This window comes from Topomyia yanbarensis, chromosome 3, assembly GCF_030247195.1.
Source record: "Topomyia yanbarensis strain Yona2022 chromosome 3, ASM3024719v1, whole genome shotgun sequence".
Lineage (NCBI taxonomy): Eukaryota > Metazoa > Arthropoda > Insecta > Diptera > Culicidae > Topomyia > Topomyia yanbarensis.
Window position 1 is genome coordinate 379260724 of NC_080672.1, and position 576716 is coordinate 379837439.

Below are 576716 nucleotides of genomic sequence, written 5' to 3' on the forward strand. Positions count from 1 at the left end.
GCCTCCAATAGCCTGTACGAAGGGCTATGTAGATGTTCCGGAAGCGATGTCTCTCAAAAGTGACAGGGAGTCAGTGAATATGACTGTTGGTGCGTCGGTGTTTCGTCGACGCCGATATGCGATCCGGGGTCGTTTCAGACCCATGGTGTCACACAGAGCAGTCGAACGGTGGTTGGGAGGGGTTTGTTGGTAAATTTCTGAGGTACGTTGGCCGCAAAGGCAAGCATGGGGTATTCGTCACCCAAAGTCTTCTCGAGGAGGTTCAGTGCCTGATTGAAAGCTACCGTGGCTGCTTCCCAGCGGCAGGGTAGCATTCCGGCCTTGACGTAGGCTGCTTCGGCAGGGGTTATAGCCCGGAGGCTAGCCGCACCGCTCCGTGGTATAATGGCTCGAGAATAGTGAAGTGTCCCTCAAAGTTTCGGTACGTCATTTCGATCCCGTAGAAGACTTTACTTGGGGATCGCCCGACATTAAGTGATGTTCTGCGGTTGTTATGAGATGGCGGAAGCAAATAGTGCGGCCCAGTCACTTTCTGCTTTCGCAGTCCTTTTCAAGACGTTGGGAGTGGGGTGTAATTGTTGGTTTTCTGTCAAATGTGATTCCGAGGACGACTGATACCTTCCTGAGAAAGACGACGATGTTGTTGAGGCGAATCGGTCGGAAGTTTACTAGATGGTGGGTGCCGCAGCAGTAGGTGATGGTGCATTTTTCGGCAGGCATGTTGAGTTTAGTGGCAAGTGCCCATCGACCGACTGCGTTGATGGCCGCCTGGAGTGATATCCCGGTGCGTGGGAACAGGATGATGATATTCATGAAGACGAAAACGTAGATGCCTCTGGGTAGCGCAGTGAAAAGCGGGTTCATCTTAACAAGGAATACCGTCACAGCTAGTACTGAACCTTGCGGTACCCCGTTGGTCTTCCGGAACTCCTGGGATAATGTCCCGCTATGCAGACCCGGAAGAGGTGATTGATGAAATAATTTTGGATGAAGATTCCGATGTTCCCCCGCAGACCCCATCGTTTGAGTTTGAGGTCTCGAAGTACGCCTACTCGCCACACTGCGTTGTCAGCTTTTGCCACGTCGAGGATGTTGGCGTGGAGGTTGTCAGTTTTGGCCTTGTCCAGCGTTCCTTGCGGAAGGCGAATTGTCGTGGGTCGATAAATCCGTGGTCTTCCAGCCACGCTTGTGGTATGCTTGTACGCTGGACTAAATCAACAGGCATGGCTTCATCAGCGGGTAGGGATTGGATGTGGTATTCTATCCTGTTCGCGATTTCCTCGCTGTCGGTGATGGTGGTGTTATAGATCGCCATGGGAATAGCCGGTTTATCAGCGTTTTCCGCAGGAGCACGTTTACCTGGTCCCACAGCTTGTCGGTTGAGGAGTTCGGATGGAAGTCGTCGATGAAATTTATCCAGCTATTTTCCTTGGCTGTTATGATGGTTTTCCTTGCGGCATACCTGAGCGCCCTGTAGTTGTCCGCTTTTTGATCTCGAAGGAGGTTTGTGGGCAGTGTTATCTGTCGAAGGCGGAGGGATTTTCGATGCACTGTCATGGCGACGGCAACTACCGAGCTTGTGTTCCGCTGGTTCGGGGTATATTTTCTTCTGTTGATCATTATGTCCTACTGTTCGACCGGATAATATGTTGCCGCTCATAAATGAAGTGCTACCGTCGTTGAGTATAGCTCCATCGACGTCTTCAATGAATCGGATAATCTCGTTGCCTCAGTGGCAGTATTTGTACGAGGTCTTCCATGACGAAGAAGGAGACGGAAATCTGATTAACCAGGCTCATGAGATGATTCCTTATGTTAGGGTTCCCTGTGGGATGTAGAGACAGACTATGGAGTAGCTGGAAGGGGTCGAGATTCTCCTGGCGACCGCGATCAGTTCAGTGTTAATAGGGTGGTGTGTTGATCACAGCTCCGTCTTTATCCACAGACCGATTGTTTGATGGTTGTTTTCACCGCCATCTCCTCGCCAATCCAATATCATTCGTCGGGACTTGATAGATTTTGCAGGGAGCTGAAAAATTGTAGATTTTTCAAAAATCGACTGCTCGCGACGAAGGCTAGGCCTCCCGAGCGAATACTCATGGGTTCAAACACCACATACCCCCTTGAAAAGACCTTAAACATGGTCCGTGCCAAAATTCACAACCATCAAGACACCATAAAATGGTCTTAATAACCCATAAATACACCAGCATATGGTATTTTAAATGGGATCTACCGGACCATGGTGATGGTGTTTTCATGGGTTGAACCCATTTCAAGCACCCATGTCAAACCCCATGAGCATGGGGGTATTATGGGCTTTTCGTTTTTTCGGGCTACTATGAAGTATTTCCACATTGGTACACATTGTTGTCTATAACATCGAAAAGGTCGGTTTAGGTGTTTTGTTAGAGATTGAACGTGCATTGTTAAATGTTTCTCGAATCCACTTTTGAAGTAGCATACATCATATATCATCAACGCAATGCTCAGCAACCGAAATAGCAGTTTGCAGATATCCTCAAGGCTGGCACCATTTTGATGTCGATGAGGGTTTGTTAAGCAGTATTAATGAGCATGGTTTTCGACATATGGTTATAATAACTGATAATTGTGCTAAGGTTAAGTGGTGTTAAGTCAGACCAGACTAAGTCGCAATACATCAAAAACTGAGATAATGATAGCACTGAATAAAGAATTTCTTTAGCTACATTTGACTTTCGCCTGATTTGAAATATGTAACAATAAACCCGAATTATGGCAAAAATTAATTTACAATTAAAATGTAAAGGATGCTGCGATTCAAACTTTAAACTCGGTCTGACTTAACACCGACCAATTGTCGTAGAATGCTCGCGGATGTGTTGTTGAGCAATGGTGTCTTCGTGTTGATTTATCTGATAATTTAAATAAAACATCAATGGGTTTAATTTTAACCCAAAACTCGATTGGTCTATGCTCAGATCGATTACAGGTAAAAGAAAACTTATAAGTTATATATTTTTCTAGTAAAAATTGCTGTTGAATATTAGGGGAACATGGGGAGACTTGACCAAGCGCAAAATTTTATTTTCGGCTATGGCGTCTTCTATTCGATTCTTAATTTTTTTTCAAAAAAATTTTTATACTTGTTTCGATCCCTTAAGGTAATTTTGAAAGTTTGGAGTAAAAAATCCTTTCCTTGCAGAAAATATTACGTGATTAATAAATTTGCGTTAAATGATGTAATTTTTTATCAAACTTTGAATGGACATATCTACTCGACTACTAATTACTATTAAAGGACTAATATACCATCTTAATCCTTGTGAAGCAGTGAAATGATTTTACATAAACTGGAACAATGGAATAGTTATTCCTAGAATTCGCATGAAATTGAACGCAATAACTAATGTTGGGGAGACTTGACCAAGTGGCGATCAGCTGAAGAAAGATACAAAATTCCTAATATTTATTATGCTTTGGTATCTACTGTTAATGTTAATCACGCCATAAAAAAATCCCACCCCAAACATAAGTCTTTATATTTTAAAATTTGTAAGCAAAGTTAGCAATAGTAGGACTGATTTCGTGACATGTGAACATGCAATGGAAGCAGTACAGTTAATCCTTAAAAAGAAATGCATTTAAAAAAACAAAATTTATTAAATGCAACTCTTTTATGTTTTTCTGCTACCTAAGGATCTCGACAATAGGGAAAAAATAATTACAGTATGTTTTATGTCATTATCTTTTGTTATGATTTTTCAAAATTCTTTTGGTCAAGTCTCCCCACGCCTTGGTCAAGTCTCCCCGCAATGGGGAGACTTGATCAGAAAAAACGATCACAGAAAAACTTTTGTAACTTTTCAAAAATTAAATTAAAAATTCTGCAAAAAAACACGAAGACGCGCAATAACTTTGCGCATTATATCTGAATGATTTTTGGAGGTTTGAAGGCTTTTTTAGAGATTTATGCAGTTTTAGCTGAAAACCTGGTCAAGTCTCCCCATGTTCCCCTATATGTAGCCTTCGCAATGCGAAAAAAAATAAATTTCTTTCCAATTTTCTCCGCGGCCTCCCTTAAAATCATCAATTCGTCTGTAATAATCGATTTTGCATCAACTTCTTTTCTCAAGATTAAATTATATCACACACGAGCAACCCTGTAGCAAAAACGCCTATGCAAAACCGGGCAAGAAATTGATGATGAAAGAACTGCTGACAAAAGTGGGTTTCGGCGATATATCACGAACTACTTCAACCCAACCGTCTCTTCTTCTCGGCATCCCCCAAAGCTTTCGTCGGCCATCTTTGGCGAGGGTGCTTTTCTGGAAATTGACAGTGATTTATGGTCTGGCAACGGCAGCCTGGAAACCATGGATTATGCACCGACACACTCACGCACATTTCGTGTGCCGGGCCTCCAGTGCAAAAAAATGGGTTCTTTTTGTCTCCTTATCTACAACCACAACCGGTCCAGCCGACCCGGCCAGATTTTTTCCTCCGATCAGTAAATGAGCGAACGTGCCAGCACGCGGGTGAATGTCGGCCGATGTATTTACCCTGTCACTTAGTGGCTTATCAACTGTCCAGGTCTTTCCCGCAGCATTCACACGGTAATCACGTACCGGGACACAGTGCTTCGCTCAATTTCCTGCTACTTCCGTTCAGTTCCGTCAGGATAGAAATGTGACGACGAATCAGTAAATTCAGAGGACTTGCTGTTTTAGCTTTCACTAATAGATTATCCTAATTACTTTTCAGCGTGACGTGAAACATGGATAAATCAGCTCTTATTGCCAGCCCTTTCCGGGAAAGCGGAAAGCAAACCTTCTCGGAGGGGATAGAAAAGTTGGCCTGATCGGTGCTTACATATGTTTCCGTCCTGGTCCTCTCGGATGGGCTTTACTTTTAGAACGTTGAAAAATTGAAATTTATTTGCACGACCCCAGACCGAATGAATGATTGATGAAGATTTATCGGTTTCTGGGAACTGGGAAAGGATGCCGGAACTTCAACCGGTTGACCGGTTGCGCAGGCGACGGCATGATCCGGAATGATTATATTCATGCGATACTCATGTTCGTTTTTTTGGCTGACCCACATTCAACCCACATAGGTGACCCTTGGGTATTTTTTTATTCAAATGGAATCAGAACCCGTCAGGTTTTGATGGACTGATAGCTGGGGGTAAGTAAGCAGTGTTCGGTTTTAGCACTGCTGAGCTTTGTTGTATGTTTTATGTATGGTTATCTTACAATGTTGAGGCATTTAGATGATGGTGTTCAATTTGCACGTGACTTGAGGCAACTAGGACTATCGCCATTCAATGCATCGGTTTAAATGGAAATTGGGTGAATCAAAATCGGAACAAGATTTCTTAACTTTCATTTTGTATAAAGAGTTTTCAGTGGGCCCAAGTTTTGATCTTTCAACTGACGTAAGACTCGTAGCGGGGAAAGAGGTCGGAAAATGAACAAGTGGATTAAAACCCATGGAAAAAATCTACTTCACTGGCTGGTATTTTAATCTAGCATCCTTAAAAACTCACTACCCGATGCTAAGTCAGTGAGACGTATGCGCAAGTAACAATTACTAATACTATTTCGTGTATCCAGTGGGAAATTGAACGAAGGCCTTTGAGCGGGATGATGGCGGGGATTGCCTACAAGAGTACCATGCAAAGGCAGACATTTAAATTTGCCAACTGAAAAGTTTGACTACCGGTGACAGTTTTAATGCAGCATCAGGTGATACGTTAGCGCCGGAGTTGCTAAACAAGCGATGTTCGAATCCAAGTCTGTAAAGCGGATTTAATTCACGGAGTTCTTACTCAATCGAAAATTTTGGCAAAATACGATTCCCCTTCCAAATTTCCGACTACAGAACCGTGCTAATCGATTTTTCATACGTTGTATACTTCTTGTTTACAAATATGAATTGAGCCAGTGTTCTCTGGTCCCAGGCTTGCCTTCGATTCAGAAATTCTAACCAATTCGGAAACGAACGGTTCCAACTTTCGGACACTAAGCTAACAACATCAGCACCGAAGCCAACAATTTCGTACCGGATCAGATTTCCTTGTTACATACCAAGGTCCTCCCGGTTGCGTTCTCAGTTGAGCCCACTCCATCAACACACTGCTGCTGAGCCGCTAGGGAACCCATTCCATCAACGGTGGTGGTCGGTGCTCGGTTTCCGTGGAAACCAAAGTCGAAGGCAGAGTACACTCAATCAGTTGGATATATATTTGCGCTGGACCAACAATCTTAGGAAACGTTATTTGCACATTGCTGGAAGTGTTTTCATTTCTCCGCCAACCGCGCCATCGCCATTTTCGTCGTAGTGGTAGTCATCGGTCGCCATCGTAAAACTACGTCGGCCTCAACTGCCTACATTGCTATCGGGTGTAATTTTTTAGGCCAAATCGAGTGGCGATTTTCCGGGTTGCGAATTTTGTAGATTTTATTTTTTATAATTTATAAAAAGTTATTGTGTGATGATTGTATGATATTTCAGTTATTTTGAGTATATTTTATTTGAAGATGAAATATTCGTAAATATGTATTTCGTTCATGCAACAAAAAAGAAACTTATGTGGCCGCCAAAAGAAGCAACGATTGTCCGTTGTGCTGGTTTTGGCGTGGACTCCGCACTGTCACAAGGATGAGCTGCAGCAACGTAGCGGAAGCGCAATTATTACAGTTCCATAGAGCTTGATTGTACTCGGCCATAACCCGGTAGTGTACAGTGAAGTAGCAACATCCCGCAAACAAGGGGAACGGTAAATATGGCTGGCATAATTGAAATTGATGGCCGATAATTGCTGTTTGTAGATTACCATTAGCGGCTGCCCCATGTGTATATTCATAGTCGCCATTGCTGCTGCCGTCATCATCATCGTCTGTTATTGTACGGCTGCTTCAAAACTAAACAAGCAGAATTATAGTATTTGTGTTGTAATATACATTCTGCATGCTTTGGGTACATATAACTAACTTTACGAGTAGCGATTGTAAGCTGATTCAATTAAACATTCAGTCATCCTTTAGGTACATACCAATTGCGGGAACACGAGCCTCTGTTAGATATTTGGAAGGAAAATTACTTGGGTTATCGATTGCATCGACACTTTCAAACCAAATATCCGATCGGGCTTACACTAGGAAGAGAAATTTTTCGTACAGACCAGACGCCAAAAAATTGTCCGACTAGCTCCCGATCAAGGACACATTACACTCTGTTCTTCATCGAAAGGATCAACTTCCGAGTTATCTCTGGTGGAATTTTTTCCCATTCCTCCATGAAGATTGTTTTAGTTGATTCTTTCTAGGATTTTTGAAATATTTTTTTATATAATTTTGATACGAAATTTTTTATATTTATATCTTGAAACTAGAAAAACAATTCGATATACAAGAGGGGGATAATTAATTTTTATTAACCCTGTCATGCTCAACTTTTTTCTAGTGCATGTAGGGTTTCAAAACTATTTTTCCTTGAAAACGGTTGGGTCAAGAAACACGAAAAGTCTATTTTCATAAAGATAGGTGCTCCCACGGCAGTGCTAGAAGCTGGTCAATTTTTACCTTCCAATGTCCAATACAATTCTCCTAGAATACTTACAATAGTCCAATTACGTGAAAAACGTAGCCAACGACAGTCTAAATTGATAAGTTTTATCAGTTTTCAATAATATTGCACCATAACGAAGATATGAAAAAATCATTTTCCGTCGTCAACGTAAACTGTCCCTGGCAGCACTGCTCCATCGGAATCCAATCAGACTAATTGCAATAACTTCAGCTCTAGAGCTGATCCTTGTAACTGTTAATACTCAAATTAAAGGCAATAATCACATTAATAAGCCTTACTTGTTTTTGTGAGCAACTCTCGCCTCAATCAAAAGTTATAGTTTAAAAACCTTGGCATGAATGGGTTAATAGTAAGTGGGGGATGGGGGTCAATAAAAGATATATTATTTTGGAGTGGTAATTCAGGGTTTTGGCTAGGCCTTCTATGGAGTATTTCCACATTGGTACACATTGTTGTCTATAACATCGAATAGGTTGGTTTAGGTGTTTTGTTAGAGATTGAACGTGCTTTGTTAAATATTTCTCTAATCCACTTTTGAAGTATGTATCATCAACGCAATGCTCAGCAACCGAAATTGCAGTTTGCAGATGTCCTCAAGGCTGGCACCATTTTGATGTCGGCGAGGGTTCGTTAAGCAGACATAATGAGCATGGTTTTCGACATATGGTTTCACTGATAATTGTCATATAATGATCGCGGATGTGTTGTTGCGCAATGATGTCTTCATGTTGATTTATCAGATAATTTAAATAAAACAATGATTATTGGATTGAGCAATTAAATCTATAGAAAATATATTCAAGCTTGATTTTTTTAACGGAAGCTTATGCTTGGGCAATAAATAGAGTGGGAGACCCTAATAAACATATTATGATTCAAGAGCCTAACGACCTGTTCAGAGTATCATCCAAACAATATGTGGAATCGTTGCACTATATGGGTTCAAGTTCGTGTAAAATATTTTTTTATTAGGGGACTTATTTCCAACATCGTGTAGCAGAAATCGTATCGGGGACAGGAGACAGAAGACGAACGTCGACAGGGAAGATTACCCAGAAACACATAACAAAAAGCTTTTAAAACTATATCTTGCTTTGTTACTTGTTTTAAATTTCTGTTATTTTAACTACTAACGAGACTTTATTTATAACAAAATATGTTACGAAAATTGCATTCTGTTACAATTTTATTATTTCACTCTGATCGGGTAGCGACATCAATTAGAACGCTAAGCTGCCACCAAGACGACACGACCAACTGCGGTCACATAGTGGCACTCTGGTGCTGGTCGGCTTCACAAGGCAGGGTGGGGAACTTCTAAAGACAAGAAATGAAAAGAGAGGGGCTAAATGGGGATATATATTGTTTTTTTTAATAAACATGTTAATAGGGAACATATAGCGGAGATCGCGACATGCCATGATCCCGTACTGGGACATTGGGTTGTCGTGCCCGAAATGAATCCTTTAACTGAGACCACACCCGACGCATACTCAGGCAACTTGCTCGATGTCATTGTTGCACAGGGACTGCGCTCTGCACGCCCAATACGTTGCAAATGCGCATCCGATGTGTAGTGGTTGGACATAATACGGGACATTACACGCATAAGATCCCGACTTACTTCCATTCCCCTGCCTGAACCATGGCTTCGTCGATACCATCGGGATAATAGAATGTAGCCATCGTTCAAGTACCCCATTACTCCACAAGTTTTGCTAATGTGAATGTCCTCTGACGACAAATAATGAAAAATTCATTGAAGCTATTTTGTCTTTCGTAAATGTCACTTAAAATGCGTCCAGATTAGCTAGAGAGGGATTCCATGAGAAACCGGCCGACCGCAAAATATGACCATCGTCGATTCGAACGAAACTTTGCAGGTGTGTTCGCTGTATGAATCTCCATGATATTCTCTGGCAATTGGAATATTTTGATACAAGAGTAATTTTTCAAAAGGGCGTAAACTTTTCTACGTGTATGAATTTCAATTTTTTTTTTGTTCGATTACTGTATTTTATACAGCAAAACTATCTGAGAACAAGTTACAGGGAATGAATACTTCTGTCCGAAAAAAATATACACTGAAAAAAATGTGTCATTTTTCAAAAAAAAAACAAAAATTTATGATAAAAATTTAAAATGCGAAAAAACCCATTTTTTAAATTTTTTATCTTTTGTTACCAAAAACCTAAAGAGAAAAGAAACATTTTGATTGAAATTGCATGATGGAGAAAAAATCGGTAAAAAAGTTTTTCTAACAATAACTTCGTACATGTTTTTAAATTTCATACTAATTGACATACAAAATTCATACTAATTGACATACAACATTTTAAAGTTACATGAAAACAACCAACATATGATTCAGCTATATAGTTTAATCAACAGACCCTATGGTTGAAATATATTTTGGTTGCTTTCAAATGGTTTACAATATCGCCTTGATGTCAAAGAGAAAGTTGCAGGAAAGTTTACGGGCCTTTTGAAAAACCTATTATTGTTGATGGAGAAACGCGACTAACTTATGAAAAGGTCGTAATAAAACAAAATAATTGTGTTGTTAAAACAAAAGTTAAAATATCTCGAGAACTACTACATTTTAGAAAATTTTTGTTAAGAGCATTTTGATTTAAAATGGCGTTTAAAATCATATTCAAAAAGAAAATTGTTTTTTTGACTGCAAATAGTAAGAATTATAAAAAAATGTCAAAAGTTGTTGTTAGGAAAACTTTTTTATTGAAAGCTTCTCCAGGATCTAAATACACTAAAAAGTTGCTTTTACGTCTTTAAAACGATAAACATTAAATTTTTGACATTTTTTGATGGGGTAACGCGAATAACTTTTAAAAAGAGCATAATTACACGAATTAATTGTTTTTGAAGGAGCAAAATTTCAAATATCTCGAAAACTATCCCATTTTGGAAGATTTTTGTTAAATGCATTTTGATTTTAAATGGTGCTTAGAATTATATTCTGTAATAGAATTACAATTTTGCATGTCAATTAGTATGAAATTTAAAAACATGTACGAAGTTATTGTTAGAAAAACTTTTTTACCGATTTTTTCTCCATCATGCAATCACATTCAAAATGTTTATTTTCTCTTTAGGTTTTTGGTAACAGAATATATAAAATTTAAAAAAATGGGTTTTTTCGCAATTTAAATTTTTATCATAAATTTTTGTTTTTTTGAAAAATGACACAACATTTTTTTCAGTGTATATTTTTTCAGACAGAAGTATTCATTCCCTGTAACTCGTTCTCAGATAGTTTTGCTGTATAAAATACAGTAATCGAACAAAAAATTTTTGAAATTCATACACGTAGAAACGTTTACGCCCTTTTGAAAAGTTGCTCTTGAGTCAAAATAATCTTATTACCTGTGGAAAATATTTAGTCTTGCATGACGGTGAAACGTGTAAAGTTTCATTGGAATCTAAGATGGTCGGTCACGATTTTAAAGATTTTCGGACGGATCTTCGTGGAATTCCTCTAGAGAGTCCGCTTCTTGATTATCCAGAATGAAGCAATGAGAAGGGACTCACACAAAGGTAATCTGGTAAGATTTTTCAGAAGAAGTATTCGAAGACTCCCGCATCTTTTCCAGTAAATCCGAGAATTGTATATTCGCACGAAGAACCTCAATAGAGCCGAAGATGTCCGAAATAAAGAAGTAATGATCTGTGATCAAAGTGTCGATGATCCCATGGGTCTACTGAATAGAAGCTAATTCTGAGACGTAAACTGATGCGAGATGGTTCAGCTTGACTGAAGCGGTGATGTTATCATTGAAGATACCGAAGCTATTGGAACCGTCGAGATTTGATCCGTCAGTGTAAAATATTTTTTCACACTCGTCACCTCAGAATTTACTATAAAACGTACTGGGGATCACTTGTGGTCGTATATGATCCAAGATTCCGCGGGATAGGATCATTTTCTCGAATAACTTCCGGATATCGGACAGCATTGCGATCGGTCGATACGAATTGTGATCGGAGACTGATGACCTTCACTTGCCTTCAATCTTGAGGGCCAACGTTACCCTCAAGAAACTTATTAAATAAATTCAACAAGCGTCTCTTGGCAGAGTCTAGTAGATTCTCAAAATAAGTTAGAACTCCACTATCGAGAAAGGTGTTTTGTTCGTGCTTTAGAAGGGGGACGCTGCGCGGTAGATCTTCTGTTCCGGGGCTGAATCCGGACAAACCTTTTTGGCGAAATCGAATACCCAACGGTTTGAACATTGATTGTATTCGGTGGCCCTGAACCGTTAGTAATAGTAATTACTATTGGCAGATGGTCGCTGCCTTGGGGATCAGGGCGAGATCGATTGTCGTCATGAAGGAAACCCCATGGCGTACCGTGGGAGTTGAAATCACCTACAACTAGCCTTGGGTCGGGGAAGAGTTCCACAATATCACAAAGCCATCGGTGGCCAACTGAGGCTCTAGGGGGAATGTAGGTGGAAGCAATGCAAAGGTCGTCGGCCTTTAATTCTAGTTCGGCAAGCGACAACTTCTCTTGCCTGGTGTCAAGAGGAGGTTAATTCGATTGAAAGAATAACACTTTTTGCTCCGCAAAAGTACTGCTCCGTAAGAGTCTTCTAGATCCAAACGAATAATATTGAAATCGCATTTCAAGTTATTTAGTAAAATTTTAAAACAATCGATTTTCGGGATAACGCTTCTGCCATTCCGCTGTAGAACAGTGATCAAATCCGTGACCTCAGTCTATTCTCAACCACCAAAGGCATCAGTCACAATACCAGTGTGCTCTCTGCTGCTACCCAAGCCAGCGCAAGCAGTTGCTTTTTCTTGTGTGCTTTGTCTGAAGAACAAAGGGAACAGTTACTATAATTCTATCAAGATGACTGAGTCTCGACAACAAAATGTGCTAAGAAAAGCTCATCTACAGAAAGAAATACCAACACTCAGTCTCAAATATCATTCCCTGAGCCACAAACGGTTGCCAAATTTGTGGCTGCTGTTCAAGCAATAATGACAACTGCGAAAGCCGCGTCAAGTACCACAAACTCAACAGCAAATTCCAGCAATGAGGGAGCTACTAGCAATGACGGAGGGTTCACGCTCATGACTCGAAAGGGAAAGAATGATGACCCTAACATGTGCGAAAACGACAGAGATACAAATGACGCCCATGATATAGTTGACGTGGATGCAAATATTTCTCCGACACGAAAACGCGTAATGGCAAGTCGCGCGTACAGGATCGATCTTAGCATTAATTGTTTATTATTTTTATTGTTTACATCATGTAAATATATAATATATGAGCCGTGCCAAATAAACGAATTAAAAAAAATCCGTGACCTCGTTGGATGAATTAGCCATCGAAGGATATAATCGCTGAAAGGAGGGGCCACTTTGCAGTCAACTGCATCAAGAATGTTTTTCTAGCAGAAGAAAGCTTATTAGGATACATTTAAAATGGCCAGAAATATTTAAAGTTGTAAAAATACGGTCCACAATATCGAAGAAATTTATTAAGTCAGCGCTGGTTTCTTTCTCTAGCTGAGATATTTGTATTTGTATTTGTAAAAAAATATTCATATAACATATGTCTCAATGAAATTTCCTAAAACTAGTGATTCAATTCGTCTTCTAAATCCAGATGCGGTGAGATTAAATTCAAATAATTCGGAAAACTCGTTGAACCTCTGAACCATTGCGCTGACAGGACTGTTGGCAGCATAGTCAGTTGGTCTCATTTCAGGAACAAGCATACCTCTTTGGCGAAGAGTACGAGATGGCGCATAGAAAGCATTTGTGCTAGTAGGTCAGGAACATCGTATTCATCCAGCAGTATTTTGGCCAAAAAAAAAAAAAACAAGCAACAGCGGTCTTCATACGGTGGAAAGTTTTGCGGTTCATTCCGTGGCAAGAAACGCAGAGCGTACCTGACAAACCGTCTCTGAACGCCTTCGATCCTATTAATCCAAACAGCAAGGTAATGGATTCCAATCGACATTTTCAAATTCTAGCATCGAACGAACTAATGAACAGTAAAGAGCGTTAAAACACAAAGGATCACGAAATTCGTTGAATATCTTAAACATGAATCCTAGTTGTCGATTGGCCTTGTCGATTGAAGCAGAGAAGTGACGATGGTAAGTTAGCTTATAATCCAGTATTACTCCAAGGTCTTTGATGTAGTCAACACGTTGTAGCTGATTTCCAGAATTATTATAATCAAAAGGGATGGTGTATTTAGTGCGATAAAAGCTGATACCACTGCATTTGGGAATGCACAAAACCACTATATTCCGCACACACCAGTCGTTATGAGTATCCATAACGATTTACGTAATATTGTTGAACATCGTCAGCGAAAAATAGTTTGCCACCAGGATTTAAAGTACCAGCAACGTCATTAATAAACAGCGAAAAAAACAGCGGTCCGAGTGTACTACCTTGAGGAACTCCAGAGCTGTCCGAAAAGCAAACAGACTGAGCAGTGCCAATACAAACAGCAACTTGACGATGAACGAGATACGATCGAAGCCACTCACAAAACCTAGTCGTACAGCCAAGTCTTTTTTTCAGTTTGGCAATCAGGATATCCTGATTCACTTTGTCAAAGGCGGATTTCAAATCTGTATATATTGCCAAATACAAATATGTATTTGATATAGTATCCACTTGAAGTTTTTTGCACATATTATCCATACAAAATGACGTTAAGCTCACTAGATTGGATTCCACCGAACGACCAGAATAGAAACCATGCTGACAGGTGCTAATATAGTGTCGGCAGAAAGCAAATAGTGTTTCGTTTACCAGTGACTCAATCAGTTTTAATTCAACTCCAAGCGAAGTAATTCCATGGTAATTTTCAATGTTACGTGTGTCGCCTTTTTTGAAAACAGGGAATAGTGTCGAACATTTCCAGTGCAGTGGAAACGTTTGCTGCTGAAGCGACATATTGAAAAGTTTCGCGAGTGGTGTAGCCAAGATGTCCGAGCATTTTTTCACTACAGCCTCTGGTATAATACTCGGACCGGGATCGAAAGACGTTTTTGTCTTCTGGATAGCCGAACGAACCATTTGATCGTCGATGACGAAAATATCCATGCTGAAAATGTCAGAAGGGACGTCTCGAACAGCATTGTCAATCATTTCAGGCGATGCCGAATCTTGAGAGAAGACGATCGAAAAGTGCCGTGCAAACCCAGTCAAAAAGGGCATGTTGCTGACTAACGGGGGGCTATTTGCCAACTCGGATGCGCTAATTGCCTTTCAATATGCCAGCAAATTGCTGGTAATTAGGGGGCTGTTTCAAATGCAACATTTGGGCGATTTGCCGCTGTCATTTTTTGGCCGCTCTACCCACCCTTAAATCGCCAAGGGAACGCGCCATTTAATCGCCCTTAATTGCCTAATATAAAAATTACAAATATTACTTATTTTCGGATTCATTATCTACTCGCATAAACTTATCACTACACTAGGTAATCACCAACAAATTATAGGAAGAATCAATGGTTAAATTGGCATTGCACACCAAAACTTACCACAATCTGACTTTTATTAAGAGTTTAGGTCAGATATCTTATTCCACTATATTTTCACACGATTCCACAATTTCCCACATTTGTTGGCTAAATGAAGTGCACTAGACAAACAAAATACAAGCGAGAACACGCCAATCGTTTAAAAAAACTATTTTAAGCTTAAGCCAAACATGAACCGCCATGTTTGAAAAACGCAAAAACAACCAAATCCTTTTCAGCCGCCAGAAAATTTGTCTAAAGGGCGAACACGAAATTATTACATCAATGAAATGTCATGCCAATTTTCTTATAATGTTTAAAATCAAACCAAATTTTTAGGGTAGTTTTATACATATATTTACTTCAAAAATCAAAAGAAAAGTTAATTGATGGAGCCTTGAGTGTAAAATTGAACGCATTTTCGCTTGATGCCCTCCATCAAAGTCTTTACAGTGTCATCCGGTACCAGTTTCTCAGTTTTTTTTTCCATTTTCTTAACATGTCCTTCTCGTCTTTGACTGTCTTCTTGCTCTTCCGAAGTTCCCGCTTCATCATTGCCCAGTACTGCTCCACCGGGCGCAGCGGAGCTTCGTCGTGCTGCTGCAAGAACGGCAAAAGGCGCTTCTCGAGGCACTCAAATTTGTAGATCTCGCCATTTACTGTGCCCTTTGTCACGAAAGGCTCACTCCTTAGTCCGCAAGAGCAGATGGCCTGCCAAATGAGATATTTGGAGGCGAACTTCGACATTTTCTTCTTCTTAAATTTGTCGTCCACATAGAACGTGCTCTTATCGGTGAAAAACTCCAACCCCGGAATTTGCTTAAAATCGGCTTTTATATGAGTAAAAATTTCTGAAGTGACCCCCCCATTTTTCACAAAGTAGTGAATTTTGAAAAACATGTTTTTATTTTATTGTTTAGGTACCCCTAAACATCTTCATGAAATATTTTGTCGTTATTCGAAATATTTATAATAGTTTTAGTTAATTGAAAATTTATACACCTTTTTATTATAATATTTTTTACAGCCAAAGCTTAATTTCGAATTGCACCAAACTTCACTGGTGGTTTAACAAATGTTTAGTCTTGAAAATGTCGAAAAAAGTTTTAACAAATGTTAACTATTTCTACTATTTTTTAAACAATTTTTCAATAAAATGCACACGCTATTTGTCAACCGAAGCTCATCATTGCCAACTTTTATACTTGTCCAAACGTGTCGCGGAAAGTACGGCAGGTTCGCTAGTGCAATGTTGGTCTAAGCGTGCCGTGGCGACCAGCGACTGTTTCGCTTGCGCGTTGTTTTTCGCATGCGGTGTAACACAAAAAATCAAATATGTTTATGTTTGTTCAAAATTTTTTTTCTTGGAATTCAAAGCTGATAATATATGCAACATTTTACAACTTAAACGGAATAAATATCGCGTGAAGAAACCATTTAAAACTGCATTTTATTGAAAAATTGTTTAAAAAATAGTAGAAATAGTTAACATTTGTTAAAACTTTTTTCGACATTTTCAAGACTAAACATTTGTTAAACCACCAGTGAAGTTTGGTGCAATTCGAAATTAAGCTTTGGCTGTAAAAAATATTATAGTTAAAAGGTGTATAAATTTTCAATTAACTAAAACTATTATAAATATTTCGAATAACGACCAAATATTTCATGAAGATGTTTAGGGGTACCTAAACAATAAAATAAAAACATGTTTTTCAAAATTCACTACTTTGTGAAAAATGGGGGGCCACTTCAGAAATTTTTACTCATATACGTTTCGTCGTCCATCACACAGAAGCCATATTTTGTCAGCATCTTCTTGTAGAGCTTCCGTGCCCGAGTTTTAGCCGTCGACTGTTGCCGCGCATCGCGGTTTGGGAAGTTCTGTACCTTGTATGTATGTAGTCCAGCTCTCTTCTTTGCATTCTGGACGTAGCTCTGCGACATGCCGATCTTTTTAGCCAAATCACGGCTTCAGACGTTGGGATTTGCTTTAATGATCCGCTTCACCTTTCTCTCCGTCTTTTTGTTCTCCGGTCCGGGTCTTCCAGCTCCTTTGCCGTGGTTCAACGTCAACCAATCCTGGAACCGCTTCAACACTCTGGAGACGGTTGAATGGCGAATGTTCAACATTTTTCCCAACTGCCGGTGCGACAGGTCAGGAAATTCCAGGTGTTTGGAAAGAATTTGTTCTCTCGACTCGCGTTAGTTCACCTCCATTTTCGTTGAATCGAAAAACAAGACTTCGAGTTTGACACAATGTAAACAATACACATCAATGAGAAAGTATGCAAAATTTGGTTGATTTTTACCCAATGGTAAAAAAGTTATGCCCTGTTGAATGTGTCGCAATAATTTCGTGTTCGCCCTTTAAGTGTTGAAATTGCCTATAAATCGCATTCGCAAATTGCATTTGTTCCTAGGGGTAATTAGCACAGGCGAGTTGAGTTAAACGTCAAACTGTTTAAATCGCCTGACCATGTTCGTCCGCATTTTTTTTTGACAGGGAAACAGTTGCACTTATCTTCAGCAGAGAAAGTTGCATCGTTGTCGAGAAACATTTTAGATGGGAGACCAGTTTCGTTCCTCTTAGTGTTAACAAACGACCAGAATCCCTTGGGGTTCCGACGTAAGTTCAGTTGTTATAACTGCGGTAATCGTTACTAGCGAGCGAAAAAAATCGCTTCGATAAAGGACATCGTCGATTAGTAAAAGCACGAAGTGCTTTACTACGCAAACGTTTTAGGACTGCAGCTGCAACACATTCCAGAAGTAAACAGTTGTAGTGAGTTACAGCATCGTCGACATTTGCAAAATGTTGCAACTCATTCCAGTTGATCCACATTAGAGAGCGTCGAAGAGCGGAGTAATCTGTCTTACGAAAATTGAATTTATCGAGAGTCGGTTCGTCCTCGTAACGAAGACATCAGCGGAACTTCAGCAAAACTTCCAAAGCCCAAAGCTTCCTTCCTGGTGATTGTCAAGGAGTACCGAAATTTCGGGCGCCTCCACAATAGAACATGCACTTTCACTGACAAAAACTAGGTCCAAAAAGCGATTGGAAATTAGACTAACCTGTTTATGTCCATGAAAGGCTATTCCGTCAATTAGGAAACGACTCGCTGGAGTGGTGGTCGAAGCTGTCGGGTCGGGGAATGCAAAATCGTGACCAGATGGAGTCCAAATGAGCCCGGGTTGGTTGAAATCTCCAAACAGGAACAATTCGCCACTAGAATCTGCGATAGAACAGACGTATTCCACGGCATCAAGATGAAACTGCAGTCATGTTGCTTTTCCGGAGGTATGTAGGCAGCTCCAATGAGAACACTTTAGGTTTTTGATATCCCGGGAAGTGCTGGGAACTCCTTTTCTGAGCTCAGATTCTGAGACTAGGAGCTACCTGTTTCGGTTTTGCACCGGTACTTCCTTTTGTCCTAGTAAAGATTTAGTTCGAGAAGTCTATGATACGATTCAAACCTTACCGGTGATTCGCTTCTGCTGCGTATACACAGACGAACATTTCCCTTTCGTAGTTCATGCCAAATGAGCACTTCTTGAAATAAGGTGATCTCTTTTATCACTTTTTGTCGTGACTAACGACTTACCTTTCAATATAGAGGCCCCTTTTCAAAATTTCGGAAGAAAAATGATGTAAGATTTTGAACGCTTTGTTGTACTGAATGGATTTAATCAATTTCTTCGGCATTTTGTCAAAAATATTTGTACCAATGTTGTATTAAATTTTGGGATATGTAGGACATTCATTATCAACGGAAAAATAGTGTTTTCACAAATCTTTTGAAAACGACTCGGAAAAGTGAAAATTTTCAGCCCATCCCGCACAGAGCCGTCAAAATGGTGCAGCAAATGAACAATAAAATAATGAAAAGTTTATATATAGGTCCACTACATGTTTGTTCCTTTGATTATTCGTATTGGGTTGCTTGACGAGAGCAGTTGGTGGGGGAAAGCCGGCATATTAGTTTTGGTTATGCCATTAGAAGCCGGACGGAAAGGAAAGGCTCATGCACGCCACGAGAATGAGCGAGAAAGCGATAGTAGTGCATATTAGCGAAAGCGTTACGTACATTTTGAACCTTAATAACTTATCTTCTACTAAACGGATTGCCAATCTTGTTTCATAAATCGGAAGGAAAACGTTCAACCCTTGCTACCGATACGTTGTTTGCTATATAAAATTTGTTTAAATAGTTCAAAAACTACTTTAAATGAGAATCAACATTAATGATAAAACCTATAAATAGGGGTGTCACAGCTTTTCTCAAAGCCATTCTACGTTTTGCTCTGACTGTGAACGGACGAATATTTTTTTATACGGAAGAAGTAGTATGTCGCAGAAGGCGGCTGAACGCGAAAGAGGACGGAGGAAGGATCGTTCCGGCCGTAAGCGGAAAAAAGATGCTGCTGCATCCAGCCCATCATCAACCAGCCAAGTATCCATGATATCAAGAAACACGTACGCCTCACTGGACTGCGATATCAACCCGGATGCTGATCCGGACAAATGTGACGAAACTAATTGGCAAACCATCAACAGAAAAACCAAGTTACCGCCCCTGGTGGTTATTAATAGTGATTACCACTCACTGCGAACAGCTTTTCACGCATTGAAAATGAATCCAACTTTCAAACTGTGTCGCTTCGGAATCAAGCTGCTATGCAACTCTAAGGAGGAATATGATTTGGTGGAAAAATACCTACGTCAAATAAAGGCAGAATATTTTACGCACGATAAACCGGGTGATAAGCCGTATAAAGTGGTGTTGCGAGGACTACCGTTAGTAAGTGAAGATTCTCTGATGCAACTGCTGGTCGGCCTTGGCGTGCCGCCGGTGGCAATACACAGGATGAAACGACGCGAAGAAGACAAGCGCACATTTAGAGATGCCCTGTACCTGATACATTTTAAAAAAGGTACTACAACGTTAAAAAAGCTGAAAGAGCTGAAGGCTATTGACCATGTTATTGTAAAGTGGGAACACTATCGCAATAAACGACGAGATGTGACTCACTGCATCAACTGTTTACACTTTGGACACGGTGCCCAGAACTGCCATATGTTAAGCCGGTGCAATCGCTGCGGCTCGAATCACGCCACCAACGAGTGTGCTATCGCCAGTGACGATATACCACGCTGTGCAAATTGCGACGGTTCTCACGAAGCAACTGAACGATCCTGCCCGAAGCGTATCGAGTTCCTGAAGATAAGACAGCAAGCGACAACAACAAATCGCCCTGGGCGGCATGCAACTAAGAAGGTTCCCCTCGTGCCTGAGCTGAATAGTATGAATTTCCCGAAACTGAGCAATATCTCGTCTCGATTGACAACACTGCAGGATCCACGTCCTACCCCTCCTGGTTTCAAACCAATTGAAGCTGTCCCAACCACTAGCTCTGCCCCGCTCTTTAGTGCAACAGAGTTAATGAAGATTTTCGTCGACATGAGCTCTGCGCTCCGTGGTTGCAAGACGAAAAGCGAGCAGATCCAAGTGCTCGGTACCTTCATAATTCAGTACGGTGTGTGAGCCACTGCGAATAGTGAATTGGAACGCCCGTTCGGTGCGTGCAAAGCAAATAGAGCTAGCGGACTTTCTTCGAACGCAGAACATTGACCTGGGTTTCATCACTGAGACCCACCTGACTCCTGAGACTACGTTCTCTCTCTCTCCCGAATTACGTAGTAGTCCGTCTGGATCGAACACACTCTAGGGGTGGTGGTGTTGCGATCGTTCTCAGAAGCGGTATAAAGTTTATGGTACTTCCTCATTTCGGTACAAAATTTATTGAAGCGCTCGGAGTGGAAGTGGATACGGCGGTTGGCAAAATCATCCTCATTGCTGTGTACTGCCCTAGGCAGTGCTCGGCGAGCCAAGGTACAACAACACAAATGAAAAATGATCTTCAGAAACTAACGAGAAGGCGGAGCAGATTTATCATCGCTGGCGACATCAACGCCAGACACGAAGTCTTGGGAAATTCCAGATGCAACAGAAACGGGTTAGTGCTGAACGACGACTTCCAAAATGGCTTCTACATAATACTTAGCCCTGACAGCCCAACGTACATTGCGCGAACGGGATGCGGCTCCATCATTGACATATTCATCACCAACCTTGCTGAACACATCTCACATCCCGTCATCTGCGAAGATCTTAGCTCCGATCACTACCCTGTGGTGGTCGAAGTTGGGACCAGCGTCAACATCCAAAGGAGAACTCGGCGTGATTACCATCATGTCGATTGGGCGGCGTTCGAGTAAGTAAGTCTATTTGTATTGATCCCACAACCAAAACTTTAATTAGGTTACGAAACATATATCGCAGACAGTTCCAGAGAACTGGACTTCTTGACAAGAAAATTTCAGCTAACAACTTAACTCGTATCATTAGACAAAGAATCGATGAAATTAGGAATAGGAACTTTTCGCAGCAACTAAGCAACCTAGAAAACCACTCGAAACCCTTCTGAAAATTATCTAAACTACTTAGAAACAGGCCGAAGCCGATCCCTCCCCTAAAGTGTGGTGATTCCCTGCTTATAACCCCAACTGAAAAAGCATCTGCTATTGGTCAACATATTGTCAGCTCCCATAATCTTGGGCAAAGTATGGCCAGCCCATACGAGTCTGTCGTTGCGGAAGACATCGACATTTTTGATAATACCCCCTTTATACTTGCGGTTGAACAAACTATCTCCGAGGATGAATTATTAGCTGCCATCAAAAAAACTAAAAATATGGAAGCTCCTGGCTTAGACTGCATTTTTAACATTGAGCTAAAACATCTCAGCCTACGATCCTTTCAGCATCTTGCCGTAATATTTAACAAATGCCTGGAGCTTGGTCATTTTCCCACCTGTTGGAAGGTAGCCAAAGTTGTCCCGATTCTGAAGCCTGGCAAAGACCCTACCACCCCAAAAAGTTATCGACCTATTAGTCTTCTCTCAGCACTATCGAAACTATTTGAGAAAGTTATTCAGTCCCGTCTGATAGAGTTTACAGACACAAACAACATCCTTCCCGACGAACAATTTGGGTTTAGAAGGGGCCGCTCCACAGTCCATCAGCTGGTTAGAGTCAACAGCACAATTCACAGAAACATAGCTGTATCCAAGACGTCTGCCATGGCATTGTTGGATGTTGAAAAGGCATTTGACAATGTCTGGCATGATGGCTTAATATATAAAATGCGCCGCCTTAATTTTCCCTCCTACCTTATTAAGATAATAAGGAGCTATCTGGCAACACGAGAATTCCAAGTCCACTTGAACAATGTGCCCTCTGAAAAATTCAACATCTGTGCAGGAGTTCCCCAAGGCAGCGTTCTTGGTCCAATACTGTTCAACATATTTACATCTGATATCCCCCCACCCCCCTTCCGGATGGAGGTATACTGGCTCAGTTTGCAGATGACACCTCGCTCATATACAAAGGCCGAGTGATTCGTGCCCTTGTGGCTAAGCTACAGAGAGGGCTGAATACAATAGTCGAATACCTTAATAGCTGGAAGATATGTATAAACCCAACCAAAACACAGACTATCATATTTCCCCACTCTAAATCCCCGAGACTTGTTCCGCCCGATAGCGTAAAAGTTCAAATCGATGGAAACCAAATAGAATGGTCCAAAGAGGCAGTATATCTTGGCTTAACCATGGACCAGAAACTTCTCTACAATGCTCATGTCAACAAACCGATTACAAAATGCAATATCCTTTTGAAATCACTGTACCCCTTAATCAACAGAAAATCCAAACTATCCACCACAAACAAACTAGCCATATACAGACAAATAGTCCTTCCGGTAATAACTTATGCATCACCCATCTGGACAACATGCGCCAAGTGCCATAGGAATAAGCTCCAAATTATCCAGAATAAATTTCTAGAAATGATATTTAACCTCCCCCCTTTGGACACGAACATCTCTCGTACATGCACTAGCAGAACAAAATACATTAGAGGAAAAAATTGAAAAAGACAAGACTACATACAGAGAGAAATGCTTATCTTCGGATCATGAAATCATTAGAACACTATATAGGTAACAAATTAGGATAATATAGGTTAAGGTTTAGGTTAAGTAGTTATAAGAAATTACAAATATACAAAAAAAACAACAGTGCTTCATATCTCTAATGCATTAGATATAAATCCAATATCAACACTATAAAAAGAAGAATGTAAAACATAGGTGAAAAGTTGAAAAACCAAACTGTACCACTAAAATAATGTAAACAATGTAAAAGCTGTAACACAAAATATTGACAATAAATATCGTATTGAAGTAAAAAAAAGTAAGTTTTCGCAAAGCCAGACGTGTGTAAGACGTAGCGCATAAGAGACGTGCGTGGTCGTGAGAAGCTGCATCGGACGAATAATCAAATCGGCTACCACCGTAGAGAAGAAAAACGTTGGTGGAGGTGGTGGTGGTGAGAAGGCCAAAAAGCCAAAGGCTAAGAAACGCAGTCACTGAAAAGGCGGTAGTAACTGCCACTAAAAATGCCACCAAAATATCGAAGACTGCAAAGCGTACTCATTCGGTGTGAGCTGCGAAAGGGGAAAGATCGTATGGATGTACGCAGTAAAAACAATCGTCGGCAAGCTTTGAATTGTTTTAAAAGATTCCCGTCTTGTATCAACATAGTTATCCACAAACCGTCCTTATTAGGATGAATGCAAAATGGAAAAAGAATTTAATTAGAAAGTTTCTTTTATTAACTAGTATTAAGTTTGCGCTTGGTAATTCTGTACTTTTACCAGTAAATCATAAGAAAATGTTTTTCTAATCTACAAACCGGAAGGTTTTTGCAAATCCTTCCAAGAAAATCAGTGAATGTGGCAACTCTGCCACTAAGCGAAAGCTACACCAAAACGAATGATGAAAATATTTTCATTTATCGAACAAAAAGACGTCGTCAAGGTTTGAATTGTTTCAAAAGATTCCCGTCTTGTGTCAACATAGTTATCAACAAACCGTCCTTATTAGGACGAATGCAAAATGGAAAAAGATGGGTTGGTAATGTATATGACATAACAGGGGTGTCGTGACCACACTTCGAAGTTATTTCAAATCTTGCAAAGCATAAATTGACATAATTTCAATGATTGTTCCTTTATGAATGAAATGACAAATTTTCAGGTCAACGCGGCAATAACTTTGCAATTTATAGAACAATTTTATATTTTTAGTTATATTAACTGTCATCTCTTCCAAACAACTTAACCCTCTTCTGCCAACCACGTGGTTTTGCCGGGTTAAGGAGAATCATTGTAAAATGTCCAATACATGATTTTATGTTGTTACCTCCACTAAAACCACTTCAGAACACTCCCACCTGTCATACATGTACATTGTCTGTATGTTGAAATCATTATATGAAATTATTGACCTGTATTCAACGCGGAGAACTCGGTAATAAAATTGTTTTGCTGAATATACTAACGAACGGGATCCCCAGGAAAATTTCGCTGAGCCCGGTGAATCGAACTTAATGCGTAAAATTTAGCCATTTGAAAGAGATACAAGCAGAATTTTAACCCATTATAACCCAGCTATGTTAAAACTTTTGATAATTTATAAAATACTTCGTGAGTCCTCATATTACACCGAATTAGGTATGGGAAAAATAAAATAACCTCTTTGAAACGTTTTGTTGCGCAAAAAACTAACGTATGAAATTTCATACGCTGGGCTGATAGGGTATCAAAAAATCATTATAGAGAAATTTCGGCTAATATCCTAATATTTAGCATAAAATAGAATCAACCTTGCGATATCATTAATTTAGCAGCTTTTTTGAATGATTTTAACACTTCAATTCTCTTTCGTGGCGTTTCGTCGCATGATTGGTTCGTTGCATCAAACCATCTTTCTCTCAATTTTTGCAATTATTTTAAGAAAAAGAACATTTTCTTACAATAATTTTCGTAAAAATATTCTGGTTAGAACCAGGCATGATTTGTAACGTATTTAGCATTTGTTAACCTTGAATGCACTGATTCAACGTTAAAATCAGCGAGAAAGTATTGAATCCTCTCCGGGTTCTAAAGAGGAAATAATTTTGCCTTAGGAAAAAAAGATATCGGTTCAGCCTACCGTATGAAATTTCATACGTTGAAGTACCAGCAGAATGTTCGCAGTTGTTTCACCAATTTCTTCCATTTTTTCGCACTGAGTCACATCTTTCACACCTCTCATGGCCATTCATGGAATTGCAGATTTAGAAGAGAAATTTAATAATATGTATTGTTCATATTTTGGTTTGAATTTTGTCCAACTTTGACATTCGAAAACACAATGGAATTTTATAAAAAAAGATTATTGAGCATACACATTGTAAATTATAGGGTATTAATTAACGTTCACAGAAGACCAGAAGTTTGAAAACGCCTTTATTGTATAACAAATATGATCCAGAAATGCGTTGTTTTTGCGTATGAAATTTCATACGCTAGGACATAATGGGTTAAGAATATGAGCATCGCGGTTATGTCCCGGATATTACCCGCCCCTAGTTTTTCGCTAAGCGTGTTCATTTCTGTACGGAAAAGATTCCGATGGTTGTTTCGAGAGATTTTAACATTGATATTTCAAAGCAAAAAAATTGTTCATTTCATGAATGAATATCTCAACGAGCTTAGAATCCAGCGCATCCCCTATGAACGCAGACGCCAACAACAAAGGTTCTTTTCTGAACCACCATAATTATTATAAAGAATAACTTGAAAAATTCCCACATATTTCATTAAGTATCATTCGATTTGAATTACAAGTCAAACGAGTAGTCACGACACTCCGGTTATGTCCTAGACATTACCCACCCATCTTTTTTGTGCAGATGGAAGACCAACCTTTTGTCCGGCAAATAAAAAATATTTTCATTATTCTTTTGGGTTTGGCATTCGCTTAGTGGCAGCAGGGTTGAACGTTTTGCTCGGGTTTGTAAATTATTAATTTGAGGAATATTTGCTTATATTATGATGGTAAATGTACAGAATTAACAAGCTCAAAGTTAATAATAAAAGGAATTTTCTAATTCAATTCTTTTTCCAATGCGTATTCGTTCTAGTAAGGACGGTTTGCTGATATCTACATCATTTTATCTGGTAAAGCAAACCACAAACAATTTGTGCAAATATTTCAGATAATCTGGAAATTACTGCTTTTTTAGAAATTTATAATTCTCGCATAGTGTTTGCTAGACATCCTGCATTTTCAATATAACCACTGTCGTGTCTTGTACATAATTTTTAATTTTTTTTCTTCGATAGTACCAATAACAAAATATCGTTCGCTTTTCAAATTTGCATTACTTTTAAGATGAATAATTGATCAGGATATGAATAATACATAGAGTATTAAATGTCAACATGAGATATGGTTCGATAGCTTTCTGTAATGCCTTTCTAATCGAAAGCAGCTTCCTTCTGTTCAACTGACCTTCCAACATAGCCCCATATATTAGTGAAATAATGTTTCCTTAAATAGGTCAATAAGTTAAAGAAATTGCTTGGTGGAGACCAGCAACTAAGTTTCTCTGCTCGGGCGAAAAACGGTTGCACGTGAATCATGTTTATTGCTGTGTTTCGATTTAAAATGTATCATGACTCATGCAAGATTTAGCTAATTCAACCGAAAAACAATAATGTCAATTCCAGTAGCCTACGGGTGTGTCAACGCCATGGTCACTCAATTCAACCATCCAATGTCGTTTATTAGGTGTTATGATATTGCACATTTCAGCAGCGCAAATCAGATGGTATGTTCTTTGAAATGTAACGCTATCTAATTATTAATTAATCTAATTTGAAACCGGCTGAGTTACGTGATGTGAAATATATGCCGCTGTAAAGTAATCAATTATTTAATTTTATAACAAACAGTTGCTGCTTTGTTTCATCCAGGGCAGACAAACTCGGTCGGCCTTGTTTGTTATTGAGTCGTATGATTACATTTGTAATTGTAATTATAAATATGTAACTAGTTTTCACTTATTGAGGTTTTGATGAGCGATTTGTACCATTCTGAATGGGCTTTGAATATAAGTTCTATTTGGTTTCGTATTATTTGTTAGAGATCTTGTGAATGATTTATCGTTAATCGTAAGAATTTAACTGTGCCCAAAATTATATAAAACTAAACCTAACTAAGCCAGCAATATTTAGTAAGCTTTCAATCTTCATTGAGTTCACAGAAAATCCGAGTAAAATCTAATATTGAATTAAAGTCTAAACTTGATGTTGCGATGTGGCAGGCATAATGCTTTTGCAGTTTGTTATTTTAATGGTTAAAATAACGAAATCGAGAGAAGTAGTAAATGTCTCATGATTTTAAACAGAAAACTATTTCTGATGTCAGAGAGAACAAATTGAAAACTCAGTGAGATGTTGCAATTTCTTTTAGATTACAAATTAAGTATTGAACGCAAAGAATGCAAATTAAGTATTGAACGCAAAGAATGCAAAAGGGACAGCAAAATGACATGAACCTAAACAAAAATCACAATAAGATTTCTTCTTCATCCTGACATCAAAGTCGCGAAACCGTGAGTTGAAAGAAATATCAAAGCAAAATGTGGCTATTATCATTAATCAGAATAACTTCTACCACTTTGTCAAATCTAGAATAATAAAGCAACAATTGAGCGGCATTTGCATTAAATGTAAATGGCCAATCATGAGAATTATGCTCACACACATACGCACATGTACGGACCACGATACGGAACAATAGTCAGCGATTTGTCGATTGATCAAGTTTCAATTACCCGATGCACAATAAGCAGCAACCATTATTTATCCGCAGAAGAAAAGTTTAATGACAGCCTTTCGAAACATTCGAGAGCGTACCGGAATGCATTGCAGTGGCTACAATATTGTTACGGACGAGAAAATGTACGCTTTCCAGCCATCAGATCGAGCCTATTTGTGGGCAAATATCCGGTCATCAAATGGAATGTGTAAATTAGTTCAATTCGTTTGTGTAACTTTTGGAGCTGCATTGCAGCTAGAGTGGTCCTAATGCACATACGTTTTCATTCCACGTGAACCTAAATACCGTAGGATTTAGATTTTCCACTTGGTTATTTACAGCTGAAATTGAATTAGAGATAATTATTAAACAAAGACCTCATAAATTAGATAGACCGTTGCCATTATCCACAGATTACAGTTCGATAATTAGTTTAATGAAATTCAGACCAACTCCAGCGGGGGCCACATTCCTGCAGTAGGTTCGCGAAGAATGATTTGCTTTTGATTTATGGATCTGCATTGTTGACCGGTTCCATGGATGGTGCCCGGCTAACGGGATTGAAACAATCCTATATGGAACAAAGCGAATTTATGCGTTTACCGATGCTGGTGCTACTGTAAACTTTAGCTGCATTGAGCCGTTTCACTATACATAGTTCCGTTTGTTGTGAAGCTCCGTTCTTGAATTGACTAATAGCAGTTTATCTGCGTGATGAGTGAATGAGCTTTGTACCGATTGGAATGCGGTTGCTATTAATGTGTTTGTGTGAGTTGAGCATTGTCTACTGGGGCTAAATGTGAGTAAGTATCCACCGTTTTAATGCAAATATACCAAAAGGCGAAATTAATCACTTTGAATCATAGGTATTTGAAGAGTCCTTTTTTCACGAAAAAATTTATTGAAACTTACAAACAGAAAAAAATGTGTCATCAAACCTAGTAAATGAATGGCTGGCGTCCAAAAGGGACTAACCCACATTTTTCATTTTTTACAGGAAATGGAAAAAACTTGTTAATTTCCAAATTAACATTGTTTTTCTTGTGAAAATACATGTTTTAGTAGTCCATTGACCCATGTTGTTAAGAAAAAATAAGTTCATTACATGAACTACCTTTCAATTCACGAGCATTTTCGTAGTTCGATGGGGTTACCCCGGGGATACCTAGAGTCCAAAAGGGAGTAATCCACAATTCAAATTTCCTTTCCTTATCTTTCGTTATAGAGTAATGGTGACAAAGTTTTTGCATGGCATCTACGCTTTATTTGATCATTAGTTCGGAATTCAGTCATTTGGCAACGCTATTATCAACATTTTAATGGAACGCTTGTGAAAGTGAATATGGTAACTTGTGTGAAAGAGTGCGTAAACATCAATCGGTTAAATCGTGTGAAATACTTTACTTTTCGTTGAAAACTTTGTGGGCGCCTATTGCTAATCGAAATATCATTCAGATAAGTATAGTGTGTAGTCATACAGACTATTATTGTTCTGTGATTTTCAGATTTCATTTCGCTGCGGCTGGCTTTATAAGCTTGCCCGCAGTGGAAGACGCAGTGTTATATTGTTCTTTGGTATTGTCCCGCTTCTCCAGCTGTAGTTTAATTTGCCTATACTGGGCGGCCTGTGTGCAAAGTGTACGAGCACGGTCAGTCTCGCCGAAGGCCTGGTTGTATGTCTTTTTTGCGGTGATAAATATCATCAAAAATGTTCCGGGCTAACAAAGGCCATGGTAAATTGGGTGGCAGATAATGCAAGTCTTTGCTACAAGTGTGCGAAGTGTTTATCAGATCAGTCTTCTGGTGTGCAGGATGTTAGTTCGATATCCATTGAGTTGAATAAGAAGATGGAACAATTCGCTTCCATTTTTGAGTCTCTCACTGATGCCCGAAAAAAACATCGATGCACAGATAAACATCGCAGTAGAAAACGGAGTAGAAAAACTGATCAGGTCTTTCAACAACTCTCTCGAGAGTAAATTGGCTAGCTTGGAAAACAGTGTTGCCAAAAAGTTGGAAGATTTGAAAAGTTGTTTAAATGAAAATGTTAAGCGTGAAATTGAATTAGTTGGAATGAACAGAAAGAGGAATTTTAGTAATAGGAAGGTTCATTCTGAATCTGACGGGAATCCCAGTAGAAAACGAAAAATTTTGACGAATAAAGAAGATGAACCGATGTTAATTGAAATAGACGATGATGGAAATAATGACGAGGTTTTTGATAAAAATAGTAGAATTACTTACGCGAATGTTTTGTCGGGAGCTACTGGGACGAATAAAATTAGAACTAGAAGTCAAACGAAACGTAAGGCTCGTCCGGTCATTGTGATTAAACCAGTCGAGCCGTTGTAATCGAGTGACGACACGAGGAATGAATTAAAAAATAAATTAGATCCAAAGGTGCACAAAATTAGCAACTTTAAAAACGGTAAAGATGGCTCGATTATTGTGGAGTGTGCAACTCGGGATAATATTGAATCGGTGAAAGAAAACATTGTAAGCATTCTGGGTGAAAAGTATAATGCTGTTATACCGATACCCGGTAAACCGAAGTTGAAAATAATGGGGATGAGTGATCGATACTCTGAGGAAGTTTTCGTTGACTTATTAAAGAATCAGAATGAGGGCATTCCGGTCGATTATGTTAAAGTTGTTGCCAATTTTGAAAATCCACGCTTCAAGTATAACAAATACAATGTTATAATTGAAGTTGATAAGAACACTTATAGCGGCCTGATGTCAGCCCGTACGGTGAACATTGGTTGGGATAGGTGTTCTGTTTTAGAGGCCTTTAACGTGCTGCGCTGCTTCAACTGTGGAGAATTTGGTCATAAGAGTACGGGATGCGTTAATAAAGAAACATGCTCCAGATGTAATGGAGCACATAGAACATCTGAATGCTCGTCAACTGATTTTAAATGTGTAAATTGTATAAAAAAGAATAGTGAACGCAAAATGAATTTGGACGTAAACCATGCGGCATTTAGTAAGCAGTGTTCAGTATATCGGAGACTGCTAGAATCGAAAAAAAGCAACGTTTTGTTGAGTGAATAGCAACTAACAAACGGGAGGCTGTCTGAAATATTATGTTTAAATATAGCTGGGTTGTCTACAAACTTTGTTGCAATGCGACATCTTGTAGAAAACAAGCGTCCATTGTTGGTTTTTCTATCAGAAACACATATTGTTAATGCTGATGCATTTGATCAGTATAGCATTCCGGGTTATAAAGTTGCTTTTTGCCTATCTCATTCAAGACATACCGGTGGAGTTGCTATTTACGCCAAAGAATCGATTAAATTCAACGTTCGGTTAAACGAAGCAGTTGATAATAATTGGTTCTTGGGTATATCAGTTGAAAGAGGCATGCAGATGGGAAACTTTGCAGTAGTATACCATTCTCCTAGTTCTAGCGATCGACGATTTTTAGAAATTTTAGAAAACTGGTGGGAGAATTTCGTTGATTTAAGCAAACTTAATGTAATTTCGGGCGATTTCAATATTGATTGGCTCAACGATCAAAATTCGAATCAGTTGAAGCAGTTGGCTGAGTTTTTCAATTTCAAGCAAACGGTTAGTGAGTTTACAAGAATTTCCAGACACAGTAGAACATTGATAGATCACGTGTATTCCAATTTTGATGGGGTTCATTCGTATGTAGAGGCCGATTGTAAAATTTCAGACCATGAGACAATTTCAATTTTACTGGAGAATGAACCTAACCATGAAGAGGATAAAGTTAAAATCAAGTGCTGGAAAAGATATTCGAAACAAGCTATGTCTCAACTGGTTTCGAGAAGCCTGGATCTTACGGAATTGAATGGAAATTTGGATAACAAGGCAGCTGTTCTAACTAATGTGTTAAAAGAGTGTACAAATAGTTTAGTTTCTCAAAAGTATATTAATTTAAATAACTCGAACAGCTGGTACTCTTTAGATCTTTTGCGCCTGAAACGTAAAAGGGATAAAAAGTACAAGAAATTTTGCAGAACTAATAGTGAACGTCTTTGGAATGGGTACACACACGCGCGAAATATTTATTCACGAGCTTTGAAAAAGACCAAATGTGAGTACATTCAAAGGAAGATCGATCAACATCAAAACAACAGCAAAGAGTTATGGAAAATCCTAAAGAATTTAATTAAACCTAAACCTAGTTCCTCGCAGTCCATAACTTTTAACGGGGTAGAAGAACAATCTGAGCAAATAATTGCTGAAAAATTGAACAGTTATTTCGTTAACAGTGTGCAACTGATCAATCAAAGTATTGAGCTGGTCAGTGAACCTGCGGAAATAACACAGCCGATTAATATTAACTGTAGATTTGATGGATTTCACCCAATCACTTTTGAACAATTGAAAGATATTTGTTTTTCTTTGGGAAAATCGGCTGGTATCGATAATGTCAATGCAAAAGTGATACAGGATTGCTTTCATGTCATCGGACACGATCTGCTGGACCTTGTAAATGAATCGCTACAAACGGGGCACGTGCCGACAGTTTGGAAGGAATCACTTGTGATTCCTATTCCCAAAGTTACTGGGACGGATAAAGCCGAAGAGTACCGCCCCATTAACATGTTGCACACATTAGAGAAAATTTTAGAACTTGTTGTTAAGGGCCAGCTGATGAGTTGTTTGAATAATAATAATTTGCTAATTCCGGAGCAATCGGGATACCGAGAGGGACACTCTTGCGAAACCGCTTTGAATCTAGTGTTAGCAAAATGGAAAGAGAAAATCGAGGTTAAAGAGACTATTTTTGCTGTATTTTTGGATCTGAAACGCGCTTTTGAGACAATTTCGAGACCATTACTTTTGAAAACTTTAGAGCGATTTGGTATCGGAGGGATAGCGCATAAGTGGTTTGAAAACTATTTATGTGATAGAACTCAGAAAACTAGTTTCAACGATTTTGTATCTAGTCCTCTCGGCAATCCTCTTGGAGTGCCGCAAGGTAGTGTCTTAGGTCCTATTTTATTTATTATGTATATAAATGACATGAGGCGAGTTGTACGATTTTATGACTTAAATTTGTTTGCTGACGACACTGTTCTGTTCATTGCAGCTAAGGATATAGATGAAGCCGTGGCGCATTTGAACGAAGATTTGCATTCCCTTGCTCGTTGGTTAAAATTTAAACAATTAAAGTTAAATGTTGCTAAAACTAAATATATGATCATCTCTTCGGCTAATACTAGGCCTGACGTTAACGTTGAAATAAATGGTGAGACTATTGATCGCGTTAGTGAATTAAAATATCTTGGAATAATCATTGATGACAAGTTAACCTTTAAGTCTCACATCGACAATGTCATCAAAAAGATTGCTAAAAAGTATGGTATATTGTGTCGTCTGAAAAATGATTTAACAATTAGTAGTAAAATTTTATTATATAAATCTATTGTTTCACCACATATTGACTTCTGCCCATCCATTTTGTTTCTTGCCAATCAAACACAAATATTGAGGTTACAGCGATTGCAAAATAGAATCATGCGATTAATTTTAAAATGTAACAGATACACTTCCTCTAGTTTCATGCTAAGCGCATTACAATGGCTCTCTGTGAAGCAAAGAATTTATTACTTAACAATGGTGTTCATTTTTAAAATTATTAATGGAATGCTGCCTCGATATTTGTGTGATCGAATTGAAAGAGGAAGTGATGTGCATAGGTACAACACTAGAAACGCGTCGGATCCAAGAACACCAAACTTTTTATTTAGTAGATCACAGAGCTCCTTGTTGTACAAAGGAATAAGTTTTTTCAATTCGATGCCTAGGCATATTAAACGTGCAGCAACATTAGTGGAGTTCAAAACACTATGTATTTCACACGTAAAATCTGCTTTGTAGACAGATTTTTTGAATTTTTATATTTTGGAGTTATTTGAATAACTATGTAATACCACGAAGATTGTATTTTTTTCTCTTCTATTATTTGCATTTAGTCACACTAAGTTATTATATTCGCTATGATGATGATGGATTTTTGTTACTTGTTTATTAAAGCTATTAAAAAATAATGAGATGTCTACAAAAGTCTGAGCCACGCGCGCGCTGAGCAGATAGAGACTAACTTGAAATCGAACATGGTGACCAGCACTAAAAGCTCATCGGGTTGAATCGAAGCTTTTAGACTTTTGTTGTGATCAGGGTCTGATTTGATGATGGAGTTGTGTTGACTTTGCTCGACAATAGAGTTAAGTTCGGTTATTGCTGCGATAGTGGTAATAACGGAGTTAGCTCGTTGAGTATGGCGCTTGATGACTCCTTCTGATAACTACTAGATATCGGGTTCAATTCCTGATCAATCAAGGATGTTCTCGGATAGGAGTATCCCTTGATTGCCTTGGGTTAATGGTAGGAAACTTTCAATAAAGGGGTCTGATGTGGATGATATAACTCGACCGGACTCTGCACTGCCACTAGGCTCGTCACTGCTCACCTTAGCAGGTGGTAGTACCGATGTCTTGGTCAGGCGGGAGGAGTCTTACAGAGAATTATCGGAAATGGAAGCTATTGGGTTCAATTCCCGATTCTATCAAGTATCTTCCCGGAATGGAAATTTTCTTGATGGACCCTGGTTGTTGGCGGAATATTCGAAATGTATCTGGTTACGTTCTTTTGAAGGAAAGCTATGTCTGCAAATTGAACCAGTCCGTTTCTTTTTGTTAACTGGTTTTGTTATGGATCAAAATATTAATTATCTTTTAGATAAATCGTTCAGCTCACACCTTTGTGGGGGTATGAGGTGGGACCATCATCATCATCATCAACGAGATAGAAAGATGATGTCTACGACAAAGTTGTATGTCAGGTAATTGTAAGTATATCTTCTGAAGATACTAGCTTACTCCTACAAATTTTGAAATATGGTGCATTTTTGTAAACATAATCTGTTGGTAAAATTTTTAACCAAAACATGCTCAATCTCGAAATGACAGGACTTACAAAGTTTACATCTTCAGAAGATATAGTTAAAATTTTAGGACCTACAACTTTCTCGAAGACACCACATTTCTGTCTAGCTTTATTAACAAGTTGATAACCGTCAACCTCAGGGCCGGCGGAATGCGTGGGTAGTATGGGTACTACTACCCACTTGAAAATTACCGAGGGGGGAATTACCCACTCGAAAGTTTGGAACAAATTAAAACCTGAGATTAACCATTTATGTGTCTTGCGCACAAAATTTTTGCGTTGAAAATCCTCGATGTAAAACAATTGCATATTTTTATTCAGATACAAATTTCTTTGCTTTACAATTTAAATTTCTTGAGAATAATTAGGATATGTTTGAATTTTTTGAATTTTGGAATTAGAGTTCAGATCGTAGACAAAAATATTAATACATACAATTTTATGCAGATTATGTTGCAGTTAGAAATATTTTTAAGGACAATATAAACAATTTGTAATTTTTTAACATGAATAATCATTTGATTAAAAATTGAAGCAAGGAGAAACCATCACTAGACAATCAGTAGACTTGTTATAAGGAAGGCAAAAGATTGTTGATCCCAATATCAGTAGCAGAGACCGTATCAGAGAATAATCAGAGAAAAGTGACAGGGAAAAGTTGAAATTAAACTTGTATCACACTATCAGGATATCATGAACCGGATCGCCAACTGGCCTCCTTGGATCCACTGGAAACTCTTGGTATCACATTTGCAGATAGCTGTTAGTAAGTCAACCAAAAGAGTAGATATAAATAAATTTGGAGGATAGCCGGCATATCTCGAACTAAACCAGACCGAAGGGATTCGTTTAACACAGATCTGGCGCTACACAGCTAGAAAAAATCGTGTACGTCTACTGACCATGACATATACGAGCATCAAATATGACATTGTTCTACGTTTGATTATCATTTTACATGTCGTTGAATTTTTCGAGTCACGTTATGTTTGTCAGATTGTGGCAAGATTTGAAATACCTCAACGGTAAAATTTAGTTTTGTTTGGTGTGCAAAACACTAGGCGCACGACCAGACAACATGTTTAATGTCGCGATAGCCGTCATCGCAAGCGCAGAGAACTCTCTCTACGACCCCAATACGCCAGAAATGCGCATTCAACGTATAACGTATGGACATGACTCGAGATGCCACCCGAAGGAAGTCACTACGATTATCCTTCCTTTTTTCCCAAGGTTGGTTGATGCCTTTGGGATTCCTTTGACTTCCATTATCCCACAAAATTTGCCAATTTTCGTGCCAAATTCGTTAAAGCTGTGGGAACTTTCACAAATATTACCTTCTAATGCCTAAGTGTCCGTCTTATTATTACCATTCTAATCTAATGGCATATTCGTTTTTGACAGTGCACTACACCGGTGTAGTCGGTGCTACACTCATTCAAAATTGGGTGTAATCAGTCTATCTCTTTCTTTGCACTACACCGGTGTAGCACCAAGAAAAAACGAAAACGCCATAAGTGTTACTTTTCTTATTACCCGGAATCGAACAGTGCGACTCAAACTAATATTTGTATCGGGCAATCAGGAACGATTTTAATATAAAGAATCTAGGAACGCCCATATTTTCTCCAGGAAAATTAGGAGTGCTTCCCATGCTCCATCGATCGAAGCGCTTACTTGGAACTGTAACGATGTGGACATGGTCGTAGGAAAATATAAAACATATAAACCTTAGGTTTTGTGGGGAAAATCCCGAGCAAATGCTCATAGGTTCAAACACCACATAGCCCCTTGAAAAAACCTTAAACATGATCCGTGCCAAAATTCACTACCATCAAGACACCATAAAATGGTCTCAATAACCCATAAATACACCAACATATGGTATTTTATATGGGATCTACCGGACCATGGTGATGGTGTTTTCATGGGTTGAACCCATTTCAAACACCCATGTCAAACCCCATGAGCATGGGTGTATTATGGGCGTTTCATTTGCTCGGGATGCTTAGCGCGAGTATCTTTGCTGTCAGATAAATTTGTGTGTTTGATGAACAATTATTTCGTTTATATACATTATTATAATTTCAACGCGAAACGTCTATCATTTGAATGTGAATCTACGTGGAATGCTGTTGTTACCGAAAAAGGATTCTTAGTTCCGTTTATTCCGATCAAAGGTAGAATCGAGTATATAACGTAGGGCCCAGCTACTAGACGGAATATTGTTTCTCTCGTTAATCCGTTAACGAACCGGTGCCAATAACCGCGTTTTTCAGTTTCCATCAAGTTTTTTATTTGCGTTTCTAACGTCGCGTATATTCGGAAAAATTTGGGCGATCTGGCGTTCAAGAAGTCCTCATAGGATCTTTTCGCATACAATTCTGAGCACTCTCTGCCCTCAATGGAGTGGGAAACCGTCCAGGATTGTTCGCGCCGGGTATTCGTTTCGTCTGATCTTTAATCTCAGTAAAGAAAACTAAGCCAGTCAAAACGTTGTACACTGCCACCGGAGGAATTTCTTATTTTGATTTAATTGTTTCGGATATAGTGGATACAGTGGACAATCAATGGGCACACTAATGAGGTAGAGTACAACGATAAATCTAACGCGCTTGGCCGCACTGGTAGGCATTCGTGTTATTTCCACTGTATTCAAGATGATCATACTGAAATGGTCGCGAATATCATGCTGTAAGATAGGTCGGTTATCAGCATGAAGACAACCCCATGGCTGTGGAAGTTATGGAATCTTCTCGAACCAGTTGAGGTGCGATCAGGGATGCCAAAGGTACCGGTAAACTACATTTTTTTCGGTATATTTACATTTGCACAAGCCGTACAGCCCGCTACAGCGATGATCACTACAGCTCTTGCCAGAACGGTAGCCAAACCGAGTACATTTTCCCGTACAGCAGTAGAATACATTTTTGTTTTGCTGCTGTACTTCGACTGCTCGGTGAGAGTGTGGCGTAGTGAAGTTTGTTCTCTCGCTTTGTACACTTTCTCTGCATAGTCAAAGGGAGAGGCCCGCACACGAAAGCGTTAATGCCGGTCGTGGCGTAAACGAACCGCATTCATTGTCGTCGTTTGTGATTAAAAATAATGAATAGATTAAAAATATTAAAAAGTGTAAAATAAGGAAAGAGAAGCTATACCGCTATGGTCTGGTGGCTGTACTGGGGGCAGTATTTTTTGTCATGTTACTGCTTTGCTTACAGACTGCCGTACAGCGCTGGGCGTTCTGCATTAGCGAGCGACAGCTGCGTTGAAAAAGAAATGAGAATGTAGGCAGAAAAATTACAGCCGCAGAAAAGGTAGGCATTTTGCATCCTTGGGTGCGATGTATATATATGATTGCTCAAATCTGAGATTTATTAGTTTTATAAAAAATAGACTTTTTATGAAGCTTCGTAAAAATAAGGTAAAGTCAAATTTCGATTTTTTGTAGTTTTTATACCCAAAAACCGAACAAAATACTCAAAAAGTATAACAAACCAGTATTTCATAAGTTTAGAGTAAAAATCATTTCAAACTAAAATGATTCGGTAGACTATTCTGGTTTAATAAGCGATCTACGAAAAAAGTTTCGAGTGATCAAAGTCACCCCGATGATCAAAGTCACCCCAGTTTACGGTACACATGTCCGTCGGATTTTGGGTGTAGTATTAAACAAACACATTTTCCTGAGCCGTCGGATATACAGCCCTGTTAACAAAGAGTGTTTCCGAATAGCCACCAGATATTATGAAATGAAATGAAAGGTGCAACCTTCCCATCGGCTGCTATTGAATTTTGTATCGATCGGAATTCTGGTTCCGGAATTACGGGTATAAGAGTGCGGCCACACAGAAATTTCCCATATAAACTATAGGAAAAATTAAAAATAGAATTTGATGCCAAATGTCTTTAGGGTGCATGAAACGTCGAGATTTGAAGCAAACTCGCAAAAAAAATTTACGAGAATTCAAATTTTTGCCTTTCTCATATAAAAAGGTTATGCAATCACTCTGAAAACCGTCAACCTAATATGGCATAAGGTTTCTGGATTTTAACAGGGGCGTAGTTGAGGGTATACGGAGAGGGGTTACACCCCTCCCTTCTACTGTTCACTTCCCTCCCTACAAATCCCCTTAAATCACCTCTCAGACCACCACCCCATCCAGCCCTTATACCCCCCTCCCCCTCTCAACCCCATCATCTTTAAACCACCACTATATCACAAAGCATATCAAATTAAGCTGGGGAGTCGTTTGTTCGTGGGACTTTCGCCCTCCTCACACACCCACCCCCGCATGACAAAATGAGTTAGCAAGCAGATAACATTGATCTAATGCTGATTAGGCTAATGAAGTATGATATTTTTTTCTTTCAAGTGTTTCACCGTCGAAACGTAGCTCATCAAGTTCGTGGCTGGCAAGCCATTGTGTATATGTGCAAAGTGTGCTAAGAATGTAATGGACATTTCCACAATTATGTTGAACATAAACAACCACCGAGCCATAGTTTAGAGAAATGAGAAAGGCTAAATTACACCGCTAGGTCGATTGAAACAGGTTTTTATAGTTTAATTTCCGTTTTTCAAATTTATTTTGTTTATTTTATATGTTTTCTGTACTATGTTTCCTATAGTCTTCTACATTTTGGTCACTTTATTTTGACTTAGTTTCTCAATTTCATTGTGGATGTTATTGACTCTCCAAAAAATTTGGACGATTCTGTTAACAAATTTGAAAATCGTATAAGAGTATATCCTTTGTCTGGAAAAAGACCTTATACTGTTTATATCAGAAAAAAGAGAAACCTATAAATGTTCTTCTTATTTCATCCAAAATTTATAAGAAAAAAAATTAAAAATTCTTTAAATAAATTGAGGGTTGTATTTTCTGACTGTATCGATGCGAATTCCTTAGTATTTTCCAAACTCTTCTCGGATATATACCGAATTTATATTCCTTCAGATCTTGTAGAAATTGATGGAGTTATATTTGATGAATTTATTTAATCTCATGATATTCTCAATCATGGATCTGGCGTATTTAAAAATAGAAGTATTTCTTCCGTTTAGGTATTTCATAGTGAACGCTTATATAAAAAACTCGTTTTAATCCACCTAGTGGTGCAATTGTGCCTTTTTCATTTATTCAAACTAGGATTCCATGGCTGGTTATGTTTAATATAATGGTGGAGCTGTCTATTAGATATTGAGTGCGATTTACACGTACGTACAATGAATCGACAGCTACGAACTTGAGTTGCTATGTGCCGACGCTGAAACACTTGAAACCAGCGGCGGATACAGGAGGAGGGTTCGGGAGTTTGGACCCCGCCAAAAATTTTCAACTTGTTAAGAAATTTAAAATTAGTCTCTCAACTCAAAATCATTTCAAACCAAATTTTTCACTGGTTTTTCAGACTCACTAGGAAAGTTTATTCTAGAGGAATTAGAAAATTTTATGGTGGTGTACTTGCTGAGGGAAGGGTGGTTTAGGGAAGGGTGGGGAGTGATGTGGGGGGTGCCCCTCACCGTATCCCCCTAACTAAGACGCTGTTAAAATACAGAAAACCTATGCAAATCAAAAAAAAAAAATGGCCGGGATTAGGATGATGATGTTCAAAGTGATTTCATAACCTTTCTATAGGAGAAAGGCAAAAATGTGAATTTGCTGTGTGTCCGCACTCTTAAACCCGTGACTCCGGAATCGGAACTCGGAATTTAATGAAATTCAATAGCAGCCTATTGGAACGTTGTACCTTTCATTTGAGACTAAGTTTGATGAAATCTGTTCAGCCATCTCCGAGTAACCGATGTGCTTATTTTTGGTCACATACATACATACATACATACATACATACATACATACATACACACATGCATACGCACACACACACAGACATTTGCCGAATTCGACGAACTGAGTCGAAAGGTATATGACAGACGGCCCCCCAGGCCGGGATTAGGTAAACGATGTTCAGAGTGATTGCATAACCTTTCTATAGGCGAATGGAAAAAATTTAAAAATAATAGTTCTAAATTTATTACATCTAATGCTATTCGTGTCAAATTTTCCGGATCTGCACTTCCAGATTTTTTATACGTAAAGAATGTAATATTTCGGGTTCGTATTTACACTCCCAAATTTATGCATTGTGATCATTGCCAACTTTTCGGTCACAGTGAAATTTTTTGCTCTAATAAATTAAAATGTGGAAAATGTGTTGGTAATCATATGACTGCTTCTTAGAATTCTTCTCACAAAAATGTATTTTATGCAAAGGTATTCGTTCTCAATTGAAAGAATGCTCTGCTTATATTAATTGTCAAACTAAATTGCATCAAAAGGCATTAACTGAAAGTAAAATGTCATATACTGCATTACTTAAATCTTCTTCCTTAATTATTCCTACTGAAAATTCTTTTGATCTACTTCCTAATGATGATGATACTAATTCTTCTGATCCTCAACCTTACTGTAGTTATCAGCCTCCAATCAAACGAAGAAGAAGTAATATTCACCGTGAGCTAAAGGAAAATCACAACTCTCTTAATTCGACCATTTTTAATCCTAAAGAATTCCCACTCAAACCTTCATCATCTGATGATATTCCAGGTTTTCCTAAAAATGATTCTGAAAATAAACCTTCTGATTCTGATAAATCAAAACCTTTGTTCCATAGCATTTTAGAGAAAATGATTGATCTATTAGGTTGTAATGATTTTTTGAAAATTTATTAAGTAATCTCATTCCTTTGAATTCCGCACTTTTTAGTAAAATATCCTCATGTTTGCCTCTCATTGTTCAATTATTATCATGTTTGTAATGGTATCACATCAAAATAGTAATTGTTTGAAATTTCTTCAATGGAATTGTAGAAGCATTGTTCCAAAAATTGATAACTTGAAATCACTAATTTATAATAATAATATAGATATTTTTTGTATTTGTGAAACTTGATAAGACCATTCAAAATTTTTCCGTATCCCTTCTTTCAATATTATAAGGAGATATCGAAATTTAAATTTGGGTGGTGTTATGATTGGAATTCGTCATAATGTTGAATATTGTTGTATTGTGCTTCCTTCCTCTAATTCTATTGAGTGTCGTGGAGTAACAATTAAAATAAACAATTCAAAATTCTCTATCTTATCAATTTATATTCCTCCAAATAACAGTTTCTCTTCTTCGGAATTTAAAAGTATTTTTACTACTGTTTTTGAACCATATTTCATACTAAGTTATTTCAATGCTCATAGTTTTTCTTGGGGATGTGACAGAGAGGATTTCAGAGGCATTATTCTCTTGGATATCATTGATGAATTACATTTATCAATTTTAAATGATGGTTTCCCAACTAGAATTGCTACTCCTCCAGCTAGGAATTCTTCAGTCAATATTTCTTTATGTTCACGAACCATGCATTTGAACTGTTCTTGGGAAACTGTAGAAGATTTAGATGGTAGTGATCATTTACCAATATTATTAAATTATCAATATATATCTAACTTAAACCACTCGCGGTTTTTACGAAAAACTTGTACTACAAAACGAAAGTGTTTCAATAGGACTACGAATGATTTTTCATATGTACAAAAAATACGTATATTTCATGATAATTGTCTGTACGAAAGTAATTTTTAGCGATTTACGAATACATTCTCTCGGTGTGGTTATGTAATCGAGCAAGATGTGCCTGTGGCTGGCGTTCAAGAGAATGGTGTTCTAGGATGGAATAATTTGAAAACTAAAATATATTTGGTCATGGCTCGAACTATCCCCATCGATCGGCCGGAAATGAAGGACATCAAGGAGTTTAAAATCGCAAAATAAAAGGTGACTCACTGCAGTACATATACATTCAACACGTTGGTTGAAAGAGGTTCTGACTGACACATGATTGGCGGCGCCTAAAATATGATTTTCCGTTATGAAATGGAAAAAGAATATTAGTAATCGCTGTTTGGTACATACACAGCATTGAAAAAATAATATGAAAAAATAAAATGGTTTTTGCGGGTTTATATTATTATTTAACCGTATAATAAAAACCACTAAAACAACTTCAAGTTGACTTAAAATAGATATTCAAAAAGAATATAGATTTAATACTGTCTAAACCAACCAAATTCACTTTGAAGACAGAACCGGTTCTTTTAACACTTGGTTGTTTCAAAACAGATGTATTAAATATTGCCTGTCAACACTGTGGTCTCCTGTGGAACTATGAATTTAAACTTTTTATCACTAATCCGATTACTACTACACCTCTACAGCTAGGGTGATTCTAAAATATTATTTTTGTGTCTCTCTCCGCCACCTTCAACCAAAATTGAGAAAACATTATTCCGCCATTATCTTTCCGCTTGCATGAGGCAAATTATTACATTCCGGCTCGGAACCGCATAACCGACTTCTGTCCCACCGCGAAGAAGGGAATTAAGATTTAAATCTTGAACTAATCCACTAATGCGGAACCGTTACGTGTCTCCCCTCTGGTGGTGGTGTTGGTGGGAAGTTGGTAAACTTTTCTGTGCGCTTGCGGTGTACCATTCTGCTAAGTCGTAGCAATCCGGAAACTGTAGCTCTTTCTCTCTCTATCTCTACTTAATAGATTATTGTTGTTGGTCGAGACCGTGCGGGGGTATGAACGGAACTACACAGCAGAATGGAGAGGAATAAAATTTAATTTTGCAGCTCGCGCGTTCGTAAGTATATGCAATTTAATGCAGCGTATTTGGAAGCGAAACACTGTGGAGAGGTTTGCAGAGAATCAGCAGGGGAGTTTGGAAAGTTAGCTTAATTAGCAATTATGGCATACCGGGATTGGATTTTTGTTTGTCTCACCTCTGTGCTGGCAAAACACAGTCGGAAAATTTCATCCGGTGCTTGAAAAATCGGAAGGAAAAAACGGCTTCAGATAGCGGAAGGTAAATAAATATGCTTGGAACCGGTTCCGGATTAAATTTAGCTTGTTGATATAGTTGGCCAGGAAATATTAAATAACTTGTAGCATATGGTTTCAAATTTTCGTACTTGAAACTGGCGTTTTGAATAAAATATGTTGAGAAACCCATTTGTGTACTGTTTTAGGCTTCTGCAAAACTCAATTAATTTGTTTGACGATTGGTCCAGTTTTACGTCGATCCAAACGAAGGTCGAAAGACAACTGCGGCCATTGTTCTCCACCCAAAACCTCCCACTGCTACTACCAACCACGATGCAATCATCAGCAGTTCAATAACGAGACAATTGTACAATGTACCAAATGACAACCTCGATATCGCACATATCCTGGAAGGCATAATTGGTTTTGACCTTCAGCACAGAATGCGTTGAAACGCGCTGGGACGTGCAACCCAGCATCCTCGCAACCCATTATGCAGACACAGCCTTCTCGCTGTGGACTAATGAGATAATTACTGTTCGGTTGGGTCGTGTCAATCCCGGTGCTGGTTTCAGGGGGGAATGTGCTCATTCGAAACACGATTAATTATTCAGTAATGCCAACGTGTCGACAACGCACGCATTCGCAGTGGTTTTTCTCTTGTAAAATTTGAACAATCTGATGGTGGATAAGAAATTATCAAGTGAGCCATTTTAACTAACATTTGTTATCTTGTTTGGTTCACAGAAACAAACAGAACACGAATTACAGCAACGTAAGATCTTCCCGGGTCATATAAGAACAATATGGTAATTGATGGATAGAATAAATTTAACAAAGTGACAACTCGAGGGATAATTGGTCGCACCGAACCGCCAATTGGAAATGTTTTTCCTCAGCGTGCACTAGCAATCCGTATCAGTTTGGAACAAGGATGATAAATTAACCTGATTACGTTCGACTTTCAGCCATGAACTATGGCATGGAGCTAGTGTCAGAATCAGAATGCAAATGGTGTGAATGATATTTCATTCCGCTGCATTTATTATAACGTTCGGCTTCACCGCCATTTGTGCAGTAATTGAGCTTCGTGGCGAATAGTTGGGCAGCTTTCAGCACAACAATGTAGGACTTTTGCAATTGCTTGTTGCTAGGGTGGCAACCTCTGGTGATACTTTGATCTGGTTATTTTTACTGCTGCTGTTTAGTTCTGGGAGACGGCAATTCTGTGTCGTTCAAATTTCGCTGTAAATGTTGTTTGTTATTACGTTTGTGAGTAGCTTTTTCAGTTAAGTTTAGTGCAGAATGTAACTTCCCAGGCTATCCGCCAAATCCAAAAGCACCAAAAACTCTCGCTGTGGAGGATAGGCCGAACGAATATTGTTCTCTATAACTAACAGACTAATCCCCTTGTTCGAAGAAGCAAACAATTAGGAATATCTGTCGGAGCAGTTAATGATAACACCGTGAGAACCGTGAGAATACTATTGTTGTTCGGAAAATAACACCCGCCTTCCGCCAAACACAAACACGCTCCATAACAATAGGCCTACTATGTATAAATTTTTACGGCAAACGATTGAGCCGTTTGAGAGTCCATAAATCATATACATACAAACATTGACTTTTATATATAGAGATAGATATGGATAGATAGATTTCGTCGCCGCATAATTCAAAGCGCATTTCGGTGCAATTTCTGGTGAGAACAATGACCGCTGATTAGTGCAAAAATTTAGCTGTTATCACAACATACAATTTGTAGTACAGTTAAAGTTACCATTGATAATTTCCGCGCATTCAAAATGGATAATACACATTTTTGGCGGTTGTTTGGATTGATTATTGGATATTTGATTCGAAATAGTCGAAATATCAATTTGAAAGTAGCCAACAACTAATGTATGTTTATTATGAATTATGCTGCGACAAAATACATTCATAAAGTATTTTTTGGAAAAGCTCGGACTGTCAATCTTACATCACCTGAATATGGCGCTGTTAAAAGCGTGATACTCTTCTAGACAAATCGTCCAAAACATGTTTCCCAAAGCGCTAGAAGTATTGTCTTACTAGTTTCGATCCAGAAGGATAACACTGCTGTAGCGAGTATGAATATGTTCGATTGAGAGAGATGTTTAATCTTCCGATAGTCGCGCGAATTCACTGTGTACTACGTTCAGATACTCCAGCGAAACTGTCCTTGAGCATCAACGGCTGCTCGTTTAGGGAGGCATTAACACGGCTTCCGCATCCACGAAGGAAGAGATTCGTGGAATCCCGGGTCATATGCGCCCGCAAGTGATCCCCAATGTATTTTATAATAAATTCCGAGAAGACGACCGCGACAAAATGTTTTACACCGACGGATGAAATCTCGACGGATGAAATCTCGATTTACACCGACGGATGAAATCTCGGCATCTTCAATGATAATGTCACCGCTTCATTCAAGCTCAATGATCCTGCTTCAGTTTACGTCGTCGAATTAGTTGCTATTCAGTATACCCTTGGGATCATCGACACTTTGCCCACAGATCACGACTTCATCATTTCGGACAGTTTCAGCTGTATCGAGGCTCTCCGTGCGGTGAAGTCTAAAAAGCTATTTCCTGGGAAAGATACGGGAGTCTCTGGACAAATTATCTGAAAAATCTTATCCGATTACCTTTGTTTGGGTCCCTTCTCATTGCTCTATCCCGGGCAATAAAAAGGCCGAATCTTTAGCAAAGATGGGCGCATTAGATGGTGACATATACGAAAGACCAATCTGCTTCGACGATTTTTTTAGTATATGTCGTCAGAGGACACTCAACGGTAGGCTAACCTCGTGGAGAAATTGGGAACTTGGACGATGGCTACATTCGATTATCCCAAAAGTATCAACAAAGCCTTGGTTCAGGGGGATGGATGTGGGTCGAGATTTCATACGTGTTCAACCACTACACATTGGATGCGCATTTGCGGCGTATTGGGCTTGCAGAGAGTAGTCTGTGTGCTTGTGACGATGGCTATCACGACATCAAGCACGTTGTCTGGGTGTGCACCAGGTATTGTGACGCCAGGTCTCAGTTAAAGGATTCCCTTCGGGCCCGAGGTAGATCGTCCAATGTCTCAGTTCGTAATTTTTCTGGCTAATCGCGATCTCCCATATATGTCCCTCATTTAAATTTTTATCAAAACGATAAATATCCTAATTTAGCCCATCTCATTGATTCTCGTTTTTAGAAGTTACCTGCCCTGCCTTGTGGAGCCGACCAACACAAGAGTTCCACTATGTTACTGCCGTCGCCCTTACCATGCCTGCATAAAAAGAATTGACAGCGAGATCAGGTCGATGGTCTTGAAGGATTCCCCGCGGGTCCGACGAATTCCATCCGTCAACCCGTTCTTTGATAATCTTAGTAGCCTGAGGCTCTAACTCATGCCGCTGATCTCCCGTTTGCCTGAAAGTGGCAAGTTCTGTTCTTCCCCTGCCATCTGCTCTCCCCTGTCCCAGATACAACTGCTGCTGCTGTTATAAAAAATAAACTTGTATTATATTTCTAGTTTTAAGAAGCTTTATACTTTTTCATAGAAAACTATTCATCCCCATCTTGTAAGATAGCTGTGAAATTTCTCATGAAAACTCTTCTTGTATATTAATTTGTATTCCTAGTCTTAAAAAAACTATTGTTCAATCTTGTGTATCGTATCGTATTTTTAGTATTAAGATAATAGTAAAGAAATGTTCCTTTCAATATTAAAAAAACAAAATTTGTTCATTGTAACCTCTTAGTTTTAAGATATACAAAATGTTAAAAAAGCAATTGGCACCGCCAAGCCTATTAAATAAACGGCTTCCAAGCGGTTTATCATCAAAATTTCAAAACAAGATATCACAAATATATCAAAATATATACCCGGCGTATTTTCACATTTGGTAGTACAAATATGGCAGACTAAGAAACGTTGATGATTGTTTGCCAAAACTCTTTGAGAAAACTGATTTTAAGAATCATATTTTTTTCACCTAAAACTATCTTGAAAATTTGAAAAGTCTTCTATGATAGACGCAAAACTTCAGTTCTGATAGAATCGTAATGTTGTGAGTGATGAATTTACCGAAAATAAAGCAAATATTACATAAAAACATGAATTTCTGTGCAGTTTAATAATAATCGCTTTAACTTTGTTATTTGAAGACGTAGAGCTAAACTATATTCGACAACTTATCGTAGTTGTGAACGTTCTAAAACTTTGTCGAAGACACCAAACTTCTAGAATGCGAAATAAAAAAGTTACCATCGCAGCGTCACCTATGCGGTAAAAATCCAAACTACAAACATCTTCAAAGTAAGGCGCAGATAAAACCAAGGTACTTTGCTGTACATATGAACTAAAAAAATGCACTCCCAAAGCGCTAGAGATGTTTTGTCTTGCTAATTTTCGTTCCTGCCCCATTGTGTCGTGCTGCGAAATTTCAAAATCAGTTATCTCGTTTCTGCTTGTAACCAAGCATTCAGATTCACCGCCTCCCTCATTCATTATCTTTCCAACTGACTGAAATTTCATGCAGAATCGATTGCTTGAATGCAGTGGAAATATAAATTCCTTCACCAACCAAAGCATTCATTCGTTATTATGTGGACGTTTGAAGGCAGAAGTTGACATCTTCTACATTTTCGAGCTTAAGTGAGCTGCGTAATCTATATCTGGTGCGCTTTTGCTCAATAATCCCTCTCAGAACTAGCAAAGAAACAAAATTCAGTTTGCTTCTGAAAGTGAACATGTCTTAACCTGAATGCGCTACGTCGGGAGAACGAATGACGAGGATAACAAACCAAAAATTTCATTCATCGCAGCAGGCATGAAATGCATTTGGTTTCCTTTTAAGTTCATGCAGGGATGTCAATTTTTGTAAGCTCTGGTTCAGAAACCTAATTCTGTACTTGATTAGGTGTTGATTCTCTCTCATCAGACGAACTTGAAAAAAATTCAAGGGCAACTGCCACATGTTCGCTGGTCATTACTTGTTTTGAGGTTAGGATTTTCCGTTTTTTGTTGCTCTCGTTCGTTTCGGGTGGTTCAAGAACCTGTAAAGATTGTAGTTTTTTCTCCATAGTAAATGGCCGATTACAAGTATATAAAATTGGAAAATTACCTTCAACTCCCTTGGTTTTCGTACCCCGGAAAAATCCGGATACAATCCGACGAACGGGTGGACACTTGCACTCGCGACATACTTTTGGCACTTGTGATCGAAGATTTTCGATGTTTCTCTATTTACTATAACCGTTTTTGACACACTTGACATGTGAGTTGTGACAAAGAGAATAGGGAAAGAGGCGAATAGTATGAAGTCAAAAATACCTTATTGAGCAGACCAATCGTGCAATGTAAATAAACATTACTCACGCCTCAGTTGGAGGAGATAAGTATTGTACATCTATCAATTTTTCAATTTTCGTCAGAATTTGGTTCAATCGTGATTGTGAGGTGCATTCTAGAGTATGAGTAAAAACAAGCTTTAAAATTATTTCATGTCTTTGTTTCGAAATGCGCATCGTTTGATAAACAAATCCAACGATCGACATACGGTTTGTTTTCAAAATATAATAGGAGTCATTTAAAGTGCTGCCTGTGGAAGCGGTTGCCAAAATTCTAGTGTTGAAATCATCATAAAGGGAGTGTTGCCGTTTTGACTGATTTTCACTCTTCGTTTCTTTCCCTATTCTCTTTGAGCTGTGAATGAACAGCAGGGTTGTGCTGTGATTCTAACAGTTTGTCATACGATGTATTTTTCGCGTTGTTTTTTGAATTTGTTTAGCAGATTACCAAGGAGTTTTTATTCTCAGGTGATAAAATCCTCAAAAACGCCATGTTGGTTTTAGAAACGACCTCAGCCTCAGCCATGTTGGTTTTAGAAACGACAGCTAACAACATTGTTTACTATTTCTCTCCATATGTTTGCTTAGATTTCAGGCGGTAAACAAAGTTGTTCGCTGTCATTTTTCTTCCCCGCAGTATGCTGCATGCTTACCTCACTCCTCACCTAGTTACAGCCAAAGACGGATCACCTTATAACTCAAATAACCTTGGCAGATTACGTTTCTGATTAGGTTATTTATTACCCACAAGCATCTGATGACTACACCTGGAAAATATTTATCTACGTTACGTTTAGCAATCGCATCAACGAATAATTATGGGTGGTGGTTTTAGGGTATAAATTAGACTCAATTTCAGTCGATTATGGATACCGATATTGCTACAATATTTATTGTTGGGTCAAGTTTAAGAGAAGTTTTACAGCGTGTGAATTATCGGACATAGCTATCCAAAGTAGTGTTGACTGTGTAAATGTGTTTATGAGTCATAAATCTTAATATTGCAATGAATTCAAGTCACTCCAGACCAGGGATGCCACATTGAAATCTGTGTTTCGTTCAAAAAAATCTTTTTACCATCTGTGATGACTAAAACAGGAAAAAAATCTGTGAAAATCTGTAATACATTTCCAAAAAATCTGTGAAAAATCACAATATTTCCAAAAATCTGTGAAAATCTGTAAAATTTTCATCAAAATGCCAAAAATTTATCATCTGTGAAAAAGGATCTGTGATCAAAAATTGTGAAAAAAAATCTGTGATATTACAGAAAAATCTGTAAATATGGTAACCCTGCTCCAAACACTTCTAGCGAACTGTCAATGATGAGTTCATTTGTGACGCCACGGTAAAGTATTAAGGCATTTATGATTTTGACAGTGCAATAACAGTTAAGTACAAAATGAGAGATAGACTGATTACACCCAAGTTTGAGTAGGTGTAACACCAACAACACTGGTGTATTGCACGATCAAAATAACGAATAGCACCAAGTCACAACGAAAAGGCTATTAAATTATACTATTTCACGTTGACAGATGAGAGTCACAGAAAAATTGAAACTGCTACACATTTTGATCAAAGTGTGTTGTTTATTTTTACGATATCTAATGTGTCAACAGCCACCGTTAGGAACTTGCATTACCGGATATGATTTGTACTTAGAGGTAACGGAAACAACATCTAACGTTTTAGTCCAACCATTTAAATGTGTGAGTATTGCCTACAGACAAACTTATTTTTTCTCAATTTGCAGGACTAAGCAATGGACGCAAGAAACTAATCTGATGGCAATGAAACGAAGCAGAATAATTTGTTTGAAACATATCAAATGAAAAGCTTTCAACGATTCCGTAGAACTATTGAAGGGGTGAAAACGATATTTTATTCAATCGTTCACCACTGGTTAGTATTAACTCGTTGCCGCAGCAGCTGGATGCCATACCAGTGATTGCTGTACTGGATGGAATAGTCGAAGAAAGACGAAACCGAGGTTAATTGTTCTATTACCTCAATGTGGTAAGCAAGTAGTTTACAATATTTTGGAAATTCAGAAGCATTAATGCGGCTGCTGGAATGCATACACACTAAAAAGTAATGAAATTTAAGCGACATGTAAACCAACTCAGTGGTAAACACGCATTGCTAGAATCGAAATTTGGATTGAAAATTAAATTTAAAGCAATGTACATTACGAAAGCATTAAAAATGGTATTACATATAATATATTTCTAAACCATACCGGAATAAAACTAAATATAAATGCCTTGGTTTGACAATCATTGAAAGTTTAATTTTCAATCGACGAGTAAACTTATAACAATATCAGTTTAAGAAATCACGTCAAGCATTGTGTATTTGTGGAATGATTTGCATTCCATTCATTTTCCATCTCTTTACATGTTTCAAATATCTGTATGAAAATAAATGTAAAATTGCAAAATATTTCTTTCTGTGTACTATGGAGATGCATGATATTTGCAGCGCTTACCTATTTCACAGTCAGCATTTGGGCATAGAAATGTGTATGTAATGTGATATAATAATATATTTGTCAGAAGCCGGTGCATACTAAAGCATGAGGAATTGATGGCGAGAGTACAATTTTTTGATTTAGTTTATTGTGTGATGCCACGTTTGAGAATATATGAAATAACTATTTTCCGCCAAGCCTTTGGAATATATCTGGTTGCACGTCTACAAATGAGAATTTGATTTAAAATATGTTTGAAGTGTTTATAACCTCTTTGAAGTAGATTTGGAATGCGTTCATTTCTCACTAGTTTTTCTCCGCATAAGCCTTAAAAATCAATGAAAATGCAAAAAAAAACGTTTTTTCGCTACCTCTTACACAATCTTCATGAAATACTTGCTGTGATGGTTCGAACTTGTTTGGAACAAACATTTCTAAAACTTATGCGAAGGTCTGTCGAGGCAGAGAATTACATCGAACACCTCTTATCTCTCAAAACGTACGAAAGTTGGGCGATTTCTCATGTTGAGTATGTGCAGTTTTGTATTGCTGAAATATTTCATCAATTTCCTTTCAGATTGATATCGTAGCTGATAGGCGTTTACGTCACTGCCGATTATACTAGTGACTAGTTTTCAAAATAAAAATCAAAATTTGAACTTCAATATATGACCTCCATTTTCGGTAAAAAAATTGTGTGTTAAGTCCGAAAATGAAGTCCAAAAATTTTATAGTACAAGAGTTTTCGAATTACAGTAAAATGTAGAATTTATCCTTTAAAATCAAAAATACGTTTAGTAAAATCTAAATATCTTCGGTTATAGTGCATTGATTTGTAATATTATTATGTTAAATCACAGATAACAGACGTTTAGGCTAGAACAAAATTTCAAATTATCTGTGGTTAAATTAAAGGTAAATAAATGTCCCTGGGCTTGGGTGATGAGCCTAATGGGCGCGTACTCTTGCTTGGTCGATAAGAGTGGGAGATCCGAACGAGTGCTGGTTCATTGATCTGTGAATATCGTGACTAATAGTCATTCGATCGAGTGTTTTGGCGGACGGCTGATATGGATGTTCCTACTTTCAAAAGGGGGGAACATACTGGTTCGGTTGTTCGAGGACTCATTTGATCTTGAGCATAGTGATCGAGTTATTTGATTCGGATCAATGGACTGTCATCTATAAGAGACTGAAGGTGGGTGTTTTTATCTCTTAAATCGCTCTGTCGCTCTGGCTCGTGAAGATGGCGAGTAACACTCGTCTATAACGAATCGGATTCGCTATTTTCAGAAACAGAGATGACAATCTCTTATGGATGGAACCTTCTCTTAAACATACTGTTCAGCGTAGTTTTTGAAGAAATCCAATCCACGTGAACCACATCATCAAACACCTAAAAGTAGTTTAGATGCATTTAATATCTATTTCTTTATCGCTCTCGCAGATTGATGGGATTGACGGTGTTGTAATCATCATCAAGCCTTAATAGATTCAATAGAGTTTTCTAAACATAAGGACATTCGCTCTTTTTAGGTTCTATTCGCACCAAGTTCTACTACTAGAGGTTAATTAGTTCTCATGTTAATAATCCACCAATCATTATGACTACTCAGGATTTTATTTATATGAGAAGTCCGCTTCAAGATGTTGATTACAATACGCCTCGATAGTGGTGTATCGAGGAGGCCAGAAGGGCTGATATGAGCCTTTTTCTGTTCTATATCTTTCCTCTATTTACCTGCTCATAATCAACAATCAACTAGCAACAAATAGATAATTGAAAAAGGATGTGCTATGTGTGGTTGTTGGCTATTCAAGTATTGGTAGAGTTTGAAGTACTAATGTATGTCTTTCATGTGATGATCATAACTTCAGCTGTATCTTGTAGTTCTATTACGTCTCTCATATATTGTCTTTTATTTCTTCTTTTCGAGTCCTATACTGCCATTCTACACCCGTCTTTAGCTGGGTCAGCAAAGATGGTGATAGTGAGCGTCTTAACATACACACATTCTCAAACGCGGTCTCAAGCGGGAACCTACAAAACAGCCCTCGTGCACGCGATTACGAATCGGTCACGTCCGGAAGTCTATCCTTGATCCTAGAAGCCTAGGTTCATGCCTTCAGCTGGACCAATTAAGAAAATACGTTCATACCTACTAGACAACACGTCTCATGGCGACATGACAGGGAACGCTATCGATATAAGGGATCCCACTCTCTCCCAATTCTAACCGCGCAGCGAAAATTTAATATCAAACCCACGCGATTATTCAAGAACACACGTAAATATGTTACAAAATCACTTCAGCGTACAAACGTTAGCGCCCCTCGCGATTTTCCAAGCAACCGCCCACAAATTCGCAAACATGATTATACCCCGGTGATAAGGTGAACGTCTCAGCACTCATAAACTTACCAACGCGATCTCAAGCGTCAATCTACAAACTCCCGCGTTTGTGCCATCATGAATCGGGACCGTCCGGAAGTCTCTATCCTCGGTACCAGCAGTCTAGGTCCATGTTAATTAATAAAATAAAAATAAAATTGAAAAAATAAGAAAAAAAATAAGTCCCATATCCACCGGGAACTCTAGTGATATGGGGTAACTCACTCCCTGTCAGAATGTGATCCGTACACCAAAAACTAAATATCAGAATGACGGTTCGCGAATATATGAATGGCTGCAGGGTTCCAAAATCGAATTTATACACGGGAAGTCACATACACGCGAGCACACGCGACAAACACGTCAACAGACGAACGCTTAAGCTCTTCGCGATCATCTACGCACACCTATGCCCGCGATCGCGCAAACTTGATAACACTCCGGTAATTATGTTAACGTTTTAGTACTTACAAAGTTACAAACGCGAAACCGCAAACGTGCGCAATCATGAATCGGTCACGTCCGGAAATCTTTAGCCTTCATTCTAGCAATTTAGGTCCATACATTCACTTGAATCAATCAAAAAAATAAAGCTCATATCCAATAGACCACACGTTCTACGGCGACATGACTGGGAGCTCTTATGATATGGAAGAACACACTTTCTTCTGGAATCTGAACTGTACACAAAAAATTAAGTATCAGATTCACGGACTGCGCGCGATCATTCTAGAACAGACGCGAATATGCGAAAGGCACACGGTTATGAAATAGAATTTATACACGCGAAGTTACATACACGTTAGCACACGCGACATACAAACGCACACGCGATCGAGCACGTTAACGTACCAATGTTCGAGCCCTTCGCGATAATACACGCGATCGCGAGTACCTACGTCCGCACATACCTGAACCGTACAATGAATATCACATTCAGAATCACGGCCCGCTACAATTGGTCTAATGCAGTGTTTTAGTGGGCGACATTGCCTGTTTTGTCTGCAAATTGTAGTATGTGATTCTGACGGGAAGCCCTTCCGAGAACCTAGCTCTATAGCTCCAGTAGGACAACTCTCGAAAAAAAAATTAAAGGTAAATGAATGTATTTACAGGAGAACCTTTTGTTTCAGCGCGACTAATAGTTCTGATATTATTTACGAGTTTGTTGATATTTTCTTAATTTTTCTTCTTTTTAAGATTTAAAATTTTAATAAAATATGTTTCTAGGGGAACTAAAAGCCTGCTGTTAACCAATGAAAAAAAGCTTTTATTAGTTTAAATCGGATGGAAATTAGGAGTCGTTCAATTTTTCGTAGAATGGGAATTTTTTAGTTTGTCTTGGTCAACTTATTGAACCGTCTCGATCCCAATTTCTAATAACCCTGCCAGTTTTCCGATCTGAATGTTTCACATCCTTGCTCTAACTTGAGAACTATAGCTCTAATTTTCGAGGTTAAATTAAACAGTGTTCACTCTTACAAAATCACTGATTGATCTTTTATTTGTAGAGTGATTCTGCAGATTATTTAAAAATTAAATTGACGTCATTCAGGTAAGAAAATGAGAAGTGGAAATAATGTGAAAAATCATGAAACAGCGAAAGGAAAGGTTGAAAAAACTTGTTGTTTCGGCAGCTGCGTCTGGTTTTGCACTTACGAATGACTTCTTCAGTGTCCTCGTCGTCATCACAGTGTGGAATTGAAGTTGATCATTCCGGCTCACGTGGTTTCTTAGCAGTGCGATGATCAGTAATAACCTATAGTGCCTCCAAAACGGCTGAACTATCGTACCCCCAAGCGTATGTTTCATGTTAATGTCCGTATTTTTTTGTTCAAAAACAATAATATCGAAAAGTCAGCACAATACTTGTGTTCAGCATTAATTTTTACGTTAGAAAAAAACTCACTTGATATTTTTTACATTGATTAAATGTACTGTACAGAGGACGAAAGGCAATGTGTTTTCGCAGAATAACACAAGAAAATATAAATGACGCCGTAACAAACACAGCTGATCCACGGTAACATCTGAAATGACAGTCGTCAAGGATGTTCTCTACCGTGTATCTAATTCACACAAGATGAGCGACCTTTGCAATAGCATGGCAAAGATAATGTCCTATATCTATTGTACCCTCATACCTATTTGACTTTATTCTACTCAAATATCAGTCAAATTAATTATATGTGTTTAAACATCAAATTAATCTCTTTCTATCTTTTTGTTAATTAGAAATGTATTAGATTCATACTAAGACTCACTAATACAGTTAATCATGTACACTCACAATATTTTCCATTCCAAACGTACAAACGCTCGCGACCTTCACGACAACACAAACCTGGTCACAAACGCGAACATGTAATTGGAATCATTTACACATACTTAAGCCTGCGATCTCGACAACATTAACACATCCCGGTAAATAAGCGAACATTTTAGCACTTACAAATTTACAAACGCGGTTTCAAGCATTAAGCCTCCGCTCGCACGATAATGAATCGTTTACGTCCGCGAGTCTCTACCCTCGATTCTAGCCTCATGCCTATAGTTAGGCCAATCAAAGAATGACGCTCACATTCACTAAACCACACGTTCCATGGCGACATAACCGGGACCACTAGTGATATGGGGAAACTGACTCTCTACTAGTTTCTGTACCATACACTAAAAATTAAGCAGATTCACTGTTCGCGTGCGATCATTCAATAATCTACGCGAATATGCGAATGGTCGCACGGTTATAAAATCGATTTGTGCACGTAATGATATATACACGCTAGCACAAGCGACAAACATGTTAACAACAAACGCTCGAGCCCTTCGCGATCATCCACGCACAGCTACGTCCGCGATCTTGCAAACATGAAAACACCCCGGTGATTAAGTGAACGTTTTAGCACTTATAAATTTACAAAAGCTGTCTCAGGTGTGAACCTACAAACGTCTGTGCTCGTGCGTTTATGAATCGGTTACGTCCGGAGATCTTTACTCTGGCCTACCAGCTTAGGTCCAAACCTTCAATTGGAACAATAAAAATGAAGCTGATATCGACTAGACAACACGTGCCATAGCGACATGACCGCAAGATCTAGTGAAATAGAAGAATCTGAGCAGTGCACCGAAAATAGAATATCAGATTCAGATTCGACATCAGAATGAGTCGGACCAACGACAAAGGCACTTTTATATCAATGTAAATAATTAAAAAATCCTTTCATTCACGATTCCGGTCAAATAGCAACTCCTTACAACAACTATTCGTTCCGTCACTTTAGCAGATTCTGTCGCTGTTCCTTGGCTTCATCAAGTTCGATGCACGCGATAATGGTGAAACGAATTAAATCGCACGCAGAGGAAACAAAAAGAAACATTTTCCTGATCTTTCTTCTTTCGTCCTGTGCCTCCATGTCCACAAATTCGTCATGATACGAAAATTGATCTCCACTACCATGAATGTCCCCATAGTGTTGCTTTTCCACATGATTCTGCCTTCCGCAGCCGATCTTCGTTTTCATCTTCCTGCAGTCATTTGGTATATTCGTAAATTTTCGAACCAGTTTGGCGAAGTAATATTGGTCGCGTTTATCTACATAAAAACCGAAAATTGTGCCAGAAATATGTTACTAAGATTCAAAACATACCGTTTGCTTCATATGCCAGCCCATTATCGTGCTCGGCACATAATCGCTGATCTGGGGCATCACATCGGGAGCAAGCAAATTTGGAGTTTTTAGTCCCTACAGAATTCTTTCCAGTATCACGGAGGTTATTTTGTAAACATAACACGGTTGCCATACAGCAACCGAAAATCAAATAAACAAAGAAGTGCTGCTGGAGAATTTATTTTTTGGCCATATCGAGGGGTCACTCAATATACTGGTAACTGGCAATAAATTACTCGCGCACTTTTTTAGCAGAAGGTTTCATGAAGTTTCAGGTCGTGTCGTTGGTCGGACTGTCGCTTTACAAGAAATCGTATCGATAAACCAACCAAGTCGGCCAGAGAACGATCGAGGGATCTATACAATAAGATGCTGATGAAGTTTGATTGCATGGTACAGGTTGAGGAAACCTACATCAAGGCAGACTTAAAACAGGTTCCTGGGCAATAATATTATACGTCGACTTTAAGAATAAAGATGGCAGAGATTTTTAAACATATTTAGCTGTCAGAGCTCGCATAGAAATATCTGGTGCGGCAGGCCATCTGTTCCTGCGGCTTGAAGAGCGACATTCACATCGCAATCGGGAACATCAACCAGGAAATTGATGTGTTGTAGTGTCTGAAAAAACGTCTGTTACCTTTCTTCAAGTAATACAATTGTTCTGTTCTGTTTGGACCGGATTTGGTACCTTGTCACTATGAAAAAAGGTCAGTCCGCGAACAACGTCCAAACTGTGCCCAAAAATATGAACCCTCTAATCACGCCAGAGCTCCGCTCAATAGCAAAATATTGGCCAACCTTTAAGCGAAACCTCAAAACTAACAAAAAGGCAGTTGTCAGTGAGATGTTGTGCAAAACTTGATGAAAGGAGTCAAATGAAAGGCCCGGCTATTCGCATTCGGAAGCTTGGGTGAAAATTTTGTCCTTATTTTGTATGAATGGAGCTTGCAAAAGAAACTTGATCTGATTTTTAATAAAAAGTTTGACCGATTCACACGCATTTCTGTTTTACCAATTTTTGATCGTAGCACTCTTTATTTGATTAAAAGTTACGGGAATAAAACAAAACTGGCATCAAATGGACCCGCTCGCCCCTACCATGCTTACTATTAGGATAGCAACTTGTGCACATTCTAATATTGCCAAAGGTGTACAGAGTTCCCTACTTCAAGTCCATTTAGACATTCAATACAAGGAAATAGTCCCATACAATGGGAGACAAATTTAATGACAAAAACGAATTGAAAACTTTATGTAAATATTCATGGCCAATTTGTGCGTCCTCACAAATATCTGTTAGGTAATGGACTCAGATTAAATTAATTAATTGCCTCAGCTGGAAATGCCATCAGCAACAATACAAAATAATTCGAATTATCTTTCCTTGCTGCTGACTATCCTTCTGCACTGTCAGCAGTGATGGTTCACATGGAAACAACTGCATTATTACTTCAAAGTAATTAGTGATGAGATGATTTCCACATTCCGATTCTGCCAGCGGCACTTGTATTGAGTTTTCAACCCTTATCGATCCGATAATTCTGATAACCGGTTTCTTATCACAGTTTGCTTCTTTCTTCCGATTGCAGTCCCCATTCTGCTTCTGATGCAGACATGAAAGCTTTCACATGCTTACCTGATGAGAACAGATTATAACAACCTGGTACATGAAAAGCACTGCTGAGCTCGATTGTATTTATAACAGCTATAGAAAAATATTTTCTTTCATCCGATAAGCGTATATAAATGGAAAAGGAAATAATGCATTGATTTTGATGTTTCGAAGGGAGAGATTATTTCTTTCAAAATATTTGCTTTTATACTTACTGATTGGGTCTAGACTGTTTGCTAAATTCTTGTTACACTACCTAGCTTTAGAGATTCTGTTGTACAGGGAGTCTTTAAACACGTATAATTAAGTTGGCTTTATGCTCTTCTAGGAAATCATTTCCGAGCTATCTAAGAAATGAAGATTTATTTCCCTTCGATAAGGATCCACCTTCGAGCGTTGGAGCCAGAATCATCAAATCGAGTTCTCCGAAATGATCAACAACAGTACGTTAGTCACGGAAGTATGGAAATCGAACCGTTGTTTATTATGTCTGATTTATGGCCATTATCATTCAGTGTATCCGTCCGGAAACGGATGAAAATAATACCCATTGATATATGCCGAAGCAAGCGAGCACCACGTGTCCATCTCCAACAAGGAGCTTTGAAACGTGGTACAGTAAGATTTTCTGTGAGATTTTTCTTCGCCCACTCATCCAAATCCACTATCAAAGAACTGGAGATATCGAATTTCCGCTCGATGGAGCAAACACACGTGCATTAGATTATGATTTGTTTGTCTGATTGGGTTCGAGTTTCGCAAAGTAACTCGAGCAGCAGAATTATGCGAGTTCCTACAAATCGGCTAATGGGAAAATGATCAGCTGTTGAAATCTTTGACAGTTGGATAATGATATTAAAGCAGCCGGTTCGATGCCGAAGTGTCTTTATGAAATTGTTTGGCAAATGTATGATTTAGAAAAGACAATTGAAATCGGCGGGTCAGGTGGGGTAACTGCCCCGAAACCCGGTTCCATTGTGGAGGTCTGCATTTTTAGCTGAAGATAAAATAATATGCAGGTAGAGATTGAATAAAAATAAAGCATATTAAAATTTGATTTTATTAATTAGCCTCATTCAAAAAGCTTAGTAACAGAAGCGAATTGAAAAAATCAAGAAATTTGAATTAATATTGTGTATCGGTACTGTTAAATTCTTGACATTTTAGTTATGTAAAATAAAGGTTATAGTTATCTCCTTTAAATATATGTTTCATGGCACACATATTTTAATTCTTAAAAAAATATACAGAGAAAAATGGGGTCAATTAAAACAAATTAAGTTGAGTCTTTGTATCATATTAAATCAATTAATCAACAAATAAATTTCTTTAATTCAAATAACATGCAAAATGATTATTCATGTTTGTTCCACCTATTTTTTTTCATCAAAGTAAATTTTGAGTAGAAAAATTTATTAAACGAAACTGGAATTTTAGACGGTTCAACCAAAATATATGTGTGTTAACATTCCAAATCCGACTGGCCGGTAGTAGTATAATGAAAACCTGTTTTGATCCACCTAATGGTGTAATTGTTCCTTTCTTATTTCTGAAAATGTCTATTACATTCTTAGAGCATTGGGAATCTATATACAATGTCTCGCCATTCACGAACTTGATGAGCTACGTGTCGACGCTGAAACAGTTGAAACAAAAAATATATCATACTTAATTAGCTTAATCAGTATTAGTTCAATGGTGTTTTCTTGCTAACTTATTTTTCATGCGAGGGTGGGTGTATGAGAGAGATGAAAAACCCACAACCCAGAGCCACCATCCCCAACTTATTTTGGAGTTGGTGAAGGCGATGGGAATGAGAGAATTATGAGTCTGTAGGAGGTGGGATGTTGTGATAGTCTGAGAGAGTGTGATGGAGAAGGATATGAGGGTGTCGGATAGGTGGGGACGTTGGTTGAGGGGATGGTTGTGCGAAGTTATGAGGAAGTAACCCCCGCCACGTACCCCTGTTAAAATCTAGCATACCTATTTGAGTCAAAATAATTGGGTTGGATTAGGTTGATGATTTTCAGGGTACTGGCAAAACCTTTCTATATGAGAGGCAAAAAGAAAGTATGATGGAACAGGTATATAGGCAACTTCTATGTGACTGCACTAACAAACCTGTAACTCCGGAACCGAAAGTCAGATCGGGATGAAATGCAATAGCGGCCGATTGGAATATTGCATCAATCATTGCAAATTTGGAAGGTGGTGGAAATCGGTCAAATTTTTTTCTGAAGAATCTGTCGAAAACTATCGTTTTAATTGGACAACGATTGGCGTCATCGTACAATTTTTTCAAGATGGCCGTTTACTCGGATTGTGTGTATGTTATGTCGTGCTGTTATTCAATGTAGTTAGTGTGTGTAATCTCGCTCATCTGTCTCTCTCTGTTTGGTTTGATCCTCTCTTCTTCTCAACGAATTTGGTAGCCCGGCATATACATATTCATGCGTTATTGAGGTTACCTATTGATGGTTTATGTGTTTGCGCCCATAGAATTTGCTCGGGAAAGTATCACAAATTTGAATTCTCGTTATGCTGTCAAAATATAGAAACAAATGTTTGTAGTTGATTTTGGAGCGTTACTCGTTGGTATTGTCATTACATTTTCTATTCTCATAGCTCTAAAGCTAAAGAATGTCCAATCTACCAGAAATGCAGTTTTTTTGCCTGGAACTGAGCTAACTGAAATTAGAAATGCATGTACCAATGCAGTTGGAAATGGGAATTGCACGTGGAAATACATTCGTTTAAGTTAACCATTTGACTGTGCATTAAAAGTTAATTTAACGTTTCGATTTTTTTATCAGCGTATGATAGCCACCTTAATCGCGATATAGACGTCTTAAAATGCAAACAGTGTGAAATAGAGTGCACTAGTTAAGTTCACTGCCCCGTTTAGATTTATTTGGAACATCTTAATTGTGAGCAGCACAACATTCCTGATGTGATGAAACTGAACAGAATCGACATCCAACTTTGGAAAAGCCGCATATTCACTTCCAATGAACATTTTACTTCGTCGAATCTTGTCACCCTTAAAATCAATCGATATAATTTTGATTCTAAGCGCGCATATCGCCCTCAGGTTCACTAATTTTTCATCCTCACTGTAGGAATAGTTAGCAGTTAGCTGGCTGTTCGGCCATCTATGGAAGCTGCTTCAATGTCAGCTTCTTTCTCCGAACAGCCTAGATAAGACGTGTAGTGTCGGAAGTGGTTGTTTCAACCGGCTAAGAATTACACTACGGACTACCTGTTCCGGTGGTAATAAACCCACCAAACAGGGAACCCCAATTTCATAGTGTCATGCGACCCGTGCTATGGGTAAAATTTTTGAGGGGGTTTTAAATATTCTTAATGGCGAATGTAGCCTGGGAAGAGCTGGGCGAACTCCCCAGTATGCTGCATCACGCAGCGGAGCGTTCGCTTTACGCACCGAGGTTTTTTCGTCGATGATCAGCATAGTTTTGCCGTATTTTCGTTGGCGGTTTGCTGAGACTCTCGGCCGATGGTAGTTCGGTGAAGTTTTGTTGAGTTTCGATTATCAAATTTCGATGTGGGCAGACGAACCTGCCCAGAGGCCGTGTGATGTTCGGCCTAGAATTGAAGCACTGGGTTCCTGCTCCGATGTCGTAGGAGGCAACTGAAATCAGGTGTTCCTAAGTCAAGGTGTAGTTTCGTGCCGAGAACTTGATGACTGGAGGGTCCAAAATATGCCCGTCGAGCACGGAGCATTTTGGGTTTTACCCTTACTGTGTTATGCGAATCTGTGACACAGCGGATCATTATTTTCTTCGCAAATCGTGGGAATCAAATGATCGTGTCCCATTTAAACCTGATATGGCTCGCTATATGCGTTAGCATCTCAACTTTCTTGGTGTCCTCTAGTTGTTATGCTATTTATGTTGGAAATTATATGTACAGTTCTCTAATCAACAATGGTTAAAATAGCACAAATCAATCTCGTACAGCAACTATGAATTTATCTTGACTCATGCAGGAAGGTAGCAGTGGTCCAAGAACCGTATTTCCATAAAGGAAACTTCTATTTTGGAGAGACACTGCCTTCATTGCTTACAACAAGACAGGCATGACTAACCCACGTGAAATACCTCGTGCTTGCATTCTTGCAAATAAGGCTATTGACGTGTGTCTCATATCGGAGCTCACAACTCGCGATATCTGTGTTGTCACAGTTACACTGACTGTCGGAAACGTAGACAAAAAATACATATATTGCTCAGCATATCTACCGGATAACCAGTCATCTCCTTCTGGTGAATTCAAAAGCGTTGTATCATATTGTAGGAGAAATAGGTTTCTGCTCATTATCGGCAGTGATGCGAATGCTCATCACATCATTTGGGGCAGCTCAGACATCAATCTGAGAGGCTCTGAACTGATGGAGTACATAAGTAGTACAAATCTCCATATTCTGAATGTGGGAAACCGACCAACTATTGCGAGGTCTGGGAGGGAGGAGGTGTTAGACATAACGCTTTGCTCTGATAGAATTTTGCATGAACTGGGAAATTGGCAGGTTCCAAATGAAACTGAACCGTCTCTATCCGATCATAAATATATATTTTTCGATCATTTTGATGTCACCTTCAATGTGGTAACATATCGTAATCCTAAATCTACAAACTGGGACCTCTTTTTGGAAAACTTGGTGACTAAATTTCATGGATATTTTCCAACAACTAGTCAACTAGACGACTTAGATGACATCGTGGATACGACAAACTCATTCATAGTAGCATCCTACGACGAAGCTTGTCCACTTCGTACTGTTAAATCGACTAGGGAACCCCTTGGTGGAGCGCTGAGCTTGAAAGAATAAAGAAGGATATGTGACTCCAGGGCTTTCATGTCAGCGCGTAGTGTATATAAGAAATGCCTTAGATCTGCAGAGCGGGCTGGTTGGCAAAATCTATGCACTAATGTCTCTAGTCTGATCGAGACTAGCAGGTTAAATAAAATTTTCTCTAAATCGAAAAAAATTCAGATGAACTCATTAAAAACCAGAGATGGTGTTTATGTGACGGACGAAAAACTACAAGGGACAGCCCTATGGGGTTGTACGAATTGCAGACGTAGGACTGCAATACGTGAAATATTTAATTTCTTATTACATTTGGATTAATAATTAATCAAACATTTCTTTCTACAGTTCACTTCATGAATCAAACCGTCTTGCTCATCAAGTCATTTTATTTACAATGAGCGATCGAATCCGATTAAAGAAAGCAGATAGAAAACTGTGATGGAAAACCGAACTAATATCTGGAACTGATTTAAAATTTTAAAATAATTTCTATTGTGTACGGTAAACAACCATACCGATGCTTAAAAATCATGTTTTAGACAATACAGTCACAGTTCTTGTATAGGACAAGCTTTATAGTTTTATTTTGCCGTTATTGTAATTTTTAATTAAAAAAAGTAAACGTTATGTCTATTGATTTTACACATAGATTTTTGCAATTAACGGGGGCATATAGACACTATTTGCTGGCACATAAACCTAATGTGTGTATTTACAAGAAATATTAATCTTACATTCACATTTCATAACTATTAGGCACATAAAACCCCATTCTATAACAGTATTCACATATAACTTATGTGTGTGCATACATAGTTTATACAGTTGACACATAGAAGGTATGTGTGCGCGAGATAACAATAGCATTTCTTCTTCATATGCATTTTAAGCGGTTTGAAGCAAATAGAATTAACGTTTGGATTTTTTTCAGTGTATGTATTGGTAGAATCAAAGTGGGATAGGTTGAGTGGAAATGAATCTCGTGGAATCAATAAATTGATGAAACGTAAATAACAAACCTTCGTTGCAGTTTCTTCTATCCATTCGCGTGAATTTGTTGCTAAGAAAGTTTTCGTCTCCTTAGCCTGTCATGGAGACGACAACGCAAAAAAATGAAAAATTAAAGGGTTGTGTACAGGACACGACCACGGTGACATTAAAAATATAGCTTTTTTCAAGAGCGTGCAAATGAATTTTATATATCACACATATCGACACACGTTCTTGTTCACTCGCCTGTTTTCATATGTTACAATTTGCTATATACCCTCCCCATTAAAACATAATTTATTGAAGGTCTTTTAACGGTAATCTATTAATTAATCAAGTATCTCACTAGGTGATTGGCATTATTTGGCTGATCCATCTAGTAAAAATAGGCTGGTCTGTCCAGAAAATATATTCAAAAGAAAAGTTCCATATTGAGAGCTGTGATGAGGAAACCCACGCCCGCCAACGGAAATATACAGATTCTCCATAAAATATGAAATTTCATTGTCCATTTAAATTTTCAATAATGTACTAATGAACTTAAGTAAACAATCTTAAGTGTAAGTATTTCTTGATCGATTAGTAGTGGAAAAATGAAATTATTTGATAAATTACATTGTTATGCAACGTTCGCACTACCAGTTAAAACGGGTTTTTATGCTATCTTGGTGACATTTTTCTTGTTGCTAATTATTAAAACGTGTTATAACTCTGTAGTGTAAACATTGTATTATTAAACCAATTCTGCAGCGTTTTATGTTATATAGGTGTTTTATGTGGTAATAGGACTGACATAATTATATCTTCAGTACAGCGGTTTGTTTCATAATTTAAAACAGATTTATTTTAAAATTTAAATTAGTATACCCAACCGTATTTGTTGTATACCTTAAAACGCAATTAGAACTGTGTTTTAAATACATAGGGTAGGACAGATATTCTGACTGGTTAAACTGGGAAAACAATTTTAAGTCCAGTAACGCTTAAGACATGGCTTGAATTTGAATCGAAAAAGAACACCCGCTTCAACTGCTGCTGGGACGGTAAGTTCTGTTTTAAAATTTTCCGTTGTGTTCAGTACGAAACAAAAGTGTTTGAAATTAGAAAACAAAAAGTTCTGCTGGGAATGTGATTGTTTCCGATGCAATTACACTCAGATTTTTCACGCAGGGGATACAGGCCGTGTAAATGAAAACCGCGTAAATTTAAAAAAAACGCGTTAATGAAAACCGCGTAAATTTCAAAATCCGCATAAAAAACCTGAGTGTACTCTCCTATATAAAATACTACGCTGCTGAACAGTGCAATAACTACAGAAGCACGTTGTCAGATGCCTTACTGATAAAAAACATATAACCGAAATATGAAACATGAAAACCAATTGGCTCTTTACCCTACGCAGCTACAAAGCGCCGTAAACATGGATTAACAAGTTACAACGCACACGCATGCATAAAAATAAATATATTTTTTTCAAACGCAACACTCTTAAGCAGCACACACCGTATTGAATTAAATCCAAACCACCCCGCCCACCCACTTTGCAAATCATTCTGTGACACCATGCTGGTACCCGACAAATCCGCACACGGCCACCGCTGCCGAAAATGCATAGCGTGTACCGCTTATTGTAGTGCCCAGACGCTGCAGCCATGATCTTACCCGTTCGACATAAGAACAAAAACTGATTCAAACGGGTACCAGGGTTGCCACATTAAAATCTGTAATTTTTCGTGAAAAAATCTGGAAATCTGCATCGCGGGAAAAAAAATCTGTATCGAAAATCTGTATTCAAAAATTAATTAGAAGCTTCCCAAAAAATAATATTTTGATAATGAAAAATTAATTAATCTTTGTCTGGAGAACAAATGATATCAAAATTTGGCACTTTTGTTCCACGGTTTAGTGGTTTCTTATGATCTGAACTGTACCGGGTGCCATTTAAGTGTTATTCGAAATTCTAATACGCTGGGTACTACATATCTACACTGAAAATCTGTAAAATCTGTATTTTAGTCAAAAATCTGTAATCTGTATATACAGAATCTTGGTCGTAAATTATCAAGAAAAATCTGTAAAATACAGAATAATCTGTATATGTGGTAACCCTGACGGGTACGCGTCACCTCTATTTATAAACTAACCGTATATGGTTTAGTCACTTAGGTGCGAGTGTGTGCAAATGCCAACGTTACCGAAAATCGATAGCGCTTATTGCATCGCCCGGAGACGACGTTGCTCGTGTGGGATAAGAGCAACAACTGATTTAAACGGACATGCGTTGCTTCTATTTATGACTTTTCGTGTTTCATTGAGCAACTAAGCTGCCCTCTTTTGACGGCTGTGTCTGAGAAATCTGCCTCACGAATGGTATTTTTCCCGTTTTTTGTGAACTTTTTAATTTTACCAATTTCCAAAAGTCTACTTTTATTGGGGAGATATTAAATTATTACCAATATTTAAGTTAGGTGTTTCTGAATCGGTTGGTGTATGAATGATTAAAATCCATCTAGTAATATCGGAGTTATAAGCGTGCAAACCTTACATAGTTTCGTTACATGGGAGATAGTTTAGATTTTAGAATGACACCTAGCCTCAGATAGTGGAGTAAGACATTTTTAATGTCAAAAACCGAAAGCTTTCGCTTCGCGCAACGAAAGCTCAGATTTCTATCATACACGCAACACTTGGATATACCTACATATTCGCCTCAAACAATAAACCCAAGCGAACGGTGTACCATGCTTGAATCAAAAAGCTGTGCCAGTACATCGTGTCCGTACACGAATGGAAGATACGCACCAAGCAAAATGAGTCAACGCTGGTGGTGCGAAAGAGACAACGACGCTAGCCTCTGCTACACTGGCTGTGGGAGCATGCAGCGCAGTGCTCTGCTCTGCCTGCTGTCCAAGAGTTAACTGAGCTTGCCCAACCAAATCTGCTCTTTAAATAGTCGATGGTGACGTCATTCATAGAAGCGTTGCGCGTTAGGTACATAAATCTGTCGTGCCAGACTAGGGAAGCGCAGCCTTCTGTGTGCAAATGCGTGGTATTTTAACTATGTTGAACATTATTTAAATTATTTAAAATTTTAATGCCATTATATCAAAAATCTTTGGGTTTATCTATTGGAATCTATTCTTAGAAGTATTTATGAGCGATATGCGCAAAAAATGACAATTTACCGTAAGATGGCTGAATCATAAGCGTTTAAAATTGGACCACTTTTCGTTACATACCATTTTTGTTGAATTTGCAACGTGCACCCCCATATCGAAAACAAAGACGTAGTCCTACGTCAAAAGATGTTCCTAATTGTCTCTTCGACGCACAATTTCCAGGTTGTTATCGATCCGGAGCGGAACAATGTTCGCAGATCTCATTCTGGTTTTTCGGACTCGTGGGCTTTAGCACGCACATTGGATACCACTGAATCAATCAAGTGGGCAGTTGACAGCTGTGCTCCATGCAAATCACTCCGAAAAGATGGATTACTTCCCGTGCTACTACAAAAGGGATTTGATATTCTCAAACATGTCTTGAAAAGTTTATGCTTTCCAGTCTTGCTACCGGGTATATCCCGAAAGCATGGCGAGAAATAACTGTTAGATTTATTCCCAAAGGAGGGCGCTCAAATTATGAAAAAGCCAAGAGGTTTAGGCTTATCAGCTTAAGTTCTTTTCTGCTGAAAGCTTTGGAATGCATAATCGATCATCACTTCAGGAACGTTAGTTTAGTTGAAAATGTACTGCACAAAATGCAATGTGTATACCAGTGTGGAAAATCCACGATCACTTTGCTTCACGATGTTGTTTACAACATTGAGAAGGCTTTGTCGCTTAGGCAATCTAGCTTCGGTGTATTCCTAGATATTGAGGGTGCTTTTGACAATGTGCCCTTCCAGTCTATTCTGGAAGTGACGCGCGGTCATGGGATACCTGCATGTATCTCGGGTTGGATAAACGCAATGCTTAGCAACCGCATTCTTTGCTCGTCACTGCGACAGGCTGAGATACGAAAGTTGAGTATTTGCGGTTGTCCTCAGAGTGGCGTTCTGTCACCTTTGTTATGGAACTTGGTAGCCGACGGCTTGTTGAAGAAACTCAATGAGCTTGGATTTCCAACCTACGGGTTTGCTGACGATTACCAAATACTAATTACTAAACTTCGCATCGGGACAATCTTTGACTTAATGTACCAAGCATTAAGAGCTGTCGAACAGTGGTGTCGACAAGTTAAATTATCAATTAACCCAAGCAAAACTTCAATGGTTCTTTTCACGAAGAATCGAATAACAACCATGCCATGCCGATTATTTGCGAAACGTGCAACGTAAGTTGAAGTCCGAACCTAAAACATTCTGGAAGCATGTAAACGAGCAAAGAAAGGAATCCGGGTTGCCTTCAACGATGAGCTGTGCAGGACGTATGAGCTCTAGTTTACAGGAGATCTGCCAACTATTCTCTGAAAAGTTCGCGAGTGTTTTCTCCAACGAGAAGCTGACACCGACCCAGGCTTCACGCGCGGCTCTCAATGTACCTCAATCATACCAGTCTTTGAACTCTATCAATATCGACAATAATATGGTACAACTGGCGATTAGCAAAATGAAGGCTTCAACCTCGGCAGGCCCAGATGGTATACCAACTATTATTCTAAAAAAATGCTCTGCCGGTCTAATTGAACCTCTTTGCCATCTGTTTCAATTGTCGCTAACAACCGGAGTATTTCCCGAACTCTGGAAATTCTCCTTCACGTTTCCAGTTCACAAAAAGGTGATAAAAAGGTAGTTGACAACTACCGTGGTATTACAACGCTAAGCGCAGTTCCTAAGATGTTTGAAATGGCTGTGTTGGAACCCATCTCCAGCCACTGCAAACAGTATATCTCCGAGACTCAGCATGGATTTATGCCGAAACGTTCAACATCTACGAATCTTCTGTCGTTCACAACATATGTTACAGATGCTATGTCGGACGGCCTTCAAACTGACGTTATCTACACGGACCTTTCAGCTGCTTTGGCAAGATAAATCACGCTATTGCAGTGGCAAAATTGGATAGACTTGGCTTTGGTACTAATATTCTCCGTTGGATGCAATCGTATCTCAGTGATCGTCGTCTAGCAGTCAAGATAGGTGATTGCGTATCCGAAGAGTTCTTTGCTTCATCTTGTATTCCGCAAGGCAGCCATTTCGGTCCATTGATTTTTCTTCTGTATTTCAACGACGTTAACTTTTGTTTAGAAGGACCACGGTTGTCTTTCGCCGACGACCTCAAGTTATACCATGGAATCCGGAATACTGATGATGCAGCTTTCCTTCAACGCCAACTGGAAACCTTTGCGGAATGGTGCGAGATCAACCGAATGACCCTAAACCTCAAGAAATGTACGGTCATTACGTTCTCGAGGAAAAAAACGCCAATTCGATTCGATTACTGTCTAGCTGAATCCACAATTGACAGAGCGAATTGCGTCAAAGATCTCGGAGTTTTTCTCTATGAACAACTGACGTTTAAACAGCATATCAGCTATATTGTCGCAAAGGCATCACGCTGTTTGGGGTTCATAATAAGAATATCTAAGCACTTTTCAGATATTTACTGCTTGAAATCTCTCTACTGCTCACTCGTTCGATCAACTCTGGAATATTGTTCAGTTGCGTGGAACCCTCATTATCTCAACGGTGTCCATCGAATTGCGACAGTACAGCGCAGATTTGTTCGGTTTGCCCTTCGTCGATTGCCTTGGAGCAACCCTCACCAGCTGGCAAGTTATGAAAGCCAGGGTTTGCTTATTGGACTCGATACATTGCAAGTGCGACGGGATCTATTCCGTGCTATGACGATTTTGGATATTTTTCAAGATCGAATTGATTGCCCCGAGCTTCTCAGTGCGATAAACATGAACGTTCGCCCTCGCGCCCTTCGCAATAATTTATTCCTCCGATTACCTCTTCGCCGGACTAACTATGGAGTAAACGGTGCCATCATTGGTTTGCAGCGGACCTTCAACAGAGTTTCATCCGAGTTCGATCTTCACATTCCACGTAGCAGATTACAATTTGACTTTTTAAATAGATTAAGAAACTATCATTAGGACCACACTGTGTCTGTTGATATTAATTAATTATAAATAAATAAATAAATAAACAACCGGGGTTCGTCCCTTGTAGTTCTTTGATTCTGAGCTACTGTGTGCAGATCAAGTCAAATACGTTGGAGTTATATTGGATTCCAAACTGAATTGGTCTGCTCACATTGAGTTCAGAGTCAAGAAAGCGTACATGGCCTTCGCGCAATGCAGACGAACTTTTGGAAAGACATGGGGTCTCAAACCTAAATATATCTATTGGATTAACACGACAATTGTACGTCCAATACTGTCATACGGATGCCTTAGATGTGGAAAGACAAGAACAAACGCAAGTGGTCTGTTACACTAACGGTTCTCTGATGGAGGGACGTGCTGGTGCTGGTGTCTACTGTCGTGAAATAAGATTGGAACAATCTCACTCTCTTGGTACTTGTACTGTATTCCAAGCAGAAATCTTCGCGATTATGTACGGGGTACAATCGGACCTTCAACAAAGCTTGTCCGGCAAAGTTATAAACTTCTGCTCCGATAGTCACGCTGCAATCAAGGTTCTTAGCTAATGCACACCCTATTTCACCAGAATATTGGTCACCGACACTGTACCTAGAAACTTGTCTGCGCGCCATATGTTGTTCGTGATAATCGTACCAGCCAACAGATGTTTTCCTGAGAAGCCGGTCGACACAAATCTAAACAACAGCCACTGCAGAGGAACATAAGTTTCTTTGAAAATTATGTTGTAGCATAAGTTTCTTTGAAAATTAAATAAATTCGTAATTTTATTGATTCCTTGGCTCAGACAAATCAAGGTCTAAGCTGGTGTTCACGTGCCGAACCCAAATCGAAGAACTAAGCATTGTCAACACTGTCTACCTTGTCTGGGTGCCCGGACATTCCGGTATTACTGGAAATGAATGGGACGAATTGGCATGGGCAGGTTCAGCGATTGACTTCGTTGGTCCTGAGCCCGCCCTGTCAATTTCGACAAGTTGGGTAAGAGAATAAATACGGTCCTGGGATTCGTCCGGGCACCGCAAGTATTGGAGAAATCTACAAACGTGTCGCCAAACTAAGGCATTTCTAGAACAACCGTGCCCAGTGACTTCGAAAAATCTCCAACATTTTTCGAAGCTCCCCTGCGGCATACTAACCAAGGCTTTAACCGGCCACTGCAAACTCAATTATCACATGGCAACTATTCAGCGCGCTGAATCGTTTTCATATGATCTTTGTGAATCCGACTACGGAACCTCATATCATCTGAAAGGCAACTGTCCAGCAGTAGCGCAATTGCGATTTCGAGTTTTCGGTCGTCCTTACATAGACGACACCATATTTGGACGACTGAAGCTCAGAAACATACTAAAGTTTCTTATCCAATGTGGTAAGGAGAATTAGGCTTACTCGCAGGCCAGTTGAACTACTTGTGAGTTTAACTTACCTGTAAAGTGTCGAATAATATACAGTTTTTACAAAAGACAATCGGCACATTTCATAAGGACCACTGATGTAATCGAATTTCCATTTGATTGCTTATTTTTTGGCATTCCGTCATCTTATCCCACACATACAACCAATTTACCCCGGGGCCGGGGTAAGTTGGCGGCTTTTCCGCGTCACATATTTTTTTCTCTAGAAATAAAGACAACGTATGAAACATTTTCATAAAATTCAGAGATGTTGCCAACAGTCTGCCCTTTCATGCAACGTGTTCTATTTTGCAAGATCTACCAAAATCAAAGCGGTAAAAAATGAAAACTGAAAACACCGCCAACTAGCCCCGGTCTCTCCTACACTAGATCGTGAATCTGGCAAGTGATTATTTGTTCTACACGAAAAATGTATATTTTAGCCACAAAATAACGAATATCTTCCGATCCCTACCATACCCCACGACAAAATCGATTACTATAAAATTGCTGAAGTGTGTTTTATTCAAAACATACAACATTTCTTGCAGAAACATGCAGACCCACGAGTTATACGTGGAAACGACGAGATTTCAATGTTTTTCTTGGTAGCCCCTGAAAATCAATTCTTCCCAAAAGCATTATTATGACAAAAAACACTGAATGTATTGCTATATAAAAGGCGTTTCCTTGGTAATTCAAAAATTGCATTTTTTTGCGATCGAAGTCTTGGTGCGTCAGAAGCCAAAAAATAGGAGGTTTGTTTTTCTTAGAAATAATTTGATTGGTGAAGTTAGTTTGTCAGCGAATGAAGACATACAAGAAAACAGAAATGCATTCATTACCAATCAAGCTCCCGTGAAGCACGTTTCGTTAGTGATTGGAGCCTATCTTTGTAAAAATCAATATAATTTGTTGAAATATATAGGAAAGCGGGCATGTGCCATATTTATAATTTGATACTAAAGACCATGAAAAAGCGTACCCACCATCGGAAGCTATCGCGGTATTTGGAAGCAGTGCAGAAGTTAAGGTACAGGAATTGGTAGATTTAGACGCAAAGATGATCACGGAATACTTGGAAATGGAAGGAATATTGGATAGAACAATTGGGATGGAATTTGAGTTGCTGCAAAAGTGGGGTTGTTATGACAGTAGTGGGCACGCACAGTATAAACAGTCGATTACCGCTGAGTCTACAGATAATAGCTCTGTACGGTTGACAGCTGTAGTGCTACTGCAGTTAGAACCATTAATAAACCAAGTCCTCTGAGCACTGTTTGGGCAAATCCTGCGCTCTCGTCAACAAGGTTTAACAAGCCAATTCGAGCACAATTTTACAAGGAAAATAAAACTGATTTAAAACGTGAGGAAAATTACATGTGTGATCAAACTGCGTCACTATTGAAATCCATCCTTGGTACTATTGAAAAATGGAAATGAGTTGAAAGTACACCATCGGTTCAGTATGACAATGTTAGACGGTAAAACTCGGACAATTCTGACGGATACATCATCGATGGCTACCTGCTGTGCATTGGAGCAACTCCATCCATTATGGTTGTAGATAAAGTGATGTTGCGAGCAATGAATGTTTCCACATTTAAGAATGGAATATCAGCTCATTATTAGCTTGGACTGTTGAAATGGAACGAAAACCTACAATTATATAAAGAACGGAAAGAAATGAACCAGAAACAGTTAAACAAGGAATTGGGATTGATCGTCGATGTTGTCAAGCCAGAAAGTGGAGCTACCAACAACGGCAAATTCTTTGATAATGTTTCCATAGTAGCGGATGTCACTGGATTCGACAAAATGGTTTTGAAAGCATTTTCTGTGATTTTAGTCACTCTATTGTTTACACTACTTCAAAGTATTATTTGTTCAAATATTGTATAATGAACAAATAAACTAACTCTAATACGGTTTCCATTGAAAACCATCCGTGTTTTTGTTGTTTTTCAGATATAATTCGCGTATCTGTAAATTTATGCATGAAATGTTAAATTTTTCTAATAAAACATACTTAAACAATTCTATAGTATTCGATTTTGTCGTGTGATATGGTGGGGAATGGAAGTTATTCGTAATTTTGTAGCTAAAATATATATTTTTCGCGTAGAACAAATAATAACTTATCAGATTCACGATCTAGTGTACTAAAATGTTAAGAGATTTTTTGCGTATTATAGTATGGAACAATTTTGTAGAACATTTCAAATATGCGAATGTCAAAGAAAAATAATTATTAAGTAAAAACCGTTGTGTGGAGTTTTTCTGTAAAAAACGTTTGATATTTCAATTAGTTCAAGAAAAGGACACATTGTGTCTTCAGCGAAATTTCTTGTAATGATATTCTTAAAAATTTTTCCGAAGATTCCGATTCTAAATATGAAACATTTAAAAAAATCGGATCTCACTTTCAGGGCGATTAATCATTGATCTTTCAATGGCAAAAGCAGGAGCTGCTTATGTATAGAAATTTTCCGAAAACATCACTAGCCTAAAATGCAACACTCGCGAGATATTGACTTTTGGCCAGCTTTTCCAGGATCTGGACCACTGTGCGTCCTACAAGTTTTGAAATATGGCAAATTTATGGAAACATAATTTGTTGGTAAACTTTTTAATCAAAACATGCTCTATCTCGAAACATCAAGACCTACAAAGTTTGCATCTTCACGAGATATATTTTAAATGAGAGGATCTACAACTTTCTCGAAGACACCATACTTCTATCTAGAAATATTAAAAAGTTGATAACAGCGACGCCTTAGCGACTGGATTTCGAATTAGTATGCTTGAACCAAATAAAGCGCTAGGTGCCATACAGCAACTTATCTTCAGACACCGTAAATCTATAACGAAAGATATTTATTTGTCGATTTTTAAATTTCCGACCACAATGTACCGTTTTACTCTTGATTCCTTATTGATTGGTCAACTTGCAATGTAGAGACACACTTTCACTGGACTTTTCGAAAAATTACGCTCAACAATATTCATTCGTGTAAGAAATATATATTAGATAGAAAATAGCCGTACTTAGCAAGTCTGTAAACGGCACTCGCCTTCAGGAACGACTGTTTGGGACGAAACGTCAACGCAATCCAACAAAACATAGTATTATATAGAGTTCACCGATATGTGAGCTGCAACATAACATTTACTGATGGCGATCTTAAAATTTCGGAAAACGAGCGGGAAAACTCGAATTACCACAAGACACAATGTGGGGTTAGCCCCTTTTGGACGCCAGCCATTCAGATATAAGTCATTTGAGTATAGCCGGTATTATATTTCAGGTCCGGAGTATTTTCACAATTCAAACTTTAGTAACAAATTTTGATCGAACTGAACATGTGGTTTCCTGTGAAAGATAGAAGTTTCGTAGTATAATTAATTTAGATTAACAGCCTAAAAACTCTCTTCTTCACTAGCATAATTATACTTTCCTTTCTGTTAACCCCTTCTAGCATCTGTTTGACCAACAGCTGTGATGTGTCACGAAAAAGCACTACGCTCACATTTGTAAGGCAACTTATACCTACTGTCTGACATTATTTCATTACACCGGTTATGCAAATTTCTATGAATACGAAACCCAAAACTAGTCAAAATCTTCACCTGGAAAATGGTTCCACTGTGAATACGACATGGAGTAAGTCTTCATCTCGGGCTAGTTAATTTCGGGTAAAGGCTTTGACGCTTCTTCAGTAGCACGAGAAGATAGAAGAATGTAATTTTGTGTTATTTGATCTAGAGTAGGTATCATGTTTCACTTTGATTGGAGATTTTCAGCCTTTTGACCTTCGTTCTCTGTACAAAGGATTACACAAACGATGAAATTCTATCAGATTCACAATCTCACATTTGGGATATGGAAAGATGTTATTGTAGGCAGGCATAGCAAAAGGCTGGATCTTATCTGCTTTGAATTGGCCAGTTTTGGGGGTTCATATACAAAAGTATTTGAATATTAAAATTACTTTTGTTCCTGTTACTTCAAATGTCTCTCAGAGTCTGTCATATCAAAAAGGTAAAAGATTCGAAGCAATCAGGCTCGTTATTTCATCACACAATGTGCACAATTGCACGCACAACAAGAAACTTGAAACGAACAATTTAATGATCTACGCGCTCCAATTCCGAACAAAGACATATCTTGAAAAACCGCACTGTACCTCGTCGAACATATTTCGAAACTGTATGCTCATATTTCGACACATTACGAAGTCGATTCTCAACGCGCAGAACAATCGCCGGGCTAATGTTACATTTTTGTTCACTTTTCACTCCCATTTTCCACGTACATCACCAGCGCAATGGAGGCTTGGCGTCCAATCTAAATCATTCCAACTGAGGCAACCGGGGCCAATTTCCAATGGCATCGATTCGATTATTCTCGTTGTTCTAACGTCCCGTACGATTCCACATATTTTTACACCATTCCATATCATTCCGGCCAGCAAGAAGCAGCCTTCGGTGAGACGAGTGTATAGGTACCAGCCACACCATCATAAGGATTCATCTTCGTAAACCGCTTGTGGCTGTATCGGATAACGGATGGCCATAAAGAATTTACGTGCATATGGTTCCGCGTATGACGCAAGGAAGGCAGCTTTTCGAATTGTTTCGCCTGCGAAATGACCTGTAAAACGCGTCCGTACTACCACTGCTCGGTCGGCACTGAGATGATGGGCTCGGCGTGTTTATGAGTATAGAACTGCGTCGAATGGGAATTTCATGGCCGTATGTATGGCTTTCGGGGTTGGAGTAGGTACCTGTACGACTTTTGCAGTAGCTTTGAATTTATCGATAGCGCAGTTTTTATGTGGACGCGTTCTGGCTAAATGATTGCTTCGCGAACGTTTGCGAAACGATAGGGCGTTTTTGGGTTGATTTTGTCCGAACGGAAATGAAATTTTCATATGCTCGGGAACAAACATCTGTAGCCAATTGGTTGGAAAGAGTATTGTTCTAGAACTAACAAATCCTAATCCGGTGCAGAGCCCAGGGTCCGTTCATACGCAACGTATGATGCAAATTCAAAAAACTACACTTCTGTCCATTTTCATGGAAAGGAGGTGGAATTATATGGAATTACTATAAAGAATAGTTGCGTACTACACCGAATTGAACTCGATAATATGTAATTTTTTTCATGACTTGAAAGTGTATATATAAATGACGTAGCATTTTTTAGCGATTTTGAAACCTCCCCTCCTTCCCCTTTCGTAGCATTTCGTCACAAAGTTAGAAACTCCCCTAGATAATGACGTAGCTTGATAACAACTCCCTCCGCCCCCTTATTTCTATTTTTTTATTTGAATACAGATGACATATTATATATTGCTACTGGCAATTAAGACATTATAAAATACAAGAGAAGTAAAACATTTGAAAATTGGTATTCAACTTATCAGAGCTCTAGCATTGAATCTTATGCTGCGAATTATTCAAAGATTTTTTTTTCTTGGCAGCTCGAAAGTTATTTCCTCTCGAGTGATGAAATTTATCCTTGAAACCGGCCCATTTGGAATGTTGACAGATATGTAGTTGATAGCTGTTCTAAAACAACATGCAATAGTGGAACATCTAACAGACTTCTTATCCAATCCAGCTTTTAATTCTGTTCCCTTGACCCGATCGAAACTGACTTTGACTAAAATCGATTCCTCGGCCTAAAATTATATCTGTCGTTGAAATAAAAATAAAAAAACGCTGACACAGCATTGATCGTTTGTTACCGAAATATTAAAGATTCCCCCTAATATGCCCTTCTTGGTAACCAGTCTAAGACAAACAAATGACTTTACTAGCGACTACCCTTTTTCGAAGACGTACTGCGTATAAGTACCCGCAAAAGAAGTTGAGATCGACGGCGTTGTCACCGATACGAGTTTTGTTAGCGCCAATCTGTTGAAGCACGGGGTTGGCTGTTTTAAGGACCCCATACTTCAGCCAGTGAAGAGTGTAAACGATTGTATTCAACATTAGTCTGTTAATATGCTAATAAAATTAAACTTTTGAACGACCAATACAGTGAAGACCCGATTTTATCAGCACCCGATTTTATCAGCCCCCGATTTCATCTGCCCCCGATTTTATCAGCTTTTTGACCCGATTTCATCAGCTTCCTATGAAAATTGATAGCTGGAAGCTTGATGGGCTCCAGCAGACGAACCAAGTTGAATTCAAGTAAATCCTTTCTTGAACAATTTTTTCTTATCTTAGAGATCCGAAAAATGTAAAAAAATCTATTTTTTTTAAATATTGGACTGTCTCCCCTTTAGGAGAGTTTAAGCTAAGTAATTAGGAAAGGTTATGAGGCTCTATTTAGGGACTAAAAAGGAATATTTTAAGAGCTTCGGTTTTTCAAAAAGAAAGAAAAATTTATGTCCCGATTTCATCAATGTCCCTGTTTTATCAGCCTAAAATTCACCAAAGGGCTGATAAAAACGGGTCTTCACTGTATCGTATTTCACAAAATTCGTATTCTATTTTTAAGACTACTGACAACAGTGTTTTTTCTGACCATGAACGTGAGCCGTACAGTTCCTAATGTGAAGAAATTTTAAAAAATTGACTTCAAGTCACTTTTTGTTTTTCAATAAACATTGAAAACAAATCACATTGTGTTGGCCCCTTGCAAAGTAATTGATTTTGAATGAAGTAATAGGTGATACGATGCGCTCCGAGTTCGGCATTGAACTAATTTCACCAAAAAAAATTCAGCAGAAAATACAGTTTTGATCACGGTAACCTCTATGCCAGGTAAGTATGAGACAATACAGTTATAGCAATTTGAATATGACGCAATTTGATACCGCACACCCTTTATGTGCGCGAGATTCATGCGCGACAGTTTTCAAATTTTAAGTTTGCCAAAATTTTGAATGGGTAATTACACACACGGATATTTTCAAGCGGGTGGTATTACCCATACTACCACATCATTCCTCGGCTATGCCCCTATACCAGGCCCGTAGTCAGGATTTTGTTTCGGGAGGGGCTTAAAACTTGTTGCATAAATGTTTTAATTCTGGTGACTTGAGATAGTCACTTGAAACTGAATGTAATTTAGAAAATTTCTTAGTGAAAACAGTTCCAAAACTAAGGCAATAGACTATATGTTGTCTGATACAAGAAATGGTACAGTACATCAACGAATTCTTGCTTTTGAATTTGGTTTTTATTATTAATTTATAAGCTACCATTTTCGCCGTTGGAATTTGCAAACGTGGGTGCTCCCATCATACAACTTAAAGCCAACGAAGTGAGGCTGCGCAGCGCAGATTCATACGATATTCGTTACGTAGATTGCCTTGGAACGATCCGCTGAACTTGAACCATACGAAGATCGTTTTCGATTATTAGGACTACACACTTTAGAAGATCGTAGACCCGCGTCGTAAACTACCTTCGTGTCTAAGCTTCTTATGGCTGAATATGATGTTTCCTATCTTCTATCACAAATTAACCTCTACGCACCAACCCGTGTCCGCTGCACTCTAAAATGCACAACACTAACTACACTGCCAACAACCGATATTAGAAATGACCCGTCGCTTCAACGATTATAACATCTTCGACTTTTGCATTAGTTCCGCGCATGCCACTTTAGGTCATTTTTTAGCATAGTTCATTAAGACTCAATTATTTAAATACAAATACAAGAGAATGTCGAAATTCGCTCCGAATCTTCTGATTAGGCAGGCGATTTGTAGATGCGCAGAAACGGTTCAACTCCTATTCAACTCGAATTTATAACAATTTTCAATTTAAATGATGATCCATTAAAGACTATTTTCAGACAAGTGAGAGCAACTAATTATTTATCTATTTAAGCATTCAGATTTTTCGCAGATCCTATTCTTTTATGAAATTGATACTTTTTATATCATTAGACAGGCTTATTTTTTAGGCAATTCTTCTACTAGATCCTAGAAACTATGGCAAAAGACAGGCCAGTAATTTTGTTTGTTGACATGTAAAGGGTGTACAAAAAATACTACTGATTTCTCTACAAAGCCTAAATAAGAACTATAGCTGTATTTACCTAGATTAAGCAAATATTATATTTGAGCACACGAAGCTTACAGATTTCATTTCGTAATTTAAGGATTTTTGGACAAAAGAAAAGAGATGTTTAAATGAATTAATTTACTAAACTAGCCGGAATTTTAACTACTATACTACCCATGATCGCATAGTTGTCCCGTTTTCTATGGGATTTCCTATCTTTATGGGACTGGTATGCTATCATGGGCAGTATAGGACTGTTCACTAATCGAAAGGAAATCCCCTGATTACCGTTATCTTGAAATTTACGTAACTTTTGTTAAATGTAACCAGAGCTTAAAAAAATTGACATCCCTGCGTGAACTTGAAAGAGAACCGAAATTCAATTCCTACCCGCCGCGATGAATGAAATGTTTGGTTCGTTTCCCTCGTCATTCATTCTCCCGACATAGCGCATTCGGGTTCGCATATGTTCGGTTTCAGAAGCAAACTGGATTTTGTTTCTATGCTAGCTCTGAGAGGGATTATTGAGCGAAAATGCACTAGACATAGATTACGCAGCTCACTAATGCTCGAACTGTCCACATAAAAACAAATGAATGCTTTGGTTGGTGAAGGAATTTATATTTCCTCTGCATTCAAACATTCGATTCTGCATGAAATTTCAGCCAGTTGGAAAGTTGAATGACCGAGGCGAATGTCAGTATCGATGAGCAGAAATAGTTAACTGATTTTGAAATTTCGATGCACTGAATGTAACATTGATGACACCACTAGAATTACTCGAAACTATAAATATGGGTGAGCTAAATAATTTTAGCATCACACTTGCTTCCGACAAATCAAAGAAAACACATTGCACTTGCTTCTCCTGTGCCGAAGAGACTTTCTTTACTTAAATTATTTAATTTATCCGATTTCTGTGAATCTTTTGCAAATTTTTTTGTCAGCTTCCGTCAGCTTTTGTGATACGAAGATGCTTGCAGTTACACTTTCTAAGTCCATTCAAACAATCTACTCAGTAATTGGTTCGTTTTTAATTAGCTCAAGTTGTTTTTACAATCATCATCAAGATTGGGAGAGATGCATGACTTCTTGAAGAAAGCTGTAATGCTTTTTGATTACAGGTTTGTTTTACCAAAATTTAGGAAAAAATTTCAATCAATGTTGTTCCACCTACCGTTGAATGTTGTGCGGATAACGAAGACGTAATGTGTTTTCGAAAATGCCGTTTTTTTCAAACCGAATTGATAAGATCAGAGCGAAATTCCGAAAGCACTCGTTCTGAGTGCATAGAAAAGATAGAAGAGGTGTTCTTGAGACTTCTTAGATTTGCTGATTCTTTTTTCCTCCTCCGTGATTTCTGATCATCTCTCATTTTAGTCCAAAACGAATAAAAAACAGATCGTGAAACTGCTGTATACTGAAGACATAAAATCGAAATTATTGGACTAATAGATTCAACCAGTCACAACATTTTAGTCGCAACAGTGTTGCGAACTCGCATGATGTCTAGTATTTATACTAAGAGTACAGAGTGCACAGACCTAATACATACAGTAATTCAAATTGGGTACAATTCAAAAACCTGTCATTTAAATTTAAAATAGAGTTGCCAATATCGAGTATTACATCTGAGTTTTATTAAACGGAACAATCACTTGCGATGATGCGTTCCCTTTTGGTGAGTGTTAGTGCTCAGTCGTCCATTAAACTTCTTCTACTATTTTTTTAAATAATTCATAAGTGAACTCGGTTCAATGTTTTAGCCAATCGAAACAGTGGTTCTGTTATCTAGTTATATCTATTTCCAACAATAAAAATAATAAAATGAGTTTTACTGGTTGTCCAACAGATCTCACGCAAGCTCTTAACTATTGCACGTAGATACCTGTTTACGAAGCAGGGAAATATTTTTTTCTCACCAGCTGCGTATAGGGCGTCGTTCATATCTATCTCGCTATTAAACACTTCCGTGTCATAATCGTGGTTGCTGCCTATATGTTCGCGAACATGCTTGCTTGTTGCTTTTATGATTGTGAATTTCCTCAATGATTGTGCTGGCTGTAGATTTTGAGATATTGATGGAGCTTTTGCCTTTGTCAATATTACCTGAACTTGTACCACATATTTGGTAATTGGAATTGGAATTGGAACGTACTAGTTTGCCTTTGATATTTGCAAAGAATACTATGTGTAATTGTACTATCGCATTATGTTTTGTACTGCATTTCTCCCATATGTGATATGTATCTGCAAGTAGGTATCCGATCTTGTAACCGGACATTGATTCTCTCACCGTCCATTTATATGAAGATCTTAATTACAGCATTGGCAATTTAATGGCTTTAAATCATTCGAAATCAATGATTTCGCCTGATCCAATTTGTTGAACGCCATGAGTGCAGAATACCTGAGGTGGTAGAACTCAATAAAGGTGGCTATCGTAAGTAGGGGAGCCCGGGGCTAGTTGGCGGTTGGGGTGAGTTGGCGGAACCCCTTTTTCTCTATTTCTATTGGACATACAGCGCTGCCTCTTCTTGTGTACTTCAAGTTATGTGAAACCCGTTATCCAATGTGGTTTTGTTGCAAAACGATTTGTTTGGTGGATAGGGAGTACGCGTCAAAGTCAAAATGCCGGGGTATTGAAATTGAAATATAATAGCAAATGTCGATTAATATACAGTTTCCTCGAAAAGACATTCAGCACGTTCCAAAAGGACCCTTGAAGTAATTGAATCTCCATTTGATTGCTTAGTTTTTGGCGTATACTCACATACCGCCAACTTACTCCGGGGCCGAGGTAAGTTGGCGGGTTTTCCGCGTCACATATTTTTGTCTCTAAAAATGGAGACAATCCATGAAATACTTTAAAAAAATCAGAGATGTTGCCAACAGTCTGCTCTTTCATGCAGCGTGTTCTACTTTGCAAGATCTACCTACATCAAAGCGATAAAAATTGAAAACTGAAGACACCTCCAACTAGCCCCGGTCTCCCCTATAGCTTCCATTTTCACCTTCAGAAAATGTTCCTCATCACAAATACTCGGTCTTATGCGAATCACCACCAATCACAGTATTTGACCGGTGCACCATTTCTTGCTTCTGAGACTCACTCATCTCGACAGATTACTAGGGAACACAATATAAAAGTAACTTTATTTGTCGTTCGCTTCACACCGGCTGGGACAGAAGCATAAATTACACTGAATTTCGTGACCGTTGATTTTGGTTGTTGGAAACAGCAATCTTCTAACTTTGTCTCAAACTAATCGAGCTACAAGCTAAAGTCGCTGATAATAATGTTTTTGAAATTTATTTTCAAAACATTTTTGCAAGCCACTTCGTTTCGTTTGACCATTGGTTTGACCATTGATTTGACATCGCAGGTTTTAAGCGTTCTTAATCGATATGATATCCGAAAAGAATTGTAGGAGTTATAGGAAATGTTTCATTACACTGCACAGTGGTCCGAATCCAGAATTTAGGATGACAAAAACATTTGTGACTAAACTACTGGTTCTAGAGATTTCATGTCTTCGGAACAAATAATCTGTGTTAATTGGGGCATCTTTTGAGATGGGTGACATTAGGGTGGTTCTTATTGTTTGTACGATCTGAAAATTATTTTCGAAATAAGAAGAGATAGAACAATGCAGTGTTCCGCAAAATTATAGTACAACATTTTTCAAGCAACTTTGCTGAGGACGTCATATTTATAACTTTAATGGTTTTAATTTTACAGCTATTAAAATGTTGTGTGATAGGGTATCCCTAACAAAATCAGTTTTTTCATTATAACTTTTCAAATAATTTTTTTCCGTCAATAGCGTCTTCACAAAACTTTTAGAGCTTATTGAGACGAATATTATTTGTATAGACATATTTGAGATAGCTCATTTAGTTCAAAAGTTATGAGCATTTTTAGCAAAAAAACACAACCTTTTCAAATGTTGATATCTTAAAATGGAGCAAGTGAAATTGATCTCTTATTTTTGCATTCGAAAGATCATAATTGATAGTATGTTTTATGAAAAAATCTCAGAGGTCATTTTTGTTTAACTCATTTTATTTTAGTTTGAATATTGAGAGTATTACTACTATTTGTAGCATTAAAAGTAAAACGGTCAGTGTAACCTAGCAACTATTTTTAAAATAAGATCAGATAGATAAACAACATCTCAAATAAAACCTCTCGAGTGTGGCAAAGGGCCCGCTGAGTTGTTTCCGATGTATTTCGTTCCGCCTGAGCCGCGGAAAACCTTTCCAGCACTACGTCATAATGTGGCGAAGAGTCCGCTGAATTATTATTTTAGTGACAGCTTTGGTAGAATTCATTTGGGAATCGGAAAACCTTCCCAGCACCCTGCTTAAGTGCGGCGAAAGGCATGCTGTTAATTTGTCACGAGTAATCAAGATCCGGGTAGCATCCGGAAGATCTGGAAATCTGGAACATTATTTGACCTATTTTTCAACAAGATCAAAGGGTCCGAAGTAAGCAGCAATTTTTTTAATACATCTTCAATATTGGCAACGCTGCTAAATTTTCTTAAATGGTTTTCTCGAAACTTGCCGATAGACTTATTCCTCGTTTCTAATGCCTCAGTGAAAAAGCTCTAGAAACGAGGAATAAGTCTATCCACAAGTTTCGAGAAAGCCATAGAAATACATAGAGTAGAATGGGGTCAAACAGGTACGGGTGTACAATAAGTATAGGGCAGTATCTTTGCAATGTTATTGCAGAGGTAGCTCGTGTTGAGTGAATTAGATGCACGGTAGAGAGCATCGTTGACGACTATTATTTCGGCTGTTGCCGTGAAGCAGCTGTATTAGTTACGCCGTCGTTTATGTTTTCGCGTGTTGTTATGCGGAAACGAATTGTCTTTCGTCCTCAGTACATTACATTTAATCAACGTAAAAAACATCAAGTGTGTTTTTTGCTTACGTAAAAATTAATGTTGAACAAGAGTATTGTGTTGGTTTTTTGATATTTTTGTTTTTGAAAAAGATTCGGACATCAACATGGAACATATGCTACCAACAGGAAGAAAAGCATGCTTGGCGATAGACGAACCAAGTGCCAAAAGTTTATGAAGGGTTGGAGATAGAGGAACCAACCGTACTCGTGATCGTAAATCATTCTCGTTGCTTGCAAATAGCGTTGCGTTGCGTTGCGTTGCGTTGCGTTGTGACGATGATTTTGGCGGATTGCACACTGACTTCATCATGTTTGACTGCTGATTATCTAATAAGAGTTGCTTAGGAAGTGGTAAGTAGGAATTCATACCAATCCGACCCATATTAAAACCTCAACAGCATGATAGCCATCATTGCCGGCCGCCCCCATCTCCATCGTTCACGGGGAAGGATAAAGGATAAGGTAGACAGGAAGTGTTGATGCTCCACCTACTTAACGGAAGGACGACGATTCATCAGACTCTTCCATAGGTGTCGCGGAGTTGGTGGTTTGGAAGGGTATCAGGTCTAGGATTCGCTCCAAGCAAACGATGCGACCTGTAAAGCATATTTTATTAGGTAGTTGTTTAGTTAGTCTTCGAGTGCACGATCACTCGAAAAAGAGATGATCTTGTTTAGTTTTTGGTTATTTTTAAACTCTGGGAGCCGGCTACCGAGAGTATACTATGTTCCCTAAACAAAAACAATTTGAACTCCACACAGCCGATCGTGGGAGTATTGCCTGGAAAAGCTAATCTTATCTGCGTAATGGGCCGGATCACTATTTATTGCAACAGTATTTGGACAGAACTCGCTACTTCTTCTCTACGATATATTTATTGGCTTGAAAACTACCAAGTGACAGCATATTATACTGGCAAAAATAGCGCGAGATGTTATAAATCAAGGAAAGTATTTCTTATTTTCCATATCGGATTGTTTGTGGAATACAAGTATACGAGCGATAATACCGAACACTGAAGGGAAATATAAAGGATTGTTAATCTGATGCACGGGCTTGTTAGCAATAACGGAGCTTTAAATTAGGTTCATAAAAACAGACGCGGCGAATTTTCAATACGTATTGAGCCGTGTTCATAGATACTAGTCAGATTAGTCGTATTGGGGCTAATTTCCGATCAACTATTCATTTTTACGGCAATGTTTTCTCGACTAGATCTGTTCGCACCCTCTCATTCTGCGGTCTAAGGACCAAATGTCATCAATAGACTTAGAATCGCGTGGAGGCATGAGATAGGAAACTTGTAAGAATTTTGCTATCCCACCGTTTGACTACCAGAATGGATGGGAGAACAGTAATACTAGCAAATACCGACTACCATAAGAGCGGTGCAAATTTGAACGAGTGACGTAGAGTACTGCACTGAAAAAAGGACCAGGAGTGCGATTTTACGAAGTTTTAGCTTCCGATGGCCCTACATTTTCTGACAAAGTGAAGTTCTTGAATGTTGAGATTTTTATTACTGTTTAGAAAAGCAAAAGTATCATAAAGCTAGTGTCAGGCCTTCATGAGACCTCAAGAAGTCACTTTTGGAGGTATTCGTAAATGTAGATTTGTCGGTAGACGGTTCCAAATATAATAGAAAAATACCTAATTTAACACAACTACAGATCACTTGCAACATAAAAAGCTTTTTGTGAAATTCGACAGCTCCATCTTAGGCCAATTCAATAAATTTCCTGCATGAAAGTTTCCATTTTTTAAAAACGGTTTTTAAGCCAAAGCTTTGGAAGTTAAACCTTGGCGTGGAAGTGCCGGTATATTAATATATTCTGTTACTTAGTGTAGAATTAGATTTCGTCATTTACGGCTAATATACAACCGCCAGAAGAAACTTAAAACGTTGGTACACAATCAAGAAAGGCAAATCAGAAAAGGTATATGTCAGTGATTCACTAAGTACAGACTGGTAAGAGGGTAATATGGAAAACCTTAAGGTCCGCCCAGATTAAGTCTTCGGTACGGAACAAAACCTCGGCCTAGGAACTCCTAGCATGTTGTTAGTCGCCTCTTACGACATGGGAGCAGTTCCCAGAGGTTCTATTCTTGGTTGAAATAGTGCAAAAAGATTTCAGCCCGCCGGACACCACACGGCTTCATTCTCGTTGCTTGCAAATAGCCTGCAAAAACTTGGGCGTTTATTTTTGCTTCGCTATTGATGACGGCGAGAATGATACCTAATCGTTCCAATAAATCTGCATTCAAACCCATGATCTCACAAACTCCATTCAGCAAAAACTTTTCTTGTCGCGTTGTCATCATTGGAATTGCCTCCACTGGGTAATGGCTCATTAATTCGAAGGCTTGATCTTTTCTTTAACCATTTGTCGTCTTTCCAACACGCCACTTTGGTGTTTCCTTCTCAAAACGTCGTCATCGACCACCGATTCTTAACATTTTCTTTCGATCATGCCCATATGATCCTGCCTAGCTCTAGATTTTCGTTCTAAGTTTACGAATGGTTAACTTTAGAATACCCATCTGTTTTTCGATTTTAACATCTTTCGTTTCTCTTATTCATAAATTTTCCGAAAATAGCTAACAAAGTTGATACTGTAAATTAAAATATGTGTGACTAGGATGGCTAGCCAAACATCACACTATGTTCTCTGCTGGTCAGATGGATTGATACACGACTACATTAGAAACAACAACTCAGTGGGCCCTTTACCACACTCGGGCAGTTTTATTTGAGATTTTGTTTATCTATCTGGTCTTATTTTCAGAATAGTTGCTAGGTTACACTGACCGTTTTACTTTTAATGCTACAAATAGTAGTAATATTCTCAATATTCAAACTAAAATAAAATGAGTTAAACAAAAATGACCTCTGAGATTTTTTCATAAAACATACTATCAATTATGATCTTTCGAATGCAAAAATAAGAGATCAATTTCACTTGCTCCATTTTAAGATATCAACATTTGAAAAGGTTGTGTTTTTTTGCTAAAAATGCTCATAACTTTTGAACTAAATGAGCTATCTCAAATATGTCTATACAAATAATATTCGTCTCAATAAGCTCTAAAAGTTTTGTGAAGACGCTATTGACGGAAAAAAATTATTTAAAAAGTTATAACGAAAAAACTGATTTTGTTAGGGATACCCTATCACACAACATTTTAATAGCTGTAAAATTAAAACCATTAAAGTTACAAATATGACGTCCTCAGCAAAGTTGCTTGAAAAATGTTGTACTACAATTTTGCGGAACACTTCATTGTTCTATCTCTTCTTATTTCGAAAATAATTTTCAGATCGTACAAACAATAAGGACCACCCTAATGTCACCCACCTCAAAAGATGCCTCAATTAACACAGATTATTTGTTCCGAAGACAAGAAATCTCTAGAGCCAGTAGTTTAGTCACAAATGTTTTTGTCATCCTAAATTCTGGATTCGGACCACTGTGCACTGTTAGGTAATATTTTTTTTCAATCGTTAAACGCCATAACGCCGATGACAAAAACTTCAATCTAAATGGGCGAGGGTTAAAAACTGTCCAAATGAAGTGCAATTTGGCATCTGAGGCTACACTATGAAGGGCCTTCGACAATTAAAAAAATCAATTATGTAAGGTATGTCATAACATAAAGCATGGTATTTGGTCGCTAGATTTGATAATGCAGCATTAACACGACATTAGAGATTCCAAATCAATATTCGCACTTACGTATATGTAACGAAAATAATCCTATAAACCTAGTCTACCGAACACTATTCTACATATATGCAGCTGCAAATAGTTCAAATAATTTGTATAAAATAGACAAAAAATGTTTCATTTTCAATTTCTCCCCAGTGTCTACTGAAGCGGACGGACCGACAATGAATAATAAATTTGTATTCAACAGTTTCGAATGGTTAACCTGTCTCGTTGACAATCGAATCTATTCTATTCGGATTTGGCAGGTGGGCGTACAAATTTAAATCATTCGGTGTTAGAAATAGCGCGGACAGTGAGGGTTAGTCGTCCTATTGTGAACCCCGAATCACAGCGCAGGCTGGTATTCATTTGGTCAGCAGTGAAAGTAAGACCATTTACCTTATACTAATTCAGTTAGGACACGTACCCATATTGTCACTGAGCACACCGCGTTTGGTTCAATTAAGCTTCAACTATTCGTGTGCATTGTTTCATACCCCCACTCGTTAGCGGAATGTGCTGATGTTGACAGGGGTGTTAATGGTTTGCCGGAAATAACTTCACCTAATGTGGATGTGTTGTGCCTCATCTATCGTCATTTCACCGAAACTTGCAGCTAGGGTAAACAGTTCAATCGAAGATACGAGCAGAGGACAGGTCTCGACAAACATATGATTAGGGCACAAAATCCAAATGTAAAAATCCACTTGGAGGAGAAATTCGATACACAGCAGTCAACGAGAGAGAGAGAGAACTTTTCTTCTTTTGTTTGCAATCAACGGCTGTGCTGGGCGATTAACGGTTCTTCCGGAATTTCCCCCCAAAGTGAATTTTGACAGTTGGGTTTTAAGCCCTAATCATATGTTTGTCAATAAGTGTAAGCTGATGGGAATTTATTGAATAGCAAATACATGCCAAATGATGAACGCATGAACATTGGACATTTATTTACTATTCAATAAATTTTCCTCAACCTACATTTATACTCTGCCCATTCTCTTGGGTTAATTTGATCCAGCAGTAAGCATTCCATTGGCGCTTTATATTTAGATAAGAATTTGCAATCGCTACTGTCCGGTTTCTGTGTATACAAAATTAAATGCAAATTAAATTTTGTCAATTTTGATTAAAAGAATATGTTTTAGTAGTCCTATCGAAAATTTCTGAAAGTAGCAATTTTTGTGTAAGATCGTTAAAAGTGAGTTGAAAAATATCACAACTTAAGGGGTTTACAGTGCAAAATTTAAGACATATTTGTAGTAATTTAATGATATGAATTTAACATTTTCAAAAAAAAAATCGCACCATATTAAATCTTATAAAATAAGCTTTCTGAATATTACAAACTAGATTGTAGAATGGGTAAGTAGATTCGCTCAAAAAAATTTAATTTTTGCTCACTAAATATTTCCGCGACAAAATCAATTATAATAACCCGTGACGAGATAAATCCAAAACTCAAAAATCCAACTTAACTCTTAACCTAGTTAACTTATGTTAATGAGAACCAGTAAATGGCTAAATGGTGTTTTATTGCAGTTTTTGGATGACCGGATTTCTTCAGATACGATAATCAGCGCTTTTTAAAATGGCAATTGAGTGTGTTCGTGATCGATTACAATTTCGATGGAAATGTTCCATTTTTGGTTGATGTTAATATCTGCTTCCCCGAACGCCTGCCTTTTGTGATTAACAATTGCAGCCTATTTATTTTTTCCACAATTTGCTTCAGCATTAATACGTTCACAGAGGCACCAGAAAATTTTCCTATAGACAGAAAAGCAACCACATTACGCGTGTTGCTCGGCAACACGAAAATATTTGTTCCGCTGGTTCGTTTTATTTCGAATTTTATTCGTAACTGCAAAGAGTCGATGAAAAGCAGCACCCATAAAGCGGAACAAGAGATCATTCATTGGCCGAATTTAATTACCCACCGAATTGAATTGAATCATTGAACCAAACAAAACGAAAACTCATAACCTGATTGAAAACAGAACGTTCCCGTTAAACTTATATTCCGGTGAACATTTCAATTCATACCCTTCACTAAAAAAAGGAACATCCGTAGGTCATTCTGCTTTTGTGAATATTTCGCAGTACAATCTGTCTGGGACCGTTGCTGCTACCTGTTTGGATCCGTTTCATCCGAACAGCTCGACTCGATCATTCCGACTTTGGTATCCACAGCAAGCAACGAGTGAGTTGTGGTCCATTGCAGAAATAAAGGTTGTAACTTCCAAAAATAAAAATCTTTTTATACACGTTCTCAATGGCTGCTGGTAGCAGCATGCGCAATTGAAATCAATCAAATAAATAGTATAATAAAATTGTTCCCTAACTGACTGGGGGCTCAGAGTGCACGGGGAATAGGCATGCACCCTTGAGTGGTAAAGGAGTTCCATCCGAGTGTAACGTAACGTCGTTGAACGATATCATGGAAAATGGGAAATAAAATTTGATTTATTTGGAAACAAATGGTTGGTTCATTGTTTTTCGAACTGATGTGCAATATGGGGTTATTCGGTATAAGTTTGGTCACTAATGTTGAACCTATTTGAAGGTACATTAGAAAACTTTAACCACCTGGTGCTTTCAATGAACGATTTTAGACGATTTTTGGAGAGTTTGTTCCCGTGAATGGTACTGGTAGCAGGCTGTATTTGAAGGTGCAGGTTCTAACAGAACAAAATAAAAAGCATATCCAATGATCTAGTACCGGGAAAAAAATTATTCTCGAAATCGTGAGTAAAGTTCCATTAAGCCTGGAACAATCACGTTTTTACGTTATGAAAACAGGACCTTGAATAAAAATCATGGCTTTTATGATGTTGTGCATTTTTCCTTCAGTAACGCAACATTAGTTCACAAAATCGAAATATTCTGGCTACTTTTTGGTGAACTATTTCACGAAATTCGGAGTTTTATTCATAAATCCATTCAATCCTCGTGAACTAATTCATGATCCCTAATATATTAGTCACGATCCAATATCCGTGCTCATGAAATAGTTCACGAAATCATGCAATATTATTCATGTATTCGTGAACCGTTTCTTGATACCTAATATAACAGTTACAACTTACCATTCGTTTTCGTGAACTAGTTCATGACATCAAAAAATATTATTCATGCATTCGTGAACTGGTTAATGATACCTAGTACAATAGTCACAACTTGTCATTCGTTTTCGTGAAAAAGTTGAAAAGTGCATGATTTACGATCTATCTAGTATCTATTTGCTTTTGATATTTAGAAGATATCCCTAATCATTCTAACAAATCCAGATATCGCGAATGAGTCTTATTTTAATGATCCAGTTCATATTGTCACGTTATTCCGGGCAAAAAAAACTGTTAGTAACCAATAAATAACAGATCACGATAAGGCGAAAAGAATTTACGACTACCATGATGAAAATGCTGATATCATGAACATTTGTTAAATTAATCTTTGAAAGTAAGCTCTAAAATAAAATATCATGATAACATGACCAGAAATTACGAAAATCGTGACGAAGATCATGAAATCATGAACACAACTCACACAACTCGTGACAAAAATATCTAAAATCGCGACTAAGATCCCGAAATCATGAATATGAATTGCTCTATTCATGACTAAAATATCGCGATAAGATGAACAAAAGTTACAAAAATTGTGACTAAGATTCTGAAGTCATGAACATGAAATGCTCTATTCATGACTAAAATATAACGATAACATGAACATAGGTTACAAAAATCGCGACTAAGATCCTGAAAGCATGAACACAAATCACACAAGTCATGACAGACATTATTAAAATCGTGACAAAGATCCTGAAATCATGAACATGAATCACTCTACTCATGACTAAAATATCACGAAAACGTGAATAGAAATTACGCACATCGCGACTAAGATCTTGAAATCTTGAACCCTAATCCTGCTAACGTCATGAGAATTCACTTTTTTATTTATTTATTAACAGATTAAGGCCGAAGTGGCCTGTGCCGTATACAAAAGATTCCTCCATTCCACTCGGTCCATGGCCGCGCGTCGCCAGCCACGTAGCCTGCGAAGGGTCCGCAAATCGTCTTCCACCTGGTCGATCCATCGTGCTCGCTGCGCGCCACGTCTTCTTGTACCGGTCGGATTGCAATTGAGAACCGTTTTCACCGGGCTATTGTCCGACATTCTGGCTACGTGCCCGGCCCACCGTAGTCGTCCGATTTTCGCGGTATGACAGATGGGCGGCTCCCCCAACAGCTGATGCAACTCATGGTTCATTCGCCGTCTCCATGTGCCGTCTTCCATCTGCACTCCACCGTAGATGGTACGCAGCACTTTCCGTTCGAAGACACCAAGTGCGCGTTGGTCCTCCACGAGCATGGTCCAGGTCTCGTGCCCGTAGAGAACTACCGGTCTAATCAGCGTCTTGTAGATGGTCAACTTCGTACGACGGCGAACTCTGTCTTGCGGAGGCCAAAGTAAGCACGATTTCCTGCCACGATGCGTCTACGAATCTCTCTGCTGGTATCATTGTCGGCGGTCACCAGTGAGCCCAAGTACACGAACTCTTCAACCAACTCGATTTCGTCGCCACCGATGCAAACTCGAAGCGGGCGGTTCTCATTCTCTTCTCGTGAACCTCTTCCTATCATGTACTTTGTCTTCGACGTGTTGATGGCAAGTCCGACGCGCTTGGCTTCTCTTTTCAGTCTGATGTAGGCTTCCTCCATCTTCTCAAAGTTTCGTGCAATAATATCAACGTCATCGGCGAAGCCAAGTAGCTGAACGGACTTTGTGAAAATCGTACCACTCGTGTCGATCCCTGCTTTTCTTATTACACCTTCCAGCGCGATGTTAAATAACAGACACGAGAGACCATCACCTTGCCGTAACCCTCTGCGTGATTCGAAGGGACTCGAGAGCGTCCCTGAGACACGTACTACGCACATCAGCCGATCTATCGTCGCCTTCACCAATCGCGTCAGTTTGTCCGGGAATCCGTACTCGTGCATAATCTGCCATAGCTGATCTCGATCGATAGTGTCGTATGCGGCTTTGAAGTCGATGAACAAATGATGTGTGGGCACATTGTACTCGCGGCATTTCTGCAGTACTTGACGAAGAGCGAACACCTGGTCCGTGGTAGATCGTTCGCTCATGAAACCCGCCTGGTACTGCCCCACGAACTCTCTTGCAATTGGTGATAGTCGACGGCATAGTATTTGGGAAAGTACCTTGTAGGCGGCGTTCAGCAGGGTGATTGCTCGGTAATTACAGCAATCCAGCTTGTCGCCCTTTTTGTAGATAGGACACACGACACCTTCCATCCACTCCTCCGGTAAAATCTCCTCCTCCCAAATCTTGGTAATCACCCAGTGCAGCGCTTTAGCCAGTGGCTCGCCACCGTGTTTTAGTAGATCGCTTGGTATTTGGTCAACCCCAGCGGCTTTATTATTTTTGAGCCGGCTAATCTCCTCCTGGATTTCTTGGAGATCCGGAGCCGGTAGTGTAATGTCTTCCGCGCGTGCTCCCAGGTGCGTTACCGTGCCATCCTCGTCGTCTGCTGCATCGCCGTTCAGGTGTTCTTCGTAGTGCTGCCGCCACCTCTGGATCACCTCACACTGGTCTGTGAGAAGATTCCCGTTTGTATCTCTGCACATGTCGGCCTGTGGTACGTGGCCCCTGCGCAAGCGGTTCAACTTCTCGTAGAATTTCCGTGTGTCTTTAGCGCGGTACAGCTGCTCCATCGCTTCGCGATCTCGGTCTTCCTGCTGGCGCTTTTTGGTCCGGAAAACCGAGTTCTGCCTGTTCCGTGCCTGTTCATATCGCGCCTCGTTCGCCCTCGTGCGGTGTTGCAGCATTCTTGCCCATGCTGCATTCTTCTCTTCGACTAACTGCTCGCATTCGCCGTCGTACCAGTCGCTTCTTCGGTCCGGGCCAACCGTACCCAACGCAGTGGCTGCGGTGCTACCTATGGCGGATCGGATATCTCTCCAGCCATCTTCAAGGGCAACTGCGCCTAGCTGCTCTTCCGTTGGTAGTGCCACTTCCAACTGCTGCGCGTATTCTTGAGCCACTCTGCCATCTTGTAGCCGCTCGATGTTTAGCCGCGGCGTTCGGCTTCGACGAGAGCTATGCACTGTCGAAAGTTTTGAGCGCAAGCATACTGCAACCAGGTGGTGGTCCGAATCTATATTCGCACTGCGATAAGTGCGGACGTTTGTGATGTCCGAGAAGAATCTACCGTCAATTAGAACGTGTTCGATTTGATTTTTTGTTACTTGGTCCGGTGATCTCCAGGTAACTTTGTGGATATCTTTGCGAGGGAAGAAGGTGCTTCGGATTACCATTCCACGGGAGGCTGCGAAGTTCACACATCGTTGGCCGTTGTCATTTGATACGGAATGCAGGCTGTTAGGCCCGATCACCGGTCTGTACATTGCCTCCCTTCCTACTTGTGCGTTCATGTCGCCGATGACAATTTTCACGTCTCGCAGAGGGCAACCGTCGTATGTCTGCTCCAGCTGCATGTAGAACGCTTCTTTCTCGTCGTCGGGTCTCCCTTCGTGTGGGCAGTGCACGTTGATGATGCTGTAGTTGAAGAAACGGCCTTTGATCATCAACTTGCACATCCTTGCGTTAATCGGCTGCCACCCGATCACACGTTGGCGCATCTTGCCCAGCACTATGAAGCCGGTTCCCAGCTCGTTGGTTGTACCACAGCTCTGGTAGAAGGTAGCCGCTCGATGCCCGCTTTTCCACACCTTCTGTTCCGTCCAGCAAAGTTCCTGCAGCGCCACGATATCGAAGTTGCGGGGGTGTAGCTCGTCGTAGATTATCCTGTCACATCCTGCGAAGCCGAGCGATCTGCAGTTCCATGTTCCGAGTTCGTGATCCTTTATTCGTCGCCTGGGTCGTTGCCGATTGTTCTGGGTCGTATTCTCTTCTGTATTGTTCATTATGTGGGTTTTTTTACGGGGCGGCTTATAGGGCCTACGCCAACCACCTGTCTCGCCGGTGGGCCATCGTGCCAGGACTGCTTAGGGTCCCATCTGGGCACCAGGACAGGTTTACACCTTCCGAAGAAGGGTAACCCCCCTTCCCTGCCAGCATACGACCAAAGTTCCCACCGGGGTTGGTTACCCGATCTTCACTAAGGTTACTCGTATCCCAGTCGACGCCACGAGGAAGCCAGGGCTAGGAGTTACTGGGCAGGAAGCTAAGGACCGCAAGTGGGGTCTAATTTATGCCTTCAGGTACAAGAGGCTTACGCACTGCCACATGAGAATTCACAAGAATCGCGAATAAGCTCTTGAAATCATGAACGTTTGACCGTCGACTGTGTATTCCCAAATCATGAACAAGAATCACAACAAAAACTAAACATGGCCACTGAACAACAACAGTAACCCAACCAAACATGCTAATGTAACGCCATGTATAGATTCGGAGCGAACTAGTTTTAAAAAACACAAATAGTTTCATGAATACGAGGTTTATTATTCACAATTTCAGGAACTTGGTCACGGGTTTCGTAAATCGTTCAGTTCACGAAATCGTGACCTTTTGTTCATGAATTTATGACGGTTTAACTGGTAGCTTATTAGATTTACAATTCTGATAAGAAGCCTGTAGGGTACTGTTAGTAAGATAATTTATAATTATCTTTATTATTTAAATTGGAAAATTGAAATCCCACATTTTGGCAATTAAACCTTTGTGCCAAACACTGTCGAAAGCTTTTTCGATGTCTAGAAGAGCAACTCCAGTGGAATAGCCCTCTGAGGTATTTGTCTTTATCATGTTCGTTACTCTCACAAGTTGATGAGTAGTTGAATGTTCAATACGAAATCCAAACTGCTCAGGAAGAAAAATAGAATTCTCATTGATATGTGACATCATTCTAGTTAGGATGATTTTTTCAAATAATTTACTAATAGAAGAGAGTAAGCTAATTGGTCGATAGCTAGATGATTCTGTTGGGTTTTTATCTGGCTTCAAAATAGGAATAATCTTGGCATTTTTCCATCTTTCAGGGAAGTATGCTAATTCAAAACATTTGTTGAATATTTTGACCAAGTATCTCATGGTGATTTCGGGAAGGTTTTTAAGAAGAATGTTGAAAATTTCATCATAACCTGGAGCTTTCATATTTTTTAACTTTTTCATGATGGATTTGATCTCATCATAGTTTGTTTCAACAATATCGTCTAGAGACAATACTTGATTTGAAACGTTTTCATATTTTTGTAAGACTTCGGTTTCAATAGGACTCACAACGATGAGATTAAAATTATGGACGCTTTCAAACTGCTGAGCAAGTTTTTGAGCTTTTTCTTCGTTTGTAAGAAGTATGTGGTCACCTTCCTTCAAAGCTGGAATTGGTTTCTGAGGTTTCTTAAGAACCTTAGAAAGTTTCCAGAAAGGTTTAGAATTTGGCTTGGTTTGTTCAACCTCTTTCGCGAAATTTTCATTTCTTAAGAGTGTGAATCTATGCTTAATTTCTTTTTGTAGATCCTGATAGATACATTTCATAGCAGGATCACGAGAACGTTGATATTGACGTCTTCGAACATTCTTCAAGTGAATCAGAAGTTGAAGATCGTCGTCAATAATAGGAGTATTAATTTTTTTCTGTGTTGTTGGTACTGATAAATTTCTAGCATCAACTATAGATATACTTAAATTTTGTAATGCCGTATCAATGTCAGCTTTATTTTGTAAATCAAGGTCATGATTAAAATTATTCTCAATATAAGTTTTGTACCTTTCCCAATTCGCTTTGTGATAATTGAACACTGCGCTAATGGGATTGGAAATAGCTTCTTGACAAAGTGAAAAAGTTACTGGAAGATGATCAGAATCAAAGTCAGCATGTGCAAGCAATTCGCTACAAAGGTGACTTTGATCTGTCAAAACCAAATCATTTGTTGATGGATTCCTTACAGACGAATAGCACGTAGGACCATTCGGGAACAAAATTGAATATCAACCAGCAGAGCAATCATTAAAAAGTAGTTTACCGTTGGAATTGCTTTGAGCATTATTCCAGGCTCGGTGTTTGGCGTTAAAATCACCGATTATGAAGAATTTCGACCGATTTCTTGTGAGTTTTTGTAAGTCTCCTTGTAAATTAATTTGCTCACCAGTGCACTGAAAAGGCAGATAGGCTGCAGCAATAAAAATGATACCAAGATCAGTTTCAACTTCGATACCCAAACTCTCAATCACCTTGGTGTCAAGAGACGGCGTAACGGAATGTTTGATCCTGCGATTAACCGCTATCGCAATTCCTCCGCCAAATCCAACCATTCGATCAAATCGATGAATAACAAAATTAGAGTTACTCTTCAATTTAATATTTGGTTTTAAAAAAGTTTTGGTTACAACGGCTCTATGCACATTATGTATCCTCAAGAAGTTGAAAAATTTGTCTTCGCACGTTTTTAATGAACGAGCATTCCAATTTAATAAATTTAAATGATTATTTAAAGCCATTGTTAAACTTTAATTTCAATACAATTTTGTTAGCAAATTCCCAACCCGCTTGAAAAGCTTCAAACATGGAGGTAGAATTTAACATGGCAATCATCATAGGTAACATATCCTCCTGTAGGTATTTTAATTTTTCTTCCGTTACGCTACCTGGATCCATTGGACTAAAGGAAGCGTTGGGTGCAAACGAGATTGAGGGCGTGTTAGTTGTAGCCGTTATTTTGGCATTGCTACCTGCCACTGAAGCATAAGATGATGGATGGTGTGACGGAGGTAGAAGAAGTTGTTAATCTATTTTGAATCGGATTAACACGTTTGGGCGTGTTTTCTTGAAGTGTACCTGAAGAAGTAGGTACATTTTTTATTTGTTGTTTTTGTTGTCTAGAACGAGAATTTATAATTTTTTCTCGAACAGAACAACCCCAGAAATTCGATTTATGATTTTCGCTACAATTAGCGCATTTGAAACTTTTTGTGGTTATTTTCACCGGACAAGTATCTTTCGTGTGCGATTTATCACCACACATCATACATTTGGAATCCAAATGACAATTTTTTGTGCCGTGCCCAAAGCCTTGGAATCTACAACACTGGGTCAGATTTTGAATTCTGCCTTAATGTCCTCTACAATGTTCCCACTTTACTCGCACGTGGAACATAAAACGTGCTTTTTCAAATACTTTCAAGTTATTAACCTCATTACGGTTAAAATGAATTAAATATAGCTCCTGGATAATTCCGGAGCGTACTGGCGTGTCATCGCCGGTAGCCTTTCTCTTCATAAGAATAACTTGTGAAGGAGAAAAGCCAAGTAAATTTTTCAATTCGTTGGATATTTCATCCAAACTTTGACCTTGAGGTAGCCCTTTCAAGACAGCCTTGAATGGTCTATCTATCTTGAAATCATATGAATAAAATTTATATAACTTCTCCGTAAGATACTGGAGTAGTCGTTTGTGGCCAATCAATTCCTCCGCTGTAACTCGACATTCTCCTCTTCGGCCAATCTGAAAAGAGAGTTTTACGTCAGGAAGGAACGTCGAAAGCTCAGTTTGAAAGGCTTTGAAGTCGGAGATCATCACTGTTATAGGCGGAGGTGATTGCGTTTTCTTCTCATTGGCATTATGCGCAATGCGAGGAAATTTAGAAATTTCATCAGCTTCACATTCGGATAAAACATTGAATGAGTTGCTGCAGTCAATTGAATTTTCGGGTGGAGAAGATACCCTTTGGGATCATCCATAAATGACGTAGCATTATATGGGGGAGGGGAGAGTTTTGTATTTTGTGATGATGTGTGACCACAGGGGTGTAGGGAGTCATGTCATGCTACGTAGCTTTTTTAAAGGGGAATAACTAACATCGTTTTTTCATTTTTTTTAAATTTTACAGGTCAAGGGGGAAGGGAGAATTACCGTCAAGCTACGTAATTACCAGGGGGTATTTAGAGGTTTGTGACGAAATGCTACGATGAGGGAGGGGGGTGTTAAAAATCAATCAAAAAATGCTACGTCGTTTATGGATCGTCCCTTTTCCGTTTAGCTTTAATTTTTGGCACACGGCCTTTCTGGGAGGACCCAGGCATGTTGGAAGAATTAAATATTTCTTTAGGTTGAATTGTTCTTGAAAAATGTTTTAGTCTTGAAAAAGACTGATTGAGTAGAAAAGTAGGTAGTCTTGAAAAAGACTAATTGTCGAAAACATATAGGTAGTCTTGAGAAAGACTGATCGAGCGAAAATATAGGTAGCTTTGGGAAAGACTGTTGCTGTTGAAAAACTCTAGGTAAACCAGGAGCTATCAAGATTGGTTAATTGGATCGTTGTTTTTGGTTTATTTGAAGGTGTCAGTGGCTGCTTGTTAGAGTTGGCTGTAGTAGAAGAGTTTTGACTAGATGCATCGGCGCATGTTTTTCTGTAGTGGGCTGCATGGTTACAGAATTGGCATGTTGGGGTCTGCCCGGGATATGTGACTAGCGTTGTTTGCTTATAAGTCACGCGTTCCTTCGGTGATTTGCATTCGATAGTCCCATAAGATTGTATTGGTTTGGTCACTGGCATCCTCACAATACGAACGCCATTGTGAATGCCGGTGAAAAAAATTTCGCCAGGTGTAATTTGTAATAGATTCTACTTCTCCATATTGCGACATGATTCGTTTGCTGTAATCTTCCCTAGTGCGCGAGGCCAAAGCATGTCGTTTTCCATATGCACGGGGATCTTGAATCTAGTGTTATTTAATTCGACCTCGTGTTGCGTGTTGTTTTTTGCAATGAAGTTTTGTGCCTGTGCTAAGCTTCTAAACATGAAACAGTTTTTAACGTGGTGTAGCTGAATGTACGTGTCTTCAGCGAGCTTAAGCTCCATTTTAACCTTAATTAACTGTTCCACTTCCTGAACTGGGGGTCTAACACGAGTTTTATTAAAGTCGATCGAAATCGTGTTATCCCGTAGCGCGGGCACTTTTGTTTCATTTGGTAAACTCGTTTCACTCCGCAACCGGGGGCAACGATACAATTTATTTGTACACTGATATAGAACAAAAGCTGGCTTGATTCACTGGTGCCTATAGCCTGCTATAGCATAGCGATTTTTTGCTTCTGCTTTGTGCGAAGTCAGAAGATAGACTCAAATTTTGTTGTTGTTAACCATTGTGTATTATACATCAACATTTGGTTACAATTGCAACGTTAGTATATCCTATAGGCTTGAAATGAGTTTTAACCAAAACTGTTCACCTAAATGAAGACCCCTTCTGCCCTGCTTTTGCAATAACAAAGATATAATATTTTAATATTCATAAGAAAATATGTTTAACATGACAATCTATAATATAGTGCATGTACCACTCCAAAGTATAAGAAAGTGCTCAAAACAGTCAGTACAATTATTATAATTGATTGATGTTTTGATGGACTATAATAAACCAATGAGCGTAACAATAATATTTTGTTCTTCATGCTGATATGACTTCCAATAATTAGAAACTGGTTTCGCGAATTGTCAATTCTCAATTCATAAACAGTCATCATTCCACTCAGAAAAGACCATGCGTATTCCTCACGCACACTAAATGCGCAGTGAATTAGTATGCCAGTTAGTCAAATAAACACTAAACAAACAAAGAAATCAGTTTGTTTAGTCCTAAGAAATGTCGGCTTTATTGACATAGCCCGGCGGATACGTGTTCCCTTACAATGCCATCAAATCCAAGAACATTTAAAAGTACATGCACTGTTAATGAATCAACCAATAAAAATAGGTGATAAAACACGCGGATGAAAATATCTAACCACCGCCTATATTCATCAATAAATTGTGAATAATTGAAAAACAGTTTTGTTGTTCGTTATTCAAATTTATCTCAAAACAACCTGTTTACTAAAGAATCACTTTTAACGTTATGCTCTTTGCAGTGATCATTTATCTATTGACAAATTCCCAAGAAAAAAAATATTCACCATTTGTTCGACGAGCATCAATTTTCCAAACTGACCAAGTGACCTCAAAGCACAAACATTTAACGAACCGGAATAACCGCACTCGGAAATTCTACCCACTACTCCTACACTGTTGATGGCGGTGATACAAAGCAGCGTAAAATGGGAAGGCGAACAGGGTAAAATGTGACTAATTCTGTCGTTAATTGTGTGAAACCGCCATTCTTCCCGTAACCTATCTATATGGTTTTACTAAACTGATTTGTATGATGTTTTAGCTATATACTTTATATACTGTATAGCCCTATCTCACCATTTTGGACATATTCAAATGCACAGATTGAGCAATAGTGAATGAGTTAAAAATTGAATAATCCACCTAATTGCCTTACTTTTATCAATTTTCTCGGTCTTGGGTTTAGAGTTTGCCGCGAATAATTTGTATAATTGTAAGAGATTGAAATACACGGAATCCGTTACGCTTACCATCCCACAAATTTAGCTCATCCTGCCAGACGAACCTTTGAAATTTATTCAGTTTCGTGAATTCTTCGTGTAGACAATTAATTACCATATCAAAATCAGTGAACTTTGCACCAAAAAATAGCACTTTCTCTCGACGGAAAACATAAACTACACAATTCATGATCAAAGGCATACGGAACCGCTGCAAAATTCTAGTGTGAATTGCTGTGGCCACGTAAATGTGCACAAATGGCACCTTCCCGCGCTTGGTGTGTTGTGCGCGGGGAAACGGCTGGGATCCCACAGCATTTCCGACAGTGTGAGTTGTCAACAAGGAATTTTCTCGCTTCCCGCGCTGATTGCCATACCACATCAAAGGGCGTGCCCGGTTGGGTTTGATCTCTTAATTCGGTAGATTCCATTCGATTTCGTTAATTTGTAGGATTTTGTTTATTTGAGAATGTGACTTTCGGGCAGCTAGTGTGGAGCAGGGCGCTTTTGACTGTAATGTGGTAGAAACTTACATCAGACGCCCGTCAAATCTACGTGCCTGTGTTGTGCATAATGAAGTTATCCTGAAACTTGTACAAAATATAACTTTTCAGTTTGTTAAGCTTCATTGCTCGTAACCGGACTCGAAGAATAAAACATGAAACGTGAACCTATCGTAGTTCCTACATGGGCAAAACTTATTTTTCCCCACATTCACAACTTTGCTCTTTTGTTGGCTTTCCGCGCTGTACATTCAATGCACGACAGAAAAACCGACCAACTTTGCCTGGCTCAACAAGAAATAAAATACCATAAACAAATATTCATCCGTGGGCAGTTCAACAGGTACTAACTCCTGGCATGTAATATTTTGCCTTCACTGATTCGTTTAATGCTTGCGGGCAGAAATAGTAGACCGCAGACAGAACCGTTTTTGGTTTCGCAAAATCTTCCCCATTCATGCGAATCGAAGAAGAAGATCTGGTTTCGGATCTAAAATAGTTTTTATCAGTATGAATGCAGTCGCTGAGTACTCACTCGAGACGGGAACAGTAGCAACCTTTACCGCCTCAAGTGGACTCCTGAGAGCTTGCATTGAGGTGTTGAAATGAAATTTTCTAAAATTTTGTTTTTGACGTCCGTGTGGAATGTTTTGCGATGATCATTTTCAGTTCGCCAAAAAAAAAACAATGAGTTGTCCTCACCAGCAGAACTCACTCGTTTTCTAAGTAGTAGTTGCGACGAATTCCAGATAGCCCGTCGGAATAAAACAAAAACAAATGCAATTCAAATCGACGGAAGAAGAGCGTGAAACATGAGAAACTATTTCAGATCAAATTCTCCAAACGGGAAGGCAATTGAACATTAGAAATACGAACATTTCAGAAAACACTAACTACCCATAAAGTAATTTATTCATTGGATTAAGATTCGGCATTTTATTCGCGTATGTCCGATAGGCCTACATAAGCTTGTTTTTCTCCGCTCACACCGTGAAACTACAAAAAAAGAAACTTCACATTGCATAAATATTTATAAAAAAGCGTAGGAATTAAGTTAATACGGCACAGACTCTCCAGCATTTTTACGCTTTTAATAATTTTATAAACTTACAAGAACTTTTTAGGCTTTTAAGCATTTTTAAAAGCTTTCGGGTATTTTTTGTAACTCGAGCATTTTTAAAGCTTTCTAGCGTGTTTGAAGAAAATGACGGAAATCGATAAGTGACGCCATTTTAAAGACAAAAATCAGCTTCCGGTTGAGTGAATTTTTCTATAACCATGCCATCACTAATCACTCTATATTTTTCCTATTCAGAAAAAGCCCATGTTGTTAAGGTTATAGATAATCTAAACCAGAAGTCGCCATCTTAGATTTCAAAATGGCTTCAGACATCGATTTCCGTCATGCACTCGTCAACCCCATTCCCAAAATACCCATCTTTTATTAGTAACAGTTAGCTAAAAATAGGTTAAATTGTATACACATTCACGAACTCAAACTTTTTTACGAACTTGGTTTCGAATTTAGTTCGTAAAAAAAGTTACAGAAATCGAATATTACATAAAAAACCTATTTTAATCCACCTAGCGGTGCAATTGTGCCTTTCTCAATCATGAATCAGGAGAATGTGTGCGTTGTTTATATTCATTAAAAGCTTTTAAATGCATATATTACATTTTATTATTATACATCACATGACAACCATATACAGTAAGATTTCTTTTTTGTCATGCTCCCATTTTTGCACACTCCGATTTTGGCAACAAATGGGTTCCGTTTTTGGCAACATTCTTGTTGTACATAATTAACCTTTTAAAAATGCAATAGATATTTTTTTTGTATCAATTGACATCACATTTAACTTTATTTCAAAACATGGGAGTCATATTAACCCTCAAAGGGGCAAATCATTTTTTTTCCAATTTTTTTTTAAATTTTCTTATAGTTTCAATACATCACTGTGATAATTTTGAGATGTTTCTCACAATGTTGTTTTAAAACAGTGTTATACATTTAAGGGTTAACTATGTTTTACACTATACGTATTGTGTTTAATGATCGCAATAAGTATAGAAATGTATTATTTAACAGTGTAACTAGTGTCTGACGGAATCAATTTTTTAGTAAGACCCAGAGCCTGTGCACTTCAAGAGTGAAGTTCAGAGGAATGCGCTACACTGCATAATAATACTGGTTCTGGAGAAAATTTTCAATAGAACCTTAATAACATTGCGAGCCTTTTTCTCTTTGGATTATTACGACGTCAATACAAAACTTGGTACTAAATTTTCAGTACATATCGAAAGCTGACCATGATGCGTCCCAAAGCCGTGCATAGGAATATAAAACTGATGGCCCTCAAATAGTTTGGTTTAGATTTATGGTGTCTTTGGCAAATTTGTTAGTTTTTTGGCGATTTTTTTTTTTTCAAATGCATGGAATAGGGTGGTCCTTGTGGTTGAGGTGTTGTGGTGGTGTTAATGTAGGGTGGCTCTTGAAAATAGGATTGCTTATATTATCTTTTGATGTGTTAATTTCTCGCAAATGCTTGTTCTAGAGATTTTTGGATCTTTTATTGGAGCACATTTTCACCGTAGCATTGATGTATCTCTTTTGTTTGGATAGTTGCAGGTAATTTATACAGAATTTCTTCACCCCTTACTATCTTTAAACATTGAAATTTGATTTTCAATCTATCAATTCCATCTGGAAGATCGACGATTGGTTAGTTATAGAGAACAAAATTTATTTATTTTTTGAAAGAGCTATGTTTTTTTAAACAAAATTGTTCATTAAAATTAATGAAAAAAGATAATAACTATCCCAGGAGCCAATGTCATGATAACATTTATCACACTTTGAAGCTTTTTTTTTTATTATTGTAAATTTTCGAAGATTTAGGAATAAAACATTTATTTTTAGATACATTTTTCATTAAAAAATGTTAACATTCATTTTCTCGAGTATTTTTTAAATGTCATATAGCGCCATCTACATAAGTTATAAAGTATAAATGTCTTCAGTACATGTGTTAAAAATATCAAGCAAACAACTTTGCCGAAGAAAGTTTTTTGATAGAACACCTTTGTCAAAAGATAGAACTGATCTAGATCAGTTTCTACTTGTCTAGATCAAAATCAAAGTTGTCAAAATAATTATCATTTCCATCTAAGATACTTTGCTAAAGACACTAATCCTCCAGGATATCTACCCAAGGCGCTAGAGATGTTGAGCGTCGAAGGTAGCATTCTGCCCCACCTTACGTCTGAATTTGATAAAAACATGAATAAAATTAAATTGGTTATTTTTTTCTTTCATCTCATTCCATTTCACATATGATTAAAAATTCTTGAAACATTTTTGAAATCGTAAATTGAAAATCTAAACTTTAAAAATAAGGTTCCATTTTTGGCACGGTTCCGGTTTTGGCAACTGAAAAAAATAAAATTGTTGCCAAAAACGGAATCCTACTGTACAGGAAAATAAATCATTATTCGAGTTCTAAACTTTTGAAAAAGAAAAAACAGCCACGGTAATATTGAACTGAAAAAAGGTGCGAAATCGGCAAAGTCCCAAAAAGTCGATTTTTATAAAAAAAAAATTTTCGAGCTAACATAAAATCTCGACGTTTCATGCATTTTAAAGATGTTTGGCATCAAAAATACGAATTCGATTTCTGGAATTTCATGGGGTCCCCCCTTTGAAAAAAATTTGAGTTCCGGCTTATATGGGAATTTCATATGTGACCGGACGGTTTAGTCTATATTTCCGGACCCATATAAGCGATCCGTACGAAATTTTATAGACATCTGTGGGGCTATAGCTATCATTTGGGACTAAGTTTGTGAAAATCGGCCCAACCATTTCCGGGAAACTGATGTGAGTTTTGAAATTTTTTTGAGTAAATTTTGAAAGATGGCCGCTTTTCCCGGGCACTTCCGGAATCGTCTATGATGGTCAATGTAGTCAACGAAAGTTGGTTGGCCGTCGGTGACCTAGAACAGATAATTTAAGTTGTTTGAGAGACATTTTAGCGAAATTTTTACCTTTTTTGCTTTCATCGGAGTATCGGTTTGAATCACAATTTGCTATGTGATCGCACGCCACAACCTGTAACTCCGGAACCGGAAGTCGGATCGAGATGAAATTAAATAGCCATTTACGGGGACGCAACATCTTTCATTTGAGACTAAGTTTGCTTGATTCGGTCTAGCCATCTCCGAGAAACCGATGTGACTGTTATTCTGAATTTGGATACTTCCGCCGGGGCTTCCGGAACCGATGATGGTGGCCAATGTGGCCAAATAGACTTTGAATGGATGTTAGTGACCTAATACTACAAATCAAAGCAGTTGTGGTCATATTTTGGAAAAATTTTCACCTTTATGCATTAATTGCAGAATTTATTAAAATCGACATTTTCTGCGTGTTCGTACTCATCACCCTGTAATTCCGGAACCGGAATCCGGATCCATTAGAAATTCAATAGCAGCCTATGGGAACGTTGCACCTTTCATTTGAGACTAAGTTTGTCAAAATCGGTTCAGCCATCTCTGAGAAAAATGAGTGACATTTTTGGTCACATTTGGTCACATACACACACAGACGCACATACACACACATACATACATACACACAGACTTTTGCCGAACTCGACGAACTGAATCGAATGGTATATGTCACTCGGCCCTCCGGGCCTCCGTTAAAAAGTCGGTTTTAAGAACAATTGCAATACCTTTCTATTGAGAAAGGCAAAAAGAGTTCGTAAATGGAGGTTTCAGTGTTTTTTTAAAGCTCTTTTGGACTTCCATGCTTTTTAAAACATTCAGACACTTTTGAAGCTTTTGAGCATTTTTGAAAGCTTTAAGGCATTTTTTGAATAATAAAAAAATTAAAGCTTTCAAGCATTTTGAAAGGCCTTTAAGGTTTTGAGCATTTTGTATACTTTTCGACCAATTTCTGGCAGTCGCGCTTTTCCAAAAGTACTCGAGTATTTTTTAATTATTTAATTATTTTAACCTTGATTGCTTTAAAAAATGCTTAAAAGCTTAAGCCATTTTTTGAGCCTGAGGCTTTTTTAAAGCTTGGAGAATTTAGAAAGATATCAAGATTAAAAAAAAAATTAAAATGTAACCATTTTTCAACATATTGGATCTACTTAAAAAGCTTGCAACCATTTTAAAAGCTCACAAGTATTTTGAAAGAATTTCAGCATTTTTGAAGCCACCAAGGATATTTTTAAAGCTTTAGAGTACTTTTAACGATATCAATTTCATCATGAATTTCGTAAAACTTTCTATCATTTTATAAAACATTTTCAGAGCTTTGAGATGTTTTTTAAAGAACGCGAGCATTTTTAAAACTCAACCATTTTTAATTTTTTAGACCATTATAAATGCTTTAAAAATCATTTAAGACTATGAAAACCAGATTTGATCTGCCCAGATAAGTGAGAAAAAACATTTCTTATACATTCGAGTTTTTGCTGATTCTTTAGTTTGCAGCTAACTAGATGGGGTGAACATAGTTTCAAGTTCTGTACGAATAAAAACTCAAGAATTTACACTTAAAAATTATCACATAAAAATACATAAAATTAATAAGGAAAAAAAACACTGCATGAATTGAGAAGATTGAATAATATGAATCAAAATACAAAAATAAATAGAATAACATAAATAAAATAAATAAAATAAATAAAATAAATAAAATAAATAAAATAAATAAAATAAATAAAATAAATAAAATAAATAAAATAAATAAAATAAAAAAAATAAAAAAAAATAAATAAATACAAAATAAATTAAAAAATAAATAAATTCAATGAAATAAATAAATACATAAAATGAAAAAAATAAATAAAACGAAAAAAATAAATAAGATTAGTTTTTAACGTTTCGGATCAGTAACTAGCACCATCTTGGTGCCAATTAGATGATGAATCTAAACTAAATTCAAAAGGTCCTCCTTGTTGTACGAACTAAGCAACTGGCATGCTCCGAGTGATGTCTCGGAAGACAAGCACAGAAACTCTGGTGTGCTGATGAGAATGCAGAGTGCGAAACACTGTTTTGGCCTGGCACTATGCAAGCAAAATAGTTGTTTTTTTTCGCGCAGGTCAACTTAAAATTAGTGTTTAGCGTTTTAGATTCTCCTCATCAGTAACTAGCACAATCTTGGTGCCAATTAATAAAGTTAATAAAATAAATAGAATAAACAAAATAAATAGGATAAATAAAATAAATAAAATAAATAAAATAAATAAAATAAAATAAATAAAATAAATAAAATAAATAAAATAAATAAAATAAATAAAATAAATAAAATAAATAAAATAAATAAAATAAATAAAATAAATAAAATAAATAAAATAAATAAAATAAATAAAATAAATAAAATAAATAAAATAAATAAAATAAATAAAATACATAAAATAACTAAAATAAATAAAATAATTACCCGTTATTATCGAACGCCCGAAAAATTCTGATTGATAAAACAGGGAAGTTGATAAAATCGGGAAAAAAATTTCATCTTCATTTTTCTATCCAATATAATTAGAAGCAAGCTGATAACTATCTCAAGCTGTTAGTTTGCAGAAAAATTAAACCTAATGCCCTATCAGCGCTAAATAAAATGTAATTAACCGAACCGTCCGACAGTTGTCTTATCCAACTTCCAGGCATTGTGTCGATCTATTTTTTTGCAGATAGACTCATTATGAATGACAATTCATTCTGTCAACGAAATTCAACAGTTAATCTCCTTAGAAGTGCGATGCAGAAATTAGTCTTTGATTAATTAGACACAGAGCGTTGGTGGTTGCATGATGCAAAACTGACAACTAAGAAAAACGTTTTTACGTAAAACTTTGGAAAACAATTGGAAGATTGTAGGTTTGAATTGCTAGTATAAAATAATGAACTTACGGGAGGTTAATAAAATCGGGAGTTTATAAAACGATGTGTAATATCTGCTTCGTCCGTGAACAGATTTTGATAGTCTATGGCTTGTTAGAAAAGTATTTATATTAGAATTTTAATGCTACGTTCATAAAGTGAGGTAATAGTTTAATTTGAGCGTTATATGTCTAAAATAAGTCATATTTTGACAAAACAACCCATATCTTAGAAACTAAAACCTAAAACAAATTAATGTCGTTTGATGGTCAAGTTGTCTTTCGTTTAAAACCAGTTTCGTTAAAATCGGTAAAGCTACTTCTGAGATAATTACTTGACAATACAGACATTGTCCCAATTCCTAGAGGTGTGTCGATTGACTCTGTCCTTTGGGCCTCGGAAGAAGTTTTCACATCTTGAGCGAAACCTGTAAATTTCTAAAAAATATAAAAATATTTGAAAGCTTCAATAAACTACTTGAAAACTTTGAAAAAATCTCGAAAACTTTAAAAATGGTCGAAAGTTTGATAAAGTATGGTAATGTGGAATTTTTTGACCGACATTCATTTTAGAAGTACACGTTTTTCAATCATGACAGTTTAGTCTCGATACTCTAAGCATCAAATCTAATCCTTTTTTGTAAAGGTAAAGGTTTTATTACAATCGGTACAATTTTTATTGGTTTTATGTGGATAAGAAACATTGCCAGTTAGAGATCTTTTAACTACCCTGCGCTTTTCTTATAAGTCTACCATTTAATCGGTCAGGATCCGGAACATCAGTAGGAATGTTCGGCCATCGGTTTGGTCGCCATCATGATTGTGATAGAAATGCTCAGGCAGCTATGGAAAATCGGTGTTCTTACAATCTTAATAACATAGCAGAACTCATCTAAAGTTGCATAAAACAGTGAAGACCAGATCTTGTCTTGGATTCCAACCTTATACAAACCATATCATCAATAAACTACGATAGGTTTGAAGTAAGGAAGATAATTTGGGATATAAGTCAAAGTTAAACGAATTGTAAACTATATAATAAGGATTTTTATGAGGCTATGTCTAACACTATTGAAACAGCTCTGGTTCATAAAATAGAAAAAATTATTATTTTGTCAGCCTTTGGGGCCGATAACAACGCGTCATCACCGTAGATGCAGACCAGATAACTGTTCCGAATACTTACGTCACTCATCGAATTGGGGCATACAATTGCGTGATACCAGTGCAACTCAGTTTCACTGCATTCCCGATTACCGGGTGAACCAGTCCGGCTCAGTCCGGCAATCGTTGAATTGGACGCACCGAATCGGCCCACTTCGTAGTCTATTGTGCGTAAATTGAATCCCACGCAGTTGCGTATATTGCGATTGTTATCACCACCGCCAAGCCCGACACTGTAACAGCAACGACATAAAACAGGATGTGAAAGTGTCCCCTGACCAGACCCCTAGAGATGAAAAAGTGCCTAGCCAAGGCCGGAAGACGAACGTAAATTGTTGGTATTATGTGGGTTTGGTATACATATGCTACCGAAGAGGCCGCATGAACCTAATCTACTTATTGATCGGATTTTTATCTCCCAGCACAGAATGGGTTTGTTTGTTTGTTTGCATTGTGAACGAAAATTTCGTCCTCGAGTGGATGATGTCGTCTGGTTTGGGCATCACTTTGTTGAAAAGTGATCCTTTTTCGGGTTATGCTTTAGCACTTCGACATGGCCAGATTGAGTTGTATATCATATGTCGACAAAATGAACTATGAACGTGTATAACCTTTGTCAATAAATTTTATTTTTATTCGTTTGAAAAAGGAAACGAGACAAAGCCTATTTTTTGTGGTTCAGCGGGTCAAACATACTGTCAGAACTATAATTTTATTTGTTTAACGTGTTGCGTTCAACGCATAGCACATTGGATAATTATGCGAATAGTAACAGAATAATTAATTTACGTTTACAACAAACTTCATTGCGCTCATCGATTTGTCGAATAAACTATTCAGTACTTTGATCCTAGGAATTTGCACGCAATATTTCTCGTTACTAAGAGAAATACTTCAAAGCACACATTTGCTGGATTGTATTACTGGGTACACTCAATTGATTCTCTAATAATTTAATGATAAATGCAATTGATCATCAGGGTAGCTTGTGACTATAGCTGATACACACGAATATAATAATTTTGCATTCCGTGAAAATCGGGATAGACACAACACGATCTACATCATTTAGAAATTCTCGCCTCGACCAACTATTCAAATCCGTCAAAAAATCACCTCAATCGAATTGCTGCATATGCGAATTCACAGTTCCAAGGGCCAGTCTTCTTCGGTTTCGCGTAATTTAATTTGAAAATAATCTTCTGTCGAACACACGGGATGGCGAACAAATGGCCAACAATATTGGCAGCCGCATGAAAACATCACGCAAACCAGTCAGTCACCGCAGCGGGCAGAGTAAATAACGAAATATAATTGAAACTGCTCCCTGGAGGCAAACATCGGGTTTTTCAACAAAAAAAAAGAAATTGAAACATCTATACAGATCAGTACGTAATTACATTTATTGCATTGCATTGCAGGTACCCTGCATATTGGTGAAACTGTGCGTTCCTGCAACGATTGAATTAAAGAGTTTATTCAATATGTATGATTTTTTGGGTTTTGTCATCGCAAACAAAGAGGCATTGTTTCATTTCGTCCTGACGGTATTTAGCGAAAAATTTAAAAAAAAGAACTGTTTCAATACATTGCGTGAAATATGCAAGTGGGCGGGCATTGTTCGGAACATTCAGATGCAACGCAAGCTTATAATTACAGTTGCCGAAGTAATTTTGTAGCGAGCCAATTTAATAATTTCGGAGTCATTAATTAGCAATTTGATTTCAATATTTTCTCCGAAGGGAATGTAATGAGTGCAAAAACTTTTGATGGCGCATTTTTAAATGAATTTTGATGGTTTTAAGTAATGTACAATTTGAGACAATTACGGTATTCGGAAAAACGAATATTTTCTTTGTTAGTTCGGGGCAGTGGACTAGAAATGGGGTTATAAAATATCCTCTCTAAAAAAAATGTTTAGTATGAATAGGAAATTTCACTGATGCTAATTAAGCTATTTAATATTATAGTAATTATTTTTCAAGTTTATTACGTCATACAAATTTTTAAACCTATTGTTTTAAGTAATAAACGGTCTTTTGGAAAATGACGGGGATATACCTTTTGATAGTTAAATTCTTAGTACACATCTTAATCGGAATCTGATGATTGTTAAAGTCAGGGGTAGAAGACCATTAAACGATTAATAGCACAACACTATGAGTATTAGAGTGGCTCGAATATGACATTTTTCAGCACAGCACTTTTTGAGTTCCTTTTGTGGTCCCAAATGCCTGTGAAAAGTTTGGGAGCGGTCGGTTGCTTCCTGGGTTTGCGCATTGCGTTTAAAGTTTGTATGGGATTTTATATGGGGAAATCAATTATTTTGCATTTACGTTAATAAAGATCGCTATTTCACTCAATATGAAAAACCAGGTTTATAAAACGATAATTCAAACCTTGGTTAACAACTTTGTCGAAACCGGTAACTAGCTACGAGTTTTCAAAAAATAGTTATAACGATTTTAAAACTTATGGTTCAATCCAAATGCAGAAATTAATTATTTCTTCCAACACTGTCAGTACACCACGACACCGATACTTTAAACTTGAACAAATGAGAATATATTCATCGCAGAGACTTGGTATCTTTGAGTGAAATGTTCAGAATGAATTGCTGAATAACACAGACGTAGTCAGCAAATGAAAAGAAGAAGGGAGGGGAGAGGCTTGTGTACTCCCCAGTTCCCTTTTTAGATAGTTTAGTATAAAATGAGGAGCACATCTTCAACGCAGGTTTGTACCGTTAATTAAAAATTAATCTTACGTGTTTGAGTGCTACTATTTAAGGGCTTTACTGTTATCTCATTTAAAATGGTACAACGGTTTATAAGTTTTACATATTTTAAAACCCTATTTCTTAGCCGTTCAGAGTCAGAATTTAAAAAAATGCATATCCTTAGATTCCTTGAAGTCTCGGAATTGTTTTTATTGAAGTTTTCGTTTAAGAATCTAGGAACGAAACCAGGATAGTTACTTCAAACAAGCGTTTTTTGATGAAATTGAGTTAGGTTCACGCAAAACAGAGGTGATCTTGGTGGACCAGCAATATACTTCAGGTTAGAACCCAACGCGATTTCCAGACCTGAGTTAGTTTTTGCATCAAGCAAAAATAACATAAATTTGTAGGTGTAAATCCTAAATATTGTAAATGTTTTTTCCCACAACAAAGATTGTAGTATGATTCATATTTGTGTCTATCAAAATATTAAGAAAGTTCAGTCGTTGACTTTTACAAGGACGTAATGATTCTTTGTCTTATACAAAACAATCTAAAAAGGGACTGGGGAGTACACAAGCCCACCCCCCCCCCTCATCTCCGCTTCTTTTCATTTTCTGACTACGTCTATTTTATTCAGCAATTCATTCTGAACATTTCATTCAAAGGTACCAAGTCTCTGCGATGAATATATTCTCATTTATCTAAGTTTTTAATGTCGATGTCGGTGGTGCACCGGCAGTGTTGGAAAAACTAATCAATTTCTGCATTTGGATTTTACCATAAGTTTTAAAATTGTTATAACTATTTTTTGAAAACTCGTAGCTAGTTACTGTCTTCGGCAAAGTTGTTAACCAAGGTTTGAACTATAGTTTTATGTAGCTGGTTTTTCATTATCAGTGAAATAGGGATCTTTATTAATAAAAATGCAAAAAAATTGATTTCCCCATATAAAATCCCATGCAAACTTTGAACGCAATGCGCAAACCCGGGAAGCAACCAACCGCTACCAAATTTTGCACAGGCATTTGGGACCACAAAAGGAACTCAAAAAGTGCTGTGCCCGCTAGTTTAAATCATTTTGAAGTTTTCCCATATAACCGCGAGCCACTCTAATGAGTATTCTTCGGACAGCATTATTCTTAATACCGTTGTTGCAAGGATTTGTTCAATAGGTTTCTACTCGCTTGTAAAACACCTGTATTCATTTGAATATAATAACGTTGATGAAATCGGCTCAACCGTCTATGAGAAGAACAAGTGAGATTATTTGACACATACATACCTACGAGTACGCGACGTTTGGCATAAATACGTTAGGCATTGGTGCGTCAGGCATAACGGACGTAGGGCATAATGGACGATTGGCATAATGTACATTAGGCATAATGGACAATACGCATGATTCACAAATATTTAAAAGTAATCACAAGGCTTTATTTATTGTAGATATTTCAACCTCATGCTCTTTTTTCAGGTTAGAAAACACTACGTTTTACTATAGGGTGGGTGCTCCTATAGTTGAGGTGTACCAATAGTTGCAGTAGTGAGTTATAAGCTTAATTAAGATACCAATTGTCACTACATATTTTTTCATTAATTCATCACACTAAAATCATGCGTCGATAAATCTGTTATCCTTGAAATTTTCACAAATAACAACTAAAAAATTATTTTCTTTAAATTTTGAGCACCCTTGCACCTATAGTTGATCTAATGTAGCTATAGTGACATGTCCCATAAGAAATCAATAGTAAACGAAATTGGCAATTGAGTCACTATTGGAACATGTGTTCCTATAGTGGTACAAGCGGTTTTAAGTATATAAATGGATTAACAAGCAATCTTTATATTTTTTCTATGAAATAAGGATTGGAAGCTTTTGTTTAACACATTACATCACCCGTAGATCTTTTCATCAATTTTGACGTAGGACTACGTCTTTGTTTTCGATATGCACGTTGCAAATTCAACAAAAATGGTATGTAACGAAAAGTGGTCCAATTTTAAACGCTTATAATTCAGCCATCTTACGATGAATTTTCAATTTTTTTGCGCATATCGCTCAGAAATACTTCTAAGAATAGATTCCAATAGATAAACCCAAAGATTTTTGATATCATGGCATTAAAATTTTAAATAATGTTCAACATAGTTCAAATACCACGTATTTACACACAGAAGGCTGCGTTTCCCTAGTCTGGCACGACAGAGTTATGTACCTAACGCGCAACGCTTCTATGAATGACGTTATCATCGACTATTTAAAGAGCAGATTTGGTCGGGCAAGCTCAGTTGCCTCTTGGACAGCAGGCAGAGCAGAGCACTGCGCTGCATGCTCCCACAGCCAGTGTAGCAGAGGCTAGCGTCGTGGTACTAGTTATCTCTTTCGCCTCACCCATCATCACCAGCGTTGACTAATTTTGCTTGGTGCGTATCTTCCATTCGTGTACGGACACGATGTACTGGCGCAGCTTTTTGATTCAAGCACGGTACACCGTTCGCTTGGGTTTATTGTTTGAGGCGAATGTGTATATCCAAGTGTTGCGTGTATGATAGAAATCTGAGCTTTCGTTGCCCGAAGCGAAAGCTTTCGGTTTTCTTTACGTTGTCGTCTCCATGACAGGCTAAGGAGACGAAAACTTTCTTAGCAACAAATTCACGCGAATGGATAGAAGAAAGTGCAATGAAGGTTTATTATTTACGTTTCATCAATTTATTGATTCCAAGAGATTCATTTCCACTCAACCTATCCCACTTTAATTCTACCAATACATAGGTACTACAAAGCCTATTTATGAATTGGTGCACTGTTAGTTAAAAAAAAATTAAAGGGCTGTGTACAGGACACGACCACGGTGACATTAAAAATGTATCTTTTTTCAAGAGCGTGCAAATGAATTTTATCTATCACACATATCGACTCACGTTCTTGTTCACTCGCCTGTTTTCATATGTCACAATTTGCTATATACCCTCCCCATCAAAACATAATTTATTGAAGGTCTTTTAACGGTAATCTATTATTTATTCAAGTATCTCACTAGGTGATTGGCATTATTTGGCTGATCCATCTAGTAAAAATAGGCTGGTCTGTCCAGAAAATATATTCAAAAGAAAAGTTCCACATTGAGAGCTGTGATGGGAAGCCCACGCCCGCCAACGGAAATATACAGATTCTCCATGAAATATGAAATTTCATTTTCCATTTAAATTTTCAATAATGTACTAATGAACTTAAGTAAACAATCTTAAGGTTAAGTATTTCTTGATCGATTAGTGGTTGAACCAATTAAAATATTTGATAAATTACATCATTGTTATACAACGTTCGCACTACCAGTTAAAACGGGTTTTTATGCTATCTTGGTGACATTTTTCTTGTTGCTAATTATTAAAACGTGTTATAACTCTGTAGTGTAAACATTGTATTATTAAACCAATTCTGCAACGTTTTATGTTAGATAGGTGTTTTATGTGGTAATAGGACTGACATAATTATATCTTCAGTACAGCGGTTTGTTTCATAATTTAAAACAGATTTATTTTAAAATTTAAATTAGTATACCTAATCGTTCTATTTGTTGTATACTTTAAAACGCAATTAGAACTGTGTTTTAAATACATAAGGTAGGACAGATGTTCTGACTGGATAAACTGGGAAAACAATTTTAAGTCCAGTAACGCTTAAGACATGGCTTGAATTTGAATCGAAAAAGAACACCCGCTTAAACTGCTGCTGGGTAAGTTCTGTTTTAAAATTTTCCGTTGTGTGCAGTACGAAACAAAAGTATTTGAAATTAGAAAACAAAAAGTTCTGCTGGGAATGTGATTGTCTCCGATGCAATTACACTCAGATTTTTCACGCAGGGGATACAGGTCGTGTAAATGAAAACCGCGTAAATTTCAAAAAAACGCGTTATTGAAAACCGCGTAAATTTCAAAATCCGCGTAATAAAACCTGAGTGTGCTCTCCTATATAAAATACTACGCTGCTGAACAGTGCAATAACTACAGAAGCACGTTGTCAGATGCCTTACACATAAAAAACATATAACCGAAATATGAAAACCAATAGGCTCTTTACCCTACGCAGCTACAAAGCGCCGTAAACATGGATTAACAAGTTACAACGCACACGCATGCATAAAAATAAATATATTTTTTTCAAACGCAACACTCTTAAGCAGCACACACCGTATTGAATTAAATCCAAACCACCCCACCCACCCACTTTGCAAATCATTCTGTGACACCGTGCTGGTACCCGAAAAATCCGCACACGGCCACCGCTGCCGAAAATGCATAGCGTCTACCGCTTATTGTAGTGCCCAGACGCTGCAGTCATGATCTTACCCGTTCGACATACGAACAAAAACTGATTCAAACGGGTACGCGTCACCTCTATTTATAAACTAACCGTATATGGTTTAGTCACTTAGGTGCGAGTGTGTGCAAATGCCAACGTTACCGAAAATCGATAGCGCTTATTGCATCGCCCGGAGACGATGTTGCTCCTATGGGATAAGAGCAACAACTGATTTAAACGGACATGCGTTGCTTCTATTTATGACTTTTCGTGTTTCATTGAGCAACTAAGCTGCCCTCTCTTGACGGCTGTGTCTGAGAAATCTGCCTCACGAATGGTAATTTTCCCGTTTTTCGTGAACTTTTTAATTTTACCAATTTCCAAAAGTCTGCTTTTATTGGGGAGATATTAAATTATTACCAATATTTAAGTTAGGTGTTTCTGAATCGGTTGGTGTATGAATGATTAAAATCCATCTAGTAATATCGGAGTTATAAGCGTGCAAACCTTACATAGTTTCGTTACATGGGAGATAGTTTAGATTTTAGAATGACACCTAGCCCCAGATAGTGGAGTAAGACATTTTTAATGTCAAAAATCGCTGCAAAAATGCCTCTAAGTCCATCCATAAAACTATTTTCGATTCTTGTATATGTTTTGCTTCGATATATGATTAAGACCACTGCATTCGCTACATTTATGTGTACTTTAGGAAAATTACAATAACGGCAAAATAAAACTATAAAGCTTGTCCTATACACGAACTGTGACTGTATTGTCTAACACATGATTTTAAAGCATCGGTCTGGTTGTTTACCGCACACAATAGAAAACTTTTTAAAATTTAAAAGCAGTTCCAGATATTAGTTCGGTTTTCCATCGCAGTTTTCTGTCTGCTTTCTTTAATCGGATTCGATCGCTCATTGTAAATAAAATGACCTGATGAGCAAGACGGTTTGATTCATGAAGTGAATTGTAGAAAGAAATATTTGATTAATTATTAATCCAAATGTAATAAGAAATTAAATATTTCACGTATTGCAGTCCTACGTCCGTAATTCGTACAACCCCATAGGGCTGTCCCTTGTAGTTTTTCAACGAAATTGGATACAATGGTGATTCACGCATGCAAACCTGTATGCGATGGTGACGTATTTTCATTTAAATGTTTACACAGGTTTTTCGGGAAGGTTTGTTCTAGCTTATATGTCTGTTCTCTGTGGTATTAGGCTACAGATGTTATGTTTCTGACGATACCTTTTTTGATTCGATAACTCGTCAATGTACACGAAAAAACTCCCCCTCATTTCAGGAAGTTTCCGTAGCGCTATGTTTGATGGCCTCAAAAATATAAGCATTGAACTGAATCACAAGGGAGATTATCAGTATAGAAGCAGCAATATTTGTATATTCGTTGAATGAATAATAAAATGCATCATTCTTTCTTTCATGAGCCGTTCTTCGAGGCAAATATTTTCTTCTTAGGCACTAGCACCATGCATGCATGTAAGATCTAATCTAAGTTAATGTGCGTTTTCCATACCTTGACACAAATAAGATTAATTATGAACAAGAGTTTTGCGCTTTTTTCGGTCATGTGCAATCTCTCTCAAACTGAGTTTCCGCATGCCAATCATTCCGTCTGCTACTTTTATTTGAGCAAAGCTTTCTTCAAGTAAATACAACAGAATAAATTGTTGATCGAGTTTGATTAGCTTTTATAGTCTTTCTACAGCTTTAAAACTTTTACGCTTTCATCACCGAGGCCATCACCGCCAAAAAATAAGTTCCTTCAAGTGATAATTCAACATGGTAATTTATGCCTAACGTCTATTATGCAATCGTCCATTCTGCCAAACGTCCATGATGCCTTACGTATATTATGCCAAATATCCGTTTGCCTAACGTATTTACGCATAATTCGGTACACCCTAGAGATGGTCGGGTTCGGGTTCTGTAAATTTAAGCTTCCCGACGGGTTTCGGGTCGGGTTCGGGTTCTGTAAATTTAAGTTTCTCGCGTCTCGGGTCGGGTTCCGGGTTTTTAAATTTGAAATTCTCGGGCTCGGGTCGGGTCCGGGTTTCTGAAATTTTGAACTTTAGGGCTCGGGTCGGGTTCGGGTTTTCCAAATTACAATTTATCGGGGCCGGGTCGGGTTCGGGTTTTGAGTAAAACAACCCAACCATTTCATGATACTGTTTGCGTCTATACACAAAACGCAGTCTTTTTTGTAGTAGTGAATTATACTTCGTGATCCGAATGGATGATAACCGTACAAATGATAGCACCCCTGAATCACTAGAATTCGTCGTATTTTCTGGTGCTCAATGTAGTATTTTTTTCATTCTTGCATAAAATTCCGTCTCTTCAGATTCGCCAACTGCCTGAATTATTTAATTTTTTAAACGAACATTCATGAGAGAGCATTCAATAATACGTGTTTAACATCTAAAATCTCTTTGCGATTTATTTTTCATGATAATTAGTAATAAACCAAGTCAACAGTAATTTATCGGAAAATATCGGTTCAACTTTCTATAATGGAATATAAATTTCGACAGGTACTTTAAACCCGATACTTAGGCCGCGTCGACTTTTCTGTACGTAAACGGTTTTGTGGGGCACATTCGTACCCCAGAACTAAAATCGCTCTAGTATGTCTAATTTTTATTAAATTTATAATTAAATTGGATAGTTTTATTCTAAAATCATTCGTAAAGTAACCTGTTTAAAAATATTCGTGTTTTGACGGTTTAATTATGAAATATTTGATTTTGTATTGAACAAGTCTTTAAAATACGTCAATATTCCCTTTTTTCTTCATATTGCTATAACTCAGGTAGTTTCAAATCGATTTTGACCATTTATACGACGTTGTGAGGATTATTAAATTTCCTTTTGAACATTTTTTTTTTTCAAAAACCGGTCAAAAAGTGTATATATTCCGATGATTTTTTGAAAACCAAACGCCAATACAAACGTTAATACAACAATATGCAGTAACAGAAATGAAACAGTGTATTGTACGTGTATATAAAGTAGGTAAGTTCCAGAGCCTGGGCTGCAGAAGATAACGAATCGAATGATGTGTCTTGTATACTATATACAAATCATATTCACGAATGTGTTTACATGTTTCATCCGCAAAAGCAAAAAATACGATACCGATCCAAACGCATTTTCTAGTTACTTTGCTATAGTGCTTTGTTATATCAAATAACATATACTATGATTCGGCAGAGATGGAACTTATACAATTTTACACAAGTTTCTCGTCTACTATGTATCGATATTTTGCTTTTAAAAAAAGATATAATAATTTTTTTGAATTATGTACACATGACAAAACACTAACGCAAATGGTTTTTTGGGGTACATTTATACCCCAAACAAAATTTAAGCGAGCACTGTTAAGTTGGTCAAATGAATGTCACGGTAAAGATGGACACGTCTATCATTACCAGGACACATGTTAGTGAACTCGGGTGATTCGTAGTTAGTTAGCCCAAGCTCGACCCTCGTTAACAGAAGACAAAGATAAAGCCCGCACGATATTAAGCCTATGAGTGAGTACTATGGCTCTAATTTTCATAACATTCCCTACCCAGTAATCTCTAGCTAATTGAATGTCGTTAAAATGTAAAAAGAAACAAATAGGTTGTACCTGCTTTAACGGAAGTTTAATCATCAAATTGGTTTATGATAAAGATTGCTTGCAATTAAAATAAACTGTAACAGATAAATAAGGATTTGAACTCACAAATTTCGTGGTACTTTGGTGTCATTATGGCGGCTCAAATTTAAAAAGGGCACATTATTTTTTTAAAAGCAGATAGTTTAGGCCAAATTTATTTTCTAAAGATTGTCTTTGTTCCATCAGACCTAAACCTAGCTTCACTTCCGCCAGGTTTCGTTGTTCATGGCACTCATATGGTGATGGTATAATAGCACCACTATCAAATCAATAGTACATTTATGAAACAAGCACTTTCTGTCAGATTGTTCCCGGGCTGAGCTGTTGCATGATCCGGATTTCTTCATGAAAATACATGAATTTCCACGAATTTAAGGAATTGATCGCAAAAATTTTGTGTGTTCTGTTTTGTTTTGTATTTGTATAAAAGTCCAACTGACAATTTGTCTAAATGAACTAAACTAAACTAAGTTAAACTAAACACAATTAAACTAGTGACAATACACGACGACGAAACTGCGAAGAATTCACGACAAAGTCGAAAATTTCAGCAAACTCGTTGAAGCGACGACTCATTGCTAAAATCGGACTATTGGCAGCGTAGTTAGTGCTGTGCATTTCAGAATGCAGCAGGGCTCGTGGACGAAGAGAACGGGTAGGCGCGTAGAGGCTGATTTGCGCTAGTAGCTCCGGATCATCATATTCAGCCAGCAGAATCTTTGACACGAAAGTAGCCTGCGCTGCATGTCTCCGATGCGTTAAAGTATTAAGTCCTAAAAGACGACAACGGTCCTCGTACGGTGGCAGGTTTAACGGATCGTTCCACGGCAATCCACGTAACGCATATCGTATGAATTTACGCTGGACTGCTTCGATCCTAAGGCTCCACGTTGCTTGATAGGGGCACCAAACGACGTTTGCAAATTCCAACTGCGGGCGCACTAATGAGCAATAAAGAGCCTTGAAACACAGAGGATCCCGAAATTCACTGGAAATTTTGAAAATAAATCCCAGTAATCGATTGACGCAGAGACGTGATGAGTATACGTTAGCTTTTCATCAAGAATGACTCCTAGATCCTTCACGTGGTCAACGCGTTGAGTTCCTGCGATGTTATAGTTGAAGGTAAGCATATTTCTCGTTCGAAAATAGCTGATGACAAAACATTTTGCAACACTAAGGACCATCATGTTTCTTACACACCAGCTATAAAAGGTGTCGATAAGATCTGGTAGCTCACGGCAATCGGCTTCATTTCGTATAACAAGAAAAAAATTTAAGTCGTCGGCAAAAAACAGCTTTCCTCCACGCCTTAGAACGAAAACTGCATCATTCATGAACAGTGAAAAAAGCAGTGGACCCAGCGTACTACCTTGAGGAACTCCGGAAGTGTTGATAAAGGATTCTGAAACAATATCGCCAATTTGAACAACGACTTCACGGTGTGCAAGGTAGGATCGAAGCCAATGGCAGAATCTAGTAGAACACCCTAGCTTATCAAGCTTTGTTATCAGTATCTCATGATTAACTCTATCAAAAGCTGCCTTTAGATCAGTGTAGATAGTATCCACCTGCAATTTCTTAGACAATTGTTCCGTGCAAAATGACGTGAAGCAGACGAGATTCGTCTCGACCGAACGTCCGGGGAAAAATCCGTACTGGGATGTACTGATGTAGTGTCGACAAGCAGAAAACGCTTCGTTGATGATTGATTCAAATACTTTAGATTCGACTCCAAGCGAAGTGACTCCGCGATAGCTCTCCATGTTGCATCTGTCACCCTTCTTGAATACCGGGAACATTACTGAGCGTTTCCAATCCTCAGGAAACGTTTGCTGCTGAAGCGATAGGTTAAAAATATATGCAAGTGGTGTTACAAGTAAGTCCGAACATTTTTTCAATACAGTTGAAGGTATAGCACTGAGGCCGGGTGCATAAGATGCCTTGGTTTTCCGGATTGCAGATATAACCATTTGTTCGGAGACAGTAAACACATCCATATCAACAGCACAAGCAGGAACGTCACGAGAAGCATTTTCGAGTTCGATTGCGGTTGGCGAGTCAGCTGAAAAAACACTTGAGAAGAATCTGGCAAACAGCGTACATTTCGCCACAGTTGTCGTAGCTTCTTCGCCGTTGTAAAGCATCCTTGATGGAAGTCCAGTTTCTTTTCGCTTCGTGTTGACAAATGACCAAAAGCCCTTCGGGTTTCGGCGTAGATTATTCTGCATGCGGTTTACATAGCGTTTATACAGAAGCTTGTTGTAACAACGATACTCATTACTGTTGAAGCCATTAACGGATTTTTAAAAGTTTGGAGTCGTTCCGAGAGCTCCATTGGAGATGTCGAAGCATCTCTACTGGCGCGCTTACCGTGTAATCTGAAGCATAAAATAACTCAGATGCCTCATCATAGATCGTCTTAACGCTAATGATGGGACATCAAGAACACGTCAGAAAATCTTGATTGATATCCCTCGATACAGATTTGAACGTACCAACCAGTAACGTGGGTGACGTCATGTAAACTGTCGAATACGAATTGCCAATTGCCATAGCTTAACTTAATACATGTAATAAATTATACGAAACTGCCTTGCAGGAATGGTTTTTGATAAAAAAATTAGAAATTTTGGTTAAGTACGACGGGCAAGGTTGTTGGAAACTGTGACCATTAAGCTTTCTGTTTCCCTATGAGTTAGCCGCCGATTTAACTTAATTTTCGGTTAAAATATCGACGATTTATAAGTTTTTCAGAACATTATAAATTCGACGTTCAATAATAGTCAATATAAATGCGGATTCTACTCGGCAGTGATTTGTTTTGCCATATGCAGATATAACTCAATGCGTATGGTGTTACTTCAGATTCGAGTGATTCTACTATTCTTAGATGAGCCTAGGGTCCAGCTCGGGTGCCTAGAATTAAAAATCTTCGAGATCTTTGGTTAATTCTCCGTATTAGCAAGTTGAATTCGGATCGGGCTTCTCAAATTTTAAATTTTCGGGTTTGAGTTTTCAAATTTTATGATTTCGGGCTCGGGTCGGGTTCGGGTTCGAAAAAATTGAAACCCGACCATCTCTAGTACACCCCATACATACATGCATACTAGAGTGACAGGAAAAAAATGACCCCTATCGGCCCACCCCTGATTAGATTCCTAGTCCCACCAGGAGTACTTGCACCAAATTTGAAGCAAATCGGACAAGTCTAGCTACCGGACCAACGTTCCTGAAGTTTGTATGGGATTTTTCGACAATTTACATGGAGAAAACCCACTAACTCGAATTTTTGCCGCTAGGTGGCATTGTATGTATCGTTTTATCACTGTAAGTGAAAATAAGAAAGATTATTTAATTGTCTACAACTTTGCCGAAGACTGCTAGTGAATTCGGCTGTGTTAAAAGAAGTTATTAAACTTTTAGTGAAGTGATGTTTGAGTCAGTTTTGCATGGGGCCTAGCAGTGCATGGTTGTGTACCAGTACTCGATTCGCGCGAACTGAACATTTTTGTGAAATAATCATACGATTTAGCTCTATGGTATTTTCAGAAGAATTGTAGTAAATAATACGGGCCATGTTTTGGTTAGATCATTTTAGTTCCACATTTTACCACATAGAGGGCGCTAACACTAACTTTTCAACGGAAAGAGATAGAAATTAGGTGTCTTCTACAAAGTTGTAGAAAAGGCATTTTGCAATAATTCTTCCGAACATCGTGATATTCTATCTCTCTTCTATGAAAAGTTAGTGTTGGCGCCCTCTATGCGGCCACATTTGGAACTAAAATTTTCAAACCAAAACATAACTCGTATTATGTCTTATAATTCTTCTGAACATACTATTGGGCTAAACCTATCGATTTTTTCATAAAAATTCATAGTTCGTGGGAATCGAGTACTGATACACAACCATGCACTGCTAGGCCCCATGCAAAACTGACTCAGACATCACTTCGTTAAAAGTTTAATAACTTCTTTTAGCAAAGCCGGATTCACTAGCAGTCTTCGACAAAGTTGTAGACAATTAAATAATCTTTCTTATTTTCACTTACAGTGATAATACGATACAAGCAGTGCTACCTAGCGACAAAAAATGCGAGTTAATAGGTTTTCTCCATGTAAATTGTCGAAAAATCCCATACAAACTTCAGGCACGTTGATCCGGTAGCTAGACTTGTCCGATTTGCTTCAAATTTGATGCAAGTACTCCTGGTGGGACTAGGAATCTAATCAGGGGTGGGCCGATTGCGTTTTCAAAAAATCATTATTTTTATGGGCAGTCTAATGCATACACATTAAACCGACAACAATTTTGATGTTTTTTAGTTTATTCTCAACCACCAAAGGCATCAGTCACAATACCAGTGTGCTCTCTGCTGCTACCCAAGCCAGCGAAAACAGTTGCTTGTTTCTTACGTGCATTGTCTGAAGAACAAAGGGAACCGTTACTATTATTCTTGTGTGGTGATCTATAAAGATGACTGAGTCTCATCAACAAAATGTGATTCTTCGGGCTAACACGGTAGCCATTGACTTCCGGTCTTCCCGCGTAAGACCGAGTATTGGTGATGTGGAACATTTGCTGAAGGTCAAAATGCAGCTTCGGTTTTCGGATGTCACCTTCATCCAGTTGGAGCACGTTAGGCACGCGGTGCTGATAACGTTCAACAAATTCGCACCTGCGAAAAAAAAATTCATTTCGCAAAACTACTTGAAATACGTGCTGGATTGTGACACCGATAAAATCAAGATCCCTGTGTATATAGATAACGGAAACGTGGAAGTTAAATTGCATGATTTGGCACCACGTACTTGCAAAGTGGCAATTAAAAGATTCATGTCGTATTTCGGAGAAGTTGAATCCATTACGGAGGATACGTGGAGGAACTACTTTCCAAGTATTCCAAATGGTGTGTTTGTGGTGAGAATGCAGGTAGACTAGTCCATTCACTCCTACCTTACCCTGCAGAACGCAACAGAAGGGGGTGACCATTATCCAGCGAACTCTATGTACATATCAAGGACAAACTAACACGTGCCAGTTCTGTGAGCAAACGGCACATTACGGATAACCCTGCCCAGAAACCGCTTAGAAAAGCTCATCTACAGAAAGAAATACCAACACTCAGTCTCCAGTATCATTCCCTGAGCCAGCCAACGGTTGACAAATTTGTGGCTGCTGTTCGAGCAATAATGACAACTGCGAAAGCCGCGTCAAGTACCACAAACTCAACAGCTAATTCCAACAATGAGGGAGCTACTAGCAATGACGAAGGGTTCACGCTCGTGGCCCGAAAGGGGAAGAAGTTAGGAACAGCACCTGATCGCGAACATCAAGGCAGTAACCCCGATTATGACCCGGACATGTGCGATCAGGACAGAGATATGAATGACCCACATGATACAGTTGACGTGGATGCAAATATTTTCCCGACACGAAAACGGATCTCCGCGCACAATGGCAAGTCGCGCGTACAGGAACGATCTTAATTGTTTATTATTTTTATTGTTTACATCATGTAAATATATAAAATACCCACGGCTCCGTGAAGCTAACGCTTTGAGCCGTACCAAATAAACGAATTTAAAAAAATGATTTTTTTTTCGGAACACTGCAAATTCAAATGGTAATTGGATGCACAGATCATGTGCTAAATATGAATTTTTTCCGATAGCTCCAGTTTACCCACAAGAGGTTTCTATGGGCCTAGGAAACTAGGAAATAAAAACTTAAAATTTATTGGGTATGGGAATAAGTTTCCGTCCTTCTTTACACGAAAATAATATTTATTTAAAACATGAAATACAAAATAATATTATGTGAAGTATGTACCATTCGAAGCGACAACTTTTCCCCATCTTTCAGGCAGCATACGGATTCCTCGAAGAAAGAAGTCAGGGTTTTTCGACTCGATCCATTCGTTGAGCCATTTTTCGATACTTTCGTAAGAAGTGAACTTTTCTCCAATCAGGGCTGATTGCATCGATCGAAAAAGATGGTAATCTGATGGCGCTATGTCTGGGGAATACGGCGGGTGGGACAAGATTTCCCAATTCACCCCTTCCAAATATTTTTGACAGATTTTGCAACGTGTGGCCTAGCGTTATCATGCAGCAAAATTAGTTTATCATGTCGAGCAGTCCAATCCGGTCGTTTTTCTTTCAAAGCACGATTTAATCGTATTAGCTGCAGTCTGTAACGATCGCCAGTGATTGTTTCGGATGGTTTAAGGAGTTCGTAATAAATTACACCACTCTGATCCCACCAGATGCACAACAAAACCTTGGAAGCATGATTTTTTTTGGCGTGAATGGACCCGGTTCACCTGGCAGCCCCCAACATTTTCGTCGCTTCGGGTTATCGTAGTAGATCCATTTTTCATCGCCAGTGATAATGCGATGCAGAAAATCTTTTCTTTTCTGGCGCTCAAGGAGCATTTACCGACGGTCGATCTGTCACCATTCAACTCATTGGATAGCTCATCCAGGGTCCCACATGAATCTTCATAAAGTATATGTTGTAGTTGTGCATCTTCAAACTTTTTGGGTGCTCCTTCACGTTCTTTGTCACCGACGTCATAATCGCCGCTTTGGAATCGTCGAAACCACTCTTTACAGCTTGTATTAGATGGAGCATGATCACCGTAAATATTCCTTAATATGCGGTACGTTTCAGCTGCACTTTTCTTTGAAATGTAATAATGCAGCAAAACTTCCCGCAAATGCTGCTTTTTCGGAACGAACGTTGACATTTTTGACGCCAGATTAAAAAGGATGTTCACACTCGAAGCGAATATCAACTAGTGCAATCGAGACCTTACACATACAATTAGAAATGGTAAGTAGAGTAGTTGAGCTAACACAGCTGTAGTATCAATAATGACCTATCTTTCAAGAGGGCGGAAACTTATTCCCATACCCAATAATAAAAAATCCACAGTAACTCTGCATACTTCAAAACTTATGGTCGCGTAGTTTATTTTATAACGAACAGCTTTGTTGGAGATTGCATATTGATTGGAAGTTCCCCGATAAAGTTATTTAGCTTTAATGACCAACCGATTTTTTTTTTTGAAAATTCCTATTCTAAGCATGTGCGAGAAAGAGAGGCAACACATAACTTTATATGACAATATCTTTTTACTGCAAAATCTGATCAATTTGCAGTTTTCGGCAAAGTTAATCCTTACACCTTAAGCTATATATCTGTAGATTTTGGAATTCCCATGAGGACACCGGCATTTTGTACTGAATTTATTGTTTCTATTGCCTATTTTTCATATATTTTAAAATACGAACTTCAAAACTCTTGTGAGTGAACTAGAGTTTTTGGAAAAAGCTCATATTTGATAAATGCTATGTGAAGCTAATTACCGTTTGATTTAACAGTGTTCCGAAAAAAGTCAAAAATGTTGCTGGTGTAATACACATAGGACGGGGCAGCAGGGAGAGTAGTTCAGGAGCTTAACAACATCCCGCCTTCCCCCAATCTACTGCAGGCTGAAATATGGTGGGGTTTGGGCAGCTTTGGGCTCTGCTAGAACTCTGAAAAAGCACTCATTCCGAAAGCAACTCCGACGAAGCGAGTCTGTGACGCTTCTGTTAAGATTCTTAGTTTTTAGAAATCATAGATCTTAGCAGAAAAAGCACTCTAGCCCAATCGAAGTGCCAACCGTCACATCAGGATCAACGCCAGTGACTGGTATATTGGTCATGGCGAACGTCAGCGGACAGGGCACGGATCACGACTTGGACGGCGACTTTGGGTTTATGTTTATGTTTATTACCTTCACCAACAGCTTGGCCCAATGGTGGTTTCTTAAATTCGCTTTTATCGCATTCCGCGTCCGGTTGAAGTCAAAGGCCGTCGCCACACTGTTAAAAATTCGTTGGAATCCGGTAACTCGGACTCGGAATCGGTTTTATCCCGTATTTGTTGAAAATTTTTCATGTCGTCGGCGAAAGAAAGGCGGGGTCCTTGTAATGTGAAATTGACGTCATTAAAGTAGAGGAGGAATATTACTGGACCGAGATGGCTTCCTTGTGGTATGCCGGATGTAGCAAAGAATGGTGCAGATAGACAGTCCTTAATGCTGATTTGGAGTTGCCTTTCATCGAGGTAGGAACGAAACCAGCGCAGAAGTTGTCCATAAAATGCCGAGTTTGTCCAGCTTCGCTATTGCGATATCGTGGTTGATTTTGTCCAAGGCCGCAGATAAATCCATGTAAATAGCATCGGTTTGCAATCCGTCAGCGAATCCATCGAGTACATATGTTGTGAACGAGAGCAGGTTAGTCGTTGTCGATCGTTTAGGCATAAAGCCGTGTTGATCGTGTGCAATGTAGTGTTTGCAGTGAAAGAAAAGAGGGTCTAAGACACCCAGTTCGAATAGTTTTGATACTGCACTTAAACACGAGATTCCCCGATAAATGTCAATGTTCCATTTGTTTCCTTTTTATGAACTGGAAACATGTGCGCTGCTTTCCAGCAGGAAGGGAATGTACCAGTAGTGAGTGATTGCTCGAAGACTCGCCGAAGTGGTTCAAGAAGCCCGCTGATGCACTTTTTGACAAAAATCGAGGGAACACCATCTGGACCCGGGGAACAAGATGCTTTCAGTTTGGCATTTGCTGCAAGAATGGCAGCATTATCGACACAAATTCGGTTGATGGTTCGTCCTAGAGAAGGAGTTAAATTGGCGGCGGCAGCGACTTGTTGTGGTGGCAGGCACTCGTTGGAAAAAAAAACGCTTGAAAATTTTTCGGAGAACAGTTGGCAAATTTCTTTAGTGTCGGTGCCTAAAACTCCATTAAACGACATACAAGATGGTAAACCGGATTCTTTTCGCTGCTCGTTAATATACTTCCAGAACGACTTGAGCTTGGATTTCAGTTGACGTTCGACGTTTCGCTGGTGTCTAAAAAGGCGCGTCTGCTTTGCTGTTTGTATTTCTGGTTGAGTTAAAAGTAGTGATTTCGTAATGCAAGTGTCTTATGCTTCGAGTATTTTTTTAATGCAGCTCGTTTGGCAGATTTTAAACGTCTAAGGACGGTTGATTGCCAGAGAGGGTGTTTAGGCACATGGCGGTCGATAAGATAGTTAAGAATACAAGAAAACGTCATCGCTGCTTCGTTCGCGTCGTCATTGTTAAGATTTTCGTCCCAGTTTATATCCAACAGCGTGCTAACAATGCTGTCGTAGTCAGCGTTTTTAAAATCGTAGACGATAGAGCTTGAGACGTCTTCAAAATTCACTCCTAGGTTACCAGCGAATACAAGATGTAGTGGGGATTAATGACGCACCTGCTTGACTAATGGAGTCGGTGCAGTGCAGCAGTACGGAGCGTAGTCCGTACTAGTCACTTACAAAGCAGAGGTCCAATGTGCGTCCATTCTCGTTGGTGACATTATTAATTTGCCGAAGAGTTGCACTGCTGTAGTTGTCCAATATACAACTGGTATTGTTAATAAGCGCAGATTTTTCGATATCCAATCGTAGAAAACCATTACTTGCCTGGCACCACGACAAGCCAGGTAAGTTGAAGTCGCCCAGTATAACAACATCATCAGACGGGGCGGCGATCGAGGCGATAAAAGAAACGGAGGAAAGATGTACATCGATCAGGCTGGAATCACGAATTCTGTCCGGTAGAAAATACACAACACACAGGAACAGATTGCGATCGGCAAGCTTCACTGATATCCACACTTGCTCGGAGCTCACCCACCAGTCATCGTTGATCACTCGGGCTTTTATACCACGGCGAACGGCGATAAGCACACCACCGCCTGATGTCTTGTGGCTGTTGAGGGAATTGCTGTCACAGCGGTAGACATCGAATGTTGAACCAAAGACCTGGCGAGACAGAGTACGGTTGTCGAGCCACGTCTCGATCAAGGCAATAACGTTGTAACAGCAACCCGTGGTCGCGAGCAAATAGCTGTCCGTTGATGAATTTAAGCCACCAACATTCTGGTATTAAACCTCGATGTTGTTGGAGGACGGATCAGGTACAGCAGAGAGCGAAGCCGTGTTGCTGTGTAGGAAGATCCTTTCGTCAATCCCACGAACAGTATCGGAACGGTTCACGGTCGCTTGGTCGACTGTGGTGAGGGATTCGAGGCATCCCGAATCAACTGCGTCGCGCCACAAAATACGACTATCATCGTCGTCGAGAGAAATGGTTGGCATCTGATAACAAGATGTCGGAGCAAAAGGCAAAAAACTGGAAGCGAAGAATGCATCAGCGCTTGAAGTGTTCGGAACAGATGTATACTTGCCATTTGCGGCAGGTTGGAAGACCCTTTCACCCATCCCACACACAGGACTGGAACGACTGATGATCGTTGGCTGCAAGTGCTCGACTGTGGCGGGGGGATCGAGGGCTTCCATAGTGCCAACTGCGGTGCGTCCCAATATGCATTGAAACCCGATGGCGGAATGCGGAGAGTAGGAACGGGGTGGTAGCAGCTTAGGTCGAGAGTCGTACGATGAGCTAGAAGCGTGAATCAGTTCAACCGTAGTATCGATACAATTTTTATAATACTTGCCGAGAAAGGCGGCTTGGAAGACCCTTTCTCCACCCTCACATACAGGACCGGGACGACTGATGATCGCTGGCTGCAAGTACTCGACTGTAGCGGGGGGATCGAGGGCTTCCATAGTACCAACTGCGTTGCATCCCAGTATGCGATCGGCATCGGTACTCCTTGACAAGGGCGGTGTAGCTTGATATAGTGGCACGGCCATTGATGGGCCGGGTTACATTAGAGAAGTACAAATCAGTCGGCGGGCTCCAAATGTTCTGGGTACGGCTGTCTTCAAATTACCTGAACAGTATGCATTGCGGCCATGTGTCAGGGTTAGGAGGTGCATCACGGTACTTTGGGTAAACTCGAACTTTGAAGGATATGAAGTTCAAAGTACTGACGTCTATGCTTTTTTTAACAAACGGAATAACCTTTATCTCCTCGTTACAATTTAATCCTTCTTTAGACATTTTTTCGACAGTCTCTTTGCTAACGCTAGGATGAAAGCGGGAAAGATACATCCAGAGCAACGGCGCGGGAGGTGAAACCGTAACAATGTTGCTATTATCGACTAGCTTTCGACCACCGACAAGAATATTGTTCGGATCAGGGCCATCCTCGCGGCGACGTTTCTGAGGTGGTCGAGAGGTACCGGAGTTTGGCCGGACTGGAGTAGATGTTGAAGCCTTTCTAGCGAGGCGCGAAATTTGCTGGTTTTTTTTGGATAACTCGGCCTTTAGTTCAGCACAGACGTCATCCGTTTTCCCAGCGATAACACACCCAAGTGAAGAAACGGTGTTGCGAAAGCGAGCAAACTTCATCAGCTTGACACATTCATTGCACATCCAAAATAAATTTGGGATTTCCGCAAGTTTTTTTTCAAAAACGGCTTGTTAAGTTGCTTCCCACATTGCATATGTACCACATTTTTGCAAAAACCCATACATTCGATAAAATCGTCATCCGATTTGATGGTTTTCGCGCAGTGATCGCATGCATTTGCTATAATGCGTGCCGATCTGGGAATGCGAACAATGAAATATAGATGGCGCTGCGTTCAGTGGAAAGTTTTGGTGGTTAAGTCACAGAAGTTCACTAAATTGCGTTCTTCGCTGGTTTTTTCGCAACACAAAAGCAAACAGGAGACACTTTCACACTGCACAATAACAATGTTAAAAACAAAATTCTCAGTCGATTAACACGAAAAACAACGAAAAAACTTCACAAATCTCGTCAAAAAGTAAAAATAGTTGGAGCGATTTATGCAAACAACTAATCGGTAGGAATACACTGAACCAAAAAAAACAGGTTGACAGGTGTGCTGTTCTACTCCCTGAGTAAGGAAGGATGACATCGTCTTGAAATGGCGAGTGGACTAACAGCACGGCTCCCTTCGTTCCGCTAAAATCTTACCAGGTGTCCGGGTACGTTCAAAACTCGTCACCATTCAGTTCACGGTACTAGGTTCGGATGGAACATTACCGATTTTACGCCAATCGGGCTTTGAACATTACTTCCCATAAAGGATAGTGTCAACCTAGCATGACATCACCCCTTGCATAGATAACCGATCGAAGGAAAAGAGAAAACTTTCATCGTTAATGAGGAATTATGTGGACAAATAATGTGTAAAAGTTTTAGTGCAATTAGTTGCATTTCTAGATTCGCATACCAGTTGTAAGAATATGAAAATCTGGACTGTTATTGCAGATAAGATCAAATTAAAAAACGCTTTTAATCCACCTAACAGTGTGATGAGACATTTCTTATAACTCTTATCACTCTCTTCGGATATTATATCGTTTGAGAACATTTAGAACTTGATGTTTCGCGATGTTTTTGATAACACATACTACATGGGATAGTGGCAGGACTCAGAGAATCGCTCAAATCAGCATAGGACAACATCAGTGCTTGAAATCTCAAACCAAATCAATGGGAAAGCGAAAAAATGTCCCATAAAATAGACATTCCAACGAATTATTGTTAATGCTCTGTTAATAAAATATCCAAATTGTGGTGGGAAAACTGAATTTTCCTAAAGGGGTTGTTTATTTATCATTCGGATGTATGAAAAAAGCCTTATGTTTACATTTGTGAGTATCGCCCTTTTCACAAAAAAGCGTTGAAATGAAATCGCAGCTCCTGATATCACGTTATCTCTGAAGTGCCTGCGTGCATAGTTCCAAATTTTACTTCGACATCGACTATTTCTAAAGGTGACTTCCCAGTAGTATCCTTGATTTGAATTATTACCGCTAATCCTAATGTCAAAGAACAAATAAAAACCTCTCGAAAACGAACCGTTTGGGGAAATCATCATCATTACTGGAATTTTCATTTTCACGAAACTTTTCGATAGCCTTCCGTCACATGCGTTAATGCATTGGGTGCACAGTGCTCCGAAAATCTAGCGAAATCGTCTTAGGGCACCAGCGGGTCTAATTCAGAGCTATCTGCGCGGCGAGTTAAATCTGTAAAGAACACTAAAAATTATTTTCCATTCCATAATTTTCAGTTCAGCAATTCGAGAGATCGTGCTCACCGCAAGCCATGAAAAATAGACTACGTTGTGAAGCGATGGTAACTCTTTATTAAAAAATCACGGTTAAATAAAAAATTAAACTATTAAAAAATTTCAAATAGTTTATAATTTTCACAAACTTATTAGGAAAAATTGTTTAATAAGCTTTCGTAATATTGTGTAGGACAAAAGCTGAAAATTTCAGTATTTTCTGTATCTGCAACATATAAACCCTTAAGTATACCAATTAATTGGAATACGAATTGGAATAGGTTCGCCAAATTTTGGAAGAAGTCTATAAAATAACCCCTTGAAAGCTACCTAAAAATTGTTGTAGTTCGATGCAATAAAAAAATCATATTTGGCAATACATATTTGGCTGATACAATTGGGGTGTCAATGTATTATAATAGATATTCAGCATTCGAAGAAGTTTCTTGTGAACGAGTGTAGAACGACTTTGTTTCTACTTACTTGAAGTCAGCGGCGTAGCCAGAAATTCGGTTTGGCGGGGGTTTGGTGAAAATCGATCTTACTGTCTAAACGGCATAATTCCGAAACCATAATTTTTGAAGTTTTAAAATTATGCAGAATTATTTTCCAGAAAACAGTAACAAGGTTCGTGTCTTTAGCGAATTTGTTGCGACTTTATTGTAGTCCTGAATATTAACCTGAGAAAATTCACCATAAATACTTCTTGGACAATATACCGTCAAAATTGTTTTATCAAATGATGCGCTGTTTAACGTTTGTAAAACTCATCGAAGATACTAAACCTCCGAAATTGGCGGTTTCAAAATGATGTTATCTTGACCTTAAATTACTGTTTTTAAACATTTGACCTATACATACAATTGGTCATACAACAAAAATCAAATGCTCATCAAAATCGATCAGAACCTGCTAGAGTTGAATGGAAATCGTCATTTTTCATAAATTTCTCTCTACATTCGGAAAGTGTTATCCTCGTTATTAATCATATTACGTTTTCGTCTCAACTCGACGCATTCCCAAAATAAAAACCTGTTTTAATCCATCTAGTGGTGCAATTGTGCTTGTCTCATTTGTCCAGACTACGATTCCATGGCTGGTTATGTTCAATACAATGGTGGAAATGAATATTACATGTTCAGCACGATTTGCACATACATACAATGGATCGACAGCCACGATCTTGAGATACTATGTGATACTGAAACATCGCTTGAAACCAGCGGCGGATCATGGAGAAAGATCCGGGAGGTCCAGGTCCGGCCGAAAATTTTCAACTTGTTAAGAAATTTTAAATTAGTTTTAATTTTAAAGTAGCAACCCCTCACTGCATACTCCCTCCGGGCCGGTATGATTGACGATTTTTAGAGTGATTGCATAACCTTTCTATATGAGAAAGGCAAAAATGTACCAAAGTCCAAAAAAATCAAAATACAAATTTGATTTTGAAAATTTTTCATTTCAGTTTATATGAGAATTTGCTGTGTGATTGCACTCTTCAACTCGTAACTCCGGAACCGGAAGTCCAATCAATAAAAAATTCAATAACAGCCGAAGGGGAAGGTTGTACCTTTCGTTTGAGACTAACTTTGTGTAAATCGGTCCTGCCATCTCTGAGAAACTGAGGTCACATTTTTTTCCACATACACACATACATACACACACAGACATTTTCCGATCTCGACAAACTCAGTCGATTGGCATATGACACTCGGTCCTCCGGGTCGGGATTAGATTGACGAATTTTAGAGTGAATGAGAAAGGCAAAAACATTTTTAGCAAATGTTGAAAGTTATGCATTTTTTTGGTGAGCAGTTCTATGTTTCATAGACATTAAATCAATTTTAACTTCGCTTCCTATTAAATAAAGAACCTTATTACAATACATTTCTACAAAAACGAGATCAATTTGAATATAAATCTGAGGATTATGATTGATTACAGAACTCTGGAATTTTCTATTGGAATGTTTTCAGGCAGGAATTTGATATTGATGCAATTAGACAACTGTGAAATCAAAACCAATAGATCAGTTACATATCAGGACCCCATTCCGACAATTTATCAAAAGTCCTAATGATGTTAACAACAACAGGTTATCAATCCACGGATCAGATAATTGTTATTGTAATATTGAATTAAATCAGTCTGCATCAATAAATTTTCAACTTCAATCCAATATTTTTTTGGGTGTTGTGGGGGGGGGGGGGGGGTGTTGTACGGTGTTAAACCCCAAAACCTTCTCTTGGCTACGCCGTTGCTTGGAGTTATTTTTTTCGCTTTTCATTTTCCGATATGTTTCAGATCGATCCGATGGTTATAAGTTAGAAAAATTGCAGTGAGAAGGTTCGCACAAATGAACATTTTTGTACTGATAAGGTATCAAGTTCCTTCCAGACAACTTGGAAGTGTTCGGTGATTATTTGTAGCGGTTGTAGATAGTTAAATGAAATACAAAAGTCGTTTTATCGAAATAATGTTTAGCTTATTTCAATGGATTATTACTATATTGAACAATAAATGGGCGACAAAGAGTAATCAACAAACAACAAGCCATAACTTTTAAAGTATTCAAAATAGATATTTAAAGTCTTTAGTAAAGTTATTCGCAAAAGTAAGAGCTACAAATTTGCTGAAGACATCATTTCGATATAATCACTTCCAAGAAAATTTGTGAAAATATCTCACTCATAGGGGGATTAATCACCAAAAGCACAATTCCAGAAGAAAGGCCATATTACCTCCATTAAATTCTCCGAAGATACTATTGACCTAAAATAAGCCGTTTTGGCGTTAATAATAGATTACATGTTTTTGGTCATATTTCTGGCAATGGGAAATGATAAAAATCTTTCGTCCGCATTTAATGTTAAATATCTCTTTTGATAATAGTCCGATTTCTACAATCTATAGCTTGTTCGAAAGGTATTCGTTAAAGCTGTCCAAAAACATATAAATTGTTAATCTATATTGTCAATTTCGGCAGATAATTTCAAAAAACTGCAAAAAACGCCATTTTTACGTATTCAAACATTCATATCTTGGAAACTAAACATCAGAATCAAAAACAAATTAATAGCGTTCATACTGTTTTTTAGTTCTTTCATTTAAAATTGGTTTGGATAAGATCGGTTCAGCCATTGCTGAGAAACACGAATGAGAATTTGTCCGTTACATACACACACACACACACAGACACACACACACACACAGACATTGTCCCAAAGCGTCGAGCTAAGTCGATTGGTATATAAGACTCGGCCCTCCGGGCCTCGGAAAAAATCTTGAAAGTTTGAGCGAATTCTATACATTTCTTTTATAAGAAATGTAAAAATCAGTCCTTTTGAATAAAAGATGTTCATTTTGGAATTCTGACAAAATAATGAACGTGCAAAAAAAAAATTATCTGTGTCATGAGAAAGATTGGATCTCATTGATATATGGTTTGAATCGGTTTAAAAACTTCCTCCGGTAAATAAAATTACTATTTTTACACTACCGTAACTGGCTTGACACTTCATGTTATATGTTCCATTTATCTATGGTGTAACTTTTTTCCCTGGACCGAGACACTAAACAAAAATACTCAACTCCCTATGGCCATCCGTTTCCCCGAGCAGTCCGTGACCGGCAAAAGTTTCTCCCGAAATCAAACTCCCAGTGCTATTATCAATGACAAAGTGATAAGCCCATTTGATGTAGTGCATGATAAAATTTGGGCACACCTGCTTCATTCAATGCCTTCTGCTGGTCCTCCATCTACCCTTTAGAAACTTGATCATATCCCCAGCATATGTTGAAAAATTCTGAAAAATAAAATCAAGCACTTTCCTGCAAAGTTTCAAAGCGACCATGAATTATTGAAATTTTAGGTTCCTAATCTTCGAGGTGTACACAGCCAGCCAGAGTAGTGCGGGAAAGTTGAAGACAAGCGTGACAGTGGATACTCCCCGAGCCGGCTGCTCGCTGCGCTCTGATCGGTCGCCCAGCTTTGCAGGTGTGCGGACGGAAAACTTTTGCTAAGCGCCAGTAACCATAAAGTTAGTCGGAAGCATGGGAGTTGCTTGTGGGAGGGGGGGCGGAAACCTTTGTTGCCACGTGGTCATTCCGGTCACATAGTTGAGCAATGTTCCAAAGCGGAAAAAATCCGGTACCGAACGACGATAGGGATTGATGTGGTGTAACAGTAGATAGAATAGGAATTTATTAGCCACTACTCACCGTCGCAGCCAGCCGGAGGGTCCGCAGTGACATCTTGGGCATGAAATAGTTGAGCAAGTTGAGATTTCCAGAATACTCGTGGTTAAAGCTAGAAGTTAATTTAACTGGTACTTTTTGCACATCCTCCTATTTTGCATTCACATTCCTCTGCAGTAAAATCTAGAATATTCCGCTGAAATCTGCTAAACCATTGATTCATTGCAAGTGCTGTGCTTTTATTACTCATCGTGTCTACAAACCGCTTCCATGTCCAGATCAATGTGTGCATTTCGTTTATTACCACAGTTATCTTCCAGGAGCGTTTGCTCTTCAAACCAGGTGTTGGACACAGAAATACATAAATAGAATCAGCACACGAGAGGGGAGCTTCTGGATCATTCCTATTCTATTTCCATGCTCTCGGGTGCACTTTATTTGCAGTGAAGCAATCCATCGAGACCAAAAGCATCGTGTTATCTTAGCCTCCTGTGCTGTCTGCAAACAGTCAGTGCCGGCTTCGAACTGGGAAGAGATGTAGAGATAGCTATCTACGGGTAAGATGAATTTTATGTCCATATCTGGCTGGAACAAGCCTGGATTCAATTGACCTGAATGTCAGCCTTTTTACGGCTTTTGGTTTACGATGGCAGTGAACGAAAATACAATTGACTGATTCATTGCGATAAGATGATACGTAAGGTTAGAAAGTGATGGCAGATTTATATTCGGGTTATGGCACAGGCGACCTATTTCGGGAAGAAATGGTTGCATGGTATAACGGCATCGTTTGTGTGTTATTTTCTTGTCATGAATCCCCTTAGATGTTTGTTCTGTTTTCATATTTTATTATCTCTGGCAGATTTCGAGAAAGTCCCAGTTTTAAAGATCACTTCAATGTCTACATAGAGAATTCGTCTGTATTGCCTCTCAAGTAGATCACATTAGGGTTGTAGTACCGGTAATACCAGTACCGAAAATCCCGGGAATACCGACCCTTTTTGGGTACCGTAATACCGGTACTGAACAAAAGCCAGTACCGGTATTTTCGGTTCTATACAATTTTTTATAACAAATATGTTAACTCTGCAGGGGGATCTGTTTCAAAATATCGGTCTGCAAGATAACGTTTAATTATATTAATTTGCCTTCTAGATAAATCGTTGAGATAACACCTTTGTGTGGGAATGAAGTGGGGCATCATCATAATAATTCTAGAAGTTAAAGTTTTATTAGCGACATTCTGATTGGTTTCCATTATTCACAGGGTGGCGCGTAATAAGACTATGGTCTAAGTCATGTCTGTATTTGGCTTGCTCTTAAACCTTTATCTATAAAAGAACGAACAGTGATTTAGTAGCTAACAATTTTAGACTTGGTGAACTACTTCAAATGTGGCGATTTGTAATTATTGGTGATCGGAAAATTCAGCAAAACTTCATAGTTTACAGGAAAGCAAGGAGCCTTGGTCTGCATTAGAGAATAGTAGGCAAACGACATAAAGATCGAAATCAATTTACAGAAAAGCAAGAGAGGAATTGCGAGTAATCTGCTCGAATTTACTGCCATTCTTGCTTTGATTTACTGTTGTTAATAGGGTTTCTTACATTTACCATCTGTTGAAGTCGACGAAAGTCGAACCGCTTAGCAGTTATTGATTTTAAAGAGGCCTAGATTTCGAAATAAAAGAATGTGCCGCATACGAAAAATATCTTCTGCTGAAATGAGTCATGCCATTCCGAAGCAATTAAAAACAATAAAAATGTTTTTTTATCAGCACAAATCAATCATCTGAGAATAAGGTCATCAGTTTGAGCATTCAATTTCACTTTGAAGCTTTTTTTGAATTTTTTAAAAAAAATATTCGAGTACCGGTACTTTACCGGTACTGAGGGCTTCAGTACCGTAGTACCGGTTCTCGCCAAAAAGGGTCGGTACTGCGAACCCTAGATCGCATCCCTAGAATAAAAAAACACATTAAATATTAATTCTCACAATCGCAACATCCTGAACAATCCAAATAAATACAGGAATTTGCATTTGATTAGTATTGTCTATGGAATTTGCGTAGCGATTTCATCTCATCAGAATGCGATACTAAATTTAAACGAATTTAAAAAATAATTTATTTTCTTATCATACCATACTACAATACGGAAAATAAATCTGTCAGAAGAACATACTAAAAAATTGAAATTTACTATTGCAATTGATTCTGTTAAACAAAAATATTGCTATAATTGGTTATCATGTAAAGAAAATCAAGTAGCAGCATTCAAACTAACGTTGGTGATAAAAAGAAGCAAGAAAACGTCTGGGTTTTCGCTGAATCATTTTGCCACATTCACAGATCGCTTGCCAGGATTTGCTAATTGGTATGGTGACAGGAACGGCTAACTTAGAGGTCACATATTATTAATGTCCCGGCATTGATGGTTCAGGTAGTTCAATATAAATTCCACAACTAATTTAGTTATAGGTTGCCCTTCACGCGCAATTTTCTCCTTATTGGTGAAAAAGTCTTCATTTTTCTCTACTAAAAAGAAGTATAGATCAATAAGGTTGTCAAATAAAAAATGTTGGGCAATAGATAACGGAAATTGATAAAAGAAACTATTTTGTTGGGTGGATTGAATAAACGGCTTTTCAGCATGAATCAGCTAAAAGCTGTGGAGCTTTATTAATGAAATGCCCTAGGAAACTTATACGCTACTTACATCGGTTCAATACGTAATCCTTCTTCTTCCCAACAATTGTGCAGGTGGAATACTATTCCGTTTAAAGCTACAATTTGGATCAAAATGTTAATTTTCAGGGCGAACAAATTCACGCCACGTTTGTCCTAACCTTAACTTGAACAATCCGACACCGTCCGTTCTGACCGACAGTATTCTTGTGCTACTATCACCTGTTAAGGAATATAATTCAGGGTAAGGATTAAAAGAATTCCTCTCCGACGTAGGTTCTACTTACGGGATTTAAATTTTTGCTTGTGATGTTCACGAATTCAATGGTCTATATTTTCAACTACTAACTAACAAATTTCATCTATATTTTTTCTTATATCTTCCTCTCATCTGTGCATGACGTCTATCTTTTTCTATCCTACCATTTCAAACGATCCTTTTTTCCTTTTTTTCTATCCTTCCATTTCAAACGGTCCTTCTTCCCTTTTCCTATCCTTCCATTTCAAATGGTCCTCACTACATCAAAATTGTCCTTCACCGACAGGTGGTCGACCGTGGAGTTGGAAGGGGTCAGCGGGACATACCGTAACACTCCCCGACCCGTAAGGCTGGTTAGCTATCTCCGGTTCAGCTTTACCTTCTGCTGTTCCCGGCTGAAGCCCCACCTTTTCTATGTCGATCCGCGCCAGCTTTGCTACAGGTCGATGCACCATTCCGTCGGGAGTCTGCACCACGGCATCGCGAACTCGCCCATCTCGGCCCACCACGACCTTGGCTACACGTCCTCGAATCCATCCGTTGCGTATCTTCTCCTCCACGATGATCACCGAATCTCCTACCTCGATCGGTTTTGTCTCTTCAAACCACTTGGTACGACGTGCGATGGTAGGAAGATATTCCCGCACCCACCGGCGCCAAAACTGATCTACCATTGTACGGCATAGATTCCAGTCGCTCCTGCAGGCTTGTCTTGGATCCGTAAGCGTCTTCGGAGTCTGCGTTACGCCGCTCGAGCTCATTAGAAGAAAGTGGTTCGGTGTTAGATCCTCCTGTTGCGCCGTCTCCAGAGGAATATATGTTAGCGGTCTCGAATTGACCACACTCTCAGCTTCCACTAGCAACGTTGCCAGCGTTTCTTCGTTCGGCGTTCGAGAAGACTCCATTGCAGCAAGAGCGGTTTTCACCGACCGCACTAGACGCTCCCAGGCGCCACCCATGTGAGGTGATCCAGGTGGGTTAAACACCCATTTCGTGTTCGCGTTGGTGAACGTTTCGGCAAGCTGGCGCTCGATTTTGCCCATCTCCTGCTTAAGTTCGTTGCTCGATCCCACGAAATTTGTGCCCCTGTCGCTGCGGATCTCCACAGGTGCTCCTCTGCGTCCGATGAAACGCCTGATCGCCATCTTGCAAGATTCCGTTGAAAGTGTGTGAGCGACTTCGAGATGGATTGCTCGTGTGGTCATACACGTGAACAGAGCTACCCATCGTTTTGCAATACTTCGGTTCACCCGCACGCCGATCGGCCCGAAATAGTCGACGCCTACGTAGGAAAATGGACGTACGTACGCCTGCAACCTGGCCGCCGGGAGTGGAGCCATTCGGGGTGTCGCCAGACTTGGCTTCTTGACTTTACACAAGGCGCACTCTTTAGCCACCTTACGCACGAACGGGCGCAGTTGCGATATGTGGAAACGCTGTCTCACTTCGTTCACGACAGTCTCGCCATTGGCGTGAAGAAATCGTTGGTGGTACCATTCAACCAGCAGTCTAGTCACTGGATGGCCTTTCGGCAATATTACTGGAAACTTAGTGTCAAACGCGGCGACGGTCGCAGCAGATATCCTTCCATCAGAACGAATAACACCTGGTTCGTCCAAGTACGGAGACAGTTTGTATATTTTGCTGGTTTTCTCTAGCCGCGCCTGTTGTCCTGGCTGCTTGTCCCGCATTACTGACAAAGTCGCCACCTCGTCCGGATACTGCTCACACTGCACCCAACGAAAGATTGTGGTTTCGGCTGTTGCTAATTCCTCTTGAGTGAGTGGTCCGTCCAGTCGAGTCTCTCGTTTTACCGTTCGCCTTAGATTTTGTACGTAGCGATGAACATGTGCTACCGATCGATACAAATGCGTCAGTTTCGAGAATCGCTCCCACCTCACAAGTTGTGGCGGTACGATAACCTCCTTGTGCACCAAACACGACCTCAGCTCTTCGTCGGTCGTCGCGCCGACTGAATCTGCATCTACGGTCCATTGATCTTCTGGCAAATATAAATCGTTGTCACCACGGAACCAACGGCCGCCTGAGGACAAACACGGCCCTTTTCCCCACTTTGTCGCATCGTCGGCGACGTTCTTTCTCGATGATATCCAACGCCATTGCTTCGCCTCCGACTTGGACAAAATCTCACCTACTCGGCAAGCTACGAACTGGCGATATCTTCGATGATCTGAATTTATCCAAGCCAGCACCGTCTTAGAGTCACACCATAACACTGTCTTCTCGACTACGAGCGAGTGCCCAGTGAGGATGGTCTTCATCAAGCGAACTCCGATTACCGCTGCCATCAACTCCAACCGTGGGATGGAGTGTGCCTTCAGTGGAGCCACCTTGGATTTCCCACCGACTAACGCAACAGAAATCCCATCCGGAAATACCGCCCGAAAGTAAGCGACACACGCATAAGCTTCTTCGCTAGCATCCACGTAGATATGCAGTTGCAGCGACAAGATATCTTTCACCGAACGTTGCGGAAAGTAGCAACGCGGAATGCTAATCTGGTCCAGATGTTTGAACAAACTCGTCCACCGCATCCACTTCCCAAGTAACTCCTCCGGAATTAGTTGATCCCATGTCGTCTTCGCCCTCCACAGCTCCTGGATTAGTACCTTGCCGTGTATGAGGAAAAAACACAACAATCCTGCCGGATCGAATGGGCTCATCACTACTCGCAGTGCCTGGCGCTTAGTTGGATGCTCCGCACCCACCGCTAGCGTCGTTGTAAACGTGAAGACATCGTCGACCGGCTTCCAGTACATCCCGAGCACGCGTTCGGTTGAACTGTTCTTGTCCAGCTGGAGACACTTTTCTGTGACTGGGTCTCTCTCCCCGACCCGTGCGAGAACCTCGGTGGAATTTGAAAGCCAGTTCCGCAGATGAAATCCGCCGAGAGAGTGGACCAGTTTGACTTCATGTGCCAGCTTCACCGCTTCGTCAACGTCGTCAGCGCTGTCCAAGTAGTCATCCACGTAGTGCTTCCGGATAATTGCGTCGGCTGCAACTGGATACTGTCTTGAATGCTCCTTAGCGTTCAAATTCTTCACGAATTGTGCCGAACACGGTGAACACGTTGCACCAAACGTTGCGACGTCCATCAAATACACATCGGGGGCTTGTGTAGGATCATCTCGCCAAAGCAGTCGTTGCGCATGTCGATCTTCTCGTCGAATCCAAATCTGGTGAAACATCTCCTTCAGATCCGCGCACAGAGCGACCCGTTTCTCCCGGAAACCGTATAGAACATTGAGCAACGTATTTAGCAGATCCGGCCCTTTCAACAGCATCGTGTTGAGTGCGACTCCATCCACTTTGGCCGCTGCATCGCAGAAGATACGAACCTTGGACGGCTTCTTGGGATTGATGACCACTCCTAAAGGTAAGTACCACGTACGCCGTGGATCTGAATCATCGAGCTCCTTCCGGGTCGCTTTGTGTATGTACCCTTTCGCTTGATACTCAGAAAGCTGTCTCCTCACACTTTCGCCGATGAGTAAATCCCTCTGCATACGCCTTTCCAAACACTGCAGTCGTCGAACCGCCATCTGGTAGCTGTCCGGGAACTCGAAGCTATCGTACTTCCAGAGAAGCCCAGTTTCGAATCGCTGTCCGACCCGCTTAGTAGTTTCCATCAGGATCCGATTTGCTCGTTGAGTTTCCGCGGACTCAGGATGGGCGACTTCCATTATACCCAGACTCTCGACTGAGAAAAACTTCTCCACGAGCTCATGTAGGGTCTGCTCGGCCTCCTGGCACTCGCATATGTGGAAACTATGAACGATATCCCCTGACTTGTCCTGGTTGGATCCGTAGACCGTCCATCCCAAACGTGATTTTGCTGCTATCGGCTCTCCCGGTCGGCCATCTCGTAGCTTGAGTGTCGATGTAACGTGAGCGTTGTCGTTTCCGATGAGGATGCGCGGTACCGCTTGATCGTAATCATCGATCGGTAGGCCCTTTAGGTACGGAAAGGTTTCTGCGAGTTCCGCGTACCGCAAGGATTGTCGTGGTAAGTCCAGCTTGCTTACGGTGCGCACGTCCGACAAAGAATGTTTGGATGCCCCTGACCGTCCTGCTATTTCCAATGCGACCCGTTGAGAATTAGCTTCTGACCTCTTCACGTTCGCCGTCCACTGCAAGCACAATGGTTGCGGATCTCCTACAACCCCAAGGTCCTTTACCAACTCTTCGTCAATCAGCGTTCTCTCCGAGCCGTCGTCCAAGAAAGCATACACGGACACAGATCGATTGTTCCCATACAAAGTCACTGGAATAATACGAAAAAGCGTAGTCTTCCCAGCGGAATGATGGTTGGTGACAGCTTTGGAACTACTTGGCTTAGCTTCATTCGATACTTGCCTGGACCCATTCTTCGCCGAATTTCCGTCGTTCCCAAACTTCTTACAGCCATTTCCTGGCGTCTTTCCGTTTTCCCTGGCCTGCTGGGCTTCATTTGTGTCCCGTTTGGAGTGCAGCAAAGGGTGGTGACGCCGTTGACACCCGTCGATATCGCATTGCTTGCGATTCTTGCAGGGGCGCCTTCCGTGTGCTCCAAGACATAGCCGACACAAGCCGAGTTTCTGTATTGTCTCCCAGCGTTCATCGACCGTTTTCTTGTCGAACTCTGAGCAGTCTTTTACCCGATGCCCCGGGTTTTTGCAAATGAAACACGCTGGGCTTGATGGGCGCATCGTAACGCCAGATGCTTCTTTGTTCGTCGCCATCAAAGAAGAATCCTCCATTGAGTGAGTTCCGCAGAAGTTTTTGTCCTTTCCGTTCTTCTCCTTCACTATTCGCTGCTGCTGTACAGGTTGCGGCCTAGGATCGTAGTTCACGGTCACGTCGGATGCCGCTCGCACGAGCGTCTGCATATACTGCGAGAAAGAACGCAGGTTCACTTCCCCGCAGCGCTGCTTGTATAGCGACCAGTCCAGTTTCATATGTGCTGGAAGCTTCTCTACCAACTCGAACAGTAGCATCGGATTGTTGAGATGCGCTTCATGCCTCCCGGCTTCCAGATGATCACAAAAATTCTGCACCGCCATACCGAAACCGATTAGCGTATCTAGTCTTTCCTGTTTTGGCGCAGGTACCCCTCGGATCCTCTGCAACAACGCATGGATCAACAATTCCGGTCTACCATAAAGTGTCTCCAGCGTAGCTAAAACATTTGGGACGCTCGCCGGTAGCAACAGTCGACTCCGCACCGATTCAAGTGCGTGCCCCTTCAAACACCGTTGCAACCTCGCCAAATTTTCCTCGTTCGAAAACCCGCACGTCTGAGTAGAGTTAACGTACGAGCTAATGAATAGCGGCCAGTCCTCCGGATTACCAGAAAAGATTGGCAACTCCTTGTTCATCACGTGTCTTGCCGCCAATTGTCGTGGTGTCGGTCCCCAATACGCCTGCTCGTCATGCAACGGAGGTTGCTGCGCACCAGCCTGGAACTCCGCAAACCGTGGTTGCTCCTGCGGTCCCAATTGGATTCCTGGTGGCACCGTCTGCCTTCTCGAAAACCTTTGCTCAGTGGGGATCACAGACGGTAACGGTTGGCCGGCGTACGACTGGGAATACTCTCCTCCCAGTAATTCTTCCACTGTCACTGGACCTCTAATTGGGCCTGCACTATCTCTATTCACTGCGGTCGATTGCGCGGCGATTGCAAAATTCGGATTACCAACTCGCGGGATGACAAACGAATTGCCTGCTGGAGGAGGCTGGGTGAGAGGAAAGGGATAGTTTTGGAAAGCATGCTGCTTGGGGATTACATTTGCGATGCCTTTGCTAGGCCCGGCGAGCGCGGAGGTAACCGAGAAAATGTTAGCCTGACCGCTACCAACTATTGGCGCTGTTGTGCTTTCGGCTCGACCGATAATACCCCCTAACGTTGGCTCCAACCCTGACTGCCCTAACGAAATACCTGCCAACGCTGCTTCTAGAATACCCTCGTTAATGCTAGTTGGTTGCTGCATGCCGTCCTGCCTAGCTTGTATTCCAGTTGCTGTCGTCGCATTACTCGTACCAATAGCTGGAGCCTTCTCCGTCGGGACAACCAACGTCGAATGGGCGACCTTCCACTGCTGTACCTTGCTGAAGGAACTCTGCACTGAGGCGACACTCCGGTTGTCTTCATTGCCTTCCCCACCTAGGTCAATCACCTCTCTCAAACGGAATGACTCGTTCATTACCGCCTGCTCTAGCTGCAATTGCCTCCGCTCAAACTCTGCTTCCTTTTTCTGCTTCTCTTGCTCCATCTTCCGCTCGTGCTCCCGGCGCTCCAACTCTATACGCTTCCTCGCCAAAGCCTTCTGGGCCTCAAGTCTCTCGAGCTGTAGGCGAGCCCTTATTGCTCCAGCACTACAGGTTGAAGTGCTCGTTCCTGCTTTGCTGTTAGCCTTGCTTCCGGGTGCATCAATCACCGGAATCTGTGCCGACGGTCTCTGACAGTTTGGGCATGTAAACGGTCGGTCTGTCGCATCAATGCTGTCGTTCACACCCACACAGGAAAAATGCCACCACGAATCACAGTGACAACAGCTTACCATCCGATCCGTGTCAGGTTCATTACACTGGTTACAGTGTGTTTCCACGGTGGGGGCACTTCCTGTACAATTCGGCATTGCTTCGTGGTTATCTTGGACGATCTTTTAGATTGTTGGGTGGATTGAATAAACGGCTTTTCAGCATGAATCAGCTAAAAGCTGTGGAGCTTTATTAATGAAATGCCCTAGGAAACTTATACGCTACTTACATCGGTTCAATACGTAATCCTTCTTCTTCCCAACAATTGTGCAGGTGGAATACTATTCCGTTTAAAGCTACAATTTGGATCAAAATGTTAATTTTCAGGGCGAACAAATTCACGCCACGTTTGTCCTAACCTTAACTTGAACAATCCGACACCGTCCGTTCTGACCGACAGTATTCTTGTGCTACTATCACCTGTTAAGGAATATAATTCAGGGTAAGGATTAAAAGAATTCCTCTCCGACGTAGGTTCTACTTACGGGATTTAAATTTTTGCTTGTGATGTTCACGAATTCAATGGTCTATATTTTCAACTACTAACTAACAAATTTCATCTATATTTTTTCTTATATCTTCCTCTCATCTGTGCATGACGTCTATCTTTTTCTATCCTACCATTTCAAACGATCCTTTTTTCCTTTTTTTCTATCCTTCCATTTCAAACGGTCCTTCTTCCCTTTTCCTATCCTTCCATTTCAAATGGTCCTCACTACATCAAAATTGTCCTTCACCGACAGGTGGTCGACCGTGGAGTTGGAAGGGGTCAGCGGGACATACCGTAACATATTTTGAAATCCAATACAGTGGTTTTCGGTATCTGTAAAACACCACCTCAATTCTGACCAATATCCTCAATCATCAATTTCTGTCATCTACCTCGACCAGTGATGTCCCTATCCTCTGTGCAGTAAAGAGAAATTGAAATTGCTCCCCACACTCTGGCAAGCAAAACGAGAGCGCTTCTCTTTCGTTCATATACACCACCGTATTTGATATGTGTAAGCGCACGTTGATGGCAGAGGTAAATTTTCATACACCCAACACTGGAACTATCTAGAGTGTGCAGAAGAGCTCTTGAAATTCTCTGTGGCGCGCTCAGATAAATTCGCCACCGCGCGCGCCCTAGAGTCGCTGTGGTGTATTCACTGGCGTGGTTTCACTGGCGTGTATTCACTGGCGTGTGATCTTTGGTTTGTTTTCGTCTTACAAGCGGCATTGCGGGTGAGTGATTTAATTTGCACAGGTTATTGCGTTGTGTTGTGTGGATGGCGGTGGCTTATTTCAAGCTTATATATTTTCTACTGAAGATTTCATAGTTGCTTGGTAAAGCTTGCGAGTTTATAGAGTGTTGTTACACTACCGTGGGAAACCTGAAGTATTCGAGCCTAGGGGCAAACAAGGAAAACGTTTTACGTATCAATGTATCGGCTGGTATAAACAAAGTTTTATAATGATCTGTAGTATCAGATTAATCGTATAACAGATGTAAGACGGAATTTGTACATCCACATTAGGAACGGCCTATTTTTTGTTCGACTGAATAACTCAATGGTAATTTAACTTATTTTGATTGCGAATTTGGCGACGCCAAAAAGTAAAGTGATCCATTACAAGTAATGTCCTGGTATTACACACGTTTTCGATTATTATCATACGCAGGCATTGTAATTCTCTCTCACTCACGCGAGAAGAGGCTTATCCGATGTCCAACTTTTCCGAGATAAAGTCCACATAAAACAAAATAATGTTCACGAGAATTCACATTGTTACTTGTTTTTTTCTGTAGCGCGTTATTAAAAATAATGACGTGCCAATTTAGAAGCGCTTCTATTTGACCGGTACAGTGCTTTCAAGGGGTTACAACACTGTAGATTTTTTAAAACATTTAATTTTTATTTATTGGTTGAATTTTGTTTACTGGTGCTTTAGGATGCTGAAAATGATATTCCAAAAAATTAATCGCGAAAACAATAAATAAATATTCAATTTTTTTCGCAACGCCTCTTATGTATACCTCGAGTATACTGAAAACGTTAACCGTATTTTTCTCGAAATAATTTTTTTTTGATCTGGCCGGAAATGTAACTCGAACAAATGATTTTTGATGAGCCTACAATTTTTACAGCATGTTCAAGATTACTTTCTCCAGCGATGTACGTGGGATTTAATTTTTTCATTGCATAATTTTTTAATAAGCAAATTTTGTGTCGATTTTTAACACATTTTCAGCGTGCCATTTCGCGAAAAATCAAGACATAGAAAAAATCTTACGTATGCTGCTTGCTGTCGTTCTAAGAAGTTTAAAAAGCTTTGGTTTTTGGCTCTGGATCAAAAATTACGGGACATAGAGTTCCGGCCGTGGACCGCTTCCAAAAAAAACTCCCCGACGGGAAAGTGCTGCACAGCCGCAAACTTGTGACGAAATTACTCGAATAAATCATTTTTTTTGCAATAAAGTAATGTTATATATCTCATTAACCCTCTGGAAGTCGCACTTATGACCCACTGAACGAGCAGCCGCTGATGCTTTAAGACGGGTTCGCTAGATTTTCAGAGCAGCGTGCACTGCCGGAAAGTTAAACAAGATCTCGATTCATCTCATTATTGCGTCAAGATAAATTCCCGAAATATGCCTATTTTTCGTGGTCTATAGTGGTGTAACCCCTTAATAATTAGTTCTGGAATCTTTTGACGGCATTTTTCTTCTTTTTTCATTTACATAAATTAGCTGGTTTTCTCTCGAATTTCCATGCGATGGAATAATAAGAGAGAGAATTAAAATTAAAACCTAACATGTTCGGGTACGAGTATAGCAAAGAAGTTCAAAATGGCAAATCCACCGTCTTTGCAGTGCATACTAAATTGTTCCAAAGAACGTTTATCTGTTTACCGTGATTTTATAATTTGTAAAACTTATAATATTAAGTTTATGTATCAGAGGATGTTTATGACCTCACCGAATAAAAATCTTCTTGTGTAAACCTCGAACCTATAGTTGATTTCGTGACGTGAGAATGTGCTTTTGTTTTCATTTCGATCCGAAAAGGGAATACGATCTACGTTTATCCCAAAAATTAACGTAAACTTCGTATTCTATACATATATTAATCAATTCACCTGTAAGTATTCATGCATACACGTTATCGAGTACACTTCCGTGATTTTTATTCTTAGTCCAATTAGGTGATTCAAATTTTCTGATAAATAGAAATATAGGATTCCTGATGAAATAAGTTTTTATGGATATTTAGTAAAATTATATCAGACAATACTAATTATCCTCAACATATTCCATTTTCTTCTCAAAATTTATCAATTTCGAATGCTCTAGTAATGCTAACAAAGTAAATACATAATAGTTTAATAGTTCCGCACTTAAGGTGTGAGTCGCATTTTAGTCATGCTTGGGTCAGTAAAAGCCAAATATTTTACGCTTTTTGGCTATTCTCGAGCGACGTAGCGATACAAAAAAATATTTCGTTCTAATTCTAATATAAATTTTTTGAAAATCTACACTTGTACTGCATTACAACGATAGCAATAGTTAGACTAATAATATAGTGCAATAAAAGCAGAATGTTGAAAGTTGTTCTACGTGTCTTATGAACTGCCCTAGAATTTTAATTGCAAATATGGGAAATCATTCAACGTATCTTTGGTATGTGTGCAAAGAACTAGAATATTTGAGTAAAAATTCTGCTAAAAAATCGATGAAGTTCTATGGGCGATTTCAATATATTAAACGAAAGCATTTAACCCCAAAAATGATAAAAAATGTTAAGATTGTTTATTAACCAATTTATGTATGTGAAACTTCTTGTACCATTACCACTACCATGTATCATTAATATAGCCATTGCTAATTACGGCTCCTATGGGACATGCAAACTATAGATACATTAGCTCAACTATATATAACTTTCATACTCGGTCATACAAACACCGTTTTGTTAAGAACCGGCCACCATACCAGAATTTGCTTTTTTCCATATATATATATATATATATATATATATATATATATATATATATATATATATATATATATATATATATATATATATATATATATATATATATATATATATATATATATATATATATATATATATATATATATATATATATATATATATATATATATATATATATATATATATATATATATATATATATATATATATATATATATATATATATATATATATATATATATATATATATATATATATATATATATATATATATATATATATTGACAACATACCATTCAAGCACCATTTTAATTCTTTCCCATTTTAATTCTGTCGATTGATGATTTTTTTTTACACGATGGCTTCTGAAGAAAGCTTCGTTGACACTGAAGTAGCCTGACGCTTTCTCCTATTGAGCTGTCGCCGTAATATTATAGAACGTAGTTTTTTATATCATGTTAATCTACAGGTTTTTGGAATCTTTGAAAATCCCTCGGAAATCCCCTGTTCGAAGATCGTGCAAGATGTTTTCATAAGGCGAACTTTTTTCTATATTTTCGTTGATATAAAAGTTCGCAAGCGATCTTTTCTTCTTCCGATATTTGCTTGAACCGAATAATGTTCCCAAACATCGGCACTCTTGAAGCTTACTGACGATTTTTTTCCGTAGCGATATTTTATATCAGTGAACTTTTTATTAGAAAATCGGCGATGAAAAGATTCTGTTGTGAAAATTGATATTTTGATATTTTCCCAACACTACCTTTTTGATAAAACACCTCATTCAAGAAAGTTATAATGAGGAATAATTTATCACACAAAAATCGCTTGTTTAAACTTGAGGAAACACCTTACTTGTTACTTGAAAATACGAAAATTTCATAGAGATTGACAAAGATTCCGACAGATACTACCAGATACCTAATACTTTGTTTTGCTGTTGATATTACATGCAATGAATCCGTGCATTATAATTACGGTCTAAAATACTAACTGACGCAAAAATCTAGAATACGTATAATAAACATTGTTATAACTCTTCAAACATTCGCTTACGCCTGCTGTTTAAACTATTTCCACGCAAAATAATAGACAAATTAAAAAATGAATAACGGGTGTACGCTCAATTGTGATGTTGTATGTAAATTAATTATCGTCACAAGCGTATACCTAATTTTAAACTTGTAGGATTAAGTTATAATAAAACTATTAATACTTATAACAGGAGTTTGCATATCAGGTGCCTCTGGTCATTATAAAACTCTCTATACGATGATACGTAAAAAGTTTTCCCAAATTGCTCCGAGGACTGAGTACTTTTAGTTTTGCAGGTAGTGTAACAATACTTTATAAACTCGTTCGCTTTACCAAGCAACTTGTATGAAATCTTCAGTAGAAAATAATATAAGCTTGAAATAAGCTACCACCATCCACACAACACCTGTGCAAATCAAATCAATCGCAACAACCTGTGCAAATCAAATTAATCTCACTCGCAATGCTGCTTGTAAGACGAAAACAAACCAAAGATCACACGCCAGTGAATACACGCCAGTGAAACCACGCCAGTGAATACACCACAGCGACTCTGGGGCGCGCGCGGTGGTGACTTTATCTGAGCGCACCACAGAGAATTTAAAGAGCAAGAGAGCACGGTTATCTCGCACCCAACTACCTCAACACCAGCGCACACTTGAAATCGGTCTATACAGCTCCGAAAGAAAGAGCGTTCTGCTTTTTTCTGTGGTGTGTGATCATTGTATCCTCGGTGTAGGCATCACACTTACGCGCCAGTGCATCACTAGGGTGAAATGCCATCACTGACCTCGACCAATACTTTTCAAATGACACCCACATTGATGATGGTTTCATTGTTTTGTGGTTAGCGGAAGCCGCCATCTTGAATATCAAAATGGTCTCAATCATCAATTTTTGACATCTACTGTTACCCATACTGATGAAGTTTTCACTTATTTGGTCATAATTTGGTCAATCATCAATTTCTGGCATCTGCTGACCACCTTCCTGGAAATTACACCTATAGATTTTTATGATTTTAACTGTTTTGTGGTCACCGGAAGCCGTCATCTTGGATTTCAAAATGGCTTTACCTATCACCTTGGACCTTGCACTATTTCGACTGTTTACCTGAATGTCATTTGACTGGTGCTCACATCTTAAACTGATGCTCAGGTGGCATGGCTCTTTATTCACTGTCGCTTTCAAATGAGTCGCAGTTGATATTCAACTGCTTTCGTTTGATCCTGTCAAACGAAAATTTACCGCTTCCAACGGATGTGTTAAATGAATATGAATTTTACCATAGCCGACTGAGTGGTTGCGTCCATTCAGTTTTGATTGAATGAACTGAAATTTTACTGCAATGCTACTGACATGTGGGAGATTGATTGTCGTAAATACACAGTATAATCTAAGCATAGATAAAGCCACTTTTCAAAATTATGAAGGAAGGAATAGGTTATTTCAATCGCATTATCATTACTCGAACAGTAATAATGTTAATAACTGATTCCATTTTATCCTTCGGTACAAACTCCAACTTCACTGCCGAAACGAGAATAACGGTGATTTGTTTTTAACATCTATTGTATGTGCTTAACGCAGTTAGCTGACTCTATATTATTCCGTTTGCTAGGTGAGCCTTTCAGAACCGTTGACGTCGATGACTGCAAACAAACTGAGAATAAATTTAGATTAAGATTGAAAGCTCCTTGAGTTTTATCTCCTTGTGGATAGGTTCGTCTATGTACGGAGAACCATACATACGCAATTGCAATAACTGCAGTGCAGCTACATATCATGTGATTGGAATCCGTAATCAAATTCACAAAGATCACACAAATATTACTCAGCACACTGAATAGTAGCCATGTGATAATAGAGTTTGCAACGTCCAATCAGTTTCGACATTTTCGCACTTAGCTCAGACAGAAAAGTTTTTGTTTAAACCCAAGTTTACACAGGCCATTGTTCAAAGCGGCGCACAGTGGTTTTTTTTTGCCAAAAACACGCGATTAATTATTTACACAAAAACGGTCAAGTTTAGATCAATATTGTCTTCTGAAAGTGTTATCAGTATTTCAAGACCTCTTCTGGTTTAGTACATTGAGTGAATAATCTCCCTAAAAGTGAGATATTTTTCTTATTTTTTTAAATGTATAGATAATGAGATTATATGTTCTGCAATGTTATAGAGCTACTTTTTGCTAACAACTTTGCTTAAGAGTCCAAAATTGTATATTCAATACTTGTGAAGTTATAGTGCCTTTTTTATGGATAACCCCTTAAAATCATTTTTTTAATATAACTTTTTTGGTATCGTACCTATGAATTTAGAATGTTCTACAAAGTTATTTGCGTCAATGCCACCCGTAACTCTTTAGAAGAACGTTTTGTTCTAGCTCTTCTATCTTCGAAGTTATTTGGCAATTTTTGAAAAAATGGTGCTATTTACCAATAGCAATAACTTTTGAACGGGCAAAAACGGGCAACCAGCTATAGTTATAAACATTAGTACAGCAAATGAAATACAAAATCCAATTTATTTCATTTGTCTACTGTTGTCTCCGGTGCTGTTATGGACGGTTTAGGAAGCGCTTTCCGCTGCTTAGTATGGATTTTTCATAAGGTGGAATTGCTCATATGTTCCTCGCTGGATTCTCTTTTTACGTATGCATGTGCAGGAAAAAAATTGAGAGAGAAAAAGAGAGAGAGAACAAGAGAGAGAAAGAAAGAGAGAAAGAAAGAGAGAGAGAGAGAGAGAGAGAGAGAGAAAAAAGAAAGATTGGAGAGGAACGCTAAGCGCATAACTTCTGCGAAATCGCGCAAAAATCGCCAAGAAAATTCTGTGTACTTGAGTTATGAGCACCCAAAGTCTTAAGAGCCTAAACATATTAGTTACTGTGCGATTATGCTTGATCCACAGTCTTTTGAAATAAATACAAGTCTTCTTGACTATTTGCAATATTCCAACGGCAAAATCGGGCATATTATGTTCGTGAATGTTATAATATTGAAAGACTTGTTGAGCTACAGAACCAATTTTCATACTTTCTGTCGCGGAAACCCAAAGTGAAAACAAGTGACGTTTATCAAGGGAACCTAAATAGTATAATGAGTGTACTTTTCAATAAACAAGAATACTAAGTATATAAAGAAATTATGTTTCAATCAATTACCTTGCATTCCAATTGTACACATTTTGATGAAAATCCCTTTAAATTAGTATCGCTTAAAACGTTTCGTATCATTGAATGTACGAAAAATTATGTACAGATACTCTCCCGCACACGTGACCGCGTCGAAGTTCGGGGATCTTCTAGTTTTGAGCGTTACCCTTAGTAACAGTCAAGGATTGCTACATCTCGGAGCTGTGTAACACTGATTTTCTTAAAGGCGATTTCGTAGAAGTTATGCGCTTAGCGGTCCTCTCCAATCTCTCTCTTTTTCTCTCTCTTTTTTCTCTCTCTTATTCTCTCTCTCTCTCAAATTCTTTCCTGTACACGCATACGTAAAAAGAGAATCCAGCGAGGAACAGATGAACAATTCCACTAAATGAAAAATGCATACTAAGCAGTGGAAAGCACTTCCTAAACCGTCCATAACAGCACCGGAGACAACAGTAGACAAATGAAATAAATTGGATTTTGTAGTTCATTTGTTGTACTAATATTTATAACTATAGCTGGTTGCCCGTTCAAAAGTTATTGCTATTGGAAATAGCACTATTTTTTTCAAAAATTGCTGAATAACTTCGAAGATAGAAAAGCTAGAACAAAAACGTTCTTCTAAAGAATTGCGGGTGGCATTGACGCAAATAACTTTGTAGAGTTATATTAAAAATGATTTAAGGGGTCATGCACAAACAAGGCACTATAACTTCACAAGCATTGAATATACAATTTTGGACTCTTAAGCAAAGTTGTTCGCAAAAAGTATCTCTACAACATTGCAGAACATATGATCTCATTATCTATACATTTAAAAAAAATAAGAAAAATATCTCACTTTTAAGGAGATTAATCACTCAAAGCACTAAACCAGAAGAAAGGTCTTGAAATACTGATAAAACTTTCAGAAGACATTATTGATCTAAACTTGACCGTTTTTGTGTAAATAATTAATCGCGTGTTTTTGGCAAAAAAAACGACTGTGCGGCGTTCTGGCCGCCATGGGACGCTTCCGACTCCTGTCGCGTCTCAGGTAGAAACCTTTTCATGGCATTATGTACGTTCCCAGAATGCTTCGCGTTGTACTGTACGTGTGTGCAAGTCTCGAGATCGTATTTCACGGCTTGATCTGTACAGGCATCGTAGACTAATCGGGAGTTATCAAACAACCACAGAAAATAGTGAAAAACAAAAAAAAGTTGGTCAAAATTGTTTAAGTCACATTTTAGTCCGTGATTCATTTTTTTATTTGAATACATATTAAATCAAATTCGCGTTTATAAATCACAAAACCTCTTTTCTCGATTTTGGATGAAATACCACTTATATTTAGTGAGGGTCCGCCATATTGGATCGGCCGGTTTGCATTTCGAAACCTAACATTTAACTCGTAATCAGCGATGTCCAAAACCCATAAATCCATGTAATTGTTACAAAAGATTGACATCGAAAGCGTTCTCGTTCGTTCTCCGCGTTTATCTCATGATTGTTCAAAACTTGTTTTTTTTTCAAAACTGCAAGCAATCTCATTTGAGAGCAGTTCAATTCAACGAGTTCATCTTTTGACCTCTCGAAAGAAAACCCTTTTCGTTGGAGGAATGACCTATAAACTACAAATTCTTTGTACTCACTAGTTTTTCGAATGGAAATACTTTAAATAAGCTAAAAGAAAAATATTTTTGGCCCAAAATGGCAACGGAAACAAAGCAATTTTGTCGCAATTGCTTACGATGTAAGACGTCCAAAAGTATCAACATAAACCCTATACCACCGATGGGATCAGAACAAAAGTACTGTAGTTATCCATGGCAGCTTGTAACTTTAGATTATGTTGGGCCATTACCACCATCCGGAAAGGGGAGAAACACATGTATATTAGTAGTTACAGATGTCTTTACGAAGTTCATACTAATTCAACCTTTTCGTCAAGCTACATCTGCAACACTAACAACATTCCTCGAACAGAATGTGTTTTTGTTGTTCGGTGCACCAGAAATGGTGATAACCGATAATGGCTCCCAATTTACATCTAAGGAGTTCACGAAATTATTACAACAATATGGAGCCAAGCATTGGTTAACACCCTCGTATCAATCCCAAGTAAATAACACAGAGAGGGTGAACAAAGTTATCACAACTGCTATTAGGGCCACCCTAAAAGGGAATCACAAAACGTGGTCAGATAATCTGCAACAAATAGCAAATGCTATTCGGACTTCGGTCCATGAATCTACAAAATATTCACCATACTATCAAACTTTTGGCCGTCAGATGATCCAGAATGGAACGGAGTATGAATTCATACGAGATAACGGTACACAACCGCAAACTCTTACCACTGAAGAGCAACAAAAATTGTATGACGAAGTACGTAAAAATCTAACTGAAGCTTATTAAAAACAATCCAAGTATTACAACTTGAGATCAAACATAAATGCACCCCAATATGTCGTGGGTGAGAAAGTATTTAAATGTCAGATAAGAGTAAAGACTACTGCACCAAAATCGGACCAAAATATACGGAAGCTATAGTCGCAAGAGTTTTGGGAGACAGTTACGAACCAACTGACTCTAGCGGAAATATTTCACGCTAATTTCTTGAGGAAATATTAGGAATTTCTTAAGGAAAGTTTCTCAGCTATGTGGTCCTTTGCGGTAAACAAATAATTAAATTGATTAAAAATTTAAAATGAAAATACCTTCGAGGAAAATTTAAGCAATCAAAACAATAAAACAAAGGAAGAAGTCAAGCTATGAATCCTCTTCGGAGTGACCAAATTAAGAAAATTTTAATAAAAAAATACCCTCGAGGAAATTACTTCCAACAATATAAATACTACCTTTTCGGAGCGACCGAACAAAAATATTATAGGAAAGCAAAATTATTATCGAGCTATGACATCAAGTTTCTGTGACAATGTACAACTCTAAAGAAATTAGATAAAAAAACATTAGGCAAAATTCCTCCCTGTAGTGGGAAAAGATGCCAATAAGTATTTCAAATTTTAACATTGTCAGCGTTAGCGCAAAGTTTGTGGGTTAGCGCAACGCTTAATACTATGTTAGTTTACATGAATCTGCCCTACCTTTAAAATTCAGCAAAGCTACTTAGTGGCTACGTTAGTGTGTTAGTTTAAATTTTATGGTTAGGTAAGGAAAAAAACACTCACCCGGAACCGGTCGTTCTTTTAGTAGTTCAAGGTTATTATTTTTTGCCAAAATTTTTCCTTTGAACCGGCTCTCCTTATCTCAACCGTACCTAAAAGTCGAAAGAAAAGATTAGGAAAGAGTAATGAAAAGTTATGGATAGGAACGATACTTACCTGTGATATTATCGCTCCTTTCAATAGTTGTCGAAATAAATATAAAAATGAATAAGTGGGTGCAATGAAGGCTCATCCCACACGTTCGGAGAGTTTCAAAAATCCCTTCTTGCCTCTCATCAGGCAGTCTCTTTTATTCGTAGTTCAAGGGCAATAGCCACATGTTCACAATAGGAATAACCTAAAATAAAGGTCATTTTCTCCTGTTTTTTCATTATGTTTGAGGATAAAAATCCCACCTTGGAACCTGCAGAATAAAAAGAAAAATGGTAGATGATAAATTTAAAACCTGTTTTAATCCACCTAGAGGTGCAATTGTGCCTTTCTCATTTCTCCAAACTATGATTTAATAGCTGGTTCGTACAATATAACTTTATGGAAATGTCTTTCATTCTTATTACACTTGGTAAGTATATATAAGAGCACCTTTTTGCATTCATCGCGGTATCGGTTTGAGTCGGAGTTTTCTATGTGATCGACCTCCACAACCCGTAACTCCGGTGCTGGAAGTCGGATGGAGATGGAATTTAATATCAGTTTCTGGGGACGCAACACCTTTCATTTGAGACTAAGTTGAGCAAATCTAGCCATTTTCGAGAAACCAATATAACCGTTATTCTGACTTTGGATGCTTCCGGATCCGTCGATGGTGGCCAGTGTGTCCAAAGAGACTTTGAATGACTGTTGGGGACCTAGATCTACAAATTCAACAGTTGTGTTTACATTTTAGAAAAAAAATCACCTTTTTACATTCATCGCAGAATTCGTTAGAGTCGGGATTTGCTGCGTGAACGTACGTATCACCCTGTAATTCAGGAACCAGAACTCGGATCCACACAAAATTCAACAGCAGCTGATGGACCTTTCATTTAAAATTAAGTTTGTCAAAATCGGTTCAGAAAATTCCAAGAAACCGATTTGGAAAAATCAACAAATTTTGTTTTGTAACCATACTCTTCAACTCGTAATTCGGAACAAGATGTCGGTTGAAAATGAAATTCAATAGCAACCTATGGGTATATTATACCTTTCATTTGAATCTTAGTTTGTAAAAATCGGTTCAGCCATCTCCGAGTAACCGATGTGGACATTTTGTTAACAAATCCGCACATACACACACATACATACACACATACACATACATACATACACACATACATACACACAGATATTTTGCGATCTCGGTGAACTGAGTCGAATGTTATATGAGACTCGGCCCTCCGGGCCTCGGTTAGAAAGTCGGTTTTTGGAGCAATTGCATAACCTTTCTATATAAGAAAGGCAAAAGAATAGTATTTAATTAGCTTAATCAGTATGAGATCAATGTTATCTTCATGTAATTATATTTTGAAATGTTGGTGGAATGGGTTTGAAAGTGGAGGGAATGGGGGGGTTAGTAGAGTGGGAGTGGAGGATGCGTCAAAAATCCTTCATCTTATTTCGGTATACGGGGTGGATGAAGGAAATGCGGGCGTGAGGGTGGTCCAAGAGGAGGGGAGTGATGAAGGAGGGAGGTGTAAGGGCAAGGCGGAGGGAAGGGGAGGGGCGGCGACGCAATACTCAACTGCATATTTTGCCTTCCATTTGAGACTTGGTTTGAGAAAATCGGTTCAGTCATCACCGATGAACCGATGTGACTTTAGTTGTGGAATATGCCCGAAATTCCGGACTTCCGGAATCGTCGATAGTGGACAATATATTCAAAGAATGTTTGATTGGCAATCAGTGATCTAGATCTACGATTAGAAGTAATTTGGTGAGCATTTCAATAGTTTTTAGCCTCTGAGGTATTACGATTGTACCGATTTATATGGGAAATTCCAGTGTATCCTTACTAACACCCCTGTAACTCCGGAAGCAAGAGTCAGAACCGAATGAAATTCAGCAGCAGTCAATGGCATTACTGTATCTTTCATTTGAAATTAAGTTCGTAAAAATCGGTAGAGAATTCGTTGTGGAATGGGTGTGATATTAGCTTAGGAACTTGGCGGGTTCCCCGAGGGCGTCATGAACCGTCATAGGTGACCAATGTGGTCAAAGCTGCTTTGATTGATCATTAGTGATCCAGACCCGCAAACTAGAGTAATGTTACATCAATTTTAATATGTTTTACATCATTTGAACATCATGGTGGTACCAGTTTATATGGGAATTTGCTGTGTGACCGCACTCTTCAACCCGTAACTCCGGAACCGGAAGTCGGATCAACTAAAAATTCAATAGCAGCTTATGGGAGCGTTATACCTTTCAGATGAAACTAAGTTTGCGAAAATCGGTTCAGCCATCTCTGAGAAAATTGTGAGTTTAAATGACACACACACATACACACACACACACATACATACACACACAGACATTTGCCGATCTCGGCGAACTGAATCGAATGGTGTATGATACTCGGCCCTCCGGGCCTCGGTTAAAAAGTCGATTTTTACAGTGATTGCATAGCCTTTCTTTATATGAGAAAAGCAAAAATAGGTACCTTCAACTTTTCAGGTTTCGCAACGTTTCCGGAAAATTTCGGGGAGACAAAAAAATCACTCGCGACATACACTTCGCACTTACGTTTAAAAATCTTGACATTTAACGAAGTACCGTACCGATTTTGACCCACTTGACGTGCAGGTTGTCAATCAACAGCAGGGTTGTGCTGTGATGCTGTCAGTTTTAATGCGATGTATTTTCTTGCGATGTTTTTGGGGGTTGTTGAGTAGATTACGTTTCCGAAGTGTATGTTTAGGTCATACAGGTAACATCGGATGAATGCACTGGGAAAACAATTATTTACGTTTCGTTTAGCCATTGCATCAACGAATGATTGATGGTGGTGATTTTAGGGAATAAATTGGCTTCAATTTCAGTCGGTTGTGAATACCGGTATTGTTTCTAAATTTATTCCCAATTACGTTTATATCATTGCACCAACGGAATGATTGGTAGTGATAGGACTTCGAGTCAAGTTTAAGGGAAGTGTCAACGCATGTAATTTTTCGGACATAGTTACCCGATGTGGTGTTGACCCATCTCAGCTTACGTTCTGCCATTGCAGCAACGGAGTGTTTGGGAATGGTGAAGTCAGGGTTTGGGTAATATTTAGCGAATGCAGTGCATCGGACATAGTCTTTCGATGATGTGACTGATTATTTTCATTCTTTAGATTTCCAATCATTGGTTTATTGATGGAAACTATTCCATTATTATGATGGTTGTATATCTTTCGTTTGTGTTTTGGGGTTTTTAGTAGAAAATACATCCATGAAATCTCGCAAGACTTTGCACAGCTCCGCAGTTAATTTGATCAACCACAAAAATGATTACTGACCAATATTAAATTACGTTCCGTTTAAGTTCATTTAAGGACATTTGTTAATAATAATTTGCTCAATTTTGTCGATCAAATTTTCATAAAAATTGGTGGTGTGATGTAACGTTTTGTGTTTTGCGACAATTATTGCAAAGATAAATTTAAATTATACATTACAATAAATCAAGTATAGCTGAGTATAGATGCCATAAAAAAATTATACCGAAGAGAAGACGTCTCGGAAAGTCGCCATAATTTTACTACAAGGGTTATGTCTTGGCTTAACGTAACGCTATAAGACGGCTATTATCTCTATTGGAAAAAATGAAATGAACCACGTTGTGTTATGGAGATTATTTTCGCGGCAATTATGTATATAACCGCCACACAAAAAAATCGCCATCTCGGAAAGTAACCGCCTCACGTCTTTGTCGAGCAGAGGTTTCGCAGACAAGGAATTTGAACTACTCGCTCATTTCGTTAACGGTTCGGCTGGTATCCAGAAGTTCTGGACGCGTTTCGCAGTGCTTAAATTCGTTTATTTGAGACTGAGTTAAGAGTTATAGAGGTGATTGAGTGAAGTGTGAATTTAGCTTAAAATTTTAATAGTTCTTTTCGGTTTTTCTGGTTTAGTTCTTTCGACCAAAAACTGGCCATAGCGTCCAACTTCTGAGTTTTGCCTCAGATAACTACAAGAGAGGTAACGTTTTTTTTCTCATGAAATTATAATTAAAAATTGCTAATGTGAGTTCGCGTTGGACAGCTGCGCTCGTCCAACGGGCGCTTTATATTGTACGGGCTGGAGTTATTTGGACCATCGGAAGTCCCCGACGCCAGAGGAGGCGTCATCTACGTTCGGCGTGAACAGACTCGTGTGCTTGGTCAAGGCCCGCCAGTTTGGTAGTCAAACGGAGAGGTGGTAAGTTCGCTTATTCCGTTGCAGAATTTGCACAGCGGCCACCAACAACCGCTTGTGAGTGCCGACCCGATTTCTACGCTACATTTCCTCGTGGGTCAAAGTCCGAGAGCCGGCCCTCGTCCCGTACGTAACCAAACGCGTACGCGAGGTGCCGAGTCTGAAACTGGCGGTTTCATTCCGTTCTGAGGTGGTCCGTAGCGGAATTTTAGTACGCGAAGGCCATCCAGAACACGTTGGCCTCCGTGGAAGACTTTCCCGAGAAGCGTACGTCACTTGTGTCGTCACGTTTGCTCTCGTGAGAATAAATCGGAAGCTTCGGTCCAGCCACGCTCCGCAACTTTAATTTCGGCCATATCGCACACGAGTCGAGCGTCAGGCGTCGCATATACATCTGCGAGCGCCCCTTTCGCCGCCATCGTTCTCGCCGCCGAGGCTCCGTCAGCCGCCATCACGCTTGGTGGCATCTGCAGTCGTTGCCGTCAAATACAGCTGGTGGCAGTCCATTCGTCAACGCCATTAGTTCCGTCATTAGCCATCGCCCGTCATCGTCAGCAACAAACTCTGCGCGCAGGTAGGTGGAAACCTTTTCATGGCCTTGAGTGTTTCATATTTCCAGCAATAGAGCAAACTGTCCGATACGAACGAACTTTAATAGTAAAGATTTCAAGCCAGATCAAGTAGCTATACGTTTATTTTTTTATCAATAATCAGATCCATTACGTTACGTTGCCTTAAATAAATTACGCTTCATTCAGTTACACTCTGCGTTTGAGTTTAAACCGAAAGGGTTCTTCACAGCACCTCCTGCGTTAACCAAACGAGCGAAATAGTTTACAGGTTTGGCGGTTGATTTTTTAGGCTGAATATAGAATAGCCGTTCGAGTCGTCCCCTGTGGAGTTCTCAAAAAATAGTCGGGCAAGCGAAAACGACTGGTGGTCTCTCGATAGCGAGAGTGGCGCGTAAGCCACCGAGTTTACCAATAACTTTCGGGACTCGGTTACATAGTTAAGCCTTAAAGTGGAAAAAATCGCTAAAAAATTGATCTCAAAAATTGATATCGATCCATTATGTCAAATTTTGAAGTTTTTTACCCGTTCATTCCCCCAATAAAATTAGTTCGCTTTAGAGTCTTATTGTGAGTTTTGTGTTTCATATCGATCCTGAGGCCGTAGGCTGTAAGCAGTTTTTGAGTCCCACGCTGTTTCCTTCTCCGTTTTTTCATTGGTCCATATAAAAGTTCCAAATTTTGCTTACTTTTTGGTCATTTGAATGAGAACCTACCTTAACCATATTGAATTTTTGTTTCGTTTCTTATTTATTATTTTTTTCAATTTCTTCGTTATTGATTGTTTTTATATTCGCGCTTTTATTATATTTTTTAATTTATATCATGATTCTACTCATTTCATTTCATTTTTTGTATTTTATTGTGAATTTGTTAATCTCATTTAATTTTTTTTTCAATCTTCTCGATATCAATTACTTCATTGATTTCTATAATTCATTAATTTGATTCGACGTTTTATTCACGCACAATTCAAAACTGTATTCATCTCCCATTATTAATTAAATTCGTACTAATTAAGATGCGTAAACATTATAAAATTAAAGGTAGTGGCGCCATATACCAAATATTATATTCCGTCTGTGTAAAAAAGCAGCACCCTATAAATTCTTGTAACTCAAGCTCAAATGTCTTAAAGAATGTTTGAGACAATATTGACAAGGAGTAGAAGTAGGGGAGAGTGGGTACGCTTGATCCCACTTTTGTTTTTTTTCTAATAACTTTTCACCGAAATGAAAAATTTAATTGCAAAATTCGCCATCTTGTAGTCAATTGGAATTGTAAGAGCTATTAATGATGTGTCAACCCGAATACTATGTCCTGTCAGTAATATGAACAGTTTTGAAAATCATGTCAAAACGAGGTTTTTGTGTAAACATGTGGTAATTTGATCCCCCGCCTACTAGGGCTAAATAAACAAAGCACACTATGACCTATAGACGCGAAAGTTCAGTTAACCACCTGTCCTGACAAATTAACTAATGATACTACCTTTTTAGATGCACGACCTACTTTAACCACAGTAGAAAGTCAAGACAAGTATTTACGGTAAATCAGTGCTGTTTAACTGGCTTTTCCAACTTTCAATTACTTATATCATGATTTATTCACGGAAAAAACATTTTAGATCAATTAATAGAGCCCGGTACTTTATGAAAATGATGCTTTTCTATTTCTATACATTTTGAAAGTGTTTGAGAGAACTACTGATAGGGATCAAGAATACCCATTGTCACAGGGATCAAAGATACCTGTTGTATAAGGTGAACAAAATTAAAATTTATTTGCATGTTTTGTGAATTTTTTTTATTCAAAAAACGTGTTTTTCTAGCCCTTAGCAAGTAATTGTAAATGAAAAAAAATCATAAATAATTAGTTCGACTATCTCATACAACCGCTCAAAAAATTTGTAAAAAGATCTTCGAGATGGATTTAAACACATATTTTCTAAAATATATCACAACTTTTCCAAACCAAATGTAATACATCAGATTTGTTTTTTAAACATCATAAATGAGCAAATACTTCATTTTCTTTTTGTTTTATGATAACTTTATTTGTATAGATTATGATATATGGCCAGGGAATCAAATATCCCCAAGGATCAAGTGTCCTCCCCTACAGTTTGGAATAAAAACGTTTCGACTTACTTTATACCCGACAAACATAATCCAGGGGTCGGCCTGCTCCAGAAACTGTTTTATATGATTTTGTAAAGGAAAAGAAATAACTCAGCTGTAGATATTTTTAGTACATTAGAATTCATATTCGATGAGCTTTTTTCATTACAAAATGACACAAAATGGTCAGTCAGTAATGCGCCTCATCACTGTAGTACCCAATTGTTACTAAAAGTGCAGCTCGTAATATTTGTTCATAACAAGATTTTCAATTAAAGCCTAGAAAATTTGTTTATATTTTTGTGGTTTTGGTTTTATAGTTTAATTAGTTTTGAACTACTATTTACGGTTGGGGCTGTTATATCATTAAGATAAGATAAGATATATAAAATAGTTTGCCAGAATCTTGTGCGGGATACTCACTGATGGTGGTTACGGTCGGATGTTTCTTGTTTTTAGTATCACAATAATGTATCAGTTGCGTTAGTTTTTTAGTTAGCGATATAGTCCGTTGGATTTGAAATACTGGACGCAGTCGTTATCAATGCTTCGCTGGTTGTTGATTTCGAGATACTAGGCGCAGCTAATATTAATTGGGCGTCTATCTGTGGTTTACTAGCAGGTGTTAGTGACTACTTTTTTTATTTCAATTATAGAGGTTTTAACCTTAAGGTCATTCGCCTCTTCGGGTTAGAAAAATCTCTTAGGAAAAATTTCTAACCCTATGTGCGGGGTCGGGACTCGAACCCAGGTGCGCTGCGTACAAGGCAATCGATTTACCAATACGCTACGCCCACTCCCCCATAGTGACTATTTGTTAAGTCCTATATTGTAGATAAGGTGTCTCTGGCTGATTCAGCGCCTCGTTTACTGAAGTGAGCTATGTGATTACAGAACTGGCACGTAGGGGTGGAGTATCAGCGCTCTTTGTTTGTAATTCACGGATACCATTGTCATATAAGAAAGAATAGTTTGATCAATCGCCTTCTCACAAAACGAATGCCATTCGAAATATCTGGAAAAAAAAAGTTCCTCCAAGTATCTTTCCGAACGGATTCCACATCTCTGTACTTTTAGCATCAATGATTTAATGAAATCCGAATTAGTTCAGGATGTTAAATCGTACTATTTGACTATCGCCATTCTTTGATTTGTTTCAATCGGTTAATAACTTTCCATGTTATCGTTCCTTCCAATTCTAAAGACTATTAAAAGTAAAATGTCGATATATGTACCATTTTCTTTAATGAACAGCTCATGAAATAAAGAATGGAAAATTTGGCGGTACTGTCTGCTTGTGCAAGGAACATTTTTTTCGTGAACTGAATTACAGGTTACTGATACAAATATTGCACTTTCTTGGCAAAAATAGAGAACAAAACATTCACGTATATAAACGTTCTCGATATGGTCATCTAATTATCTTAGCACAGCATAATTAAGGTTTAAACAACTAAAATCAAAACCAGTTATTCGACAATTTTTTAAATTTTGTGAATTATGCCATAATTTAAGTACTAAAAAATTTCATAGTTCTAGAGGGCATGTATCGCACCATTCTGGGCAAATGGATGTGCTGCTGGAGCCTAGTTCAAGTGAAACTGAAAAATCTAAAGAGCATCTTGCAAAAAAATCGCAAAGCGAATCGTGAACGTTGGCTAGTTTTTGACATGTTCAACATATGTATGTCAATTTTTCGAATTCATGTATAAGGATACCTTAAAAAGGGGTGATTTCGATCCCTCTAAATTTCATTATGGATCACTTAATAGACTGAAAAGACTACCAATACATTAATATTTCCAATGAGTTTAGCTCTTACCTGGTCAAATACGGACTTGTTATACTTATCAGAATACCGCGAGGTTTTTATGCATAAAATAGCGAAATACTCGTCCATGTTTTTCACGTTGACCAGTGCTGCTAGCTTGCCGTTGGTTTCGTAATTTTCGCTGGAATTTGGCCAATATTGATGTAACTGCTCTGCAAACGGTATTTCATGCTCACATATATCGAAAGAACCGATACAAAATGAATATGTAAGTCAATTTATCATGTCAACTATTATTCCTGCTGCTAATTGTCCATAGAGTCAGTGTTTTCTCTGGTCCATCCATTATTAGCATTCGTTATCCTAGGATTTTAACGATAGGGATCATTTACGCCATGACACAAACTTCCTACGATGAATTGGCTCTGTACACGACTTGCTAAGCCATCAGTTTCGTGATTTCGAAGGCGGCTTTAGAGATTTTGGCCAACTTTTATTCTGAACGGCATCACTGTGCATCGGGGTGACTTACCTAAAGCACTTGAAGTTGGTTCTGGTTTTTCCAAATCTCTGTATTGAAAAATTTTCTTTTCGCAGCACAACCACAATTTGCTATCAATTTTAACCAAGATTATGTATCGTAAAAATTTCAAACCATGCTTTCGGATATATGGCCATAAGCCTATTTTGGCCCTATCATGGAAAATGTCCTCCTGTTTTACTTCATCTCACAATCGAGTAAATTTGCATATATTTTCGACCTACCACTGAGTTGAACAAATGCGTTTAACAGTGATGGCAGATGCTGCTCTAAGCATAGGCTTCAACTGGTAGAGAAGTAATAGGAATTTAGTGAAAAGATCAACACCCTATGTACTCGTTTTTTTTAAACAGGAGTTTCGTAAAAGTAATGTCGCATTCGATCTGCTTTTTCTCCTCATTCTACTTGGCATATGTTTGGTTGTAGCACATCGGTTAATGATACGAAACAGGTCAAAAGTGTTTGGCACATGGTAATGGCGTTTGATGCCAAAAACAATACTTTCTAGTCTTAGTTCCTAAACATTTTGGGAGCTTTGAACAGCGTAAGCCATCAATAACATTGCGCGTACTTCCTATGGAACAGAGACAGAAATGATAGAAACATGATCAAACACCAAGGGATGATGCTCGTATGCAGGGTTGCCACTATTTTTCAAAGAAAATGTGGCAGTTCAAATAAAAATGTTTAGAAAAATCTGTCACTTGACAGCGACCTCAAAGTCATCGAAATTTGGTATACATTTTGGTCTTCATAGAAAATTAATCGATTTTGTTTTAGGAATTTCCAAAAATTGTGTGCAACAATCTCTATAATTTAAATCTCTGGTAGAATGAGAGGTTTATCTTTTTGCTAGAAGCCTAAAAAAACTCTAGCTATGCTAGATAAATCTGGCATAATGGCATTCCCTCTGGGGTGTAACGTAGAATTCAGAATATCTGGAAAAATCTGGCAAAATTTAAAAAATCGGGCGGAATGTCTGGCTTGAACAAATGTCTGTTCATTTAGGAAAAATCCCTCAACTACTTACAACGCTACAAAGTTTATGCCTGAATTTACGCCCGTGCCGAGCTCCTTCTAGTGGAATTAATTGTTTTCAATACACCAAGTGAATGTGAAATTAGACCGTCACACTTTGAACAAATCGTTGATATCGCAGTCAATAAGCAGATTTCTTATCCAATTCGAGTCGGCAGATAATCTCTTAACGATTTCGAAGAAAAAATAACATACGCAATCGATACCCTAACGGGAGTCACTTCAGTTCCTGTTCCAGCGTTTGGTATCATTCTTGGAATCAATCGCAGGTATAAAAAACAACTCCCACAGAACGTCTGCTTCCATTTTTTCCTGCGGAATGCCCTCCGTCAACCTGAGCTGCGGTGCCGTTTTTTCTTCGACTTAATATCCGATTTCGGGATGATAAATATTTCATCTGACCCGACCTCATAATAATCTTTGGAAAACAGGATTTTCATTTCCTTCACTTCCCGTGCCGCATCGGGCGGCGGTTCCGGTCCCGTGCGGTCCGTGGCGGCAACGAACGGTGGTTGGGGTTGGGGAGGAAATGTTTTACACATGTTTCTACAATCGCGAACTTTTGGGGTGCTACTTCTGAGCTGCGACCGGTAGACCGACTGCTTGAGTGGAAAATGCCCGAAGGATTTCGCCAATCCATTTACCTTTCGAAGGGAGAATTTTATTATTTTGCTGTGAGGCAGGAGGTGTGTACGGTACGGTAAGGTGGGAAAAAATGGTCCGAAACTTTTCCTGTGTACGAAATTGGTTCTGATTTTGGCTCGGTTATTCAAGGTTGGCACTGTTGGCATTGAAGATAGAAAGAGAACCGGAATAGATAGAAGCGAAGCGGATGGTCACAAAGACCGAACTAGCAAATAGAACAGTTTCATACCACTTTGACGTATTCGACTGAACAAGGGTTCTTGGGGGAAACGAATAAATCTCTAGCGATGAAAACGCTTTCTTTCCCTGGCTGACATGGCAGCGTTTCATTGGAACATTTATTTTTAAATTGAAATGTAGATATTGATTAGGATGGGTTAGGATCCGGCCCGGAGCCGGAACAGCGGAAGTGCGGGCTGACAGAAATTAGGATGATGACAAGGGATAACTGAGGATTCGAATGGCTGTTTCGTTCCGAAAGCGCTTTTGCCTTCGCTTACGTAGTATCGTTATGCCTAATGGATTTCCAAATATGTCTGGTGTCGTGGTTCTGTGGGATTCCACATTTGCTTCAATGTATGTAGTGGATCCGATCAAGCAGAGAAAATAATTGCCCTAAGGGTAGAGACGTAAAGCAGAATTTGATTAACCTTTTCGTTCGTCCTGGAGGGAAGCTTTAGCATCTGCAGAGCTTCAAACGTCCGGAGAAAGTTTTCAATTGAACGTAAATAATAGTGAGACCCTGTCTTTATACACTTTAACTCTGTATTATAACGGCGTCACAATAATTCTTTTCGCTAATTTCCTAGTATAGTCCGAAAGACGACGATTTTAGCGCGCGTACAATGCAATGTGATTGTGGTGCAAATTTATGGGAACATGGGGAGACTTGACCAGGTTTTCAGTTAAACCTACGTAAATGTCTAAAAAGGTTTTCAATCCACCATAACTTATTTAAACATAATGCGCAGCTGTGCGTATTCATGACTTTTTGCAGAATTTTTGGTTTACGTTTTCCAAAGTTATAAAAGTTTTTCAGAGATGAGTTTTTTTGTCAAGTCTCCCCACCGCGGGAAGACTTGACCAAGGCCTGGGAATGCTTGACCATGAGAATTTTGTAAAATCGAAACAAAAAATTATGACATAAAACATGCTGTCTATATATTTACATATTGTCGAGATACTTAATTACCAGTAAAAAATATAAAAGGATTGCATTTTATAAATTTCGATTTTTTTATGCATTTCCTTTTAAAGATTAACTGAACTGCTTACATTGCATGTTCAGACGTCACGAAAACAGCCATATTACTGCTAACTTTATTTACTAGTACTAAAAGATATAGACAAATGTTTCAGGTGGAATTTTTGTGACGTGTTTAACATTAACAGTAGGTACCACAGCATAGTAAATATTAGAAATTTTGAATCTTCCTTCAGTTTATTTCCACGTGGTCAAGTCTCCCCATAAAATCTTGGTCAAGTACCCCCAACATTAGTTATTGTGTAGAATATCCTGCAAATGTAAGTAAAAACTATTCCAATGTTCCGATTTATGTAAAACCATTTCAACACTTCATAAGGAATAAGATGATATATGAGTAATTAAAAATAATTATTATTCGAGTAGATATGTTCGTACAAAGTTTGATAAAAAAAATTGCATTATTTAACATAAATTTATTAATTACGGAATATTTTCAATAAGGAAAGTATTTTTCAACCAAAGCTTTTAAAATTACCTTAAGGGGCCGAAACAAGTATAATTTTTTTTTGAAAAAAATGAGAACCTAATAGAACACGTCATAGCTAATAACAGAATTTTGCGCTTGGTCAAGTCTCCCCATGTTCCCCTACACAGAAAGAAAGCGTAACCGTTTACAGAAAGAAATCGCGCACACGGTTCGGAAAGTGTGCGATTTTGTTCGTCAGATTTGGCCAGCTTAGACGAATGTAGTAAAGACTGCGTTTTAGAATAGAACGTTAAGAAAGAGAAATAATATTCCTGATACATACACAAAATGACAGTATGGAGGCCCGATAATTTCATTTTTTGAATTAAATGTTGCCCTTTTATCTAGTTTATAGATCCATTCGCATCATTCCTATAATTCTACAGTGCGTTTGTGGAAATAAGAAATATTACATATGGACTACAATTATTTATTTATTTATTTATTTATTTATTTATTTATTTATTTATTTATTTATTTATTTATTTATTCCCATTTTTCATCTGACCCATGTTGGTCTACATGAAATTTAATGTTATTGTATGGGAAACGCCCATTTCAAGGTTCACTTCAGAAGCAGACCTCGAATGCGCGTAAAAACCCATAATCTTTTCGCAAGTTTTTTCTACAATTACAATGAACTGACATTACGAATTAACAAAATTACATACAAGGTATACAGCATTTCAATAACATTATAGAAATATTTTCACATAATCTTATAAGCTAAGTCAATCTCCTAAGTCTATTCTTGAAAACATCACTAGAAACATAAAAATCGAAATGGTCATACACACTATTGAAAACATTACACATCGCCCTTATGGGTTCGTTCTGACCGTACTCGGTGCGCTGAAAGTCTAGTCTTAAAAAGTTACGTTATCTAAGGTTTCTGGGGGGTACGTTAATGTTGATTTGTGAGAGAATATCTGGGGCATCCATTTGGCCAGTCAATATTTTCCCAACAAATAGCGCTCTGGATGTATTTCGCCTTTTTGCCAGAGTTTCCATATCGAGCAGACGACAGCGATCAATGTATGGTGGTAGCTCTGTTGGGTTACGCCACGGCAAAGTTCTAAGAGCAAAGCGGAGGAATCTTGCTTGTACTGCTTCAATTCTGTTGGTCCAAATGCTCGTATAAGGACACCAAATGGCTGCGGAAGCTTCCAGGACAGACCGAATAAGTGAAAAATACAATGCCCGCAGACAATATGGATCAGTAAACTCGTTGGCGATTCTTATTATGAAGCCAAGGTTTCTATTTCTCTGTGCTATAACGTGAGAGAAATGGTTTCTGAATGTCAGTTGCGAGTCCAGGAGTACACCAAGCTCTCTGACAACTGACACTCTCTCTAGCAATTGGCCGGCGATGTTGTAGCTCCAGAGAATTGGATTTTTTCTGCGCGTGAAAGATATTATAGAGCATTTGGACACACTGAGAGCCAACAAGTTGCGATTACACCAGTTACAGAAAGCATCTAGATGTCGCTGAAGTTCGATGCAATCCTCTATTGACCGCACAATGAGAAAGAGTTTGAGATCATCAGCATATATGAGTTTGCACCCTGGGGCTATAACAGAGCAAACGTCGTTGAAGAATAAAGAAAAAAGCAACGGTCCGAGATTGCTCCCTTGAGGTACACCCGACAAGTTGATGAAGCTATATGACACGTTACTTCCAAATTTCAAAGACAGAGAACGATCTACGAGATATGATTTAAGCCATCCTGTAAAATTTGATGGAGCACCCAGTCGCTCGATCTTTGCCAGAAGAAGAGAGTGGTCTACACGATCGAAGGCAGCTTTAAGATCAGTGTCTACTTGTGATCCATCTTCGATGTTTTTAATACAGTATGATGTAAATTGGGCTAGATTGGTGGTTGTTGACCTGCCTGCAAAAAAACCATGTTGGTCCTTCGATATGTATGCTTTGGTCTCACGAAAGAGCGTATTTCCTACTAGGATCTCAAACAACTTTGATCCAGCGCAGAGCGAGGTTATACCACGATAGTTCGCAACAATTTGCTTATCACCTTTTTTAAAAACGGGAAACATTGCTGATTTTCTCGAACACACGGGAAACACTAATTGCGACAGTGATTGGTTGAAGATTAGTCGTAAAGGTGTACACAATGCGCTTGCGCATTTTTTCAGTATAATGGAAGGAATCACATCTGGCCCCACCGATGTAGAGTACTTTAACTTGCTTATGGCAGCCATAATGTCTTCGTCAGTAAATTGAATGTTTCCAAAATTGATTACATCGCGAGGGACATCTTGAAGGCCACAGTCCACCTGAGTTGAGCTAGCCGATTCATTTTTAAACACACTCGAGAAATGTTTTGCGAACAAATTACAGATACCGCTGGGAGTATTGGACGTTTCACCTGCGAGGAACATACTGGAAGGAAGCCCATTTTCTTTACGTTTCCCATTTACAAAGGACCAAAACTGTTTTGGGTTTCGTTTTAGGTTAGATTAGGTTTGTGCTACGTGTCTTGAGTAGAGAAAGCGGTTATATGTTTTGTAGCTGTTACTGGCTATAGTGAACTCCCTTTTTGTGATTGGGTTTCTTCGAATAGCGTAATGTCGAAGCGCAGCAGCTCGCAATCTTTTCAGTTTACGTAGCCGGTTGTTGGACCATGGTGGTTTTGTTCGGGGGCGAGGTGCAGGCACATGTATACTGAAAAGCTGTTTTAACACCGGTGAGAGTTTTTCTACGGCAGCATCTACATCGATCGCGAAATTCAAGAAAGTCTCCCAGTCGATTGTTTGTAGTGAGTTATGAAGCCTAGAGAAGTCAGTCCTCGAAAAGTTGAACTCCCTGACATCCTCCATCTCGTCATAGAGAACCAGCTGCGGACAAATTTGCGTTACCAGAAGTGGAGCAACTAAAGGCTCAAGTGCCTCTGATACGGTACAGTTCATTGAAGCTTCTTCATTTATAAACACGAGGTCCATGATTCGATTTCGCCTATTATTCACTGTAGACATTTGTCGCATGTTCAGTACAGACATTCCGTCCAGTAAGATAGTACTCGCCCTCGAAAAGGTTGATTCAGAAGGGTCTGGGAAAGCATACCCGGAGGGAGTGCTCTTCCAAAGAAGTCCAGGCTGGTTGTAATCACCAAATAGTAGATGTGCCGTGTTGGGTTCAATGGAAGTTGCAATGTCAAGTGCAGAGTCTATGTGCTTCTGAATAATTTCTACATCACTTGCGGAATCGGGGGGAATATATACAACTCCTACACAGAGATTAGTATAGGGGCCACGGATATTTACCCAGAGTTGTTCGAGATTGTGAGTGTCATTTTTGTGTTTGGATGAGAGTCGGTTGGAAACTGCAATGAGCACACCACGTTTCTTCCCTGCACTATTAGGATTGCGATCGTTACGATATACAGAGTACCTTGAGCCAAATAATTGGAGGGAGTTGATTTGATCATTCAGCCACGTTTCGGTCAGAACAATAACATCATGATCAACATCCGAAGCAGCGACGAACAGCTCATCAATTTTTGTGCGTAGCCCTCTCACGTTCTGATAGTAGATTTTAAGATGTCCCTGCAAGTTTTCTCCTGACGGTTCAACGGTGGTAGATCGAGTGATTGTGGAAGCAAATGCCTGTAAATGGGGTGGGCTTTCAGCGGGGGCAGCATCTGTATGTCCTACTTCGGAAGGACATATACATTCATTGTATTTACCTGAGGAAACGGATACAGGAATTCCATGTCCTTCGAGTTGGTCTGATTTGTTTAGAGCGTTGTTATCTGACCGGAAAAGGTCGATGTCGTGTTCTTCAAGTTCTGTGGTAGACGGGTGGGTGTTGGTGACGGAGTTGACCTGATTACGTATGTTGGCAGGCTGCAATGGTGGATCAAACTCAGGGTGCGCAGTATCTCTAGTAGCTTCGGGAGGACATATACCCTCTTTAGTTTTACCTGACCGGGAAAGGTCTCCGCCATAACATCCACGTTCCATGGCAAACAGATGGGAGTCGGTGATGGAGGCAAACTGCAATTGTAGACCAAATTCAGGGCGCGCAGTATCTCGAATAGCTTCGGAAGGACATATACCCTCCTTAGCTTTATCTGACCGGGAAAGGTCGCTGCTATAACATCTATGTTCCGTGCCAATCATATGGGCGTCGGTGGCAGATTCTTTCTGATTACATCGGTCGGAAAACTGGGCGGCTTCGCCGTGTTGCACTAGTTGCTATGTACTGTAGTCAATAATACGGCGTGACTTCCTAAGTCGAGTTTGATACAGGGGGCACTCAGAACTCCAGGAAGCATGATCAGTTGGCTTTTGATCTTCAGGATTTCTTGTCACATTTGCATTGTGACAATTAATGCATTTTTGGATGTCTGAGACACACTCTTTGTGCTCATGCCCTTCGGCGCAAATCGGACAGCATGGGGACTTCTTGCATGTGGCAGCTCTATGGCCGTACTCCGAGCAGCGATAACAGCGGAGCACGTTTACACATTCGCATCCAACCCAAGTTGACATGTTGTAGTTGTATCAGCTTTTCGAATGTTTTGGCATCAGTTTCAATAATGGCAGACATCGGATTATCTGTGTGTTTTTCGTTTCGCACAATTCTTATCACCGTCAGGTTGGCTGGCTGAGGAAAATTATTTTGCTGAATTAATTTTTCCACGAAGTTTTCCGCAGTGATGTCGTCAGTAAAACCAGCAACTTTTACTCTGGGTTTTAGAGCTTTCTGGACGTCGGCGTTATACTTCTCAGACAGATTCGCTTTCACTGTACTGAGCAATTTAAGCGCTGATTCACGGGAGTCACACCTAACAGTTGCTTCTCCATTGGGTCGGTAATATACCTCTTTGACACCCAATGAAACTGGGTCAAGCTCAGGGCAGGAAATATTCGAACCGAACCTATGTTCGAATACTTTCAAAGCGCGAAGCTTTGCGTTACTGGTTCGTATTCACAAGCTTCGCATCACAATCGCTTACCATCGTAATTGCGAACATTTGGGCGATACTTTTGCATGCTCTTCGGCGAGGACAAATGAAGCTTCTTGTTCATTTCATTGATGTTCGGAAAGATATGTAAAAGCTTTCGCGTAGTTTTCGACGAACACGAGCTAAGCTCTTGGTTCGTGTGATCGATATTTTTGAAACAGTTACACGGAGCTTCGAAGCGATGTTCGCGAACACAGAAAAAAGATTACCTCGAAGTATTTCATAATCGCGAACATCGAAGGATTATATCAATTTAGCATCGCGAGGGCCATCGCTAACATGTTCGCCGGACGATATTAGTTTTCTTTATTCAAATACCTACCTACTAGTTATGCAATAAAAAGTATATTCTAGACAGAGGCCTTGTATTAATGGTGGAATAGGTGAAAAATAATTGTGACAATGTGTAGCTTATGGATGCTGGGGTTAACTGAAAAGTGACGTAACAAGTTTATTTAAAATACCCTACTGATATATTACCAGTAGGGATAAAATCAAGATTTCGTGACAGGGCGGGGATAAATTTTCAAATGAAATAAATTAGGGCTAGAAAATGAAGTAAAACACAATGTACACAACGTATTGAGTGGCTCGCTTATCTTAGTCATGTTCCTATGTCAGTTTCTTGAGGATCCAGTTAGGGGAACTGGGGGGAAGCCCGACACCCTGGGTAAGCCCGACACCCCACGACTTTTCCCTGATATCAAATTTTAAATCATACAATAATGACAGGATATTATTAGTACGATTATTTTTGGCATTTCGATACTTATCGATGCCATATGGGTTCATAAACGTCAACAAAATAAACAAAACAAACGAAAGCAAAGTTGGTGCGCTTTTGGATGTTATTTTTAGTTGATACATTTTAAGGTTTTAATAATACAAAAGCTTTGAAAATGACCACACATTTTTTTTGTCACACATTCTATTCTACTCTCCATATCGTTATTTGTATGTATTGAAGATAAGTTTAAGTATTTCAATACTGTTAATTGAGCATTTAACAAAAATGGGCGCTGTTGGGGTAAGACCGACAGTTTTTGGGTGGGGTAAGACCGACACGGTGTTTAGATAATTGGGTTCATTTTTGATTCGATACAAACGACTGGGTATATTTGTTGTGTTCAATTATACTATAATTACGTCATGTTAATAATTGAAATACACGGAAACTATGTTGTTTGCATTCATTTATCAGTATTGTCTCAAGCCGACCAAAACAATTAAAAATTAATTGAACGTGATTCATAATAATATTACAAAAAGATACGAAAAGTGTAATCTAATATGAGATTTTGAAATGATATTGATGAAAAAATTTCATTGACCGTCGGATTGTTGATCAACAGTGTTCCGAAAAATCACAACACGGATAGCTTACTACGAAGCGTGCGTCACTTCTAAGTGAATGAGTCCTAGTAACAGCGTATATAATCTGCTTGCAGAACAGCTCTTCCTCGTTAGAATGGCTATAGAAGTGGCAATAAAGCTCGAAAGAATTACTTGAGAAAACCCGTACCATAATATAAACCATGCGTTAAACATTATTTATTCATAACACCACGCATTCGAATGCTCTTCCTCTTGCTACGCGATGAAACTACAGAAAGTATGCGTTTGCATCACACATACTCATATACACATAATTGCACTTTATCACACATACACAATACATTTTTAATGGAAAAATTTGGACAAAAAGAAAGTTCAAAAGGGGGTCGCTCTTGCCCCTTTGGGGTGTCGGTCTTACCCGCAGCGTTTTTAAAATGACTTTTTTCTCCATTTTTTGGCAACCAATAATTTTTAATGAATTCAATTTTTTGAAATGCTGAAAAAATTATATTTTGTTAAGAATCACCTAAACAAGGATTATGCACAGAATATAAAATTTTAGGAACTTTGTGGAATTTTAGAAAAATTATTGCGCTTAAGGTGTCGGACTTGCCCCGCGTTCCCCTATGTCAGTTTCTTGAGGATAAAGATATCGATATCCATTCAAAGGAAAAAATCGATTATCAGTTAAATAAATAACGTCATGATGTGTATGATGAATCCTAGAAATAAATAGGGAATGTCAATAAACTCGACCATTCCCGATTCATATTTGGCAGTTCTGGTCGTTTTGTAAATCTTGTTTTCGACTAACAGTAAAACCATTTTGATTCAGAAGTATGTTTTAGAAGGGCGCATGTTTTTTCGTGCACTTATTTAAAAAAAACGCTTTGAATCCATCTACCAGTGTGATGAGACATTTTTATAACTGTTTTCGAATATTATATCGGTTGAGAACTTTTAGAACATGATATTTCGAGAAATTTTGAAAGTGAAATTAAATCAGTTGTAAAGTTATAGAAAATAGCCTTTTAAAATGAACGGACAATCGAATTATTACTAATATTTTATGAATACATTATCTAACTTCTTCATTCAATGCAATATGTATGCAAAAAGTTAAAAACTGGATTTCCCTTGAGAACTGGGCCAAAAAATCGAAAAAAATGTGTTGGCGATCCGAGAACTAGAACAGAAATTGTAACCCTTGGACCTCTGAAGTGCATGCGTACAAAATGCTATAGTCTAATGTTTGTTTTCCTTTATTTCAGTTAATAAATTTCAGTTGAGCAATTCTGTCGCAAACTGCATTGTGGAGCGAGGGTCATAACTTCCTAAATTTAAGTGTTCCTATTAATTTAGTACACTCTCTTTAACATAAGCTACTCTAACGAATGAACGAATGGGAGTAGGTTCGATAAATTTTGAAAGAAGCCGTTAAATCAACCACTTAAGGGATTACACCACCGCAAAATTAAAAAAAAATCGAAATTGATCTTGATTGATTTTATTATTCCATATCAACATTTGAATAGGGCTAATAAGATTTGTGAACAAACTTTTGTTTTGCTGATTTCTCTTAATTTGTTATCATTTCAACACAGAAAACATTTGAAATCGATTCTACCAAGGGCAAAGATGTTGATTCATGTGTATTTTTCATAAAATTCAACTCTGTAGCGGAAAAATGAGCGAAATAAGTTTGTTTACAAAAGTCTCATTAGCCCTTTTGAAGAATTACTATTGTATTGATCTTAAATATGGGAATGCGACAAAAAGCGAATAATAATGGAAAGACAGTATTCGAAAAAGTTCGAGTTTAGAACGACTTTCATTCTACTTGGAGTTATTTATTTCGCTTCTCATTTTCCGAGATTTCCCTTACATAAAGCATTTCGGCTATAACCGATTCAAAAAAAAATACAGGGGGCCCTAAAGATTTCTTTCTTTTATTTTTTATTAGTAAAAGTCAAATAAGGGAAGATTACATCATGGAGAAGATAAACCAAATTTTGTCCTTTTCAGAATTGTTTTTGGATTTCCAACAAAAAAAAATCACTAGAACATTGTTTGTAAGTTCTTTGCGTTTCTCCATCAGTAATTAGTTAACAAATACAATACAAACAAGTTGAAATATCCTTCTCATTATTTATCACAAAACACATGTACAGGAGTCAGGAAATAAATTTCATAAAAGTGGAACATGTAATAAGTTTGACACTTCATTTATTAAGTGAACAGATTCTGTCGAAAATGTTTGAAAATAAATATTTGGTCTCTTGTGATTAGGTAATCAACCAATAAACTTATAAAACAATATTATAAAAATCATTTGGAAGCTTTCCTCTTGGTTTGGTACAGATGCCAAGAAATTATAATTCAATTAATGACAATAATAATGGATTCAAGTATGTAGGTATTTGTTAATAAATTCATTTGGTAAAATTAAAAATAACGTTTAACACACAAATCATCGCATATTATTGAGTGAATATGACTAGCCGATTTAGGAATGTTGCGCAAGAACGTTAGAAACCGCAACAAGTGGAAAACAAAGGCCAACGGACTACGCCTAACTACCCCTCAGTGGATGCAAATAACTGAAGTTCGCCGTCTAACTGAACTCGGACGTCAGCAGTGAGATTCCATCCGAAAATTGTTCTTTTTAGGAAGAATTTGTTTTAGATAGGGAGATTATTAAGAGAGGGGTAATGGTTTTAGCGTTAAAAACACTATTTGCGATTTTTTTAGAAATTTGGGCGAAGCGAATTGATCAAAACTTTTGTACATTATAATGTATCATTTCATCCAAACGAGTCATTTCACCAAAAAACATTTTTTCACGCTGAAACCCTTACCCCCTTAAACATACTTTATACATCTTCACCTAAACTCCTTGGCAGGGGAAATATACTCCGATTGAAGAAGAAAAGACGAGTTTGCAATCAAAGTAGCTAGTAAACATAATTGTATTCCGAAAAAAAGAATTTGAATTTCACTACCACTACGCTCATTCAAACTCGTGGCTCATAAATTGGTAAGGTATGCGACGCACCTAATCCCTAAATCCTAAATTATAATCTTAAAATAATCCATTTTATTTATACTCAAAATAAGATTTAAAGTTTATGATTTTAAGACAGATAGTCACGTAGCGTACATGTTCGCGGTGGCCTCATGATGCTGATGCTTGAAGCGATATAAAACTTCGATGTTCGCGATTCTCAAATAAACGAGGCATTCGCTTTATATGTGTTCACCGAATATCGCTTCGAAACTCTGTGGAAATGTTCCAAAAACGCAAAAACCACGAGCCAAGAGCTTACCTCGTGTTCGACGATGTGTGCTTCTAAGGTTAATGTGAACTTTTTCGAACATTGTAAAGAGCGAACTAGATGTGAAGCTCGCTTCGTCCGAGCAGAGATAAGTTTTACCCCTAAATGTTCGCAGCGATTGTGTCAAACTCATCGATTGCATGTGGTATGCTTGAGAAGGTGCTTCGTGAAGCTTCGAACAGCAATCAATTCATTTTTCGAAATTTTCCTGCCCTGGTCAAGCTTGCCTTGAATTTCCTGCTTTGTAACAGTCGCAACTTGCTGCTCGATTGGTTTAATGATGACTGATCGCTCTCGCTTCACAATTGCATTGGACTTAGCTGGATGTGTTTCTGCAAAGTTACACAGGGGTGCGCTTTTAGGCGTATTCTCATTGCCAAGGTTATCACTGCTAGGTGGAACAGTCAAAAATCGACGTTTGCCCGACCGAAGTTGACCTACTTCCATGGAGTCGCAATTAGAGTTTGACTGTTTGTGCACCGGAAGATCACCTACAGTCATGACGGCAGCTTTCCTCTTTCCAATTGATGCGGGGTGGCTCACATTGGCTTGAACGACATCAGCATATGAACGAACATTTAAGTTTTCGCCTGAGTTAACATTCACGGACCCTTGTTTGCTAGACTGGAAAAGGTCCGCAAGTTGCTGCTTGATCCCGCTTTCGATTCTACTCACGCATTCATTCAACAACTTGTTGGTCAGCTCATGTTGTGCCTTCTGCAGTTCAGCAACCGCGCTCTGTAGTTCCCCGCATTTTTTGAGTACATCATTCAGGCAAGACTGTTTTTTACGACAGTCAAAACACACATATCGTAGCGCATTATTGCTTTTAAGGGCACTTGCACTAGCGGTATTGAGATCCGCACATTTCTCATGTAGGATGTGACCGCAGCCGCCGAAACAATACACACGATCACTTGCTGACGAAATTTTCAAGGCACACGCACTGCACAGCAGTAGTCATATCTGACTATCGGTGTTTCACGCTCTTCTTTGCTTCGCCCCGCGGCGGGCCAACGAAGCAATAATAAGCCCCTGATCACTGGTTGGCTTTTGTTGTGTCTGACCGGTGGCAATAGCAAAGTGTTTTATCGCTTTAGTTAAGTAGATTGCACTTTAAAGGTTAATCAAACCGTATCACCTTACAGAAAACTTTTCCGCGCACCCGCTGGTGTCAATTTTGCGGCGGTAATTGATCTTTTTCCCGATCGAAAATAGATTTAATTAGACCACAACAATTAACATCACCCGAACGAATTCAATCACGGACACAGTATGTTATCAAAGGAGATGAACCCATCGTGAAGCAAAAAAAATCAAGTTCATTTAACTTTTCCTTATGGACAATTTTACAATATGCTATATTTCACCCTAAGGAGGAAAATTTGGTAAAAACCAAAATTTCTCACTAGGGTGAAAATTTGTTGGTAAAAACCAGTCTTTGTACAGGAGGGCACAAATCCTTATTTCATACTATGTTGCGTTTCGGCTTCGCCTCATCAGAAACCGACACTAACGTATTGTCGGAATAGATTAGCGCCGGCTTGACGCAAATCCCTTAAAACTAAAACACACTATGTGTTTCAAACAAACGACTGATCAAACGTGATGTCCCGTTCGAGCAGAAGTTCTGTTTATGCCGATGAGACACAAGTGAAGCCGAAACTTGTCTTGGCTTAGCAGGCCTATGCGAAAGCACTATGCTATATTTCACCCTAAGGAGCATAGCATAGTGCTTTCGCATAGGCCTGCTAAGCCAAGACAAGTTTCGGCTTCACTTGTGTCTCATCGGCATAAACAGAACTTCTGCTCGAACGGGACATCACGTTTGATCAGTCGTTTGTTTGAAACACATAGTGTGTTTTAGTTTTAAGGGATTTGCGTCAAGCCGGCGCTAATCTATTCCGACAATACGTTAGTGTCGGTTTCTGATGAGGCGAAGCCGAAACGCAACATAGTATGAATTTTACAATACTTTAACACTGCACTGGTGGAATTATAATCTGGGTATAATAAGCAGAGCCGTAGCGTGCGGTTGGCCAGGTTGGCCCCCGCCAAACTTGACGGGGGGCGGGGTGCTAAAATCTTGATCTGCTTTTTAAAATAAGTGAGATTAAGTCATGACGAAGGATTTTGTAACATTGCGTTTTTTCAAACGGAACACTGTTGATTTAGTGGATTTCTGCGCGTTGAAATCTATATACTGCGCACTGATCTGGAGCATCTTGGAGTATGTGGTACAAGTATAGGTACCATACTACGCCGTTCAAAGCAACCGGTTGGAGCGCGTTCAAAGTAGCTTCGAAGAAGCTTTGTACGTCTCCCGCCGTATAATAATATACTCAGGTTTTTTCTACGCGGGTAATACAGGCCGCGTAAATGAAAACCGCGCAAATTTCAAAATCCGCGTAAATAAAAACCGCGTAAATTTCAAAATTCGCGTAAAAAAACCCGCGTAATAAATACCGCGCAAAAAAAACCGCCCAAAAAACCTGAATGTAAATGCATGTTGTTAGATTTGCCAACGCTGGAGTCTCGTCGCACTTTCCTACAAAGAATTATAATTTTCGATGTGTTGTCGAACGATGTTGACTGTCCCACCATTCTCTCAAGAATTAATTTGTTCGTTCCTCCTCGCGGTATAAGCAATCGTCCGCTTCTGTGGATTCCTGGGCACCGCACAGATTATTGTCAGAATAATCCAGTAGACTGATGTACCAAATTCAACGAAACATCTCTATTGTTAGCTCTCCATACTTCTAAATTTAGTTAAAGTTAGCAATTGAATTTTTTTAATACTTTAAAAATAGAATTAAGTGTTGTCTGTACCGTAATCTACCGAAGACAAATAAATAAATAAAATATTCAATTAATTCTTCAAAAGATAACGGTCACCCCGGTTTACGGTAGAGATGGTCGGGTTTCAATTTTTTCGAACACGAACCCGACCCGAACCCGAAAGCTTGAAAATTGAAAAACCCGAACCCGACCCCAGCCCGAAATATTAAAATTTTAAAAACCCGAACCCGACCCCAGCCCGAAATATTAAAATTTTAAAAACCCGAACCCGACCCGAACCCGAAAATAAAAATTTTGTAAAACCCGAGCCCGACCCGAACCCGATATTTTCAAAATTTAAATCTCCACGCGCACCCGAAGAATCTAATGAACCGACAATAGTTTTGTATCAAGTCACTGAAAATCCGACCGGCTAGGCTAAGCTTACGCATCGACCGGTTTCATATAAACGAACTCCAAGAAACCTAAAATTTCCCGATCGCCAACGTTTATTGTATACCTGACTAAGAAAGCCAAAGTAATTCAATTTTCACCCCTCAGTTTCTCCATTTACTTTGCATGTGCTATTGACCTAGTATTTGTGGCAGTGCTATTGAGCACCAGAAAGTGAATGGAATATCCGACTGTCTACTTACACAAACCTACACTCCCCCGCAGTGTTGATTGAAATCATCAGCTGTGACGGGATAGCGACCGTCACTTCGTGAGTGTTCTTGAGCGTTGTTGATATTATCCCATTTCCAGTGAGTTACCATGCATCAATTTTATTGGCACTCACCGTTAACCGTGGATAACAGCATCCAAAATGATGCTGCGAGGCTGTGAGAGACGGGACCATATTTTCTCATTTCCGCTTTTCCATCTCAGAGATGCGGAAAATAGCATCAAGAGCAGCGAGAGAACACAAGGACACGCGCCCCACAGCAGTGACAGCAGGATGGCTGACTTTCCCAACTGAATACCGAGTAACCGAGCCTCTCAACATAGTTGCATACCGGTGTGGCGGGTGGAAATTTTCGCCGACGCCATCGCCACCGGAGATGCTGTGCTGTGCTGTGGGATGCTGTGACTGGCTTCGACCGTGGGGAAGGTTCTGCACAGCCGTCAGTATTAAACATACAGCCGATCGTTTCGTACGTGAAGGATTCACGCTGAAGGCGGTGGCTTCGACTCTATAGGATTTACCCCGGTTTTCGTGTCGCTTATGGATCCTGTCTGTAAAACTGTGCTGTTTTGTGTACTGTGAGCCATTTGAACGCCCTCGAATTGGCAGGTCCAGCAGTCATTCTCCAAGCCGGGCGTGGGTGGGGTGGTTTTTGGCATTTACTGCGCGAAATATCGTTTGGCCCCAAGCTCCATTCCCCGTGGGGCATTGTTTGATTTTTTGTTGTTACTGAACCGTGATTTGGTGAAGTTGATTGCTTTGAGGACGGATAGCGAGCTGCACATGGATATAGTAAAACTCAGCGGGGGACTCTGCTACACTTTTAATGGCAGATGTTTCTACGCTCAGTGAGTGTTTGCGGCTGAGGGTGGTGTGAAGCACCTGTCGAGAATGCACTCCGAGTGGTGAGGACGAGGGAGATAAAGTCCATAGGTTTGTTACGTACCTTGGTGTGAATTGATTGAAGGGAATCGTACTGTTCTCCTTACTGCGCAGGGAAAAGGGAAGCGAAGGTGCGGTGTCTCTTTGATGGTGATTGATGGAATGAAGCGTCACTTTGTGGAACGGTGCTGAAGCGGATGTGAAAAATTGAACACCTATCGCTTTGAGCAGGGAGGAAGTGGAGCAGATGGAATTGCATTTTAAATAATGGAAAATGTGAGATGCTTGTTAATGATTTAAGTTTATTGGGTAAACAAGGTTTTTAAGTGGTACATCGCTTTCGTGTTCGAATGATTAGAATTGTTTGTGCCGGAAAACTTGCATCGTAAAAGGAAATAGATCGAAGGTCGTTATCTCTCGCTGGCGTTTGCTATTCGGTAGTGGCGGAAAACAGTGAAACCATAAAAGCTCATACACCATAACCGTAGGCGCCAACGTAAGACCAATTGGTGTCTGCTCATCTCTGAGAATACGTTCGTCCAAGAAAGATCGGTGTCAAAACGTGTCAGACTAGGATAAACCGGCAATGTGCCACGAACCTGCTGGCAGTACGCGTGTGCTAATGTGTAATTAAAATTCGCATCGGATAGTCGCTTCCTGACACACGTTCACATAAAGCGTGATTACAGAGCAGAGAAACTCATTTCCGCCTTTAACCACACTTGGATACGGAAGTGGGCCCAGCGGCGGAGGCTGGCTACGGGTTTATCGATAGCATCAGTAGGCAGTATTGTGCGTTAAAATGGTGCAATTTTCACCGGCGGTTGGCAGATAATTGGGTAAGTTTAATCAACCGGCCCGCACAACAGGCAGTTTAATGTTGGATCGGATCTGCGGGGGTAATTATTTAGACTGGACAAAGGGAGGGAAGGTTAAATTAATTAAAATTTCACATTTTCTGTGATGGGTTCGGTTCTTTGGTCTTTATCTTTGGGGCAGAGAAAGTTTTAATCACAGCCGGTCGAAAGAAAGTTGCTTCCTTTTGGGACACCCATTTGAATAATATTGTTATTGTTGTTATCTCACTGTTGGCATAATTGGGGTGGTTAGTGGAGGGAGAATTACTTTTTGGGTGATTTTTTCGCGAATATTGTTAAAAGGATCAGTAATATGACTTTATATATACTGATTATAGCATCTAATGCGAGGTTGAATTGCACGAATCAGTATCAAACCGTAATTGTATACTTTTTACCGGATACCGGGCATCTTAAGAGGTTATATACAAAGTTGAGGTTCAAAAAATCAAAATTGCTGCCTATTCTAAAACTACAGATCACTCACTCACTACAATTGCAAACGAGACGCGAAATATCACTCACTAAAACATTGCTTAAAGCCAATTGTAGCGGGACGTGTTTCTGATAGTGATAATGAGTGTACAGTTCAGATGTGCAGGCGTAGGGCCTTTATAATCGCGTGGGAATGAGCGTTTATTTGTGCGCGGTCTCAAGTTAATCAAATTATAAGTATTGTAGCGTTCGCATCGGGGCAATTTTTTGTGTTTTCGAAATATTGGGCGAAGCTGTGCGTGGATGATTTCGATTGCGTGTTTGTTTTTGTGTATCATCGCGAAGAGCTCGAGCGTTTGTAAGTTAACGTGTTCGATTGCATTGCCATGTTACGTGGACGATTTTATGTCGCGTGTGTTATCGTGTATGTAACTTCGCGTTTGTAAATTCGATTTCATAACTCTGTGTCCATTCGCATATTCGCGTGTGTTCTTGAATGATCGCGCGGACCGTGAATCTGATGCTTAATTTTCAGTGTGCGGTTCTGATGCTAGAAAAAAGTGAGTTCTCCCATATCACTAAAGTTACCGGCTATGTAGCAATGAACGTGTTGTGTAGTCGATATGAGCGTCATTTTTTTCTGATTGGTCCAACTGAAGGTATGGATATAGGCTGCTATTGCAGAGAGTAGGGACTTCTGGGCGTAACCGATTCATGATCGTGTGAACACGGACGTTTGTAGGTTCAATCTTGTGTCTGCGTCACGGCAGCACTGTTGTGGCGGTTGATACGCGTCGTTTTTTTGTTGCTTACAAAACTTAAATTTTTCTGGTGTTTCCAGTGAAATTCATTTGGTGAAATAGTATATTTGTGGCGTTAAGTGTACTTGCATTCCAAGTTCAATGGAGTGCATATTGTGTCTGTGCAATTTCGCCGTAAAAAAAGTTATTTTTGCAATATAAATTGCCAATCGAAGAACCTTTCTACTGGCTCAGGTTGTGGTGGTGCTATAAATTCTGCCTATTACTTAGTTGTCGTTGCTGCTGCTGTGCTGTGTTGCATGATTGTCTGTTGGATTCGTGTAGTGAAAAACTGGTAAGTGTGTTGATCGCACGTGCTTTAGTACAGCTGCCTCGCACACATAGGGACACAGTGGTCAACGTAAGCGCTGTGGTGTTTTGTTCAATAGGGCCGAATTGAGTTGCATGCAGCTACACATCAAATAGTTTGCATGTAATTTGATTAGTTCTGGTTGATAGATGAACTTTGGCTGGAATGGTGAGTAGTATCTAGCACACATGATATCGTGACCTGAGTGTTCATTTGTGGTGTTATTATCTAGGATAGGACATATCAGTTGTATGCGGCTATACATCCAATAGATTGCATGCAACCTGTGCTGTTCTGGTTGTGGATATAACTTTGGTTTGAGTGGTTGGAATGAGTGCCTGATTGCTCACTATTTGTTGTTATTGCACGGGTTCTCTACTTGATATGCTTTGATATCGCAGGAGCGTTAACGTTTCAGGTGAGAGGTACGTACTACTTCCCCTCAATGCTAGCTTCGATTGTTCTTTGGCCAAAACATATTGCAACAATAGCTCCTGAAAATCACTTTATTTTTTAAATTTGATAATATAGTTCTTTAATGTGAACACATATCCAAATGTTTTTCTCATCATCGTTACATTCATTTTTTTTTACAATATATATTAATAACTGTCCGTGCTTGTGGGTGTTTTAGCCAGACCAATGATGGCTGATGATGAGCTTATATGTGTCGAGTGTAAGAAGAGAGAGATTGATCCTAATAAATTAATAACATGTATGTACTGTTTCTGCAGCGCCCATTTTAAATGTCGTAATATTATTGGTAATGCAATCAGGTGCATTCGGGATACGTCATATTTCTGCTCATCCGATTGTTCTGCTACGTACCAGCGAATAATCGAAATGAGCAGCAATAATTCGACTATGATCACGGCTCTTGCGACAGAGCTGAAAAAAACTGTTTCGAATGCGGTAGCCATCGAAATGGAAAGCGTTAGAACGGAGGTGAAACATATAACGGCAGCGATAGAATCTTCTCAGGAATTCTTATCTTCAAAATTTGACGATATTGTCGCAGATTTTAAAGATTTGAAAGCCGAAAACGAAGAATTAAAACATGAAATTTTTACTCTGAAACAATCCAATGCCAATCTCGCAGGTGTTGTTCACAAGTTAGAACTGAATGTCGACAGGACTAATAAGCTGTCCACCTGTAACAACGCAATGTTATTTGGTATTCCTATGCTTTCTGATGAGGATGTGCCTGACCTTTTATTGAAGACAATTGCTTCGCTTGGTGTATCCTTAAATACTGACTCTATTGTGTCATCAGCTAGAATATTTACAGCTAGTAAATCTGGAAGCCCATTAATCCCCATAAGAATAATTTTAAAAAATGCAGATATCGTTGCGTTGCGTTGCGTTGCGTTGCGTTGTGACGATGATTTTGGCGGATTGCACACTGACTTCATCATGTTTGACTGCTGATTATCTAATAAGAGTTGCTTAGGAAGTGGTAAGTAGGAATTCATACCAATCCGACCCATATTAAAACCTCAACAGCATGATAGCCATCATTGCCGGCCGCCCCCATCTCCATCGTTCACGGGGAAGGATAAAGGATAAGGTAGACGGGAAGTGTTGATGCTCCACCTACTTAACGGAAGGACGACGATTCATCAGACTCTTCCATAGGTGTCGCGGAGTTGGTGGTTTGGAAGGGTATCAGGTCTAGGATTCGCTCCAAGCAAACGATGCGACCTGTAAAGCATATTTTATTAGGTAGTTGTTTAGTTAGTCTTCGAGTGCACGATCACTCGAAAAAGAGATGATCTTGTTTAGTTTTTGGTTATTTTTAAACTCTGGGCAGCCGGCTACCGAGAGTATACTATGTTCCCTAAACAAAAACAATTTGAACTCCACACAGCCGATCGTGGGAGTATTGCCTGGAAAAGCTAATCTTATCTGCGTAATGGGCCGGATCACTATTTATTGACACAGTATTTGGACAGAACTCGCTACTTCTTCTCTACGATATATTTATTGGCTTGAAAACTACCAAGTGACAGCATATTATTTAAAAAATGCAGATATCAAGGAAGAAGTGTTGAACAAAAAAAAACTTATTAAAAAGCAACTATCCACGTCCATCAGTCCATCATTACTGCTTAATGGAAAAGCCACAAACGTATCAATTCGCGACGAGTTAACCCCATTGTCTCTAGATATTTTAAAAGAGTTAAGAGAAGCGCAAGATATCCTCAACATAAAATATATCTGGTCAGGCCGAGGTGGCGATATCCTTGTGAAGAAGGATGATAATTCAAAACCGCAATCTATCAAAAATAGGGAAGACTTGAGTCAACTATTAACACGTTATAAGAACAATTCAATTTCTGTACCATCTCCTTCTCCGAAAAGGAAGAAAAATATATAAACAAGACCTGCTAAGTAAGGTCCTTCAATTGAATTACATAATTTAAAATGGAGGGTATAGTGAATACTTTTCACGGGCTACTAGCCGATTTTAATTTGAATTATACTGACAAAAATGTGAAATGTCTGCGAATATTACAATGGAACATACGAGGAATGAATGATTTGGAAAAATTTGACAATATGAAATACTTTTTGGAGCAATGTGATGTAACTATCGATGTGCTTGTCATAGGGGAAACATGGGTAAAACACGGTAATACTGGGATATACAATATTCCTGGATATTGTGCCACATTTTCGTGCAGAGATACCTCCCATGGAGGATTAGCTGTTTTCATTAGCAATAAATTAGGTCAAAATGTTATAATAAACGAGGTTATCGACGGCTTACACAGAATTCATGTTAAGCTCCATATTGAAACACATTATTTTGACTTAATATGTGTTTACAGACCACCTTCATTTGATTTTGCCAAATTTCATGATCTTCTAGAGTCTTGGCTATCAAACTGTAAAAATAACAAACACTGCTATGTGATAGGAGATATGAATGTACCCGTAAATCTCTCACATAATAACGTTGTTCTTCGATATCGCAATCTCCTTGAATCTTACGGTTTCGTCTGCACTAATACCTTTGCTACTCGACCATCCAGTAATAATATACTTGATCACTTTATATGTAAATCAAGTGATGCTTCCTGTTTACGGAATGACACCATTTTCACTGATATTAGCGATCACCTACAAATTGTCTCCACCATAAAATTACACGGAACAAGACGTAAACAATTGCTCACAAAGAAAATTATTGATCACAAGAAACTTTGTAGAATCTTTAACCAGTACATAGATAGCTTAACGCATGTGGATGATGTCGAAAAGTGTTTCTCGAACATACTTACCACATATAATGCAATGCTATTACAATGCACTAAGCCATACACAAAACTTATAAACACAAAAAATGAATATTGTCCTTGGATGTCTTACGACCTGTGGAAATTGATGCAAATTAAATCAAACTGTCTAAAAAAAGTACGGAAAAAGCCAGATGATATTCACTTACAAGAGCTATTAAAACACATAACAAAAAAGGTTGAAAAACTGAAAAGGTCGAGTAAAAAATCTTATTACGTCAATTTGCTTAATACCACCTGCCACTCCAAGCTATGGAAGAACATCAATTCAATTATGGGTCGTACGAAGGGAACAGAACAAATTAGCCTTATAGTTAACGGTATTAAAACATCTAATAATCAGGAGGTTTGCGAAAAATTTAACGATTATTTCTCGACCATTGGTAGCACATTGGCATACAGCATTCCACATTCCACTAATATCAATCCAATCAACAATAGGTCTGTTTCGAATTCAATTTTTCTGCGGCCAACAACTGCTAATGAGGTAGTCTTAGTAATAAATGAGTTAGATAGCAATAAAAGTAGTGGCCCAGATAATATACCTGTGAAAACCTTAAAAAGCAATCCTCGCTCCATCGCATCAATCCTATCTCAAGCATTTAATAGAATTTTAGCCACTGGAAGCTATCCCGATTGCTTAAAAATAGCCCGAGTTGTTCCTGTTTTTAAGTGTGGTAATCCTTATGATCCCTGTAATTACCGTCCAATTTCAACTTTGTCAGTTTTCAACAAAGTGCTAGAAAAGCTTCTAGTATCTAGGATGCTTGACTTTTTCAAACTTCATAATATTTTATACAATTTTCAATATGGTTTCCGACAAGGCTGTAATACTACAACAGCAGTTGTGGAGCTGGTGGACTGTCTTATTAATGAGATAGATTCTAAACAAATTGTTGGGTCACTGTTCTTAGATTTGAGTAAAGCTTTCGATACCTTGAACCATAGTATTCTTTTGCTTAAACTGGAACGATGTGGTATTAGAGGGGTTGCCAACGACATTTTACGTAGCTATTTATCCAATAGAAAGCAGTTTGTGTCAATCCGGGAGGCGAATAGTTCATGTTGTCCAATTAGCACAGGAGTTCCACAGGGCAGCATTATTGGGCCATTGTTGTTTCTAATCTCCGTTAACGATATTGGCAATTTAAAATTGAAAGGCGTACCTCGACTATTCGCCGACGATACAGCCCTTTTTTACCCTTGCAAAGATACACAAACTCTAGTAGCTTCCATTTAAAACGATTTAAGTATTTTAAGTAATTATTTCAATGCCAATTTATTATCATTAAATCTATCTAAAACTAAATACATGGTGTTCCATTCTCCTAGAAAGAAACTGCCAAATCACACCAATCCCCAGCTTGGCCAAATAACTATAGAAAAGGTGGAAAGCTTCAAATATTTGGGCATCGTTCTCGATTCAACGTTATCTTGGGATAGCCAAGTAAAGAGTATTGAAAAGAAGCTTTCATCTCTTTCCGGTGCTCTAAGAAAGGTCAGCTATTTTGTCCCACGGAACGTTTTACTGAAATTTTACTTCGCATGTGTTCATTCTCATATTCTTTACCTTTTAATTGTTTGGGGTCAAGCACCGAAGTCCAAGCTAAAGGGCATTCAGGTTCTACAAAATCGATGTTTAAAAACCATATACAAGCTTCCCCATCTACATCCCACATTACAGCTCTACTCTACAAATTCCCATTGCATTCTACCTCTCTTAGCTCTCCGTGATATGCAAACAATTATGTTTATCCATAAAATCCTTCATCAAGCAGGCATCCATCATAATCTCCCAATATCCGTCGGCATTCGATACCAGAATACTAGGCAAGCCAATTCATTGCTTCGAGTAAGGGCTCATTCTAATTTATGTCAAAGCCGTATAATGTTTCATGGTCCGTCAATTTACAATGCAATACCCAACGAACTGAAGCTCATTACCAACTTAAACACTTTCAAAACCAAGTTAAAGCAATACCTTAAAGCAAGGATAGTTAATTATATATTGTAAGCGTATCAACCGTATCTAGTTTTAATGTCCATAGTTTCAATGGTTTCATCCTCTTTTTTTAAATTAGTTTCTATGTTGTTCTAATCCAACCATAAGTTTATCAAACTATAAATTATTATCGATTCAGTTTTTAATGTTTTAAATGGTCATGAGCCCCTTAATAGGAATCCTAAATTCCACTGGGTGCTCATGCATATCAATTACTTCAATTAATTATTTCCTTCCATACAATATTGCTCCCTCAGCTTGTTAAATTTGTTTTTTTTCTTGCTCGACTGTGCTGTCAATTCACCAAGCTGAGGTCTGTATGTGTCCGTGACCAGGGGGCTCTCAGTGCGAGCTTTTTGGTACGGGGGTGTGTGGTGGGAAACATACAAAAAAAAGTGCTAAACATTCACTTAATCAGCGAGGTGTTTTATTTGCGATATCGCGGGTTTTGGGGTACGTGGATAATTGTGACAGGCTCGAGCGTTTGTATGTTAACGTGTTTGTCAGGTGAGCTAGCGTGTATGTAGCTTCGTGTACATAAATTAGATTCGTTAACAGTGTGGCCATTCGCATATTCGTGTGCGTTCGGATGATCGGACGCGGAGTTTCCCCATACCACTAGAGTTCTCGGTGATGTCGCCATGTAATGTACCGGCTAGTGGAAATGAGCGTCATTTTTTCGATTGGTCCAACTGAAGGCATGGATCTAGGGTGCTAGGAAAATATAGATTTCTGGACGTGGCCGATTCTTTATCGCGCGAACTTGGGTGTTTGAAGGTTCCCATTTGAGACCTTGTTTATAGGTTTATTAGTTATCTTGCTTGTGAGACCGCGGGCTTTGGTCTGCGTGGATGATCGCAAATGTCTTGAGCTTATATGTTAACGTGCTGAATACTAAAAGAAAGTATGAATCCCCATTTCACTAGGGTTGCCGATTATGTCGCCATGGAACGTTGTGTTTAGTGGATAGTGGAGTGTCTTTTTTTCTGATTGGTCCAACTAAAGGTATGGACCAATGCTACTAGGGAGGAAAGTATGGACTTTCCGACATGACCGATTCATGAACGCGTAAAAACGTGTACTTAATCACCGGGGGGGTTATCCTGTTTGTGAGATCGCGGACGGTAAATATGCATGGGTGATCGCGAAGAGCTCGAGAGTTTATATGTTAACGTTTTTGTTGCATTTGCTATCGTATATGTAACTTCGCGAAGATAATTTCGATTTGTGACCGTGTGACCATTCATCTATTCGAGTTTGTTTTTAATTGATCGCGTGGATCGTGAATCTGATGCTTAATTTTCAGTGTACAGTTCAGATACTAGAAGAGTGTTCCCCCATATCACTAACTCATGGTGTGGTCTAGTGGATATGAGCGACACGTGCCCGATTCCTGATCCTGACCGCGTTTGCAAAATTTATAAGTACTAAACCGTTCAATTAATTGCTGGGGTGTTTTAATGTTCGTGAGATCGCGTGCGTAAGTATGCGTAAATAATTGCAACTGCATTGTTCGCGTTTGTGGCCAGGTTTGTGTTACTGCGAAGGCCACGAGCCTGTGTACGTTTGGAATGTGAGAAATCGTGAGTGTATATGAGAGAATATTGATTGTATTGGTCAGTATTCAATGTAAGTCTAATCTAACCCTTTATGACCATGTTGTTCATATACAACAATTTTTTCAAAAAGACACTTTTGGTTTACAAAAATAAGTAAGGTTTAAAACTAGGCCTATTACCTTTCATTTGAGAACTCACAGTTATTAAAAGTATCAATGGAGATCTTTAATGGTTGACCGTTAGTTTGAACTGGTGCAAAGTATGAAAAAAAAAACAAAACATAAAAAGGCCCATAAGCCCTCTCGGTCTCCTCAGTGAACCACTATCGAGGCGTAATGAAATAATCACCAATTGATTTATTGTCTGTCAAAAGGTTTTTTAAAGCCGATGCGCAAAATATGCTTGATGTTTGCAATACCGTCAAACCCGTCAACCTAGGAGAGGGGATTTCATTCACGAATGAAGTTAACACAAAACTTTGATCACAATTATCTCGGAACAGAGTTTTTGTTAAAAAAAGGTCAGTAATATTTCAAAAACCCTTCCGCTGATATTCATATTTTTTCAATTCTGGTGTACTTAATGGTTTATTTTCCATCCAAAAAATTACGATTTTTTGCAATGAATTTTTGTTTAAAATTTTGAACACCATAAACATCAATTTTTTGGTAACATCGTTTTTTCATTGGAGAAAAAAAAACCGAGCAAATGCACCAGAACATATTTTTCTTCAATATTTTTTATACTTTTTTTTAATTCAATTAAGCGTCTTGTAGAGCGTTCTGCGAAAAAATGCGCTTCAGGGGAAGGGTCATAACTCAGACAATTGTCAATATTTTGTAAATACATCATGTTTTTTCAACAGTATTACCAAGAAATTATCTTTCGCTTTTTCAAAAAAAAACCTTAAAAATACAAATTTAGCTCATTTAATTTTTTCGTCCAACTTTGTATGTAAAGCAGCAGTACAAACTACAATAAAATCTAGCGTTATATTGACCATCCTTAGGGATTAAATTTGAGTTTTTCCAATCTGCTCGTAAGAGAGAATGTAGCGTTTTTATATTAGCCTTGCTAATTTGAATCATGTCAGAACTTTTTTTTCTTACAGAATATGCTTGACCTGTTGTTTTATTGGAACACAGATTAGTTTCCAGTTTCGAATTTAGCATCAATCTGGTGTTAAGTCAGTGCCAAATTCTGATGGAATGAAGACTTTATCACTCGTTTTAACAATTTCATAAAAAAAAAACATAAATAGGGCAGACTAACTATAGCAAATATCGTGGAGTTAGCTAAATAGATTATCATTGAGAAGACAGCAGATGAGCTAGCGTAGTTGATAAAGTTGGTAAAAAATCAAGAAGAAAACTCTACGAGAATTGAAGACTTCTCGGTGTAGGGAGGAGTTTCACAGTAACACGGCTCAATGCGGTTTTCTTTGACTTTGTATCAGGGGACCGCGGGGCAAGTCCGACACCTGAAGCGCAATAATTTTTCTAAAATTCCACAAAGCTCCTAAAATTGTATATTCTGTGCATAATCCTTGTTTAGGTAGTTCTTAACAAAATATAATTTTTTCAGCGTTTCAAAAAATTGAATTCATTAAAAAGTATTGGTTGCCAAAAAATGGAGAAAAATGACATTTTTAAAACGCTGCGGGTAAGACCGACACCCCAAAGGGGCAAGAGCGACCCCCTTTTGAACTTTCTTTTTGTCCAATTTTTTTCTATTAAAAATGTATTGTGTATGTGTGATAAAGTGCAATTATGTGTATATGAGTATATGTGATGCAAACGCATGCTTTCTGTAGTTTCATCGCGTAGCAAGAGGAAGAACATTCGAATGCGTGGTGTTATGAATAAATAATGTTTAACGCATGGTTTATATTATGGTACGGATTTTCTCAAGTAATTCTTTCAAGCTTTATTGCCACTTGTATAGCCATTATAACGAAGAACACTGGAAACACAGGAACACTGTTGATCAATAATCCGACGGTCAATGAAAATTTTTCATCAATATTATTTGAAAATCTCGTGTTAGATTATACTTTTCATTTCTTTTTGTAACATAACTATGAATCACGTTCAATTTAATTCCTAATTTTTTTTGGTCGGCTTGAGATAATACTGAAAAATAAATGCAAAAAAACATAGTTTCCGTGTATTTCAATTGTTAACATGACGTAATTATAGTATAATTGAACACAACAAATATATCGAGTCGTTTGTATCGAATCAAAAACAAACCCAATCATCTAAACACCGTGTCGGTCTTACCCCACCCAAAAACTGTCGGTCTTACCCCAACAGCGCACATTTTTGTTAAATGCTCAATTAATAGTATTGAAATACCCAAACATATCTTCAATACACACAAATAACGATATGGAGAGTAGAATAGAATGTGTGACACAAAAGCTGGTTATTTTCAAAGCTTTTGTGTTATTAAAACTTTAAAATGTATCAACTAAAAATAACATCCAAAAGCGCATCAACTTTGCTTTCGCTTGTTTTGTTTATTTCGTTGACGTTTAATGAACCCATATGGCATCGATGTGTATCGAAATGCCTAAAATAATCGTACTAATAATATCCTGTCCTTATTGTATGGTTTAAAATTTGATATCTGGGAAAAGTCGTGGGGTGTCGGACTTACCCAGGGTGTCGGGCTTACCCCCAGTTCCCCCACTGATTCTTCGAGCTGTTATATTTGGTAATCCCAAAGAGAAAAATGTTAGACTTTTTCAAGAATCTCATCTGTCTATAGTTTTTAGGTGCAACATAAGGGGATATTAGAGTCGTACTCTTCCTGAGCCAAGATATCATTTTTTTTTGTTAGGGGAAACTTTGTCACTGCGACCCCTATTCAGGTTATCTTTTGTGGCTGCCCCTATTTGCTCTACATGTTACAAATTGCCCGACTCCAATGTAGTTGGAAGCGAGTTTTTTGTTTGTCCACATGTGTCGTCCCAACCGGGTAGTACATTATTAATGTAGCTGAGGATCCGTTTGGGACAGGTATGCCATATCTCGTGAGGCGTCATAAGATGCCCTCCGAAGTATCGCTCCTTTCGAAGAAATAGCACTGCACACTGGCAGAGAATATGTTCCGAGCTCTCGGGCTCGTAGTTACAAAATCGACAAATGTCATCTTGACTTTTGCCAATTTTTTTTCAGATGATACTTAGCAGGACAATTTCCCGTAAATAAACCTGTGATTATACGTAAGTCTTTACGTTTTAGATCCATTAGTTTTTTGGCTCTCGTTGTACCTGGATGTATGAATTTCTTAGCTTATCGAGCGCGTTTTACTTTACGCCAGTCGTTTAGTAGTTGGTCTCTTGCCCAAGCCGAAAGGTCTAGTTTAATGGCACAGGTAGATATACCTAGAAATGGTTCTGGTCCAACAAACATGTTTGATGAACTACGCCTGGCTAATTCGTCGGCCACTTCGTTACCATCGATTCCTTGGTGGCCAGGTAGATATCATATTGTTTGTCGTCTTCAGTATTTCTATAGAAGAGTGTATTAGCATTTTATATGCTTGACTGTTTTTAATCAACATTCAAAAATCTTTTTAAAAATGACTTGTCAATGAACAGCATTTTGAATTCACAACAACAGTACGAAGGAATTTTAATGCAGTAATGCAGCCATATATTTTATGAAAAAGGGGTTTTTTAATAGTATTTAAAACTAGTCGTTGATCACGCCGTCGATCTCTACTTCGTAGGCGAGAGTGTAGACACAGTATCCATTTATAAAATACTCATCGTCAGCAAAATCATTTGCATGATTTATATAGGCTGTCACAATACTGAGCATCACGACTGATTATTTCTGTGTAAGCCCTTTTCAGACTAGTAAATTTATGCACGGTCCTGGAGCCTGACGCAAAGTGAAAAGTTGAAGAAACACCAATTACAGGAGATATAAAAAATTGAAAGATAAGTCAGATGACAGTACAGCAAAAATGTAATCATTTATGCTTTCTCGACGTATGGTTGGATACTACGGATACCAAAAATAGTAATACCGATAGCAAATGGCAATAAAAATGTGTATAAACTTTTAATAGCAGCAAATCATGAAAGCATCGTTTTCTACTCGCTACTGGCCTTGATATGAAGTTTTCCTGTTCCGTCTATATGCTTCGTCCGTTGCCTTCAAACACTTAGTGTTAACCGATTTTACAGCCAAACAGTTATTTTAAATCGGATTTTTCGGTGTTGTTTTCAAACATCGGAAATTTAAATTTTTTTGTGAAGAAGCAAATATTAAAAAAAACAAATCCAAGTTTTCTAATGGGGGAAAATAATCCTACTCTGGTCAAATCGGAGAGTGCGCCAGTTAGTTTTAACCACGATGTAGAATAAAAATGTGGAAACATGTTCTGTAGTTAATTGAGGTTGTCAATATTTTTAAATCCAAAATGAAAGAAAAAAGGTGGAACGAAAAGATTTTGTGTCACGATTTGTTTGGAACATTTCATAATGTATATATTTACATTTGCAGGCTAAGACTGTCATACTCAATGTAATAAGCAAAAAACTAACATTAAAGCTGTATGCACACGAGGCGACAGGACACACGCCACAAAAAATATTCACTATGGATTTTGTTCTACCTATTCCAACGCGGCAACAGCAACAGCGTTGGAATAGCTAGATCAAAATCCATAATGAATATTTTTTGTGGCATGTGTCCTGTCGCCTCGTGAGTGAACAGCTTAAAATATCGATAAATGAACATTTGGTCGCTCTCTCGGTTAAATTGTACCATTTGAGAGAAAATAACTCATTAGAGCCTCATTAGAGCAACAATACTTTAGGTCAGAGTTCACCAGCAGGCCAAGGCGTTATTACGCATAGAAGATCCAGGAAAGTCGTAAAGGGACTCCCGTTCCTGCTGATGCAAAGTAAATTTGACGGTACTATCCGCTCGAACGTGTCTGGAAGATTTCAGTATTGCACAAAATTCACGTTCAATTGCTGCAGATAATTAAAACTAACCGTGTCTGTCTGTCTACATGCGGTTCTTTCTATACCAATCAACAAAAACTGGATTCTGATGGTGGAGAAATATTTAATCCTCATTTGAGCGATTCAGACAAGATACGTAGAGATCATCATTCATTCCTGAAGTTTTTGGCATTAGATGTACATCATTGAAGTACAGTAGAAAAATTAACGGTACCAGGTGCCTTCCTTGGGGTATTTGTAGCCGTTGAAGTAAATGTGGGTACCTGGCAATCGCTATCGTTCGATCCGTGAGATAGGATCGAAATAACTACAACAAATATTATTGTTTCCAAATATCTGTATTTTAACGATTGTTATATCGTGGTTGATCTGTTGGTGCAAATAACATCAAATGGATCGTGACATTCCATACTCTCTATTATGTGATACACAGGATGTTAGTAGCTGTCAAACGTCTAGCCATGTTAATCGGAACCAATATATTGCTGGCAGTAAGCCTTAAGAGGTTCTATAATACCAAGCTCGAAAAACTGGAAGACAGTACTCATAGAAATTTTTTCACGATAGTTATTGACGTCTTGTTTATCTACTTTTTACGTACTTGTCAGTCTGCTTCCTCATCTCGTACAGAGCAGGATTAAAAAATGCACCGCTTGTGAACATCACACAAACAAAAAATACCGCCCGCGCCACTCCGCTAAAGCGTGTACGTGTAAACTATGGAATAGAAAAGTTGCAGGTTGCATCAACTGCGAGTGAAATGAGTGAACCACAAAATAAAATCGCCCTCTAAAGAAGAACACAATCGTGATTGATTTTTTGCACACCCGTTTTAGACCTACAGTGTGTGAGATAGAACAGTTGGTCAAGGTGAAAATGGAACTTGTGCTGCTTACAGAAGTGTCATACATACAACTACATCATACGAGAAAAATAGTACTAATAACGTTCAACTTCTTAGCCGAGGCAGAAAGTTTCGTAGTAAAGAACAACATGCAGCACGACGTCGAATATAAAAACGACTTGACCAAGCCCTTAGTGTATATTGAGATTCCTGTATGAATAAGTGGAATCTGTTACATACAAGATTAAGAAACTTTTTCCCTGGTACTTTCAGCGATTTATTGATTGAAGAAGGAGTAATCATAACATATGAGACTGCTTAGCCGAAATTAAGACCCGTTTATTCTCAGCGATGTTCGGATGGTACGAATGTGGCTGAACCAATCTATACCTTCTCACTTGACCTACGAGGGCAGATCATCTCATACTACATACAAAGAACCCTACACACATACCCTGGGCAGAATGTATATTATTTTCAAAAAGGAGAATAATCTTAATAATAAATAAACAGAAAAACTATATACTGGATACGTTCGCGGATTTCCAGCTAGATGGAAATATACCACTGACAAGAAATGCTCGAGAGATGAAAGTCAGCGGAGTCACCAAAACGTCGAGGCAACTTTTCAAAAGTTGTGAAAGAAATCCGCTGAGTCCAGGATTGAAAACCTATTTTAACCGAGAAAAAGCTCTGGTAATTATGGTTTTGAACAAAAAAATCTGTAGACTTAGAGGAGAAAATCAGGACAAATTAAGCATTTTTTTTCGAAAGCCTAAGACACCAGAATAGTCATGAAACAATTAGTGAAGCCAGAATTAGTCCACCAATCGAGCTCAATCAGAATCCAACGTTGGTGTCACACTGTTATTTATAAACCGCTGAAGCAAGAACAAATAATGAAGACGAACGAAGAAAATCTAGAAAATTTCTGACTCATTTTAAAATTTCCGAATGAGTGACCCTTCAGTTATGACCGTACTCACCAGTTGATGTCACCCAAGTTTGATGTTTCTCTTGGGAGTGCACTGGAAAATGGGAATCATCAACGCAGGCCTAGAACAGAGGAAAGTAAACCTAAACAAAGTTTTATTTCCAAGAATGACATCGCCAGAGGTGCGAAGGTGGTGGAGGAAATTTTTACCAAGTATGTTTCGTTCACCGAAAGTGATATTTCATTGTATTTTTTTTTTCATCCTGTAATGAAGAAAAGTTTCATCGTACAGTTTGCACCATCTGCTGGCAGAAGATCGACTAGTTCCACCAATTCTACTATGAGTGTGAACAATTACTTGCAACCAACAGAAGTTCATAACACTGGATACATAGTTCATGAATCTGAAAAAATATACGAAACTTACAGAACAGAAATTTTTTGTTATGAGCATTTTGTTTTGAAATGGTGTTTAGAATCACATTCGAAAAGAAAATTTTATTTTTGACTGCAAATAGTATGAATTAAAAAAATATGTCAATAGTTGTTGTTAGGAATATTTTTGTTGTTGGAGGCTTTTCCATGATTTAAATACACTGAAAAAGTTTTCTTTGAGGCTTTAAAACGATAAGCATTGACATTTTATGATGGGGAAACGCGAATAACTTTTATAAAGGTCATAAATACATGAATTGATTGGTTTTGTTGGAGCAAAATTCCAAATAATGCGACAACTATTGCATTTTGAAAGATTTTCGTTAAATGCGTTTTGATATGAAATGATACATGATATTTAAAAACATGTATAAAGTTATTGTTAGAAAAACTTTTTTACTGATAAGTTCTCTATCATGCAATCACATTGAAAATTATTCTTATTTAGGTTTTTGCTGACAAAATATGAAAAAATGGGTGTTTTGCAATTTAAATTTTTAATTTTTTTTTTCTTTTTGTGAGAAATGACACAGCATTTTTTCCGTGTGTATTTCTTCATACAGAAGTACAGTAGTCATACACAATTTTTTTGAATGTAATGCACGCAGAAACGTCTACGCTTTTTCGTATAATTGCTCTCGTACCAAAATATTGCAATTGTCGGAGAAAATCATGGAGATTCATACACCGAACACAACTGCAAAGTTTCGTTCGAATCGGCGATGGTCATATTTTGCGGTCGGTCAGTTTCTCTCTCGCCTTGGGTTAAAACTGCTTTCGTTTTCAGTTACCAAGCACTAAGATTCTATTTCTAAGATTTGTAACTTAAATAAATGGCCCAAGAAGTTATTATAGGATTTGTAACAAGTGTTGTTATATGACAGCAAGGGTAAACATATGAAGGTTCCCAGTCAAAAAGGACAAGTTGCTGGCTAACGGGGGGCTATTTGCCAACTCGGATGCGCTAATTTCCCTTCAATTTGCCAGCAAGTTGCTGGCAATTGGGGGCTATTTCAAACGCAACATTTGGGCGATTTGCCGCCGTCATTTTTTGGCCGCTCTACCCGCCCTTAAAATCGCCTCCAAATCGCCCAGGGAACGCGCCATTTAATCGCCCTTAATTGCCTAATATGAAAACTATAAAAAATACTTATTTTCGGATTCATTACCTACCTAAATAAATTTATCAGTATGTACTAGGTAATCACCACAAAACTATTGGAAGAATCAATGGTAAAATTGGTATTGCACACCGAAACTTACGTCAATCTGACTTTCATTAAGATTTTAGGTCAGAAATCTTGTTCCACTATATTTACACACGATTCCACAATTTCCCACATTCGTTGGCTAAATGAAGTGCATTATGGAAACAAAATACAAGCGAGAACACACCAATTGTTTAAAAGAACAATTTTAAGTTTTAGCCAAACATGAACCGCTATGTTTGAAAAACATAGAAAACAAAATTTCAGCCGCCAGAAAATTTGGCTAAGTATTGAAATTGCCTTTAAATCGCATTCGCTAATTGCATTTGTTCCTAGGGGCAATTAGCACAGGCGAATTGAATCAAACGTCAAACTGTTTAAATCGCCTGACCATGTTCGTCCGCATTTTTTTTTGAATATCATGGAAGTAAATTGTGCTCAAGTGTGAGATGAAAATTATCATATTACAATTGTTGGATAACATTACACACCTTCATGCTAGTCTATTTTTCGAAAAATATTTTTAACACCTTGGATCAACAGAAGACAGTATTTGGCAGAATCTATCACATGTTCTAAAAAGATGGATCAATTTTTGTTTAACAATTATTCTACGAACCTCGAATCGCTTTTATCAATCCGTGAAGTTTGCTTTGTTTTGATAAGCACTGATTGCGAAAATTAATAAACGAGTAGTAGTAGTAGCTCCGCATAACGGCAATTAAAACTTGCTTGTTTAGGCTTTGTCCAGCCTCAATCGATCCTGCCGCCGTCTGTTAGTTTGTTCTTATGAAAAACTAATTTATTTATCACCCTATTCAGCTACCCACGCTGAGATCACTAATCAAAACAAGTTTTTTACTGGGAGTGGGCGTAGCGTATTGGTAAATCGATTGCCTTGGACGCAGCGCACCTGGGTTCGAGTCCCGACCCCGCACATAGGGTTAGAAATTTTTCCTAAGAGATTTTTCTAACCCGAAGAGGCGAATGACCTTAAGGTTAAAACCTCTATAATCGAAATAAAAAAAAAAAAGTTTTTTACTCGATAGTCAAACTCATTTACGCACACAGCAAAAGTCAGATCCTTCCTCTTTGATTACTTTCCGAATGAAACCCGGTCACAGATAGTAGCACCATCAGCGCAGTGTACGGGAAACTTTCCCGATTTTTCACAAGAGATCTCCATTAAATAAATTACTTTACAACATCCACATGAACCCGGTCCATCACTTTCAGTGACCTTCGGTGGACCGGTTGATGATAAGCAGTCCAATGGCAGACCTGCAACTTTCACGCTCTACTACTTTGCACCCAGCGGTACCGGGTGCTTCTCGGACCATCCAGCAACCGCTACAAACTGGCCGGAATTTTTATTGCCCGCACTATTCCTGACTGCTATGGTAATTATTTTTTTCTTCATGTTTTCATTCCTACCGGTTGAGGCTGGATTAAGGCTGCTGTGTCAGACTCGCTAGCTTACCTACGGTATCATCACCATTATTTGTTCCAACATCCTATCAATGATGATGATGATGATGATGATGACAAATCCTCACCAGAGCTCTGCTTTCATATAATTTTATGTTCAACGTCATTCGTTCTGGAAAGCGTACATATAGCTGCTGGCGATCTCCATACGGGCTGACCTTTCCAGTCCGATGCATGTTGTCAGGGGCAGACTGGTAGACACGTCGCCGACGGGTTTCCTAGCGTTGCTGCTTGGATTCGCAAGGGTGCGGTGTGTGCGTTGGATTTATTTATTGCTACTGAGCGAATTACGGGGAAATGTGAAAGGTCGTGTTTTGGCAATAACTCTTGATGTTTTCGAGGTTATCGAGCGATACGGGACGGTTTTCGATTCAGATCGATAATTTAAGTTATTCTAGGTTGGTTCATGGAAGAGTGACAGAGGGGCAGAGATGTTCGTTTAAAATAGGAGATGGATGGCGTACAAGCTATTATTTCCGGAGCTGTGTCAAATGGCCATATTAGAATAGAACGTTTGTTTTAAACACGTGGACGTTATTTTCCCACAAGTTAACAATTAATTTAAATTAAATACTGTTAAAGTTTGGAAATGTTTTCCATAAAAGAAGTAAACAATAGTTTAAACACTAGCTAAATTCATATATATTCTAAGAGTGTCCACATGTTATCGGTTTCAGTGGGGACGCCTGGTTCTTTGTTATCAACAATAATGTACTGGACGTTTTCTTCAAACTAAAGCACCCTCTGATTCATCTCATGCTGCTGCAATTAAATTTTATAAAATATAAATCATCACGAACCCATTAAACGCATACCATTTCAGCGAGATTTCGAAAATTGAAATTTGGAATTTTGAAAACACTTTTCAGGCATGATTCATGTATAGAGAGTGGTGAATAGTTGTGCAAATACTACGAGGTGACTTTTTGTGTTGTTCCTGTTAATCAACATCGATTAGAAGGGTTTCGCTAAAGTAAGACTTCATGATTTAGATATTGGTATTTCAGTCAATATAAATCAATAACAACACTCTTTGCTCTCTATCTCTAACGTTTCGGTCCTTATTGCACCGAGAACAAATGGTGCTCTTGAGTTGGAAAAAGAGAACAAAGAGTGCATTTGATTTATATTGACTGAGACACCGATCTTTTAATCATAAATTACCACCATAACAATTGAAAATACATAAAGATAGTAGGACTTATTTCGTAGTGCTGGTCTTCGAGCAATTGCCGAATGATGCATACAATACGCAAACCTCGTTATTATGATCAACTTAGCCGTAATATGAACTAAACTTTGATTTTGCAATTGAACATAACAAGCTATTATGGTGTAAGAAAGTTATAGCAGGACAATTTACAATGCGACATCAGCACCACTCAGCGTCCTTGAAGAACAGCGTGAACAGTAATGGTACCATATTGCTTTCTTGTGGGACCCTTGATTTGTTGTTAAATTAAGAAGAAACGTGTAGGACATGTACAATTTTTTCAGACAAACGTTCTCTTTCCGGTATCGGAACAAAAATGGATCAAACGGCACGTTCCTCATGTTATTTGAAAATTTGTGCCTAAATCACTAGAACACTGGAGCTGAAATCGCAGCTCCTGATAACACGCTACTTCTGAAGTGCATGCGGTACCGCCTGCCTGTTTTTCGATGGGAAAAATATAGAGATTTTTTATTGGGATAAATATACAAATTTATTCAATATCTAATGCTGGATAGAGGCTTTAATGTCAGGAAAATAAATAATTCCGTGTAAGAAAATACAAATAAAGTCCGTTATAGACACGGAATGAAACTAATTAGTCGCCATGACAGCGAACATTACATAAGCAGTTCGATTTAAGTGGCATATTGCTAATTGTTTTTCTTTGATTGTGTAATGTCAATCCAATTGTAATAAGTGGTAATATGGAGGTTGAACTATCTTTGTCAGAGCTAATGAGACTGTCGGCTTGTGGTTCCACGCCCAGTTAACATAGGACGGGAGCGAACTCGCCGTTTCGAATTTTTAAGGGTTAAACGTATTCTTTCTGGGACGTCATCATAGCCCAGGGATAGCAGAAGGGTTTGTACATTAGGCCGGAGTCCCGAGGATTGCAGGTTCGAATTCTGCCTCTATGGTAATTTTTCACATAACTGCATTCGTTTAAATCGTCATTTCGTTCTATTTTCCCCGTTGGAAACCACCGAAAAATCTTAAATAAGCTATTGGTACTTCAGAAATCAGTAGCGACTGACTCCAGTGGCACGTTCCCCATGTTCATCGGCGATTTGTGGCATGTCTTAGTGATTGTTAGTGATAAAGAAAACAACTACACAGATAGCATGGAAGTATTCATCACTCCCAAGGGAATTGTTTGCACCTATATCGAATCCATTATCAACGCAATAATAGGGGTTCACTGTACCCACAACATAAGTGCAATCGGCATACCCTTTAGATCAGATTGATTCAGTGCAGTTGTGGAGAGGATTCGCTTCTGTCGACAATATTGCCAACTAAAATTAGTTTCCGGTTAGTAGAAGGGTTTCCGGTTGAACTAATCTACAGTCAGCAAAGGATACAGCAGGACTATAAAAGCCTAGCTTACAGCAGTTCAGGCACGTTCTTAAGTTTATACGTTAGCTAGTCAATACTGTTTTTTTCATCGTTCGTTAATATACGTTAAGTAAGGTATTCTGTTCGTTATCGTCAGTCCACCATTCTGTCCGTGAAGGTCGTTTTAATATATACTCCACCACGCCCGAAACAGTTTTTCCTACAAAGACAAATCCGACACCTCAACAGACGCTTGAATGTGCGTTAATAGGAATAGAGACACTTCTCGGTGAGCGGACTTATCAACACCCCTTAGTGGATATTGAAATAACAAAACGACAACACCCCCTAAGAGATATTGTCACTCAAATTCGGCAATAATGATTCAATCTCCGGCTAATCTAACCAAATCCAATAAGATTAAGTTACTGTTTACAATAGGTCACTATATTCGAGGTTATCTAAGACAATTTATGCGCCAAACAAATAAGCGGATAAATTTTTATTGGAAGAGTATGAATACAGCAGATTATTTAAAAATAATAAAAATTAAGCGGAAATGTTGACAAAACGCATTCTTTCAGTAGCTGCGCTCGGTGTTGCACTTGTGAATGATTTCTTCGGTGTCCTCGTCGTCGCCAGAGTGTAGAATGGAAGTTGCGCATTCCGACTTACGCGGTTACATATCTGTGGGACGACCACGTGTGTGCTTCGGACGTTTTTTTTATTCTTTTTCCTTCTCTTTTTAGATCAGGTTTTTTTTCGAAAATCTAGGGTTACTGCGCCCTGATTCATCTTAGTTCCTGTATTTATCCCACCTACATTAGTTAGAATAGTGTCTGCTATCTCTATTCAACGCATTAGGTCAAATGGTAGGATGAATATTGTATGAGATGGCGACTTCCGGTTGAGCAAAATTATTGGTGTGCCTAACATTATTAGTATTTGCGGAATGGGGTGCAAGAATTAATGTCAGAAAGCGATTTTTGATGTCATCTTCCAATCTTAAATGGCGCTATCTAGTGAAGCAATATTTTCTATGGCACCAAAAATATGGGCATTTTTAAACTAGATGACTAGATTCCGGAATTAGCAAGTAAATTTATGACACAACTTGAAAATTTAAAATGGCGACTTTCACGTGTTATCTACTAGTCAAAACCGTTTCAAAAATACCCGTGTTGTGAAGGTTTTTGTAAATTTTTCACGGCCGGAAGTCGCCATTTTCGATCCCAAAATGACGTCACTTGTCGATTTCCGTCATCTACTTGTCAAGGTCGTTCCAAAAATACCCATATTGTAAGGATTTTAAAAATTTTGCTCAACCGGAAGTCACCAACTTGAGTTTCAAAATAGCGTAACACATCCATTTCCGTCATCTATTTGCCATGTCCGTTCCAAAAATACCCATATTGTTAGAGTTGTGATAAGTTTTGCTCAACCCGAAGTCGTCGTTTTGGATTGCAAAATGACGTCACTTATCGATTTCCGGCAATCTACTTGTCAAGCCCGTTCCAAAAATTTCCAATATCCGTCATGTACTCGTAGAGACAGTTGCGAGAATATCTTGATTCACTTCAATTGCATTTTGATCGAGTACAGTGGTCATGCATGGAGATATTTGAACCAGTGCTGAAAGGCGACCTTAATTGACCTGTAACATCCGTTGAACTTTATACTGTAAGAGCTATGTCATGAACATCAAAGTACATACAGAGAAAAAAAAGCATCAGCATACTATTTAATACGCTTATAGATCTTAAGATATACATTTCAGAAATCTCTTGGATGACCATAAAAATCAATTGGACGAAATACCTCATTGAACTTATTTATGACCTTTTTGACGACTGGGATGGATAATTTATGGGAATTTGAACGGCTGTCTCAATCAATTACAATCAAAGCGAATGTTGGATGCTGTCCGACGTTTCGGCCTTCGATGTTGGCCTTTATCAAGGGAAATACGGTCAATCGTTTTTTGTTAAAAAGTCACAGGCACCGCAAAGGCGATTGTGTTAATCGGAAGATTCGTTCCTAAGATATTGACCAATAACGATTCTTTGATTCTTTGAAAATGAAAATGGATGTGATTTTCGTGTTCAGCGACCCAAAATTGACAACACCTTTTTGCTTAATTTCATGCAATCACCCCAAAATTTGTAAACTATTGTTATTGACGTCTTGCAATGTACGTGAAATTTATTAGATAGTATTCTTCAACATCACCAATTTGACGCGAATTTATAAATATGATTAAGCGCAATCATTTCTGCATCACTCGATTTTAACATATGGAAGAAAACGCATCGTATATTTGTGAATATTTATTTTTAGTTTGCGAAGGAGACTTGCTTAACTCTAGTTGTTGTTTTTGTGAGCAAGGTACGAACAATGTAGTGAATTCATTGGATTGGCTCAGATGGACGCGTTTTTGCTTTTTTGTAGCAACCCTAACATCGATGCTACTGATATTTGAAATGATAGCTATTCTTTCTATATGTTCCCGAGTTTCAAAATCTGGGGCGCGCAAAATTTTAGAATAAACTTTGTTAAACAAATACTAAAAAAATGCATCGTTATCATACTTACGAAAGAAAGACATGTACGACTTTTTGAACAAAACTATAATGTTTGTTTGATTGCATGATTTGGAATGATTTACTCTACTGTTTCCTATTTACTATCAATTAAATTTGTTACACTTAACGCACCAAAGCTGTTCAAATATCGAAGACATAAGGTGCTTTTAAATGTGTCATTTCGTGTAAACTGAAATGAGAACACTTTATTTCGAAAGCCCTTATATTGAGCGCATGAAAAAGTTTTAAAAGGCGCTCTTAAGTTGATTTCCGTTGATTGATTCTTCATCCCCTCTTTTCTTATTCATTTCTGAAAATTTCTTCTCATAACTAACACCAAAAAATACAATGCTTCGTTACGTGTTCAATAATTGAAGCGTATCTTAGTTTTCTAAGGCTCACGTTAGTTACTCATGAGTGACTGAAAGACATATGTGTGAACAAGTCGGCTGCCACATATTAACTTAAAGATGCAACCAGTCGCAACATTTTAGTCGCTCGCCGGAATCGCCCAAGTGGTCTTAACGGGGGCACTTATAATCGATAGATTTAAGCCTTGGGAATATTTTTCCAAAGTTTCAAAAGCCTGTTCTCGGAATTGTAACTGCAGTAAGTTTCTTTTTTCTGGACCGAAAATTTTAAGCGGCGTTTTCTCAAAACAGTTTGTTCACGAAAAAAACTAGTGAACCAAATTTCTTCGCATAGCATTTATTTTGAAGGGCATGAAAAATTGTTTAAAATTGTTTTATGTGAACCGCAGAGATAATTTTTTTTGCCGTTTTTGACCCCCAAAATATTCGAAATTTTTTTATTTAAAAAAATCGTTTTTAAGACTTTCATTTTTGTGGTAAATGTTTAAAGTTAATTGATTTTTCGGTTCATCGACGATGTACAACCCTCCCAAGTAAAAAAAATGTATGGTATTATGATTTCTGATGAGAATTGAGGCCAGGATCATTTACGCCAATTTCGATGTCAGCGGCGAGGTGATATACAATATCATCCAGAACATTAATAATTTTCAATTTCATATATTGTAGTCGATGTTTTTTTCTGCTTCCTCAAACATTGCCCTAAATATATATTATACCAAATTGGTGCGTACTATCTTCATTTTCCCAATATAAAATGTAAAAAAAGTACTTTTTTTCGGCAGAAAGAGCGTGTTGGCAGTAGTGTCTGGCCCTTTTAGGAAAACGATACATGACAGTATGTCATAGCGGTATGACAGCGAATACAATTGTGCACAGCGAATACATTGACGTCTTCGATTATAGAAAAGCAAATTATGAAAATATTAAATATAAATTAAGCAGTGCTAATTGGCAGTCCCTTTTAAAGAATCAAGTGAACGTTGATTGTGCAGTGGAGATCTTTTATAATATTTTTTGGCAAATAATACAGGAGGAAGTTCCACTCACAAAAAAACGACGAAATAATGCATCCAAAAATCCAGTTTGGTTCAACAAGAAAATTATTAATTTGAAAAATCGGAAGCAAAAAGCTCACAAAATTTACAGAAAACACAATAATCAGGATAATTTGGAAAAATACCTTAACATTCGTGACCAACTAACTTTGGCTATTTCTTCGGCACTAACTGTATATGATGCAAAAACTGAAAATGAGATCAAGTCATGCCCAAAAAACTTTTTTTAATTACATCAAAACTAAGTTGAATTCATGCAACCTCCCCTCAAAAATGTGTCAGTCACTTAAATGTTCAAGATATCTTGTCTGGTCTCATTGATCTAGATGCCACTAAAGGCTCAGGACCTGATGGAATTCCACCTGCTTTCATAAAGAATGTAGCAACTGAGCTTACGTCACCTTTATTCTGACTGTTCAATAAGTCACTAGAATCTGGTATTTTCCCAAAAGATTGGAAAAAATCTTTTTTAATACATATTTATAAATCGGGTAAAAAATCTGATATTCGCAATTATCGTGGAATTGCCATTCTGTCTTGCTTTCCCAAACTTTTCGAATCCATCATAAATAAAACCATTTTCAACCAAGTCAAACATAAAATAACAAATTCACAACATGGGTTTTTTAAAGGCCGTTCAACTAGTACAAACCTTTTAGAATTTGTTGATTACTCGTTAAATGCCATGGATAAAGGAAATCATATAGAAGCTCTTTACACTGACTTTAGCAAAGCTTTCGATAAGCTGGACATTCCCATGTTAATATTCAAACTTGAAAAATTGGGAATCGAGATGAGACTCCTCAATTGGATTAAGTCGTATTTAACAGATCGTAAGCAAATAGTAAAATTCTATGAGATGAAATCTGATATAATTAAAGTTACTTCGGGGGTTTCTCAAGGTTCACACTTAGGACATCTTCTTTTTATTTTATATGTCAACGACATCTCTCTTATTTTAAAAAACCTTAAGATTCTCATATATGCGGATGATATGAAGCTATTTTTAGAAATTAGAAATAATAATGACTATAATGTTTTTCACAATGAAACACAAATCTTTTATACATGGTGTTGTAAATGTTTACTGGAATTAAATGTTAAAAACCGATTTAATCCACCTAGCAGTGAGATGAGACATTTCTTACACATTTCACTATTGGATTAGTTTGCAGAACTCACGAGAAGTATGCACCCAACTAGAGGTGGGATGAAAACAGTTTCTTGTCTTGCACGAATAAAATATCGAATAAACTGAATTATAGATATCAACAAAACGACCGAAATAAAAAAGTAAAGCAAAAAATGAAATAATAGGTTTTTAAATTCATAAAATGAGTAGAAAAATTAATGTAAATCAAAATTATAATATACACGAATAAAATTAGATTAGGTTATTAAATAAAAATTAAGACTATTTAGATATAGTTCTAAGATCAATAGAATAAATTGACTCATACTAACAAATTGAATGAAATAAAACGAATAACTGAACATGAAATGCATAAAATTAAAGATATGAATAAAATGAATCAAATGAATCAAATGAATCAAATGAATCAAATGAATCAAATGAATCAAATGAATCAAACGAATCAAATGAATCAAATGAATCAAATGAATCAAATGAATCAAATGAATCAAATGAATCAAATTAATCAAATTAATCAAATTAATCAAATTAATCAAATTAATCAAATGAATCAAATGAATCAAATGAATCAAATGAATCAAATGAATCAAATGAATCAAATGAATCAAACGAATCAAATGAATCAAACGAATCAAATGAATTAAATGAATCAAATGAATCAAACGAATCAAACGAATCAAACGAATCAAACGAATCAAATGAATCAAATGAATCAAACGAATCACACGAATCAAATGAATCAAATGAATCAAATGAATCAAATGAATCAAATGAATCAAATGAATCAAATGAATCAAATGAATCAAATGAATCAAATGAATCAAATGAATCATATGAATCAAACGAATCAAATGAATCAAACGAACCAAATGAATCAAATGAATTAAATGAATCGAATAAATCAAATGAATCAAATAAATCAAATAAATCAAATGAATCAAATGAATCAAATGAATCAAATGAATCAAATGAATCAAATGAATCAAATGAATCAAATGAATCAAATGAATCAAATGAATCAAATGAATCAAATGAATCAAATGAATCAAATGAATCAAATGAATCAAATAAATCAAATGAATCAAATGAATCAAATGAATCAAACTAATCAAATGAATCAAATGAATCAAATGAATCAAATGAATCAAATGAATTAAATGAATCAAATGAATCAAATAAATCAAATGAATCAAATGAATCAAATGAATCAAATGAATCAAATGAATCAAATGAATCAAAAGAATCAAATGAATCAAATGAATCAAATGAATCAAATGAATCAAATGAATCAAATGAATCAAATGAATCAAATGAATCAAATGAATCAAATGAATCAAATGAATCAAATGAATCAAATGAATCAAATGAATCAAATGAATCAAATGAATCAAATGAATCAAATGAATCAAATGAATCAAATGAATCAAATGAATCAAATGAATCAAATGAATCATATGAATCAAACGAATCAAATGAATCAAATTAATCAAATGAGTCAAATTGATTTAATTCATCCAGTGAATACAATGAATCAAATTAATGAAATGGATCAAATGAATAAAAAGAATGGATGAACAAAATGAATAAAGTAAAAAATAAAGGAAATGCAGAAATAAAACAAACGAATCAAATAAACAAAATGAGCTGAAGTGATAAAATGAATAAAAAGAAGAAAATGAACAGAATGCATCGATTAAAATGAAAAATTGAACAATGGTAAAAGGTTATAAATTAATATAAAGAAATAAATTGAATCAAATAAACTATTTGGAAGAAAAGATTGAAACTGAAAAAGTAGTCAGATTATTAAAATGAAGAAACTGAACAAAATGAATAAACTAAAAAAAATGAATAAAATGCACACAATGAAAACAATGAATAAAATAAGTTAAATGAGTTATGAGTAAAATGCACAAAAAGAATAAACTGATCAGAGTGAATCCAAAGAATGAAACGAATAAAATAAGTAAAATGAACGCAGATGAACAAAACGAATAAAAAGATGCGAAATGAAATAATGAATTAAAATGAAATGGTCATATATTTAAAGCTAAAAATATTTTTGAATTAAGAAAATGAATAAACCGGATTGTACGAATTTGAGAACCATTGCATCAAAAAGTTTTTGAAAATCCCATCTTCTGAGAAAAGGCAATGGACTTTCTAGGGCTTCCATCTTTTTTTGGTTTTATTCTTTTGTTTTCATGCTTCTTTACTTGACGGCGTCGTTTTAAGATTATCTGGTGTTTCTATCGTATTGTTGGACCATATTTATTTATCAGGAACCTGGAACGCTCAATTTGCTTTGGAATTCGAAGTTTACTTTTTGGTCACATATTCCCGAAAAAAAGATTTATGTACAGAACAGAATTTACTGGTCCAGTATTTTAACGCGAAATTGAATATAGTATAGTGAGACAAGGTCACATGTGCTTTCAAGCCCCTTGAACAAAGAACGACAGGGAGAATGCGATTCGTGAATGAGACAGGTAGATATTTCAAAAATTTTATTTGCATTGAAGTAAATAGTGTGAAATGTCTAGGCTATGTCGATAGCATACAAGCCGTGCATTCAGTTGATTGCAATGCAGTCTCTTTCAATTCATCCTTATAGCTTTCATATTGTTTCGTTCGGAATTCTCGTGCAGGAAATATGGATAAATAAGTCCTATACAGACCAATTCTGAAAAATAAATGGTTCAAACTACTCAGTATATCCAAATATGGACGACGATAAGTTAGAGGACACATTGTAGTTGCATCCCCCATCGAGAGTGAGTACTTTGGGAGACTTCTTTTCCTGGATCTGGTTTGTGGATATTTTTGGTCTTTGATCCGTTATTTTTCATGAAAGTTCGTACCAATACAACGAATGTGCAGCTGATACAACTCATGGTTCATTCGCCTGCGCAACGTTCCGTCTTCCATCTGCAACACCTTTCGTTCGAAAACTCCAAGGGTGCGTTGGTCCTCCACGAGCATAGTCCAGGTCTCGTGGCCGTAGAGGATCACCGATCTAATCAGCGTCTTGTAGATAATCAACTTCGTGCGGCGGCGAATTTTGTTCGACCGGAGCGTCTTCCGGAGTCCAAAGTAGGCACGATTTCCCGCCAAGATCCCTCTCTGAATTTCTCTGCTGTTATCATTGTTGTCGGTTACCAGTGAGCCCGAATACATGAATTCGTCGACCATCTCGATTTCGTCACCGTCAATCCGAACTCGGGTGGGAGGTTCACAATGTCGTCTCTAGAACCTCTTCCTCTCATGTATTTTGTCTTCGAAACGTTGATGGCAAGACCAATCCGGCTGGCTTCAGCTTTCAGTCTTTGAGTATATATTTCATTCAAAATTCAATAGAGATACGAATAGTTTAAATATCGCACGTGAAATGTCTCTTTTGAAAATTTTCATCGTCAAACTTTCATATTACCCAGTTAAGCCAAATATTTTTCGGATATAGCCATGAATTTCCTTAATTATAGTGTAGATACAGGCTTTGAATACAATTGAATTAAAATTGAGTTGATGTAGCAGCAGACAAAAAATAGTTTTGTTTTCTCAAACCTTCGCAATTACAATTAATAAATATTTCAGATTGGCAGATTATCACACAACTTAGAAATGGATACAGAAATAGCTAGATAGATGCGATAGAAGAGAGACAGAGAGAGATGGGGGAGCGCGTGAGGAATGGCAAATGATGGTTAATGCAGTGACATTATTTTTATAGGTATATTATTATGATATATTGATTCCACAAGTATAATTATATGAGAAATCTTTTATCTCACTACTAGGTGAATTACTTGTTGATCTGTGTATTGATATCTCATCCAATATTTACCTCATGATTGAACGCAATGCCTAATCCAAGGGATAAATACTAGAACTCACTGTTTCTTTATCAACACATTATTTTGTGTTTGAAGTGAACTTATATATATATATATATATATTGATTTTTGAGAAATATTTAATTTATTATAAAGGTAATTCACAAAATGTTCTCAACATCGAATTCCTTGAATCACGTAGATGTGTTTTCATACCCCGATATTCAAAATCGGTTTAGTTTTGCCCCTAAAACACCAGTAAAGCAATACTATGTATGAAACAATCTCATTTTTAGCTAGTGGAAATTGGTAAGCGAGGACTAGAAATACAAAATGTTTAATATCTCCGCCGCTCGTGCACGGATTTAGACAATCTATAGCTTGTTAGAAAGATATTTTAACAAGCTTTCTTTTTATGTGCAGTTTGTTGATATTGTATTGTTCAAAAGTTATTCGCCAAAAACCTGCTGTGTTTTGACAAAATCGCCCATATCTCAGAGAGTAAACAACATATCGAAAATCAAAAATAATAGTGTCAAATGGCAACGTTAGGCCTTTCATTTGAAACTAATTTCATAAAGATCAGTTCAGCCATTGCTGAGATAATTACATGACATTTTGTACATACATACATACACACATACACACACACACACACACATACAGACATTGTCTCAATTTGTCGAGCTGAGTCGATTGGTATATGAGACTCGGCCCTCCGGGCCTCGGAAAAAGTTTTCAAAGTTTGAGCGAATCCTATACATTTCTTTTGTAAGAAATGTAAAAATGTAATCTCATGACTTTTAGCAGAAAACAAATCACGGCTTTCGTGTCAATTACATTAGGTAATCAAACCGTTCAGAAATGCGATAAAATAAGAGATTTAGGAGTTATCTTAGATAAAAAAATTAAAATTTGTGGAACATTACAACACAATTGTTCATAGAGCTAGTAATATGCTTAATTTTATAAAACGCTTCGGATATCACTTTCAAGATCCTTACACAATTAAAACTCTTTACGTAGCATATGTTCGGTCTATTTTAGAATATTGTAGTATTGTTTGGTCACCATTCATAAAAAAACACGAAGTGAGAATTGAGTCAATCAAAAAACAGTTTCTATTATATGCACTACGCAAGTTAAGATGGACAGTATTCCCTCTTCCATCTTATGAAGCACGTTGTATGTTGATAGATATTCAAACATTGAAAGAACGTCGGGACTATGCTATGATCTTGTTTCTAAACGATATCGTCATGCAGCGTGTTGACTCATCTTACATATTGTCAAAATTAAATTTATATGCTCCTACTCGTCAATTACGCAATATAAATTTGTTCGCGATAGGTCATCACCGTACAGACTATGCTAAATTCGGACCACTAAACCAGATGATGGCTGTGTATAACGAGCATTGTGAAAGTATTGACCTTATCATGCCCCGAACAAGTTTAAAATAGTTTTTCAACTCTTTACGGCATCATAGTACATAGAAATAGTTTACAGGATAGTACATAAGCAATTAATATTTGTATAATGTTGTCTACACTTGATTGACGAAATAAAAAATAAAAATAAAATAAAGTACGGCAAACTAGTACGACACTAGTTAGGATCACGTGCAGGATAAGCAGACTATTTTCTTTAAGATTGCCTAGATTTCTCTAAAGATTTATTATACTAAATTGCATAGAATTTTCACTTTGAGCTGTGCAAAAAGAACAGCGCTAGAAAATAAATAGTTATTTGTCGTGATTCGAACAGCACCCCTTAAGACGGCCCTGAATCGAAATTATACAAAATGCAATGCTGGATGCAGATACAGTCTGTAGTCCCACTTCGGAGCAAAAATGGCGGTTATTACCTTTATCCAGTTTCATCACATAAAAAATTCAATATCGATATTGTTCAAGATTTTAGCCAGGACAGATGACATTACAAGATCCCTAAGTATGTATATAGACGATAAAAAAGTCGAGGTAACAAACATTGATTTACCTAATAAGGTGTAATTTTTTAGTGATTTTGGGACAAATTAATTCTGGTATAGATTAGCTTTTTGTTGTGAAAATAATTTTACTCTAGATACAAAACTGTGGCATCACTGATCACAACACGGAAAAGTGGAAAGTTTTTTTATTTAGATTATAGAGGTTTTAACCTCTATAATCATTCGCCTCTTCGGGTTAGAAAAATCTCTTATGAAAAATTTCTAACCCTATGTGCGGGGTCGGGACTCGAACCAAGGTGCGCTGCGTACAAGGCAATCGATTTACCAACTACGCTACGCCCCCCCCCCCCCCAGTGGAAAGTTCTGTTTGAGAGTTAAAGGGATTTCTTTCCAGGTTTTTATAGTGTTTGTATGTTAGGAATGTGGCAGGTGCCCTATACCTTCTTACCAGATCCCAGAAATCATAATACAAACCTGTATCGTTACTCATGTGCATATCAAGACCAGATTTTCAAATTTCAGTTCTATAAACAGATGACACAGGACAGAAAGCCCGTATTCATTTGTATTCATGCAGTTCGAGCTAAGCCGTCCTAACACATAAGGTCGGTTTGGTGGTTGTGATTTTATATTTAAATCATTACTGCAACCCGGATCTGCAGTAGACTATACGAGTGTTTCGTGCTATAATCAGAATAAAGAAACTGGACTACTAGAAACGAAGCTATTAACTGCAATAACAATAAGCTCCTGATCCTATCAGCAGTTATTTTCGATTCGGTAGAATTATAAACGCTAGTAAACAATCCCTTTAACAACTGAAGCGTGCGATTTGTGGTCCAACAAATCAACAAGATTTTCATATGAAGTCATATTTCCCGTCACGGAACTCATTCACCGAATGATAGATTGCGCCGGTTAGTTGTGTTGATTCATGGTAAATTCTTCCAAGTTTGCCTCATAACCATCGACAGATTCTCCCGCTCACACAGCAAACAACGAAGATTGGAAACCATTCCCGGAACATGGAAGGGAAAGAACATTCATAAATCAAACAATCGAATCCGGTTCTAACGATTCTATCCTGCACTGTGCTCCCTCGATACTGAGTACTCGGCTGCTTTGGAATAATTGATTATCAGGGGATATCAATTTGTTCTCCCGCCTGGTCAGGCATGAATCGTCGAGCCTAAGCTAACCATTTCAGCGAAGTTCCGCTACACATCAAACTGCGAACTAAACTCTTCAAAGCTTCTTCCCCCGTATTGTTGACCGGGGCATGTTGAATTATTAATCGTACAATAAATGAATAACAAACAGAAATGGTTCCCTTCCGAATTTAGATTCAAACGTAGATTTCTGTTACTTGTTGTGCCGCGAATAACTGAACCGAAATGGTTCGATTTTCGATGATCTTGTTTGTGTTCATTTTTTCAACGATACTGGTAATGATGCCCGCTTCTGAAATCCTCCCGGGAATTCAGCGAGCTTAGATAAATAAATCAAACAAACTTATTTCGTTGTTGCCAAACACGTTTCAAGAATCGTTCCGTGGTCCTCGTTTTGTCCGCTGCTGCTGCTGGTAGGTCAGTGGTTGTCTGTACAGCTGAAAGATAAATGTGTCTAAATGCAACCGCACTCACTGTGGCAGTCCTCCATAAATCTCACTGTCCAAGTGAGACAGGTCAAAAGAATGCTTAAACCCGAGTCTATACAGCAGCATTGATGGCAAAGCTTCTTTGGCCTGGGAAAATGTTTTGCGAGAAAGAAAAAAGAAATCCGCATGAGCTCATATTTATATGAAAAATATGCACGACAAGGATCCCATTGTTGCACATGGTGCAATATTGGGATTGGGACTGGGTAGAAGAAGAATGTAGTTTTTCTATTGTAGTACGAATTGGCACTCGGGATGAAAACATCTCCTAGGGTTGATGGCAGTGTAAGTCCAATGTCACTATTTTCAATTGAAGCAAGGACGTGCCTACAATGTCACGTAGAGACGGCCTCGCAATTTATAATAAAATTAACTGCCAATCGAGTGAGAGTGTTTTACTAGGATTTTCCAACGTTGAAAGAAATCGACAAAATGTGACAAAAGAAAGATGTCGAAGATTTAAAAAGTTGAGCGTTTGGCAAAAAAATCTGTGCTTGCGGTTTATTATCGCAAAATTATATCAACGAATGCTAATCAGTCATGGCACTTGTGCAAATTTATCTGGAATGGATAAAAAGTTAAGGCTTTTGTTAATGCAGCAATTGTTTTTAATTTTGAGCGAAAGATGTTGTTTAGTACAGATTTTTGACATCCCAACCCAACTACATATTTTATACGTCGAAACTAGCTATAGATTGTATTTGTAGTTGAAGCAGAAAAATTTATAGCTGTTTTGGAAAATACAGATTTTTCAACACTGTCTTTTAAGATAGCACCACAAGGAAGCAAATCGCTTTAAAATATGCTCCATTGGCCATTAAAAATGATGTAGATAGCATTAATATTTTCAAAGCAAATTCTCACCTACCTCATCATAGCTCACCAAATGCCTAACCATAGTACCCCCGGAAGCTTTCATGTCTGCGCTTCCTACTACAACACCGTCCATCCTTTTGCCACCACTCTCATCGTAGCTCATCACGCCTCGTCCAGGAAGATAGTGGACCCCAGCATCAAACCGCTTCCTAATTTCCTCAGGCGGAATCCCAGCCAGCTTCCAGTTGCGGTAAGCTCGAAAGCCAGTAGCGGAAAAGAAGGAAAAAAAGATTCGCATCACGCCAACCAGCGCCCAAACGCTTTTCCGCGTGCCACGCCTCGACCACAAGACCACAACCGTCCACAGCCTCCTGGTGGCTTTCGCCCTGGAAGGCAATTAATCTTCCGTCCACGAAATATGAGCCGCGAGATGAGGCTAGGGAGACGATAGACGATTCTGACCGACTGACTCGCTCGATGATGGCAGCAACGGTCGGTGTCGGTGTCGGGGCGCAGGCGAAAGGCCTTTCGCCTGAGTGGCCTTTGCTATTAACTTCAAGATTTGCAACCGACTTAACACCCTTGTCCCCAAGGGGCACATCCTGGTGAGGTGGCGTGATAACCCCGCGGAAAAGTGTAGCAGGCATCTGGTATTCGGTCTTAGTTTACCTAAATGGATTTAATTTTTTTTCTTTTCTTCCCTTCGGGCTGAGTCGGGACAAGTACCAGACAGCCGCCACTTCGATTAATAGACTTTCATTAATTTTCTTGTTCTACTTCAATCGCTTCTTCCTATTTTTTGGAGATCCTAGTGGTACGGCATGTTTTACAGCCGGCTTATAAGATCAATGAGTAATACCTAGGCTCTTATCGTGAAATTAAATCTGCTTTTAATGGAACAAACCCGGTTCGGGGTTGGCTACTTTCCGGTGGCGGTAGCGAACCACAATTTAATTTCCTGTTCTGGCTGCAGTGATAATCATTATCGATATACTTCCGCACTTTCGGCATCACTGATGCAATACTCCCGACTGCAGTGAGCAAATATGGGCGGAAATGGTATTTGTTGTTGGCGTGGAATAGTAGGAGTACGTCGTCGGTGGCGAATGGAAGTGGGAAAGCTAATTTCAGTGTCTGTCTTAGTGGAATTAATTTGGAAGATGGTATCTGGTAGATGATGGCACACCTCTGGTATGGTTCGCCGGTTGTGTTGAGAGAAAGTTGCAGTTTGTAGAGTTAAACAATGATTAGAGAATATAATTGAAGTTTGGTCGTACCTTGTTAGAACAGATAGACAGAACAGATAGACAGTAGACCGACGCTCCTTACATAGCCAAAAAAATATTTCATCAAATGCGTATGTATATCTCGCGATGATATAGTTATGGGTGTATATTTTATGGTTTCATACTTGATTTTTTTGCCGCACTGTAATTAACAATATTATTTTTTATTAAAATAATATTACTATTAGTTGTATATTGAACGAAAATTTTCGGAAAATGTTGAGCGCAGAAAAATGAGTATATTTCTATATATATATCCAAAGAATTTAACTGAAAATATTGAACATAGCTTTAACTAACTCTTTTTCTAGATATCCCTCGCGAACTTTTTGATGCTCTTTAGACTATTCAGTTCCACTTAAAATAAGCCCCAGCTGCTTTAGTCTCTACATTCAGCAGGGCCGGCGGATACCGTGGGTAGTATGGATAATACTACCCACTCGAAAACAAACCGAGAGGGGAAATACCCACTCGAAAGTTTGGAACAAACTAAAACCTCAAATTAACCGCATATTTGTCTTGCGCACAAAATGCATGCACCTGAAATTGTCGATGCACAATAATTTAATTTTTTTCATTGAGATGCAAATTTATTTTGGCTTACAACTTAAATTTCTTGAAAATATGGTATAATAATTAGGATTTGTTTAAAATTTGAACTTATTTTTTTAGTAGCACAAAGGGAAATATATTTTGACACATCTACATCTTAAAACAAGGAGTTCAGATCGATATGCAGAAAAAATATTTGTGCATTTTTATTCAGACTAAAGGATGCAGTCAGAAATATTTTAAAAACTAGATATACAACTTATTATTTTTTTAGCACGAACTATTATTTGATTAAAAATTGAAACAGGCAGAAACACTTTTAGGCTTATTATAAGAAAGACAAAAGATTTACACAAGAGAAATTGTAGCAGCAGAGTTGCAGAGACCGTATCAGGGAAAGTGACGAGAGGGTGGACAACAATGCCAGGGAAAAGAAGAATTTAAACTTGCAGCTTTTTGGTAAACGGGAGAATACTGCAGGACATCTTGAACCGAATCGCCGATTGCGCTACTTGTATCCGCTGGCAACTCTTTTGGGACCAGGTAGCAGTTAGCATATCAACCAAATGAGAAGAGATAACTAAATTTGCCTATCTATCGTGTTTAAAAATCTGTATATGAAAGACATATATGGAGATCGAGGATAGCTAGTACATCTCGGATTGGAACGAGGCCGAAGGGATTCGTTTAACGGAGATCTGGCGCTAGGGCACTTGGCACACGACCAGACAACATGTTCAATGTTGCGATAATCGTCACCTTAAGCGAAGAGACCACTCTACACGACCCCACTACACCGGAGATGCTTATCCAACGTATAATGACTGGGCATGACCTGAGATATCATCTAAATGAAGTTACGAGCCTTATCCATCCCCTTTAACCAAGGCTTGTTTGTGCATTTGGGATTGTTAAACTTCCATTGTTCCATGAAATTTGCCAATTTTCGAGCGTCCTCCGGCAAAAAATACTGACAAACTCATACGTCTTTTTTCATTACCATTCAAATTTAAGTGTCCTCCTAGCCGGAATGGAATAACACAAAATAATTCAAATTAAGGTAATCTGATATGATATTTCAGATAAAGAACTAAGAAACTCCTCAGCCAGTCTTTTTGATGGTATATTCAAGTTGCAACTGAATAATACGTATTTATATCCCACTAAAAAGTCGCACAAAATGTACACAATCGGCATATGCGTACCAAATTGGAGGCGATATACGTACATAGCTATTGAAATTGACGATTTATGACAATAATATACACGTTAGGCGCGATAATTTTTAGTATGAAAGCGATTCTAGAGAATGTATTTACGATTGGATATGCGAAATAATCTCGCATTATATGAGATATCCATAACTAGTATACGATTCCGGAACACGATATACGATTAACTCTTATTCGTCGGTAAAGAAGATCAAAAACTGGGAACAGTTGGCACATAAATCAAAAAACGAATGTCAGTTGTGAACCAAAGCCCAACCCATAGAGGTCTCCCTCCCTCTCATATTAAGGTGGGATTCGAACTTACGACATTTGAACTGTAGGACAGGACTTATTACACAGAGCTATTTTATTTGTTATAAGCGTGACAATATTTCGTAATCATATCTTATCTTCAAGTAGAGAAACCCTATTCCGATAAACATTCGCCATATATACAGCAATCTCATTTTAAAGATATGAAAAAAGTCGTAAGTAATTTCGCGAAAACGGGATTTTTATATGTTGAATTATATATTAAGTCGTATTTAACTTTTTGAACTCATTGTGATATATATCGAAGTCGTAGATATGTTTATGTTGCTTACTTACTGTTCCCACACATAGGAACGACAACAATGACATTAAAGTTTTTAATCCGACATTGATCGAAGTAAAATACGATCAATTATGAACAAAAATATGATTTTTAATGCTTTAAATATTTGTAGCTATATGAATATAAGTTTTCCAGTGCTCTACGACCAACTCCGATCGAACACGATTTAACTAGAACATCAATGCGATGTTGAATGAAAGGTCGTATTCAAATCATGTTTTTAGTAATATGCGATTACAAATCAATTTTTGCAGACTAAAATCGACTGTCATAACGATTTTGACTCTTTGTACACATCATTACGAGTCTTTTTCTACATTGTTATACGATTAATGGTTTGCTGGGTCCCATGTTTCCCCAGAAAATGCAAGGAGTGGTTTCCATGCTCCATTGAATGGAGTATGGAAACCACTCCTGGAACTGTAACGATGTGGACATGATCGTTGATGGGTAAATACAAAACCATCAGTTCAATTGTTTGAGTGGATTCTTGGTTCAGTGTATTCCGATCAACGGTTTTATAGAATACACAACGTAGGACCTGGTCTGCAGATGAAACATTATTTCTCTCGCTAATCTGTCAACAAACCGGTGCCAATAATCGCGTTTTCAGTTTTTCATTTATATTTTTAACATTGCGTATATTCGGAAAAAAGATCGGGAGATCCGACATTGAAAAAGACCTTGTAGTCCCTTTTCACGTACAATTCTGAGTACTCTCTACCCACCACGAAGTGGAAGACCATCCACTGCTGTTTGCGCCCTATCTCGTTTCATCTGACCTTTAATCGCAGTGTCGATAATCAAGCTTGTATGCTTCCACCGGAGGAATTTCTTCGGTTTTATAATAGCACACATCAAAGGACTCTCTCAGGCCTTTACGAGGAAATTTAGGAGAGGATTTTTTTTCTATTTCCAAAATTTATAGGCACATTAGAACATGTTCCCTCAATGGGTTTGTCAGACTCTCGCTCTTTAATGGACAAGTGAGCGTAGAAATTGGTTGTGGTTTCTACGTATCTACATTGGGTAGCTGTATGGCTCAGTTGTTCGCAATGACGGCATGCCATGAGGCACAAATAGGCGAACAGGTAGACGAGCCCCGTTCAAAAGAACAAAGTTTGCAAGAGTGGATCCGGCGAAAGGATTGATATGAGCAGGGGTGCCAACCTTCCAGATTTATCTGGATTCTTCCAGATTTTTAAACGTCGTCCAGACATACAGATTTATGTTTTTCTGATCCAGATTTCAGAAAATTTGTCCAGATTATTTAAAAAATAACAAAATGAGACACAAGAATGCATCGTTGATTTTTAAACCACCTTTTTGAGCTGCGAAAAACAAAACTTTTTAGAATAAATGGAAACACAAAATGGCAAAGTTTTGTTCGCTAAAAGCGAATAAATTTTGTTGAGTTTGCATCAGCTGGAAATTTCAACAATCCAAGATGCTGAATGCTCACAGCCTCAAATTCAATCCTCAAGCTTTTTCAAAAAAATTAGGCCATCCAGACAATTCCAGACTTTTTCGAAAATTATTACAGACTTCTTGGAAAAACACTTGGCATCCCTGGACATGAGACTGATTGAAGTTAAGTATTTATACTCTTCGATTTTTGCTGAACGCAATTGCTTGCAAACCAGAATTTTCACTGAGTGAAGTAAATGGTTCTGGAAGGAGCCAACTCTATATTTCGCAATTGAGGCCCTTATCGAAGACTACGCCATCAATCTCTACTTCCCAGGCGGGTATGTAGACAAAATACTTCTTCGTACACGGCCGAGTGTTGTTTCGTTAGTTTACGTGATATATCGATGATGTTAAATGGGGTATCTTTGGTCCGGAAGTAGACCTTCCAGGGGCCTGTTGTATTACATGAAAATAATTTATCGAAAAGGAGATTTATCGGCATTATTTTCACAACGGAGAAATATTCAAATCGACCTCCAGAGAGGCTATCTGTTGTTGGAGATAACTTCATACCACATACACCATGTCTGAACTTTCATCACTACCTGTAGAAATCACTCCGAATCTTATTACCCACTCAGGAAAAAAGTGTTTCGCCGGCCCTGACAACCAGAATGCAAAGAGAATCTAAGATGTTCAATTTGTGTGATGGGATACTACAATAATATTTCAGCAGTATGTTAAATTATATTATTTTATTATTACTTCAGAAACAAGCAGCTCATTCCACTTCGTGCTATAACGATGCTCTCGAATACATATTTTTTGAGAACGTCCGTTGTGATTAATGTGATATCGATAGTTTCAAGTTACCAATAAATTTGAAATAATTACCTGTTGTTTCATTTTAAATCAGCTGGTTCTTTAACTAGGGTATTTTCGATTATGCGATTTTTTTTTATTTTGATGACAAAGAGATTGTTTTTGTAGCAATTAAAATCATTTTTTCGTTTTTTACAAAAATAGGTATAGGATTCGTTCAAGCATTGTAAACTTTTTCCAAGGCCCAGAGGACCGAGTCTCATATAACAATCGACTCAGCTCGACAAATTAGGACAATGTCTGTATGTGTATTAAGGTGGGATAAAACTAGATTCATGCTCCGAGCGACCTTTTGGGTATCATTTTGGCCCAAGAACAACTGTACGAAGTCTTAGCTCGATTGTTGAAACTATATTTTTGCGCCCGCGTTTTAAAGTTTCGTATGGCGAAATTCACTTTTACAAAACAATTCCTCCAGAAGTCGCTAATTGCCTCCCAAAAATAAATCGATGTTATTTACACAGGAAATTTAACAAAGAACTAAATTCTCGAAGACCACGAAACGATTTGACGCTTGTGGAAAAGTTATTAAGCAGAAACCGATTGATGCTCTGATGATTGATAAATTATTCATTTTTTCTAGCACCACTGCTGTTGGCTGTCGAATTAAATGCCATTTTTAGTATTTCACTCCAAATCAATGATCTGAGTTGTTCGGTCAATTCACAAGACTTTTGAAAGATAGAATGAGGCTTTTTTGTACACATTAGTAGGCTACATCTTTCTAGTAGACGGTTGTGTTTTTGGCAGCTTTTTTCGGCTCCGAGAAATATTTATTGTATCGGTGAAGATTGGGGTACAATTCCCAAATACACATCTTTTCGTGAATAATTCCTGCCACTGTTGGTGAAAAGGTGCTTTTTGTGTTCCAACGTTCCCATCGAAAAATACGAGAAGCGAAGGTTTATTGAAGAAAATTTCCCTAACTACACGGGTCGTCGCCGTAACCTCCTTGGTTACAAACAAACTGGATCCAGCGCAGTGCGTAGCAAACCCAGAGAAAATTCTCAAACTAAATTCTTCCGCAAGAGAATATTCTCGACGATATCTCAAGAAGGGTCGTCTTACACGATCCGGACTACGTTTTCCCGCAACGGAATTATCTCAAGAAACACTCGAAAGGATTTCGAACTTTTTAACCGATCGCAGATCAGAACATCCCTTTTCCACTAGGAGGCCTCATTCCCGAGTGGAAAACATGACAACATTTTAACATGGACCTAGACACTCCCCCAAGCCCCTGGGGTCCCCTGCTCAGCCAAACCCTACTTTATTACCTTAATATGGGGGACATCATCGACCAGCAAACCCTGCTATTACGTGCCATCAAGGATTCACAAGGAAACGAATAACCCCTTGTCCACAATCCCTTCACGTTCCACCCATCAATCAAATGTACCATCGCAGCGAAACCTAACCTTTACGTCAAAGCAAGCAAGAGGCTCTTAATACATCCTGCGTACCTCCTCCGGAAAGATTTATGAAAAACTACTAAATATGAAAACCCTCATCACCGGCCAAGAAGTCGAGATTATTCGCCACCCCCCCACCTCAATCAAATCTACGATTATCTACGATTTTGACAGAAAAAATCTCGATGTCAACACTATTCTCGAAGGTTTAAAGGAACAAGAAGTCACAGAGGTCCGGAGAATTACAAAAAAGGTTAGCGGTATTGCCACCAACACTCCTTTACTTGTTCTATCTTTTAATGGTCCCCGCCTGCCTGAATTCATATTTCTGAGTTCAATCAGGAGATATTTTCCCAACCCCATTCAGTGCTTCCGCTGCGGTCGCTTTGGTCACGGTAGCAAAAAATGTGACCAAAAGGAAATTTGTCTCAACTGCACCCACGTTCATGAAGTTTCCCGAAACAACCCATGAAATTTCCCTAGTAAATGTATTAATTGTAACGAAGAACATGGAGCTACAGACAAAAGTTGTCCCATCTTCTCCCAGGAGAAAGAAATAATCAAAATAAAAACAACAAACAATCTATCTTTCTCGGAAGCCCGTACAATCTTCAAGCAAAACTTCAACTAAACCATCCTCTTATGCCAACAACGTCAACATTCAGCTCTACGTTCCTCTCAACGATCGTGATCGCACAATTAGTTTCCTACGCAAAGAGATCGAAACACTAAAATCGAACAAAAGTACATCCCAAATTATCTTAATCGAATTATCTCGATGCGAATTGTAATCGATGACCTCAAAAAACTAATTTCCGAGCAACATCCACACCTCCGAAATCAACCGAAATCAAAAAACAAATTTAAATCCCAACAAGCTTCATCATCCCAACAACCTCGGCCATCCACCCCGCAAATCAACATCATCAATTCAGATCATAACAGCCGCAGTCGTTCCAGAGAAGACCCCGACACCAATCAGAGAAACAAATCCAGAAGCCCTCTGCAAAACACAAATGTCTTTTGCCGGCGTCGGCGGTAAAACATGATGATGAGTTATGTTCTATCAATGACCATGCGGTAGACTCTGGTGCAACGCCCAACTCCTACTTAGCAGAAGGCAAAAGACTCTTCACATTTCTTTTCGATCATGTCCATAGGAGCCTGACTAGTCCTAGTTTTTCGTTCTAAGTTTATAACTGATTCACTCTAGAATACCTATTAGGGTGGGGCAAAATGATCGTTTTTTCAGCACAGCACTTTTTTGGTTCCTTTTGGGGTCCCAAAGAACTGTGCAAAATTTGGGGTCGATTGGTGTTGACCCGGCGTAGCGCATTGCGTTTGAAATTTGTATGGAGATTAGTATGGGAAAACCTACATTTTTGCATTTTTAATTCTACAGACTACAATTCTTCCTTTAGTATGCAAAGAAATAGATAGAAGTGTAGTCCAGGATATGCTGAACAGCTTTGCCGAAGGATGTATGGTGTTTGAATGTCTCTAAGCCAAGTTATAGCTGTTTAAAGTTCGATACATCGAATTAAATGGCATAAATCATTTTTATTGCCAACACTGCGGGTGTACCAATAGTATTTCATATAGCATTCCGAAATAACATTATATATTTTAGTTTCACCACATTGGTATGTTTGAATGAATTATTCAAAAGCCTTAGATCAATTTCATGAATGTAGGTAGTTGAGCAATAGGGCGTAGTGAGGGGTGAGGGGGGATGGGGGGGGACTTTAATATGTAGAAATTCGAACTGAAATGTTGTCGAGTTGGAATGTTCAGATGAATTATTTCAAAACAATTACACAATGCCCTACGCATAATAGTAACGATGAAATAAAACATACTGTATCCCTTTGCCTTGACTTTTATCAATAGAAGTTACGTTACAGACTAAATCAACTGATGTCGAGTTGATATGTCAGAGGATTATATTTCGATTTAATACGCATTATAATTTGATAGCATGCTCATTTCTATGCTGTTCGATCACGAGGCGTCAAGCTAATTTCTGGATTTCAACATGAAATCCACCAGATCCCTACGACAATTTTTGCTTCAGGTGATCGAACAGCATCGAAATGAGCATCCCATCAAATCATATTAAACTGAAATATAATCAATGCAATCCTCTGACATATCAACTCGACATCAGTTGATTCAGTCTGTAACGTAACTTCTATTGATAAGGCAAAGGGATACTAAGGCTTTTGAATAATTCATCCAAACATACCAATGTGGTAAAACTAAAATATATAATGTTATTTTGGAATGCTATATGAAATACTATTGCCGGTGTACCAGTGTTGGCAATAAAAATGATTTTTGGCATTTAATTCGATGTATCGAACTTTGAACAGCTATAACTTGGCTTAGAGACATTCTAACACCATACATCCTTCGGCAAAGTTGTTCGGCATATCCTGGACTATACTTCTATCTATTTCTTTGCATACTAAAGGAAGAATTGTAGTCTGTAGAATTAAAAATGCAAAAATGTAGGTTTTCCCATACTAATCTCCATACAAATTTCAAACGCAATGCGCTACGCCGGGTCAACACCAATCGACCCCAAATTTTGCACAGTTGTTTGGGACCCCAAAAGGAACCAAAAAAGTGCTGTGCTCGGTTGATGTGGCTATGATTACGTTTTTCCATATAACAATGCCCAACCCTAATACCTATGCGTCTTTCAATTTCATTACTTTCGTTTGTCTTAGTCTTAAAATTGCCGAAAATAGCCAACAAAATCAATACAGCACTATTGCTGATATCCTGAATCCTAAACAACGTTCACCCAGCCCAATCCCCGGATGCTCCTGGTATCCAACAAACTTTCATTCAAGTCTCACACCATCAAGATACCCACACTCCAAAAAGCCCTCTCCTCTACACCGACCGCGGACGTACCGGCCTTTTTCGATGAAGCTCGGCGGCTGTATGTGTAGGGGGACCGGGTACCCCCGAGTAAGTTCTGCTACATCGCTTCACTTTTAAGAACAATTCAACCGCCCCGAAAAATTTTCAGATACCCAGCACTCAACTATCTCATGACAAGCGGACTCCTTGCCATACCTACCACGGTCTTTGGAAGGGCACTACGCCAGTCCATTCAACAAAACAAGCCCCACTACTAGATGCAACCCTGAAGCTAAGATACCACAAAAAAGTCTATCCCCTGCACTGGCCCTGTCCGCAGAAGTACCGGTATCCTCCGATGAGCCTCCGGCTGCTAGTTCAGGGGGCCCGGCTCCCTCCCGGGTATGTCCCACCTCAAGCGTTCGCAACCACGAACAGTCATACTGCTCCACACCCTCCGCAGACATTCCAAACCAACGAGGAATACCGCATCAACGGAACTCTATTACACCCAGCTTCAACAACTCTCTATCCAGCTCCCCATCGGAATCTGTCTCCAATTCTGATACTCATAACAACAATACCCGCAGCTAACTAGCCCTCCAATGGAACACCAACGGTCTTGGACGAAACCGTCGTTCTCGCCATTCAAGAAACTCACATTCCCGCTGATCTCGATATCTCTCGCTGGCTTGGAATCAATTACACGTGGGATCTCCGGACCGGTGGAAACATATTTCAGACTATCGGTCTCGCCACACGCTCTGACATACCTGGAGATGAAATTCGCCTTGACACACCTCTGCTTATTCATACAAAGTTATGAAAAAATTATAAAAATTGGTCAATGTGTCTAAAAATTGGGGTTTCAACTAATTTCGGGACGCTGAATCTATTTCTGCTATCAGTTTTGAAATTCTATATTTCTTTTTTCGACTACTTTTGTGTAAACTCATTTGAAGGTGTTGGTCGTAAAAAGGTTAGTGTACATGTTAATCACTGTAGCCAATCACATCGGATAGCAGAAATGGTTGACGAAACTAATAAAAATCACTAATTTTTCAGTAATATGATGTTTCTTAGGCAAGCAATTTGTAAGGAGATTTATGAGCTACAGGGCGTCTCCATATGGATACTTTCAAAAACATTGATATAATAACTTTGGCGCAAAAATGCGCCTGTACATCTTGAAACCACACTAAATTTTGAGTCAGATTCATGATAAGGGACCCATGGGAGACCAACTCAAAAATTGGAAGACTTATAAAGATAAATTACTGATATGACATTGAATTTCTCAATTGATTCTTCTTGATGCAGAACAGACGTGAACCATTTCTGCACGAAAAACTCACATCCAGAGTTAAAAATAATCGAAATTCTTTTTTGACGGCTGAAAATGAACCTGTTCGCAACTCGCGGTGAATAGAAAAAAATATTCATTCAACTATCCATCTTATTCATTCAGTTGAATATCGTACAATATATTCATTACACTAATTATCTAGGAAAATGTTTTCAAATGCCGATAAAGCATATGAAACAACAATCATCATCGCTTAAATTGTGCCAGGGCCTATTTTGATGCTTTTGATTCGTTTTTGCACGTTCGCTTCGTGTAATAATCGGAGACGAATGAAAATCTGCATGGATGAATGGGCGGTTTGTTCGTTTGACGTTTTCAGCTACGTCACTGAATATTGAATATGAATGCGGCTGAATATGATCAATTCAATGAATTTGAATATTTTTAACTCTGCTCACATCTATAGTGTAGCATATTCAATCTTCTCTCCAAAGAACTCAACATTATTCCAATCGGCCGTGCAGTTCTTAAGATATCGCCATTTGAAGTTTTAAGGTACTAAAAAATTTAATGAATTGAATTGAACGGAAATCCTCGACATCACTTGCTTCAACGACATGTTAAAAATTTATTTTTCATTCGATCATCGAAAAATTTTGAGATTCTATTACCCAAACTGATAGAAAAATAGAAGAATTACAAGACATTTATTTTTGGGGTTCTGTCACTCGTCGTTCCACTGTACGTTGTATCCATCTACATACCACAATAGATTCAAGAAATTGGTAAAAAACTCGACTACCTGATTCGGAAACTCCCAACTCCCTTCCTCGTAATGGGCGATTTTAATACACATCATCCCGCATGGGGATCACGGCGATCAAATCGTCGTGGGAACGAAGTCTTGAAAATCATTGAAAACAACGGAGCAATTATTCTAAATGATGGAAGCACAACGTTTATCAGAAGCTCCACATCATCCCAGATCGACCTATCCTTTTGCTCAAATTCACTAGCAACCGATTGTCTCTAGTCCGTACTCCCGGATCCCTGCAGTAGCGACCACTACCCAATTCTCTTCACACACAAGGCAACTCCTCCCATCACCACCTGTAGACATCGATGGATTTACAACGAAGCCGACTGGACACTCTTCGAGCAAACCTTCTCCAACCTATTCCACCCACAAAAACCATACACCCCCAATAAGATAGCTGACATCATCCACCTTGCAGCCGAAACCAGCATACCTAGAACCAATGGAATTCCTCGCCGAAGATCAGTCCACTGGTGGTGTACAGAAGTTGCCACTGCCATTAAAAACCGTCGACAAGCTCTTCGCATCCTCTGGACAACTCCAACCGACAGCCCACTCTGGACCTCCCAATCCAACCAATTTCGACAACTACGCAACGAAGCCCGAAAAGCTATCACTATAACCAAATCCACCAGCTGGAACGAATTCCTCGATGCAATTCATCCCGATTCATCTTCTGAAGATGTATGGCGACTTGTGAACGATTTCATTGGAAAAATACGAAATACCGGCTCTTCGCTCGACATCGGAGGAGTCGCCAGACTTGATGTCCGTGAGATTGCTGAAAAGCTCGGAAGATTCTTTGCTTCCCGCTCTGCAACTGCTTCTTTCCCTCCCAAGTTCCTGTCCAAAAAAACCACAATAGAAGCTAACCCAGTAACATTTTTCCCTGACTCCCGATCTGAATGGAACCAACCCTTCTCCGGCCCCGAACTCACCTACGCTCTCAGTCAAGGACAGGTTAAAGCCACTGGACTAGACAACATCGGCTACCCTCTACTTAGAAAACTACCACCATCCGAAAAAGCCATACTTCAATGTTACAATCAAATCTGGAACGGTGACCCCCTCCCTGACTCGTGACAAATGGCATTGATCATCCCAATTCCCAAAAGGACTCAAGGAACAAGCACAGAAAAGGATTTCCGACCCATAGGCCTTCTACCATGCATGTCCAAAACGCATGGTCAACAGTAGACTAATCACCATTCTGGAACAACTCCAACTACTTGACAACCGACAACACGCCTTCCGGAAAGGGAAGGGCACCGGAACTTACCTTGCTTCCCTTGGAGAAATCCTCGAAATGGCTAAGAAGGACGGCCTTCATACAGATATATGCGCTCTCGACGTTGACAACATACAACACCGTTTGGCGCGAAGGAATTCTCAGACAGCTCGACCTCTGGGAAATACGATGCAACCTCGGATTCTTTATTCAACGTTTCTCGAAAATCGTAAATTTCGAGTTGGAATTGGCGGCTGCGAATCGGGCATATACACCGAGGAAAATGGTGTTCCTCAGTGATCCGTTCTGGTGGTTACGTTTTTCATCATCAGTATGAATTCCATCTTCGCCTCTTTCCCCAAGGGTGTATTCATATTAGTATACGCTGACGACATCGTTATGGTAGTTCTGGGACAAAACAAAGGATGAACCCGCATCAAGCTCCAAGCTGCTGTGAACGCCATACTAAAATGGGTCATATCCGTAGGATTCAAACTATTTACATCCAAAACCTTGTACACTCACATCTGTTCCACCGACCGATCCGGATCACAGATACGCCGATTTCATACTAAGAGAAGCCGACCATTCTAGGAATAACCTTGGACCGAAAAACCACCTTCATCCCCCACTTCCGGAGAATTAAGAGGGAATCTAGCCCCACTCTACTATGGATCCATCCGAACAGCTTCCAAACTCCTACCCAGCACACCTGCCGTAAGTGCCTGCGTAGAAACTGGCGTTTAACCGTTTCGCTGGAAAATTCCTCTCGTAACCCTCTGGCGTGCCCTTAGTATTCTCGAACGCACATTCGGAGGTGACGATTCCGCAACATTAAAAACAGCCAAAGAAATTTACTCAAACTTCACCGAAACCGAACTTCAATACCCCTCCTCCCAACATCGACACTTCCCTGGCCGAGTCCATCCGGGCCGGAGTAGCCCCCGAGATCGCACGGTCAGCATATAGCCAACTAATTCAACGACGCTTTTCCATACATACCCGCTTCTTCGCGGACAGCTCAAAAAAAGACGATGAAGTTGGAGTCGGAGTCAGCAGCAATGAAACCAGCTCAGCCCTCCGCTTTCCAGCAGAATGCTCCGTATTCTCCGCTGAAGCAGCAGCGCCCTGGCCCTGGCTCAAAAACCAGAAAACACTGCAACCGTTATCTTTACAGACTCACTCTCGGTACTCCTATCTCTCGAAAGTGGCCAATCTCGTCATCCTTTTCTCCAGCCCATTGAAAACGAATCAGACCCTCTCACCACTCTATGTTGGATCCTTGGACATTGTTGCATCCTGGGTAACGCGGAAGCTGACTCCCTGGCAGCCCGGGGTCGGAAATCCAGAAGAATTCTTACCAAGAAGATACCAGCTGTTGACATTCAAAGAAACCCTCAACAAATTCAATAACAATTTTTTTTTTCGTTTCCTACTGGCGGGCATTCCTTGGCTATCTCCAGAAGATAAAGGGTCTCCTCGTCAAACGGGATGACCGTCAAGATTGGAATGAACAAAAAGTACTCTCCCGTTTGCGAACCGGACACACCAGAACCTCACACGAACACACGATTTCAAATGTTTCCCCACCCATTTGTACTTCGTGTGATTCCCGGAAGACCGTTGAACACATAGGGTGTGGATACTATTTTCGCCCTATTTCTATTATCGCCCTACCCATTTGAAGCCGTTAGTTAGAGCAGCGTCTGCCATCTTTGTTCAACGCATTGGCCCATATGGTAGTGCAAAAATAGGAGCATTCGATTCGAGTTTTCGTGGCGCTCAAACAGAAGTATTTCCCCATTTTCAGGACATTTTTGGTATTAAATTGGTTCTTGGGAACGAAGCAAGGATGCTGATGCCAATTTATGTGCATTTCATCGACTGTAGACTGCGTAATTAATAGAATAGTGGGGCACCCTCCCTAATGGGGCGAAAATTAAGTCTTTACCCTACTCCTAAACTGCCTGGAACTTCAAGACTTCCGATCAAGACACGACCTTTCTCCATACGCGATGCTCTCTCAAACAACCCTGTGAGAGAAGAGCCGGCATTGAAGGAAAATTCTTCAATACCTGTTTAATACCTTAATGAGGTATAATACTTTATTTTAGTGTTATTTATTTTTTCCAGTGATTTTTACAAATGCCAAATCAATACCTTATTGAATGCCACCATACAGTGAATTTTGTTATTGGAAGGTTGAAAAGGTTTTGTTATTATTCAGGTATTATAATAACTCGTTTCATTATCAACTAGTTATTCCTAGTACACGTCTCAGTCATTATTTCAGGTATTTTACCTGTTATGCAAGGATCCTCAATACCTTATTGTGGTGTTCAAGTATTGGGTACAGCATACCTGAATTTGGTATTCTAAAGTTATGTTCTTCTGCTCGGGATCCGGACCGGGTGATGGGAGGGTTTTCCGCGGCTCACCAAGAACCCACCATATCCAATTGCCGCGTAGGGATGTTGGAATTACCCTTACATTGTAAAAGGATGGAAAAACGTAGAGTTTTACAAATCTTCACCTAGCACTGCCATGGAGTGGTACAAATGAATTTTCATGGCTCCAAAATGTAACTGAGGTTTCAAACTAAAAACTAGGACCTTTGACCGCTAAATTCTTTCACAAAAGGGCGACTTGCTCAGGTAGGTTCAAATAGCCCAGGGTTCCCCTATTGAGAAAAAAAGTTGTTCAAAATAAACATTTTTCGTTATACATTAATCTGTTATGATTTTTTTATGTTTACCCACATCTGGAAAACGAAGACGTTGTCCATTTTAATAGCGTAAATCTTTTACAGCATCCAATTTTTTATTGCTTTGCCACCTCCAGATGACACATTTCGTCCCACGAAGCCATTCAATTTTCGCAGCTGTGAATTTACTCAATACCGTTACGGATTCCGCGTTTATGTAACCAATCCGCATTACTCTGCTTCAATCGGTACGCAATAACCGTCCTTTCTGCCGACATCATATGAAGCACTCAAGCGGATGACGGCAATTAGACGGATTTCCACCATCTTTACCTCCGAGATCCGTAGCTCTTGACAGTACAGTCATTACTCCGAAGCACTAAATTACAGCCTCGCTTGCCATAATTACAGCGCAGATTTCAAATGATGAATCTTTTGTCTCAAACAAAACAGCAATTACGTTTGACACGAGCGTGGCCGTCGTGAACAGCTTGACGTACTTATGTATACCTAACCACACGACGCCAACGAGCGGAATCGCGTTAGCAAATGTGTGTTTTACGGCTTCAAAACAACAAAGACACGGGTGGGTTATGTATGGGAAAGCACCGGTGGCAGCAGGCGGTGTGCGAAATCTTGACTCTGCAATCACCGGTGGTGTGGAAAGCAACGGTGTGACTTCAAAACAGGTGCCTAATCGGAGTGGGTGCTGCAGTGCGACATCCTCGGCGAAAAGCGTGCTGTTTGTATGTTTTGACTAACCGCGATGTGTGCCGAAGTGAAGCGAAAACTAGGCCATTCCACTCCTGTATGCCAGCTGGCATGGTATAGCGGTATCAGTACAGGTCATGTCTACCTGTGTGTGTGTGCGATACTCTGTGGTCGAGCGATGTAGATCACTCAAGTCATAGTCAAACAGTTCCGGTTAAAACTGGGAGTCTGCTAGCGCTTGATGCGTTAGACGATGGCAGGGGACTGATAAATATTTATCAACTCTAAGTACCATAGTCCAGGAATCAGAATAAATTGGCTCAAACGGGAAACGGCTATAGCTTTGGATTTTCCACCTCGTTCAAGAGCACATGTCAATCATTAGTGTCGGCTTTTAAACCTAGCGTAATCCATTTCAGCAACAGATGAAATGAAAAGACTAGTTTCAACGGTTCTCGTACCGTTATACGGAGTTTATTTTTCAGAACAAATCGTTGATCAACTTTTCGTACTGTGAAACAATCAAAATTGTTCAATATCTTTTATTGATTACTCAATTGGAAGTAGTAAGTAAAGGTTTCATTCTTGTTATTTTCATTTCTTCTTCAGTTTCTTTGAAGGAAAAAAACCTACTGTCATGGAAATCATCCTTGTTTTGTTAGTATGGCTGATGTGGGTGTATATTTTTCAACGAAATCGAATAAAAAAACAGCCGGGAATCAGAAAACATATTCCCACAGAGGGGAGTTTTTCATCTTCAAGGAATCGGCTCATTGCAGGGGGGCTTTGATTTATGATGTTTGTTCGGTAAAAACTGCAAGGCAACCACGTTATTTTCTGCCTACGGTCGATGTGAAAGATGACATGTCGGTTAAAACTTTTTATGCCAATTATTTATTTCAAATTTCTTACAATGAAAAACCTTGACCTAAATCATCCGACAGGGAGACAGAAAACATCACAACTAGCTACCCTATTCATCGTGGGTTTCTCGGAAAACTCGAAGAGAATAGAATTAGGGTCAGATTTTTTTCGTCGAAAAATCGTTCACAACTATATCAATATGGAGGATATTTTAATTTATGCTTGCATTGGAAGGTCATTAATTTCAGATTATTCCGAATGCTTTGATTGTATGTTTGAAAAAGTTTGCACGGTTCAGTCCATGCCTTCGTTTCTTACTATAAACAGGCGCATTACATGTAATGTTTCCACGTATACAATGTGTTATGTACTTATCGCCTGATGGTTAGGCTTACATGCCTCTTTCGGGTTATGCCTACTTGAACATTATACGATTCAGTTGCCATGTTTTTGGGTAGATTACTGGACAACACCCTGGACCGTCGCGAATATTACACATCACCTGGTAAGGTCAACGTTCAGATTCTGGAAAGTCCTGGCATCAATAACATCGGAGAAATGTCGATCGTTTCTCAAAACATTGTCGATCATCGTCTATCTTCTCACCCCGCACAAAGCAGAATCAGAAAAATCGCTATAGACGTCAGTGACAGGCAAGCAATCTTATCTATCGCTTTGTGCGTTATCCAGTGCACGAACAGTATTGCAGAGAAATAAAATTAAAATTAACAAAAAATTGATTAACTCTATGTATACTCGTGTTGGACCCATAATTTAGCAGGTGAAACAACTAGTTAAAGTCAAAGTGGAACTTATTCGTGTTGAAGTGACCAACATTCAGCTACACCTCGTGAAAATCTTTCTTTTGGTTACGTTTAAAAGTTCTGACAGAAAACACAAGAACAACATGCGTTACGACGCCGAATGGCTTTAGAATCAAAATCGCAGTGCACGTGGACAATTATAAGGCGGATGTTCGTATACACGACCTAGCACCGCGCACGAAACCAGATCACATCAAACGAATTATGTAGCAATATGGAGAAAAAGTATCTGTTACGAACGACACTTGGAGAAACGTTTTCATCGGTATTTCCAACAGCTTCCGTGTTGTGAGAATGTAGTTTACGAAACCTATTACTTCTTATTGGACTATCGAATACCAATTACAGAAAGAATGCGTAATCTATAAACAAACACGTTACGTACTAATTCTGTAACCAAACTGTGCACTACGAAAAAACATGCGCGGAAATAACTAGTTAAAACCCATCTACTACAGAAAACTCTAACAAGCATCCCCCAGCACTTTCAAATAAACCACAAACAGACACCCAATCAACCAATAACGAAGAGACTACGACAAGCGCTCCCAAACCAACAATCAGTATCACCGATAAAAAAGCAAATGCCGGTGAAGACGAATTAACAAAGGAGACTCGTAAGAACAAGAATCAAAAGAGGACATCTGACTGTGAACAGTAAGAAACTAGTACCGACGACGACATGTATGTACGATGACGCGAGAGAAGACGGTACGAATGACTCCCAGGCTGTGGCAGAAAATGCAACTAATCACCGCCAAGGAAGAGGATCCCAAAACGGAGTACTAAACGCGCCAACAAGATCCGACAGACAGGCATTTTTGGTGTTTTTTTATTTTTACTTATAGTAAAAACATAACAATTCCACGACTTAGCTGTGCTAACGCTCTTAGCTGTGTCAAATAAGAAATTACTAAAAAATACTATCAATTTTGATAGTACGCCATTCATGTGTGTCCCTGAGTGCTTTCGGATATTCTTTCGTGCAAGATGTGCTTAATATCTGGCCACATACAGCCTGATGTTTCTCGGCGCTGATCCGATTTAAGAGGGAAGTAAGGGTGTTTTTTGGAGCTTTCGGTGAAGGCGAATTGACCAAAACTTTTTTGTATTATAATGTATCATTTCAATAACATTCTATAATTTCTTCATTCAGAAATATCGACAAGCGACTCGGTGATGAAGCTTTTTGTAGAACGTCTCTGAAAAAAAAACACGATTTGCGGTGTTAACTGCCATTCAAAAACTACTTAGGCGATTTATTTCAAATTTTGCATACAAATTCTATGTAAAAATACCTAACCCCTATGTTGACTTTATTAATTACGATCAACTGAAAAAAAAATTGAAGAAAATCGGTTGAGTGGTTTTTCGGCAATTGTGATCACAGAAAAACTATTTTTGGAAAAACAATATTTCGAGAAAATCGAGTTTAAAATTTCAAGTTACCACTGATCTATCATTCATATCTATCACTGATGGTAGACGAAGCGCGCTTCAAAACACTGTAACATTTTCAAGGAGTTGTACTTTCAGATAAAGTAATAAAAAATTAAGTTTCTGAAAAATAAAAAAAGGTATGTAACCCCTTAAATCTTGGAAATATATAAAAGACCAACAGCTCCGTTGTGTGTATCCCATTATGCATAAATTCGTCAGGCATACGGACGTTTGGCATACGTACGTTGGGCATAATGGACGTTTGGCATAATATACGTTAGGTATAATGGACGTTAGGCATACTTTAGGCATAAATTATCACTTCAATAAAATAAATTTTTGACGGTGATGGCCTAGAATGATAAGAGCGTAAATGTTTGAACATTTTGGATGTGGTAGAATTACTCTGGAAGCTGATCAAACTCGATCATCATTTTATTCTATTGAATATACTTGAATAAATCTGACTCAAATAAAAGCAGCAGACCGAATGCGTGGTATGTGGAAACTCAGCTTGCGTTAATTTCTCTACGTACAACCTATAAATTTCAAATGACTAAAATAGCAAATTTCTTTAGACTGATATGAACACTGAAGAAGACTACAAGTAATATTTGAAATACTAGTATCTGATTGAGGGTGAAAAGTATTTGTTTATCATTATTTTCAATATAGTGGAATTAAACGAGACATCTGTCTTAAGATGATAAGTTGTGACATTCCGCCAAGTCGCTCAAAAAGTTTTGAATTTTGCAAAAAAAATTGTAATTCAACTTGTTTTTTTCTATCTTTGATAGTACTCCTAACGAACTGTCTTTCGCTTTTTCAAATAAAATTTGCAGAAACCCTCTAAAAAATCACGAACTTAGCTCATTTTATTGCCACATTTTTATATATCACCCCTTAAGGTATGAATAACGCACATCAACTTAGATTAGCTCTTACGCACATGTGTGGTGCATACATACATGTCAAAGAAGAAAATATGTGTTTTTGAAGAACAGCTCATGAAAGGAAGAATGATGAATTTTATTATTTATTCAACGAATATAATATATTGCTGCTTCAATATTGATCATTTCCTATAATATTAACTTCAATGATTACAATCTTAAGGCTATCAAAATAGAACTACGGAAACTGTCTGATACGACATAGTTTATTTGTGTACTGTGACGAGGTACCAAAATGAATGCCTAACGCTGATGCTGTACATAACAGTGCAAGTTTCCGTAAGCTCCAAAACATAATGTTTGTTCATTATTTGGCTTTTTTTAATATTTGGATGCAACTGTATTGGTTATACATATAATATGCTTGAAATGCGCTTGTACAAAACTGTTGACTTAAATCAAGGGTTGCTTTCTTCATCTCGTCCAAGAAAAACATAGAAAAAACCACTACAGTTGCAAGGGATAAATATATCGCATGGTATTTTTCATTTTGGAGTCTCTCGTTAAACCCGAAAAAACAAGTGTAGGATTCCTTACACAGTTGCGTTTCGGCTTCGCCTCATCAGAAACCGACACTAACTTTTTGTCGGAATAGATTAGCGCCGGCTTGACGCAAATCCTTTAAAACTAAAACACACTGAGTTTCAATCGAACGACTGATCAAACGTGATGTCCCGTCCGAGCAGAAGTTCTGTTTATGCCGATGAGAGACAGTGAAGCCAAAACTGGGCCTGCTAAGTCAAGACAAGGAGGATTGTTTTTTTTTTATTTCGATTATAGAGGTTTTAACCTTGAGGTCATTCGCCTCTTCGGGTTAGAAAAATCTGCTATGAAAAATTTCTAACCCTATGTCCGGGTCGGGACTCGAACCCAGGTGCGCAACGTACAAAACAATCGATTTATCAACTACGCTACGCCCACCCCCTTACTTCTAACTTTCTTCGTCCAGGTAAAAGGCTTGGTTTTAACGTGCAGAGCAAAATCACCGTTCAACTGGTCACTTCATAACGATAACGCCGTCTTAGGCGAAACTTTAATCACCTGGCTCGTAAATGCTAATAAAAATTAGTTTATAGAATCGTTTCTTTCTTTGCGATTCGTATTGTTTTTTTTATGATTGCGTCAAACATTGTCACCTTAACAGCAAATACAATTCGTTTAATCAATTCGGTTCACTGGGTTAGCTAAACGGAGCTGGGTGTGCGACGTTGGGCATAAGTACATTAGGCATAATGGACGGTTGGCGTAATGGACGATAGGCATAACTCACAAACATATAAAAGTAATCGCAAGACTTTCGTTATTATAGAGATATCAATCCTACACTTCGCTATGCTATATTTTACCCTAAGGAGGAAAATTTGGTAAACACCAAAATTTCTCATTAGGGTGAAAATTTGTTGGTACAACCAGTCTTTGCACTTGAGGGCACAAATCCTTATTTCTTACACAGTTGCGTTTCGGCTTCGCCTCATCAGAAATCCTCCTCGCATAACGGGCCGTCGATTCCCGGTGCAGTCTATCGAACTTTTTTTTGTGTAAGAGACGAACCACTGCGACCAGTATTTAGATCTATTGTGGTATATTTCTTTCTAACTAAGACCTATGAGGCAAATCGCGTGTGTCTGTAAGTGACTGTTTCTCGAAGGAAACATTATTTCGCCAAAATCAACCATGGTTAGTTAATCTTGTTTCCCAAAGAAATCTATCATCTGAATAGAATCAATGGCTTTATTTTTGATACTGCTTCTGCAAACGTACTGAAACAATGTTTCTAACAACTAGTGAACATAAATGGTAATCGCTGAAATAACAAACTCCGATACCCGTTATCGATTTATTATACCCCCATCAAATTGAAACGGTTGGTACGGTTGTCCACGTTTTTTCCTTATTCAAAGTTCAAAGTAACTCGTTAATAAATCATGCATAAAATGAATAATTTGATTGTCGTATAATTTTGAATCATCTTCATTTTGTACGCTGCATTGTTGGCATGGTCGTTTTAATGATTGTGACACATACCATATGTGCCACAAACATCAACATTGACAAGATAAATTATGGGCGGACGTCTGCAATTTTCCAGGATCCCTACAAATATTGGCTATGTATATGTGGACTAGACTAGACTAGACTAAGTGAGCACAAAAACTCTTCAAAAATGAGCACTTTGTCGTTAGTGATTGCCACATTTAACAAAGATACTACATATTGGCCAGAATAAAGTTATATATACGCAAATTGAATGTCTGTAATCGGTTAGTGCAGTTATGCTTAGTATAAATACCAGGCATCACATACAAGTGTGCTAGGTAACAAACATTTAAATTTCATGCCTTTTTAATGCTATAGTATTTCTATTATCACTCAATTTCATTTTTATGTATGGAATGCGTTCCGCACTAAAAGCACTGTTAATCTGGAAAACCATGATATTTTTAACAATTCAACAATAAGAAAGAAAGACATGTAAGTTAAATAAGCCTAAAAGTGCTAGTTTTACTGAGATGTTCATATACCTACGAATTATATACACTTGTCACTACTAATCTCGCTGATATGCAGAAACGTATACAGTAGAGGTAGGACTAACTGTCGTTATTTTATCTGTACTTACCATCGGATGTCTATTGATGTCAAACCACATATTAGTCAATCAATCATAATAAACTGAATGTTGCAACCAGCAGCAGCATTTTAGTCGCTTTCGATGGTTCCTAATTAATGTCTATGTAAGTTTGAAAACGACGTGACGACACAGTGAACAGATATCAGTAGCCTATCACGGGGAACGACTAAAATGTTGTAACTGGTTGAACTGAATAAGTTGTAGGGATTATTGTTTCGATTTCATGTTTTCAGTATGTGACAGTTTTTCATTTTATTTTTGTTCGCTATGGAATAAAATGAGAGAGATGATCATAAATCGCGTAGAAAAGAGAGAAAAAAGAATCAATGAATTGAAATCGACTCAAGACTCGAGAGCACTTTTTTCTATCTTTTCCATACACTCAATTCGAGTGCTTTCGTAATTGTGCTCTGATCCTCTCATTTTCGAAAGTCGCTTACGTATTCGTTATCCGAAGGACTTTGATGCGTTAGGTGCAATAGATTTGAAACTGTTTCTCAAATCGTGGTAAAATGAAGTTGTAATCAAACAGACACTTGTGACACAGCTGACAGCTTTGTTCAAGTAGTCAAACATCTTGCAATCTTGGTGTAATTGTGAAAAAGATTAGAGCAAATAACTTTTATTTAAAAAAAAACAAACCAATTACTGAGCAATATGTCAATATATTTGTTTAACGAAGTAACGATTTGTCTTAGAAAGTGTAACCGAAGTCGTCATAGAAATTTGGCCTCATACTTTACTTACTCTTCCTGAAAGGCAAAGTAAGTGCGATGTATTCCATGTGTCGGAAGCAAGAGATGCTGAAATTAGTGAGCTTAGTTTATTTTGGTAGTTGCTAGTTATTTTTATGGTGTCACGACGGCGCCGGTGGTTGAGTAGTAAGCGTGACCGCCACTCATTCCAATTTGCCTTGGTTCAATTCCAACCAAGGTCGTTGAGATTTTTGTGAGGTGAAAAAATCTGTTGTCACGTCTTCCTTCGGAAGGGAAGTAAAGCCGTTGGTCCCCGGTCTATGAGTTTAGTGGATCGATATCTAGTCCAGACAGTGAAGTCACCTCTCTGGCGTCGGTGAAGAAAAAGTGATCCAACTTCAGTACTCTTACTAACAAAAATATCCTCCTCCTGTGATACTTGTGGAGTGCGCAGTGTACGGCCTCTAGCAAAAGCAAGTATCGGACTAACCATTCCTTCCCTTTCCTTCCGCGAGCTACGTTCGGGCCTGGCCGGCACCGGTATTGATCAATACTTTAGGATTACCAGGAGTTGCACATTGCACTCCCAAGCATAATTATCTACCTATTCTCTGTGCAACTTCAGCTAGTCCAGATCGATAACGGAGTAGCAGCCAGGGGTGGGGTCGCACAAGCTAGTTATTTTTATGGTGTCACAATGATACATTTAACAAATTTTACGTAATGCAGAATATAGTCGTAATCAGTGTTAAGTGATTTTCTCGTCGATTAGTGGACAATAGACTTCTCCACATTCTGAAAAAGTTGTGAAATATACATGGGTCAGCCCAGATTTTTGTTCTACGTGTGATTTTAAGAAGTTTCACCAAAAATGACTAAATTTGGAGATGATTTAGAGGTGTCTCCAATCAAAAATTGTGTTTTTGCTATGTTTCCATAGTAAGAAAAATTAGTAGTATTTTTTCTTGGTTTTGAAATTCTTTTCAATATAAAAATTCAGTTAACAAATTTTCTGTTGCAATTAGAGCTATGTTCACCTGTTAAAACATCTTAAGATATGTCTAAGGTACAACATTTGATGATATGTGGGCATGTAGGGCCTATTAAATCAGATTGAGTGATCTTACTATGGGAACATAGCAAAAACACGATTTTTGATTGGAGACACCTCTAAATCATGTCCAAATTTAGTCATTTTTGGCGAAATTTCTTAAAATCACACGTAGAACAAAAATCTGGGCTGACCCATGTATATTTCAAAACTTTTTCAAAATGTGGAGAGGTCTAGTGGACAATTTTCTTTAATAGATTAAATTCTGGGCAGTTTTCTTTAGTTGATTATATCATTGAAATATATATATTTTAATCCTATTGATCACCAAAAATCTTTCCTGGTCAGGGTTCTGATTTGCCAGGCCAAAGTCAGCTTTGTAAATAGTTTCATTTAAATAGAATATATCAAAAAATTGTGTTATCATGATAACATTTTTGCGCATCTACAAATCGCCTGCTAAATTAGAAACATTAGCGCTAATTTCGTTATTCTCTTCGTTCGATCATTCTAACAATATGTGTCTGATCATTTCAATTTAGCGTCTTATAGACATTGCAAACGTGTAGTTTGCATTTTCTAGCTCCATCAAGGATTGTCATATACGGTTAAAATATAAATATTTTGAACTCTTGAATAGCCGTTGTTGTAGCGAGAGTAGATTGTAACTTGTAAATATATTTTAAAAATCAAATTCAACATCAATAATCCGTTGATGTACTATAGTCTCTCTTTTGACAAAGAACATGTTTTTTTTTAGAATTTTTAGTTTCTATTGTTTTACATTTGGAATTGTTTTCATAAGGATCTTCTCAAAATTCAATTAGATCATAGTTACTGGTTTATGCAATAATTTTAAAGCCCCTCTCGAAACAAAATCCTGGCTACAGACCTGCTTGGAGCCATGAATTGAACGGTAACTTGCGCTCAGACGGATCCTTTAAACAAAATTACGGCTGGCACAGAAGGTTTGGCAACATCTAGATCCCAGAATCGATCGATCTCAACATCTTCTAGATCAATTGCTGATACAAAATTCCAGCACGACGTTTCCTTTAAACAACTCGGACCATACTCTTCTTGTGATCACGGAACCGTTTAAGAACATCTCCAAGAGGATTGAATGAGATTATTGATAAAAAAAACTCACTAATAGAATCAGCATACCAAGAGGATAGGTGATTCTAGGTGGAATGCCCAAAACTGCTAGACTCAAAAGTTAAGTAAGAGATTGAAATCGCACACGCAGACACGGATCAGAGATATTTATGTTGGTTCATTAAGATGACCTTCGATTTATATTTGTACAGATGTTTCAAGTCAGAAATCAGCAGATTAAATCATAAGAATTTCATGTCAGTTCAATTAGAATTGGTTAGCGTAAATACGTCTAGTTTTGATTCTAGGGCTTTTGCTTATAGAGTTAAGACAACCGAATCGATCAACTAGGCGCTTTGCAGATTTGGCCTGTATAAGTCTTCGGGATAAGGTGAAATCATTACAGTTTTACTACAAAGATTATAAGAACATTTCAAGCATATTTTTGAAGAATATTCTTACTTGCAGTCTTGCAGCAGAATACATTCGATTAGCGTGGCGGGAGATAATTGTAAAATTTATATTCAAAGTTAAAACTTAAAACCAATTAGTTTGACCTACTTCCTTCTCTAATCAGTGGATTTTTTAATCTATAACTACATGCGGGATGTTGGCTTGGGCGAGTATCCTCTTCATGCAATACAACAAGCGTATCAGCGGAGAAAGCCTACTACCACCCCATTACACAATGTTGCATATAAATGGAAAAAGCTTTTTCGCAAAACCATATTCTTGATATTGAATAGGAGTTTTTCTTGATATTGAATGAGTTTATGATAACGTGTCTTTCGAATCGAACTGATTGTTTGCGGATGTCCTCAAGGTGGTGTTCTGTCACCATTTTAATGAATTCTTGGTCCCGAATGGTTTGTTGAGGGTATTTTATGGGCTTGGATTGCTGGCATTATGAAATGGAAGTTATACACGCGAAGTCACATACACGTGTCGAACGCATTAATATGCAAATGCTCGAGCCATTCGCGGCCATCCACGGCACCTACACCCGCGATCTCGTAAACATGATAACATCCCGGTGATAAAGTGAATGTCTAAGCTCCTATGAATTTTCAAACGCGGTCTCAAGCGTGAACCTAAAAACTCCCGCGGTCGCACGATCATCAATCGGTCACTTGCGGATGTTTCTATCCTTGATATCAGTAGACTAGGCCCATGCCTTCAATTGGACCAATTAAAAAAGAAAGCTCTTATATCCACTGGATACCACGTTACATAGCGACATGACCGAGGACTCTACTGATATGGGGTAACTTACTCCCTGTCAGAATGTGAATTGTACACCGAAAACTAACTATCAGATTGAAGATCCGCGTGACTATCTAAGAACGCATGCGTATATAGGAATAGCCACACGGTTACAAAATCCAGTTTTGTACACGCGAAGTCATATGAACGCGAGCACACGTGACAAACGCGTTAACATACGAACGATTAAGCCCTTCGCGATTAACAACGCACACCTACGTTCGCGATCGCGCAAACTTAATAACATCCCGGTAATAAGGAGAACGTTTTACACTTACGAAACACGAACCTACAAACGTCCGTTTTCGCGCGCTAATGAATCGGTCACTTCCGGAAACCATTACTCTCTGTCTTAATATCTTAGGTCCATACTTTCAGTAGGACAAATAAAAAAATAAAGCTCATATCGACTACACAACACGATCCATGGCGACATCACCGGGAACTCTACTGATCTGAAAGATCTCACTTTCTTTTAGCATCAGAGCCGTACATCAAAAATAAAGTATTAGATTCACAGTCCGCGCACGATTATCCAAAGAACACACGCGAATATGCGAAAGGCACACGGTTATAAAATAGAATTTTTACACGCGAAGTTACATTCACATTAGCACACACGCAATCGAACATGTTAACGTACAAATGCTCGAGCCCTTCGCGATGATACACGCGATTGCGAGTCCTTGCGCCCGCGCGTACCTGAACCGTACCATGAATATCACAATCAGAATCAAGGCCCGCTACAATTGGCCTAAAGCAGTGTTTTAGTGGGCGCCATTGCCTCCCTTGTAACAATTACGGTTTTATAGTACTCCTGAAGCCTTCCTTAAAACTTAGATTGCACTTGTAGTGTGCTATAAAACTAGAAATGCTACTTGGGCTGTCTCGTTTGCAAATTGTAGTATGTGATTCTGAGAACCTAGCTCTACAGCTCCAGTAGGACAACTCTCGAAAAAAAATCTTTTGGGTTGTTGAGTCATATTGAATTATCAGTAAATCTAAATAAAATATCAATAGTGTTTTCACGCAACGAAGGATTTCAACCTGGGCCCATCCCACGCAGTTTTTTACCATTATATGATTGTATCAGATCAAGTTATATATACGCTGGAGTAATTATGGAAACAAAACTCGATTGGGCTACATAGACTGATTTCAAATCATGGCTACTCAAACCTAAGTACATTCATCAGATCTATCTAATTATTGTTAGTACAATACTGGCATATGGGTGCTTTATGCGGTGGCAGAAGGGAGAAGTCGCAACAATCCAGTCAAAGTTCAATCATACTCGGAGGACGGTCTTCATGGCGATGACTGACACGTATGCGACAATTCGTAGTTCTGCTCTGGAGACACTTCTGATTATTAAACCCTTTGTGTGTTTCTTAAACAAGATGCACATTCTTGTGCATTCCGTCTTACAGTAACTGGGCTCTGCTTCAAATGACTCATATGTAGTTTCCTTGTAAAACCTTTTATGTGAGATTTTTTTCTCGTGAGAAATGGCTGTATGGACCGACAACTTAAAAATACGTAGTTTGTTGCACTGACGGTTCTTTGTTTCAGGGGTAGAGCTGTTGCTGGTCTCTACTATCGTGAAATAAGATTGGACCAGTCACATTTACTTGGTATATACTGCACCGCATTATAAGCATTATAAACACCTTAACGTTTCTGTGTGGCGTACAGTCGACACGGTATTTGCAGTAAAAGAATTTAATGGTAATGCTCTGGGAAAAATAATAATTTGTCAATACCAAATGTTTCGAACAATGTACGAATTAATGATGATGGGAATTGATACCTCCTGAAAGCAGTCAAGATGGGGTACCTGGGTAGGTTAAGAACCACTTTCTTAACGGACAACGAATTCCTGTAGCTTCAATTTCTCGTGAGAATGAGAAATTAGACCAATCCATTTTGTGATCCTGGGCCTCAGGTTACATAATATACTTTGTAACGCATGTTTCCAGCTAACTCTCGGATGCATAACATAGTTCATGACAAACTGTTTGAAATCGCCAAAACATCTATTGTCAAACTACCCTTATGCAAATTGTTAGCTTAACACTATTACGCAATTATCATTAACCTAATTTATTGCTCAAATGCACACACATGAGTCCCAACCGAGCAAATCCACCTGAGGCAACAAAAGTTAAATAAAATCCGGTATCAAGCTAATTTATTCATTAATCCAACCGGAATAGTCCTCTTTGCGCCGAGTGACACTATATCTATGTACCATGTGGTTGCATTCACCATCACCACCATCGCACACGCACTCACACACACACACACACCTGTCCGTCCGAGCTGGGGGAATCCGGGTCAACCCGAGCAGAGGGCAAACCGAGGAATAATGTTCTAATTTATTTCCATTTGTGTTGGTACCATAAATCCCAGCGTTCCAACTTTCTCAACCGACCTCCCTCACCGGAAGTTACACATGTTCATTTTCCGGGTCGACGAGTTCGCCGGCGTCCACACGGGAGAATCATGCCACTGGTTGTTGTCACCTAGTACGGAATGATAACCGATTAATTCATCTTGCAAAGTGGCAATCTCCGATTTATCCGGCATGCAAACCTGGTCATATGTATCTACGCGATCACACCACCGCCGCCGGAATATCGGTCGGTTTTGCAGCATATTGATTTTTAATAAATCAGACGTACTGGCCCAAGGCCAATTACGATGTCGCCCGACCGAAACCCCGAGCGACCTTGCGTCTAGACCTGGTTAGCCTTTTAGCCAAAATTGGTTTTTATTTCGTTCGGTATCCCTCGCTTGAATATTGAACCAGCCGAATGCATTATTTATAACATACTTCGAGTCGGGGGTGCTCAATATTCTAACGCGATGTGCTGCATGTGGTGGGTGTAGAAGAAAAAATCTCAACATAATAGCAACAACCGGCTTGTCGACGAAGGATTGAGAAGTGAAAATCTGAAAAGTGCTCCAAGTCCTACAACACCAAATCCCAACCCCCATGCAGGCCCGACGAGAGGGGGGGTCAGGGGGGGCAACTACCCTGGGGCCCGGGTCTGTTTTGGGGGCCCGCATTTTTAACTGAATTAAATTTATTTTAATTTAATTGATGAAGTTTATTGTTTCTGTCGACACTGCAAATATATTACAATCAACTACTTCAACTTTAGCGGCATTAATTGGGTTCGCAATAATACATCATTTCTGTACCCAGACTCATCACACTCATCAACTAACACGTGTATCACTCAGCTACTCGACGGTTACAGCACCGCGGGGCTAGTTCAACTATGTGACGTCACTAATGACAACAACTGTATTTTGGATCTTTGCTTTGGAAGGCAGGAGCTCTCCGATCACTTTGCCGTTTGTCGTGCTCCAGCTCCTCTCGTTAAACTATGCCAACACCACCCTGCTCTTCATTGTTTTCTCCAAAAATGTGTACCTTGTACATTCGAAGATACCACTGAGAAACTGGCATATGCCTATCGCAAGACAGATTTTCGAGGAATGTACCTTTTCTTGTCTCGTATCAATTGGAATGAAATCTTGTCACAATCTGATGCAAACGCAGCGACTGAAATTGTTTCGAACGTACTGATTTATGCTATCGACCAGTTTACTCCTAAAAACTCAATCATGGCTGTGAATATCCTCCATGGTCGAATCGTACACTAAAAAAGTTTAAATTGGCCAAAAGGTCAGCTCTAAAAAAGTTTTCGAAATACCGAACGGATATGCTAAAGAATCAGAATCTTTTTAAATCATTGTTACAAGAGACTTAATAAGTCTCTCTTCAATTCCTACCTTCATCGTATTCAGAGCCACCTTCGTAACAATCCAAAAAAGTTTTGGAATTACGTTAATGAACAGAGGTGTGAGTCAGGTTTACCCACTTCTATGTCGCTGGGTGATTTAGAAGCGACTTCATTGCCGGACATCTGTGAGTTATTTCGCCAAGAATTCAGCAGTGTTTTTACCAATGATACTCTTAATAATCAACAAGTCTCCGCAGCAGCCGACAACATTCCCCGTAGGACTAGTATTGGACCTCATTTCACGATATCTTCCGATATTGTACAAAAAGCTTGTCCGTCGTTTTCAATATATCGTTAAGTTCCGGAGTGTTTCCTACCATCTGGAAATTATCTTACGTTTTTCCGGTTTATAAAAAAGGATCCAAAAGCGAAGTTCCCAATTACCGAGGAATCGCATCTTTATGTGTACTATCGAAATTATTGGAGCTCATCGTTCTCGAGTTTTTGACACATTGTTGTTCTAGATACATCTCAGAAACTCAACACGGTTTCATTCCCAGGCGATCTACTTGCACTAATTTAGTAGCCTACACCTCATTTATCGCTCGCTCGCTACAGGATCGATTGCAGGCTGATGCAATATACACCGATCTGTCGGCCGCCTTCAATAAAATCAACCAATGGCTTCGATCTTACTTGTCAGGCCGTAAAATGTCTGTTAAAATCGGGAATCATTTATCCTCATCCTTCGACGTAACGTCCGGCGTACCTCAAGGCAGCCATATCGGTCCTTATATTTTCCTTCTATACATAAACGATCTGGATTCATTGATTAAGTGCTTCAAGGTGTCTTATGCCGATGATTATAAGTTATTCCATATAGTTAAAAGTTACTCTGATGCTTTGTTTTTGCAATCTCAGTTAGACATTTTCGCTAATTGGTGCATGACTAACAGGATGGTTTTGAATGCCTCGAAGTGTTCTGTGATTACGTTTGCACGAAAACGCTCCATCGTAACATTCGACTACACTATCTTGCAAAACAAATTAAAAAGAAAACTACAGTGAAAGATTTAGTGGTTCTTGTGGATTCAAAGCTTACATTTAAGGATCACATTGCTTTTATCTCGTCTAAGGCTTCGCGTAATCTAGGAGTTATTTTTAGGGTTACTAAGCATTTCACTAACGTACAGTGCTTAAAAACGTTGTACTGCTCGCTCGTTCGTTCCACACTGGAATACGCCACCGTTGTTTGGGCTCCTTTCTACAAGAACAGCATTCAACGCATCGAGAGTATTGAGCGTAAATTTGTGCGTTTTGCGCTGCGCCACCTGCCTTGGAGCGATCCCTACAATCTGCCCAGATACGAAGATCGTTGCAACCTCATTGGTCTTGAAACACTGTCTTTGCGCCGCAATGTGACCAAAGCGTCTTTTGTCTCTGATCTGTTATTGTCTCGCATTGACTGCCCTGATTTACTCCGTCTTCTCAACATTGATATTCGCCTCCGAAACCTTCGTTCCTACTCTTTTGTCCGTCTTCCAGTGTCTCGTACTAATTATGGCAAAAATGAACCCGTCAGTAGCATGTGTAGAGTGTTCAATCAATGTTACAATGTCTTTGACTTCAATTTGTCTCGCACTTCTTTAAAAAAATTGTTTTCGCGCACCCTTTCCCAAACCTGATAGTGTTAGCCAATTTTTTATGTTAATGTTAATACTTTACCTATGTAAGATAGAGTTTAAGAAGTGTTTATTTTAAGCAGTGTTTAGTGTTAGTCATTGTATCATTTGGTTTGTTTGTTAAATGTTGATACCTAAAAGATAGAGGTTTTGTGCCTACGGGAGAAGGAGCTTTTGAAAATCCACTCCCGCGGGTTTTTCCCTCTCAATAAAAATAACTACGTTCCAATCGTTCCAATGGTTTTCTGAAGTACGTGAACGTAACCCAATTAGATTCATTCAACAGTGCAATAGAACCATTCTGGTTTCATTTATCGCAAGTGTTTGTCAAAGTGTACAGTATGAAGTTGTTTACAATTTATCATATTCTTAGCTAATGTTACTAATAAAAGTTGGATATTTTCGGAATGGGGTTGACGAGTAGATGACGAAAATCAATGAATGAAGCCACTTTGAAAACCAAGATGGCGAATTCCAGTTAAGACATCTCTATAACCTAAAATATTGACATTTTCGAAAAAAGTTAATCATAGAATTGAAATAGGTATATTGATTTGTGATGCGGATGATATGATTATAGAAAACTTCTCTGAACCAGAAGACGCTATATTGGGCTTCAAAAGGGCATCGCTCATCTACTCGGCAAACCCGCTTAAAAATACCCTCATAGTTTATACAGATATTGTTTGAAATAGCTCCAAGGTACCATTTCTATCATCTACTCATTACGCCCGTTTCAAAAATTCCCAAATTGTTAGGGTTATCGAGATTATTGTTCAATCGGAAGTCTCCATCCTGGATTTCAAAAAGGTGCCAAATATCCATTTTCATCATGTACTTGTCAAGCCCGTTCCGGAAATACCCATATTGTTAGGGTTATCGATAATGTTGCTCAACCAACGAATTTTGATAAGAATGTGAAGCGAATTTTTTATGATCTAAATCCCAAAAAACGAACTAATTCAATTTACGAACCCTTGGCTTGGTCCGTAAATAGAGGTTCCAGTGTACACATTTGATGCAGAAAAATGTGGGAATTGAACTAGATACTTATTCTACCTATTAGTATTCACCAAAAGTTGAAACTCTTTCTCTCACAACTCTCTGTCTCAGTCTTTCTAACAGCAGACTTCGCTGTTGGATCCCATTCATCGCATTCGGAATGTTTTCTCTCTGAATGTTGGCGCAAATGTAACAACTGATTCCAAAACCGATTTTACTATGTTCAGAAACCAATAAAGAAAATTCGTTCAGGTATAGTGACAACTGCAATAGCTGCATCCAGTGCCTCAAAATCATCAACATGTACCAACAATAAGAAACAAGGCAGCATCAGTGGTGCGAAATTTTACATTCAGTTGCCTATTTCTGATTAATTTGCTGAATTCAATATTCAGTTTCAATGCTTCCCTCATTCATTCACTTCCAAACTGACTGAAATTTTATGCAGAATCGAATGGTTGAGTGCAGAGGAAATATAAATTCATTCACAAACCAAAGCATTCATTTGTTATTATGTGGACAGTTTGAAAGCAGAAGTTCTTTTACATTTTCGAGCATAACTGAACTGCATAATCTATATCTGGGGCACTTTTGCTTGATGATCTCAGAGCGTACGGACGAGGAAAACAAACAAACCTTCGATTCATCGCGGCGGGAATAAATAGAATTTTATTTCTCTTTCAAGCTCACGAAGGGATGTCAATTTTTCTAAGCTCGGATTCTGAGCAGCATTAACGATGGTAGCATTAACGTGCGTCAAGGGAGCATGAACGATGGTGATATGGACTGTATGGCAATGTCGCAAAAAAGGTTTCCAATTGCAATGGCAAATCGGACGCAAGTCATTCTAATGGCCAGCCACAAACAAATATTCCTTTATTATTTTTATTTTTTTTCATCTATTACTTATTTAAAATACTGACGACTCTGGTAAGCTAACGCATTTAATCGTATCAAATAAACAATTTACATAAAAAATAGTTTAATTGAAACGGTTGCATTTGTATAGTTCCTCTAATCGATGTTGAAATAAGAAGTCATATATGGTACGGCCCGTCAGTACTTCGAACCCCGGGGCCCGGCGCGGCTCTCGACGGCCCTGCCCCCATGAGCCAACATTTCAGCCCGTCCCCCAGTTTTGGCTTACAATCTGTTGCAGCTCAGATACACTTTTGTCTCTTTTTTCAGGACGGCTCGGCGACGGTTTGAGTCGTATTTGGCTATCTCCGCAAGTCGCTGAAGTGACGTTATCTATATACATAATCCAAAATAGGATGGTGAGAGTGAGGATTTTTTTCACGGCGCCTATGAATTATTTATGATTGATGAAGTCGGATAGGACTGTATTTACATTTATATTGTTCTCGTTTATGTCGGAAACGTCTATTTTGAAACTGAACTGGTGGCCAGTAAAGAAATAAAAGGATGAACCGCGGACATTTCGGTTAGTGGTAATATGCATTGTCACGATTGAAACGATGTTTAAAATTGCGGTTGATTTTACGGATGAAATTGATTGTTATTCATCAGTTAAAAGAGCTAAGTGCTGAGGGTAACTGTAAACAGACCAACATCAATTCATGGTGAAATCGTTTGAGTGTTCCGAACGATCGATTTTCATTATGTCCAATTCCCGCTCCGAATAATTGGATGAGTGCAAAATTCAATTGACCTCGATAAGTGTGTGTGGGTGTTTCACATGCGATGCCACATCGTATTTGATCGGATTTGTGTTCCGCGATAATGGGTACCGCTCGCTGGTCGGATCTAATTGGATAGCAGCTCCGATGTCGGCTAAGCTCTGATTTATCCGGATCGTTGAGTATCAATTCAACTTAGCTTGATTCAAACTGAGAAATCTTTACAATGCTTACAGGTCTCATTCCACCACTGTTCCCTCAGAGTAAGATCCAATTTCACGGGAAAACGTCAATAGCCTGGGGTTCTTTGGCTTCTTTGGAGCCCGACATTAGCCAGCCAGGCTCAAACATGCCGCTTATTTGAATATCTCCAGCCTCGGTAGAAACTGAAGTGAGACTCGTCAGACGACCTACCCCGAAGCATCGGAAGACAAAACAAACACGCCAGCTCATTACGTTTTAATTTCGCTTGGAACATCTCCCACCACATAGTGAGGCTGCTACATTCATGTGCTCCCCTCCCTACACGCTATCCACCCTTTTCACCCTATTTGGACCGGGGTAAACAACTGCTGTTTTGTGTGAAGCAAAAATAACTTTTCAACAGGATCGCACAAAGACGCGAGACGAAAAGAAAACAGGCTACGCAAACACGGAGCACTTTCCATTACACTTGCCCCGCTACTGCACGCGATCTTCCTTCCGACCAACACACACACACATACACAGCCGACAGTGAATGCCGCCGGGAAGGCCACTCAGCAATTCATTACACCAACCAATATGCTGCTGCCTGCTGGTTTGCTAGGTATGTGGGTAGGTGTACTATGACTATCCCGTCGATGCAATGAGGTGGTTCGCTTCGTCTCAAAGGAACACACCTGGAATGGAAGATAATACATATAGAAGGTGAAAAACATAGATCTAGACTGTGAGAATTCAACAAGGAAACATTTTCTCCGTGTGGTTAGGTAGTGATGCTGGAAAGCTAGCAGAGTTGTATGGTGGGGAAATATTATTCTCGTAATACATTAAATCAGAGGTTCTATAGGGAAAACATAATCATTTGGTGTTGCGGATTGTTTTTGATCTTAAGTAATCAATAGAATGCGACTAGTATATTTTAAACTGTCGGAGACATGGATTGTAGCGAGCAATATCAAGGAGAAAATGACCTTTCTAATCTAATCTAAAACCACGCATAACCGACAACATATCTATTCTAAACTAATTTGTTCATTTGAATTTAAACATAGGGTGTTACGTTTAAAAATTAGTCCAACATGAATGTGTGTAAATCGGTCAATTTTTTTCGAGAGTTGTCCTACTGGAGCTATAGAGCTAGGTTCTCGGAAGGGCTCCCCGTCAGAATCATACACTACAATTGCAGACGAGAGAGACAATGTCAGTGGTGGCGCTAAGGGGGGGGGGGCGAAGGGGGCAACCGCCACCAGCGGCAAACTCAGGTGGCGGCATTTCCTACTCAATAAATTTCTAGTTTAGTAATTGTTCAAGTTTCATAAATCACGATAAAAATCAATTTATTTCATTTTGGCAACTATTGACGATTAAAAAGGTTGGGGATCAGGATTATGGATGCGATAGAACAAAACTATATACATATTGCAAGGTAGTAGTGGGAGTATGCAGACCAATTTGTTGGGATTAAACCAGGGAGCATTACCATATACAGGTGGCTTGGTCCATGGTTAAGAATCTCTCATTCTACACGAATAATCAAATTTCAATTGTTTCGGAATTATTGAACTTTTCTGTGAACTATTTGTTTTTCTTTTAATGCCTCTAACTCATAAAGAATGCATTGTATTTTCAATCTTTTAATTCCATTGGAGAGGTGTTTTCTTTCCTATTAAATTGCGGGTACGGTACCGTAGTAGATAAGACAAACGGTCTAATAAGTGTTCTATAGAAGTTTAGCTTCGTGCGGTAGCGAACGTTGTTCGACCGAAGGTTTTTTTTGAGTAAGTAGACCCGGCGATTAGCGAGGGGTAAACAAACCTGCAATTTCTTTTTGTTCAGTGATTTCTAGACGGGAGGTTATGCGAAAGCTTAAAAACGATAAGGTCGTTGGGAGGGGCAGGATCCCGGCGGAACTTCTAAAAATTAGGAGTGACTGGCTGTGCGAAGCAATCCACTGCGTGATTGGGATGATATGCGTGGAAGAAAAAATGCCTTCGGATTGGTTGAATGGCCTCATATGCTCAATCTTGGAGAAGGGCTGTAAACTTCCGAGGCATAATGATCCTCAATGCTGCCTACAAGGTAGTTTCTCGTGTTCTGTTGGGTAGACTGCGCCCGTTGGCTGAATGCTTTGTCGACGAATATCAAAGCGAGTTTCGAGAAGGACAGTTAACGACGGACCAAATGTTTACCCAGCGACAAATTCTGGATATATTCCGGGAAAACAATTTGCGGACTCACCATCTGTGTATTCCAGGCGACATACGACACAGTAAAACAAAACGAACTGTGGCAGATAATGCTTGAGCGTGGTATCCCGACAAAACTGATTAAACTGATTCGTATGATGCTGGATAGGATAAAATCAAGCGTTACGAAGATCTGATGTGCATAGGAACGGAACTGTCATCACGAGATCTCACGTGCTTCTTGACTTCGCGAACGATTTCGACATCATTGGTATTGATCGCAGAGCATTGCAAGAAACATTGCTACCTTTTAAAAGGGCAGCTGCAAGAATCGGACTGACGATAAACTCTAACAAGACAAGGTACATGGTAGCTGGTAGAGACTACTACGTTTTGGTTTCGAGGTGGAAATCGGTGGGGTACGGTACAACGAATTCATATACATATCTTCAAATACTTACCTTACCGTTCAGGCCTTGTTGTCTCTTGCTGTATGCAGAAGCCGTCTCCACTTCACTCGGTCCATTGCTGCTTGTCGCCAGCCTCACAGTCTTCGAAGGGTCCGCAGGTCGTCCTCTATCTGGTCGATCCACCGTGCTCGCTGTGCGCCCCGTCTTTTTGTTCTTGTAGCGTCGCCTTCAAGAACTATCTTCACCGGATCGTCGTCCGACATTCTTACGATGTGTTCAGCCCACCGCAAACGTCCTATTTTTGCGGTATGCGCGAGGAATGGTTCTTCTAGCAGCTGATGCAACTCATGGTTCATTCGCCTGCGTTACTTCCGTCTTCCACGCCACCATAGATGGTACGCAACACCTTTCGTTCGAAAACTCCAAGGGCGCGTGGGTCCTCCACGAGCATAGTCCAGGTCTCGTTGCCGTAGAGAACCACCAGTCTAATCAGCGTCTCGTAGATTTTGTTCGACCGGAGTGTCCTCCGGAGTGCAAAGTAGGCACGATTTCCCGCCAAGATCTTTCTCTGAATTTCTCTGCTGGTATCATTGATTACCAGTTAGCCCAAGTACACGAATTCGTCGACCATCTCGAATCCGTCACCGTCAACCAAACTCGGGATGGGAGGTTCACAGTGTCGTCTCTAGAACCTCTTCCTCTCATGTATTTTGTCTTCGAAACGTTGATGGCAAGTCCAATCCTGCTGGTTTCAGCGTTCAGTCTGATGTACGTTTCCGACATCGCCTCAAATTTCCGTGCCATTATGTCAATGTCGTTGGCGAAGCTAAGAAGCTGGACGGACTTCCTGAATATCGTGCCACTCGTGTCTATCCCCGCTCTCCTTATTACACCTTCTAACACAATGTTGAACAGCAGACACGATAGACCATCACCTTGGCTTAACCCTCTTCGACATTCAAAGGGACTCGAGAGTGTCCCTGATACTCGAACAACGCACATCACCCGATCCATCGTCGCTTTGACTAATCCTGTTAGCTTATCCGGAAAACCGTACTCGTGCATTATCTGCAATAGCTGATCTCGATCGATGGTGTCATGCGCCGATTTGAAATCAATGAACAAATGATGTGTGGGCACGTTGTATTCGCGGCACTTCTGCAGAACCTGTCAAATTGCGAATATTTGGTCCGTGGTGGCACGGGAACCCATGAATCCCGCTTGGGAGTAGGGTTCGCAGTACCGACCCTTTTTGGCGAGAACCGGTACTACGGTACTGAAGCCCTCAGTACCGGTAAAGTACCGGTACTCGAATATTTTTTTAAAAATTCGAAAAAAGCTTCAAACTGAAATTGAATGCTCAAACTGATGATCTTATTCTCAGATGATTGATTTGTGCTGATCAAAAAACATGTTTATTGTTTTTAATTGCTTCGGAATGGCAAGACTTATTTCACAGAAGATATTTTTCGTATACGTACCTTCTTTTATTTCTAAATCTAGGCCACTTTGAAATCAATAACTACTAAGTGGTGCGACTTTCGTCGATTTGAACAGATGGTGAATGTATGAAACCCTATTAACAACAGTAAATCAAAACGAGAATTGCAGTAAATCCAAGCAGATTAATCGTATTTCCTCTCTTGTTTTTCTGAAAATTGGTTCCGACCTTTATGTCGTTTGTCTACTATTCTCTAATGCATACCAAGGCTCCTTGCTTTCCTGTAAACTATGGAGTTTTGCTGAATTTTCCGATCACCAATAATTACAAATCGCCCCATTTGAAGCAGTTCACCAAGTCTTAAACTGTTAGCTATTAAATCGCTGTTCGTTCTTTTATAGATAAAGGTTTAAGAGCAAACCAAATACAGACATGACTTAGACCATAGTCTTATTGCGCGCCACCCAGTGAATAATGGAAACCAATCAGAATGTCGCTAATAAAATTTTAACTTCTAGAATTATTATGACGATGGCCCCACCTCATTCCCACACAAAGGTGTTATCTCAAAAATTTATCAAGAAGGCAAATTAATATAATTAAACGTTATCTTGCAGACCGATATTTTGAAACAGATTCCCCTGCAGAGTTAACATATTTGTCATAAAAAATTGTATAGTACCGAAAATACCGGTACTGGCTTTTGTTCAGTACCGGTATTACGGTACCAAAAATGGGTCGGTATTCCGGGATTTTCGGTACCGGTATTACCGGTACCACAAACCTACTTGAGAGTGCACCACGAACTCCCTTGGAAATTGTGACAATCGACGGCAAAGAATTTGGGACAGGACCTTGTAGGTAGCGCTAAGTAGTGTGATCGCGCGGCAATTTCAGCAATCCAACTTGTCACCCTTTTTGCAGATTGGGCAAACAACACCCTGAATCCACTTCTCCGGAAGAATCTCCTCCTCTCAAATATTGGCGATTACCCAGTGCAGCGCTCTAGCCAGTATTTCACCACCGTATTTTAATAGCCCGCTGGGTAGTTGATCTATTCCGGCAGGTTTGTTGTTTTTCAGCCGACCGATCTCCTCTTTGACTTCTTGGAGATCAGGGGCCGGCATTCTATCGTCTTCTGCGCATTCTCCAAGATCCGTTGCAATACCGCCTTCGTCCTCTGCTGCTTCTTTAAATACTAGCTACATATTATAACGATTTTAGCCACAAAGGAAAATGCACGTTGCTGCTGTGAGCATGGTTTGCGTAGTCAGCTAAAAACCAATAGCCTAAGAATGCGCGCAAAACTTGATTTATTCTAATCACTGATACACCCTGTTGCTCTATACAACCATGAAGCTTGGATGTTGAAGGAAGTAGGTTATCGAGTACTCGGTTTGTAAAGAAGAATTCTGCGTTCAATACGCGGCAGCACAGTAGAAAATGGAGAATGGCGTCAATTAAGTTATGATCAGAGTATTTTAAAGAACATAACACATACTGTTGGGAAGGTCATTTCTAGTTCTTTCCAGGACACAGAAATTGAAAATCGGTTAAAAATGACCGGGCAGAAAAGTTTTTAGCGCTGAAGGTCCCGAAAAACACTATTTTTTGCTATGAATCAAAAATGGAAAAGGTAGTCGAAGACAGTCCATATCCCTGACTACATACGGGGAACGTGCCATTTAAGCCAGTATATTCTGATTCCTGATACGTTCCCGTCGGATGTTTATCTTCATATATCGTTTCAGTGTGTCATAAATTGAAATACTCACTGAGAGTGCTCAGGAACAGGTTTCTGATTGTAATGTTAATGTTTTCCTTCAATTGAAAATCTTTTTTTTTCTGACAGGATCATGATGGCAAAAAAAAATCAGAAAGATGTACGTTGAACGAAAAAAAATGAACACCACTGTTCCAAGAAATCAATTTCAGGTAAATTTAATAGATTATCACCAAAATGCATTTGTGATGTGAAATGATAAGCCGGAAATATTTATACAATGTAGCCTCCAAACTCAATTTTTGTTTCCAGGTTTTAGTCACCGTTCATGAATGTTACTGTTTTTCAGTTGATATTTTTCGGTGTTAATTAGTAGTTAATTTACCTTTTAACGACATTTATTTAGCTAGAGATTACTGAGTAGGGGAAAATATGAAAATTTAGAGCCGTAGTGAGAGTAAGGATGTGAAATATACTGATCGAAATACTAGAAGTGGCGAAGTCCGGCTAATCATTTGTCTTCTGCTGGCAGGAGTCGAGTTTAGCCAGCAGCATAACTACGAATCACTCAAGTCTACCAATATGTCTCCTGGCAAAGACAGACTTGTCCCTCTTTACCTTGAGAACCGACACGTAGTTGTGCTGCTTGTAAGTTTTTAAGCATGTTTCTAATGACCTTGGCACTTCTAGTTTTCTGACCTGTAGATTTTACATCCTGGCTCTCACTTGAGTAGTATGACTCTAAATTTTCATAACTTTGCCTACTCAGAAATCTCTAGCTAATTGAATGACATTATAAAGTAAAAAGTTATATTCAAGCTTTAGGTGTTTTTATGTGTACACATGTCTGAGGAACACAATGGCATAATAATTTTCAAAAATAAAATACATATATTGCGAGAAAATGCCGTTTTTCTTTTAATCTGGAAATATTGCATGTTTGGCTACACTGCAACCAAAAATTAGTATTTTTTCTAGACTCCTTGAATAACTTCCTATAAAATAAATCTCACCGATTGTTTTTATATTAAATTAAGCCAAAACTATGAAAAAGGTTAAAACTTGTTGTTTTATTTGTATAGAATACTTTCCATGCACAGTTACGTCCAGTCAACAGAACGGAACAATTCTGTTGCTAGAGGAAAGGCAACACAGGTTTTTCCAAGTCCTTCTGTACATAAAACTTCTGGTTTAAGCCCCGGTTGCGGTTTAAATGTTGCTCTTCAAACCACAGGAACAGATGTCCTGTCGGGAACAATCTAACATATTTTGATATACGGATGGATGGAAAGAATGCGGGAGCGAGGTTGGTCTGATTGGGAGTAGGGTGAGAGAGTTGGGGTGGGGTGTGAGAGGAAAGAGGGGAAGGGATGGATAGGGGGTGCAACACCCAACTTCGTATTATACCTTCCATTTGATACTATGTTAGTGAAAATTGGTTCAGTCATCACCGAAGGGCTTTAGTTCTGGAATATGTCCGGAATCCGGGACTATCGATAGTGGACAATATATTCCAAGAATCTTTGATTCACCATCAGTAATATTGGCTAGTGGATCGAAGTAATTTGATATTTATTTCAATAGGTTTTAAACTTCTGAGCTACTAACTGTTAAGTCAGACCGGACTAAGTGACATTGTATTGATTTCGAGAAAATCGATTTTAAAGCCGCAGCATTCTTTACGTTATGACTTGAGAATAATTTTTGCATATTGTAACAAATAATAATAAATAATCGATTGAAGCTAGTTAGAATGGCGGCACAAAACATGTGTATGTACTCGTTTTCCCCAACTCTTCCCATATCTCAAGAGGAAAGTTAAGCCTGGCTGTGCTTCTCGAAAAGAGGCTTAATGTGGCTGATGAAATGTAGTAATTCTTATGTAGAAAAATCCGGGAAATCGTTTGAAGATAGTTATAATGACCGAACGAAACGTTTGTATCCGTTTTACCCCAATTATTCACATAATACAAGTGTAGAGATATATCGTATTCATCATTTCAGAAAGAGGCAGAAAGCGGCTGATCAAAAGTGTTTTTTTGCGTTAAATTGTCCAGGGAATCAATTGTATACAGTTCGAATTACCGGACAAAACATGCGTATCCGTTTTACCCCAAATTCTTCCCATAACTCAAGTGTGAAGTTAAACCTAGCTGTACTTCTAGGAAAGGGGCTAAATGCGGCTGATGAAAGGTAGTAATTTTAATGTTCGAAATTCCGGGTAATCTATTGGAGATAGTTAGAATAACCGCACGAATCGTTTGTATCCGTTTTACCCTAATTCTTCCAATTGCTCAAGCGTGCTATGTTAAACCTAGCTGTGCTTCTCCGAATGAGGCTCAATGCGGCTGATGAAACGCAATTCTAATGTACAATCTTTCGGGGAAACGACTGAAGAGAGTTAGAATGACCTCACAAAACCCGTTTCACCCCAATTCTTTTCCCTATACAAGTGTAAAATTATACCTACCCAACATTTCAGAAAGAGGCTGAAAACGGCTGATAAAAAGTATTTTTTTATGTTCAATACTTCAGGGAATCAATTGAAGGTAGCTAGAATGTCCGCACGAAACATGTGTTCCGATTTACTCTAAAATCCTCTCATAACTCAAGTGTGAAGTTAAACCTGGCTGTACTTCACCGAAACGGCTGAATGCAGCTGATGAAAAGTAGTAATTCTTATGCACATAATATCGCGTTCAGCCTGTTTCTGAAATGATGAGTAAGGTATAACTTAACACATACATTATGTAAAGAATTGGGAAAAAACGGGTGTACACGTGCCGTGTGGTTATTCTAACTATATCCAATCGATTCCCCGGAATGTACTACATAAGAATTAGTACTATTCATCAGCCGCTTTCAGTCTCTTTCCGACAAGTACAGCTAGGTTTAACTTCACACTTGAGCTATGGAAGAAATTTGGGGTAAAACGGGTACACATATTTTGTCCGGCCATTCCCTGGACCATTTAACATAAAAAAGTTACTTGTAATCAGCCGCTTACAAGTTTCTGAAATGATGCGCAAGATATGTATATACTTCACACATACATTATGTGAATAATTGGGGTAAAACGGATACAAACGTTTCGTATGGTCATTCTTACTATCTTCAACCGACTCCCCGGATTTTTCTACATAAGGATTACTACTTTTCGTCAGTCTCTTTTCGAGAAACACAGCCAGGTTTAACTTCCCACTTGCGATATGGGTAGAGTACGGGTAAAACGGGTACACACGTGAGGCCATTCTCGCTATCTTCAATCGATTCCCCAGATTTTTTTGCATTAGAGATACTACTTTTGATCAACCGCATTCAGCCCCTTTCTGAAATGTAGAGCCAGGTTCAACTTTATACTTGAGTTATGGGAGGAATTGGGGTAAAACGGTCACACACGTTTCGAACGACCAGTCTAACTATATTCAAACGAATACATAATAATTATCACTTTTCATCAGCAGTCTAAAGACTTTTACCGAAATATAAAGCCAGGATTCACTTCAAAGAATTGGGGTAAAATGGGTGTATACGTTTCGTGAAATTATTCTAGTTATCTTCAATCGAATATCTGGATTTTTTCACATAAAAAATATTATTTTGTGCCGGTCGTATTCAAGTTGCTTCCGAGTTACATAATCAGTTTTTAACATAAACTCAAATGAAAAGGGAAAAACATGTGGCAAAACGGGCATGATTGCGTACTTTATGGTCATTTTAAATATCTGCAATCTATTCCACAGACATTTTTACCTAAGGAGTATGCATTTTCGATAACAACACTTAGCCTTCTATCAAGTTAATGAAGCATGTCGCGTTTTGGGTCTATTTTCCCCACTGTGCATTGCACAGTGGTCCAGAACGCTAATTTAGCAGGAATTTTGAGATTTTAATAAAACTAAACAACTTAGCCCTATTAAGTCTATGGAGAATTTTACGTAGCTTATGAGCCCCCTCTTTTTGTTAAAACAATAGTTAGGGTGGTTCTAATTTTACCAAGATCAAAAAAATAACTTTTTATTCATTCTAGCTAGAGCCAAACGACCTTCAGCGAAGTTGTATAACGACAAATTTTGGAAAAGTTTGCTGAAGACAGGTAAGCTCTATCTGTCATACTTTTTATTTTACAACAAATTTAAAGTCGGAGCTTAGGGTGTTTCTTCGAAATACAGTTTTATTCCAATAACTTTTGCTGTATTCATTTAAAACTGAAGTAGTCTTCAGACAACTTTAAGATTGTTTCAAGGCGAATAATTTGTTTCGTGGCATTTCCGTGTATATCTAGCTATTTCCGTTGAAAAGTTATGAGCACTTTTTCGCCAAAAATGGGTTGTTCGGAATAACAATTGCACTCATTTGGGGCAAATAAAAGATAATACTTTTTGAAATAAAAATAAGGTATTGATTAGAGTTATAATTGAGCAAAAAATGGCGAACATGATATTTTTTAAAATTTCATAAAATTTATTTAAAAAAATCTATTTTTGAAATATTAAGTGCTTATATCTTCTGAACGATAAAAGCTAGAGTTTTGATGTATTAGAAGAAAATGTTCGTCTTCAAAAACATCTGCAGAATAGGTTGAAAAAAATGAAAACTGGCTGAGTTATATTAAAAATTTGGTATTTCATGAATTGACTCTTTGTAATATGTTCAAATTACTTTCACGGTGCACAATATAAAAAATGTAGTTTCGTTTTCATGATAAAATATTGCACTTTATAATACTTTTCTATTATTTTTAATAGTGGTTAGGGTGACTCTAATTTTTTTAAATCAGAAAATTAACTTTTCAATGGTTCAAGATAGAGTGTCGCTGTCTTCCAGAAAATTGAAGAAAATGAAATTTTAAAAAACTTTGTCGAAGACACTGAAACTCTATGTCGTGTACTTTTCATTTTACAAGAAATTTACCAAAAAATTTAGGGTGTTGCTTAAAAAATGGTTTTTTTGTGTATAACTTTTGCGGTTTTGATTTTTCATTAAGATCACTTTAGACATACTTTTCAGATATTTTGAAGGAGAACAATTTGTCCTAATATATTGAACCTCTAGCTTCGCTCGATAGAAAGTTTTATATACTTTTTACTAAAAATAAACTATTTTTTGAGTAAATATTGCAAGATATAAAAATATACCGTATCTGCCATTTTTGGTGATCTACACTACAAAGCATGCTATTTCATATGAAAGCAACACTGTTTAAAGTTCAGTGCCCGAAGCGAAGATAATTCTAATTGAAAAAGTTATATTTTTTATATAAAAATTATTACAACTTTAAAACGAAGAAAGTTAAGTAGTTGGTGTTTTAAAGCAAATTATGCGCCCTAAAATAATCTTCAAGTTGTCCAAAGGGTACTTTAACGTAAAATAAAAACTTCAAAAGTTATAGAAATAAAACCGTTTTTTAAGGAACAACCTAAAGCTTACATATGAATTTCTCGTGCAATGGAAAATATAAAAGCTAAAGCTTGCATGTCTTCAGCAAATTTGTCTAAAATGTGTTGCTCTACAACTTCATCGAAGACAGTAAAGCTCTATCTTAAACCGTTAAAAAGTTCTATTTTAAATATTGCTAAATTTAGAACCACCCTTGCATCGGTTTAAACAAAAAGAAGGGCCTTGCAAAGTACAACAAACATGTTGTAGGGCTAAGTCATTTAATTTTAGCGAAAAGTTTAAATTCCTGCTAAATTCGCATTCTGGACCACTGTGCATTGGTTTGAACATATTTAAATAATTCGACTAAAAAGAGCAGACGACCTACTGTTACGAAATTTGTCACTTTTTGATTATTCTTACTCCATAATCTAAGGGTGTCCAAAATATATTAATAGCAATTTTTAAGACATATTGTGGGCACTATTTATTTAAAACTTTTTAGATAAAACATTACGCAGAAACCTTTTCAAACTCGTAAAATGCTTAATACTAAATCAGACAAACTAATTAAATCCATAAAATTTGTTACAATTGTACATATAAATCCAACGTGAAAATGTATCACTTCCAACAGTTCCTCTTGACTATCGTTGAAATATGAAACGTTTTCGGTGATATTTTTTAAAACTGTGGATTCTATTTAACTTTAAACAATTAGAGATGAACTAATGATATTAATACTTGATGGATAACCCAAGGAATGTGATTGTTGGATAAAACCAAACAAATGCAGAGAAACCTGCAGGAGGCATACAATACCATACAGTCCAAGTACTCTCATAATTGAGAAATGTACAATCGCACCGTTAGGTGGATCTGCATGGAAAAAAATTATTCCCAAAATCGTGAATAAAGTGCCATGAATTCTGGAACAATCACATTTCCACGTTACGAAAACAGGACCATGAACAAAAATCATGGCTTTTATAATTATGTTCAATTTCCCTTCAGCAACGTCCGCATAACGCTTCCATTAGTGGAAATATTTGTTTTTGTTTTGTGAACTTCACTCACGGTTTCCGACAAGTTATCTCTAATTCGATTCTCAGTACGCGAACTAGTTCACAACTTTGTGAACATTATTCATAGAACCAAAGGTAGACTCATGATTTTTTTTCATAGGTATAGGAACATTAGTTCACAAAATCAAAATATTCTGACTATTTTCTCGTGAACTGCATCACGAAATTCGGAATTTTATTAATGAATCCATTCAGTCCTCGTGAACTAATTCATGATCCCTGATATATAAGTCACGATTCAATATCCGTGCTCGTGAAATAGTTCACGAAATCATCAAATATTATTCATGTATTCGTGAACTGGTTCATAGTTCCTAACATATTAGTCACGATCCAATATACGTGCCCTTGAAATACTTCACGAAATCATGTATTCGTGAACTGGTTCATGATTCCTAATATATTAGTCTCGATCAAATATCTGTGCTCGTAAAATAGTTCACGAAATCATCAAATATTATTTATGAATTTGTGAACTGGTTCATGATTCCTAGTACATGATTTACGATCTATCTAATATATATTTGCGGTAATTAAATTTTAACTATCCATTTCATATTGTCACGTTATTCCGATTAAAAAACCGTTTTTAATCCACCTAGTGGTGCAATTATGGCTTTCTCATTTATTTAAACTATTAATTAATGCTTGGATTCGTTCAATATAACAATGTGGAAATGTCTATTACATTCTTATCACACTTGATAAGCATATATAAGTGCACGACTGTCACGAACCTGATAAGCAACATGGTTGGTCTGAGGGGGATGGTGAGAGAAGGGGAAGGGTGGTTTAGAGGTAGGAGGTGGAGAAGTAGATGAAGGGTTCAACACCGAACTTCAGATTATACCATCCATTTGGGACTAGGCTAGTGAAAATTGGTTCAGTCATCACTGAAGTGGTTTTCAATCTGAAATATGCCCGGAACCCGGAACTTCCGGAATTATCGATAGTGTACAATATATTCCAATAATCTTTGATTCGCCATCAGTGATCTAGGCCTACGAATTGAAGTAATTTGATGTTCATTTCAGTAGATTTTAAACCTATGCGGTATTACGATTGTACCGGTTCATATAAGAAATTATTATGTGACCGCAATAACCAACCTGTAACTACAGAGCCAAAAGTCAGAACTGATTGAAATTCAATAGCAGATATTGGGAGTATTATATCTTTCATTTGAAACTACTTTGTAAAAATCGGTTAGGAGTTTGCTGGAAAATAGATGTGACGCTTGCTCGGGAACTTGGCGAGTTCCCAGGGGGCATCAAGATCCGTCATAGCTGACCAGTGTAGTCAAAACTACTTTGATTGACCATCAGTGATCTAGACTCGCAAATCTAAGTAATGTTGAACGTATTTGAATATGTATTACATCATTCGGACATCATAGGGTTACCAGTTTATATGGGAATTTGCTGTGTGACCGCACTTTTCAGCCCGTAACTCCGGAACCGAAAGTTCGATCAACTAAAAATTCAATAGCGTCTTATGGGAGCGTTATACTGTCCATTTGAAACTAAGTTTGTTCAAATCGGTTCAGTCATCTCTGAGAAAATTTAGTGACATTACTTGACACACACATACATACACACATACATACACGCACAGAAATTTTGCGATCTCGACGAACTGAATCGAATGGGATATGACACTCGGCCCTCCGGGTCTCGGTTAAAAAATCGATTTTTGGAGTGATTGCATAGCCTTTATTGTATGAGAAAGGCAAAAACCGTTAGTAACCAAAAAATAATAGATCACGATAAGATAAGATTTATGATAAAACATTAGTTACATTATTCTTTGAGCTCTCAAATAAAATAGCATGATAACATGAACAGAAATTACGAAAATCGTGACTTAGATCATGAAATCAGATCATGAACACAAATCACGTAACTAGAGACAAAAATATTTAAAATCATGACTAAGATCCTGAAAACATGAACATGAACAGAAGTTACAAAAATCGCGACTAAGATCCTGAAATCATGAACACAAATCACACAACTCGTGACAAAAATATTTAAGATCCTGAAATCATAAACATGAATCACTCTACTCATGACTAAAATATTATGATAACGTGAATAGAAATTACGAATATCGCTACAAAGATTTGAAATTATGAACATTAATCCCGCTAATGTCATAAGAATTCACAAGAATCGCAAATAAGCTCTTGAAATCATGAACAACGTTTGACTGTCGACTGTGTATTCCCGAATCATGAACAAGAATCACAACAAAAACTAAACATGTCCAGGGAACAAGAACAGTAACCCAACCAAACATTCTACAAATCACAAATAGTTTCTTGAATACGAGGTGTATTATTCATAATTTCAGGGACTTGGCCACGGTTTTCGTAAATCTTTTAGTTCACGAAATTATGATATTTTGTTCATGAATTTATGAACGCATTTTTTTCCGTGTGGTGTAGTGGGCAAAAAAATCGACTTCTTTTTTCCGCTTAATTGTTAGTATTGAACCTCTAGAATAGTCTTCCTAAATCTCGGTGGTCACGCTGAACTTTTTTTTGCCTTAGACACCTATGCATTCCTCGCGCGTATTTGCAGAAACACAACATTTTTCAAAACGCTGACAACGATAAATTACAGTGTTAACAATACACTCGAAACTACTTCTACCCAAATTTTCAAGAGGAAATACCCAATGGGTTATATTCTACAGCGTTTTTTCCGTGACGCAAATTTAATGTGGGACACTCTTTAATAGTGTTTTTTCTCTAAACCGCGTTTTTAAAATTGGCAAACACGACAACTCAAAAACTAATCAATGAATTGACTTGATTTTTTAATGAGAATGCACAATATGTGTAGATTGTCGATGAACCACAGAAAACAGAATAAAAAAAATTCCACCATTATTTTGAAAAAAAGTGAGCAAATTTTACAATTAAATATTTTTCAATTTTCATGAATCCCAAACTCATTTTTTTTCATTTTTTTAGTTTATCGAGTAACTGCAAGTTTAAGCTTTACGAATCTTATTGAATTTCCTGTATCAGACAATTTTATCAAGAGATATCGTGTTCACCGCGGCGCTCCTCGACGTGGAAATGGTTGGACGTCTACTATTGGAACGCTCATATGTGACTGAATTTTTTTTGTACACAATGAATCTATCAATAAATCTTAACATTACACAAAAGATTCATTGTTGCCCTGCCTTCAAAGTCGTACAATAAAATACCTTTCGATTTGAGTACTTTACACCAGACGACCCTCTTAAAACAGGTTTTTCGAGATGATTAGGCTTTTGCACACTATCTGACTCGCATCGTATTGACCATTAAACTCTGCAAATACCAACAAGTCCTACAATCCCGATTGCAAATTGGTAACAATTATCTGATGATGAAAAGAGAAAAATGAACGTTAATGATTGATTTCGTATTTCATTCCTGTTGAACCAGATCATTTAAGTTCAGGCTAAAACGTGCCAGCACGATTCCTTTGGAAATCCGGAACAAGTTCAATGCCGTAGAGTGGATATCCAACTCTGGTGCAAATATATACCCATCACATTAATTTTGCGAAAAAGCTCATCATCATCTCACCACCGAATAATGGAGGCTGCATGATCGTGCTTTCCCCAGTGCCGAACGAACAGAAGAAGCAGCAGCCACAACACCAATGTCGTCCCTCTCAAGAACCATTAGTGCAATGAGCGGAAAATTAAAATTTAAATTACCCATTACGTACTCGTTCACCGTTTTGATAAGCCACCGATGCTTTGCTGTTATTTGGAAAGATTTCTAATCCACAGAAAGGATTTTCCCCATGTGCGATGCGGTCGGACCTATTATATAGTGCACTTCTTTAGCAGAGACTGTCCGGTCGGCAGAAATCGAGTGCTTTTTGCCCCCGTCGGGCTACACCCAAAAAACATAGACCCCCTGTTTACCCTTCGAAGAAGAATGGGAACTATGCTTGGGAAACAATAGCAGCCAACTGAAATAACATCCGCTCGGAGCCAGAAACTCTGCTCTGCCGGAATCTGAGCACCAAGTAAACCTTCTGCCGCTCAAGCTACTTTTACCACCATTGGTTGAAGTGTTCAAAGAATTAAGCTATACACAGGATAGGTGAAGAGTGTTTCAGGCCACAGATTCAGGAAAATAGTTTTGTTTACGGGCTCGGGATGCTAAGAAAACCGAATCCCGTGCACAATTTGTTTTTGTTTTTCGGTAAGTCTTGATACTAGTATTATGAATTGGGGTCGTCTTATTCTACTCGGTTAAACGGTGTTTTCCATAAAAAGAATACGCTGGTGCATAACCAAAAAAACGGATGAACTAATAGCAAATTTTCATTACTGGTCCGTGATAATAAAAACTGCGCCATCGTTTCCAAGAATCAACACTCAGATGACTGCAGCAAAACCCGTCGGTTCAGTGTTAAAGCTTTTAATATCTTTTTCATTAGCAATCACATTTCTTTTCTAATTAAATTTTCTGATTACGGAAACTCGTTGAAGCTGCGCTGCTGGGACCAGTTTTCCGCCGACAGCGGAATATTCTACCATGCAGTGCTTCTTTGTTCAAGTGAATTAGCAGATTAGTGCTGCTGATGGCATAAAACTTCCTGCGAGAAGCGTCGAACCCGATCGAACGAAACACCATTGGACCGGTTCAGCATAATTCGATTGCGCTGTTCTAGTTTTAGCTCAAGCCTCCTCAATTAGTGTCATTTTATTAAATTATTAAACTCGCTCTGCAACAGTCTACACAGCATCGATTTCGAGCTGAGAACACATTCACCGGCTGACGGCGGCACCACAGGAATGATAGGGCGGACATGGGCAATTTGTGTCGTGAGCAGCACACCTCCGTTTCGGGATATCACCGAAGAGGGTGACAATCGGCAGAAGAAAATCTTAATTTACTCGTTTGCGTTATCGGCCGGATGACGAGAATGTTGCAGAATTAAATCTGTATCGCGCACACGGTGAAAGGATAACGGGATGTGATGCTGTCTGGGGTAATTTGTAGTGTAGAGATAAGACAGATTTAGACAATTTTCTCTATACGAAAACTCCTAGCCGTATATCAATATGTATTGCTAATCTAGCACTGAAACAGATTATTATTAAGATGGGAAATATATAAAATTGCACAGCTCAACCACGAATTAATTCAAATCCGCTGCTGCTCGCTTAGCCTTAGCAATCAACAAGCCAGTTTTCTATTTTCCACGAACAACAAGGCACAAACGGTTATAAATTTTATCAAGATTACACTAACCTCGCTGCCGCCGCTTGTTCGAATCGGAGTTGTTAAACTTTATTGGAATTAATAAACGACAGATATTGGATCACTATCCTTCCAGACTGACATCCCCTAACGCTTCCCGTAGGTACGTACGTACACCATCGGCATATCCGGTCCAGCAAAGCACCTTTCCGCAAACGAGATAAGATGATGTCCAACACTCGCCGGGGACTGAGAGATAAGCTGTTGTTCCTAAGCGAGCCCTCGTGTCCCGGGCGAACCGGACAACAACTCGTCTACAATTTGCCACTCTTCGGTCCTTTATTTGCGTCAGTTTGGCCCACGCGAGAAGGGATATAAGGCTATTCTCCGGATGCCCCTTTTACTCCTTTTCCTTTATTATGAATAATTTCTTATCGTTCCAGGAACATCAACGCTGGTGCTGAACTAGATAAAAGGGTTTGCACCGGGAGGAAATATTTGTTACGTTCCTTTTGCTTGCGGGGAATTCGGTCCTCGAACGGGATACTAGAGTGGGATTGTCTAACTCGTACCAGGGATAGATAGATAGATTGTTTGGAACAATGAGGGTCGGCTCACCAGATACGGAACAAAGTCGTTGGGTAACTTCAACTCAATTGTTGGTGTCTAAAAATTGCCTTTTAGAAGTTAATGAAAATCCCGATATAATCCTTCTGTAACATAGTGTTCGGACACCGCACACAAATGATCGATCTCTACAGGGGCGGTGAAACACTTTATGCCCGAGTGGGTAGAAAGCATAGGGTGAGGGGTCCATTAGTAAGGATTTTTCCCTTTTCTCAATGCACACGCTTACATTACATTCATATTAAATCTCGTTCGTTTATGCAAATGGAGTTGTGGTACATCGATGTTTTCAAATGTGTGTAGTGCGAAATACATGCGTTGCATATCTAAATTTTTTGAAATGGTTCAAAATTTCGTGTGGGTAATTACCCACTCGGTTATTTTCTAGTGGATAGTACTACCCATACTACCCACGCATTCCGCCGGCCCTGAATCTCTAAGCTCCAGCCAGTGGATAAAAATACAAAATAGATCTGACCCACGATTAAAAATTTACATTTTGATTTTTTTATCACTTCACGTGCCCTTGTAATGAGAGGTTCATTACAAGGGCACGTTTTAAAATAATAGCATAATATCGCGATATGAAAAATATGGATGGCTAATGGTTACATAACCGGAGTGTACTGACTACACTTCGGGTTGTTAGTTCAGACATTTGTTCCTATTGGCTCCGTATGTATCCTGCAGGATTGATGACTTCAGCAAAGTGTCTTGGATGGAATTGAGCATTATTTTGACAACTTTGGTTTTGATCTAGATAAGTAGAAACTGATCTAGATCAGTGTCTACTTATCTTTTAAAAGAGGCGTTCTACCAAAGAACTTTCTTTGGTAAAGTTGTTTGTTTTGATATTTTTAGCATATATACCAAAGATACTTATACCCTATAACCTATGTAGATGGCGTCACTTGATATAAAAAAAATTGCCAAAAATGAATTTTAACATTTTTTTCTTTCTTATATAGAAAGTTTATGCAATCACTCTGAAAACTGTCAACCTAATCCCGGCCCGGAGGGCCGAGTGTCATATCCCATTCGACTCCTTTCGTAAAGATCGAAAAAAAGTCTGTATGTGTTTTTTCTTTTTTTGTCGAGGGGGAATCTTCAAAAGAGACCACTTGGCCGTGGTACTGTCGGATTCTTGCTGCAACTCTTTCTCCAGCAAGCCTACTGACTAAACCTTAACCTCTTGTATCTCCGTATCCTTTTCCTCCCGGGACCACCGTTGAGTATTACTTCGGGAGGGGATTGTGCTCTTGCACCTCTTCTTTCTTAGAGCCCCTTGGCTCCTCAACAGCGCCTGTTCGCTGTGTGGGTGTTTTTTTTTATTTTACATTTTTTTAATTTTATTTTTTTTCTTTTTATTTATTTTTTTAATTTATTTTTTTAATTTTTTTTAATTTTTTTTAATTTTTTTTAATTTTTTTTTTTCTATTTTTTTTCTCCCGCTTACAGCTTGCAATGATACCGGTCCACCGGCGATTGTCGTCGCCGACATCGGATCCCTTCACCCCCACCCTTGGAGGATTTTTTTCCTTTTCTAACCGACGTTAAACTGCTTGTTGGTGTTGCCAACTTAAAGCTCGTATCTCCGCTGCGCTAGAGCTCCGACAGAATTAATGTTACTGTCATTAGCTTTTAGCTGTCCTTGAGCCCGTTGGCTCCCCTGCGTACGTTGAGTCAGCATGCTATCCAACCCTCGCTGCATAACCGATCACCAACGTTGGAACCCGTCGAGACGTGAACCGCTCCAGAGATGGCGAAACGGGACTCGCATCCCTTCACAGCCACCCTCGCAGGATTTTTAACCAACGTGAAGATGCTTGTTAATGTTGCTAACTTAGTGCTCATTCCTCGCATACGAACGTCACCGCGCTGGAACCCGTCGGGGCGTAGACCAATCTGGAGGAACCATAACACCTGGCTCGCGTCCCTTTACGACCGCGCTCATAGAGTTTGTAACAGACTTGTACCACTCGCCCATATCTTACTAGTTGGCGTTGCAAGTTTGCTGTTCTATTCGCCACTTTCTCTGAAGCTCCGACAGTATTAATGTCACTACGCTGCTGACGGCATTCCATGTGCCCTCATCTCGACACATCTCTGCTACAATATTCTCTAGAAAGGACAAAGGAGGATCACATGCTCCGGTGTTTCCTCGACGTTTATACACTCCGGACAAAAGGGTGACACAGCGTGTAGGTACTGTTTAAAACAACCATGACCAGACAGCAACTGCGTCAGATAGGTCACTTCGCCATGCCTCCTATTTACCCATGTCGAGAGAACCGGTCATGAGTCTGTGAGTCCACCTTCCTTTTTCCGACGAGTCCCAATCATGTTGCATTTTGGCCATCGAGTCAGCTCTCATTGTTTTCCGTATTCCCCTGGTCCCCTTCCGCTTATAGCATTCGTTATCTTCCACTAGGATGATGCCGATAGGGATCATTCCAGCGATAACGCAGACTGCCTCTGAAGAGATAGTCCTGTACGCGCTCGCGACCCGTATGGGCATGAGCCTGAACGTACTACTCAGCTTTGCTCGATTCCACTGTGTCTCCAGCGCAGTAACCCAGAACGGGCCTCCGTACCTCAGTATCGACGATGATACGCTGGCTAGAAGACGCCTCTTGCTGCTGCATGGCCCGGCGTTGTTCGGCATGATTCTGGATAAAGCGTTTATAGCTTTGGTCGCCTTCTCGCAAGCATAGGCAACGTGGTTGTTGAAGTTCAGTCGGTAATCTATCATTACGCCCAGCTGTTTCAACGCCCGCTTCGAGACTATGACATGCTCCCCGACAGTGATTTCTGCTCGCTGCAGTACTTTGCAGTTGCTGGCCAATAGCACCTCCGTTTTATGATGGGCTATCTGCAACTTCACTCCTTGCATCCAGTTTTCAATCCTGTCGATCGCCTCCGTTGCCAACATTTCCACCTCTTCCGGCGTCTCTCCTAACACCGTTATGACAATGTTGTCCGCGAACCCGACGATCTCTACGCCCTTGGGCAGCTTAAGTGTCAGCACGCCGTTATACATCTCGTTCCAGAGCGTTGGACCCAGGATAGAGCTTTTCGGGACTCCCACCGTAATTCTAATCGTTTTTGGTCCCCTATTTGTCTCATAGATCAGGACCCGGTTCTGGAAATAACTCCTTATAATTCTACACAACTAGCTAGGGACCCTCTTTTTGCGCAGTGATTCCGCAATGGCTTCCCAGCTTGCGCTATTGAACGCATTTTTTACGTCTATCGTTATCACGGCACAGTATCTATTTCCTTTTCTTTTCTGTTTCCGCGCCATATCGGCTCTCTCGGTCACTGTCCGAATGGCATCCACCGTAGACTTGCCCTTCCGAAATCCGAACTGGTTTTTCGACAGCCCGTTATCGCTTTCCGTAAACATTGTCAGCCTGTTAAGAACAATCCTCTCCAAGAGTTTCCCGAGCGTATCCAGCAGGCAAATTGGTCTATATGACGATGGATCCTCGGGGGGCTTACCAGGTTTAGGCAGTAGCACTAACTTCTGTAACTTCCATTTGCCAGGGAAGTGGCCCTCGTCTAGAAGCTTCTGAAACACTTTTCTGAACATATCCGGGAGTGTCTGGATTGCCGCTCTTATTGCGAAATTGGGGTTTCCATCTGGTCCGGGCGCTTTTTTCACTTTTAAACCCTTTGCCAAAGCGATGAGTTCCTCATTTGAGACTTCACTTCGGGATTGTCCCGCTCTACCTCGCCATATGATAAAAACGGCCATATTGGATTGTGCTCCGGAAAGAGCCCTTCTACGATAACCTTCAGTTTATCAGGGCACATTTCCAGAGGTGTCGTGGGCCCTCTGATCTTCATCATCGTCACACGGTATGCGTTGCCCCAGTGGTTGGCGTCAGCACCCTGGCACAACTCTTTAAAGCAAATCGATTTTCTTCGCTTTATCTATCACGTTTCAATGCTGCCCTTGCGGCGCGGAACACTATATTACGTTCCTCTCTGTCCGCTTCGGTGCTTGCTCTGTGGGTGTATCTTCTGGCTCTAAGGCAGCTTGCGCGGAGGGCTCCGAGCTCCTCCCTCCACCAATACGCTGGGCGCCGCGGCGCGCCATCTGTTCCTTGGTTCTAGTTTTCTTGGCATTGTGATGTCGCATGCTCTTGCTAGCGTTTCTGTTAACTCTTCCGCGTTCATGTCAGAGGAGTCGCTCGCTGCCTGAAGTGCTTCCACAAAGAGATCGTTGTCAAATCACTTCACCTTTCACTTCCGCTCGTGAGCTCTCGCCCTCTGCATTGACACTTGGTATCGTTGACCAAAACTTACCGGATTGCCAGGTGGTTACTATACGTGTAGTCTTCGCAAACTCTCCAGTTCATGTTTGCCACTAATGACGGGCTACAAAAGGTAACATCGATGATGGATTCCCGTCAATTTCTGCGGAAAGTTGTGCTGGTGCCCTCATTGCATAGCATAACATACAGTTTGGCTAGAGCTTCCAACAGGCTGTACCCTCTTGTGTTGGTATGTCTGCTTCCCCACTCGACTGCCCAAGCGTTGAAATCTCCTCCGATGACTACCGGCCTTCGTCCGACTAGCTCTCCAGTAAGTTCATCTAGCATCCGATGGAGCTGCTTTACCGTCCATCTAGGGGATGCGTAGCAGCTACATATAAAGATCCCATTAATTTTGGCAATCACGAAGCCTTCGTATGAGTTTGAGGCCACTTTCTGTATGGGGTATTTGTCCATCACATGAATTGCAGCCGTTCCAGTTCTATCCGCCTCCCAGTTACCGTTGTCGATAGGGATTCGATACGGCTCCGCAATAATTGCAACATCGCATTTCGTTTCTGTTGTAGACTGCCACAACAGTTGCTGTGCAGTGTCGCAATGATTGAGGTTTAACTGGGTCACTTCCATCACTTCTGGCACTCTCTCGCTTTTTGTACGCTGGGAATATTAAGCCCCCCGTCATGTTGTCTTTCCCACCCTCCTTTGTGCAGAGCATGCACATCGGTTGCTTCGTGCAGTCTCTTGCAAAGTGTCCCTGTTCCCCACATTTTCTGCAAAGATCAGATATATCCGGGCCTTTGCAGTTTCTCGCCTGGTGCTCAAAGCCCATGCATTTGAAGCATCTCTCCATTTGTCTGGAAACTCTAGGAACAGCCTTCAGTGAACACACTGACCACCAAACCTTGATTCGGCCTTTTTCCAACAATTTATTAGCTACAGTTGTGGAGAGCCGTATCGACGCCGTCTGCATACCGCCGTACGCCTTCCTCATCCGAATTACCATTGGTGTATCTCCCAGATCACATTGTTCCTTCAGTGCACTTCTCAGCTCATGTCCTGTTTCGTGGGCTAGGGTCCTTACGGTTGCCTCTTCGCCTAGTGACTTTTCAACGAGTGTCTTGAAGGCCACGCTCTTGACCGTCGGGTCTTTCTTCAGCTCGAAGAGCATCTCTCCTTTCTGAGTACGACGGGTTTTCACCACATTCTCGCCCAACTGCTTCAACTCCGGATCATTTCTCACTTTTCGAAGGAGCTCAGCGTACGTCGTTCCTTCCTTCATCTCGACGATTAATGCTTCGCCCCCATTTTTTCCCGACGAGGCTTAGGCACATCTTTTTTAACCTTCTGCGGTTTTGACTTCGCCTTTTGTTTTACGACCGTTCGCCAGCCGCTTGCTTGCTTCCGATCGACTACTTGCTCATTCTTAGGTTTTTTTCTTCTCTCCAGGTGTTTCCCTTTTCCGTTTCTGGATTCCGCGAACTCTTCGGTGTCTCTTCTGCTAACTCTGATACTGCTTTCGCCTTGGCCTCGTCAAGCGTTTTTTCGGCATGCTCGGCACGCGTCCTCATCGCGATCTGCTCTCGTTCGACGACATTCATAGCGGACTTAATGGACGTCACTAGATGCTTAATCTTAGTGTGGACGGTATTCTTGTCCTTTATGAACTCGTAGAGTTCCTCTATTTTGTTCTTGAGCTCTGTCGTGTTCACTCAGAGAGATGGCTGAACCGATTTGCCCAAACTTATGGTGCTTACGGAGTGGCGGCGAGATGCTGTGATGGCGCTGGAACTGACATTAGAATGCGAGATGCGAGAAACTTGCTTGCAGCACACCAAATGGGTGATGTCAGAGTGCAAGCTGAGCGGATCGGCGCCGACTACTTGCTTTTACTCTGACAGGTTCCATTTGATATGCTGTAAGCAGGTTTCGCGCATCTCGCATTCTACTGTCAGTACCAGCCCCTGCTCAGCTTCTCGCGGCCACTCTGGAAGCACCCTTAGTCGCAAATGAAAGGTGCAACCTTTCCATTGGCTGCCATTGAATTTTGTATCGATCGGAATTCTGGTTCCGGAATTACGGGTTTCAGAGTGCGGCCACACAGTTATTTCCCATATAAACTATAGGAAAAATTAAAAATAGACTGTTTATTTTTGATGCCAAATGTTTTTAAGCTGCATGAAAAGTCGAGATTTGATGCAAATTCGAATAAAAATTGACGAAAATTCACTTTTTTGGATTTTGGCACATGTTTGCCTTTCTCATATAAAAAGGTTATGGAATCACTCTGAAAACCGTCAACCTATTTTTTTTACTGGCATAAGGTTTCTTGATTTTAACAGAGCCGTAGTTGAGGATATACGGAGAGGGGTTACCCCCCTCTACTGGTTACACCCTCCCTTTAAAATCACCTTAAATCACCCCTCAGACCACCAACCCATCCAGCCCTCAAACCCCCCCCCCCCCCCCATTCTCAACCCCATCATCTTTAAACTACCACTATATCACAAAGCATACCAAATTAAGCTGGGGAGTCGTTCGTTCGTGAGATTTTCGCCCTCCTTACACACCCACCCCCGCATGACAAAATGAGTTAGCAAGCAGATAACATTGAACTAATGCTGATTAGGCTCATGAAAATGATATTTTTTGTTGCAAGTGTTTCACCGTCGACACGTAGCTCATCAAGTTCGTGGCTGGCAAGCCAATGTGTAAAGGGCGAACACGAAATTATTGCGACACATTCAACAGGGCATAACTTTTTTACCATTGGGTAAAAATCAACCAAATTTTGCACACTTTCTCATTGATGTGTATGCTGTCAAACTCGAAGTCGTGTTTTTCGATTCAACGAAAATGGAGGTGAACTAACGCGAGTCGAGAGAACAAATTCTTTCCAAACACGTGGAATTTCCTGACCTGTTGCACCGGCAGTTGGGAAAAATGTTGAACATTCACCATTCAACCGTCTCCAGAGTGTTGAAGCGGTTCCAGGAGCGGTTGACGTTGGACCACGGCAAATGAGCTGGAAGAAAACCGGGACCGGAGAACAAAAAGACTGAGGGAAAGGTGAAGCGGATGATTAAAGCAAATCCCAACGTCTCAAGCCGTGATTTGGCTAAAAAGATCGGCATGTCGCAGAGCTACGTTCAGAATGCAAAGAAGAGAGCTGGACTACATACATACAAGGTACAGAACTTCCCAAACCGCGATGAGCGTCAACAATCGACGGCTAAAACTCGGGCACGGAAGCTCTACGAGAAGATGCTGACAAAATATAGCTGCTGTGTGATGGACGACGACACGTATATAAAAGCCGATTTTAAGCAAATTCCGGGGTTGGAGTTTTTCACCGGCAACAGCAAGTTCTATGTGGACGACAAATTTAAGAAGAAGAAAATGTCGAAGTTCGCCTCTAAATATCTCATTTGGCAGGCCATCTGCTCTTGCGGACTGAGGAGTGAGCCTTTCGTGACAAAGAGCACAGTAAATGGCGAGATTTACAAATCTGAGTGCCTCGAGAAGCGCCTTTTGCCGTTCTTGCAGCAGAACGACGAAGCTCCGCTATTTTGGCCAGATTTGGCATCATGCCACTATTCTAAAAGTGTCCTGGAGTGGTATAAGGCCAGTTCTGTCCATTTTGTTCCAAAGGACATGAATCCGCCAAACTGTCCGGAGCTGCGCCCGGTGGAGCAGTACTGGGCAATGATGAAGCGGGAACTTCGGAAGAAAAAGAAGACAGTCAAAGACGAGAAGGACATGTTTAAAAAATGGAAAAAAACTGAGAAACTGGTACAGGATGACACTGTAAAGACTTTGATGGAGGGCATCAAGCGAAAATGCGTTCAATTTTACACTCAAGGCTCCATCGATTAACTTTTCTTTTGATTTTTAAAGTAAATATATGTATAAAACTACCCTAAAATTTTGGTTTGATTTTAAACATTATAAGAAAATTGGCATGACATTTTCGGTGTCGCAATAATTTCGTGTTCGCCCTTTATAATTGCAAAGTGCACTAAGAATGTAATGGACATATCCACAATTATGTTGAACCTAAACAGCCACCGAGCCATAGTTTAGAGAAATGAGAAAGGCACAATTGCACCGCTAGGTGGATTAAAACAGGTTTTTTTTCTATTATTCATTTGGTTCATTATAGTCATTTGATTTATTTTGTTCTTTTTTTATTTTATTGTTTTTTTCCATTTGATATATATTTCATTCACTTCATTCTTTTTATTATTTTATTAAGTCTATTCAGTTGTTCTTTTTATTCATTTTATCCTATTTGTTAGTTTCAAATAATTTATTTTATTGTATTAATTTCAAATTTTTTTTTAATATTGTCTAATTTTCATTTGAGATGAACTACCTTGATTTATTTATTTTAATAATTTGATTTATATTATTTATTCCGCTCATTTTATTTTTCGCAAGTAATTTTTTTTTGGTTTTTTCGTAAGTAAGTTTTTTAACATAAATTTTTGTTTTTGTATAAAATGACATGAGAAATTGATCTTGTGCCAAAATGCCCTAATTTCCAGAGGAAATCATGGAGATTCATAAATCGAACACAATTGCTATTCTTAGAATCAGTGATGGTCATATTTTATGGTCGGCCAATTTCTCATGGAATCCCTCTAATTCAGAGAGTGATGAATGAACCCTTATAAAACAGATAAACAACTAATTACTGATCAATTTTTTTTCCTTATATATTCGTCCTTTTAAAAAATCAAATCTAATTGTAGAACACAGGCATCCAAATCAAAAAAGTATTATTCTTTGTTGGTATTAGCCATGTGATCTTACTCAGATCAAATTGATGACATTTGGGTATCCTTCTATCTGAATATTCATGATTAAAAGGGTAGAATCAACCCAAAATGTATTGCTCCAAAAAAGCATTAATATGATAATATCAGCAGAAATGTGGATAGGATATCCATAGAAACCAGCCATGAGATGAGAAACCGAGGAGAAAAAATACACCATAATCTAGCCGGTTATTGCTCCTGCCAAGCATTTGATTAAAGATCTTGAAGCTCTAGTACAAGTAAAAAAACGACACGCCCTTGACCACTACTTCGCCTCAATCTGGTTAAATGATTCAAATGTAGCATCACACCGGTTACGCGAGGACTCGCAGAAAAATCCGAAACGAAAAAAAGACACGGTCGACAAACGAAAGCCGGGGTTTCTGGGAGGAGCAACATCTCGGCGGTCTCATTTCCAGTTTACCGACCGGGTGGAATTTTAATCTGTTCAAACCAGTGGAATTTAATTTTCATGGATTATGCTGGGGATATTTTCGGAACCGGCTTACCGCATTACACTGCCGGCCGGAGTACAGACCGAGTTTTTCCTTTTCCCTTTCTGATGCCACACAGTTCGACAGCCAGCCGGTCAGCCACGAGAAGCGTTCGTTTCGAATGTTTATGACTTTTGCCTTCTTTGATTGTGCTTGGGGGCCCGTGAGGGCGTATAAATTTTTGGCAAGTTTACGCACGGATTTGGGGTAGGGTAATGAATCGCGACAGATTATTGGTCAGAATTAAAATATAAATAAAATAAGGGTGATTCGAGTAACAAAACTGATAAATTTTCAAAAAGTGTATCCGGATTTCTAGGACTTAACGTGGATTTCAAATACTTGATAATCGGATTTATGACAGTTGGAGGTCAGTCGAGAAATAATATCCATGTATACAATTCATTTTTGTAATGTAAGTGTAAGTGGTAATGTACAACGGAAAATAGATCACAATATTAATGAGTTAAATGGAAACAATTGTCGAATAAAATCGCCCCAGAGGCAAGATTCGAACTCTCAACCATTTGGTTTCTGGCACAATATGCTACTAACCTTTGTTATCCATCCTTGGAATATGACGTCCCGGGAAGAAAACATGATTATTGCATTGGCGTTAGTGATGTTCGCCATTTATGAGGATTCTGATCATTTGATCAAATTTATTTAAATTAGATTAGTTAGTGACCTGTAGTCCACAAATAGGTCAATAGTTTTGGTTGCTTTAGATGTATGATTTGCGTTAAGTATCTTAGATTTTCACATCAGTTTTAGGATTGTAGGTTGATTCGTAACCGTAGAAAAGCTGTTGAGTTTTTTTTTCTGATTTCACAGTACTTTTCTTATCTTTCCTTTACACCTTCTAATTCGACTATAATTGGAACAGCTTCCTATAGTCTCTTCTTATCAGTATAACTCACTGTCCTTCCTACTTTGTTCCGTCGCCGGATAATTATTTTGTAAATCTTCCGCTCGTCCTTTTCGAAATAATTCAAGATAGCGAACCTTAATCCAAAAACATTAGCAACCAAATCACTCAAGTACAAACTTCACTTTATGCAAATCCCTACTTTATCAGCGAATAGTACCGAATACAGGTTCTGACAAACACCGCTTTGAAATTTAAAACTTTCCCCGAAATCCGGCCGCACCATCAACACTCCGTCTGTCGGGATGCTGCTTTGTTACCCACTTCCGAAAAAGGAAACAACACACTTGGCGCGGATCCGCACACCGTCGCCCGCCGCTTCGTCGTCGTCGTCGTCATGCCTGCAGCCGCACACCGTAGCAGCCCGGACGGAAAGCAGAAACAAAACACCAACCGTGACGCCGCCAAAGTGGGAAAACTTGCTTCTCAAGTTTACATTATTTTACTGGCCGAGTTTTTTTATGCTTAGTTTTTTTTTTGCTTCAAGTTTCTTCGTTTGTTGTAGAAAATCGACACCTTCCATTTAGGTGAGAGGAAATTACAACAGCACCTTGTCGAATGGTAGGGCAAGTGGAAAATTGACCGAAACGGGAGAAAGAGCCTTCTACTACTAGGGAAGGTGTCTATCTGGTTGGTCCAAGCACCTTTACGATTGGTAGTGTTTTTTTTCTTTCACGCCACATTTCTTTAAGGAAACGTTGTCCGGAAGACGGTAAACCGTTTCGAAGCAGGAAAGGATATTTGCCGGCTGTGTTGTTTGGAATTATTTTCGAAAGAGCGAACTTGAGTCAACAGTGCAATGTAAACGAGAATTTTCCAACGTTGTATTGTTTAGATTTTACTTTTTCAGTCTGGTTCCTATGTAGTAAGGCTACATCCTAGAGTAGAAGGTTCATTCATTCAATCATTGACTGACTATTTACAGGGACTCGAAGATGGCTGAAAAGGTTAATGATGTTGATCCTATCTATCCGACTTTTTTTTTTCTTGATATACAGTTGTGTGAAGAGGATTCCAGCAAATTCAATTAACTCGAATGAAAGATTGGGTTTCAAACGAACTTATTTCATGGAGACGCATGGTGAACGGTGACCTTGAACGATGATGTAAACCACCACGCGTTTCCATCACTCTGATATTTCCAAACGATTCTGTTTTACAAACCACCCACTCGGTTCAAACGACTCTAACTGAAACCCTGTTCTCATTCAAAGGGCTTTGCTGTCTCGCATCCCACACAGGTAAACCAGAATGAGCCTCAATCAGGAATGTGCACAAAACAACTACGACGTGATGATGCGCCACGTTCACAACGATAACGACGTCGCCGGCCGGTCGGACGCTCCGTCGCAATCGTTTCGCTTCCGTGAGTGTGTCGGACGTGCTACTACCGTACTTTAGCGTACCGGACTCAAGGGCCCATAACGTTGTTGAAGAGGTTATGAACAAGGTCGACACAACGAGGGCGTTTTTTTTCTTCTTGGAAGATCGCTCGTTGCTCGTGTGTAAATCTCTCACTTTTTGTGATAACGAAACAAAGCATCAAAAAGTGGTGGCGGTAGTGTTTCCGTGAAAAAGGTCACGGACAAAGGGAACGATAGCGTTAACTGGATTGATAAAAAATGATGGGGGTTTGACCTGAAAAGTTATCCGGAGCCTTGCAATTGGTTTTAATTTTTTTTTACTTTTATTGGAGTTAGAATTACGTTGAATATTTTTTATTCGGGTCGATTAGTTGTTTCTTTAAGATCCCTACATCCTTTATTTGATCCCATTTAAAACCAAATCCCACTTTGTGGCTGTTTGTTAGTGTGGAGCGTTCGCCTTTTTCCAAATTTACGATTTTTTTTCTACATTTTTTGATACAAACTAATGGTGCCAACAGAGTGCCGGCGAGAAGCTGAGTAGGGGCTGGTACTGACATTAGAATGCGAGATGTGAGAAACCTGCTTGCTGCAAACCAAAGGGATGATGTCAGAGTGAAAGTCGAGCAGATTTGCGCCGACTGCCTGCTTTTACTCTGACAGGTTTCATTTGATATGCTGCAAGCAGGTTTCTTGCATCTCGTATCTCGCATCCAACTGTCAGTACCATCCCCTGCTCAGCTTCTCGCCGGCATTCTGTAAGCGGCGTAAGTCTAGGCGTAAGCACACAATCCAAATAACAAACAATTTGAAAATTTCGCACCTCAGATGGAGGGGTTGTGTTTATAACCCCAGTAGAACTGGACTCATTCGCTGCTGAGGTCGTTGGGATTTTCTAAGGTAAAGATCCTGACTCATGATTTCCATAGAAAGGAAGAAAATGAAGCCGCTGTACCCGGTCCACGGGTCGATGGATCAATATCTAAGGTAAAGACTGTGAAATTGCCTTTCTGAAGTAGGTGATGGTCATAGAGACTGACGAAAACTGATTTAAAAAAGTATAATTTTGAGAAATAGTTGAATTCCTCATTAAGAGGTTACATATCTTTTCATGAGAATTTTTTTAAGAAAGTTTAAATTTATGTAAAGGCATAAAGTAATGATTTTATTACATCAAAAATGTGGTATTTCAATAGCACTTTTTTCAGTGAAAAAACAAGCGTTGGTTTATAAAAATATATTGAGAATTGACAGGGTTGTGAGATAGCCTGTCCCCTGCCAATCATTGCAGTCGAGTGGAAGTTCCTAAAGAAGGTATCCTTGGCGGGCACATTCAGCCGCTGCTTGAACTTCCACTTCCTCATGACGATATCCATGGTGGCCAAATCACGGTGTTCCTAAAACCGTTATTAACTAAAAAAATGACCATAAATTTGGCATACGGCATTCGAAAGATACAGTATCCAAGCATCTTCTCAGTGAATTTCAAAATGACCTTCAACCTTTAGCAAACTGATCGAACTGTCAAGTTTTTCGTGTATAAAGCCTGCTTTCCCATCAGCATGTTGCAGTATAATCGAATAAAAATCGGGGATTTCTGTGTCTATGAATGAATGGTCGATCGTGCATGCGGATCCGGAGTAACGGGTTAGAGAGTGCGGTCACACTGTAAATACCCATAAGAACTAATATCATAATAATGTCCAAATAATGCAATACATAATAAAATGGATGCAACATTATAACTTGTGGGTTTATTTGTATATGTCTTATTTACACCAACAGCCATTTCAAAGCTCCAATGGTGTCTTAATTCTACACTTATTACTAACAGTCAAATAGTTACAAAAAGTATTTAATAATAATAACAATGAACTCATAAAAAAAAACTCATACGTCTCCCAACCTTTGAACGGAACGGATCGTTATATTTCACAGTGGTGTTCGGTGTGTAAATTTTAGTGAATCAAGGTCATCCTTTGTTCGTTCGTTAGCTGCCGTTCTGCTGGTGCCGACAGTAAATCCAGTACATTGTTTTCGCTGGTGCGGAACAATCGACGTTGTTTGCAGATAAGTTTTGCTTTATTTTTTTTCCTCGTTTGCTTTCTTTCCTTTTCCCTACTTTTACTCTACCTTGTAATCAAATAATAAGACACATTCCCGTTTATATAACGCTCTGCCCTCGTGCTTAAATGGCCGAGGGCGAAATACCATCTGATGTAATCATGGAAGTCCCTGATCCCCCTAATACTCGCATTGCTCCCCGTATAAAGCAGTACCCAGAAGGTTCCTCTGGGCCATGGGTGGTATATTTTCGGACCGGAGAGAAACCGGTTAATATATTAAAACTTTCTCGAGATCTGACTGCTAATTACCCGGCTGTAGCTCAGATAACACGTGTTCGGGCAAACAAGATACGTGTTCTAGTGAATGATCTCGGCCAGGCAAACGCGATTGCTTGCTGTGAGCGCTTTACACGGGAATTTAAAGCGTACGTGCCTTGTGTGGCCTGTGAAATCGATGGGGTAGTGTCCGAACCGGGCCTGAAATGCGAAGAACTGTTGGAGCACGGGGTTGGCTGCTTTAAGGACCCCTCACTTGAACAGATTAAGATCTTGGAATGCAAACAATTGTATACCGCAAACACCGAGGGAGGTAAGACTACCTACTCTCTATCAGGCTCGATTCGGGTGACATTCGCCGGGTCCTCTCTTCCCAACTACATCCTCCTTGACAGGGTTCGCCTACCAGTTCGCCTGTTTGTACCGCGGGTCATGAGCTGCAGCAATTGCAAGCAGTTGGGCCACACAGCCACATATTGTGGAAATAAGAAACGATGCGGCAAATGCGAAGGAGAGCATGAGGATGACTCTTGCGATAAAGAAACTGAAAAGTGTATTTGCTGCGGGGGCCCTTCACATGCTCTTAAATCATGTCCTGCGTACAAGCAGCGCGGGGATAAAATTAAGCGCTCCCTTAAGGAACGCTCAAGGCGTTCTTATGCAGAAATGCTAAAGAATGCTTCGCCATCTGTCCTGTCCGAAAATCCCTATGCTGGTTTGGCTAACGTTGAGCAAGAATCTGACGACCCACGGGAGGGAACATCTTTGGTTAACCCAGGGGAATCCAGGAAGAGGAGAAATCCAGCCTCCCCTACATTGCCTCGTAAGGGTGCCAAGGTGTCGTCCACTCAGAGTGCGCCATCTACAACCAATAAATCCAACGGAAGTGATGCACAAAAGCCGAAGCAATTTGCTCCAGGACTTGGAAATATTAATTCTAACAAGGAGTACCCACCACTTCCAGGGACATCCAAAACCCCAAGTGTCCCCTTTTTTCAAACAGATACTCAGTCCAGTAGCGGACTAATGAAATTTTCTGACATAGTGGACTTAATTTTCACAGCTTTCAATGTTACTGATCCTCTTAAAAGCCTTCTGATACGTTTTCTCCCTATAGTGCAAACATTTTTGAAGCAGTTGACTACTAAATGGCCCCTCCTTGCAGCGATCGTATCCTTCGATGGCTAAGTCATCGAACAAGGTCACCGATTCGATCACTGTTCTACAGTGGAACAGCAGAAGTATCCTCCCGAAAATCGATTCCTTTAAATTTTTACTAAATAGTTTAAAATGTGCTGCTTTCGCATTATGTGAAACTTGGTTAACTTCCGATATAAATCTCAACTTCCACGACTTTAATATAATTCGTCTGGATCGAGAAAACCCCTATGGAGGAGTACTTTTGGGGATCAAAAAGTGCTATTCTTTCAACCGAATTAACCTCCCTTCGACACCAGGCATTGAAATTGTCGCTTGTCAAGTTTTAATCAAAGGTAAAGACCTTTGCATTGCTTCCATCTACATTCCTCCTAGAGCCTCGGTAGGGCACCGAACGCTTTGTAATATCACGGAATCCTTACCGGCACCGCGGCTAGTTCTGGGAGACTTTAACTCGCACGGTACGGTATGGGGCTGTCTTCATGATGATAATAGATCAACATTAATCCAAGATCTTTGCGATAATTTCAACATGACCATCTTAAACACGGGAGAAATGACGCGGATTCCTACACCACCAGCACGCGCAAGCGCGTTGGATTTGTCGCTTTGCTCGACATCGCTACAGTTAGATTGCATGTGGAAGGTGATCCCTGATCCCCACGGTAGCGATCATTTGCCTATCGTGATTTCAATTGCTAACGGTTCAAGACCATCGGAAACAATCAATGTCTCGTATGACCTCACACGGAACATTGATTGGAAGAGTTACGCGACCGCGATATCCGTTAAAATCGAATCCACTCAAGAACTTCCTCCGGAGGAAGAGTACAGGTTTTTGGCTGGCTTGATTCTCGACAGTGCGAATCAAGCTCAGACTAAACCAGTACCCAGCGCGAATACCCATGGACGGTCTCCCACCCTGTGGTGGGATAAAGAGTGCTCAGAGCTGTACGCGGAAAAGTCCACTGCATATAAGGCCTTCCGGGAAGACGGGTTACCCGCTAGCTATCAACAGTACGCGTCGTTAGAAAGGCGAATGAAGAGTCTAATGAAAGCCAAAAAACGCAGTTATTGGCGCCGGTTCGTCGACGGGTTAACGAGAGAAACAGCGATGAGCACTCTTTGGGGTACGGCTCGACGTATGCGTAATCATAATAGTACCAACGAGAACGTGGAATATTCAAACCGTTGGATATTCGCTTTCGCCAAGAAGATCTGTCCGGACTCTGTCCCGGTACAGAAAACGTACCGCGCCGCGTCTTCTCACGATACCGCGAACGAAACACCGTTTTCGATGGTGGAGTTCTCACTTGCTCTCTTATCGTGCAACAATAACGCCCCAGGGTTAGACAGAATCAAATTCAACTTGCTGAAGAATCTGCCTGACACTGCAAAAAGGCGCCTGTTGAATTTATTTAACAAGTTTCTTGAGGGTAACATTGTCCCTTATGAATGGAGGCAAGTGAAGGTCATCGCCATCCAAAAACCAGGGAAACCAGCCTCCGACCACAACTCGTATCGGCCGATTGCAATGCTGTCCTGTATTCGGAAGTTGTTCGAGAAAATGATCATGTTTCGCCTCGACAATTGGGTTGAAGCAAATGGCTTACTGTCAGATACACAATTTGGCTTCCGCAAAGGCAAAGGGACGAACGATTGCCTTGCGTTGCTTTCTACAGAAATCCAAATGGCCTATGCTAACAAAGAGCAGATGGCATCAGTCTTCTTGGATATTAAGGGGGCTTTTGACTCAGTTTCTATCAACATTCTGTCAGAGAAGCTGCACCAGCATGGTCTTTCACCAATTTTAAATAACTTTTTGCTAAATCTGTTGTCTGAAAAGCACATGCATTTTTCGCATGGCGATTTAACAACATCGCGATTTAGCTACATGGGTCTTCCCCAGGGCTCATGTCTAAGTCCCCTGCTCTACAATTTTTACATGAATGACATTGACGATTGTCTTGCCAATTCATGCACGCTAAGGCAACTTGCAGACGACGGGGTGGTCTCTGTTACAGGGCCCAAAGCTGCCGACTTGCAAGGACCATTACAAAATACCTTGGACAATTTGTCTGCTTGGGCTCTTCAGCTGGGTATTGAGTTCTCCACGGAGAAAATTGAGTTGGTTGTTTTTTCTAGGAAGCGTGAGCCGGCGCTACTTCAGCTTTTATTAATGGGTGCAACGATCAACCAGGTTTTCACATTTAAATATCTCGGGGTCTGGTTCGACTCTAAAGGTACCTGGGGATGTCACATTAGGTATCTGAAACAGAAATGCCAACAAAGGATCAATTTTCTCCGAACAATAACTGGAACATGGTGGGGTGCTCACCCAGGAGACCTGATCAGGTTGTACCAAACAACGATATTGTCGGTGATGGAGTACGGGTGTTTCTGTTTCCGCTCCGCTGCGAACATACACTTCATCAAACTGGAGAGAATCCAGTATCGTTGCTTGCGCATTGCCTTGGGTTGCATGCACTCGACCCATACGATGAGTCTCGAAGTGCTGGCGGGCGTTCTTCCGCTAAAAAATCGATTTTGGGAACTCTCATATCGATTGCTCATCCGATGCGACATTATGAACCCGTTGGTGATTGAAAACTTCGAGAGGCTCGTCGAGCTTAATTCTCAAACCCGATTTATGGCCTTGTACTTCGACTACATGGCACAGAGCATTAATCCTTCTTCATATACTCCCAACCGTGTCCGTTTCCTAGATACTTCTGATTCTACTGTATTCTTCGACACATCCATGAAGGAAGAGATTCGTGGAATCCCGGACCATATACGCCCGCAGGTGATCCCCAATATGTTTTATAATAAATTCCGAGAAGTCGACTGCGACAAAATGTTTTACACTGACGGATCAAATCTCGATGGGTCCACTGGCTTCGGTATCTTCAACAATACTATCACCGCTTCATTCAAGCTCAATGATCCCGCTTCAGTTTACGTCGCAGAGTTAGCTGCAATTCAGTACACCCTTGGGATCATCGACACTCTGCCCACAGATCACTACTTCATCGTTTCGGACAGCCTCAGCTCTATCGAGGCTCTTCGTGCGGTGAAGCCTAAAAAGCAATTACCGTATTTTCTGGGGAAGATACAGGAGTCCTTGTGTACGTTATCTGAAAAATCTTATCAGATTACCTTTGTTTGGGTCCCCTCTCATTGTTCTATCCCGGGCAATGAAAAGGCCGACTCATTAGCAAAGGTGGGCGCATTAAATGGTGACATATACGAAAGACCAATCTGCTTCAACGAATTTTTTAGTATTTGTCGTCAGAGGACGCTCAACAGTTGGCAAACCTCGTGGAGCAATGGGGAACTTGGACGATGGCTACATTCGATTATCCCAAAGGTATCAACGAAGCCTTGGTTCGGGGGGATGGATGTGGGTCGGGATTTTATTCGTGTAATGTCCCGACTTATGTCCAATCACTACACCATGGATGCGCATTTGCGGCGTATTGGGCTTGCGGAGAGTAGTCTGTGCGCTTGTGACGAGGGCTATCACGACATCGAACACGTTGTCTGGGTGTGCGCCGGGTATTGTGACGCCAGGTCTCAGTTAAAGGAATCCCTTCGGGCCCGAGGTAGACCACCCAATGTACTAGTCCGAGATATGCTGGCAACTCGTGATTTCCCCTATATGTCCCTTATTTATACCTTCATAAAAACGATAAATATCCCAATTTAGCCCCTCTCTTTTATTTCTCGTTTTTAGAGTTTCCTCCTGCCTTGTGGAACCGATCAGCTCCAGAGTGCCGCTATGTAACCGCCGTCGCCCTTACCACTACGCCTGCATAGAAGGAAACTGAAGCGAGAGCGACTCGAGGTCCGATGACTTTTGAAAGATTCCCCGCGGGTCCGAAGAATACCATCCGCCAATCCGGTACTCGACGACTTACTAAACTGAGGCGCAAATTTGATACGCTGATCCCCCTCCCCCCCGCCGTTCGAGCGAAAGTTGCAAGTTTTGCTCTTCTTTCCCTGTCTCTCCCCTGTCCTTGATACAACTGCTGCTACACTGATGCGGAAATAAGCCACCCTCTGAATATCTTGACCAAGCATAAGTTTTAGTTAAAAAAAATCAAATTAATATTCTGTATTCCTAGTTTTAAGATAGCTATAATTTTTACTCTTTATTGAAACTCTTGTCCTCCATCTTGTAAACAGAATTGAATCCCTAGTTTTAAGATTTCTGTGAAATTTCTCATAAATATTTGTTCCCCCTTTTGTGTACTAAACTATATTGTTAGTTTTAAGATAACCGTAAAATATTTCGTAAAATACTATTACTCCCCCTCTTGTATATCAAAGTGAATCCCTTGTTTTAAATTTTTTTATAAAAAAATCTTTTGGCCCTCTTTTGTATATTGAATCTTATTTCTAGTCTTAAGATAGCTGTAAACTTTCTTTTCCTTTGTAAAAAAATATTTCAACATTGTAACCTCCTAGTTTTAAGATATCCAAAATGTAAAAACAAAAGCATTTGGCACCGCCAAGCTAACGCATTTGTGCCTATCAAATAAACGAAATGAATAAAAAAAAAACTCATAAAAAAACAATGAAACAACAGATAATGAAAGAATCATTCGAAGTTAGCGGGTCCATTGAAGGTTCTGTGAAAACGTAGAGTTTGGCGAGACATATCATAGTCGAAAACTGAAGCGACCCGGTTGAAGATTCATTGTAGGTCAGTAATGGCTCCATGCATACCATAATTAGGCCGCCGAAAGCATAATGTTGTTACGCGTTGTTCAAGGTGCGACATTAATGTTAAGCTGTTCCAAAATGACTGGGTAATCCAGATGACTTCGCAAAGCATCAGCAACAAACGAAGTCCTTGACATATTCCTTCGAATAAGCAGGGGTTCCAAATGAATCAGCTGGCACCGGCTTTCGTAACTGGGTAGACGAACAGAATCTTTCCAAGGCAATCTACGAAACGCAAAACGTAGAAAGTGGCGCTGCACGGATTCAATTCTCTCAACTCCGATATTATAGTTTGGGCTCCAACATCACAGCAATACTCCAGAATTGTCCGCCACAGAGAGCAGTACAGCGTTTTAAGACAATAAATATCCGTAAAATTTTTGGCTATCCTGAAGATGCATCACAGCATTCGGGATGCTTTGCTAACTGTATAGAAGACGTGCTGTTTGAACGTAAGCTGCGAATCTAATATCACTCCTAAATCCTTCACGTGACTAACGTGTTCAATTTCTGTATCCAGTAGACGGTAGTTAAAACAAATCGGGTCTTTTTTCGAGAGAATGAGATCACCGTGCACTTCTTCGGCTTTACACACATGCGGTTCGTGCTACACCAATCGGCGAATGTTTCAAACACTTGTTGGAGTAATCTGCAATCTTCAGTAGAGCGGATGAGTAGAAACATCTTGAGATCGTCTGCGAAGAACAGGTGTGAAGTTTTCAGAACTAGATGTACGTCGTTGAAGTAAAGCAGAAACATCAACGATCCCAAGCGACTTCCCTGGGTTACTCCTGACGATGAAATAATTGTGGGTGCCTGACAATCTCCAGTGACAATCACAATTTCTCGATCTGTTAGATAGGATCGAAACAGCTGTAGCAAACTACTGTTGATGCCGTTTCATTTTAGCGAGGTTTGTGTAAATAACATCGGTTTGAGCGCGACGTTCCATACTCTCTGTTATGTAGGATGTTAGGCATAACAGGTTAGTCGCAGTCGAACGCCCAGACGTGAAGCCATGTTGAGACACTTAGGTATCGCTAACGTGCTTAGGAGGTTCCATAATCACCAACTCGAACAACTTGGAGACAGCACTCAATGAAGTGATTCGGCGGTAGTTGTTGACGTCTCGCTTATTTCCCTTTTTATGGACTGGGAACATGTTCGCGTACTTCCAGCAAGATGAAAAAATGCCACTGGTAATAGATGCTCTAAATATGTGAACAAGCGAAGCCACTAAAACGTTGATGTGCCTTTTCAAAAGTACAGAAGGGAAACCGTCGGGCCCCGGATTGAAGGACGATTTAAGCCAAGAACAATCTCTGGCAATCATCGTTTCGTTGGCATCGAAAGCACTCAGAGTTTGCCTCACGGCCGGAACAGCATTAACAGCGAGTTCAATTTGAGCAACCATTAACTGTGCGGCCATTGAAAGTCATAGACGACGGCAATCCAGATTCCTTGCGCTGTTCATTCACATATTTCCAGAAACGTTTAGGATGTGACTTGAGATTGCGCTGCATGTCAAATGAAACAATCTTGACTGACTCTTTTATAAGCATGGTTGACACTGGTGTAATATGTAATTTCTAAGTGGGATTGTGCGATACAGATCCCTTAAAAGACTTCAGCCGTTCAGGCCTTCTGGCAATCCGGTTTCTGATGATCGTCTTCATGCTTCGATTGGTCGAAATCGTCAGTTAGTCTAAATCAAACCTGCATGCGAACGAGACTAGAAAGTTTATTGATAACCATACAAATTAAGGGGATCCTCTTATATAATTTTGGCAAAAAGTACCTAATGTTTAATAATTTTTGTTGAAGCAGTAGAATGACTTAGACATGTGCGCTATTCTGCAAAAGGTTTCATCTATAAAATAACAATTTTCGAGTGTAAGGTGTCAAAAATGGCGTCCAAAATAGCGGCTTCCTCGGAACAAGATTTTTCGAATCTGTGAGCATTCTCGTTTTTGAACCACTCAACCAATTAACTTCGAGTTTTGTCCGCCTAAAAGAAGCCAACATTCTCGGGCGCTGTAACCTACAAAATCGCAATATTTTGATCTTTAACGATTTTTTACAGCAGGCCAAAGTGGAAAAATCATTCGAAAAAACGAAACTTTATTTTAAAGTGGCCGCCATTTTGTTTTTATATCGATTTTTTCAAGTTTTTTTTATGTTGGGGCGTTTTGGTTTGCTGCTTGTAGACGACGAATTGCGACCTGTATCGTGCCCGCAGATCAGGTTGGTTTTCAAAACACCTTTTGCTGTAGCCGCCATTTTTGACATCTTACACTCGAAAATTTTTATTTTATAGATGAAACCTTAACAAACATTTTGCAGAATAGCGCACATGTCTAAGTTATTTTACTTCTTCAAAAATATCAAACGTTAGGTACTTTTTAGGAGGACCCCTTAATATTCAAGTGAAAGTAAAATTTCGGAACGGAATAAAGTTTTTCTTTGCCTAGAGCGTGTGTGCTTCAACGTTTTGTATTGCCCGCTATTATCCGATTTTGCTCTGTTGCTGCTGTTTGCCGTTGCTTCATACCGTCGCTGTTGCATCGTCTCGCCGGTGAGTTTGCATTGCACTGCAGTTTGGCTGATCAGCCCAATTACCGCCAACATGACGCCAGACAGATTCTGGCGAGGAACAAAAACGACACAACGTAAGGTCTCGGTAGGCGCTATCACGGGATTTTCCTCTGCAGACTTAAACAATCGTTTTGGAACCCTATATGAGTTAAAAAAAAAGTTCAGCATAAAAGGGTTAAGTGAACTGAAGACATCGACTAAGAACGGGGAATGTTTTCGGCAGTGCAGTCACGTAAGAATTTGCGTCGATTCTAACTTATCTTCGCCGACGTTTCGATCCGTGGTTGGGATCTTCTTCAGGGCCTAATTTATTGCGGAAAATAACATGTATTACACAAATAAACATAAAAACATAATGTTCGCGAAGTGCTACTCAGGGGAGTGGGCGTAGCATATTGGTAAATCGATTGCCTTGTACGCAGCGCCCCTGGGTTCGAGTCCCGACCCCACACATAGGGTTAGAAATTTTTCCTAAGAGATTTTTCTAACCCGAAGAGGCGAATGACCTTAAGGTTAAAACCTCTATAATTGAAATAAAAAAAAGTGCTACTCACTTGACAATATTCGACAATGTCACGGTTCGTTTTGCATACGGGAAACTGTCAGGTCTGAGAGGGTTAACATCGGGTGTTTTCACTGTGGGACATATCATAGTTTGGAGGATCGTATAGTATGGATTTTGGTTGCACATACGAGCTCCTAGCCAGGCGAAGTCCATTCTGCAAAAAGTTCGACAATGCTATTCAAAGCCTTCATAAAACCCTCCTTAACATCGAGATCCAAGACACGTTCCATAATATTGAAACGCTTAAAAATAACATCACCGTCCTCAAACAACAAATTATTGACCACACGTCTCCTGAAACATACAAATACTACTTCTACACACAAGAATTCGCCTACTACAGAAACTATCAACGCAAGGTTGACAAAACACACCAGAAATACCGCCGCATATTCCACATTTCGGAACAACAATCCCAACGTAAACTACCGACATACAACGAAACTGCCGTACTCAATGCCACTAATATAAAAATACCCACCGAAGTAAACACGCTTTTAAGTCTTGGACCAAAGTACGCATTACCGAACCCCAGGATAAACAAAATACCGTTTTTCCATCTCATTGCTGATGTAGAGAACATCCTAGCAATACACAACGACAAAAACATACGCGAGCAGATAAGGTGCCAGATTAAAAACCACATTCAAAATTTCATTACCCGTTCAAACCACAACAATACAAGGAGTCCACTCGAAAAGTTTTGCGATAAGGCGGTGATCAAAACGAACAAATTCCTGAAAGAAAACCCGGACGTCCTCATTACTGAAGCAGATGAAGGCAATAAGACCGTAATAATGTATATAGAAGACTACAACACCAAAATGAAACAGCTACTCACTGATGAACATATTTACCAACCCTTAAAAGCAGATCCAACATCCAAATATCAACGTCAAAATAACAATATAGTCCAGAGAATGTTCCAACTCCACATCATCGACAGCCAAACAAAACATCGATTAACCAGTTACAATGCAACCTGTCCACGAATTTACGGTCAACCCAAAGCGCATAAGCCACACCTGCCTTTACGTCCTGTAGTACCTAACGTGACATCACCTACATACCAGCTCGCCAAACATATCTCCCACATCCTGCAACAATCTCTACACTGCTTGTATAATGCAAAAGACTCCATAAGTTTTTGTCATTACGAAAATAGTCTAAAAGTACCACCCGAACACCTTCTCGTGTCGTTCGATGTAGTGTCTTTGTTTACCAATATCCCTAAAGACTTGGTCATACACGACATTATTATGATGTGGGACAACATAAAGCTACACACAGACATCAACCTGGATCTATTTCTAGAAATAGTTGAATTCCTGATAGACACAAGTTTTTTCTGCTTCCGTGGTCAATACTATCACCAAAGGTTTGGAACAGCTATGGGTAGTCCCCTATCGCCCATACTCGCAGATATAGTGATGGAGAACTTGATCTCAACCGTTATTAAAATCGCTAATATCCCTCCCGAACATATCAGAAAATACGTTGATGACCTTTTCTTACTCATCCACAAAAATAAATTACAAGAAATACTAGACACCTTCAACAATTATAATAAACACATTAAATTTACGTGTGAAGTCGAACAAGCAGGAAAACTACCATTTTTGGATCTCCTGGTCATACGAATGGATGACAACACCATAAAAACTGATTGGTATGTCAAACCAATATCATCCGGACGACTTTTAAATTTCAATTCATTTCACCCGATGGATCAGAAAGTCGGGTTAACCACCAATTACATCAACCGGGTCCGTCAACTTAGCACTGTTCGCAGCATTGATCAACAAAATATAGTCATCACCGATCATCTCATACGCAATGACTACCCCATAAAGTTCATCAATCGCATGCTACATCAATCACCGAACAATAATATCAATGAAGTCTCGCAGTCAGAACCAACCATATACAAACCTATACCTTTCATCCATGGACTGACCCAAATGATCAGGAAAACATTACATCGCAACATACATAACCTAAAAACAGCACCAAGCAACAGGTACACAGTCAAATCCCTGCTACCCACAGCCAAAGATCCCCTCCTTCAGATGCAGAAAAACAACATTATTTACAAAATAGCATGTTTTAACTGTGACCAATACTATATCGGAATGTCACGAAACCAGTTAAAAACACGTATGTACGGACACCAATCTCTGATAAACAAATTAGATTAGAGACTAGCAGATGGTCAAAAATATGACGATAATGAAATACAAGAGCTAAAAGAGAGAACCGCTCTCAAGGAACATTGCATCTCACACCAACACCGTTTCGATCTAAAAAACCCCACAATTATTGACTCCAGTTTCAAATCCAGTGCTCTCCCGATCTTAGAGATGTGTCACATCTCGACTACTCCCCACACAGTCAACCGCCGTACAGACACCGACAACCTAAACAGCGCCTACGCAAACATCCTGGATTCCATTAGAAAAATGAGAGATCGATACTCGTAATACGATCGCTCTCCAACAAGTAAACACCACAAATACCCACCCAAAATAGATTCAAACCATTACTACTGCTCATAGTGACCAAGTGCGAGTTCTCAAGGAATTATTTTATTCAATTGGAGCGATTTTAAAATCGATTTTAGACCGACAAACTCGATGAGTAAACTCCGTAAGTTATACCGTCTCATTGCTACCAAAATCCATACTAAACGATCCTCCAAACTATGATATGTCCCACAGTGAAAACACCCGATGTTAACCCTCTCAGACCTGACAGTTTCCCGTATGCAAAACGAACCGTGACATTGTCGAATATTTTCGAGTGAGTAGCACTTCGCGAACATTATGTTTTTATGTTTATTTGTGTAATACATGTAATACAACAGTTATTTTCCGCAATAAATTAGGCCCTGAAGAAGATCCCAACCACGGATCGAAACGTCGGCGAAGATAAGTTAGAATCGACGCAAATTCTTACGTGACTGCACTGCCGAAAACATTTCCCGTTCTTACAATTTCCACAGTCGAAAAGAATCAATTTGACATCGACTAAGACTGAAAAAGATTGTGTATAATTGTTGAACTCATGCAGATTAACTAAGTAAATATTATAATTTTTAGGTTCAAGTGTATAAGCATCGACGTCTGGCTTACTAGGTTCGTGGCAGTCTGTCGTTTGTATATACGTGCCAAGTGTAATATGAATGAAATAGACATTAGACCAAAAATGAGTTAAGCTCTGGTTTATCCTTGCACATAGCAAAAGTTGCTTCGGAAAAGCCTCTTGTGTATCTAGCCATTTAAATATTGCTTCTAGGTGATCTAGGGATTTGTTTGTTTTTTTTTGTTTTGATTATAGAGGTTTTCACCTTAAGGTCATTCGCCTCTTCGGGTTAGAAAAATCTCTTATGGAAAATTTCTATAACCCTATGTGCGGGGTCAGGACTCGAACCCAGGTGCGCTGCGTACAAGGCAATCGATTTACTAACTACGCTACGCCCACCCCCAAGTGTGATCTAGGGAGCGCAGTTTTCAACCTATCTTCAAATCGTCTCCGAAATTGCATTTTTTTATAAATATTTCGACATTTTTCTCTTTTGAAACTGCAAATATGGACTTGATGGTGGTTCATTTCTGTATAGGAAGCTCATTGAAATCGACCTTTAACGTACACGGATAAAAAAATTCTGCCAAATTCGTGAATAAAGTGTCTTGAATTCTGGACCAATCACGTTTTCACATTACGAAAACAGGATTGTAATAAAAAATCATGCCATTTAACGCTTTATTTGAGAAGTTTTTTTTTCATGTCAACTCAGCTACGATTTACTCTATATCATTAATTATATCTATATCAAAACTCATTCACAACATTATGAACATTATTCATAAACATACTGTTGACTCGTGATTTTATCCATAAATTTATGACCTTTTTTGCGGTCCGACTATACTACTGAGTTGATAATGATCTGGTTTTCGTGGTTCTGAACCAGTTCACGAAATTTAAACGGTCTTGATATTTTGTCGTGAAATATTTCCCGAAACTCAGAATAAAAATCATGGGTCCATTTATGCCTCGTGAACTGGTTCATGATTCAGAGCATTTTAGTCACGAGATTATTCAGAGCATTTTAGTCACGATAACACAAATGAAATTTTCGACTAAGCTACTTAAATCTTGAAAATGATTCACATTACTCTTCCAGAAAACCCGATAGTAAGCTCATGAAACAAATATCACGATAACAAACATAGAAATCTCGGAAAACGTTTCTAATCTCCTGAAGACATGACTATCGTTCATGCATCGGTTCCTTTAGTCGATATGGTTTATACAAATCGGTATATCCCCAAATTGAGAACTAGAAATATAAAAAAAAATTTTTTTCTTTTTTATTTCGATTATGTTAGTCACATTTTCTTTTTACATTTTAACGACATTCAATTAGCTAGAGATTACTGTGTAGGGAAAGCTATGAAAATTAGAGCCATAGTACTCAAGTGAGAGCACGGATGTGAAGTAAACAGATCGGAAAACTAGAAGTGGCAGGGTCATTAGAACAGGCTTAATATCGTACGGGCTTAATCTTTGTCTTCTGTTCATGAGGGTCGAGCTTAGACAGTATAATTACGAATCACCCGAGTTCACTAACATTTACTTTACCGTGACAGCCGACGATTAAGAACCGCTCCACGAGTGAATAAACAAGCGGAGGTATGCTTCAAGTGTTTGGGCTTTGGACGGTTGTCACTGTAAAGATGGACACGTCTATCGTTACCAGGACACATATTAGTGAACTCGGGTGATTCGTAGTTATTACTGCCTAAGCTCGACCCTCATTAACAGAAGACAATGATTAAGCCCGTACGATATTAAGCCTGTTCTAATGACCCTGCCACTTCTAGTTTTCCGATCTGTTTACTTCACATCCTTGCTCTCACTTGAGTACTATGGCTCTAATTTTCATAATTTTCCCTACCCAGTAATCTCTAGCTAATTGAATGTCGTTAAAATATAACAATAAACACATTCAAAATAAACACATTTGTGCGAAAACGTGGTAATAATCAGGAGTACCCAAAAAGGTTCGAGATGATGGAGGATCTCACGATTAACAGCTCGACCTTGCAGGAGACTATTACCAAATCATTGGATGAAAAGGCAGAAGTTAAAACCTTAAACTTGGCGATGGTAATTGTTTGTAATTGATGAGATCACAACGGAAGCCGTATTGAGAGGAGCACTGAAGCAACAGTCTTGGGCGAGGTACACAAGACGATCCGGTTCAAGAAGGGATATGGAGGAACTTAGATAGCGATGATTCGTTTACCGGTAATCGCTGCCGATAAGGCGCTGGAGGTAGGCAATGTTACGGTTGGATGGTCGAGGTGCCCATTAAGAACCGCTCCACGAGTGAATAAACAAGCGGAGGTATGCTTCAAGTGTTTGGGCTTTGGACATTTGGCAGAGATTTGTAAAAGCCCGGATTGATCCAGGCTGTGCTGGAAATACGGGGAGACGAGCTATCTTGCGAGTGACTGCACGCAGAGGCCAAAGTGCTTGCTTTGTACTCCAGCGGATGGAAACAACAATCAGACGGGTGGTTTCAAATGTTCTGTCTACAAGAGGGCGACTACAGGCCAACGGGAATGGAGGTAACCCATTTAAATCTGAATCACTGTGGCATCGCACAGCAACTGTTGTGGCAGTCTACGACAAAAACTTTATGTGACGTCACGACGCGTCGCTTTGATTGCTGAGCCATAGCAAGTCCCACCTGATAGACCGGAAACGGCAGCGATACAAGTTATGGGTCCATTAATGAAATGGTTAAACGTTCATACAAAGGCTTCGTGGTCACCAAAATCAACGGCGTCTTCGTGTTTAGCTGTTACACTCCTGCAAGGTAGACTGTTGAGCAGTTCAGTTCAACTCTGGAGCATTTAACCGAGCAGTGGATTGGCTAACAAAAGAGGGTATATCCTGCAGGAAACTCTAGCGAATTTTGACTTACGATTGTGCAATGAAGGTTTTGTTAGCACATTTCAAAGAGACAGTCGGAAGTCTGTCATCCACCCCAAATTATATAGTCTTTCATTGGCGGCGAACATGGAGTGGAGCGTATGCGAGAAGTATACGTATAGCGACCACCAGGCGATCCGCTACCATATCGGTCAACGGAACACAGAGAAGGATGGTTGACGAGCGAAAGTGGAAGACGAAAGCTTTCAACAAAGACCTCTTCATTGAGGTACTTTGGCCGAACAGCGCAGCCGAGAACGTGGATGCGGCTGATATAACAAAAAGGATTGTGATGGCTTGCGATGCACAGTGGCGGATTTGCCTAAAAACCTGGCCAAAAGTCGAAAATTGCATGCTAGTACTTTGGGTTCTAGTACATATATTGTCCTTCAGATGGTGCTGCCGAATGCTATTGTAAGTGAAACGCTCCAAAATTTCCATATTTGAGTTGTTGGCATATCCAAACAGTTTAAACCATCGCGTTTTGCTTATCTTTTTTATCGAGCGCTCGAAATATCAGTATTATTCAAATGTAGCTGGATTTTGATAAAACTGCCGGTTTCGAATATGGAATAATGGAAAGTTATGCTAAAGGTATGTACTTTATTTATATGTATTGATGTCAAAAGATATTATTTTGTTTGTTTATAGAAAATGTCAATAACTTTCACGATTTTGTAGCAGACGGTTTTAGCACACATTTTTGCAAAATTATTGAAATACTTTTTTGTCCACGTATGTCCACTATGTTTCAAGGCAATTTGTGTTCCTTGAACGATTCTCCATTTGGAACACTATAGAATTCTTGCCCGAATTTGCCCGTTTTTGAGTAATCTTTGATTAAGTGGAGACGGAGATGGATTATAAGATTTTCAGTTCAAAATTTAGACTCGTACTTTCAATCACTACTGCACCTCCGGTTGTCATAGCGAGTCGCACAATACTGCATTTTGAACAGGAAGAATTGTGTATTAAGTGGTGAAAATTTCATCGAGATTCATCAACATTTTCAAAACTTCAAAAGTTGAACGCAAAAGACGTAAATAATTGTGGTCATTTATATTGAAAACCAACGGGGTGAGCAGAAGTGATCGCCAAAGGTTCCAAATTTCAAAAACCGTTTACGAATACCATGGTTAAACGTTACCGGGCAACTACGACGTTTGATCATGCAAAGCAAACCAAATCTAGAGGTGGAATATATGACTGGATTCTACGAGCGAAAATCAGTGATGAGTGAGGGCAGAGTAGTGCAAAAGAATACTAGGAATACTCCAGCCGTGATTTGGCTAAAAATTTCACTTTGGCGTACCCTCCAGCTTGGCGAATTGGTTCGTGAGAAGGTTGTCAGTCGTAGTATGTCAGCAAGCATGACAACAAAACGAGGTTGCTCAAAACTATACCAGGAAGCGGTACAAGCATGTTCTGACCAAGTATAACGCATGTACTTAAATAGGCGCTTCATCGTAATAATGAACTTTGTACAAATCTTCGGTCTAACAATTTAAATAAAGCTATGAATCTTAGTTAATTTCACTTGTTTTCATTTTTTTTGTCATATTCATTTTTAGTTACTACAATTTGCATGCAAACTTGTTGTCAATTTTCACTCCATGCATTTCGTCGTAGAATCGGCTTCTTTTCTATAATTTGAAAAAAATACTATTTTTCGTTCTTTGAGAAATATGTGCATCGGACAGCAATTGAATAATAACCGTACAGAGAGTTGAAAAGTTTTATAACTATGTTGTATAATAATTCAAAATACATAGTTTGAAATAACTAATAACATCAATTCTAATAAAAGCTACATCATCTAGACACCCAAATATCTTATTGCGTGCAAATCAACAAATTCTATCATTTAACTACACACCATTTAATATTCGATATATTATAAACGTTATTGGCATACACTGGAACCATCAAAACCATTCATTTGTGAAAATTTACTAATATTTATATTAAAATGTCGGCCATTTTGTATCCGCCATTTTGAATTTTGAAAATCTGACATCAAAATCGTAATCTAAGCCCTAAAAAACCGTGGTATGTACATTTTCAGGTCAATCAAAACCATTTTCGACTTTTGGCCAGGTTTTTAGGGAAATCCGCCATTGTGCGATGCCACAATACCGCGAAACTAAAACCCCGTAATATATGGCTTCCAGCTTACTGGTGAAACGGAATGTACGCTACGCACTACTTGTTTCAGAGCCAGAAGGCGGGCTAAGAGAGCAGTATCGGAGCTAGATTGACAGGCGCTTTGGGAAGCGCTTTAAACGGTAGATCAAGCTTAGCAAGTCAGATTGCCACAAGGAACTGTAGACGCCAATCTCTGTAAGGGTGAGTACCGAGTCGTGATGGTGAAAATGAAGGGCCCGTCGACGTCAGCTGAAATTTAAGCTGAATTAAGCTGAATGTAATAGCTGAGGGTCTCTCCCGAAGCACGATCCGACTAGTTGGCTACTGACACCGTAAGTCGAAGAAGATGAAGCAAACACGGACGATCGGCAAGTGATTAACGATGAGCTCGGAGAAGCCTCGAAGTGCCTCACCACAAATACGGAGATGTTGGCAGTCAGCAAATTCAAAGCGGTACAGCGGATGCAGATCGGCGTCGGATGGCGCGTGATAGCATCGAAGCGTGCACTGAAGAAATTGGGAGTGATAATCAACGACCGGTTGAGCTTCAACAACCTCGTCGATTACGTCTGCGAAAAGTCGGCGAAGGCAACGAACGCAATAGCGAAGATCATCCCAAATGTCGGCAGTCCGAGTTGCAGAACTGGGGTGCTGCACTGAAAACCAAGCGGAACCGTGAATAGCTGCAGTGTTGCTGAACTCGTAAAAATAACTCTTATATTTCTCATTCGCGTGTTCTCATTGCGCCCAACACTCGTATCTGAGTGTTCTCCATACATGCTTTTCTTTCGTTCGCTCCCCAGCCGGGTAGAATTTCTGCGAGTTCCAGTCGGCCAAAAGCCACTCAAATTGCACATATTGAAACCCACTCTTTCGTTCGCACCCACCCAATGGCGCTCACTCCTACTGCTGCTACCACTCGTCCATGCTCTCACTCGCCTAAGCTCCCACTCGCCCATGCTCCCACTCGTCCGTACTCCCACTCGTAGCCACTCGCGCTCTTTAACCCACTCGTATCCACTCGCACTCTTAAAGGCGTTCGCCTGCACTCGCACTCTTGCAGTCGCCAGCGCTCTCGTCCCGTCTCGCATTTCGTTCTTCGTTGGTAGACCAAGAATGCTGCAAATGAATTTATTCGGATATTTTATGTACAAAGTCCAAGCCGCGGCTGTTTGAAGATCGAATTGCACAATACGTCTGGCTTTCGTCACCAATACAGCACGTCAGGGAACGTCAAAATTAGTTATATGCAGTTAAATGGAGGTATTCACATACAATATCAACAGCACGGAATGCTTTGACGTACGGAAAGAGTGAACGAGAGACGCATTCAACTTAACTTGATGGAACGATGACGTGGTGTTGACGGACATTAACGTTGATGGAAGCTGATGTATCGTATGGATTGAGGTTGATATGACACTGGTATAGCGGAAAAGGAAATGGCGCGGGAAATTCTCTATTCATCGGTTCACTTGTTGTACAATGAAGTCATAAACGCATCCGAATGAAATGCGGTCGCATTAAAACGCAAAAATACCAATATTGAAGCTTGAGATTTTTTGTGGAATAATGAAATTTTATTGTCAAATACCATAAAGGCACATAATTCCGCGCAGTTTAGAATTCCGCGCACTCTGAGCTATTTGCCAAATTGCAGAAGCAGGCTTGTTAAAATAATTGAACATGGCATACACATATGCTGCTTATGTTTATCCATACCGACTGAGAAATTTTTTTTCTGGTGGCTCATATACCTGCAAAATAATAAAATAGATCGCTCGTCCTTGTGGCCGCCATGTTTGCATATTTCCTAAGCGATTGCGTTAAGACCATAATGTAGACAGTATAACTAATTTGAAGCGAAACGGTTGATTTTCATTTTCAAACTTGTAAACAACAAAATAAAAAGAGTGTGTTGAATTACAATTCATAAGACCAAAATGGCCAGCACATTTATAAATAGGTATTTTCTAGGGTATTATCAGTGAACTTACAGTGCGCGGAAAAAGGTGCACTAAATTTAGGCGAACCCAATTCCGCTCATAAAAATTGTAGTTTCAGCCAACAAGAAAAACATATATTACACTCTAGAAAACGTCAAAAACCATTGCTTATGGTCCGGCAAGGACATTTGGTCGGTGTTAAGTCAGACCGGACTAGGTCGCAAAACTTCAAAAAATGAGATAATGAAAATACTGGATAAAGAATTTCTTCAGCTACATTCAACTTTTGCCAGATTTGAAGAATGTAACCATAAACAAGAATCATGGCAAAAAATAAAGTATAACGTATTCAAAATTTAAACTCGTTTTTCTCGAAAACAATATTTTGTCACATTTGTCCAGTCTGGCTTAACACCGACCATTTCATCTAAAGAGCTGCGAAAACTCCGGGAAGGTAATGGATAAAAGGTTTCTTTCAGCGACATTCAAACATATCTGGAAGAGTACCAAACCTGTCTTCAAACATTGAGCCGGAGTTATGAAAGATTCGAACCAAACCAGGGAGATAAAAGAGTATATGTATCTGACCCATACTCTTTTATGTTTTTGGTTTAGTACGAATCTTCCAAAACTTCTGCTTCCAACGGTTACTGGAAGAAATTTGATTACAGAACCTGCTGAACCGGTAACATCGCAAAATCCTTTGATAAAACTTGTCACAAACCAGCAAACGTAAATTCCAATACAATATGAAAGGATAATTATCGTTTGTTGCGACTAGTCTATCAGCAATATTTCGATGAGGTTACAAGGAAGAAAAAAATGTTGAAATAAATTTACAAAGAAAAAAGAGAAGTGAGATTGAATAAAAAGCTACAGAACAGATAAAAACGAGCAAGTAAAAAAACTTTTGACGAAGAACAGAAAGAAAGGGAACTGCAGTGTAAAAACCAATCCAATCTAAAACTAATGATATAAATATAATGAATTAATCCACATTTCGAACACATAGCAAAAAGAAACAATTCAAAGGATATATTCTTTACCATGGTTCAATGAAAATTATATTCACCGCAGTTACCTAAGTAAACCTTATTCAAATGATACCCTAAAATTGAGTAAAAATTCTATTCAGGTAGTTTTTCGTATTCTACAATACGTTAATAAAAATCCTATAGATTTAGATGAGGTTCCACTTTTGTGGGAATCCTACTAAATAATGTTCTGCGCGGAATTTGAAGCACCTGTGCGCGGAATTTCAATCAGTGCAATATATGATGCGCGGAATTTGGTGCAACAACACATCTTTCATTTTTGTAATTTTGTGTAATTCAGTTTAAATTCTCCTGTTGTTATAATTTTCCATAGTAACATAATAAAATTGCTAGCCAGTGGGACTTATTGCATAACTCTAACAATTTGGATTGATTTTTCATAACGAATTTAGCTTTACTCATTCCTTAGGTGCGCGGAATTTTGTGCCTTCACGTTATGTCACTGAATGAATATATGCATAAATCGCTAAGAATTTGTTTTGTGCAGATAATTTTCGTAAAATATCGAATTGAATAGCTGCTCCAAGAGTGAAACTAATTTTCATAAAAAAAATTTGAAAATTTCAGTTGTGAGCTGTTTGAAATAAAATTCATTTTGCCAGATTGATCCCCTTAATTAAAAAAAATTGGTATACAAATATCGATCTTAAAAAATCGAATAAAAAGAAATTATTTATAATTGAACACGATAACTTTTCTAAGATGAACGAAAATAAATTCGTGCAAACAACGAAATTGTTAGTAATACACACAAACCTTTTTTTAAATAACACCATTTCGTTTTATTCACGAAAAATAATTTCGATATCGTACAATGTACACTTAATATGCAAAATACAAAAAAAAATGAAAATTTGTGAATGAAATGACCAAAATCTACTATTTACAATGCACGAAAATACTTCGATGCAGAAAATGACGAATGAAATCGTGCATTGCACGATCATTTTTTCCATTTACGAATTTATATTTTCAGTGTATAATTTCTGATTTGGTTGATTTTTTTATCATTCCAAAATTCAAAATGGCGGCTCGCGTCGACCTCTGCACGACATCATCTTTGAACTTCAAATCCGCGGCCTGTTTCATTTCACAAGATTTATAAAATTCTTTATGACTTATATTGCCTATGATCGCAAGTCAGTCCCATAAAAATAGGAAATCCCATAGAAAATGGAACAAATATGCAATCATGGGTAGTATACATCTATGACCATTCCTTGTACATTTTGCATTAAATGAATCGGATCAAGACCTGTGCTTGATATTCGGATTAAATACATGGTTTCGAGATAAACGCATTTAATGCGGTTCACTACAAAAATTCAAATCCATTAACAAACATTGGTTTCTAGAGAATATGTATGTAGGAGATCGACTACCGTCATAAAGTGAATTTCTAAACATAAGCACTTAATTTGTTGAAAATTTCGTGACCAATTCCAACATACGCTATCTGTCCTCCAAATTACGACGGACTCAGAGCAAATCTATCAGCTGTAAGAAAAGTACAGCGTGCGTTATATACTCTAAAGCATTCGTTCACAATCCAAAATTGATACAGCCAGCAGACTATGCTAGAAGAAATCTCAAGTGAATGATTTTGCGCACTTTCCACGAAGCTGAACGCTGCACTTTAAACGTATGAGTAATAAAGCTGCTACTGAAAACTGCGAGCTGCCAAAACACATGTATTTGAAGTTATAGAGATGATACTCTCATAGACAGGCCAGCCGAACTAACCAGTCTATGAGAAAAATTTATTAGTAGAATGTTAAGTGCGTAATATGGTTCGAATCGAGTTTTTAAGCCACAAGCAATATTAGTATTGAAATACTAATTTTTACTTGCTCGTCAACTTCTCACGCTGGTTTTTCCCAGATAACGAATTAACTAGGGTCCGGGTTTGTTTTGCCGACTGGTATTTTCCCGAATGGGTTGTTTTGCCGAATTAAGTATAAAAAAAGCTATTTTTAATGATAATTGAATAGTATAAAGGATGATTCAATATTTAAATTTGACGAAAAGCATGGATGTGGGATGATAAATTATCGAATCAATAGTCAAATTGTAAAGAATAGTTAGGGTAATTAATAAAATCAAACTTTAAATGAAAATCGTTCCTCTTTCCTTTTTCCTTTTCATTTTCAGAATTCCACCAAGACGGTGGAATTCTGAAAATGAAAATTTTGAAGATGCTGAATTTAAATGAAAATCAAAATGACTATAGAAACGAAATATCTCTGAACTAATTCCTACTATCGTGATTCACTTGCTTCTCTTATTAATACACATAATCTTGGATTTAGATCATTTCAACAAATATATAGAAAAAGTTTTATAAATTTGTACTAATGGAGATTTGAACATGACTGAACAACATTGTTTTCGGTAATACTGATTCTTGACGCAAACAACATTTTTATGCGAATGCATAATATGTGTAGTCAGTCGATGAACTAAGGGAAAATGGAATACAAAATTCTTCTTCGTTATTTTGAAGAAAAGTGAACGAATTTTATTTTTCGGTTTATCTTATGCCATTTCCCGAAATTCCAACTGTTCTATATTTTTTTGGTTCATCGAGTAACTACAAGTCTATGTTTTAAATTTTTTTTATTGAATTTCCTATTTCAGACAATTGTATCAAGAGTTATCATGTCCGCTGCGGCACTCCTCGACATGGAAAGGGTTCAGAGGTCCATTGTCACCTTGCCATCAAAATCTTATAACAAAATTACTTTCAGTTTGAGCACTTTATAGTAGACGCCCCGTAAAAGACAAGTTTTATTTAAGACACCGCACTTATAATTTGATTACATATTTTTAAAAAAATATGAAGAACAATATATTTAATTTGTTCTTTAAATACGACCGGCATAAATTTGTATAGACAGATAACGTATGTATGCAATGACAATTTAATGCGAACGCGCGCACTGTTAGTTTAGTTAGTTTTTGCTTGCGCTGTTTTAGGATTTCATCAGAATGCCGTACCAGATCCCTTCGCTCCTTTACGAGCGCTCCCAGTTGCTAAAAGAGTGTATACGTGCTGTTCTAATAAACATCTTCAGAGCTGTAAAGAGTGCTTAGCACACGGGAGTGGGTGGCATGCAGCAAAAACTCGCAGCTGAGGAGTCCCATCATGGGAACCCACTCTTCGTTGGAGCTGATATCTAGCGAGCCGACAAGAGTGCGAGTGACACACGAGCTTATAGCGAAGGCAGATAACTCACATGAATCAAACGTAATTGCCGCTCGTGCTGACTGTCACATATTTGAGAGTTCTTCGAAAACGTGTGTACAGCAGTAGGGAGCATACAGTGTGAGTCTCGCGCTCGCAGGCGAACGAGGAGGATGTGTTGGTTTCTCGCTCTTTTAGCAACACTGAATAGCTGAACAGAACATTCCGGCTGATGGCCATATGAGTCGGGAATGCTTACAGAACAATATCGTCGGATGCGTTATCGCCAGGATGGTCCCCATCTGCACGTGGAATTCTACCACCGGAGAAATGCACGTAGTGCAAGGAAATTGGTCCGAGCGTTGGCTAAGTGGCAGCAGGAGTGGGACTGCGCGGAGAAAGGAAGGTGGACCCACCGACTCATCCCAAATGTGGCGGCTTGGGTGCATATGAAACATGGAGAAGTGAACTTCCATTTAACGCAGTTTTTGTCCGGGCACGAATGCTTCCGGAAGTACCCGCATCGGTTTGGACATGCTTCGTCACTCCTTTGCCCAGATTGTGTGAACGTGCAAGAGACACTAGAACACGTGGTCTTCGAAAGCCCTAGGTTCGAAGAAGTTCGTAGCGGGATGCCCGGTGTAACAGTTGACAATATCGTCGAATAGATGTGCCACGACAAGCATACCTGGGACACTGTCAACAGAGTGGTTACAAGAATACTTTTCGAGCTGCAGAGGAAGGGGCGAAGTGACCAAAAAAGTTACGCCATAGGCTAGAAAGCCGCCGTGAAACCACAAATCGAGATTCGAGAGTTCCCGCCGCTGGGGAGGTCTCCGTCGGTGCAGAATATGTCTACCACCGGGATCTAGTTGAATAGTATGCGACGTAGTACCCGTTTCGGTTCGTCGGGGCACCAGTGAACCGGACGTCAGGCTTTACCGGAATCGCCGGACTAACCTCTACACCCTACCGGGTAGCTCGTGAGTAGGCTAGATCCATCGTCGGGGATTAGACCGAGTAGACCGCGTCGAATAGTTAGCAGAGGGTCATTGGGGAGCCACTGAACCGGAAGGCTGGCCCGCTGAGTAGGTTAGGTTCACCGTCGGGGACTAGATCGAGTAGATCGAGACGGAGCGGGAGCTAAATGGTTGACGGAAACGAACATCGGTGTCGGGAGAAATCTTCCGCTCGGTTTCGGGAGAACCTCTCTCGTCGGGGAATTCTCCGTCGGAGTAGGTTAAATCCATCGTCGGGGACCGAGTAGTACGCGAACAAGAACGAGAGCGGAGCCAAAGCGTCTAAAGGAATTGCGGTGCTAAATGGCACCGTGCAGGGAGCCAAAGAGCTCAAGAAGTTATGCTGCTAAAACCAGATAAGAATCGGTATCGGAAGAACTTCCTTCGCCGGGTAGCTCTCCGTCGACGTAAGCTAGAATCACCGACGGGGACTAGACTAAGTAGACCGCGACGCGATACCACCAGTCGCGGGTTGTCGGACACCAGCAAACCGGACGCCCTGCTCCACCGGATTTTCGAACTGACTCCGACACCTGGTTGGTTGACTCGGTTTCGGGAGAACTTCTCTGGCCGGGGAATTCTCCTTCGGAGTAGGCAAGGTTCATCGTCAGGGACTAGACCGAGTAGTTCGCGAACAAGTCGGGAGCTCAACGAGTAAGTGGTGCTGAATGGTGCGAGAAGGGAGCTGCGGTGCTAAATGGCACAAGGGAGCCGAAGGGCTCGGTAAAGAAGGCAATCTGAAGTTTACCGCCAAGATTGTCTTCGTAGGGGAAGAGCACTATGTCTAGCTAGCTTTCCGACTGCCATACAGAAATTGCCAGTCTGTGTGGAGGGTGGTGAACTGGTAATGTGTGGAGGAGTGGTGCTGTAACCTTACTGAACTACTAAGTATTTGAATTAGAGTGGGTGCTATGTACGTAAAAAACCCTCCCCGAAGTAATGCCGTAAGGTAGTGCCGGGGAGGAATCAGGTTCTGGGCAAGAGCAGTGGTTTTTAGCAGGTCGGATTGTGGCAGCTCAACACTGTTCCCTGAGACGATAGGGTTTTGTACATTTTTTCTTGCATTCTCAGGGCTTCTTTGAAAGTTTTTTTCTGCTCTCTAAAAAGAGATAAAAAATACGCACACACGCATAAACTGTTTCATTACGTCGAGCAGAGCCAATTGTCTCCTTCAAGCGATCCCTACAAATCTCTTTTATACGGAAAATAAAAACTCTCTTTTTTGGCTTTCTAGATGACTGATTTACTGAAACACTTTTTTCTCTTTCATTTCAGGATTCATCGGTCGTGCCTAGTGTCAATGGAACTTGTCTACTACATCCCAGCTAATCTTATTCCAAGCACTAAAACGCTTCAAGGCCCCCGTCGGATGCACTATTCGTGTGCTATTCCACGTGAAAACAACGAAACCTCCAGCTGGTACTTCATTATCCAAACAGATAAACATCACATAATTAATTTGCCACACATTCAGGCGAACTTGAAGAAAGTGGCACTTCCTGCCGAAGCGCGAGAAAGAAAAATCGTTCCCCGTGAAGTGCATTCTTTTCGTGCTGGATCACAAAACCAGTTCGCGCGGATTCAGCGAATAAAGGAGCAAGCAAACTGGGCAAATAATAATTTCATAAACGGCGAACGGTGCTGTGCACGCGAGTGAGTGAGCGAGCGAAGGAGCAAGCACGGGAGAAAGGGACACGAAATAATAAAACCTCATAAAGCAGTGCGAACCCCGGTGGTGGGTCGGATGAAATGAGAGTGCATAAATTTTCCGCCCACCGACGTCGAAAGAATGACGCTGAAAGCAAGCGCGAGTGCCACTTACAATTTTTAGTACCGCAGCACCCGGATCATCATCACGACGCCAACAAAGACCGTTGTTCGTGTGATAAGCACGGCAAGACCCCTTGCTCTCAGCCGGAATTATGAACTTGTTGTACAACGCGCAATGCGACAGTGAACCTAGCCGTAGCTTGGTAGTCATGCATTCGAGTAGTGTAAAAGTTTTTAATTATGCAGCATCCGGGTGTCATCGCCGGGCCGAGGGTTAGGGTGGAATGCACACAGCACACGTGTCAGTGCTGATAACCGTCAGCGATCGACCGTTTTGCTTTGTGTGGAATAGGGGACAGAACCGGAACTGTAGTTTGATGTGCTTTGCTGGGTGGCACCGGTTTTATTCAAAAACTCCATCCTCGCCAGACGGGCCAAAAGTTATTAGTTTTATGCTTTTTAATTGCATAGCAACTGTTACTATCAGACTGGCTGGGCTTGGTCAAAGTATGTATTGTGTTCCAAACTGGAGACGACTGTTGTTTGTTGGAAATTTAGCACCGCTTTTTGGGTACCTAATCACGGAATTATGGTTTTGAAATCGGTTAATTTTGCTTGTTTCGGAGTGAAAATTTATCATGACATCCACTTCGTGGAACATGATGAATGTTTTTTGTTTTTTCAGAGGTTTAACCAGGCTAATATTATATTGTACCCAATTTATTTTATTGTTATTATTTCTAAATTTTTCAAAGAAATTTGATTCATTCATTGAAACTTGATTTAAAATCTTCTGTGTAGAATTTTGGCAATTTCTGTATTTTGTTTTGTTGGGATTCAAACTTGTGATGGCTGGCTTATGCGCCGTATCTCGGTACCATCTCGCATGAGCGAGTAATGACTGTCTTTCTTCGTTACGAACATTCTTTCAGTTTAAGGACTTAGGAGCAAGTGGAGCGCTCTTCCATGCATGCATTTACGAATTAACTGCTTTCGTATGTTTCTAGAGACTAAGAACTAGTCAACGATTGATCGAAAAAAAACCTGTGAGAAAAGTGATTACACTTCAGAACACAAGAAAAAACTTTAGCCGACTGTGCCGGTTCCGGTTCTAAACTTCAGTGCTGACATGAAACCTTAGCTCAGTGACAATATAATTGAAAATTTTCACTTCACCGTCAATCAGTCGTCAGTCACTTGCATTGCACGAAAACAGGAAACAACCGGACAACGGGGGAAAAAATAAGAGCTGCAGTGTAAGCTCGGTTGGCAAGAGCGACATTTTGCCAACGAACTTGAACAGAAACAGAAAAAAAAAAGAACGGCAGTAAAAACTGTCGCCCGGGATCCGCAACCCGGTGATAGCAGACAATAGGACGCCGCCGCGCCGTCGTCACGCCGTTACGCCAACTCGATTCGGTCGAGATGTTCTATCTGTGGATGTGGCTGTGGCTTAGTTTGGCGAAAGTGCGCGAATCTGTGCTGTATGTGTGTGAGTGGTAGTAGTGCTAGCAGCAGTGAAATGATGGCGGCAGTTGAACGATGTACGACATAAGAAGAGTGGGTAATTAATGCGACGCTTCACCTAGGAGAATTCGAATCCATAAATGAGTAGAATCTAATTAGTCTCCTGTGAAAATGTTGGATAAATTGACGTTGTATGTGGGAGTCTATCTACTACTGCTGCACAGCAAAATAAAAGGTAAGTAATGTAGTGCGGGAGAAGGCTTACTTATTCTTCCCCCAAAATAAATCGCTATCATTAATTGGGTGCCGAGGGGGAGGGGATGAGTTATTCAGATAATTTGATGAGTTATTGAATATCCAGTGGCAGAGCTTCATTGACTTTATATATTACCTTTAGGCTTAATTTTATTGGTTTAGTTCAGCTGCACACTATCGATAACAAGTCAATGATAATTTATGTCCTCAGATTAGTTGTGGTTTGAAGTATAAACGAACGATAAAAATTACAATAAATTATAATCGTACATACTCAGTTCAGTTCGACAATTTCCGTGTAGTCAGCAAATTTATGCAGTTTTTGTTTGACCCCAGAACTAAGTCAGCTTCCAACGTTAACCGCTGGCAGTAAATCATTTTTACAGCAGTTTGGGTTGGAATCTGATTCAGTTTCGCTTCAAGCAAAAACGACATTAGAAACACATATATTAGCAGAGTGACATTTATTTACTACCTTTCTGCGAAATAATTTTCGGATCTCAGAGATCAAACGTCACTTTTATTGGAATCTCTGCAAAAAAAATAAGGAAAACGCGAAAAGTAGACTCGAGGCCAAAATTATGGTATGATTGGGCTTTGGCCGGAAAAGGCAAATGAACACAAAGATTCATACCGGTTCGCTCGATTTGGGTGAAGGAAGCACGGAAAAGTAACCTTCTATTTGAAGTAGTTCTTCTGCCCCCGTTTGTTTTTGTTCATAAACCTCGTGTCGATCATTTAAATGCTAACTGATCAAAATTTGTAACAAATACCTAAATTTCCGCCGAAGAAAGTACCGTGAAAGTATCATATTCCGCGCACCTGAGAAACGATGCTTATTATTCCGCGCTCAGGCCCGATGATAGGGGGGGGAGGGTCAGCCGGGGCAATTTTGCCGGGGCCGGGTCCTAAAAAACAATAAAACCAATTAAATTTAAAAATTATTAAGGCAACAAATTCGTAGAAAGTTTTCAAAATCATAAAACGAGTAAAATGATTAATAGGGGACCCGAGGCTATTAGGACCGTATGGAAAATGGAGACCCCCTCGATTTCTCAGAAAATCTTACAATTTTCTGACTGTCGTACATACTCATGAAAGCGGTATTCTAAAATAATAATTTTGACAGATGAATCTGATTCTGCAGTTTTTTAGAGAGGAGATACAACGTATTTAAATTTTTTTGTCATTCTCAAAACAAATATCGTTACAATGGCAAAATATTGATTAAGTGAGAAAAAGGTTAGTATTTTGGAAAGCTTGAGGCTCTCATTTTATGGAATGATTCTTGTTTGAGTGAAAACAAATTTTCATGACGCTCACCACTTTTGTGCGAAATGAGCGTACGGGGCTATTCGGACCCCCTATTCCATCAACCACCGTTCAGCGGCTTGCGGGAGCGTACGCGATTGCACACGCCACAGCAAAGAAAATACATGATGCGCCAATCGGCAGCTGTAACTACCTAGATTATTTTTTCTTTGAACACATTTTTTTTCTTCTTAAGGAGTTTCTCCAATAAAGATTTCATATGGTAACATAAATAAAAAATGACGCCCTGAATTGCCCCTAAGGGAGGTCCGAATTACAGCTACATTATAAAAGGATGAAAAAACGTAGAGTTTTACCAATCGTCGTCTAGCGCTCTCACAGAGTATTGCAAATTAATTTTCATGACTCTAAAAAGTAGCTGAGGTTTCAAACCTTTGACCGATAATTTGTTTTACATCTATCCACCTTAAAGGGCGATTTGCTTAGGTAGGTTCGAATAGCCCCGGGTTCCTCTATGAATCAAATTAATAAAATACGAAATAATCGTAAATAAATCAAATTAATTCAACTCATTAAGTGAAAAATTAGACAATATGAACAAGATTTAAAATTGATATAACAAATTAAACTAATTCAAACTAACAAGTTGGATGAAATGAATAAAAGGAATGACTGAACGGAATCAACAAAATTGATGAAACTAAGAAACTGAATAAAATATATTAACTGGATGAAGTCGATAGAATCATTAAAATTATTAAAATGAATAGAATTAACTAAATGAATAAAATGAATAAAATAAATGAAATGATAAAAAATAATTTAACAAATAGAAAGAAAAAATGAAAAAAAAATCATTAAAATGAATAAAACGAAAAATAAAGAACATAAATGAAAAAAAAACATGAAATGAATAATGTGGATAAAATGAATAAAACAAACAATTTAAATAAACATGGTGAAATGATCCAAAAGAAGAAAAAAATCAACAGAATAAAATGAATTAAATTATTAAAATGAAAAATTAAGCGACTTTTAAACAGTTATAAAATTAAAACGATAAAATAATTTGTGTGAATTTAGCACTTTTGGATGGAATGATCAAAACGAATGATTAAACAAAATTTGTCGGAATGTCTAAACGAAAAACCAACCTAATACACCTAGCAGTGAGATGGGACACTTCTTACACATATCACTGTTGGTTCATTTATTAGTTAGCAGAACTCATGTGAAGTAGGCACCCAACGGTTTCTAGTCCGGCACGATTATAACCTCAAATAAACGAAATCAATTGTAAAAAATCAATAAAACGAATGAATTTAAAAAAATAAGGCAAAAAAGAAAAAAAAGGTTTTCTAATTCATAAAATCAATAGAATGGTTAATATAAAACCAAATTAATAAAATAAGTAAATCAAATTAGATTATCTCATTAAATTAAAAATCAGGCAATATTTAAAAATAGTTAGAAAATTAACAGAATAAATTAAATTGAATCAAACTATCAAATTAAATGAAATAAATAAGCAGTATAACTGATCATGAAATGAATCAAATCGATAAGATGAATAAAATAAATCAAATGAATCAAATGAATCAAAGGAATCTAATGAATCAAATGAATCAAATGAATCAAATGAATCAAATGAATCGAATGAATCAAATGAATCTAATGAATCAAATGAATCAAATGAATCAAATTAATCAAATTAATCAAATTAATCAAATTAATCAAATTAATCAAATTAATCAAATTAATCAAATTAATCAAATGAATCAAATGAATCAAATGAACCAAATGAACCAAATGAATCAAATGAATCAAATTAATCAAATTAATCAAATTAATCAAATTAATCAAATGAAACAAATGAATCAAATGAATCAAATGAATCAAATGAATCAAATGAATCAAACGAATCAAATAAATCAAATGAATCAAATGAATCAAATGAATCAAATGAATCAAATTGAATATCATATATGAACTGGAAAAAACGAATAGATTGCATAGAATGAAAACAATTAATAAAACAAGTTAAATGAATGATATGAATAAAATGCACAAAAAAAATTAACAGATCAGTGTGAATCCAAAGAATGAAACGCATAAAATAGATAAAATGAACCCAAATAAATAAAATGAATAAAAAGACTGCGGAAGGATATCAATAATTAAAATGCAATGAACATATATTGAAAATTAGTCAAATATTCAAAATGAATAAAAGACGAATGAAATCAATGAAATGAAGAAACTGAACAAATTGGCTATTTAGAATGAAATCAAAAATCATAGCAAAGAATCTGCCTGACGCTGCCAAGGCGCTTGTTGAACTTATTTAACAAGTTTCTTGAGGGTAACACTGTCCCTCATGACTGGCAGCAAGTGAAGGTTATCGCCATCCAAATGCCAGGAAAACCAGCCTCCGACCACAACTCGTATCGACCGATTGCAATGCAGTCCTGTATTCGGAAGTTGTTCGAGATAATCTTTTGATTCAGTTTCTATCAACATGCTGTCAGAGAAGCTGCACCAGCATAGTCTTTCATCGATTTTAAATAACTTTCTGCTAAACCTGTTGTCCAATAAAGCTAAGAAGGTTTGGTGCGTGGCACTCTAGAACCCTATGAATAGGGCAAGCTTACTTTATCATGTTTTTTTGAATTTTTCCATGCAAAAATCAGCAAAAAAAATTTTTAAAGGTTTTTCTGTCCCAATTTTTGAAATTCTTGGTTTGATATTAAATTACAAGTATTATTTTCACATATATCTGAATATTTCAGATTTTGTAAACGTGGGAGCAAAAATGTGAAGTTTTTAATATCATTGGAGATCCCAAACTGATATATACCTAGATAGACATATCATAATGAATTTAATTCTTTCAAAAGGATGTCATACCATTAATTACAAAATTTTACGGAAAAAATTGAAATCAAATTTTTTGCTGATTTTTGTATGGAAAAAGTAGAAAAAACATGATAAAGTAAGCTTATCCTATTCATAGGGTTCAAGAGTTCCACGCACCAAACCTTCTTTGCTTTATTGTTTAGAACAGTAAAAAGTGCCTGTTCGTGCATTTTGGTTTGCACCTTTCTTTCTTATACGTAGTTGAAGCTGGTGTAAAAAAATGTAAAAATCTTCAATAACTTTGAAACGAATGAGTATTTTTACATGCAATCTCCTACAATATTATGTAGTTTTGATACCTACACATTTGTTTTGAACATAGTTTGCATGAAAAGTCACAATGAAAAAGTTATATTAAAAAAACTAGAGCTAAGGGGTTGCCATAGAAAACACCTTATAAATCGATAACCTTTAGTCCTACAAGCTCAAGTTCTTCTACAAAATTCTTCACTATGAGCATTTCTAAAACTTTGTCGAAGACATCAACTTTCTACCTCGTCAGTACAAAAAGTTATTTTTTTAGTTCGATCATAGTAAGCCATGCCTAACTTCAATTGTTATCGTATTGTGGGTGAATAGTGAATTAAGTTCACGTTTTTGGTGTTTTCGACCACTGCACCATGGGCCACAAATCGATTTTTTTGGTCGAAAATCCAGAACTTATAAACCGTTAGTACTAGACTTTCAGTGTCTTTGGAACAAATTCTCTACAATAAGTGCCCTTCCTTTTAGGGAAAACAAAATTAAGGTGGCCCACTCTATTTTTGAAATAAAAAAATTATCTACTGAATGAAAAATATGCATGCAAAAGCTGTGCATTCAGTTGATTATAATGCAGTCTCTTAACCCTCTGCTGCCCAAATTTTTGCTTTGCTATTGTAGATTTTTTTTTTGTAATAATAAAACCAAAAATTATATTGCCAGCTCACGAAAGCTACGGATGTTTCATTTAAGTATGTATTTAAGTTTTTTTTTTCAGAGAGTCGAGAGTTTTTTTTCTGAAAATGTCACATGCAACATGTCACATGACACTCTTGTTTTTGTGTCATAATATTCTAATAGCCAGAGTAAAGGGTCACATTTTATGATCGGCTACTTTCTCATGAAATTCCTCTATATTCGATGTTGTGTTGTATGGTTTTCTTTATAATGATACTTCCCTCCCGGTTGAGCTACTGAACGCTACCTTTATCACATTAAGAACATGATGTAGCCTCTTCCGTGAGGATAAAATCCATTTTCACCTTTAGTAACTGCTCCAGTTTCACTTCTCGAGTAGCTGATCTTACAGGACATTTCCAAAAATCAATAGCAACACAATTTGTCTGCAGTCGTTTTTACTGTGTATCTATAGCGGAACGAATTTTAGTTTCTATATTTTTGTATTGTTTTAGTACGTACTAGCATTTTCCCTCTAAAAATGCATTGTGTTGAGATAGAACGATGATTTTGGGTCTCATCATAGATGCGTGTGATGTCTATAAGAACCCAATTATAATGTGCGAAATAAAGAAATCATATCAGTTCAGCTCATGCAACAGCAGCAGTGCTCAATTGCCTACTGTACTCACAGTTGTTTTATTTGCGTCTGATTACTGTGTTCTGTGTCTATATTGTTGTCGGGTCGCACATTTTCTCACAGCTTACTTATGTAAATGGAAAATCTTTTTGATTTGATAATTTTAAACGAGAATTTTGAGCTGCATCTGCTCCCTTCTCATTTTGCAACAAAAGCCAAAAACTGCTCCACCGCTACCAGCAAATAAATCAATCCCTGTGTCGCTTTTTCTGCACAGTAGAAGCAAAATATTTTGTTCCAGGCTACTGTGTCGAAAAAAATGAGTGACGATTACAAGCAGAAAGTGGCATATTGTGGTCAAAATATATTCCTATATACTTTTCGAGACGTTCCTGAAGATCTATTGTTAAAAGTACAAATGGAGTTAAAGATGGCCAATGTTTACACCATACAATTTCATCATGTTAGACATAGCGTGCGGATTATGTTCCAGACCATCAATGGAACAGAAGCGTTTGTTTCGCGAAACAAAATATATCTGCTCACTGGTAAAATACAAATTCTAAATCCCTCCGTGGGTTGGAAGTATCATTCCTGCTATTGTAGCACCTGCAGATCCTATTTTCCATACCTCTAATCTTCCCACTTCCAGAGCCGTAGCAACCTAAGGGGGGGGGGGGGCTGTGCCTCCTCACGCGTTTTGCGCCGAAAGAAATAAAAGATTAATCAAATAAAAAGCAAGAGATCTATTTGTATAGTTTATACTGTGTTAATTAGTATCGACCCGAAATTTCATCGCCTCAAATGGCCGCGCTTCATGAAACACCGCGCCTAGATGATCTGTTATAATATCGCAAATTGCATAACTAAGGTTCGAATAAGAACACAAGTTGTTAGAAAAATAGATGCAGTCTTGTCGATGTATGGCTACTCCAGCTGGTGTGGATCTTCTCCTCCGTAGTCTGCAAATTGCATTTAAGATTGAAGTTTGCTTGCGCTATAGTTGCGATCCGCAGCACAAACTGTTTGATATACTCCATGTCGGCTGGTATTTTCCAAGAAGTATTTTCGCAGCCGCAGCACCTGCGCTACACATATTGCCTGGATGTCGACTATTTCTTGTCCTCCTTCATCCCGTGGCAATGTGAATCTTTCCAGCGTCGACTGAGGATGCCGCATTCCCGCTGGTGCTAAACGCCTTCCTCAATTTTCTCTCGAGATTTTCCAGAGCTGAACTGACCAGCTCTATTTGATGACGCCGAAACTGTAGGTTAACACGGGGACAGTAAACGTATTGATTGCTCTGACTTTATTCTCCGCGTTCAGGAAAGACTTCAAGATGCAGTTCACTTGGTTCAAGAACGTTATTTAGTAGCTTAAGCTTGATGTCGGTGTGGCGAATCCCAGAGAGCTGCAGGAATTCGATATACTGATATGATCCGCCGCGAATCGTGTCCCGAATCATCTCACCTTCGTCGATCTCGCAGTCTGCAGTCTCGACCAATCGCCCTAATAGTAGCTGAACAGATCGGCATTTCTCTAGGCCAAATGCCCTGCCGATGTCGCTACTAATTCTTTCAGCTAGTTTTATGACTACACCCAGTCGTTCTGTCGAGTCAGCATAGATCTTTATATCGTCCACGTAGAAAGTATGGAACGTCTCTTCCGGTGAGCTTTCGCTATACCTAATCTGATAGTCATGCGGTGATAGTCATTGAGGTGTCCTACTGAGCGGGATAAAAGAATCGTCTTGGAAGGTCCCCCTCAAGATGCGAAGCATTCTAGACCGTAACACTTCTTTTCCACTTCTGAGCTGAGCAGTTTTGTCGTTACTTTCTCCATCACCTGCCGTAGGAACCTTAGACTACAGGATCAACTTTATACATCTTTAATACCTTGATGAGGAGCGAGTGCGGTATAGAGTTTTTTGTCTTCTTGCAATCGATATAGGCCATACTAAGGTTCCGTTGGTTACACACTACTTCTCCAACAATGACTGCATCGAGGATGGCTTTTTCGGTCTTGTATTTTTTTCTTACATCCCTTCTGCTCCTCTGTCAGGATGCTATTCTTCTCATAGTGGGCCCTTACGTATGTAGTGATGAAGGTGCTCATGATCTTGTGCAGACTTTTTAGACAGGTAATTGGTATGTCCTTGGGGATGAGAATTGTGGTACCCAGGAGATGAAATCCGGCAATAAACGGGGTTCGCGTAACGCCCAATTTCTAAGATACTGCGTACCCTCGCGTACATCATTGGCTTCGACGGAGACAGCTGACATCGTCGATTTCTTTGCCTGCTCATTGCTCCTGGCGCCTAAGCCCCTGTTGCACTTCGCGATATTGTACGGGGACCTCTTAAATACTGGTTCAAAAGCTATAACATCGCTGATATCCTTCGTTGAAGTTGGGCTTCTTATGGCTGATTTGGTCATAGAAGTGTAACGCCTTAGCCATTTTGATAAGACACTCCCTTACTGTATTAGTGTGTCGTGTTTTTTCGTCAGCTGGCGAGCTCCCAGCATGCGAAGCTCAGTAGGTGCAATGATAGCGGCAGAGTTGTTCGAGATCCGACTCTCCAATCTCCGCTACCTTGGAGATATTTGCTTATCCCGGTGATGTTGAGACGGGTCGCCTCTACGTGTAAGTCTGTATCGCAAACATCTTACTGCAGCACAGAATACTTCCAGGTTCTGCACAATTTCCAGGTGAATTGGGAGCAAGTTACTATTCATGACCTGAAGTTCACAGGTCAACTTAAAGGAATACTGCAGCTTCGGGATTCTGGGGCGCGACATTGGATCCGTTTCGCGACATAGCGCAACCGCTTCATCCACATTAAAGACCAAATCACGTAATAGCTGCCGACCAAGGGGTGGGTCTTCCTTGTTTTTATCTAGTAACGAGCGAGACGTTGAAGGAAGAAAGTTTAGAACAGCGTGGAAAAGGTCATATGAGCAAGCTTAGAGTTTGCTGACGATGTAACCCTTTGTGTTCTACCACAGGAGTCAGAATCGTCTTGAGTACTGTGGCTCTAACTATTAAAAATATTTTTTCTTTCAGTCCCTTGCTTTAAATATACGTTAAGTTTAATCAAAAAAAATTGCCCCCTCGCGCAAAACAGGATTGCTACGGCTCTGCCCACTTCCTCAATCCTTCCCATCAGGGAAATGATGAAAAAACGATTCATGGCAAGGCACAGATCTACGATCTACATGGGGAATGTGCCATTTGAGCCAGACGCTACTGATTCCAGAATACCCACAAATTTAAAAACTTGTAACTATGGCAATTTTACCCTATTTGGATAACGCGAAATAAGAAGCTGTCGAAATTCGCCTGTCTGGCACGCTATCTGTAGATGTGGCACTATGAGTCAACCGGAGTCTAATAGAAATCACGGACTCACGAGTTTCCCCTGGCTGAAGACTAACTCGTACTGCACGAGAGGACTTAGGTTTAAAAGGGCCCGGCAGTAATACAAGCCTTGGGGCCCGACGCGGCTCTCGACGGCCCTGATCCTAGCTACAGATATCTCGTACTCTGCCTACACTCCGGTACTCAAATAGTCTAACCAACTGTACGAACAGGGATTGCGCAATTGTTCGGAACATGTTTGAGTGGAAATTGAGTGAAAATATTAACTCGAGAAGGAAATGTTTCGGCTGTGCGGTCAGTGCTTTAGCGTCGATATAGCATTGACAAAAATTTCATTCTCGATTTCGGGAAACTGTTTCTTGATGACGGAGCGGTTATCGCACCTCTCTAGAAATTCGAAGAATATAGTTCGAAGTTTTATGCGGTTCTCAAGAAAGAGTGATTTTTTTTTGGTTGTAAACATTTCACACCGTTTTGTTTCCTAAATCTGTTGTATGTAGTATGTAGTAGAAAGCCATCATCAGTTTAAGGCATTACCAGTAGATGCGGATTGACTTACAGTAGACTGAATCTATTTATCAGGTAACTTTCATATTAATGTTGTTAACGATAGGCCAAAATAGGATTGGGCGGACCCGTACACAGAGTCAATTACGCGCATTCCACGGAAATAAAGAATCTCCTTCCAGTAATAACATCCTAAGTAAAACACAATTCCAAAACAACCCCATTGGACCACTCACTCTTTAATTAATTTGTTATGTTATTGCTGTAGCGATTGCTAAATTTGTTTGACTATCGGTTAGAAACTCAATGACATCAGGCGGCTGTTTTCTTAGCTGATTTTTGCACTCGAGGTTCTACTTGAACAACGCTTACGTCGAAAGATGAGATTCTGGATTCATTTTTGGTTGTATATGGGTAGTTAAGCTTATCACTATAGATTGCAAAAATATTGGGGTACGTATGTCCGAACCGTTGAAGTACATTTAAACTGAAGCTTTTGGGAAGTGACTAGAAACCAGTACGGGTCTTGTGAAGCGAATATTTATACTGCAAATATTCGAGCTCTCGAAAAACATTCAAATAGCGATTATTATTTGACCAAATTAGACAACAATATACGGGCTTATTCATTTTCGTACGGTTATGTGTATTTTTAAAATTCGCGTTGCCTTTAGTGAAGGTTAACGAGGTCGATTGCTTTTTTATTATTGCTATTGGGTTACGTGATTTTATTTAACAAATATTACATAAATGGAATTGGGTATTTTTTAAGTGTTTAGGCATCAACTTAACACGAATTAAGTATTCATTGTCGGTACTGGTTTATCAAGTCTCCTTGTTTTTCAAATCAAAGATGAAAAGAATCTTCAAAGAAAAATATGATCAACTTCTAGCAACGCTTAGCAACCATCCCAACAATGTTTTTATGATTCCGTTTCGGTAATTAGAGCGGAATTATTTTCTACCCGTTCGTTTCGATCCGTTTCCATGTTATACTGCTTTGGTTCAACGATGTACATAATTGAAATCTGCCGAACCGTGGGTGGTGAAGAATTCCCCGAACAAGTGAAAAAGTCATTTTCCGATGGCCTTGCTCGCAATAAAAGCTCTGCCTTTCGATATTTCCCAACCATTACATTGCTTGCAGACATTCGCACTCACCCATTTTCTGTCCGCGTCATCAAATCGCGAACAAAGCAAAGGAAGCTGTAATAAAAAGTTTTTCTTCGCAGAACGCCTTACTAGGGCGATAAAAAAAACAAAAAAGAACATCTTCTCGATTCAAAGACCAAGAAAAACCTAGCGGAAAATGGTCGATCTTTCTTCCGATTACTTTATTCAAACTGCCACCAGCGGCGCCGTCGGGTGCCAATTTTCATAACTGCCGTATAAATTGATAAAGAAAGGAATATTTCGGTCTACACCCGGAAATTTGCGATAATTGATAGATGAATTTTTCACGCCCCAAAGTTGCAACAGTATTTGATGTAAAAGTTTCACCGTGGCAACCGGAAGGCTGCGATGGATGAGAAGATTTGCGCCAAGATCAACTTTTAATCTGAGAAAAGGCGCACCGCTGCGGGGTCCGCAATTTACCGGCATGCTGATGACTGCTAGGGACTCGGGCAAAAAGTTATGGTTCTGAATTAATTTACTTCACAACTTTTTGGGCAACATTTCACGGCAGTTTTATTGCTTCACATGCTCTTGACTTGCGATGCACGCAGAAACAGCTTGTATGACGGTGGGAATGTGCTCAGCACAGGGAATAAGGCGTTTATTTCCAGCCGAATCGCTGGTGTTGGTGAAAATCCGTCCACCAAAATGTTGCTTTTTATTGCTCTTTTTTGACGAGTCAGCCAATGAAATTGTTTTACTTGAATCCAGTTAGCTTCCCAAGCTAACGGTTTTATATCGGAATACTCAAAACTGACGTGAAAAGATATCTCAGCTTACATGGTCGTTTTATCGTGCAGTTGAGGGTAGATATAAATGACACGGCTCGATGCGCAAGCTCAACGGAGCCGAGTGCTTTTAAATATTCGCAAATAATAAAAAATACATTATATGTAAGTCAATCGAATACTTTGCACGTAATTCATCAGTGTGTCCAGAGATTGTTTTCATCGGCGGTAGAGCATTAGCGTGTGTTGTATACTAAACTATTGCAAATTGATAATAATTTCTGTACCGACTGGACGAAAAAGTTACCGACCTGAAAAGTCGATAACCGTGATCCAGAAAAGAAACGGAATAGAAAATAACAACAAATGGCATCCTGCTTGAACTATTTGTTATTCTCAAATTGTTTCGGTATGGTCAGCTCGGAAATAAAAACAAATTGCTGAAACTCAACGGAACAATATCAAACTGCAGTTAGCTCTAATTTCAAATACGTGCAACGATATCCGTCATCATCTCTAGCTGTACCTACTTTGGACACTGGCAGCAACTCGCTTACGGCACGGCCGTTTGGAATGGAAAAAGAGTTGCCTGCTTGTTTGTAGCCGAAGTTTGAGCATACTTCCGCCTTTGTTTGCAATATCTCTAGACTTCATCATCAACAATTCATCTGAAGTGCATTCGGTAAATTGCTGCGATGCTGCGGTTGTTCGTTTATAGTTTTCAAGCAGGATATTTGAAGTCGGGTCGGTCGGGGTGAGAGAAAACAATTCCATTGTTGGCTGGTTTTAGTGACGCTGCAAAAAGTGCAGATCTGGGGTAGGTACTTGCTTTAATTCTGATTTTTAACGAAAACTCAACAACGCTATTATTTCACAGAAGAAAAAAATATTTTAAGTATTGCTATAAATTTTTCGAATATTGAGCTGGTTGTTTCTTCCTTCAATCTATCTTCATACAGAATAAAACAGTAGGGGCATTATGATGTTTAATAAAGAATTAGAAAAGTAATTGATGATCGATCTGCAGGTGCTACAATTGCAGGAATAAAACTTTCAGCCCCCGGAGGGATTTGGAATTTTTATTTAAACAGTGACAGAACGACAACACCCCCGAAGAGATATTGTCATTCAAATATGGCTTAAACTATAGCTTATTACCGCACTGGATTAGGAACAATAGCATATCCTCGAGTTTCAGCTCTCTGTACATAGTTCATCTATATATGGAGAACCAAAAATCCGGATACGCAATTGCATTTCTACAGGGCAGTTGCATATCAAATGATATGATGTTCCGTAATCCGATTCGATTCAAGCGCTGAGTTTGGCAACTACAGCGGGAGTGCCCTTGACGTAACTATCAACAAACAGTTGTATTGATCCTTAGTGACGAAGAAGTAAGATAAGTATCGTTCTAATGTAAACCACGCTTGGTTCGGAGATTGTGAGGGAATCTCCAACATCTTTTTCAGATCGGTAGAGTGTGTTTTTTCCAGTGAAAACCCCGCATAACGGGCCGTCGACTCCCGGTGCGGGGCAGTTAAAAACTTAACGACGGAGCCACCTCCGGCTCCAGGTTCAGTGTAGCAAAGGATAGACTCAGTGCGGTGAAAATAATCAGCTCCCTCTCGGAGCAAACACACGTGTGTACAAACGCCAGCTTTGGTAGAAAGTGAAGCTAAGAAAACTCTTGCTCGTGTGCCGAGTAACCCGTGTCAGTAGTGACGTAGTGTTTGACGATCGGTCCAGTGAGTGAAGACCAAATAATTACCTGCGCCTTCCAGCGAAAACAATCCGCACCTGAGACAGCCAAATGGAGATCGACCATCCCCCCACCCCGGGGGGACCAAACTTAAGCCACGGCATCCCCCGATTTCTTAACAATGGCGACGAAATCGACGAACAGACGCTTCTTCTGAGGGCAATAAAGGATGACCAAGGTAATGTACCCAGCCTACCATCCAATCCCTTTGAGATCTATATGTCCCTAAAAACCATAATCGGAACCGACCCAAATAAATGCATTAAGGCCACCAAGGAGGCTCGCGGGACCCAGTACGTTCTCAAGACGTCATCCAACAGAATCTACAACAAACTTACTGAAACCACGCAACTCTCTAACGGCACAAAAATTGAAATTATCTCCCACCCCCACCTCAACAAGACCCACGGCGTTATTTTCGATCTCGACACCAAAAACCTCAACACAGAAATTATATTGAACGGACTTAAAGACCAGGGAGTTATCGAAGTCCGTCGCATTACCAAAATGGTCAACGACACACCGACCAACACCCCACTACTCGTACTCGCGTTTTCCGGCTCTTATCTCCCAGAATACATCTTCTTGGGACTGATGAGGATTGGGGTGCGGAAATATTACCCTGCCCCCATGCAGTGTTTCCGCTGTGGGAAATACGGGCATGGCAGTAAGAACTGTAACCAACCCGAGACCTGCCTCAATTGCTCTAAGAAGCACCCGACATCCAAGGAGAACCCTTGCCAGGACAACAGCACCTGTATCAACTGTCAGGGCAACCACTCCGCCCGGGACAAGAACTGCCCCGCTTTCATCAAGGAAAAAGAAATACTAAAAATAAAAACCGATCGAGGACTCTCCTTCCCCGAAGCGCGAGCCCTCGCCAAAGCAAACAACAACAGTCAAACCTATGCAAACACCCTCAGGGACAGATTAGATCCACAAAGTGACGGGAAAGACCGTACCATTGCATTGCTCCGAGAGGAAATCGCCCTGCTCAAGGGACAAATCGTCAAAAAACCCGACAATAAAGACGCCACGATCGCAGCACTTAAAGAACAACTTCTGGATGAACAAATCCAAAACAAGGACCTGCGAAACGAGATGGCAGCACTTCACCAAGCATTCAACGACCTCAAACGACAGATAACGCAAAGAACATCCTCCGCCAGCCCCACACCGTGCCGCTCTCCAGCAACAAAAATAACAACAAATAATGCAACTCAATCGACAAAAAATATCAACAAGAAACAAAAAATGGCCCCCACCGAACTCAAAACTCAGCCTAAAACGCCACAACCGACAAATATCAATGAAACGGCTACAACCAGTAACGCTCAATTAGTAAATGGACAGGGCAGACAAACTAGAACCCGTAACAAACAAGAGCGATCCCCCAACCAAAAATCCCGAAGCCCACTAAGAAAACCAACAACTAAACATCAGACAAAAGGACACAGCACACAACCCCCCACCGGAGAAACCTGGGCTCACGATCAAGATGCGATGATTGACATCTCGGATTAAGCCCCAACAAAGACAGAAACCTAACCAAAATGCAAAAACCACAACCACAACTAAGCCTACCCACACCGACCCTGCCCGGGGAAGTACCGGCCCTCACCGATGAGCCCCCGGCGGCTGTTGGTGTGGGACCATCGAAATATCCCCAGGAAAGTATCCCTTGTAATCACAACCACCGCAACACAACTACTGCTTACCCCCCCAAAACAGTCAACACTAGCACCACCACGGCGGACACATCGGTCATCTCGGGCGGCCCACTTCTCAGCGGGCCACGACGCAGCCAGACCGCCCGCCACTCACCACCACTCAAATCGCATAACCAGATTCAAACCACAAAAGGGACGTCGGGTCCACCGATCGAACCATCTTCAAACATCCCGCCCACACCACCCTACCCGCAAAACGGCGAACCGGACTCTCCCGGCCGGCATCCACCCGGAAGCCCCAGTGGACGACAGACGGGACGCAACGAAGACAATGAACCGAAACTCCAAAAAGCAAAACCTGAAAATGGGACATCAAAATCACAAGCTCCAGCACAACGAACACTTAGCCCAATCCCCGGATGCTCCTGGCACCCAGTAGCCTACCGCATAACACCAACAAACTGTTGTCCAGCGCCAGCCTCGCGGACCTCCACCATCAAGTCACAACCCTCAACAGCGAACACCAAACGCAGGAGCGTTAGGGAAAAGGCCCTTGCCCCTGCACTAGCCCCGGCCGCGGATGTACCGGATCCCACCGACGAGCCTTCGGCGGCTGCTGGTGCAGGGGGCCCGGCTACCCCCCGGGTAAGTGTACACCATCATACCACCCCAGAAGAACAGATTAGTACTTCGAACTCCTTTGCAGGGAAGGAACTAACCGCGGACGCCTGGCTGACCACACGCTCGGACAAACGATACAAAACCGTACCCATAACGCAACACATAAGAACCACCGACACAACCCCTTCGGACCGCTTACCATACTTCTCGCGGTCAGTAGAAGAGCAGCACGCTAGTCCATCTAGCAACGACGACAACACAAATATACCCAGCAACAGAAAAACATTCGAAACAGGTAGCCCACCACACAATCTCTCTAGCACTTCGATGAACAACAACCCAGGACCAGAACGATCCACGCTCGCCCTGCAGTGGAACGTTAATGGGTTAAGAAACAACCTCGGTGACCTACAGAACATTATCGCCCGCCTCGAGCCACTCTGCCTCGCTATCCAGGAAATGCACCTGCACTGCGGAACCGACCCCTCCCCTTGGTTCGGGAACCGATACCAGTGGGAACTTGCGAGAGGAGCTAACAACCATCAAACCATCGGCCTGGGAATAAAGGTTGAACTCTTATCAACCCACATCTCGCTCAACACTGAACTGATCGCGGTCGCCAGGAGAATCTCGACCCCCATCAACTGCTCCATCGTATGCATCTACCTCCCACAGGGGGTCACCAATATAAAAAATCAACTAATCAGTCTGATCAACCAGATCCCAGCCCCATTCGTCATCCTGGGAGACTTCAACGCCCACCACTCGGCTTGGGGCTCGAACAAGTGCTGCCACCGAGGCAACGAGATCGTCCAATTCATCGAAGAAGTCGATGCCGTGGTACTTAACGACGGCAGCCCTACATTCATCCGCGGTAACACCGCCTCTGCCATCGACATCACCTTTGCTTCTAGCTCCATCGCAGGGATATTCGGCTGGTGCACGGCCAACGACACGGCTGGGAGCGACCACTTCCCCATCGAACTACACACCAACCACCTTCCACCTAAAACCACCAGGCGCAGACGCTGGCTGTACGACAACGCCGATTGGGACGCCTACGACGCATCTATACAATCCCAACTCGACCGAGACCGCACGTGCACGCCGACCGAACTCTCGGAAATAATTGTCAACGCAGCTGAAGAAAGTATCCCCCGAACTAGTGGTGCCCCACCACACCGAGCCGTACACTGGTGGAATCCGGAAGTCGCCGCCGCCATCAAAGCGCGCCGGAAAGCACTCCGCACCCTACAAAAAACGTCACCCAATCATCCCCTCCGTGACCAAAGAGCGGATAACTTTAGGACGCTCAGAAACGCCGCAAGGAAAACAATCCAAGCGGCTAAGGAAACAAGCTGGACCAACTTCGTGGACGGAATTCATCCGGACTCCCCAACTACGGAGCTGTGGAGACGGGTCAACGCGCTCAGCGGAAAACGCCGACAAAATGGCTACTCCCTAGCAGTCAACGACACCACCATCACAGACCCTGGAGAAATCGCGGACAGGATAGGATGCCATTTCAAATCGTTATCCGCCGACGAAGCCTTGCCAGCAGCATTCGCCCAACGAATAAGAAGGCTCCAACTCGCACCTAATACCTTCACACCAGACTCCACAGCCATCTACAATAGGCCCTTCACAGGATCTGAACTCGCCGTAGCCCTCAGTACTGCACGAGGGAAGTCCGACGGCCCCGACAGGGTGGGCTATCCGATGCTTCGGCATCTCCCTCCCGGAGGTAAAAGGGCCCTCCTGGAATCATTCAACACAATTTGGGAAGGCGGGTCCTTCCCAGAGGAATGGAAACTGGCCCATGTGGTTCCCATTCCCAAAAAGTGCCAAGGCACTCGTACCCCCAGCGACTTCAGACCAATCAGCCTGCTATCATGCACATCGAAAACACTGGAGAGGATGGTTAACCGACGACTGACCACGTGGCTGGAAGACCATAAACTTCTCGACCAACGCCAATTTGCCTTCCGGAAGGGACGCGGGACTGGAGCCCACCTAGGCTCCCTCGGTGAAATACTGGACAAAGCCAGATCTGAAAACCTCCACGCCAACATCGCCATTCTCGACGTGGCAAAAGCCTACAACACCGTCTGGCGCGAAGGCGTACTACAAGAATTAAAGCGATGGGGCATACAGGGAAACCTCGGTGTGTTCATTCAAAACTATCTAACCAACCGCCGCTTCCGGGTCTGCATAGGCGGCACACTATCCGACGAGTTTCGCGAGACCAACGGAGTGCCGCAAGGATCAGTACTAGCCGTGACCCTATTCCTCGTGAGGATGAACTCGCTCTTCGCCGCGCTACCCGGGGGCATCTACGTATTCGTATATGCGGATGACGTCATCTTGGTGGCCCTAGGGAGAACCATACCCCGTACAAGGATATCCCTCCAGGCGGCCGTCAACGCGGTCGGCCGATGGGCACTCGCGACCGGCTTCAACATCGCAGCAGAAAAGTGCGCCATAACACACTGCTGCAGCACATATCACCCAGCCAATGCTCGACCAATACGCCTCAACAACATCGTAGTTCCGTTCCGAAAGGAACCAGTTGTTCTCGGGATCACGCTCGATCGGAAACTAACCATGATGCCACATTTCCGACGATTAAAAAAAGACTGCGAGCAGGGCAGGAAAATTTCGAAAAATGAATTGATTGCTGTTCGAAGCTTCACGAAGCACCTTCTCAAGCATACCACATGCAATCGATGAGTTTGACACAATCGCTGCGAACATTTAGGGGTAAAACTTATCTCTGCTCGGACGAAGCGAGCTTCGCATCTAGTTCGCTCTTTACAATGTTCGAAAAAGTTCACATTAACCTTAGAAGCACACATCGTCGAACACGAGGTAAGCTCTTGGCTCGTGGTTTTTGCGTTTTTGGAACATTTCCACAGAGTTTCGAAGCGATATTCGGTGAACACATATAAAGCGAATGCCTCGTTTATTTGAGAATCGCGAACATCGAAGTTTTATATCGCTTCAAGCATCAGCATCATGAGGCCACCGCGAACATGTACGCTACGTGACTATCTGTCTTAAAATCATAAACTTTAAATCTTATTTTGAGTATAAATAAAATGGATTATTTTAAGATTATAATTTAGGATTTAGGGATTAGGTGCGTCGCATACCTTACCAATTTATGAGCCACGAGTTTGAATGAGCGTAGTGGTAGTGAAATTCAAATTCTTTTTTTCGGAATACAATTATGTTTACTAGCTACTTTGATTGCAAACTCGTCTTTTCTTCTTCAATCGGAGTATATTTTCCCTGCCAAGGAGTTTAGGTGAAGATGTATAAAGTATGTTTAAGGGGGTAAGGGTTTCAGCGTGAAAAAATGTTTTTTGGTGAAATGACTCTTTTGGATGAAATGATACATTATAATGTACAAAAGTTTTGATCAATTCGCTTCGCCCAAATTTCTAAAAAAATCGCAAATAGTGTTTTTTAACGCTAAAACCATTACCCCTCTCTTAATAATCTCCCTATCTAAAACAAATTCTTCCTAAAAAGAACAATTTTCGGATGGAATCTCACTGCTGACGTCCGAGTTCAGTTAGACGGCGAACTTCAGTTATTTGTATCCACTGAGGGGTAGTTAGGCGTAGTCCGTTGGCCTTTGTTTTCAACTTGTTGCGGTTTCTAACGTTCTTGCGCAACATTCCTAAATCGGCTAGTCATATTCACTCAATAATATGCGATGATTTGGGTGTTAAACGTTATTTTTAATTTTACCAAATGAATTTATTAACAAATACCTACATACTTGAATCCATTATTATTGTCATTAATTGAATTATAATTTCTTGGCATCTGTACCAAACCAAGAGGAAAGCTTCCAAATGATTTTTATAATATTGTTTTATAAGTTTATTGGTTGATTACCTAATCACAAGAGACAAAATATTTATTTTCAAACATTTTCGACAGAATCTGTTCACTTAATAAATGAAGTGTCAAACTTATTACATGTTCCACTTTTATGAAATTTATTTCCTGACTCCTGTACATGTGTTTTGTGATAAATAATGAGAAGGATATTCCAACTTGTTTGTATTGTATTTGTTAACTAATTACTGATGGAGAAACGCAAAGAACTTACAAACAATGTTCTAGTGATTTTTTTTGTTGGAAATCCAAAAACAATTCTGAAAAGGACAAAATTTGGTTTATCTTCTCCATGATGTAATCTTCCCTTATTTGACTTTTACTAATAAAAAATAAAAGAAAGAAATCTTTAGGGCCCCCCGTATTTTTTTTTTGAATCAGTTATAGCCGAAATGCTTTATGTAAGGGAAATCTCGGAAAATGAGAAGCGAAATAAATAACTCCAAGTAGAATGAAAGTCGTTCTAAACTCGAACTTTTTCGAATACTGTCTTTCCATTATTATTTGCTTTTTGTCGCATTCCATATTTTGATATATTATTTTGAAGACCCATATTTAAGATCAATACAATAGTAATTATTCAAAAGGGCTAATGAGACTTTTGTAAACAAACTTATTTCGCTCATTTTTCCGCTACAGAGTTGAATTTTATGAAAAATACACATGAATCAACATCTTTGCCCTTGGTAGAATCGATTTCAAATGTTTTCTGTGTTGAAATGATAACAAATTAAGAGAAATCAGCAAAACAAAAGTTTGTTCACAAATCTTATTAGCCCTATTCAAATGTTGATATGGAATAATAAAATCAATCAAGATCAATTTCGATTTTTTTTTTAATTTTGCGGTGGTGTAATCCCTTAAGTGGTTGATTTAACGGCTTCTTTCAAAATTTATCGAACCTACTCCCATTCGTTCATTCGTTGGAGTAGTTTATGTTAAAGAGAGTGTACTAAATTAATAGGAACACTTAAATTTATGAAGTTATGACCCTCGCTCCACAATGCAGTTTGCGACAGAATTGCTCAACTGAAAATTATTAAATGAAATGAATGAAAATAAACATTAGACTATAGCATTTTGTACGCATGCACTTCAGAGGTCCAAGGGTTACAATTTCTGTTCTAGTTCTCGGATCTCCAACACATTTTTTTCGATTTTTTGGCCCAGTTCTCAAGGGAAATCCAGTTTTTAACTTTTTGCATACATATTGCATTGAATGAAGAACTTAGATAATGTATTCATAAAGTATTAGTAATAATTCGATTGTCCGTTCATTTTAAAAGGCTATTTTCTATAACTTTACAACTGATTTAATTTCACTTTCAAAATTTCTCGAAACATCATGTTCTAAAAGTTCTCAACCGATATAATATTCGAAAACAGTTATAAAAATGTCTCATCACACTGGTAGATGAATTCAAAGCGTTTTTTTAAATAAGTGCACTAAAAAACATGCGCCCTTCTAAAACATATTTCTGAATCAAAATGGTTTTACTATTAGTCGAAAACAAGATTTACAAAACGACCAGAACTGCCAAATATGAATCGGGAATGGTCGAGTTTATTGACATTCCCTATTTATTTCTAGGATTCATCATACACATCATGACGTTATTTATTTAACTGATAATCGATTTTTTTCCTTTGAATGGATATCGATATCTTTATCCTCAAGAAACTGACATAACTGGATCCTCAAGAAACTGACATAGGAACATGACTAAGATAAGCGAGCCACTCAATACGTTGTGTACATTGTGTTTAACTTCATTTTCTAGCCCTAATTTATTTCATTTGAAAATTTATCCCCGCCCTGTCACGAAATCTTGATTTTATCCCTACTGGTAATATATCAGTAGGGTATCTTAAATAAACTTGTTACGTCACTTTTCAGTTAACCCCAGCATCCATAAGCTACACATTGTCACAATTATTTTTCACCTATTCCACCCTTAATACAAGGCCTCTGTCTAGAATATACTTTTTTTTGCATAACTAGTAGGTAGGTATTTGAATAAAGAAAACTAATATCGTCCGGCGAACATGTTAGCGATGGCCCTCGCGATGCTAAATTGATATAATCCTTCGGTGTTCGCGATTCGGAAATACTTCGAGGTAATCTTTCTTTTGTGTTCGCGAACATCGCTTCGAAGCTCCGTGTAACTGTTTCAAAAATATCGATCACACGAACCAAGAGCTTAGCTCGTGTTCGTCGAAAACTACGCAAAAGCTTTTACATATCTTTCCGAACATCAATGAAATAAACAAGAAGCTTCCTTTGTCCTCGCCGAAGACCATGCAAAAGTATCGCCCAAATGTCCGCAATTACGATGGTAAGCGATTGTGATGCGAAGCTTGTGAATACGAACCAGTAACGCAAAGCTTCGCGCTTTGAAAGTATTCGAACATAGGTTCGGTTCGAATATTTCCTGCCCTGGTGTACCCTCTGCCGCTTGCTGATCATTATGCCTGCCTTCCCTCTCGCTCGTGTTTGCGTCCAAATCGTGATCACTAGAATGGCTCTGGTTGTCGCAGTTAGATTTTTGGTGCTTTTTGTGTGTTCGTGTGACTTTGGTATAACCGTCTTCTTTCTTGTTTATTTCTTCCCAGCGTACGTTAACTATTGGCTTTGGCATACCGTGGAATATTGTTTGTCCGGCATTTATTTGTTGGCCGGCTGTCTGTGGTGTATCAGCAGATGGCTAAGGCTGTTTGGTGGTGTTGGTTGTAGTGGTTGAATTCTCTTTAGTTGTTTTGGCACATGGCTTTCCGTTGTGTGCGATTTGGTTACAGAATTGGCGCGTGGGTGTCTGCCTAGGGTATCTGCAAAGCGTTCTTTGTATGTTGTTAACATCTTGCGATGATCTGGGCTCGAAAGTTAAATAAGACGGTATACGGAGCCGCATTAGCACAACCCGAACACCGTTGAGAATGCCAGGGAAAAAGTTTCTCCGTGTGTCGTTGGAAACGGATTCCACTTCTCCATACTTCGACAGGAATCTTTTAATATAATCCGTGCTAGTACGAGGTGCCAGATCATGGAGGCGTATAACGGAACTTTCCTGTGTCTATGTGTTTCACATTTTGTTTGTATGCTGTTCACAAGCGGTGTGCTTTTTGGTCTCTGATCTATACGAGATGAGGAAGCAGACTGATGGGGAAACTGATTCTCTTCTATCGTCTGTACCATACACTAAAAATTAAGCATCAGACACGCGAATCCACATACACGTGACAAATGCGTTAACATACAAATGCTTGAATCCTTCGCGACCATTCACTGTACCTACATCGTCGATTTTGTAAAAATGATAACATCCCGGTGATAATGTAATGGAAACTAAATATCAGAATGATGGTCAGCGTGGCCATTCAAGAACACAGGCGAATATATGAATGGCAACACTGTTACTAAATCGAGTTTTGTATACGCGAAGTCACACGCACGGGAGCACACGTGACAAATACGTTAACATGCGAACGCTCAAGTCCTTCGCGATCAACAACGCACACCTACGCCCGAAATTAAGCAAACTTGATAACACTTCGGTAATAAGGTAAATTTTTTCGCACTTTCGAAGCTTCAAACGCGGTCTTAAACGCGAACCTACAAACGTCCATGCTAGCGCGTTCATGAAACGGTCACGTTGTAGCGATCATCTAGTATCCCATTTGAAAAAGCTTTCAAATATTCAAATGGGTATACCAGTTCATGTAGCACTAGTACAAATGAAACGGACTTCAGTTAATGCGATACACTCTGTCCTTTGTAATCGCTTACCTATACACACATGCTCCCGTTCCTGCTAATGAACTACCAGTCATCCTCATCATTTCAATTGCGGGAATGCGTGGACCTGAGCGGGTGGTTTGGGGGCGCGTAATTTGCTTTCTCACGGGTACTTACTGCCGGGCAAGAATTAACTGGCGCGTGGGGATTCTTTGTAATGGAATATAGGCGCGTTGAAATGAAATGGTTTGATTGGATGGCTTGAAGGAGAGGGAGAGATTCGTTCGAATTGGCAAAGAACTGAACTCTGGGAGAAATCGTATTTTTGGGAAAGGTCGTTGTCCTGTTTCGGCTAGATTACGACTTCCGGTTGAAAAACCCGAATATTTGCACTTGCGACCTATCTAAGGACCCTTTTGCAACTTCTAGTCCAATTTGACCTGAACCGTGGAAGAAGTAAGAAGTGTGAGTTTTTGTTTTGTTTCGCGAAGTGTTGTCCAGGTAAAACGTGAGAAGTTTTCTAGTCGAGTTAGTTATTTTAAAAAATCTCTCTTTCCCATCATCTAGGAGCTTATGTGCGGTAAATCGTGTGCGAATAGTTCAGAAAACGTGTGCGTGTTTCAAGGAAAAGCAAGGAAAATGATGATTAGAAATTGTGGGCTAGGTGGTTTAAGCTAATCGCGCCGAACAGCCATTCGACGGCCGTTTTACTCCACAATTTTCCGTCACCAGTGAATTTCCCGCCGATCCAATCGCCGTTCCGTACCCGTTTCACTACCATTGTGGTTCTATCGATGGATAGGCCGACACGCGGCACATTGTAAAGCCATTCATCGCACACCTCCACGTCCTTCGTCAACGAGCCCGACACGTGCGTCGGAAGAGGCCCTACAGTCATTTCTGGGCCTAATGGCGTAAACCGATCAGCTGCCAATTCTAACGCCGCCCGTCATGGCGTAGAATTGACACCGGATTCGCTCACGCGGCGAACATACGACGGATCGCGTGGATAAGCCGAACTCGAGTCAAGGTAGTAAAGCACACGTCGAAACCACCGAGTGAGTAACAATTGTCATGCGCATGATAGAGCTTTCATATGACAAGTCAGACCGCACACGATAGGCAGATAGAAATGATAGGGGAAAGGAGAGTATCGAAGTGAATGATGAAATAAACCTAGGTTAAAATTTGAAATGTTGCCGTGAATAAAATGTTTGTCGTTAGTTTGGAGTTTAACTGTACAATGTATTTTGGAGTCAGTTTAGTGTTACCCATAATAATGATTAACTCGGTATAGAAGAAGTCTCACGGCGTTCGTCCGGTATTTTTTCAGGTCTTTTCTGGTGTTTACTCCAAGTCAGGGTTGCTTGGGAATCTCAACCTCCTCCACTTCCACTTCTGAAGCGCTACGGGAAATTGTTCCAGTGATGAGACACGACGTAATTCTCTTAGTTTCTTAGCGCTATTCGTTCTAACTTGAAGTCACTGAATGGTCATCCAAGTCTGCCGAATTGTTAATTAATTATTTCGGGTTCATTAAAGGAATCCGCGCCGGGCAAAATAAAACGTGAGAAGCGGTCCTCTCCGGAGGTGGCGCTTTAAGCCGCTTGTTTGAGTTCTCTGGGGGACAAGTTCGTGGACTGGAACCACCAGACAATCGGTGGCAAAGAATTTGGGAGAGGACACTGTAGGCGGCGCTAAGTAGTGTGATCTCGCGGTAGTTGCAGCAATCCAACTTGTCACCCTTTTCGTAGATTGGGCAAACGACACTCTCCATCCACTCCTCCGGAAGAATCTCCTCGTCCCAAATTTTGGCGATTACCCAGTGCAGCGCTCTAACCAGTGTTTCACAACCGTATTTTAATAGCTCGCTGGGTAGTTGACCTATACCGACAGGTTTGTTGTTTTTCAGCCGACCGATCTCATCCTTGACATCTTGGAGATCAGGAGTCGGCAGCCTATCGTCTTCTGCGCGTGCTTCAAGATCCGTTGCCATAACGCCTTAGTCCTCTGTTACTTCACCGTTGATGAGCTCGTCATAGTAGTGCTTCCTCCTCTCAATCACCTCAGACTCGTTCGTAAGAAGGTTTCCGTCTAAGTCCCTGCACATATCGGCTTGCTGAACGTAGCCTTTACGCGAACTGTGCAGCTTTTCGTGGAACTTCCGTGTGTCGTTTACGCGGAACAGTTGTTCTATCGCTTCGCGATCTCGTTCCTCCTGCTGGCGATTCTTTCTCCGGAGGACCGAGGTTTGCCTGTTCCGTGCTTGTTTGTATCACTCCAAATTCTGTCTCGTTCCGTGCTGCAGCATCCTCGCCCGTGCTGCATTCTTCTCCTCTACTAACTGCTTACATTCGTCATCGAACCAGTCGTTTCCTCGATTCGGAATCGCTGTACCCAGTGCCGCTATAGCAGCACTTCCTATGGCGGAACGGATCTCCCTCTAGCCAACTTCAAGAGTAGCTGCGCCCAGCTGTTCTTTCGTGGGTAGTGCTACTTCCAGCCGCTGTGCGTAGTCTTAGGCAACCCCGGCGTCCCGACTACGACGAGTGTTGCACACCCTCGAGCGTTTTGAGCGCATTCAAACTGCAACTAGGTAATGGTCCGAATCTATATTCGCACTGCGGTAGGTACGAACGTTGGTGATATCAGAGAAGAATCGCCCGTCGATTAGAACGTGATCGATTTGGTTTTCGGTGCGTTGGTCAGGTGATCTCCAGGTGGCTTTGTGGATATCTTTGCGGGGGAAGGAGGTACTTCGAACTAGCATGCCACAGGAGGCTGCGAAGTTCACACATCGTTGGTGTGCAAGCTGTTTGGCCCGATTACCAGTCTAAGCATTACCTCTCGTACTACCTGAGCGTTCATATCACCGATGACGATTTTCACGTCTAGTTGCGAACAGCCGTCGTACACCTCCTCCAGCTTCGCATAGAACGCTTCCTTCTCGTCGTCGGGTCTCCCATTGTGTGGGCAGTGTACGTTGATGATGCTGTAGTTGAAGAAATGGCCTTTGATCCTCAACTTGCACACCCTTGTGTTTATCGGAGTCCATCCAATCACGCGTTGACGCATCCTACAAAGCCGGTTCCCAGCTCGTTGGTGGTGCCACAGCTCTGGCAGTAAGTAGCCGCCCGATTCCCGCTATTCCATACCTTTTGTCCTGTCAAGCAAAGTTCGTGCAGTGCTACGGCTTCAAAGTTGCGTGGTTGGAGTTCGTCGTAGATTATCCTGTCGAAAGCTGGAAAGCAGAGTGATCTGCAGTTCCATGTTTCGAGTTTCCAATCGTAGTCCTTATTTCATCGCGTAGGTCTTTGCCGATTGTTCCGATTCGTATTTTCTTCTGCATTGTTTGTAACTGTTAGTTTTCCAGGGTGGCTTGTTGGGCGTTCCCCAACCCCCTGTTTCGCCGGAGGACCATCGTGTCAGCTCTGTTTAGAGTCCCACGCTGACACGAGGGCGATACATCAGTCGTCCCTAACATGGAGAACAGACGTTGTTTTGAGCCGCCTCTAACATGGGGAATAGACGCTCGGATGGACTCACCTTCCCAAAAGAGGACACCTTCTTCCCTGTCAGCATACCACCATGGTCCCACCGGGGTTGGTTACCCGATCTATCCATTGTTTACTTGTACCCAAGCTGGCACCGCAATCTCAAGACACAATCACTTAAAGCAAAAAGGTCACAATTTTGCAGCACGTTTATCGCTATATCTAGTAACCAAACAGAATTTCAAAATTCTGAAAACGCCATTTTATAGAGATTTTTCAGACTAGTAATGTGGCATATCTAACTCAGTTTACCCCAAAATGACGCTTGTCGTAAGATAGCACAACAGCGACGATATAGTCTAATATATTTCTATATTCTGAATACACAGAGTACTCATGTCTTTAACAAATTTAGTAATGGAATGTCTTCAACAGTTTTTTTATATTTTAGTTATAGATGCTTTAACCTTTGGGTTTTTCGGCTTTTTTCCGGTTGAAAAAATTTCTAACCTAACGTACAACGTTGAGAATCAAACCCAGGTGAGCAGCATACAATGCAATCGACTGGACAACTACTCTATGACCACTTCATGCAATAAAATTGTTTGAAATAGATTTTTCGAAAACTTTGCTGAAGACATTAAATCTCGCACCTAATTTGTTTGAAAAGTAAATTTGTTATAATTACGTCTCGGAGGATTGACCGCCAAAGTTATTAGATGAGCTGCTTAATTTTACATTTCTTCAATATTAAAGCTCCAGAACAAGTCCTCTTATACAAAAATTTATTACACCATTCAATTCAACAATGAAATATACACCATTAATAGCCATTAACTTGAAATATTTTGAATTTTTTGTTATATTCAATCCTGCTTAGAGACTATTTATATAATTGAAAATACAAAAAATTAAAATACCCATAAAAGCGAGCCTGACATGCTAAAGACAAACGGAAAACGTCATTTGTCATCATTTTCCTTCTATTTTCCAAAATATTATTGTCATTTGTACCGTTTTTGCGTCTCTCACGGATACCCAGCGTTATGAATGCTAGAGCGGAAAATAGTTATTGCCGCAACCAACCAACATTTGAGCCTCCGGAAGCTGATCAATTATGTTGCAAAATGCAGACTTTAAACTATCGGCACTTTTGCGCCATCCACTGTATTGCAGTGGATGTGCCGATAGCGTTTTATGCCCGGACTCGCTTCCCAGGGTAGGTTCAATGGAGACTCGCACAAAATGGTATCGATGCAGCAACTTTAAAACAAACGCGGCGGATCCGCAGTGGAAATATTCGCCGGAATTCGCAATACCGTTTCCAATAGGCACAGCTCAGAGATAATCTCAAAAAAAAACAGCAGAAGTAAAAAGACTTACCAAATGCACTGTCCTCCGTCTCGCAAACGACGCACAATCAATCTTCTCCGCGGTTTGGACAAATGGCTGTTCCGTAAGCCTTTCTACCCTCTAGATTGCTTCTAGTCACTTTGCCACTACATACAAAGCGGGAAAACTTCACTTGCACCAACTTTTACACCGTAACACCGCGCACAACTTCGCAACTTCTTTTTCGACTACTTCTGCCAATCAGGACTTGTTCGCTCGACGACAAAATGGATAAGAGACCGCCAACTTTCTTTTGGGCGCCCAGGAAATCTTCACAGTCATCTCTCCGTCGGGATTGTACTTACCATACGCGTTACGGATAACAGCATATACGTCAGTATTACTGTCATCCCTTAGAGAAGGATTTCGGTACATCTAGCTTATCAATTTACTTAGCTGCGTTTAGTAAAACTTTTCTGAGACTTATGTGCCTATGTTCATTCGGTACTTTGGATTATCCTAGAACATTTCAACTGCTAATTTATCGCACCAAGAGCGAACCGCGACACTACCCCCTCTCAAAAAAAGAAAAAAAAAGGTTTTTTTTCTAGCACTCTACAACACCGTTGTGCGAATCTCAATGAATCATAATAAGAGGCTCTAAGATTGGCTATCGTTACTGACCTTCATCGTTTTAAATGCAGGTCTCCAGCGAAAATACTTCCAAGATACGCTAGCACGGTCTTCAAATTTATACATACTCGTGCAAACAATACATTCACAATTTTTTTTGTGCATACATACTTAATCCTCGCACACATGAATCGAACATAAAACATTTCCCATACTTATTTAATTTTAAATATCCCACATTCAGCTAGTATTTACAACTCATTCATTCAAGAGATCACTCCGGATACGGTCTACTAAAATCTTTCCTCCACCTTTAGGCACTATTGTCCAGCGCTCTCAGTCTAAGAGAAAGGAGGTAAACCATCCAATAAAGATCCCACTTTCCCACCTCATTTTTGATATAAACTATAACTTATTTTCATTAATTCACGGGTTCCCACAGACTTTATTCACGCCTGGAAATGGATCACCCAAAACTCCTATTCCATCGACTCAAGTTTCCCAATACCAAACGTTCTAAACTCCGCACTGACATCATCAGTCCAAAAAAAAAGTTTCATTACTCGGTTTCGGCATTTCAAAAAGCGTCCAAAATGAAACTTACGATTTATAACATTCTAAAACAAATATTCGGGCACTTTGTTCAGCGCCAATTATTTAAATCCCATGTTCTCATGTTCCTAAATGATCAAAATACTGGCTAATGGTTTCACGAGTGGGACTAAGTCAACCGAACCTCGCTTAACAACAGTCTGAGTGGATCGCTTCGTAGTTGTTTGTGCAGGAGAGCCACCATCACTGTACTTCGGTCAAACGACAGATCGCCGTACATAGCTTGAATTTTTTTTCCCACGTTCCTCATTATTCCTAAATAATACAATTCTAATTCTTATTCTAAACCCAACAATTCAAAAACCATCACCAGCTTCATTCGAAATTTATATTCTAAAATTCCGAACCCCACACCAAATTACTAATTCTAATTCTTTTTCATACTATCCGTACTATAAACTCCAATTTTTTGTGAATTCAAATCCCTTAACCTATATGAATTATTTCCTATTTTATTTACAATCTCACATTTTATATATGTTGAACCCAACTTTGCGGAATAGCCTTTCGAAGCATCAGAAAGTGCAAAGTTCTTCCTCCAAACTATTTCTCCCACTGAGTACGCTATAGGACGTGCCCTAAGGTCATACCTAGCTTTTGATTTCTGATACGCCTTAGTTATGTTCTCTTTGACCACTTCTCTAATTTTAACTACTTTCTGCAATACTTTCTCATGGTCCACATCAGATGTTTTATTTAACGACCGTTCTGTACGCATTTCGCGTCCAAAATTTAAGTAAAATGGACTAAAATTGGTAGATTCATGCACTGAAGTGTTGATCGCACAGACGATCTCCGGGATATATTTGTCCCATTCTCGTTGATCATCACCAAGAAAAGCGCGAATTGAAGTACCGATAATCTGATTTGTTCTCTCAGTAGGGTTTGCTTGTGGATGGTAGAACGAATTTTTCCAATGCCGTACGTCTAAATCTTCCAACAGCTTCGTAAAACATTGCGAAACAAACTGTTTGCCATTATCGGTAATCACTATTTCGGGAACTCCGAATCTACACTGTATCTCTTCGCGAAAGAACGACACCACAGATGTGGCTGTAGCTACACGGTATGGCTTCGCAATTACCCATTTCGTAAACCAATCCGTTGCAACAAGTAAAACTGCATTACCGGTTTTTGATCGAGGAAAATGAGTAACAAAATCTATAGAAACAACTTGAAAGGGAAAATCGGTTGGTTTTTGAGCTCCCATTGGTGCTACTTCGTTTCGATTCGTGGGTTTGGAACCCTTACACACATCGCACATTTTAACGAACTTCTTAGTATCTCGCAGTAGCCCAGGCCAATGGTAGTTCTGCCAAATTCTTTGAGAAGTTTTACGAATTCCTAAATGACATCCAGTGGTGCTTTCGTGGTATTTTTCCAAAATACCCAACCTATTTGCCTCAGGCACTACTATTTTCCAGGCTAAACTCTCATCTGGTGTTTTCAGCGGTTCATACCGTTGAAGTACTCCATTTACTACTCTATACAGGGGATTTTCGGCTGGACACTCGAGGACCTTGGTCACCATATCTGTATACCAAGTATCGGACTTGTTTAAATCGACTACTACTACCTCCGCTTCGGGAATTCGGGATAGCGCATCCGGAACCGTATTTGTACATCCCTTCTTATATATCACATCGAAATCAAAGGCTGCTAACTTCAATGCCCATCTAGCTAATCTACCATATGGATCTTTTAAATTTTTCAAACAAGTCAATGCTTTGTGGTCGGTCGAAATAACAAAATGCGATCCTTCCACATAATAACGAAAGTGTTCTATAGCTTTGATCACTGCTAAGCACTCTTTTTCAGAAGCACTGTATTTTTTTTGTGAACCAGTAAGTTTTTTGCTCATGTAGGCAATTACTCGCTCCTCCGCGCACTCGATCACAACTGAGTTTTTGTCTCAACTCTCAAAACAATATATTTAAAAAAAATATGGAATTATATGCAATCTTTCGGTGAGCAAGTTTATATTTATAAACATCAAACTGCGCTTCCCATTCGAAGTATTGTCCTTAATCCATATTTCGGTGAATTTCTCAGGGTTCACGGTAATTTTATAACTATGGAACCTCGACAAAAAGGGTCAGTTACTAGATGCAATACTCACAATTTTCCAAAAGTTCCCATGATGCTTAAACAATGGGTTCTCAATGTAGTGATCAGAAATTATACTTACAAAATTATTATGGCGCAATATTTAATTAAATTATTCAGCATCAATTTTTTTTTCAATCCAACGAATTGTGGTTTGGGGGGATTTTAACCCCCAAAACCCCCCTGGCTACGCCACTGACTAGGTGGATCAAAACGGGTTTTTATTCTGTCATCTGCTACAACATTTGTTTTACGACGTAGCAGTCATTAAGATTCACTTGAGTTACCTTCATTATTGTTGCCTTTGGTATAAATAGCATTTGAAGCCTTCCGGAATATGGCCGTTTCGATCTTCCGCGTTATGGAACATTAACCTTGGCTCATCCGTACAGTCTCTGACAATGTATCCTTGATCCTTGCAGTTCTTCTGCAAAATTCTGGTTTTCAAAATTATTTGAAAGCTACTTCGATCACTTTGGAACAGGTTTTGAACGGCTTAGGAAAACCTGTAATCACAGCCGATAACTAATTAAATTTTACAATGTTAGGACCCTAAAAAGAATCAGTCGAGCTAACATTCAGCTTTAGGAGGCACTTCCTTATAGTTTTAACAACTTCCACTTCCTTTAGAACCAACGATGCCATTCCTGTAACGTTCATAACTGACCCTAAACAAAAACTCTTAACGCATGTTACGATCATACGTCTCCCAACCTTTGAACGGAACGGATCGTTATATTTCACAGTGGTGTTCGTTGTGTAAATTTCAGTGATTGAAGGTCATCCTTTGTTCGTTCGTTAGCTGCCATTCTGCTGGTGCCGGCAGTAAATCCAGTACATTGTTTTCGCTGGTGCGGAACAATCGACGTTGTTTGCAGATAAGTTTTGCTTTATTTTTTTCCTCGTTTGCTTTCTTTCCTTTTCCCTACTTTTACTCTACCTTGTAATCAAATAATAAGACACATTCCCGTTTATATAACGCTCTGCCCTCGTGCTTAAATGGCCGAGGGCGAAATACCATCTGATGTAATCATGGAAGTCCCTGATCCCCCTAATACTCGCATTGCTCCCCGTATAAATCAGTACCCAGAAGGTTCCCCTGGGCCATGGGTGGTATATTTTCGGACCGGAGAGAAACCGGTTAATATATTAAAACTTTCTCGAGATCTGACTGCTAATTACCCGGCCGTAACTCAGATAACACGTGTTCGGGCAAACAAGATACGTGTTCTAGTGAATGATCTCGGCCAGGCAAACGCGATTGCTTGCTGTGAGCGCTTTACGCGGGAATTTAAAGCATACGTGCCTTGTGTGGCCTGTGAAATCGATGGGGTAGTCTCCGAACCGGGCCTGAAATGCGAAGAACTGTTGGAGCACGGGGTTGGCTACTTTAAGGACCCCTCTCTTGAACAGATTAAGATCTTAGAATGCAAACAATTGTATACCGCAAACACCGAGGGAGGTAAGACTACCTACTCTCTATCAGGCTCGCTTCGGGTGACATTCGCCGGGTCCTCTCTTCCCAACTACATCCTCCTTGACAGGGTTCGCCTACCAGTTCGCCTGTTTGTACCGCGGGTCATGAGCTGCAGCAATTGCAAGCAGTTGGGCCACACAGCCACATATTGTGGAAATAAGAAACGATGCGGCAAATGCGAAGGAGAGCATGAGGATGACTCTTGCGACAAAGAAACTGAAAAGTGTATTTGCTGCGGGGGCCCTTCACATGCTCTTAAATCATGTCCTGCGTACAAGCAGCGCGGGGATAAAATTAAGCGCTCCCTTAAGGAACGCTCAAGGCGTTCTTATGCAGAAATGCTAAAGAATGCTTCGCCATCTGTCCTGTCCGAAAATCCCTATGCTGGTTTGGCTAACGTTGAGCAAGAATCTGACGACCCACGAGAGGGAACATCTTTGGTTAACCCAGGGGAATCCAGGAAGAGGAGAAATCCAGCCTCCCCTACATTGCCCCGTAAGGGTGCCAAGGTGTCGTCCACTCAGAGTGCGCCATCTACAACCAATAAATCCAACGGAAGTGATGCACTAAAGCCGAAGCAATTTGCTCCAGGACTTGGAAATATTAATTCTAACAAGGAGTACCCACCACTTCCAGGGACATCCAAAACCCCAAGTGTCCCCTTTTTTCAAACAGATACTCAGTCCAGTAGCGGACTAATGAAATTTTCTGACATAGTGGACTTAATTTTCACAGCTTTCAATGTTACTGATCCTCTTAAAAGCCTTCTGATACGTTTTCTCCCTATAGTGCAAACATTTTTGAAGCAGTTGACTACTAAATGGCCCCTCCTTGCAGCGATCGTATCCTTCGATGGCTAAGTCATCGAACGAGGTCACCGATTCGATCACTGTTCTACAGTGGAACAGCAGAAGTATCCTCCCGAAAATCGATTCCTTTAAATTTTTACTAAATAGTTTAAAATGTGATGTTTTCGCATTATGTGAAACTTGGTTAACTTCCGATATAAATCTCAACTTCCACGACTTTAATATAATTCGTCTGGATCGAGAAAACCCCTATGGAGGAGTACTTTTGGGGATCAAAAAGTGCTATTCTTTCAACCGAATTAACCTCCCTTCGACACCAGGCATTGAAATTGTCGCTTGTCAAGTTTTAATCAAAGGTAAAGACCTTTGCATTGCTTCCATCTACATTCCTCCTAGAGCCTCGGTAGGGCACCGAACGCTTTGTAATATCACGGAATCCTTACCGGCACCGCGGCTAGTTCTGGGAGACTTTAACTCGCACGGTACGGTATGGGGCTGTCTTCATGATGATAATAGATCAACATTAATCCAAGATCTTTGCGACAATTTCAACATGACCATCTTAAACACGGGAGAAATGACGCGGATTCCTACACCACCAGCACGCGCAAGCGCGTTGGATTTATCGCTATGCTCGACATCGCTACAGTTAGATTGCAGGTGGAAGGTGATCCCTGATCCCCACGGTAGCGATCATTTGCCTATCGTGATTTCAATTGCTAACGGTTCAAGACCATCGGAAACAATCAATGTCTCATATGACCTCACACGGAACATTGATTGGAAGAGTTACGCGACCGCGATATCCGTTAAAATCGAATCCACTCAAGAACTTCCTCCGGAGGAAGAGTACAGGTTTTTGGCTGGCTTGATTCTCGACAGTGCGAATCAAGCTCAGACTAAACCAGTACCCAGCGCGAATACCCATGGACGGTCTCCCACCCTGTGGTGGGATAAAGAGTGCTCGGAGCTGTACGCGGAAAAGTCCACTGCATATAAGGCCTTCCGGGAAGACGGGTTACCCGCTAGCTATCAACAGTACGCGTCGTTAGAAAGGCGAATGAAGAGTCTAATGAAAGCCAAAAAACGCAGTTATTGGCGCCGGTTCGTCGACGGGTTAACGAGAGAAACAGCGATGAGCACTCTTTGGGGTACGGCTCGACGTATGCGAAACCGTAATAGTACCAACGAGAACGTGGAATATTCAAACCGTTGGATATTCGCTTTCGCCAAGAAGATCTGCCCGGACTCTGTCCCGGTACAGAAAACGTGCCGCGCCGCGTCTCCTCACGATACCGCGAACGAAACACCGTTTTCGATGGTGGAGTTCTCACTTGCTCTCTTATCGTGCAACAATAACGCCCCAGGGTTAGACAGAATCAAATTCAACTTGCTGAAGAATCTGCCTGACACTGCAAAAAGGCGCTTGTTGAATTTATTTAACAAGTTTCTTGAGGGTAACATTGTCCCTTATGAATGGAGGCAAGTGAAGGTCATCGCCATCCAAAAACCAGGAAAACCAGCCTCCGACCACAACTCGTATCGGCCGATTGCAATGCTGTCCTGTATTCGGAAGTTATTCGAGAAAATGATCTTGTTTCGCCTCGACAATTGGGTTGAAGCAAATGGCTTACTGTCAGATACACAATTTGGCTTCCGCAAAGGCAAAGGGACGAACGATTGCCTTGCGTTGCTTTCTACAGAAATTCAAATGGCCTATGCTAACAAAGAGCAGATGGCATCAGTCTTCTTGGATATTAAGGGGGCTTTTGACTCAGTTTCTATCAACATTCTGTCAGAGAAGCTGCACCAGCATGGTCTTTCGCCAATTTTAAATAACTTTTTGCTAAACCTGTTGTCTGAAAAGCACATGCACTTTTCGCATGGCGATTTAACAACATCGCGATTTAGCTACATGGGTCTTCCCCAGGGCTCATGTCTAAGTCCCCTGCTCTACAATTTCTACGTGAATGACATTGACGATTGTCTTGCCAATTCATGCACGCTAAGGCAACTTGCAGACGACGGGGTGGTCTCTGTTACAGGGCCCAAAGCTGCCGACTTGCAAGGACCATTACAAAATACCTTGGACAATTTGTCTGCTTGGGCTCTTCAGCTGGGTATTGAGTTCTCCACGGAGAAAACTGAGTTGGTTGTTTTTTCTAGGAAGCGTGAGCCGGCGCAACTCCAGCTTTTATTAATGGGTGCAACGATCAACCAGGTTTTCACATTTAAATATCTCGGGGTCTGGTTCGACTCTAAAGGTACCTGGGGATGTCACATTAGGTATCTGAAACAGAAATGCCAACAAAGGATCAATTTTCTCCGAACAATAACTGGAACATGGTGGGGTGCTCACCCAGGAGACCTGATCAGGTTGTACCAAACAACGATATTGTCGGTGATGGAGTACGGGTGTTTCTGTTTCCGCTCCGCTGCGAACATACAATTCATCAAACTGGAGAGAATCCAGTATCGTTGCTTGCGCATTGCCTTGGGTTGCATGCACTCGACCCATACGATGAGTCTCGAAGTGCTGGCGGGCGTTCTTCCGCTAAAAAATCGATTTTGGGAACTCTCATATCGATTGCTCATCCGATGCGACATTCTGAACCCGTTGGTAATCCAAAATTTCGAGAGGCTCGTCGAGCTTAATTCTCAAACCCGTTTTATGTCCTTGTACTTCGACTACATGGCACAGAGCATCAATCCTTCTTCGTACAATCCCAACCGTGTCCGTTTCCTAGATACTTCTGATTCTACTGTATTCTTCGACACATCCATGAAGGAAGAGATTCGTGGAATCCCGGACCATATACGCCCGCAGGTGATCCCCAATATATTTTATAATAAATTCCGAGAAGTCGACTGCGACAAAATGTTTTACACTGACGGATCAAATCTCGATGGGTCCACTGGCTTCGGTATCTTCAACAATACTATCACCGCTTCATTCAAGCTCAATGATCCCGCTTCAGTTTACGTCGCAGAGTTAGCTGCAATTCAGTACACCCTTGGGATCATCGACACTCTGCCCACAGATCACTACTTCATCGTTTCGGACAGCCTCAGCTCTATCGAGGCTCTTCGTGCGGTGAAGCCTAAAAAGCAACTCCCGTATTTTCTGGGGATGATACAGGAGTCCTTGTGTACGTTATCTGAAAAATCTTATCAGATTACCTTTGTTTGGGTCCCCTCTCATTGTTCTATCCCGGGCAATGAAAAGGCCGACTCATTAGCAAAGGTGGGCGCATTAAATGGTGACATATACGAAAGACCAATCTGCTTCAACGAATTTTTTAGTAATTGTCATCAGAGGACGCTCAACAGTTGGCAAACCTCGTGGAGCAACGGGGAACTTGGACGATGGCTACATTCGATTATCCCAAAGGTATCAACGAAGCCTTGGTTCGGGGGGATGGATGTGGGTCGGGATTTTATTCGAGTAATGACCCGACTTATGTCCAATCACTACACCATGGATGCGCATTTGCGGCGTATTGGGCTTGCGGAGAGTAGTCTGTGCGCTTGTGACGAGGGCTATCACGACATCGAACACGTTGTCTGGGTATGCGCCGGGTATTGTGACGCCAGGTCTCAGTTAAAGGAATTCCTTCGGGCCCGAGGTAGACCACCCAATGTCCCAGTCCGAGATATACTGGCAAATCGTGATTTCCCCTATATGTCCCTTATTTATACCTTCATAAAAACGATAAATATCCCAATTTAGCCCCTCTCTTTTATTTCTCGTTTTTAGAGTTTCCTCCTGCCTTGTGGAACCGATCAGCTCCAGAGTGCCACTATGTAACCGCCGTCGCCCTTACCACTACGCCTGCATAGAAGGAAACTGAAGCGAGAGCGACTCGAGGTCCGATGACTTTTGAAGGATTCCCCGCGGGTCCGAAGAATACCATCCGCCAATCCGGTACTCGACGACTTACTAGACTGAGGCGCAAATTTGTTTCGCTGATCCACCTCCCCCCCCCCCTTTGAGCGAAAGTTGCAAGTTTTGCTCTTCTTTCCCTGTCTCTCCCCTGTCCTTGATACAACTGCTGCTACACTGATGCGGAAATAAGCCACCCTCTGAATATCTTGACCAAGCATAAGTTTTAGTTAAAAAATTCAAATTAGTATTCTGTATTCCTAGTTTTAAGATAGCTATAATTTTTACTCTTTATTGAAACTCTTGTCCTCCATCTTGTAAATAGAATTGAATCCCTAGTTTTAAGATTTCTGTGAAGTTTCTCATAAATATTTGTTCCCCCTTTTGTGTACTAAACTATATTGTTAGTTTTAAGATAACCGTAAAATATTTCGTAAAATACTATTACTCCCCCTCTTGTATATCAAAGTGAATCCCTTGTTTTAAATTTTTTCATGAAAAAATCTTTTGGCCCTCTCTTGTATATTGAATCTTATTTCTAGTCTTAAGATAGCTGTAAACTTTTTTTTCCTTTGTAAAAAAAATATTTCAACATTGTAACCTCCTAGTTTTAAGATATCCAAAATGTAAAAACATAAGCATTTGGCACCGCCAAGCTAACGCATTTGTGCCTATCAAATAAACGAAATGAATAAAAAAAAAAACGCATGTTACGATGTTGTTGAACAGTACTAAACACAATCCAGAAGATGATTAAGGGTCCGAAAACATGACAACCAGAACCAGGCACACCGGTGCACCCGTGCGAAAGCTCTGGAGAGAAAAAAAAAGACATCGGTAACGGCCAAACGGAAAGTGTTAATTAAGCCTAAGTGGAGAAAAAAATAATTACAAATCTCGACCGAGTTGCGATGCTATGTTTTGAGACGACCTGTTTGAAAAGAACAAATCGTAATCGTAGCAGTGGTAGTGGCGCGCCGGTGTTGGCTTGCGTTAATTAAAAACTCTTCGACGATAATGTTAATGATCAGAAAAAAAGTTTCGCTTCTAATTAAATTATTTTACAAAGCTCGCCGCGGGACCAAATTGTACACTCTGACGGACGGTGCTCTTCCACTTGATGAGCTAACTCAGAAACCAATGTTTTAACATCCAACCGAGTGGGTGTCACTTTCGTCGTTGCTATTGAAGGAGAACTAAGCGGCATCCTACCTGGAAGGTAGGTAATTATTTACTGAGGACAATACTCAATTAACATTTCACGAGTTTCGTCATCGCGCTAATTTTCGGTGGAATTATTTTCACTTTCATAGCTCTTTTACCGTCGACGCCAGCTTTTGATCATTTCTGGGCACGGTGGAAGCGGCCGGTGTCAAGAAATAACTGTTTTGGTTTCTTGGAGGATAATAATTACGTGGTGGTTTCTTCGAAATTCGAAGGGTGATGGAAATTTTGCGAAATAATGTTGGATTCCGATAATTTCTGACTAAAATAAAGAATTTAATTCCATAAATAGGATTACTTGCGTTTTGTAAATCTGTTAGTAAGGGTGCCTTACTATTTTTGGAATAGCTTGTTGCTGTACAAAATCATACAATTACATACCAAACATGAACTTATGAAAGTTTTAACTCATCGTTGTCTCCTTTTTAAAGGTGGAAAAAATGTGCGGGCGTTGGGAACCGAACCCAGAAGAGTTGCGTACAAAGCAATCGATTCACTTACTACGCTATGTGGTGAATAAGCTGACCAATTGTACGAAATTTGGGAGGACTGTACGGATTTTTAGGGGCATGTCCGGAAAAAAGTAGCTGTACGGATTTATCCGGAAATTGTACGGAATTTTCGAGCTTTGAGGAAGTAAAAGTACTCCCGGGACAAATTAAATTCTTCTACAAATGAAAAAAAGATCAAATAACGTTGCGAACTAGTTTTGCTGGATACAAAAATATTATTACGGTGGTAAAAAAAAACAATAAACAGGAGTGATTAAAATCGACTTTTGTGCATTATTTTCTGAATTTTGGGAATGAGTAAATTTTAAGGATTTATCCTACCACAAATAAAAAATGAACCGCTACATGTTGAGTTATCCGCCTCAATCAATCATTCACAGCATTCACACAAGTTGGTTATATTTTTAGATTCAGTGTCAGGCGTCAAGTTGAACCAGTATGCTACTGAAGCACTCGGTATCGGTAAAATATTTTTCGTTTTCATAGAAAACGAGTATCTCTTACTTTTTGCGACACAATTCAGCGTATTTCAATGCCCAGAGGCCTAATGCAACAGTTCGATTTGCATGCTCCTTTCATTTGCACTCCATTGCTCTAGAGATGAAGATTGAAAAACTGATGCGATGCCACAAACTAGTTACGTCGGCGCACAGCGAATACTAGAAATCAATCAGAATTCCGCTTATGAAATATTCTAAAAAATCATGATTCTGTTACTTTTTTATTTTGATTATAGAGGTTTTAACCTTAAGGTCATTCGCTTCTTCGGGTTAGAAAAATCTCATATGAAATTTTTTTAACCCTATGTACGGAATCGGGACTCGAACCCAGGTGCGCTGCGTACAAGGCAATCGATTTCCCAACTACGCTACGCCCACCCCCTGTGTTACTTTTGGTTCCTCTAATATTTGATCCAACATCGATGTGATTTTCGAATAGTTAAAATAGTCCGTTCGCTACGATGGGAGTTATATCCGTCATTCTCATGATAACATCTAGAGAGTCGATATTTTGAAATGTGCTCCTATATTAAAATCGTTGATCAGGGGTGAAATATGTCCCCCTCACAGAGTGAAACTGTACGGTAAAGTTAGGGCTCAGTTCGTAACTTACGAGTTATCAACTATACACTTCGAAGGCATGTATAGAGAGCCTGTCAGAACACATAACTGTGCAAAACCATTCTCTCTCCGCTCAAATTCTTGCAATTTCTTAATGTCAAAGTAATCATTACATTTGTCGTATATGAGTTGGTTATCCTTTCAAGTTTGCGCTCTCGCCATAATATGTCCCATACAAACCGCATGTCACTCTTGAGTGCCCTGTCTACAAACATCGCTTAATTCAAGGTGTTTCACCACTGTGGAGTACGAAAAAATAGACATATTTCGGGAAATTAAATAAATCGAGATTCTGTTAAATGTGAGTTATAACAAAGTACCTAATGAATCAAAAAAAAAAAAATCTTTCGGATGAGATTTATTTGAATAATCGCACATGAGACTACGTATATACATCATTAACTGCTATCATATTTATTTGATAATCGAAGAGTTTTTGGGTATGCGAGATCGCGTTCGTAGGTATTTATTTTTATTGTCGTGAATGGTACAAGCGTTTCTATGTTAACGTGTTTGATCGTGTGGAGGTTTTCATTTTGCGCATGCTAGCGTTTGTATTAATTCGCGTGTTCGAATTCCTTTATAATAATGTATCCGATTACTTATTCGCATAGATTTTCGAGTGTTTGAGCGGGCCGTCATACTGGTGCCTCATTTTGTTTGTACTAGTGTAAACAAATTAAGTATTTTAGAGTAGAAGCTTCCGGAGCAGGCGAGAGCGGGCGTTTGTGTGTTGACGCTTCAGACAGAATTTATAAATTTGTACAGTTTTCTGATTGCGAGATTGTGGGCGTAGGAATTCGTGAATGATTGCGTTTGCAACCGGTTTTTGTATTATAGCGAAAGGCGAAAGAAACTTTCTGTTAGAAATCAATATGAAGATCCAAAATTAGGTTGAATAGAATATGTTTAACCATTTTCCTAGTTGACGTTTGGCAAATTATATAAAATAACGTGGATCGTTTCGTATTAGACAGGGTATTCGCCAGGTGGAACATATGCTAAAAGTTTTCAGAGTTAAGCGTCACGTCAAAAGTCACCTCAATCGAATTTAATCATATCTAGCAATTCCATAATGATAATATTCAAAGGTTGCCCCGTACAGAAAAATCATTTTACATAACAACCTACATCACGTTGCTGATCGTGACGGCATTAAACTCAATTTCAAAAACTTGGTGTTTATCGATAATGGCAAAATCGAGATTAGACTTTACGATCAGCCGCTACGTATTTGTGATATAGCCTTTTAAAGAATCACGTCGAAACACAGAAAAGTGAAATCAATTACGAAGGACACAGTAACAAACGTATTCCTAGATATTCCAATAGTGATGTAAGAATGTGACCTTCCTACCTGATCCTACAATACACAACACAAAACTCTACCATTCCACAGACAACGCTTTGCACGTATCAATGACAGATTCCTACCTATCCGTTTTATGTTGAAACTGTTCACTATAATAAACCGTGAACAGCAGGCGCTAGGAAAAACTCGTCTCCGGCAATCAAAGCCACCACAAAGTCATCAATATCGTCACCTAACCCTCTAGTGCCCAAATTTTTATTTGGCTTGAAGAAAACTTTTGTAGGTGGGTTTCGTGATGAGATTAAATAATAAATAATAAATAAATATATAATGTTGATAATTCATGTAAGCAGTGGATTTTTCATTAAAGCCTTAAAATAAGTAGGCCGCATAGAGGCGGTGTTCGGCACTTGGGCGAATAAAAAACAAAAACTTTTTTCTTCTAGTTAGTTCATCATAAGCGAATTCAGATGGTTTGTATTTTGGACTCCATCAGAACGCAAATTACCCAAGCTAAGGAGTATTTCTCTAGTGCTTTGGTTGTTTATTTATTGACTTCTAATTTATAGTAGGGGAGACCAGTGTCTGCTGGCGATGGTTTCGCTTATCATGTTTTATTTTTTAATTTAAGAAGATCGTGTAAAAGAGAATTTTCGAGATTCTTCAGGTGAAATTCCGAAGTAAACAAACAAAGAAGAACAAATTTTGTTTGTGGTTACATATATTGTATATACGGCCACGGAAAGTTCTTTTCGTGTGCTATCGAAAAATCTAGTCATTCGTGGAATAGCTTTGAACTAGCTCTAAATAACAAAAATGCTGAAATTTAAAAACTTCACCTAGAGTAATAAGCCTATTTTCGCCCTAACCATGTGAAGCCGGTGATTAGAGCAGCGTTAGACATCTTTGTTCAACGCATTGGAAAACAAAGATACTGGTGCCAATTCATACGCATTGCATCAATTGTATTCCGAGTAATTAATGAAATGGTGAGGCACTCTCCCTAATTCTATTCTATTCTATTCTAACCCTTACACAGTCAATATTGAAAAGCATCCTGGAAAACACTGCAGTTATTCTGTAGTGTTTTTCTTGTCGATAATAATATTTGAAGCATATTTTCATATGTCGCAAATATTAAAACGGCCAGGCCTACTGTGCAGAGTTGGGTTTGGAGATGTTTCAAAAATAGACTGCAATAAAATTATTCATTTAATGGATAATTTAATTAACGAATTGTTTTGAATCATTAAGGAAGAAGAAACGAGGACAACCGTACCGACCGTTTCAGTTTGAAGGGGATATGTATAATAAATCGTTGGAAGTGACTTTGCTAAGAGGGTTACTGTCACTCCTTTGATCCCTTGGGATGGGACAGAGGTATTTACACCTGGCTAATAAGCCTAGGTTACAGCGCCTTTACTCGCTCTGAGGCACCCTCCCTAATACAACTAAAATGGGCTCTTCACTCTAATATGCGTTAAGTTTTCAACGCTTGACGTGAACGAAACAGAACGTAATGCAACATAAGTTCATGGGAGAAAGTATTACACAGTACTTGAAGTGCAGGACTATAAACAGCGCCATATGTCGAATACAAAAGGAGAAAAAAAGATTCCGCCAACTTACCCCAGACTCCCCTAAATATAATTAAATGATAAGGACATCCATATTCCAACAGTAGAATTCACCCAAAGATTTTAAAACATGCTTCTTTTCGGCTAAAATTGCACATAAAGCTAGTTTCGGTACGATAAGTAATCACAAAAGACTGTAATTTTTTTTTTCGCCCAGGTGCCAAACACCGCCTTTAGGCAGGCAAAGTGTTTTAACAAAAAAGCTAAACTTCCGAATTATTCCACTAAACCAATTCACATCTACAGTAAAATGCTACTAACAGGCTACTCAAAATCATTTTTAAGTTATTAAAATTTCCAAAAATAGTTAAAATTTGTTTAATGAAGATTACCACTAAACACAAAATAGTTTTTTAGCTTGAAGACGGATTCAAGCTCTTTTTCAGACAGAAGTAAGAAAGAAGAACCAACCGCGCTCAATTATTGTACGATCACGAGAGCGGAAAGCAGGCCCATTTGTAGAAAACTCTCAACGCTACAAATTTTAATTTTTTTTCGAGGCCTTTAGAGCCGAGTTTTGTGTAGCAATCGACTCTGCTCAACAAATTGGGACAATTTCAGCTATCGAGAAGGGTTCCTCAACAGATACCGCTGCTTGCTGGCTCGTGAAAGTGTCGGATTGGTTTGTAGTAGTTATGCCTACCTACTAAACCTAAACCTCGTGATTCTCGCAATCCTCACCCATCCGGGGGAACTGTTATTTCAGTAGAGAATGTGCTCTTACTCTTTTTATTTTGTGTTAATCGTTCATGTATTTTTTCCATAGCTGCTTTTTCTTGCTTGCTGCCCAACCTTCGCCGTACATCTGACCTGCTCAGATCTGCTATGAATATCGTTATCTGTTGAGACACAAATCTATCCGAAGGTGGCGCCCATAATGGTTTACTGCTCTTTACAACCACCTTCGCAGGTTTTCTTTCCCTTCTTGGCACTACTCGTTCCCCTATTTATCTACCAGCTGGTACGGAGACGGGCATAGCGTAGTTGGTAAATCGACTGCCTTGTACGCAGCTCACCTGGGTTCGATTCCCAATCCCGCACATAGGGGTAGGGATTTTTCCGAAAGAGATTTCTCTAATCCGAAAAGAGGCGAATAACCCTGAGGTTAAAATTTCTATAATAAAAAAAAAGCTGGTGCTGAGAATTTCTCGCCGGCTGTATTTCTCCCGACATCGATTCCCATTTAGCTGTCAGCCACTCCACAGCCACAGAGATATTTCTACATATCCCAATTTTTTCCGACTCCCGTCTGTTTCCTCCTTAGCTCCCGTTGCTAGTACGCTGACCGACCTTCGCTGTGTAACTGATCTACTCACAACTGTTGCTGATATTGAAACTTATGGAAATGTGAACTGACCCAGAAAGGCTGACCAACCTGACAATCATCCCTTTCCAGCCGCCGTCGCAATGTTTCTTGCTTGGTTTCTCAAACCACTTCTTTCTAGAAGAGTGAACTGCAATAACATTTTATGTGTCGAAACGGTTCGCAGCATATTTTTTTCCAAAACAGTAAGCTAATCAATTTTTAAATGTAATTCAGAACCCCAAAACCCTCCCCTTGCGCACGGCCCTGACAGGAAGCAAGTATTCTCCTGTTGCAAGAAAGGATCTCTAGTTGCGTGCACTTCCTCTTCTTCTGTGCTTGCTACTGATTAGATTTTGCATTTTGATTCCTGGTCTTGTATATTTAAAATGTTTTTGAATCCAGATTCTCATACCATGGAATCCAAATGCCAACATCCATAATTACCGACCCCAAAGCTAAGTAAATCTCATTTTTATTTTCATTAAATGAAGTTATAGCAATGTGTGTCATAAATTGCAACTAGAATTCCACAAACGCGGGATATATGCTCACCGATAGGAATTCAGTCGTCAAATATCATCGCTAGCTCGTAATTCCACGAAATCGAACAACGACAAGAAAATACCGTTACTAGTGTATTCTCGTTTGCCCAGCACTATGTTCAATATCGAAGAGACTAATGTCGTTCTCAGTCTCAAAGCGAAAACGAGTGTGCGGAGAAAATAATGAAATTGAATTTACACGCATGCTGTGTCGTAGGCCGATGTTTCATTTTCGTTTTCGCAGTGTTCTGGTGGATTAGAGAGTAGCGTCGCTCTCTCGTTATTTTCGCCTGTTTTTGGTAAAAGAAAAAAAAACATTTTTCAACTCTGATGTGAGTGGTAAATTCATCCGCATCCCCTCACTCATATAAGTGAAAATTACAAAGCCTAATGCGGATATACTTCCGATAAGGTGTCTATAAAAATGTTTTAATGTTCAACAATAAAAAAAACTATCTTCAATATGATCGTTCTGCAATCTCAGTAAATAATTTCCTCTGAAGAATAATATTTCATACTTCATGACTATCGTCGACCCGAGACCGCCCCCCTCCGTCCAGTTGAATCCTGTATGAGTCGCTTAACAAACTTTGATTTATTGCCTACCATAAAGAACTTTTTTTTAATACAAATCAAAGTTTCACATGTAGGCGGTGTTTGGTACGCTCAAACAAGCCGTCTAAAATAAGTATGTACATACACGAAGATATTGAAACCGGTACTAAAAATAATGTATGTATGCTTTCCTGCGACCGTTGCAGCGCTACTTCGGGTTAATGCTAAGCTTCTTACAAGCAGACGCCAGCAGCCGTTAGGCTCATTTTACGATCCATTGAAAGACTTTTCCCATCATTTGAGCAGATTAAATCCATTTACTAAATTTCACAAACGGAGCATCTTTCCATTGCACGACTAAGGCTAAGGCTCATACGAGCACCCATACGAACACATTAAGTCATATCGGAGGGTGCTTGTTTGAAGATTTATCACTTGTCAGACGAAAGTTTTCCGTTTGAATTTTCAAGTAACAGTCAACCAGATCCCGCTCTGCCCCCGTTCGTCGTTGCCTCTTCGTCTCGTCGGTCGTCGTCGTCAGCCTGGGAAGAAACAAATGTTGACATGTACACTTCTATCCATCGTCAAGGAGGAGGCCTTGCATAGCTACTATACATACATACATATCCTACGGAGACGGGTTAGGAGTATCACTGAGCTGTCGTCGTCGTCGGGACGTCACTGCACACGGGAAACAGACAAATCGTATTGGATGGATGGAAGAGATTGTAAGCGACTGTAGTTTATGAGCTACATCTTCAAAAGGCAGCACTTGTCTCGTAACAAGATTTTCTGAAAAATTAAACCCCCTCTCCACCGCGCATAAATTCTGCTTGCATTCGAAGATACTGGATGTATGTGATAGACAGAGCTAAACTTCGGGGGAGGAGCTAGGCTGAAATTGAAACATTAAATAGTCTATATAACAAGTGAATAAATAACAACAACAATCAACCGGGCGAATTTGGTTCTCTTGTTGGTACAGCAGAATAACCGTCAAAGGCTTTTCACCAGCCTGTGTGATATGATACCGTGGTGAACCTGGTGTTAGGGAGTGTGTAATCACAATCGTGACACGATGATATTGCTGCGTAAACATCGTGTTTCTAAAAAAATGATTACCGCACACACAAAATGAGTGGTTCAACGTGCCGTGTAGCGTGGAAAATTACATCACGTTTATGTCGGTTTCGGCGGTTAGATGAAGTGGATCATTTTGTTTGTAATCCTGAATGATGTGGGTTAGTAGTTATTATGTGAATGCTGTTTGAAAGGTTCGTTTGTCAGGTAGATGAACATTTTGCTTTTTAGAGCAGCGTTTATTATGCTGTTATATATTTGAATTTATCTTTTGCCCCTTATCACGGGGTGGTGAGGAATAAATTTATTTCGAATTTGTGTAGACAACAATTTTCTATTTCGTATATATTGAGTAACGAATTATTTGTAGATCCAACGAGAAGTTCGAGGACAAAAGTGGAAGTGTTAGTCTACTGTTGCTAAAACACAAATAAAATAATCTGAATCATTTTCTTTTTGAAATACATGAACTAGCACTATTGAAGGGGCGATGGTGTAGATCATTTTCTATCAATTGAGATTATAAAACTGAATGAAACACGCTTAAGAACAACATGTTTATCCACATTGTATAATTTGTAGGGCTTAGATAAATACTTTTGAAGCTGATAAAATGCAGTGGCTTGTCGTGATTTAAATTACGAGCACAAATAGTAATACTTTTAACAAAAATGCAACAAATTTGAAGCAAATCGGACAAGTCTAGCCACCGTGCCTGAGGTTTGTATGGGATTTGTCGACAATTTATAAGGCGAAAAAACCCACTATCTCGCATATTCGCCGCTAGGTGGCACTGTATGCATCGTCTTATCACTGTAAATGAAAATAAGATAGATAATTTAATTGTCTACAACTTTGTTGAAGAGTGCTAGTCAATCCGACTTCGTTAAAAGAAGTTATTAAACTTTTAGCAAGTGATGTCTGAGTCAGTTTTGCTTGGGGCCTGGCAGGCATGGTTGTGTATCAGTATTCGATTCCCACGAACTATACATTGTTGTGAAATAATGGTTAGATTTAGCTCAATAGTATGTTCAGAAGAATTGTAGTACATAATATAAGTTATGTTATAGTTGGAAAATTTTAGTTCCACATTCGACCGCATAGAGGGCGCCAATACTAACTTTTTATAGAAAAGCGATAGAATATCAAAATGTGTGGAAGAATTTTTATTTATAGTTAATTAATATCAACAGACACAGTGTGGTCCTAATGATAATTTCTTAATCTATTTAAAAAGTCAAATTGTAATCTGCTACGTGGAATGTGAAGATCGAACTCGGATGAAACTCTGTTGAAGGTCCACTGCAAACCAATGATGGCACCGTTTACTCCATAGTTAGTCCGGCGAAGAGGTAATCGGAGCAATAAATTATTGCGAAGGGCGCGAGGGCGAACGTTCATGTTTATCGCACTGAGAAGCTCGGGGCAGTCAATTTGATCTTGCAAAATATCCGAAATCGTCATAGCACGGAAAAGATCTCGTCGCACTTGCAATGTATCGAGCCCAATAAGCAAACCCCGGCTTTCATAACTTGGCAGCTGGTGAGGGTTGCTCCAAGGCAATCGACGAAGGGAAAACCGAACAAATCTGCGCTGTACTGTCTCAATTCGATGGACACCGTTGAGATAATGAGGGTTCCACACAACTGAACAATATTCCAGAGTTGATCGAACGAGTGAGCAGTAGAGAGATTTCAAGCAGTAAATATCTGAAAAGTGCTTAGATATTCTCATTATGAACCCCAAACAGCGTGATGCCTTTGCGACAATATAGCTGATATGCTGTTTAAACGTCAGTTGTTCATCGAGAAAAACTCCAAGATCTTTGACGCAATTCGCTCTGTCAATTGTGGATTCAGCTAGACAGTAATCGAATCCAATCGGCGTTTTTTCCTCGAGAACGTAATGACCGTACATTTCTTGGGGTTTGGGGTCATTCGGTTGATCTCGCACCATTCAGCAAAGGTTTCCAGTTGGCGTTGAAGGAAAGCTGCATCATCAGTATTCCGGATTCTATGGTATAACTTGAGGTCGTCGGCGAAAGACAACCTTGGTCCTTCTAAACAAAAGTTAACGTCGTTGAAATACAGAAGAAAAATAAATGGACCGAGATGGCTGCCTTGCGGAATACCTGATGAAGCAAAGAACTCTTCGGATACACAATCACCTATCTTGACTGCTAGACGACGATCGCTGAGATACGATTGCATCCAACGGAGAATATTAGTACCAAAGCCAAGTCTATCCAATTTTGCCACTGCAATAGCGTGATTTATCTTGTCAAAAGCAGCTGAAAGGTCCGTGTAGATAACGTCAGTTTGAAGGCCGTCCGACATAGCATCTGTAACATATGTTGTGAACGACAGAAGATTCGTAGATGTTGAACGTTTCGGCATAAATCCATGCTGAGTCTCGGAGATATACTGTTTGCAGTGGCTGGAGATGGGTTCCAACACAGCCATTTCAAACAGCTTAGGAACTGCGCTTAGCGTTGTAATACCACGGTAGTTGTCAACTACCTTTTTATCACCTTTTTGTGAACTGGAAACGTGAAGGAGAATTTCCAGAGTTCGGGAAATACTCCGGTTGTTAGCGACAATTGAAACAGATGGCAAAGAGGTTCAATTAGACCGGCAGAGCATTTTTTTAGAATAATAGTTGGTATACCATCTGGGCCTGCCGAGGTTGAAGCCTTCATTTTGCTAATCGCCAGTTGTACCATATTATTGTCGATATTGATAGAGTTCAAAGACTGGTATGATTGAGGTACATTGAGAGCCGCGCGTGAAGCCTGGGTCGGTGTCAGTTTCTCGTTTCAGGGAATAGTTGGCAGATCTCCTGTAAACTAGAGCTCATACGTCCTCCATAGCTCATCGTTGAAGGCAACCCGGATTCCTTTCTTTGCTCGTTTACATGCTTTCAGAATGTTTTAGGTTCGGACTTCAACTTACGTTGCACGTTTCGCAAGTAATCGGCATGGCAACGCTTCGATGTCTTTTTATAGACTTGGTTAACATAAACGTAGTGTTGTCGCAGCACGTAGCCCCCAAACTTGGAGTACTTCTTCAGAGCGGCTCTTTTAGTCGCTTTTAACCGTCTCAGCTCGGCAGTTTGCCACGCTGGGTGCTTAGATTGAAGGCCACTTCTTTTGGGTACATAGCGATCGATAGCATAGCTCATAACATTGGAGAAGGTCTGCACTGTAACGTTGACATCATCATTGTCGAGAATTTCAGTCCAGTGGATATTCGACAGGAAGTCAATAATGCTATTATAGTTGGCTTTTCTAAAATTATAGCTGACGGTGTCAGAAGCATTGCAGTCATGCTTCACTCGAATCGCTTCAAGCAATATATGCAGGGGAGGGTGGTGTCTAACAGTCTTTACCAGGGGGAACGGTGCTGCGGTAACTTTTGGCGCGTAGTCAGATTTGCTCGAAAAACAGAGATCAAGGATTCTGTTGTTCTCGTTCACCACATTATTCGTTTGGCGCAGCAGATTTAGACTGTAGCAGTCAAGCAAACTGGTGATACCAGCATGAAAAGATGACAGTTCGGGATCAGCGAACATAAATCCGTCAGAAGCAGAGCGCCATTTTAATCCGGAAAAATTGAAATCACCAACAATCAGGATCTCATCAACCGGGCTTGCTTGAGCGGAAATCCGTTCCAGTGACTCAGTATGTGAATCAATCAATGACGAATCGCGAGTGCGGTCCGGTGGAAGATAAACCACGCAAAGAAAAAGTGCGTAGCCAGCCAGTTTGATTCGCACCCACACCTGCTCGACACAGACCCCCAAAGTATCGTCAATCAGTTGCGCTTTCAATCGACGATGGATAGCCACAAGTACCCCGCCGCCGGTAGCCTTGAGACTGTTGCGTGAGCTGCGATCAGTTCGGAAAACATCGTAGTTGGCACCAAATGCTTGCACTGACAGAGTGCTATCGCTAAGCCACGTCTCTGTGAGGGCGATTATGTCGAAGCATTCATCCGAACTTGCTACCAGATAATCTTCGATTACTGAATTCATACCACCTGCATTCTGGTAATATATTTGTAGGTTTGAATGCCGCGACTGATTGCCGTTGGTATCGATTTGGAAGACCCCTTCACCACTCCTGCACACAGGACCGGGGCGTCTGAGGAACGCTGGCTGCAATGGCTCGACTGTGGCAGGGGGATCAAGGGCTTCCATAGTGCTAGCTGCAGTGCGTTCCAGGGTGCGATGAGTCATACCAGCATAGCATAGAGTGCTTAGTCCTTCTGTGATCGTTGTAGAGCCGAATGTGCTATGAAGAGACGTGCTCGTTACGATGGGATCCAAATTTTGTTTTTGACATTGAAGATTCACAGCGGCGGTAGAGTTGTGTTCATCAGCAGACTGTAAGTGAAATTTACATTGAGGGCGTGCAGCATCTTGTATTGCTTCGGAAGGACATATACCCTTCTTGGCTTTACTTGACACAGAAGAAGTCGCCGATTCGCCAGGTAGACCTAAATCGCTCGCCGGGATACAAGAAGTTCGACAGATGAGTTTATCCGGAACAGCTTGGCGCTACTGTCCACCACCAGATGGATTCTTCTCCGCCGCAATCCTGATGATAGGTCGTGTCTGTACTACAACTTTGTAGAAGACACCTAATTTCTATCTCTCTCCGTTGAAAAGTTAGTGTTGGCGCCCTCTATGCGGTCACAGGTGGAACTAAAATTTTCTGACCGAAAGATAACTCGTATTATGTACTACAATTCTTCTGAACATACTATTAAGCTAAATCTAACCATTATTTCACAAAAATGTATAGTTCGTGGGGAAATAGTGCAATTTTTTGAATTTTTTTTGCTCGGATACTAAAAATAGTCCAACTAAAAATATTTTATTTAAAAAGTTGCAGAATAATATTGTCAACATATCCTACGAAGAAATGCAGCCTCTAAAATGACATCCAAGGCCTCAACTAGGTCTTGTCCTACCTTTTTTGGATTGGTCCCACTGTGAGCAACTGACACAGTTCTAAATAACAACCACGATTTCAACAAACTTATGCAATATCGTAGCACACTTGGAGAAATAGTTCCCAACAAATCCAGCTGCTTGGTCAGGAACAAAGCCTTACCCCCTGTATCGGCCCTGTCAGTACCGACCACAGTCGACGATCCTCCGACGGCTGTCGGTGCAGGGGACCTTAGAGTGGCCCAAGGTTGTATGAAAAAAGTGCAAAGTTTGGAATTTCAAACCTTACCCCCCAAAATGATAGTTTGGGTCCCCAACAAGCTTTCCTGAAAATTTCAGCTCATTTGGTTCACTGCAAGGGGTTCCGCAAACTGCTCAAAGTTTGTATGGAAAAAAGAGACCAAATGTATGGAGAAATGCATCAGTTTCACATTTTCAGCTCTAGGTGGCGCCGTAATCGATGAAAGTCTTTCGTGTGAAAAAATAAGAATCTTCATGTAACAATGAATGGACTCGTGAAAACCGGAGGTCAATCTGATAACAGCAGACAAAGTTATAAGCGCGCTAAGTTGAGTGTGTCATGTGCTGCAGTTGGGGTGGCTCTGTCGAAAGTGCAAAAAATCCCTTGCTTATGAACGCACGAATTACATGAGGTAGAAACACTCGATTACATGGATTACAACTTCTAATAACTCAAAACGCGGGCTATTTGGAAGAGTGGTATCTTCGGCAAACTGGACAAGTATGTCAAGGGCTTTCCGGTAAAAACATGAATAATTCAGAATTCTCTCACTAGGTGGCGCTAGGGCGACGGAAAATGCCCTATAGTTTTTTTTTTAAATAATGCTATAGCTCGTGATCGGGAACACTTGGCTGACCGTAGTCTTCTGCAAAGTAGATCATAAGGTCAAGGGCTTTTCGACAGAAAACAGTTTAATTCAAAATTCTTCCTCTGGGCGGAGTTAGAGTGCCTGGAAAATTTTAACACTCTTTCAATTTATATTAGGCTATATCTCGTGATGGGAATCATTTAACACTCGGAATACCAAGGGGGTAAAAATGGGAACGCTTACTTTGACCGGTCATATCTCAGCCGTTACATAATCGATTTTAAATCTGTCTTCACCAATAGAAAGGTATGTCTTTTGTGAACACGTCGAATTAAAAAAAATAGAAGAATAGAGTTGTCTACCGTAAGTTACAGTAAAAAGAGTATAACAAAGTCAGTGAGAAAAAAATGGGAACGCTTCTTTGACTTGCCATATATTAGCTGTTTGCTCACCAATTTTATTTCTCTCTTCACCATTGGATAGGTAAATCTTTTATAAATCAGTGAATAAAGAATGATGGAAAACAAATTTGTATAACCGAAGTAATTGTAAAAACAGTAATTGAGAGTCAGTACAGACGAAGTGAGTTTTCCTGTTCAAACAATCGTATCTCGACCGTTTGTCAACCAATTTCAATTTTCCTTACACCAATGCAATCCATAGAGCTTCTAGACTTGTAATAATTGCAATAAAAAGTAGATTTTCAAGAATTACTATACTTTTCGAATTTTTAGGAGATAGGATTTTTACAATATTGATTGAAATTCTTTGCGGCTTGTTAGTTTTACGGTTTGAAAATTACCTGTTTACTCAATAGTTCTACATATTATACTTGGATATTATTATACCAAAATGTTTGCACAAACGTGGAGAAACACAATATTGTATGTAAGTTACTAAATAATAGAGTGTGTTAGGACGATTCAGTAAATACGAAGAAGTTCAGAATTTTAAAATATCCGTCATATAACTTTAAATTTGAAGCGATGACCTATACATTTTAATACACCAATCGGTTGTAATTTATGGCGGCTACAATTTCTGAAAAAACACATTTTTATATTTTCTCAAAAAACAGCCAAAAGTACGTAGAAGTACAGAAATTTCATTTAGTTGACAAATAACGTCGAATTCAAAGCGATGGCCTATACCTTTTTATATACCAATCGATTATAATTGATTTTGGTTACAATTTCTGGAAGAACAATTTTTATATTTTTTCAAAAAATAGACAAAAATACGTAGAACTACAGTAATTTCATTTAGTTGACAAATAACTTCAAGTAATTAAAACTATCACCTATGCAATTTATACACCAATCGATTGTAATTGATTTTGGCAACAATTTCTGAAAGAATAAATTTTTATATTTTCTCAAAAAATAGCCAAAAATACGTACAAGTACAGAAATTTCATTTAGTGGGTAAATTACGTCGATTTCTAAGGGTTGATTTATACTTTTTTATATACCAATCGATTGTAATTTATGGCGGCTACAATTTTTTTGAAAGAACACATTTGTATATTTTCTCAAAAAATAGACAAAATACGTAGAAGTACGGAAATTTGATGTAGATGGCAAATAAGGTCAAATTCAAAGTGATGACCTACACTTTTATATATACCAATCGATTGTAATTGATTTCGGCTACAATTGTTGCAAGATAAACTTTTTATATTTTCTTAAAAAACGACAAAAATACGTAGAAGTACAGAAATTTGATCTGATTGGCACAAAACTGCAAATTCAAAGGGATGACCTACACTTTTTTATACACCAACCTATTGTAATTGATGGCGGCTACAATTTCTGAAAAAACACATTTTTATATTTTCTTAAAAAATAGCCAAAAGTACGTAGAAGTACGGAAATTTCATTTAGTTGGCAAATAACGTCAAATTCAAAGTGATGAACTACACCTTTTTATATATCAATCGATTATAATTGATTTTGGTTACAATTTCTGGAAGAACGATTTTTATATTTTCTCCAAAAATAGACAAAAGTACGTACAACTACAGTAATTTCATTTAGTTGACAAATAACTTCAAGTATTCAAAGCTATCGCCTATGCAATTTATACACCAATCTATGGTAATTGATTTTGGCTACAATTTCTAGAAGAACAATTTTTTGTATTTTCTCAAAAAATAGCCAAAAATACGTATAAGCACAGAAATATCATTTAGTGGGTAAATAACGAAGAATTCTAAGGGCTGATTCATACTGTTTTGTACACCAATCGATTGTAATTGATGGCGGCTACAATTTGTGAGAAAACAATTTTTATATTTTATCCAAATAAATAAATAAAATTTCCGTACTTCTGCGTATTTTTGGCAAATTTTTGAGAAAATATAAACAATTGTTTTTTCAGAAATTGTAGCCGCCATCAATTACAATAGATTGGTGTATAAATAGTGTAGGTCATCCCTTTTAATTTGCAGTTATTTGCCAATCAAATCAAATTTCTGTACTACTACGTATTTTTGTCGTTTTTTAAGAAAATATAAAAAGTTTATCTTGCAACAATTGTAGCCGAAATCAATTACAATCGATTGGTATATATAAAAGTGTAGGTCATCACTTTGAATTTGACCTTATTTGCTATCTACATCAAATTTCAGTACTTCTACGTATTTTGTCTATTTTTTGAGAAAATATACAAATGTGTTCTTTCAAAAAAATTGTAGCCGCCATAAATTACAATCGATTGGTATATAAAAAAGTATAAATCAACCCTTAGAAATCGACGTAATTTACCCACTAAATGAAATTTCTGTACTTGTACGTATTTTTGGCTATTTTTTGAGAAAATATAAAAATTTATTCTTTCAGAAATTGTTGCCAAAATCAATTACAATCGATTGGTGTATAAATTGCATAGGTGATAGTTTTAATTACTTGAAGTTATTTGTCAACTAAATGAAATTACTGTAGTTCTACGTATTTTTGTCTATTTTTTGAAAAAATATAAAAATTGTTCTTCCAGAAATTGTAACCAAAATCAATTATAATCGATTGGTATATAAAAAGGTATAGGCCATCGCTTTGAATTCGACGTTATTTGTCAACTAAATGAAATTTCTGTACTTCTACGTACTTTTGGCTGTTTTTTGAGAAAATATAAAAATGTGTTTTTTCAGAAATTGTAGCCGCCATAAATTACAACCGATTGGTGTATTAAAATGTATAGGTCATCGCTTCAAATTTAAAGTTATATGACGGATATTTTAAAATTCTGAACTTCTTCGTATTTACTGAATCGTCCTAACACACTCTATTATTTAGTAACTTACATACAATATTGTGTTTCTCCACGTTTGTGCAAACATTTTGGTATAATAATATCCAAGTATAATATGTAGAACTATTGAGTAAACAGGTAATTTTCAAACCGTAAAACTAACAAGCCGCAAAGAATTTCAATCAATATTGTAAAAATCCTATCTCCTAAAAATTCGAAAAGTATAGTAATTCTTGAAAATCTACTTTTTATTGCAATTATTACAAGTCTAGAAGCTCTATGGATTGCATTGGTGTAAGGAAAATTGAAATTGGTTGACAAACGGTCGAGATACGATTGTTTGAACAGGAAAACTCACTTCGTCTGTACTGACTCTCAATTACTGTTTTTACAATTACTTCGGTTATACAAATTTGTTTTCCATCATTCTTTATTCACTGATTTATAAAAGATTTACCTATCCAATGGTGAAGAGAGAAATAAAATTGGTGAGCAAACAGCTAATATATGGCAAGTCAAAGAAGCGTTCCCATTTTTTTCTCACTGACTTTGTTATACTCTTTTTACTGTAACTTACGGTAGACAACTCTATTCTTCTATTTTTTTTAATTCGACGTGTTCACAAAAGACATACCTTTCTATTGGTGAAGACAGATTTAAAATCGATTATGTAACGGCTGAGATATGACCGGTCAAAGTAAGCGTTCCCATTTTTACCCCCTTGGTATTCCGAGTGTTAAATGATTCCCATCACGAGATATAGCCTAATATAAATTGAAAGAGTGTTAAAATTTTCCAGGCACTCTAACTCCGCCCAGAGGAAGAATTTTGAATTAAACTGTTTTCTGTCGAAAAGCCCTTGACCTTATGATCTACTTTGCAGAAGACTACGGTCAGCCAAGTGTTCCCGATCACGAGCTATAGCATTATTTAAAAAAAAAACTATAGGGCATTTTCCGTCGCCCTAGCGCCACCTAGTGAGAGAATTCTGAATTATTCATGTTTTTACCGGAAAGCCCTTGACATACTTGTCCAGTTTGCCGAAGATACCACTCTTCCAAATAGCCCGCGTTTTGAGTTATTAGAAGTTGTAATCCATGTAATCGAGTGTTTCTACCTCATGTAATTCGTGCGTTCATAAGCAAGGGATTTTTTGCACTTTCGACAGAGCCACCCCAACTGCAGCACATGACACACTCAACTTAGCGCGCTTATAACTTTGTCTGCTGTTATCAGATTGACCTCCGGTTTTCACGAGTCCATTCATTGTTACATGAAGATTCTTATTTTTTCACACGAAAGACTTTCATCGATTACGGCGCCACCTAGAGCTGAAAATGTGAAACTGATGCATTTCTCCATACATTTGGTCTCTTTTTTCCATACAAACTTTGAGCAGTTTGCGGAACCCCTTGCAGTGAACCAAATGAGCTGAAATTTTCAGGAAAGCTTGTTGGGGACCCAAACTATCATTTTGGGGGGTAAGGTTTTGATTTCGAGATTTATGCCATTTTGGGCCAGTCTAAGGGGACCTGCCCCTTTTCTACATCCGGTCACTGGAAGGGCAGTCCGCTAGTCCACTCCAGCACCACCACCGACAGAGGACTTAGCCTCAAACAGATCATTCGAAACTCGTTTAGATAGGGAGAAAGTCTTCACCAATACACCAATACAGAACAACCAACGAATAGAAGAGACTACAACAAAAGCCCAGCTCTCCGGACTCTAAGCCCCATCGCCGTAGGTTCCACAATTGGGAACCGACCAAAACGACAGGTAACCCAAACCCTGCGGACCTCCTTGCCACAGCCACTGCGGTCATTGGAAGGGCAGTCCGCTACCCCACTCAAACTCCACTACCAACAGAAGTACGCCTCTTATGATCCAAGTAGCATAAGATTCCATTAGCAGACCAACCGAAGGCTCAGCCTCAAACATATCCGACACCGCTAGCTGTTTAGATAGGGAGACAGTCTTCTCCTCTGAATCGGCCCTGTCCGGAGTCGTACCAACCACAGTCGATGATCCTCTGGCGGTTGCCGGCGTAGAGGACCTGGCTTCCCACACTGGGACCACATCGAAATTCCAGCACATCAGACACCAAGCCCCATCGCCGGATACTCTTGGTATCCAATGGGATTCAATATCTGACAGCCGACCGAAGTAACACCTAACCCCACCTCTGTAGGCCCCTTGCCATACCCACTGCGGTCCCTGGAAGGGCAATCCGCTAGGCCACTTCAGAACCACTCCCAACCGATGTAAGCCCCTCATGATCTCTGTAGCACTAGACCTGATCGAAGACGAACCGAGGACTTAGCCTCTAACACATTATCCGAAATCGCCAGGTGTTCAGTCAGGGATAAAGACTTCCCTCCTACATCGGCCTTGTCCGGTGTAGTACCAACCATAGTCGACGAGCCTCCGGCGGCTGTCGATGCATTGAAGAGGAGGACAACGGGAAATTGAGATTTCTTGACATGATGCTAACCAGAAACCATGATCGCATCGAAAGAGTTTGGCTACCCAAACAAGCGGATAGTAGATATCTGGATTTCAATTCAGAGAGTCCCTATTCGCATAAATGCAACACGGCAATTGCACTCGTAGATCGAGCAGTTAAGCTCTCCGACTGTAAAAATCGACCAGCGGCAATCGAAACAGCCAAAAAGATATTGCGAATAAACCATTACCCCTACTGGTTCGTTCGCAAAATTCTGAAAGATCGGGTCCATAGACACGATAATGGCCTACAGCAGAATAAAGATGCGACTGCATATGTAGCTGTGCCAAACGTCCCGGGACTCAGTGAAGAACTAGAGAAAATTCTGAGAAAACACGACACAAAACTTGCTTTCAAGCCAAAAGATAAAATAAAAAACTGAATTTTCTCTAAACTGAAGGACCCGATCCCACCAGGGAAACAGAAGAACGTGGTGTATTCGATTCCGTGTGGAACAGGCGATGGCAAAACGTATGTAGGACAAACAGGGAGAAGGCTGGAAACGAGAAGTAGCGGAGCACAAGAACGACGCGAAGAAAAAAGATGCGAGAACTGGTTTAGCCCAACACACATTGCAAGAAGGACACATCTTCGATTTCGCCAACACCCGGATACTGGAAAGAATCGAAAACCAGGAGAGCAGACTAACTGCAGAGATGTTTCACATCAAAATTCTCGGCGAGGAAAAAACGATGAACCTGCAAAGAGAATGTGGAACGTTCTGCACAACAAACGACGGTCTGGTCACCAAGCTTCGACAGTGTTGGAATAGCGAGGAACGCAGACAGTCGAAGAGTGATCGCCCGCCTAGCGGTGGAGAGTGAACGAGAGTGAATGGAGATGCGTGATATAAGTTTATGTGAGTTAATTGTAAATTGTCTTTAATTTGTGAATGCTAGCTTTGTAATTATTTGTGAACAAATTGATGTTAACGTTAATGCTAAATAAATGTTTGTAGGCGTCCGACGATGGCTGAAGAGCAGTAAGCCGAAACGTTACGTGTGGTAATGGGAAAATTTTCACCGAGAAAAGTCAACAAGTCCATGAAATAAATATGTTGCGGTGACCATAAAATCTTACATACAATTATTCTCCGTCCACTGTCCTGTTCACCAACGGAAGACTGTGTAGGAGGATCAACGAGCCAACCTCAACAGAATGAAGTCCCATCTCGATATTATCGGCGAGCCGAAACCTCATGGAAACCCTCCTGTCAGAGGAACTAAGAAAAGAGCGTCCAACCATACACCTTTCCATACCCAACCAACCGCTGAACACACCCAGCCAACATTATCATTCACTTTTACCGATTACAAACCAATTAATCATACGTTTATACGATGCAAAATGATTGTATAAAATGCATACATTCCTTCTATGTGAACAAAAGTGGAGGCCATATAGGTACAATTCGGACTATAGATACAATGTGATATACGATGTAAGTTAATTTCATCAAAATGTTGATACAATCCTTCAGGTTTTTCTTTTGAGTTTTTGTATGATTAGCTGCACAGTTATATTGTGAAGCTTATACAACTTTAAGACTAAAATAAGGTATGTATCCTATAATGAAATAGGGGTTGCATTTCGCTTAAAAATGCAAAAGAGCGAGCAGTTCTTCCTATATATTCAAAATAAATAAATCTGGATAATGTTTGCTGAATTTGCTAAGACTGCTAATATTTCATAGTTGAAGTTGTTGTTCTCAGAACATATAATTTTAAATTTAGATTACCTTTTGCTTCTAGTCTCGATCCTGAGATATCTGTATCCGCAGTGTAGCCGTTACGCATTGGTCTATATGTACACTGTAGACGAGTGGTAATATTCGCCCATCTTATTCTTTTTGTGATAACGATTTCGAAATGCCATAATCAAATTCAAATATGATACTTCAACATTGCTCCAACTCCAGTGATGAACCACAATATTGTAGGCCAGAATAATTCCTACTTACTCGGACTTTATACTGAGAAGAAATCTGTCTTTTGTATTTTTGGAGCAATCGACTGTACGTTCCAGTTTTGCGAATACGAGCCAATTTATTTTTAATAACGAAAGCGTTCATTCTCTATTTTTTTAACACTCAGGAAATTCCACGAAAGAGCAACGTTTGTAAAAATAGGATTATTATTACGAACAACTTTACAATTTAATCCAATTCCTTATCGACTTATATATAATACATCGAAGATGTCATAAATATTTCTGTTTTACAATTCTGTGTTGAGTTAGGGAGGATCAATAAACAACTTTAAATAAACATTGTATTTCGATCATTGATTTGCATTTTAAGTAACTTTATTACAACTTATCATGACTTCAGCTGGAAGTATTTATAATTCTGATTTCGCCTGATAATATTTACAATTTGTATTGGACATTAATATACGACTGCTTGTTTGCTGGGCAGACTCAGTCCCGACAGTTGTAGCAAATCAATCAATGAAAACGATTTCACCCTTTGGCTCACACTTGCTTTACAGTGTACGGCCGCCGGGGTTGCTTGGGGGATTTACAGTTGTAAATTGCTCAACTTCAACCAATATGCTTGGATCTCCAAGAGACTCATGTCTGTAACGGGCGCAATCCCGGACCGTGGCTCGTGGCAGACTAGAAGCAGAGATAACATCTCTTAGACCATTGGTCTCGGCATCCGGACCGACATCCCATCAACACCGGTACAACTAAACACGCTCCTTATAGTCGTGGCACGAACCATATCCTATCCGGTTAGATATGCAGTGGCCTCCGTTTATATCTCCGCCGGAGTGCGCACTATTGGTACAAAGTTGAAGAAGGGGTACTTCAACGCCCATCAGCCGCTGTGGGGAACTGGTAGAAGCGGTCAACGGGGCAACTAAACTTTAGAAGTCATGGAAGAATGGAACGCTATTGTACTTAACAACGGAAGCTTCGCCTATATCCGAGGTCAATACTCTTCAGTCTTGGACATATCTTTCTGCTCCGCAGAGCTGGCTGGGGCCTACAGCTGGTCCGTTCTCGCAGACACCGGAAATGATGACCACTTTCCAATTTAAATAACGTACGACATCATATCACCAGCCAAGACTTGCTATCGGCGCCGGTAATACGACCAGGCGGACTGGTTTGCCTACGAGGAGGCATTCTCGGACTCCCTCGCACCAGGCCGCGAATACGTACCCGACCAACTGATTGAACTCGCTCAAGCCGCCGAGCGCAGTATTCCTCGTATAAGTGGTAAACCTCGACCCCGAACTATCCACTGGTCGAACCCAGTTGTCAGTCAAGCTATCAAAGACCGCCGCAAGGCATTCCGGATACTGAAAAAGACCCCCGCTAGCCACCCCATGAAAGAACAAAGGGCTGCAGAGTTTTGTAGATCACGAAACCAAGCCAGAAAGGCCATCAAGGCTTCAAAGATCAAGCGCTGGAACACGTTTTTTCAAGGGATATCTCCCGATGTTTCCACCGAGGTTGTTTTGGAAGAGAGTTAACGCCCTCAGCGGGGAAAGAAGGCAAGTCGGCTTCTCCCTCGAAGTAAACAGAACCACAACATTCGAACCACAAGAAATTGCTGAAGAACTCGGCAAACACTTTAGCTCGTTATCCTTAGACGCTGCCCTCCCTCCATCCTTTTTAACACTATGCAAAAAAACTTAAAAGAGCGCCCATATCCTTCCCACCGGACTCCGGATAACACAGAGCTTTCTCCGGGATGGAGTTAACTGCGGCACTCGCTGCTGCCCGCGGAACTAGATGGCGTCGGCTACCCTATGCTGCAGCATGCTTCACCCGAAGCTAGAAGAGTGATATTGGAATGTTTGAACCGCATCTGGAATAGCCAACCCATTCCATCCTCTTGTAAAACGGCCCTTGTAATCTTCATACCAAAGAAGGACAACGCTCCCCGTACGGCGAAAGACTTCCGACCGATTAGCCGGCTCCCCTGCGTAGCGAAAACTATGGATCGGATGGTCAACAAACGGTTTATGACCTACCTTGAAGAAAACTTCCATCTTGATCAGCGCCAATTCGCATTTCGCAAGGGTGGAGGGACTGGAGCCAACTTTGGATCCTTTGGAGAAATCCTCCAGTAGGCCCTGGCGGACGACCTGCATGCCGACATAGCAATGTTGGATATCGCCAAGGCCTACAATACACTATACTACAAGGGGGTTCTCCGACAACTAACTAGCTAGGGAGTCACCAGAAACCTTGGGAATTACATCAAGGACTACCTCAACAATCGTGTCTTCGGAGTGGGAGTCGATAGCATACAATTCAGAACGTACGTGAAAGAAAACGGTATCCAACAGGGATCCTTCCTCGCCGTCACTTTATTCCTCGTCAGCATGAACTCCCTTTTTGCATCTCCCAGGTGGAGGTTTATATTTTCGTGTACGCCGACGACATCATATTCGTCGTAGTGTGAGTACCGACCACTCGAGTGCGGATAAAGCTCCAAACCGCAGTAAACACCATCGGCAAATGGGCTGAAGCAATGCGATTCAACATAGTCGCCGCCAAACGCTCAGTGTCACATTGTTGCAATTTCTATCACCTGGCCACTAACAGACCAGTCAAACTCAGAAATACACTTATCCCTTTCCGCAGAGAACTAATAATTTTCGGCATCACGCTGAACCGCCGTCTCACTTTCGTATGTCAAACGAGACTGTGAAAGCAAGGAATGCCTCATTCGAACCATCAGTGCCCAGCATCCGACATGGAACAGGAGAACTGCACATCAACAGTGCGCTCATCAACAGCAAAATATTCTACGGTATTGAAATAACCAGCTACAACTTGGGCGGGCTTAAGAAGATCCTTGATCTCCTGTACAACGGAACGACTCGGGTGGCCTCTAACCTACTGCCGAGCACTCCCACCGAAGCAACCAGTGACGAAGCTGGCATTCTCCCCATTCGGTGGGTGGCCGCTAAAATCGCACTCAGGGATTCCTCGAAAGGTCTTCTGGTGGAACTTGTGCCCTCATAATATAATATATTCCTTGAATACACCGGCACAGACCTCCCTGAAATAGCTCGCCTCCGCAGAACCCGGGACTGAAATCAACTACTTTTTAGTTGAAATTGTGATAAGTCGGATTCACAAAGATCACAGGAATAATACTCAGCACGCTGAATAGTAGCGATGTGATGATTGAGTTTACTATGTTCTGTCAGTACCAGTCAGAATATTGAAATTGTACTTGGAAAAATGAGGCAAATTCTTTGACATTTTCGGATTCACATCCGGCAGAAAAGTCAGCTCTAGCCACTTTGTCTACCGATTCATTGCCAGTAATACCGGAATGGCAGGATACTCTTAGAAAGCATTTGAAATGCAGAGCTCTTCGATATGAGTTCGAAATGCGGTTACTAATTTCGATCTCGAATCAGCCGAGCTAAGTTCTTTCGGGGCAGCCTGATTGTCAGAACAAAAATACTTATACTGTTTACTCATAAAAAGGCGGAATTTTTCGTGAAAAATAGAAATTTTTATTTAAAATGAGTGAAAAACCCCCTTAATTGAAAAATTATCTCAAAAACTCAACGTAGGGGTTAGATGTTTTAACATAGAATGTTTATGCAAAATTTGAAAGAAATCGGGTAAGTAGTTTTGGAATGGCAAGTAACACCGCAAATCATATTTTTGCCTTTCTCATATAAAGAAAGGCTATGCAAGCACTCCAAAAATCGATTTTCAAACCGAGGCTCTGAGGGCCGAGTGTCATATCCTATTCTAATCAGTTCATCGAGATCGCAAAATGTCTGTGTGTGTATGTATGTGTGTTGCAAATAATGGCACTCAATTTTCTCAAAGATGGCTGAACCGATTTGCACAAACTCAGTTTCAAATGAACGGTATAACGCTCCCATAAGACGAATTTGAATTTTTAGTTGATCGGACTTCCGGTTCTGGAGTTACGGGTTGAAGAGTGTGGCCACACAGCAAATTCCCATATAAACTGGTCATTCTATGATGTCCGAATAATGTAATACATATTCAAATACGTTCAACATTACTTGGTTGTGCGGGTCTAGATCACTAATGACCAATTAAAGTAGTTTTGACTACATTGGTCACCTATGACGGATCTTGATGCCTCCTGGGCACTCGCCAAGGTCCCGAGTTAATGTCACACCTATTTGCCAGCAAACTCTTAACCGATGTTTACAAACTTGATTTCAAACGAAGGATATAGTACTCCCATTGACTGCTATTGAATTTCATTCAGTTCTGACTTTTGGTTCCGGAGTTCCAGGTTGGTAATTGCGGTCACATAGGAATTTCTCATAACCGGTACAATCATAATACCTCATAGGTTGAAAATCTATTGAAATAAACATCAATTTACTTCGATTCGCAGGCCTAGATCACTGATGGCGAATTGAAAATTATTGGGATGTATTGTCCACTATCGATAATTCCGGAAGTCCCGGGGATCCGAGCAAATTCCAGATCTAAAGCCACCCCGTATACTACAATAAGTTAGATGATTCCCGACGCATCGTCCCTCTCTTACTAATTATATCCCTTCCTTTCTCCACCATAAAGTTAGCATGAAGACAATATTGAACTCACGCTGATTAAATATAAATATAAATCAATATATTTTCGTTTGTTTCAAGTTTGTCAGCGTCGACATGGTGCTTATCAGGTTCGTGGCAGTCGTGCACTCATATATACTTACCAAGTGCAATAAGAATGTAATAGATATTTCCACAATGTTATATTGAATGTAACCAGCTATTAAATGATAGCTTTGATAAGTGAGAAAGGCACAATTGCACCACTAGGTGAATTAAAACAGAGTTTCCAGAAACGTTCTACAAAAAAATTTGGTCACCGAGTTGTTTGTCGATATTTTTGCATAGAAAAATTACTGCATGTTATTGAAATGATATACTATAATGTACAAATGTTTTGATTAATTCGCTTCACGCAAAGTTCAAAAAAATTCGCAAAGAAAAGTACAGATGTCGGTTGCTAAGCATTGCGTATATCCAGTTCGTGATATAAGAAGGAGTAAGTTCTTTTTATTCTCATCCAAGTCACTTGTAGATCTAATCGTTGGACGATAGCTATGAAACGTAGTCGCCAAGCCGTCTTCGTAGAGTTCTCATTTCGTAGATTTAGGATTGAGATATGTGACGATATCTAGCGAGATGTTCAAATGATCAAAGACGATGTACTTTTGATCACATAACGACGGTTCGAGCTCGTCCTAGTTTGCCAAATCATGCGTAATGCTGTCAGAGTAGAGAGTTATATCTAACACCTCTTCTTTGCCAGGTCGTGCAAATGTTGAGCGATTTACTACATTCAGTATGTTCAGATTTGTACCATTTATCTATACCATCAATTCGGGGTCACTTAAATTTATGTTTGAGCTGACTCAAATTATGTGGTGGGCATTTGTATCATCGCCGATTATGAGAGGAAACCCTTTTCTGTCACAGTATGATACAACCCTTTTGCAATCATCAGAAGGGTATGGTTCATTATGCCGCAAGTATGCTGAACAATAGACGTATTTCTTGTTTATGTTATCAACAGTCATATCGAGATCGGAAAATGTCTGTATGTGTGTGTGTTTGTGTGTATGTATTTTATAAACTCACTTTTCTCAAACCTTGTTTCAAATGAACGGTATAACGCTACCAGAAGTTACTATTGAATTTTTTGTCGATCGGCTCTGGTTCTGGAGTTACGGGTTCAAGAGTGTGGTCACCGCAAGTTACTTATACACTGACATCATCATGATGTCCAAATGGTGTATTACGTATTAAAAAGGGTCCAACATCCAAAGATAATGTCACACCTTAACTTGGCTGATTTTTACAAACGTTGCATGACTGCTCTTGAAATTCATTCAGATCTAACTTTTGGTTCCCGAGTTATAGGTTGGTTACGACGGTTACATAGGATTTTTGCAAATAAACCGTTACAATAGTAATATTTCAAAGATTGATTGTAATCGATTGTTTTACCTCGAGGAAATTAAGTTCAAAATTTTAGCATTTTCGACCACTGAGCAAAGAATTCATGTTGACTTTGTTTAAACTGAATCATATGAAATTATACCAAACTAAAACGAGATGACATTTTTGACAAAAACAAAGCCTGTTATTCAGGCCCGTGCACAGAAAATTGTTCTTTGAACCATACATGGAATAGTGGTTCCATTGAACAAAATGCACATGCAGTGTGAACCCTCTATAAATAACCAGCCAACCAATCAAAACAGTTGACTGACACAGAAAAAACTACCCCCCAAACAACTCTCAACTTATTCGCTACCAATTACACCACTAAAAATAGTATACATCCTAAGCTCTTCGTTAGCTTTTTGACTGAACGACAAACAAGCACCCGCGCTTATCAACGAACACGAGCTTGTTTTTTCCTCCCCTCGACAAGCTAAGCATGTGTCCCTTATTCATATCGTATATGTATAGACAAGGCACTAACAATACCAGAGAAGCCTAATGACGATGTACCGGGAAATCCCCGTGGGTGTCATGACTTCATTTCCTTCTCAACCCAACGACAAGAAAAGGGTCGTACCAAGCAACAACAAAAAACTAAGCAAGCGAGCGTAAATAAAAACGTTGCTGCCGAGTAGAGCCCATCGTCAGTTTCTAAGCGACGTCAGTATGTGTAGGTGCTACCACACGGTTCGTTGCCTCGTCCAGCGCTGGCATAAGCCATCAAAGTCCCAGGAAAGAAAGGCTGGAAACCGGTAACGCAGCTCGGAAACGGGATGTGCGAAACCACAGCGAGAGAAGAAAGTTGCCTCCTTGTGAAACCGTTTTTCTCGTTGCCATCTCTTCTTTTGTTTCCTCTTAGTAAAGCTAATGAAATCAGTCGACAAACCGGTCGGAAGGGAAGAATGAAATGGAGTTTCTTTTTTTTTGTTCTTTGCACTATTAAGCCAACTCGGGCGGAAAAGTTTCCGAAGACACATTCCTTCTCTTGTCTGATGGGTTATTTTTTTTTCTCTCATTTTTTTCCAGTTTCCTTGAGCTCGACGATGATGTTGACCACGGAAGAGTCTGCCGCCCTGCAGCCCTACTTCGACTTTGATGTACAGCGGAATATCACAGTAACCGTGGGTCAAACGGGCTTCCTGCACTGCCGGGTGGAGCGGCTCGGTGACAAGGACGTAAGTATTTAAGCATGAACCGTGGCCGGAAGAAAGGACGAGATAGAGAGATAGAGAAAGCGCACAAGATGGTGGGATTCTTTTCCGCGCGCTACTTTGGCGTGACTTCTGCTTATTGTTTTTTGCACGGCGATTTGCGATTGGCTTGATGAGGTGCTTCTTCTAAATCTGACTTGGTGATAAAAAGATTCTATCAGATAATATAGCGATCGAGGGTACCGTACCAGGACGTTTTTTGGATACGCAATACCAAATTCAACGCGACACCAATAAATATACCGCACCGTTTTATATTTTTTTTGCTGTAATTGGTGAGTCATGTCCATTTTTTGCAGCACAACGATGTTGGCCCTTTCCGAGGTCTCAAATAACTATACAAAATGAATGGGCCACAAGTATAGTAGCATTACATTTAAAATTTGTATTGAAATAAACATGCGAAATTAACGTTTTCACATTTTTGTTTCTAGAGACAACAGTTTATATATTTTACATGAATAATTTTCACTGGAGTTGTCTTCCGTTTACGTGTAGCATCCGATGATTCTGCCAATATACTTATACAAGGCATGATATAATCTTGTTTGTGAGCTATCGAGTGGGTATATTTCCCTGAAGAAAACTCTACTCTCAGAAAACTTCCGGGTAATGAATTTACTATCGCTCACGTTCTGTGATTGATCTGCTTCAACATCAAGCTAAGGAAAATCGTGTTACACCACTAAGTGCCACAGTGAGTGAACTAAGCAATAACGAAATGAGCGCTGCTGTAGATTCGCAAAGCGAGGTAGGTAAGTCTCCTCCTACGCAAGGCTCTATTAGTTGTTGACATTTTCAAACGTTTCGTTAGAGTATCGTGCTATACAATATACATTGGAAGCTGTTGCGCAATGCTTCGCGTGAAACGTGTCCCATTCACAGTGAAACTCAGCTGTGCTTGCAAGTTTTTTATACTTTGATTGTAATGCGAGAAACTTGTCAGTGAAATGATTAAGTAAGATGTAGTTTATATTGTGCATCTATGAGCGCTCGGAAGCATCGAATTGCTTTTACTCAGAACTAGTTGTATAACCTTTACCTAGGAACAAGGTAGCATCCGAGTGGTATTCAACCTACCAGGATTCCAGTAATTTTATGTAAGCAGAAAATGCAAAAAAAAGTGTACGATAAGAAGAACACAATACTGTTAAAATTTACTGCAAAAATGCATTCAATATCCTTGCATCTTTGCTACTCAAGCGAGGGCTATTAATGAAAGCTACGGTACTCTGGAAGACGAATATTATAACTCCAGAGGACGTTTGCGTTTTATTACGTAAATGTTTTGCCCTTTTCAAACAATGTGAAATACTCAATCGGTTTAAATGAGGATTTTCTATATATTTATATTTTCTTTTCACAAACCGCAACGCATTCAGGATATAGATCCCATAGTAGACGTTGACTGTTTAACATGTCAAAATGTTGCTCGTGGGGAACTTTTCACTGAACAAAATTTTAATCTGATCAAAATAAATTTATTGAAGCTATGCCTGGGGCGGCAAACCGGTCGACTACGTTGGCAAACACCCTGTGGTCGAAGAGCATTGTCAACCGTTTGATCCGTAGTGCTGAAGGATACCATTTTTCTGAGAAGTGCAGCGGCTTGATCTATCTATTTGACTTCCCGTGCGCTCTTTATTTTTTTTAACGCAAGTTTTCAACCAGTAAAAGCTTGAGCTTTCAAAGTGAATAACCGTCTTAAAGATGGTTTGTCTCAGCTATACCACCTCCCGATACTGTAATGAGACATGACATGTCGTCAAGATTTTTTTTGCGAAGCATAATATTTTCTTCTGATCTAGTACTGGCACTACTTCAAAAGAATATGTAAAACGATTTGTGGTACATAGTTGCTGAAGATATACAATCAAAAACAAATATTTCATCGTAGAGTGCTTCGGATAAAATGCCATTCCTCAACTCAAGCACAACTTATCAAAAAAAACTTTGCCAGTATTCATGGTGAAACATCAATCAAGCTGCTTGAAAATTTCAAAACACCCATCGCCTCAAAGTTTTTGCTTTGCTCTTGTCATTTTCAATTTCACGCTTTTTTCACCCATTTTATTTCTCTTTCCTCCTCCTACTAGGTCGCCTGGATCAGAAAGCGAGACCTGCATATCCTAACGACCGGTTCGTCGACGTACACATCGGACCAACGATTTCAGGTTAGTGAGTTACGTTAGCAGCAACAGTCATGGTTATTTCGTAATTGGATTCAGCTGAGGCAAAAAAAATGTTCTATTCAAATCATAAGGAATTTGTAATGTGCGCTCAACGAGAGACCATCGGTTTTAGTAGTCTGTAATTTTCTGAGGGAATGTAAATTTCTGGTATAAGAACGGGGTCTTTGTAGCTATAAGAATAAAGCCAAAAATTAAAATACTTATCTGTTCCACTACGTTGTCATAATATGAACTGGTTTTCTTCGGTTATAGAGCTGATTATTAAATATCTTTTATAGCGATGATTTGTGTTGTGCTGTACACTTTTTAGATTGTTGTGCTGTAAATAATTACAATTTTATGTGTAGAATAAAATTGTCGACCTTCTTTTATTCCGTCAGATTTCATTCGGCCCTTTTGGCCTTGTAGCATTCAGCCAAACAACACCTTTGGTTAAATTGTATTGGGCTTAACTGCATTCGATTTTATGATCCATTCGGCCAAATGACCTTCGAGCAATTGACCAGAAATCATGTGCTGGATATCGAAAAAAACATTGTTAATGCATTATGCCAATATACTGAAATTTAACAAAACTGATATGAGCTTGGGCTTGTGCGACCACCTAAAGTGGGACAAGCCCGAACTTATATTCACATATGAAGGTTACGTAATATTCTCGCAAATATTTGAGCGCCCAAAGACATTTTTGCGAGACTGTAGATGATAATAATGTAAAATGAATGTTTTTAACGACATTCAATTAGCAAGGGACTGGAAAATGAAGTATATTTTTCAATATAAAGAGCCATAGTACTCAAGGGAGAGCAAGGGGTTGAAGGAAGAAAGTTTTAGAAAAGCGTGGAAAGGGTCATATGAGCAAGCTTAGAGTTTACCGGCGACTTAACCTTTTGTCTGCTACCGCAGGAGTCAGGATTGTCGGTTCCGATAGCATGAAGTAACAAGTTACTTTACGCTCGTCCGGACATGCCATAGACTCAGGCGATTCGCTTTTCCAATGCCAAAAGATCCTGACTCCAGCGGTAACAGAGAAAAGGTTAAGTCGCCGGTAAACTCTAAGCTTGCTCATATGACCCTTTCCACGCTTTACTAAAGCTTTCTTCCTTCAATCCCTTGCTCTCCCTTGAGTACTATGGCTCTTTATATTGAAAAATTTACTTCATTTTCCAGTCCCTTGCTAATTGAATGTTGTTAAAAATATAAAAAAGGAAAATTGACTCACTTTTAGTCGTTAACGAAAAATGTAAAATGAATTTTTGACATCTTTTTGAAGGGCACAAGTACAGTGTTTTTTTTGCAGAATTTGTTCATAGGAACTACTTCCGGTTATTTTCGTTTTTCGTGGAAACGGTGAATTGTGCAATATTTTACTTCGGCAAAATTATACCTTTTATTGAATTCCATCGTAAAATCACCAAAAATAAGTCACCTATTGGTTCAATGATTGTTTAAATAACTGTTTGCCATGAACGGTTTCTATAGAATGAAATTCAATAGCTGTCAATGGGAGTATTTTATCTATCTTTTGAAATCAAGTTAATATTAAACGGTTACTATTTCACTGAGAAATAGGTGTGATATTAATGCAGGAACTTGGCCAGTTCTCGGAGGGCATCAAGAACAGTCATAGTTAGCTAATGGTTACTTTGATTAGTCTTTAGTGATGTAAACCCCTAAATCGAAGTAATCTTGCTTCTATTTTAATGTGTATTGCGTCATTTGGACATCATAGTGGTGCGAGTTTATGTGTGAATTGGCTGTGGCCGCACTCTTCAAGCCGTAGCACCGGAACCGGAAGTCCGATCACCTAAAAATTTGAAGAAAATCGGACAAGTCTAGCTACCGGACCAACGCACAATGGGAAAAAAACGAAGAAAAAATACATTTAAATCGGTAACTTTGAAACACCTCATCGGAACATCATCACTTGTACCAATTTAAGAAGAACAAAATGTGAGAATTCAAATGGCTTTATTCTTACATTGGACAAAATAAGGGAAGTTTGGGTTTTGGGGTATTTAAACCCCAAAATAACCTAATTTTTGATAAAAAAAAACCTTATATCTCTGATCCACGCTGGAAATCGTACATGAATTGTCCTGATTGTTACGTAAAAAAACCTCAGGAAGCTAATGAAAGTATTTCCATCTTGGGAAGAATACGGGAAGTTGGGGATTTGGGATCTTTAAAATCAGAAATCTTATTGTATTAATCAATTCCTGAATCGCTATTTTGTACTAACGAAGTCGTATGTAAAATATCTCCTCAATTGAAAAAAAAATCTCAGAAATTAACTGAGGTGGTTTGGGTTTAAATACAAAACAGGAAATTAGGGTTTGTGACACTTGAACCCCAAATTCATCTATTTTTTTATAAAAGAGTTTACATCTCTGATTCACGCTGGAAATTATACATGAATTGTACCGATTATTACGTAAACAAACCTCAGGAAGCTAATAAAGTATTTTCATCTTGGGCAAAATACGGGAAGTAGGGGTTTTGGGATATTATAAACCAGGGAAAGTATATTACATTGTATTTATATACTTTAGAAAATAGCAGAGATATTTACACGAACAAATTAATAAACAAATTTCTGTAATATCGATGACAAAATCTTTCTAAACCCCGACATCCCTTATTTTTCCGAGAAAAAATAATTTCATTAAATTCCTGAGATTTTCATAGTAAGAAATAAAACAACATATGTAAGATAAAGAGCGTGAATAAGTTTTATTTATGTTTTAAAAATTAAGTGACTGTCTATGCAAAATGTCTCGAAAACCTAGCTTCTCATATTGTTTTTAAAATCAAACTATCCCATAACATGTACTGTTTTCCCATTATATAGTTTTACATAATTCAATTGTGAGTAGAAGAAACCGACCAACCGATTCTCCCGCCTGGTCCAACTGAGATTTCATTCCATTGTGGGCAATATTTTAGATATAATTTTGTTAACAGATGGTAGAGATTGAAGTATTGCGCAAACCAATGAGATTTGTGAATTTGTTAACCTATTTTTAGTTCAGTTCTTGGGTGTTCCCACATTAAATAGTCCAGATGATAGCAAGAATACTATACTATCAACAGCAAATTGTCCCAAAATCTCCACTTCACGTATTGTGCCCAAGATGAAAATACTTCCATTCGCTTCCTAATTGTTTTACGTAATATCAGTTACAATTCAGGTTTTTTTTTACTTAATAGTCAGTAAAAGTCATATATGATTTCCAGCGTGAATCAGAGAAATAAACTGTTTTATAAAAAAATGGTGATTTTGGAGCTCAAGTGTCATGAAGCCCTAACTTCCCGTTTTAAATTCAAAATCAAACTACCTCAGTTAATTTACTGATTTTTTTCATTATAGATGATATTTTACATACGACTTCGTTAGTAAATAATAGCGATTCAGGTATTTATTAATACATTAAGATTTCTGAATCAAAAGGTTCCAAATCCCAAACTTTCTGTATTTCACCAATAATGAAACAACTTCTGGATCAGTTACTGTGTGTTGCAACATTAAGAATATTGCATTGCATGTACATTTATTGAAGAATAGTCGAGATAATATCAAGAATAGTTGAAATACTGTAATACGAACGACAAAATGTCCCAAAACCCCAAGATCCCGTATTTTGCCCAAGATGAAAACACTTTTATTAACTTTCTAAGGTTTGTTTACGTAATAATCGGTACAATTCATGTATAATTTCCAGCGTGAATCAGAGATGTAAACTTTTTTTTTAAAAAAAGGTGATTTTGGGGTTCAAGTGTCACAAAACCCTAATTTCCTGTTTTATATTTAAACTCAAACCACCTCAGTTAATTTCTGAGATTTTTTTTTCAATTAAGGTGTTATTTTACATACGACTTCGTTAGTAAATAATAGCGATTCAGGTATTTATTAATGCAATAAGATTTCTGAATCAAAAGGTCCCAAATCCCCAACTTCCCGTATTCTGCCCAAGATGGAAATACTTTCATTAGCTTCATGAGGTTTTTTACGTAACAATCAGTACAATTCATGTACGATTTCCTGCGTGGATCTGAGATATAAGGTTTTTTATTAAAAATTAGGTGATTTTGGGGTTTAAATACCCCAAAACCCAAACTTCCCTTATTTTGCCCAATGTAAGAATAAAGCCATTTGAATTCTCAGATTTTGTTCTTCTTAAAATGGTACAAGTGATGATGTTCCGATAAGGTCTTTCAAAGTTACTGATTTAAATGTATTTTTTTCTTCGTTTTTTCCCATTGTGCAACGGGCCTGAAGTTTGTATGGGATTTTTCGACAATTTACATGGAGAAAATCCACTATCTCGCATTTTCGCCGTTAGGTAGCACTGTATGCATCGTATTATCACTGTAAGTGAAAAGTAAGAAAGATAATTTTATTGTCTACAACTTTGTCGAAGACTTCTAGTCAATCCGGCTTTGTTGTAATAAGTTATTAAACTTTTTACAAAGTGATGTCTGAGGCAGTTTTGTATGGGGCCTAGCAGTGCATGGTTGTGTACTAGTACTCGATTTCCACGAACTATACATTTTTGTGAAATAAGGGTTAGATTAAGCTGAATAGTATGTTCAAAAGATGCCAAATAAGAAATAGATAAGCCATAAGCTCCCGAACCAGTCAACGGAGTAAAAATAGTAACAGTATTTAGGTTATCTCTATCCTATGCTGGTGGTGCAGAGGCTAAAGCACTGATCTCAAAAGGCCCTTCATTTAGGGAATATTACCAGTACGATCAGCACTACACCGCAGTTATCCAATTGCGCGTTAGAAATAGGTTGCGAAAGCTCACAATGACGATTGTTTATAATGGCCAATTACCCAATTAACTTGAAAATCAAGCGAGTATTGTTTTTTTTGCGCAGACTATTTAATAAGCACATTTGGATCTCAATAGTGACAGGTTTGTTTAAACACGAAGAACTATTCTAATATGTTCAAACAGCAGTTATTCGTTGCATCATGCATCCTTTATCATGCGATGCATCAATACTGCAGCTCAATCATTTTCAATATAGCGATTTTAAAATCTATTCACTAGGATTCTAACACGGTTTTTGAGCAAAAACCCTGGTGAATGATTAAGTGTCGATTTGAAATTAAGGCTTTTGCATGAAAACTCTGCCAATTTAATAATAGTAATTGTGAGAGGTTAATTAATTTTAGTAAATAAATTATAATTGGATTGATAAATCCATAATTTATTTTCAATTCGTTTTCTATCCAGACATCACACTGAACCGTATCAAATGAATAACGATATTCGAGGTCCCAATTTTTTGTATCTACAGCTTGTATCTATTCTTGGTCGCTAGCAGCTGGATATTTCATGAAAAGTGCACGGAGCAAGAATGATTCCACGACTAATACTCCAAATTTTGTGAAATTAGTTCACGTAAAAATTTCATTATACTAGTAATCATGAACCAGTTCACGAATACATGAGTGATATGTAATGAACTTGGGAACCATTTCACCATTTTCATTTTTTGACAATTTTCAATAAATTAGTTTATGTTACCTAGAATGAGAATCGTCATTAAAACGCCTGAAATTATACTCGTCGACGAAAAAAGAGTAACGCATATACTGCGTTACGGACAAATAATTCATGATATGATGCACAGAAATCATGGTGTATTTTCATAACATGAAAAAACACTATATTCCGAAAATCATGAGTCAGTTTTCTCATTGCAAGGAACGGATTTGTTCCCGTGCGGGAACTGTTAAAGGTGTTTTTGGACACATAACGATTAAATACAAAATTACTATAAATTTAACAAGACACTTTTTTTTTGTTTCTACAAGACCACTTACATTTAAGCCCGTTCGCTTCACGCTCACGCGACTTTCTAAATAAAACTAATGGCGTTTTCGTTTTTTCTTGGTGCTACACCGGTGTAGTCCAAAAAAAGAGATAGACTGATTACATCCAAGTTTGAATGAGTGTAGCACCGACTACACCGATGTAGTGCACTGTCAAAAACGAATATGCCATACATTTAAATTTCTCTCACGTTGGTGGCGTCTTCTTTTGCTGACCACGCTTGCCGTGCTGTGTAGACCGCAGTTTGTTGAGAAGCCCGTTGTATATATAGGAGAAACTGGCGGCTTCACGTTGTAGGTTCACTGCGCTCTCTTCTCTCAATTTTATGTGAAGAACTTCTGCTGTTATTCTATTGGGCTCGTTGTTGGCTCTCTCTCGAACACATGTGTTTTGGAGAAATCAAAACGGTGCCCCGTTCCGTCGTGTGTTGAGTGTGTTGAGTCATGCACGTCGTTCTTGTGCGTATAGAGTTTTTATGTTGTGTTATGTGCTTCTCTAGCATCTGTGATGTTTGCTCAATGTATTTCTTATTATCACAGATTTCTGAGAGTTGCGTAGATCATACACTTAGGATTGTCTCGATTTATGTTACTATTTACCCCATCCCACTTACAAAACCGCCTTCACGTGACAACCATGGAGATGTACGGTTTCCATAACATCGGTTGTTACACTAACACTCCCTCCCATCCCCAATGACTGTAAGGACGTGGTCGGCGCCGCTATTGACTCTTCAAAATGTTGAACTCTCGAAATGTGCACATTGAGAATGGAAGGCTACTCCCAGGCTCCATTCGTTTATTCCCTCTGCAATTTCGCTTGTTTTGGTCAGTCACGGATTAGCGTCTACGAGTTGTATGGCCATCATACTCATGCTCGTACTTCTGAAGAAAATCACTTTTATTCTTCCTGACTGGGGCTCGACCACGTGACAGAGACAGTTGTTATATTTTTTATTCATTTCGTTTATTTGATAGGCACAAATGCGTTAGCTTGGCGGTGCTAAATTTTTTTGTTTTTACATTTTGGATATCTTAAAACAAGGAGGTTACAATGTTGAAATATTTTTTTTTATAAAAGAGAAACAAATTTACAGCTATCTTAAGACTAGAAATAAGATTCTATATACAAGAGAGGGGCAAAAGATTTTTTTATGAAAAATTTTAAAACAAGGGATTCAGTTTGATATACAAGAGGGGAAGTAATTGTTTTTTTCGAAATATTTTACAGTTATCTTAAAACTAACAATATAGTTTGGTACACAAAAGGGGGAAAATATTTATGAAAAATTTCACAGATGTCTTAAAACTAGGGATTCAATTCTATTTACAAGATGACAATACAAATTTGTTTATTTAACGAAGACTTATGCTTGGTCAAGATATTCAGAGGGGGCTTATTTCCACATCAATGTCAGGGCCGTCTTAAGACGACACGGGGCCCCTGGGCACTATTGAGCTAAGGGGCCCCAATAATTGAAAAGGTGTAAACAGTAGGGTGGGACAAAAATTAGATTCCTGCTCCGAGCAACTTTATAGGTACCATTTAAGTCCTAGATCAACTGTGCAAATTCTTAGCTTGATCCCTGAAACTATATTTTTGCGCCCACTGTTTAAGGCTCAAGTTACCTCAAGGCTTGGTAGTGTGCGTAAGAAAAATTGTGTTCAGTTTTGCCACCAGATTATTCATTTGAACCTTTTCAAAACTCTAAAAGAGGAATATCAGTCGATTTATTAGATCATCACGATTCAATTCATGCAAAATACCTGCTGGAAAAACCATCGGCTTAGCTTTTTAGTTTTTTCATTGCGCAGTTGTGTTGCGCACCCCAGCACGGTGTGGTAGTGTAACGAAAAATCACAGCCACTTTTTCAAAAGCACCATTCAGCTAAGCCGATGGTTTTTCCAGCAGATATTTTGCATGAATTCAATCGTGATGATCTTATAAATCGGCTGATATTCTTCTTTTAGAGTTTTGAAAAGGTTTAAATGGATAATCCGGTGGCAAAGCTGAACGCAATTTTTCCTACCCATACTACCCAGCGTTTGAATCTAACACATGCTCAAAAATGGTAACTTGAACCTTAAAGTTTACATGGGATTTTGCATGAGAAAATTAACTTTCACAAAATAATTCCTCCAGGAGTCGCCCATTGCCTCCTAAAAATAAATTGTTATGTGGCTTTTATTGGAAATACAACGAAGAAACAAAGTCTCGAAGCCAACGGTACGATATGATGCTTGAAAAAAAAGTTATTAAGAATAAGACACTGATTGATACTCTGACGTTCGATAAAGTATTAATTTTTTCTAGCACCACTGCTGTTGGTTGTCGAATTAAATGCAATTTTTTTGATTAACATAAGCATTTGGCACCGCCAAGCTAACGCATTTGTGCCTATCAAATAAACTAAATGAATAAAAAAAAAATTTTTTTTTGATCATCTCTTTATGTGTCTAATTCAATTATCTGAACTGTTTGGCCACTTCACAAGAGTTTTGAGAAATAAACTGATGCTTATTTTGTACATAATAAGAGACACTTAAAATTTTTGTATATAATTCGACCTTCAGCAGCAATGATGCTATAAAAATTGAGATTTTCGTCAATCTTCAAGGGCGTCAATAGGTTTTTGCTTAATAACTTTTTACACAAGTATCAGATCGTTTCGCGGTCCTTGAGACTTTGTTTCCTTGACAAATTTCCTGCCAATAGATCTTTTTACTTTTAGGAGGTAACGGGCGGCTCTTGGAAGAATTGTTTTGCGAAAGTCGATTTCCCCATATGAAATCCCATATAAACTTTAAACTGTGGGCGCAAAAATAAGGTTTCACCGTTTGAGCTTAAAATTTGCTGATTTGTTCTGGGACCTAAATGGAACCCAGAAAGTTACTCGGAGCAAAATTTAATTTTTTTATATAACCGTGTCCCACTCTAGTAAACAGCTGCAGAGTAGGATGATCAAAAAATGATTCCCAGCATTACATGATTATTTCTACTCCATGTCACCCTGAGACTCTTTTCTAAATTTGTGCCAAATCAGTCAACCGTGTTGAAAATGTTTTAAAAAATAAAGCGGGACTCACAATGTATTGAGAACAAAGAGTATTGCAGGTTTTCACAACCAGGTGCCGTTGCTGATGTCCAAATCACTAAATGCGGTGGTGTAAGTTCGATCTCAGGTGACGTATAGTGTAATGGACTCACCAACTACGCAATTGTCTTCCTAGACGATGTAATCTGACTTTCATAGTTGTAAGACGTTCTTTGAAGATTAAAAGTGCCTCAATCAAGAAGAAGGGATGTTGGAGCATGGTCTGTTAAACGTCCATTAAACCAAAAACGAAGTTCATGATTTTTGGAATACTTGGTGTAGTTTGCACATGTTCATTTATATTATTTCGTTTAGTGTTGATTTTGATAGCTTCTTGATGCTCTTGATATGATGAATAGAAACAGAGTCGACTTCCGACTTTGGAAAAATGCACATTTTTTCTTTTAATCGAATATTGTGAATTTACTTACAGGTAGCTGAATTCGGGAACCTTTGAAATCAATCTAAGCGCGCGAATCGCCTTGAAATTCATTCATTTTATTCTCATTACTTTCAACCGGAATAGAAATTATGGTTCTTTAAAATATTATTTATTCATTGTACGAATTGTTGGTGAAGTTGCTTTTTGTTATATATTCCGACAGACGTGTTGTGCATTCATTTATTGTGACCAGTTCAGGGAGGCGTAGTATTTAAAGTAATAATAATAGTATCCCTACTCAACAAATTGGTGTTTTGAAGATTGCTCTGGTGGTTGAGCGGCAAGCCGGAATGTGGGTCTGGGTTCATCCCTAGTACAACCCGTTGAGATCCTTTGATTTGAAAATTCTCTGGCTACATCTTCCTACGTGGGAGAAGTAAAGCCGACCGGTGTGATATCTAGGGTTCAGCTAGTAGAATCGCTTCCCAGTACGAAGAGGGACCGATGGAAAAGAAATGTGAATATTAACATTAGTTAGTTTTTAGCGTTTTGGATTCTCCTCGTCAGTAACTAGCACCATCTTGGTGCCAGTTAGATGATTAATCTTAGATGCTAAAACCATCTCACTGGCACCAACATTATGCTAGTTACTGATGAGGAGAATCCCAAACGTTAAAAACCAACTTTAAGTTAGGTATTGTTCCGTTCGTACAAAACAATTCGGATCTACAAAAAATACTTTTTTCTGCGTCCCAACATTTTCACTATTCAATGTTAGAAGTATTCAATACTTTAATTTCGTTCGTTTAAAATTGCGTTCAAAACGAATCATAAAAATACTCGAATCTATCAATATCATCTGCATAATTCGTTTCAATGCTTTCGTCATTTGTCCATAAACTGAGGTTTTGAATATAACAAGGAAAAACTGAATTTTGAAAATTAAATTATTTTATTCCAATAGCACAAGAATGTTCTACTTGTGTGAAACATACTTTGAGGACACACCACAATACTCGAATATTTTTAAAAATATTGACACTAATAAATGTCCAAGATTCTACAAATATCCTCAAATGCACTTACATTGACAGTGACACATTTAGTCAAATCTAGGAGAAAGGTAGGTTTGATACATGTAAATACTTTCACAAGGGCATTTTAAACTTCTTTTTGGGATTTCATGAACGTTTGTCTTCAAAATGGATTAAATGGTTGTGATAGGGCGGAGTATACTGCAAAAACAACATTATTGGTTCTGTGCCAGTCTAAGACTGATTGGGCAGAGGGAAACATGCCAAATCCGCCCAAAAAGTGTTGATTCTTCGTAAGACCTCGAGAAGTCTCTTTTGGGCGCTTCCATGTGGATTTTTCCGTTGACAGACTCAGATGTAACGAAGAAATATAATTAATATTTTACCACATCCACAGATCGCTTGCCAAACAAGATTTTCTGGTTGGTTGGCTAACGTCCGGAGCCTTCCAAACTTTTTATAGAGGGTGTACCAAACGTTTCTTTACTGTTGTTGAAAATAAATTGAAACTTGAATCGAAATGTTGGATTTACGCTTGAATTGGCTCAATAGGCATGCAGTGCCTCGTTTACTGCTGCTCTGATGCTTTTGAAACATCTTGTTCACCTGGAATACAGTACAATGTGCGATTCCGAGTTGCTACTGATCTATTAAAACATATTAAAAAGTAATGAACAATTGAGTACGACTTTTCTTTGAAATATAGTCTACAGAAGGATTTTATATTCATCTTAAGTGCGGGGCCCCCAAAATCCCGGGGCCCCTGGCCCTGGCCCAGTGTGCCCATGCGTAAAGACGTTACTGATCAATGTAGCAGCAGTTGTATCAAAGACAGGGGAGAGAAGGCGTAGATGGTGAAAGGGAAAGAAAAGCAAAACTTGCAACTTTCAGGCAAACGGGAGATCAGCGAAACAAATTAGCGTTTCAGTCTAGTAAGTCGTCGAGTACCGGATTGGCGGATGGTATTCTTTGGACCCCAGTTGTTATATACTTAATATACATAAAAATAGCGTAATTTTAGGAAAAATAGCCAGTTTTGTGCTGGTGGTCTCTCGTAGCATTATATTCAGATATGTAAGAACGACGAAACATTGACCTTCTCAATAAATTTGAATTTTTAACATATTTTTTTCACACTTTCACATTTTGCTGCAGGTGATCCGGCCAGAACACTCCATCAATTGGACGTTGCAGATCAAATATCCCCAGGTGCGGGACTCGGGTGTGTACGAGTGTCAAATTAACTCCGAGCCTAAAATGTCCCTCTCCTACGTGCTGAACGTGATTGGTGAGTAATCCATGAGTGACATCCCTGTGTTGGTTACAATTGGTGTGTCTGTGTGAGAAGTGAGACTGATTTATAATGACAATAGATGACCTAACTTAGAAGGGAAGTATGCATTGATTTTTTGCTTTTCCCATTGAAACTTCGACTCAAATTCTGCATATATGCACTTAATTTAGTAAAACTATTCCGATTCCGGCATTTACCACTTGAAAGGAAAAGTTTATCATGAGTTTGTGATACTGAATCCGAACTTGCAACGAATAACTGCATGGTGGAAACGAACACAGTTCGCTATTGGGTCACTGCTGGCAAACTTGTTCTATAAATCAAACATGTTTTAATTAAAAATTTCACATACACGTAGGTACGCTCATAACCGCACAGCTGCGCAGGGGAGAATGGTTTAAAGCGCATACCAATGCGGGGAAATTTCACTAGGTTAGTGAACAAATTTAGGAATAATCTTCAAGAGTCTCTACTTCTGTCAAATTACTCGGTTATCATAGTTCTTGTTCCAAAGTTATTTTGTTTTTTGCTGAATGTGAAATTTTTGATGTAGTAATCAAACACGTAAGAATTTTTTGCAGGATCGATGTAGTGAATATTTTAATTGAATTCAGAAAAACAAAAACTATATTCTTCTTGAGAAAACTCAAAGCGTAATAACGTCAACCCCTTACTAAATATAGATCCTGTATCGAAACATTCCTTCATGCAAGCGAGTTATACCTTCCCTATCAAGAAAGGTGACTGTGCGCAAGTTAAAGTTGCACCTGCACGGTTTCACCCCCCACTCGCTTGGTAATAAATTATTTCATGTGAACGGAAAATTTATAATTGTACAAACTCCGCTGATGGTGGGACGATGGAAAGCTGGTTGCTAACAATTTCACTGGAAGGTTCGAGCTAGAAAACATTATTATTATTTACCTACTGTGCTGCTACTGCTTCCATTCCTTCCATCACATCGATAACCGATAATGCTTTTCTTACTTCATCGCGATAAGGCTCGCCTAGCGGTAAATCTCAATTTCAATTAACTTTCGGTACTAATGGCTTTATGGGAATGTTTTTCGCTTTTCGAACCATTAAGCTTCGCTTTGCGTTGCCATGATGAACGTTATGGATAATTCGACTCGTTGGTGGTTCTGAGAATTGGACGGTCAAGGAAGGGGTCAGAAACCAGTTTGACTGGAAAAAGGAGGTTTGTTCTATTATTCATTTCACTCTACAGATCCGTTCCATGATCTGTTGATTTATCTTCAAACCAGGAAAAACTGGACAAGAACTCGCTCAATCAACCATTTAAGCAGTGAAATATATTTTTAGAGAATCATTCTTTTTTATCATAAATCAATCTTGAAATTTTCGTGGTAAATTCGTGTTTGAATAGAAAACGAAACATTTAGGTTTCTGGGGGGGGGGGGGAAGGGTGGGTATAGCGTATTGGTAAATCGATTGCCTTGTACGCAGCGCACCTGGGTTCGAGTCCCTACCCCGCACATAGGATTAGAAATTTTTCATTAGAGATTTTTCTAACCCGAAGAGGCGAATGACCTTCAGGTTAAAACCTCTATAATCGAAATAAAAAAATTAGGTTTCTTTACTCTTCACCAGTTCAATTAACTCCATCCATTTAGTAAAAAATTATTATGTCTTTTGCTGTATTAAAAATACCTCTTTCGCGATCCAACAATGGTATATTTACCTTAGGTCCCAATATTAGCCCAAGTTTGTCGATATTTTATGTCAATTTCGTACAAAAAACTAAAATCCTAAATTCTTATACAGTAACATTCTGACTTTATCCAGGCTACTTATTAGTTCATACCAGGATCAAAATTTAATCCAGATTGTTTAGACTCTTCAAGTGAAGGGGAATTTAGCTCCATTCGAATCATTCGCCCGCCTGTTTCAATCGAATTCTCCCAGATACGAAACAAAACACTGCACAGTGTAATACATCTAATCACCTATCTCTAGCTCATTCAAATTAACTACCTCGGCTCGGTACACGCCTTAGCGAAACCGTCCATATGGTTCGCATGTGTCGTGAACGCCGAGAAACACCCAGCTAAAGCAAAATATATTCAATTGTTTATTGATAGAACCTTTCGCTTTACAAGCGTTTTTCCCTACGTCCAGTGCTATCTATGGGCACACACCCTCTGCCCGAGTAGCGACCAATTCTAGGTAGCCTCTCTGTCTCTCTCCAATTGGCTTTACTCAGAATAACCAAAATATACAAACATGTCGCGCAACATGCCAGCGCATATAAAATAAGCCTTGGGAATTAATAAAAAAACATTCTTAGTCTTACCTTAGGAACGAGCAATCCTTACCTTCGAAAAAACCAAAAGGTAGCCAAAAGCTACCAGATGGCGACCGTGAAAAAGAAAAAGTGAAAACGGTGCAAACCAACAAACGAAAAACTCAGTTGCATGAAATCGAGCAAGGGTGCCACAGAAAAATAGCCTCTAACTGAATAATATACTTAGAAATGTGAATGTATCAATTTTGAACAGGAGTGATAAAAGTTCGTTATAAGGATGTTTACGAGAAGTTAAAGTTGATCCTGAACGTGATCGGTTTGTTGATGTCATTCTTTTTGAACTATGAATCGAGAAAAGTTCGATTCCGAACAAGTGACGTTTTGAAATAACTGGTTATACCTGGATAAGGACATTCAAGTGTTTGACAGTGGCAACAAATTCAGACTACTGATTGGTGATCGATAAGCATGCAAGTTTGCTTTTGGCAATGAAACAAACGTGTGAAATCATCCACACCGAAGAAGAATTAGTGCCACACAGAGAACTAGTGCCACGTAGAACCAAGGAAACGGAGACACCCGCATAACACCATGAGGAAGTGAAGCAGCTGTACGGCAACAGTTTGGTAACTATGCCACCACCACCGCCGCCGATGATGGCCCCGTCGTCACTGAAACCAGCTGCGCCGGTGGCGGATTGAGAACCGGGCAACGCACAGGCAGACCGAACCAGCCTACATGCCTACACACCCGCCACAGGCCCACGAGTTGTTACAAATTAATTCGACACGTAGCAGTACCTCTCCCTACTCGGACGGTTTGGGTGCATGACTGTCGGAGAGTAACGGTGATACTAGCAACAGCAGCAGAATCCGGAGGTAAGAGTTCGATGAACAGAAAACGCTGTTTTCCTTCCAATGCATGAAATACAGATGTCACCGGAGAAGATGTAAATCAAGATTCATTAAAACCTAGGCTAAAATTGTCAAAAAATATATATGTATAAAATCATGGTTAGAATTGTCAAAAAATATATATGTATAAAATCAGTTTAGAATGCACATAAATTAGAGATAAAACAGACAAACAGATAGACAAGTTAACATACGCATTTGTTTTTGCGTATTCATGCAAAGGTTACGAGAAATAGACTCGCACCTTTGCAGGATACAGCTAAATTTAAATAAGAGCAAGGGCAGGGCTAGAACCCTACAAGGTATTCTAGAGAAAAAGGAAGAAATTTCCGATCTCTATAATGAATACAAAAGCAAATTAAATAAATTAAAACATCGGATATCGCACGAAGAGTGGAACATCGAATGCGATAAGTTTCTAAATTTAAAAACAAAGTACCAAGCATCATTAGAGATCTTGGATACAACAACAATATTAAAGAAAACTACTTTAAAAACTCTAGCTAAAACAGCCATATTTTGCAGACGGCTATCGGCAGGTAAACCAAAAATGCCTGACTTTGATATTAAAACTGCGACAGCCATCGTACAAAAGTACGATGGAACTGCTGACGAGTTGGAGGCATTTATCGACTCGGCTCAGTTACTAAAAGAAATGACATCGGCAGAACATATGCCGATGGCAATAAAATTCCTTAGAACTAGATTAACGGGTAAGGCAAGACTTGGCCTACCCATTAACTTAGTATCAATTGATGCACTTACAGCGGATGTAAAAGCCCGCTGTGCATCAATCAAAACCCCAGATGAAGTTCTCGCTAAATTGAAATTTTCACAACAGCGAGGACCTCTCAACAAATTTTGTGATGAAGTAGAAGAATTAACACTTCAACTGCAAAACACTTATATAGAAAGGCAAATTCCAGGTGATGTAGCAGCTTCAATGGCTACAAAAGCTGGAGTTAATGCCCTAATTCACGGTTTAAAAAACCATGAAACACGTACTATACTTAAAGCAGGAAATTTTTCCTCAATAAAAATAGCCACACAAAAAGTATTGGAGAACTCAGAGCACGAAAGCCACAGCGTACCAAATGCACAAATTATGCATTTCCGGCACCGTCAACACTACGATCGTGTTGACAACACACGAAATTATCGTGGCAATACACGTGTTAGAGATTTTGATAGGCGACGTCCCAATGCACAAACCAACCGATATAACACATATGGTAACATGCAGCACTATACTCCTAATAATACACAAGCTAACCGATTTAGCACAAACGGGAACACGCAGCAATTTTACCAAAACAATAACAGAGGACGAGGAAGAAATAATTCGACTCCTCAGCATAACAATTACCGCAGTAAGCAAGGTCAGGGACGATATATATATGTCACTGACTCAGCACCAAGCAGCCTACCTGATCAACCAACAGCGGACCTGATCCAACCACCGCCCAACCATCTTTTTTTAGGAAACGGGCAGTCTACACATTAAACGTAGCTGCCTCGAATTTCATAAAGCTCAAATTGAACAATTCGAGCAAGATGTGCACTTTCCTGGTCGACTCAGGAGCTGACATATCACTCATTAAAAGCGAATGTATCTTGCCAGGTACAAGCATAGATACAACTCGCAAATACAAACTAAAAGGGATTATTCCTGGTGAACTGCAGAGCCATGGAATTACCAAATGCATCTTTTACATGCAAGACACACCTATTGAGGGTACTCTGCATATAATTAACGATGATTTTCCTATACCAACCGATGGTATTATTGGAAGAGATTTTTTGGCAACATACCGATGCTCGATAAATTATGATGCATGGTTGCTGTCAATGCATGTACATAACATAAATATAGATATACCTATACACAATAATCTAGGTGGCTCAACCTGGTTACCAGCTAGAGCAGAAACATATAGAATAATTAATAATTTTAATCCAGAAGGAGACGTTGTGTTAATTGCCTCAGAGATCGCTCCTGGAGTATTTAGCAGCAACGCAATTGTAAATAAAGAATCTCCTTATATAAAGATTGTAAATACCAATAACGAACCCGTTTTAATCAAACATTTGTTACCACAATATGAACATTTAACCAATTTTCAATTGGCGACGATCAGCGAAACTGATTCTCGGAATATTAAACGAAATGATGCTCTCCAAGAGGAGCTCAATTTAAAAAAATTTTCGGCATCTGCAAAAGATAGCCTTATTAAATTATGCAATAAGTATAACGATATCTTCCACCTAAAGGACGACACACTATCTGCAAACAATTTCTATAAACAAAAAATACACCTGAGTGACAAATCACCAGTATATATAAAAAATTATAGAAACGCGCATAGCCAGCGTGAAGAAATGTGCCGTCAAGTGGACGACTTAATCAAAAATGATGTGATAGAACCATCTGTTTCTAATTATAATTCACCCATTATGCTTGTTCCAAAGAAAACAACTAGCACAGAAAAGAAATGGAGACTAGTTGTAGATTTTCGGCAACTAAATAAAAAATTACTAGCCGACAAATTTCCTCTACCAAGAATTGACGACATTCTTGACCAACTTGGCAGAGCAAAGTATTTCTCTACTCTAGATCTACAGTCCGGTTTCCACCAAATAGAAATCGAGAAAAAATCTAGAGAATTCACCGCATTCTCCTTACAGGAACGCGGACATTTCCAATTTAAACGATTGCCATTCGGACTCAATATTAGCCCGAATAGCTTTCAACGCATGATGTCAATCGCACTTAGCGGACTAGGTCCCGAGTGCGCATTTCTCTATATTGACGACATCATAGTCATCGGTTGTTCAATCAACCATCATCTTGCAAACTTGGAAAAAGTTTTTCAGAAATTAAGAAACCACAATTTAAAATTAAATCCATCCAAATGTAATTTTTTTCGAGCTGACGTAACTTATTTAGGTCACCACATTTCTGAAAAAGGAATTCAGCCAGATAAATCCAAATTTGATACGATCTGCAACTACCCTATACCTAAAAATGCAGATGACGTACGACGATTCGTCGCGTTCTGTAATTATTACAGGCGTTTTATAAAAAATTTTGCCCAGATAGCAAACCCTTTGAACAAATTATTAAGGAAAAACACTACCTTCGTTTGGAATATTGAATGCCAAAATGCATTTGATATGCTTAAAAATCAACTAATTTCCCCAACAATTTTACAATTTCCTGATTTTAACAAAGAATTTGTTCTAATAACAGATGCTTCCAAAATTGCATGTGGTGCTATCCTAGCACAAACATATGACAATATTGAATTACCAGTAGCATTTGCCAGCAGAACCTTCACGAGAGGCGAAGCAAATAAATCTACTGTAGAACAAGAGTTAACAGCCATACATTGGGCTATTAACTATTTCCGACCATATTTATACGGACGAAAATTCACTGTTAAAACTGATCATCGACCGTTGGTCTATCTTTTTTCAATGAAAGAACCATCATCTAAATTAACTAGAATGAGACTAGACCTAGAGGAATTCAGTTTTACGGTACAATATGTACAAGGTAAAATGAATGTAGGTGCTGATGCTCTTTCTAGAATAAATATCGACTCTGAAAAATTAAAACAATTAAATTTATACGTGGTGCAAACTAGAGCAAATACTCGCAAACAAACAAATTCAAATATAGACGCGATATCGAATGATGCTGAGCCCGATCAACTCAAAATCTACGAGTCGCTAAACAATGAAGAGGCATATAACCTCCCAAAATTAATGTTAACACAAGAAAACAACAAAATCCATATACAAATCATGGATAAAAGCTACAAGAGGGAATTGACTCCAGCGTTAACAGTCCCTAGCAAGCTATCAAAAAACCTAGGTCACATTTTACAAAATGTGGAATTACTGGCAAACAATAAAAAAATTACCACTTTAGCTCTAGCGCTAAATAGTGAGATTCTTAAGGATATGAATATTCAAGAATTTAAAGATAAAGGCCAACAAATATTGAAGAATGTATCAATAATTCTATATACTCGCCAGCAAATAATAGAAAATCCTGAAAAACAAAAAGCAATTATCAAAGCCAACCATGACACACCGATAGGCGGTCATGTTGGATCATATCGATTATATAAAAAACTTCGTTGCCAATACTATTGGCCAAAAATGAAAATACACATAAGAGAATATGTAAAAAATTGCCTAAAATGTAAACAGAATAAACATACTTACAAAACTAAAGAAAACCTCATACATACTCCTACACCTACTAAAGCACTAGATAGTATCTCAGTAGACACAATCGGTCCATTTTCAAAATCAAACAGTGGTAACCGATATGCCATAACAATACAATGCGATCTGTCAAAATATGTAATAATCCAAGCGATTACTGATAAACAAGCAAATACGCTAGCAAAGGCACTTGTCGAAAATTGTATCCTTGTATATGGCGCACCCAAATTAATTAGAACAGATCAGGGAACAGAGTACAAAAATGAAGTATTCTTACACATGAATAAATTGTTAAATCTCAACCATCAGTTTTCTACAGCATACCATCCAGAAACAATTGGAGGTTTAGAGAGGAATCACCGTTGTCTGAATGAATACGTAAGACAGTTTATCAATCACGCCCAAACGGACTGGGATGATTGGCTGCCTTACTATGCGTTCTGTTATAACACGACACCTCACACAAACCACCAATACACACCATTTGAATTAGTATTTGGTAAACAGGCAAACATCCCACAAAATCTCATGTATTCCGAAAACACTCACACACAACCCATATACAATTTTGACCAATACCACGCAGAACTAAAATACAAACTACACTTAGCAGCACAAAAAACAAAAGCAATATTAGATAATACAAAGCAAATACGAAACTTAAGTCAAGAGAAAATAAGTAACCCAATTGATGTAAAACCTCTAGATAAGGTAATGTTGCAGAACGAAAATAGAAGAAAGTTAGATAAAGTATACCAAGGCCCGTACACAGTTATTTCAATTCAGCATCCAAATATTACCATACAAGAAGATACCACAGGTTTAAAACAAATTGTTCATAAAAACAGGATAATCAGATTATAAAAAAAAAACCACATACCACAAATGTACATCCAAAATATAAAAGCTATCTGGAGAGAAGCAAAAGCTACAAGTTTTTTTCGAATAATTTCACTTAGTTACATTATTCTTCCAAAAGGAGGGTGGTGTAATACATCTAATCACCTATCTCTAGCTCATTCAAATTAACTACCTCGGCTCGGTACACGCCTTAGCGAAACCGTCCATATGGTTCGCATGTGTCGTGAACGCCGAGAAACACCCAGCTAAAGCAAAATATATTCAATTGTTTATTGATAGAACCTTTCGCTTTACAAGCGTTTTTCCCTACGTCCAGTGCTATCTATGGGCACACACCCTCTGCCCGAGTAGCGACCAATTCTAGGTAGCCTCTCTGTCTCTCTCCAATTGGCTTTACTCAGAATAACCAAAATATACAAACATGTCGCGCAACATGCCAGCGCATATAAAATAAGCCTTGGGAATTAATAAAAAAACATTCTTAGTCTTACCTTAGGAACGAGCAATCCTTACCTTCGAAAAAACCAAAAGGTAGCCAAAAGCTACCAGAACAGAATAATCCAGCCAATTAATATTCATAAATCCATTCCCTGTTTCAACTATTTACCGAAAGGGGGCGATGCAATTAAACCTGCATTGTCAGTGTAGCAGCAAAGCCTCCACATCATCCACAGCTGCTTCAATTTCAGCACATGAATTTACACCCGAGAGCCATTGGCACGGTTCATTCATGCCTCCTCTCATCACCCTTGTGAAAATGCCAAACGTGACGACTCTAACCAACCACCCACCAACCCACCCTCGCTGCTTCCCGAAACAAACCAACACACTTTCAACAATCCCCCCACCCCCTCCAGCATTATGTGCAGGGATGCGCATCCCTGCCGTTGCACAATTCCGCTGGTCTGGTTTATTCCTACTTTTTTGTCCACCCACCACCGGCTACATTCCGACTGCAAAGCGATTCTGGAGCACCGATTGAGCCGATGACACCGATTTCGCGCCATCATCGAATAACATTCATTTCGCTGCTGTGGAGTCGCACAAAACCAGCTGCAGCTCGCGGGTGGCAACAGAGTAGCGAGCGGCTCGCGAGGACTCGAGGCGTGAGGCTTGGTTCCGCATCACTGATGCTCGCCCGCCCTCGTTCGGTGGCATTCTTTTGCGCCTCAACTGAATAGTTGAAGTGTGAATGCATTTTCAAGGGCTGTTGAAGCAGATGCAAGTATATTCCGACCTAATGCGCATCGAGGAGACTCTCCCTTCACCCCACCGCCACCACCACCACCACCAAACATGTTCGGTCGAGCAATTTTTTATGGCTGGTTGCGATGTATATGGAGATAGCTGAAAGGTACATGAAACAACATCCCTTTGCGATAACCGATGTCGCACTTCCGTGTTAGAACAGAGTTGGACTTTGTGATGAGGATAGCTTGCTGCAGTGTAGCTACGGTATGCAGTGCTGAAGCGAAGATCAATAAAAAAATGACTGCAATAGCTAGAACCACTTCCTTACTTTACTAGCAGCTTTGAACATGAGCTTAACGGTAGCGTGATTATTTACCTACTTGTATTCATCTTACATCCGTTAGAGTAGAGTATGTAGAGTTTTTTTTCTGCCATGAAAAGAACTCTTCAATTTCACCATGCTTCGGATTTTGTTCCAACATCGTGGTACCAGTTGAGTTCTGCAAGCAGGTTTGGTGCTTGACATGTATATTCAAGATTTTTTAATTTTTTTTGTTTCGATTATAGAGGTTTTAACCTTAAGGTCATTCACCTCTTCGGGCTAGAAAAATCTCTTATGAAAAATTTCTAACCCTATGTGCGGGATCGAGACTCGAACCCAGGGGCGCTGCATAAATTTTTTTTCTTTTTTTTAATGGTTTTATGTGCAAATCAGAGTCTACCTTTGTTTACTTCATCTTTCTTGTTTAATAATTTTCTAGTACAGTTCATGATTTCCACAGTTTACTTACCTTACCCTTCAATCTGGACGATCAAACTTGCAACCTTGAGCGGAACCAAAGTAAAATTTTGCAATTCTTCAACGATTTCCTACGCTAAATCGGAATCAAATCTGCTGGAGCTTTTTTGGCGGAAACGATTCTAAGTTTGCATGAAGCTTAGTATAAGAAAAAAATACATTTTCATTAAATTCATAAATGAGTCGTCTGGTTCCACTGAAAAATATTTGGTATGCTACATTTTAAAGATTCTGTCAAATGGAACAACTTCTTCTGAAGACATTTTCTAACTATGACAACTGGTTCATGAGTTATTCCAAATTTAACTTTCATTTCCCCGATAGTAATGAAAATAGTCCTGTCTCTGGCCCGCCCAATTGAACCTTCAATTAAGTGAACCTTAACGTATTTGTTGTGGTAACCAGTTATACCGTTTAATCTAGTCTACATGTACATAGCCAATACATGTAAGGATCCTTGAAAATTGCAGACATTCGCCCACAATTTTTCTTGCCATTATTAATGTTTTTGGTACATATGTGACAAAATAATTAAAGCGGTCAGGCCAACTGTGCAGCGTAGCAAACCTTGAATAAGGAAGAAACGTGGACAACCGTGCCGACCGTTTCAATTTAAGGGTGTTTGATAAATCGTTGGCAGTGACTTGGTTAAGGGGGTTTATGTCACTCCTTTGATTCTTTGTTCCTTGCATGGTGCAGAGGTTACCAGCTCTGTCCTCGCTGATGAGCCAAGGTTGTAGCGCCTTTACTCGCTCTCTGCAATAATGATAGAGAAAACTGGCGAATTCGGTTAATTAGTACTAAACAACAAAAAAACAATTAGGATCCCAAAAAAAGCTACAGAAAAAAAGAAAAATCCCACGAAAACGCTTCCACAAAAATAAAATTTTAATCATTTTCCTGTTTAGTGCGTGTGTGAGCGCGGAGTTCCCAAATATTCAAATATTTGGAACCATAAATACTTACATATTTGAGCTGGACGATAACTAATAAGCTTAAAGACTTAGGAGATAAATTATTGAGCTCGCCACACTTCATTTCAACAACCTGCTTTTGATACAGATCTTCGGACCGAAAACGATATCATAAATAAAGAAAAACCGATTAGTGGCCACAACCCGAGCCCATTCCGAACATTTATTACTATCCCATTGATGAACATACACACACGGTCATAAAATCACATGTGCATGTATCTTGATACATCTTGCACCGTGGCGCTGCAGGGTCAGGTACAGATCATATGCCGAATAAGGAAAAAAACGAGAAGTGGTAGTGGTAGTTGAGCCTCAAAAAGGCACGCGGATCCTAGTTAGAACTCTAGTTCCAACGTTCCGCCGGTAGGTTCGGGAGGAATATGATGTCATTGTTGGCTATGGACTAGAGCAGTTAACCAATGTACGCCTCAACGTCGGTATGGCTTCGCTGCACTCGCTGCATGAAGGCGTGCTGGTACACTCTACTGTATTTTAGTCGGTCTTGCTCGTCTGATTAAGTAAGTATTTACAAAGTTTCCTTAAGCGGAATACCCGTAGTGTGTGACGATGAAAAATTTTCCTCCGCACTTGTTTTGAGGCAATTAACAACCAGGCCCGGCAGATCACATGGGTAGTATTGGTAGTACTACCCACTCGAAAATAACCGAGAGAGAAATACCCACTCGAAAGTTTGAAACAAACCTAAAACTGAAATAAACCACGAATGTGTGTAGCACACAAAACGCATGTGCCTGAAATTCAAGATTATCAACAATTTATTTTTTTTATTCAGATAAAAATTTCGATGCCTTATAATTTAAATTTCTTGAAAATGATAATTAAGATTTATTTGTAATTTTATATCATTTTTATGGTCATTCGCCTCTTTTCGTTAGTTAGAGAAATTTCTTTTGAAAAAATCTCTAACTCGATGTACGAGATTGAGAATCGAACCCAGGTAAGCTGCGTACAAGGCAATCGATTTACCAACTACGCTATGCCCGTCCCCTCAAAAAAAAAAATGATAAGAAAAAGATGAAACTAAATTTGCAGATTTTTGGCATACGGAAGATAACTGTCAGCACATAATGAACCGTATCGCCGACTGGCTTCATAGGATCCGCTAGGAATTCTTTTGGTACCAGATTTCCAGGTAGCTGTTAGTATATCAACCAAAAGAGAAGTGAAAAATAAAGTTTGCTATTTATAGTATTTTAAAATATGTATATGAGGAATATATCGGGGAGATCGAGGATAGCTAGCACATCTCGGATTGGAACGAGGCTGAAGGGATTCGTTTAACGGAGATCTGGCGCTAGAACACTAGGCGCCCGACCAGACAACATGTTTAATGTCGCGATAACAATCACCATAAGCCCAGAGACCGCTTCTATACGCCGGAGATGCGCATTATACGTAGATTGGACATGGCCTAAGATATCACCCGCATGAAGTCACGATCCTTATCCATCCTCTACAACCATAGTTTGTTGATACCTTTGGGATTTCTACACTTTTGCCAATTTAATACTGACAAGTAATACTGGAAAACTAGTTGAAGCTTAGCGCTATCATCTTTGTTGTCAGATAAATGTGTGTGTGTTTAAAGAACAATCCATATATTATATTATATTGTATTATCACTTCAGCACGGAACGTCGATTGTCGGAATGTAGTTCTACATGAAATGCTGCTGTCGCCGAAAAAAAAATCCGTTATTCCGTGTATTGCGATCAAACGATCAATCGAACACACAACGTAGGGCTAGCCACCAGACGAAAAATTGTTTCTCTTGTTAATCCGTCGACGAACCGGTGCCAGTAACTGCATTTTTCGCGCTTATCAAGTTTTTCATTTGCGTTTCTAGCGTCCCGTATATTCGGAAAAATTCAAGCGTCCTTATAGGATCTTTTCGCGTAGAATTATGAGTAACCTCTGCTCATCATGAAGTGGGAGTCTCGTTGTTCGCGTCGGTCCCTCGTTTCGACTGACCTTTAATCACAGTGTCGAGAGTCAAGTCAGTCAAAACCTTGTACGCTTTCACCGGAGGAATTTCTTGTTTTGATTCGATTGTTTTGGATATAGTAGACGTGTAGCTCTTTCAAACAATTTGACTGTGCTGGTGGAGAAGGAATTCCTGTCATTACTGCCGTTTTCAAGATGGCCATATTTAAATCGCCGCAAATACCATTCCGTAAGATAGATCGGCTATCATCGTGAAGACAAACCCTTGGCATACCGTGGGTGTTGAAGTCTTCTAGAACCAGCTGAGGTGCGATGTATATTAGACCTCTCCACATTTTGAAAAAGTTTTGAAATATACATGGGTCAGCTCAAATTTTTGTTCTAGGTGTGAATTTAAGAACTTTCGCCAAAAATAGAATAGAAAAGTATTTCAAAATCAAGGAAAATTAGTAGAATTTTTTCTTGGTTTTTGTATTCCTTTCTATATAAAAATCCAGTCAACAAATTTTCTATTGCGATTAGAGCTATGTTCACCTGTTAAAACATGTTAAGATATGTCTAAGGAACTACCTTTGATAATATGTGGGCATGTAGGGCCTATTAAATCAGAGTGTAAGTGATCATCCTATGGAAACATAGCAAAAACACGATTTTTGATTGGAGACACCTCTAAATCATGTCCAAATGAAGCCATTTTTGGCGAAAGTTCTTAAATTCACACCTAGAACAAAAATTTGAGCTGACCCATGTATATTTCAAAACTTTTGCAAAATGTGGAGAGGTCTAATGTATATGGAAACAATGCCAATAAATCTTTGCATTTGATTCAAACTTGACAAGCGACCACTTCAATATTTGGTACCGAGCAAATGTTAATCCGATTGATAGAATAGCACATCTTGATCGTCAAAAATACTCCTCCGTAGTGTTTTCTCGTTCCTGGCGAATAATGTTAAAATTATCTAAGATCTACATTTGAAGTTAACCAAGTTTTACACAATGTAAATGCATTGCGTAAAATCTGGGCCTGAAATATAGGGAGACTTGGGGTTTTCCGAAACCAGTAGCCACTTACTTCGGTTTTGTAACAGCACTCTTCAGGGTACACTCTTAAGGTGCTTACAGAGTGGCCGCGAGAAGCTGAGCTGGGACTGGTACTGACATTAGAATGCGAGATGCGATAAACCTGCTTGCAGCATATCAAATGGAGCCTGTCAGAGTGAAAGCGGGCAGTCGGCGCAGATCCGCTCGGCTTTCACTCTGACATCAACCATTTGGTTTGCAGCAAGCAGGTTTCTCGCATCTCGCATTCTAATGTCAGTTCCTGCGCCAGCTCAGCTTCTCGCCGCCACTCTGTAAGCACCTTTAGACATTTAGGAGGAAGCTTAAACGAGAAAATGATTTTCATTCTTCGAAATTTTATAGGCACATTAGGAGATGTTCGCTCAATGGGATGGTCAGGATCTTGCTCTTTAGTGAACAAGGCAACGTAGAAATTAGTCGTGGCCGGTGGCGTAGCCCTTTTTTGCATTTTTTCTCTGAGCGTTTCTTAAAATTAAAATTAATTATATTTATATAGTCTCTTCATAGTAGGAAGACTTTTCATGATACACTCCGAATTTTCCACACCGCGCCTTGTTTCTACAATAGGTAGCTGTAGGCCCAATTGCTTGCAACGACAGCAACTCATGCCTCGCGGTACAAAAAGGCGAACAGGTGGACGAGCACCGATCAAAAGAACAAAATTTGGAAGAGTAGTTCCGGCGAAAGACTCGAAATGAGGTGGATGGAAAATAAGTTGTTTTCTCATAGTCCTCGATGTTTGCTGAATTCAGTTGCTTGCAAATCAGAATTTTCACTGAATGAAGCAAAGGGGTCTTGAAGGAAACAACCCTATACTTCGCAAATAAGGCCCCTGTCGGCGACTACACCATCAATCTCTACTCACCAGGCGGGCAGGATACAAGATGCTTCTGCGCACACGGCCGCCTGTTGTCTAGTTAGATCACGTATATATCGATGTGTTAAATGGTTTATTTTTGCCATCAGATAAATATTCAAATCGATCTCCATTGAGCCTGAGGGGATGTCAGTCATCGGAGATACCGTTATATTAGCCAAAATGTAATGTCAGAGGGAACGGAAAATTAATGCAACGAAAAAAAAAGAAAGAAATGGAGTAATTGATACTTAGCTGTGTAACCTCTGTAGTATTAGTAATCAACAAACACGTTTTCGCTGTGTAGCCGGTCATACAGCGAGTTTACAAAGGGTGTTTCCAAAAAGCCACCAGCTATTATACAGGAATTTTCAGTTAAAGTTAAAGACTGTATATAGAAATAATTATTGAAGAGATTTACATTTTTTTACACCAACTTCAACGCGGTATAAGAAAGAAAGCTTCAAACCAAAATGGATGAGCAAATACTTTTTACAATGTCCAGACTATGTAAAATAAAGGTAAGAAGGTTTGATCCGTGGCACTCCAGAACTCTACGAATAGGGCAAGCTTACTTTTTCATGTTTGTAAACATTAAGATGATCGAAAAATATATACGGGAACCCGAGGCTATTCGGACCTACCTAAGCAAATCGCCTTTTTACGTGGATAGATGTGAAAGAATTTATCGGTCAAAGGTTTTAATTGTTAGTTTGAAACCTCAGCTACATTTTGATGCCATAAAAGTTCATTTGCACCATTCCATGGCAGCGCTTGGCGACGATTTGCAAAACTCTACGTTTTTCTACCCTTTTACAATGTAGGGGTAATTCGGACCTCCCTGCGGGGCAATTCAGACCGTTATTTTTTGTACTTTATCTACAATGTAATTATTTTTACCTATGCAATATTTATTGGAAAAACTCCTTAAGGAGCAAAGAAAATTAATTGCGTTACAAAAACCTAATTTGGTTAGTCACAGCCAGTGATGTACCAAATCGGGTTTTTATAATTTTGGGGAAAAAACCCAAGCGTGCACTCAGTGCACCAGCGCGACTGCCGAAAGGTTAAAAATCATTAAATGAACATCATACATTCGATAAAACGAAAAAACCCATATTTCGTCCGGGTTAAAATGATTTGGAAAAAAACCCGGTTAAAACCCAAAAATAAAAACCCGGGAAGATGGAATTTTTCCCATTGGTACATCACTGGTCACAGCTGTCGATTGGCGCATCATGTATTTTCTTAGCTGTCGTGTGCGTAGCCGCTAGCCGCTGAACGATGGTTGATGGAATAGCGGGTTCGAATAGCCCCGTACGCTCATTTCGCATAAAAGTGGTGAGCGTCTTGAAAATATCCTGTACTTTCCCCCAAACAAAACTCATTCCATCAAATAGGAGGCTCATGCTTTCCAGCACACTTACCTGTTATTTTTTCACTATTATTTGTTGCTTTAATCACGGGTTTACCATTATAATGATTTTTGTTTTGAGGATAGCAAAAACAGGAAACACGTTGTATCTCCAACATGGTCTTAATAGCCCCGGGTCGCCTATTTATGACCTGATAGAGACGGTTCGGTTTAATTAGGAACGCTCAGAGCAAAGCGTTATGTCTAACACCTCCTTTGTCGCATACCTCGCAAAAGTTGGTCGATTTTCTACATTCAGAATATGGAGAATTGTACTACTTATGTACTTCATCACTTCAGAGCCTCTCAGATTGATGTCTGAGCTGCCCCAAATGGTGTGATGAGCATTTGCATCACTGCGATTATGAGCGGGAGCGGATTATGATGCAACGCTTTTGAAATCACCAGAAGGAGATGATTTGTTATGCGTGTCTCATATCGCAGCTCACAACTCGTGATATCTGTGTTATTGTTACTGTCGGTAACATAAACAAAAAGTATGTATATTGTTCAGCATATCTACCGTATTAACGAGTCATCTACTTCTGATGATTTCAAAAGCGTTATATCATATTGTAGAATCGTCTTGGTACCCGCGATCAGATGTTTTGCTCTGCTTCTTGCACCTACGAGTGACCAGTGTATACCCGTCGTCATTGTTATCGTCTTCCTCACCGATGTTACTTTTAGTTGATTTGTGGGTGCTAGATGCTGCTTTTGTGGTTGTCATTATGGCCTGAACAAATGCGGCAACCGTTTGTGGTTTAGGTATTGGTATTGGAAACTCTGTTTTGGGTTGCGTTTTCGTCGATGAGTTTCATTCCCATCTGCATCTTTCGCGCAAGGTGTTCCATGGTGAGCTGTCTGATTACAGTACTTGCACGTAGGGGTTTGTTCTTCATGGGTACATAGCGTAGTATGTTTGACAATAGTTAGACGAATTTTAACTTTTATAGGCTAATAGCAGGGAGTAGGTCTTTCGAATCGCAACCTCGCCACAAGAACATCGTTAGGAATACCCTGTAACAAAATTCTCTAAGTATCAGGTGTAACGTATTCTACTTTACCATATTGCGACATGCATTTTGCTAATAGGTCAGAAGGGGTACCCGGTGATAGATCATGTAGTCTTACCTCTATATAATCATTTTCTATAATTTCGGCAATCTTAATTTCAACGTTGTAACTTTTAATCGCGTGTTTTAAGTTTTTCTGCAAACCGAAACGTTCGGTTTGGGTAAACGTGTTAATTCATATCTATACTGCATTGCAAAGATGATGATACTTAAACTAGATGATCTCCGTAAGCTTCAGCTCAATTTTCACCCCCAGAAGGTATTCCACTTCACAAAAAATCTGTCGCATTAAACAAAATTTGAAGTCAACGACTACAGCGTTGGATCGGAGCCGAGCTTTTTCGTCAACTTTACTTAAAAATATTTCATCATTCTTATAAATCAATGTTTCCTTTGTTCTCTAGACAATGCACACTACATCGAGAGGCTGGCAGTTGCCGTTCATTTGGCTCGATTCTAGGTCTGACTCGGCCAGAAGTAGAAAGTAGACTGAACCGACAACGTTATGTTATGTGGAGAATTTTACGTAATTCTTATTTCTTCAGCGTCACATTCGAATAGGATATTAAATATATTACTACAAACCCATGGTGGCGATCTGCATCGTCATTACTCAGTGGAACCAATTTCAGATGTCCAGGATGACAAACAACCTGAATCAAGCTCTTAGTTCATAGAGTATTATTCATACTCAAAACAATTATATAAGCTCTCCTGTAGCTCAGTGAATCTCAACTGATCAAAGAAAATACCTAAACTCCGGCCCTGGCGGGTAAGCGTTGTGAACTCACGCGACAATAGTCACCGGATCCGTGAAAACCATCAATTTGCGTCATTCGCACATGTGCAAAAATATGCCACTGCGAAATGTGGTCCCCGACGCGTGCGTTTTTTCTCTTGCGAGAGCAAGCTGTTCGCTTTCAACCAACTTCCCCTTCCCCTCTATCATGCATCATTTTCTTCCGAGCTGAAAACATACCATTTTTCCATTTTCCGCTGATGCTGAACAGAATTTAACTGGTCAAGTGGGACCAGATTACAGCTTCCGTCGGCACTAGTCTCGCGTTCCGTTTTGCCGATGGAAACCCGACGAAGAGCTTTTTCCGAGAACGGTAAGGGTTTGTTTTTGCAGCACGGTATGCGACTAAGCCTGACTTCCGTTCTCCAGTGTTGTTTGAGTGGGCGGTAAAACCGAAGAATGGCCCTTTGTACATCACTTCAAGGATTTTCCTTGATTGAGATGTGATGGTTACAAAAGTGCAGTCAAAGCTGTGCGTGGGTACAGAGCGCAAATCTGCAAAGTGGTGCTGCAGAAAGTGTTTTTGTTCAGGTTTCAGATCGAAGTTGCTTTTATTTCATACCATCATAGAGGAATTCGAGTCAGCCATCTTTATTTAACGCTTTTGCTTGAATGTGATCGTTGGGGCTTTCGATTCGATTTTTCGTTGCGCCCAAACAGAAGTATTTCACCATTTTTAGATAATTTTCAACATATTGGTTATTAGAAACGAAGCAATGATGCTGATCCCAATTTATAAGAATTTTATCGATTGTAAGCCGTGTAAATTATTAAATAGTGCGGCAACCTTCCTATTAGGCCCACAATATGTTCTTTACCCTAGGTTGGAAAGGTAATTGAAATCAACTCTTTATATTTCAGTTGGTCGTATAAAAGTGGGTCCAAATATTTACTTTTGGATAGAGTTTACTCGATTGAACCGAACTCAGAAATTCTAGCTCTTTATCCTAGTTTCTGTTTGTGAAGCTCCGAATTGTTGTAATGTATATTAGCTATCAAAGCAAAAAAAATGAAATATTTATTCGGATGCTTCAAACTGAGCTTACTTGGGAGCAGAGCGAAGAAAAAACAATTGAACTCAATTACCAATTAAATACAAAAAAGTTTTGTGACACCAATTATAACAAGGACCAATATATCGCTATACTCTTGTACAAATTCACCGACATATAGTTAGACAACTAACCTGAATTTCAGAAATATTGACTGCCAAATAAAAAAAAACAAAATGAAATAAATAAAGTCCAACATACCATCCGCAATAAAATTCAGTCTCCAACTCGATTTAGTTACGAAAATGCTTCAAAAACAACCCCTCTCAAACGAGCAAAACTTTTATTTTTTTAATTTTCAGTGGATTTTATTTTTTTTATTTTTTTGCGCTATCTCTTCCAGACTGCAACTCAATTTCCCCAGCTGCTAAATACAGGCAATGTTGCAATGTTTTAAAAGCATTTTTCCCACTCGTTGATCCAATTTGCAGTGGGCAATTTTCACTCGTGGTGTCTCTCGCACCATCAGCTCCACCGACGACTGTTCTATGGCGAAGTGGATCGGTGTTTGTGTGCATTCCACTGCTTGGCCTGTGTCAAATTGCCGAACTTTCCGGGTATTTATTCGCAAATAGTGTGATGCAACGACATTTTGTAAGCGTCGGAACGTTACCCGGAATGGGAACTGTTTTTTACATAGTCTGTTCCAATTAGAATTTTGTCGTTTCTTTTTAATTACTATAACGCTAGTGTTGGTGTAGTGAGAAAGTAATAGTAAAGTTTAGATCCAGAAGGGGGCTAATTGGGGTTCATCAACACCTTCAAAGATATCGAATATGGATTGCGAGAAACGTGAAAACAAATTCTGCACCCTGCTGTAACAATACGAGTACTCCGAATTATAACTGAATGTATTTTAGCTTTTCGGATTACTAGATTTTGGACCGCCAGTCTCCAATCTGCTTCTACACCCGCGCGAGCATCTTCTTTAATAGCACACTGCCAACGAGTCAGGTCTCGAATAGTCTATCGCACTTCCTCTTGCACGGGTGGATCCACAGCTTGTCCATCATCACGAATCCTCATTTTACTTGCAGCTTCTCTACTCTTTTATGATTCCAAAAGCAACTCAAAGTGCTCTTTTCACCTGTCAGCCATTCTTGTACGATCATCACATCACAAAGTACAGAAAAGTCAAAATGGTCATAAACACTTATAAGCTTGGTTATAGGTTATTCACATTTAACAAGGACAATATATGTTTCTAACTATGATGTACTGCATTTCTTTCCTAAATGTTGTGCAGCCGGACTAAATGTTAACAAATATTATATTAACCACAAATTTGATGAGCAAGATTTAAGACTCCTGATTAAATTGGATAATACCTACTAACGGAGTGTTTAAAATGTACGGCATATTGTGGAATATTTAATAATCATTAAATTACTTCGAACTTCGTCTAAAGTTGAGCAGGAATAGTAAAATTACACATGATTTTCAATCTTTGCGAAGAAATGAGTATCCCGCTTTAATGCTTTAATGATCTGGACAGATTAGTTCGCTGCAATTATTCCGAGTATGGCGAATAAAGTTTTATTCGGAATATCGTCCAAATGAATCTTGACAGTTGACTTCAATTGATTTATTCTAATTTAGCCGAGATTTTTTTTTGCAACCGTGCAACCAAAAGTGATTTCAAATTTTGTTAAATGAAAAAAAATCACTATTTTTACATTTCTTACAAAAGAAATGTATAGGATTCGCTCAAACTTTGAAAACTTTTTCCGAGGCCCGGAGGGCAGAGTCTCATATACCAATCGACTCAGCTCGACAAATTGAGACAATGTCTGTATGTGTGTGTGTGTGTGTGTGTATGTGTGTATGTATGTATGTACAAAATGTCATGTAATTATCTCAACAATGGCTGAACCGATCTTAATGAAATTAGTTTCAAATGAAAGGCCTAACGTTGCCATTTGACACTATTATTTTTGATTTTCGATATGTTGTTTACTTTCTGAGATATGGGCGATTTTGTCAAAACACAGCAGGTTTTTTGCGAATAACTTTCGAACAGTACAATATTGTTCCACAAGCTGCACATAAGTAGAAAGCTTGTAAAAATACCTTTCTAACAAGCTATAGATTGTCAAAATCCGTACACGAGCGGCGGAGATATTAAACATTTTGTATTTTTAGTCCTTGCTTACCAATTTCCACTAATTAAAAATGAGATTGTTTCATACAGAGTATTGCTTTACTGGCGTTTTAGGGGCAAAACTAAACCGATTTTGAATTTCGGGGTATGAAAACACATCTCCGTGATTCAAGGAATTCGATGTTGAGAACATTTTGTGAATTACCTTTATAATAAATTAACTATTTCTCAAAAATCAATATATTAGTTCACTTCAAAGACAAAATAATGTGTTGATAAAGAAACAGTGAGTTCTAGTATTTATTCCTTGGATTAGGCATTGCGTTCAATCATGAGGTAAATGTTGGATGGTATATCAATACACAGATCAACAAGTAATTCACCTTGTGAGATAAAAGATTTCTCATATAATTATACTCGTGGCGTCACCCAAAGAAACTGTATGTTTGAAGCCCAAAAATCTAGCGAAAATTTAGCTCTTTTGCAAGATTTAGGATATACTGGTTATGGCGCAAAAATTATTACTTACATTATTTATGATAAGAATGTAAGAATCAATATATCATAATAATATACCTATAAAAATAATGTCACTGCATTAACCATCATTTGCCATTCCTCAACCCCTCCCCCCACCATCTCTCTCTCTCTCTCTCTTCTATCGCATCTACCTAGCTATTTCTGTATCCATTTCTAAGTTGTTTGATAATATCTTCTGTCAATCTGAAATATTTATTAATTGTAATTGCGAAGGTTTGAGAAAACAAAACTATTATTTGTCTGCTGCTACATCAATTCAACTTTAATTCAATTGTATTCGAAGCCTGTATCTATACTATAATTAAGGATATTTATGGCTATATCAGAAAATATTTGGCTTAACGGGGTAATATGAAAGTTTGACGATGAAAATTTTCAAAAGAGACATTCCACGTGCGATATTTAAACTATTCGTATCTCTATTGAATTTTGAATGAACTATATGCTCAAAGACTGAAAGCTGAAGCCAGCAGGATTGGACTTGCCATAAACGTTTCGAAGACAAAATACATGAGAGGAAGAGGTTCTAGAGACGACAATGTGAACCTCCCATCCCGAGTTCGGATTGACGGTGACGAAATCGAGATGTTCGACGAATTCATGTATTTGGGCTCACTGGTAACCGACGACAATGATAACAGCAGAGAAATTCAGAGACGGATCTTAGCGGGAAATCGTGCCTACTTTGGACTCCAGAGGACGCTCCGGTCGAACATAATTCGCCGCCGCACGAAATTGGTTATCTTCAAGACGCTGATTAGATCGGTGGTCCTCTACGGCCACGAGACCTGGACTATGCTCGTGGAGGACCAACGCGCCCTTGGAGTTTTCGAACGAAAGGTGTTGCGTACCATCTATGGTGGCATGCAGATGGAAGACGGAACGTTGCGCAGACGAATGAGCCATGAGTTGTATCAGCTGCACATTTGTTGTATTGGTACGAACTTTCATGAAAAATAACGGATCAAAGACAAAAAATATCCACAAATTAGATCCAGGAAAAGAAGTCTCCCAAAGTACCCACTCTCGATGGGGGATGCAACTACAATGTGCCTTCTAACTTATCGTCGTCCATATCTGGATATACTGAGTAGTTTGAACCATTTCTTTTTCACAGTATAGGTCTGTATAAGACTTAATTATCCATATTTCCTGCACGAGAATTCCGAACGAAACAACATGAATATGGATGAAGGATGAATGGAAATAGACTGCATTGCAATCAACTGAATGCACGGCTTTTATGCTATCGACGTAGCCAAGACATTTCGCGCTATTTACTTCAATGCAAATAAAAACTTTGAAATATCTACCTGTCTCATTCACGAATCGCATTCTCCCTGTCGTTCTCTGTTCAAGGGGCTTGAAAGCACATATGACCTTGTCTCACTTTACTATATTCAATTGCGCGTTAAAATACTGGACCAGTAATATCTATTCTGTACATAAATCTTATTTTCGGGAAGATGTGACCAAAAAGTAAACTTCGAATTCCAAAGCAAATTGAACGTTCCAGGTTCCTGATAACTAATTAAGGTCCAACAATAAAGTAGAAACATCATATAGTCTTAAAACGACGCCGTCAAGTAAAGAAGCATGAAAACAAAAAGAATAAAACCAAAAAACGATGGAAGCCCTAGAAAGTCCATTGCATATTTCTTAGCCTTTTCTCAGAAGATGGGATTTTCAAAAACATTTCAAAACTTTCTGATGCAATGGTTCTCAAATTCGTACAATCCGGTTTATTCATTTTCTTTATTCAAAAATGTTTTGAGCTTCAAATATATTACCATTTCATTTTAATTAATTATTTCATTCCGCATCTTTTTATTCGTTTTGTTCATCTGCGTTCATTTTACTTATTTTTTTCGTTTCATTCTTTGGATTCACTCTGATCAGTTTATTCATGTTGTGCATTTTACTCATATCATTCATTTAACTTATTTTATTCATTGTTTTCATTGTATACATTTTATTCGTTTTTTCCAGTTTATTCATTTTGTTCAGTTTCTTCATTTTAATAATCTGACTACTTTTTCAGTTTTAATCATTTCATCCAAATAATTTATTTGATTCGATTTATTTCTTTGTATTAATTTATAACATTTTATCATTGTTCAATTTTTCATTTTAATCAATGCGTTTAATTCTTCTCATTTTCTTCTTTTTATTCATTTTATCATTTCAGCTCATTTTGTTTATTTGATTCGTTTGTTTTATTTATGCATTTCATTAACTTTTTTACTTTATTCATTTTGTTCATCCATTCTTTTTATTCATTTGATCCATTTCATTAATTTGTTTCATTGTATTCACTGGATGAATTAAATCAATTAAATTCATTTGATTCATTTGATTAATTTGATTCATGTGATTCATGTGATTCATGTGATTCATGTGATTCATGTGATTCATGTGATTCATGTGATTCATTTGATTCATTTGATTCATTTGATTCATTTGATTTATTTGATTCATTTGATTCATATGATTCATTTGATTCATTTGATTCATTTGATTCATTTGATTCATTTGATTCATTTGATTCATTTGATTCATTTGATTCATTTGATTCATTTGATTCATTTGGTTCATTTGATTCATTTGATTCATTTGATTCATTTGTTTCATTTGATTCATTTGATTCATTTGATTCATTTGATTCATTTGATTCATTTGATTCATTTGATTCATTTGATTCATTAGATTCATTTTATTCATATCTTTAATTTTATGCATTTCATGTTCAGTCATTCGTTTTATTTCATTCAATTTGTTAGTATGAGTCAATTTATTCTATTAATCTTTTAACTATTTCTAAATATTATCTTAATTTTTATGTAATAACCTAATCTAATTTGATTCGTGTATATTATAATTTTGATTTCCATTAATTTTTCTACTCATTTTATGAATTTAAAAACCTATTGTTTCATTTTTTGCTTTACTTTTTTATTTCGATCGTTTTGTTGATTTCTATAATTTATTCAGTTTATTCGAGATTTTATTCGTGCAAGACTAGAAACTGTTTTCATCCCACCTCTAGTTGGGTGCCTACTTCTCGTGAGTTCTGCAAACTAATCCAATAGTGAAATGTGTAAGAAATGTCTCATCTCACTGCTAGGTGAATTAAATCGGTTTTTCATTCCTATTCCATCGACATTACTATCCTATCATTCAAAATTTGTCATCTGGTTAATATAAACTTGACACAATTTAATAAATTGCATTCAACGACATTTAAATCAAACATGATTTACGAAATTCAACGTCATGTGAAATTAAAAATAAATCTAAAACCTTTTTAGATGCTCGTATATGTCACGAGCAGAACACGTAAATTTTTACGATTTTTCCTAGTTCTGTGCAATACTAAAAAGCTCCCCTGAGTTGAACTTGAACAAGGACTGGCTTATGAATATTTTAAAATGTATTGTATTCCACAAGACAAATTGTTTTTGGTTTAGTAATTGAATAAACAGAAAGCATGAACCTCTAATGTCATAAACCATCACCAAACATTATTCTCCCTCAAATGTTAAGGATATCAAACATTTTGGATTAAAACCATTAACTACATACATTAACATCTCCCAAATTTTAAATATGAATAGGGGAACATGGGGAGACTTGACCAGTTAAACCTACGTAAATATCTGAAAACGTGTTCAATCTTCCATAACTCATTGAAATGTAATGTGCAAAAATATTATGCATATTATTTATTTTTTTTTTAGAATTTATAATTTACTTTTTCAAAAGTTATAAAAGTTTTTCTGTGATCGTTTTTTTCTGGTCAAGTCTCCCTACCGCGGGGAGCCATGACCAAGAGAATTTTGAAATATCAGAACAAAAAACAATGGCTTAAAACATGCTGTTATCATTTTTCCCATATTGTTGAGGTCCTTAGTACTAGTTAAAAATATAAAACGATTGTTATTCGGGACAGCCGCTCTCCAGATGCCGGTCACCCTATGGTTGATAAGGAGATAAGAAACTCACACATATAAACCGTTGCAATAGTCTCTACCTAGGTGATATAGGCGATCACTCACAATCTAGTGAAATGATCAGATATAAAACGACAGTTGTCAACGCTACAATATTTTTTTTTCTTACGAGCTAAAATTAGTACGGTTTTTGGTAAAATTGTTGGACAGAGGACAGACAGATTAAAATTAAGGACTAGAAATGTAAGTCATTCTAAAATATAATGAATTAAAATTGAATTGTAATCATAATCAAAATTTATAAAATTACAGCTAAAAGCAAACTCTAACCTAACCCCTGAGTTTCGCTATACGGATCCGAAAGAATCCTCTCGCCTCTACCAACAAACTTTTAGATTTCTAACGTTAGAAATCGGTCGGATTTTCAAATCGTTGGTTACTTGGTAGGACAATACCACGAAGGAAGAAATACAGCCAACGCGATGGCGAACCGATGCCCATGCGGTCTTCCCGATGCAGGCAAAATGGTGGAATGTGAAAGATGTCTGATCTACCATCACTTCTCTTGTGCTAACGTCAACGATAACATCGCTGCGGATGATCGTCATTTCATTTGTACGTACGGTAGCAAATCCGGAAGGTCATCTTCATCTAGCACACGAGCTGCTAGGACTGCGCTCGAGCTACAGCTCCTCGAAGAGAAAAAGCAAATGCAGTCTCGTCAACTGGCAGATGAAGAGTAACGAGAAAAGGCTTTACGAGATAAAGCACTTCGATTGGAGCAGGAATATCTCGTGAAAAAAGATGAAGTGCTGTTCGCACAGCTTGATGAACAAGAAGAAGCAGATAGTGTGAGAAGTGCACGGTCAAGTCGTGATGCACGGAGGATAATGGATTGAGTACAGAGCCAGTCAGTTCCGACAACAAGTGTTGGTACCGGGAATATGCAAACCCCCACCAACCTTCAGTCTCGAACTGGAACTATTCCAAAAAGATTTCCGTTAGTAAAACCGATTTCCATCGATCGCGCTGACTCAGATCTGAACGTCGCGATGCCAGTACCTATGAAAGATAAAGTCGATGGCAGAATGACAGTAATGGCTCCTGTTTCCAAAGCGAGCCGCATATTATCCCCGCAACCAACAGAAAGCGACCTGACCAACGAACTTAAGGAACTCCAGCAAAGGATGGAAGTTCTACAACTACGCTTACGAGGGTCGTCACGACAGGCAGATGTCCAGAGTACCCAGATGCAGTTGACAAAGAGGCAGCGATTGAAGAACAAGTCGGACAGCTAATCCAGCATCATCGTCAGCAACTTTCATCAGTGCAGTTCCAGAGCTTCGTGACAGCAGGTAATCCAGCCCTATACTAGAGCAGACACCGCTTTTTATCAAGTAAATCCAACGATCGAGCAGTAAGCTCTTATCAATGTTCCGGTAAGTCAGGCACTGGTGAGTACAGCGACTGTGGCTCAAGTGAATTATACGACCGCATCACCAATTCACACGACCGCTCAAGCCGCATGTCAGATCTCATTAATTGATGAACTAACGCCATTGACAGTACCATACACACCCATCTCACGACCGCTTAATGTTTCAGCGGTATTTCAACCATTAAATATAAGCACCCCTCGGACTCTGGTGAACTCTACTCGTCCCTCCGTGCAAACTGTGTCTAGTTATCTATCGCCAGTGGTTTCTCCAATTGTACATTCGTCTGCTGCAGTACAGCATCAGCTCTTCAACGGTCCAAACAGTCAGCAGCTTGCGGCAAGGCATGTCGTTCCCAAAGAGCTTCCAATTTTTTCGGGCGATCCTGCCGATTGGCCACTGTTCCTGAATAGCTACCAGAATTCAACCGAGATGTGCGGATTTTCCGATGGAGAAAATATGATGCGTCTTCAACGATGTCTGCGAGGAAATGCTATGGAGGCAGTGAGAAGCTACTTGATGAACCCCTCATCAGTGCCAATAGCAATCAACACCATGAAAACACTGTACGGACGACCAGAACTTATAATTAATTCACAAATACGCGGTATGCCTATGCCAAGACCAGAAAAACTTGAAACTCTTATTAGTTTCGGTCTAGCGTGTCAAAATCTTTGTGCGCATCTAGAATCAGCAGGACAGTTAGCACATCTAGCCAATCCATCGTTACTACAAGAGTTGATCGAAAAACTCCCACCCAACCTGAAGCTAGATTGGGCTATTTATAAACGTAATTTTCCTATAGTTGATCTCACAACGTTCGGTAGCTACATGGCCAATCTAGTGCCGGCTGCCAGCGATGTAACTTTTACGCACGTGGTCTATGGTTCTCATGCAGCGAAGTTGGATAAAAGGCACCCAAAGGAAAAGATGTTTGTTAACACCCACGTAATCGAGGGAGCCGAGAAAAAGGAAATCCAGTACAACGAAAGTAAACATGTTGATAGAAGGGATATCTTGGTGAAGCCGTGCCTAATCTGTGAGAGGTCAGGGCATAAATCAAGGGAATGTGAGCTATTTCGAAAAATGAGTTTGGTTGATCGTTGGAAAGCGGTACAGCAACGTCATATATGTCGACGGTGTTTAATGGCCCATGGAAAATTCCTATGTAAGGCATCAGTTTGCGGATCTAATGGCTGTCAGGAGCGGCATCACTGGCTACTGCATCAGATAAACCAGATGTATCATCGAAGGTCGACGATACCTCAAAAAAGAATTCGACAGTTGCGATTCACCACCAACTTGAGCATGCAGTTCTATTCAGAACAATTCCTGTCACTCTCTATGGAGGTGGTAAATACATTGACACCTACGCCTTTTTAGATGATGGCTCATCTACAACCCTAATTGACTCAAGGATAGCTGAAGATCTAGGAGTATCAGGTGATGTACATCCGCTTTGTCTGCAATGGACCAATGGTATCCAGAGAATCGAGAACAATTCTCGGCTGGTTAGGCTGAGCATCTCAGGGGCTACGACCCAAAAGCGGTACGAAATGAAGGGGGCTCACACTGTGAAGAATTTGAACCTACCAGTTCAAACGCTGGCTGTCGAAAGGTTTGCCGAAAAATATGCACATATTCGAGGATTACCAGTCCGTAGTTATGTGCAAGCATCACCTGGAATCCTTATCGGTTTAGATAATTCGCATTTGAAAGCAGTGCTGGAACTACGAGAAGGTGATCAGGATGAACCGAATGCTGCTAAAACAAGGCTTGGCTGGACAATCTACGGGAAGGTATCAGAAGGCGTAGCATCCAGAGCACATCGTCAGTTACACGTGTGTGCCCGAATGCCGAACGAAGAGCTCCATGATATGGTTAAGCGATTCTTTTCTGTAGAAAGCGCGGATGTAGCGGTTGCTCCTATGTTGGAAGGTGAAGGAGATAAACGTGCCAGGGAAATTTTAGAACGGACGATAGTTCGAACCGCTTCAGGCCGCTTCCAAACAGGCTTGCTTTGGAAACACGATTACGTCGAGTTCATCAACAGTAGGCCCATGGCGGAACGTAGGCTTCAATGCTTAGAGCGTCGTTTTTTTGCAAATCCTGAGTTGAACGCGAAAGTGAAAGTACTTATCAGCGAGTACCAAAGCAAGGGCTATGCACATAGAGCCACCAATGAAGAGCTTGGCGGCTCAGATCCCAAGCGGGTTTGGTATTTACCACTCTTCGTAGTCGTCAATCCTCGAAAACCAGCGATAGTCCGGTTAGTATGGGATGCTGCTGCGAAGATTGGAAATCAATCCTTCAACTCAATGCTGTTAGCAGGTCCCGATCTGCTTACTTCTCTCCCATCGGTGTTGTATATGTATAGACAACGACAGGTTGTTTAAGTGCGGACATAAGGGAGATGTTCCACCAGGTGCAGATACGACCAGAGGATCGACAAGCACAGCGGTTCTTGTGGAGAGATGATCCGAAACATCCATCACAAGTCTTCGTGATGGATGTAGCGACATTCGGTTCCACCTGCTCCCCTTGCGCAGCTCAGTATGTTAAAATCAAAAATGCTGAGGAGTACGTCAAACAGTTTCCGCGAGCAGTCAACGCTATCATTAAAAACCACCATGTTGACGACTGTCTGGACAGCGTGGACACCATCGACGAAGCTGTAGTGTTGGCAGAGCAGGTTAAGTTAGTCCATTCGAAGGCTGGATTCGATATACGAAATTTGCTGTCAAATTCTAGTTACGTTCTAGCACGGGTTGGGGACCACAAAGCGGAACCAATCAAGAGCTTCAGGTCAGACAAAGCCCAGGATTATGAACGTGTATTGGGAATGGTCTGGATACCAGAACACGACATCTTCGTATTCGACGGACTTTTTAAGGAAGAGATCCAATCATTGCTCGACGGAAATGTTACTCCTACGAAACGTCAGGTACTGCGGGTCGTCATGAGCATTTTCGATCCACTCGGATTGGTGGCACCTTTCGTAATTCACGGAGAAATACTTGTCCAAAATATTTGGCGGTCAGGTATTTCCTGGGATGATCGCATTCCTGACGAATTACTTTCTCACTGGCAGCGCTGGACCCTACTCCTGCTACAACTTAAGGAAATATCTATTTCTCGGTGCTATTTTCCCGGCTATGATCCACGAAGCTATGATAACATCGAACTTCACACGTTTGTGGATGCCAGTGAAGATTCTTATGCTTGTGTATCCTACTTTAGAATGGTAGATCGAGGGGAAATTCACTGTTCGCTCGTTGCTGCCAAGACAAAAGTGGCTCCTTTGAAACCATTGTCCATCCCAAAACTGGAGCTTCAAGCAGCCGTCATAGGAGCTCGAATGGCGAAGAATATTGTTGAAAATCACACCATAAAAGTAAAACGGCAGGTGATGTGGACCGATTCCAGCACGGTATTGTCTTGGCTACGGTCGGACGTGCGGAAATATCGTCAATACGTGGCGTTTAGAGTTTCAGAAATTTTGGATCATACTGCCGTGAATGAATGGCGCTGGGTTTCATCAAAATGGAATGTCGCTGACGATGCCACGAAATGGGGCAAGGGCCCTAGAATCGATAGTAACAGTCGTTGGTTCAAAGCACCAGAGTTCATAAACCGCCTTTCGGAATTCTGGCCAGACCAGGTTTTTCCTCCTGCTGGTACAACTGAAGAACTCCGTCCAGTACACGCTCATCGAGGAATCCGTATGCAGCAGCTATTGAATTTCGGAAGATTTTCCAAATTGGTTCGTGCGGTTGCTTACGTGTACAAATTCATCAATGTTCTTCAGCGTAGAGTGCATGGCAAATCATCCGAAACATCGAAGTGGTTGAGCAGGGAGGAAATACTAACAGCAGAGAGAACAATCTGGAAGCAAATACAGTTCGAGGAGTATGCCGACGAGATCCTCGTCATTAGTAGGAATCAGAAGGTACCCTTGGAGAAGCGTGAACGTTTGGATTCGAACAGTAAACTCATCAAACTTTCACCGTTCTTGGACGATCGCGGAGTTTTACGTATGGAAACGAGGATGGCAAACGCCGATCATCTACCGTACGATTTCAGATTTCCCATCATTCTGCCGAAAAATCGATATGGTACTCACCTCATAGGCGATTGGTATCATCGGAAATACAAACATCACAGCAACGAAACCGCAGTCAATGAGATGAAGCAGAGGTATCACGTATCGAGGCTACGAGTGGCTTTCAAAAGCGTTCGAAAGCTTTGCAATTGGTGTAAGGTGTATAAAGCGAAACCACAAATTCCGAGGATGACACCGCTCCCTCTCGCAAGATCCACACCATACGTTCGAGCATTTTGTTATGCTGGAGTCGACTACTTCGGTCCACTTCTCATAAAACAAGGTCGAAGTGAGGTGAAACGTTGGGTAGCGCTCTTCACCTGCTTAACAATTCGAGCAGTACATTTAGAACCTGTATCTAGTTTATCCACCGAGTCCTGTAAAATGGCGATCCGAAGGTTTGTTGCACGGTGGGGAGCTCCAATGGAAATTTATACCAAGGTACCAATTTCCTGGGCGCAAATCGCGAGCTGCTGCAGGAATATCAGGAAATCAACAATAATCTAGCTGCTTCATTCACCAATGCGGTAACACAATGGCGTTTCAATCCACCTTCCTCGCCACACATGGGGGGTGTATGGGAACGATTGGATCGTTCTGTAAAGTGTGCACTTGCCTCCCTATCAACGATGCGGAAACCAGACGATGAAACATTTGGTCGAGGCCGAGTCGATGGTCAACTCAAGACCTCTCACTTATATGCCAATAGCCACTGAAGATCAAGCAGCGCTAACACCGAACTGCTTTCTAATGCTAAGTACCAGTGGTGTCAATCAGCCAGCTGTAGGAATTGCGGTGAGCCAATGCCAAAGCAGTTCTAGCTGGAATATCTGCCAGTGTCTTTTGGACCAGTTCTGGTGTCGCTGGATAAAGGAGTACTTGCCGACAATAGCCAAGCGTACTAAGTGGTTCGAAGAGAGTAAGGCGGTGGAAGCTGGTGACTTGGTCGTGATAGTAGAGGATCATCAACGGAATGGATGGACAAGAGGAAGAGACGGCAGAGCACGCAGTGCAGATGTGAAAACAGCAACAACAGTGCTGCGGCGACCGGTGGCGAAGCTGGCAGTCCTCGAGGTTAATGGTACAGCTACAGAAATCTCCAAGCAATACGGGTTGGGGGATATTCGGGACAGCCGCTCTCCAGATGCCGGTCACCCTATGGTTGATAAGGAGATAAGAAACTCACACATATAAACCGTTGCAATAGTCCCTACCTAGGTGATATAGGCGATCACTCACAATCTAGTGAAATGATCAGATATAAAACGACAGTTGTCAACGCCACAATATTTTTTTTCTTGCGAGCTAAAATTAGTACGGTTTTCGGTAAAATTGTTGGACAGAGGACAGACAGATTAAAATTAAGGACAAGAAATGCAAGTCATTCTAAAATAAAATGAATTAAAATTGAATTGTAATCATAATCAAAATTTATAAAATTACACCTAAAAGCAATTTTCATTTTTCATGTAAGAAAAAGTAGTTGAAGGGTATAAGAACGAGGCATTATTGAGAGATTAAAAAGAGATACCGCATATCACAATTGACAGATTCCAGTGTATTAGGCTTTGTTTCTTATACTCTGCTTGTAAGTCACTTTACGTTGTAGTTATGGTTGTGGTCAGCCGTAACTGCGACCAGAGTGAATTGAGCGAAGACTTTCGGAAAAAATATTTTAAGCTTAGAGGAGAAAAACCATGTCAAATCGAGGATTTTCCTCGTATACCAGAACACTTAAGACCTAAGACGACCCTAGGTGGAATGACACCACGTATATGGCACCCCTATCCCGTTTGCATTGAACTGACATAAGTCAACATCTCAGCGGGCACACAAATTATGGGCCCCACTGACAGTTCAGATTGTTCTGCTCTTTTAGCTTGAAGCTCGTTCTGCACTAATCATACACCGTATGGTATAACTCGATCTTTAGATGTTTGTCGAAAAGTGAAAAAATGGACCGAAAAGTGAAGAAAAGTGTTGTTTTGAACATGTCAGTGAATAACAAAAACTTTTCGCCATGATACCAACAAATTAAACGAACTGGACCATCACAAAGTTGTGTCGAATGAAATCGTTTATGTTTATTGTGGATCGACCTTAACGCGACGTTTTAGATCTTGGCTTTGAAATCATGGCGGCGTAGCAGACACCTGAATGACACTGACTGATTAATGGTAAACAAAAGATATTTGGTCTAAGGATGCTTTGCTGGAGACAAAGTATGTGACTTTTCGAATTGAAGGTTTTCGTGCAGGAAATGAACTGTAGAATGTAAATGTAACCAAAGTTCTCATCCAAAAATTTTGTTCTAGATCAGTGATTTCCAACCTGGCAACCGTGAAGTAATTACTGACGATCAGGGAAGAAGAATAGTTTTTCCAGATGGAAGCATTTTTCGTAACAAACTGAATATAATATATTGATAGCAGACAATAGCGATGTTAAACGGCGAGGAGTCCGCAACAACTCAAGGTGAAGGGGTCTGTGTTTTGAAAAAGATTTCGAGCCGCAGATCTAAATCTCCCAACCGATCATCTTAATTTCGGTCTAAACTAAAATTGAAACTATCTTTCTTTGAAAAGATACACCGTGCTCAACAATAGAATAAATGATACAAGCATATATACGAACTCGTAAAAACTATCCACCCAAACAAGTGGATGTGGGGTGTTTTACTCGAAAGCAAAATCAATGACCATTTCATTTGTCATGTACGAATGTGTGGCTGTGCTAGTCTGTAAACGAGACTAAAAACAAATAATAATAATCAATTTCTTTCCCGTCCATTTCCACAGAGCTGCGAGCGCGTATATTGGGACCGTCGGACATTTTCATAAAGTCGGGCAGCGAAATCATCATGACTTGCGTCATCCAACAGGGACCACACGACCTGGGCACCGTGTTCTGGTACAAAGGTATCGGAGAAAAATTGCAATCGGTTTTTTTTTTCCTCCAGCTCCAGTATCTGAATCTGCCATTTTCGTTTTCTCTTTGGCTTTCTATTGCTGCTCTGGGCTGCAGGAAACACGCTGATAGAGTCCACCACTCAGGAGAACAATATCTATACGAGCGAAAACCAGAGGATCACCGTGGAAACCGACTGGACGGAAGGACTAACGTCCAGGTGAGCGCTCAGCTGCAGAAACAGTTTTGTAGGATGAAAGTTATAAATATTTTCCAGAGCGTGGCTTCAATTAATCTTCCGCTAGCTATGCGATCTGTTGGGATAAAATGTGTCAACTACCATGAACGATGCATTTTTTTGCGATTTTTAATAGAAGAATGAATGTTTGCTGGCAATAGAAACATTTCCGTCACTTTTTAAAGAGGACAACAATTTCATTATTTGTCGCATTTTTTGGAACTGACACAGCATTTAGATTTTCCTGAGTTCATAGTTTCACTGGAATACAGATTTATTTACAGTTACAAACGTATTCAATAATTTTAATAGAACCCAAATACTAACCAAGTATTCAAAAGCTCAATATAATAATACATATAGCTTACATTAAAAATGAATTCATATAAAACAAACAGCATGAAATGTGTGAAAGGAACAGATGAACTTTAATTTAGCAAGAAACGTTACTTTTGATTATTCTGGGTCCATTCCTCTTAAGAATAAACGAAGCCGTATAAAATATATCTTCAACAAATTTACGCTACAGTGAATTTTTCTTATCCTGTTTATCAGCGAAGTGAGATGATGAAAAATTCACACTTCCAAGCACACAAGTACACACTCCTGTTGAAAGGAAAGCGGTACATCTGAAGAGTTGATAACAGCTTCCGACTTTTGTGCAGCCGGCTGCGACCTAATTCACTGAGATTATTACTTTCTTCTTCAGGAAGAATCCCTCGCTTGTAAATTATTTCGTCTTTTTCTAATGTGTAGAAGGTTTTTCCGAACTCCGACACCGTAACCAGTTTCCATCCTAAGACAGGCGTTGTGTGTACTATCATCTCCAGGCAAGAAAAATTGACTCGTATTTGCCCCTTTTGCTAGAGGCCACAAAAACACCGAGCAGAGTGTTTTCCTCTCTCGTTGAAAGGATGGATGCAAAAAACACTACGCAAAATGAGAAAGATCTTATGAATTTCCTTCTCGGCTTCCTGTCGACCTCCCACAATCGCTCATCTCGCATCCTGTTCATTTTGCCAATGGGTTACTCCCCCCTGGCGTGCTGTCATCGCTTTGCAAAACACAAACGCAAAAGACATCCGCTCACAATGCACCAGACAGTATCATTGGGCTCTCGGAGCGTTTCGTCCTGCAGAAGGAAAAAAAATAAAACTCCTTATTCGTATGCAAAGTGTGTACAGTGCGATCGTCGTTTTGTTCATTCATGCCACCCATCTCACCCCTAATCTGCTACCCATCACAACGACGAACGACTGTTCTACTTGTTCCTAATGTAGCCTTTTTTCTTCTTTTTTTTCGGTCCCTCCGTTTATTTTTCAAATGCTATTGTCTAACTTCCTGCCAACCAACTGAACCGGCGAACCGAAAACCAACAACTCGACGTGTCGTTGTCCTCATCGTCATTGTGCTCGCCGTCGCCGTCGCCATCGTTGTTGTCTGCATCTTTCGGAACTCCGGGAACACAAACAACAACCAACCACCAACCAACGATGGACGCCCGTGCCAGGTTAAAGATAAAGCGAGCGGTGCAAGGTGACACCGGTAACTACACTTGTGTGCCAACGATGGCCAAATCATCCAGTGTTTATGCACACGTAATTAGTGGTAAGTTATATCTGGAAATTTTAATTAACAAACAATATTTATGACGCCCGGGGTTAGTATGGTTCCACTATTCGACTATGTTTTGCGCAATTAAAGGTGTACCGAAAGGAGGGAGTTTATCCAACTGAAATGAGTTGAATTTTCTGAGAGCAGAAATGAGTTTTGACTCCAAAACTCATACGAGAAGGGCGATAAATGATATAAAGATTTGTTATCACCTATTCAATTAATTAACCCTAGAACATTGCAATGGGGTACAAATGTACCCCACGCCTTCTTTGGAGCCGTGTGAAGACGAGAATTCGGCATTTATCGACCTGGGACCCTAACCATAATTCAATTTAGAGTTCCTAGTAAGAGTAGGAAAAGGTGAAATAGCCAGTTTGCTTATAGCCTTCGTGGAAGTAGGTGCCAAAGTTGGCGTGGGGTACATTTGTACCCCAGTGTACGGTTGCCGTTAGCGTTTCGTCAGGTTGTGTGCTGTCAGTGGAAATATGACTTGTGACAATACCAGTTTAAATGCTGGTTGTTTTACTACGTTAGTAGAAATTAGTAATTAGTAAATCGTTTTTAATTATTTATTCAATTAATTTAATATAATTTTGAAGTAGAAAAAAAATCGTTCTGAGTTTTGCTGATTTTTATTGTTGTATTTCTTATTTTTAATAGTTTTTCAAAACATTGGCTCGCAAGTATAATTTGCCCACAGTAACTGCTGTAACAGTAACGTTACGTGTTACAAATGAACTACTGGTCAGAAATATTTTTTTCATTTCAATTTCCACCCCATTTCGTGGTATTTTACAATCCCGATTTTTAAACTTACACTCTTCCAAATAATTGCAATTTTCCAAAAATTTAGAAATTTTTTATGCTGTATCTAGACCATTCCTTCAACTTTTAGAAATATTTGATTTTTTGAAATCGGTTGAAAATTCGCAAAGTTATAGTATTTTTTGTGAAAAAAGTCAAAACCGCGATTTTTTCACTCTTTTTTTGTTCAAACCATTTTATGTATCATTGATTCAATAAATTCCGTACTTTCACTTACACAGCTGTTTTCGCAATTGGAAAACGAAGAAAATGACGTATTGCACATTTCTTTTGTTTGTATTTTTACCTGCAAAAAGTGCGACCAAAGTGTGGGGTACATTTATACCCCAGTACAACGTTCTAGGGTGGAAAAATATTCGATTCTTCAAAATCATTAAAAATTACCTTTTGGAAAATAAGCGGGGCAAAATGCACCGCAACAACGGGGCAGGATGCTCGGTGAACAAGCAAGTAGTTTTGTTTTCTGGCGGGATATCACAAAAGTGTGCCATTTAATAGCCTTAAGTTATACAATTAGTAGGCTTTCAGAACAATTTTTCTGTTTTCGATTAAAATACTTCTGGGTATAAGAGTCATGGGAGGGAGGGTGGACAAAGATGGCAGGAGAGAAAGTTATTAACTTTCAGTTTCAGGAGATCAACGGCATAGGTTACAGATTAGGGTGGCCTTCATCAGAAAGAATTATGTACTGGGACGCCGGGTTTTTCTCCTCGAGTCTTCCTCCAGACGATTTCGTAGTACGGCTCAGATGCGGATCGGAAAGACTTCGAGTTTCACGTGTGGTTTGTACGTAGGTCCCGTGTCTGTTGGCTCACTCGATAGAGGTGTTTGGTGTCGCCTTGGAGTCGCATCAAACCTTCGTGGGTGCATGGTAGGCGGAAGCGGGCACTTCTGAGAATGATAGAAAAAAAGGGCAGTTAAATTTGTATATTGATGGTTCCAGGAAGGTGTATACGAGGGACATATAGGCGATCACGGATTGTCAGAACATCTCGAACCGGGACGTTGGGTGGTCTACTTCGGGCCCGGAGGGTGTCCATACCTGGCGGAACTGTACTCGGTGCACGCCCAGACAATGTGCTCGATATCATGATAACCGTCGCTACAAGCGCAGATATTACTCTCTACGAGCCCAATACGCCGGAGATGTGCATCCAGCGTGTAATGGTTTACCATGAGTCGGGACATCACGCGAATGAAGTCACGACCCACTTCCATCCCTTTGAACTAAGGTTTCGTCGATACCATTAGAACTATCGAATGTAGCCACCTTCCTAGCTCCCCACTGCTCTACGAAGTTTGCCAACTTTCGAGGGTTCACTGATGAGTAATACTGAAAAATTCATGGAAGCAAATTGGTCTTTCAAAAACGTCACCTTCAAGGGCACCCACCTTAGCTAAGGAGTCCGCCTTCTCATGGAGCAATGAGAAGGGACCCACACCAAAGTAATCTGGAAAGATTTGTCAGATAAAGCACTCAGTAGCTCCCGTATTTTCCCTTAAAAAAATACGAGGAATGCTTTCCATGTTTCATCGAGCGAATAGCGCCAATGGAACTGAGACTATCCGAGACGATGAAGTGATGGTCTGCAGGTAATGTGTCAATGACTCCAAGGGTATACTGAATAGCAGCTATTTCTGTGGCGTAAACTGAAGCGGGGTCACTGAGTTTGTTGGCGGCGGTGAACTTTTGATTGAAAATACCGAAGCCAGTGGACCCTTCGAGGTTTTATCCGTCAGTATAAAACATCTTAGAACAGTCGACTTCTCGAAATTTATTATAAAAAAATGTTTGGAACCACCTGTAGGCGTATGTGGTCCGAAATTCAACAAATCTCGTCTTTCATGAATGTGTTGAAGAAAACAGTAGATTCAGAAGTATTTATGAAATGCACACGGTTGGGATTGTAAGAAGAAGGGTTAATATTCTGCGCCATGTAGTCAAAGTACAGTGACATGAGACGGGTCTGAGAATTGAGCTCAACAAGCCTTTCGAAATTTTCAATCACCCCCGGGTTCAAGATATCGCATCGAATGAGCAATCGATATGACAGTTCCCAAAATCGATTTTTCAGCGGGAGAACGTCCGACACGACTTCGAAACTCATCGTATGGGTCGACTGCATGCGATACGCAAACAACGATACTGAATTCTTTCGAATTTGATTAAATGTATGTTCGCAGACGGAGCGAAAGCAGAGGCATCCGTATTCCATTACCGATAGTATCGTTGTTTGATACAACCTAATTAGGTCTCCTTGGTGGGCACCTCACCATGTTCAGGTTATTGTACGAAGAAAGTTGATTCTTTGTTGGCATTTCTGTTTCAAACACCTAATGTGGCATCCCCAAGTACCTTTCGAGTCGAACCAGACCCCTAGATATGTTACTGAGAAGACCTGTGCTATAATTCCACCCTGTAATTGTGCTGGTTCACGCTTCCTAGAAAATACAACTAGCTCAGTTTTCTCCGTGTAGAATTTGATACCCAGCTTAATAGCCCAAGCAGACAAATTGTCCAAGGTATTCTGTAATGGTCCTTGTAGATCGACAACTTTGGGTCCCGTTACAGAAACCACGCCATCGTCTGCAAGTTGCCTAAACGTGCAAGAATTGTCAAAACATTCATCAATGTCGTTGACATAGAAATTGTATAACAAACGGCTTAAACATGAGCCCTGGGGAAGGCCCATGTAACTAAATCGTGATGTCGATAAGTCACCATGCGAAAAATGCATGTGCTTTTCCGACAACAGGTTTAGTGAAAAGTTGTTTAATGTCGCTGAAAGACCATACTGGTGCAGCTTCTCTGAAAGAATGTTGATCGAAACTGAATCAAAAGCCCCCCTAATATCTAGGAACACTGATGCCATCTGCTCTTTGCTAGCATAGACCATTTGAATTTCGGTTGAGAGCAACGCAAGACAATCGTTCGTACCTTTGCCTTTGCGAAAGCCAAATTGTGTATCTGACAGTAAGCCATTTATTTCGACCCAATGGTCGAGGCGGAATAGGATCATTTTCTGGAACAACTTTCGGATACAGAACAGCATTGCGATCGGACGATACGAATTGTGGTCGGAGGCTGGTTTTCCCGGTTTTTGGATGGTGATGACCTTCACTTGTCTCCAATCGTGTGGGACAATGTTAGCTTCAAGAAACTAATTAAATAAGTTCAACAAGCGTCTCTTGGCAGAGTCGGGTAGATTCTTCAACAAGTTGAATTTGATTCTGTCTGGCCCTGGAGCTTTATTGTTACACGACAAGAGAGAATTCCACCATCGAAAAAGGTGTTTCGTTCGCGCTATCGTGAGGGGACGCGGAGCGGTAAATCTTCTGTGCCGAGGCGGAATCTGGACAAACCTTCTTGGCGAAATCGAATATCCAACGGTTTGAATATTCTGTACTCTCGTTAGTACTGTTTCGGTTTCGCAAACGCCGGGCAGTGCCCCAAAGAGTGCTCATCGATGTTTCTCTCGTTAGTCCGTCAACGAACCGGCGCCAGTAACTACGTTTCTTGGCTTTCATCAAACTCTTCATTCGCGTTTCTAACGTCGCATATTGTCGATAGCTAGCGGGTAACCCGTCGTCCCGGAAGGTCTTATACGCGGCGGCCTTCTCCGTGTACAAGTCTGAGCACTCTTTGTCCCACCACGGATTAGGAGAGCGTTTTTGTATGTTCGCACCGGGTACTGGCTTAGTCTGAGCTTGATTCGCGCTGTCGAGAATCAAGCCAGACAAAATGCTGTACTCTTCCTCCCGAGGAAGTTCTTGGGTAGATTCGATATTGTCGGATATCGCGGCAGCATAGCTCTTCCAATCGATATTTCGTGTGAGGTCATACGAAATATTGATTGGTTTCAATGGCCTTGAACCATTATTGATTGAGACTACGATCGGCAGATGGTCGCTGCCGTGGGGATCAGGAATTACCTTGCACGTGAAATTTAACCGCAGCGATGTTGAGCAAAGGGACAAGTCTAAGGCGCTCGGACGCGCTGGAGGAGCAGGAATCCGTGTCATTTCACCCGTGTTTAAAATTGTCAAATTGAAGTTATCGCAAAGATCGTGAATTAAGGAAGACCGGTTATCATCATAGAGGCAACCCCATGCTGTACCGTGAGAGTTAAAGTCTCCTAAAACTAGTCGCGGTGCTGGCAGGGATTCTAAGATGTCTTGTAGCCGTCGGTGCCCAACCGCGGTGTTGGGGGGAATATATATGGAAGCTATGCAAAGGCCTTTGCCTTTGGTTGTTACTTGACAAGCGACAACTTCAATTCCTATTATCGAGGGAAGGTTAATTCTGTAGAAGGAATAGCACTTTTTGATCCCCAAAAGCACTCCTCCATAGGGGGTGTCTCGATCCAGGCGAATAATATTAAAGTCGTGGAAGTTGAGATCTATATCGGAAGTTAACCAAGTTTCACATAATGCAAATACATCGCAACTCAAATTATTTATTAAAATTTTGAAAGAATCTATTTTTGGGATGATACTTCTGCAATTCCACTGTAGAACAGTGATCAAATCCGTGACTTCATTCGATGAGTTAGCCATCGAAGGATACAATCGCTGAGAGGAGGGGCCATTTAGCAGTCAACTGCTTCAAAAATGTTCTCACTGTAGGGAGAAAAGCTAACATAAGACTTTTAATAGGATCAGTAATATTGAAAGTTTTTATTATCCAGTCCACTACGTCCGAGAGTTTGATAATTCCAGTGTTATGATTATTCTCGAACTGAAACAAAGGAATACTTGGGATTTTTGATGTTCCTGGAAGTGCTTGGAACTCCTTCTCTAAGCTTAATCCTCCGAGACCAGGAGCTACTTGCTTCGGTTTGGTTGCAACACTTTCAATAGATGTCACTTTTGGAGCCCGTCAAGGGACACCTTCTGGCCTTTAAAAGGAACTTTAGGAGAGGAAATGTTCCTCCTCTTCCTATAACTTCTAGGCACCCTAGTAGATGTTCCCTCTTGTGGGTTACCAGTCTCACCCTCGTCAGGAGGCAAGTGATCATAGATGTTTGTTGAGGATTAACATTTCTGCGAAAGAATATTTGGATCGTCCCGCAAGGGAACGTTTCAGTTTATCCCCGCGTAGTTTGTACGCGGGACATGCCGAGATATCATGCAGACTCTCCGCACAGTATGGGCACTTTTCGACTTGCTTACTGCACGAATCATCTAGATGATTCTCACCGCATTTTCCACAGCGGGCCTTATTGCTACAATGGGTGGCTGTGTGACCCAATTGTTTACACTTTGTGCAATTCATGACCCGCGGTACAAGCAGACGCATAGGCAGACGAACCTTGTGCAAGAGGACGAAATTTGGCAAAGCGGTACCAGCGAAGGTCACCCAATAAGAGTTTGATTGGGGGTACGTTTTTGAACCATCACCCGCAACTACTACTGAGTGCAAACTTTTGCACTCAAGTATTTTCACTGGCTGAAGTAAGCGGTCTCTAAAACGGCCAACCCCGTACTGCAGCAGATCCTCGCACGTCAAACTCTCATCGGTGACGACGCCTTCGGATTGTACCTTTACAGCTGAAATATACACGTTATAATCCCGCGTAAAGTGTTCACAGCAAGCAATATCGTTTGCCTGGTTTGAATTGGCTAGCAACACCCTTATCTTGTCCGAGCGGACCTTTGAAATTTTTGTCACAGCCGAGAACCGTTCTGTCAGGTCTTTAGAAATCTGAAGAAGATTCAGTGATTTAGTCTTGGGCCGAAAGAAAATCACAAGTGGACCAGTTGAGAGTTCTGGATAGCACTTGGGCCGGGAGGAGCCTTAGATGTTGAACCCGATTCAACTTTCATTTGACCATCCGGAGAGGGAACCATAAAAAACGTCAACGCACGGGGTCAGTGCCCGCGCAGACGGAAGAGAGCAATAAATGTGTTACAAAAGACAAAAACCACTTAGCTTTAAACTTGTGTCCAACGACGAACCGATCCAGCTTATACTTATTGTTTAAACCTCACACGCGAACAAAAGACTGAGGACCGAACCGAACTGGCAAAATAACCTTGAATGCGGATTAGCACTATTCTTTATCGTTATACACAGCAAGAGCGGAAAAGAAAAAAATAACTTCTGTCTTGATGGAGAGCTCGAAAACGAATGACTGTCGCACTTCTATTGTGATTTGAAAATGTGACAAAAGCTGTGGTTTACACCAGTTTGAAAAATAGCAATTATAACTTGTAATGACCTCACGACCGAAGTTATCCAAAACGTATTCCAATCGATAAGAAATTCTGAAACATTGAAACTGGGTAACAGTTCATAGAACTAGTATAATCCCATTTTCCGTCGTGAAACTCTCCCGTAGCGCAAGACATGCATAACAGCTAGAAAAACACTTAATAGAATTTAAAAACACGGCTGGTTCCGCTCTTGTTGGGCATCACGAGCGGTTGCTAAAAAATCCCAGCAAAACCGCCCGTCTAAATTTCTACGCAATCCGCAAATTCCAATTTGATATCACGTGTACGTGGGGGACCAGATTTCACAAGCCACTCCTCGGTGTCCAATCTGTTACTAGTCTGGAGGACTAGTATAGCTTCGAATAATAAAACCAACAGGAAGGCGCAAAAAACTGAAACTGCTCTTCCTCCCCCCCCCCACACACACACACGAGTGCTTATGGTAACCGACGTATTGACCACGGAACGAAACCACCAAAAAATCTAATATTCCATTCGTTTCCGGAACGGGTCGCCCTGTCGGCTCTGCAGAAAACCGGAAAATGGTACGATAAAGCGATTATCTACACAGTACTAGACCATCCGTCGGAACCGGTTGCCGCACCATTTTGCAAACGACGCGGTATGACAAAGAGAGGTATTGGAAAGGCAACCAGAACCTTAAGCCAGAGTGTTGTTTAAAATGCGCCCATTATTATTGGTGCCAAGAGGAGGGAGTCTGTGTCTGTGTCGGATGATGTTACACGCTGCACTAGAAGCCATCCGGAATCGGGATCAGGATGGTCTACCCACTGTGTCCCAATCGACCAAATGAGCAGCAAATTTAATCTATGTCATAAAAATAAAATTAACATGAGTTTCATTTTGCGCTCCACAACTTTTGTATCATTGAATGACCGAAGGCCAGTCGGTGCTTTCGGCTGCAGGAGTTCGGAGTGCGGCGTCGTTGCTTCTAAACAGCCGGGAGACATTCGAGTAAGGGGCTGTGCCATGTCAGCTGAGCTTTATCAAAATTATGATAATTAAATCCAAAAGCATTTCGACGTATGTAACCAGTGTGAATGGGGGTTTGAAACAGTTTAACTACCAGCAGATAGATATTAAAAAATGGCGCACACGCCAGTGTTGCAGGATCCTTAAATTTACGACAAAATATGTAATAATGTTTGTCACATTGCAAACTTACATCGTTGGAGCGGATGGTAAGTTCTCTTATTAACAACTAATAAAGCTCATGACGACCGAAACTATCATTTATCACTGCCTGGTTGGTACTAAGTAGATACTGCTGCTGCTGCCAATTGGGACTCATTTTAAGATTCCCGTCGCGCAATGTAAAGTACGACTCTCGGTGGTCGTAAATTTGAAAAAAAGTTTTATACGAAGTCGTAAAAAGCAATTAAAAACTTTAATGCTGGGTATGCGTGTGCTCCGATCTCACGAACGGTAGCACCGGAAGAGGTCCTATCTGTTTGTGCGGATGCTTAAGAGACACAAAAATAACAATAGTAATCCGAATTAGATTGCTTTCCTAACGATGCGGGAACCTGAATGTTTAATTAGTTGTTCAATGTCACTGCGAAGCTTCATTGAAAATACAAACAGATTTGGATTAATCTGCAGAGGTTTAATTTGGCGAACTTGAATGGAAATGAGAAAACTTGAGCCACAGCGATTATGGTTCTTAAATGTCGAACAAGCAAACCATTTCTCGATTAAAACAATTACAATTGTGGAATAGATCTTTTTAAATTAAATTTCTTCTGCAGCAACGGCGAAATCGTCCTGCAGCCATGTGCAAGATTGTTCTGAACATTGGTCGGAGAAATAATTGCGTTATAGCTGTTACTTACTGAATAATTGCAAAACTTGTTACTTTGCACAAGAGGAGCGCATAGTTGAAACCTGCACCGTTTGCGATAAGAAGTTTACATGTGGCGGTCGGTTTCCCATGGCTGGGACCCAGCCGAATAAAGATAGTTGCATCAGTAGTGTTGCAAGGAATAGCAGTGCGAGGATCACCAATCAAAATATGTTCAATATTACTTCTAAACTCTCTAGAACTTTTAACTTGATATTTTACTTATGACGACGATGCAATTATCCTATCGTTGCATTTCAAGGGATGGAAACTTGCATTTAACACTTTCATGTCCAACTTCTTTCTAGCATTGAAAAGTTTGGTTTTAACCCATGCATGCCCATGTTGTTTGTGGACAACAACTTATTTAAACAGCTATAACTTTTGATTGAGGCAAAATTTGCTCACAAGAACAAGTAAGGCTAATAAATGTGTCTATTGCCTTTCATTTGAGTATTAACAGTTATAAGGATCAGCTCTAGAACTGAAGTTTTTGCAATTAGTCTGATTGGATTTCTATGGAGCAGTGCTGCCAGGGATAGTTTAGGTTGATGACGGAAAATGAATTTTTCATATATCTTCGTTATGTTGCAATATTATTGAAAACTGATAAAACTTATCAATTTAGACTGTCTTTGGCTACGTTTTCCACGCAAGTGAACTATTGTAAATATTCTAGGAGAATTGTATTGAGCATTGGAAGGTAAAAATTGAGCAGCTTGTAGCACTGCGAGGGAATAACCTATCTTTATGAAAAAGGCTTTTCGTGTATCTTGACCCCACAGTTTTCAAGGAAAAATAGTTTTGAAACCCTACCTGCACTAGAAAAAAGTTGGGCATGAAAGGGTTAATGTTTCGTGTTCCACGCGTCAGTAACTGACACCAACTTGCTGTCAGTTAGATGATGTATCAAAACAAACACCAAATTGGTGTCACTAAATCCAAACAGTTCACACAACAAGTGTGAACTCCGAAAGCAACTGGCTGGTACCGAATGATGTCCCGGTTAGCCAAACACAGAAGCACTGGGTCGCTGATTGCTGAAGATATGCAAACTCTATCTTCCACACTTTTCATTGCACGAGAAATCTAATTCTAAGCGTTATGGGGTTTCTTAAAAACGTTTAAACTTATATAACTTTTGTAGATTTTATTTTACACTAAAGTAACCCTTTGGCTACTTGAAGATTTTTTTTAAGACGTACAATATGTTCTTGTACACAAATTACTACATCTTCGACAAAGTTTTTTAAAATTAAACCCGCACACGATCATTCAAGAACACGCGAATATGCGAATGGCAACACGGTTATGAAAAAGTAATGTATACACGCGAAGTTACATACACGCTAGCAAACACGACAAACACGTGAACATACAAACGCTTGAGTCCTTCGCGATCATCCACGCACCCCTACGTCCGCGTTCTTGCAAGCAGGAAAACGCCCCGGTTATTAAGTGAACGTTTGGCACTCATAAATTCATATACGCGATCTCAGGAGTGAATATACAAACGCCCGTGCATGCGCGATGATGAATCGGTCACGTCCATAAAAATATGCTCATATCCACTAAACACGTTCCATGGCGTCAGAAAAATGAAAAAATACACGCGTAGTCACATCCACGCGGAAAACACGTTAACATAGAAAGGCTTGAGCGCTTTGCGATCATCCACGAAACTTATACTCGCATTCTCGCAAACATGATAACATCCCTATGATACGGTGAATGTCTCAGTGTAATAAATTTTTATAAATTTTCAAACGCGGTCTCAAGCGTGAATCTATAATCTCCTGTGCTCGCGCCATCATGAATCCGTCACCCCCGGAAATCTCTATCCTCGGTACCAGAAGCTTGTCTTCAATTGGACCAATTAAAATAAAGAAAGGTGCCCTATCCACTAGTCAACACGGCGTCCATGGCCACATGACCCGGAACAGAATGATAGTCCGCGCGACTATCGAAGAATACACGCGAATATGTGAATGGCCCCTTAAGCTTATAAAATCAAATACCCGCGATGTCACATACACGCAAGAACATGAGACAAACATTTTAACATACGAACGCTTAAGCCCTTCGCGATCATCAACGCACACCTACGCCCGCGATCGCACAAACTTCATAACACCCCGGTATCACGGTGAACGATTTAGTACATACGAAGTTACCAACGCGGTCTCAAACGCGAATCCACACGCACTCTTGTACGTGTGGTCATGAATCAGTCACGTTCGGCTAAATTAAAACCTCCGTCCTAGCAACTTAGGTCCATACATTCAGTTGAACCAATCACTAGGTAACGCTCATATCCACTAGACAACACGTTCCATGGCGACATGACCGGTAACTCTATTGATATGCAAGAACTCATTTTCTTCTAGCATCTGAACCGTACACCAAAAATTAAGCATCAGATTCATGGTCCGCACACGATCATTCAAGAACACACGCCGATATGCACATACGGTCATAAAATAGTAGTTATACACGCGAAGTTACATACACGTTTGCTCACGAGTCATACAAAAGCACACACGACCGAACACGTTAACGTACAACCACTCGAGCGCTTCGCGATGATACATGCGATCGTGAAGCCCATACGCCCCCACATATCTGAACCGTACAGTAATTATTATTCTTTTTTTATTTAGACTAATATTCAGTCACATTTACTTTTATACATTTGAAGGGGTCCTCTTATATAATTGTGCTAAAAGTACCTAATATTTGATAATTTTTTTGAAGAAGTATAATGACTTAGACATGTGCACTATTCTGCAAAATGTTTATTAAGGTTTCATCCATAAAATAAAAATTTTCGAGTGTAAGCTGTTAAAAATGGCGGCTCCAGCAAAAGGTGTTTTGAATACCAACCTCATCTGCAGGCACTATAAAGCTCACAATTCGTCGTCTACCAGCAGCAAACCGAAACGACCTTGAAGATTACATTCCGTGGAGGCGCTCCAACCTAAAAAACATGAAAAAATTCGATATAGAAACAAAATGGCGGCCACTTGAAACAAAAGTATAGTTTTTTTGCATGATTTTTCCACTTTGGCCGGCTGTAAACAATCGTTATCGATCAAAATATTGCGATTTTGTAGGTTACAGTGCCCGAGAATATTGTTTTCTTTTAGGTGGGCAAAGTGGGCCCGAAGTTGATTGGTTGAATGGTTCAAAAACGAGAATGCCCGCAGATTCGAAAAATCTTGTTCCGAGAAAGCCGCCATTTTGTACGCCATTTTTGACACCTTAAACTCGAAAATTTTTATTTTGTGGAAGAATAGCGCACATGTCGAAGTTATACAACAGCTTCAAAAAATTATTAAACATTGGGTACTTTTTGCCACAATTATATAAGATGACCCTCTTAACGATATTCAATTAGCTATAGATTACAGAGTAGGAAAAGTTATGCAAATTTGGAGCCATAGTACTCAAGTGAGAGCAAGTATGTGAAATAGACAGATCGGAAAGCTGGAAGTGGCACTAGAAACGGGCCGAAAATCTCACAGACTAATCGTTGGCCTTCTGCTGGCAGGAGTCGAGCTTACGCAGCATCACCACGAATCGCTCAAATCTACCAACATGTCTCTTGGCAAAGACAGACTTGTCCCCATTTACCATGAGAACCGGCTGATCGGTGTTTTAATGGGTGACATTTTCTGCCTCGTCTGCAATTGTAGTGAGTGATTCAACTCGATCCATAACCTCTAAATAGTTGAAAAAAAATTATCTCACGTTTGTCCCAATTAGTGATGTTGGTATTTCAAAAAACTCAACTTTTGGCGAAAAACTTTTTACATGTCTTACAACCGAAATGTGTAGGATTCTTTCAAACTTGGAAAAATTTTCCAGGGGCCCCGAAGGCCGAGTCTCATATACTAATCGAGTCAGCTCGACAAATTGGGACAATGTATGTATGTATGTATGTATGTGCGAATTTCATGTAATTATCTCACCAATGGCTAAATAGATCTTAACGAAATTAGTTTCAATCGAAAAACCTAACGTGACCATTTGACGCTATTATTTTTGGTTTTGGATATTTACTTTTTGAGATATGGGTAATTTTGTAAAAACATGACATGTTTTAAGCAAATGACAAAGCAATTTGGTAACTGCAAAGTGCACATAAATAGAGAGCTTATAAAAAACCTTTTTAACGAGCATAAATCTGTTTACGAGTGGCGGAGATATTAGTCATTTTATATTTTAATACCTCACTTATCAATTTTCAATAACTTAATAATGAGACATTTACATAAAAAGTTTTACTTTACTGGCATTTTAGGGGTAAAACTAAACTGATTTTGAATGTCGAAGTGTGAAAACATATCTACGTGATTCAAGGAATTCGATTCCTTGTAAATTTACTTAATAAATAATAAATTTCAAAGGCAAAATAATGTGTAAATTCACTTCATTGTGAAAATTTGTCCAGAGTTGATGTATTTACCCCTTGAATCAAGCGTTGTATTCAGTCGTGAGATAAATGTTGGATGGTATATGAATACACAGATCACCAAGTAATACACCTGGTCAGTGGCGTAGCCAGGGGGGGGGGGGGGGGTTTGGGGGTTAAACCCCCCCCAAAACCAAAATTAATTGGATTGAAAAAAAAAATTGATGCTGACGAATTTAATTTAATATTCCACAAAATATTTTTGGAAAAATATTCTCTGATGACTACATTGAGAACTGTGTTTAAAGCGTCATGAGAACTTTTGGGAAATTGTGGGAAGGGGATCTTGTAACTAATCCCTTAGCCAAAATCCCATAGTTGTTAAATTACTTCAATGTAAAATAAAATAACTGTCTGAATTATTATTAGCTCATTTTTGGAAAGATGCTTCAAAATATGGATTAGAGACAATTTTTCGAATGGAAATCTAAATTTGAATAGGTTGATTGCATATAAAACATAAGCTTGTTTACCGAAAACTTACATACATTTCAACATTTGCTGAAAATGTATTTTTTTAGATTGTGTAGAGTTTAGACAACAATTCAATATGGTTAACAACAAGAATAACATTTCAGAAACTAGTTGAAAGCTGATGTAATTTTGTCTCTAGCAGGTCAGGATCGGTTTTATGAGCATTGGATTTTTGTTGTATTATCAACTATATGAATAGCCTCTTAGCAGGATGCAATGAATGGCGTACTAAAATTTTGTGTACTACGTTCTAGTACTGCAAGTTGTGAGGTTGACTAATAAAGAAAAGTAAAATTAATGCTCGATAAATTTTTAACGGTCACGATCACATTCATTCGAAACTGCCAAATTTCGATGTTAAGTAACATTGAAGAATTTCAAAACGTAAAACTATTCATCTGCCGATAGAAAAATTTTGACGGTTAATCCTCCTAGAAGTAATTATAGACAAGAATTACTCTTCAACCAAGTTTGGGTCGAGACTTAATGTCTCCAGCAAAGTTTTCGAAAGTGCTATTTCAAACAACTTTGTCAAAGACATAAATATCCCACATATTCAGAGTATCGAAATATAGTAGTAGAAAACCTTTACAACAAGCTATTCTGAAATTACTGTATTTGATAAATCTCTTCTGCGGTAATTAAATAATAAATTCACATTGCGTTCAAGGTGCCTTTGAAGCTTACAAAAAAAATAAGGGAACTGGATTTAAAACAAATAATTCCCAGATATTAAAAGGACTCAAAAAGACAAAGAGTGATTCCATTTTCAGGAGCTAGCATCAATTCGGCGCAAGCTTAGTCCGCCCACCAAGTTAGTGTCGGATTCTGATGAGATGAAGTCGAAACGCAAGTTTCAGTTCCATCCATCCATAATTTAGTTATAGGTTTTGTGTTCTCAACTCGCAATGATTGTTTCAAACAATTTTATCCGTAGCGCAGAACTTCCTGAAGTTGTCAAACCTTCAAAGTCAAGGATTATTATATTAGGTGATCTTGAACGTTGAAATTTTTTTAGATCATTTATCCCACTTTAAAAGATCGCAATTTTTGACTTCGTTGACATATTATACAAGAAAATAATCTATAGAGGTTTGAAAACTGTTCCATGTTGATCCTTCTTGTTTGTAGACTGGAATGACATCTGTTAGACTACTTATGTTTTTGAGTTTTCAATAATTTATCAAACTCATATTAAATTTTAGCATTTTTTCAAAAAATTTGTGATTTTCATCAAAACCCCCTCCAAACCAAATTTCTGGCTACGCCACTGCACCTGGTACTGGAATAACAGAATTCTCAACATTCATATTATGGCATCACCAAGAGCAACTATATTTTTGAATCCCGCAATTCTAGTGAAAATTTGGCCTCTTGTAAAAGATTTAGGTTATACTGGTCATGGCGCAAAAATTACCAATCGCATTATTAATAATAAGGATATAATGAACCAAAATTTCGCATAATATATAAGGATAATGTCATGGCACTAACCATCAATTACTATGTCGCAACCGACCCACCCCCCCCCTCTCCCCTTCTCTTTCTCTTTCCTCAAGTTCGTGGCAGCTGTCACGGCTCACATCCCTTGCTATTTCTCTATCCATTTCCAAGCTGTGTCACAAGATCTTCAACTAATCTTAAATGTTTGTTGATGTCGAAATTAATTTGATGTTTGCGATGTAATTGTATTTTTGTCTGCTGTTTTCCTAATATTTCTAAGAGGGGCGTAAATTGATTGCCTTGTACGCAGCTTACCTGAGTTCGATCCCGAAACCCGTGCATAAGGTTAGAGATTTTTCCAAAAAGAATTTTCTAATTCGAACAACGAGGCGAATGACCCTAAGGTTAAAACCTACATAATAAAAAATAAAAAAATTGTGATTCTGGGAAAATTTGCAAAATATTTGTATGATGAGTATACTATAATTAATTTATATTCAAACCCTGCTGTCCTCTGAAGATGATGAGATATTTCTTCGAAACGTTGCTCTATGGAGAGTCATGTGATCAAAAATCCGAAACTATTCCAACTCCAATATAATTCAATTCTGAACTGAACGTTTATATATCCTACTATAATTAAGATAATCTTTGGGTATCTCAAACTGAGTAATAAGGATGTTTGAAGATGAAAATTTTGAAAGAGACCACGTGCGTTTCTTAAATCTTTTGTTTCTCTATTGAGTTTTCAAAGAACATATGTTTAAATATATCATTTGAAAACTATGAATGCCTGTTTTGGGATGATATTGTTGAAAACGCATATTCGTTGTATGGGAATGAAGTTTTAAGAAAAATAACGGATCGTAATCCGAAAATATCCACAAATTAGATCCGGGAAAAAGTCTCCCTGAACTCTCAATGCAAATGTGATAATTCTTCTAACTTACAGCGAAGGTTTCAGATGACCATATATGCCATGTTCTAGGAACGCTTCAATTGAAGTTTCAATGGCTGTCACAATTAGTAGAAAGGCGTTGAATAATTTAGTAAATGTTTCGTTTGAGTGTTCCTTATTCTACACGTAAATTAGCGAGGATTACAATCAGAGTTCATCCATAGGACAGATAGTTGATCTGACTATATTTTGCCATACACATTACCATGAAGCAACAAATGACACTGATTTGTACTGAAATCTCCAAGATACCTTTTTCATAATCAATGTGACTAAAGTATATTTATTCGCAAAAAAATTGTGATTTTAAGATTGTTCATGTCTCAAAAGCAATTTATATATACAGGGACACTTTCAATGATCACTTGCTTTTAGAAGAATTTAAATACTTATTCTGGTAGCTTTAAACCATTCCTTTATCATGGTATTGGTTTGCGTGGGACTCATTAATCCATATTTCCGGAACTAGAATTCCGATCGAAACAATTCTATAAACTGGAAGGATGACTGGAAAGAGACTGCATTGTAATCGCCTGATTGCACGGTACACTTCACACTGCTCTCTATTTACTGTAATGCAAATGAGTACTATTTTAAAAATATTTCCATACATGAATAGTATTTTCTCTGCCCTAGGTTATTTACTCCAACATTTTTAAGAACAAACGGTTTGTGAACCCTCTTCAGGCTAGAAATAAAGGTGGACATGAAAGAGTTAATTTATTTCATATTAATCATTTTATTTGTTTGATAAATTTTATTATTTTATTTCATGTTTGTGTTTTATGTCTTTTATCCATTTAATTCATTTAATGTATTTTAATCATTTCATTATTTTATTATTTTTTCAGGTATTTTATTCAGTTTCTTCATTTTATTTATTTGCATTTATTTTTCAGTCATTTTTAATTAGTTCATTAAAGTTATTGGCTTAAAACAATTTAATATATTCTATTAGTTTCAAAACTTTTTTATAAATATTTTTTAATTTTTATTCGAGCTGAACTAACTTGATCTTTCTACCCATTCCATGAATTTAACAACTTTCTTCATTTTTTGCTTTATTTGTTAATTTCGTTTGCTTTATCGATTTTCGCATTTTTTCAGTTTATTCCAGGTTTTATTCGCACAGGACTCGAAACTGTGTTCATGTCACCTCCAGTTGTATGCCAACTCCGCGTGAATGAATGGTCGAATGGTGATATGTGCAAGAAATGTCTCATCTCACTGTCAGGTGGAATAAATCGGTTTTTACTTTACTACCGCCTGACTTGTTTTCCTCTTTGTTATAGATGCCGACCAAGATTTGTTTTCGAATGCTCAGATTTCTTGTTGAAAATCATACAAACTGAACTCAGTTGGACTCTATATAATGTTCTTTCCAATTAAAGTCAATCCGCTAAGTATTCTAAAGATTTCAAAAGAGCTAATGAAAAATATGACAGTCAAGACGAAATCTCGAAAGTACACCCAAATAAGTTCAGCATTGCAATATCCTATCTGAAGCAAACAAATGACATACCTGTCAATAAGTAGTTTATAAAGGCCTGTCGCATATATATGCCCGCTCGCAAAGTTGAGATCGACGGCGTGGTCACCGATTCGAGTTTGTCATGCGTAGATCTACTAAAGCACGGGGTTGGCTGTTTCTAAGAATCCTTTATCCAGAGAGCGAATTTTTTGAAATGGCAAAGTCTCGGTGTGGCAAGCGCGTAGAGAATCATCAGGATGACTCTTGCCTTAAGAACGTTGAAAAGCCTGCCTATTTTGGGAACAGTCCACATGATCTATGTCCATTGCCTGCGAGAAAATAGCGCCCGATGAATCTGGGGCGCTTCAATGAAAGACGTTCTTAGCACTCTTTTGCAGAAAAAAACTGAATAAAGCTACACCATCCACCACGACAAAATATGCTCTCTTGGCTTGGCTGCTTCTCCGATATCCTCTTGTGGGGACATCTGCTACTGCACCCAAAACCTATAGACAGGAGAGACTCTTTGATCGTAAGCCTAAGCAAACAGGTTTTGATCTTAATTATTCGAAATTAAACCAGTTTCCAGCGCTTCCAGGAACATAATAAATCTCAAGTGGTTGAACATTTCAATAAAAGATTCAAGTTAGACTGGGTTATGCTTAGATTGGGCACTAGGGATTTTGTGTTAGTACGGAGACTTCAATACTCACAGTATGGCATGGAGTTGTCTTCTTCATTTTTTATTTCGATTATAGATCCGTTAACCTTGGGGTTATTCGCCTCTTTTTCTGGCTCTGCAGTAAAAGCTCATGTGCAGGGATCGGAATTGAACCCAGCTGAGTTACGTACAAGACAATCGATTTACCAACTACGCTATGCTCGTATCCTGCATTTTCGATAGAGTTTAGTAGACGACCTCTTTTACTGCCCTTCAATGTAGTCTGTCACATTTGCATTTATATAAAATTGAGAAAACAAGCGAAACGATTTACAGTATTTTTTGCTATTTTTTATATTTGAAGTCTTTGCATTTGAAATTTTTCGTGTTGCGTAATTCAATTACGTTCATATTTATTTTTTTTACTCACTTTACCTTTGAGAACATTATTTATTGCGAATAAACTTACCTGGTTTTCTGGCGCCTTTGGTTGAGTCTCGGTTTTACACTCCTTTGATGTTTACACTAGCTTTCTTTTTCAGTTCGACATTCGAACAAAAAATTAATGTGTATCTACTTGGAAATGGCACACTGATTTTGATTATTTTACAAAGTAGTTCATGATTTCAGCGCCTCCCTATGGCTGGTGCCCTTGGCGTGAACCAACCAGGCTAATCGCGCGGTGCGGACCTGATTATTGGATTCAATTTTGTGCGCAAGACCCGTATATCGATTGCTGGCCGAGCATAGCGCCAGCTAGTGGCAAATTGCTACTTACTAATGACATACCAATTCGGAAATTCAGGTCGATAATTAAGAAAGGCCTGAGTAAATGATGGTGACAAAGTAGAAGTAAAATCTCAGATAATAAAATACGGTTAAATATTGTTTAGGGCATCTCCGCCGCTAGATCTAAATTCCTGTTCCATTTTATACCGGATCTAAAAATATGGAACTGAAAAAATAGATCAAAAGTTGGGTTTTAGCACCGCTAGATACAAACGACTAGATCTAAAAGTTGGCGCATATTGGAAGATATTCAAAGTGCAATTCAGTTTCCATAGCTAGGAAAGTAATGATTTTGATTGAAAACTAATGATGTTGAACGCTATGACCAGCATTTTCGCTGCGCTCTACGTGAGTATGATATGATTCAAAAGGTTTGCGATTGTAGTTGATATTTAAAGGTAAACCTGGCACCATACTGATTAGCAATATCTAAACCGAATTTATGACCTTTTCAATTGGTTACACTTCGAGTGCCGGATCCTGTAACCGCGTTTTTCTCGAAACCACATTTTTTTGAGCTGATCGAAAATATAATTGGAAGAAATGATTTTTGATTATTTTAAGATTTTCACAGTTTATGTGCGACGTTTCTATTTTATTTATTGGTTACCTTTTTTAAATCAACTATTTTGTGTCGATTTTTTGACATTTTCAGCATGTTTATACTAAAAAGAGTACCAATGCACGAAAAATCAAATTACAGGAGAAAGATTTCCGTTCATGGAAGCTTTCCAAAAAAAAACGCGCCTACGGCAAAATGCAGCACAGCCGTCATCTTGTGGCAAAATTACTTGAAATTCTTTTGTACTACACAGCTGGTGTTTTAAATTCCATACACTGGAACCTACATTTACGAACCAAACCGGGGGTTCGTAAATTAAATTGGTTCGCAAAAAAAGTGTTCGTTATTTGAGATTTAGTTCATAAAAAAGTTTGCTTCACATTCCTTTTAAAATTCGTTGGTTGAGCAATATTCTCGATAACTCTAACCATAAGTGAATTTATCTAAATCGAATGTCGCCATCTTGGATTCCAAAATTGTTTCAGGCATCGATTTCCGTCATATATTCGTTAATCGCATTCTTGAAATACCCATATTGTTGGGGTTATAGAGAATTTCTCTAAACCGGAAGTCGCCATCTTGGATTTCTTAATGACTCCAGAGATCGATTTCCGCCATGCACTCGTCGACCCAATCCCGAAAATACCCAACTTTTATTAATAACAGTTAGCTAAGAATATATTAAATTGTATACAACTTCTTACCATACTGCACAGACTCAAACAACAAAACAAAACAGTTACGTAAATCGAATATTACGTAAAAAAGAATTCGTAAAAGGAGGTTTCAGTGTATTAGGAGATCTCGATTTACCTTTTTATTGCGCCAAGGTAAATTTTTCGAGTTCTATAGTGATGATATCTATTACGCGAAGAATTCAGGATTTATTTATGTACAACTAGCTACTACTTGTCGCGCGTTGCTGCGAATTTCAACGAAAAAGGAGTAAAACACAATTTGTTCCGAAGCGATATGCACATATTTCAGCCTTCCCAATGTGAGAGTTATTCTCATTATTCTTAGCGGGGTTGTCACACCCAGTCTTATTGTTACAGTGAAATGGACCACTTGTATTTAGTGCTATGATGCAATTCATGACTTGCGGTGCAAATAGCCGAACAGGTAGACGATCCATGTCGATAAAGACGTAATAAATACAAATCAGTCCTCACAAAGGTACGAGTATGAAGCGGCACACAATTAGTTCTGTACACTATGATTACCATTCAAAACAGCCCACGCCGTGCTTCTGTAGATCTACACAAGACAAACTAGAATTGAATAACACCGTTGATCTCAACTTTATGAGCGGGCATGTGGATGCAGTAGTCTTTCATAAAAGACTTGTTGCCAGCAACGTCATTTGCTTCCTTTCGACACAAGCTACATATCTAGGCTATAATTCAGTTCTGAATTGTTTACCATTTGATCGGTTATTCTTCAATCAATCGTCTTAAGCAAGAAAGTTTAAAAAACAAAATCCTTGGCCTTTACTGTCTCAATTTTATACCGTATGTTATACCATATCATTTAACCACACACTAAAGCAAAAACAATCGAAACAAAAAAAACGCTTCGCCAGTCTGTCATTTTCAATATATTTTTAGCTGGGACGGCGTTACAGACATATGCACAAGTATGTGGAAGATAGATCACTAGTTAAAAAATGCTGCCAAGCCTGAGGTCTAATCAACTAGTATATGAGTGTTTGTGATTACGTATCGAAGGTAGAGCTAGTGATCTATAAAATGGGCTGATCGATATTTTTTGGAGGGATTTGCCCATAGTGTTATCTGTTAGTCTGTGTTTTAACTGCCAATAACGTGCCGTTTGAATAAATAGTAATCTTCAAATTCACTAGTTAGACATTTTTACATTTTGTCTCATTGGCCCATTGTTATTATAGATGTCCAAACTATTGATTTCAAACTACCAATAACTTGCCTTTTGATAACAACTGCTGAAATGCTTTCACCGATATAGGGTGAAAATTTTAACTTTCTCTGCCTCATTTTAAAAAGATTTTTTGTTATTAATGCAAGTCTTCAACATGAAAATTTAATACAAAATTGCTAAACATTTTTGTAATAAAATAGTAAAGACATATTTTGATTGCATCCTGTACAACAAAAAGTTTTTCCGAACATGTTGTGGTCCTTATTTGAGCGTGTTTGTGAAGCGATGCGAGTGAGTTTTTCGGCATATCCGGATCGGTACTATATACTTGGGCCTATATCAGTACCGCGATTATCCATATCCGACCACAGTCCTAACTAAATCATTTATGCTAAACTATTTTTAAAATGAACGTTAAAGTTTGATTTTCAAAATAGATTCGACGTGAGATTTTCATATCTAGTTGCTTTTTGGTTAGGTCTTGACTTCACCCAACCACAAAACAACCCAATTAAAGATGTCCCTACAACTAATCAGACCTTTGTTGAAATCTCGCTAGAACAAAATATATTATAAAACCTGTGTAAACATTCAAATAGATACACGTTGGAAATCGGTGACTCATTATTGCTATCAACCAAAATATTTGTTATATGTAGTTTGACGGTTGTACATCATCGTTAGCTGCTCCATCGCCAAATATTTTCTCAATGTAATTATAGTCGCTCGCTTCATTTTAAATGGCAGTTGCAGGTCTGATCGGTGATAGTACTATTGCAGGAGTTTTCAATTTGGGTGTATTTGAAAGATTATAATGTTATTCTAATCTATAAATTACACGGAATGCCAGTCACTAGCTTATGTCATCTCCATTAATTTCACCCAGTTGCGTTTGATCCACTTATTTTTAACGTTCCTCAAATATCCCAACTAGTTTTGTAACCTCTTCTCCGTACTATTGAAATTTTCATTTATTTTTATCTAGATTTCTTAATAAAGCTTCTAATTGAATAGTTTATTTGAGTACTTTGATACACCATCAATTAATAGACCATTTGTCATTGATATTTGTGTATTTAATTTGAATTTGGTTCAGAACAACATACTGCTATTATCAGAAGCAATTCGATCCTACAAAAAATAAAAATTATTATCATCGCCAATTATTCTATTTACATATCCGATAAAGTTGTGATATACATGCACAATGTACTTATCTGTCAATTTACGTTCTACACATTTATTGGAAAATGCAGTCAACATCAGTTTGAATTAATTTGAATCAGATACAACTTCTGATCCAAATTGTGCAAATTTCGGATCAAACAAAATACCAGATCCAAAAATTTAGGTCTGAAACTGGTATAAAATAGAATTTAGATCTGCGCGGTGGAATTGAGAAGATCAAAATTTGTACTAAATATTTAGTATAATACAACATTTAGATCAGCGTTGGAGGTGCGCTTAAGAATACTGTATCGACCACAAAACACATATTTTAACACCTTGTAAGGAATGCACAGATCTGATTAATGACCATGGTTACGACTTCGCCAAAAGCATATCTCAGTTATTGGCGGAAAAAAACACTGCATCTGCATTAATACGATTTTGTATCCTATTTTCTTTCGAACGAATTTCAGTGGAGCGGTAGCTTTAATTCATGTTCCTCCGACTGAACAATGTGGTTTAAATTGACAAATAATACCGATTTAAATGATGGATATATAAATTAGCGTCAATAAATTTCAGATAAAAAAGAATCCATTTAGTGCTGAACAAACGGTATTTCAAGCATCCGAAGCACTTCCGTGACACCGGAACCGGAGAAGTTCCAATAGTAGGAAGTTAGGCAACTGTATCAGCAAACTTTATCCATTCCATTTCTACGCCGTATCGAATTGACATTAATTTTAACTTGATTCCCTCTCTTTTTTACCTCGGTTCATCGTTTTCTCGAGTTCCTACCCTCGACGTTGCAACCTTTTCGAACTGAAAACGAATATTGCTCTTTTTTGTTTGTGATTAAACACAAAGAAACTCAAATAAAGCACAAAATATATCTAACACCAAACCCGTTCAAACATGAGTTAAGTGTACATAAATAACCAACGACGATGAACTTATAACTCATCGTTCGAAAAGTTAGTGAAAGACCCTGTGGCAACCACTTTTCTCAAACTGTCACGATTGGATTGAAATAGTACGCAGTCGAGGGCAGAACGAACGGTCCCATACGTGAACATAAATAAATATCAAAGAAACAACAAAGCGAAACCATCTAAATAACTTTTTCTGTCGGATCGGTTTCCCATTCTTCGCACCACCAAAATCCGGAGCCCTTGCGGTAAGTCGTTCACGCCGGGGTAGTTCTATAAATTCTACAACCGTGACTATGTGCTGCGTTGATTCCCCTACACGGATCGTATCGTTTTTCACGACGGTCCCTTCCGACGAGCAGCAACTAAAAACGAAGCGGACACTAGTTCCCACGCTCTGGAGTATGTGCCACTTTTTTGTCGTCGCTACTAGGAGCTGCAGCTTCGGCAGCGATCCAGGGTACAAGGTGAAATCGTATATACATATTTTCGCTGCGACAATACCAGCCAGTACCAGAGAAAAAGCATAAAAATATATCCTGCATGCCAACTAATTCAGCACATTTGTTTGAAACGTCGCGTTAGCATTACAACCTTCACCTGGAAGTGCGATGCATACATATGTAGGTGGAAGGTACTTCGGTTTGAATAAATTTGAAACAAGAAACATGCTCCGATTAAATTATTCAAATTGTTTGTGTCCAATCGAAAAAACGTTTGCGACCGGAATGGGAGTTGGATTTGGGTTCGGAAACTATACCAATCAGAGACAGAGAGAGAGAGAGGATGTCTTCAATGTGTAACCCCCTGCTCTGAGGGATCACAGTGATGCATCAGATCGGTTTTTTTGTGTGTGTCGCCGTACCGGATATAAGCAGCACCGGTTGTAGTTCAATTTTGTGTCCCCCGTTGTTACAAGCAATGCGTTCTATTCGCTAAAGCAATGCGCGCGTAGTCAGGGGTATTACGTTGAGAAACGATATCATCATTCTCACAGTTCACAATGAAAAGAAAGTTCAATAGCAGGCAAAGGAGATGGAATTGGTTCAATAGAGTTAATGAAATTTCCAGGAATTGTCGAAACAGCAGTTCCATAGTATAAATGTAAGCTTCTGAACTTGTCATGTTCTTTTTTATTATTTGGAAAGGGTATGATAAGAGTTGTAAGCCAGGACTTTGGGAAAGAGTCGCCGTCTCAGGTATGGCCAGTCCATGGAACAACAAACTATCAAAATTCGATAAAAAAAATCCTCGTCTGGCAAGTGATCTGCGACTATGGCAAGATGAATACATGGACAAATCTACAAAAATGAATAAGGTCTCCGAAATGCTGACAATATTTTGGTCAAATTTCGACTGCCGAACAACAAATGTTTGTCTTTTTTTGCTCCAAAAAAACTTGGTAACATAGTCCGATCGAGACTTATGGGCCATCAAGAAGACAACTGAAACTGCAAAAGCAACTGGAAATGAACTAGAATTGCAGAAAATGTGTTTTTTTTTCATATGGGTCAGTTTAATACGGCTCAATGATTCAGCTTGACTGAGCCGTGTATCTTTCATGTTTTTACAATGTGTAATATTAAAAATAAAATTTTTACATTTATATTTCGTCCGATGGATCTTTTCGAGGAAGTTTGCGTGTTGATATTTTTTTTATTGGAGGTGGCTACTCCACTACAACTTGGAGGGCCTTGTTGTCATCGCTACTGCTCTCTTGTTGTACACGGTTTGATGTTCTTGATGGTTTATTGCTCTTACGGGTCATTATTGTGTATTCGTCTTGTTCGGCGTTGGCTTCTTTGTTGGCCATGTTGGTTTGCAGACACTAGGTGCAAGCATTGTTGAGTGAGTGTTTGTTACTTTTTTACACGCAGCTATTAGAATTGATCATAGGGGACCGCCATGGATGTTTATCCAGCACGCGATCTTTCCGAACTGTTTCATAGAAAAATACAGCCACTATGAACATTACAATTTTAATTTAATGCACGATTTATTATTTTTTCTTCATATCTGAGCGAGAAGAAAAGCTTGTATCGACGAATAGTCTTCCAAAAGGAACTAGTTCGACACTAATCGGAATCTTAACTGAAAGAATATATTCATTTGAATAATATAGGTTTGAATACAGTTTTTTTCAGAATTGATCATCTTTTTCATTTATGAAGTTCTGTAAAAAATATATCTCCAAGATATAATATTTTGTGAAGACTTTATTCAACCTGTTCACAAACAGAAAGAAAAGTTTTGTCCGTCTAGGCTTTGAGTCGACAAGACAGGTAGGAGAGGATTGGTTTCGTCGGACACATTTTCACGACGCCAACACCGTTGGGAACTAGTTCCTTCAAGTATCTTCTCCAAAAGAGAACATCTCTCCTTAATTTGATTAGTTATTTAATTAGGGGTAAGAGGTGCCAGATCGCGTAGTCGTACCTCGATTGGATCATCATCCATAGATACGGGAATGGTGACTCTAACATTTTCGTATTCGACGGTTTGCTACATCTGGTAGTGCACAGTAGGGTGAGACAAAAATTAGATTCCTGCTCCGAGCAACTTTTTGGGTACCGTTTGGGCCCTAGAACAACTGTGCAAATTCTTAGCTCGATATGTGAAACTATATTTTTGCATCCATTGTTTAAAGTTTTCATGGGATTTTGAATGGGAAAAATGACTTTCATAAAAAAATTCCTTCAGGAGTCGCCCATTGCCTCCTTAAAAAAATCGTTATATGGTTTTTATAGGAAATTTAACAAAGAAACAAAGTCTCTAGGACCAGGAAACGATCTGAGGCTTGTTGAAAAAAGTTGTTAAGTAAAAACCGATTGATGCTCTGACGATTGATAAATATTCATTTTTTCTAGCGCCACTGATTTTGGTTGTCCAATTATACGCAATTTTATTTTATTTTTCTCTTAACGTGTCTAAATCAATGATCGAAACTGTTTCGCCACTACACCAGAGTATTGAGAGATAAATTGAGGATTCTTTTGTACATAATAAGAGAAACTTAAAACTTTTCGATTTAATTCGACCGCCAGCAGCAGTGATGGTATGGAAATTAAAATTTTCATCAATCTTCCCAGCATCAGTCGATTTTTGATTAATAACCTTTCTCAGATCGTTTCGCGATTCCTTGAAAAATTGTCTATAAAAATCTTGCATCGATTGATTTTTAGGAGGCAATGGACTCCTGGAAGAATTATTTTGTAAAAGTCGATTTTGCCATGCGAAATCCCATGTAAACTTCAAATCATGGACTCAAAAATATAGTTTCACCGACCGAACTTAGAATTTGCAGTTATTCTAGGATCCAAAGGAAACCTCGAAAGTTGCTCGAAGCAAAATTATATTTTTTATATAACCGTGTCCCACTCTAATACACAGTGGGACGAGCGCGGACTTATGTTCCAATATGAAGGTTACACGATATTCTTACTACAATCTTGTATTAGCAAATGAGTTATCAGAAGCATTTCCGCGATATTTTAGATAATTTGGTCAAAAAATAACACGGTGCTACATTCGTTATGCACTTTTCCCCTGACCTAGTGTACGTTGTAGACCTCACCAAATGCAACACAAAGTAATGTTTGAAAAATGTTGTATACTCTCAAAATCTTAATTTACATGCAATTTTAAATAAGACTCAGGATCAATTTTTTTCATGACGGCAAAATGGCTAAAAAATGTGTCGTATAGTTTGGGACACTTCAAACAATTTAAATATTTAAAGACAATTTAAACTTTAATGCATTATATTTATTTTTTGGTTAATATTTATTTATTAATTGGTGTTTTAGAATAAGTAACTGAAAGAATTATTTACTTCCATTCGACAAAGTTAATCTGACTCACAGTTTTTACATGTAAAACTTGTACGCAATATTGCACGCATGCGTAAGTGCATGGTGTGCCAACCTATACGAAACGCTTGTACCAATCTATTTTTCGAAGGAAAAAACAATGAAGCAAACGCAAAACCCTGATCGGTAATAACATTTCAGTTACTTATCAACACTTTAAAATTATTTACGTTGTGAGTTCGATGAAGAAGATTCAATATAAGATGGCCCAAAAATCAGCACAACTAAAAATAGGTTATCGTAGAAAAATCATAGCGAGATAGGAAAGAAATGTATATTAGCAAGGTTAAATTTATATTTTTGTTCTTTTTCAAAAATACATATATTTGTATATCAATAAATAAAAGCCCAATATTTTATGTTTTTTTTTAAATTAAAAAGATTGGACATCACAACAAATTTGAATTAATTAGCAAATTAGTGTTAGAGTTCAAACCATTGGCCGATCCCATTAATTGACAAAAACTTTCAGTATCACCTCGTATTTGAATATGATTTTTTATGGATTTTATAACAATTTTTCTATAACTATAACTTCAACTTAGCATCAAAAGTGAGCTACGATCGAGTCTAGTATGTGCTAAAAATGACAGATGGCAACACTGCATAGGAACGAAAATATTGAGCTGTTCTAACCTATACGAAAACCCCTAAACACACAAAATGGAGAAAATAACAAGAAGAAATTGAAAAAAATGGATTTTAATTATTTAAAGAATAAAAAACATTAGAAATTTGAAATACATTCAAACAACAAACTAAATGTAAAACGTAGAAAAAGTACGCGTAATGGCAAAAAAAGATAAATGAAATGTTTCGTAGGGAAATAAAAAAAAACAAGAAAATAGAAAACTAAGAGTAAACGTATACGAAAATGGTCAACAGAAAAATTACTTTTAAAATAGCTTAAACGGAAAAAAATGAAGAAATAACAACAATGAATAGAATGAAAGAATAGAAAATGTGAAAAAATAAATAAAATAATATTAAGCTAACAATGAGAAAAAATAAAGATGCAGAAAGTTAAAAACTAGAAAACATGGAACAAAATGGGATAATAAGACAAATTAGAAAGAATCCAAAAAAGTAAAAATACATGTTGAAATTCAAAAAAATATGGAGAAAAAGAGAAAATAGGAAAAGGGTATAATAAGCATAAATGGAGTAAATAGCCAAATTAAATGAATTTAATGGAATGACAAAAGAAACAATTAAAAAAGCAGGGCATTAAAAATGAAATAAAAAAATAGAAAAAATAAAATGAAGAAAGTGTAATTCTCTCGAAAATTGAAGATAAAATTGAACAACAGATAAATGAATCTATAAATTATAGTAAGTGGAAGTGATAAAGATGGAAAAAATAAAGAACGTGAAAAGATGGATAAAATACAATATGATAAATATATTAATATGGAAATAGATATAAGAGAATGTAAAAAATGCATAAATACAAAAAATCTACAACTTGAAAAAAATATATAAATGAAATTTTAACAAAATTAAAAAAAATCCATGTAAAGCTAAAGAAAATGGAAAAAATAGCGAAACATGGATCTAGTTTCAAATAAGGATTGTGGGTGGATTTTTCGCTATGCTGGTTTCGAAAACATTCGTAATCCTATGAAAAACATAAATTTTCCCGCGATGGGTGTTGGTGTGTTAGAATATTTTGAAGTATATTACAAGAATTTTGTAACTGATTTATAGTAAATAATACAAAAATATAAAAGCATGTTACGTTCAGGAAGCAAAAGACATTGACGTTCAAAATCTCACGCTCCTCCAGCTACCGCAATTCTAAATCGTGTTATATATTGAAAAGTTAAATGTATTATATATCAAAGTTCTTTCATAATGAGATATATTACGCTTTCCATCGAATTTTAATCCAACGAGCGTGATCATTCGTTACAATTTTTTATGGTTCAGTTTTCGAGTTTTGAATTCTCAATTTTTTTCGAGATTCGGTATTAATTTCGAGCTCTGATTAACCGAAGATTTTAAAGATTTTAAAAAGTTAAAAAATTCAGGATTTTGACGAAAGTTGAAGTCACAACTGTCGGAATCATTTAGTTATATTAAGCGCAAAGTTTATAAAGTAACCTTCTATTAATGGTAAACAATTGGCAAATATCACAGTTGTGATTTTTTTTAATCGAAAAACTTAAGCGTAAACTTAAATCCGGTTCTAGATTTTTTTAAAAATTTTTGTCTTCAATGGGTACTCGTAAAAAAATCATAGTGAGATAGGAAAGAAATGTATATTAGCAATGTTATATTTATATTTTCGTCCTTTTCAAGAAATACATTTTTTGTACATCAAGAAATGAAAGCCCAATATTTTCTGTTCTTTAAAAATTAAAAAGATTGTACATTAACACAATTTTGAATTATTTAGCAAATTAGTGCTAGAGTTCAAATCGTTGGCCAATATGTATGTCCCATTAATTAACAAAAACTTTTAGTATCATCTCGCATTTAAATATGATTTTTTATGGATTTTATAACAATGAATGACAAACCATGGACTTCAATTTTCTTTAAATTGTTGGAGTTATTTCCAATTCTTTTAAAATATCAATTGAGCTCTCAAATAGTGGGAGGGTTGTCGCCTCTAGTGGTACTTCGACCAAGAGAATTTTACTGACCAGTGGATAGACTTCAAGATACACGTAGATGTGCGCCGAAATCAGATAGAATTTCTAATTATAGTTTAATTTAAGAACGCTTCGATTGCTTTTTATTATATAAAAGCTTAAAAACAAATCAATATGCTCTGTTTTATTTCTTATGTAGCTCGTTGCACTAGGAGGAAAAATATCATATTTTATTCACATTCACCGTAGAGTGTAACGTTTTGGTAAAGCATATCACTCTTTTTCATATTTAGATGTATTGTTTCGCATTTGTGAACAGTTTTGTTGATTTACTTGGGTGTAGTACTTCGCTTCCTCGAATATCCACAAAGAATCCAAAAGCTCCAACCTCTCTCGCTGCGGAGGACAACCCGAGCAAGTTTTGCTCTGCTCCACAGTAAGCAAAGACATGTGTGTTATTTATCCAAAACAAACAGAGAGATAGAACTACAACCAATTAGCCAGCCAAGTTGGAAATCCTAGTCGCTCTAGTTTCAGGATTGCGATGTTGTGGGGTACTTTGTCAAAAGCCTTTGAAAAGAAGATATAAATTTCATGTTTCACTGGAACATTATGGCGGAGTATTCCATAGACAATACTGTAGAAATTCGCGACAGCCTCGTCTAGCTCATTGCAGCACATTGAGTTACTCCAGTCGACAGCAGCAATCAATGCGGAGACTTTGTCTGGTTGCAACGATTAAAATCAAAGTTAAGGTCATCAATCGACTGGAAAAAAAATCATCTCCTGAATTAGTGCGTAGATCCAACCGCAACACAAAAAGTTTGTGGTGAGGATCGATTTTCAGTAAAGCGCTCGGAGGTTCAAGCAGTTCAACTACTTCGATGTTGTTCACGAACGCAAGGTCGAGTATCCTTCCGTTCACGTTCGTAAGTGAGCAGATCTGGTACTGACCGGCTGCCATCATAGACCCTGCATGGAAAAAACCGTTCATAAATTCATGAGCAAAAAGTCACGATTTCATGAACTGGACGATTTACGAAAACCGTGACAAAGTTCCTGAAATTATGAATGATAAACCTTGTATTCATGAAACTATTTGTGTTTTTTAAAAACCAGTTCGCCCCGAATATATACAATGTATATTATATATGTGTATTACACATGGCGTTACATTAGAATGTTTGGTTGAGTTACTGTTGTTGTTTAGTTTTTGTTGTGATTCTTGTTCATGATTTGGGAATACACAGTCGACAGTCAAACGTTGTTTATGATTTCAAGACCTTATTCGCGATTCTTGTGAATTCTCATGTCGTTAGTGGGATGTTCGTAATTTTCATTCACGTTATAGTGATGATTTAGTCATAAGTAGAGTGATTCATGTTCATGAGTTCATGATCTTTGTCACGAATTTAAATATGTTTGTCACGAGTTGTGTGATTTGTGCTCATGATTTAGGAATCTTAGTCACGATTTTTGTAATTTCTGTTCATGTTATCATCATATTTTATTTTAGAGCTTACTTTCAAAGAGTAATGTAACTAATGTTCATGATATCAGCGGTATTATCATGGTATTCGTACATTCTCTTCGCCTTATCGTGATCTATTATGTTTTGGTTACTAATGGTTTTGCCTTTCTCAATAGAAAGGTATTGCAATTGCTCTGAAAACCGACTTTTTAACGGAGGCCCGGAGGGCCGAGTGACATATACCATTCGATTCAGTTCGTCGAGTTCGGCAAATGTCTGTGTGTGTGTATGTGTATGTAACGTTCCCATAGGCTGCTATTGAATTTCTAATGGATCTGACTTCCGGTTCCGGAATTACAGGGTGATGAGTACGATCACGCAGAAAACGTCGATTTTAAGAAATTCTGCAATGAATGTATAATGGTGAAAATTTTTCCAAAATGTGACCACAACTGCTTCGATTTGTAGTACTAGGTCATTAACAGCCATTCAAAGTCTCTTTGGTCACATTGGCCACCATCATCGGTTCCGGAAGCCCCGGCGGAAGTATCCAAATTCAAATGAAAGGTATTGCGTCCCCGTAAATGGCTATTAAATTTTATCCCCAACCGACTTCCGGTTCCGGAGTTACGGGTTGTGGCGTGCGATCACATAGCAAATTGTGATTCAAACCGATACCCCGATGGAAGCAAAAAAGGTAAAAATTTCGCTAAAATGTCTCTCAAATAACTTAACTTTGCAGTTCTAGGTCACCGACGGCCAAACAAACTGTCGTTGACTACATTGACCACCATAGACGGTATTTTTGATACCAAACATTTTTAAAATGCATGAAACGTCGAGATTTTATGTTATCTCGAAATTTTTTTTTATAAAAATCGACTTTTTGGGACTTTGCCGATTTCGCACCTTTTTTCAGTTCAATATTACCGTGGCTATTTTTTCTTTTTCAAAATTTTAGAACTCGAATAATGATTTATTTTCCTGTATATAGTTGTCATGTGATGTATAATAATGAAATGTAATATAGGCATTTAAAAGTTTTTAATGAATATAAACAACGCACACATTCTCGTGATTCATGATTGAGAAAGGCACAATTGCACCGCTAGGTGGATTAAAATAGGTTTTTTTACTCGGAATAACGTGACAATATAAACTGGATCATTTAGAATTTGTCTCATTCGCGATATCTGGTTTTGTGAATTATTTTACGCACACTATTTGAGGTTCTCAGTGCAGTTTTCGTTTTCTGTCCGGACATCCCAATGAACCTTATCAAATGAATCACTATGTTCGAGGTTCTAATATTTTTTTTATATCTACTGCTCGTACCTATTACTGGTCGCTAGCAACTGGGTATTTAATTAAAAAGTGTATTGAACAATAATGAATGCTCGAATAATACTCCAACTTTTGTGATGGAGTTCACGTAAAAATTTCATTACCATGTTGCATGAAATTGTAAATGATTAGGGATATCTTCTAAATATCACAAGCACGCAAATAGATAATAGATAGTTCGTAAATCATGTACTAGGAATCATGAACCAGTTCACTAATACATGAATATTTTATGATTTCGTGAACTTTTTCACGAAAACGAATGATAAGTTGTGACTATTAAACTAGCAATCATGAGCCAGTTTACGAATACATGAATAATATTTCATGATTTCGTGAACTATTTCACGAGCGCGGACATTGGATCGTAACTAACACATTAGAAATCATGAACCAGTTCACGAATACATGAATAATACATCATGATTTTGTGAACTACTTCATGAGTACGGATATTGCATCGTGACTAGTATGTTAGGAATTATGAACCAGTTCACGAATACATGAATAATATTTTATGATTTCGTGAACTATTTTACGAGCACGGATATTGAATCGTAACTAATATATTAGGAATCATGAACCAGTTCACGAATGCATAAATAATAAATATTTGATGATTTTGTGAACCATTTCACGAGAACGGATATTGGATTAGGACTAATATATTAGGGATCATGAATTAGTTCACGAGAATTGAATGGGTTCATGAATAAAATTCCGAATTTCGTGAAATAGTTCACGAAAAATAGCGTTTTGCGGGCGTTACTGAAGGGAAATTGAACATAATTATAAAAGCTATGATTTTTGCTCATGGTCCTGTTTTCGTAACGTATAAACGTTATTGTTCCAGAATTCATGGCACTTTATTCACGATTTTGGGAACAATTTTTTTCCGTGTGCGACAGTTTCTTGTTCTGACGAGACGTTAAGAGGTAAATAGCATTTCAAATCACTGTCATGCGATAATTGAAGACGAGGAAGATTGTAATCACCGATGATGAGAACTACTGGCTTAGTCTAAAATATTATATTTGGCCTCGGGTATATACAGCAAATAAAGACAGACTGATGTGGAAGGGTAATACGTACTACGATTTGCCCCAAATTTTCAACTCCGCTTAAGCTCAGTACCCACAATTGTGGTTTTATGATAGTTTAATAGCCACTGAAAAAACTTAGATTGCACTTGAAGCGTGCTATAAAACTTCAATTGTTACTTGGGCAGAGAACCTGCAAGGTAGTTCTTTAACGCTATGAGAATGAATACATCATCGCGTAGCCATGTCTCGGTCAGAACAATGACGTATTAGTCTCTGGAGGAGAGTGCCAGCGAAAAAGCTTGTGTTTTCGTTCTCATACCCCTTACATTCTGATAATACACAGAGAGAAACTGGTTGTGGTGCGTGTCCGGTTTGAGAGCAAGGGTAGCAGGAGCCGTCTGTGCTGGAGCGGACTCGTTTGTCGATGTATCACTTCTATTGTCATCATAAGCTGAAAGGTGATTCGCAAATAACGAATGATCGATATCAGCAGGAGATGATGGCCATGAAACACTTCCTGCAGCCCCGATAGTAGTAGGCCTGTTGAGATAACCACACACGAAGTGATGAACACCTTCACCCACGCAATCATTATGCTGCAACAGAGTGTTATTGAGTGCAGGAGGGACAAAAACATCACTGGAATACTCGGCTCTGGCGAAAGCCTGAGGGACCCCACCGTCCACGATATAACGCATAAATTTTATTCCATTGATGGGGTTACTGAATTGGTTCTCCTGTATTTGGTTGATAGATAAATTGTCGGAATTTATCTTACTGTGGGATGCAAACCGACTTTGAAGGACACGAAAGACATATGAGAAATATTTTGTCTTTGGGAACCTGACGGGCAACATCTGCGGGATCTACGATTTTCTGCATATCGCCGTCGCTTGTCAAAACTAGCTAGTATAGCCAAAACTAGATGGAACTGACAAGTCGCTCAAACCAGCTGACTTCGTTCCCCGATTGACAACAGCCTGCATGGTCGGGTTAGGTTCTAAAAAGGGTCAAGACAAAAGAGCAAGCGTTTGGGCTGATAAAAGAGGTTCAATAAAACAGTTACGTCAAAATATAGTCAAACAATAATATTTCATTTTTAGAATGTTTAAAGAAAATCGAAACATTTTGACATTCAATTTTTATGTGTCCAGTTTTCTTCAAATACAGTCTTTGATACCATATCAACTTCGAAAATTTTATCGCTGCACAGAGGAGTAAGTTGGGTCCAATTTTGGCCAAGAAAATCTATAACTGCTATTGGTGTTATGATATGATATGAACTAAAATTCAACAAGAATTAACTTTCGACACAACATCTATTGATCACAATTTTTAATTCGCATGGAATTTATCCGATCAACTTTGGGTTTTGGCTACGAATGCGTCCCAGCTACTCTTTTGTCACTGGCTACGCCACCGCACTGCCCGAGAGGAATAAATTTTCTGATTGTCCCATTTCTTTTTCCTTCTTCCAGGTGAACATCCGGCAGCGATGCAGCACAACGCAGCCACCGGACCGGTTGTTCTAGCACATACGAGCATTTTATTGTTTTATGTGACACTTTTAGTGCATATTGTTGTGAGTACGCAGTTTAAAATATGGTACACTCAAGATGGAAGATGAAATTGGCCCAGCGGCTCCCACCAGTGCTCACGTTCCGGCGATCCGGATGATGGTGGCAGTCCCGGCGGTGGCCACAGTAGGAGCACGCGGAGCCCACAGCAGCGGCGGCGGCAAAGGAGCTGGTAACAACACTACTAGCAGCTTGGCAGCCAGTAACCGAAGGCCGCCCGGAAGATCCGGGGACAGCTGTACGTGAGTAAAAGCGGGAACGGTTCTGCGGAGAGCGATTTCGATCTCCGCTGAGAAATCTTCCTCTGTACAAAAAAGAAAAAAATGTGTGAATGGTGGCAAGATAGTTTTTTCTTATACCTTGAAAAGTAGGAATGTGCTAGATAGTGAACGAGTGAGCGTACGAACAAATATTTGGAAGACAAAAAAAAACAATGAAATTTAGCTGTAAGAAACAATCAAAACAAGATGTAGTGGGTAATAAAAACCTTAATATATACAGCACACACACACCCAGATTATAGCGTTTAAACTAGGAGCAAGGAGCAGAATATGCAGGGTAGCTGTAACGACTTTAGCAAACTGATGTTGGGCACATGGTGTGTAGGAATAATGGACACGTGAAATGAAAACAAGCGCGCATATTTTCACTTCCGCTCACAATCGCAACCGCCACCGGTTAGTTGGTTCGGAACAAGGAAGAACAACTTCTCCCCGCAACGAGAAGCCAATTTCCCCGTTAGATTTGTACACACGAAAGTTTAATAGCCTAATATTCGCCGGGACAGGTGAGATCGAGTTGGTTTAGAATAGAAACGATTTGGTTTCGGGACCGGAAGCGGTAAAGCATTAGGGCTCACAAGGACGCTGGTGCTGTGCTCGTTCGTGGCACGAAACGTAATGGGATGAAGCTTTCTGCAGCGATCTGCGATCGGATTATGTGTACTTCTTTTGCATGTTTCGTGTTCTAAAACTCTTTGGAATAGGACGAATTTCCACGACGCTTGTGTAGAATGAGAATTGATATCAGATTACAGATTACTTGTTTTCCATTTTATTTCTCTAATTATATATTGTTAAAGACAACTACTTAAAATGGTAACAATTTCACAGATCTTCGTAGTCCTGTTTTGATTTTAGTTACCGTTGCTTTCCAGTACCAAAACTTGTTGACGTTAGCGTAGCGTATTATGTTGCTCGGGTAAACTTAATAATGAACTTTTTTTTCCCGAAAACAGTTCTTGAGTGTTATTTGGATCTTGCATTGGTTCATAGGGAATGTGATAATTGATTTGACGCCTATAGCAAATCTTTGTTTTTCTTCAATCAGACACAGTTGCCATAAGAAAAGAAGTAGTATTTCATTTTGACTGCTCTAAAGTAATACTAGGAGAAACAGGCGGCAGAAGTTTATTCACCTTTCATAAAATTGGCAGCGAAACGGGCAGAGCGAAAATTACAGCAAAAGTAAAAGTTCAAATTGAATTGAATACGTGCTAGAACGTGCCGCAAAAAACGGTTTCTAGTGGATGAAAAATTAAAAAAAAAAAAAACAACCAACCTCCGCCTTCCAGGTCGCGCTTCCGGGACGACAGGAAAAAAAAACGACAGTCGGCAACGAAATATGAGCGTTAATTCTGGTACGCGAGAATGTACTCGCTGTGCACGGGGAAGAACCGTCTCTCTATTGAACGCTGCTGGCGGTGGTCTTGCATTCTTGAACTGTAGAGCTGCACAATGCAATTGGTATGCTTCAGAGCACCGAGATGAATTAATTTTGGGCTGGGTTGCTACCGTGAGCTGTGCAGGAGTGGCATAATTTTGTTTTGGTAAGAAATTTGAAAACAGAAGCAACTGCATTCATAGCAGCAGGGGGGTATGAATAGAGCCCGCGAAGGAAAAAGAAGGGGATTTTAATGAATAATAATTCTGTGGTTCATTAGGGTTCGCTGGTGGTTGTTCGTGAATGATGAGCCAAGCATTTTAGAATGCTTTTTTGTTTAGCTCAGACGGCGCATAGCGGTTAAAAGATATTATACTGATTAAACCTTAATTACCTATCCTGTTAAAGAAAGGTAAATAAACCAACACAACTTTTAGTATAATGCAAAGTGCTTTTTCTCACTGGTAATTCTAGATGGTGGGCTCGATGTCCAGTGAAAGAATATTTTTATTATTCAATTGCAATGTTTTCGTGATTGCTTGTGTATGCCAATTCTACCCCACCGGGTGTTAGCTTTTTTATTTCAATTTATCATTTTATTGACCAATGTCTACAAAATTCCTTTATGTCAAGGGTGAGAAAAACTAGATTTTTTTGTTTTATACTTTTTTTAGCATGGATCATAATTAATTAAGCGCACGTAATATGAACAATGAAATTGATGGTCAAAGTTTTCCTTTCATTTTCTGGCAGAAATTAAAACTAATATCAACTATTGTTGCTTTCAAACAAGCAGACTGTGTCAGTGAGGTAACTGAGCTGACAGAAGTATTTGTAGAGACTTTTAACACTACTCTTTGTACTCTCTGTCAGGTAAGTAAGAAATGGATCGAAAACATTTGCCGTATGGTCACAGAACTGGCACGAAGGAATCTGATCAGGTCTACCTTGGACAGCATGTTTTCCTTGTAGGTTATATCTTCTCCACCTTTAGCTTTGAAAGTCATATAGGTTTGGTCATCCACATTTCCACCTCACGAACACCGTTGGGAATGCAAGGGAAAAGGTTTTTCCTCTGGAATCTTTTAATATGATATGAATGGTGCGTGGTGCTAGGTCATGCAGACAAACTTCAATTTTATCGTCATCCATATTCGACATTGCATGCTGTTCTTCAGTATCCATATACCATGTGAACAATTCAGGGGAGGGTAAGGGTCACAAGAATGTCCACGCTTGTCCATGAAGAGGGGGTGGGGACGTGTGAAATGTCCACTAGGACTTTTTATTATATTGTCTTTTATAAGAAAATGAAACAATTTTGTACCGTTATTGATGTAAGCGCTAACTTTTTAGGTTTTTCATGATTTTGAAATAGTTTAAGTGCATAGTGTGTCAGTGAGCATGTATCTGAGAAAATTGAAAACATCGATGGCAACTATCATAAAAAAATTAGAGGAAATCGTTCGAATCAAAACCCGAGAAACAAATTTTCGCCTGAATCCCTTGATCCGATCTTCTGTAACTTAGTCAAATCTCACTAATGTTGGATTTGAAATCTTGTCGTTGAAATTACGAGCCAATTCAAAAATCCGTAGGTTACTAGAATTTCGTGTCATTATGGTTAATCTTTAAAACGTAAATAAAAAAGATTCTAATCTCGTTCAGATTCAAATATTTCCATGAAGATTCCACAAAATACTAAATAAGTGTATGACATTCTTTGGCTGAAGCTTGAACGATTTACATCAAGTGCTTCAGTAGCAGTCTACAGTCTAACACATAGCAAAATTTTCTAAAAACCCATTTTCATGAAACTACCCGAAAAACATCTTCGAAAGTCCACGTGGATATTGTAGGAAGGGAGTAGGGGTACAGGAATTGTCTACGGAGGGAAAAGAGGGGAGTCAAAACGGAGGTTTTTGTCCACGTTGTGTATGCAGCCCCTAAGAAATTTTCTGTCTAGACTAAACTTCTAAATATTATAAAAATACAGTTTCTCGTGTGGTGTAGCTGTATGTAAACTTATTCAAGATTACGTCACATACATTAGGGCATTGCAAAAAAAATTTTTTTGAATTCTCAAAGGCCCCCCCTCTCATATTGTGACAAATGTCAAAGTAAGCTCAGATGCCAAATTTCACATCATTTGGACAATTTTAGACCCCCGCCCACTTCGCTTGAATTTTTTTGAAATTGGTACTATGGGAAAATAAGGAGGAAAAATACATTAAATGCTATAACTTTTGAAGTAGCAATCAGAAAATTACAATTTATACCTCTTTTAAAAGGAAATAATCTAAGTATTTGAATGAAGATACATTTGTTTCTTGAAAAATACGGGAAAGTGTGGTACTGGATCATTTGGCCCCAAAATCCCCTATTTTTTAATGATTTTTCTGCTCCGTGATACAAATCATACATATTTTGTAGTTTTTCTAATGTGAAAAAATCTCAGAAATCGAACGGAATCCTTTTGATCTTAGTTCGAATACGAGAAATTGGGGTTATAGGGCTTTTTGTCAGTCATATTAAATTTTATCATTTTCTCATGCATATATCTCTATTATTCTTCAATCAATTTTTTTTTTCAATACCGTTTGTGCAGTGGATAAGTAGCAAAGTGATCGTTGAATTGATTGTTTGTTTTACTAATATAGTAATGGTGGAGCGAATTTAAGTTTCTATTTTGTGCCAGACCAGAAGGTGGACTGAGATTGCTAAAGATTGTTCCTCTGCGTAACATTTTTTCATTAAACAAAGTAGTTCAACATCAGAAAATAGAAAAAAAACTAGTTTTCATGAGCGGCCTTAAAAAATATTTTTGCTATTTACATTTACACTATTTCGGTTCTTGTACTGTTTTGTTTTTATTCAACCATTCTATTAGTAGTAGTCGGATAAAAAATAAATAAAAGCATTTGAAACTCTGGAGATGGAAGATGATAGTTCCACTGAATATTCAGCAAACATTTTCAAAAAGACTTATTCATATACAAAAAGCTTTCTCATAATCGTATAAATCAAAAACACTTTCTGAATTAAAAAGGAGTACGCTTCTTGGTTACGATACGCATTTATTAGAATGGCGAGAACAAATGATTTCCTTCGGCCCGCACCTGTGTCGATATCTAGTACCACCGGGAGTACCTGCTTAAAATTTGATCCAAATCGGACTAATTTAGCTACCGGAACAACGAATTTGGATGAGATTTTGGTGTAGTTGTATGAACACTTTTTCAAGATTAAATTACAGACTAACAGACATAGCATTCTGATGAATATCTTCACCAGTTTTAACGGTCATTTTAAATAATGTTTTTAGTTGAGACTGTCGTCGCAAATGCAATGATGGCACTGCCCAAGTATGCGGGGGAGAGGCTACTTATGAAAAAAATTCCCGAGTATGAGTTATAACAACTAGGAAATGAGTGGAACCGGTTATAAAGGGAGGAGCAAATGTTTTTGCAAAATGAGTGGAACGATGTTTTTTGGAGAAATTTCTTCATAGTGTTATGTCTATTGGTCTGAGACTAAGCCACATTATCACCTCATGCATTGTGTGTCTAAGACAAGTTCACTTAACCCTCCGGAAGTCGCGCGAATGGCCCACTGAACGAGCAGCCGCTGGTGCGCTAATACGATTTCGCTAGATTTTCAGAGCAGCGTGCACTGAGTGCACTAGCGCGACTTCCGGAAGGTTAAAGTCAATCAGAATTGTGATTTCTCGTGATAGGGGAAGCTGAGGAGAGTTGAACAGAGGGGAGTTCAAACAAAGCCCATTGCTAGCGAAACCATGCCGTTAGAGATCTGGCCAAAATATATTTGTTTCACATCTTTCGTATACGTTTAACAAAAGAAATGTTGCAAAATCCCTAACGGTATGGTTTTGCTAGCAATGGGCATTGTTTGAACTCTCCTCTGTTTCAACTCGCCTCGGTTTCCACTACGGGCAACTTTGTTTTCTTTGGCTGTTCTATTTCAGTACGAAGCCAGAAGTAGCGATACTATACCGTTTGTGCAGTGGCTAAGTAGTAAAGTGATAGTTAAATTGCTTGCTTATTTTACTAATTTGGCTTCAGCTTCAGTTTTTGTTCTGTGCAAGACGAGAAGGTAGAAGGTTGTCCCCCTGCACAACACTTTTGCATCAAAAAGAGCAGTTCAATATTAGAAAATAGAAAAAAAAAATCGGTTTCCATATGGGTATAATATACTTTTGCTACACTTCCACTATTTCTGAGTTTGGTTCGTACCTTCGTTACAATTGAATCGTAGAGCGCATTGCTCCATAAGTGGTGTTCGATATGCGTTTTTTGCTCGGTTTATGCCTTCTCACTTGTACTCTAATTGTAACTTGAAACTTTTTTTTAGAAACTACAATTCAATTCGCAAATGAATATTAATCTATCAAAACTATCGACTCATCTCAGAACGAGAAACTGTATAGTCTTCAATAAAAACATGCTCCATCACGTTCTGCTATCATATGTTACAATTTACTATAAACTCTCCTCCTTAAAACAACTCATACAACTCCATGCTGCTTTGCTACTGTCGGTTCTCATGGTAAAGAGCGACAAGTCTGTCTTTGCGTTAGTAAGACATGTTGTTAGACTTGAGCGATTTGTAGTAATGCTGGCTAAGCTCGACTCCTGCCAGCAGAAGACAAAAGATTAGTCCGTAAGATTTTAAGCATGTTTCTAATGACACTGCCACTTCTAGTTTTCCGATCTGTATATTTCATATCCTTGCTCTCACTTGAGTACTACTGTTCTAAATTTTCCCAACTTTCTCTACTCAGTGATCTCTAACTAATTGAATGTCGTTAAAAAGTATACTTTTAAACTAATCGATTATTTTAATAATTAATCAATTATTTTTTGGTATTAATCAACTATGTATTACATAGTCTATTTGCTATTAATCGATCAATTTTTTTTATTCATTTCGTTTATTTGATAGGCACAAATGCGTTAGCTTGGCGGTGCCAAATTATTTTGTTTTTACACTTTGGATATCTTAGAACTAGGAGGATACAATGTTGAAATATTTTTTTTAAAAAAGAGAAAAAACAAAATTACAGCTATCTTAAGACCAGGAATAAGATTCTATATACAAGAGAGGGGCAAAAGATTAATCGATTAATTGATAAAAATGGCATTATTTGACTAATTCACCTAGCAAAAATAGGCTATCCAGTTACAAAAATTATTCAAAACGAGCAACTCCATATTGAGAGCTGCGATGAGGAAACCTATCTTCGCCGAATTAAATATTCAGTTCTTCAACGAAATATGAAATTTTATTCTCCAATTAAATGGACCAATTAGATAGACAATTTCAGATATTTTTAATCTGTTAATGGCTAAACAAATAAAGTTATCTACTTAATAACAGAGTTACAACCTGAAATTATTAAATTTTTTGAAATAAACCGTAAACAAACGATAGATATGGCGGGTTTTATATCAGTAAATTCAGTTCAGTCCACCCGTGCTGTAGAAACACCTACAGTAGCATATTGGCAGATATCTTAGTGTTTAAGAGCGCACGACGGTCTTCGCACGCAGCGTGGAGGCGAGTGTAAGTGGTACTGGCACGCGAAAGGTTCGTGTGTGCGGTTAGATAGTTTGCGTGTTAATGCCACCACTGCCGAATAGGCCAATAGGCTATTTACCCGCCGAAAACATTTTGGAATGGGACTTTCAACCCAATGCACACACAAGAATATATATATATATATATATATATATATATATATATATATATATATATATATATATATATATATATATATATATATATATATATATATATATATATATATTTCCTAGCACAAATTCACAAGTATCAAGCAATGTTCAACTCAATCCAAACTCAACCTTCTCACCCACCCAAGCAGTACTGGCGCCCGAAAAATTCGTGCACGGTTTAACTGTTTGCGGGATAATGCCACCACGGCCCAAAATCCATAGCTTCTACGCCACGATGGACCGTCCGGTTGTTATAGCCACGATGTTGCTCGCTTGACACGCGGACAACTAATGAACACGTGGCACCACTATTTAAAATTTCTCGTATTCGATTGAGTCACTTAGGTGCTCCATATTGACGGCTCTGCTCGGAGAAGGCTGTATGAGAGTTTTGACGTTTTCCGAGAACAATTCATTTTCAAGTGGTTTTCAATATTGTACTATTGAAATACATAAACTATATAGCAAAAGAATATAATTCCAGTTAATTGTTAATTCCGAATTAGATGGTGGTAAAATATGGAAACCCATTAGATATTAATGTTCAAAATAGTGTCGCAAGTCGTGATATCATTAAAATTTAAATTTTTGAATAACACGCAGCTCCATACAGTGCAGTAAGACATTTTCAATGTCAAAACGTTTTACGCGAGTGAAAGTTCGATGCAAGATAGTGTGCATGGGCGATATTTCACGCAGAATAGTAATTCGGTGGTGCCACCATTTAGGTGGCAGGAGAAAAGCTGATTGGTGCCAGAGTCATCTGCATAAGAATGGAGTGCAAAATATTCGTCTCCAAGGCGAGTCCGGAAGGAAATAAGTTAGAAACCGTGTTGAGTTTATTTTAATTTTTTATTATTGAAAAGATTTACAGAAAAAATATGTTTATAAATCACGTTTGACCAGTTGTTCGATTGAAACACAAAGTGTGTTTTAGTTTTAGGGATTTAGCGTCAAGCCGGCCGGGGGAAATATGGCATAATGTTCGTACTAAATACGAGCCAGAATAAAAAATGTCAATTCTATCGGAGACGTCCTCAGAATATACGAGTATGAGCAGGCATTCTTGAAATGGTTTGGTGGGTGTGCAGTAGAGCTATCACCTTCCATGTCCAGGGTTAATATAGTTTGCATCTATGGATTAAAACAAATTTATGGATGAATAGATGCGGATCCCATAAAAGCATTGCCGATCAGTGTGAGATGGATCGTAAACACACACTTGCATTTACACTATTTCTGTTAATGTACTGTTCTGTTTTCATTGAACTATTTTTTAATAGTAGTACGAGTAGTGTTATAATTAGTTCTCACAGCAAAGCACTCTTATCAAAAATATTGTTTCATTAATCACCTCGGTTTCCTGAAGATGGAGAACGGTATCCAAGCGGATACTATCTATTCTGACCTGAAGGCAGCATTCGACAGAATTGACCGCGATCTGTTGCTTGAAAAATTTTCGAACCTAGGAGCCTCGGACCGATTGGTTGAATGGTTGCGTTCATATTTGTTCGAAACGAGACTTTGCGTGAGGCTTGGAGAGTGTAACTCTCGAGCTTTTTCGAGCGCCACAAGCGTACCCAAGGGTAGTAATCAGTGCCCACTTTTGTTCTCACTCTACATAAATGATGTTTGTTACCAGTTACCGGATGGATGTCGATTGCTATTTGCGGGCAATTTGAAGATATTTGCGAGAATTTTGCACCTTTAAAAAGTTTCTCTCGCCATAGATTGCTGGACATTTTCGTGGAATTGTGCGTCATGAACAGAATCATTACTAACGTCGAAAAATATAACGCTATCTCTTTCATTCATCTTCTATTAAATTTGATAGCGACACCGCGAATAAGCCGTTGGCTAGAGTGGACGCTGAATAATTCAGGAGTATGTTTTCATGATTCGCTCAATCTCCCTCCATATGTTGATCACTGCCGTTTACTGAACTTGAACTGAACTATACGAGACGAAGTGCATCTGGCAAGATATTGAAAGCGGCAATGGATTGTCCTGATATACCGTCAATTTTAATTTTGAATTCCTGCACGCCCTTTACGACCTCGCGTACTGGTTCCTCAGCAATTCCATCGTACAGAATATATCTGTTTCATCCCAATGATGACATTACTACGTGTCGGATGACAATAGGAAATCAAGAACGAAATTGATAAATAAATTATGTATATGCAATCCGTCGCCCACAGAACGACAGCACTTTCATGGAAGAAGCGGGTCTGAATTTATATTCATTATTATTCATGAATAAATTTATCGGAATCCTGGGAGATGGAAGGTGATAGCTCTACTGCACATTCAGCAAACAATTTCAAGAAGACCTGTTCATACACCTACATTCGGAGCTTTCTTTCATATACAATAAGATCCGAATAATCGTATCAAACGAAAACATGCAATAGTTTATCCTTGGTTATGGTCTAAGTACTACCACGAGTGTCTGCTTTAAATTTGATCCAAATCGCACAAATTTAGCTACCGGACCAACGAATTTGAATTTGGACAACTTTCATGGAGGAAACTCAATAGTTCAATTTTTCACCGCTAGTTGGTACTGTATTCTTCAGATCATCAGTGCAAGTGATAATAAGAAAGACAATTTAATTAACTTCTACTTTCTCGAAGACTGAAAGTCAATCCAGCGAAGCGATGTCTGAGTCAGTTTTGTATGAGGGCTAACATCGCATGGTATTGCATCAGTAGTCGATTCCCACTATTTTTTTAATATTGCGAAAAATAATCAGTTGGGTTTAGCTGGCTAGTATTTTTGGAAGTAATATAATATGTAATATAACCCATGTTTAAGTTAGCAAATTTAAGTACCATATTTCACAGTGTAGATGGCGCCATAGCTCACTTTTAAACGAAGAACGAAAGTAGGTACGTTCTACGAAGTTACAGAACAGGATTTACAGTAATTCTTCTGAATTTGTGTGCTTTCATATCACCTCTTTGTTTTGCTCGCGAGTTTTCAACAATTAAATCGGAACCTTGCTTGATTCACTTAATTAGCTCCCCTCTTGCTTTCCGTCATTCTCTTCATCTATTACGTCGTTTAAAACTTCTGCGTACTTGAGCCACTGAGTCACTTCACTCGGATATTCTCCAAAGGTAAATTACCTCAAGCCATTTAGTTCCTGATGCTAGAAGCTATTTATCTCCGATTTCCGAGAGCGTTGTCGCGATTTATTCAGATAGTCCCCGGAGGTGAACTCATCTTACTCCGACTGAGAGTTCCCCGGTGGCGGAATTTCTCTCGATACCAACACCTGTTTCCTTGAACGGTGGTGGCATTTCTCTCAGCACCGATGTCCGTTTTGTGAGCCAATTAGCTTCGGCAGTGGACCTAGTCTACTCAACGGGTTGTACCGGTAGGTGCCGATGTCTTTCTTCAATGTTCAATACAAGTAACTTATATAATAATCTCAAAAGAAAACTTTTTCAAACAGAACTAAGACAATTCTATTCACAACGTTATTTGACGAATATATTAAAATTTTAAACACATACAAAATTTCGGGGGGTGTTTTCTCCCCAAAACACCTCAGTTACTACGCAACTGTGCACACAAAACAACTAAGGTTTATAACTGAGATTATTACCTTTCATTTGAGAATTATCACTAACAAGTACATCCCGTACAACTGAAGATAATGTATTTAGCGTTATTAAATTTCGTTGGAGAAGTGCTGCCAGGGACAGTTTCACTTAACGGTAAAAACTAAATTATGATATATCTTTGCTGTGTTACTATATTATTGAAAACTAATAAGCAGTATCATTTTAAACCGCCATTGCCATTTCCACGCAACTGAACTATTGTAAATATTTTAGAAAAATTGTATTCGGTAGTAAAAGATTATAACTGGGCTACTTCTAGCACTACGAGAGAAGCACATATCTTGAGTAAAATAGTCTTTTCGTATTTCTTGTCCCCTAGAGTTTTGGAACTATATGTGCGCTAGAAAAAAGATGGGCATGAAAGGGTTAATGTAAACGGTCGAAAACGTTTAGACATTGAACTTAATTTTCTAGCAATGAAGCTATTTTTATTTCTCAGTACGGCGCCGATGGTTGAATGGAAAGTGTGACCGCTTCTCACCCCTGTGGCTCTGGATTCAATCCCAGCCGAGATAGTTGAGATATTCTGAGACAAATAATTTGTGGTCCCGATCCATGTGTCCATGGGCTGATATTTCGGGTCCAGATGGTGGAGTCACCTTTCTGGCACATTTATAGGCACTCAGTGCGGACAGAGGCCGATGTCGCTTCTCACAACTAACTTAACGAAAATGACATAAGTGATATTTTCACTCTACCAATAGTTGAATTATGCAACAAATTCAATCTTTTTGAGCAACGACAATGTGTAAAGTACAAATGACTGTTAATTTAAATTCAATAACATAGTTTAGATTTGGTTTAAGTTCCAATCCCCCGAGGTGCATTTTCTTGCTGTTCATGCAATAATTGAAAATAATCCAATTCCCATCTCAGTATCTAACCGATAAACATTTCCAATTCGCTCGAACCGGACACGTAAGTAATTACTTCTCGTGGGAAGCAAACCATTCGATATTTTTCAAATTAGCACATCCAGAAACGCACGCACACCCTCACCCATTCACTAATGAGCTGCATCGTTTGACTGGCTGCACGGATGAAGAACCATTCCAAGAAAGCAGTAAGATTCCATCCAGATGTCGTCATCAGGATTCGAATGGAAACCCATTTATCACCCGCGTTTGACCGCGTCTTCCGCTAATGGCTAGTCGTGCTGGTGGTTGTTGGCTGGCGACCGACGACGGCAAGTGGAGAGAATCAATCCAAATGGTGCGCGGTTTCAATAGCGGAAACGTTTCACTCCGAAATGCCCGCCCAATCCATTGCAATCTGCACCCGCCTTTGCCAGTTATTGAGGTCGTCTATTAGTGCACTCATCAAATTGAAATCTGCCCTTCGGATCGATGCTAGCGCTGAAAATTTGCTCGGGTTGGAAGAAGATAAGTGTGGTTTAACGTCGTCGGTCGTCTTTGACGTTCATCTACCAATCTCATTATGAAAGTTTATATTCCACCAAACTATCCGACGCCGTGACAGTTGATTTCCTTTCATTAGTCCCTCAAACATCCATTAGCTCTGCACTGCAGCGTATGGTTTAACGTTCTGTCATAATAAAACATTTTCCCGGGAGGTAAAGTTTTACCACCAATATCTCGAGATTTCCATGAACACTTCAATGAGCCTTAAACCAACTTAATAAGAAAGTTTGCAGTAAACAAATTATTAATGCGAGTCCGGTGAATGCGGTATATCACAACTAAACTTCTTCCCCGTAGAGCAGGATACACGATACGCGTTAGAACCGAACCACCTTGCGACTCAAACGTAGTGTGGGGTTACTCTGCCTTGCTCGGATTTCCGCCAATAATCTAATAGAGAGGCTCAATCACGGTTGCGTCCTCGACGGGGGCTGTTCAATGATGCCACCGCCGCCCGTTGCCATCGCAGCATCTTCTCTCAAAGCATTAGCTTCAGGCTCATAAATTTGATTATGGGTAATCAATATTAGCTGGGAGGAAAAGTTTGACTGAACCGTACTGTTGGACTGCCGAGCGAGTCGTGTTGCAACGGACGAGCACACCTAGGCGAAAACATTGTTAAACGGATTGAGAAAGGGAGATGTTATATACTATAGTTTGACAAGAATCGTTAGCTTATGGAAAGTAATTTCGTTTTATCGGTGCAGGCACAGGTTGATAGTTACACGAACTCGGAATCAAATCAACAAATCAAAAGTGTGATATACAAATGTGTGCGAAATCAAATGTAGTCAAAGCTGAAATCAGTCCTGCGAAATATGTATAAAGTTAAAAGAAAATAAGATGTACATAGTATAAATCGATTAGTGCAATTAAATTCTAAGATAATAGAGAATCACTAGAAAATAAGAGAATTTTTTACAGAGAAAAATACAAACTGTCACACGAAAATGGATTAACGATTTCGATAGAAAAAGGAACGGTAAGAAGTGTCTCCGTGTAGTCGGAAAATTACTGCTAGCTGGATGGTGTTTTTCCAACATACCTACTATCTTTTAACGAAGTTGTTAACAGTATTGATACTCCCGCTTGGTCGTACAGGGTTGCAGAAGGTAACAACGGTTTGCAGTGGCGAATCCAAGAGGATGGTTCTGCTGGTCCGAATACGGGGGGTTTAATAATTTGTTCCCAAATTTTATTAATTTGTTGAAAATTTTTAAATTAGTTTCAATTATATATTAGTTTCAATCATTCCAAACCAAATTTGACCAGGAAAACTGATTTCCATTAACCCTTTCTTGATCAACTTTTTCCTATCGTATCTAGGGTTCCAACATAATTTTTCTTTTGGACCGGTAGAATCATGAAACACGAAAAACCTGTTTTGATCAAAATATGTGCTTCTTTCGCAGTACTATAAACAGCTCGATTTTAACATTCGATGCTCAATACAGTTCTCCTAGAATATCTACAACACTCCAAATGCATGGAAAAGATAGTCAAATTGATGGGATTTAAGAAGTTTTCAATAAGGCCATTACAAATCTTTTTTAAAAATTATGTCCAAGCACATTTTTTTTTATTCAGGGGGGGAGGGGTCTTGGGTTTCAATCAAAAAATAAATATTTATTTTTAATAAAGCATTTTTTTTTCATTTTGCATTTTCTTTCGATTGTTCTCGTGGACGTTTCCGCAGGGTGATTTCATATAGCGGGGTTGAGCTATTTGTTTTACTTGATCAATGCAAGAAAACATTTCTGAATCAATCAAAAGTTCACATAAGAAAGGGATGCTAAGGTTTTTCGTTTTAAATAATTTTCCGAGCAGTGCAATGTCTAATAGCGGTTTAATCTGTTTCTAAATTCCCAATGGTTGATAGAAACTGAGTCAAAAGCCCTTTTAATATCCAAGAAGACTGATGCCATCTGCTTTTTGTTAGCATAGGCCATTTGGATTTCTGTAGAAAGCAACGCAAGGCCCTTTACCTTTGCGGAAGCCAAATTGTGTATCTGACAGTAAGCCATTTGCTTCAACCCAATTGTCGAGGCGAAACAAGATCATTTTCTCGAACATCTTTCGAATACAGGACAGCATTGCAATCGGTCGATACGAGTTGTGGTCGGAGGCTGGTTTTCCTGGTTTTTGGATGGCGATGACCTTCACTTGCCTCCAGTCATGAGGGACAATGTTACCCTCAAGAAACTTGTTAAATAAATTCTTCAGCAAGTTGAATTTGATTCTGTCTAACCCTGGGACGTTATTGTTGCACGATAAGAGAGCAAGTGAGAACTCCACCATCGAAAACGGTGTTTCGTTCGCGGTATCGTGAGGAGACGCGGCGCGGCACGTTATCAGTACCGGGACAGAGTCCGGACAGATCTTCTTGGCGAAAGCGAATATCCAACGGTTTGAATATTCCACGTTCTCGTTGGTACTGTTTCGGTTACGCATACTTCGAGCCGTACCCCAAAGAGTGCTCATCGCTGTTTCTCTCGTTAACCCGTCGACGAACCGGTGCCTATAACTGCGTTTTTTGGCTTTCATTAGACTCTTCATTCGCCTTTCTAACGACGCGTACTGTTGATAGCTAGCGGGCAACCCGTCTTCCCGGAAGGCCTTATATGCAATGGACTTCTCCACGCACAGCACTCTGAGCACTCTTTATTCCACCACAAGGTGGGAGACCATCCATGGGTATTGGCGCTGGGTACTGGTTTAGTCTGGGCTTGATGCGCACTGTCGAGAATCAAGCCAGCCAAAAACCTGTACTCTTCCTCCGGAGGAAGTTCTTGAGTGGATTCGATTTTAATGGATATCGCGGTCGCGTAACTCTTCCAATCAATGTTCCGTGTGAGGTCATACGAGACATTGATTGTTTCTGATGGTCTTGAACCGTTAGCAATTGAGATTACGATAGGCAAATGATCGCTACCGTGGGGATCAGGGATCACCTTCCACATGCAATCTAACTGTAGCGATGTCGAGCATAGCGATAAATCCAACGCGCTTGCGCGTGCTGGTGGTGTAGGAATCCGAATCATTTCTCCCGTGTTTAAGATGGTCATGTTGAAATTGTCGCAAAGATCTTGGATTAATGTTGATCTATTGTCATTATGAAGACAGCCCCATACCGTACCGTGCGAGTTAAAGTCTCCCAGAACTAGCCGCGGTGCCGGTAAGGATTCCGTGATATTACTAAGCGTTTGGTGCCCTACCGAGGCTCTAGGAGGAATGTAGATGGAAGCAATGCAAAGGTCTTTGCCTTTGATTAGAACTTGACAAGCGACAATTTCAATGCCTGGTGTCGAAGGGAGGTTAATTCGGTTGAAAGAATTGCACTTTTTGATCCCCAAAAGTACTCCTCCGTAAGGGTTTTCTCGATCCAGACGAATTATATTAAAGTCGTGGAAGTTGAGATTTATATCGGAAGTTAACCAAGTTTCACATAATGCGACAACATTACATTTTAAACTGTTTAGTATGAATTTGAAGGAATCGATTTTCGGGAGGATACTTCTGCTGTTCCACTATAGAACAGTGATCGAATCGGTGACCTCGTTCGATGACTTAGCCATCGAAGGATACGATTGTTGCAAGGAGGGGCCATTTAGTAGTCAACTGCTTCAAAAATGTTTGCACTATAGGGAGAAAACGTATTAGAATGCTTTTAAGAGGATCAGTAACATTGAAACCTGTGAAAATTAGGTTCACTATGTCATAAAATTTCATTAGTCCATTACTGGATTGAGTGTCTGTTTGAAAAAAAGGGACACTTGGGGTTCTTGGTGTTCCTGGAAGTTTTGGATACTCCTTGTTAGAATTAAAATTTTCAAATCCTGGAGCAACTTGCTTCGGCTTTTGGGCACCACTTCCGTTGGATTTATTAAATGTAGTTGGCGCACTTTCTGAGGAGGACACCTTGGCACCCTTACGAGGCAGTCTAGGTGAGGCTAGCTTTCTCCTCTTCCTAGATTCCCCTGGGTTAACAAAAGATGTTCCCTCTTGTGGATCTTCAGATTCTTTAGCATTTCTTTAGCATTTCTGCATAAGAGTGCCTCGAGCGATCCTTAAGGGAGCGCCTAATTTTACCCCCGCGCTGCTTGTACGCCGGGCATAACTTAAGAGCATGCGGAGGACCCCCGCAGTAAATACACTTTTCAGTTTCTCCACCGCAAGCGTCATCCTCATGCTGTCCCTCGCATTTGCGCATCGTTTTTTACTGCCACAATAAGTGGTTGTATGGCCCAGTTGCTTGCAATTGCTGCAGTTCATTACCCGCGGTACAAACAGGCGAACAGGTAGGCGAACCTTATCCAGGAGGACATAGTTGGGAAGAGCAGATCCGGAGAAAGTCACCCGAATCGAGTCTGACGGAGAATAAGTTGTCTTATCATCTTCAGTTTTTGCGGAATACAATTGCTTGCATTCCAGAATCTTCACCTGTTGAAGTGAAGGGTCCTTAAAGCAGCCAACCCCGTACTTCAACAGGTTTTCGCACTTCAGACCCGGTTCGGCGACAACCCCATCGATTTTCACTGCCCTACAAGGCACATTCACCCTGAATTGTTTCGTTAAACGCTCGCTGCGAGCAATCTGGTTTGCCTGGTCGAGGTCATTTACTACAACGCGTATCTTATTAGCTCGAACACGTGTTATCTGAGCTACAGACGGGTAGTTAGCAGTCAGCTCCCGCGAGATCTCTAGAATATTAGACGATTTTGTGTTGGGCCGGAAATACACCACCCAGGGGCCATTGAAACTTATATGGGATCATCCGTAAATGACGTAGTATTTTTGAGTGATTTTTAACGCCCTCCTCCCCCATCGTAGCATTTCGTCACAAACCCCTAAATACCTCCCTTGTAATTACGTAGCTTGACGGTAAACCTCCCCCCCCCCTCTTGTCACCGTAAAAAATTAAAAAAAAATGAATAAACGGTGTTAGTTAGATGAAACGGGTAAAGCTACGTAGCATGACATGACCCCATACCCCTCTGTCGTCACACATCATCACAGAATACAAAACTGCCCCTCCCCCATATAATGCTACGTCATTTATGGATGATCCCTATTCAGGGGAAAGGGAAGAAGTAGAGACCGATCGGGGAAAGGGAAATGAAAGAAAAAAAAATACTTAGCTTATATAGCAGCGATTCCGGCTATTCTGGTATTCACTTCACCAGCCTGGGCACCGGCGAACAAAGACTGCCTCAAACAATGGTTGACCTTCACTGACAATATATATTCTTATTCACTTTATGCACAGTACCAGAAAACGAACTGCTTCGATCGAGAGCTCGTAGAGTTATGGTTAAAACATTATGCAAAAAATTGAATTCATCTTTGCACTTTGTAGGACATTAACTTTCGATAACAGAGGGGGGTCGGGTTTAACCACACGGTCAGATTTGCCCCACCTTACCCTTTAACTTTTTGTGAACAAAAAAATCTTAGCATTTAAATGAAAGTATCTTTGTTTCTGAAAAAATAGCGAAAACTGGAGTTTAGGGGCATTTTGTTCCAAAAAATTCCATTCTTTATAATCATTCTGCTCCATGATTCAAAATATATTTTTTTTTGCAATTTATCCAATGTGAAAAAATCTTAGAAATCGAACGGTACCTTTGCGACCTTTGTCAGAATATTAAAAGTTGGGGTTCTAGAGTATTTTGTCGTTCATATCGAGTTGAATTATTTTCTCGTGCATATATCTCTATTATTACTCAATCCACCTTTATTAAAGTAGCTTGTTAAACGTGGAAAATTCTCAGGAACAAAATAGAAGTAATAGATTCGTTGTCGGTAAAGTTCAAAAATATTAGATTTTTTTTATCATTTAGTCTAGAAATTTCATTTTTTTTTTCATCAAGAAGGGCTCGAGTGTTTGTATGTTAACGTGTTTGTCGCGTATACTAGCGTATACGTAACTTTGCGTGCATAAATTCGATTTTTTATCCGTGTAGCCATTCGAAAATTCGCGTGTACTCTTGAATGATCGCGAGGACCGTGAATCTGATACCTTATTTGTAGTGTATGGTTTCGATGCTATAAGAGATTCCCCATATCACTGGAGTTCCCAGTCATGTCGCCATGGAACGTCTTGTCTGGTAAATATGAGCGTTATTCTTTTTTGGTCCAGCTTAAGCCATGGACCTAGACTGCTAAAACCGAAGGTAGAAATTTTCGGACGTAACCGATGCATTATCGCGCGAACATGGGCGTTTGTAGGTTCCCGCTTGAGACCGTGTTTATAAGTTTATTAGTGCTAAACCATTAACTTAATCAGCGGGGTGCTTTTATAATGGCAAGATCGCGGGCGTAGGTGTGCGTAGACGAAGTTCAAACGTTTGTTTGTTTGCCTGTTTGTCGTTTCTGCTAGCGTGTAACTTCGTGTAAATAAATTCGATTTTAGCACCGTGTGACTATACGCATATTCGCGTGCGTTCGTGAATAATCGCGTAGACCGTGATTCTGACGCTCAATTTTCAGTGTACTGTTCAGATGCTAGAAGAGATTTCTTCTATATTACTAGATTTCCCGGTCAGGTGACCATGGAGCGTCTCTTCTAGTGAATTATTTTTTTGATCGGTCCAACTGGACCAACGGTAGAGACATTCGGAAGTCATGATCGCGCGAGCGGTGCGTTAATAGTTGAGACCACTTTTGTAAATTTATATATGCTTAAGCTTAATTAACGGGACATATTAATGTTGGCGAGATAGCGAGCGTGTCTGTGTTTTTTTACGATGGAGAAGACCTTTACGTCCTAGCCCAGTACACGTGCTATTGGTAGGTGTCCAAGCTACCGCACGGGGTGTACTGGGGGCGTGTCGGGCTCGAATGATGACGCTGCCATTAATACCGACTAAACTCCATTGGGCTCCGCCATCGTCCCCCCCAGGAACTACCTCTCGGTATTACTTATGGGGGGATGGCTGTACTTACCGGTTTCCGGCCCATTAGGTCTGACGAGAGCCTGTCGATCATCTGGTTGAACTGTTCTATGGGCCACCTTGCTGGAGCGTAGCAGCTACAATAGAACACACCATTGATCTTGGCAATCGCAACACCCTCGGCGGAGGAGTTTATTACCTCTTGAACCGGGAACCGTCCCGTTGTACAGATTGCCACCATTCCAGACCCGTCCGACACTCAATTGCCGTTGCCGGCAGGGATGTTGTACGGGTCTGATAGGAGGGCGACATCTGTCCTCGACTCCGAGACCGACTGCCACAGCAGCTGTTGGGCTGCTGCACAATGGTTAAGATTTAGCTGTGTGACGTTCACGGCTTCTTCTTATTTACCTCACCGAAGGGACACGAAGGTTCACCCATAGCATGATTACGGGCTTGCTTCTTAGCGGTGCAGATAAGGAATTTATGCGCCCTAGTGCAGCCCCGCTCCTTATGCCCCTCCTCGCCGCAGCGACGACATAGTTTACTCCTGTCTGTGCCCTTACATTCGTAAGATTTATGGCCGGACTCAAGGCACCGATAGCACCTATCCACTGAAGGCGGCTGGGGTATGCTAATTGGGCATGCTGACCAACCGATCTTCAGTTTACCTTTCACGGTAACCTTTTTGGCATCCGCCTTCAGTAGCCTGAGGTAGGCTACTTGGGTGCCGGAGGGTCCCCCTCTCAAACGCACAGAGGCCCGCTCGATTGTTACGTCGCATTGCTCCTTGACGGCTGCGACGACATCGTCTGCGGTCGTGAACTCGTCCAGATGCTTGCACTGGAGAGTCATTTCCGCCCCTAACGACCTGACCTGGGCGCCTTCACCCAGGACCTCTTGGACCAAGACCCTATACACCGCACTAGATTGTGCGCCTCGTTTCAGCACCAGAAGCATTTCGCCTGTGTTGGTGCGTCTCACGCTGCGCACTTCTTGCCCGAGGGCCGAGAGGCTTTCGGCCGCCCTCATCGACTTTAAGACGTCGGCGTATTTGTTCTTGTCGGTTTTTAACCACAAGGCCTCGCCTCTGTCCTTGGCCTTCTTCGCGGGCCGCGGTACCTCCGGTGTCGGTGCCGGTTTCTTCTTGGTAACCAGCATCCAGGGGAGGCCACTGTCTGGATTCCTCTGTCGGACTTCTCCCGACATTCCACCCTCTTGGCGTAAGCCTGCTGTTCCTGTCTTGCGACACGAACAGCCTTCCGGAGCATCAGCAGGCTCTGTTTCAGCTCCTTGCTAATATTTTATTTCGCGCTAGTGAACTCGATTATTGCATCGAGCTGCTCCATCACCTAGCGCATCGCAGATAGTGGCCCGTCCAGCGCGTTGGTAGGGCTATTTTCTACCACTGCTGGGGGGTTACTGGTGCTATCGAATACAGCACTCGTCGCTCCACTACTCTCCCCAAGGGGGGGAGACCTCGCCAAACCACCTCTAGCAAAGGGGCTCGGCACCTCCGTTTTTTGATTTTTGTTTTTGTTTACTTCGCTCATATTGATTCCCACGAGTTGCGCGAGAAAGAAAGGTCCGCCACGCCAGAGCTCCGCAGTAACGTGGTAAGGGACGCTTACTGTGGGGGTTGCCCAGGTACCCCACAGGCTCCGTTACTGATCGAGCATCTTTTTCACCCCCTCGACCACTCATCCCTCGGCACGGGTCGCTTCACGCCTTGGAATTGGGGTTATGACCTATTTTTCTTTACGTGGTGACCGCGGCCCAGATCATCACTACCATCCTCCTTTATCAGGGCTTTAGACCTATAGCTCTGGTTCTCAATAGTTCCAGGTACGTATGTTATTACAGACATGCTACTATTGAGATCTGTCATTCGCTAGCGGAGTTGAGCGTAAGTCTGTGTGCATGTTCGCGTTTTCGACCAGATTTGTGTTATCGCGAAGGCCAAGAGCGTTTGTACGTTTTGAACGAGAGAGATTGTGAGTGTATATAAGAGAGTATGCAATTGATTATGTTGGTGAGTGTTAGTATGAATCTAACATAAGATATAGTAATAAAAGGAAAAATAACATGCCGAATATATAAAAAAAATTCAAAGAGATTAAGGAGAAGAGTATAAATTGACTGATATTATTTTCGGTGTACATGAGTAGTGGAAAGGCAAAGTACAACAAAACCTGGTGAAGTAACAGAAAACTCACATGTATCATGCAATCAAACCACTTGAACACGTCTAAATGCCAGCAAATAATATTTATTTACCATTAAGAGGGTTTCAGCATGAACAAAAAATTCGGGTGAAGCGATTTTTCCATACAAAAATATCAACAAGCGACTCGGTGACGAAGCTTTTTGAAAAACGTCATTGGAAAAAACGAGATTTGCGGTCTTAACCGCCATTCAAAAATTACTTTGCCGATTTATTTCAAACTTTGCGTAGAATGTAAAATATAATAAAATACCTAACCTAATCCAACCTAACATTAAGTTTTTGAGAAAACTTTTTAATTAAGGAGGTTTATCTTATCTTTCTTATTTTCACTTGTACTTGCATACAGTGCCAGCTAGCAGCGAAAGTGCGAGCTAGTGGGTTTTCTCCATGTAAGTTGTTGAAAAATCTCATAAAAACTTCAAGTACGGTAGCTAGACTTGTCCAATTTCGCTCTAACTTGGAACAGATGCTCTCGGTGGGACTAGGAATCGACTTCGAAGTGGGCCGATTGGGTTTTCAAAAATTCATTCTTTTCGGGGCAATCTAACCTACAGTTTCAGGTTTCATGGAATTGATTGCAAACATGAAGTATTTGCATTTTTTTTGTTTTAGTCCCCGTCAATGTTAAACATCAACATCTCTCAACTCAAATTGATATTCTCGACAACTTGTTTTTTGCGAAATAGATATGAAATCTTAATCTGAGACCTCGAAAACGCTAGTGCGTAATTTTAAGAACGAATCGGTTGTAATATTTCAAACGTCGTTCGCCATTTTAAATTCACCATTTTTTCAGTAAAATCAATACCCTGAAACCGGATTTTGTCAGCCTGCAAAAATAAATATATATTTTTTTTATTACGGGACATTTATACTAAATAAGCAGAAAAGGTGATGAAGCTATGTCTAAAGACTACAGAAAAATATTCTAAGGGCTTACATTGATTAAAAAGAAAGAAAAAATGTCATCATTTAGTAAATATCATTTTGTCTGCCTAATCTACACCATGGGGTTGATAAAAATGGTCAAAGTCGTAAGCAGGGACCTCGAAAACTCCTAAATGCTACATTTTAGACAAATTGGACAACATCTGAAATTTTGACTAGCTTTTCGCGGTTTTTGACCTTTGTGTACCTCTCAAGTATAGGAGCACTTCCTTACCCTTATTCAGCTCCAACAAATTGCAAAATTTCAAAACCGACGACAGATGTATTTCTCTACAGTAACATTAAACACTTCGTTGGCCAAAATAACGTTAAAGGCATAATCGCCGTGTATATGGAGGATGATGTAGTGTAGGTACGATTGCACGATCTGACTACGGTTACATTTGAAAGAGCAATCTGCACATTCTTATCATTCTTAATTCACTGAATTGGTCTCCGGGATCTTCTATAGCAGTGATTCTCAACCTGGGGCCCGTGAAGTCGTTGCTGGGGGTCCGCGAAGAAAAATATATTTTCCGAGCGCATATTGAAATTTCAAGTCTTGTTTCCTAACACACTGAAAATAACATATTGATAGCATACAAAATCGATGTTTATCCGTGGGGGTCCGCAGCAACCCAGGGTGATTTCTAATGGGTCCGTGGTACGAAAAAGGTTAAGAGCTGTTCTATGGCATCGCCAATGGTACTCGGGTGACAAGAATGCGACTAAACTAGCCTATTCCTTCCTTGGTGACCCTGGAGCTTGGCATCTCTTATGCACAGACCAAAATACCCCTATAACCAAAATCTTTGTGCTATGAAAATGTTTAATTACGTTCGCAGGATTCAATGGTAACACATTTAATGTTATTGATTATTATTTGTTTCCTGTAAATGTATTGGTCAAGCACACGCTTTAAATAAACGATTTATAAAAAAGTAGTTTAACCCATTCATGCCCATGTTGTTTGTGGACAACATCGTTTTTAAGCAGCTATAACTTTTGATTGTGGCGAGAATTGCTCACAAAAACAAGTCTGGCTCATTAATGTGATTATTGCCTTTAATTTGAGTATTAACAGTTGCAAGGATCAGCTCTAGAACTGAAGTTATTGCAATTAGTCTGATTGATTTACGATGGAGCAGTGCTGCCAGGGACAGTTTACGTTGACGACGGAAAAAGATTTTTTCATATATCTTTGTTATGGTGCAATATTATTGAAAACTGATAAAACTTATCAATTTTAAGTTTCGTTGGCTACGTTTTCCACGCAATTAGACTATTGTAATTAATCTAGGACAATTGTATTGAGCATTAGAAGGTAAAAATTGACCAGCTTCTAGCACTGCCATGGAAGCACCTATCTTTATGAAAATAGGCTTTTCATGTTTCTTGACCCCACCGTTTTCAAAGAAAAATAGTTTTGAAACCCTACATGTACTAGAAAAAAGTTGGGCATGAAAGGGTTAAAACAACACACTATTTATTTCTTCCTTGAAAATATTTTTATCTTGTTAATTTTCCGAAACAAGGAAAAACAAAATTTTTAATTTTTTTTTTTGCTTCGGTAATGGTCCTGAACATAATCGGTACACTATGTTGGACATGGTGGAGTTGCATACTGTAAACTTCTACCATTTTAAGCTATATTTACGTTTTGTTTAATTATTCCAATATCCGAGTAACTGGTAACAGTAACAGTAACCATATTTTGCTTTGCACTTAATGCTATCAGTTGAGTGATTTATTTACGAATATTAATAAAATGCCTCTCAAGCTAAGCTTCTAGATACGCCACATGCATTGTAGCCGCATATGAAAACTGTATCAAACGGAGACTCAATTCATCTCCACAATCAAATAATTCTGAATTAAATAAAATTTTCTTTCTCTTTGATCTGGAGTATATCCACTTCAATCGCCTTTTCCTAACTTACAATTCAGTAGAGTGTTGAGTCTGTTGAAACAAAAAAAAAATCATGCTGCGAACTTTCCCCCATGTCATCCCCAAGCCAATTTGCCAACTTCCGAGTACACCCGAGCCAATGCAAATTTGTTTAATATTCATCGAGATTTATGAAGAAAATTTCGGCACTTTCTCCGGAGATTTAAACATAAACGTAATCTTCTTTCGCTAACATTGCCGCCACTGCCACCGGATACCATCGCACCGCTTGCGCTGAACAAAACGGAAAAACGAAAAAAAAACAAAGCCTTCAATTTAAAAATGAAAAACACCTCCAGCAGCCTTCCGGTTAGCCCTGGCCCGACCAGGATTTTAAGTGATTTTTTTTTGCCACGCAAACTTTGCCAGTGTCAGTATCAAAGTTAGCTTCCCTTGTTTCCATACAGCTGTTTCAGAGTTGGGTGAAAAAAAACTCCTGTGCCAGGTGGATTACCGAGTCGACTTATGTACTTAAGGTTTGCTTCTTTGCTACCCACCGACGCGGTGGCGCATCGTATGCGGATGTTATAGGCTTTGTGAGTACATACTGTTCCCCTTCCCGGGAGATGACCTTACTTTATTCGGTCCTATGACGCCAAATGGTCGAGACGAGATTCACAAAAGAGCAAGGACGAACAACGTATCCCCACAGTTGCGAAGCAGCCTAGCGGACCCAAGCTTAATTATTTATTCCGTTTCTTCTCGTTCATCGTCCTTGAATATATATATTTTTGCAACTGATTCTCGAACGCTTTGTGGCCTCTAATTTCTATCGAGAAGATTTGCTTGCTTTCCAAAAGCTGGACCACCGCCTGCCCCTGACAACTAGCTGAATGTTCCGACTTCCATAGACCTCCAACCTTGCAGCTCACTCGTCAAGTGTGAAAACAGCCTTGTCGAAGAAATGTGTGAAGTATCGTAATAAATGTAAATCACGGAGGGCAATAAATTAAATCTAGGTGAAAGGTGAGGAACCCCATTTCGGAAGGTCAGTGGCCAGTAATTCTTTTTATCTACCGTACCTCGTACAACGAACCTGGTCGCAATTACCGGTGAATCTATACCTTTATCCGACCGTTGGTGGGATGGAAACAGCTAAGAGAACCCTTAAATTGTCGGTTTGTCTGATGGGTAGTAAGTGCCACAGGAGCAGCACAGCAGCAGTACCAGCAAAAACGCTACTTAAAAGCTAGATTAATAGCCTCCGCAAACCGTACGAAGCAAAGGGTCATTTATATGTATGCAAAAAAAAACCGAGGCGGAAGGGGTTGAAATCCTCGACTCTGACCATGGCCTGATGGCTATTAAAATAAATTACCATTATGATGATTGCGATCGTTTACTCAGTGATGATTATCATTAGTTTAAATTGATGGGAGAGGCCTTTTCATTCGTTCCATCTGCCAGGAGGAATATTCAGCAGGACACGCAGGACATCAGACACGTTGAAACACTCAAACACAGTGAGAGAGCAAACGAACGAAAGCGAAAAAAAAACTTTGTACTTAGTAGCAGAAACGGTTCGCTGATGAAACGAGCGACGTAGGGTGTAGTGAGTTGAATTATAAATGAAATGCAGAGCTACCGAGAGGCGAATTTAATTTGCAATAGGTCAAAAGTTGTATATTTAAGATAAGACACAAAACGAAGTGAACGGGATCCAGGATCTCTCGCGATTTATGAGACGTTGGCCAAATGAAGATTAGGTATAGCGAAAATTTCCGATAAAATGAAACGAAAAGGGGAAATAAATTCTATTTAAATAGTTATGTGTTGGCGTAGGTTCTTTATTATCCGAAATTAAATAAATTTATGGCGACCTTTTCAGCCGCGCTGGGAGATGAACGATTAAAAGGTAAGTTATGGCGTTTTAATGATTTTATGGCGAAGTTGTTGCAATCGCGGGATGCGGAGTAAAGAAAAGGTACCCTCATTTTGTCAATGTTTTGACTAAAAACGAATAATATCACCTTTTAGTTATCTGATTCGAAAATTTAATAAAAGTAGAAGTACACGGTGCTAGACAAACGTGGCCAGTTTCAAAAGATTTTTTTTTCAAAATAGTGCTGAGATTATAAACATAAAATATTTAGAACTTCTAATAGAATTCAACAAATGGTTTTGGGTTTGAGACTCTAAGTTTTCCCGAAAATTCGTCGGCACTGCCCGAAATCCGCTTTTTTCACTCGAAACTCAATGTGAGCAGACCAGCTTGGTTTGGATTCCAATATAACACCAACGTATTTGACTTGATCCGCACACAGTTACTCAGAGTCAAAGCACTGCAAGGGATGAACACCGGTCATAAGTTTCTCTTTCGTGAAAAGACCCATTGATGGCTTGTTTGGATAAATCGATAATTTAATGTATCGACACCTGTTATATTAAGTCCAAAATTGCAAAGTTCTGTAATTAGTATTTGGAAACCGCCAGCGAACCCATAGGTCGAAAATTTACGCTCATTGAGTTTCTTCGACGAACTGTCCGTTACCAACTACCACAATAAAGAAGACAGCCTCAATGACGAGCAAAGAATGCGGTTACTAAGCATTGCGTTCATCCAACGGAGGTACATGCAGATACTCCATGACCACGTGTCGCTTCCAGAATAGATTGGAAGGACACATTGTCAAAAGCATCCTCAATATCTAGGAATACGCCACAGCTAGAGTGAGAAGATTTTTTCAATATTATAAACAACATTGCAAATCAGAAAGATTTGTATAGCTATTCGTATGGTGCAAACTACCCAATGACCGATTCAGTGGTAACCAATGTTCGTGCTAGTGCCCACGGGTCCGAACCACCAAAATGACATTTGTGAACATTGTCCAGTTCTGAATCGATACAACCTGTAAGAGTTTGTGTTGAAGAGACAATTGATAACATTTTTTCTGTCAGTCTCATGAACACTATCTCTCATTTTTAAGGAGTTCATTTGTGAATCTTGATTTTGTGTGAATTTTACTTAATCTACTAGCCTCATTCAGACTAGAGACGTTAGTGCATAGGTTTTGCCAACCTGCTCGCTCTGCAGATCTAAGCCATTTCTTATATGAACTAGGAGCTGACCTGTAAACCATGGAGTCGGTTCCAAGCTCTTCGCATATCCCTAAGTCGATTTAATAGTACGAAGGGCACAATCTTCTTCCAAGAATGCTGCTATGAACGAGATTGTCGTATCCACTACGTCATTCCAGTTGTCTAGCTGACTAATTTTTCGAAAATATTTATAAATTGGTCCCAGCTCATAGATTTTGGACTACGATATGTCTCCACATTTAGGGTGACATCAAGATGATCGTAAAAATTTGTATTTGTGATCAGATAGAGACGGTTACCCAACTCTTGCGAAACTCTTTCGGAGCAAATCATTATATCAAACACTTCATCTCTCCCAGACATCGCCAAATATGGTCAGTTTCCTAGATTAACAAGATCTGTACCACTTATGTACCCCATCCGTTCGGAGCTGACTGAAATGACCAGAATGATGTGATGAACATTTGCATCACTGCCTGTAAGGTTATGTGTTTCGGTTATGCAGTCTGCGGTTTACAAAAATGATACTCTGTCAACTGGTTGAAATCTGTTCATCCCAAATTCCGAGGTAAAAGAATAATCGCTTCGATCTGAAAATCGATGTGGACACGATCGAAATGGCGAATTTTGGAAAGACAAATGAAAATTTCTTGGTGCAAAACAAGACATCGGACCACAGAACACACATTATTAAATCCTTGAAAAAGGTCCCAAACGGACCGAAACGTCGGATGAAGACCAAATAGTGTTTTTGTAAACCGCAGACTGCATATCCGAAACACAAAACCTTATAGTTTTTACAATCGACCCCCATCCAAAAACACTACCTGTAATAATCGAGAGCCCATTTCTACCAAAATATGATACAATGCTTTTGAAATCAGTTGGTGACTCGTTCAGCTGCAGATATGCCGAAAAATGCTCCGATATGAGACAGGCAAAAATAGCCTTATTGCAAGAATGCATGCACGAGACATTTCACGTGGATTATTAGCCATACCTGTTTTGTAAGCAATGAAGGTAGTGTTAAGTAACTTTCAATATAGAAGCTTCCTTTATGGAAATACGATTCTTGAACCAACGCTATAGAATGCTATAAAAAAATCCGTCAAATATTTGCCAATCCTCGGCTAAAAAAATCGGCGTGTAGAACGAAAATGAGTGTTTGTAAAACATCGGCAATAACAATGAGAATATTCCATCAGATATTGATCCTTTTGGTTCATCTGGGTACACGGAAAAAAGCCGTTCAAAAATTCATGAAAACAAGATCACGATTTCGTGAACTGATGGATTTACAAAAAACGGTGAACAAGATTCTGAAATTATGAATAATAAATCTCGTATTCGTGAAACTATTTGTGTCTCCAAAAAACTAGTTCATGTCGAATACATACATGGCGTTATATTCGAATGTTTGGTAAGGTTACTGTGGTTGTTCCCTGGACATGTTTAGTTTTTGTTGTGATCCTTGTTCACAATTTGCAGATACCCAGACGACAGTTAAACGCTGTCCATGATTGCAGCAACTTATTCATGATATTTGCGATTTTTCATCAAGTTGCCGTGATATTTTATTCGTGAGTTTGCTATCGGATTTTCCTGACAGAGAAGCGTGATTTGTGTTCATGATTTCAGGATACTAGGCATGATTTTTAATGTAGTAATGCGTAATTTAAGTAATGCGATTAATATTCATGATTTCATGATATTTCAGTCACGCGTAAAGTGATTTTGGTTTTAATTATTATCGGTTTTTGTACTTGTGAGTATCGCGACAATATAAACAGGAACATAAATGTTTGACTAATAAGCGGAATCTGGTTCCATGAACTATATCACGAACACGATTTGTTGCTCTATAATGTATTTTTGATGCTCGGCGCAGTTTTCTTTTTCTGTCGAGACATCACACTGAACCTTATCAAATAAATAACAATGTTCAAGGTCCTAATAGTTTTCTTATGTCTACTGCTCGTGTCTCTAGCTCGTCGCTAGCATCTGGGCATATATGACATTTCATGAAGTAGTTCATGGAACAAAAATGATTCTACTAATAATACTCTAGATTTTGTGAAATGGGTCCTGTGAAAATTTCATGGCTATGTTTCATGAAATTGAAAATGATTAGGGATATCTTTTAAATATCACAAGCACGCAAAATATATTCCACGTCAAGTAGAAATCATGAACTAGCTCACGAGCCCATGAATAATATTTCATGATTTTGTGAAATATTTTACATGCACGAATGGTCAGTCGTGACTTTTGTACCAGAAATCGTGAACCAGTTCACGAAAACGTGAATAATATTGCCTAACGAGCGCGAATGGTAATTTGTAACTAGTATACTACACCCAAAATCCGACGGGCATGTTTCTATTACTTTTGGGTAAGATTATATTGTCTTTTCGGTAACAGACCACGCAATTGCGCATTGCGGTATTAAACTCACATTCCCGCAAAGGTAGTAAACGGTGGAATGACGAATTTCGGTTGCTGTTCATGTATGCGTATCACACAATCAAACACTTTTTCAGTATGTGTCAACCTCGGCTCTGTTCGGATGTAGGATAATTCGGTCGTATGCTATGATAGTATCAGTGCCGAGCTAAACCTATCGGAATCCTGGTGGATCTCTGACCAATATTGGCAGAAACCAGCCAGAATTACAGATTTTTTACTGGGTAGGGTGGATAGTGGAATAAAAAGTTTAGTCGTTTTCCGGATCCGACCTAGCTGCTAGATCCGGACCAGTGCCCAAATCCGGACCTCCCGGATCCAGACCAGTGCCCTGATCCGAAATTCCGAACCAGTGCCCGGAACCGGACCAGTACCCGGATCTAGCCCATCCCCTTTTCTCCTTACCAAGTCCGGACCTGAACTAGACCCAGACCTGGTGCTTAGATCCAGACAAGTGTCTGGATCTGGACCCTCGGTTCGGATACGTGGATCCAAACCATAGGTCTTGCTTCCCATACATGACGGGAAGGACTATTCATGTTTTGTGCAGTCGCTACCTTGCTGTTAACGTCCGTGATAGAAAAGAAATTTCAATTTAACACCGGCCGAAGTACCCCACCACTATTCCGAGTCGTTTTTTTTCTGACTGTCCTTTGAAGCTAGCAGAGTGTGAGCCGATCTTCAAATACACCGAGGAAAAAGAACTTAACAATTTCATAAGTTTCGACTTATGACCATGTACAATTTTGATTCCATTAGATGCTTATGCATTACATAAGCATGTATATGAATTTCATAAGTTCGCCTTATAAAATTCATACATGTGTCCTAAGATTATTATAAAAATATTATTATGAGAATGCCATAAGTCAAGAAAACATTGTTAGATTTAGTTTTGATATGGCACTCTGCTTTAAAAAATGTAAGTATTTTTTTGTTAAATGATTATTGCCTCATTTTTTTGTTAATATTTTACAGTATCTCTTCAATGTTGTGCAATAGCAGAAGTTTCTACCGTAGGTTATTGGCTAATTCTGAGCCCACCTGGAAACATCTAGCTTCCTAATACGTAATCTTTTTCCAATTGGAGACTTTTGAATATAAGGGTAATTATAGTTATTTTAAAAAATTAAAAAAAAGACATGAAAAAATGAATAAAAAATGTTTTCTTATGTATTATATCAGGCGCATAACATTAATGAACTTCACAAGAAATCTCTTTTATAATTTCTATTTGAACACGATGATTAATATAAGCATAATTGTATAAAGATCATAAGAACGTCCTAGGAATTTCATAAGCATATCTTATGAAATCCGTAAGTGGCTAGATGGCCATTTTCTTCGCCAAATCATAAGACAAACTTATGATTTTCATATGAGATACTTGTGGCGCAAAGTCATAAGCGATGCTTATGGATTTCAATAGTTATTTTACGCCGGTGTACGGAATGTGAAAAAAATCGAAACTCGTCTCTATCATCATTATGTTCGCTTTGCTCGATGCGCAATACAATGACAAGCGAAGTGCTACACACTTCCAGGCAATTCGACGCATTAATATTTATTGAATAAGAATTGATGAAACATGAGTGCGATGCAGTGGAGATTTGAATGTGTTGGTATTGCCGTTTGGGGAATTTTTTGTTGGGACCGTTTTAGCATGAAACGTCTTGCTATTAGAGCATTTTTTTATTATTACCGTAAAGGTATTACGGCCGAGTTTTGCGTGTAGGGATCATAAACCAATTCACGAATATATAAATAAAATAAAATAATTTCATGAACTATTTCACGACCTCGAATGGTAAGTCGAGAATATCATACTAAGAATCGTGAACCAGTTCATGACTACATTACTAACATTGCATTATTCACTAGTATACTAGGGATCATGAACCAGTTCACGAATACATGAATAATATTTGATGATTTTGTGAACTGTTTTTTCGAGCACGGATATTAAATCCTGACTAATATATTGAGAACCATGAATTAGTTCACGAGGATTGTATGAATTCATGAATGGCTTAAACAGTAACCAACCAGTTAAAGTAAAAAGTAAGCATTAGGCAAAAAACGTTCGAGAAAATCCATTTCAAAATCACCAATCTAATGCATGCTACTTGTTTACACTTTTCTGCTTTTTCTCAAAACTTTTTGAGTTGGTACCAGTATACAAGGGAAGGTTCCAATGTGCAAGCACGGTTAACATAGCGTCGTGGTACTAGTTGTCTCTTTTGCTGCGTATCTTCTATTCGTGTACGGAAACGATATTCGAGCTGCTTGATTCGAGCACTGTACATCGTTCGCTTGAGTTTATTGTTTGAGGCGAAGTTCTTGCGGTCACATGCGTTATGGTAGAAATCTGAGCTTTCGTTGTGCAAAGCGAAAACTTTTTTATCTTTGTATTGTCATATTCAGAAGATAAAAACTTTCTTAGCAACAAATTCATGCCAATCGATGGAAAGCGCAACGAAAGTCTATTATTTACGTTCCATCGATTTAAATATTCCACGTGAAAAAAGCAAAAAACCTGTTTTAAACCACCTAGTGGTGCAATTGTGCCTTTCTCATTTCTCTAAACTATGGCTGGTTATGATCGTTTCAATTATGGAAATATCTAATACATTCTTAGTAGACTTTACACCTACACACAATGGTTCACCAGCCACGAAACTGATGAGCTACGTGTCAACGGTGAAACACTTGAAACAAAAAAAATATCCTACTTTATTAGCCTAATCAGCATTAGTTCAATGTTGTCTTCCTGCTTACTAATTTTGTCATGCGAGGGTGGGTGTGTGAGGAGGGTGAAAAACCTACGAACGAACCACTCCCAGCTTAATTGGGGGAGGAGAGGTAAGAGTGATGGATGGGGTGGTGGTCTGAGGGGGTGCAATGAGGGGTGATCTAAGGGGAATTTAAATTGGTGGTGACCAGAGAGGGGGAGGGGGGTCGAACACTCGCCTGTTAAAACCCAGAAACCTTACGTCAATCGAAAAGAAATTTTGGCCGAGATTAGGTTGACGACTTTTAAAGTGATTACATATCCTTTCTATATAAGAAAAACAAAAATGAGCATCGCTGAATTGTTCATTATTGGATGAAAGAAACTTTTGAATCGGGTGCTGATAAAATCGGGTCTTCACTGCATATAAAAATTAAACCAATACATTAAATATGCATCGATTTCTTCCTGCCTGTAAGGAATCCAACGTTTTACTGTAATGTTAAAATCCAACTGATACAAACATTACATTAAGGCGGGGCTGGTTGATGCAACGATGACCTTGGAACATGTCTTGCGCTGTACACGAAATGGGTCATCGGAAAGTCAATTGAGCTAACACCTACCTAAATCCGGGAAGCAAGTTATTTGCATGAATATGTCTAAAGACAAGCAAACATTTTTTTTTCTGTAAATCACTATTAGCTAGTGGGAGTTAGGAATGTTAACACACACGCAGGCGAGGCGAGACAACTGTCTCTCGGATTCAATAAGTATCTCAATGAAACTCCACCAAGACAAAAACTTGGAAGCAGAGTAGTAATTTTATTCTAAGATATTTTTTGCATCGATTATAGAGATTTTAACCCTTGCTTATTTTTCGGGTTGGCACGATAAATAATCGAGCCAATTAAATTGCGTACAAGGCCTACCATCGTCAGATTGATACAGTTTGCCAGATTTTCTTGTCATTAAATGCCGTCTGCCTTCTTACCGTAAGAAAGCGTCTGCCAGATTTTTTCACATATTTTTTCGATAGTGCCAGATTTTGATTCAAAATACTCGGCAATGCTGGCAGAGCACTTCGTTGGGTGCTTTCTGGAGGTACGCTGCGCGGTGCCGTTCATCAGGCGACTGAGTTTGTCCGATCAAACACCAAGCTTTCTCTTGTGCTGTGTTCACTTCAAGCACACATTGTATGTACAATCACGAACGCATTAATTCGTATAAAACACTTGCACAAAACCGCTTGTACAGTCGAGTTACATATGCAAACACTGTTAACACAGCGTCGTGGTACTAGTTGTCTCTTTCACTTCCCCCTTCGTCACTAGCGCTGACTAATTTTGCTTGGTACGTATCTTCCATTCGTGTACGGACATGTGTAAGAGTACGTACATACGCGGTTGCATGCGTCCATGATAACAATCTGCGCTTACGTTGTGCACAGATGAAAACTTCCTTAGCAACAAATTTATGCGAATCGATTGAAAGCGCAACGAAGGTTTATTATTTACGGTCATTGATTCCATGTGATTTATTTCCACTCAGCCTATCTACTTTGATTCTAATAATGCAATATTCTACGTGCATCGATATATTACATTTTAATGTCTACTTTACTGCCCAAGCATTAGAGTCCAATTTTGAAAAATAGCAAGTCGAGAAAAACGCCGTTCAAGATTTACATTTTCATTGGGCCTTATGAATGGGACCCTGTTTTGGTATTTTTTCGATATTTTCTAAATCTGGTAATCTTATTTGTGCATACAGTGGTGATATAGAATGCAATCCAACAGATAACTCATTTTCGACAAAAATCCATACAGGATTCTAATGCTTTTAGGAAAGTTACAATAATGGCTAAATATAACTAGAAACATGAAATGTGACTATATCGCCTAAAATTTGAACTTGCTTCCCCGGTTCGGGTTTTTAACCTCACATAGTCGAGTTTATTTTGCAAGTTTTCAACGTTGAGATTGTCCCAATAAGTTTCAAAACAGTTCCAGCTATTAGTTCTGTTTTCGGCCGCAGTTTTCTGTATTTTTCTGCAAGTCTTCTTAAATAATTTTAATCGGATTCGATCGCCTATAACAAATGAAATGACCGGATAAGCAAGAACGTTTGGTTCAATACGTAACATTCGATGTTGATTGGTTGTACTAAAACTGTACGAATGAAATATACTTGATTTATTATTAAACCAAATGCACTAAGAAATTAAAAATTTCACACTAAGTTGTGTAGTCCGACGTCCACAGTTCGTGCAACCCCATAAGGCTGTACATTGTAATTTTTGGACAAGTGATGTGGTATATCTAACTCAGTTTACCAGAAAATGGCGCTTGGCATAAAATAGTATGACAGCGACGGAATGTCATCGTGGAAGCATGAGATAGGAGACAAGAGAGAAACGTCAATAACTAACGTTGTATAACTCTATTGTGTACTGTCTCGAAGTTATTCGAGTTAGTCATTTTGAAACTTCCTTAACTTTACTGCAATCAGTTCCTAAGCGTCGATGGACATGGTTTCACGTGGGTGCACGACGTTAGGCATAAGTACGTTAGGCATAATGGACTTTGCTATGCCTTGCCTTTTTATAACTTAAACAAGAGACTGCAAAATGAAAAATAAAATAGAATTTTTTTTTTACTTTTTCCGTGGATGAGCTGGATGCTTTCTTCATTTAAGTGAACAGTTTTGGTTCAAGCACATATCAAGCCTATTAAATGTATTACCAATACAAATGTATCCAAACATTGAAAAATGAAGCAAAATAATGAACAAAAATTAAGTTTTCGGACCAACGGAAACCTGCAGTATTGTGGACAGAATCAGCATCAGGCTAGGAATGTTTCGTTTGTGGCGATACATTATTTGTTTCGGTAACTCCTCACAGTACACGAAAAAGCTCTCCCTCGTATCGGACAGTTTTCGTGGTTCTATCTTTGATGGCCTCAAGAATATAATCATTGAACTGAATAATATAGGAGATATAGAAGCAGCAAGATTCGTACATTCATTGCATGAATGATGAAATGCATCATTCTTTCTTTCATGAGCTGTTCTTAAAAGCATATATTTTCTTCATGGACAATTATACCGTACATGTATGTAAGAACTAATCTAAGTTAATGTGCGTTATTCATACCTTATTACAAATAAGATAGGTTTTAACAAGAGTGTTAGTCATCTGCATTTTATCGGTCTGACGTCGAGAAATTAACGCAAGCTGAGTTTCCGCATGTTTAGCATTCGGTCTGCTTCCTTTATCGGAGCAAAGACTTTTTCAAGCACATGCAGTAGAATAAAATGTTGATCGTGTTTGATCAGCCTCCAGAATTCCATCAAAACATAAATCATGTTATTTCTACGTGAAAACGTATATATAGATTTAATCTACTTCACTTTTCACGTAAATAATAGGTAATGCCTCTCCAGGAAAAAGTCACGTGCTTTTAACATATCTACCAACATACATTCAAGGTGCTCTGTAAACAAATTAACTTATATGAAACTTTTTACAACATTAAAATTTTTAATATTAATGCTGCCCCTGATGTTTTGTACTCCACCAAATCTACACTAGTAAAAGGCTCTGAAACGAGGTTAAATCGATGTCAGCATATGTATATGCGAATAATAAGACCGCGCCAATTGCTATCGCCGAATGACTCACGCCCCAGTTTGGAAATTGAACTAAATAACGCTATTAACTCAGGATGGCGTTTCTTGGGCACGAAAAAAGTATGGAAAGCTGACTGGAGTGAGTACGATGCGCGAGAAATAAATCGATTGAATCAACAAAAACAGGCGGATAAGGCTAGAAGGCGTAAAAAGAAACAAATATTTAGAAACCGGAATACTAATATTAAAAACAACAACAACAACAACAATATTTTTCCACCTGATCGGAGACCCCCTGCAACAATAAACGATCGTTATTATGGCCCGCCGGCCAATTTTTCCAATCGCAACTTCTTTAGTCGTGCCAGTAGCTCCAGTCATAACCAAAACCGTCATCCCAATCATAGCTGCAACACGAATCCTCTACCACCGGATAGAGTGCTTCTTGCAGCAGCCAAGGATCGTTTTTCCGGCCTATCTACAAATTATATTCCATCGATTCAATTTACACGAGGCGAGATTTTGAATCCCTACCCAGCACGTGATACATCAAGATCATCGCATCAATTAAATGCAGTAAATACGGAATGTTCGCCATCATCATCACAGTGTGAGGCATGCCGCTTTCAACATTCGTGTTTTCGGTAGTTTCGACACTTTCCTTAGAAGAAGAAAAAGACGAGTTTGCTGTTGAGCACAGTGTTTTCCAAGAATTAGATAATGATGGTAGACTTTCCAATACAAAAAAGACTGCGACAGAATTATTAATGTATTGTCAAAATTTTAATAGGATGAAAAGTCCAGCCAAAATGGCAGAAATACATAAACGTATATTAGGTTCGTCATTTTTGGTTATATTAGGAACTAAAACTAGCTGGGACGATAGCGTAATAAGTGAAGAAATTTTCGGCAGTGGCTTTAATGTATTCACGAATCTCAAAAGAAGTCTGGCGGGGGAGTTCTTGTGGGTATTTCGGCTCAATTTAATTCAGAAATTCTAGTCACAGTGAAGTTTAAAGAATTTGAACATGTGTGGGTTAAATCAAACATTGCCGGCGAAATGCATGTTTTTGCCTCTGTATATTTCCCACCAGAGCATGCTAATATAACATCGTACGAAGCTTTTTTCCAAATTGCTGAACAAATTTTATCTGAACTCCCAGCCGAGGTTAAAGTTCACATTTACGGAGACTTTAACCAACGCAACGCCGATTTTATTCCGGACTCTGAAAACGAACATATTTTAATCCCAGTCGTGGGAGAAAACGAAACATTGCAGTATATTTTCGACAAAACTGCTAGCATAGGACTAAATCAAATAAATCACGTAAAAAATCGACAGAATTGCTATCTCGATCTTTTATTTACAAACATTCAGGAAGACTTCTGTGCATCTGAATCTCTATCTCCTTTGTGGAAAAATGAAGCATTTCATACTGCTATTGAATTTTCCTTATTCATCCATGAAATTCAAAAATCCAGCGATTGTGACTTTGAGGAAGTCTTTGAATACCATAAAGCCAATTATGACAATATCAGGCGGAAGCTAAGTAGTGTCGACTGGCAAAATAGCCTTAGAAATGAAGGAAATATTGTAACCGCAGTGGACGTATTTTACAAAATTATTTTCAAGATAATTTATGAAGAGGTGCCTATTAAGAAAAAAAGACGACACGGCAACTCGAAGCATCCCGTTTGGTATAATAGACAAATTAAGAGTTTGAAAAATAGGAAGCAAAAAGCCCATAAGCTATATAAGAAAAACCAAAATAATGAGAACTTGGAAAAATATTTCGACATTTGCGATAAACTAAATATGGCCATAGATTCTGCACTTGCGGATTATAACTCAAAAACGGAACAGCAGATCAAATCTTGTCCAAAGAATTTTTTCAACTACGTCAAAACTAAATTAAAATCAGACAATTTCCCATCAACAATGCACTTGGATGACAACGTACGTGATAGCTCGGAAGAAATCTGCAACCTATTTGCAACATTCTTCCAAGAAATATATACGACTTTTTCTGAACAAGACCGTGATCGCGATTACTTCGCTTTTCTTCCCGATTTTCCTTTGGATATTAGTGTCAATCATGTCATAGTCGAAGACATTTTCAATTCTCTACAACATTTAGATGTATCAAAAGGTTCTGGCCCTGATGGAATCCCACCATTATTTATGAAAAACCTAGCAACCGAGTTAACTGCCCCATTGTTCTGGCTGTTTAATATGTCTTTGCAATCTGGACAGTTCCCTAAAATATGGAAAAAATCTTTTTTAGTGCCTATATATAAATCTGGCAAAAAATCTGACGTACGTAATTATCGTGGGATAGCCATAATCTCCTGTATTCCGAAACTTTTCGAATCAATCATTAACGAAAAAATATTTGTTCAAATAAAAAACAGAATTTCCAACCTCCAGCATGGCTTCTTCAAAGGTCGTTCGACCTCAACAAACTTACTAGAATTTATTAATTATACACTGATTGCAATGGATAATGGAAACTACGTGGATGCACTTTATACAGACTTTAGTAAAGCATTTGATCGCATTGACATCCCAATGTTACTTTATAAATTGACAAAGATCGGCATTGAGCGTGGGCTACTTACATGGTTAGAATCATATCTCTCCGAACGTCAGCAAATAATTAAATTTAAAGGAAAGCAATCTAATCCAATTAAAGTCACCTCAGGAGTTCCACAAGGCTCTCATTTAGGCCCTCTATTGTTTATTTTATACGTGAACGATATCTCCTTCATTCTCAAAAAACTGAAAATACTAATTTATGCAGACGATATGAAACTTTATTTGGAGATAAGAAATGCCGAGGATATTAATACATTTCAAAACGAAATACAAATTTTCCACATGTGGTGTCAAAAAAGCCTCTTACAACTGAACGTGAAAAAGTGTAATTCAATAACCTTTAGTCGAAAACGACAAACACCGAATGTTGAGATTACCTTAGGAAATCAGACTGTAGTAAAGTGTGAAAGAATTAGGGATTTAGGTGTTATATTAGATTCAAAGTTAAATTTTATTGATCATTATAACACAATTATACACAAAGCTAACAACATGCTCAGTTTTATAAAACGCTTTAGCTATCATTTTGAAGATCCTTATACAATAAAAATATTATATATTGCATATGTTAGGCCGATATTGGAATATTGCAATATTATTTGGTGCCCTTTTTCAAGCAGACATGAAGAACGAATAGAATCGGTACAAAAACAGTTTTTATTATTTGCCCTTCGTAAATTAGGATGGACAGCATTCCCTCTGCCATCTTATGAAGCACGCTGCTTGCTTATCAATATTCAAACATTAAAGGAGCGTCGCGAATTTGCAATGCTCTCATTCATTAATAATATCGTTTCGCATCGTATCGATTCAGCTGAAATTTTATCCAAATTGAACTTTTATGCACCTTCACGACAGCTACGAAATCGAAGTATATTTTCAATAACTCCTTTTCGCACAAACTATGCAAAATATAGCCCCATAAATCGAATGATGTCTATTTATAATCACTATTGCGACTCAATTGATTTTACAATGTCTAAACTGAAACTAAAGCAATATTTTATACACAAAAGAAATTCTAACGCGTAAGAGGATGATTCTGTAAAAGCCGAAATTGCTTCATTTATACTAAATTCACGAAATATACACATTAGTAATTAAGGAAATCTGTAGTCTACATAGATTGACGAAATAAATAAATAAATAAATAAATAAATAAATAAATAAATAAATAAATAAATAAATAAATACAAAAAATATCAATTTCCACCGTGTAATTGAACGAAAAGCAAAACTTATGTTGAAAAATTCACCAGATTGGAATTCACTTCACTTCTTCACGATTCATCGTCGCATAACTTAAGGGTTATGTGTAAATCACATAGGTTTTACAGTACGTCAGATCTGGCTTACAAGAATTACGTGATATGTTTCGAAAGGTGAAATTTATTCATTTACGAGAAATCAAAGCGATTTATTTGTTGAGTGTAATTCTATAACATCAAAAAATCAAGGGTACAGGCTCGTACCACCCGAGGCCATCACCGACGAAAAATAAATCCCTCTAAGCAATACATGATAATTTATGCCTAAAGTCAATTATGCCAATCGTCCATTATGCCAATCGTTCATTATGCCTAACGTATTTATGCCTAATAGAGTATACCCGTTTCACGTCTGATGTTTGACAGCGACCAGCCTTACGTGTCTAACAGCCTACAATACGCTACATAACAGAGAGTATGTCACGAACCTATTTGCCGCTTTTGATACGGTAAATCAATATGAGACAATAAGTAAAATGCAGTTTTTGGAATCAACAATAACTTTTCGAGTTATTTCAATCCTACCTAACAGACCGAGAGATAAAGTTTGCCAGAAACCCACATTTACTTGAACTGCTACGTAGAATATCCCAAGAAAGGCAACTAAGACCATTGAGGTTAGTACGGTACTTCAACGATTACCAGCTAATATTTAAAGACGATTGTTCGCTGTTAATCTCAAGGTATTTCGTTTGATTAGATCAATTGAGGATTGAAATATTCAGCTTCCATTTTTTGTTGATTGGTGTAGCAAGAACCGCATGTGTGCAAATCCGAAGAAGTGCTCACTGATCTCATTATCACGAAAGAAAGACCCTTAAACTAACTGCAAAAATTGAACTCGAAACTTTTCAGTGCCGGAACCCAGGAAAAATTCTGCTCAGCACGGTCCAGCGCACAGTGGGACGAATTAGAACAAAAGGTGGACTAAAGGGCAAACTTTACCGTATCGGTTTAAATAGGACGATTTTATGTAATTTTGGTACGCTGAATTCGTTTTTGATATTAAAAAATTTCAAAAATAAGCGTTTACTATTCATTAGGGTGTCTCAAAAATATTTTTTTTTCGAAGTCGTTCTTAAAACTTGTGTATATTAATTTTCGTGTAATAAATCGTTTTTGATATTAACACACGTAAACAAAAAATTCATTATACGTTAGGGGTGGCTCAAATAATTTTTTTGTAGTGAAGATACAAAAAAAATTTTAAAAAGGTTTTTGTGCGCTACATTTCTATTTAATTATAAAAATAGAAATTAGCTTTACTACTTATTAGAGTGGCTTAAAAGTAACTATTTTGTCTTTTATAATGATTTTTTCAATAGTAATTTTGGAATTTATTTTCCATATTGAAATGAATTAATTGACAAGTAATAAGAGATGGCGTTTGGTCACGGATTTCTTACAATCCGTGACAAACGCCATCTCTTATTACTGAAAACAAAGTGGTCGTTCATCTTTCTATCGATTAATTGACAAGTCTTTATGGGGCTTCAGGAATGACTATTTTGTTTTTATGAATCAAATAAGATGTGTTCGACTTATTTTGGAATATTTATTTCGTTAGTGGGTTACTTGATATGAAAGCTACATTTTCTATCATTTTCAAAACAAACATTTTGAGCATCTTAGTGGAATGTTTAATTACATTCACTAATCAACAAGATTATTAACGATTTTTTTCGTAGGTGTGTTTTAAGTTACTTAGATTGCTTATTTCATATCATAAATGAAAATAAATCCAAAACCCTTTTTTCGTGTATATGGTACTTTTTAAAATGGTCTTATTTTATTTGGATATTATCGCATACCCTTAAGCTATATCAGTGCTATGCAAATTCGGATCAAAATAGTCTCACCAAATGACTAGAACTCAACTGTGTTCACTCTATTTGACAGTTGCGCAAGCTAGCAAGAAATAGTTCCAGAAACATTTTATACCCTATTTCAGATGGTTGATAATATTTGCTGATTTTCAATCAATCTTAATACCTCTACCATCTAAAAAACATACTTCCCACTCGGCTCCTTAGTCCTGATAACTAGTAAAACCCTTGTAGATCATGCTCTCAATGCTATTTGAAAGTTGTGCATGTATTCGTGTCATTATTCTAGCTATAAAGTGATTATTCAAATTCAATATCACTAATGGCCATGCGTCTCCATTCAGTTTTTTTTTAAATTTTGACTACTTATCGCAAGTTTTCGCAAAACTAGCATATACTTATTTGAAAGAGAAAATTAAAAGCTTTCGAATGAGTATAGTGTCATCGCGAGCATTCACAGGCGTCGTTGTTGTTATTGCATTTGAAGTTTGAATTCAATAAAAATTCATGACAATTGTTATCTAAACACTAACAAAAGTAACTAGTGACTTATTTCTGGCGATTTTATGATGTAATTTTATCACACCGATAATTTTGGTGAAGTAATGCAATGCATAAAATCAACCATTTCTTTGAAAAACGAAAATAACCGGATGTAGTTCCTATGGTCAAATTATGCAAAAAACACTTGAATTACGCCCTTAAAAAGCTGCCAACAATTCATTTTACGTTCAAATCACTTAAAATCTCGCAAAAATATCTTTGATGGCCCAGCCGATAGGAGAAAAATACTAGCGAGAATATCGCATAACATTCATATATGGACTTAAGTCCGGGCTTGTCCCACTGTGCAGCGGGAGATAACATCAAGTTGAGCTCGCTTTGGCGTGGAGGGGGATCTCTTTACGACTGTCCTGGGTTTTGACTCGACTGATATGGTAACCCTAATTAATTTATAATTTATGATCTATACCAATTTAAGAAATTCCTTCAAACTCTCGTAACGGACGGAAAAGATAAACTCACTGACATGTCAGAACAAGAACTAATAATTACACATCAAAATGAAGTGAAATTTCTGAAATGGTTGAAAGGTTTAGATGTGGTGAAGATAATCGCATATGCAACGAAAAACTCGAACTATAAAAAATTTACGATGAGGTATGAACGATTTTTAATTGGAATAATCAGTGAAAGTCGAAAAATTCATATTATATAGATGTAAAAGTTGGATTTCGTATGGTTCGTAACAGCGTTGCCATAGTGGCGGATTTTTCCGCAATCCTGCGGATTTTCCGCAATTTAAAATAGAGTGGCGGATTTTTCTGGGAATTTCCGAATTTGCGGATTTTTTGCGGATTTTTCATGAATGAATCAAATGGTTGGCCCTAATTTTCGAATTTTAAATTGTATGTTTATTAAAATAATATATTATATTATATTATTTTAATAAATTAAATTATGCAATAATTGGCGTACAGGGATGTAACCGACTTTCACATATAGGGGAACATGGGGAGACTTGACCAGGTCTTTAGCTAAACCTGCATAACTCTCTAAAAAGTTTTCAATCCTTCAAAACTCATTGAGATATGATGTACAAAGGTATTGTGCGTGTACATGATTTTTTGCAGGATTTTTAAATTATTTTTGCAAAAGTTATACAAGTTTTTCTGTGAACGTTTTCTCTGGTCAACTGCGGGGAGACTTGACCAAGAAAATATTGAAAAATCAGGACAAAAAATAAAGTCATAAAACATACTGTAATCCTTTTTTTTCCATATTGTCCATATCCTTAGGTAGCAGTAAAAAATAGAAAAGGGTTGCGTTTCATAAATTTCGATTTTCAAATGTATTTCCTTTTCAGGATTATCAGGAGCATGTTCACACGTTACGAAATTATCCATATTACTGTTCACTTTGATTACTAATACTAAAATATATAGACTGATATTTTACGTGGGATTTTTGTGTGACGTGATTAACAATAACAGTAGGTACCAAAGCGTAGTAAATATCAGAAATTTGGTATCTTTCTTCAGCTTATTGCCACTTGGTCAAGTCTTCCCATAAAATCTGGGTCAAGTCTCCCAAACATTGGTTCGTACGTTCAATTGCGTGCAAATTTTAGTAATAATAATTCCAATGTTCCGATTAATGTAAAACAGTTTTGCTATTTCATAGGGAATAAGATGTGATACTTTGAAAGTAATTATTAGTCGAGTAGATATGTCCATACAAAGTTTGATACAAAATTACATGATTTAACTTAAATTCATTAATTTCGGAATATTTTCTATAAGGAAAGAATTTTTCATTCCAACTTATAAAATTACCTTACCTACTCACTTAACTCAGCTAGGGAATTTCCGGAACGAGTAAACAATTGATTTCGAAACGGCAAAGTAAATTTCGGTTGCTGAATTTCAGCGAAATGGTTTCTGAGTTTCAGCAACCATTGTGAACTCAATAAAAATACATTAAGTGTTGAAGTTCGACAAAATACTATAAACTGAGATTGTTTCTTCGTTCCTGCATTTCTCGCTTTTTTAAATTTTTAAGCATTCAAATTTAAAAACGCTAAAGTTTTAAAACTTTAGAGATTTCAAGTTCTAAATTTATGAATGTTTAATTTTTTGTTTTGAATTTCTGAATATTTTTCTTTCTGATTTTCAATTTATTAAATTTAAAAATTCTTGGATTCTTAAATTTTTATATTCCCGATTTTTAAATTTTGAGAAGAAATTGAACTTTAAATTCTTTGAATTTTAAATTTAATGTTTAATCCTTTAAACTTTATGTTTTTAAACTTTATAATTCCCAAATTCTGATATAATTTTTACATCATGAAATTTTTAATTAACAGATCTTCAAATTTTAGAATCTATGCATTTTTAAATGTTTAACTTCTTGAATTATCAAATATATTTATTTTTGAATTTTCAAATTTTTTAACCAATATATTTTTAAATTTTCATGCATTCAAATTTTTAAAATAAAAAAAATCAAAATTTCAATTTAAACCTACAATTAAACCTACAATTTATCCTAGAAAAAATTTTAATATCTTAATTGTTTATTAGGTTTTTATATCTTCAATTTTTTAAATTTTTGGGTTCCAAATTCTTCATTTTTAAAATTTTTGAATCTTCAGATTTTAAAATTTTTTATAATTTTTATATCTTTCAATTTGTCATACCTTTAAACTTTTAAACTTTTGAATTTTGAAATGATTTTCTTTTTGAAGTTTTAAATAACTTATTTTTTAATTTCACAGTTTTTAGAGTACACAATTTCTAAAATTTTAAATCACTAAGCTTGAAATTTTGGACCTTTTTGATTTTTAAATTCGTGAGTTTAATATCTCTTCTGCGACAGATACTCCCGAACAAGCTCACAGAGCAAGAGACCGTGTATACTGTGATCTCCAGGTCGGCTTGCTGCTGGGTAATCGGAGGGGCTTCGCGAAACAAGGTTGTGCACAAAACTATTGTATTTCTAGGATGTGGAAAAGTGAAATTTATTTAAATAAAAATGAGCAAACTAGGTGTGGGTGTGAGGTGTGGTTTATAGGGCTATTGTAGGTCTCAAGTTCGCTTTCTGCTGCGGTACGTACCGATGCTGGGCTGCTCGTGGTGTTCGCTGATGGCGAGCGCTCGCTGATGATTCTGGGCGATGCTCGCAGTTCGTTGGGTTCGCTGTTGGTGCTGGTGGTACAGCTATGGCGTCCCGATTTGCGTGAGTCGCAAAGGCTCCAGTCGATTGTTACGGCGGATGGGTGGCGTGGCGGGAATGGAACTTTACGGCGTCTTCCTTCTTTGGCTCGATCGATGGGCCACGGACGATACCGTATTGGCTTCACCGAGAAGGGCCCTCCTTTACTTTTAGGGCACAATACCCGTGGGTTCGCAGGGCTTTGCGGCACCTGTACGCTAACTCCTTGGCAGTTAAACGTCAGCAGATTCTTCTGCCTAGGCCGAAACGTGTGCAGTGAGAGTTTTATTCGGGTATAAAAAAGGTCTTGAATGAACAGCACGGTTGGGATCTCCAAGATGTTCGATAAATATTATCTCACTACTTATAATTCTTTTCACTCACTTCCGATGCATACGAACGCCGCGGTACTAATGACCAATGGCGGGATTTTCATGGTCCCCTTTCCTTACTACTGCCACCCACCATTACCATTTCCATCCCAAGTGTAACCTATCACCACCTCATTCAGGGGTGTATTATCTCTCAGTGAGCAACTGTTAGCTCACTTTTCAACACATTACAGCCCGATTTTGTTATTTACAATCCCTACTATTTAAAATTCATATTTATTTATTTATTTACTAACTAATACTAACCCTACTAACATTAACATTGAGAAACACAACAGTTTAAAAAAATACAATAATGCACATAAAAATCATCGTGACTTGTAACGACGGTTATAAGTTCCTGAGTTAGATTGATTTTACTTCGATTATAGACGTTTTAGCCTTCGGGTAATTTATCTGCATTTTCAGGATAGAAAAATCTTTTTAGAAAACTCTCTAACTCTATGTGCTAGATTGATAATTGAACCCAAGGGAGCTGCGAACGAGGCAAACGATTTGTCATCTACGCTATGCCCGCCCTTTGAATTTGATTGACACATCCTTAATTTTTTGTGCTTCTTGGTAATTTTTTCAGTTCAAGTTTTTTAAATTTTCGATGCTTTTATTTTTGAATTTTAATTGTTTTATTTTTGGAATTTATTAGGTTTTAATTGTGATTTTTCTATCATTTAATTTGCAATTTTTATATTTCCAATTCTTGTTTTTTAAAATGTTCCTTTTTGAAAATTTCTGGAACAAGGTGCGCGGAACTAAATATGCGTCCGGTGAAATTTCCGCATCTTCTTTAGTTCATTGAGAAAGTGGATTTTCTCCCAAATTCAGCGGCGAGTGTGGAAAGAGTTTTCAATCAAACATTTGAAAATTGAAAAATAAAAGTTATTCATATATAATGATAATAGATTGTAAAAAAGCTCGAAAAGCCCTTAATGGTAAAAAATGGGGCTTTTATTGCTTGCGCATTTTTGGAGATTTTTACGTCAGCCGGGGATATCACATTTGCGGATTTCCCAAAATAAATAATGGAAACGCTGGTTCGTAATGTATTTGGAGGGAAGTATTACAAAACCTGTGTTCTGAGCAAGAAGCCGATCATGAACGAAAACAACAAATTAATTCTTAATTTACCGAAAAACGTTAAAGCACTCCATCGGAATATTGGAAGAATGTAATCTTCGTCGTCGAGTCAACATTTTAGCTCAATTTCTTTCGCGTGTGGAAAATCAAACCTACTGCGTAGAACTGCAATCCAGAACATTTCTAAAGTTTAATTTGACAAAACCGATTTCTGCATTGATGTTTTTAATTGCTAGGAAGTCGTACTGCGAGTTGCAAAACTCCAACCATTTCTCGCCATTCCATCCAACAGAATTCACAATAATTCGCATTTTTCTACCACTCGCGCTGCTCGGCAAAAGAAAAAGCAATCAGCATCGATAACAACGGAAACCTAATCACGCGGAAACGAGTTTCAATTGTTCTTCTACGCGTATGCGGGGCGGATGCGACGGGCAAACAGACCGCCCCACTGGGGAAGGCCGAGGAATCGAACAAAAAATTTAATATATATTTTTTTTTTGTGCCAATCGCGTCATTTCCACAGAAACGAAGCACCCCACCACATGAGCTGGGCCAGTGGCAGGCCAATTTCTGCCACCCAGCCTGCTGCTGAACTGGTCGAGCGAAAACATTGCACAAAAACGATAATCGAACTTTCGCGCCACGGTCAATTTACTGCATGGCTAATCGAAACTTTTGCAGTCATTGAGCTGGTGGAGGGGGCGGGGGTGGAGACAGTCACGCGCTGGAATTAAATTGCTTGATTGATAAAGTTTGCAATGTCGGAGGAAGGGGACTGGAACGTGTAATAGAATTAAATAAGCGTACTTTCTGTTGAACATTACTGTGAATTGCCATGTAATCGCTTGGAAACCTGTCAAACTGTTTCCGTGATGCAATGAAAGTGTATGTGTTAAAAATAATTGAAAATAATTATGAAATTTCATGACACGTTTCAATACGGACAGTCTGCAACAAAAACAAGTTAATTTACTTTCCGTTCAAAATATCAAAGTTGTTATACTTTTGTTGTTTCATGGAAACAAACCCACCAGATTAGCAATTTGTGGTTTTAATGTTTAAACTCTAGTGCATGTTGCCGGATTCTGGTTTCGAACGAAACTTCGATAAAATCCACAAGCAGAAACAATTTTCTTCGACAAAGATGCAGCAGCAGCAGCATGGGAGCGAGCTGCACAAGTGAAAATGTATGACACGTGATACGGATAAACTTTTGCTTTTATCTTTATACCATCATGCTGATAGTGATGCTATCCGGTTGCTCGATCCTGACGAGCACCCTGACCATATCTCTACGTGATTTTGTTCCCAACGCGTGACTTCCCACCGAGACGGCTAGATAGTATAGTACATATTCACAGTCTACTCCAACGAGCATCGCCTCGGATCAGAAACAAGCGGTAATTTATCAATTTCCTCTCCATAATCTGCCCACATGCACAGTCCACTGTGGGAGAAGGGGCGAGTTAGAACTGAGTCTGGGCGGGAGGGTGATTGACAGTTGGTTGTGGTGAAAATATCGGATATTCGCTTCATCATTGATGAACTTGTTTGCGTTGCAAGTTTCCGAACTAAGCCACTGGTAGAATCATTATCTTAATTAATAGTAAACTAGGGTCGTAAAAGTTTCACGGTGTTCCGGAAGGAACTTGTAGTTTATGTGAATTTTGAATTATTCTGATTGAGCCGTTGCAGTCATATGCACATAGGTAAAATATGAAATCAAAAGTCACATTTCTGACTGAGTATAGCACTTGAACACTAGCTGTGATCCACTAGGAGGTTGATAACAGTCTATTATCTTTCTCCGGACAAAACCAGCCTAGAGGCCGTGTGGCATCCGGCGGGTTGAAGCATCTCAGTCAAGAATTGATCCGCTGTGTTCCTGTTCCCATGTCGTAAGAGGCGACTGAAAACACGAGTCTTCTCCGTGCCAAGGACCGAACGGCTGGCAGGACTAAAATATGCTAGTCGCGCACGGAGTGTCCCCACGCTGTGTTAATCGAATCTCTGATACAGTGGACGTGTGTTTCTTCGCAAATCGTGGGATTCAATTGACGATTATGTCCTTAATACCCATTTCGGGGCTCGCTATAGGCGATTATAAGCTGACGTGTTTGGGATCTTCTACTTGCTGTACAATAAGTGCTAGCGATGGAATATGTAGTGCTGTGGTCGAGAATGCATAGAGTAGCAAAAATTTATCTTCAGCATAAACAAACAGCAACTATGAATCTATACCGCTTTGTACAGGAAGGAAAAGCTTGCATAGTTTTGGTTAAAGTACCGTATTTCTGTAAAGGAAACTTCTATTTTCGAAAGTTACTTAACCTTGTCTTCGTAGCTTTCAACATAAATGGCATAACAAATCCACGCTTTGCGCATGTATACTTGGGAATAGTGTCTATATTTCAGCACATTTGCCGCATAATCGTCCATAGCATTCTGATGATTTCAAAAAGGTTGTATCATACTGTGGTAGAGATGGGTTTCCACTCATAAACGATAGTGCCCACCATATAATTTGGGGTTGTGTAGATATCAATTTGAGAGGCACCAAACAGCACAAATTTGCATATAGTTAATGTAGGAAATTACCTTATATTTGCACGATCTGGCAGGGAAGAGGTGTTAGTTGCAACTCTCTGCTCTGACGGTATTACACATAAGTTGGAAAACTGGCTCGTTTCCAACGAGCTTAAATTGTCGTTATCTGTTCTTAAGTACATAGTCTTTGATCATTAACACGTTTCGCTAGATATCGTCATATATCATAAGCCTGGAACCTTTATGAAGAGCGCTAGGTAACTGGCTTTCATAGGTATTTTCCAACGATCGAATCTTGTGATTTGGATACGGTCGTCGATAAAATAAACTCACTCATAGTAGCAGACTAACAAGAGGCTTCACTGAACCGACAGCATGAAGTAACAAGTTACTTTACGCTTGTCCGGACATGCCGTAGACTCAGGTGATTCGCATTTCTAATGCCAAAAGACCCTGACTCCTACGGTAGCAGACAAAAAGTTAGGTCGCCAGTGAGCTCTAAGCTTGCATATATGTTCCTTCCACACTTTTCTAAACTTTCTCCCTTCAACTCCTTGCTCTCCCTTGAGTACTATGGTTCGAAGGATTTGTTAAATTAAATTTGTTAGATGATGGCAGGGGGCAAATTTTTGCGTTACATAATTTATGAATAGTCCCTAAGTTGACTCGCAAAACATACAAAAGTGCCCTTCTATCCTCGGAGCGAAAAACCTTTGCATAAATATCTCAAGTTTCAATGAGACTAGCAAATTAAATAAGTTACTTTCGATTTCGGAAGACTTCATTTCAGTTAGATTAGAACTACTAATACTCGTCTGATGAAGATGTAATACTAAACTGTCTTTGTTTTGATTATCGGGTATTTGCTCGTAGAATTGTGACAACCGAATCGAACTAATTTTACTCTGTATACGTCGTTGGAACATGATAGAATAATTCCAGGACTACTTCACAGACGAACCATTAGCGAAGCTTGCAAACTCGCATTTTAAAATAAATTGTTCTGTGAGTTCGAAAATAAATGTCAATGTTTTAATGCATATTTACAAGCATAAGTGCAGTATTCAAGTCAGGGCACTAACTGAACATTGCAAACTCAATTATCACATGATTGCTATTCAGCGTGCTGAGTATTATTCGTGTGATCTTTGTGAATCCGATTACGGAACTTTATATCATGTGAAATGTAACTGCCCTGCAGTAATCCAATTGTGTATCCAGATTTTTGCTTTTCCATGTTTAGATGAACCTATGTACAGAGAGCTGAAACTCAAGGATATGCTATTGTTTCTAATCCATATTAATAAAAAGCTATTGATTAAACCATATTTGAATGGCAATATCTCTTCGGCGATGTTGTTGTTCTGTTATCTCAATATCCCTTTTCTCTAACCTTGCCGCTTTCGCAATCCTTCCTATCAGAAAATGATGAAAAGACAAATTACGGCAAAGCACAAATCTCTGATCAACATGGGGAACATGCCATTTGAGCCAGTGGTTACTGATTCCTTAGTACTGCTAATTGCATTTAGATACGTTACATTACATTGGATTTTTGTTATTTGTTTACTAAAGTTATTAAAAATGTAAAAAGTTGTTTACAGAAGTCAGAACCACATGCGCGCTACTCGTGTCAAAATATTTTTGTAGGTACCTAGGGTGATGAACCAATATAGCTACTTATGTTTATTTGGCACACACGTTTCATATTTCGGACATACGTGATGCGTTTTTTATCACTAAGACATCTGACAGCATACTTCTGTAGGTATTTCTAAAGAACGGGCATACTCAATAGGGGTTTGCGCCTACTGATAGTTAATTAGTGGAGATTTTGGTGGGTGGGAAGGGATTAGTTTGTCTTAGAGCAGTTGCAGTTTTGATTTGTATTCAAAAAGTTGCGAAGCTAATCTGAAGCGATCCTTGGTAGCTAAACAAAATTAGGGTAGTAATTTTGTATAGGAGTTACAAAGTACAAATGTTTCATTATTTCGAACAGTTTTGCTTTCTAACTTTAAAATTAGTATGCTGTCATTTTCTTTGTTGCCTCATTTTAAACACGTTTATGACAGTGGTTTGAATAAAGTGTATTCACTCAGGTTCGCTCAATTGGGAAAAATAATTTCGAGACAAGTAACGACCTAAGGACATGTTTAGGAGTGATCCATTTTGACAATTTTATAATATAAAACTGAATATTTTAATACTATAACTTATTCTCCCAAACAGCAGTTATTTTTTATTGGTCCAACTGAATGTATGGGTCTAGGTTACTAGGACCGAGGGTACAGACATCCGGACGCGACTAATTCATAGTCGTGCGAACACGTGCGCTTGTTGGTTCAGGTTTGAGGCGGCGTTTGTTAATTTATAAGTGCTGAAAGGCTCACTTTATCACCATGGTATTATCAAATTTGCGAGATCGCGGGCGTTGGTATGCATGAATGATCATGAAGAACCCAAGCACTTGTTTGTCAATGTGTTGTTCACGCGTATAAATTCGATTTTGTAACCGTGTAGCCATTTGCATTTTTGCGTGTGTTCTTGAATGATCGCGCGGACCGTGAATACGATACTCAATTTTCAGTGGTCGGTTCAGATGCTAGAAGAGAGTGAGTTCCCTTGAATCACCAGGTCACGTCGCCATGGAACATATTGTCTAGAGAGTATTTTTGGATTGGTCCAACTGAATGCATGGACCTATATTACTTGCTTTCGAAAAAGTGGCACTGATATCTTGTCGCACTACCACACTGAACTCCCAAGTAACAATTGAAACTTTATAGTACGCTACAAGTGCATTCGTAGTTCTATGAGAAGCTATAAAACTCTCATAAAACCTCAATAGTTACTATGGCTGGGACACACAACGTCATCAATTCGTATCATATCATCTCGTCGTATGATCGAGTCCCAATCAGGAAGGATCCTTAGTGTTAGTAAGATCATAACACAGGCCATGTAACATCCTGTATACTAAGAACCGTTACGTACTGACCACTCTCTATCAAATGACACCCATATTCTCACTATTTTGCGGTAACAATGAGTCGCCATCTTGCATTTCAAAATGGCATTAATCATCAATTTGCGATGTCTACTGACCCCCCTCCCTTTCAAATGGCATCCATATTGATGATGGCTCTCACTTTTTTTCGATGAATTATTTCGCCTGTTATTGCATAGCAGTTTCAAGTTGAGTCACCAGACAATAGGATGAATAGAGGGGCTGAGAAAAACTATAGCTACCCTACCTTAATCCTCAGTAGTGAAAATTAACTATTTATTATGCATATTTATTTAAATGCTACAACAAATTTTGGACCCTTGAAATTGGGTTCAGATCAAAGGAACAGATATTCATGTATGCAAAACAAGTCACTGGTCACAATGGATCCGGTAGTAAATCGTAAATCAAGTAGTTTCCCTTTAAGCATTGAATGAAAAGAATAAAGGCACTCGGGGACCAACATTAGATTATTACAAAAGTTCATCTTCAGATAATAATTCTAAGTCAACGAAATATTCATAAATTAAATTAAACTAACATCAACGTATACACAGCCCTGCCATTATCACTTTACCCACAGTTTAGGTCGCGACAACGCAACGCCTTACAACAGGCAACCATTTCGCGACTTGGGCTTAACTCGGATCTACCGTAAATGAGCGATATTAGCACTAATTAGCACTTGTCAGCTTGGTGGCGGTGGGACGAACGGTAACTATTACTGTCGCTGTAGCATACGGTTATGCCGATGAATATACATATGAATAAACATATGCAGGTTATGTAGGCACCGAACCTTACACCTTACCCCGGTTTAATGGTTCGGCGGAAGCCGGAGCCGGCGTCATATTATTTAGTCGGTAATACATCAAGAAGCCCATGTTCAAAGGGGAAAATGGTCTCGCTTGGAAAGCTCGGGTAAAGAATATTTAATTATGTTAATTATTTCATGCTGTTCTGCTAATCTGTCGTCATCAACTTTGAACTATATTTCGTAACCGACGGGCGGAGATTTAGCGGTTAGAGGGGATACTAGGGGGTAGGATTAATTACTCCACGTGGCAAGTCACACTTTGGTGCCTGTTAATCCGCTGTAATCACAACTCACGAAGACTTAAATTGTGGCGATTTGAACGGGGATTGACACTTTGTTAAATTGATTGCTGGAAACTAGCGAGTGGGCTGAATCCGAACAACATTTTCGATTACTGTTTCAGGATAGCATAGCTCGAAGCTATATTAATTGCGAATGGAATTCAATTTTGTCAAATTCGCGTTATTAGAACCAAACGGTATTATAAATTTCAACCGAAAGTGTCGTCATTGGTTTCGCTACCAAACGTTACCGCTACTCCTATACCAGAAGCGAAACAATGTAGTAGTGTTAATTGTGTTCATCATGTTCGGATTATTCGCAAGAAATAATCTCTGGAATCTGCCAGTGGGATGACATAAACTCACATCGTTTGTGCCACATTTCATGACTAAAATAGTCGAAAGTCCATTAAGAAAAAGATGCTGACACATTTTGAACTAAAAATCATAATATTTAATTATCTTAATAAGCATAAATTCAATGTTATCTTCATGTGATCATATTTTTAAATAATGTGGGAACGGGTTTGGAAAGGGGGGGGGGGTGGTTTCAGAGCGGTAGTGTCAGAAATCTTGACGAAGGAAGGGGGTGTAAAAATATAGGGGGGGAGGTGGTATGCAATTTCTAACTGCAAATTATGCCGTCCATTTCAGGCTTGGTTTGAGAAAATCGGTTCAATGAACAGATGTGACTTTAATTGTAGAATATGTCCGGAATCCGGGACTTCCGGAATTGTCGAAAAGAAGGTTTGATTGGCAATCAGTAATCTAGACCTGCGAATCGAAGTAATTTGGTGGCCATTTGAATAGTTGTTAGTCTCAGGGGTATTACGATTTTAATGGTTTATACGGCAAGTTCCCGTGTGACCTTACTAACCAACTTGTAACTCCGCAACCAAAAACCCGAACCGAATGAAATTCAATAGCAGTTGGAAGGATTATCCTATCTTTCATTTAAAATCTATTCTGAAAAAATGAGTGAAGAATTCACTCTGAAGTAGAAGTGATATTCAGACCCGTAGCGAATGGTTGGCTGGATTGGCCCCCGTCAAGTAGGGTGCTGAAGTTTTGAACTACTTTATAAAATAATTGCAATAAATCATAAAGTAAGTCAGAACCAATTGCCACTCACTCCCATCCAGACTTATTCGAATTTAAAGTGCGCACAAAAATACATAATAATTTAAAGTGCGCGCAAAAATACATGTTTGAGTTTTGCGACACGAAAACTTCGAATACAAATACCCCTCAAGAAATTTGCATTAGCTTTTTTTAAATATCATCTGCCCATAGCAGGAAAATGTGTAAAAAATAAACAAAAGTATATTAAATTAGCAGGGAAAAATAAAACTACGGAAAACTGAAAGCTAAAAACTAGAAAACCTGGAAAAAATGCAAGAAAGATTGACAATAAGACAAATTGGGATGAATTTAAAAAAATGCTTGTAGAACACCAAAAAAAAGTGGAGTAATAAGAAAATAGAAAAACCTGTTTTAATCCACCTAGCGGTGCAATTGTGCCTTTCTCATTTCTCTAAACTATGGCACGGAGGCTTTTTATGTTCAACATAATTGTGGAAATGTCCATTACATTCTTAGTACACTTTGCACTTATACACAATGGCATGCCAGCCACGAACTTGATGAGCTACGTGTCGACGGTGAAACACTTGAAACAAAAAAAATATCATACTCCATTAGCCTAATCAGCATTAGATCAATGTTATCTGCTTGCTAACTCATTTTGTCATGCGGGGGTGGGTATGTGAGGAGGGCGAAAGTCCCATGAACGAACGACTCCCCAGCTTAAATTGGTATACTTTGTAATATAGTGGTGGTTTAAAGATGATGGGGTTGAAAGGGAGGGTATGAGGTGGTGGTCTGAGGGGTGATTTAAGGAGATTTTTAAAGGAGGGGAGTGAACAGTAGAGGGGGGGGGTGTAACCCCTCTCCGTAAACCATCAACTACGCTCCTGTTAAAATCCAGAAACCTTATGCTAGTCGAAAAAAAATTTGGCCCTCCGGGATTAGGTTGACGTTTTTCAGAGTGATTGCATAACCTTTCTATATGAGAAAGGCAAAAAGGGCATGATAAAAATAATTGGAGCCAATAGAACAATTTAAAAAATTGAGTGGAATGACAAATATAACCAATAAAAAGCACGGTATTGAAAATATGAATAAAGAGAAAAACTAAAATAAAGAAAGTGGAATTCCCTCCAAAAATTGCAAATCAATTAGGATAATAGAGAAATCTCATTTCTCTAAACTATGGCACGGAGACTGTTTATGTTCAACATAATTGTGGAAATGTCCATTACATTCTTAGTACACTTTGCACTTATACACAATGGCTTGCCAGCCACGAACTTGATGAGCTACGCGTCGACGGTGAAACACTTGAAACAAAAAAAAATATCGTACTTCATTAGCCTAATCAGCATTAGATCAATGTTATCTGCTTGCTAACTCATTTTGTCATGCGGGGGTGGGTATGTGAGGAGGGCGAAAGTCCCATGAACGAACGACTCCCCAGCTTAAATTGGTATGCTTTGTGATTTAGTGGTGGTTTAAAGATGATGGGGTTGAAGGGGAGGGGTATGAGGGCTGGATGGGGTGGTGGTCTGAGGGGTGATTTAAGAAGATTTTTAAGTGAGGGGAGTGAACAGTAGAGGGGGGGGGGGGGGGGTGTAACCCCTCTCCTTAAACCATCAACTACGACCCTGTTAAAATCCAGAAACCTTATGCGAGTCAAAAAAAAATTTGGCCCTCCGGGATTAGGTTGACGTTTTTCAGAGTGATTGCATAACCTTTCTATATGAGAAAGGCAAAAGTGTGCCAAAATCCAAAAAAGTGAATAGTCGTCAATTTTTTTTTCGAGTTTGCATCAAATCTCGACGTTTCATGTACCTTGAAGAAATTTAGCATCAAAAATAAAAGTTCTATTTTTAATTTTTCCTATAGTTTATATGAGAAATTTCTGTGTGGCCGCACTCTCAAACTCGTAATTCTTGAACCGGAATTTCGATTGATCCAAAATTCAATAGCAGCCGATGGGAAGGTTGCACCTTTCATTTGAGACTAAGTTTGGGCAAATCGGTCCAACCATCTCTGAGAAAAATGAGTGACATTATTTGACACATACACACATACAGACTTTTTCCGATTTCGATGAACTGAGTCGAATGGGATATGACACTCAGCCCTCCGGGCCGGGATTAGGTTGACGTTTTTCAGAGTGATTGCATAACCTTTCTATATGAGAAAGGCAAAAGACTAAAACTGCAGAATTACAAAAAACTACAACATGAAAAAAATCAATAAAATTTTAACAAAACTAAAAAATTCCATGAAAAAATTAAATATAGGGAAAAATAGCGAAACTTGGATCAAATTCCAAATAAGGGCTGGATTTTACGTTTCACTGGCTTCGAAAACATAATCCTATAAAATACATGAATTTTCCCGATATTTATGTTGGTGTGTCATCAGACCTTAAAATATTACAAGAATGTTGCAACTGCAACTCGCTTTTCCAGCTACCAAAATTCTAAACCAAGTTTATACTGAAAGGTTAAATGTATTTTAGAGTTTCGAATTCTTAATTATTTTCAAAATCTCGTATGTGTTTCGAGCTCTGATTAACCGGTTTCGCCATACACTTAAATCAAAGCTTGTAGAATTTTCTTCAAGCAGAACCTTTAATAAGTTCAAAAGTTCAAGATTTTGTTGAAAGACGAAACCATAACTGTCGAAATCATTCAGGCGCAAAGTAAGTATCAATTAATGGTAAATTATCGGCGAATATCAAAGTTATAATTTTTTAATGAAAGACCAATCGAAAAACAAACATCAGAATGAAAACCAAAAACTTAAATGCGGCTCTAGAAAAAATAATTTCGATTTTCGTCTTCAATGAGGATCCATAGAAAAATCATAGCGAAATAAGAACAAAATGCATATTTGCAAAGTTAAATTTATATTTTTGCCACATTCGAATAATACATATTTTTGTACATCAATTGCTTTCAAATAATGACAACTACAATAAATGTTCAATATTCTCTGTTCTCTAAAAATGAAAAAGGTTGTTCATCGTCACAAAATTGAGTAAGTTTGAGGCGAAATCCCAACTACCTGAACGAACAACCGGAATTCGCTTCCAAAAACAGGTGTTGCAAATAGAGCCGTAGCATGCGGTTGGCCCCCGCCAAGGGCGCTAACCTTAGGGGGCTACTAAAATCTTGATCTATCTTTTAAAATATGTGAGGTTAAGTCATGAAAGTAATCAGTATAGGAGTATCTTTCCCAGGTACACACAAAATTATTGTTTGAAAGTCGATCTGAAAAAGCCAAAGCAGACAGAAAGAAGCCGCATATCTGAGACTTTACCAAAGGCGTCAGAAGACTATGCAACGATCCTGTTAGTCCAGAATAAACAACAAACAAGACAAAGACTTCAAATTTCAACAACAATCGCGAAAAATATTGCAAACCTTTTCCGTTTGTTTTCTCACTTTCATAGGAACAAGGGGAACGGAAATGTGGTCATGGTCAGTAAAGCAGGCCACCTTTTTAAAGCTGTAGCAAAGATCGTAGAGTAATTTAGATCAATTATCATCGAGAAGATAACCCCATGCCATATCATGAAAATCGAAGACTCTTCGATGCCGGGAGGAGTTCCGTAATGTCACAAAATTGCCGGTTCCCAACCTAGGTCTGACCAATCCTGCTTTAAGTTGAATCTCACCTTGATTTTGGTGTTCCTGGAAGTGTTGGAAACTTTTTGTTTCTTCTGAATTAACTAGGTCCTGTTTGCTTCGGATTTGTGGCAGAGCTTTTCTTGCTGTTATATTTGGCGCACTTTCAAAAGAGAAAAAAATATTGTTACTGAGACTCATTTGCTTGTAATTAGTGCAATACTGCATGCATGACGTGCGGCACAAACAACCGACTATGCAAACGATCCTTGTCGAAGAAGCAGTCTTGCCAAAAGGTTATCCGACACTAGTTTGAAGGTCCAGTGCGATTTTCATTCAAAATCTTCGCTTGCCGGAGCAAGGGGTCATGGAAACATACAATCCCGTTCTTCAGTAGATCCACGCATGCCAAGTTCGAATCGATGACTACACTATCGATCTCAACTTTGTGAGCGGGTTTGTAAACGCGTTAGTTCTTCATGAAAGTTTTGTCGCCAGTAACGTTATTTATTTGCTTTAGACAAATATTGCAATTCTGAGCTTATCTAGGCGAACTTTCAAGACATCTGGTACAGCTGAATATTTCTGCGTCTTTCGGAATATTAGAATACTTCGTGAACTATCTTTGATCCGAAAGAAGATCGGATACGGACTAACCCAGTTCAATATGTTTGATTTTTAATGGAAGCTCGAATCTTTGGCGACGAATCTTGTTCGACATCCATTGTAGGATCCTTTGGGTCAATTGAGGAGTACACTTAATATACAGTAGAGTGCCAATATTAATGGTCTTCCAGGAATTTCAAATCGAACACACCTCAAAAGTATCGGTACATCGAAAAAAATTTCCCATGCAGCGCAATAGAAAAACCTTGTCGTGAAGCGTCGAGATTTGGTGTAATGTCAAAAAATCTTTGGTATAAAGACTTGAGATGGGACTTGAGCTTGGAAATCAAGATTTTTTGTTTTTGAATGCCAAATATTTTAGAAATCAATTAAATGTCACAAACTGGTATCAATTCCGAAAGAATCATGTTTTATGATTTTTATACGAAAACCTCAGTTTAAAAAGTGCCAGGAAGGCAACTTTTGTCAGAACAATTTGTTATGAGAAGATACAAGATCCGATGTTTCATGCACTTCTAAGACATTTGACATAGAAAAGAAATCAAAAGCAGCCTTTTCAAAGTCCAGTATCAACTGAAACCCAGAATTTTTAAAGTTTTATTAAGGCTATCTTAAAACAAAATTCAGGGTGGCAGTACGACGTTTCATTATGTCTTAAGCTATTTAGTGTAAAAGAAATTCGGATTCAATTTTCAAGATTCTAAGGGTCCTTTTGTGTTTATTCACAGGTGAAAGTTTTGGCACATTGGCCGTTTTGTGCAACCCCTTCATCTCGTCCGATTGAGCTAAACTTTTTTTTACTTGAGGTGTGTCCAGTTATTAAATTCGATGATGACCTGTTTTCCATACATGCCATTGACACTCTAATATACAGCCGTCTGAATAGATGCTCCCTCCGTCGCCTTCAAACACCTAGCGTCAACTGATTCCCTAAATATACAAATATACGTTACGTGTAAAAATGGGAAAATTTGCTCCTTCATTTTCACCTAGAAAATCAACAAGTCCGCGAAATAACTAGTTTTTGAAGGTCCGGTGCGATTGTCACTCAAAATCTTCGCTAACTGGAACAAGGGGTCATGGAAACAGACAATCCCGTCCACCAGTAAATCCACACATGCCAAGTTCGAACACCATCGATCTCAACTTTGTGAGCAAGCATGTATACTGAAAAAGAAAGCCAAAATAAACACCAAAGAAGCACAAAAGTGAGACTTCGCCAAGGGCGCTAGAAGATCACGCTGCGGCTCTGGTTTCAACCCTAAACAGAAGGTTAGGAAGTTTTCTTTTTCTTTCTAATAATTACTTTCGATGATAATCCAGCAGTTGCGAAGACAGTAAATTCAATAAATAAAAAAATCGATTTCATATGGGCGAAATTTTTGTCATTTTTGCTCAAGATCCTGTTTTTGTAATCTAAAAAAGGTCATTAGTTCAGCAGTTGTTCATGAGTATAAAAATACACCTTCTGGAGAAAACTCTATCTTTTTTTCGGAATCAGCAGCAATGTAATCGATTATCAAATAAAATAACGTTAACGCCATAAACTGTTAACGCCTGTGGGGTCGGGTTTGCATATTAAATTCAGCGTTCGCTCGTTATACTCAACGAGCACTGACCCTAATTGTTATGATGCAAACCGCAGGTGGTCTCACTCGTGATTAAATGCACAATTCTATGAACCCAGTTTCTATCACCAACACTGCTCAATAGCACATATGTACCCAATAGTGGATCAACATACCCAATGGCGGGTGGTGACGGTGACGAGGTGGTTGATAAATTCGCATATGCAGATTTGCAGCAAACTACAGTGTGTAGCTGCTACCGGTATGTGAAATATGGCAATCTAGAGCCGAGTTATGTTTTTATGAACCTACCCAACCAAACCTCAACTGCGTTTGAATTCGTGTGTGTGTGTGTGTGAATGTGGCCGTTAGTCTTTCTCTCTCTCAGTCTGGCCGGCGTGGTTATCGTGGGCGTACGAAACAACAACAAGCCCACTTCAGCACGCAACAGGACTCCCACCCCCGTTGATGACAGAAGAGCTTTAGGCAATGTTTTCGATTGAGGTTTTGTGTTTTTGGGGGCGACCGGAACGCTTGACGTCGGTCGTTGGATAGCAGTTGGTACCTCTCACGGGCGGTCAGTTTGATTAGTCGAGTGGGATGAAAGACTCGGTTGATTTGGTGAAGGGTAATTCAGCTCATTTAATGGTTCGGAATGGTAGTTTATACAAACTAATGAAGATTGTCGTTCAATCTTGACTGGTGATGGGTAGTGCAAAACAAGTTGGGCGGAAAAAAACGATTTTATTTACTTTTTATAGACACTACTGTTACCATGAACCATATATTACGCAATTTTCACCCAGCAAAATAAAAAATATGATAAACATATTCAAACAGTTTTCAAGTACATATCAAAGTACAACTTTTATATCATATTCCGTAACAAAATAGATTACTACCGATTCAAACCCTAATTAGAGTTCGAACAAAAGACAACTCACCTGTTAGATCAGTGCAGAACTGTCCGAACCGGCATATCATGGCAAAGAATCGCAGTACGTCGCTGTTGTGCTATCTTATGACAAACGCCATTTTTGGGTAAACTGAGTTAGATATGCCACATTATTCGTCTAACGAATCTCTACAAGATGGCGTTTCCAGAATTTTGAAATTTTGGTTGGTTACTGAAATATAGCGAGAAAAGTGATTAGAAATTGTGAGTTTTTTTATTCAAATCATTATATCTTGGGATTGGCTCAAGTTATAATAAAGTTTTAGTTGCTTTTATGTGTAAAAATGTCGTAGGAACACAATGGCATAATAATTTTCGAAAGAAAATTACATGTATTGGGAGAAAAATGTAGTTTTAGCTTTAAACTGGAAATATTGCCTATTTGGCAACACTGTAACCTAAAATAACTATTTTTTCTAGATTCCCTGACTCATTTCCTTCAAAAGTCATCTAACCGATTGTTTATAGACCAAATTAAACCAAAGATAAGAATAAAAGTTCATAATTGGTGATTTTATTCTATGGAAAAAATTTCATGCACGATTATGACACGTTATACAAATTTTTTCATCAATACACACCTATGACACGTGTGAGTGCAACTTTTGTTTACATTTTTAGTGAAAACTCGCAACATAGTCAACCGATCTTCGTAATATTTGAGAGATGAATACAGAATAGGTAGAAGCATCAATTGTCTTCTCTGAATTTTTCTACCATTTATAAGTTTCATGATGTTCAATCTCAAACTTTAAAAATCGTTTTTCTCGAAATGTGCTAAATGGCGCTTGTCATAAGATAGCACAACAGCGACGAGTAATGACAACCGAATACTCATTGATTCAAGTCTTGAGTAACACTTGGAAAGAGCGAAATAGTCAACTATCAAAATATATTTTTTAGGGGAAATTACGGATGAATCGCTATTCGCCATATACAGTTGTTAAAAGATACTAAAAGAAAAAGTACGTCCGGAATCCTCCCTCAAAGTAAATATTGGTAGTCGGTTTCCGGCCCTTTTCATAAATTACTCGAGACGAAAATCACGCAAACCTGTCATGCTTGCTCTTCAGAGTAGGAGAGATATTAAACGTGCGACCTACAGTGTTTTTCACATTCCAGGCAGTAGGTGGTTGTTCTAACTCACCATTTGTCGTGTTTAAAACTCGTTCACCGTTGTGCTATTGACCATGCATATTGGTTCGATCATCGATTTCCTCCGAAATTCCAAACTCACTTCCATATCGCCCTGTTTGTAATATGTTTGCCAGTACCATCCCTTTACAGTTTGCATTTTCCTCCAATTTGCAATATTCCCCGATGCAACGACAAACCCCACTCCCCCAGGAACGGTGGAGACTCACCTCACCCCCCTGGAACGTAAACCAATTCGCATAGTTGCTTATGACCGGTATTCGAATGTTGTTATCGCTCCAGCTCACTCGTTAGGCAATTTCCATATTATTGGCACACACACACACAAGAGTGCCCGTTTGTCAGTTCCTGCAGCGTACACCTGGATTGGAAATATCGCCCCCCGATGTACCCGTTTTGTCGTCAGGATAGAGGAGCGGCATTCCCCCGACCGGCCGGGAATATTCCCAGGGCAAACAAAACGCATAGAAACAGCGCGCGTCGGATCGCGGCAGAATGAATATGTTTTTAGTGAAGCGCTGCAGATTTGGTTCCGCTTTGCGGAGGCCGTTCGTACAGTATTGGCAGAGCCGAGCGGGGCTCAAATTCTTAACATTGCTAGATTAAATAGAATTGATACGGTTTGGTTAAAAAAAAGTGTTGGAACAGTGTGGTGGCGTGGTTCAGTTCTGGATCCATAGAGGATTGGTATTAGATTTTGCCTTGTGTTCACTATTTGGGAAAACTATACTTCGCTTTTTTATTTGCAGTTTGTTTATTTTTTTTGTGTTTTTAATAATTTGGAATCAGGTAAAAATATTTGCTATCCATACAGAATACTTCTAATGTTTCAATATGGGGACCCGTTCCAAAAATTTCTGCTGGGGTATTTTACCAGTTTTGAAATGTGAATAACTTCTATTGTTCTGATCGAAAGCACTATATTTTTACACTGCCTGATCGGAAAAATGTGCACGTATATTGGGGTGTACCCCATTAAAGGGCGAACACGAAATTATTGCGACACATTCAATAGGGCATAACTTATTTACCATTGGGTAAAAATCAACTAAATTTTGCACACTTTCTCATTGATGTGTATTGTTTACATGCTGTCAAACTCGAAGTCGTGTTTTTCGATTCAACGAAAATGGAGGTGAACCAACGCGAGTCGAGAGAACAAATTCTTTCCAAACACCTGGAATTTCCCGACCTGTCGCACCGGCAGTTGGGAAAAATGTTGAACATTCACCATTCAACCGTCTCCAGAGTGTTGAAGCGGTTCCAGGAGCGGTTGACGTTGGACCACGGCAAAGGAGCTGGAAGAAAACCGGGACCGGAGAACAAAAAGACGGAGGGAAAGGTGAAGCGGATGATTAAAGCAAATCCCAACGTCTCAAGCCGTGATTGGGTAAAAAGATCGGCATATCGCAGAGCTACGTCCAGAATGTAAAGAAGAGAGTTGGACTACATACATACAATCGACGGTTAAAACTCGGGCACGGAAGCTCTACGAGAAGATGCTGACAAAATATGGCTGCTGTGTGATGGACGACGAAACGTATATAAAAGCCGATTTTAAGCAAATTCCGGGGTTGGAGTTTTTCACCGGCAAGAGCAAGTTCTATGTGGACGACAAATTTAAGAAGAAGAAAATGTCGAAGTTCGCCTCCAAATATCTCATTTGGCAGGCCATCTGTTCTTGCGGACTGAGGAGTGAGCCTTTCGTGACAAAGGGCACAGTAAATGGCGAGATCTACAAATCTGAGTGCCTCGAGAAGCGCCTTTTGCCGTTCTTGCAACTGCACGACGAAGCTCCGCTATTTTGGCCAGATTTGGCATCATGCCACTATTCTAAAAGTGTCCTGGAGTGGTATGAGGCCAATTCTGTCCATTTTGTTCCAAAGGACATGAATCCGCCAAACTGTCCGGAGCTGCGCCCGGTCGTGCAGTACTGGGCAATGATGAAGCGGGAACTTAGGAAGAGCAAGAAGACAGTCAAAGACGAGAAGGACTTGTTAAGAAAATGGAAAAAAAACTGAGAAAAAGTAACAGGATGACACTGTAAAGACTTTGATGGAGGGCATCAAGCGAAAATGCGTTCAATTTTACACTTAACTTTTCTTTTGATTTTTGAAGTAAATATATGTATAAAACTACCTTAAAATTTTGGCTTGATTTTAAACATTATATGAAAATTGGCATGACATTTTCGGTGTCGCAATAATTTCGTGTTCGCCCTTTAGGCATAAATACGTTAGGTATACGGACGTTTGGAATACGTACGTTAGGCATAATGGACGTTAGGCATAAAGAAGTTTGGCATAACGGACGTTAGGCATAATATACGTTAGGCATAATGGACGTTAGGCATAAATAATCTATCTAATATTGAAGTATCTTTTAAGGAAATAACTTTTTGGTGGGAACAGCATCGGGTGGTAAAAGCGCAAATGTTCGAAATTTTTTGAATTACTCTGGAAGCTGATAAAACTCGATCAATATTTTATTCTATTGTATATACCTCAAGAAATCTTCACTCAAATAAAAGATGCAGAACGAATGAACTTCGAATAAACGAATGAACAAATTGCACATCTCTAAAATAGGCTTAATACTCTTGTTTAAAATCAGTCTATTTTGTATTAAGGTATGAATAAAGCACATCGACCTCTTCAAGCCCATGTTGTTTGTAAACAATAACGTTTTTAAACTGCTAAAACTTTTTATTTAGGCAAAATTTACTCACAAAAACAAAAAAGCGCAGTATCTAGGACTATAAGAACTGAAGTTATTGCTATTAGTCTGATATAACACTGCTGGAGCAGTACCACCAGAGATATTGACAGTTGGCGTTGATAAATAAAATTTTGATATATCTTCATTATTTTCTATTATTATTGAAAACTGCTAAAGCGAATCTTCGACTATCTTTTCCTAGCATATAGAATATTTTAAATTTTCTAGGAGAATTGTGTTGAGCACCGGAAGGTAAATATTTGGCAGCTCTCAGCACTGCGTGAGAAACATCTTTCAAAGCAAGTTTTTCGTGTTTCTTGAACCCTATGAACGCTAGGAAAAAGTTGGGCATGTAAGGATTAACTTAAATTAGTTCTTCGTGCGTGCAAGGTGTAATTATCCAAGAAAAAAATATATAACCAGAAGAACAGCTCATGAAAGAAAGAATGATGCATTTTATTATTCATTCAACGAATATACGAATATTACTGGTTCTGTATTGATTATCTCCCATATTCTTAAGCTCATTGACTGTATTCTCGAGGCCATCACAAATAGAACTACGAAAACTCTTTGATGTGAGAGAGAGTTTATTCCTGTACTGAAACGAAAAAGGTTTCGTCACAAACGTAGAATCTGTAGCCTAACGCGGATCCAGTACATAACACTGCCAGTTTCCATTGGATCCAAAACTTAATGTCTGTTCATTTTTTTTCAATTTTTTTTGTTAACTTATTGAGTCAATTTGGTAAAGGTTGTAACGGCATTTAATTAGCAAGGGATTGGAAGGTGAAGTATATTTTTCAATACTAAGAGCCGTAGTACTCAAGGGAGAGCAATGAGTTGAGGAAAGAAAGTTTAGAAAAGCGTGGAAAGGGTCATATGAGTAAGCTTAGAGTTTTCCGGCGAGTTAACCGTTTGTCTACTACCGTAGGAGTCAGGATCTTGTGGCATTAGAAATGCGAATCACCTGATTCTATGGTATGTCTGGACGAGTGTAAAGTAGCTTTCATGCTGTCGAAACCGATCTGAAATTCCTAGATCTCCCTTGAGTACTTTGGCTCCTAATATTGAAAAATATACTTCACCTTCCAGTTCCTTGCCATTTAATTACTTGTATCAAAACTGAAGGGATATTTTCTTCATCTCGTCTACAGAAAAATAGAAAAAAAGCTCTATACCTGTAAGGGTTAAATATCTTCTCGCATGGTATTTTTCATTTTGGAGCATCTCGATAGAGTTATGCGAAGGTATGGTATAGCAAAGCGTCATTTTGTCCTAACCTGCAAAAACAAGCGAAATCTCCAACGAAAGCCTTGCGATTACTTTTATATAATTTTGTGGACTTTCGACTGGATTATTGTTATCTAGAAATTTGAGCAGCTTTTTTACAGTCAGTGATATTAACGAGGAACGATAATCAGTTTTTTCTCCCCTGAAGAAGGCGCAAACAAGGCGTCGAAACGTTGGGATTTAAAAGCAAACAAATCGTTTTAATCCACTAAGAGCTGTAAAAAAGCCGTTCAAATTACTAGATATTATTTTTATATTTTTGTGAATTATGCCTATCGTCCATTATGCCTAACGTATTTTATGCCAATCGTCCATTATGCCTAACGTCCATTATGCCTAACGTACTTATGCCTAACGTACTTATGCCCGACGTATTTATGCCAAACGTCGCGCACCCCGTATATTGTATTTAATTCCTTAAAATCTCGACAAACATATGATTACGGCCTAAAAGCCAACTGTCAAAATCCACTTTGAATAGAAATTCCAGACAAACCGTTACTAGTCCAACACAGTTCACTACAGTTTATGAAAGAGAAAACTTTTCTCTTTCGTTTACTACCAACATCTGTGATTGGCGTGTAACGTTTGTCTGGAATTTGCATTCAAAGTGGATTTTGACAGTTGGCTTTTAGGCCATAATCATATGTTTGTCGAGAAATGTACGAATTCAATAGATAATTTTTTTTCCTATTTTATTTCGGCCAATATGTAGTCACATTTTCTTTGTTAACTTTTTAACGACATTCAGTTAGCTAGAGATTACTGAGCAGAGAAAGTTATTAAAATTTAGAGCCATAGTACTAAAGTGAGAGCAAGGATGTGAAGTGAACAGATCGGAAAACTAGAAGTGGCATGGTCATTAGAAACAGGCTTTAATTCTTACGGGCTAAACTTTTATCTTCTATGGGCAGGAGTCGAGCTCAGGCAGCATAACCAGGGCCGGAGAAACACTTGCTTCCCGAGTGGGTAGCAAGATTCGGAGTTATTTGTATCCGTAGTGACGAATGTTCAGACATGGCGTGTGTATAAGCGAAAATGAAAACTCCCAAATAATTACGAGGACGTCTAGGACACCAACACAGTTGCAATGTTTATAGACATATATGTATACGCGATGATTTTTACGATTCGCCATCTGATTTAACTTCATTTTGGCAAAAAATTCCACCCGATTTAACCTCAATCTCGCACTAACGCAACTGCAAATGGATTAGTCAATAGCGGGTGGCAATTTAGAACTCTTTGATAGCGGGCTGCATGACCAACGGCTGAGTGAAAATATGTTTGTTGATTCCACAGCTAAGTACCAATTACTCCATTCTTTTATATTTCGGTGTATTAATTTTCCGTTCCCTCCGATATAACATATTTTCACTAATACTGAAGCCCGCATGATAGTCTTGGCAAATGAAAAGGTATTTCCGACGACCGCCATACCCTCAGGCTCAATGGAGGTCGATTTGAATATTTCTCTTATGGCAGAAATAATGCCGATATGTCTCCTTTTTCGACATAAATTATATCCATCTAATTCGCGCGCCCAATTTGTTTCCAGTAATAAGAGATGACGTTTGGTCACGGATTTCTTACAATAATATTTTATTGCGTCTATCACAGGTGATAGACGCAATAAAATATTATTGTAAGAAATCCGTGACCAAACGCCATCTCTTATCCATCTAATATAACCGGTGCGTGAACGGTCTACTTCCGGATTAAAGCAAAGCCATTTAATGTCATCGATATATGTGTGATCTAACTAAACAACACTCGATATACTGCAAAGAAGTATCTTGTCTACGTACCCGCCTGAAAAGTAGAGATTGATGGTGTAGTCTCCGACGGGGTCCTTATATGCGAAGTATGGGGTTGGCTCCTTCATGAACCCTTTGCTTGAGTCAGTGAAAATTCTGGTTTGCAAGCAATTGCGTTCAGTAAAAATCGAGTAGTATAAGTAAACAACTTAATTTCGTGCTTTTCGCCGGACTGTTCTTTCAAACTTTGTTCTTTTGAACGGGACTCGTCTACCTATTCACCTTTTTGTTCCATGTGGTATTAACTGCCGTCGTTGCACTACCTATTGTAGAAACAAGTTACGGTGTGGAAAATGCGGAGAGAATCATGAAAAGTCTTCCTACTGTAAAGAGACTCCGCATAACCTCTCGGCATATCCCGCATATAAATTATGCGGGGAAAAATTGAAACCTTTTTTTTAAGAAACGTTCTGATAAGAAATTGCCAAAGTGGGCTATGCCATCAGCCACGACTAATTTCTACACTCCCTTGTTTATTACAGAGCGATGAAATTGTGTACATCTTCTACTATAAATTTTCCAATTCAAATCATTTTCTCTCCTAAGCTTCCTCGTAAAGGCCTGAAAGTGTCCCTTGAAGCGTGCTGTTACAAAACCGAAGTGAGTGGCTCTCGGAAATCTTAGAAACTAGCAGGAATTTCCACCCAAAGTGTCCCTATACTTCAGTCGCAATTTTTCCCAGGTTATGCATAAGCTGTAAAACCTGGCTAACTTCCGACGTAGATCTTCCACAATTTGAACATTATTCGCCAGGGAATCAAAGGCAAATAATTGTTGACATTGTTTCCTTATACATTGCACCTCAGCTGGTTCTGGAAGACTTCAGCTCCCATGGTATGACATGTCTTCACGATAATGACCGATCTATCTTATTGCATGATATTGGCTACAATTTCAATATGATAACTGTGATTGCGGTGGAAATGATATGAATTCCACCAGTGTAGCTAATCGCGTTTGGTTTATCAATGTACGCGACCTCGTATCCGAGACAATCGAATCAATTCCTCCGGTGGAAGCGTACAAGGTTTTGACTGGGGCTTGATTCTCGATATTGTGTTTAAAAGTCAGTCGAAACGAGTACTCGGCGCGAGCAACCGTTGACGTTTTCCCACTCCATGGTGAACAGAGATTGCTCAGAAATGCACGCGAAGAGGTCCTTTTTTACGCGAAGAGGAAATTTTGGAACGTCTGATCATCTGAATTTTTTCGAAAATGCGGCCACGTTGGAAACGCAAATGAAAAACTTGCGCGGTTAATGGCACCGTTTCGTCGACGCATTAATGAAGAAAACGATATTTCGTCTGGTGGCTAGGCTCTACGTTGTGGATTTGAGTCAACCTTTCCCATCTTCCCTACAAAACTGAGGGTTTTATATTTTCCTATCAACGACCATGCCCACATCATTACAGTTACAAAGAGATTCTCTGTTTGATGGAGCATGGAAAGCACTCCTTGTAATATTTATGAACGATCGCGTAGCTTCAACGAGTTTTCTTGCTCGTATAGTATAACTGACCTGCTCAGGTCAGCTGCAAATATCGTCACCGAGACGCGAACCGACTCAGAGATGTCGAACATAACGACTTACATCTCTCTACAACCATCTTCGCAGGGTTTCTTATCCTTCTTTGCGATGCCCGTTCTAAAATATCTACCAACTGGTGCTGAGAGCTTCCCGTCGGCGGAATTTCTCCCGATACCGTTTCGATGTTCATTTTCGTAAGCCATTAAGTTCTCAGCCATTCTGGCGCAGAGATCACCTACGGTGAAATTTCCATTTAACATCATCGATATATCGCATGATCTAACCAAACAACACTCGACCGTGAACGAAAAAGTATTTTGTCTACGTACCCGCCCGGGAAGTAGAGATTGATGGTGTAGTTTTTTTTTATTTCGATTATAGAGGTTTTAACCTTAAGGTCATTCGCCTCTTCGGATTAGAAAAATCTCTTATGAAAAATTTCTAACCCTATGTGCGGGATCGGGACTCGAACTCAAGTGCGCTGCGTACAAGGCAATCGATTTACCAACTACGCTACGCCCACCCCCTCATTGATGGTGTAGTCTCCGAGAAGGGCCTTAATTGCGAAATAGGGAGTGCTCCTTCCAGATCCCTGTGCTTCAGTCAGTGAAAATTGTGGTATGCAAGCAATTGCGTTCAGCAAAAATCGAGGTGTTGCGACGAAATAATTTCAACCTCTTACGCTGGCGATGGCGGTTTAAGGGATGATCGTGTGTGCGAGTGTCTATACGGTAGGTGACAGTAAGATCAGATGATAATAATAAGAATAGGAGGAAGAAGCAACAAACTGAAAGTGAAAGAGGTGAACTTAGCATACAATTTATTAACTATATCTCAACTTTTATATTCTATACCTGAACCTAAAGATCCGGCAAAGCCGAAGACATTTTTTGGAGTTCGATGAGCAGGCAATAGGACTTATCATAACCAAGGACAGATAAATTGTAAGTCATAAAACTATTTTGGAATTAATACAACCTAAAATACAACGATGAATAAATTTATATTTGTAGCTTTAGCTGATAGATAAGAAACAATTCACCGTGTTTAAATAACTGCTGAAAGAACTTCTGTTAAATTCGTCCGATTGCAACCTACTCTCCCGAACACGTGGAGTAAAAGAAAACTTATTTTCAATCAGCCTCATTTTGAGCCTGTCGCCGGATTTGTTCTTCCAAAATTTGTTTTTTTTTTTTGAGCGAGGCTCGTCTATTTGTTCGCATTTTAGTACTGCGGGGCATGGAGTACCGTCGTTGCAAACAACGGGCCCATTGTAGAAATAAAGGTGTGGAAAATGTTGTGCGGAAAATGTCGCTTGCTAAATCCGAATCATAGGCAAAGATTTATTGATATTGTTTAAATATACATCGTACCTCAGCTAGTTCTAGAAGACTTAAACTCCCACGCTATGTCATGGGGTTGTCTTCAGTCTGATAACCGATCTATCTTACTGCATGATATTCGCGACAATTTCAATATGACCATCTTGAATATAGTGGAAATGAAACAAATGCCTACCAGCGCGGCCAAGCTTGTTAGATTGATTGTTGTACTCTACCTCATTAGTGTGTTCATTGACCGAAAGAGCAACGCGTCACTATATCCGAAACAATCGAATCAAAATAAGAAATTCCTCTGGTGTAAGTGTCCAACGTTTTGACTGGCTGGTTTCTCTACACTGCGATTAAAGATCAGACGAAACGAATATCCAGCGCTAACAACCGTGGACGGTTCCGTTATTGTCAGAGAGTGCTCAGAATTATATGCGAAAAGGCCCTATGAGGACTTATGGAACGTCGGATTTTTTCGAATACTCGCGACGTTAGAAACGCAAATAAAAAACTTGATGAAAACTGAAAAACGTGGTTATTGGCACCGGCTCGTCAACGGATTAACGAGAGAAACAATATTTCGTCTAGCAGCTGGGCCCTACGTTGTGTACTCGATTCGGTCTTTCATCGCATCGTAATACATGGAACTAAGAATCCTTTTACGGCAACAACAACATTCCACGTAAATTCACATTCAAATGATAGACGTTTCGCGATCAAAATATGATAATGTAAATAAACGTAATATTTGTTCTTCAAATACACACATTTATCTGACAGCAAAGATACTCGCGCTAAGTATTCTCTCCACAAAACTTATTGTTTTATACGCCCATGTCCACATCGTTACAGTTCCAAGTAGCCGCTTTGATCGATGGAGCATGGAAAGCACTCTTTATTTTTCTGGAGAAAATATGGGCGTTCCTAGATTCTTTATGTTAAAATCGTTCCTGATTGCCTGTTACAATTATTAATTTGAGTTGTTTCGCATTGTTCTATTCCAAGTAATGAGAAAAGTGGCACTTAGATTAGAATGGTAATGAGAAGGCGGACACTTAGGCATTAGAAGGTAATATTTGTGAATGATCGCACAGCTTTAGCGACTTTTTTAGTATTTCTTGTCAGAGGACGCTCGAAAATTGGCAAATTTCGTGGGATAATAGAAACATAGGAATCCCAAAGGCATCAACCAACCATAGTTAAAAAGGAAGGAAGAAGGTAGTGCCTTCCTTCGGGTGGCAGTCATTATACGTTGAATGCGCATCTCCGGCGTATTGCGTTGGTAGAGAGTGTTATCTGCGCTTGCGATGACAGCTATCGTGACATTAAACATGTTGTCGGGTCGTGCGCCTAGTGTTCTACACACCAAAAGAATCTGAATTTTACCGTTGAGGTAATTCCAAACTTGCCACAATCTAACAAACCGTAATTGACGAAATATAACCGTGTTCTGTTTAATTTTACATGAAAGATGTACTTTCCACGCGTAGTGCCATAAAATTACACTCCTCCACATTTTAAACAAATGTCATATGTGGAGTAAAATTACGTGATTCGCAAAGTTCAACGACATGTAACATGTAATGTAATTAATTGTACATGTAATTTTTGATGCTCGTATTTGTCATTGTAAGGAGACGTAAATTTACACTATTTTTTCAATGTGTGTAGCGCCAGATCGACGGTAAACGAATCCCTTCGACCTGGTTCTAGTCCGAGATATGCTGGTTATCCTCCAAATTTATTTATATCTTCTCTTTTGGTTGACTTGCTAAACAGCTACCAGCAAATGTGATCCCAAGAGTTCTCAGCGGATCTAAGGAGGCCAGTCGGCGATCCGGTTTATAATTTCCTGATAGTGATCTTCCGTTTGGTATAAAGCTTAATTTCATTTTATCCCTGTTATTTTTGCACGCCCTCTCCTCACTTTCTCTGCTACTGATGTTGGAATCAATAATCTTTTGCTTTCCTTATAAAAAGTCTACTGATTGTCTAGTTAATGTTTCTCCTTGTTTCAATTTTTAATCAAATGATTGTTCATGTTAAAACAATACAAATTGTATTATTTGTCTATTGATCTCAACTATTTGTTTTAAGATGTATATGTGTCAAAATGTATTCCCATGAGTATAAATATAAAAAATAATTCCAAATTTCAAAAAATCCTAAATATTATCCCATATTCTAAAAAAAAATGCAAAGCAAAGAAATTTGTATCTGAATAAAAATATACAATTGTTTTACATCGAGGATTTCCAACGCATGAATTTTGTGCGCAAAACACATACGTGGTTAATCTTAAGTTTTGGTTTGTTCCAAACTTTCGAGTGGGTAATTCCCCCCTCGGTAATTTTCGAGTGGGTAGTACTATCCATACTACCCACGCGTTCCGCTGGCCCTGGAAAGCGGTACTTTAAAATACTGTGTTCTACGTGGATTGAAACTGGTTTTTCTTCTTTTTTCTATTCTTCTATTCATATATCATTTTGCTATTCTCATATCAGATTTTTATATGGGGATATTTTTTAGTGTTCGTCATATTTCTTAACTTATTCTACGCGTGGGTTACCAGTGAAAAGGTTCAACCATATACATGAGATAAACCATTTATTTCGCTGGCCTCCACTCACAAATTCCCGATAAATTATTTAATAAAAAATAATCACGATGAAATTCCCCTTATTTCGCTTTCATTTTATTTTACTAGCTCGCCGGATCACGCCATAATATTAATATTCATCTCGGACGACCACATCACTGCCTATTCAAATGCCAACCTCACGCAAACAGCCAGCCTGAAGAAGATGACGATGATAATCATATTATTTTGAGTTCTCGTAAGCCTACCAAAGCTTTCCGCAGAGGCATACAACACATTGACAAGAGCATTTTCCGATGAGGCGAATTGTATGTGAATTGGTATGCGAATGGCCTAGATTTATTTGCGGTTAGGCGAAAGTTGTTTTTGAATGTCCTCCGTAAATCGAAGGCTCATTCAAACGAGCCCAGTGGGATATAATTGTTTCCGTTGAGCAGTGCGTAACGGGTTCGAGTCCAGTAAATTTGTTAGACATGTTTGTTAGCAAATGAAATCCCATCATCTTATCGAATGTAATCCAAATTATTGTTGGCCTTGCTAACAAATACAAAATCGATTGCATAGAGATTTGCCTGGTTAAGTTTTTAGAGAACGAATAAAATAAGATTATCGAAAGGCCTCTCACACGGAAAGTTTCAACTGTTGAGTTCCAAACACAGTTTCGAATAATCCTACGTAAACTGACCCATTTTCCATTAGCAGCTCCCAAAACAGGAAGCAAACAGCAGTTTAAAAAGTTCGCCTGCCTAATCTCCTTAGCTGACTACAACCATGGTGCTAGTCTGTTTCTGCCAAAACGGCAAAACCGGCGATTGGCTTCGTGAATTCCGGCATTCTAGTTAGTCCAGCGAAATATAGGCAGGCGTAGGATGAAAGTTTCGCAATTTATTGTCACACTGGATGGTCGCTTTTTGGGTCAAGTGAGAATTTGTTGACGTGGGGTGCAGATCAAGCAAACAGTATCCAGTTTTGATACTTCACTTATAAGTAGTACCATTCGAATCGGCCGGCGATGGAATTGTACACATTCTGGTATTCTAATCGAACATCCGAACCATGCTGCAGCATGAGCTCCAGCCGAGAACGAGTGAAATTTAGATGGAAGTGGCGAGATCACGAAAGCTCATTTAGTTCGAAATTAATGTAGATAATGTTGCAATTGGCTTTACGTGCGCGCAATTCCACTTTCAAACGCGGCGTTCCAAAACTGGGAGTAATGAACAGTGGAGGTAGCATAATGTTTCGCTTATTTTAAACATTTCACCTCGACTGCTCCAGCCGTCGCTCCCACAACAAATGGCACTCGAGGAACAGGAGCTGTTCCAGCTGTGCTACCGTTATTCGGATTCGATTGTTAGTTTACCGAATGAAGCACTACATTTCACGAGTATCGTTCTCGGCGGGAGCGTTACAAAGCATTGTACAGTGTGGTTCAGTTAGAATCCGTAGACTCTGTTTTCTTGTGCTTATGAGATCGATTTTATTCGGAATAAAATGTTTTAAAAGCAGATCCCAGACCAGTTTCGTGAACATTGATGCAGCTTTCCACGTAGAGTATCATCAAAGCGCTAAGTTTTATATCAGTCAAATAAAAACTTATGATATGGCAAGAAATTTGAAAGAACTGTGAATGAAAATCCTAGATTTTATTCACAAACAAGACGACAAACAGAGAGACGTACAACTGAGCAATGGTGAGGTAGAAATTGAGAAGCACTTGCAAATTGTGTGGAGTTACTTTTTGATGTTGAATCAATTCCAGGGCCGTAGCCAGGATTTTGTTTTGGGAGGGGATTAAAACTTGTTGCACAAATGTGTTAATTCTGGTGATTCTGATAGTCACTAGAAACTGAATGTAATTTTGAAAAGATCTTAGTGAAAACAGTTGCAAAGCTAACGCAATAAACAATATGTTATCTGATACAAGAAAGGCTATAGTACATCGACACATTATTGCTTTTCAATTTGATTTTTATCAGTAATTTAAAAGTCACTGTTGTAGTTTGCCAGCGGCGTCTGGTGGATGTCCCTATCATGCAACTTGGAGCCATTTTGAAAACCAAGATAGCGACTTTTTGGAACCAAAGAATTGAAGCTGTCCAACGCAGATTCATACGATATGCATTATGTCAACTGCCCTGAAACGATCCGCTGAACCTACCACCATACGAAGACCGTTGTCGATTATTAGGACTACAGACTTTAGAAGATCCTAAACACGCGTCGCAAGCTAGCTTCATCTGAATATGATATTCCCAATCTTCTATCATAAATTAACCTCTACGCACCAACACGTGTCCTCCATCCCACGAATACTGCTGCAGACTGAAATGCGCAACACTAACTACGCTACCAACAGACCGATAGTAGAAATGGCCTGTCGCCATTTCTTGTTGCCATTGCAGGTCATTTCTTTTTGGTTTAGTTCATTAACACTTAGCGTCTGTAGGACTTCGATTATTTAAATACAAGAGTATGTCAAAATTCGCTACAAATCTTCTGATCAGGCTGGCGATTTGTAGATGGGGAGAAACAGTTCAACTCCTATTTGACTCAAATTTATAATATTTTCAATTTAAATGATAATACATTAAGGACTATTATCAGGCAAGTGAGAACAACTAATTATTTATCTATTTAAGTATCCAGATTATTTCGATGATATTTTTTATATAAAATTGATACTTTTTATATCATGTGACAGGCTGATTGTTCAAGGCAATTCTTCTTCTACATACTACTATAGCAAAAGGAGGACCAATAATTTTGCTGCTTAATATAGAAAGTGAGTGCAAAAAAAAATCTACTGATTTCTCTACAAAGCATTTATCTTTATGACCAACCATATTGTAAAACCATTGGGGCTCGATAGGATTACCTAGATTAAGCAAATACACTGAAACTTTCATTTACGAACTCAGTACAATATGAAGTTGTATACAGTTTAACATATTTTTAGCTAAATGTTACTAATAAAAGTTGATTTTTTTTTGGAATGGTGTTGACTACTGTATGACGAAAAGCGATGTCTTGAGGCAGGCCCGTGCACAGAAAATTCTCAGGGGGGGGGGGGGGGGATTTTGATTTTTTAACGCTTATTTTAAAAGAAACGTACAGAAACCCTCAAACTTTGAAGATTTTTTCAGAGGCCTGGACCTAGTCTTGTGAACCAGACAACTCTGCTCAACAAATTGAGTAAATGTTTGTTATCGAGAAGGAGTCATCAAAAGACACCGCTGCATAGTGGTCGGAAACCCCAAAAACGTGAACTTAATTCACTAGAGGCCAAACCATCGAATATATTCACAAGGTATCTTTGAACGAATTGGTCGTAAGAATATTCCCCACAACCTGATAAAAATCTAAATTAGGCATGGCTTACTACGATCAAATTAAAAAAAATAACTTTTTATGTTGACGAGGTAGAAAGTTGGTGTCTTCGACAATGTTTTAGAAATGCTCGCAATAAAAAAAATTGTTGAACTTGTAGGAATTAAAGCTATCGATTTGTAAAGCGTTTTCAATGGCAACACTCTCAAATTTAGTTTTTTTTTAATATAACTTTTTTCACTGTGACTTTTCGTACAAACCGTGCTCCAGACAAATGTGGAGGCATTAAAACCACATAATATTGTTGAAGACTGTAAGTAAAAATATTCAAGTGGAAAAACAGCTTAAAACCTTCTTACCTTTATTATGCGTAGTCCGGACATTGAAAATAGTGCCTGCTCGTCCATCTTGGTTTGCACCTTTCTTTCTTATACGCAGTTGAACTTGGTGTAAAAAAATTAAAATTCTTCAATAACTCTAAAACGAATGAGTGTTTTTACAAGAGGTGTGCGCCGCGCCGCCGATTTCAGGTGAAATTTTTATATGCAGTGTTCAACAATATTTTTACATGCAGTCTTCCACAATATTATGTGCTTTTAATACCTCAACATTTGTCTGGAACATCGTTTGCACGAAAAGTCACAGCGAAAAAAGCTATATTAAAAACTAAATTTAAGGGGTTTGCCTTAGAAAACGCTTTATAAATCGATAACATTAAGTCCTAATCGATAAAATTAAACTCAAGTTGTTCAACAAATTTCTTCATTATGAGCATTCCTAAAACTTTGTCGAAGACACCAACTTTTTACCTCGTCAGTATAAAAAGGTATTTTTTCTAGTTCAATCATAGTAAGCGATGCCTCAATTTAATTTTTATCAGATTGTGGGGAATATTCCGACCACTGTGCGTTGCCTGCTGGCTCGTGGTAGATTCGGATTGGTTTGTAGTAGTTGCTAATCCATCCGACTAAACTTAAACCTCTTGTATCTCGTAATCCTAATCCATCCGGGGTAACCGTTAAGTACTGCTTTAGTATGGATTGTGTTCTTGCTTATTTTGTTTTGTGTTAACCGTCATGTTTTTATCCATAGCTACTTTTCCTTACTTGCTGTCAAACTATCGCGCGTCACCAGCTCAGGTCTGCTGCAAATATCGTACACTGTTGAGACATGAACCGATCCGGGGGTGTCGACCATAAGAATTTAAATCTGTTTACAACCACCTTTGCCGGATCTCTTATCCTTCTTGGTGCTAGTCGTTCCTATTTATCTGCTAGCTGGTGCTGAGAACTTCTTGGCGGCGGTATTTCATCCTATACCGATGCCCATTTTTGCCATCCATTTCGCTGCCACTCTAACGGAATAATCATCGGCGGAAAAATTTCTCTATACAACATTATCCCGATTTTCCCCAACTTTGTGTTTTTCCTCCATAACTGCTGTTGCTAGCCCGCTGACCGACACCTGCTTTCTACAGACACTTTATACACAGACTAGCGAAGTGTCAAAAATTGCACCCAAACGGACTGTCAAAAAGTGCAGCCAAACGAGCATGATGGTTTTGAGAGGGGAAGTGCAAGAGGAAGCCCATGCAAAGCTTATGGGAGCTTCCGTGATGCCAGTTTACATTCATGGTTGCTAGTTTTACTGTTTTTCTCTCCGCTAGTCTGTTATATAAAGTGTCTGTACTGCTTTCTACTCACTACTTTTGCTAATATAGAAGCTTGTCGAAACGTTAACCGATCCTTCAGAGAAGCCGTCAAACTTGACATACATCCCTTTCCAGCCACCCTCGCAAGGTTTCGTCCTTGGTTTCTTCATTGACTTGTTTCTAGAGTGACCGAACTCAAATGACATTTTATGTGTCCAAACGGTTTGCAGTTTATTTTTTTCCTGGACAGGAAGATAATAAATTTTTAAAAGTAATTCAAAACGCTCATAGAGAGGGGGGTGGGGGTTGAACCTCCACCGTGCGCACGGGTCTGTCTTGAGACATTTTGTAATTTTCTATAACCTCAACAATATGGGTATATTCGGAATGAGATTGACGAGTAAACTACACAAATCGATGTCTGAAGCCATTTTGAAATACAAGATGACGACTTTCGGTTTAAATAAATTCTCTAAAATCTCAACAATATGAGTATTTATTTACATGACGGAAATCGATGTCGATGATTTGGCTTCAAAGATGGCGACTTCCGGTTTAAATATGGGATTGACGAGTACATGACAAAAATCGATGTCTGTCAAGCTTGTTCTCAAAATACCCATATTGTTAGGGTTAACGAGAATATGACTCAACCGGAAGTCGCCAGCTTGGATTTCAAAAAGGCTCCAGTTGTTCACTTTCATCATCTAGCCCGTTCCCAAAATACTTATATTGTTAGGGTTATCGAGAATATTGTTCAAACGGAAGTCACCTTTTTGCATTTCAAAATGGTGCCAAACATCCATTTTCATCATTTACTTGTCAACTTCGTTCCAAAAATATCCATAATGTTATGATTATCGAGAATATTGCTCAGCTAACGAATTTTAATAAGAAGCGAACTTTTTTTACTAACTAAATCCCAAACAATGAACACTTTTTTACGAACTGAAGAATTCCACAAATATCCGTCCAAAAATCTCCAAAATCGTGATCAACCACCTTATATTCAAATGAAACTTTGAAGGTTTCACCAGCATGCAAAACTAAATATTTTCCACAGTCAATAAAATTATTTTGATTCAAGAGCAATTTTTCAAAAGGGCGTAGACGTTTCTACATGCAAAAATTTGAATTGTTTTTTGTTCGGTTAATTCATTTCCCACAACTTTACCGAAGACAGTTCCACATAATCTTTTCAGTTCACTCACTCATCAAACTGAAAATATGGGGCGTCTCATTATCGCAAATTCCTCCGAAGGTAGTATATCGCTATAACTATCTATTTCGAAGGTATTCAAAACGATCATGTTTTTCGCGTTTTAAACCACTGTGCAGCGGTTTCTGATAAGGGTAAACCGTAATGTGCCGTTTTTTCACACAACTGGAACGTACTAGTTTCTCCTAGATATTGCCGCAATTTGCCATTTCGGAAACCAATATGGCGATTTCCGGTTTCGTGGAATTCTCGAAAACTCAATCGATATGGGTATTTTTTGGACGGCCATGAAGAGTAGATATCTAGATATCGATGTCTGAGGTCATTTTGAAACAAAGATTGCGGAAGTCGCCAGTGGAATTCTCTGAAAGCCCATCAATATGGATATTTTTGGAACAAGATTGATGGGTAGACGGTAGATATCGATGCTTGAGGCTGTTTTGAAAATCAAGATGGCATCTTCCGGTTCAGTGGAATTCTCTAAATCCCATCACTACGAGTATTTTTGGAGCGAGCTTGTCAAGTAGATAGCAGATATCGATGTCTGAGGCTATTTTGAAAATCAAGATGTCGATTTCCAGTTCAGTTGAATTCTCTAAAAACCTCACCAATGTGGATTTTTTTGGAACAGGTTAGATGAGTACCTGCCAAATATGACTTCCAGTTCAGTGGAATTCTCTAAAATCCCTTCAATATGAGCTACTTCGGTTTAGTAAAATTTGTGAATTACTATTACTAATACAGTTGATAAATGGATGTCAATTCTGGAAGTCATGTTTTGTTTAGTGGACATCTCATTCACCTTCATAATACAGCGATGACCCGATTTTAATATTTCCCCCAATTTTGTCTGCTCACGACTTTGTCTATCCCTGATTTTCAGTGGCGGCGCGAGATGATTTGCCGCTAGGGGCCAAAAATTAAATTTGCCGCCCCTTTTATAATGAATTTTCAAAAGAGTTCAATTTTTTACCATTTATTCGATTTTTTGAAAATTTAATAATAATACTGCCATTTATTAACCGATTGTTATGAAAAATTGCGCATAATACTTTTAACAAAAGAACATAACAAATGACCGCGCTACTAATTTTTTAGAACCGAGAAATAGTTCTATGCTCTAAATCAAGATCTTAAGGGTCTATTAATCTAATCGAACGTGGGTTTGGATTGTATTTGACCAGACCTGCAACCTTTTCTGGATCACTTGAAAAGTACATTCTTTTTTATTTTGCGGCACTTTGTAATTATTTATTATACTAATAACAAGGTCGCCGAATGGTGAATACTTCCGAGTGTTCGCCAGCTTCCAGCTCGTGCCTCAGCTTTGTATGTAATTGCTTGTCAAACGTCCCTAGGTGAAAGGGCGTCCAAGTGCAGCTATCATAATATCAAATTTGCCTTAACAAACTATCAATCGTCATCATTATCTTAGTGACCTAGTGACCGAATAATTCAAATCATATCTGAATGTATTTTAGATTTCCAGGTTACTCGGTCTTGGACCGCCAGTTCCATAGACGCCCACCGCATGCGCATCTTCCTCAATTGTGCACAGCCAGCGAGAGTGGGGTTTGCCTCGAAATTGACGACTTCTTCCAGGTTCTCTGCTCTGTTGTCATAACTTTAATTGGTATCTCTTTCGTCTTTCGGCACTACAAACCCAGCTCACTGTAGTCTGCCATGTTTTATCAGCCTTTCAATGTCAGCATGGTTGTATATTTGGTACTGTCTGCGCCATTCTCCATTTTCTACTGTGCTGCCGAGTATTGAACGTAGAATTCTTCCCCAAACGAGCCGAGCACTCGATACCCTGCTTCATTCAACATCCATGGCCGTACAGAGCACCAAGGAGTATCAGCGATTTGAATAGAGCAAGTTTTGCGCGCATCCTCGGGCTGTAGGACTCTAGCTGACTACGTAAACCATATTCGCAGCAGCAACATGCATGTTTCCTTCGCGGCTAACATCGTTATCATATGTCGCTAGTGTTCCAAGATATATAAATTGGTTTATCGTTTTCCACCTCAAACTTAACACGACTGCTACGTTCTCTGCCAGCTACCATGTACTTTGTGTTGTCCGCAAGTTGTATTCCCTGAATATATCCAGAATTTGTCGCATTTGGTCCGTCGTCGATCGTGCTTCTCGAAACCCGCTTTGATATTCATCAACAAAGGATTCAGCCAACAGACGCAGTCTCCTCAAAAGAACACGAGAGACTACCTTGTAGGCGGCATTGATGATCGTTATGTCTCGGAAGACATTATGTTCGAGTTTGTAGTTCTTCTTGAAGATAGGACGTATGAGGCCATTCAACCAATCCGAAGGTATTCTTTCTACCACGCAGATCATCCCGATCACGGAGTGGATTGCTTCTCACAGCCGATCACTTTTTCGACTTTTAGAAGTTCACGAAAAAATTGGTTTATCTTCAAGTTAGTTTTTTAACTTTGAAGACCAACCAATTTTTTCGAAATTTTCTATTCTAAGCGTGTGCGAGAAAGAGAGGCAACACATAACTTTACATTAGAATATCTTTTTACTGCAAACCCGTATCAATTTGCAGTCTTTGGTAATGTTGATCCTTACACCTTAAGCTATATAAGCAGATTTTGGGATGCACAAGTTGATGCTGGCATTTTGTACTGAATTTATTGTTTCGATTGCCCCATCATATATTTTCACATACAAACTTGAAAATTCTTGTGAGTGAACTAGAGTTTTCGAAAAAGCTCATATTTGACAAATTGTATGTAAAGCCAATTACCGTTTGATTTAAGTGTTTCGAAAAAAGCCAAAATTGTTGCGGGTCTAATACTCACACTACTACAAGGACATTCGGAAACTCTTTATTTATTACTTTAATTGTTACTTTAATCACGGTTTTACCATTATAATGATTTTTTTTTCGGATGGACAATAATTAAAAACGTTGTATGTCCTTTAGAAAAACAAAGAGTTTGATTCATCTGTCTAAATTAATGTTTTTCACCGGTTTCACGAATTTGTACGACAGCCAGAAAGTCTTACGATTTTCTGAGAAATCTAGAGGGTCCGAATTAACCCCACGGTCTTCCATTTGTGTACGGATACGAGGTACTCTCACAGCGGTTTTATTCGAGCATTGTACAATTGTTTACCGTTCGCTTGGACTCAATGTTTGAGGCGAATGTGTAGGTACAGTCGTCATTCGCTGGTTGGACACTTTTTAACTGGACCGCTTTTTAGTTGGACCTTCGCTAGTTGGACCATTGTCCAACTAAAAAGCATCTGAATGTCAAAATCTTATGTCAAAGAGTTTTTGACATCTGTCAGTCGGTCTAACTATCGAATTAAATTCGTTAGTTGGACAGAGGTGTGGCCCAACCAGCGAATCACGAATGTATATCTAATTTGTTTGCGGTTGCATGCGTGCATGATAACAATCTGTGCTTTACGCGAATCGGTGGAAAGTGCAACGAAGGTTTATTAGTTACGTTCACTGATTCCAAGTGAGTCATTTCCATTCAGCCTATCCTACTTTGAATCTACTAATACATACTATGAATTGGGGTTTAGAGAATTCAACTGACCCGGAAGTCGCCATCTTGGTTTTCAAAGTGGCGTCAGACTTCGATATTTGGCGTCTACTTTTTAATACTGTTCCAAAAACAACCATATTGTTGAAGTGTGATCCAAAAGGAAACCTCAAGAAAAATCAACCAATTAAGTATTTTTTATTAAAAACATAATGTTTATTCTTCAAAAAATGACAATGAATTTTGGAGAAGGGGCCCTGATCAGCCGTATGACGCAACTTAGTTGCGATGATCTCACTAGAGCGCTGGACGGCACTGACATCCGGATCTTCGGGATACAATTTCGGATCCTGGTGGTTCGTATCCTTGGCCCGCCAATTATTTTTGAACACTAGGGTACTGAGGGAGTCGAAAAAATCCTCAAGGGAAGGTACTGGGGTAAGGTTCCTTTCTTTCGGCCCGTACGGTATCTTTTTCTGCTCAAGATACTCCAGCGTCTTTTAGAAGACATACTTTCCATCCGCATGATGCTTCTTTAAGAAAGGCAGAAGAATTTTCTCAAGACACTCCTCCTGGTACTCTTGTTGATTGATGGCCAGACCGCTCGGCTTGAGTCACGGCTTTGAAATCCCTCTGTCCGATATGGCGATGTACAGCATAACTTTTTTTTAATTTATGCTTAAACTTACGTTTTGCTTCGGGGGGGTAATGCTTAAAAACTACGAACTGTCCAACTTACTTCAAACGTCAAGCCGATTTCCGAAATTTCTTTCTTTCTGATTCTAACTGAACCACACTTTGCCCAAAGGTTGACTACATTCCTAGGTACCCATCTAATGCCGTTGTTTCCAGCAGCAGAACGCTGGACTGGAATATTTGATTATCCTTTTAGTTTTTTTGCATTTTAATGGCGATGCTGTTTATAATTATAAAACAGTTTCCCGAAACCCCCCCGGGCAGACACCTCGGGAAGTTTTGCATTCACACTTGACTGTTAGCCACTCGGCTCCTCCGGTGACCACATAGCTGAGCTTCTCCGCTCCGTTCTGTGGATGATGTAACGCTCGCAGAACAGGAGAACAGAGCTGTCCGATTTTCATTTGCATTCGTTTGTGGTTCGAAGGTTCGTCGTACTGACTGCAGATGGTGATGAAAGTGGTTGTAGTGGTGGTGGGGATGTTTGTTTTGTTCGTTCGGGTGATGTTCTCTGTATGTGAGGGTGTGTTTGTAAGTGTGTGTGTGTGATGAGAGGCCTAATGACATTTTCATAATTGATATCAAGACTAAGTTCAGTTGAGGTTAGGCTGGGCTAATGCAAAGCAGCTGGTTGCAGACCTACTGTGCCATAAAATCGATTGCGGAGGATGGTCTCAGTAGGCTGACATTCATTTGGGACTTCTCAAATACGCGTCACAGTTAAAGCGGAAGCATTGGATGATTCTGGGTCTAAGCTTTCAAATCAATGATAGTAGATTTGACGACGCATAACTTAACAATAAAAACACACATCTCGACTGTCGTGCTGCTTAACTGGCACTAACTTGTTACAATGCAGTCATCCTTTACGACTTGGTTGTTTTTTCGTTCATCATTCTAAAATATTAGGTACCAACAGACATCAGTCGCAATATCCTGGCACGGTTAAAGCTCAGCCCAAAATGCCCAAAACAAAACATTTTTCGGCAGTAAGAGAAACTTTTCACATTACCACAATGCTGCCAGTTGGGTTGCTAACGCGGTGGCCGTGGCGGCGGCGACGTAATAAAACTTTGGCAGCCACGGGCTGTGATTGTGACACTCAGCCAAACGTATATAAAGCAGACACTGCGTGGGAGATGAGTGATGGGTGGCACTGAACTTGCTCGGACCCAACATCCGGTCGGCGGTCTAAGCAGGCAGGCTCGGCTGTGGAAAACTTCTGATGATGAACCAGTTACGAGGAAGTGCTTGGATTGAATTAGTTTATGGGAACACTTCATTTGATGCTGTACGGTGTGCCGGGCGTGGGGTGCGTCAGTTGAAAATTAATTTGTTTGTTTGTTCCGTTTGCTCTGCCTCGTTCTTTCACCGGTGATACGCCGAAATTGGCTCATGAAATTAGTTTAATTTGTTTGCTTCATTCCAAAACAAACTCGTAACGGTTTCCGGAATTGGAAGCACTCAATTGAATGTATGTATACAACAAAACAACTTCCAAAGTTTAATATGTATTTTTGTTTGCAGTGACATTTTAATAAGGATTGCCGATATTGGAAATAGGAGAAGTGATTTACGTAGATTCAGGCGAGTACCCAGGACAGTTGAAGTAATTTTAGCGATCAGACAGGTAGAGCTCGCTCGGCCAGTATTTCATTCGAATTTTAGCTACATCACAATCAGCAAAGATTTCAAGTGATTGTAGTTGAATTGGAGTTGTTAGCGGTCCTCAACTGAACGAATGAATCTAAATATTTTGAGAGAATCTGCGAAGGACACGAGAGAAGTCTTCAACACCAAATATACATCACTGAAGTAAAGCAGAAACATCAACGGTCCCAAGTAGCTTCCCTGGGCCAGGGCCGCCTTAAAACTACTCGGGGCCCCTAGGCTAGTAGGCCTTTATAATTGAACAGGTTTAAACTGCTGCAGAGTAGAATGATCAAAAATGATCCCCAGCATAACGGAACCATTTCTACTCCATGCCAAAACAATATACAATACAATTATATACACAACATAGATCACCAAATACCCAAAGGCAGACAAATGTCTTGAAAGCCACGCACAGTTGCCTTGATTTCTACAATCAGATTTAAGACAAAAGTAGGCTCGATTTGTTTGTACTATTTCGGGCATTTTAAACCTTTTTTTGCGATTCTACGGACAGCTATTTACTCGTGACCACAGGCTGCTGTTATAACGTCATCGTATTAACCGAGACGTGGGTCAACAACCGTATTTTGTCTCGTCAGGTGTTTGGTTCAACATTCGATGTCCACCGCTGTGACCGCAACGCCCTCAACAACCACAATGCATCAGGTGGTGGTGGGCTTATCGCCGTTCGCCATGGTAAAAAAACCCGAGTGATAACGATAACCGATAACCGGTGGGCGAGCTCCGAGCAAATGTGGGTATAACTGAAACTTGTTAATCGCAATCTGTTTCTGTGTGTCGTGTATTTTTTTAATTGAACTCGTGATTTTAGCTTGATCAATGTACCTCGATCGCTTCCCGTCTGATGATATTGTATACTGGGCGACTTCAACTTACCTGGCTTGACGTTGTGCCAGGAAGGTAATGAATTACTACGATTGGATATCGAAAATTCTGCGCTTATCAACATTGCCAGATGTATTCTGGCTACAGCATCGCAACTTTTTGGAAAATCGATAATGTCATCAACGAGAATGGACGTACATTGGACCTCTGCTTTGTAGGTGCATGGGACTACGTTCCGTACTGCTGCACTACTCCGACTCCTTTAGTCCAGCATTGTATTCCCTGATTACCTAACAGTGAGCTTTGAAGGCGTCACAAGCAGTATCGTCTACGACTGACTATGACAGAATTGTTAGCACGCTGTTGGATATAATGCTGGGATGAAAATCTTAACAATGACGACACAAACGAAGCAGCGAAGACGTTTTCTAATATTCATAACTACCTAATCGACCGTCGGTTCCAAAACGAACAATTAGCACCAATCAACACCCTCCCTGGCAATCAACCGTCCCTAGACGATTAAAAACTGCTAAATGCTGCATTTAAAAAAATCTTGAAACAAAAGACACTTGCATTACGAAATCATTGCTTGCAACTCAACCACGAATACACGAGAAAAATTGTTCCAAAAAACGTGAATAAAGTGCCATGAATTTTGGAACAATCACGTTTTTATGTCAGGAATACAGAACCCTCTACAAAAATCACGTGTTTCGCAATTATGTTTCGTTTCCTCTTAGTAACGCCTATATAACGGTTTTATTAGTGGAGATATTTGATTGTTTTATGAAATTCAGTCACGGTTTCCGCCGCACCATTACCAGATAGATTTTCTGTACGTGAACTTGTTCACAACTTTATGAACATTATTCATAAATCCACAGGTTAAATGATGTTATTCATAGCTTTTAGAACTTTATTCCAAGCCCGACTATGCGACGTGAACTGATTTGTTACCTCTTGAACATGATCTGGTTTTCGTGGTTGTGAATTAGTTCACAAAATCAAAACATTTTCTCGTAAACTATTTCACGAAACCCGGAATACTATTCATGAATCCTTTCAATCATGAACTAGTTCATGATACCAAATATATTAGTCACGACTCAATATCAGTGCACGTGAAATAGTTCATAAAATCATAAAATGTTTCTCATGTATACGTTAACTGATTCAAGATTTCTAGCAAATTAGTCACAGCTCTTTATTCATGCTCGTAAGAGTGTTCGCGAAACCATGAAATCATTTCCATTTATTCGTGAACTAGATAATGATTCTTAGTATGACAGTCACGATTTACCATTCGAGCTCTTGAAATAGTTCACAGGATAGAAAAATATTATTCATGTAAACGTGAGCTGATTCATGATTCTTAGCGAATAACCATTCGTGCTCGGGAAATATTTCACAAAATCATGAAACCTTATCCATGGAAACATGAACTGATTGACGTTTCCTAGTATATTTGTTATGCCTAATCATACGTGCCCGTAAAATTGTTCACAAATCCATAAAATATTATTCATGGATTCGTAACCTGGTTCATGATTCGTAGTATATGATTCACGATTGACTGCTTGTGATGTTTAGAAGATATCCATAATCATTTACAATTTCAAGCAACTCTGCACATGCTCATTTTCACGTGAACTATTTCACAAAATCACAAAACCGACTATGAGTGTTTTATGTTTAGGTATTCGATTTCGCAGTCTTGCATAAATCTCAAAACGCTTAATTTCTGATTTTCCGACGTTTCGACCGTTTTCGGTAGCCTTTTTCGAGGAAAATTGTTTGTCTGCCGCTATTGTCATGGGTATTTTTTCCGTCTCAAAGCGAAAAAAAATCCACGGCAATAGCGACGATCAGATAATTTTCCTTGAAAAAGGTCACTAAAAACGGCCGAAACGTCGGTGATGTCCAGCTTCTAGCTACTAGTAATATATTCGAGCAAAAGATATAAGAAAACTGTTAAGACCTCGAACATCGTTATTTATTTGATTTGATTTGATCCCAAAGTAATTAAACATGAACATGAGTCACATTACTACACGTGTCAAATTTGGGAGTGAGTTCAAAAATTAAATGTTACGAAAACGCACATACACAGATAAAAAATCATGTAACATTACGCTAACTATACTGCACATAAAGCGAATGCGACCTATAGTGCAAAATTAAACGAGGTATTAATTTTACATTGGCCGCGTATCGTACTATAAATAACTTACGAATGTGTTGGTGACCATACCGGCATCAAAAAAAAAAGAATCTCAAAAAGTAATACCAGGACTTGAGCCGACAATCATTGACTCACCACACCACCCTTACTGACTGAGCTAAAGCGACACATAACAATGTGACTGGAAAGTGGCATAATAAGTTTTGCTTGAGCACAAACGATCCAAGTATATTGAGCTGCAGCTCATGCGTGTATGTGTATAATGCAGTTAGTTTTCTCGCTGCTCAACGCCATTTCTTATAAAATCGTGTAACAATATGATTTATTGGTAGAAAGTTGAATGAACAGTGTGCAAGTATTGAGCAGAATAGTATAAACTTCCATAGGAACATTAAGATTTGCATGATTTTCTGGGTTCATTTCATGTGCATGATATTTAGCAGAAATTTATTAGTGAAACATAATTACGCGAACAGTTTTTCTGCGATATTATGAAATACGCTCAAGTTTAGAGCGAGTAAAGGCGCTTTAACCTAGGCTTATTAGCCAAGCCTAGGTGTAAATTCCTCTGTCCCATCCCAAAGAACCAAAGGAGTGACATTAACCTTCTTAGCCAAGTCACTCCCAACGATTTATTAATCCGCTTTAAAATTAAACGGTCGGTACGGTTGTCCTCGTTTCTTCCTCCTTTAAGATTCAAAACGATTAAATTATTATTAATTATTCATTAAATGCAACATTTAATTGTCGTGTAATTTTGAAACATCTTTAAACCCAACTCTGCACAGTATGCCTGGCCGTTTTAATATTTAGGACATATGAAAAAATACTTCAAATATTAATGTTGACAAGAAAAACACTTTAGAATAACTGCAGTGTTTTCCAGAATGCTTTTCAATACCGGCTGTATAAGTGTTAGAATAGAATAAATATTATGAAATACGCTCAAGTTAATTTGCATATTTTTTGCCGTGCATAAATTACGAAAATCGTGACTAAGATCCAGAAATCATGAGCATAAATTCTAATGCTCTTGACTAAAATATCAAAACTAGTGACTATGATCCTGAAATCATGAACACAAATCACTCTACTTGTGTCTAAATTATCACTACGACGTGAATAGAAATTACGAAAATCGTGACCAAGATCCAGAAATCATGAGCATAAGTCACAATACTCTGCCAGAAAAATCCAACACGAAGCTGGCGAATAAAATATCACGAAAACGTGAATATAAATTACGAATATTGCGACTAAGGCCTTGAAACCATGAACAAAAATCGGGCTACTCCACCAGAATCATCCAATAGTATATTCATGAATAAAATATCACGATAATGTAATAAAAAAATTACGAAAATCACGATAAAGCTCATGAAATCATGAATATCGTTCAAATGGTGGTTCTTTTAGTTGATATACTTTAAACAAACCAGTGTATCCCCAAATTATGAACAAGAATCATAACAAAAACTACACATGTCTAGGGAACAACCACCGTAACCAAACCAAACATCAAAAATGTAACGTCATGTACATTTTTGCGCGAACTAGTATTTGAAAACTTCATGAATACGAGGTCTATGATCCATAATTTCATGAACTTGGTCACGATTTTCGTGAATAGTTCAGCTAACGAAATCGTAATTTTTGTTCATGGATTTATGCACAAATTTTTTCACGTGTACAAAAAGCAAAGCAGATGCGCAGTTTTAAACACCAGCGAAACGTCGAGCGTCAACTAAAATCTAAGCCCAAGTCGTTCTAGAAGTATGTGAACGAGTAACGAAAAGAATTCGGCTTACCATTTTGTATGTCTTTCAATGAAGTTTTAGGCTCCGACCTGCTCTCGTTCACAACATATATACTCGATGGCTTCCACAACCGATACTACTTACATGGATATAACTGCGGCCTACGACAAAATCAACCACGATATCGCAATAGCGAAGCTGAACAAACTTCATGGACAACTTCTGCGATGGTTTCGTTTCTACCTCGATGGAAGGCAACTCCAAATCAGCATTAAGGATTGTCTATCTGCACCATTCTTCGCTACGTCCGGCATCCCACAAGGAAGCCAGCTCGGTCCAGTAATATTCCTCCTCTATGTTAATGACGTTAATATCAAATTACAAGGACTCCGCCTTTCTTTCGCCGACGACTTAAATTTTTTTCGACAAATACGGGATAAAACTGAGGCCGAGTTTCTTCAGAGTGAACTGGAGAGCTTTAGTACGTGGTGTAATGTAAACAGGATAGTTTTAAATCCTAGTAAATGCTCAATCGTTACATTCATGCGGAAACGCCATCCGACTCTGTTTAACTACTATTTATTCGATTCGAGCATTTCAAGATGCTCTCACGTCGATGATCCGGGACTCATCATGGATTCGTCAGTAACGTTCAAACGACATACTACATACATCGTGGATAAGGCATCAAGATAGCTTGGGTTCGTCTTCCGAATTGCGAAAACCTTTAGGAACGTTTGAAATACTGTTTGAAATCACTAGAATGTTGTTCTGCTGTTTGGAATCCGTACTACCAGAACGGCTTTGGCATAATTGTGGCCCTCCAACGCCAGCTCATACGCCTTGCACTCCAACATCTTCCATGGCAAAACGGATTTCAGATGCCGAACTACGAGCACCGTTGTCAGTTAAAACAGCTCGACACGTCAGACATACGGAGAGACTTCAATCGAGCCCAGTTCGTCTCGGACTTCCTGTCTGCCAGGGTGGATTGCCCTACAATACTCGAAAGTCTGGATCTTCAAGCCCGCGTTCGAGCTCCATGCAATAATTCTATTCCGCGAGTTTCGTTCAGAAGAACCAACTACGGGCATGCAACACATACTTTTTCTCAAAAAAAGGAAAAAAAATGGATGAACCAATTTGCGCATGAGGGTACAAAACCAAACGTATAAAAGTTGGATTTGAAGCGACTCCGAGCTTCTGGACTTTCGGCGTTCGCATATGTTTGTTTGTTTGTATTTGTTTATTCAACGGACTAGTACAGTCTTATTGAAAACTTAAAACTAATACACAGCATTCTAATTTTGCAATAAACATAAAGACAACAGTGAAACATAATTACAATTCACAAGAAATTAAAACGAAAACAATCAACAAGAAAACTTTCTAAACAGTGAAACAATCTCGGCAACATTAAATTGATATCGACTTATGATCTAACTGTACGGTCGGCAGCGATCTGGTTAGACAGAGAAAAAGAATCCATTCGACTGGTTGGCATCCATGGTCGGTCTTTGTGAAGATCCCGAAATTCTCTAAATCGCACTCCGTATGGCCAGGTGCTGGAAGAGAGAGCGCGTTTTCTCATGCTTGTATCTAGGTTCACTTTGAATGAGACGTAGTCTAGCTTAGTAACGTCCTGGCTATTCGAAACAAGTTTTTTCACTTTTGCAGAACCATTCACATTTAAGCATTCACTCACTAGAACCGAAACTTCTTGCTCGGTGACGTCGTTTTTGATATTAGACAAAAATAGTGTAAAGCTATCATTCGCAGATCTTCCGGGATGCATTGTTTCCGAGCGGTTGTTTGTCTTTGGAGAAGAATGGCAGGGTTTTGCTATTGAACTTTCATTGCGTTGCAAATGTAATGACGATTTCGTGCATTCTACAGGTTCAGTTATGGTAACATTTAATGACTCGATGCTTTGCTTCAGACATTCTATGTCATTGTCGCGTTGTTTCTCTCGCATATCAAAGGCGGATTTAATCGAGCTGACTGTATTGCAAAATCTTATATCCTCCAGTAGGTCACGGCAGTCATCACAGACCCAAATTACATTCGAGGCACTGCAGGCAGAATTCACTTTCCGTTAGGCCGGTGCAGTGTTTGTGGAAATAGCGAAATCCATCACAAAAGCCTTCACAAACTGCTGGGTCAGAATCACCAAGAGCCGCTCTACACTTTCTGCATGGTTTGTCTGCTAACTGATTCATGACGAGATAGTGGAATTTTTCACACAATAAGACGGAACAATGGAGATTTTGGTTTCGGCAGCGAAAGATGTAAACTATTTTTTTTCGGTCGCACACAATTTTTTCAAGCAGCAAATTAGTGCAGTCAAAACGTTGACCGTACGGCTACGATTGGGTACAATTTTCTGAACGATGTAAACGGTTTTACGGCGAGAAAAAAGCAGATATGTCGGAACACACGGATTTGCAACGCGTCGGTACGAATCAACAATAGAATTCTTGTGAAACGGCTCACACAACAGAATTGTTGTGTGAGCCGTTTGGATTCAATGTCTAACTGGCGCCAATTTGGTGTTAGTTTGAATATATCGTCTAACTGGCAGCAAGTTGGTGTCAGTTACTGACGAGTGGAACATGAAACATTCAAATCCAACTTTTCCAACTATGGGCGCCAGAGCGCTGTTGCCAGATTTCGACGTATTTTTAACAGTGTGGCGACGGCTTTTGACTTCAGCCTGGTGGGAATTTCGATCAAAGTTAAAATATTGTCTATTCTGAAATGGAAATAGTTTAAGTAACCATCATTGGGGCCAAGGGGTCTGTCGGTGAAGGTACAACAAATAAACAGACTTCGTTGTATCAGCTACCCATGATAAGTACAGCTGTTTTTGCTATACAATTTTTCATTTTGATCGCACGTAATCAAAAAGAAAAGACGCAAGGACAGAACATGCTTCGAAGAACCCGTTTCGAATATATTCGAATATAGAAGCCGGATATAAACTTCAAACATAAAAATCGGACTAGAACTCTCCTTTATAAAAGTCGGATAAAAAAAATTTTCACTATTAAAACCAGAAAAAAAATATATCCGTTTCATCGGTCGAAGGTTCTTAATGTTAGTTTGAAACCTCAGCCATAATATCTCATTTGCACCTCTCCATGCCAACGCTAGGCGACGATTTGCAAAACTACGTTTTTCCATCCTTTTATGATGTAGAGGTATTTCGGACCTCCCTAGGGGGAAATTCAGGCCGCCTATTTTTTTTAAATTTTTCTACGATGGAGTTATATTTACCTATGAAATTTTTATTGAAAAAGCTCATTAAGAATATGCAAATTCCCAAATGGGAAAATTTTGGACGATGCCAAATTTTTTGTGCATAAGGGCACATACCTTACATAAAGTACGGTTTTTTTGTTTTAGTGTTTCGGATTCTCCTCGTCAGTAACTAGCACCAACTGGGTGTCTAGTTAGACGATGTATCTAAGCTAGTACCCAAATTAGCACTAGTTAGACACTAAATTCCAAAAAGTCACACGTCTTGTGTGAACACTAAACAACTGGCTTATACCGAGTGATGTCTCGATAGTAAGCACAGAAGTTCTGTTTGCCGACGAAGAATATGAACCGAAACTGTCTTGTGGTTTGAAGACCCAAACGCCTGAAATTATGCAAATTCCCAAATGGGAAAATTTTTTGGACGATGCCAAATTTTTTGTGCATAAGGGCACATACCTTACATAAAGTACGGTTTTTTTGTTTTAGTGTTTCGGATTCTCCTCGTCAGTAACTAGCACCAACTGGGTGTCTAGTTAGACGATGTATCTAAGCTAGTACCCAAATTAGCACTAGTTAGACACTAAATTCCAAAAAGTCACACGTCTTGTGTGAACACTAAACAACTGGCTTATACCGAGTGATGTCTCGATAGTAAGCACAGAAGTTCTGTTTGCCGACGAAGAATATGAACCGAAACTGTCTTGTGGTTTGAAGACCCAAACGCCTGAAATTATGCAAATTCCCAAATGGGAAAATTTTGGACGATGCCAAATTTTTTGTGCACTCGGTATAAGCCAGTTGTTTAGTGTTCACACAAGACGTGTGACTTTTTGGAATTTAGTGTCTAACTAGTGCTAATTTGGGTACTAGCTTAGATACATCGTCTAACTAGACACCCAGTTGGTGCTAGTTACTGACGAGGAGAATCCGAAACACTAAAACAAAAAAAACCGTACCTCATTAAGAAGCAAACAAATAATAAATTGTATTTAAAAATCGTAATGTGTATTTGCTGAGGCGTGTGCAATCGTGTTCGCAGCCGCAAGCCGTTGAACGGTGGTTGATGGAATAGGGGGTCCGAATAGCACCGTATGCTCACTTCGCACAAAAGCGGTGAACGTCTTGAAAATATTTGTGTTTGCTCAAGCTTTCCAAAGCTCTTACCTGATATTTTTTCACTTTTACTTGTTACTTTAATCACGCTTTTACCATTATAATGATTTTTGATTTGAGGGTGGCAAAAATTAAACATGTTGTATCTTCTATCTAAAGAAACCAAAGATTTAGATTCATTTGACAAAATTAATGTTTTTGAATAGCAGTTTCACGAATATGCACGACAGTCAGAAAGTCTTACGATTTTATGAGAAAGCGAGGGGTCCAAATTACCCCCACGTTCTTAATAGCCCCGGGCTCCCCTATTTTCCATTCGTGTGTGGATACGAGATACCCGAGCAAATACTCATGGGTTCAAAACCACATAGCCTCTTGAAAAGACCTTAAACATGGTCTATGCCAAAATTCACAACAATCAAGACACCATAAAATGGTCTCAATAACCCATAACTACACCAACATATGGTATTTTATATGGGATCTACCGGACCATGGTGATGGTGTTTTCATGGGTTGAACCCATTTCAAACACCCATGTCAAACTCCATGAACATGGGTGTATTACGGGCTTTTCGTTTGCTCGGGTACTGTGAGTACTCACACAGCTGTTTTATTCGAGTTGTGTAAGTAGTTTACACAATACCTAACCTTAGTCTAACTAGCATCATGTTGGTGTTAGTTACTGACGAGAAGAATCCGAATCACTAAAAACAAACTTTTATGTTGATTATTGTGTCCTCATGCACCAAAACATTTTTGTGGGTCGTGTCCAAAAATCTTCCCGTTTGGGATTTTTTCATGGAAAATATTGACTTTATTTTGATATATGAAACATGAATTTCAACATACCAAATCGTATATTTTTGGCTTAGCTGCGATCTCCGAGATACAAATATGTTTGCAAAAACCATGGCACGATCGAGGTTCCTTCCTGAATACACACTAATTACTACGATTTTACGGAACTGATCAAAAATAAGATGTGTCTTGTTCACCCACTAACGGATTTAAAGAGGTATAGAGTCGTTCCGGAAACTCCATTAGATATATCGAAGTAGCTCTCCTGACGTGATTACCATACTGTCTGAAGCGAAAAAAAGATTACATACCCAATAACAGACGAACATTTTAAAGTAAATTATATGAAAACAAGAACACGTTGAACAAATATTTGACACCAGCTTGAGCGTACCAAGGTGTAACGCGGGTAGCGTCGTGAAAGCTTTCTAATAGGAGTTCACTAGATCTTAATAAAGAAATATGGGATGAGCTCGACGGCTTAGGTTGATCGAAACTATCATCATTAAAATTCTCATTTCTCAGCGAGTTAAAACCGATTTTCCCACCTTTCCGATTAAGACGTAGATGGTTTTAAAGTACAAATTCGTTGTTCAATAATGGTAAATACAGATACAAATTCAACTCATCAGGAATTCGTTTTATCATATACGGATGTAAGTGGGCGTCCACTTGTTTTTTGTTACTTCAGGATCGAGCGAAGCTATTTGTAAGTGATTAGGGTCGGCACATGTGCTTAAAATTCAAAGTTTTCGGTTGGTTGGTTGGTACTCTACATAAACAATTTCGGGTCCTGGTTGGGTTCCACAAATAATTTTAATTTTTCTGGTTTGGATCAAACTCAGGTACTCCAATTTTAAAATTCTCACTGGGGTTGGGTTCTGGTGTACGAAATTTTTATTCGCGGCTCGGATCGGAGTCAGGGTTTTCAATTTTTAAAGTTTAAGGCTCTGATCGGGCCAGATTTTTAAGTTTTATAGTCCCGGGTTCGGATAAGGTGCGGGGCTTTTAGTATTCAATTTCTCGGGCTCGGATCGGGTATGGGTACAAAATAAAAATGAAGTCCGACCATCACTACTACTTTTCACAGTAATGCCTAAGAATGCCCCCAGCTCACGGTGTGTCACATGATGTTTTTTTGTTAATTCTGGTTGTTTGATAAGGTACGATCCCGTCACAGTTTTAAGGTGCCGATTTTTGCGTTTTGCTTTTTAAATGGAAAGACGAAGTCGGCAGTCTCAGTCTAGATTATCAAAAAAAAAGTATTTTTACTACCCGACGTTTCGGCCTTTGTTGGTGGCATTTTTCAAGGGAAACTACTGTTTTGATATTCCAGACTAAGATAGCCGACTTCGTCCTTCCAGCACCTTATACCAGTCGTAAACTACATTATATTTTAACTATCATAAAACTAGGGGGTTGAAATATAAAATTGTTTAGGACTAAATTATAGGATTAACTAGCTATTTTAGACAACCGTATGACTGAGGAATAATTTGTAAACTCTATTAAATTAGTGTAGGATATCAGGAAAACCAAAAAAAATAGGGAATGCAACATAATAGGGGCTCTTAACTTGTATGACGGTATCCAGGCGACTCACCAGAAGAGAAACACACCTCGTCGCTGTTGTGCTATCTTATGACAAACGCCATTTTGGGGCAAACAGAGTTTGATATGCCAAATTATTTGTCTGAAAAACCTCTACAAAGTGGCGTTTTCAGAATTTTGAAATTCTTCTTGGTTACTAAGATATAGCGAGAAACATTCTGAGAAATTATGAATTTTTGGCTTCAAATCACTGTATCTTGCGATTTGCTCAAGTTATATTGAAGTTTTAGATATTTTTATATGTAAAAATATGCGAGGAACACAATGGCATAAAATTTTTCGAAAGAAAAATACACGAGTTGCGAGAAAAACACAAGTTTAAGTTTTAAATGGGAAATACAGCATATTTGGCAACACTGTAACCAAAAGTTACAATTTTTTAGAGATTCCCTGATTCATTTTCTTCAAAATGCATCTAACCGATTGTTTATAGACCAAAATAAACCAAAGATATGAATAAAAATTAAAAATTGATGATTTTTTTCCATGGAAAATTTTCCATGCACGATTATGACACGTCATACAATTTTTTCATTAATACACACCTATGACACGTGTGAGCGCGACTTTTGTTTACATTCATAGTTAAAACTCGCAACATAGTCAACCGATCTTCGTAATATTTGAGAGATTAATACAGAATAGATAGAAGCATCTATTGTCTTCTTTGGTTTGTTTATACCATTTATAAGTTTTAAGATATTCAATCTCAAACTTTAAAAATCGTTTTTCTCGAAATGTGCTAAATGGCGCTTGTCATAAGATAGCACAACAGCGACGACCTGACATACTACTCTGCTGGCCGACTAACGATTATTTACGCGCACACACAAAAGAAAGAAAAAATGCCAAAACGTTGATGAGGCGAGGAATGCACAAGATTACTTTGGAAATGCACTATATTTTATAATGTTGTATTACACGGACTAATGAGAACGTCTTGTCGGTCTGAGAGTCGCGGTACGAATGACATTTCTTCGCTTTGGCGATCGTTCTAACATGGCCTGGTATACAGTGAACTATACTAATATACTGCGCGGTAGTTTTTGATATATTATAAAATTTTTGATGTAGGGAATGCGTGCTCCCGCATACAAGCCTGTTCTCTTATAACCATTTTTACTGTGATTCAACTGGTATCGAATATTTGCTAAATTGTTACGGTAATCTGTAGTCAATGGTGCATGTAATCGGCTCTAATCACATCAAATGGCGTCACAAAAATAGGCTTGGCTATTATCAATTCTGAGAAAAACAAACTTCAATTCGCGATTCGAAAGTATCTTAAAAATTCCCCATTTCGTGAAAAATCTAAATATTGAAAAAAAAAAAAACTACGCACGTCGCTTGCTATCTTTCTATGGAATCGAAAAAACTTTGGTTTAAGTCAAAAAGAGAGATAGAATTCCAGCTAGCATAAGGAACAAGCACGTCCGTGATGCATAAAATTCTTCAAAATTATCCAAAATCCTCGGCTATTTGATATCCATGACCATATTGACCATCATCTCCATTAATTGCCAATAAAAGCTTTCCACTAGGCACCTGATATCACAGTGTTAGGTGGACTCAAATGGCTATTTTTATTCACTCATCAGTAAGATAGACAAATTATACTATCAGTTATCCAAGAATCAGGTAAAAAAACGAATTTACAACACTCTCTAATTTAACTATAGATAGACAGACGGAACCATCAACTGCACATGAACAAAGTGTTTGTTTGCCCAGTCACCCGGATTGATTCAATTCAAATTACATCCATTTTCCGCTGGCAGTAGTTTGCCCGACAATCGCAAGACAACTCCATCATCCTTCCGTGATGCATTCCATTCGCTGTTTGCAATGTTCTCACCGTGAAACAGTATTTTGCTGCGACAAAAAAAGACGAAAACGAAGTTGGATGCTCTACAATTCATTCTCTGCTGTTCTGAAATTGCCAGATAAATTGGCTGCTTCATCGTCGTCACTGCGAAGGCAAAGTGCACCGAATACCGATGTTACTTTTTTTTACGCGAACTAAAAATATGCTGAGGAAAAACGGTTTCGCCGTTTTCGAAAGCAGAGATAAAAGCGAAGTAAAAGTACTTCTCGTTAAGAGGGATTTTTTTGTGAAGTTTACATAACTGCAATTTGATAAATTAAGGTTTACGTAAAACACTTTAATTAATTTATTTTAGTTTAATGTAATTTAATTTCCCCGTGAGGCACTGAAAATCAAACCGCACTGGACGTGTTTTTTTTTTTCTAAAAATGCACCAGTCATGTAGCCAAACCTTCAGTGGGATTGTTGAAATAAGTTCGTCATCATGCCGAGACGTCCTCTATGACGACGTTGATCGGAGTAAATATGAACCTATAAATTTAATCAAATTTCAATTGAAATTGAAATTAAATTTGTAATGATCCAAGAATGTCTTTCGAAATACTCCAGATAAATTGCATGGTACATTGTTCTGAAGAACGCTTTAACTTAGATAATAAATTCCTTGGAATAAAATTTCATGCCGGAAAGTTTAAACGACTATCGCTATGACGAACGTAGAACATAATGGCTTGAGCAGAATACTCTGTCACTGACGCAGCGACAGATCCTCTGTCAGAGTAATTTCACTGACTGACGGAGTATTCGGTTTACCCTTTTTCCACCAGCAGAGCAATGCAACTCGACCCGTCTTGTTTGTCGCCGTGCCTGGTGGCTGGTCGAAATCGAGTCTCCAGGTATTTTACTTTTCAACAGCAATTAAGTAGAGTTTGCAAAATGACACCATAATTTTTCCGTTCGACTATCCGCTTTTCCCCCTGAACCGGTAATTGTTGGCAAACAAAGCGCGAATCAGAGTAAGGCAAACAAAAAAAAAGTAATTAGCAGGATGCTATTGATCGAGTTTCGGAAAAATAAGACAAATTCCAGGAAAGAGGCAACAAGGGAAATAAATTCTTAACTGTCGAACAACCAAGGGCGCGTAATGCTTGGACAGGACTTGTCTTTGGTAGCGAAATTAAGGCATGGGATGAGAAGTCGATAAGTAAACAGGAAAGAAATTAAATTGTTGACTATAACATTCGGTTTCGGTGGCAACTAATCTGGTATCAATTTAATTTTTAGTTTCCAGGAAAGGTGAAACTACATTTAATCAGTTTGAAACGAAATTCATTGGTAACCATGTTTCTTCTCTCTCTCTCTCTCTCTCTCTCTCTCTCTCTCTCTCTCTCTTTCTCTCTCTCTGTGTTCGTGACAATTGTCACGACTCACATCTATCTTTTTACCATCTGTGATAACTAAAATCAAAATCTGTGCAAATCTGTGATAAATTTCCGAAAAATCTGTGAAAATCTGTAAAAATCTGTGAAATGTTCATCAAAATGCCAAAAATCTTCCATCTGTGAAAAAGAATCTTTGCACAAAAGTTGTATCATAAGATGTTCAACAAATCTGAAATATTTCTAGAGAAAATTTTCAATAGGACGTAAGTAACAATGAAAGATTCTCTTTGGGGTCTTTCTCTTCTGTTCATTACTCGGCCATTTCAACATTTACTACTCTACTCTTTGCATAATATTCTAGTAAAAACCGTCGGCTTTCGATATGTACTGGAAAATTAGTGCAAAATGTTGTAATGACGTCGTAATAAACGAAAGAGAAAGTAAACAAAGAGAGGCTCTCAATGTTACTTACGTCCTATTGAAAATTTTCTCTAGATTTGTTGAAACAAATTTAATGGTACATCCTTGTTGGTAACGAATATATTTGTAGTCGTGAGACACTTTGCATAATAAGGAAACTATTACTAATTTGTTTTTTAACCTTGTTTTCCCCTGAAGATGATTTGTGTATCGCTTCGAAACGTTGCACTATGGAGAAACACGTGACAAAAAATCTGCAACTGCATCAACTCCATTTTAATTAAATTCTGTACTTATTTACACAATAATTAAGAAAATCCTTGGGTATTTAAAAAAATATTAGACTTAACTTGGCAATATGGATGTTCGAAGATGAAAATTTTGAAAAAACATCCCTCGTGCGTTTTTTTAACTTTTCATAATCTAATCTAATTTTTAATGAAACGATGAGGGATGCATGTATATAGGTTTCAGTTGTCAATACTTGATCTATGTTGGGAACGCTTCAATTGAAGTTTCAATGGCAGTCACAGTTGATTCAGTTCCAGTTTTCGTTTCAGGGCTCCACGTTTTGCATGCAAATTAGTGGGGATTGCAATCAGAGTTTATGCATTAAGCAGATCATTGATCTGACTTCAATTTGAGCCATGCATATTACTGTGAAGCAACAAGTGACACTGGTTTGTACTGAAACCCCAAGGTACCTTATTCATTATCAATGCGGTTAGAAACATATTTATACGCAAAAAATACGATTTGTAATTTTAAGCATGTCCATCCATCAAAAACAGTTTTTATGTCCAGTGACACTTTCAATGGCCACTTACTTTTTCAAGAATTTGAATACTTATTGTCATAGTCTGAACCACTTCCTTTTTTTTTCAATTTGTTTATTTGATAAGGCACGTATGCGTTAGCTTAAAGGTGCCATTTTTCATTGTTTTACATTTTGAATTTCTTAAAACTAGGGGGTTACACATTATTTTGTTTTATATAATGAAACTAAAAAAAAAACTTTATAGCTAACTTATACATATAAAAGAGGGTATAATATAATATTCGTAAGATTTGGGGGACGGGTCATTTTGTGTGTTCTTTGTATAGTAATTCACTTTATGATTTTTAGAAGGGAGATTGTAGGAGAAATTAATTATTAACTAAGCGGAACATTTTACAAGCTTATTAACTAGAAATAACTAGAAAGAGTGGTTCAAGATTAAGGGGAATTAATTAGGGCTATTTTAAAGTAGTGGTACTGTTGGGCATTTCTTAACGAGATTAAATATTGATCAACTAAAACTAAGCACATAAGTTTTGGGAATATATTCAAGGGGAGAAGGGGGTGAAGTCATACATCTGTGTATCAGAGACATGGGAGGGAGAGCGGACGAGGCTGAAGGGGGGGGGGGGGGTGAGATATAAACTTTCAGTTTCCGGCATCAGGAATTAACGGCCAGGATTACAGATTCGAACGGATTGATCAACTAACACTAGAAGATAGGGGGGCAAGAACCACTTCCTATTTATGCTGGCTTTGTATATGACTCATATTTCCATATCGCCGGAACAAGAATTCCGAACGAAACAATTTGCAAGCTATAAGGATTACTGGATAGAGACTGCATTATAATTGACTGAATGCAAGGCTTTTGTGCTATTGACAATAATATAATCGTCAAAATGGCCTAGATACATACGTCTATTTATATCAAAGCAAATAAATCCTTCAAAATATCCACCGGTGTCCAGGGCCGGCGAAACACTTTTTTCCCGAGTGGGTAGCAAGATTCGAAGTGATTTCTACTAGTGGTGACGAAAGTTCAGTACACCATGGCTGAATTGTAAGTGTAAGTGAAAGTGAAAATTTCCGGATAATACCTGATGGCTATTTGGAAACACCCTTTGTTAACGGGCTGTGTGACCGACAGCTCAGCGAAAATGTGTTTGTTGATTACTGATACTACACATGTTCCACAGCTAAGTACCGATTACTCTATTGTTTAAAATTTCGTAGGATTAATTTTCTGTTTCCTCCGATAAAACCTGCTTTGATAATGTTGACTAATGGGAAGGTATCTTCGACAACAGACAGCCCCTCGATTTGAATATTTATCCGATGGCAAAATAATGCAGATAAATCTCCTTATCAATATAAATTATATTTATCTAATACAACAGGCTCCTGGAAGGTCTACTTCCGAACCGAATATAACCCATTTAACATCATCGATATATCGCGTAAACTGACTAAACAACGCTCGGCCGTGTACAAAAAAGTATCTTGTTTACGTACCCGCATGGTAAGTAGAGATTGATGGTGTAGTCTCCAACAGGGGCTTTAATTGCGAAATATGGGGTTGGCTCCTTCCAGAATCCTTTGTTTCTGTCAGTGAAAATTCCGATTTGCAAGCGATGCGTTCAGCATATATCGAGGAGTATAAGAACCTATTTTCAATCAGTCTCATGACGAGCCTTTCGCCGGATCTATTCTTGAACGGGACTCGTCTACCTGTTCACCTTTTTGTGACTCAGGGCATGCCGTATTTACGAACAATTGGCTACCCAATGCAGAAACGTAGAAACCACAACTAATTTCTACGCTCCCTTGTCCACTAAAAAGCGTCTGATATTCCGACAATCCCATTGAGGGAACATATCCTAATGTACCTATAAATTTCCGAAAAAAAAAAATAAAATCACTTCCTCTCCTAAGCTGCCTTTTAAAAGCCTAAGTGTGTTCTTTGATGGGTGCTATGACAAAACCGAAGAAAGTGGCTCCTCGTCTCGGAAACTAGCAGGAATTTTGTCTTCACGTTGATAACCGATATATCTTACTGCATGATATTTGCGACAATTTTAATATGATCATGACTACTCCACCACCGCGGCCAAGCGTGTTGAATTTAACATTGTACTTGACCTCAATTAGTGTGCCTATTGATTGGAACAGACACGCGTCCACTATATCCGAAACAAATTCCCCCGGTGGAAGCATACAAGGTTTTAACTGTCTTGATTATCCACACTGCGATCAAAGGTCAGACGAAACGAGATCCGGCGCAAACAGCAGTGGACGGTCTCCAACTTCGTGGTGGGTAGAGAGCATTCAGAATTGTACGTGAAAAAGTTATATAATGACTTTGTGAATGTCGGATCGCCTGATTTATTCCGAATATATGCAACGTTTGAAACGCAAATGAAAAGCTTTACGAATGCTCAAAACCGCGGTTATTGACACCGGTTTGTCGACGGATTAACGAGAAAAATAATGTTTCATCTGGTGGCTAGGTTCTACGTTGTATATTCTACTCAACCATTGATCGGAATACACGGAACCAAGAATCTTTTTTCGGCAACAACAGCATTCCATATAGATCTACACTCAAACAATTCAATATTAATTCTTCAAAAAAGCTAAATAGATTTTTGTAAACAAACTTATTTCGTACATTATACCGCTATCGAGTTGAATTTCATGAAAATGAACCAACATCTTTACCCTTGGTAGAACCAATTTCAAATTTTGTCTTGCGCGCCAATGAAATGTTTTGATTTTGACGATGAAATAAAAAGAAGAAGCCGAAACGACGGTAGCCATTTTAGCTGCACCCTTGTGACTGTATTCAGCATGTCCTTAACGAGTTTTTCTTATCAGAGGACTCTAGAAAATTGGCAAATTTCGTGTAGCAACGGAAGTTTAGGAAGACCAAAGGCACAAACAAACCTAGATTCAATGCGATTGAT

The 576716-nt window shown here is 39.0% G+C and overlaps 2 protein-coding genes across 5 annotated transcripts; one reads left to right on the forward strand and one right to left on the reverse strand.

Annotated features, from left to right (window-relative positions):
* Positions 1-50452: 50452 nt before the first annotated feature.
* Positions 50453-478920, forward strand: LOC131692366 (zwei Ig domain protein zig-8-like). 4 transcript variants are annotated; one of them, XM_058979372.1, is made up of 11 exons: positions 50453-50711; positions 50801-51063; positions 315920-316921; positions 317347-318116; positions 385509-385657; positions 387790-387867; positions 399401-399533; positions 433956-434075; positions 434182-434284; positions 435813-435910; positions 471451-478920. In XM_058979372.1, exons 4-11 carry the CDS (start codon positions 318053-318055, stop codon positions 471597-471599), a joined length of 894 nt encoding a protein of 297 aa, XP_058835355.1. In that variant the 5' UTR covers positions 50453-50711; positions 50801-51063; positions 315920-316921; positions 317347-318052; the 3' UTR covers positions 471600-478920. The 4 variants fall into 4 exon arrangements, with proteins under 4 accessions (XP_058835355.1, XP_058835353.1, XP_058835354.1 ...); XM_058979370.1 differs by lacking the exons at positions 50453-50711; positions 50801-51063 and adding an exon at positions 186288-187546; XM_058979371.1 differs by lacking the exons at positions 50453-50711; positions 50801-51063 and adding an exon at positions 186288-187546 and having other exon boundaries at positions 317422-318116.
* Positions 141720-148306, reverse strand: LOC131688266 (uncharacterized). Its single transcript, XM_058972453.1, has 2 exons — positions 142063-148306; positions 141720-141997 (listed from the first exon to the last, which is right to left on the reverse strand). Exon 1 carries the CDS (start codon positions 148304-148306, stop codon positions 142298-142300), a length of 6009 nt encoding a protein of 2002 aa, XP_058828436.1. The 3' UTR covers positions 141720-141997; positions 142063-142297.
* Positions 478921-576716: the final 97796 nt, after the last annotated feature.

What these genes read in the sequence shown, in the direction of transcription:
- LOC131692366 (XM_058979372.1), top strand. Translation starts at nt 318,053, where the DNA reads ATGTTGGATAAATTGACGTTGTATGTGGGAGTCTATCTACTACTGCTG. An exon ending in ACGGAAGGACTAACGTCCAG is followed by an intron (nt 434,285 to 435,812) that starts GTGAGCGCTCAG and finishes CGCCCGTGCCAG; the next exon opens with GTTAAAGATAAAGCGAGCGG. An exon ending in TTATGCACACGTAATTAGTG is followed by an intron (nt 435,911 to 471,450) that starts GTAAGTTATATC and finishes TCCTTCTTCCAG; the next exon opens with GTGAACATCCGGCAGCGATG.
- LOC131688266 (XM_058972453.1), bottom strand. Translation starts at nt 148,306, where the DNA reads ATGGAGCAAGAGAAGCAGAAAAAGGAAGCAGAGTTTGAGCGGAGGCAA.